The sequence below is a fragment of the Oncorhynchus keta genome, chromosome 25 (genome assembly GCF_023373465.1).
Source record: "Oncorhynchus keta strain PuntledgeMale-10-30-2019 chromosome 25, Oket_V2, whole genome shotgun sequence".
Lineage (NCBI taxonomy): Eukaryota > Metazoa > Chordata > Actinopteri > Salmoniformes > Salmonidae > Oncorhynchus > Oncorhynchus keta.
In genome coordinates this window covers 9776794-10350103 of record NC_068445.1, presented here as the reverse complement: position 1 = coordinate 10350103, position 573310 = coordinate 9776794, and the positions used below count along the sequence as shown (strand labels likewise).

The 573310-nt window shown below is 42.5% G+C and overlaps 7 protein-coding genes and 2 long non-coding RNA genes across 41 annotated transcripts; 5 read left to right on the top strand and 4 right to left on the bottom strand.

Moving 5' to 3' along the window:
• Nucleotides 1-5919: 5919 nt before the first annotated feature.
• Nucleotides 5920-12135, bottom strand: LOC118358125 (RING finger and CHY zinc finger domain-containing protein 1). 2 transcript variants are annotated; one of them, XM_035735604.2, is made up of 9 exons: nt 11978-12135; nt 11067-11186; nt 10842-10957; nt 8114-8192; nt 7955-7999; nt 7718-7776; nt 7499-7528; nt 7223-7343; nt 5920-6955 (listed from the first exon to the last, which is right to left on the bottom strand). In XM_035735604.2, exons 1-9 carry the CDS (start codon nt 12026-12028, stop codon nt 6779-6781), a joined length of 798 nt encoding a protein of 265 aa, XP_035591497.1. In that variant the 5' UTR covers nt 12029-12135; the 3' UTR covers nt 5920-6778. The 2 variants fall into 2 exon arrangements, with proteins under 2 accessions (XP_035591497.1, XP_035591498.1); XM_035735605.2 differs by lacking the exon at nt 11978-12135 and adding an exon at nt 11397-11958.
• Nucleotides 12136-15756: 3621 nt separating this feature from the next.
• LOC118358124 (cAMP-specific 3',5'-cyclic phosphodiesterase 4D-like) lies at nt 15757-69406 on the top strand. The gene is made up of 3 exons (XM_035735603.1): nt 15757-15901; nt 45654-45724; nt 69048-69406. The coding sequence occupies exons 2-3, from the start codon at nt 45683-45685 to the stop codon at nt 69288-69290; spliced, it is 285 nt and encodes a 94-aa protein (XP_035591496.1). The 5' UTR covers nt 15757-15901; nt 45654-45682; the 3' UTR covers nt 69291-69406.
• Nucleotides 69407-89921: 20515 nt separating this feature from the next.
• LOC118358121 (cAMP-specific 3',5'-cyclic phosphodiesterase 4D-like) lies at nt 89922-364827 on the top strand. Of its 5 annotated transcripts, none has more exons than XM_052478598.1 (14): nt 89922-90910; nt 335096-335287; nt 338169-338205; nt 338392-338468; nt 339116-339165; nt 350732-350844; nt 356590-356683; nt 356911-357089; nt 357288-357386; nt 357468-357632; nt 357805-357904; nt 359100-359254; nt 359438-359743; nt 359836-364827. In XM_052478598.1, exons 1-14 carry the CDS (start codon nt 90597-90599, stop codon nt 360310-360312), a joined length of 2358 nt encoding a protein of 785 aa, XP_052334558.1. In that variant the 5' UTR covers nt 89922-90596; the 3' UTR covers nt 360313-364827. The 5 variants fall into 5 exon arrangements, with proteins under 5 accessions (XP_052334558.1, XP_052334559.1, XP_052334560.1 ...); XM_052478599.1 differs by lacking the exon at nt 89922-90910 and adding an exon at nt 183975-185150; XM_052478600.1 differs by lacking the exon at nt 89922-90910 and adding an exon at nt 273926-274772.
• Nucleotides 163387-166168, bottom strand: LOC127911669 (uncharacterized). 22 transcript variants are annotated; one of them, XR_008078819.1, is made up of 5 exons: nt 165402-166168; nt 165122-165345; nt 164954-165009; nt 164786-164897; nt 163387-164673 (listed from the first exon to the last, which is right to left on the bottom strand). It is a non-coding gene; the product is annotated as an uncharacterized LOC127911669 (long non-coding RNA). The 22 variants fall into 22 exon arrangements; XR_008078824.1 differs by lacking the exon at nt 164954-165009 and having other exon boundaries at nt 163387-164225; nt 164282-164673; XR_008078828.1 differs by lacking the exon at nt 164954-165009 and having other exon boundaries at nt 163387-164281; nt 164394-164673.
• A 21414-nt stretch (nt 364828-386241) lies between the features above and the next one.
• LOC118358120 (leucine zipper putative tumor suppressor 1-like) lies at nt 386242-408417 on the bottom strand. Of its 5 annotated transcripts, none has more exons than XM_035735596.2 (5): nt 408120-408417; nt 390350-390819; nt 388304-389146; nt 387888-388082; nt 386242-387670 (listed from the first exon to the last, which is right to left on the bottom strand). In XM_035735596.2, the coding sequence occupies exons 2-5, from the start codon at nt 390695-390697 to the stop codon at nt 387167-387169; spliced, it is 1890 nt and encodes a 629-aa protein (XP_035591489.1). In that variant the 5' UTR covers nt 390698-390819; nt 408120-408417; the 3' UTR covers nt 386242-387166. The 5 variants fall into 5 exon arrangements, with proteins under 5 accessions (XP_035591489.1, XP_035591491.1, XP_035591490.1 ...); XM_035735598.2 differs by having other exon boundaries at nt 390350-390702; XM_035735597.2 differs by lacking the exon at nt 408120-408417 and adding an exon at nt 391776-392114.
• Nucleotides 408418-441905: 33488 nt separating this feature from the next.
• LOC118358119 (GDNF family receptor alpha-2-like) lies at nt 441906-514265 on the bottom strand. Of its 2 annotated transcripts, none has more exons than XM_035735595.2 (8): nt 513680-514265; nt 511353-511661; nt 496283-496369; nt 483649-484012; nt 466967-467079; nt 465811-465951; nt 461992-462155; nt 441906-443808 (listed from the first exon to the last, which is right to left on the bottom strand). In XM_035735595.2, exons 1-8 carry the CDS (start codon nt 513717-513719, stop codon nt 443668-443670), a joined length of 1359 nt encoding a protein of 452 aa, XP_035591488.1. In that variant the 5' UTR covers nt 513720-514265; the 3' UTR covers nt 441906-443667. The 2 variants fall into 2 exon arrangements, with proteins under 2 accessions (XP_035591488.1, XP_035591487.1); XM_035735594.2 differs by lacking the exon at nt 441906-443808 and adding an exon at nt 443815-445098.
• Nucleotides 514266-539344: 25079 nt separating this feature from the next.
• ela3l (elastase 3 like) lies at nt 539345-544830 on the top strand. The gene is made up of 8 exons (XM_052478597.1): nt 539345-539505; nt 539779-539867; nt 540069-540166; nt 540614-540742; nt 541058-541194; nt 541487-541632; nt 543961-544113; nt 544467-544830. Exons 1-8 carry the CDS (start codon nt 539466-539468, stop codon nt 544482-544484), a joined length of 810 nt encoding a protein of 269 aa, XP_052334557.1. The 5' UTR covers nt 539345-539465; the 3' UTR covers nt 544485-544830.
• A 1493-nt stretch (nt 544831-546323) lies between these two features.
• Nucleotides 546324-552734, top strand: LOC118358118 (uncharacterized). Its single transcript, XR_004820425.2, has 2 exons — nt 546324-546609; nt 551435-552734. It is a non-coding gene; the product is annotated as an uncharacterized LOC118358118 (long non-coding RNA).
• Nucleotides 552735-559773: 7039 nt separating this feature from the next.
• Nucleotides 559774-571412, top strand: fam219ab (family with sequence similarity 219 member Ab). Of its 2 annotated transcripts, none has more exons than XM_035735592.2 (6): nt 559774-560071; nt 561094-561196; nt 565598-565700; nt 565927-566007; nt 566200-566275; nt 569787-571412. In XM_035735592.2, exons 1-6 carry the CDS (start codon nt 560003-560005, stop codon nt 569943-569945), a joined length of 591 nt encoding a protein of 196 aa, XP_035591485.1. In that variant the 5' UTR covers nt 559774-560002; the 3' UTR covers nt 569946-571412. The 2 variants fall into 2 exon arrangements, with proteins under 2 accessions (XP_035591485.1, XP_035591486.1); XM_035735593.2 differs by having other exon boundaries at nt 559777-560071; nt 566200-566254.
• Nucleotides 571413-573310: the final 1898 nt, after the last annotated feature.

Below are 573310 nucleotides of genomic sequence, written 5' to 3'. Positions count from 1 at the left end.
CTAGCTAACTTTAGCTAAAACGTACCAACACTTATACAACAACTACCAGCTAAATGTATTTTTATTTTTATGTAAGCCAGGGCGGCATCAGCCAGTGGCATGCGCAATTCATTTGCAGTCTGGACGTGGAGGGGTGAACATCTCCTGCTCTGACTGCAGCTGGGAGGGACTGCAGCGCTAGGACTGGGCCGCCCGCCTGTGAGTGCTTTGGGACAGGGGTGGGGCCCGCTGCAGCACCCGCTGCTCGTTGTGAAGTGTAAGAACGATATGTGCTTTCATGTCAGAGTCTCCAAAAGTCTCCAACAACACCAGTAAAAGTCCCTAGATTTGTCGCTAGTCGCTTTTTTGAAAATGTGTCGCTAGAGGGGTCTGAATACTCACTTTTGAGCAATGTTCTCAATTTGAATAATATGCACAAGTCCACTGCTGGCTTCAAAACAAGATCAGCTCTGAAAAATATCTGACGTGATTGGTCAAAAGACCAATTAGTGGGGAAAAATATCAGAATTAGGCAGCCTGTCTAAATGCAGCCTAAAAGGAGCTCAAACAGGTACATAAGCACTGCTCCTTCTGGGACCATACAATTACCCAATTGACAATTACAACCATTAAACTGGTTCTATAAAGGCAATTTCCACATACATTGTTACATTGGGAGATTTTTCTTAATAAGACTTAATGATGATTAATATTTCAGTACTAAAGTAAAAATACTTTTAAGTACTACTTATGTAGTTTTTTGGGGTATATGTACTTTACTAATTATATTTTTGACAACTTACTTTTACTCCACTACATTCCTTAAGAAAATAATGTTATTTTTACAACATACATTTTCCCTAACACCTGAAAGTACTCATTACATTTAGAATGCTCAGGCAGAACAGAATTATGGCACCTATCAATATAACGTAACCTCTACTACCTCTGATCTGGCGGACTCACGAAACACAAATACTGTGTTTGTAAATGATGTGTGGTCAAAAATTGTTCCATCTGGTTTGCTTAATATAAGGAATTTGATGTGTTACTTTTACTTTGTACTTCTCAAGTATGACAAATCAAAAACTATTTTTACTACTACATTTAAAACCAGATACTTTTAGATTTTTACTCAAGTAGTATTTTACTGGGTGACTTTCACGGGAGTCATTTTCTGTTAAAGTAAAAGGTATCTTTTAATCAAGTATGACATTTGAGTACTTTTCCCACCACTGTTAATACATTGAGCAATCATTTTCTCTTACAGGCCATGTAGCCTACAGTCGTGGCCAAAGGTTTTGAGAATGACACTATTATTAATTTTCACAAAGGCTGCCGCCTCAGTTTGTATGATGGCAATTTGCATATACACCAGAATGTTATGAATTGCAATTAATTGCAAAGTCCCTTTTTTTCCATGCAAATTAACTGAATCACAAAAAACATTTCCACTGCATTTTGGCCCTGCCACAAAAGGACCAGCTGGCATCATGTCAGTGATTCTCTTGTGAACACAGGTGTGAGTGTTGACGAGGACAAGGCTGGAGATCACTCTGTCATGCTGATTGAGTTCGAATAACAGACTGGAAGCTTCAAAAGGAGGTGGTGCAAGGAAACACGTGCTGTCATCATTGCTTTGCTCAAAAAGGGCTTCACAGGCAAGGATATTGCTGCCAGTAAGATTGCACCTAAATCAACCATTTATCGGATCACCAAGAACTTCAAGGAGAGCGGTTCAATTGTTGTGAAGAAGGCTTCAGGGTGCCTAAAAAAGTCCAGCAAGCACCAGGACCGTCTCCTAAAGTTGATTCAGCTGCGGGATCGGGGAACCACCAGTACAGCGCTTGCTCAGGAATGGCAGCAGGCAGGTGTGAGTGCATCTGCACACACAGTGAGCGAAGACTTTTGGAGGATGGCTTGGTGTCAAGAAGGGCAGCAAAGAAGCCACTTCTCTCCAGGAAAAACATCAGGAACAGAATGATATTCTGCAAAAGGTGCAGGGATTGGACTGCTGAGGACTGGGGTAAAGTCATTTTCTCTGCTAAATCCCCTTTCCGATTGTTTGGGCATACGGAAAAAAGCTTGTCTGGAGAAGACAAGGTGAGCTCTACCATCAGTCTTGTGTCATGCCAACAGTAAAGCATCCTGAGACCATTCATGTGTAGGGTTGCTTCTCAGCCAAGGGAGTGGGCTCACTCACAATTTTGTCTAAGAACACAGCCATGAATAAAGAATGGTACCAACACATCCTCCGAGAGCAACTTCTCCCAACCATCCAGGAACAGTTTAGTGATGAACAATGCCTTTTCCAGCATGATGGAGCACCTTGCTATAAGGCAAAAGTGATAACTAAGTGGCTCGGGGAACAAAACATCGATAATTTGGGTCCATGGCCAGGAAACTCCCCAGACCTAAATCCCATTGAGAACTTGTGGTCAATCCTCAAGAGGCGGGTGGACAATCAAAACCCAACAAATTCTGACAAACTCCAAGCTTTGATTATGCAAGAATGGGCTGCCATCAGTCAGGATGTGGCCCAGAAGTTAATTGACAGCGTGCCAGGGCGGATTGCAGAGGTCTTGAAAAAGAAGGGTCAACACTGCAAATATTGACTCTTTGTATCAACTTTGTGTAATTGTCAATAAAAGCCTTTGACACTTATGAAATGCTTGCAATTATACTTCAGTATTCCACAGTAACAACTGACAAAAATATCTAAAGACAGTGAGGCAGCAGACTTTGTGAAAATGAATATTTGTGTCATTCTCAAAACTTTAGGCCACGACTGTATTTCTATGCGCGCTGGGGCCCATGACATCCTATTATGCACAACCAGAATGACAGGGACAGGACACATGGAGCTTTCAAGACAACTGGGGACTCAGGGAAAAAACGAGGTCAAATCAATGCATCAGTGATCTGCAAATCAGAAAGTCGGAGGACTAGAAAGAGGCCCGAGTTCCCGACTTTGAATTCAGATTTGGATGACCGTTCCAAACGTTTCCCCCCACCCCCCAGGTTTTCTTCCGAGTTCCCAGTTGTCTGGGAAGACAGTAGGCTAAGTTAGAAGAGGGAAAGGGACCAAATTATTAGTGTGAGACACATAGGCTACTAACAGCTTACTACACAACATACACTTAGTATTACCTTCTTAGCTGCAGTATACATATCTCCTTGGCATATAACATCATTTCTGCAGCAGCATACAAGACATTTTTGGACTCACGTTGTTGTGCAGTGCTCACTTGAACAGGGTGGTCCTGTAGCTCAGTTGGTAGAGCATGGCGCTTGTAACGCCAGGGTAGTGGGTTCGATCCCCGGGACCACCCATACGTAGAATGTATGCACACATGACTGTAAGTCGCTTTGGATAAAAGCGTCTGCTAAATGGCATATATATTGAACAGGAAGGCAGCACGGTGGTCCTTTGTGGGCAAATTTCGTCATCAGACTTTGTCATGAAAGTCTGGCATTCTCTGGATTTATGGTGCTTTCAAGACAACTGGGAACTTGGGAAAAAAACAAAGTCAGATCATGACATCAGTGATCTTCAGGTTGGAGCTCTAGGAAGAGTTCCCGATTTGGAATTCCGAGTTGGATGACTGTTCAAAACGTATTTTCCCAGTCGGAGCCAGTTTCTTTCTGAGTTCCCAGTTGTCTTTGAACTCACTGAAGTTTTGAACACAGCAGAAGTCATGCTGGATTTATAGCATGGCCTATGTATTCAACCTTTTCCGGCCCATGGTGTTGAATGTTTATCCTTTTTAAGCTTGGAAAAGAGACTCTTAAACGCAGACTTGGACCACACACCCACTCCACTGAATAGCAGGCTAGTGATTGCTTTGCAGCGCGTGCAGTTAGCCACGGATTCCTTCCAAGCCACTCAAAGTTGAATTTGCGCTTTCCAACTTGTTGTGTAATGTTTATGTCCAATGGCCAATGAGGACCGATACGTTTTATCTATAATTTCTTTTCATATGACAAGGAATGAAAAGGAGATGACCACTAACCTCCTCGCTAAGAGTTTGAAAGTATGATGTTGACATGATCAATCCAATCAAAGCTACTGTAGATATAACGTGATTTGACATCATTTTATCTGTGGCCAATGACCTTGAGCCTTCTTGGATGGGCACTTCTAATGTAACTCTATGGCAGCACCCAAGGGGCTTTCATTTTCGAGCTCTACCCGTAGATTTTGCAGTGACGTAGTGTCCCCATGAGCGACAAAACACTGAGCCAATCATGGCACAACTAGAGAAGAATACCAACCCCTACACTATGTATTTTCTGCTGTTTCACCACCACCAGAGAAAGCATTGAGCTAGGCTGAAACACCTGCAGTTTGAAGCTGCCTTAATAGAGACCATGTATGTATGCAGCTTCATTAACTCAATGATTTGATTAAAAAAAAATGGTTTGCAAACTGATGTGTGACACATATTAATGCCAAAATAACATGCAAATCAGGTTAAACACTTGACAAAAGTGTTAAACAGGTGGGGCTCTGAATGACGAGTCGACACTGGCTATACATTAAATCAGCAATCTGATCACTAGCTCACCCGACCTGTTGATTGACAGTTTGTTGGTCCAATCAGAGGGAAGAGTGTGCGTTTCACTAGCCAATCTGTTAAACATTTTTGCTAGTGCGAGGCTACTGTCTTCTGTGCCACAAAATGAGTGACAAAGCATTACAAAACCTGGCTAGATCATTTATATTCATCATTCTCAAATTCAAGTCAAGTCATGTCATTTTATGTCATGTCATCAAATTTGTGACTCAAGTCAGACTCGAGTCCAAGTCATGTGGCTCGAGTCCACAAATCTGCAGCTGTGTACATTGCCCCTTAAGCTGACACCAAGGAGACTGAAAATATTTGGCATGGGTCCTCAGATCCTCAAAAGGTTCTACAGCTGCACAATCGAAAGAATCCTGACTGGTTGCATCACTGCCTGGTATGGCAACTGCTCGGCCTCCTACCACAAGGCAGTACAGAGGGTAGTGCGTACGGCCCAGTACATTATCGGGGCCAATCTTCCTGCCACTCAGGACCTCTATAGCAGGCGGTGTCAGAGGAAGGCCCTACAAATTGCCATGGGTGTTCCTAATTTTCGCCACTAAGTGTACATGGGGCAGCAGTCTCTAAGGTGCCAGGCAGAATACCGGGCGGTGGCCGGCAAGTGATGGCAATTCAACAGTCCGATGGCCTGGAGATAGAACCTGTTTTTTCAGTCTCTCGGGCCCGGCTTTGATACACCTGTACTGTCTCCGTCTGCTAGATGATTGCAGGGTGAACAGGCCTTGCATGGCTGAGGTTGTAAATAATTTTCTTGGCCTTAATGACACCGGGTGCTGTAGATGTCCTGGAGGGCAGGCAGTGTGCCCTTACTGTTTTGTATACTCTGTCTGTGTGCGCCTAGAAAATTGTAAAAATTAAGAAAAACTATTGAATGAGGTGTGTCCAAAATTTTGACTGATACTGTATGTATGTACAGTTGAAGGCAGGCCTTGAAATACATCCACAGGTACACCTCCAATTGACTCAAATTATGTCAATTAGCCTGTCAGAAGCTTCTAAAGCCATGCCATAATTTTCTGGTATTTTCCAAGCTGTTTAAAGGCACAGTCAACTTAGTGTATGTAAACTTCTGACCCACTGGAATTGTGAAACACTGAAGTAATGTCTAAACAATTGTTGGAAAAATTGTCATGCACAAAGTAGATGTCCTAAACGACTTTCCAAAACTATAGTTAACAAGAAATGTGTGGAGTGGTTGAAAGACGAGTTTTAATGACTCCAACCTAAGTGTATGTAAACTTCCGACTTAAACTATATTTTTCAGAATGTTCATTGCAGTTTTTGTAAAGAACACTTTCCAGCTGCTATCATCTTATTTATTTAGAAATTACTGTGATGCAAATCTTAAATAACATTATTCAGAACAATCATGGTATTTATTAGTCTTTACAGTAAATGTCACCATCCCAAAACCTGCATCAATGAATGACACCAAAGGCAATACAGATGCAATATTTTCACTCTATTTCTCTCATATTTGAGTGACAATACTGACAATATGAGCTAAGCATGGAGTGAGAGTTGCCAACAGCCATTGTCTAACTGTAGTAATTATTCAATAATTTACATACGTGTTACTCATGATAATCCACTCGTCTAATCAAAATTACACTCAAACATAGAATGAACACAATTTGATGTTGAACCGTATCTAAACTATTTCAAATACCTGAGTTTTGCAAACAGACATTGAAATCCATTACCATTGTAAAAATGTCAGTCTGAAGCATTTACATAGGTTTTTAGAAACGCAAAGCCAGTCAAACATTGCAGTGCTTTACAAACTTCTCACATAACAGCATTCTTCACCCTGACAAAAATCTAAATAATTTGGTGAAAGCATTAATGACAGAAACGAATCCATTCCAACTTGGGACAAAATGGGAAATAAATTGTGTGGCTGACTATATTTAATTCCTCATTCACAATTATCTTATGCTGGCTTTTATCTGAGAAATAAATGGATCAATAGCCATGTAATAACAGAAATTCAACCCCAAAACTGCTGTACAACACACTAGGAGAGGGATCCAAGTTTATTGCCCTGAGGTCCTGGCACCAGGTTCTGGAACCCAGACACGACTACCTGTACTCTTGGCAGAGCAATGTTGAGAAAGAGCTGGATAGTGTAATTAAGTCTGCGTAGACTGGGGAAGTAATGAGCATAGAGAACTAGGGGGTGGAGTCCCAATGTAATTAAAATTATACATATTCTATGGTTCTGGCAATGGGGACTGGGGCTGCTGCTCTGGCTCCTGGGGCTGTGGTTCCCGGGACTGCCGTATCAGTCCCCCATTCTGGGCTGTGTTGTAGGACCCACAGCCACTGCACTTCATTCCCAGAACATGGAAAGGCACCGTACACTGGGTTTGGCAGTCATTACATATGATCTACAGGTCAGGGAGAAGGAGAGACCGACAAAAACCATGTCATGAGGCAGAAATTGTGCTCAATACTGAAACTTAAAAATAAGATTAAATATCCCTTGAATATAAGCCTAAAGTGAATCATAATACCAGATCAATGTAGTAAATCTATACCAGATCAGTGTAGTTACAGTACACCCCAAAACACAAGGGACCACAAGAATTGAGGTCATCATGTTTTGCTTTTTAAAGTTCCAATTCACATTCAAAGTGAATACATTTGTGTCATACCTTCACAGTGGCATCCTGGTATTCAGTGGGCATGGGTGACTGAGTGATCTCCTTGTCCATCTGCTCCCAGTTGTGCTCCATATTCCAAGCAGAGTGCATACAGAGTGGGCATCGATACGCACTGAAGAGGACATATAGAGGACATATTCCTGGTCACGCAGATCGTCATTGCTTATATGAATGTCATGCAGATGACATGATTGATAAGATAATGACAGTAATTAGGATAAATACATCATAACTAGCACAATATTTGAAAAGGACAATGGACCTTACCCAGTTTGGACCATGTCATCAAAGCATGTTCTGAAAAACAAAAGAAGCAGTGAACATTCTAAAAATGGTTTCTGATACCAGAAGACAAGAGTAAGACTCCAGTATTGCACCTTCTGTATCATCCATCAGATTAACAGTGGCATCAATACAAAGTTGTGTAGGTCCTATAGGCTAATGACAAAGGTTTTGAGAGCATCTCTCATAAGGAAAAGGTCATACTTGTGTAGAAGATGGCCACATGGAAGAATTTGGGCTCCTATTCTGGATGTGTGGATATCCTTAGTTAGAGAGAAGACACAAACATTATATATCTATGATAAACCATTAGAGGAGAAGTACTGGTGAAATTGTCAAATACAGGCTGTGTGAATTTCTATATTACACAATTGTATGCTAAATTACATTAACAAAGTGAAATGCACAGCAATCGTGTTACTGATCTTACTATTCACTAACCTCCATACACACTGGGCAGTTCTGTCTTGAAACATTTTCAACACACTGAAACAAAACAGTCTATTACCGATAAATCAAGTGAAAGACAAGAGCCATGGCATTAGCAGTATTGCATTGACAATTCCCACACAAGCAACAGATATAATAAGGGCCAATCACCTTGTGATTTCCTCTTAGATCTCCTGCTAAACAGAGATTGCACTTCTCACAGTGGAAGTATTTCTCCCTTGGTCCGATCCTGCAGGAGTACAAAACATAATTAACTGTACAGTCATGGCCAAAAGTTTTGAGAATGACACAAATATTCATTTTCACAAAGTCTGCCGTCTCTGTCCTTAGATATTTTTTGTCAGTTGTTACTGTGGAATACTGAAGTATAAGTACAAGCATTGCATAAGTGTCAAAGGCTTTAAAATGGACAATTACATGAAGTTGATACAAAGAGTCAATATTTGCAGTATTGACCCTTCTTTTTCAAGTCCTCTGCAATCCGCCCTGGCATGCTGTCAATTAACTTCTGGGCCACATCCTGACTGATGGCAACCCATTCTTGCATAATCAATGCTTGGAGTTTGTCAGAATTTGTGGGGTTCTGTTTGTCCACCCGCCTCTTGAGGATTGACCACAAGTTCTCAATGGGATTAAGGTCTGGGGAGTTTCCTGGCCATGGACCCAAATTATCGATGTTTTGTTCCCCGAGCCACTTAGTTATCACTTTTGCCTTATGGCAAGGTGCTCCATCATGCTGGAAAAGGCATTGTTCGTCACTAAACTGTTCCTGGATGGTTGGGAGAGTTGCTCTCTGAGGATGTGTTGGTACCATTCTTTATTCATGGCTGTGTTCTTAGGCAAAATTGTGAGTGAGCCCACTCCGTTGGCTGAGAAGCAACCCCACACATGAATGGTCTCAGGATGCTTTACTGTTGGCATGACACAGGACTGATGGTAGCGCTCACCTTGTCTTCTCCAGACAAGCTTTTTTTCCCAGATGCCCCAAACAATCGAAAGGGGATTCATCAGAGAAAATGACTTTATCCCTGCACCTTTTGCAGAATATCATTCTGTTCCTGATGTTTTTCCTGGAGATAAGTGGCTTCTTTGCTGCCCTTCTTGACACCAGGCCATCCTCCAAAAGTCTTCGCTCACTGTGCATGCAGAGGCACTCACACCTGCCTGCTGCCATTCCTGAGCAAGCTCTGTACTGGTGCTGCCTTGATCCCCCAGCTGAATCAACTTTAGGAGACGGTCCTGGCACTTGCTGGACTTCCTTGGGCACCCTGAAGCCTTCTTCACAACAATTGAACCACTCTCCTTGAAATTCTTGGTGATCCGATAAATGGTTGATTTCGGTGCAATCTTACTGGCAGCAATATCCTTGCCTGTGAAGCCCTTTTTGTGCAAATCAATGATGACAGCACGTGTTTCCTTGCAGGTAACCATGGTTGACAGAGGAAGAACAATGATTCCAAGCACCATCCTCCTTTTGAAGCTTCCAGTCTGTTATTCGAACTCAATCAGCATGACGGAGTGATCTCCAGCCTTGTCCTCGTCAACACTCACACCTGTGTTAACTTTGGGAATGGGGGGGAGTATTGAGTAGCTTGGATGAATAAATTGTCCAGAGTAAACTGCCTGTTACTCAGGCCCAGAAGCTAGATTATGCATATAATTAGTAGATTTGGATAGAAAACTAAAGTTTCCAAAGCTGTTAAAATAATGTCTGAGTATAACAGAATTCATATGGCAGGCAAAAACCTGAGGAAAATCCAACCAGTATGTGGGAAATCTGAGGCTTGAAGTTTTTCAAGTGATTGCCTATCCAATATCCATTGTAAATGGTGTCAGATTTGACTTCCCAAGGCTTCCAGTAATGTCAACAGTCTTCAGAAAGTTGTTTCAGGCTTCTATTGTGAAAGGGGAGCGAATAAGAGCCGTTTCGACAAGTGGTCAGGCTGAAAGCCTTTAGTTTAGTCTCGCGTATGGCCGTGAGCACGCTGGTCATTCCCTTTCCTTTCTAATGACAACGGAATTGTCTGGTTGGAATTTTATTGAAGCTTTATGATAAAAACATCCTAAAGATTGATTATATACATCGTTTGACATGTTTCTACGAACTTTAATGGAACTTTTTAAAACTTTTGTCTGGACTTAGTGCCCGCGATTTGTGCATTTGGATTAGTGAACTAAACGCACAAACAAAAAGGAGGTATTTGGACATAAAGATGGACTTTATCGAACAAAAACAAACATTTGTGGAACTGGGATTCCTGGGAGTGCATTCCGATGAAGATCAAAGGTAAGTGAATATTTATAACGCTATTTCTGACTTTTGTTGACTCCACAACTTGGCGGGTATCTGTATGGCTTGTTTTGGTGGCTGAGCGCTGTACTCAGATTATCGCATGGTGTGCTTTCGCCGTAAAGCTTTTTTGAAATCTGACACAGCGGTTGCATTAAGGAGAAGTCTCTTTAACAAGACAATAACTGACATGATGTCAACTGATCCTTTTGTGGCAGGGCCGAAATGCAGTGGAAATGTTTTTTGGAGGATTCAGTTCATTTGCTTGGCAAAGAGGGACTTTGCAATTAATTGCAATTAATCTGATCACTCTTCATAACATTCTGGAGTATATGCAAATTGACATCATACAAACTGAGGCAGCAAACTTTGAAAATTAATATGTGTCATTCTCAAAACTGTTGGCCATGACTGTACATAGTGGCTACGCTATTCATGTGTTTTAAAACACCAATATGCAAATAAAATTAACATCTAAAACATGCTGGTGGCCAGCAGCTGGCCAAACATATCAGCTGATGAATATGGGTGAGCTATATATGAGAATGTTAGTTGTAACACAAAGTCAAACAGGGCAGAGTTACTCACCTGCAAATTCCACAGGGCTGACAGTGATACTGCTTCTTGTCTTTATCAAACAGGTGACAAATGTCACAGTAATATTCCCCAAAGGTCACATTACACTCCACGCAAGTTTGTTGTGCCTGAAAGAAAAAAAATGAAATAAACAAATAATGGGACCATATTGATATATTGAATGAACAGTACAGATGTACAACAGTACAACAGTTCCCCTTTAACATAATTAATTACCTGTTGTACTGTTGTGCAGACTGAGCACTGCACTTCTTTGACCAGGAAGCGGTCCATTTGATGGTCCTCCTCAGCGTCATGGCACAGGCGACAAACGTATGCTTTACCACAACACGGAGCCTGAGGGATATAACCACGTTTGGAACGGGCTTAATTAAACAAACCAACACATTCATTTGTTGGTGTCAAGAACCTAGATGGAAGGCACAGTGATGACAAACCGGCGATTTACACACACAATAATTTTTCTGGGTGCGCGCCAGTTCATGTTTTCTATTCTAAGAACCTTGATGGTAATAACTTTGCGAGGGTAACCCGGCTCAGGCTTACCTCTCTATTCATGATGAAAGATTGAACTCTGACATGAACTTCCTTAGCTCGCTAGCTAGCTGACAACCATTTTCGACGGTGACAAGCCGATAGCGACTCAGATATCAATGGATTAATATACGAATGACACCAAGCAAACAACTGCTAGATGAATGTAAAATATATATACAATATGAACTTAGCTAGCTAACTTTCGCTGACAATCAATTTAACGCCGGTGACAAGCCGCGGATAGCTAGCTAGTATTATATACGAATGACATCAAGCAAACTACTGCTCCATTAATGTAAAATATAGATACATTTCCAACTGCACCAATTTCTTTGTTAAATACATTTCTTGATGGGTTGCCAAACAAGGTTTTTCATTTGATCTGACATATGTAAATCCATCTCCCGTTCAGATGGTAAATTAAGATAGCAAGCAAGCTAACGCATTAGTTGGCTAAGTTAATAACAGGTATTTTATGAGCAAAACGTTAGCTACACAAAGCAGCATACGTGAACATAAATAAGGCAATCAATAACATGTGTCTTAATATCTGGTAGAATTAACACTTCCTCATAAAAACTATTTCTCACTTTCAACAAACAACGGCGCACGTAGTGTTCACATCCAACCAGAGAAGCCATTCTTCTTCTTCTTCTATGGTATTTTTATCGGTCCGAAAACATACGTTAAAGTCGCATGTCGCTCCCTACTGTGTGGGGTGAAAACTGTGGAACTTCAGGCAGAAGAAGACAGGAAAATAGAGAAAGGGTAAACAAATACATTTTAAAAAGTTAAACGTCCTGATATTACCCCCCCCCCCCAAAAAAAAATGTTTTTTTCAACGTACTCCTTTATTCAGATTCAAAGGTCTACTCCAATCTCTATAGGCTCTGGGGCCTGAAAGGGAAGTGCATCTTCCCTACAATGCTTCCAGTGGTGGAAAAAGTACCCAACTGTCATACTTAAGTAAATGTAAAGATACATTACTAGAAAATGACTCAAGAAAAAGTAAAAGTCTGAAAGTATTTGGTTTTAAATATACTTAAGTATCAAAAGTAAATGTAATTGCATAAATATACTTAAGTATCAAAGGTAAAAAAAAATATTTCAAATAGCTTATATTAAGCTAAACAAACACTAAACAATTTTCTTTTTAAAATTGTATTTACTGATAGCCAGGGGTACAACATGCAGACTTTCTTTACAAACAAAGCATTTGGGTTTAGTGAGTCCTCCAGATCAGAGGCAGTAGGGATGACCAGCAATGTTCTCTTGATAAGTGCATGAAATTGACCATTTTCCTGTCTTGATACACATTCAAAATGTAACGAGTACTTTTGAGTGTCAGGGAAAATATATAGAATAAAACATATATTATTGTCTTTAGGAATGTAGTGAAGTAAAAGTAAAAGTAGCCATACATTTTTTAAAGTAAAAAAACGACTTAAGTAGTATACTTTTATTTATTTATTTAACCAGGTAGGCTCGTTGAGAACAAGTTCTCATTTATAACTGCGACCTGGCCAAGATAAAGCAAAGCAGTGCGACACAAACAACAACACAGAGTTACACATGGAATAAACAAGCGTACAGTCAATAACACAATAGGAAAATAATAAAGTCTATATACAATGTGTGCAAATGGAGTAAGGAGGTAAGGCAATAAATAGGCCATAGTAGCAAGTAATTAAAATTCAGCAAATTAACACTGGAGTGACAGATGTGCAAGTAGAAATACTGATGTGCAAAAGAGCAGAAAAGTAAATAAAAACAATATGGGGATGAGAGGCAAATTTAATGGGCTATTTACAGATTGGCTATATACAGCTGCAGCGATTGGTTAGCTGCTCGGGTAGCTGATGTTAAAGTTAGTGAGGGAGATATAAGTCTCCAACCAGTGATTTTTGCAATTCGTTCCAGTCATTGGCAGCAGAGAATTGGAAGGAAAGGCGGCCAAAGGAGGTGTTGGCTTTGGGGATGACCAGTGAGATATACCTGCTGGAGCGTGTGCTACAGGTGGGTGTTGTTATCGTGACCAGTGAGCTGAGATAAGGCGGAGCTTTACCTAGCAAAGACTTATAGATGACCTGGAGCCAGTGGGTCTGGCGACGAATATGTAGAGAGGGCCAGCTGATTAGAGCATACAGGTCGCAGTGGTGGGTGGTATATGGGGCTATGGTGACAAAAATGGATGGCACTGTGATAGACTGCATCCAATTTGCTGAGTCGAGTGTTGGAGGCTATTTTGTAAATGACATCGCCAAAGGCGAGGATCAGTAGGATAGTCAGTTTTACTAGGGTATGTTTGGCGGCGTGAGCGATTCTAGATTTAATTTTGGATTGGATATGTTTAATATGAGTCTGGAAGGCGAGTCTTGTCTTGCTAATTGCCTATAATTTCCACCTGTTGTCTATTCCACTTGCACAACATCATGTGAAATTTATTGTCAATCAGTGTTGCTTCCTAAGTGGACAGTTTGATTTCACAGAAGTGTGATTGACTTGGAGTTACATTGTGTTGTTTAAGTGTTCCCTTTATTTTTTTGAGCAGTGTGTGTGTGTGTATATATATATATATATATATGAGCAACAGCTTAACGATCAAACAATCAACTAGTCGACTAATTGCGGTCAGCCCTAGTGTACACGCTAGGACACAGAAAGCCAAAGTGAAGATGACAGGCAATGCCTCAGCATCATGCAAATGAAGCAACTCTGTGGCTGTCTCTGTGGCACTGCAGAACATGCTGAGTATGTCACTCCTGCCTTCATCTTATTGTATAATGATGAGAATAGAAAAATCAGCATGAATGGCCTTGTAATTTAGTTCATGTATATGTGCTATGTGGATGGTCTAAATTCACGACAGCAGCTGAAGATACAGAAGTTATTCGAATGGGAGAGTTGTCTTGCTGATAATATGGCTGTGTGTGTTTGTGTGTGTCAGAGGGATGTAGCAGAATTCAACTCGTTGTTACTAAAGTAAACGGTTCACTCTTTCTATATGTTTTCTGATCCATGAAACATTGTGTACGTGTGGATCCTTGTATACTAAAGCCAAATGAGGGGAAATATAAAGACAGTTGTTCATCTGATTTACTGAACCTGGTATGAAAACAGTGAACACTTGTTACTGTCACCTGTTTGCCGCTGTCCGGGGGTATTTTTTTTACGGGACATAGTGTCTCCCAACCACTCCTCTCGGCCTCCAGTATTTATGCTGCAATCATTTGGGGGCTAAGGTCAGTCTGTTATATCTGGAGGATTTCTCCTTATCCGGTGTCCTGTGTGAAGTATGCTCTTAAGTATACTCCCTCTAATTCTCTCTCTTTTTCTCTCTTTCTCTTTCTCCTTCTTTCTCTCTTTCCCTATCTCTTTCTCTTGGAGGACCTAAGCCCTAGGACCATACCTCAGGACTACCTGGCCTGATGTCCCTAGTCCACCTAGTCGTGCTGCTGCTCCGGTTTCAACTGATCTGCCTATGGAACCTGACCTGTTCACCGGACGTGCTACCTTGTCCCAGACCTGCTGTTTTGGACTCTTTCTCTACCACACCTCCTGTCTCTAACTCTGAATGGTCGGCTATGAAAAACCCCCAGAAGAGGATTGGCCACCCCCAGAGCCTGGTTCCTCTCTAGGTTTCTTCCTAGGTTCCTGACTTTCTAGGGAGTTTTTCCTAGCTGCCGTGCTTCTACATCTGCATTGGTTTCTGTTTGGGGTTTTAGGCTGGGTTTCTGTACAGCACTTTGATGTCTGCTGATGTAAAAAGGGCTTTATAAATAAATACATTTGATTAATTGACTATCACTGTAGCTATAAACAAGTAACAAGTAATATTTGAGACAAGCTTTCTAAATAGTTATTAATGGGAACATTTTGCAACAAAAAAAATACAAGTGCCCCAAACAGGCTTTGCTTCTCTCCATCCTGCAGCCCTCTCTGTAATGTGATATGGCCTTACCGGTACTACACAGTCTAGCTGGTGAATGGGTGTCTAGCACAGCAAAGCAGATTACAAAATAAAGAGAGCTAGAGAAAGAGAGTCCTACAGTGCAATATCCCCTCTATTCTCCTCCTCTTCATTTTTCTATCCCTTATATTCTAGAGAAATACTTTTCATTCTCTCAGTTTACACCTCTATCCCACTCTCTTCCCTTCCCTTCCCTGTCCTATCCTACTCTCTCTTTCGTCACTGTGACATCCTCCTCTTCTGTCATCCTCTGTTCCTTCCCTGTCTACCACCATGGGGACTTCAAGGGGGGAGGGGGGCTGCAGGAGCTGTGGGATTGGCTGAGAGGCGGGGACCTCTCTCAGCTCCTTGGCTTAGAGCCTGAGAACTCTGAGTTGAGTTCCATCCTTGTCCCAGGGAGCATCAGCAGTGTGGGACTACTCTGGATAACAGATGCATAGAGAGCGGATACTTCTCTGTTTGTTTTGGGTTTTTATATTGCCAATTTCACAGTGAGGAAAAAACACTGTGCTGCAGCCTCTCTCTTCCTCTCCAAAGGAAAAAAGTAAGTTGCTATTTTCCCTTTTTACTTTCATATTCCTTCTCCCCACAAAGACGCTGGATGTGTGTAAAGTTACATGTGGCACATGCTGTGAGGGAGAGCTAGTGATTTGGAAACCCTACACAATCATGTGACATATTGACATTCCTGTCAATATTGATGTGGCATCTGTGATTGTGTGTGAGGTTGTATGTGTTTGTACATGCATGTGTAGGCGTGTAGAGAGGACTTATAGAATGCATTTATGAGGGAAAGGTGCACTGCGACTTTACTTTGACCAAGCTCATCAGCAACCTTGTCACTGCATCAAATCTCATTGATGGAGTAGCTCAAGGTCTCCCTCCCAAAATCTTCTGGTGTGACTTTCAGGCTGCAGGGTGACACACGCTATTAATAGGGAGGAGAAAAAACACACACCTTTTTAGCTGAGGCGATGGCTAGTGGAGTAGAACACTCGAAAAAGAAAAGGACAGCTTCACACTCTAGGAGCTCAGATGTAATCATTTTATTACCAATGTTTCGACCGACAAGCTGTCTTCATCAGGGTATTAATAAGCTATTAATAGACCTGCTCCAAGTGTGCTGCAGTCATACATTTATCCCCAAAACACTGATCTCTTCCAGAGATGGAATTTTTTTAGACCAAACATTACCACCATTTACAGTACGTTAAAAATAAATATAGCTTTTGGTCTATTAATGACTTTGGTTTTCATTCCTGTGTTAACTTCAGGCCACAGACTTATAGGGGTTTTAGGATAGAGCTGGTGTGTTGTAATGCTTCCTCCGTGTGTGTGTGTCAGAGTTTTCCATATTAAACTCAGCAATGTGGAGCAGAGCAATGCCCAGAAACCACCCTCCCTCCATCGCAGGGACAACAGCTCAGCAGCTCTGTAGCCCTGTTCTGGAATTACTCCCTGGATTTCCCTAGTCATGCTTATAGAATTTATTATTATTTTAATCAATCATTGCCTTGTTTGTCTTGCATTGGTTTTATTGTTGGTGAGAGCAGTTTGTTAACATGGAAAAACATTGTATGCTTTAGGAGTCATATTATCCAAAAGGAACAGAAAGATTGGCAGTCAATCTATAGATGTAGAATCCATGGAGGAGTTTTCTACTGTGCAGCCACTTCAGTGATGGAATGATTCCATGTTTCCTTCAGCCGTTATCCTGTCCCTTCCTTTCTTGCACAGTCTATAAAATAGTATATCAACTGACATAGACCCACAGCCGTGAAGATATTACTGCACAAGCCATCGGAAAGTCTGAAGAATGTGGACCCCTCTGTGGTTCTCTCCCCTTTCTGACCCTCTCTACCCTCTCGGTTCCTGTCTATTGGGTTGTCTGGGCATATGGGCCACAGCACAGATTATGACTCCAATTGAAGGGTTGAATTCAGTAGGTTAGAGACGATAGGATTTTCCATATGTCTACCTCTTCAATATGATTGATTGCACTGGAGATTGTGTATCATCGTTCATGCCCTGTAGTCCTGGGGTCTAGCAAGTCCAGGTCTATTGACATTGACCATGGATCGAATCAATCCTGGCCCGGTATCATTTTTAATATCCACCTGTCAAATGCTCTCAGACCCATTGTTGTGTGGAACACAGCCTTGTGTGGTACTGACCTCCAGCATGCAAATGTTCCCCAGCCTTCTTGAACCCACGCAGATTACACACACGGCAGATGAGAGCACCAACTCACAGGGTCGACAGAGAATCAAGGCTTACACATTACTCCACATATCACGTTTTGTCCTTTTCCCTTGAATAGGGATGTCCTTTCTCCCCTGTTTTACACTGATTATCACATCTTATGATGCACTGGTAGTATTTTTAATACACACTGAAACATAATGCTCTGACAGCAAAGCAAGGCAGATAGCATACATAATGAATGTCTGTGTTGACTTTTTTCACAAGTATGTGGTACATTTTCACAACTCTCCATACAAAACTCCAAACTGGTCAGACTTGTAATGTAGACAGTTCTTTATTAAAAACCTGTCAATGTGCAATCACTCAAATGTATTTATAAAGCCCTTTTTACATCAGCCGATGTCACAAAGTGCTATACATAGTGCTATGCATTCATTTGGATTGTAAATGTCTCTCACCACCTTCCGGAGACACCTGAAACCCCACCTCTTTAAGGAATACCTAGGATAGGATAAAGTAATCCTTCTCACCCCCCCCCCCCTTAAAAGATTTAGATGCACTATTGTAAAGTGGCTGTTCCACTGGATGTCATAAGGTGAATGCACCAATTTGTAAGTCGCTCTGGATAAGAGCGTCTGCTAAATGACTTAAATGTAAAATGTAAATGTCTCACCACACAAACATTGATTCAAAATATACAGTACCAGTCTAAAGTTTGGACACACCTACTCATTCCAGGATTTCTTTACTATTATTCTACATTGTAGAAAATAGAAAAAAATAAAGACATCACAAATATGAATTAACACATATGGACTCATGTAGTAGCCAAAAAGTGTTAAACAAATCAAAATATATGTTGCATTTGAGATTCTTCAAAGTAGTCACCCTTTGCCTTGATGACAGCTTTGCACACTCTTGACATTCAACCAGCTTCACGAGGTCGTCACCTGGAATGCATTTAATTTAACAGGTGTGCCTTGTTAAAAGTTAATTTGTGGAATTTCTTTCCTTCTTAATGCGTTTGAGCCAATCAGTTTTGTTGTGACAAGTTAAGGTTGGCATACAGAAAATAGCCCTATTTGGTAAAGGACCAAGTCCATATTATGGCAAGAACAGCTCAAATAAGCAAAGAGAAACGACAGTCCATCATTACTTTAAGACATGAAAGTCAGTCAATCCGGAAAACTTCTTAGGCATGGAGGTAAAGCCCTGCTATTCTCCAAGGTGTAGTGTATTATTTAACTAGTGTTTATCTCTGTGTAGCATTTCTCAGCTGATGTTTTATCAGTCTGTTAATTGGACAAATACAGATCCACTGGGAGGATTAATGACTCTAGAGCTCGGAGGGAAAAAGCAGAGGTTGACTTAGCTACAGCTATAACAAAAGGAACGAATCACTAAACATTGGCTGTTGAATTACTGCTAAGTTATTATCATTGTAGCAGGTTTAGTCTGAGCAGGTAGGGTCACTAAAAAGCCATGTCAACCAGTACTGGTTGACGTAATTTCTGAGGATGTTATACAATTCACACATAAAGCCCTTTTGTAGGAAGTGTCCCACCCTGAGGAACATACGTAGCTTTCCTGTTGGAGATGATCAGACAGATGTGACTTCTGAAGCTGCACAGGGACCTATTTGTCTTTCTGCATCCATAAAAGGCTGTTGTTGAGGAGCACTTCCCCTAAAGGGTAAACTATCCCATGATGACACATAACAACATCCACAAAAACACACATACAGCAGGCCGGATGCAGTGGAAATGCACAGGACTTCAAAGACCTGTTCTGTACTGAGAAGAATGTTCCTTAAATTTGTGTTAATATAACTGCATTGTCCAATTTACAGTAGCTATTATAGTGAAAGAATACCATGCTATTGTTTGAGGAGAGTGCACAGTTTTGAAAAAAGTTATTAATAAACAAATTAGGCACATTTGGGCAGTCTTGATACAACATTTTTAACAGAAATGCAGTGGTTCATTGGATCAGAATAAAAAATATGCACATACACTGCTGCCATCTAGTGGCCAATATCTAAATTCCAGCTGGGCTGGAATAATACATTATAGCCTTTCTCTTGAATTTCAAAGATGGTACAAAATAAAATACAAAAAACTGTTGTTTTTTTTCTTTGTATTATCTTTTACGAGATCTAATGTGTTATTTTCTCCTAAATTCCTTTTACATTTCCACAAACTTCAAAGTGTTTCCTTTCAAATGGTACCAGGAAAATGCATATCCTTGCTTCAGGGCCTGAGCTACAGGCAGTTAGATTTTGGTATGTCATTTTAGGCGAAAATTGGGGGAAAAAGGGGCTGATCCTTTAACACACTGTGACCTTCAGCACAGATTAACACTATCATGGGGACAACAACCTCTTACACATTATTACAATAAAGCAACATGGATGCTATTGACTACACCTTTAATTGTTTAGTATGAAGAAATGTTATGCTTTACTGATAATTGATAACATATTGGTTGTTGATAGTCAATGGGTTAAAGGAGCATCTGTGTGATGACAGTGCGAGAGGAGCTGCCGTGATGTCATGCAGGAAGAATGACCTCTGAGGGACATGAGAAACGCAGCTGGAGCTTCACTTCCCTTTCCTCCACAGTGGAAGTCCTGTCAAGTGTCCTGTAGCTTCAATACAAAGGATCAGAGTGTTGTCTGTCTCTGTGATGTCTTGAGAGTGCTGTATGGTATTCTCTGGTCATCCCCTATTTCCCTCCCAAGCCTTGTTCTCTCTAAACACAACGCACTTTGTTTTCTTCAACTGTAGAAACTTTCCGTAAACAATTGTTGACATGTTCTATGTTTACACTGGGTCACAGCAGGTTGTTCTTAAAAACAATAGCTAGCTCTGGGACAAAGTTATTCACACTTCAACTTGATGCTCTCTGGTAACATGTTACTATATTTACATTTACATTTAAGTCATTTAGCAGACGCTCTTATCCAGAGCGACTTACAAATTGGTGCATACACCTTATGACATCCAGTGGAACAGCCACTTGCATCTAAATCTTTTTTTTTGGGGGAGAAGGGGGGTGAGAAGGATTACTTACCCTTACTTACCCTATCCTAGGTATTCTATACTATATCTCCCTGATTGTACTGAAGCACCTAAAACTAACCCTCTGTGCCCAATAACAAAGCTTCCCCTCCTCCGAAAATGTGACTTTCATAATTCATAACATTTATAGGCCTATTTATATATTTACCATTTCTATTTCATAATAAACATTTCTAGATCAATATATATGCCTATTTAATTTCTGCAACAACACACTCACTTATCATAAATTGTTTGCAAGCTAGTGCCAGTGACTCCTAGGCCTAGAGAAGACGAGAGATTATTGACATTGGAAAAGATCAGAGTGAAACATACTCATTTTAAACTTTTTTGTTTTGTTCTGCTGCTGACATTCTGCAGCCTACTTCTATGCATAATCAGGTGTGCGTACTTAATCAATGTTGACAGGAGCCCAACAAACAAAAGACAACTCATAAATTGACAACTCATAAATTGAATGAAATAAACCAAAACTTGATCCTCACAAGCGTAGCCTGGGTTGTGCGGTCCGCAAACAACGTGTCCACTCTGACAATGAAAATGGTAAATGCCTGGAATAATAATATATTGACTGCGTTAACAGAAATGACCTTAGCCAAACAAACATTGTAGATTTAGAACAGTAAAGGTACTGCTGGTGATACTGGTAAACCACCCCCCCAGCCTCCACAGTGACTTTGTCCACTGAGACGGGTGTGAATCAGACGGGTGTCTCGTGTGCCATACATTTATATACACTGCTCAAAAAAATAAAGGGAACACTAAAATAGCACATCCTAGATCTGAATGAATGAAATATTCTTATTAAATACTTTTTTCTTTACATAGTTGAATGTGCTGACAACAAAATCACACAAATATTATCAATGGAAATCACATTTATCAACCCATGGAGGTCTCGATTTGGAGTCACACTCAAAATTAAAGTGGAAAACCACACTAAAGGGCGATTCCAACTTCGATGTAATGTTCTTAAAACAAGTCAAAATGAGGCTCAGTAGTGTGTGTGGCCTCCACGTGCCTGTATGACCTCCCTACAATGCCCGGGCATGCTCCTGAAGAGGTGGCGGATGGTGTCCTGAGGGATCTCCTCCCAGACCTGGACTAAAGCATCCGCCAACTCCTGGACAGTCTGTGGTGCAACGTGGCGTTGGTGGATGGAGCGAGACATGATGTCCCAGATGTGCTCAATTGGATTCAGGTCTGGGGAACGGGCGGGCCAGTCCATAGCATCAATGCCTTCCTCTTGCAGGAACTGCTGACACACTCCAGCCACATGAGGTCTAGCATTGTCTTGCATTAGGAAGAACCCAGGGCCAACCGCACCAGCATATGGGCTCACAAGGGGTCTGAGGATCTCATCTCGGTACCTTTGGTGGGCTGTTTGGCCCACCAAAGAAATGCCACCCCACACCATTACTGACCCACCGCCAAACTGGTCATGCTGGAGGATGTTGCAGGCAGCAGAATGTTCTCCACGACGTCTCCAGACTCTGTCACGTCTGTCACATGTGCTCAGTGTGAACCTGCTTTCATCTGTGAAGAGCACAGGGCGCCAGTGGCGAATTTGCCAATCTTGGTGTTCTCTGGCAAATGCCAAACGTCCTGCATGGTGTTGGGCTGTAAGCACAACCCCACCTGTAGACGTCGGGCCCTCATACCACCCTCATGGAGTCTGTTTCTGACCGTTTGAGCAAACACATGCACATTTGTGGCCTGCTGGAGGTCATTTTGCAGGGCTCTGGCAGTGCTCCTCCTGCTCCTCCTTGCACAATGGCGGAGGTAGCGGTCTTGCTGCTGGGTTGTTGCCCTCCTACGGCCTCCTCCACATCTCCTCCACGTTGTCTATTCCATTTGCACAACAGCATGTGAAATGTATTGTCAATCAGTGTTGCTTCCTAAGTGGACAGTTTTATTTCACAGAAGTGTGATTGACTTGGAGTTACATTGTGTTGTTTAAGTGTTCCCTTTATTTTTTTGAGTAGTGTATATATACAGTGGGGCAAAAAAGTATTTAGTCAGCCACCAATTGTGCAAGTTCTCCCATTTAAAAAGATGAGAGAGGCCTGTAATTTTCATCATAGGTACACTTCGACTATGACTGACAAAACGAGAAAAAAATCCAGAAAATCACATTGTAGGATTTTTAAAGAATTCATTTGCAAATTAATTTGATTTAGGCCTAATTTAATTTACCTAGAATATTGCAGCCCATTTGTGTAGGCTATTAGCCAGAAAAAAACTAAACTGTTCAAACCCTCAAGAACTGTTGTCCGCCAAATCTGTTTGCATTTGCCAATTTATTGGCTGTCCAGTATCCAGATGAACTGTTCCCAGAGCTTCCTATACAGGTAATATCTTTCCGTAACGTGTTGAGGCCGGCAATTAAGGAGAATGAGAGGCTCAATGAAAGATGTTGCAGTACTGCTGTATTTGAAGCACTCCTCCCTTTTGCCCAGTTTCCCTGGTGTTGCTACGGCAATCAAGCTGTTTTTACCATCCCTGTAACTGTCGCTTCTGCGGAAACTAAAACTCATAAAGAACTTCATAAGAAGCACTAGGCTCTCGGTCTGATATGAGCTTTTGATCACCTGATTAAGGTCCACCCATTGCACTGGCACCGTCGTAGCCTTGACCACGGAATTTGTTCGCCGATATCCCCCTGAATGTGTTATTTTTCAATCACATTCCTGAAGCCCAAGAAACAAACACTTCACTTCCTAGTACATGTGGAAATGAGAACGGTTTATTAATGAATTACCTTTTGGAGGGTTAGACATCGATGACAGGCGAATCAACCCCCCCTCCCCCCCCCCTGATGGGCTGTCCGGTACACCAGTGGGTACTATAGTTATTGAATATTATCCAATATGAATGCAATCAGTTAGCTTAATTTCTCAGATATACAATTAAATGTCAATGAAATAGTGTTGCAGCAATGGCAATCTTATCTGTTTCTACCTACAGAAACTTCAGAACAATCTGAGATGGTGGGTGTCATGGCTTGCTGAAATGACATGGAACGAATCTGAGTTATTTCTCTGTTAGGCTACTCTATTGTATACGCAAATCGCCCATTGGACAATGGTATATAATTAGCTGAAAATGCATGAGCAGACACGACTGGCAATCGAACAATCATTGATTATTAGGCCTAGCAATTAAACAGTAGTCCAGTAATTGAGATGGCAGTCATGATCCGTATAACTCGTTGAATATTAGAGAGGAGGATTACACTAGAAGGGGGATCATGACCTTGACATTAAGTTGTGATGATGTGGTGGTAGCTCCAGTCATTAGACTCAATGTTTAATGATGTTTGATCTTCACGATGACAGAGAGATGATGCTTGTGCTGCTTGCTGTACAGTGACTGTTCCCAATGACTCTCTACCTCTCTGCCTAGCCTGGAGTCAGTTAGTGCTGTCACTAAGGGTGTGTGTGTGCGTGTGTGTGGGTGTGTGTGTGTGTGTGTGTGTGTGTGTGTGTGTGTGTGTGTGTGTGTGTGTGTGTGTGTGTGTGTGTGTGTGTGTGTGTGTGTGTGTGTGTGTGTGTGTGTGTGTGTGTGTGTGTGTGTGTGTGTGTGTGATTGTGTGAACGACCAAAACAATTTCAGCAGAGGAGTTGGCAGGCAAACAGACACAGTATGGAGAGAAGAAATGCCTTTTTGATTTGTCTAAAGAAAAGAGGTAACAGTCTCACTGCAGGCCTAGTGTCTTGCCTGGGCTCAGTCGTGTGCCATCATGTGTTTGTGAAGTGCAAAGTAGACATTCTGCTCTAATGTCTACATATCAAATGGCACCCTATTTCCTACATAGTGCACTACTTTTGACCAGAGCCCTATGTAGGGAATTGGTTACCATTTGGGACACATGTACTGTAAGCATTGATTTAAGGTATGCCTGTGTGTCCTAATTTCACCATCTTCATTTGTCTATGATCTTCCATGTACTTTTCATGCACTGCATGCCTCGGACTTGTGAGGGGATCCTATAGGATGAGATACTGTAAGTATAAGCTCATATGGGCTCGGGCTCCATTGTGATTGCGTGGTAGTATGGCATCAGAGGAATAGCAGTGAAATCCATTGATGTTTTACTGAAGCTCAGTGATGACATCTACTGTCAGTCTAAAGTAGTGGAGCTCAGACTGGGCCCACACGTTTCACTCCTTAAAATAACCTAACCACTCACCATGAGCTACTGATTATGCTATTGCTAGAGGTTTTAGATGGATGTAAGGGTATGTTGTCCCTCTTATGATCTACTGTACTTTATTATGTGGTAGAAAGGACATGTCAGGTTCTGCTTTGTCTATTCTCGCTGTAGTTTGTTGTTGTGTGGTTGTAGGCATTGGGGCAGGGCTATTTTCCCCAGACCTGGGCTCAAGGTACCTGCAATGTTGTCCAAATCCCCATTGAAGTTGCTGTTACATTTAATATATCACATTTCCCTGCACGGAATGCAAACATTACATTTGAGACTCATGTCTGGGTTAGTAGACCTGCTCAATATGAGAAGAAAGGACTGCAGGTGACGGTGCCAGCTAATTTCCATATCAACTAATGTTTTTGTATGCACGTCTCAATTCGCTGTGGAACAGTTTCTATGGAATTAGCTTCAAATAGCCCATCTCTGTCTGAAGTGTTATAAAAGCACACTTTCTCCTCTTTCTCCCCCCCTCCCCTCTCTCCCCTGTTCTTTCTGTGTGCGTGTCCTTAGAGAGGTTCAGATTGATTCATTTAATCCAAAAATGGGTGAGTGTGCCTAGAGACCCCTGTTCTCAGATATCCTGTTACACTGAGTGTCACCTCTGGTCTGCTGTGATTTGACCTGATTTAAATAAATGCATAATACACAGAAATGTACACTCCACTGGTGGTGTGGCAGCAGGGAGAGACACAGTGCAGGCTGTTCCATTAGGCATAAACAGTGTAGATAGAGAACCTATTCTGGAATACCATCCTTTACTCATGAAGCCTAAGGAGGATACTGTTTGAAACGAACGTTTGCTGGTAATTTATCTCCTTCAATCAAATTAACAATTAGATGTAGGAGCCGTTTTGGCCTACTTAATTTGTACACAAGATGGCTTTGTATATTTAAGTGATAATGCCCAAGAAGCCAGTGTTTGGAGGATATTGGCATGGGTGTTGTTAGGACCGAGATTAAGTAGGGCCTTATCACTTTTATACAATGGGTTACCAACATATTCAAATAATGATTGACATATTTTCATTAAAAACTTTATTTTGATTCATAATATTGTAACAGTATAGCTTCCGTCCCTCTCCACACATGTACAACTGCCTCCCACGACGCATCATTACTCATCGCTCCACACAAAGGCAAGGGGAACAACAACTTCAAGGTCTCAGAGCGACTGACGTCACCGATTGAAATGCTATTAGCGCAAACAACAAGCCGCACTTCGTTTCATTTGACCTTTTTAAATTGACATTTCATTTGTATATATCCTTGCCAGCTGATTCATGATTTTAACTGGCTGAGAAACACTGCCTGTCTGTCAGTCTCGTCCCGAGTCCCGCGCCTTCATTACTATGGGACAGCTGGAGATCAAATTTGAATATTGAAACAATGTTGCAAATGATGGAGAGACAGACCGCAATGTTTATACATATCCCCCCCTCTGTTGAAAACTACATTTTAGTCTGAAGGAAATGTGAGATAATGTCTCAATGTTTTTTTAAAGTAGAGATCAAGTTTATAAATTGCTTGTTTGCGCTGATGAGACAGGGGATTGCGTAGTCAGATGGAACAGAGTGGATAGGCAATTTAACGTCATAGATTTAGCCAGTGGTAACTTGTGTAATAGACACCGACTGGAGTGCGGTTGTACCAATCAGCATTCAGGATTTGACCCAACCATTTTATAATGGTTAACACCTTGGAACTAATTTAAGATATAGTCGAATTTGGAAGTTTACATACACTTAGGTTGGAGTCATTAAAACTTGTATTTCAACCACTCCACAAATGTATTGTTAACAAACTATAGTTTTGGCAAGTCGGTTAGGACATCTACTTTGTGCATGACACAAGTAATATTTCCAACAATTGTTTACAGACAGATTATTTCACTTATAATTCATTGTATCACAATTCCAGTTTACATACACTAAATTGACTGTGTCTTTAAACAGCATGGAAAATTCCAGAAAATTATGTAATGGCTTTAGATGCTTCTGATAGGCTAATTGACATAATTTGAGTCAATTGAAGGTGTACCTGTGGATGTATTGCAAGGCTTATCTTCAAACCCAGTGCTTCTTTGCTTGACATCATGGGACAAGCAAAATAAATCAGCCAAGACCTCAGATATACAATGGTAGACCTCCACAAGTCTGGTTCATCCTTGGGAGCAATTTCCAAACGCCTGAAGGTACCACGTTCATCTGTACAAACAATAGTACGCAAGTATAAACACCATGGGACCACGCAGCTGTCATACTGCTCGGGAAGGAGACGCGTGCTGTCTCCTAGAGATGAACATACTTTGGTGTGAAAAGTGAAAATCAATTCCAGATCAACAGCAAAGGACCTTGTGGAGATGCTTATTGTTATGTTTGGAGAAACAAGAGGGAGGCTTGCAAGCCGAAGAACACCATCCCAACCGTGAAGCACGGAGGTGTCAGCGTCATGTTGTGGGGGTGCTTTGCAGATATATTGAAGCAACATCTCAACACATCAGTCAGGAAGTTAAAGCTTGGTTGCAAATGGGTCTTCCAGATGGACAATGACCCCAAGCATACTTCCAAAGTTGTGGCAAAATGGCTTAAGGACAACAAAGTCAAGGTATTGGTGTGGCCATCACAAAGCCCTGACCTCAGTCCTATAGAAAATTTGTGGGCAGAACTGAAAAAGCATATGCGAGCAAGGAGGCCTACAAACCTGACTCAGTTACACCAGCTCTGTCAGGAGGAATGGGCCAAAATTCACCCAACTTATTGTGGGAAGCTTGTGGAAGGCTACCCGAAACATTTGACCCAAGTTAAACAATTTAAAGGCAATGCTACCAAATACTAATTGAGTGTATGTAAACTTCTGACCCACTGGGAATGTGATGAAAGAAATGAAAGCTGAAATAAATCATTCTCTCTACTATAATTCTCACATTTCACATTCTTAAAATAAAGTGGTGATCCTAGCTGATCTAAGACAGGGAATTTTTACGAGGATTAAATGTCAGGAATGGTGAAAACTGAGTTTAAATGTATTTGACTAATGTGTATGTAAACTTCCGACTTCAACTGTATGTACCTATGTGTAGCCGATGTGAAATGGCTAGCTAGTTAGCGCTAGTGGCGTTTCAATCTGTGACGTCACTTGCTCTGAGACCTTGAAGTAGTGGTTCCCCTTGCTCTGCAAGGGCCACGACTTTTGTGGAGCGATGGGTAACGATGCTTCGAGGGTGACTGTTGACGTGTGCAGAGCGTCCCTGGTTCGCGCCCAGGTCGGGGCGAGGGGACGGACGTAAAGTCTATATTGTTACATATGGTAATTACATCTGCCTGTATAAAATTCTTACCGTGTTTTTATCTGGAAAAGAAAGAACATTTGCATTCTCACATGTGATAGAGGGGCTATCAGGTACTTTTGATTAGGTTAGCCACTACAGCTGTATAACAAACAAAATAAGCAAGCATGAAACCAGCAAGCTTGAACATGCCTTATTTCTTACCTGCCTTATTGCCTATGCGCTTACTTTTGTTCTATTTTCAGACTTTGAAACAATTACATTTTTCTCAAGTTCCTCAGCCCTTCCACCCTCCTCAATCTCATTGGTTGCCTGACTGTTTACAGGACAACGGCTGTTTTAACATCCATGAGACGCGGACATAATCGGTTGATGTTATCTCCCAGTACAGTAACATGACAGCATCACAGGCTGAGGACATACGCACCCCACATTAGTGCTTCTGTTCTGTTTAGTCACGAGATGCTGTAGAATTAGCCTTGTGTCACTGTAAGCTATGTGAGATAGTTATACAGTACAGAAAAGATACAGTCTGAAGGCAAGCACACTCCACTCTATTGAAGGGCTTTTGGGTTCAACTCATTTGGGCTGAAACAATAACTACAATAAGAGGATGAGATGGCCATGAGGAATGATTTAGTAAAAGGGACAAAGTGAGTTCAACAATTGGAGAGGAGTCATAGATGTCTGTCTTCTAGTAGCTATGTGATGCATATTACACATCCTCCATGACCTTTAGCAGTGGAGCGCCATATCTCAGCTCATTTATGTCCACACATTTAATGTGATGCTACAGAAACTCGTACTCCTCTCTCTTCCCTCTCCAAAAGATGACAGAATGTTCATTGAAAAACGTAACAGAAAGCGTATCAAAAGGACAGCCAGAGAAATGGTGGGATGCGGGCATACGGTAAGTTAAGCTCCTTTCCCTTGTGTCCTCAGTCAAAGGCCTGTAGATCCCAATCACTTTCTGTTTCAGACACAGTAGGATATGACTGGTGAGTCATCCAGAACTGATGCTAGACCTGAAGAACCAACCCCCTATCGTTCCCCACGTAAAGTCCCCCCCACACGCACACACACAAGACCCCTGCCAGTGGTTTTGCATGAGTGGGATAGATGTGTCTATCCACCCTGCTGTGAGGCTCAGCTCTAGTGGGGACGGCTCATTATAGAACGGCAGCTCTTGGCAGCGAGACCAGCTATTAGTTGAGTTGACGAGGCAGACGTTGTGACGTCACAAAGACTGAGACGTCAGTGTGCCATATGATCACTGGAGACAGCTCACCTGTTTACTGTGTTGTGTGTGTGTGTGTGTGTGTGTGCATGCATGCTTGTATGTGTTTAACCTAGATGATGCCCGGGAGTACAGGTAGCCTAGTCGTGGGCCAGTAACCGAAAGGTTGCTGGATCGAATCCCTGAGCTGACAAGGTAAAAATCTGTCATTATGCCCCTGAACAAGACACGGTTCCCCGGTAGGCTGTTATTGTAAGTAAGAATTTGTTCTTAACTGACTTGCCTAGTTTAAAAAAGGTTAAATATATATATAATTTTAAAAGTACCGGCATGCTGTCACACAGTTTGTGATGTGGCAGCATGGTGCCCTTGGTACAGGAAACCAAGTTGTCACCCCCAGTTGCTGTGAAGGACACTTTCCCTGATCCTCATTCACAGTATATTGGGTTCCACCCTGGCTGCCAGGATTCTCAAAGCGTTTGGCATAATGACATACTAGTATTATGCCTAAAGAGTGTTCATTGCCAGACACTTATTGGCATGAATTTGGTATGGTATCATGTCACTTGCTGTGAACAGAACACAACCCTTAGTTTGCATCCTCCACACACAAACACCTGCCAGGTGTTTCTTTAGGACATCAAAAACGTTCTTACTGGGCACACCATGCCATATCAAAGATTCTAAAGGCTGTTCGTTTATTTCTCACCCAAGTGTCATCACTGCACTTTCTCCCTTAATAACAAAGTTTAAAATGGGAAATTGTCCGATTTTATTTATACATTTGAAAGTGTGCATGAATAAGTAGTAATTTGACATGAGTTTGTTTGCATATTTGCTTTTTCTGCATATAAAGTTTCAACTTTTGTCTATGTTGAAAAATGGTTACCGTTGACATTCTACGGTTGAAATGTCACCCTAAAGACAACAGTTAACACCAATGACTTGTGCCAGGTCTATGCAGGTAAATGAGAACTTACTCCAAGCCTTGCTATTCAAGGAGACATGGGATGTCCAGTGAAATAAGACATAAGACAAGCGTGAAATGATTAGGTTATGGTACCGATATTCCAGAGGAATTTTCAACCGGGATATAAAACTCATAACTAACCTTGGACAAATGAACTCAATTACATATTTAAAGCGAGTTGTCCACGACCTCAGGCTTCCCCTTGCTCCTTTTGTTGTTTATATATACAATATATGCTTGTGAGAGAGTGTGAGAGCGCATCGATGTGAGAGAGAGTGCTTGGGCATTAGGGAGCTAGAATGTAAACAGCAGGGTAGTAAGCTGCTAGCTAGTTGTAGATAAACATTTGTGATAGCAGGACAACATTTTTTTTAGACATGTTCTACTGAACAAGCATCCTCATCATGAGTATTGCATCTGGATCAACTCGACCCGGAAAGAGAAGTGAGAAAAAGAGGTCAGTGTTGGGTTTCATTACCAATCAAATAACAAAAGAGGTGCATCCCGGGGGTCGCAGACGACTCGCTGATTCCAGCTTCAAGGAGTTAAGACGCAATGTGAACATGATCAAACGCAAGTTAACCCTTAGCTACCCCAAGAAAAATGGTTAAAACAGAAACTCAGAACATGACCAGATCAAAAACACCTATGATCCAGAACCTTGTGTCACCTAACGAGAAATAAAAGATGCGTGTGTCAGCCCAGACATAATACATACCTCTAGAGGCAGGTAGAGCCCCAAGACAACAGGGATGGGTGGATTAGAGGAGGGTATTTTTTAATAGAGCTATGGCTGACACGTGGTCTGGGTAATATGTAGCAGCATAGGTGGATCAATGGGTCTAGCTGTGTGAAGACCTCTATAGATTTAATCTGAACTAACTGTTTAAAGGCCCACTGTCATCACATGATCACCCCATTCACCGACCACAATCTAAATCAAAATATGGTTCAGCAAGGGGTCTGGCAAGGGGGATGGCCTGCTCTGTGTTGTTTCAATAGGCTAGAACAGTGGGAATTTTAGCATGTAAATCTTGGTGGGGCAAAAAAAAAAAATGTGGGATGCAAATGTAACAGTACAATTTTAAACCGTCCCCTCGCCCATACCCGGGCGCGAACCAGGGACCTTCTGCACATATCGAAGCATCGTTACCCATCGCTCCACAAAAGCCACGGCCCTTGCAGAGCAAGTGGAACTACTACTTCAAGGTCTCAGAGCAAGTGACTTAACCGATTGAAACGCTATTTAGCGCACACCGCTAACTAAGCTAGCCGTTTCACATACGTTACACTCACCCCCCTTTTTCCGCAGCAACCAGTAATCCGGGTCACGGCACCAATGTAACAGTACAATTTTAAACCGTCCCCTCGCCCATACCCGGGCGCGAACCAGGGACCTTCTGCACATATCGACAACAGTCACCCTCGAAGCATCGTTACCCATCGCTCCACAAAAGCCGCGGCCCTTGTAGAGCGAGTGGAACTACTACTTCAAGGTCTCAGAGCAAGTGACGTAACCGATTGAAACGCTATTTAGCGCACACCGCTAACTAAGCTAGCCGTTTCACATCCGTTACACTAACACAACACTAAACAATACATTAATTGCCCTATACCACTGCTACACCTGGCTATCAGCGGAGCCTTGTCTGGCAGCAAAACATTCAGCCTCATTTACTGCCTTAAAAAACATATATCCTCCTTTGGCTGTGTGCATGTCAAACATTACCCTAATGCAGGGTTTCCCAACCATCTCCTCTGTGACCAATATTTGTCTACATGTTCTGCTGGTCCAAAGGACATTACTTCAGAAATGCATAATAGACCATTATCTGTAACCAACTGCTAAATAGGGGGAAGGATTCTTGAGATAATATACACTGCTCAAAAAATAAAGGGAACACTAAAATAACACATCCTAGATCTGAATGAATGAAATATTCTTATTAAATACTTTTTTCTTTACATAGTTGAATGTGCTGACAACAAAATCACACAAAAATTATCAATGGAAATTAAATGTATCAACCCATGGAGGTCTGGATTTGGAGTGACACTCAAAATTAAAGTGGAAAACCACACTACAGGCTGATCCAACTTTGATGTAATGTCCTTAAAACAAGTCAAAATGAGGCTCAGTAGTGTGTGTGGCCTCCACGTGCCTGTATGACCTCCCTACATGCTCCTGATGAGGTGGCGGATGGTCTCCTGAAGGATCTCCTCCCAGACCTGGACTAAAGCATCCGCCAACTCCTGGACAGTCTGTGGTGCAACGTGGCGTTGGTGGATGGAGCGAGACATGATGTCCCAGATTGGATTCAGGTCTGGGGAACGGGCAGGCCAGTCCATAGCATCAATGCCTTACTCGTGCAGGAACTGCTGACACACTCCAGCCACATGAGGTCTAGCATTGTCTTGCATTAGGAGGAACCCAGGGCCAACCGCACCAGCATATGGACTCACAAGGGGTCTGAGGATCTCATCTCGGTACCTAATGGCAGCCAGGCTAACTCTGGCGAGCACATAGAGGGCTGTGCGGCCCCCCAAAGAAATGCCACCCCACCTCCCACCATGACTGACCCACCGCCAAACCGGTCATGCTGGAGGATGTTGCAGGCAGCAGAACGTTCTCCACGGCGTCTCCAGACTCTGTCACATCTGTCACGTGCTCAGTGTGAACCTGCTTTCATCTGTGAAGAGCACAGGGCACCAGTGGCGAATTTGCCAATCTTGGCGTTCTCTGGCAAATGCCAAACGTCCTGCACGGTGTTGGGCTGTAAGCACAACCCCCACTTGTGGACGTCGGGCCCTCATACCACCCTCATAGAGTCTGTTTCTGACCGTTTGAGCAGACACATGCACATTTGTGGCCTGCTGGAGGTCATTTCGCAGGGCTCTGGCAGTGCTCCTCCTCCTCCTCCTCCTTGCACAAAGGGAAGGTAGCGGTCCTGCTGCTGGGTTGTTGCCCTCCTACGGCCTCCTCCACGTCTCCTGATGTACTGGCCTGTCTCCTGGTAGCGCCTCCATGCTCTGGACACTACGCTGACAGACACAGCAAACCTTCTTGCCACAGCTCGCATTGAAGTCCTATCCTGGATGAGCTGCACTACCTGAGCCACTTGTGTGGGTTGTAGACTCCGTTTAATGCTACCACTAGAGTGAAAGCACCGCCAGCATTCAAAAGTGACCAAAACATCAGTCAGAAAGCATAGGAACTGAGAAGTGGTCTGTGGTCTCCACCTGCAGAACCACTCCTTTATTGGGGGTGTCTTGCTAATTGCCTATAATTTCCACCTGTTGTCTATTCCATTTGCACAACAGCATGTCAAATGTATTGTCAATCAGTGTTGCGTCCTAAGTGGGCAGTTTGATTTCACAGAAGTGTGATTGACTTGGAGTTACATTGTGTTGTTTAAGTGTTCCCTTTATTTTTGTGAGCAGTGTATAACCACCTGAGCCCTTTTTGAGCCATTCCTTGGTGTGGTTGTTCCCCCAGGCAGTCATGTTCATATTGTCCCAGTGTCCATGTGTGTTCATTCACCACATGGTGAACAACACCTTTCCACACGTCCTGAAACATACAATCGCAATGCATGCATTCAAAAAATGTTTTGCCAGAAAGGAAAATTGCAATTGGCTCAGAACAGGGCAGCACGGCTGGCCCTTGGATGTACACAGAGTGCTAACATGAATGGTATGCATGTCAATCTCTCCTGGCTCAAAGTAGAGGAGAGATTGACTTCATCACTACATCTATGTGTGAGAGGTGTTGAATGCACCAAGCTGTCTGTTTGAAGTACTGGCACACACCCATGCATACCCCACAAGACGCCACCAGAGGTCTCTTCACAGTCCCCCAAGTCCAGAACAGACTATGGGAGGCGCACTGTACTACATAGAGCCATGACTACATGGAATTCTATTCCACATCAAGTAACTCATGGCAGCAGTACAATTTGATTTATAAAACAGATACAAATGCACCTTATGGAACAGCGGGAACTGTGAAGCAACACAAACATAGACACATGCATACAAACACATGATAACATACACACTATACACACATGTACACATGGATTGTGTTATAGATAAGTGGTAGTAGAGTAGGGGCCCGAGGGCACACACTTAATATGTTGTGATATCTGTTGTGAAAGTAGTGCAATGTTTAAAAAAATATTTAAGGAAGAGCTAATGGGGATCCATAATAAATACAAATACAAATACCCACTTTGCCTATTGCAGACATGATTTCAGCAACTCAGGGACAAGTGCAAGCTCACAGCTAAGCACAGTACAGTTAATACGTCATCACTCAAACATAACACGTACATGAGAGTAATAAATGAGACAAGATAAAGATGACTTACAATAAACTCCTCATATGTGTCCCCCCTTTTACAGCACCATCAAAAGTGGTTGACAACCTCCGTCGTCCACAGGATGAGTTCTGCCTGGCCTTTCATCTGTGCTGTCTTGATATGATAAGAATTCCAACACTGGAGCAACATCGTCACAGCATAAAAGTAAAACAATATATAATGTAATACCTTTTCAGTACAAACTCACTGCATGAATTTTCTTGGCCAGGTTCTTGGCTCCATGCCACATATCGAGACTGCTGTATTCTGCAGTCTTTATATTTTCCTTTCACTCGCCGTGAAAAAATATGAGAGATATATGAGAGATATACACTACCGGTCAAAAGTTTTAGAACACCTGCTCATTCAAGGGTTTCTCTTTATTTTGGCTATTTTCTACACTGTAGAATAATAGTGAAGGCACTATGAAATAACACATATGGAATCATGTCGTAACCAAAAAAGTGTTAAACAAATGTAAATATATTTTATATTTGAGATTCTTGAAATCCTGCCTCTCAACCAGCTTCATGAGGTAGTCACCTGGAATGTATTTCAATTAACAGGTGTGCCTTCTTAAAAGTACATTTGTTGAATATCTTTCCTTCTTGATGCGTTTGAGCCAATCAGTTGTGTCGTGACAAGTTAGGGGTGGTGTACAGAAGATAGCTCTATTTGGTAAAATACCAAGTCCATATTATGGCAAGGACAGGTCAAATAAGCAAAGAGAAACAGCAGTCCATCATAGGCACTAGCACTCAGAAACCAAGATGGTGGACTGAACACAGCAATGTAGATCACCTCAAGATGAAAACAAAATATTCAAAATAGGTAAATTAGACTAAATATTAGCACCTCACAATCTGGTGGGTAATAACCTTCAATCTGGATAACAACACAAAACAAATCATAAGACTAGCGAAATGTTTCGACAAATATTATGAAAACAAGCAACACACAAACATGACGTGTAAGGACCAATGCTAGAGTAGAGAAGAGAGAAGCAGGTACGGGGAGTCAAACATTTAATCAGGAACAGACATGAAACAAGACAGGAACAGCTTCAGCACATGGGTAAACAAGGACATATTACAATCATGCTGAAGCGGGGAATAGAGCTGGGGAACAGACAGATATAGGGGAGGTAATGACAAAGGTGATAGAGTCCAGGTGAGCCCATTAAAGGCTGATGCGCGTGACGGGGGAAGGATGGTGGCTGGAGTGCGTAATGCTGGGGAGCCTTGCGGCCCTCGAGAGCCAGGGGGAAGAGCGGGGACAGGCTTGACAGACGGAGAGTAAGACATGGGAGCCTGTTTCAAAAACAAAAACATGACTCTTCTGCAGACACAAACAATTTAATATTTTCACCACCAGGAATGGTAAAGGTCAAAACTGATCTGTTAAAATCAATAAATGACCAACTGGGCATACTTGAACTAGTCAGTAAGGATATAAAAGAGTTGAAGGCCTCGAGATGAGTGACCAAAAAGCTGAAACATTGGAGAAAGACACAAACGAGCTAAAAGGGACAGTCAATAAGATTGAAACCAAATTTAATGAATTTAAAAAGGAGAACATCGTTCTGAGAGAAGCCTTACTTGACATACAGACTAGATCCATGAGAGATCATCTGGTACTTACAGGTATCCAAGAGAAAGAAGAAGAAGTTCCTGAATGTGTAGTTAGAGAGTTCCTCCTTATAGCCCTTCAGATCCCACGCAAAGCTATCGCTTCCGTCAAAGGTATGAACATCCAAATTTGCTTTCTTTAAAGATAAAATAATGGTTAAAAGCCTGGGTAAAAGACTTGCTGGCTCGGAAATAGGCATGAATGACCAGTCCCTAAAGGATATTGCAGAACGGCGCAAAGTTCTGTAACCAATTTTCAAGGACAATAGATTAAAGGGGAAACTCGTAGCTCATGTAGTCGATAAACTGTATATTGATAACCAATTTTTCAGAGACACAAAGACTACTACATGGCTATTCTAAAAATTACATAATCCTTATGGAGGCAAACATTGAAACACACAATTCTAGCCATGTTATGGATTGTAACAATTCAAAATATATATATAGCTTTCTATCTATCTTCAAATATAACTAATTGGAACACAAAAGCACTAATTCAACATGGTGGAGATAAGAACACAGCAGACAGAAGGCACAGTATGTGTGGATGTATTGAGATGGATGGTGTGGTGTGTGTTTTTGGTGTTTCGGAAAGTGTGTCTGTCACGCCCTGGCCATATAGAGGCTTTTATTATTTTATTTTGGGTAGGCCAGGGTGTGACTAGGGTGGGTAGTCTAGTTTCTTTATTTCTATGGTTTCTGTTTCTATGTTTTGACTGGGTATGGTTCTCAATCAGGGACAGCTGTCTATCGTTGTCTCTGATTGGGAATCATACTTAGGCAGCCCTTTTCCCTTTTGTATTTGTGGGTAGTTGTCTTTGTTAGTGGCCTGTAAAGCCCTAGTAAGCTTCACGGTCATTTTTGTTGTTTCTTGTTTTTGTTGGCGACATTCAAAATAAAAAGAAATGTACGCTCACTACGCTGAACTTTGGTCCCGTCATTTCCCTGACGACGGACGTGACTTTAAGTGAGTGAGAAAGGAAATGGTTGCATATCCCAGAACCAATGTATGTCTGTGAGGTTTTGAGAGAGCTTTCAATTTTGTGCAGATTTGTGCAGACCTTTTATAATGAATTATACATCTTATTTATTTAATTATTGTCCTATCATGGTGGAACAGCATTTTAAAATAAATTATACATCTAATTATTTTTTTATGGTCCTATATTGATGGAACGGTCCACAACCCTATACCATAGACACCCACCTGAACGACCCAGATACTAAGGAGAAGTCCCTATCTGTTTTATGGGCCTGCTGTAAGTTGCCTGTATGTGGCCAAAATACGGTCAGAGACCTTCTAGAGCAGCACCGCCCCCTCAGGATTCTGAGATTGCCTGGCAGGGTTGGTCCTGCAAAGCCAGAGCCCCCTGATGGGAAAGCATAATATAGAAGGAAATTCTCAAAGCTGCTAATGAAAACATTGATGATCTTGTACCTAGCAGGTAGGGATTCCGGTGGGGTGCCCGCACCCAGGCACTGGCAACACTGACTGCAGTAACCTATGGGGAGGGGGTCACACTCTGACTTTCAGAGAGAGGGCATATTATTGTGGCCATTGTGCACAAAATCAAAGGTCTGATTGCATGGAGATGCTTGGGAATATGGTCACAACGGGGGACCATGTGTGGATGTTTCTGGAGAATGGGGTACAAGTCGGAAGTTTACCTTAGCCAAGTACATTTAAACTCAGTTTTTCACAATTCCTGACATTTAATCCTAGTAAAAATTCCCTGTCTTCGGTCAGTTAGGATCACCACTTTATTTTAAGAATGTGAAATGTCAGAATAATAGTAGAGAGAATTATTTATGTCAGGTTTTATTTCTGTCATCACATTCCCAGTGGGTCAGAAGTTTACATACACTCAATTAGTATTTGGTAACAGTGCCATTAAATTGTTTAACTTGGGTCAAACATTTCTGGTAGCCTTCCACAAGCTTCCCACAATATGTTGGGTGAATTTTGGCCCATTGCTCTTGACAGAGCTGGTGTAACTGAGTCAGATTTGTAGGCCTCCTTGCTCGCACACGCTTTTTCAGTTCTGCCCACAAATTTTCTATAGGATTGAGGTCAGGGCTATCTGATGGAATTAGTGGGGACCAATTGGAGGTTTACTTAGTAGCAATGCAAATATCATGGTACAGCTATGTAGACACTCAATCATCATGTTACTTTTTAATGGTACGTTTACAAACATATATTATGATAAATAGAATTGAAACTTGTCTCATTATGGTAAAGAATCTCAAATAAAGAATGAAATTGAAGAATCTGAAGTATAAGATCTATTTGATTTGTTTAACACTTTTTTTGGTTACTACATGATTCCATATGTGTTATTTCGTAGTTATTTCGTAGTATTCTACAATGTAGAAAATGGTCAAAATAAAGAAAAACCCTTGAATGAGTAGGTATTCTAAAACCTTTGACCGGTACTGTATATTTGCAGTGCGTTTGGAAAGTTTCCAGACCCCTTGACTTTTTTCACATTTTGTTATGTTACAGCCTTGTTCTAAAATGGATTGTCCTCAACAATCTACACACAATACCCCATAATGATGCAGCAAAAACATTTTTTTATACATTTCTGCTAATTTATTACAAATTAAAAACAGAAATACCTAAGTATTCAGACCTTTAACTATGAGACACGAAATTGAGCTCAGGTGCATCCTATTTCCATTGATCATCCTTGAGACGTTGCTACATCATAATTGGAGTCCACCTGAGGTAAATTGAATTGATTGAACATGATCTGGAAAGGTACACACCTGTCTATATAAGGTCCCACAGTTGACAGTGCATGTCAGAGCAGAAACCTTGGTCAGGGAGAAGGGCCTTGGTCAGGGAAGTGACCAAGAATCCAATGGTCACTCTGAGGTCACAGACTTCACAGAGTTCCTCTGTGGAGATGGGAGAACATTTCAGAAGGACAACCATCTCTGCAGCACTCCACCAATCAGGCCTTTATTGTGGAGTGTTCAGATGGAAGCATCTTCTCAGTAAAAGACACACTACAGCCCTCTTTGAGTTTGACAAAATTCACCTAAAGTACTCAGACCATGAGAAACAAGATTCTCTGGTATGATGAAACCAAGGTTTAACTCTTTAGGCTGAATGCCAAGTGTCACATCTGTAGGAAACCTGGCACCATCCCTACGGTGAAGCATGGTGGTGGCAGCATCATGCTATGGGGATGTTTTTCAGTGGTAGGGACTGGGAGACTAGTCAGGATCGAGGGAAAGCAAAGTAAAGAGAGATCTGAGCCATCGGGACCTCAGACTGAGGCGAAGGTTCACCTTCCAACAGGACAATGACCTTATGCACAGCCAAGAAAATACAGGAGTGGTTTCGGAAACAAGTCTCTTAATGTCCTTGAGTGGCCCAGCCAGAGCCCGGACTTGAACCCGATCTAACGTCTTTGTAGAGACCTGAAAATAGGTGTGCAGCGACGCTCCCCATCCAAGTACTGAGTAAAGGGTCAGAATACTAATGTAAATGTGATATTTCAATTTTTATTGTTAATAAAATATCAAACATTTCTAAAAACGAGTTTTTGCTTTGTTATTATGGGGTATTGTTTGTAGGTTGATGAGGGTGAAAAAATCATTTATTCCATTTTAGAAGAAAGCTGTAATGTTTATTTTTCAGGATTATGCCTGTATAGTTTTTTATTTTGGATTATTGCTAGGTATTACTGAACTATTGGAGCTAAAAACACAAGCATTTCACTGCACCTGCGCTAACATCTGCAAATCTGTGTACATGACCAATAAACTTAGATTTTGACTTGACATCTTCTCCATTGTCTTTTCAATTATTTTGTATTTATTTTTTCCACAAAAAATTAGAAGCATGTTGAATTTGGCATTGTATAGAGAGCGTTGTTTGTACTTTCCGTAACATTCAACCTCCCCCATGATACATTTACGTAGCTTCTCAGGATGACTTGAAGTACCCCCAAAAAGTTCCAAGGTTGATCGAATCCTTGCTTTCACTACAATAGCAGTGTCTTTTTAAATCCTGCCTAAAAAAATGCAGTTTCTTTATTGGCTGTAATTATTTAAAATGTCAGTCAATGACAAGAGACAAATAAACAGTCAATCTGTAATTACTGATGTTAATTAGTAGTAGATGCCATGTAGAAACCGGGTTCACACACACTCTCAGGGGAATCCCATCCCATGGGGTTTGAAGTATCACTATTTGACCATTGTTATCAAGCTAAACTCTGGCAGTTGTTTTTGAGGCTTTATTACAACAGTATGGTTGAGACTGACTGCAACATGGCCACAACCCTGAATGTGCACTCATGGCAAAAGACAAAGTAACACAAATACAGGAGATAGCAAACCACAGTTCTCATCGAGCCTGAATTCATTCAACACAAGGCAACACACAGCAGAAGATTCCCTTTCCGCTCCTCAGCTGATATCACAGCTTCAAACTGAGGTGAATTATTTTTTTAGAGAAAAAGACGTGTTTATCTCTGCACTCCTTCCCTGATGATAGCAACAGGACTGAACTGTGTGTCTGTGGCTCTTCAGTTAATGTCCCACAGGGGCTTGGGCACCATGACCAATTATGCTCCTCTACTCTCCACAGCCCAATCGATGAGCAGCCACTGGCCAAAGACTGTGATAATTGCGTGGGCGCCCTGTTGCTTCTGCTGTATTTAGTGCAGATTGTCCAGATGAGAGGACTGAAATTGAAGATAGGTGCTTTGTGTAGTGGCTCTCTCTGAAGTACATCCTCTCTGCTGACGAGAGCTGAAACATTGGAATGGCCTTGATTCTGTATTGCTATTGACTTTGAAGGTGTCGACAGGCAGTGTCATTTCCTTTGGTTGACATGATCCCAAATCTATTGTTGTAGCCATTGTGGTACAATTAAGCCCAGTTAATTGTATATTGAAATATGTCTTGCAGAGTAAATACTACTTCAGAGGATTTAAATCGGTTTTAAAGGAGCAGAGTAGAACAGAGAGCGGAAGGATCATCGTTAAACTCCTCTCTGGTAGCTAACAGCAAGAAGCATACGGCTGAGACGTGTTCGGTTCTGATTAGGAAGATACTGGTTTCGTTAAACTTCCATTTCCCTCCAAGGGTGACTGAATATATTTTTGTAGATCCGAGTAACAACAAAAGGAAGATAAACTTTCCACTGATTATAAAAAGTGGTGTATCTCTTGTGTGTCTTACCTCCTGATACATACAATAGATGTCATTTACGTGAAAGCACTGAGTTGGTATATCTTTCTACATATGGCCAGTGGCGATTTTAGCATGTAAATCTTGGTGGGGCAAACTACCTACATTTTTTTGAGATGCATGAAAGCAAAGCCACTACAGAACACAATACAACACTAAACAATACATCAATTGCACTGTAACAGTAACAAACGGTGCCCACAAACTGTTAGGGCCTACATAAAGCTGTCCCAACAGCAGAGCTTTCTTTTCAGCACCATGGAGTGAATCCTTATCACTGCTACACCTGGCTATAAGTGGAGCCTTCTCTGGCAACGAAACAGTTCATTCAGCCTGCCTTTAAAAGACACATAGCTGATATGGTTAACTTGCTTAAACAAATGTGGCTTCTACTGGCAATTGAGATGCACAAACTATAGCATAAGGGGACGACAAGCAGATAAGAGGCAATCCGTAAGTTTGATTAAGACATTCATGAGCAAGCTAGGACGGACGTAGTCAATATAACCATTTGTTCAGCACTTTTGAAATGTACAGCCACAGAACATAGGCCATTCTTACAGTATTCTCCCCGTATACCAAGTCAGAACGTAGGATAAATGAAGGGGGCAAATAAGCAGAAAATGAAAGCTCTTACAGTATTCAATGATTACATTTCTCTAAAACAGGCTGTAGGCTATATGTGCACCACCATGTCAGAACAGTAGGCTTATGAGGGGGAAAGGGACCAAATGATTAAGGTGAGGCACATGGGCTACTAACAGCTTACTACACAACATACATGTAGTATTTCTTTCTTAGCTACAGTATACACTACAATTCAAAAGTTTGGAGTCACTTAGAAATGTCCTTGTTTTTGAAAGAAAAGCACTTTTTTTTGTCCATTTAAAATAACATGAAAATGATCCGAAATACAGTGTAGACATTGTTAATGTTGTAAATGACTATTGTAGCTGGAAACAGCAGATTTTTAATGGAATATCTACATAGGCGTACAGAGGCTCATTATCAGCAACCATCACTCCTGTGTTCCAATGGCACGTTGTGTTAGCTCATCCAAGTTGATCATTTTAAAAGGCTAATTGATCATTATTAAAACCTTTTGCAATAATGTTAGCACAGCTGAAAACTGTTGTACTGATTAAAGAAGCAATAAAACTGGACTTCTTTAGACTAGTTTGTGGGTTCGATTAAAGGCTCAAAATGGCCAGAAACAAAGGAGTTTCTTCTGAAGCTCGTCAGTCTATTCTTGTTCTGAGAAATGAAGGCTATTCCATGCGAGAAATTGCCAAGAAACTGAAGATCTCGTACAACGCTGTGTACTACTCCCCCAGAACAGTGCAAACCGGCTCTAAGCAGAATAGAAAGAGGAGTGAGAGGCCCCGGTGCACAACTAAGCAAGAGGACAAGTACATTAGAGTGTCTAGTTTGAGAAACAGACGCCTCGCAAGTCCTCAACTGGCAGCTTTATTTAATAGTACCTGCAAAACACCAGTCTCAACATCAACAGTAAAGAGGCGACTCCGGGATGCTGCCCTTGTTCCCCTGTCCAGTGTCTGTGTTCTTTTGCCCATCTAAATTTCTTATTTTTATTGTACAGTGAGATATGGCTTTTTCTTTGCAACTGCCTAGAACCAAAAATCTCAAATTTGGACTAATCAGACCAAAGGACAGATTTCCATTGGGCTAATGTCTATTGTTTCTTGGCCCTAGCAAGTCTCTTCTTATTATTGGTGTCCTTTAGTAGCGGTTTCTTTGCAGCAATTAGAACCATGAATGCCTGATTCACACAGTCTCCTCTGAACACTTGATATTGAGATGTGTCTGTTACTTGAACTCTGTGAAGCATTTATTATGGCTGCAATTTCTGAAGCTGGTAATTCTAATGAACTTGTCCTCTACAGCAGAAGTAACTCTGGGTCTTCCTTTCCTGTGGCAGTATTTATGAGACACAAATTAACTTTTAAAAAGGCACACCTGTTAATTGAAATGCATTCTACAATGTAGAAAACAGTAAAAAAAATACAGCAAAACCCTGAAAAGAGTAGTTATGTCCAAACTTTTTATTGGTACTGTACGTAAATGTCATGTTTATGTTTTTATTTTTAATAAATGTGCAAACATTTCTAAAAACCTGTTTTTGCCTTGTCATTATGGGGTATTGTATGTGGATTTATGAGAAAATACAAGCAATTCAATCCATTTTAGAATAAGGCTGTTGAGGCTGACCTTGAGTCTTCTTTGATAGGCACTTCTAATGTAACTCTATGGCAGCACCCAAGGGGCTTCCATTTTTGAGCTCTACCCGTAGATTTTGCAGTGACGTAGTGTCCCAATGAGTGACAGAGCACTGAGCCAATCACGGTGCAACTAGAGAATTTTACCAACCCCTATGCTCCGTATTTTCCGCTGGCTTCCCCACCAATGAAAGCACTGAGCTAGGCTGAAACACCTGCATTTTGGAGCTGCCTTACTCAAGAAAGCCAAAAATAGACCATGTTTTTACATGGTTTGCAAACTAATATGTGACACGTATTCATGCCAAAATAACATGCAAAACAGACATTGAAACAATAATAAAATCAAATACAATTTTATTTTTTGCTAAACAGGTGGGGCTCAAAACAGGTACCCTGAATAATGGGTCGCCACTGCATATGGCTTGTTGTTGCTTGTTCCTCTGTGCTTGTCTTGACCAAAGCAGTTGGCCAGTACTCTACAAATTGTTTTAACCTCCCTGCCACCTGAGGTTAATCCTAATCTTTTGTTTATTTGGTTTATCTAAAGTGGACATATTAGTGGCAAGTTAGACAAACTTGGATTATAACTAGTATTTGCTCACCTTGGTCAGTTGTGAAATTGCAGAGGGTGTGCCAGGTGGAATTGGGGGTTATTAGGCCATATGAACAGAGTAGGGTTGTATAACACTGGCTGGTAATTCACTGATGTTTATCACCTGGGTTCTAATGTAGGCTAATGGGTCAGTGGAGTACAGCACAGCTCTTTACTCACAGGTAATAAATAGTCTACACACACGTGCAAGCATGGACACACGCAGGCACGCAGGCACACACACACACACACACACACACACACACACACACACACACACACACACACACACACACACACACACACACACACACACACACACACACACACACACACACACACACACACACACACACACACACACACACACACACACACACAGTTCACCTGGTTGCCATGGAAACAAATGTACTCTGGTCATAAACTAGGCTGCTTTCCTAAATTTACTCTGGGGTGTCGAAGTGCGCTCTGGATCGTTCGTAAATTCAGAACATGGTCAGATGGTCCCTTCGTAAATTCAGATAGAGGGAGATAAGAACTAGATAGCTACTTTCCAGACACAAATAAGAGAACAGCTCACTCTGACCATTTTACTTACCCTAGCAGAGCTGGTTGGACTGTTTTCATGTTATCAAGATGGTTAGTGAATGTAACTGTGTTCTGGCTTCAATTTAATTACATGTTTTGGCTGATCCTTACTGACACCTGTCATAAAAACTGGCATGACATGTTCGTAAATTCATCAATTATTCTGCACTCTCGCACCTTTAATAAGCCCCATACAAACTGCATCACCTGATTTGTCTCAGTTGATCACTTGGTCTGCATCTCAAATGACTAGATGACGAACAGTCTGTTTTGAGATTTGCCCATTGTTAAAACATTGGTGTAAACTACCTGCATACTATAAAATGAGTGCCCAAACCTAAAAGTTCATAACAAACATTGCTTTTATTGATAGATTCCACCAAGGTTGTGTATACCAATGTGCAGAGTAGGCTACAGTTCCCAACACAGTTGGGGAAAACAGACTACCTGCAGTGCTACATCCACAGTTGCTGAAAATGATCTGCAACTCAAATTCTACTTTTCAAAGCCTTGTATCAGACAGCAGAAAGGTTAGAAGTGATATTATACTTTTTCTCTGACGAACAATGCTGGATAAGGCCTGGCCAAACATTACCCCCCAGAATTGCTCAAGCAGAAGCATCGGCACACAGGTGAAAGGCATTTAATCATACTATTCTAATATCTCCTTTCCTTTTCTCATCAGACCCCCAAGTCTGAGAGGCGGAACACACGATGCAAAAGAATTCCCTGGCCGGAGACCGCCAGAGGGACAGTGTGAGTGTACACACACGCACGCACGCACGCGCACGCACACACCAGTGGAGGCTGCTGATGTGTTAAATACAATTTAATTCAATCCATTCCGGCTATTAATATGATCCGTCCTCCCCTCGGCAGCCTCGACTGGCACGCACACGCATGCAGCACACACTCACACACACACATGCACGCGTACAGTAATCCCGGAAGTAGAAAGTCACAGAACAACTTCATTTCCTGTGTGGAACACTCGATGTTAGGTGTAGTGAAGTTTTTTTTTGTTGCCCTTGTCAGATTGATTAATGATACGTTTTTCTATATATAGTTGGTTGGAAGGTGAATAAGTAGTGAAGGGAGATATATTTTACTGTATAGTTCTAAACAGCAAAGGTATAATTGAAGCCACAGTACCTCCATTTTGGAACTCCCTCACCATCACTACTCTGCACATTGGTATTGTAAAAAATATTTTGGAAGTGCTGGAAATGCATTTGTTAACGTCGGCATTCGTTTTGGTCACATTTATTCTATAACAGAAACCTTAATGCATACTTTTAAATGACACTATGTGAGCTAAACACACAAATAAAACATAACAAAATATGCTAATTTTTTCCCTTAAAATATATATCTTTTTTGATTAGTAATGTTACTGTCCCCACTACAACAAAATATAAATAAATACATGGAATTCTGTCCTTGAAACATTCATTTAATTACTGTAGAATTCCATTCATTCCTATGGAGGACTGCTCCCAATGGGGGAGTGCCAATATGGCCGATCGATTACTTTAAAGTTTCTTAATGGCCAATACATAGCATCAGCAATCCAGGGTTTATATACAGTACATCATTGTTAATAACACCCTGCATACAGTACACACTGCCATTTTTATTTTTTTATTTTTTTAACCTTTATCTAACTAGGCAAGTCAGTTAAGTACAAATTCTTATTTTCAATGACGCCTAGGAACAGGGGGTTAACTACCTTGTTCAGGGGCAGAATGACAGATTTTCTCCTTGTCAGCTCTAACCACTAGGCTACCTAAAAACAAACATTTACAAACTTAAAAAAACAACTATACACAGTATACATCTATGAAGAAATCCCAAGTGCAACATTTTTCTCAAAATGATACAGTTCATTATTGTTACATTAAATTTATTTGATGGAGCAGGTTGTGAGCAGTTCAAGTGTTTGTGGTACCATGAGATGACAATGTATGACTGTCCAAAGCAGTCTCCATATTGACTGAAGTAGATCTGAAATCCTATCACGCAGTAGGTTTGTGTGTACGCACTTGTTACGACTGTGACACGTGATTCTCTCACCCAGCTAAGACGAATGCACTAATTGTGAGTCGCTCTGGATGAGACCTGCTAAAATACTCAAATGTAAAAATGTAAAATGTACACTACAGTACTATAACTATTTCAATCTCTGCTTTGATACCCATCCTCCACGGTAATAAATTGAACACTACTATCTGGCCCGTGTCGTAATACAAACGCCTGAAATGAGTTTCGTTGTCAAGTGCTGCGGTCTTCACGTCTGAAACAGCCTCTTGTTGTTGTTGTAGATCTCCCCCTTTTAATGTTATCAAGGTCACAAGTTGTTCATGTTGACCTTCACTAGCAACCGTCATCAAAATTGCTGAAAGGTTTTGAAAGGTTTTAAAAATTCTAATAAATGCAACAGTTGGACAACAGATGAAGCTACTCCAAACAACACACTCGATTTTGCCTCATTTGCATAAATACACCGGGTGTATTTTCATATATAAATAAATTAACCACTGAAAACGTGCTCGGTCTAGGCCTACCGGCACTCACCTGCGCAGCCTAGACTAGCTCATTAATTACTGTTGTCACGTTCTGTGGCATAATTCAACAAGGTTGTCAACTGCAGGATACCCTCAGATTAAAAAAAAAATCAACAAGCTTTACTTTAGATTACATCTATACATATCTATACATACTTTACATTGTTTGCGAGATCAGACATGTTGCTATAATCATTTTGGGAAGTTGCCTTCATTTCAGCGCATCTAATTTGTAAACATTTCAAATGTATTGTCACGAGTCCGACCGAGGGTGTTTCCCCTTCCCGGGCGGTTGGCGCTCGGCGGTCGTCATCACCGGCCTATTAGCTGCCACTGATTGTTTTTCCTCTCCCTCCTTGTATGTTTAGTGGTAGCACCTGTTCATGTGTAATCAGTTAATTAGTTTGTCTTTATTAGACAGCCGGCCCGCCTGGTTGTTGTGCGGGATTATTTCAGTGTAACCTTCGGCTCTGTTGTAGAGGTACGTGTTAGTGCCTGGTCGTTACTTTTTCCGTTGTACATTCTCATTCCCTGTGTTTGGGGCCGTTACTATTGTGAGCACCCTGTGGTGCGTTGGCGCTATTAAAGACGCACAGCTTTGCACTCACTGTCTCCTGCGTTTGACTCCACACACCTACGACACCTGAAGTGTTACAGAATCCCGCACCTAAATCAAATTGAATGGAGTCAGCAGGAGCAGCAGCCAACCCTCTCCCATCGATGGAGGAACGGGTTCTCCACCACACCACCGTTCTCCATCGGATCGGATCCGCGATGGATCAAGTGATGGAGAGAATGGACCGATGGGAGAGGAGTGGTCTCCTCTCTCCACCTTCGGCACCCCCGACTCCGGACTCCCCATCACTCGACTCCAGCACCCTCCGTCTGACACTACCGAGGGCTTATGATGGAGCGGCGGCGGGTTGCCAGGGGTTTCTGCTTCAGCTGGAGCTATACCTGGCCACCGTTAGACCCACTCCCTCAGGAGCGGAGAGGGTGAGTGTCCTCATCTCCTGCCTCACGGGTCGTGCTCTGGAGTGGGCGAACGCAGTCTGGAATGGCCCAGACTCAGCGCGGGAGCACTACCCAGAGTTTTCCTGCCGCTTCCGTGCCGTGTTTGATCACCCTCTAGACGGCCGAGCGGTGGGAGAACGACTTTTTCATCTCAGGCAGGAGAGGAGGAGCGCCCAGGATTACGCGCTGGAGTTCCGGACATTGGCAGCCGGATCTGGGTGGAACGACAGGGCCCTTATGGACCACTACAGGTGTAGTCTCCGAGAGGACGTCCGCCGGGAGTTAGCGTGTCGGGACACCACTCTGTCACTGGATCAGCTGATTGACATGTCCATTCGACTGGACAATCTGCTGGCTGCCCGCGGGCGTTCAGAGAGGGTCCTGTGCGTTCCACCACCCAGCCCCTCCGCTCCCATTCCGACTTCCCTGCACCAACTGTGGTCGGAGAGGACACACGTCTGATCGGTGCTGGGGGGTCCGTCTGGGAGTAGAGATGGCAGGCGGAACGCTTCTCGGTCACCCCAGGTGAGTCAGCATCAGACTCACCCAGAATCCCTTGTTGGCCATATGTTTGTCTTAATCTCTTTCCTTCACTTTTTTCCCTCTTCCCAGCATAGGGCGCTAGTCGATTCAGGCGCAGCTGGGAACTTTATGGGTCGCGGACTCGCCCTTAAGTTAGGGGTTCCGCTGGTGCCGATAGATTCTCCTTTCCCCGTGCACTCCCTAGATAGCCGGCCATTAGGGTCAGGGATGGTCGGGAGACCACGGTCCCACTGGACATGGTGACGCAGGGGAATCATAGGGAGCGTATCAGTTTTTTTATTGATTCGCCTGCGTTTCCAGTGGTGCTGGGGACTCCTGGCTGGCCCGGCACAATCCTAAAATTTCGTGGAGACAAGGGGTTCTCCAGGGGTGGTCAGAGGAGTGTTCTGGAAGGTGTTTGGGAGTTTCCATCGGTGCCACGTTGGTGGAGAGTCCAGACCAGGGTTCCACGGTGTGCATTCCCCCGAGTATGCCGATTTGGCAATCGCTTTCAGTAAAGTGAAAGCGACTAAATTACCACCTTATCGACCGGGAAGGGATTGTACGATAGATCTCCAGGTAGACGCTGCGCTTCCCAAGAGTCATGTGTACCCGCTGTGGAGACATATGTCACTGGGACAGGGGTACATTCGGCCCTCCATTTCACCCGTCTCCTCGAGTTTCTTTTTTGTGAGGAAAAAGGAGGGAGGTTTGCGTCCGTGTATCGATTATAGAGGTCTAAACGCCATCACAGTGGGGTATAGTTACCCTCTACCTCTCATCGCTACGGCGGTGGAATCGTTCCACGGAGCGCAGTTCTTCACAAAACTGGATCTCAGGAGCGCGTATAGTCTGGTGCGTATTCGGAAGGGAGACGAGTGGAAAACCGCATTTAGTACTACATCCGGCCACTATGAGTACCTCGTCATGCCGTATGGATTAAAGAATGCTCCAGCCGTTTTCCAATCCTTTGTAGACGAGATTCTCAGGGACCTGTGCGGGCAGGGAGTGGTTGTTTATATCGATGACATTCTGATCTACTCGGCCACTCACACCGCGCATGTGTCTCTGGTGCGCAAAGTGCTTGGAAGACTGCTGGAGCATGACCTATACGTCAAGGCTGAGAAATGCGTGTTCTCTAAACGAGCCGTCTCTTTTCTGGGATATCGCATTTCCACCTCGGGGTGGTGATGGAGGGTGACCGCATTAGGGCCGTGCGTAATTGGCCGACTCCAACCACGGTAAAGGAGGTGCAGCGGTTTTGGGGTTTTGCCAACTACTACCGGAGGTTTATCCGGGGTTTTGGCCAGATAGCGGCTCCCATTACCTCACTGCTGGGGGCCCGGTGCGATTGCAGTGGTCAGCACAGGCGGACAGAGCATTCAACAAGTTGAAGGCGCTGTTCACTGATGCGCCCGTGTTGGCGCATCCGGATCCCTCTCTAGCATTCATAGTGGAGGTGGACGCGTCCGAGGCTGGGGTGGGTGCCGTGCTATCACAGCGCTCGGGTACGCCACCAAAACTCCGCCCCTGCGCTTTCTTCTCAAGGAAGCTCAGCCCAGCGGAGCGTAACTATGATGTGGGGACCGGGAGTTGCTAGCGGTGGTTAGAGCTCTGAAGGTGTGGAGACACTGGCTTGAGGGGGCTAAGCACCCTTTTCTCATCTGGACCGACCACCAGAATCTGGAGTATATTCGGGCTTCAAGGAGACTTAACCCACGTCAGGCAAGGTGGGCCATGTTCTTCACCCGGTTCCGGTTTACTTTGTCTTATAGACCGGGCTCCCAGAACGTGAAGGCTGACGCACTGTCCCGCCTTTACGACACCGAGGATGGGTCCACCGAACCTACTCCCATCCTTCCCGCCTCTAAGCTGGTAGCCCCAGTGGTATGGGAGGTGGACTCGGACATCGAGCGGGCGTTACGGGCTGAACCCGCGCCTCCTCAGTGTCCAGCGGGGCGAAGGTACGTGCCGCTTGATGTTCGGGACAAGCTGATTCGGTGGGCTCACGTCCTACCCTCCTCGGGTCACCCTGGGGTGACGAGGACAGTGGGGAGCCTTCAGGGGAGGTATTGGTGGCCTACGTTGGTTAAGGACGTTAAGGGTTATGTCTCCTCTTGCTCAGTGTGCGCTCAGAGTAAGGCTCCTAGGCACCTTCCTAGAGGGAAGCTACAACCCCTCCCCGTTCCACAGCGGCCATGGTCACATCTGTCCATAGATTTCCTGACCGATCTTCCGCCGTCTCAGGGAACACCGCGGTTCTAGTGATTGTGGATCGGTTTTCTAAGTCCTGCCGTCTCCTCCCGTTGCCCGGTATCCCTACAGCCCTGCAGACTGCGGAGGCATTATTTACCCATGTCTTTCGGCACTACGGGGTGCCGGAGGACATCGTTTCTGATCGGGGCCCCCAATTCACGTCTCGGGTATGGAGAGCGTTCATGTAACGCTTGGGGGTCTCTGTCAGCCTGACCTCCGGTTATCACCCCGAGAGTAATGGGCAGGTGGAGAGATTGAACCAGGAGGTGGGTAGGTTTCTGCGGTCGTATTGCCAGGATCGGCCAGGGGAGTGGGCACGATACATTCCCTGGGCTGAAATGGCTCAGAACTCACTACGCCACTCCTCTACTAACGTGTCCCCTTTTCAGTGTGTGTTGGGATACCAGCCGGTCCTGGCACCATGGCATCCGAGCCAGACCGAGGCTCCTGCGGTGGAGGAATGGGTACAGCGCTCCAAGGAGACCTGGAGGGCCGTCCAGGAATCTCTACGACAAGCGAGTGGACGGCAGAAGAGGAGTGCTGACCGCCACCGCAGTGAGGCCCCCGTGTTTGTACCGGGGGACAGGGTCTGGCTCTCGACCCGAAACCTACCTCTCCGCTTGCCCTGCCGGAAGCTGGGTCCGCAGTGTGTAGGGCCCTTTAAAGTCCTGAGGAGAATAAACGAGGTGTGTTATCGATTACAACTCCCTTCCTATTATCGTATTAACCCCTCGTTTCATGTGTCTCTCCTCAGGCCGGTGGTAGCTGGTCCCCTGCAGGACAGTGAGGTACCGGAGGTCCCTCCCCCCCCTCTGGACATCGAGGGGACCCCGGCGTACACGGTCCGGGCCATTCTGGACTCAAGACGCCGGGTGAGGGGCCTGCAGTACCTCGTGGACTGGGAGGGGTACGGTCCGGAGGAGAGGTGCTGGGTACCGGTGAGGGACATCTTGGATCCATCCATGTTGAGGGATTTCCATCGCCTCCATCCGGATCGCCCTGCACCTCGTCCTCCGGGGCGACCTCGAGGCCGGTGTCGGCGCTGCGGGAGCCGCGCGTCAGGAGGGGGTACTGTCACGAGTCCGACCGAGGGTGTTTCCCCTTCCCGGGCGGTTGGCGCTCGGCGGTCGTCATCACCGGCCTATTAGCTGCCACTGATTGTTTTTCCTCTCCCTCCTTGTATGTTTAGTGGTAGCACCTGTTCATGTGTAATCAGTTAATTAGTTTGTCTTTATTAGACAGCCGGCCCGCCTGGTTGTTGTGCGGGATTATTTCAGTGTAACCTTCGGCTCTGTTGTAGAGGTACGTGTTAGTGCCTGGTCGTTACTTTTTCCGTTGTACATTCTCATTCCCTGTGTTTGGGGCCGTTACTATTGTGAGCACCCTGTGGTGCGTTGGCGCTATTAAAGACGCACAGCTTTGCACTCACTGTCTCCTGCGTTTGACTCCACACACCTACGACACCTGAAGTGTTACATGTATTAAATTATTACAAAAAAATGTACACCCTTCAAAAAAAGCTATCTTTTTTCTCTTTCCTGTGATTCAAGTGTTGAGACGGTGGGTTAAATCCTAGACTAAGCTTTAGCATTCTTATACAGGAGATGCAACGGAAAGACAATATATTTCATTAAACCCAATTCAGCCATTACCAGGTTGTGTTTGACAGGTCATTACAAAAATGTCCACGGTCGTAATTTTAACGGGAAAAAATGACAGGCACAAGCAAGAGTATGAAAGTCGCAGGAGTTAAATGAAAGAAATCAATTCAGAGAGATTTAAGTGACAAGTGGATTTTGCACTCCTCAAACACTGGAAATACCGTAGATGTCTGAAAAAGACAGGTCCACAGGTGGGTGGGACATGCGAGTTGCTACCTTCAATGGCATATCTGTCTTTTGATTTAAAACCTCTACAGGATCGATGTCTTGACCTCGGGACGGTTGAGCTAACATAGGCTAATGCAATTAGCATGAGGTTGTAAGTAACAAGAACATTTCCTAGGACATAGACATACCTGATTTGGCAGAAATCTAACGGCACTGTCCAATTTTCAGTAGCTATTACAGTGAAATAATACCATGATATTGTTTGAGGAGAGTGCACAGTTATGAACTTGAAAATGTAAGTAATAAACCAATGTAAAAATGTAAAAACAAACATCGACAAAGAGATTCAAAGCTATACCTATATCTTATTCAAAGAGGAAACTGTGATGAAATTGAAAAACATAAATATGGAATTGCTCTTCCTCTCACTGTACGAATAGGATATTGTTTTTTCCTCTGACTTTGGGTTCAAGTGTGTATGGTATCCACATCCAAGCCTCCAAGGAGGATTTATGCAGGTGTTTTCACAATGTCTATTTCCTCAGGTAGAGTGTAAATGAACACAAGAGGGGTGGTCACAGGGACAGGAAGGTGTAGAACGCAAGCATCTGAATGGGTGTGAAAAGGAAAATGTGGAATGCACATAATATTCATGTGAACCAGCTCTATAAAATGTTCATACTCATTTGTGTCATTATGCAAACGGGTATGTGTTTGTGGCTTTGCAGGGGAAATGGACTCAATCTCCCCCCCACTGAAGTTGCATATTGCACCTCAGAGCTATGTTTCCTTCGAGTATGTAACATTTTGGAATGCAAATGTTACTATATTAAGCACAGATACCTGCCTGGGCAAATTTCACCTCTGGGAAAGTCTTGATTATAATTTTAACCATGAGGAAATCATGCAGAGTACACATCTGAGTAAGCATGCACTGTGATGGTGCTTATGACCTGGGTGTGTGACATTAAATAACTATATGAATAGCAAATGAAGAGTTTCATTCCAAAACGCTATATCCAACAATTTCTCAGATGCATGTTTTTTTTCATCAGAAGTGATTTCTTATGGGTTTCTCATGTGCGTGTAAGATATGACTATTCTCACATTTTTAAATCATATATTTGAGATGTGTATTAAAATGGGTTTTGTTTCAAAATGCTATATAACCATTGTTTAGCTGGAATGGAATGTTCATACCATGTATATGTAAACTTTGTGATATGTGGTTGTCTCACCTGGCAATCTTAAGATGAATGGACTCTGGATCGCTCGGGATAAGAGCATCTGCTAAATGACTAAAATGTCAAATGTAAATCATTTACATAAAGATCTCAAATTACTGTATTGATCCATTATTACAATGTTTTAATATTGATGTCACAAATGGATCATTTGTACGGCTCTTTATTAAAAAATGTAGTTTTTGTCACACTTGACTGTGCAAAACCTAGCAGAACTTCTTATTTCTCTGTGAGAGTGAGGTGGATATATAGTGTTTTGCAACAAAACATGATTATTTGTCTCTGAAATGAAACCATGAAGTGATAGATTTCAAAAAATAAATTTCTGTAATTAAACAACCCCATGCCATGATTATGTGGTGAAACACACCAATCCCTTTCACTGTTTTTAAACAATAAAAGCTAATTTACCAACATTTCTGAAAATGTACTGTATACATAGCATTTTGGAATGAAACTCTTTAAATGTATAATATAGGCAGACATTTTTTTTATTGAATCAGGTGCAAATATTATGATGCACAGTGACATTTTCAGCTGTTGAAAGTGAGCTAATGGAAGCTGTACTGCATGTTCTACATCTGTCAGGTCTGTGAAAACAATTATGTTTCAGCTTTGTATCTTCTGCACCTGTGAGCTATCTTAGAGGGAGGAAGACAGAGAAGATTGTCTGGGAATGGAGAGTGGGAGATTGAGGTGGATATATAGTGTTTTGCAGCACAGAGAAGATTGGCTGTGAATAGAGAGTGAGAGGGACTAGAATAGGAGAGCTAAGGGTTGCAATGTTCTGCCCCAGGAGGCATTGTAGAGGGAGATAAGTAGTGAGAGGGAGGAAGCAGTGGGGTAGAGTGGTGACATAGTTCAGACTAATGAATACTTAACATAAAAATTAACAGGCTGACCATTCAGGGCCTTGCATTGATTAATAGTCTTGAGTTACCTTATGTACATAGCCATGGCTATGCATATGCAACAGTGGCCAGGCTGAATGTAATGAAAGACCCGAGATGGTCCAGACAGCTCCAACTCCCCCTGGATGCACCTGATCTACATGTATTAGGGCCACAGCAGGGGACCAAGCACACTGTTTGTTTGGAACTCCGTGGGCTAGAAAGGGAGAGAAGAGGTACAGAGTGAGGAGCTGAACAGGTGCTGAGGGCTCTACTTCCTGGACAATTCTTTTATTTATTTTTTTTGACGAAACTTTATTCATACAGGGAATCCCAACTGAAACCAGGGTCTCTTTTTCAGTGAGCTTTCTCATGTCTTTTCCACATCTTTTTCAACGTGTTTTCTTTACGTATCCCTATAGACCTGAAAGGACTGGATGGAATTGAACAACGGAGAGCGTCTAGATTGCTGGAGGGCTAAGTGGAGGCTGTACACCTTAAAATGGTTCTGACCCTCAAAGATCTTAATCTTCTTCATCCACTTCTGTCTATCTACAACTCAATCTCAATGACAAACAACGGTGGGGCTCGGTCACGGCAGATGTGATCATTTCCGTTTGTGTCACTGACACACCAGCAGTGTGTTAATTGTTAATGTTTTTTTTATTTTTTATTCTGCTTACTTACCTCCTTATGTATTTATGAACAAGTGGTGCGATCTACTGAATTTTTCACACAGGTAATTAATTAAATTAGCAGGTAGCTCTATAAAAGGCCCGGCACCCGGGGAACTTCATTTGTTTTTTAACCAGAGCTTGGTGCAGCATGACTGGGGATCGTTGCTGTTGTTGTGTCTGTCTGGGCATATATGTGTCTCCCTGATCTCCCTGATCTATTGTACACCTTGTGTAAAGAAACGTTATCTTCTGATCGCAGCTCTCATTTTACAGTGCTGACTATGATTAGAGTGCCATTAATCTGGCATAAGATGTTGGCAGAGTTAGTTAGTTCTACTAAAGACATGTAAAAGGCCACCAGAGTCCATTGGGTTATGTGTTTTTTAAGCTGGGAATGTAGTGCGGATAGTGTTGCTATGTCCGATATGTCTTTCAGAAGATGGAGTGGTTGAGGCAAAAAAACAATGTCTTTGCATGAGGTGAAAAATAAGATGTCAATCTCACTTACAGCACATTTCTGTAAACGTAACAGGAAAGACATCAACAGCGTCTTGTCCGTTTCCCAGTAAACTTTGAGGTGAAGATCAGAGGCTTCTCTTTCACCCCCCCCCCCTCTCTCTCTGTGTGTGTGTGTGTGTGTGCTACTCTTGGATCAGTTGTTGTTTGGTAGAAGGAGCCTTTTCTCGTCTATGTTTTGTCTGTATCATTGAGAGATGCCGGAGGCTGACTGAAAGGTTTTGGGGGTTTAAACAGCTGGTTAAATGAGGGCCACATACCCTGATCCTGTGAGGCTGCAGCTCTGATGCCGCGAGCTACAACAGCAGTGTATTCTGGACACATTAAGTTTCCTCTGTCCTCTCTATGCTCCTGTTGTGGGGCATCGTGACATTCGTTTTCCTGTTTCTATTGCTCACTGTTATACTCCCCACTGTCTGTCTCTAACTTGACCAGCTGTCTTTCGAAACGTAACACGATCAAATGAAACCCATATTAATATTCAAAAGCTATGAAGCATCAGGCTTTTTCAATGCCCTGGGAAAATTGTAGCTGGTGTAGAATGATCATGCATGTATTCTATGTAAGGTAGGGCATATGGACATTAAGAAAAACTTTCAGACTCAGGTGTATTCAATTTGTTTTAGGAGTATTGTAAATGTGACTAGATATCTATGACACATTTCATCTTACCTGGGAAAAAAATCCCCTCTGCTGAATGTCTATGAAAATAAAATAGCAATTTGCATATAACGGTTAACTGGCAAAACGGATAATACTGGATTATTGGAAGCAAAGCTGAGTATTTCCAGGCCAGCCCATAGTGTGGGATCACTCAAATAAAAAATAATTACTATTCTTTCAGGGTAATACCTCCACGTGGTTCACCATTCAGGGCCTCGATGGGCTCAACAACAGAGACAAGGGGTGATGTGTAACTTTGGGGGAAAACGTTTCTTTGGGACCATCCTAACGACTTATACACAGGAATGTTCTTGCAACATTCCAATGAAATGTGTCTAGAACATTCAAATCTTATATTCTGAGAACATTTTGTGTATGTTTGGTGTGTCATTTATGGAATACTCTCCTAACCATCAAACTGGACACAGGAATGCTCTTGCAACGTTCCGATGAAACACGTACTGGGGAAGTTTTGCTTGACATTAAGGGAATGGTCTCTTGGAAACCGTCCTTGCACGACACTGGAACATTTCTATGAACATTTTTAGTAATGACCTAATGACTCAAGGGAACGGTCTAGAAAGGTGTGGGAACGTTTGTTGTTAGCTGGGATGGACAACATCAAATTGATAAGCATTGGCTGAATTATGCATGGGATATAAGTCGTACTGTGGAGAGATTCAGAAAGGCATAAAAGGGGAAGGCATCCGCCATCCACCCCTTTGCAGATATTCTCGCTATTGCGTACAATGTGCACTTCATGAGATATGCTCAAAGTGTATTTGATGTACTTAAAGGACAGTGTTTTAGGGTTTTGAGAGATGTGCGTGAATAACAAGCGAAAGGCAGGAGTGGGCAATAAAAACCACACTGCGTCTGTAAATACCGATATCGCTTGCCAAAGTAGGGCATATAAATGTGTATTATGACACTATAGCCCATTTCAGTGCAACTGCCACTGTTGGGCAGTTCTAAGTTACAGCTAGGATAGATTCTAGAGAAGCAGGATCCTTAGATATCAGTACCTCCTTTATTTTGATCTCATTAATAATGGTTCATTCTGTTGGTATTATATTATTCTGTTGGTGTAAAGCCAGAAGTTGTAGGAGGCTGATACTGAGAAGCTGATGATAAAGTGTCCTATCCCTCTGGCCCAGATATATCATCAGGGGCTGGAGATGCCAACTGACAGAACACATACAGTATATTGCCTTATAGATGGGAGGTCTAAACTGTTGCTGAACCTATCGGGGAATTTAGTTCTCTCTCCCTTTCTCTACCATCCTTATCTTCACTTTGCTCTTTCTCTGTTTCTCTGTTTCTCTGTTTCTCTGTTTCTCTGTTTCTCTGTTTCTCTCTCTCGACCTCGACCTCGATCTCGACCTCTTTCTCTCTCTCGATCTCTCTCTCTCGATCTCTTTCTCTTTCTCAAATTGCTTTATTGGCATGACGTAACAATGTACATATTGCCAAAGCATACATTGGAAGTGAAAATATACTTTTAACAGTATTAAGATCATAAAAAAAGATATCAAGATTGTCAACTCAACAGGACAAGTCATAAACAACAATAATCAACGGTGGGGGGATGGGGTTGTATCAGAAATGAAAAAATAAACATACAGTGGCCAATAGCGTTAACAAGAACAATGGCATAGAAGACATGTGCAGGTTGGTTGGTCTGTCAGACAGACAATGTCCCTCATCTTATGGCAGGCAGCAATGTAGTGCGCTGCCAACACAGAGCTCTCTGCGTCCTCCCCCAACAGGACGGATAGCTTCTTCTCACCAGAGGTCTTGGAAAACTTTAAAGATTATTTCAAATTTGGAGAAAAATGGCTCCCAAGTGGCGCAGCGGTCTAAGTCACTGTATCACAATGCTAGAGGTGTCACTACAGACCCTGGTTCAATTCCAAGCTGTTTCACAACTGGCCGTGATTGGGTGGGGCATCAATCAATCATAAACAAAGTGATCAAAATGATATACACTCTCAAGCAGTCAGTAAACAATACACCGAAAAATAGAAAACACATTGTTCAAAACATACAATTCTCAGAGAGAAGTACATTTCTAATCTAAAAAAAATATTCATATTTTTCCGTCATTGTCTTTTGATGAACGAAAACATGTTCTATCATAGTAGCTCAAAATTGATCAGAAATTACTACTCTGCTTTGCTCTTTGCAATTTTGTTTTTTGTTATTCCTCCTTGTACCCCTATTTTTACAGTACTGTACCCTGTATCTCACAAACTTGTCCTTTGTCTCTGTGATACTGTAATTCTTGTTCTTTGTTGATATGAACCTGCAACCAGTCAAAATCTATTGAGCAGTCAGCACTGTTACAGTTTTTCTCAGTCGCTTTGGTGCATTTTTCACATCATCCCTAACATGTGCAAAATAATAAGTGCATTTCTCAGAACAATTTGTACAAACTGCAATATACAATAGATATGTTTCTAAAGCTAGTCAGTCACTAAAAATCCTTAGTACATCTCTCAAAAGAAAATATTCATGCCAATGATCATGTCAGTGTCATCAGAATGATAAGTCATTGAGTCATTGTTCACGAACAAGGTCGTCAAAATGTTTAGGCATGTTGTCAATGTAACTGTGTACTTTGACAGTATTACCTGATGTAAACTTAGGCTACAGTTTGAATGACAGCTACTGTATTGAAAATGCACAAGGCTGCACTTCTATGGCATATATCAATTTCAACAGTACTATTTACATATTACTGTATGTGGGTTATTGATTGAAAGAGACTGGACAACCCAAGGGGCACAAAGGAAAAAAAAGAAAATAGAAAGAAACACAGGAAACCACCCTAAGGCACAACTTTGCCCGCAGCACTGTTGTGCTGTCTGTACACATCCAGACGTTCCTGTCTGTCGGCCCACATATTCTCATCCACATCACACCGGATATTTTCCCTTCCAATGCAACGTGGAAAGAATCTTTTGGAATGCCTTATCCATCCTCTGCAGGCGTCTACTGTGATGTCCTCACATGCTGCATCCATTGCAGCCAGCAGGGTCATCTGTGTGTGTGGCTGACGATTGTACACCTTCCACCTCCATGCTGAAAAGAACTCCTCAATTGGGTTAAGGAATGGTGAATAAGGTGGGAGGAATTCTATGAGCATCCTCGGGTGGGTCACAAACCATTGCCTTATGATGTTTGATCGATGGAAACTCACATTATCACAAATGACCACATACTTTGGGAAATCCTCTCTAAACAGACCCCTCTCATCATCAGGGATGAGAGCCCCGTAGAGAGTCTCTAAAAAGATGAGTAGATGCTGAGTGTTGTATGGCCCTATAAGGGGGATATGGGCTAGGACACCATGCTCCGAAATAGCAGCACACATGGTGATATTTCCTCCCCGTTGGCCTGGCAAATCCACAGTAGCTCTGTGACCGATGATATTCCGACCCCGCCTTCTGCATTTGGTCAGGTTGAAGCCAGCCTCATCCACATATACAAAGTTGTGAGAGGGTTCACTTGATTCCAACTCCATTATACGCTATATCCCAGAACACACAGTTGAATTTGTTTTGGTAAGGAAGAGACATAAAATGTACATATATTGCATGTTCCTTCCACAGCAATGGAAATGTGTGCAGTTTATGCTTACTGTAGTATGTATCACTATAAAATGTTGCTGTAAAGTAGTTACATAGATATATGTTTTACCTGTACATACTGGTACCGTAGTTCCTTAACTCTGTCCTCATTCCTTTGGAATGGTACACGCTACAGCTGTTTCATATTCATCTGGTTTCTATGCAGCACCCTGTCGATGGTTGAGATGCTAACCGTATGGATGTTTTCAAAGACATCGTTGTCTTCTATAATGGTCCTTTGTATTTCCCTGAGTCTCATGGCATTGTTTGCTCGGACCATGGTGCAAATAGCCTCCTCCTGTTGAGGTGTGAAAAGGCATCCTCTGCCACCGGTTTGAGGTAATCTTGCAGTCCTATGTGGGGAAATGCAGTGATGCATCGCACACTTTCACATAGACAAAAACTATGCAAACACACATTTTACTGTAAAACATACAGGTGGGTGCATGTAAGGTGCAGCATGTATCTGTATAGAGTATATTTCTGTATGCTGTGAAATACAAGTGGACTACTGTAATATGAAGCATTGTAGGAAGTATACAGTATACTGCTTATATACAGTAACAGTGCACTGTACATTGGTGGACATACCTGTTCTCTCTTCAAAACGTTTGAACTATTGAGGACACGGTTGATCTCCTAATATTCGGCTGCACCCTTCGACCCGTCTCAGCCATTGTAAGGCCATGATTGACAACATGGTCTACAATAGTGGCCCTTATGTCATCAGATATGCGCCTATGTCCTCTTCTGCCTCTTCCTCTGTTTTGCCTTCCACCACGCATCCTTGCTCCTCTTGGCTGTTGACCCTGTTCGTTTCCTGGTCCATCCATTATTGGAAAATTGCAACTCTGTGTTGTGGTCTGTCTATATATGCTTGCCAATTGATTATTCATGAGATGCAACTTTGAGCAATTTAGACAACTGGTTGATTGTTGGTTGAACTAACACTTTTCATTCCTTCATGAGTGAGGGTCAATTTCACCTGCACGATTCATCAATTCACGTTTTTGTACAAAAGGTCTAATAGAAATGTGTACAACTATGCTTGATAGTTTATGACAAATAGTTCAACAATTTAGCATGTAATGGCTTATGCAAGGAACTAATGCCTAGATGTTTTGAGGGGTAAGACTATTCAACAGAGAACCATCTACTATATTTTGATCAACATGACATGAGCAATTGATAATGTGGAAAAAAGCTGACACTTGTACATTATCAATTGCAATTTGTTCAAAGGAATAAGAAATTGCTTTAATGATGTGCACAAGTGACTAGATGATTTGGAATTTGTACAAATAGTATCAAGAAGTGCACTTTTGATCTAAGAAATGCACCAAAGCGACTGAGAAAAACTGTAATAAATGGAAAACACAATGTTCAGGGCCATACAATGTGTCCATTGTACAGTATACAGCCTACAATGCACTGTACTACAGTATCCATTCTCAGACTTTCTCCTTCCCACCTTCAACAACCTGTTTGCTCTCTGAACTGGCTTATATTGGTTGTGTCGCATCATTTGAAACAGGTTAAATCAATTTCGAGTGGTTGTGTTCAATCAATGACATATGTTCTCTATTTGTATTTGATTTTTGCCACTTGTGTTTACCAGTATGGATGACATGTGCATTAGAGTGCAGAATGTGTTTTGAGAACGAGAATGTGTTTAGAGTTTTGCTGAAAAGTCTAAGTGAGATCTGCAAATTGTGTTTTATCATGTGAAATGGTTTAAGGTATTGACATCAGACTGCATAATTAGCTAAATGAGTCCAGGCAACTGAGAACTTTGTTCAGCCAATTAGTTTTAGTGTTTTAGCAATTGAGAAAAACAGAGCAGGGAAGCCTTGAGGCACCTGCCACTGGTCCTCTCTGCCCTGCCCTACAGTATAGACCATTACCTACTGTATATTCCAGAAGCAAGATTCATCATATGACCCTCCTCTCATAATGTCATGGAAGACAGTTATTTCTATTACAGGAATACTTCATTTTCATTTCCAGGTTTAAGTAAAATATGTGGATCACTCATAAATGGACGCCATACTATTTGGTCTGACTCCCGCTCCAAAGCGATTGAATTAGCCTACATGTCTTTTTTAAAAATGTTATCAACTGTTACTAATGATCCTCAGCAACAACTGGCATGGCTGTGACATCCTTTACAGAGAAAGCAAATGAAGGTAAACAAAACAATGTTATTAAATGAAATTATAATGTAGGCTGTACCACCTAATGGGAAACTACAGTTGAATATGTTCGGTTATTAGGCCTACTGATGGGCGATACTTGATACTGGCTAATATTTAACATGATAGAAATAGGAAAGAGGGAAAGCCATGTTAGCTTATAATTAAGACATTTGGGAATGCCCATCTCTGCCCATCTCTGCAAAGTAAAAGGCTGTAGAATTCTCCATAATGACAGAGAATTTCATCAACTTTACTGTGGGAATGTTGATATGCTTCAGTTTGCTGCCATATGACTGGTTTCACCTTTGTCTCCAGCGATTGTAAGGTAAAATACATGGCCTTCATAAAAGTATTTACACCCCTTTACATTTTCCACAAATTGTTGTGTTACAACGTGGGATTAAAATGGATTGAATTGTCATTCTTCCATTTAGTTTGAAGTACACATTAGAGGCAGCATTCTGATAAAGGCCACAAATGTTTGTATTATAAGTCAATAAATGTAAAAACATTTTTTTTTTTTTTTAAGTTACACCTCCCTTTTCAATGAACATTTCTTACAGAATCTTCCCTGAAGGGAGCATAATAAACACAAGGCCACGTGTCCACGAAGAGAGGACTATGATCTGGCTAAAGGCCAAGGAGGAGAAAAAAAACAACTTTATTAAATATTCTGTTTGTTAAAGGGGATCCTGTTTTCCTCTTCCTCTCTCTCTTGTCTATATTTCTGTCAGTTTTTCTCTCGCACTCTTGCCCCCTCCTTTTCCCTCCTTCTGCCCCTTCCTCCTGCTCTGAGAGGAGAGGGATGCTTCAAGGGCTGTAATCCAGGCAGCAGGTAAGGAAATGACAATCCTGAGCAAAATAGAGACACTGTATGTTCTCCATACAGTGTCTCTGTCTTATAGGCTGTGAGATTAAAAAATAATTCTCTCAAATATTGTACCTGAATATTATCAAATTGAAAATATTACTGCTTGGGATCTGTAGTCCTGATTTGATTTCATGTATTTTGTTAAAAGGTATCGGAACTCTTTGGGTTGTCTGTCGTATTTGATCAAACTACCCAGCCGAACAACGAGTGGATCTGAACATAAAGTACAAATTCACTTCAAAAAGAGGAATGAGGAATGGTTGAGGATTGAGAGGTTGAGGAATGAACCTTCCAATGATACCTCGCATCACGAGTGTCCACTTAGGACGACAAGACGTCAGAGACCTTACTGTGCTGTGCTTCCACAAGGCAACATGTAAGGCAACATAATCAATGTGGGGCTATGCGTTCTTTGGAAAATAATGCGCGACGTGGAATGTGTGTGCCACGACGCATAGCGGAGTGGCACTGACCTTCCACGGAGTTGCATCATTTTTTTCTCCAGAAAAAGCATAGAGCCCGAGTTAATTATCCTGCTTATACTACGGCTACAATTTAACACATTTGCTAGAAATGTGCTCATTTATCTGGCATACCTGCTGGCAAGATTGGTAGAATTTAGAAAATCAAGCACATACTAAATGTACTGAAAAAGTATCACATTCCTTTCAATCTTTTACCAGAGATGCAAAAGAGCATATTTAGTTTATAAAATTTAAATAAACAACAGTAAGGAGGATACAGACAGCTCAAGAGGTATGCTTAGATATGGAGAAAAATAAACATATTTTTTATATAGAATTAAGCATTTAACATATGGCTCTAGATTGCAGGAAAAAAGCAGTTTCATGTGGGGTTTGTTTTCTAGCCTAGCACCCCACCGGCCCACTCCCCAGCAATCCTCATTTACTTTGTGCCCCGTCAGATTTTGGGGTGCATGACAGTAGTTGCCTTAGTAATCAAACAAACAGACCTGCTAGCTTAGCTAACCAAACCACCAGTCCGACGAGAAGGATATACTGCTTTCCCCGGAACAGGGCCAAATCCCTGTCATTTGCGTGAAGAAATGACGGAGGAAAAGGGGGCGAAGGTCGGGCTTCTGAGAATCCGTAGGCGAGCGAGTCAACTCCCACTGCCATCCGTTCTACTGGCTAATGTGCAATCATTGGAAAATACAATTGATGACCTACGATTAAGATTATCCAACGGGACATTAAAAATCTTATGTTTCACCGAGTCGTGGCTGAGAGATGACATGGATAACATAGAGCTGGCGAGATTTTCCATGCACCGGCAGTACAGAGAAGAAGCTACGTCTGGTAAGACGAGCGGTGGGGGTGTGTGTCTATTTGTAATAACAGCTGGTGCGTGATGTCTAATATTAAAGAAGTCTCGAGGTATTGCTCGCCTGAGGTAGTGTATCATATGATAAGCTGTAGACCACACTATCTACTAAGAGATTTCTCATCTATATTATTCGTAGCCGTCTATTTACCACCACAAACCGATGCTGGCACTAAGACCGCACTCAACCAACTCTATAAGGTCATAAGCAAACAAGAAAATGCTCATCCAGAAGCGGCTTCTAGTGGCCGGGGACTTTAATGCAGGCAAACTTAAATTAGTTTTATCAAATTTTTACCAGCATGTCACATGTGCAACCAGAGGGAAAACAACTCTAGACCACCTTTACTCCACACACAGAGATGCATACAAAGCTCTCCCTCGCTCTCCATTTGGCAAATCTGACCATAATTCTATCTTCGCGATTCCTGCGTACAAGCAAAAACTAAAGCAAGAAGTACCAGTGACTCACTTAATACAGAAGCGGTCAGATGACGCTATGCTACTCCACAGGACTGTTTTGCTAGCACAGACTGGAATATGTTCTGGGATTCATCCAATGGTATTGAGGAGCATACCACCTCAGTCATCGGCTTCATCAATAAGTGCATCGACGACGTCGTCCCCACAGTGACCATACATACAGTACATATACTAACCAGAAGCCATGGGTAACAGGCAACATCCGCTTTAAGCAGTACCGGTACCCCCCACCCCCCCCGTATATAGCCTCATTATAGTTATTTTATTGTGTACACTTTTTATAATTTTTTACATTTGCTTATTTGGTAAATATTTTCTTAACTCTTCTTGAACTGCACTGTCGGTTAAGGGCTTGTAAGTAAGCATCTCACGGTAAGGTCTACACTTGTTGTATTCGGTGCATGTGACAAATAACGTTTTATTTGATGGGATTTGACCTACCTTGGATCGCTAACATAATGATTAGGATCACAATTCCTGAATGTAAATATTATGGGGACACCTATAGACTGGCAGCCAAGCATGAGTTATCAGTGTCGCCTATTATCGTCTAGACATGATTTTGAAATACCTTAACAACCTGGAATAAAAACCTACCCTACAGGCTTTCACATCATAAATCAATTGATTTAAAAGAAACAATTACAGGGGGAAGTTTGGAATCGTCCAGTGGAATAATGCACATGCTTGGATAATTACATAACCAACGCCTCTAGTAATACGACTCCCATCCGAATAGGGCTATGTAACACGGCAAATAATAGGTTTACCGGCATAAAGAGTGTGCTGCATCATCCCATGGGATCTGCCCCAAGGCAGAAATATTACTGAAATATTCTAGTTCCTACACATCGCCTTCTATACTCAAACAAAATAGGCCTTTTATAAATGAATAACAAAATGGTCATTTTTCAAACACCTGAAACAGCCTTCTCCTGCAATCTAGACATAATCATTATCCTTAATTCTATGTGAAAAAATATGTTTATTTAGCTGCACATCTGTATACATCTTGAGCTGTCTGTATCCTCCTGACTGGTGGTTATTTCTTTAAAGAAACTAAATATGCAACTTTGCATCTCTGCTAAAATCTGGGTAAAAGATTGAAAGGAATTTGAGTCTTTTAGCGCATTCGGAAAGTATTCAGACTATTTCACATTTTGTTACGTTACAACCTTTTTCTGAAATGGATTAAATAAAACATTGTCCACATCCATCTACACACAATACCCAATAACTGGTGCATCTTGTTTCCATTGATCATCCTTGAGAATTCAATTGATTGGACATGATTTGGAAAGGCACACACCTGTCTATATATGGTCCCACTGTTGACAGTGCACAGTGCATGCCAGAGCAAAAACCAAGCCATGAGGTTGAAGGAATATTACGTACAGCGCCGAGACAGGATTGTGTCGGGGCACAGATCTGGGGAATTATACCAAAACATTTCTGCAGCATTGAAGGTCCCCAAGAACACAGTGGCCTCCATCATTCTTAAATGGAAGAAGTTTGGAACCACCAAGACTCTTCCTAAAGCTGGCCGCCTGGCCAAACTGATCAATCGAAAGAGAAGGGCCTTGGTCAGGGAGGTAACCAAGAACCCGATGGTCACCTTGACAGAGCTCCAGAGTTCCTCTGTGGAGATGGGTGAACCTTCCAGAAGGACAACCATCTCTGTAGAACTCCACCAAACCAAACAATCAGGCCCTTGTGGTAGAGTGGCCATCTCCACAGAGGAACTCTGGAGCTCTGTCAGACTGGAGCATCGTGTTCTAGGAAGAGTTTTGGTGGTTCCAAACTTCTTCCATTTAAGAATGATGGAGACCACTGTGTTCTTGGGGACCTTCCATGCTGCAGAACTTTTTTGGAATCATTTGCCAGACCCGTGCCTCGACACAATCCTGTCTCAGAGCTCTACTGACATTTTTCCTTCGAACTCATGGCTTGGTTTTTGCTGTGAAGTGTCACGCCTGCTCCCGTTCTCCCTGCCTGTCTTTCATTATGTACACCATCATTACACGCAGCAACACTCATTGGACTCACCTGGACTTTGTTGATTGCCCCGTCTATAACTGTCTGCTCCCCCATTTGTTCCCTGTGTCAGCATTGATGTTGTTATTTTCTCCCCTGTCCAGTCCTTTCCTGTTTCATGTCTGTTGCTCAGGGTAGCCTAGTGGTAGTAACCGGAAGGTTGCAAGTTCAAACCCCCGAGCTGACAAGGTACAAATCTGTTGTTCTGCCCCTGAACAGGCAGTTAACCCACTGTTCCTAGGCCGTCATTAAAAATAAGAATTTGTTCTTAACTGACTTGCCTAGATAAATAAAGGTAAAAAAATAAAATAAACAAAATAAATGTTCTCCCTGTATCTGTTTCTTGTTTACCACCATCGATCCTTACAGAATGATGATAACACTAAAATAAACATCAGGGGTTTGGGTGTTTGTTTTGGTTGGTGATGTCAGGTCCGGGTGCCATCATAGAGGGAATCTGGGGTGCCTCAGCTAGCTCGTTGGTCTTACAAGCCTTAGCTGGCTCGAGAGGTCTTCTTGCCTCGATGGGCTCGGCAGGTTCCCACCCCACGTCATGCTTCAGGCGGCCCATCAGGCTCTCATGCCTTAGCTGAATCGTCGGGTGTTCACCCCTCAGCTGAATCGTCGGGCTTTTACCCCTCAGTTGAATTGTCGGGCTCCCACGCCTCAGTGGGATCGTCGGGCTTTCACCCCTCAGCTGGATCATCAGGCTCCCACGCTTGATCAGGTTTTCCAGGCTCCCATGCCTATGCCGGTTCATCGGGCTTCTATGCCACAGCCGGCTTGTCCAGTACCCATGCCTCAGCCGGCCCGACAGGCTCGCCCGGGTGGAACACCGGGTGGCGCCTCTCGTATTCTGCCAATTCTATTCTTTGGTATGGACAGGGTTGTGTGATCGTCTATAGGTTGAAAACACTCCTGACCGGTAGAGCTTTACATGACGGCACTACAGTGCAACTGTAAATAGTTTGAATTGAGGGCCTCAATTAATTTGAATGGATCGATAAGAACTAATGGAAGTACATACACAGTGGGCATGGATGTCAGATCCACATCTAGTTTTGATTTGTGAAATCAACATGAAATCAACAAAACATTTCACCATGTCAATGGATTTAGGTTAAAAGTTGGGTGAAAAAAATACAAAATTCCCTTACGTTGATGACTTTTTGCAAATCCAATCAGTTTACCACGTTGATTCAACGCCATCACATTGAATTTTAGTTGTTGAAATTAAGTGGAAACAGCATTGATTCAACCAGTTTTTGACCAGTGGGTAGGTTCTTTCTCTCTGCTCTCTCTATATCTCTCCCTAAACACCTGTCTCTCCTCGCCTCTGTCCCAGGTATCAGATGATTTGTCAGACTCTCCAGAGCTGGGGCCCGTCTCCTATATGGAAACCTTTCTGGTCCGGAGGCTGTCCTGTCGCACCATCCAGCTGCCCCCTCTGGCCTTCAGGCAGGCTGAGCAGTACTACTGCAACTACAAACCTGAACCAGACACGGTCATGTTCCCACCACGACCGACCACACTGGCTCTACGCACCCCGCCACTCATTGCCATCACCTCCGCTGACACCAGCAGGTGAGAAGTGTGTGTATGTTTGTTTGTTCCCTTGTTAGTTTTGATCAAATGCAATGAATGTTTAAACTGTCGGGCTGAATGGGAAGAGTGCTTCGTCGTTTTGGATGAGCAACAGTTATACAAAAATAGCCCTTCGTTTTCTGTGTGTTTTTGGTAGATATTGAAGTGAACCCTGACTCACTTGTTTACTGAAGTCTGAATCATCAGTGTATTTCTAATAAAGATCTCTTTGCCAGTAATTGACTGGTTTCATTACCAAGGACACAATATACGGATCTGGAAAATATTTTGATCAGGGCGTCAGAGAATACATCAAGTTTGACAAGTGCTTTGTGGCCTTGGCAGGTGCTTTGTGGCCAGGCAATGTCTTTGTAATATGGGACTGAGAGAAGAATGTAGGACCATGTAATTAGATTTCATAGAATGGACAGAGTCCCTGGGCTATATGACACCTTGCTCCACTCATCATGAAATCTGTCGTCTTCATCAACAACCAACTGCTGAGGACGATGATGTCGTTTGTACCAATGTTCCAGCATGTCAAAATGCTTTCATCCAGATAGATGAAGACAGCATGAGGGCAAATCCACGATAGCAGAACTAAGCTGAGTTTAAACAAACCGTACAACTCTATGCACAATTTACTAATTGTATTAGAATTCATGTGATGGAGATTGAGAGCACTATGTACATTTCTGTTGCATTGGATAGTATTGGATTACGCTATTGACTGCAAGTACCAGAATGCTTTGTGACAGGAAGTGGAAGTGAGAACGCTCCACTTATGAACAAGTGACAAGTGATTAGCCTGGCTTTCGCTAGCAACTTTCTTTATAGTTTTGTAGAATCTAGAGTGGTAAAATGTAACGTGAACACGTTTTATTACTAAAAGAAGCGTTAATTTTATAACCAATGTCCTGAGTCATTACCTTATAAATTGTAAAGTTTTAATTTCACGTGCACAAGTACAGTGAAATGCCTTTCTTGCAAGCTCCATACCCAACAAAGCATTAATCAATATCAACGTAGCACTAAAAATAACACAAGGTAGAACAAAAACACACAAGAAATAAGAACACGAGAAAGTAAGAAGCTATAAACAGAGTTAGTTCCAATACTATATTTACAATGTCCATGGATACTGGAGTGATAGAGGTAGATAGGTGTAGGGTGACTAGACATCAGGGTATATGATAAACAGAGTAGCAGCAGCAACTAGATAAACTGCAGCATAAATAATGATTGTATGTGTTTGTGTGTGCGTGCGTGAGTGTAGAGTCAGTATTAGTGTCTGCATGTTATGTGTGTGTTGGAGTGTCAGTGAGTGTGTAGAGTCCTGTGAGTGTGCATAGAGACTGTGCAAAAATATAAATACAACTCAAATAGTCTGTGTAGCCATTCTGTTAGATATCTAGCAGTGTTATGGCTTGGGGATAGAAGATGTTCAGGAGCCTGTTGGTGTGAGACTTGACACCAAATGCCGTGCGGAAGCAGAAAGAACAGTCTATGGCTTGGGTGGCTGGAGTCTTTAACAATTTACCAGGCCTTCCGGTGATGTTCCTTGGCTGCCCGCACCAGCCTCTGTAGCGCCGTGCGATCGAGGGCGGTGCTGTTGCCATACCAAGAGGTGCCAGTCCAGATGCTCTCAATGGGTCAGCTATAAATCGCTATTTGAGGGCCCATGCCAAACCTTTTCAACATCCTGAGGGAGAATAGGTGCTGCCACGCACCAAAACCCGGTAGGATGAGCCGCAACGAAGATCAAAGGGATGAAGCAGCTGAAATGCCCGAGGAAGAACGTCCACATGAAGCAGAAAGAACGAGACAAAAGCAGAGAGAGTGATTTTTTTTCTGCTTTAATTTCTTTCATCACATTCCCAGTGGGTCAGAAGTTTACATACTCTCAATTAGATTTAGTAGCATTGCCATTAGATTGTTTAACTTGGGTCAAACGTTTCGGGTAGCCTTACACAAGCTTCCCACAATAAGTTGGGTGAATTTTGGCCCATTCCTCCTGACAGAACTGGTGTAACTAAGTCAGGTTGTAGGCCTCCTTGCTCACACACACTTTTTCAGTTCTGCACACAAATTTTCCATAGGATCGAGGTCAGGAGCTTTGTGATGGCCACTCCAATAACTTGACTTTGTTGTCCTTAAGCTATTTTGAACAACTTTGTAAGTATGCTTGGGGTCATTGTCCATTTGGATGACCCATTTGCAACCAAGCTTTAACATCTTGACTGATGTCTTGAGATGTTGCTTCAATATATCCACATAATTTTCCGTCCTCATGAAGCCATCTTTTTTGTGAAGTGCACCAGTCCCTCCTGCAGCAAAGCACCCCCACAACATGATGCTGCCACCTCCATGCTTCACGGTAGGGATGGAGTTCTTCGGATTGCAAGCATCCCACTTTTTCCTCCAAACAAAAGGATGGTCATTATGGCCAAACAGTTATATTGTTGTTTCATGAGACCAGATTACATTTTTCCAAAAAGTATGATCTTTGTCCCCATGTGCAGTTGTAAACTGTAGTCTGGCTTTTTTATGGCGGTTTTGGAGCAGTAGCTTCTTCCTTGCTGAGCAGCCTTTCAGGTTATGTTGATATAGGACTCGTTTTACTATGGATATATAGATACTTTTGTACCTGTTTCCTCCAGCAACTTCACAAGGTCCTTTGCTGTTGTTCTTGGATTGATTTACACTTTTCGCACCAAAGTACGTTCATCTCTAGGAGATAGAATGCATCTCCTTCCTGAGTGGTATGAAGGCTGCATGGTCCCATGGGGTTTATACTTGCGTACTGGAAGTTTGTACGGAAGAATGTGGTACCTTCAGGCATTTGGAAATTGCTCCCAAGGATGAACCAGACTTGTGGGGTCTACAATTTTTTGGTTGATTTCTTTTGATTTTCCCATGATGTCAAGCAAAGTGTCACTGAGTTTGAAGGTAGGCCTTGAAATACATTCGCAGGTAGACCTCCAATTGACTCAAATTATGTTAATTAGCCTATCAGAAGCTTCTAAAGCCATGCCATCATTTTCTGGAATTTTCCAAGCTGTTTAAAGGCACAGTCAACTTAGTGTATGTAACTTTTTGACCCACTGGAATTGTGATACAGTGAATTATAAGTGAAATAATCTGTCTTGTGTCATGCACAAAGTAGATGTCCTAACCGACTTGCCAAAACTATAGTTTGTCAACAAGAAATGTATGGAGTGGTTAAAAAACAAGTTTTAATGACTCCAACCTAATGTATGTAAACTTCCGACTTCAACTGTGTATACAGTACCAGTCAAAAGTTTGGACACACCTACTAATTTCAGGGTTTTTCTTTATTTTCACTATTTTATACATTGTAGAATAATAGTGAATACATCAAAACTATGAAATTACACATATGGAATTATGTAGTAACCAAATCAATCTTTATTTTATATTTGAGATTCTTCAAAGAAGCCACCCTTTGCCTTGATGACAGCTTTGCACACTCTTGGTATTCTCTCAACCAGCTCCACCTGGAATGCTTTTCCAATAGTCTTGAAGGAGTTCACACATATGCTCAGCACTTGTTGGCTGCTTTTCCTTCACTCTGCGGTCCAACTCATCCCAAACCATCTCAATTGGGTTGAGGTGGGGTGATTGTGGAGGCCAGGTCATCTGATGCAGCACTCCATCACTCTCCTTATTGGTCAAATAGCCCTTACACATTCTGGAGATGTATTGGGTCATTATCCTGTTGAAAAACAAATCATAGGCCCTCTAAGTGCAAACCAGATGGGAAGGCGTATCGCTGCAGCAATGCTGGCTAATTGTGCCTTGAATTCTAAATAAATCCCTGACAGTGTCACCAGCAAAGCACCCCCACACCATCACACCTTCTCCTCCATGCTTCACTGTGGGAACCACACATGCAAAGAATATTAAGTCTCACAAAGACACCGCGTTGGAACCATAAATATCAAATTTGGACTAATCAGACTAAAGGACAGATTTCCACCGGTCTAATGTCCATTGCTCATGTTTCTTGGCCCAAGCAAGTCTCTTCTTATTATTTGTGTCCTTTAGTAGTGGTTTCTTTGCAGCAATTCGACCATGAAGGCCTGATTCACTCAGTTTCGTCTGAACAGTTGATGTTGAGATGTGTCTGTTACTTGAACTCTATGAAGCATTTATTTGGGCTGCAATCTGAGGTGCAGTTAACTCTAATGAACTTACTCTGCAGCAGAGGTAACTCTGGGTCTTCCTTTCCTGTGGCGGTCCTCATGAGAGCCAGTTTCATCATAGAGCTTGATGGTTTATAGGTCTAGGCAAGGTGGTAATCGCTTCTGTTTTAAAGTCTTTCCATGTACACGAATCACTGTTCCATCAAATAGACATGACATAGTTGTCAAAGTTTAGGCATCAGGCATCCAGCATTGGGTGGCAGCCATCTCTTAGGTTAGCTGTCAAAAAAGCACTTTATATTCAACTGTAATTTTCCTCCAAAGAGTGGCTGAATTTCTCTTGCATATCCAGTTTGTTGTTGGTTGCATGCACCTTGATTCGACTGCAAGGTAGTAGCAGTATATTCCTTTCTCAAAGCAACTATTCTGTAACTTTTAAGAAAGTAGGCTATTTTAAGTTCGCTGGTTCTGAAGCATTCTTTGGTAACCAAGTGGTATGAAATGGAGACCAAGTCACCACCTGTATGAACACAAAGACAGGACAGAGTGTCATCCTATTCATGAGTTGCACATTTCGTCACAATATTGTTTAAAACATTTGTTTTAGGACTAATGCCCAGCTGAGCAGTCTACACAATGCGTTATCAATGAGTGCTAATGAATATTTAATCAAAAGTCCATTACAGTGGCTTGGAGATAGAATGACATTTCAAAAGTAGGCAAATACTACAATTGGAAACGAAACCATATGCATAATTTTGATGTTGCCAGATTGACTTTAGATGCTGTATGACGTTAGTTAGCTAGCTAAGACTGAGGGGAGACAACCGAATTTCAGGTAGCTAGCGTTCGCTTTCTTAGCTAGTTCTGACAAACTTTGCTAGCTGATGACAACATTGTCATCTGTCTAAAGGAAATTTGATGACATAATGATGGCAAGTTGTTTCCTACTAAATATTTGCCTACTTTAGCAACGTCATTGTATTTACAGGCCAATATATAGTGTAATTTAGATGACAAAAGTCATTAGCCTCCGTTTAGAATGGCTGGGCTTATCACACATTTTGGGAACCACTATGGCCAAGAGCAGCTTGAGAATGTTCATAACAATGGCATGACGTGACAGAGTGATGGAGGTGCAACCTATGAATACTCTAGTGATATAATAAGATCTTTTCAGAGTGAATATAATTGCACTTAAATAGTTTATTTTTGTATTATTTTATTATTTTACTCATTATTTTACTTAGATTTTTTGTATGTTTGAGTATTGTTAATACCCGTGTTTGGTTTGTTAGACATGTTTGATGTAGCAATGTAAGTAGATTTTTGTATTATGAATAAAAAATAAATAAAAATAAATAACAAAAATGAATACTCTAGTGACCATTTACAGTGTTTTTATTTTATTTTAAAAATGTTTTGTTACAGCAGTTGTTTTTTATTATTACTATTTTTATTATTTTTGAATTTTTTATTATTCATAATACAAGAATCAACTTACATTGCTACATCAAACGGCAGCAGGGTAGCCTAGTGGTTAGAGTGTTGGACTAGTCACTGGAAGGTTTCAAGTTCAAACCCTGGAGCTGACAAGGTGCAAATCTGTCATTCTGCTCCTGAACAGGCAGTTAACCCACTGTTCCAAGGCCGTCATTGAAAATAAGAATTTGTTCTTAACTGACTTAAATAAAGGTTAAAAAAAACATGTCTAGCAAACCAAACACAGGTATTAACAATGCTCAAACATACAAAACATATAAATAAGATACAAAAAAGAAACAATTTAAGTGCAATTATGTTCACTCTGTAAATATCTTATTATAATGATTCATGAAGATGTTATTATTTTTGTTATTCACTAGGGTTAGTGTTTTAATAAGATAATTAAATTAAATCAGAAAAATTGGTAATTTATGTATAGAATTTTGGATTTTTTTTTGTGTATAAAGTATTTGGCAACAAGAATAAAAAAATTAACAATAATTTCAGTGGTTATGTTATCATTGCAATAGTAACATATTATATATTTTATGTTAAAATTATAGGCAGTGTTCATAATGGTAAATAAGTACTATGCAAGGTTTTCCCAAAATTCGGACACAAATTTACATTCAAAGAACAAGTGAGACAGATTCTCACCTTCTTTTTCACAGAAAACGCAGATATCATCAATAGCCACAAATTTGGACATCATAGAATTACATGGATATATCTTATGCAAAATGTTGAAGTGCACTTCATTAACTTTGTTTGGTATACAGTATTTGTAAGGTCTTAACCATGCATTTTTCCAGACAATGTCAGGAATAAGCATGTTCCAGAAAAACTTTCCTCTCGGTGTAAGTTGGTTTTGTGAATGAAGAATTTGTATTATATATTTATTACAACAAGATTTCTCAAGTAAGCCCACACCTTCCAATCTTTTTTTATTTTTTTAATTTCACCTTTATTTAACCAGGTAGGCTAGTTGAGAACAAGTTCTCATTTGCAACTGCGACCTGGCCAAGATAAAGCATAGCAGTGTGAACAGACAACACAGAGTTACACATGGAGTAAACAATTAACAAGTCAATAACACAGTAGAAAAAAAGGGGAGTCTATATACAATGTGTGCAAAAGGCATGAGGTAGGTGAATAATTACAATTTTGCAGATTAGCACTGGAGTGATAAATGATCAGATGGTCATGTACAGGTAGAGATATTGGTGTGCAAAAGAGCAGAAAAGTAAATAAATAAAAACAGTATAAAAACAGTATGGGAATGAGGTAGGTGAAAATGGGTGGGCTATTTACCAATAGACTATGTACAGCAGCAGCGATCGGTTAGCTGCTCAGATAGCTGATGTTTGAAGTTGGTGAGGGAGATAAAAGTCTCCAACTTCAGCGATTTTTGCAATTCGTTCCAGTCACAGGCAGCAGAGTGCTGGAACGAAAGGCGGCCAAATGAGGTGTTGGCTTTAGGGGTGATCAGTGAGATACACCTGCTGGAGCGCGTGCTACGGATGTGTGTTGCCATCGTGACCAGTGAACTGAGATAAGGCGGAGCTTTACCTAGCATGGACTTGTAGATGACCTGGAGCCAGTGGGTCTGGCGACGAATATGTAGCGAGGGCCAGCCGACTAGAGCATACAAGTCGCAGTGGTGGGTGGTATAAGGTGCTTTAGTGACAAAACGGATGGCACTGTGATAGACTGCATCCAGTTTGCTGAGTAGAGTGTTGGAAGCCATTTTGTAGATGACATCGCCGAAGTCGAGGATCAGTAGGATAGTCAGTTTTACTAGGGTAAGCTTGGCAGCATGAGTGAAGGAGGCTTTGTTGCGGAATAGAAAGCCGATTCTTGATTTGATTTTCGATTGGAGATGTTTGATATGAGTCTGGAAGGAGAGTTTGCAGTCGAGCCAGACACCTAGGTACTTATAGATGTCCACATATTCAAGGTCGGAACCATCCAGGGTGGTGATGCTAGTCGGGCATGCGGGTGCAGGCAGCGATCGGTTGAAAAGCATGCATTTGGTTTTACTAGCGTTTAAGAGCAGTTGGAGGCCACGGAAGGAGTGTTGTATGGCATTGAAGCTCGTTTGGAGGTTAGATAGCACAGTGTCCAATGACGGGCCGAAAGTATATAGAATGGTGTCGTCTGCGTAGAGGTGGATCAGGGAATCGCCCGCAGCAAGAGCAACATCATTGATATATACAGAGAAAAGAGTCGGCCCGAGAATTGAACCCTGTGGCACCCCCATAGAGACTGCCAGAGGACCGGACAGCATGCCCTCCGATTTGACACACTGAACTCTGTCTGCAAAGTAATTGGTGAACCAGGCAAGGCAGTCATCTGAAAAACCGAGGCTACTGAGTCTGCCGATAAGAATATGGTGATTGACAGAGTCGAAGGCCTTGGCAAGGTCGATGAAGACGGCTGCACAGTACTGTCTTTTATCGATGGCGGTTATGATATCGTTTAATACCTTGAGTGTGGCTGAGGTGCACCCGTGACCGGCTCGGAAACCAGATTGCACAGCGGAGAAGGTACGGTGGGATTCGAGATGGTCAGTGACCTGTTTGTTGACTTGGCTTTCGAAGACCTTAGATAGGCAGGACAGGGCAGGATGGATATAGGTCTGTAACAGTTTGGGTCCAGGGTGTCTCCCCCTTTGAAGAGGGGGATGACTGTGGCAGCTTTCCAATCCTTCGGGATCTCAGACGATATGAAAGAGAGGTTGAACAGGCTGGTAATAGGGGTTGCGACAATGGCGGCGGATAGTTTCAGAAATAGAGGGTCCAGATTGTCAAGCCCAGCTGATTTGTACGGGTTCAGGTTTTGCAGCTCTTTCAGAACATCTGCTATCTGGATTTGGGTAAAGGAGAACCTGGAGAGGCTTGGGCGAGGAGCTGCGGGGGGGCGGAGCTGTTGGCCGAGGTTGGAGTAGCCAGGTGGAAGGCATGGCCAGCCGTTGAGAAATGCTTATTGAAGTTTTCGATAATCATGGATTTATCGGTGGTGACCGTGTTACCTAGCCTTAGTGCGGTGGGCAGCTGGGAGGAGGTGCTCTTGTTCTCCATGGACTTCACAGTGTCCCAGAACTTTTTGGAGTTGGAGCTACAGGATGCAAACTTCTGCCTGAAGTAGCTGGCCTTAGTTTTCCTGACTGACTGTGTGTATTGGTTCCTGACTTCCCTGAACAGTTGCATATCGCGGGGACTGTTCGATGCTATTGCAGTCCGCCACAGGATGTTTTTGTGCTGGTCGAGGGCAGTCAGGTCTGGAGTGAACCAAGGGCTGTATCTGTTCTTAGTTCTGCATTTTTTGAACGGAGCATGCTTATCTAAAATGGTGAGGAAGTTACTTTTAAAGAATGACCAGGCATCCTCAACTGACGAGATGAGGTCAATGTCCTTCCAGGATACCCGGGCCCGGTCGATTAGAAAGGCCTGCTCACAGAAGTGTTTTAGGGAGCGTTTGACAGTGATGAGAGGTGGTCGTTTGACTGCGGCTCCGTGGCGGATACAGGCAATGAGGCAGTGATCGCTGAGATCCTGGTTGAAGACAGCGGAGGTGTATTTGGAGGGCCAGTTGGTCAGGATGACGTCTATGAGGGTACCCTTGTTTACTGAGTTAGGGTTGTACCTGGTGGGTTCCTTGATGATTTGTGTGAGATTGAGGGCATCTAGCATAGATTGTAGGACTGCCAGTTTAGGTCGCCTAACAGAACAAACTCTGAAGCTAGATGGGGGGCAATCAATTCACAAATGGTGTCCAGGGCACAGCTGGGAGCTGAGGGGGGTCGGTAGCAGGCGGCAACAGTGAGAGACTTATTTCTGGAGAGAGTAATTTTCAAAATTAGTAGTTCGAACTGTTTGTTTATGGACCTGGAAAGTATGACATTACTTTGCAGGCTATCTCTGCAGTAGACTGCAACTCCTCCCCCTTTGGCAGTTCTATCTTGACGGAAGATGTTATAGTTGGGAATGGAAATCTCTGAATTTTTGGTGGCCTTCCTGAGCCAGGATTCAGACACGGCAAGGACATCAGGGTTAGCAGAGTGTGCTAGAGCAGTGAGTAAAACAAACTTAGGGAGGAGGCTTCTGATGTTGACATGCATGAAACCAAAGCTTTTTCGATCACAAATTAGGGTGCCTGGGGACATGCAGGGCCTGGTTTTACCTCCACATCACCCGCGGAGCAGAGAAGGAGTAGTATGAGGGTGCGGCTGAAGGCTATCAAAACTGGTCGCCTAGAGCGTTGGGGACAGAGAATAAGAGGAGCAGGTTTCTGGGCATGGTAGAATATATTCAGGGCATAATGCGCAGACAGGGGTATGGTGGGGTGCGGGTACAGCGGAGGTAAGCCCAGGCACTGGGTGATGATGAGAGAGGTTGTATCTCTGGACATGCTGGTTGTAATGGGTGAGGTCACCGCATGTGTGGGAGGTGGGACGAAGGAGATAACAGGGGTATGAAGAGTGGAACTAGGGGCTCCATTGTGAACTAAAACAATGATCACTAACCTGAACAACAGTATACAAGGCATATTGACATGTGAGAGAGACATACAGCGAGGCATACAGTAATCACAGGTGTTGAATTGGGAAAGCTAGCTAAAACAGTAGGTGAGACAGCAACAGCTAGTCAGCTAGCACAACAAACAGCAGGTAAAATGGCGTTTACTAGGCAACGGGGCCGACAGATAAAACAAACAAGCAGAATGGAGTACCGTGATTAATGGACAGTCCAGCGTGCATCAGCTATGTAGCCAAGAGATCAGTGTCCAGGGGGCAGCGGTGGATGGGCAGGGAAGCTGGACTGGCGAGTGTTATCCAGGTAAAAAAAAAACTAACAATGACTAAATAGCTTGTAGCTAGTTAGCTGGTTCGCGTCTGGAGGTTCTTGAGTGTGTTCTAAAAGATTAAAAATAATAGCGATTCCGTGGGTGAGGTAGGTTTCCGGAAGGTATAAACAATTTAAAAATCAATTTAAAAATCAAAAAGAGATAGAATCTGAGTTCTGGATAAACTTTGTGATCATTCCCAAAATTAAGATGACTTTTCATAAGTGTAGTTAGACCACTGGCCACGGCTTTGATCACAGAAATAAACTCTCTGAAAGGTATTGGAAACTCTTTCAATGTTATAAATTGTTCATATGTGAGAATATTACCCTTGTTGTCAAAATAATATCAAGGACAAAGTCAATATTCCTCTCATGCCAGCTGGGGTAGAACAATGACTTATTCCTTACAGTTATGTCTGAATTATTCCACAAAAGAGCTTTATGAGGGGAAACATTGTGCAGGAAACACATTTTCCAGGCCAGTAAAGCTTGTTGGTGAAACCTAGCCAATTTAGCTGGTAATCTTTCAGGAATATAATTACATTTCAGTAAACATTTCTGTAAAAATTGAAGACCTCCCAATTTATTAAACACATTATTTGGAATGAAATACCATATTGAATCAGTATCGAGCAAATAATTTTTCAACCAGTTTATCTTGAAAGTGTTATGTATGTCAACAAAGTCCAACACTTCTAGACCGCCTTCAGCTCTTTGGTTAGAAAGGACATCTTTTTTTAGTTTGTGAGACTTATTTTTCCAGATGAAGTCAAGAAAGGTTTTATTGATCTCTTTACAAGTAGCTGGATTTACACATAACGATAATGAGGGGTACACAAAACGAGACAGTCCCTCTGCCTTGGACAGAAGTACTCTCCCAAGTATAGAAATCTCTTTGTAGCCAATTATTAAATATATTTTTAGTTCTCTTAATTTTAGGAGAGAAATTCAAGTGTTGTCTGACTAAGTGTTTTTTTGACAGATGTATTCCTAAATATTTAACACAGTCCTTTACAGGAATATTTTTTTAAAGAGAAATTCATGTTCAATTGTGTCAAAGGCTTTACAGAAGTCCAGAAATAGGACAACCGCATCTGAGTCAATTGCATCTGAATAATCTATAAGGTCCAAGACTAAACGAGTGTTAGAGCTTATGTGACGGCCCTTCATAAATCCTGTTTGAGTCTCATTTATAATGGTATCTATTCCTTTCTTTAATCTTTTGGCATAAAGCAGAGCAATCAATTTGTAATCAGTATTTAATAAAGTAATTGGTATCAAATTGTCAATGAGAGAAGGGTCTTTATCAGGCTTCGGAATCAGTGAAATAAGGCCCTGTTTCATAGTGGAGACCATTTCCCCTTTTTTAATGCAATCTTGAAACATATTGAACATCGGGTCTTCTAGTAACTCCCAAAACTGTGTATAGAATTCAACTGACAGGCCATCAGGGCCAGCTGATTTCCCTTTTTTCATTGAATTCAGAGCCTCTCTAATTTGTTCAATTGACACAGGTGAATCGCAAACTGAGTGGAAATCATCCTCAATTACAGGGACACAATTCTGAATGTGGGAAATGTAGCTTTCACAACCGTCTTCATGAAATTGAGAGCTGTAAAGGTTTTCATAAAACAAATTGACAAATGATGATATTGTAATGGGATCTTTGCATAAAACATTGTTAATTTTGAGTGCAGTTATAGATTTTCTTTTGTAGTTTCTCTTTTCATGTGCAAAAAAGTAACTAGTGTTTTTCCCCCCTCTTCAATCCATTTGGCTCTTGACCTTACAAAGGCGCCCTTTGCCAGATCTGTGTAAGATCTGTGTAAATCTGTTCTAATTCTAGTTGTAAAGACCTGAACACAGACTCTTCAGATAGATTATCTTTCTTTAGAAAACTGTCAAGCTTGCTCATCATCTCCTTTTCTCTATTGTTCTTTAATTGCATCAGCTCTTTGGTGTGTTTAATGGCTACCACTCTGACTTTATATTAGAAAAATTCCCATCGACTTCCATGACCCAAGTCTTTTCTAGCAAAAATATCTTTAGCTAATGACCATTTACAGTGTTGTATAGATTATATTCCTGACTATGATGTCGGTGCTGTTTCCTTCCTTGGTATTCATAGACCAACACATTTGAAACCTCACGTGTTTGCCTCCCCTCACCATTTAGATTTCTTAGGGCATGTTCGTAAATTCACTCTGGTTATCTACTCCGATTTCAGAGCACTCTCGTCTCAGTGTGCCAGAGCGCAGAATATCTGATGCATTTACATATCCAGTGAATATGGCCGGTGTCAGTAAACGTCGCAAAAAAAAGCGTAATTAAAATGTTGCCTGCAGCAGTTAGTCACCAATGCTCTGGATAACATAAAAAACCCTAACTAGCTCTGCTAGGGCGAGTAAAATGATCAGGGTGAGGTGTTCTCTCTTTGTTTTTGGAAGTAGCTAGCCAACGTTAGCCAGTTAGGTTGGGTGCTTGACTGTCGTTGTGAGTCCAGAACGCTTGGATCAAGTGTCACAATAGGTGTCGAGCATGCGTGTCAAACTCATTCCACGGAGGGCTGAGTGTCTGAAGGTTTTTGTTTTTTCCTATTAATTAAGACCTAGACAACCAGGTGAGGGAGTTCCTTACTAATTAGTGACCTTAATTCATAAATCAAGTACAAGGGTGGAACGAAAACCCACAGACACTTGGCCTTCCTTGAAATGAGTTTGACACGTGGTGTAAAGTGTAGAACTGTGTGCTGTTTTCAAGGGATTGTTAAATAAATGTTAACTATTTGGTTGTAATATCATCACTGCTTGAAAAGCATAGTCAGACATACACATTCCAGATTATTACATACAAAAACAAATGCACACATTTATCACTATCATCAGAGTTATACAGCAAGTAACTGCATGCTTTTCATGATCAGTAAACGTCAATCATGTCATTTCAGATACATAGGGTATCCTCAAGATATCTCTCAATATTGGCCACCATGAATTGGATATTTGAGTGATATAAAATCAAATTAAACTATACCTGACAAGTATGAGTGGTTGAAGTTAATTTCCCATATTTTGTGGGCTCTGCCTTTCAAGCAGCAGAAGGGCACATTTGCCAATGTAGGCTACAGTTAGTTGATCATGTTTACTTTGCAAGGAACCGGTAGAAACGTTGTATAGCTGGCTGGCTAAACATATAAGTAGAACTAATGTACTTGTATCTCCAACCAATGTAGGCCTACCGAGCGAAGTTAGCCAACATGATCCACTTTTCAACATTGTTTTTAAGAGTGTTTAATTATGATTGCTTCTGACAGAAATATGATATAGGCTACATTGATTGATGGACCACGACAAATTGGCTAGCTAGCTAATAACAGATCACGTCAATATGTCTAGTTATCAAGCAAACTTTCAGGGGGTAAACTATATGACGAAATCCAAATATTGTTTGGACGAGGACTTGCAGATGTCGAGCTCTAAATTATGTTGTTTGCTTAGCTAGCTATATGCCAAATGGATAGGCACCTTCACATATCTGAAATTACATGATCAATTGATGTTTACTGATGATGATGAGCATTCAGTTACTTGCTGTACAACTCTGATAGAGCTAAATGTGTGCAATTGTTTTGCATGGAATATCAGAAATGTGTTTTTATGACTACGCATAATAGTTGATAATATTTCAACCAAATAGTTAGAAAATGTATCAATCCCTTGAAAACTGCACATAGATAGATGTCAATGGTTTTAGCAGCCAAATCGAATGTATTGTGACGTTTTATTGAAAACAACCTATAAGACTGATGGCTACAGTCTGACATTAAAACATTAAGACACAAGAGGGTGTGTGTTAGGGGGAATTTAGCACAATGCTAAAAACAAATGTGGAAGGGAAGCTTTGTTAAAATGGTGTGATATGACATCAATGCGTTTTCAGGATTGATTTATACAGTATAGTAACAAGCCTTTTATCATATCCTTATGCATTTCTATGCCTTGTATTATCTTCCCTATGGACAACAGGGAAGAACATTTTTGAGAATTCTAACAAAGACCAGATTGTGGGACGTCTTAGCTCAGCTTCAAGCTTGGTTCATTTATAATTATATTGGAATATTGGAAGACTTTACCGCTTCCAAGTTCAAGTTAAGGTGTTATTTGAACAATGCAATAGTGAAGTGTCTGAACGGGGATAGGTTACAGATAAACCATACCAGGACGGAGAAAGAAAGATCAGGCACTTCTTAAATGGGAGAGTCTGTCATACCCCTGTCCTCGCCAACAGCATGTGCATAGCAACCACTGCTCTGTCACAAGCCTATTTCTGAGGAGATAGTGTTCGTGCTATTGCCGTTGAAAAAATGTCAGCCCCTGGCCAGTTAGTTTGCAGTGTAATGGGCTCGAATCAAGCAGGGGGAGAGGAGGAAAGAACACACTGAGATTTGACTGAAAGTCCTCTCACGGGTTTGAAGGAAAAAAATAACAAAGAAATGGAAAATGTGCCAAAAGCAATGTCATGGTGGCGGTGGTAGAAGGAGCTCTCTCCTCTCTGGAGTCTGAGTCACAACCTAGGTCCCATCCACCCCCTATCAGTCTGTGTGGAGAAATGACACTGGACACAACACAAATATGAACTACAATGAAACAAATGTAGTTTGTCTGCCCATGGTCGCTAGGTAGCCTAGCGGTTAAGAGCGCTGGGCCAGTAACCGAAAGGCCACCGTTTCAAATCCCAGAGCCGACTGCAAAATATCTGTCATTGCCCATGAGCAAGGAGCTTAACCCTAATTGCTTCTGTAAGTTGCTCTGGATACGAGTGTCTGTTAAATGTCAAAAAGATACAGTCATATACAGTAAGTATTTAATGTTAATACTTTAGGAATGTTTCATCCTTTCCGTTGCATTTAGGGATGCAAAAAGCAAACAAAATCTGTGCAATGCATACAATAGCAATATATTATTATCAACAATAAAAAAAGGAGACATATTTTAACATCCCTCTCCTGTTTTCCACCTTCAAAGGTGATGGTTTTGATTCCATGAACAATGATCAAAGAGATTGAACACTTGATTCACATTCTAATCATACTCTTATGACATTTTGATTCCCCCTATATTGATTCCATTAACAAGGATCAGAGAAAAGCAACATTTGGATTGACTACCAATTCAGTTACGACATTAACTTACCCATCCCTTTGTACTGTATTTGTGTTGTGGTCAAAAGGAGGTGGCCAAAACATAGAAATAGAAAAACATAGAAAACAGAACATAGAATGCCCACCCAAATCACATCCTGACCAAATCAAATAGAGACATAAAAGGCTCTCTAAGATCAGGGCGTGACAGTACCCCCAAAGGTGCAGACTCCGGCCGCAAAACCTGAACCTATAGGGGAGGGTCCGGTGGGCATCTATCCATGGTGGCGGCTCTGGTGCGGGACGTAGACCCCGCTCCACCTCTGGCTCACCCCACTTTGGTCACGCCTCTGGTGCGTGGAACCTCTCTGCGGGCCGCGGACTGTGGACCTTTGTTGGGGGCCCCGGACTGTGGACCCTCGTTGCGGGCCCCGGACTGGGGACCCTCGTTGCTGGCCCCGTACTGGGGACCCTCGCTGTGGGCCCTGGACTGGGGACCCTTGCTGTGGGCCTCGGACTGGGGACCCTCGTCACTGGAGGCTCCGGACTGGAGGCCATGGATCATCACTGGAGGCTTCGTGTCATGGATCATCACTGGAGGCTTCTTGCCATGGATCATCACTGGAGGCTTCGTGCCATGGATCATCACTGGAGGGAGGAGACGTATGGGCAGCCTGGTGCGTGGAGCTAACACAGGGCTCACCAAGCTGGGGAGACATACAGGAGGCCTGGTCCTTGGAGGAGGCACAGGATGAACCAGGCTGGGGAAACCTACTGGAGGCCTAGCCCTTGGAGGAGGCACAGGTCGAACCGGGCTGTGGTGGAGCACTGGAGATCTGGTAACCTACAGGTTTTCGCAAATTCATAACATATTGTACATTTTGCAAATTTGTTACATATGATACGAATTGTATTTCATAACATATCATACAAATTGGGTGATGGATATCTGTAACCAACTTCATATAACCACCCAGAAGAAAGGCCCATGGACACCCACACTTCAGGTTGACTTGGTTTTTTATCTGCAGTAAAATATATCAAACAGTGATGACAGGCATTGACAGGATGATCACAGCCACACTTTAACTGGTTAGATAGGACACAAGATATCTCTTAGATAGGAGCAAGAGTAATGATACATGCCCTCAATGTGAAGTGACATCAATCCATAAATACACAGCACAAGTACAACTCTTTTTAAATAAACCTTTTAAAGTTAGTAAGAAAATAAACATTCACTTAATATTTCATTAAAGAAGCCTTGCATTACCAATAAATCACCTGCTAGCAATAGCTAGTGACATTACAGTGCACTGACTGAAGGTGCTAGTAAGCTCCTCATTAACATGGCTAGCTAAACCATGATTAACTTGCCGAAATAGGCATTAAATACATTAACAGCAACATAAATATATACATAGTCACATTCTCTAATGACTTTGGGGATATAGGAACCAGTTTTCAAAAGTCACTATTGTGTTATACAGTTTTAAACAGTTTTTATGCACAGAGGAAAGGGACACGAACCTGCTCTCAGAACATCTCTGTCAGACTGAAGAGCAGGCAGACCAACTTTTCAAATAGGGGAGAAGCACTCAAAATCCACTATTTGTTATTTCAAGGAAAATAATATAAAAAAGGTAAGTCTGAAGACCTCTCGTGTTGCCAACCTTACTACAATGGCAGTAAATATTTTTATGAATTCGACAACACATAATGTTAGAAAACCTTAATAATAGCTACCATTTTCTGAAGTGAATGGTTTCACCCACTGCTCTACCTGCGAATGGTGGTGTTCTTTGATATTATATTGCGCAGCGCAAGTGAGGTTGATGGAAACTCTACATTTTCACACATCCACAAATGAATACGTACGAAACATAACAAATCATACTAAATGGAGTGTCTCCAATTTACATACAGAATAATACGAAATGCTCTGAGGTCAGGTTGTGACCCATCTAGATTACTGTCTGGTAAGTGCAGCAAAGAAAGACCTAGCAAAGCTGCAGCTGGCTCAAAACAGAGCAGCACGCCTTGCCCATATAGAACTAACATCAACAACATGCATGCCAGTCTTTCCTGGATGAGGGTTGAGGAGAGGTGAATTGCATCAATTCTTGTTTTTGTGAGAAAATAAATTGTTGAAATGTTCAAATTGTCTGTATAAGCAACTTACATACAGTGGTGTAAAGTACTTAAGTAAAAATACTTAAAAGTACACTTAAGTTATTTTTTGTGGTATCTGTACTTTACTTTACTATTTATATTTTTGGCAACTTTTACTTTTACTTCACTACAGTCGTGGCCAAAAGTTGAGAAAAGTTTTGAGAATGGAGAAACAAATATTAATTTTTACAAAGTCTATTGCCTCAGTTTGTATGATGGCAATTTGCATATACTCCAAGTTATGAAGAGTGATCAGATGAATTGCAATTAATTGAAATTAGTCCCTCTTTGCCATGCAAATGAACTGAATCCCCCAAAAACATTTCCACTGCATTTCAGCCCTGCCACAAAAGGACCAACTGACATCATGTCAATGATTCTCTTGTTAACACAGGTGTGAGTGTTGACGAGGACAAGGCTGGAGATCACTCTGTCATGCTGACTGAGTTAGAGTAACAGACTGGAAGCTTCAAGGGGAGGGTGGTGCTTGGAATCATTGTTCTTCCTCTGCCAACCATGGTTACCTGCAGGAAACACGTGCCATCATCATTGCTTTGCACAAAAAGGGCTTCACAGGCAAGAATATTGCCTAAATCGACCATTAATTGGATCCTCAAGAACTTCAAGGAGAGTGATTCAATTGTTGTGAAGAAGGCTTCAGGGCGCCCAAGAAAGTCCAGCAAGCTCCAGGACCGTCTCCTAAAGTTAATTCAGCTGCGGGATCGGGGCAGCACCAGTACAGAGCTTGCTCAGGAATGGCAGCAGGCAGGTGTGAGTGCATCTGCACACACAGTGAGGCGGAGACTTTTGGAGGATGGCCTGGTGTCAAGACGGGCAGCAAAGAAGCCACTTCCCTCCAGGAAAAACATCAGGAACAGACTGATATTCTGCAAAAGGTACAGGGATTGGACTGCTGAGGACTGGGGTAAAGTCATTTTCTCTGATGAATCCCCTTTCCGATTGTTTGGGGCATCCGGAAAAAAGCTTGTCCAGAGAAGACATAGTGAGCGCTACCATCAGTCCTGTGTCATGCCAACAGTAAAGCAGCCGGAGACCATTCATGTGTGGGGTTGCTTCTCAGCCAAGTGAGTGGACTCCCTCACAATTTTGCCTAAGAACACAGCCATGAATAAAGAATGGTACCAGCACATCCTCTGAGAGCAACTTCTCCCAACCATCCAGGAACAGTTTGGTGACCAACAATGCCTTTTCCAGCATGATGGAGCTCCTTGCCATCAGGCAAAAGTGATAACTACGTGGCTCGGGGAACAAAACATAGATATTTTGGGTCCATGGCCAGGAAACTCCCCAGACCTTAATCCCATTGAGAAGTTGTGGTCAATCCTCAAGAGGCGGGTGGACAAACAAAAACCCACAAATTCTGACAAACTCCAAACATTGATTATGCAAGAATGGGCTGCCATCAGTCAGGATGTCGCCCAGAAGTTAATTGACAGCATGCCATGGCGGATTGCAGAGGTCTTGAAAAAGAAGGGTCAACACTGCAAATATTGACTCTTTGACACTTGTGAAATGTTTGTAATTATACTTCAGTATTCCACAGTAACATCTGACAAAAATATCTAAAGACACTGAAGCAGAAAACTTTATGGAAATTAATATTTGTGTTATTATCAAAACTTTTGGCCATTGACTGTACATCCCTAAAGAAAATAAAGTACTTTTTACACCATACATTATCCCCGACACCCAAAAGTACTCGTCACATTTTGACAGGAAAATGGTCCAATTCACACACTTATCAAGATAACATCCCTGGTCATCCTCTGATCTGGCAGACTCACTAAACACACATGCTTACTTTGTACAGTAGATGATGTCTGACTGTTGGAGTATGCCCCTGGCTGTCCGTCAATAAAAAAATAAAATTGTGCCGTATGGTTTGCTTAAGATAGGGAATTTTAAATAATTTATACTTTTACATTTGATACTTAAGTACATTTTAGCAATTCAATTTACCATTCATACTTAACTATATTTAAAACCAAATACTTTGACTTTTACTCAAGTATTATTTTACTGGGTGACTTTCACTTTTATTTGAGTCATTTTATATCAATGTATCTTTACTTTTACTCAAGTATGACAATTGAGTACTTTTCCCACCACTGCTTACATCTCTGACAGACATACTTACCCCACCAGACATGCCACCAGTGGTCTCTTCAAGTTCACAGACTCAAATCCAGAATGAATTCACGGCTACACACATATAGAGCCATAATCTCATGGAACTGCCTTCCATGTCAAATTACTCAAGCAAACAGCAAAATATTGTAATGAAACAGCAGGGAGCATGTCTCGAATCCTCGGCCTTCTTGCCGCGCTATCGACTGTTCCGCAAAAGCACGCTCGTGCGGTAGGGTGGATTTCCACGCGTAATTTTTTTACATTAGCTAATTTTTAATTTGACCTTTATTTAACTAGGCAAATCGGTTAAGAACTTAAGAACAAATTATTATTTTCAATAACGGCCTAGGAACAGTGGGGTTAACTGCCTGTTCATAAACCCAGGGTCGTTACAATATGTAAAAAAAAAAAAACACCTCGCAACACAACGTTTCTCCACCATCTGACGTACTTGTAATTTAACGTTATATGTTCATGTTTTTAAATGTATGGAAATTCTAAAGTATTTTTTTGTCTGTGATGTATTTTTCGTGTCGGACCCCAGGAAGACTAGCTGTCAGCATTGGCACCGGCTATTGGGGATCCCAATAACATCTACAAATCTAATCCAAATAAAGAAAATGTAAACATCTTATTTCTGAAACATATAATGGCAGTAATGGATTTGACTTTAGGCTCAAGGTAGTCTATCCACATACCACGTACAGTACTGCGGGGAACACAGATAAGACATCGTCACACCAGCACTTTGCTGAAATGGGCGAGCATGCAGAGAGGGTGGTGCATTTGGAATTCAACTTCAGACAGGTTCTTATCGAAGCGACAGGGAGAGAGTGACATTGAACGGGACGTTGCTGATATTGCATTAACGACATGAAATGTTAATAAAAAAAGAATCATTTTTTCTTAGCACAGTATAGATGGCAATAGTGTTTTTAGCAATTTGGGAACTCGTTTATGTGTGGTGGCACATATTAATAATGACATTCTTTGCGCAAATTAGTCACCAAAATGGATGTATTGTTGGATAGATTCATTGGATGTCACTGTCAGGAGTGCTGTTTAAGTATTGTTAGCAATACGAGGCAATGAACATTATTGAACTGCTTGCCTCTCTGTCCTCTTATAAGTAATCCAGAGAAGTGCCTGGATATTCAAGTAACGTTTCAAACTAATAAAAAAGCTTTGTTCAAACAAACTTGAATTAATGTAGGTCTCCAGCAGAACTAAGTTTTAGAAGACACCTTGGCAACAACAGCCCTGAGACACGGCGCCGAAAAAGTCCAGAGGCTTCACTCTTCATGTTTTTATCTGGACTGCGAGTCTATTAAAAACCTTGGCAAGCTGCGATGGATACTGGTGGCGGAAAAGTGACATCCCTCGTCGCAGGTAGCTTCGACAGCAGCAGCAGTGGATGCACTGGTGAAAACGCGAAAGCGCCTAAACATTTGTGGAGGCAGCAGAACCAAGCAGTGCTCTCTCCGCTCCACCACGCGCTCGAGGTACGGAAGAACAACCGGGTGAGACAAAGAGGATTTTCGGACACCGAGAAATACCTCAGCCCTAAGACCATGGACCGGACTTATGCAGTGGACACCGGGCACCGACCCTGTTTGAAGAAATCGCGGATGTCATGGCCATCCTCGTTCCAAGGACTTCGACGGTAAGGACACATATTTTCCTCTCAATCCAAAGGAGAATTTGAAGGGCGTGTGTGAATGACGGGAAGCGAAAAAGTAAGTAGGCTTCCAAAGGTGAAAAAGAGTATTCGCATACTCTATATAAAATATATGTCGGAACTTTGGACATGCTTTAGTTTCGATCCCGTAAATCTTTTTAGGTAGCAGTGAAACATATCCTATAGTGGTAGTCTAACCATTATTAATCTGACCGGCGAGAGGTGACAAAAACGGATTTGTAAATGATGTATTTGTGGGTAAGGAATAAAAAAGAATGCAAGCAGATGGTTTGTTCATTCCTTTATAGACTATACATTTAGTCTCAATACCCGTGTCTGTTGTTGATGATATTGATGTCTTGATTGATGACTGTAGTTTGAAAAAAAGACAGCCCTGTGCTGAGACTGAGAGTAAAGTAAGGCGACACATTAATAACCTTCGGGAAACGTGGACCAAAGTATGCACAGGGAGTACACAGAAGTCAAATACCCCACAGGAAAATGTACTGTCACAATTTTGATAGTCGGTGAATAACAGCGATTGTACCCTACTTATGCTGGCTCGTGTTTAAATACAATAACTGTGAGTGCTTTCTATAGAATATGGTAAATCATATTTAGGCTATGTATATAATAATATTCCTTATCGCACCTTCTCACTGTCAGACAGCATGTCATACTTTACACAGCCAAAGTATTAAAATAAAGCAATACACAGCAGAGGACAACCCAATTGCTTCTGTGGCTGGACATGCATGTCTCACATTAGCTTCAATTTGTGAGCACATGAGCAAGCATAAGTGGCACTCAGACTCCCTGTTTACTCAACACACCCCCTACTAGTAAAAAGCTATTTATATCAGCTGTAATAAGACAAATGGAAGCATCTTACCATATACTGTAAGGGAACAGACTCAGTGCAGAGCAGTTCCCCAGTCCCAATACAAATGTACCATAGTCACACTATCATGCCCAGGGCTGGCTCTAGCCTTTTGGGGGCCCTAAGCGAGATTTGGTTGGGGGGCCCCACACTTTGCAGCAATACATTTGAGAAGCTTCCTCTTGACCATGCAGAGACAATATTTAGTTTTTAAGTTCACTTCCTGCAATTCTACACATTCTGCCTATGGGCGGGAGAAAATGTTCTAATTTTATAAAACATTAAATGCAGTTCTACGCATTTTGCCATGGGGCTGAGATATTTGTTGTTGTTGCAGTTTTACAGCTAATTCCCTGCAATTCTATCCATTTTGCCATGGTGTGGAGGGACACTTTTGCATTTTTAAAGCTAATTTCCTGCAATTTTACACATTTCTTAATGCCTTATGCCCTGTTAATATACTACATGGCCAAAAGTATGTGGATACCGTCGAACATCTCGTTCGTTAATATGGAGTTGGTACAAACTTTACTGCTATAACAGCCTCCAGTCTTCTGGGAAGGCTTTCCACTAGATGTTGGAACATTGCTGCGGGGACATGCTTTCATTCAGCCGCAAGAGCATTAGTGAGGTCGGGCATTGATGTTGGGAGATTAATCCTGGTTCGCAGTCAGAGTTCCAATTCACCCCAAAGGCGTTCGATGGGGTTGAGGTCAGGGCTCTGTGCAGGCCAGTCAAGTTACTCCACAACAATCTCACCAAACCATTTCTGTATGGGCCTCGCTTTGTGCACAGGGGCATTGTCATGCTGAAACAGGAAAGGGCCTTCCTCAAACTGTTGCCACAAAGTTGGAAGCACAGAATTGCCTAGAATGTCATTGTATGCTGTAGCATTAAGATTTCCCTTCACTGGAATTAAGGGGCCTAGCCAGAATCATAAAAAAACAGTCCCAAACGTTTATTACTCCTCCACCAAACTTTATAGTTGGCACTATGCATTGGGGCAGGTAGCGTTCTCCTGGCCTCTGCCAAACCCAGATTCGTCCATCAGACTGCTAGATGGTGAATCGTGATTCATCACTCCAGAGAACGCATTTCCACTGCTCCAGAGTCCAATGGCGGCTAGCTTAAAAGCACTCCAGCTGACAGTTGGCATTGTGCATGGTGATCTTAGGCTTGTGTGCAGTTGCTCAGCCATAGAAACCCATTTCATGAAGCTCCCGACAAACAGTTATTGTGCTGATGTTGCTTCCAGAGGCAGGTTGGAACTCGGTAGGGGGTGTTGCATCTGAGGACAGACAATTTTTACTCGCTACGCGCTTCAGCACTCGGCAATCCCGTTCTGGGAGCTTATGTGGCCTACCACTTTGTAGCTGAGCTGTTGTTGCTCCTAGACGTTTTCACTTCGCAATAACAGCACTTACAGTTGACCGTGGCAGCCTCAGCAGGGCAGAAATTTAACGAACTGACTTGTTGGAAAGGCGGCATCCTATGACGCTGCCACGTTGAATTCAGTACGGGCCATTCTATTGTCAAAAAGATTGCATGGCTGTGTGCTTGATTTAAACAACTGTCAGCAACGGGTGTGGCTGAAATAGCTAAATCCACTAATTTGAAGGGGCGTCCACATACCTTTGCATATATAGTGTATGGTATCTGAGTGAGAATGACTAACAAAATCAATGGGGGCCTACTGGAGGTCAGGGCCCCTGGGCACGTGCCATGAATGCCCGGTCGGTATTCGGCCATGATTAACACAAGTTTAGATAGCTGGCAAAACTAACTACCAATCTAAAAATTGTTAGCTGACATGGCTAATTGAGTGACTGTCAGTGACTAACGTAACATGAGAAAAACTGCTGATGGACAACTAAATTTCAAAATTGCACCCGGTGTATTCTACTATTTTTACTCTCAACAGTAGACCTCGACCGATTTATCGGTTGACTGGTATTATCGGATGATATTCGCCTTTTATGGATGTGTTTGTATCAGCGTTTAATCCACCGGAAAGGACTGATTAGAAGATGCAGAGAAAAAGCTCAGAAAAAATAAAAGCCATTGTTCATATTATTATAGATACAGTCAAAGTCTGAAGTTTACATTCACCTTAGCCAAATACAGTTGAAGTCGGAAGTTTACATACACTTAGGTTGGAGTCATTAAAACAATTTTTTCAACCACGCCAAAACTTTCTTGTTAACAAACTATAGTTTTGGCAAGTCGGTTAGGATATCTACTTTGTGCATGACACAAGTAATTTTTCCAACAATTGTTTACAGACAGATTATTTCACTTATAATTCACTGTATCACAATTCCAGTGGGTCAGAAGTTTACATACACTTATTTGACTGTGCCTTTAAACAGCTTGCAAAATTCCAGAAAATGATGGCATGGCTTTAGAAGCTTCTGATAGGCTAATTGGACAACAGCAACAACCTTGTGAAGATGCTGGAGGAGACAGGTACAAAGGTATCTATATCCACAGTAAAACAAGACCTATATCGACATAACCTGAAAGGCCGCTCAGCAAGGAAGAAACCACTGCTCCAAAACCGCCATAAAAAAGCCAGTTTGAAACTGCACATGGGGACAAAGGTTGTGCGTTTTGGAGAAATGTCCTCTGGTCTGATGAAACAAAAATATAACTGTTTGGTCATAATGACCATTGTTATGTTTGGAGGAAAAAGGGGGATGCTTGCAAGCCGAAGAACACCATACCAACCGGGAATCACGGGGGTGGCAGTGCTTTGCTGCAGGAGGGACTGGTGCACTTCACAAAATAGATGGCTTCATGAGGATGGAAAATTACGTGGATATATTGAAGTAACATCTCAAGACATCAGTCAGGAAGTTAAAGCTTGGTCGCAAATGGGTCTTCCAAATGGACAATGACCCCAAGCATACTTTCAAAGTTGTGGCAAAATGGCTTAAGGACAACAAAGTCAAGGTATTGGAGTGGCCATCACAAAGCCCTGACCTCAATCCTATAGAAAATGTTTGGGCAGAACTGAAAAAACGTGTGCGAGCAAGGAGGCCTACAACCTGACTCAGCTACACGAGCTCTGTCCGTATTGTGGGATGCTTGTGGAAGGCTACCTGAAACCTTTGACCCAAGTTAAACAATTTAAAGGCAATGCTACCAAATACTAATTCACTGTATGTAAACGTCTGACCCACTGGGAATGTGATGAAAGAAGTAAAAGCTGAAATAAATCATTCTCTCTACTATTATTCTGACATTTCACATTCTTAAAATAAAGTGGTGATCCTAACTGACCTAAGACAGGGAATTTTTACTACGATTAAATGTCAGGAATTGTGAAAAGCTGAGTTTAAATGTATTTGGCTAAGGTGTATGTAAACTTCCTACTTCAACTGTACATTTAAACTTTTCACAATTCCTGACATTTAATCCTAGTAAAAATTGTCTGTTTTAGGTCAGTTAGGATCACTATGACCTCAATGTTTTTTTCCCTGGATGGTTTGTCCTCGGGGTTTCGCCTGCCAAATCAGTTCTGTTATACTCACAGACATTATTTTAACAGTTTTAGAAACTTTAGAGTGTTTTTATATGCATATCCTAGCTTCTGGGCCTGAGTAACAGGCAGTTTACTTTGGGCACGCTTTTCATTCGGACGTGAAAATACTGCCCCCTATCCCTAAGAAGCTAGCTAGCCAGCTAACTAGCTGCGTGCGGGTACTTTACACTCTTCACTGAGGGTTAGTGCTATTTAGAATTATTGGGACAACCCTACGCTAAACTCTAACCTCTTCCCTAACCATAATCCTTATATTACCCAAACCTTAATCCTTACCGTAACCATTTTACATTTCAACTTCAAGGATCCCTGATAGCAAGGACCGTTCACTGAGGTAACGCTTGGGGTGTGTGGCAACGTTGTGACAAAAGCACATGTTGTGATGTTTTTCCTTTCAAGTCACCACTACCACAATTCAGTGGCTACAGCGGTTGCAGGTATCCTAGTGGTTAGAGCGTTGGGCTAGTAACCACAGTGTTACTGGATCTAATCCCTTTGTTGACAAGGTAAAAACCTGTAGTTCTGCCCCTAAGCAAGGCAGTTAACCCACTGTTCTCTGGGCACCAAAGATCTGGGTGTTGATTAAGGCAGCTCCCTGCACCTCTCTGATTCAGAGGTGTTTGGTTAAATGCAGAAGACACATTTCAGTTGTACAATCCCCTACAATTAATGAAAACATAGCTACATACCAATACAATGAACATTTTTTTTTTCCAGCTGGCTAGCATGAGACATCTTAGTCTTCAGAGCCTAGGCATATTTTGTTTGCTGGAATCAGTGCCGTTTGTCCCGCCTTTCACTAGAGCAACACAGTTTTTCCATAAATCTAGTCTTTCTGGTGTTCCTACTAGAGGTCGACCGATTATGATTTTTCAAAACGATACCAATTATTGGAGGACCAAAAAAACGATACCGATTAATCGGACGATTACAACAATACTGAATGAACACTTATTTTAACTTAATACATCAATAAAATCAATTTAGCCTCAAATAAATAATGAAACATGTTCAATTTGGTTTAAATAATGCAAAAACAAAGTGTTGGAGAAGAAAGTAAAAGTGCAATATTTGCCATGTGAGAAAGCTAACGTTTAAGTTCCTTGCTCAGAACATGAGAACATATGAAAGCTGGTGGTTCCTTTTAACATGAGTCTTCAATATTCCCAGGTAAGAAGTTTTAGGTTGTAGTTATTATAGGAATTATAGGACTATTTCTCTCTATACCATTTGTATTTCATTAACCTTTGACTATTGGATGTTCTTATAGGCACTTTAGTAGTGCCAGTGTAACAGTATAGCTTCCGTCCCTCTCCTCGCTCCTCCCTGGGCTCAAACCAGGAACACAACGACAACAGCCACCCTCGAAGCAGCGTTACCCATGCAGAGCAAGGGAAACAGCCACTCCAAGGCTCAGAGCTAGCGAGTGACGTTTGAAACGCTATTAGCGCACGCTAACTAGCCAGCCATTTCACTTCGGTTACACCAGCCTCATCTCGGGAGTTGATATGCTTGAAATCATAAACAGCGCAAAGCTTGACGCACAACGTAGAGCTGCTGTCAAAACGCACAAAAGTGCTGTTTGAATGAATGTTTACGCACCTGCTTCTGCCTACCACCACTCAGTCAGATACTTAGATACTTGTATGCTTGTATGCTCAGTCAGATTATACGCAACACATGACACGCTAGATAATATCTAGTAATACCATCAACCATGTGTAGTTAACTAGTGATTATGATTGATTGATTGTTTTTTATAAGATAAGTTTAATGCTAGCTAGCAACTTACCTTGGCTTACTGCATTTGCATAACAGGCAGTCTCCTTTCGGAGTGCAACAAGAGAGAGGCAGGTCATTATTGCGTTGGACTAGTTAACTGTAAGGTTGTAAGATTGGTTCCCCGAGCTGATAAGGTGAAAATCTTTCCTTCTGCCCCTGAATGAGGCAGTTAACTCACCGTTCCTAGGCCATAATTGAAAATAAGAACGTGTTCTTAAATGACTTGCCTCGTTGAATAAAGATTAAATAAAGGTGTAAAAAAAAATATCAGCAAAATCGGTGTCCAAAAACACAGATTTCCCATTGTTATGAAAATTTGAAATCGGCCCTAATTAATCGTCCATTCCGATAAATCGGTCGACCTCTAGTTCCTACATTTAATATAGTGGTTTCATTAATGTTCTTTCCTCAAATAAAAAAAATCTGCTTTTTGAGTATCTTTGTAGGGCTGTTTGAAGAACAATTCATACAGATGTGTTTATTTAATTCCAGCTATAATAATAAAAATCAGATTCCCAAAAATCCCATATCGGTCAGACTACTCAATTGTAAATCCTTCATGTCTGAAGGAGACCACACCTGCGAGGGTAAAAAAAAAAAAACATGCACTGTTAAGAACTGTTTTTATTTAAAAAAATATTTTATATATATATTGACTTTCAATGTAAATTGAGTAGAGGCCCGTAGCGGCTGGGAGCCCTAAGCAACCGCTTATGCCTGGAACCGGCCCTGATCAAGGCGTCCCAAAACAAACTGTGCTGGCTCTGATTATTTTCTTTTCACATGGTCCTTTCCAACACAATGCTACCGCTCAGAATGGCACGTTTCTGCAGTGTGAGAAGGTTAACAGCCCTACCCTACATTATTTTCACTAGTCCCTGATACCTGCAAGCGCTTCATACATTCACAACAGTCTTAAGCCATTCTTTAAACCAGGAGCTGACTGTAGATGTTTTTAGGCAGTAGTGAAGAGCAAACGGCTGCTCCACATTCAGACAGAGTCCTGGGGATTCTTCTGCTCTAATTATCCATTTTAGCTGCAAAGTAAAGTAGAGAAAGACATTTCGTATTAAAGGTCACCTCAGTTTCCTGTCTGAAGTGCTGTAGCTAATGTAGTATCTGTCTCTGGACTAATATTCTCTTCAGTTATGAGTGACACCTCACCTCAGGGCCATGGGGAATATTGACCTAGCTGTGCTGGGAAGGGACTGTAAACATGCGTCCAGATCCGATATTCAGAGTCTAGACAGAAAGCAAAGCATGAGATCTGTTTATGAGATTGTAAAAAATGTTTAGAAATCGTATTTGGGAGAGAGGAAGACTTGCACTGTGTACAAAACATTAGGAACACCTGCTCTTTACATGACAGACTGACCAGGTGAATCAAGGTGAAAGCTATGATCCCTTATTGATGTCACCTGTTAAGTAGATGAAGGGGTGGAGACAGGTTAAGAAAAATATTTTTAAGCCTTGAGACAATTGTCATGGATTGTGTATGTGTGCCATTCAGATGGTGAATTGGCAAGAGAAAATAATTAAGTGCCTTTGAACAGGGTATGGTAGTAGGTGCCAGGCCACCGGTTTGAGTGTGTCAAGAACTGCAACGCTGCTGGGTTTTTCACGTTCAACAGTTTCCCTTGTGTATCAAGAGTGGTCCACCACCCAAAGGACATCCAGCCAACTGTGGGAAGCATTGGAGTCATCATGGGCCAGCATCTCTGTGGAACGCTTTTGACACCTTGCAGAGTCGAAACACCAACGAATTGAGACTGTTCTGATTGCAAAAGGGGGTGCAACTCAATATTAGGAAGATGTTCCTAATGTTTTGTACATTTAGTGCACGTGATCTTTATAGGAGTTATAGTCATATTTTGAATATTTCAGAGGGAGAGGGAGAAAAGGTGGTAAAAAGATGTGAAGTGTTGCTCATCACATTGCATTGTTTTAGTTGAGAGAAGTCCAGGGCCTTGTTCCTAGGAAGATGATTAGCCAGGGGACAGTGTGTATAATGGTCTCCCCTGGTCGATACCAGTTCACCCGGGACATTATGGCAGATAATGTATGGGACATGACCTGTCCAGCTCACTTCTCTCTCTCTCTCTCTCTCTCAATGTTAAAGGTCATTAGAGAAAATAATTTGAAGACTTTCAAGCGATACTAAGGCCCCATTTATTCAACCTAAACCACTATCCAGAAATGTGTGGGGTGAGCAAAACCACCTCCAAAGCTGTGAATAGCATGTTTGAACTGATGCCACACACTTACTGTTTACATAGCTGGGGTAAGTCGTGTGGGGATGGGGGTGGGGAGATTTATATCGGTCCGCTAATACAGGACTGAAAATTAAACTAGATGTATTTGTGTTTGTATTTGTGTTTGTCCGATAGTTATCTGTACAAAAAGGTTAATCTGGGAAAACTTGTATATAAAATATGTGCTTGATATATGTTTTCCAGTTTCTTGAAATACTTTGCAAATGCAACTTATTTCTACGTGAAAACTGAAATGGTCTATTCATTCCTTTTCCATTTTAGTAGACACTCTTATCCAGAGCAACTTACTGTAGTGAGTGGGATACATTTTCCTACTGGTCCCGTGGGAATATAAACGCACAACCATAGCATTGCAAGCACCGTGCTCTACCAACTGAGCCACATCATCACAAACCACTTGAAGTCTCAATGTACTCAATTACTGTATTGGGATTTGTTTTTCTTCATGGTGCTAGAAAGTCTACTGGTACAAATCTAAATGACCAGCCTATGTACAATACAGTAATGTACATTTACATTAAGTAGTTTGTAAGGATGGTAAATTAATACTGCACAAAAAAGTGGTTGTTATTTGATGAAGAAAAATAATAATAATTTGAATTTGATGTGAATATTTTGTGTTTTTTCCCATAACTTTGCACCTTTTGCTGTAAATGTTTGAGGACAGGGTTTTGTTCTTTCTGGAGGCCATTAGAATGACAATCGCAGAGAAAGAGGAAAGGCAACAACTCTTACAATTTCAGCTATTGAATCCTGCAAGAGACTGTTCTTAATTATACATCTACATTTGTTGCCCAAACAAAATGCTGAAAAATGTGTTTTGCTGGCGCTACAAATGTCTATATCGGTCCGCTAATACTAGTAAAGGCACTACTTTTTCTTAATTCTGATTTTTCAGGGGGTGCTGCAGGACCCTCAACACCCCTACATACCACGGCTATGACTGTTTATATGATAACAATGAATCAAAATGCTTAATTCTCCCATCACAATTACAATTGGTTACAATTTATTTGAGCCCTTCATAAGGCTACATCGTGAGGCTATCATAAGTATGTTATAACGCATGTCATAGAAAGTGACACCGGTTGATGTCAGCTTTTTTCTTACTTTGAGACCTTCTATTTTTTTGGGTATCTGTACATTAGTTTACTATTTATATTTTTGGCAACTTTTACTTTTACTTCACTACATTCCGAAAGAAAATAACACCCAAAGTACTCGTTACATTTTGTCAGGAAAATTGTCCAATTCACACACTTATCAAGAGAACATCCCTGGTCATCCCTACTGCATTTGATCTGGCAGACTCACTAATGCTTCGTTTGAAATTATGTCTGAGTGTTGGAGTGTGCCCCTGGCTATCCGTCAATAAACATCAAATAAAATTGTGCTGTCTGGTTTAGTATAAGGAATTTGAAGTGATTTATACTTTAACTCAAGTATGACAATTTATTACTTTTTCCACCATGATGTGGCTGGGGGTTATAGCATTTCTTTCACATGACACATCAATTTAGACAAGTGTGTCTGTGTAAGCGTCATCTAATATTTCTAAAATATTTTTATCTGGACACTTTCTATTTATTTGGAATTTTTCCTTATTGTACTCTACTACCACTTTTAGTATTCATCTTTACTACGCTACTCACTGTTTAGCACATGACCTCACATGTGAATCCTTAAAGAGATGGGTGGGTCTGGCTTAAGACGGTGTGAACAATGCTGAATGGGTGTAGACAAACGAGAGCTCTCCAGTATGTACCAAAACATTCAAAAGCCATTTTCTTTAAAGTGGGTTTACAAGTTTATCAACTTTCAAACCAGAATTACTTTCCCATTGTTCCTCAAATGTAGTGTGTGATATACCATTTTGTAGCTCTGACACCGGTTGAAACATTTCAAATTTTGCTACATAAGACTGAATCCAGGTGGTGAGTCACATATATGAGAGAAGCTTTGTCACACACAGCTCTAGAAATCCATGAAAAGGACCATATTCTCAAGTACTAACACTCTTGTTTTGAAAGATTCAAGTTTCAAGTTTTATTAGTTGTATGTACGAGATACACATGGTATACACTGTCCAACGAAATCCTTTCTTGCAGATTCCTTCTCGACAATGCAACAACAATAAGAAATAATTATAATTTCTAATAACAATTACAAATTATTCCTCTTCTCTGAGGGGCTCTTTGGGTTAGCCTGGTGTCTCAACCTGGTCTCAGAGCATTTTGTATTATTCTGCACGTAAATACGAGACACTCCATTTAGTGTGGTATGTTACATTTCGTATGGTATTTATTAATTTGTTGATGTCCATCCCCATTTCATATAATATGTTACGAATTACACTTCATGTTATATGTTACCAATTTGCAAAACGTATGATATGTCACGAATTCTAGATCGGTGGCTAATGTTAGCTAGCTGGCTAACATTAGCTTGTCTAGGGGTCTGGGTTAAGTTTAGGTGTTAGGTGAAAGGGTTAGGGGAAGGGTTAGCTAAAAGGGTTAGGGTTAGGTAACTTGCTAAGTAGTTGCAAAGTAGCTAAAAGGTAGTAAGTAAGTAGTTTAAAAATGTCTAATTAGCAAAAAAGCTAAAATTGTCCATAATGAGGTTTGAACTCGTTCGTGTTAAACGCCTACCCATCCTCCCCGACCAATCATCCTACTTTTGTTTTTGCTTTACGTAACCATCTGTCTTAACATATCAAACTTAACATATCATAGTGATATATAAGTCTCTTGGATTTACTTTTAGAGTACTATGTTACATCTATTCAATGAGACCAGGCTGGGTGGCTGCCTGTCTCAATGTGTTACTCAGTGACTGGCTCGGTGGGATGACATACAACCTCGAGGTAAAACACCACCACAATGTGTCACCACGCCACCAAGCCTGGAAACTAATCAGCACATCTGGGTGATGGGAAGGAAGAATACGTCAAATTCTGTCACAATTGCATTTCTACCATTCCACTCTTGGAGCCAACCGGTCACCATGACGCCACATTCGTTTGTATCCGATGGGATGCAGAAAAGGCCGAAATACTTTGTCTTCTTTCTTTACAAAACCTTTGATTTTTAATTCAATACAAAACGTGACTTGTCTGCTTTCACACAGTGGTCTTCATTAAGGCCCCTAATGGCACAGCCTGTGGTATAGCCCTCATCGCCAGCTTTAAGGCATGGGGTTTAACTGTATCATTCAATCTATGGAGTGTTGGTGAACAGGCTGATCATCACCACTGGGCATGAGGCGATATACAGTATATCCACACAGTCACAGTCACAGCATTAATGCTCACATTATTACATGGGCACAGCACTGTGGGATTACTCCACATGAGAAGAAATAGATACAGGGAAGACCTAAGTAACATGTATTGTTGCAATATATCTAAATCAAATCACATTTTGGCAATTCATTCAATGTTATGCCTGTGTCTTACGATGTCTGCATATTTGATGAGTGCATAGGGCAATGGACTTGGAAGGCATATCAATAAATGGATGAATGCATTGTTTTGTCTTAGTTCAGGATCACTGCAAATCTCTTTGCATAACCTCAGAGCTTCCTCCTATTGCAATTGCTTTATTCTGCAATCATAAGGGTTTTGACATCTCATGTCTTTGAGCCAATTATGATAACTGGATGGCTGACTGGCCTAATATAATGCAATTTTCCATTTGGAAGAGTAACTGCTGGCAATTTGTGTCATCTTGATAAATTGCATGAAAGTTATTCAAAGTAAATGGCAATTCACCATCAGATTTAAATAACTTTTAGGGCTTTTAAAGTGATATACCTCTCCTTGTACTGTTAACACTGATGCCTTTAAAAATGGTGATGCCTGGTTGTGTTGACGGGACAATTATTGAGAAGAAAAAAAATGATGGTTATTTTATTTTCATGATGGTCTTCATCCATAACCATTGGTTCCACGGTAATTGTCGCCAGCCCTACTACTCAATTCTATAGTAACTTCTCACTGAAGACTGATACATTACACTACAGAGTAAGAAGAACTCAATAAATGCTCTAGTGCTCCTGATATGTAAAGGAAGTGTATTTCACCACTGTAAGTCATTTGACTATTGAAGTGGATGGAATAGAACCACAAATCCGTCAGGAGGTGAGAAATCCATATATACTTAACGGCCAGTCCTAATCCATTACCAGGTCGATACAATGCTAAAGCCAGTATCAATTTCTATTGGTGACATCCGCATTTCCTTTCCTTGATGGATCTGTACAAAAATAGAAACACAACATGTAAAGTGTTAGTCCCATGTTTCATGAATGAAATAAAATATTCTAGAAATGTTCCAAATGCACAAAAAGCTTTTTTTTCTCTCAAATGTCTGCACTGTATGGGGTTAGTATTCAGGAACTGGCTCTGGAAAGCTGGCCCCCCTCTTGTCAGACCGGTGTAATTAAAACAGCTGATGAGTGATTATTCACTGGGTTCTGCGACCAATTCGGTGTCTTTTGAAAGGTGTAACTTGGTCATTTTAACATACTGTCATAAGGAGCACATGTTCAACTTCATAGCAAACATCTCAACGTGTAAAAACAATTGCTATAGTAAGTCCCTATTAACTGACAAACGAAGTAACAGGTTTGATTGTAACATGGTCTTAACTCAGCAATAAATCCCCTTGTGACAAGGGGATTGGAAGCTTGTTGTGTGCAACAAGGAGTGGCAATAAAATACAAGCTTGTCTAGCCTGTCCATGAGTAACAGGGTTGATATGTTACGCTCGACCTGCTCTGTTTCCCACCACAAAACACCAGCAAATGGCCAAGAAGAGTTGAACCAGCTCACCTGATTTTTACACCATGATTTGATTAGTAGATGTTCAATGTCTCTTTAGAAATAAATAATATTAAAGGAATAGTTTCACCGTATTAAATCGAGAGTTCAGTATACGCAATAGGGTCGACTTTAACATGAGGGACAGACGTAAATGAATCACTAATCACATGAAATAAATGCTAAACTTTGGACATTACTTTGTCAAAGCCGCAAGTGGGTTCAATTCTGTCTAGAAGTCAGAGGGTGCACTGAAGGTCATGTCAAAATGCTGAATCGTCACTTTAGCAAGTCTTTATTCACATGAACAATTGGATTTATTGAATTCTCCATGTGATCTATATTAAATTAAATTAATTTAACAGGCTTTTAAAATGCAATATTTGTGCACGATTTCTACTTAAAATATCAGAGGGATGCAAAAAGTATTACTTTCGTGGGGAACGACCCCACCATACACTTCAGCGTTTCCCAACTCCAGTCCTTGACATTTTTGTTGCAGACCCAGACAAACTCACCTGATTCAACTCATTGAGGGCTTGATGATCAGTTGACAAGTTGAATCAGGTGTGCTTGTCTGGGGCTACAACAAAAATGTGTGCTGATGGAGGTACTTGAGGAGCTTTCTCAATAGCTCATTGGAGCTACGTATACTTGAGGAACTTATTCTCATTCAAAACGCTGTGGTTTTCGCTAGGGTGCTTTGGGCCCTTTCCTCTATGGTAGATACAGTGAGCTCCAAAAGTATGGGGACAGTGACACATTTGTTTTGGCACTGTACTCCAGCATTTTTTTAGATTTGAAATGATACAATGACTGAGGTTAAAGAGCAGACTGTCAGCGTTAATTTGAGGGTATTTTCATCCATAGCAGGTGAACCGTTTAGAAATTACAACACTTTTTGCAACGCAATCCCCCGATTTTAGGGGAGCAAAAGTAGTAGGACAAATTCACTTGTGTATTATAGTAGTCAAAGTTTAGTGTTTGGTCCCATATTCCTATCATGCAATGATTACTTGTGATGCTATAAACTTGTTGGATGCATTTGCTGTTTGTTTAGGTTGTGTTTCAGATTTTGTGCCCAATAAAAATGAATGCTTAATAATGTTATTGTAAAGAATATAATGTTTTTTTCTCCATAAATGCGGAAGCTGTTTTTCAATTTCTTCAACAAACAATCAGGTCGATATAATTATAAAACATACATTAGTAATGGAAAGGAAACACAGACAAAAATACTGCTTTAGTAATACAATTTGTAGGCTGAAGTTGGTACAGAGTACAGTATATAATAGTTTCTCCCCAAGTTCTGCAAAATGTCTAAGACATCCTGTAACTCATAAAGCCCAATCCCCCTTATGTACCCTTCCCTGGCAACAACATTTTAATAAATCTAACCTCCCCCTGACAGCAGGAACCATCTTGTTAGCAAGTAAAAACTCAGAAGTGGGTTTGACCGAAACTTGACCTTTCATCACAAGTATAGGGTCATAACAAGGTGAACGAGTGTACGCATCTTCTGACAGGTGGCTGGTTTCATCAGGTCTGTGGCAGCCTTGTGTTCTCAGAAAACCAGATAACCACGGTGGGATCCAGACAGGAGGAGTCTGAATGTAGACGCCTTCTGATAGTGTCTGAAGGGCACAACACTCAACAGGTTTTAACACACACACAGAGGTCTCCTGAAGAGGAGTTTTATCATAACATCATTTATTAATCCTTTAAAAGGCATACGGCCTTGGTTTAACCCTCTTTAAAGATACCATGATTACATACAGTCCTGATTGAATCATGAATAACGAGTGAAAGTTAGACACACATATCATACTCCCAAGAGATGCTAACCTCTCACCATTACAATGAGGGGTGGGGGGTTTATTTATGCATCTGAAAATACCCTCAAATGAAAACTGACATTCTGCACTTTAACCTCATTTGTATCATTTAAAATCCAAAGTGCTGGAGTACAGAGCCAAAGCAACAAAATAAGTGTCACTGTCACAATACTTTTGGAGCTCACAGTATATCACATTGCCAGTGTAAAAGCTAATCAGAGTTGTGGTGGTACAATGACTATCTTGCTGTAGCTGTTGGAGTTAGGGGTATCGTGGTGATTGTATGGTTTCATTGCAAAGTAAGGCCTAATGGGATGTACATTAAAACACTGCGATGGTGGTTTTGCAGTTCAAAGGGATGTTGCCCGGCTTATTATTTCAGTCGAATTGAAGATAATGATGACAGATAACAAGGTTGAGGGTGTAAGAGTGAGATGGTCATCAAGGATGGTTAACTCCACAAAGGAAAGGGTTACATGCAAAAAGGTGACTTGTAACAAACACTTGCTAACTGAAATGCTAAGATCTGCCACACTGATTAGTGACAGGTGTGGGTATTTAAAGGTGGTGAAGGATCTGGAGTCTCGCCTCTACTGGAAGGGGATTGGACAGGGGATGGTGGTTGGTGATAGGGTGAGGTGACTGTCGGTCAGGGTTGGGACAATTTGACCATACCCAGGCTACCACTCACTCTCTGCTCTGCCTGTCAGTTTGCGATACGTTTCACTCCACTCTGTCTGAAAGACCCAACCTTCAAATGAGTAATTTGTACAGTGTTCAACCATGTGATTGTATGTTTTCATTGCAAAGTAGGCCTAATGGGATGTGCCACAAGCACTACTAAAAAATACAATATCCCTCTAATGCGTCTAGAGATATGAATCACTGAAACTAGGTCGCTATGGACAGCTTCATAGCAGGCTAGGTACCAGAGAACATCTTCTCATCCAAGCCTCTCATCGCCACCAAGCAATTGTCTTTAATTTCCCTCCATCCCCCACTTCTTTCATCCCTCCCTCCCTTTTCACACTGTTCTTTAACAGCCTAATGAGTTGCATGAAAGACGTTTTGAACGATAGCCACCATTTGAAGAGCTGACAGCCAAAGCCCTGGTGGCAGCTGTGCTGGTAATTGTGTGTGTGTGTGTGTGTGTGGGGGGGGGCTCTCTAGCTGGGCCTCCCATTACTGGTCCTGGGTCTGTTCTTTCAGCTATAGAGTAGGGAAACCTTGGAGACAGAGACCATAAATAATACATGGTTCCGGCTGTTAAATGGGCATCTGTATGAAGGCATTGGGGAAGGTAATTAAACAGAAAGTCTAACTGGATCCTGTTGTGTTTAGTGACAGGCAGCGTAGAGCTATAGAGTCATTAGCCACTTCCTGCTGTAGACTACCATAAAGAACCTGACAGCATGCAGCGCCATTCTCTGGGGAGCCAGCCGGAGAAGGAGAGCCAGGGATGAAGATGAGTGTGGCTATAGGGGCATCTGTCAATCATAATATGTTTTGAAACACTCACATGAAGGATTCTATAGTATCTCTGGCTTTGTTTTCTTCCCTGTCTGACTAATAGTTGTTATGGTCTCTCTTCTCCACTTTACTTTCCTGCTGGAAAATAAACTAAGTCTTATTTCCTCCTTGTTTTTTTCTCAAGCCCCAGGCTGCTTGTACTGGGTCCTGAGTGATATGCCTCTCAGGCCCTCAGATGCCTCCTGCCTCCTCTGTCAGCTGTGATCTAATGACCTGTCACACACTGCCAACAGCACATGGTGCCCATGACAGGATGTTTTTTCAGGGCAACTCCACCACTTGAACTGCACTTCCAACTCTCCACATCTCTGCCCATGTGGCATATAGAGGCTTCCCAGAGGAAGAAAACTGGACTTGGATGGCATGGAGTTGCTGTATTATACAGCATGCCAATTGCAAACAGCATGGTTTAATGGTAATATATGTATTATTTGTTTTTCCTGTATCTGCCTGGCCCGCAGACATGTTTATCTCTACATTGGTCCTAGAGACATATAAAGCCTGAGCTTGAATATAGCTCAAGCTGTATTATATACAGTCGAAGTCATACACCTTAGCCAAATACATTTAAACTCAGTTTTTCACAATTCCTGACATTTAATCCTAGTAAAAATTACCCTGTCTTAGGTCATTTAGGATCACCACTTTATTTTAAGAATGTGAAATGTCAGAATAATAGAGAGAATGATTTATTTCAGCTTTTCTTTCTTTCATCACATTCCCAGTGGGTCAGATGTTTACATACACAATTAGTATTATTATTATTATTATGGCCAAACAGTTCTCCTTCCTGAGCGGTATGACGGCTGCATGGTCCCATGGTGTTTATACTTGCGTACTATTGTTTGTACAGATGAACGTGGTACCTTCAGGCATTTGGAAATTTTTCCCAAGGATGAACCAGACTTCCAGAGGTCTACAATTTGTTTTCTGAGGTCTTGGCTGATTTCTTTTGATTTTCCCATGATGTCAACCAAAGAGGCACTGAGTTTGAAGGTGGGCCTTGAAATACATCCACAGGTACACGAATTGCAAAAATCGCTGAAGTTGGAGACTTTTATCTCCCTCACCAACTTCAAACATCAGCTAGCTGAGCAGCTAACCGATCACTGCAGCTGTACATAATCTATTGGTAAATAGCACACCCATTTTCACCTACCTCATCCCCACAGTTTTTATTTATTTACTTTTCTGCTCTTTTGCACACCAATATCTCTACCTGTACATGATCATCTGATCATTTATCACTCCAGTGTTAATCTGCAATATTGTAATTATTCGCCTACCTCCTCATGCCTTTTGCACACATTGTATATAGACTCCCCTTTTTTCTCTGTGTTATTGACTTGTTAATTGTTTACTCCATGTGTAACTCTGTGTTGTCTGTTCACACTGCTATGCTTTATCTTGGCCAGGTCGCAGTTGCAAATGAGAACCTGTTCTCAACTAGTCTACCTGGTTAAATAAAGGTGAAATAAAATAAAAAAAATAAAAAAATACACCTCCAATTGACTCAAATTATGTCAATTATCAGAAGCTTCTAAAGCCATGCCATCATTTCCTGTAATTTTCCAAGCTGTTTAAAGGCACAGTCAACCTAGTGTATGTAAACTTCTGACCCACTGGAATTGTGATACAGTGAATTGTAAGTGAAATAATGTGTCTGTAAACAATTGTTGGAAAAATTACTAGTTTCATGCACAAAGTCGATGTCCTAACCGACTTGCCAAAACTATAGTTTGTTAACAAGAAATTTGTGGAGTGGTTGAAAAACGAGTTTTAATGACTTTAACCTAAGTGTATGTAAACCTCCGACTTCAACTGTAGGGTGTGGTGTGGTTATGGTGTTGGAGAGAGCACAGGCAAGGCAGGCAGTATGAGACACTCTTCTGATGTTTGACTTCCGCACAAAACACTTGTTGTGAACTTGTATTATAAGTTAGTACATCAGTTTGTTAGACGTTATAGATAATGCTATAGTTCAAGAAGTATCGCCTCTTAGATCAGGCGCCGTATCCACAAAGCGACTCAGAGTAGAACATTTGTTGTAAGTGCTGAGAATAGACATTTTACTCCTCTTATCGGTAAAAATAAAAGCTATGCATGTAGCCTCTTTAGACAGAATACTTTTTGTTGTTGTCATATACACATGATAGATGCAGTGAAACGTGTTGTTCTACAGGGTCAGCCATAGTAGTACAGCACCCCTGAGGCAAATTAGGGTTAAGGGTTATGGACACACTGACCATGTTTACATGCGCACCAATGTCCTGTTATTATTCGGGATACTGAAGAATTCTGTTTGGAGTTGACTCATATAAACATCATGTGCCGTTTACAATAACCCACAAATGAATGGACCCCGGTCATGAGAAACCCTGATAAGATGCTTGGGATATTCTGATTTTAGACGGGATACTGTGGCATGTAAACATATTATCCAGTTTACTGTTGTTGTTTGCGGCCTGCGCAGGCTCAGTTACATATCATGGGCGTTGTGTGATGAGGTTTTCATCTGATTGTCAAACAATCACGTTAGAAACGTTTGCAAATGTATTAAAAATTAAAAACAAATAATTTATTTTACATAAGCATTCAGACCCTTTGCTATGAGACTCGAAATTGAGCTCAGGTGCGTAATGTTTCCATTGATCATCCTTGAGATGTTTCTACAACTTGATTGGAGTCCACCTGTGGTACATTCAATTTATTAGACATGATTTGGAAAGGCACACACCTGTCTATATAAGATCCCACAGTTGGAAGTGCATGTCAGAGCAAAAACCAAGCCATGAGGTGGAAGGAAATGTCCGTAGAACACCGAGACAGGATTGTGTCGGCACAGATCTGGGGAAGGGTACCCAAAAAATGTCTGCAGCATTGAAGGTTCCCAAGAACACAGTGGCCTCCCCAATCAGGGGAGAAGGGCCTTGGTCAGGGAGGTGACCAAGAACCCGATGGTCACTGTGACAATGCTCCAGAGTTCCTCTGTGGAGATAGGAGAACCTTCCAGAAGGACAACCATCTCTGCAGCACTCCTGAAGCATGGTGGCGGCAGCATCATGCTGTGGGGATGATTTCAGCGGCAGGGACTGGGAAAGATCGAGGGAAAGATGAACGGAGCAAAGAACAATTAGATCCTTGATGAAAACCTGCTCCAGATCGCTCAGGACCTCAGATTGAGGCGAAGGTTCACCTTCCAACAGGAAAACAACTCTAAGCACACAGCTAAGACAGCGCAGGTGTGGCTTCGGGACAAGTCTCTGAATGTCCAGCCAGAGCCCAGACTCAATCGAACATCTCTGGAGAGACCTGAAAATAGCTCCCCATCCAACCTGACAGAGCATGAGAGGATCTGCAGAAAAGAATGGGAGAAACTCCCCACATACTGGTGTGCAAAGCTTGCAGCATCATACCCAAGAAGATTTGAGGCTGTAATATCTTCCAAAGGTGCTTCAACAAAGTACTGAGTTAAAGGTCTGAATACTTACGGTATGTAAATGTGATATTTTTTTTTATACATTTGCTAAACATTCTAAAGACCTGTTTTTGCTTTGTCATTATCGGGTATTGTGTGTAGATTGACAAGAGGAGAAAAAAACAATTTAATCAATTTTACAATAAGGCTGTAACGTAACAAAATGTGGAAAAAGTGAAGGGGTGTGAATACTTTCCGAATGCATTGTAGTTAGACACATGCGGCTTCTCTTCTTTCATAGCTTGTTGCCCCAGAAGTCTATAAAGTAGTGCTCACCAGAATAATGTCTTACATCGATAGAAGAAATGCATTAGTAATCTAGTTAACACCAGTAAAGTTGCCTGTTTAGTTTAGGGACTAGAGAGAGGAACACAATAACTCCAAAATAGTGGAATAGTGGTAATGTCAAATTTCCAAATGTCATCAGTTTGACCAGTTTTAAGGAAATCAAAAACTGAGAAAACTAAGAAATATGTTTCTAATAACAGTGTCAAAGATAACACAATACATGTGTATTCTCAAGGGATGCTGAAAGAAATACATATTTATCCACTCCTGTTCCTGAGACAAAATGAACATTTGTTGTATAAGAGTTCATATTATATTACACTACATGTGAGAGGTTATAAGCCAACAGTCAGTGTCCATATTTCAATAACTATTCCATTTAGCCCATATGAACTTAAATTAGGAATATTCTGTTTATTCATGGATACTTGTGAGCAGGATGTCTACTATCTGGAATAATGTGTGCGTGAAAATGTGGTCACTGACAGATTTTTCACCTTGATGGCTTGTGTATTCAAATCCAGCAACCTTACGGTTTCTTGCCCAATGCTCTAACCGCTAGACTAACTGACTTCCACCTAGGTGACAGATATTTAGGCGACCTCATGACCAGTTAAGAGTGTAACTTTACAACATTTGATGTACAGTCTTATTCACCATGTTTTTCTTTTCACAGCTGGCGATGCTTCAGAGTGATTGGTAATTACTTTGCAACTTGGTCAATGAGCGACATCACTATCTTTGCAGGTACCTCCAACTGTCATGATTACCAGCTGATATAAACGTTTGTGAGTTGATTATACTCCTGGCTTAGAGTTTGTCTACAGTGTCCTTAACATCATCCTAAAACCTACTCTGAGCTGGAAGTCTTTAAACAGGTTTTAACAGGATCCCTAAGAGCTTTTCTGAGACGTTTTGTGGACACGGGCTCAGATCTACATTAGCTACTATGCTTACTAAAGAAAAGCAATTGTTTCTCTCGTAGCAAGTACCCTTGTGTTGCAGGGTAGTCAGCCACTATAGTAACTTTATAGCAGCTCAGTTACGTTAGTGGTTCTACTATACTGAACAAAAATATAAACACAACATGTAAAGTGTTCGTTCCATGTTTCATGAGCTGAAATAAAAGATCCCAGAAATGTTCCATACGCACAAAAAGCTTATTTCTCTAAAATGTTGTGCACATTTGTTTACATCCCTGTTAGTGAGCATTTTTTCCTTTGCCAAGATAATCCATCCAACTGAAAGGTATGGCATATCAAGAAGCTGATTAAACAGCATGATCCTTACACAGGTGCAACCTTGGGCTGGGGACAATAAGAGGCCACTCTAAAATGTGCAGTGTTGTCACACAAGACAATGCCACAGATGTCTCGAGGTTTAAGGGAGTGTGCAATTGGAATTCTGACTGCAGGAATGTCCACCAGAGCTGTTGCCAGAGAATTTAATGTAAATGTTTCTACCATAAGCCGCCTCCAATGTAATTCTAGAGAATTTTGCAGTACGTCCAACTGACCTCACAACCACAGTCCACATGTAATCACACCAGCCCAGGACATTCAACTTCTTCACCTGCAGGATCATCTGAGGAGGAGGAGGGGGAGGGGGGGTACTAAGGAGTATTTCTGTCTGTAATAAAGCTGTTTTTGTGGGGAAAACAAATTATGATTGTCTGGGCCAGGTTCCCCAGTGGGTGCGCCCTTGCCCAGTCATGTGAAATCCATAAATTAGGGCATAATATTTATTGAAATTGACTGATTCCCTTCCATGATCTGTAACTCAGTAAAATCTTAGAAATTGTTGCATGTTGCTTTTATATATTTTTCTAGTATAGATTGTTCTTTACATCATCATTTTGATCTTGCATAGCACACAGTGCAATTAATGAATGGTTGTATCATCACAAGTCTGGCTGTACGTTAATACTGATTGATATTGATACTGTTTGTGTGTGTATAATATATCAACTCTGTGGGCATGAATCATAAGTTAATTTGGTGTCATTAGGACTGTGATTGCCTAATAAATCCAGCCCATTAGCTCATTAGGAGACGATGGGTTTCATATGAGAGGCTGGGGAGAGACAGGTCTTGATGGCTCACGTTTCGGACGCATTAAGAAAACACTCCAGATAGTGTGGCGCTCATCTAAGTGACATCAACAGTTAGGGACCCCGCTGTACATTAGTCCTATCTGGTGTGTTCAGTTAGGTTTACCTCAGGGACATGGTGGAAATTGAGATGGCTAGCCAGAAAGTCCACCATGACAGCTTCAGTAGTTTTATTGGTCTCTTTAGTGCCCAAATGCAATACTATTTCTCTGTAAACAAATTAACAACAGACTTTTAGCATGTTTATTTTACGAGGCAAGTCAGTTAAGAACAAATTCTTATTTACAATGACAGTGGGTTAACTGCCTTGTTCAGGGGCAGAACGACAGATTTGTACTTTAACAGCTCGGGGATTTGATCAAGCAACCATTCAGTTACTGGCCCAATGCTGTAACCACTAGGCTACCTGCCGCCTCTTATAGAGAAGGGCACTCAACATGTACTGCACTGACACAAATGAATAATGATTGGTTGAAAGAAATTGATAAGAAGATTGTGGGACCTGTACTGTTAAATTTCATTACAGCCTTTAATATTATTGACCATTAACTATTGTTGAGAAAACGTATGTGCTATGGCTTTTCAACCTCTGCCATACCCTGGATACAGAGCTGTCTATCTAATAGAAGTCAGAGGGTTTTCTTTAATGGAAGCTTCTATAATGTCAAACATGTAAAGTGTGGTGTGTCGCAGGGCAGCTCTCGAGGCCCTCTACTTGTTTCTATTTTTTACCAATGACCTGCCACTGGCATTAAACAAAGCATGTGTGTCCATGTATGCTGATGATTCAACAATATATGCATCAGCAACCACAGCAAATGAAGTCACTGAAACCCTTAACAAAGAGTTTCAGTCAATGTTGGAATGGGGTGGCCAGGAATTAACTGGTCCTGTAAACCTCTAAAACTAAGAGCGTTGTATTTGGTAAAAATCTTTCCCTGGGTTTTAGACCTCAGCAGAATCTGGTAATGAATGATGTGACTGTTGAACAAGTTCAGGAGACTAAATTACTTGGTGTTACCTTAGATTGTAAAATGTCATGGTCTAAACATATACAGTGCATTCGGAAAGTATTCAGACCCCTTGACTTTTTCCACATTTTGTTACATTACATTCTTATTCTAAAAATAATTTCCTCATCAATCTACAATTTTTGATATCACTTACTTTAATCACCTATGCCTGCTACCATTCATTCCAATTAGACTGTTTTGGACTTCTCTGACCAAAATGGCTACCGTTTATACCATTCTGGAACTTTGAAGGTTTATGAGCAATTCCAATTGCGCTTAGAATTAGATTCTTCACTTTAAAATGTATGCCAAACTTAAACCATTGATCACATTGATCACAAAGTTTAACAAACCATCTATGCACAATAACTAATTTTAACAATTTACACTGAACATGTTACAAAAACACATATACTGGAACAACTGTGCAGATGTAAAATTTGGTAACAGAATATCAGCAAAATCTCCCTCCGTATTAATGTGACCACGCTTTCGTATAACTCGTTTAAATATTTTCTTTGATTTAAGATTCAAAGATGTCTGCAGAAGGAATGGGTTGTCAGCAATGACATGACACCTTGACTTTGAAAAAACCTCTTTAGTTTATTGAACTACAGTAAGTGAAGTGGATTTTCAACTGTTAACAGAAGTTTGTTAACATAATTTCATCATGGGTCCCTGATTTGTACTATATAGAAATGTATAATCTGTTCATGGTGATGTATCCTAAATAGGTACACAAAGGTAGAGATATGCAATATCCTCTTATATTTGGGTATTCTTCTTCACACTGGGTATTATTTTTATGAGCAAGACCAAAACAAGACCAAATCTGAACCAATCATAGAACCAATTAAAGGTCTTGCACACAGTGTCTATGGAGAGCATGATCACACAGTCATCCGGAACAGCTGGTGCTCTCATGCACATGCTTCAGTGTTGCATGCCTCGAAGCAAGCATCGAAGGCATTAAGCTCATCTGGTAGGTTCGCATTACTGGGCAGCTCTCGACTGGGTTTCCCTTTGGAATCCGTCATTTCTTTCAAGCCCGTTTCAAGCCCTGAATGCTTGAACGAATCCCTGTATCTAACTTATATTTAAGTTAACGGACATGAGGGAAATTCCTTGGTAACGGAATTACACTGAGACTCAGATTTTTCACTTTAAAACGTATGCCAAACAAGAACCATCGATTTAAAAGTTTAACAAACCATACAACTCTAAGCACTATGACTACTTTGAACTTTTACCATGGAAATGCCCATGACTTAATCATACATAAATATACAGTATCTCCACCTTTGTCACCTTTGTGAATGTAATGTATGTATATATATTTTTTTAACCTGACACATAAAGTCTTCAGTGTGATTTAAATAATAAGCGATAGTGTGCCAACTGCCATGATTCCATCTCCCTAAACACATGCCTCTAAGGTCAGCTCTCTCATTTTGTAAATATTCTCCATGACTACATTAGATGGAGGGCTTCGTTGATTGAATTAGGAATGTGATCTCTCTCATCAACTGAGTTCAGATTTCCTACCACCTCCCTCCCTTAGCAGAGCCTTTACTAATTGTACCAAAGCCTGGCTTAGGACACTGTATACATATCCATCAATCTGACCTGCTCTGAAGCCTTCCAGAATCTAGCCAGTATTATATTATACTATAATACCTATCAAGTAGGTGTAAATATTAGCTTGCTCTATGGAGTCAGAAACAGAACACCCTACGACTTCTCACGACGTTCCTTGTGACAGTGAACAGGCACTAGCTGGACTGCAGTTTAAGAGAGAGTGAGAATGGATTGAACCGAGTGTCAGAAAGGCAGAGACAATCAGAACAGACTGAGAGCTAATTGATGTTGATCACTGTTCAGTTAGATGGTCTATCTTAGCCAACACAGAAGGCTAGATGGTCATCAGTGTGTTGTTGTTATCTGATTAAGTTCAGTTACGTACACTGATTACGTACACATTAGAACAAGACAAGAAAAAGATCTGAATGCATTTGGTGTGTCATAGTGGTTTCTGACTTGTGGTCAGACTTGCTCGAGTGGCACAAACCTTTTGTCAATGCAGAATTGAATTTTATTGAGAAAACAGAAAGGTGTCACAATGTATTCTGCAAACATCCTTTCTGAATTTAAAAGTAATCCACAAAAATAATCATCTAGTTTTTCAAAAGTATCTGTAATCCAATTACAATATTTTTTGCTGGTGACAGTAAAAGATATATATAATCAGATTACATGTAATTAGTTACTCCTCAACCCTGGTTACGGGGCAGACCCTTGAATATCATTGTGTTGTGTCATGAGTGAGTTGCCTTGGTTGGTAGAATAAGTCTGCGGATCAGGGGCAGTGAATCGTTATGTAAACGTGACTTCCCTCTGGCCTGAATCCAGCTCTCTTTTGTACAGTATATAGCTGAACTGGGTAATTTTTACGGGAATGAAGGCTCCATGTCATTCCCTTCACTGAGATCATATCTAGAATAAATAAAAATATAGGGTTGGACCTGAAGGTATCAGACTGTGTTGAAGTAACAATGTTTATTACAGCAACAGGGCAGGCAAACGACAGGTCAGGGCAGGCAAACGACAGGTCAAGGCAGGCAGAGCTTGGTAATCCAGAGTTGGGGCAAAAGTAAAGGACACAGGCAGGCTCAGGGTCAGGGGCAGGCAGAGTGGTCAGGCAGGCAGGCTCAGAGTCAGGACAGGCACGGGTCAAAACCAAGAGGGCGAGAAAAAGAGTGACTGGGGAAAAGCAGGAGCTGAGCCAAACCGCTGGTTGACTTGACAACCAAGATGAACTGGCAACAGACAAACAGAGAACACAGGTATAATACCCAGGGGATATTGGGGAGGATTGGTGACAACTGGAGGGTGGTGGAGACAAGCACAAAGACAGGTGAAACATATCAGGGTGTGAAATGAAGGCTTGATTTAGAAACCTTTATCTCTTCAGTCTCTCCATTCCTCTTGACACCAGCACTCTCTTTCTGCCTCTCCCTTTCTTATCATCTCATCTCTCTTTTCAACACGTAGACATGCACACAAGAAAATACACTCAAACATATGTATAAACGTGTGTGTATGTGTGTGGCTTTTGTTCTATGGCTCTGAGATCCTGAAATCCTATGGATATTAGATAAGGGGTATTTCTCAATATGCATACTACCGTGTTCCACGCTTCGAGTGCGTTCTTCAAGGGCATTCTCGAGTACATTCTTATTAGGATCAGAATTTGTGGAGAACGCATACATTTTATATTTGATAAGCACTACCTAGTCCTGTGGTACTTCATTACCTTTGACCTTTCAAAGTAAAGCACATCAACAGTATTTCGCTTCCTCATCTATCCTAGATCTCGACTACCCTCTGTAACATATTATATACACTACCAGTCAAAAGTTTTAGAACACCTACTCATTCAAGGGTTTTTATTTGTACTATTTTCTACATTGTAGAATAATAGTGAAAACATCAAAACTATGGAATAACACATATGGAATCATGTAGTAACAAAAAAGTGAAACAAATCAAAATATATTTTATATTTGAGATTCTTCAAAGTAGCCACCCTTTGCTTTGATGACAGCTTTGCACACTCTTGGCATTCGTTTAGGACTTGAGACTTGACTTGAGACTTGACTCGGACTTGCCTGCCTTGACTTGGGACTTGAGTGCTAAGACGTGAGAATTACTTGAGACTTGTAAAACAAGGACTTGGTCCCACCTCTGGTGTGTAATGAGGCACAAGTAGACAGACTAGCTAGCTAGCTGGCTAAAAATAGCCAGAGGTAGCTCTGGTCTCTAAAGTTCTACAAGGAACAAGGTGCGGCTACGAGAACATTCAATGAATCGTCCACTATGTCAACAACTTTCGATGTCCACGCAATGCCGCTCACAGGACAGATCCCTGGATTTAAGAGGGCAGACATTCAGGTGCTACCGACATTTGAGACCAAGTCTTCTGTGTCGCGCAGGTACAAAAATGTTGATGCGTGATCATGTTTAGTCTTCTCCTAAATCTTGATACAGTTGAAGTTAGAGGTTTACATACACCTTAGCTAAATACATTTTAAACTCAGTGTTTCACAATTCCTGACATTTAATCCTAGTAAAAATGCCTTGTCTTAGGTCAGTTAGTATGACCACTTTATTTTAAGAATGTGAAATGTCAGAATAATAGTAGAGAATGATTTATTTCAGCTTTTAGTACTTTCATCACATTCCCAGTGGGTCAGAAGTTTACATACACTCAATTAGTATTTGATAGCGTTGCATTTAAAATGTTTAACTTGGGTCAAACATTTCAGGTAGCCTTCCACAAGCTTCCCACAATAAGTTGGGTAAATTTTGGCCCATTCGTCCTGACAGAGCTGGTGTAACGGAGTCAGGTTTGTAGTCCTCCTTGCTCGCACATGCATTTTTAGTTCTGCCCACACATTTTCAATAGGATTGACTTGTGATGGCCACTCCAATACCTTGACTTTGCTGTCCTTAAGCCATTTTGCCACAACTTTGGAAGTGTGCTTGGTGTCATTTGGGATGGCAGCGTAGCCTAGTGGTTAGAGTGTTGGACTAGTAACTGAAAGGTTGCAAGTTCAAATCCCAGAGCTTACAAGGTACAAATCTGTAGGCTGTCATTGAAAATAAGAATTTGTTCTCAACTGACTTGCCTAGTTAAATAAAGATAAAATAATTGTCCATTTAGAAGACCCATTTGTGAAAAAGAACATGGGCACTCATGTCAATGGATTTCATGTTTTGTATTAAGTAAATAGTTGTTATTAATTATTTTAATAAATGAGTAATTGCAAACTTTGACTGTGTTTTCCGCTTGTATTGATGCCCGCTTCGGAATGTGTACAAGCTCAGAACACATCCGAGAAGTGCCCTATGTGCTCCATTTCGCATACTTTGTTTTGGATTCATACACCGAATGATGCGTGCTCCAATTTGCACACTCGGAGCACAGTAACTCAAATCAAATTTATTTATATAGCCCTTCTTACATCAGCTGATATCTCAAAGTGCTGTACAGAAACCCAGCCTAAAACCCCAAACAGCAAGCAATGCAGGTGTTGAAGCACGGTGGCTAGGAGAAACTCCCTAGAGAGGCCAAAACCAAGGAAGAAACCTAGAGAGGAACCAGGAGTACTCTTCTGGCTGTGCCGGGTGAAGATTATAACAGAACATGGCCAAGATGTTAAAATATTCATAAATGACCAGCATGGTCAAATAATAATAATCACAGTGGTTGTCCAGGGTGCAACAGGTCAGCACCTCAGGAGTAAATGTCAGTTGGCTTTTCATAGCCGGTCATTGAGAGTATCTCTACCGCTCCTGCTGTCTCTAGAGAGTTGAAAACAGCAGGTCTGGGACAGGTAGCATGTCCGGTGAACAGGTCAGGGTTCCATAGCCGCAGGCAGAACAGTTGAAACTGGAGCAGCAGTATGACCAGGTGGAATGGGGACAGCAAGGAGCCAGGTAGTCCTGAGGCATGGTCCTAGGGCTCAGGTCCCCCTCAATATGCAGTAGTATGCATATTGAGAAACACTAGGTCTATGGAGCAGAAGTGATTCATGTTTTTAAGGTAAAATGCAGACATTTTTATCTCAATATCAAATCAGTCTGAGAAAAATGAAGTACCTTATTGTGATTATTTTCATTTTAAACGGTTAAAAAAACAAAAAAGCTTCTTAGCAAAGAGCCATTTCTCAAGCAAGAATTTAGCTTGGACTGTGTGGGAGTGGTCTGACTGGGGAGGGGGAAAACTAGCTGTTTTTGGCAGTAAGGTTTGGAACTCTATTTTTGGTCTAGTAACTAATTTACCACCTGGTGATGTCACCAGGCAGGCCAATTTCAGGTGGTCATTTTAATCAGCTCGAACATTAATAGGGCAATAATTTCCAAGTATTATTCCATCCTCGTGTGAAAATATATATAAAACAAAGGAAAATGCACGTTTTTGACTCTCCTCCGCCAATTAGGGCTTTAGTTGCGGCGCCTCACATGCTTGGTAAAAAAAAACACACAAAACATGTAATATTTGTATTTACTAAAATATATATATTATAATTAATGAATCATGTTTTAGTGACCTCCAGCAGCCATAGCTCTGCCTCCACGGGCGCATTTAGGCAGTGCGAACTTTGCTTGGTTTGTTTTGCCAGCTATTTGCTATGGGGTGGAACTGCTAGCATACATCATAAGAGCACAAAGTTAATGTACCATCCTGGGGTGCTCAAATGAGCCTTCAGTCAGAACTTCTGGCTATGCTCTAGTCTCCCTCCCAATATGTCTCTCGCGCCAGACTGCTTACTTTCCGCACGTGAGAAAAGATGGCAGCATGTGCAGCAGTGGTCATTCGGTTTTTGACATGCAAAAGTGAAATAGGTGTATTTCTGCTGTTGTAAAGACCGATTTTATATATCTTCTCAAAGAAACTACCAGTAGTTCGAGAACTTGGCATCATATTTCTGTCATGCAGCTTTGCTGACAACTCCAACCACCTTGCACCCCGGGTATTCAGCCAATCAGCGGCCGCCATTGGCCCTAACCTCACCACCACAGACCATGCTATACAGATGTAGGATCTTAATTTAAACCACTTTGCTACAGCTGGAAAATAATCTTGCAGCAACAGGAAATGTGAATTATTATTTGGATTATAATTAATAACATTTTTTTGTAGGGTTTGATACAGGGTTTTTTTGTAAGGGAAAATCAAGTCTGAAATTTCAAGTGGAAAATGACAAACTCCAGAAGCCTTTTTAATCCCCAAATACACTAACAGTTTACATTTCTTGCATTGCAGGAACGTTACCCTGCTATATTAAGATCTATATATGTAGCTAAACCTAGGAGTCTACTCCAAATGCCGAAACAGAGGAACACAAGAGGATCAAACAGTCCAATTAAAATCTGTGAACAAAACAACAACATCACTAAACTTTTTCCCCAAACCGAAAAAAGCAATTTCAGATCAGATCAATAATGCGCAATTTGTGTTTTACTGTCTAATTATTCTCTCCAGTGAGCAGACATTAAACATAATCCATATTTGTTATTCATAGATTGAATTTATCCAATGGATACTGTACACTATCAGCTGTTTTGCTTAGAATCTAACTCTGTCACAGCAAGCTACCACTTCATGCCATGTGGGAAGGCACTGCCTCTCTACATTGTGGCATTTAGCACAATCCAGTTTTCTCCATTGTAATTGGACCCTGGGCACCAACCATCAATGCGCTGTAAACGTACCGATGCTCTGTGTTGAAAAGAAACCGGCAGAGCTGAGACGGCCACAGAAATCCACCGGTGAAGATGCCCGGGTACAAGTCTATGTTTGTCTTGTTTGTCTTTTTCAAACTCTGTTCATGAAACATGGATTTGGATTTGAATTCATGATGATGATACTGTCCGACATCTCCGGGTGTTATTGAAAGATGTTTCTCACATGGGCCTGCCTGTCTGTGTATGGCCAGATAGCAAACCTCACGATTTTCATTAACTCAAATTTCTGGCCAAATGTAACATCGGTGACATTTTAAAGTGGAAACCTATCTCAAAATAAGTGTCTGAGTTCCTGTGCAATTGTGAAGAGGGTGTTGGGTCGTTCTTGTCTTAACTAGTCACAGTGAGGGTCATCTTCTCTGAGCCATCTGATTTAAGTGGCTGACTTTGGGGCAGGATCTTCTTCTCTACAGACGGATGTGTGCCACTTGAATTCCAGTGCTCTAAGTCGTGGGGAAGCCAGTTCACCTTACTCTCTGAGTCTTACCCCGGCTGTTTGACCTAAGCCAATGAGGGCCATCTTTGTCCCAGCTCTCCCCTGCCATATTGAATCATACAACATTCAATGAAACACTGGTACTCTGGGACATGCACGTTACCTTGGTCCCAGATAGCCAATCTATTGTGGATTATGTCTTGTACTGTAGGTAGGTAAGAGTCTTTAAAGCACAGACTCTTGGGATTTTATTCTAGAACATGCTGGTGTATGGACTCCACTTGGTCTACACCATTTTTGGTTTTTAAGTGTAAGAGTATCTCTTTCGTTAAACTCACATTCAGTATGTATACAGTTTGCTCTGCTCTCGTCAGCTATATCTGTATACTAACAACCTGGCAACACTGTTTACGTTTTACACTGTGAACACTGAAGCAAGGTGACAACCTGATTCTGTATGTTAAGTCCTATTGATTCTCAAAGATGTCGAGAGCATGCTCTGTTGTATATCTGTACTGTTACTCCTGGCAACCATTTTCTGTCACTTGTTGTTGTATGAGATTGGGCCTGGGAGTGGAAACTCTTATGTGGATTTTAACCCACCGCCAACCCCTCAGGATGATTGCTAAATCTTGTCAGCAGAAGCAGCTGTGGTGTCGCTGATTGTGTGAGACCCGAGGATTTGTGCCGCATTCAAAACAACTCCGGACGAGCTCCGACTGGGGAAAATTGTTTTAAACGGTCGTCCAACTCCAAGGCGGAAAATCAGGCATCATCCTAGAGCTACAACTTTCCGAACTGAAATCACTGACATCATGATTTGACCTCGTTTAAAAAAAAACGTTTTTGTCTTGAAGGGACCAATACTCTTTCTTTATCCCAAGCACACACACACACGCACGCACGCACACACACACACACAGGGTCAAAGGGCCACACTACCTTCCTCTGGCTGCTCCTCCATGGGAGGGAGATAGAATGATAAAGAGCCAGCTCTCTCTTTCCTTCCACCCTTCTTCCCCATTCTTCTCACATTTTCTATCTCCTGATGTCACTGGGGAACATTGTCTTGTTCATGAGAAGTTCAGGTCAGGAAAGGGTACCTCTGTCATAGACAACCGGTTTCTTTTTTTACCATTTTGATTGTTGCTTTCGTAGCCTCGAAGAGGTCAATAAAACAAAAGTGTTGTGTTATAGCTAGCTGATTGATCGTGCTTTGATGGCTTGACACATATATAGGAGACAACAATAAAAATCACATTGTGAGGAACGTTATGAGGACCTGCAGCTAATAAGACATTTCCTCAGTCGATGTGAACATGCTAACTGTGTGAGGTGTAAACCTTCTCAGTTAACTGGGCTCTTTGAGAGTCATTTATTATCGACCCCTGGAGGACTGAGCTCAGCAACAGCATGCTGCAAACCAAGTAGGGAGAAGGTTGTGTGTGTTTATGTGTGTGTGTGCGTGCCTGCCTGTTGGTGTGTGTGTGTGCTCCCAGGATAGATGTGTGTGCGTTTCCCCCTAATGTTGATTGTGGCATCGTAGCAACAAAAGGTGAGATCTATAGCTACCGTCTGCTGTGAAGACCCCTCATTGTTCTCCCAGCAAGACTGTCAGTCCTGCTTCAAGTACACACTATCACTGTTGTGTTCAGTCTGGTGAAGGTTTAGACACAAAGGCCCAAGGACTGACTGACTGAGTCATTATGAACACAGAGCCTCATAAATGTTTGGTATCAATTGTAGACCTAATTGATTGTTTTAGGCTATTTAAATGTAAATGTATTTACCCCCTCCATTAAGAGAACAGTGAGTAATGATGCTTTTACAGTATTTGATTCATAAAGCATTGATTAGCATTGGTGCATAGCAATATGCCCCCAATCCCTATCATAATACCAGAGTATCCTAACTAAGTACTCTTGTTCGAGTTTCTGTTTGTTGTAGTTGAGAATATAAAATTAGAAAGATGAATGAGAGGAGAGACAGTAGGAAGAGGAACAAGAGGAGAGACAGTAGGAAGAGGAACGAGAGGAGAGACAGTAGGAAGAGGAACGAGAGGAGAGGCAGTAGGAAGAGGAACGAGAGGAGAGGCAGTAGGAAGAGGAACGAGAGGAGAGACAGTAGGAAGAGGAACGAGAGTAGAGACAGTAGGAAGAGGAACGAGAGGAGAGACAGTAGGAAGAGGAACGAGAGGAGAGACAGTAGGAAGAGGAACGAGAGGAGAGACAGTAGGAAGAGGAACGAGAGGAGAGAGAGTAGGAAGAGGAACGAGAGGAGAGAGAGTAGGAAGAGGAACGAGAGTAGAGACAGTAGGAAGAGGAACGAGAGGAGAGACAGTAGGAAGAGGAACGAGAGGAGAGAGAGTAGGAAGACGAACGAGAGTAGAGACAGTAGGAAGAGGAACGAGAGGAGAGACAGTAGGAAGAGGAACGAGAGGAGAGGCAGTAGGAAGAGGTACCAGAGGAGAGACAGTAGGAAGAGGAATGAGAGGAGAGACAGTAGGAAGAGGAACGAGACGAGAGAGAGTAGGAAGAGGAACGAGAGGAGAGACAGTAGGAAGAGGAACGAGAGGAGAGACAGTGGGAAGAGGAACGAGAGGAGAGACAGTAGGAAGAGGAATGAGAGGAGAGACAGTAGGAAGAGGAACGAGAGGAGAGGCAGTAGGAAGAGGAACGAGAGGAGAGAGAGTAGGAAGAGGAACGAGAGTAGAGACAGTAGGAAGAGGAACGAGAGGAGAGACAGTAGGAAGAGGAACGAGAGGAGAGACAGTAGGAAGAGGAACGAGAGGAGAGAGAGTAGGAAGAGGAACGAGAGTATAGACAGTAGGAAGAGGAACGAGAGGAGAGGCAGTAGGAAGAGGAACGAGAGGAGAGAGAGTAGGAAGAGGAACGAGTAGAGACAGTAGGAAGAGGAACGAGAGGAGAGACAGTAGGAAGAGGAACGAGAGGAGAGACAGTAGGAAGAGGAACGAGAGGAGAGACAGTAGGAAGAGGAACGAGAGTAGAGACAGTAGGAAGAGGAACGAGAGGAGAGACAGTAGGAAGAGGAACGAGAGGAGAGAGAGTAGGAAGAGGAACGAGAGGAGAGAGAGTAGGAAGAGGAACGAGAGGAGAGACAGTAGGAAGAGGAACGAGAGGAGAGAGAGTAGGAAGAGGAACGAGAGGAGAGAGAGTAGGAAGAGGAACGAGAGTAGAGACAGTAGGAAGAGGAACGAGAGGAGAGAGAGTAGGAAGAGGAACGAGAGGAGAGAGAGTAGGAAGAGGAACGAGAGGAGAGACAGTAGGAAGAGGTACCAGAGGAGGGACAGTAGGAAGAGGTACCAGAGGAGAGACAGTAGGAAGAGGTACCAGAGGAGAGACAGTAGGAAGAGGTACCAGAGGAGAGACAGTAGGAAGAGGTACCAGAGGAGGGACAGTAGGAAGAGGTACCAGAGGAGAGACAGTGGGAAGAGGAACGAGAGGAGAGACAGTGGGAAGAGGAACGAGAGGAGAGACAGTGGGAAGGGAAGAGGGAGAGACAGTGGGAAGAGGAACGAGAGGAGAGACAGTGGGAAGAGGAACGAGAGGAGAGACAGTAGGAAGAGGAACGAGAGGGAGAGACAGTGGGAAGAGGAACGAGAGGAGAGACAGTAGGAAGAGGAACGAGAGGAGAGACAGTAGGAAGAGGAACGAGAGGAGAGACAGTAGGAAGAGGAATGAGAGGAGAGACAGTAGGAAGAGGAACGAGAGGAGAGACAGTAGGAAGAGGAACGAGAGGAGAGAGAGTAGGAAGAGGAACGAGAGTAGAGACAGTAGGAAGAGGAACGAGAGGAGAGACAGTAGGAAGAGGAACGAGAGGAGAGACAGTAGGAAGAGGAACGAGAGGAGAGAGAGTAGGAAGAGGAACGAGAGGAGAGACAGTAGGAAGAGGAACGAGAGGAGAGAGAGAGGAAGAGGAACGAGAGGAGAGAGAGTAGGAAGAGGAACGAGTAGAGACAGTAGGAAGAGGAACGAGAGGAGAGAGAGTAGGAAGAGGAACGAGAGGAGAGAGAGTAGGAAGAGGAACGAGAGGAGAGACAGTAGGAAGAGGTACCAGAGGAGGGACAGTAGGAAGAGGTACCAGAGGAGAGACAGTAGGAAGAGGTACCAGAGGAGAGACAGTAGGAAGAGGTACCAGAGGAGAGACAGTAGGAAGAGGTACCAGAGGAGGGACAGTAGGAAGAGGTACCAGAGGAGAGACAGTGGGAAGAGGAACGAGAGGAGAGACAGTGGGAAGAGGAACGAGAGGAGAGACAGTGGGAAGAGGAACGAGAGGAGAGACAGTGGGAAGAGGAACGAGAGGAGAGACAGTGGGAAGAGGAACGAGAGGAGAGACAGTAGGAAGAGGAACGAGAGGAGAGACAGTGGGAAGAGGAACGAGAGGAGAGACAGTAGGAAGAGGAACGAGAGGAGAGACAGTAGGAAGAGGAACGAGAGGAGAGACAGTAGGAAGAGGAATGAGAGGAGAGACAGTAGGAAGAGGCATGAGAGGAGAGACAGTAGGAAGAGGAATGAGAGGAGAGACAGTAGGAAGAGGTACCAGAGGAGAGACAGTAGGAAGAGGAACGAGAGGAGAGACAGTAGGAAGAGGAACGAGAGGAGAGACAGTAGGAAGAGGAACGAGAGGAGAGACAGTAGGAAGAGGAACGAGAGGAGAGAGAGTAGGAAGAGGAACGAGAGTAGAGACAGTAGGAAGAGGAACGAGAGGAGAGACAGTAGGAAGAGGAACGAGAGGAGAGAGAGTAGGAAGAGGAACGAGAGTAGAGACAGTAGGAAGAGGAATGAGAGGAGAGACAGTAGGAAGAGGAACGAGAGGAGAGACAGTAGGAAGAGGTACCAGAGGAGAGACAGTAGGAAGAGGAATGAGAGGAGAGACAGTAGGAAGAGGTACCAGAGGAGAGACAGTAGGAAGAGGAACGAGAGGAGAGACAGTAGGAAGAGGAATGAGAGGAGAGACAGTAGGAAGAGGAACGAGAGGAGAGACAGTAGGAAGAGGTACCAGAGGAGAGACAGTAGGAAGAGGAACGAGAGGAGAGACAGTAGGAAGAGGAATGAGAGGAGAGACAGTAGGAAGAGGAACGAGAGGAGAGACAGTAGGAAGAGGTACCAGAGGAGAGACAGTAGGAAGAGGAACGAGAGGAGAGACAGTAGGAAGAGGAACGAGAGGAGAGACAGTAGGAAGAGGAACGAGAGGAGAGACAGTAGGAAGAGGAATGAGAGGAGAGGCAGTAGGAAGAGGAACGAGAGGAGAGACAGTAGGAAGAGGAATGAGAGGAGAGGCAGTAGGAAGAGGAACGAGAGGAGAGACAGTAGGAAGAGGAACGAGAGGAGAGACAGTAGGAAGAGGAACGAGAGGAGAGACAGTAGGAAGAGGAATGAGAGGAGAGGCAGTAGGAAGAGGAACGAGAGGAGAGACAGTAGGAAGAGGAATGAGAGGAGAGACAGTAGGAAGAGGAACGAGAGGAGAGACAGTAGGAAGAGGTACCAGAGGAGAGACAGTAGGAAGAGGAACGAGAGGAGAGACAGTAGGAAGAGGAATGAGAGGAGAGGCAGTAGGAAGAGGAACGAGAGGAGAGACAGTAGGAAGAGGTACCAGAGGAGAGACAGTAGGAAGAGGAACGAGAGGAGAGACAGTAGGAAGAGGAATGAGAGGAGAGACAGTAGGAAGAGGAACGAGAGGAGAGACAGTAGGAAGAGGTACCAGAGGAGAGACAGTAGGAAGAGGAACGAGAGGAGAGACAGTAGGAAGAGGAACGAGAGGAGAGACAGTTGGAAGAGGAATGAGAGGAGAGACAGTAGGAAGAGGAATGAGAGGAGAGACAGTAGGAAGAGGAATGAGAGGAGAGACAGTAGGAAGAGGAATGAGAGGAGAGACAGTAGGAAGAGGAACGAGAGGAGAGACAGTGGGAAGAGGAATGAGAGGAGAGACAGTGGGAAGAGGAATGAGAGGAGAGACAGTAGGAAGAGGAATGAGAGGAGAGACAGTAGGAAGAGGAACGAGAGGAGAGACAGTGGGAAGAGGAATGAGAGGAGAGACAGTGGGAAGAGGAATGAGAGGAGAGACAGTAGGAAGAGGAATGAGAGGAGAGACAGTAGGAAGAGGAACGAGAGGAGAGACAGTAGGAAGACGAGGGAAACCAAACATTCCAGTGTTTGTGTAGGAGGCACCACCATAACTGCTGCAGTAAAATAACATTGACAACATGAAGGAAATGTTTAGTCATCTGAATTAGTGATGAGATAAAACAGTAAAGTACATAATGATAATATATGCAGAGGGGAGGGCAGAGGGAAACGTAGCTCTTATTTGAAGTAAGAAAATGTCTAAATGCATGATACCTATTCACCCAAACAGATGAAAGCAGAGCTCAGAGAGGCCAAAGTGACTCTTAAATAACACACTGGCAGAAAGAGAGAAATAAAAAAAATGTGAAATTGGACCAGGTAGGCAGGGCCTGAGTACAGAAGGGCTTCCCAAGATCCAACCGTCTGTCACGTGTGCTCCCTCTCCGGCCTCTAGGTCACCAGGCTGCTCATTATGGCGCACACCTGTTACCATCGTTACGTGCACCTGCGCATCATCAGACTCACCTGGACTCCATCACTTCCCTGATTAGCTTCCCTATAAATGTCACTTCCTTTGGTTCCATCCCCCGGTATTAGTGTTTCATGTCTGTGTGCTGTTCATGTTTCTTGTTTTCGATTATGGTCTGTTTTATTTGATTAAAATAAACTTGCTTCCTGACTCTCAGTGCACATTGTTACACATTGTCAAAGGAATTGGACATAGACTTTCAGATTTTTAAGTGTAATCTTTAGTTTGATAGTTATTCACTGCACTTCTGGGTTTTCTCTGGTGTTGTTGTGCCTCAGAATTACCTTTAATCTGGTAAAGACACTCAGTCTTCTCTGGCAGGGGTAGAAGCAAAGGTTTTCACACCGCCTTGTTCAGCGCTACCCCTTAGAGAACCAGGGAGACAATGATGTGTGTGTATAAGAGTCCTTGAGAATGCCCTTGTTTGTGCATGTTTATGTGTGTGTGTGCCAGCTTGCATGTATATAGGAGTCCTTGAGAAGTCTGGACAGGAGAGATCCCTCAGCAGGAGGGGGATGGTGGATGACAGGGTCAGCCTGGCCATGTCCACTGTGAGATGTACTACAATTATGATGATGCGCTTTTTGTTTCGGAGCTGTTTGAACAAAATAAATCCTGGAATTTCATCCTGTTAAGTTGAGGTGGGACCTTTGGCCCACATCATGAGGTCATAATTTGATCTGATTATAATAGACCAATGACTGTTCATATGGGCAAACCAGAGCTGTGTATATATGTAAATATCTTCACATTTGTTTCCTAGAGCCCACACGATAAGACGGAGCATTTGAAGGGCCAAAAGAGGCTCAGGGAAATAAATGGTTAAAAATGGTTTATCATGAAATAAATTCACACTGTGATTTATTAGACATACAGTGATGATTTCAAACAAAGACTGCATGGGGGGCTTTAGTATGACTTTTTGTAAGGCTTATGGTCTCAGTGAAAGGGTAGAGTGCAGTGTTTTCCATAAGTACATAGAGTAGCCTGACAAATAGAAAAAGTACCCAGCCATGCGCCCCCGGGCCGGGGTCCGGAGTGTTTGCCCCCCCTGTGTTCAAATTTGTCATAGGAGCGTTATTTTGGTGATCTCTGGTACATTCTAATGCATTGATTCCATATGAAATACACAATGAAATGATTTAATACTTTATAAAGTTTACTTCCCAGATTGGAAAAATGAGTTGTGGTAGGAAGACATGACTTTAGAATTGAAATGACTGAAGTTAGTTGTTTTGGATATTGTCTAGGCCTATTTTCTAAGTAAGATAACATTCAACCTTTTTAGCATTTAAACTGTCTTGAGATATTAAGGTCTTATCTTCAGTTATTTTTTAATTTGACCTTTATTTAACTAGGCAAGTCAGTTAAGAACAAATTCTTATTTTCAATGACTGCCTAGGAACAGTGGGTTAACTGCCTGTTCAGGGGCAGAACGACATATTTGTACCTTGTCAGCTCGGGGGTTTGAACTTGCAACCTTCAGGTTACTAGTCCAACGCTCTAACCACTAGGCTACCCTGCCGCCCCGTTACACTGCAATATATGAATTTCCACAATGTTAAAATTATGTATTTTATATAAAATTAAGTAAATAGCCCACATTATCTTAACAAATTACTTTTTTTTCAGGCTTTCAAAATCACACTTTTTAAAAGCTTCAATATTTAACATTTTGTCGACCCAACCACATTCACATAGAAATTCGAGTTATAGATTTGTCATTCTCATTGAAAGCAAGTCTAAGAAGCAGTAGATATGTTCTATGTGTGCTATTTCTATTCTTAAGTTTAGCTTTTATGTTTTTTACTTTTGGTTTTGTACATCAGCTTCAAACAGCTGAAAATATAACTTTGGTTATGAAAAATATATTTCACAGAGGTTTAGATGGTACAATAAATCTCAACACAATGACTACTTGTTTTGTCACATTAACTGAAATTAGACAAACTGTGGGGTGGCAGGTAGCCACATTGACTCCAATGCTTCCCACTGTTGTGTCAAGTTGGACTATTCTTGATACACACAGGAAACTATCGAGTGTGAAAAACCCAGCAGCATTGCAGTTCTTGACACATACCAATGCGCCTAGCACCTACTACCATACCCCATTCAAAGCCACTTCAATATTTTATCTTGCCCATTCACCCTCCGAATGGCACACATACACACTCCATGTCTCAATTGTCTCAAGATTTAAAAATGGTTCATCTACACTGATTGAAGTTGATAGAACAGGTGACATCAATAAGGGATCATAGCTTTCACCTAGATTCACCTGGTCAGCATATGTCATGGAAAGAGTGCTTATGGGTAATGTGAACGAGGCTTTACTCCCGCCCCGTTTGCAGGAACAAAAATAACATTGGATTTCCACTACTCGTTACCACTTGCATTACATGGGATGTGTAATGGGATGTGCAAATTCACAAGCATCATTCTCTCCCTCCCTCCTCCGTGTAAAGAGATTCAACTGCAAACAGAGATCTGAATATAATGGCGAGATGCTCATGTCGCCGCACTAACAAAATCTACATTTTGCAATGGCCATCTCAGTCTCCAGACTTCAAACCTATTGAAATCCTGTGGTTTGAATTGAAGAGGGCAGTCAATAAGCGTAGATGAAGGATATCTGAAAGATCTGAAAGGATTCTGTTGGAGGAATGGTCTCAGATCCATCCCAATGTGTTCTTCAACTCATAAAACATTTTAGAAAAAGGCTCAGTGCTGTTATCCTCGCAAAGTGAAGTATTGAAAGGTATTGAAAACAGAGGTGTCAATAATTTTGAGCCCTAACCTTTTTGAGAAAAAACAACTATTGTTAAACAAAATATCTTTCTCTAAGCAATTGTATAAGTGCAAAATTACATTTTTCTTAGCATAAAATACAGCAATTTTTTTTATCAAGGGTGTCAATCATTTCAGACGCCACTGTATGTGGATTGCGGGATAACCTGTATGGGTTTTTGAAGGTATGTTTCTCTGTGAAAGGGTTGAACCCATGTCATAATAGTATAGCAATGAGCTCATAGAGAGAGACAGTGAGAGGGTAGCACTTTTAATAACACCTACATTATTCAGTGTGGCTGAAGCTGTGAAAATAAACTCCATTCCATTAGTTCTTTCCTTTTTCTCTTCTTTTCTGATGAAGCATCCAATGAATGTGCCCACAGTTCTGTCAGTATGGCTTGGGTGCTTTTGGCAAAGCAAAGGCAAGCTGAAAACTGCGCTTGCACCGTGCCACCATTTTAATTGTGAAAGTAATAACTGGACATGAGATCCAATATTTGCTTTCACTGCCGAAGGGGGACTTGATGGCGGCTGTGAAATGTGTGGTATTGAGTTATTTAGTTATTCATCAGGTCCACATTAGCTCTTTGAACAATGTGTTCTCATCTAGACTGCTTCCTTGCCATTGGTGGTTCTTTGTACCCTCTTGATTGATTGTGTAACACCACCACAGAAGCACACTGGGAACATTACACTGCCTCTGGCTACTGAGACTGACTCTTCCTCAATCAGAAAACTTAATTTGTCCATTTTCAAATACAGTTATCATTATTAAACAGGGACAATCTTTTTTTTACGAGGACTTAGTTTCAAATGTTGACCTGTAGAGAGAGGAAACTGACCTTTTTGCTGAGTGTTAGTTAATGTACAACTCTGACAATGTCGCCAACATTTATAAGTGTTTGTGTGTACTCTGTGCTATCTGAATGACTAGTCGTTGGCCTGGTGCATGTGGGTAGTATTTGAATCATTGGGAGAACTGGTGAAAGGGTCCAGATGGGCTGTGAAGGAAGAAAGGTGAATTGTGTTATTCCCACTGTGGCAGTTTTATTGTGCCAGGCTAACTGGGCCAAGTCTCTGTGGGCCACACTTGTTTGTGCCAACCCCCTCCTGGAGATGGGAAACCCCCCACCTTCCACCTGTTCAGACCAAGCTAAGAGACACAGAGAGCTGTGGATACAGAGGAATTAGGAGCGAGAGAATGAGGAAGACAGAGAAGAGGAACGTGATACATTTGCGTAAAATGCTTATGAACCATTCTCAGCGTTAAACTAACGGGCTTTAAAAAGGATAATGTTGCAGGTCACTCCAAAGCACAGTCGCATCACCAAGTAGAGGGGGGAGTGGAGGATTGAGAAAGAAAGAAGATGGCATTCAGAAAGGGGGAAAGAGAGATGACACAAACATGTACATTAGGCTATGTATTGTCTATAACAGGTGCGTCGCATATAATATGGACATACTTCTGCCAACACTGTTCTCCCAGTTAGCAAAAACCAAGCCATGAGGTCGAAGGAATTGTCCGTAAAACAGGATTGTGTCGAAGCACAGATCTTGGGAAGGGTACCAACAAATTTCTGAAGCATTGAAGGTCACCAAGAACACAGTGGCCTCCATCATTCTTAAATGGAAGTTTGGAACCACCAAGACTCTTCCAATAGCTGGCTGCCTGGCCAAACTGAGCAATCAAGGGAGAAGGGCCTTGGTCAGGGAGGTGACCAAGAACCCGATGGTTACTCTGACAGAGCTCCAGAGTGGCAGAATCATACTGTGGGGATATTTTTCAGTGGCAGGGAATGGGAGACTCGTCAAGTTCGAGGCAAAGATGAACGGAGCAAAGTACAGAGAGATATTTGATGAAAACCTGCTCCAGAGTGCTCAGGACCTCAGACTGGGGCAAAGGTTCACCTTCCAACAAGACAACAACTCTAAGCACACAGCCAAGGCAATGCAGGAGTGGCGTCGGGACAAGTCTCTGAATGTCCTTGAGTGGCCCAGCCAGAGCCCAAACTTTAACCTGATCGAATATCTCTAGAGACACCTGAAAATAGCTGTGCAGCAACACTACCCATCCAACCTGACAAATCTTGAGAGGATCTGCAGAGAAGAATGTGTGAAACTCCCCAAATACAGGTGTGCCAGGCTTGTAGCTTCATACCCAAGAAGACTCGAGGCTGTAATCGCTGCCAAAGGGGCTTCAACAAAGTACAGTAAAGGGTCTAAATACTTATGTAAATGTATTATTTCAGTTTTCAAATTTTAATAAATTATCAAAAATCTTTAAAAACCTGTTTTTGCTTTGTCATTATGGGGTATTGTGTGTAGATTGATGAGTGAAATCTGTTGAATCTGAGTGAAAATCTGTTGAATACATTTTAGAATAAGCCTGTAACGTAACAAAATGTGGAAAAAGTCAAGGGGTCTGAATACTTTCCGAAGGCACTATGTGTAAACTCTGATTTCATAGCGTCCAAATCTTTAAATATTTCTGTTCACAAGAAATTTGAGCTCCTGGTTGTAGATCTGTCCATAAACCAGAATACACATTTATTTGATGCTGAGATTTACCACTCCCCTGCTGTCATGGCAGATGCTATTGGTGCTGTATCCGAGTGTTTAACACCTTTTTGTCCTCAGAGTTGGTCATTTTAGGGGATCTGACTCAATTGATCTCAAAACCTACACGGCTAAATGTAAAGAACTCTGTTCACTCCTTATTGGTTGATTTAATTCTCACTAATAACCCCCATAAGTATTTGTCTAGTATTTGCATATGATCTCAGTGATCATTGTCCAATTGTATGTATTAGAGATACGAAACAGCAAAATACTAATCCTTGTTTAACTATGTAGAGACATTTAAAAATATCCTGTATTCCTGACCCTGAGTTGGCTCTCGAACATTTGTCCACCATATTTATACCTCTGGCAGATAAACACACCCCCTTTAAACAATTCAGAGTCAAAGATAGATCTAACCCTTGGTTTTCTTCTGATCTATCTCATTCAGATGAAAAATCAGATCTGGGCAAAGAAAGGAAAACTGGCCCTGTAGTGGATTGGAAATCTTTCAGACAATTGAGAAACATATGTGCCATCTCGATTAAGAAAGCAAGTCATTTTTAAGCACTATCTCTGACTCTGCTGGTGATCCTTCTAAATTTAGGAAAACAGTAAATACACTGAAACGTCCAAATTCCTCTTCTTCCCTGCCGAAGCAAGTTCTGTCTGACTCTGGCATCATAACTGAGAAGAATAGAATAAGGGATGCTTTTGGTCATCATTTCATCTCAGCAGGCTTTTTATTTGAGAGTGGTTTAATTGACCCTGGTCAGTCAATCAATTGACTGCTCTTCCCTCTTCCGGTCTCTAGCTGACTCGACGGTTAACCCGTGAACTTCTAGTGAATCTTTTTCATTTCAACAATTTACTATCTGCGATGTGTTAGATGCCTTTGCTTAAGGTTGATGTAAGAACAATTCGCTGGGGCTGATATGCTTGATCCATTTTTTTAACCCATATTTGTAACCTGACGATTATATCTGCTACTAATCCCCAAGGTTTGGAAGGCGGCCCATGTTCTCTCCCTTCACAAAGATGGTGACCCTTGTGACCAAAAGTGTATTTCTAAACTTTCCTTTCTAGCTAAAATATTACAATTCTTGATGAATTCTCAGCTACGATCTTTCTTATCTTTGAAATGTTTTCTAAATGTACATCAGTTGGGTTTTAGACCAGGTCGTAGCACTGTCTCTGCTGCATCCCTAGTTATAAATGATGTGGTTAACTGTATGGATAAAAGGCAACATTGTGACGCCCGCTTCATTGACCATAGGCTTTCGATACTGTTGATCACTCACTGCTAAATCAGAGGCTTTACTCAGTTGGCCTAGACCAGGCTGCATGTAACTGGTTTAAAAATGACTTGACAGATGTAACTCAATGTGTATCTACTGATGGTGTTAGATCAGGTTTCCTGGATATTCCGAAAGGTTTCGCGTAAGGGTCGATTCTGGGTCCTAGACTTTTTTACCATTTACATTAACAATATCGACTTGTCTGTAAAAAACTGAAACCTGCACTTGTATGCCGATGATACTCTTGTGTATGCTATTGCCCCCACTGTTTACCAGGCTCTATCTGAACTATAGTCTGCCTTCATTGCATTAGAGAATAACTTTATTGCCCTGAAAGTAGTATTGAATGTAGGTTAAACTAAGTATATGTTGTTTTCTAGAGCGCATAAAATATCTCTGATGTAAGCATAATGTACTTTGAATGTTGACTGAATTAGGGCTCCTGAGTGGCGCAGCGGTCTAGCACTGCATCTCAGTGCTAAAGGCATCACTACAGACCCTGGTTCGATTGGGAGTCTCATAGGGTGGTGCACAATTGGCCCAGCATAGTCCGGGATAGGGTTTGGACGGGGTAGGCCGTCGTTGTAAATAACAATGTGTTCTTAACTCACTTGAATAAAGGATACATTTTATTTTTGAATAATAATAGTATTGATCGTGTCCCTGCTTTCAAATATCTGGGAGTCTGGGTAGATGAAAAGCTGTCTTTTAAATAGCTTATTGATGAGTTAATAAAGACGCTGAGAATAAAAATGGGCTTCTATAGAAATAGGTCCTGCCTCTGGCTAAATAGTTGAAAGCAGATTATTCAGTCAACATTCCTATCGGTCCTAGACTATGGCGACATCATCTATATGAACGCAGCTGCCACTTCATTAAAGGCGTTGGATGCAGTTTATCATAGCGCTTTATAACGGGCGACAGTTTTAGTACTCACCACTGCATTCTCTACCAGAAAGTTGGTTGGCCCTTTTTTGATGTCACATAGCTTGGTACATTGCTATGTTTTTAGTTATAAAGACCTTTTTTTTTTACAAAAACGCCAACTGTACCTAACATCATTAATAACCTTTAGACATACGAGTTACCACACCCGGGCTCTGGGATGATTAACTCTGGAAACTCCTTTGGTCTCTACTGAGTTAGGTAAATCAGCTTTCGGTTTTCTTGCTCCTTATTTGTGGAACAATCTTCAAAATGTTCTTTAATTGGATGTTCTGGTGCTTCTAGGGCTATTCATAAAGCTGATTGAGGACCTTATTAATGAGAATATGTTTTTTTTTTATGATCATATTTTTCTTTGTACTTGCATTTTAGCATTGATATTGATGTGTGTATTTTCTGTAATTTATGTAAGTCAGGGCTCATCTGTAAAAGACATCTTGGTCTCAGTATGACTCCCTGATAAAATAAAGTTGAAATAAATACTACAAGCCTATTCAATCATGCTTGCTGGTGGTTTAATGGACATTGAAATGATCAAAACAGTGTAGAAATTATAATGGATTTACATTTATATTCTCTTCACTCTTTCCAGCTTGCTAACAGTCATCAAAACGAAAGCTAGACCGTCAGGGAGCATTGATAATTCCAAAAGCGATTGATTAAGGACTATTTTTTGCACATTTTTACAATGCGGAAATATATACTGAACAAAAATATAAATGCAACATGTAAAGTGTTGGTCCCATGTTTCATGAGCTGAAATAAAAGATCCCAGACATTTTCCATATGCACAAAAAGCTTATTGTTTACATCCCTGTTAGTAAGCATTTCTCCTTTGCCAAAATAATCCATCCACCTGACAGGTGTGGCATATCAAGAAGCTGATTAAACAGCATCATCATTACACAGGTGCACCTTGTGCTGGGGACAACAAAAGCCACTCTAAAATATGCAGTTTTGTCACACAACACAATGCCACAGATGTCTCAAATTTTGAGGGAGCGTGCGATTGGCATGCTGACTGCAGGAATGTCCACCAGAGCGGTTGCCAGAGAAGTTGATGTTAATTTCTCTACCATCAGCCGTCTCCAATGTTGTTTTAGAGCATTTGGCAGTATGTCCAGCTTTCCTCACTACCGCAGACCACATGTAACCAAGCACATCTGGCTTCTTCATCAGTGGGTCATCATAGACCAGCCACCAGAACAGCTCATGAAACAGGAGTATTTCTGTCTGTAATAAAGCCCTTTTGTGGGGAAAAACTCCTTCTGATTGGCTGGGCCTAGCTCCCCATTGGGTGGGCCTATGCCCTCCCAGGCCCACCCATGACTGTGCCCCTGCCCAGTCGTGAAATATAGATTTGGGCCTAATATTGATTTAAATTGACTGATTTCCTTATATGAACTGTAACTCAGTAAAGTGATTGAATTTTTTGCATGTTTACATTCATATTTCTGTTCAGTATATAATACATTTCATTATATACTGTGAAGAACGAATGCAGGCCGCAGAGCAAAATGAGTTTGACACTCTGGTTTATAGGATATTGGGAAACAGGGTCTGGATGTTCTGTAAAGCAATGCTTTATTATAGACAGACTTCTCCCCATCTTAGCTCCAGTTGTATCAATATGTTTTCAACATTACAGTTTTACAATCCTGGGTTACTCTTAGTCACCAAAACTTGCTCAATTCATTATCAGATTTAGTTGAGGTTTAGTGTTTAGTGAATGATTTGTCCCAAATACAATGCTTTCAGTTTTTGATATATTTAATACTAACTTATTCCTTGTTACCCATTCTGAAACTAACTGTAGCTCTTTGTTAAGTGTTGCAGTCATTTCAGTCACTGTAGTAGCTGACGTGTATAGTGTTGAGTCATCCGCATACATAGACACACTGGCTTTACTCAAAGCCAGTGGCATGTCGTTAGTAAAGATTGAAAAAAGTAGTATATTTGGGTTTGAAAGGGAAAATCTGAAGCGGGACATTCGTAGAAATCTATGTCTTTTCCTATGAGATGATGTGCAAATTCCTTTCAGGCTACGTTTCTTTTCAGGGCTGGGTTTTATTTGAATGTTACCACCCACCAGCATGGCATTGTTTGTTTTTTTCAATTTAAAGTTTTATTAAGTTTTCTTGTTTTTCAATCAACCAACAAAACACATTCCACATTCACAGATGTGACAGGCTTTAAAAAAAGATAGTCAAAAAATAATAATACATTTGAAAAAATAAAAATACAATAAAAATGAATGATAAAGTAAAATAAAAGCATTTATTTTTCTTAATCTACATATATATTTTACCTTACATATACATACATACATACATACATACATATACATACATACATACATACATACACACATACATACATACATACATACATACATATACATACATACATACATACATACATACATACATACATACATACATACATACATACATACATACATACATACATACATACATACATACATACATACACACACACACACACATATACATACACACACACACACTTACGCACACGTACTCGAAAACTAAATTAAAATAAAAACACACCAAAAAAACATATAACACTTGCAGCAGCACTATCAAGGTTCTTATCAGCTATTTCAAGCATTCGCTGAGACGATGGGCCAATAATTCATTTTTAGGTTTTACAGTACCTTACACAACATGTATCTGCGCATTTCCCTAGTCTGTTCAGTTTGAAATATAGTTGAATAGTGGAGACCAGAGTCTATCAAACTTGGGCTGTCTCTTGTGGAGGTCATAAGTGAGCTTTTCAAGAGGAAGAATGTCAACAATCTGGTCAATCCACATTTTAAATGTAGGAGGGGTATTAGAGGCCCACAATAGAAGAATACATTTCTTAGCAAAGTATGTAATAGTCATAAGCAAATTTTCTCTGTCAGGATCAAGAACAAAGTCCTGCTGGGCATTAAGAAGATAGATACACGGGGTCATATCAAACTGTACCTCTAGTATTTTCTGTGCAGCAGTATGTACAGATTGCCAGAATCTGGCAATCTCCCTACAGCTCCAAAATACATGCATATAGGTTCCACTTTCAGAGGTACATCTTTTACAGTTAGGAGACATATCTGTTTTCATTCTATGGAGTCTCAAAGGAGTATAATAAAATTTGTACAAAAATTTGTAATTAGATTCTTTCATTTTTACACTGGTAGAGGAGCAGTATACCCTGTCGCAAACCTCCGCCCATAACTCATCACTGATAGTCAGACCAAGGTCCTTTTCCCAGATTATTTTCAAAGGAGTAAAGGAGGAGCTTCCTTTCTCAGAAAGGAGTCTATAGATGTAAGATATTTTGCCTTTAATGGATTGTGCTGTGACAAGAAGGGTTTCAACTTCATTCAACTGAGTTCTAAACCTCCTCTTGGAGGTAAATGAGGAAATTACATGTCTAATTTGAAGATATTTTAAAAAATGGGATCTTGGCACATCGAATTCACTGCAGAGCTCTTGAAAGGATTTCAGTGTAGTGGTTTTCTGATGAAATAGGTCTGAAAAGGTCCTGATTCCTAGAGTATGCCAAAGATTAAAGTTGGCATCCCTCAGGGCTTTTGGCAAGTCTGGGTTGCCTACTATAGCCGAGTGAGAACATATTTGGGAGGAAATGCCCAGGTATTTCTTACAGTCCGTCCACGCTAGTAGGGTGCTGTAAATCGCAAAGGTTTTGGCTATGTTGCCCACTTCACTAAAGTTATTAATGAATATAATTGAGCTTAAGGGCAATGAACCACAGGATTGGGCTTCTATCTGAATCCACGTTGACTCTTGTCTGTTTGTGATCCATGTTAGCATGTTGCGGATTTGGGCAGACCAGTAGTACAATTGAAGGGAGGGAAGGGCAAGACCACCTTTAGATTCAGGTTTTGATAAAGTGGAAAACTTGATCCTAGGTTTTTTATTGCCCCATATAAATTTGGTGATGCTTTGGTTAGTTGTTTTGAAGAAGGAAACTGGGAGATAGCATGGGAGCATCTGAAATAAGTAGTTCAGTCTAGGGAGGACGTTCATACGGATTACATTAATTCTTCCTACTAAGCTAATTGGGAGGGAGATCCAGGTTTGGAGATTGTTCTTGATTCGATCCAGGAGTGGAAGATAATTTTCCTTAAAAAGGCTATTCAGATCTGGTGTTATGAAGATCCCGAGGTATTGAAACCCCTGTGTTTTCCATTGGAAAGGACAAAGTGTCTTCATAGAGCTGGTGAGTGTAATATTGAGAGGGCAGACAGTGGATTTGTTAAAATTGATCTTATAACCTGAAAACTTGCCATACTGAGCAATTGTGTCTAAAATGGGAGGGATTTCTCAGGGTTGGATATGTAGAGCAAGACATCATCCGCGTAAAGCGAAATCTTGTGCTGCAGGCCACCTGCAGAAACACCCATAATACTTGGATTGCTCCTTATCAGCTCTGCCAGAGGCTCCGCCCCCAACAAGTAGAGCAGCGGGGACAGCGAGCACCCTTGTCTTGTGCCCTGTTCCAGAGGGAATCTGTCAGAGTTCAGTCCATTAGTAGTAACCATGGCATTTGGATGAGAGTATAGTGATTTGATCCATTTAATAAAATTTGGGCCCATATTTAACTTTTCTAAGACTGAAAACAGAAAGCTCCACTCCATCCGGTCAAACGCCTTCTCAGCATCCAGTGAAGCCAGCAGGACAGGGGTCTTCTGTGCGTTTACTTGATCAATAATATCAAAAAGACGGCGAATGTTATCAGAAGAGTATCTGTCTCTAATAAATCCAGTTTGGTCCACTTTTATTATTTTGGGAAGAAGAGTGTTTCGTCTTTTGGCGAGCAATTTGGTAATTATTTTATAGTCGAAATCCAACAAGCTTATGGGCCGGAAGGACGAGCAGGATAGGGCGTCCTTGTCCTTTTTTAGCAACACTGTAATGCGAGCTGTGTGCATTGAGTCTGGGAGAACTCCGTTTTTGCTCAAATCCTCCAGCATTGGCATGAAGATAGGGCTGAGCTGGGGCCAAAAAGCTTTGTAGAACTCTCTGGGGAATCCATCTGGGCCTGGGGACTTATTAGGTGGCATGGAGGTAATTGCCTCCAGGATCTCCTCAGGAGTGAAGGGGGAGTTGAGATCTTCCTGGTCGGTCTCTGATAGTTTAGGTAGCGAGATTCCCTCTAGGAAAGAGTGGAGTTCTGCCTCTGTGTGTTTTCTCTCAGAGGTATAAAGTTTGCAGTAAAAATCCTGAAAAGTTAAATGATCTTTTTTGGGTCATATGTGACCTCGTCCTCTGCTGTTCGGATAGCCATGATTGTACGCTCTGACTGCTCCTTTTTTAATTGGTAAGCAAGCAATCTACTGGGCCTATTGCTATACTCATGGTATTTCTGTTTAGTAAAGAAAACTTTTTTAATCTCCCGAGTGTAGTCCAAATTCAGTTTGTCTTTGGCTGCTTTAAGATGACTCCAGGAGGTGCTGTCTAGGGATTGTTTATGTATTTTTTCACAGCATTCCAGCTCCCTCTCAAGATCTAGCCTGTGTGCTTCCATTGCTTTTTTCTTAGAGGAAGCATATGCAATTAGATGACCTCTTAGTGTGGCTTTAGCAGCGTCCCACATTGTGGCCGGAGAAACAGGAGAATCTTTATTGTCTTGTGTGTAGTTGTCTATCCATGGATCAGGCATGGAGGTGTTGAATTTCCAGCTCTTTGACCTCGGGATGTTTTTGCAGAGGTCAAAGCGGAGGTAGACAAAGGCATGATCTGAAAGTGCTATGGGTCCGATTGTACAAGTGGCTGAATTTATTAAACTCTTTGGGATAAAAATGTAATCTATACGGGAGTAGGTGTTATGGACATTAGAGTAGTATGTATAGTCCATAGATGAGCTATTATTCTCTCTCCATATATCTATCAGTCCCATCTCTTTAGTAAGAGAGTTCAACATCTTTGCAGATCTAGGATTTGTGGTGGGGACTTGAGATGATTTGTCTAGTGTTGGGTTAAGGGTACAATTAAAATCTCCGGCCACAACGCCAAAGGAGACACAATGCTCATTGAACAGGGTTATAATTTTTGACATGAAGGCAGGAGTATCTGTGTTAGGGGCGTATATGTTTAATATAGTAATTGGTTGACCATATAGTGACCCAGTTATCAAAATAAATCTCCCCTCCGGATCAGATATGTTTTTGTCAATTATGAATGGAACATTTTTATGGCCCATTTTATTAGCCCACCCATTTTCACCTACCTCATTCCCATACTGTTTTTTATTTATTTACCTTTCTGCTCTTTTGCACACCAATATCTCTACCTGTACATGACCATCTGATCATTTATCACTCCAGTGTTAATCTGCAAAATTGTATTATTCGCCTACCTCCTCATGCCTTTTGCACACATTGTATATAGACTGCCCATTTTTTCTACTGTGTTATTGACTTGTTAATTGTTTACTCCATGTGTAACTCTGTGTTGTCTGTTCACACTGCTATGCTTTATCTTGGCCAGGTCGCAGTTGCAAATGAGAACTTGTTCTCAACTAGCCTACCTGGTTAAATAAAGGTGAAATAAAAAAAATAAAAAAATAAAAAAAATTGATAAATATGGCTGTGCCTCTACTGTTTGATTTGAAAGATGAGAAATACACCTGTCCCACCCAAGCTCTGCGGTGTTTGGCATGTTCAGCATCACAGAGGTGTGTCTCTTGTAATAGCGCGATGTCTGCTTTTTCCTTTTTTAGAGCACATAGTATCTTTTTTCGTTTTATTGCATGCCCTAGACCATGGCAGTTCCATGTCAATAGATTTAAGGTACTAGTCATCGTCATCGAGCAGTAATCGAACTTTAGTGCAAGTCATCGCTGCGTATAAGTGGATAGTAATTACAGCTGCGTTCACATAAAAGGAAAATAAATGGTGTACATAAAATAATAATCTCTGAACACCCCAGCCGAGTTCCCAAACAACTCGACACATCCCGTTGGATCTATTACCCCCCGCTCAGTCTCAATTCTGTGTTCCGAATAAAACAAAAACCGGGAACAGTTAGCAACGCACAACGTCTCCCTCTCCCCACCAAAGAAATGCCTCATCCTCTCCACCCCACATTGAGTAAATAACACAGTTGCCCTCGTCCAGACCACAGTAAAAGAGGGGAGAAAAATAAAATCAATAGCCCAGCCTACATATACCTCCCCCAAGGGACATAGGGAACCCCAGGTAATAATAGCAACAATAGCAAAAAACAGGAAAATAAAAGTAGGCTGAAACATTAGTAGTCCTAGGTTAGGCTATACAGCCCATCCCTCTCAGTTAAAGGAAAATAAATATAAATTGGACGGCTATAATGACATTTAGGGGGTGGGTCTCTGGATATCGGCTATATGTCGTCTTACCTAATTTAGTAATGGAATTAATCACATTTAGTCATTGGTCTGTTTCTCATTGGCCAGGATTGTCTTTCAAAAAACATTTTGCCTCTTCGGGAGTTTTGGTGTGTCGCAAGGCTCCTTGGTGAAGAATCCTGAGCTCGTTTGGGTATTTGAATCCCCTGAAGATGCCTCGGTCAATGGAGTATTTCTTCACTTCATCAAATTTTCGGCGCTTTCGGCATATTCCAGCTGACAGGTCCTGGTGTAAAGCGAGTTTGGCGTTTCCCACTGTGATGGTGTTGTTTTTCGCCGCCTGTAGGACTCGTTCCTTGTCGGTGAATCTCAGGAAACGTATGGTGATTGGGTGCGGTGGTTGTCTGGCTGCTGGTGGGGGCCTCAGTGCTCAGTGAGCTCTCTCAAGTTCTATGGGCCTGTCGGTGGACATGTGGAGCCACTCGGGAAGTTTGTCTTGTAGGTAGCGGATCAGTGGCATGTTTCCCTCTTCTTTTTCGCTCAGATTGAATAGAATACAATTATTCCTTCGCCCCCTGTTTTCCAGGTCATCTGTTTTAATCTTCCAGATGCTCGATTTTCTTTTTAGCATATGCTATTGTTTCCATGGCATCTGTCAATAATTTTTCCATGGATAGGATTCGCCCCTCTGCCTCGTCCAGGCGCCCTGCGTTTATGGTTATCTTGTTGTTGATGTCAGGCAAAGCGTTTTCCAGGATTGTCACCTTGCCCCCTATCGCACTGAGCTGAGAGTTAATGGCATCTAATTTGGTGTTTAGTTCTGTACGTTGGGATCTCAACTCAGAAAGGATGTTTTCGACAGAGTGCGAGGTTGGCATTCGTTGTGCCTCGTGGGGGAGCGGGTTCTCTTGCTCCTGGCTAATGGCGCTAGTTTTTTCTGAAGCTAGCTTCTTCTTGGAGGCTTTTTCCGTCGCTAATACTCGAGTCCAGGTAAAAATGTCACCTGTAGTGTCGCCTTTTGTAGCCGCAAAGACTTTTTCTTACTAAAGCTAAATGAGTTTGAACTTGGAGTGGAGGTAAGATTAGGAATTGGAAACTACTTGTGCGGAGCTCTTAGTTCATGCGGCCATCTCGTTCAAGGCTCACGTGATCCCCCCGGCATTGTTTTTTAATCAGAAACACCTGCAAAGTTCTTCTTCGCGAGACGCAACTGAGCTGAGTCAAACATCGATGTCCACTTGGGCGACTGAGCCATGGAGCAAATTCAAATAGGGTTTGCAAACATGTTTTTGAAAGCTCCACTTTTTTTTTTACGAGAAAATGATCATAATCCGTTGGATAATTCATTTATTTTTCAGCTAGTCTTCATAAAACATATCTGACCATTTTATAAATGGTATAATAATTGCCTCAAGATGAGAGGTTTTGACCACTAAAGTTTTGCTTCACTACTCGCTCCACTGCTTGATCGGTGCAGCTATAAACCACAAGTGTCTATCCTATAATGAAAAGGCACCTGCAGAAGAAAATTCAAGGAATTTGTTTATCTATTTTGTTGTGCTGTTACATTTGTATTGGTGCTTCATGTCCGATGCGCAGTGTTGTTACATATCATTTGCGGCGTGCATCATGAGCAAAGTCATTGAAACCAATCATTTCACTTCCTGGGTGCACAGGGTGTTGCTCTACTGCAGCCGAATAGCCTGCCAGCCTACTGAAAGTTTGCACCATGTCCATTACAGTGTAGAAAAATGCATCTCTAGTGCAAACCATTCAATAGTTATCCATATTACCGTAGCGTCGTCAAACTCTTTCTATTTCTATGGCAGATTCACGGCCGCAATTTATGGAAGATGCCCAAGACACTGGTTTCCCCTATCCATCTGTGGCTAAATTTTCCCTAAATGCTTTTGACAAATGCAGCTCCAGAACCAGCCATAGCCTAGCCAGCTGGCTAATGTTTTGAAAACAGTGTAGTAAAAAAAACAGCAACAAACATAACATTAGCTAGCTAGATAAGGTTAGCAAGATCAGGTTAGCTGTCAGCGCTCTATTTGTTGTTTCTCCACTCAAACTGAAAATCACCACTACCTAATTCTTTGGAGGTGGAACCTTAATGAGCATTTTTGCTCTAGGACAGGAATGACGTCTAAGTAGGGGCAGCGTTGCCCTCTGGAGGGGCCCTTTAGCCCCTGCAGCATCTTGACCTTCCACATAAACACATAACAGCTGACTGGGGATGGAGTAACTGTGATGTTCACTGTTTACCACTAGGGTCTATGGGCTATTTTTATACCACCCCCTACCTTTTCTCTCGCTCTCCCTTTCTCCTTCCTCCACGGGTCATTTCTATTCATCCGCTTTCATTTACTGCCACTTCACATCAGTTAAAGACAGCTCTCCTTTCTGTCTTGGCAAGCTCCCTCTCCCATCCTCCCTGCCTTTCCCACCTCCCTCCCTCTGTATTTATTTTAATCATGGCTGTCTTTGTGCCAAAGAGAGGGGAGATAAATAACAGCTAATATACTCTGTCCAGATCAGACCATCACAGCACAACACAGTGTTTCTATAAAATAAACACCTTTGAAAGACAGAGAGAGGCACAGAAAACATCTGTCATTCAGCCTGATGGGACTCTGGGGGCAGAGAGGAATAGAATGTCTACTTTAGAACCTAGTGTAGAATAGAACAACCCTGGCTTTGTAACACTCATTCACTGTTTTATGAGACATTTAATGGCTGTTATATTACACACTGCAGTGTTGTGGGGCTTGATGCCTTTGCCAAAACCGCTTTAAGCATCTTGCTGTATTCAGGATGTGTTGTAAAGTCAGTTGGTACTGAAACGGAAAGTTATTGTTTCCTTGAATGAGGTGGTTTGCTATGCTTTCTGAATGGAATGAGGCCTGCGGCAACAGAGTTGCACAGATAGAACTGAAAAAAGAATCAGAATCAAAATCTGAATCAGAATCACCTTGATTCGCCAATAACATTTACAGTGCATTCGGAAAGTATTCAGACCCATTCACTTTTTACATATTTTGTTACGTTACAGCGTTATTCTAAAATGGATTCAAAAATATATATTATTGTCAATCTACAGACAACACCCGTTAATGACAAAGCGAAAACAGGATTTTAGAAATGTTAGCAAAAAAACAGTCATCTATTCAGACCCTTTGCTATGAGACTCGAAATTTAGCTCAGGTGCATCCTGTTTCCATTAATCATCCTTGAGATGTTTCTGCAACTTGATTGGAGTCCACCTGTGATAAATTCAATTGATTGGACATGATTTGGAAATGCACACACCTGTCAATATAAGGTCCCACAGTTGACAGTGCATGTGAGAGCAAAAACCAAGCCATGAGGTCGAATTAATTGTCCATAGAGCTCTGAGACAGGATTGTGTCAAGGCACAGATCTTGGAAAGGGTACCAAAATATTTCTGCTGCATTGAAGGTCCCCAAGAACACATTGACTTCCATCATTCTTAAATGGAAAAACTTTGGAACCACCAAGACTCTTCCTAGAGCTGGCTGCCTGGCCAAACTGAGCAATCGGGGGAGAAGGGCCTTGGCCAGGGAGGTGACCAAGAACCCGATGGTCACTCTGACAGAGCTCCAGAGATCGTTAGTGGAGATGGAAGTACGTTCCAGAAGGACAACCATCTCTGCAGCACTCTACCAATCAGGCCTTTTATGGTAGAGTGGCCAGGCAGAAGCCACTCATCAGTAAAAGGCAAATGATAGCCTGCTTGGAGTTTGCCAAAATACACCTAATGGACTCTCAGACCATGAGAATCAAGATTCTCTGGTCTGATGAAACCAAGATTAAACTCTTTGGCCTGAATGCCAAGCGTCACATCTGGAGGAAACCTGGCACCATCCCTACGGTGAAGCATGGTGGTTGCAGCATCATGCTATGGGGATGGTTTTCAACGGCAGAGACTGGGAGACTAGTCAGGATTGGCCCAGTACATCACTGGGGCCAAGCTTCCTGTAATCCAGGATTTATATAATAGGCGGTGTCAGAGGACAGCCCATAAAATTGTCAGAGACTCCAGTCACCCAAGTCATCGACTGTTTTCTCTGCTACCGCACGGCAAGCAGTACCGGAGTGCCAAGTCTAGGACCAAAAGGCTCCTTAACAGCTTCAACCCCCAAGCCATAAGATTGCAGAACAATTAATCAAATGGTCACCGGACTATTACATTGACCCACCCTCCATTTGTTTTGTACACTGCTGCTACTCGCTGTTTATTATCTATTCACTTCACCCCATCCTACATGTACAAATTACCACAACTAACCTGTACCCCCGCACACTGACTCGGTACCGGTACCCCCTGTATATAGCCTCATTATTCTTATGTTATTGTGTTACTTTTAATAATTTTTTACTTTAGTTTATTTGGTAAATATTTTCTTAACTCTTCTTGAACTATACTGTTGGTTAAGGGCTTGTAAGTAAGCATTTCACGGTAAGGTGAAATACCACCTTGTATTAGGTGCATGTGACAAATAAAGTTTTATTTTTGATCGAGGGAAAGATGAATGGAACAAAGTACAGAGAGATCCTTGATAGAAACCTGCTCCAGAGAGCTCAGGACCTCAGACTGGGGTGAAGGTTCACTTTCCAACAGGACAAAGACCTTAAGCACACAGGCAAGACAATGCAGGAGTGGCTTCGGGACAAGTCTCTTAATGTCCTTGAGTGGCCCAGCCAGAGCCCGGACTTTAACCCGATCAAACATCTCTGGAGAGACCTGAAAATAGCTTTGCAGCAACGCTCCCCATCCAACCAGACAGAGCTTGAGAGGATCTGCAGAGAAGAATGGGAGAAACTCCCCAAATACAGTTGTGCCAAGCTTGTAGCGACATACCCAAGAAGACTCGAGGCTGTAATCACTGCCAAAGGGGCTTCAACAAAGTACTGAGTGAAGGGTCTGAATAATAATGTAAATTTGATATTTTAATGATGAGGTATTGTGTGTAGATTGATGAGGGAAAAAATATTTAATCAATTTTAGAATAAGACTGTAATGAAACAAAATGTGGAATAAGTCAATTTGTGTGAATACTTTCCGCATGCACTGTGTTGACAGCAATAGACATATCACAGCGAGCACATAGAGTACCTGTCAAAAGCAGTCAAAAGCACATACAATACCAGTCAAAAGTTTGTACACAACTACTCATTCAAGGGTTTTTCTTTATTTTGATTACTTTCTACATTGTAGAATAATAGAGAAGACATCACAACTATGAAATAACACATATGTATTCATGTAGTAACCATAAAAGTGTGAAACAAATCAAATTATATTTTAGATTTTAGATTCTTCAAATTAGCCACCTCTTGCCTTGATGACAGCTTTGCACACTCTTGGCATTCTCTCAACCAGCTTCATGAAGTGGACACCTGGGATGCATTTCAATTAACAGGTGTGCCTTGATAAAAGTAATTTTGTGGAATTTCTTCCCGTCTTGCGTTTGAGAATCAGTTGTGTTGTGACCAGGGAGGGTGGTATACAAAAGATAGCACTACTGGTAAAATACAAAGTCCATATTATGGCAAGAACAGCTCAAATAAGCAAAGAGAAATGACAGTCCATCATTAATTTAAGACATGAAGGTCAGTCAATACAGAACATTTCAAGAACTTTGAAAGTTTCTTCAAGTGCAGTCGCAAAAACCTTCAAGAGCTATGATGAAACTTGCTCTCATGATGACCCAGAGTTACCTCTGCTGCAGAGGATCAGTTCATTAGAGATAACTGCACCTCAGATTGCAGCCCCAAAAAATGTTTCAAAGAGTTCAAGTAACAGACACATCTCAACATCAACTGTTCAAAGGAGACTGCGTGAATCAGGCCTTCGTGTTTGAATTGCTGCAAAGAAACCACTACTAAAGGACACCAATAATAAGAGGAGACTTGCTTGGGTCAAAAAACATGAGAAATGGTCATTAGAACAGTGGAAATCTGTCCTTTGGTCTGATGAGTCCACATTTGGTGTGGGGGTGGGGGTGCTTTGCTGGTGACACTGTCAGTCATTTATTTAGAATTCAAGGCAAACTTAACCAGCATGGCTACCACAGCATTCTGCAGTGATATGCCATTCCATCTGGTTTGCGCTTAGTGGGACTGTAATTTGTTTTTCAACAGGAAAATGACCCAACAAACCTCCAGGCTGTATAAGGGCTATTTGACCAAGAAGGATGGACTGCTGCATCACCTGGCCTCCAGTACCTCCGGACCTCAACCCAATTGAGATGGTTTGGGATGAGTTGGACCGCAGAGTGAAGGAAAAGCAGCCAACAAGTGCTTAAAATATGTAGGAACTCATTCAAGACTGTTGGAAAAGCATTCCAGGTGATGCTGGTTGAGAGAATGTCAAGTGTGTACATAGTTCTACTTTGAATAATCTAAAATCTATTTTGATATGTTTAACACTTTTTTTGGTTACTACATGATTCCATATGTGTTATTTCACAGTTTTGATGTATTCACTATTATTCTACAATGTAGAAAATAGTAACAATAAAGAAAAACCCTTGAATGAGTAGGTGTGTCCAAACATTTTACTGATACTGTATGTTTCTTAGAGCTTGGTTAGAGCATGGTTGTCCTGTGGTTATTTCAGAACTGAGCCTGTAATCAAACTCACAAATGCTGATGCTCTAGATACTCAACTAGTCTAAAGAAGACCAGTTTTATTGCTTCTTTAAGCAGAACTGTCACGTCCTGACCGTAGTTCCTTTTTATGTCTCTATTTGAGTTTGGTCAGGGTGTGAGTTGGGGTGGGCATTCTATGTGTTGTTCTATGTTTTTGTATTTCTGTGTTTGGCCTGGTATGTTTCCCAATCAGTGGCAGCTGTTTATCGTTGTCTCTGATTGAGAACCATACTTACGCAGCCTGTTTTTCCACTATGGGTTGTGGGTAGTTGTTTTCTGTCTTTGTATTAGTTACCAGACGGAACTGTTTCGGTTGTTCTTTTTGTTTACTTTGTATTGTGTTGTTCAGTTTTAATAAAATGACGAACACTTACCACGCTTCATATTGGTCCGATCCTTCCTACTCCTCGTCAGAAGAGGAGGAAAATCGTTACAAGAACATTTTTCAGCTGTGCTAACATAATTGCAAAAGTGTTTTCTAAAGATCAATTCACCTTTTAAATGGATAAACTTGGATTAGCTACACAACGTGCCATTGAAACACAGGAGTGATGGTTGCTGATAATGGGCCTCTGTACGCCTATGTAGATATTCCATTAAAAATCAGCCGTTTCCAGCTACAATAGACATTTACAACATTAACAATGTCTACATTGTATTTCTGATCAATTTGATGTTATTTTAATGGACAAAACATTTGCATTTCTTTCAAAAATGAGGCCATTTCTAATTGACCCCAAACTTTTGAACGGAAGTGTACATGTATTGACAATTTTCTATAAAAAACACAACAAATCAAATCAAATTTTATTGGTCACATACACATGGTTAGCAGATGTTAATGCGAGCGTAGAGAAATGCTTGTGCTTCTAGTTTCCACCGTGCAGTAATATCGAACAAGTAATCTAACAATTTCACAACAACTACCTTATACACACAAGTGTAAAGGGATGAATAAGAATATGTACATATAAATATATGGATGAGAGATGGTGCGGCATAGGCAAGATGCAGTAGATGGTATAGAGTACAGTATATACATCTGAGATGAGTAATGTAGGGTATGTAAACATGATATAAATTGACATAGTTTAAAGTGACCAGTGATACATTTATTACTTCCTACTTTTCATTATTAAGGTGTCACGTTCGTTAGAATAATTGGACCAAAGCGCAGCGTGATCTGGGTTCCACTTCTTTTTATTTCTAGGTGACACTCACAGAAAACAATACATGCAATAAATCTCAAAACGAAACGTGAAGCTAACAATAGTGCTAACAGGCAACTAACTATACATAGTCAAGATCACACAAAGCACAAAGGTGAAATGACTGCCTAAATATGATCCCCAATCAGAGACAATGACAAACAGCTGCATCTGATTGTGAACCATACCTGGCCAACATAGAAACATAATCACCTACATGACCCACCCCGACCTAACCAACATAGAGAATAAAAAGCTCTCTATGGTCAGGGCGTGACATAAGGTGGCTAGAGATTTGAGTCCGTATGTTGGCATCAGCCACTCAATGTTAGTGATGGCTGTTTAACAGTCTGATGGCCTTGAGATAGAAGCTGTTTTTCAGTCTCTCGGTCCCTGCTTTGATGCACCTGTACTGACATCGCCTTCTGGGTGATAGCTGGGTGAACAGGCAGTGGCTCAGGTGGTTGTTGTCCTTGATGTTCTTTTTGGTCTTCCTGTGACATCGGGTGGTGTAGGTGTCCTGGAGGGCAGGTAGTTTGCCCCCGGTGATGCATTGTGCAGACCACACTACCCTCTGGAGAGCCTTACGGTTGTGGGCGGAGCAGTTGCTGTACCCGACAGGATGCTCTCGATTGTGCATCTGTAAAAGTTTGTGAGTGTTCTCTGTGATAAGCCAAATTTCTTTAGCCTCCTGAGGTTGAAGAGGCGCTGTTGACAGTAACGCTGAAAGAACGTTCTAAGAATGTTGTTTAAAAACATATACATTTTGTTCTCAGCTTCAACAAAACTCTCTATCCTCTATGTTGTTATGTGTGTTCTGGTGTGTCAGCCGTACTAACTAATTGGCCACACCCGAACTTAATGAGTTCATTTTTCCTTTTAAATTGGGTCTGTTTGAATAGACAAACATCTCACTGACGACATGCCACAAAATATAAATGTGTTTGCATGATTAATGCCAAAGCAACTAAAAAAATCGGTGTCTTGTCTGTGCTTGGAGTTCCAAACTAAGCTAGCAGTGTAATTAAACGTCTTATTGAGACATGTTTTCAGATCTTTATTTACACTGAACAAAAACATGAGCAGTTATGGAGCATTGAGACACATACGATGATGAAAACTGACAGATTTTAATGGGGATTTTTTACATTAATTTACTTTCATTCGCGTACTGATGCGTCAACATGTAAAGTGTTGGTCCCATGTTTCATGAACTGAAATAAAAGATCAGAGACATTTCCATATGCACAATACGCTTCTTTCTCTCAAATGAGTTCACACCCCTCTTAGTGAGCATTTCTCCTTTTCTAGGTTAATCCATCCACCTGCAGGTGTGGCATAACAAGAAGCGGATTAAACAGCATGATCATTACACAGGTGCTCCTTGTGCTGGGGACAATAAACAGCCACTTTAAAATGTGCAATTTTGTAACCAATCAAAATGCCACAGATTTCTCACATTTTGATGGAGCGTGCAATTGGCATGCAGACTGCAGGAATGTCCACAAGAGCTGTTGCATTCGAATATTAGGTTAATTTCTCAACCATAAGCCACCTCCAGCGTCATTTTAAATAATTTGGCAGTGTGTCCAACTGGCCACACAACCACAGACTGGCACGCTGTATAAGTGTGCTCTTCACGGATGAATCCCGGGTTTCAACAGTACCAGGCAAATGGCAGACAGCGTGTATGGTGCCGTGTGGGCGATTGGTTTGCTGATGTCAACGTTGTGAGTAGAGTGCCCCATGGTGGCTGTGGGTTATTGGTATGGGCAGGCATAGGCTACGGACAATGAGCACAATTGCATTTTATCGAATGCACAGAGATACCGTGGCGAGATCCTGAGACCCATTGTCGTGCCATTCATCCAGTGCCATCATCTCATGTTTCAACATGATAATGCACGGCCCCGTGTCGCAAAGATCTGTACACAATTCCTGGAAGCTAAACATGTCCCAGTATTTCCATGGCCTGCATACTCACTAGACATTTCACCCATTGAGCATGTTTGGGATGCTCTGGATCAATGTGTATGACAGCATCTTCCAGTTCTCGCCAATATCCAGCAACTTCGCACAGCCATTGAAGAGGAGTGGGACAAGATTCCACAGGCCACAATGAACAGCCTGATCAACTCTATGTGAAGGACATGTGTCGTGCTGCATGAGGCAAATGGTGGTCACACCAGATACTTACTGATCCACGCCCCTACCTTTTTTAAAGGAATCTGTGACCAACAGATGCATATCTGTATTCCTAGTCATGTGAAATCCATAGATTAGGGCCTATTTAATTTATTTCAATTGACGGATTTCCTTATATGAACTGTAACTCAGGTAAATATTTGTTGCATGTTGCGTTTATATTTTTGTTCAGTATAATTACCTTTAAATAACCTTCTCAGAGTGTTAATAAAACCTCCCAGGAAAACATTCCGGGAACCATAGTAAAACATTATCAGAACCTCTCTGCAACCTAAAAATTTATATTTCCAGAACATGCATACAGCCACACACAATATTCCATAATGAAAACATATATATATATATATATATCTAATTTATATAAGTATTCACACCCCTGAGTCAATAATTTGTAGAAACACCTTTGACAGCTATAACAGCCTTCCACACCTGGATCGTGGAACATTTTCCACACCTGGATCGTGGAACATTTTCCACACCTGGATCGTGGAACGTTTTCCATTTATAATTTTCAAAATTCTTCAAGCTCTTTCTAATTGGTTGTTGATCATTATTAGACAACCATTTTCAGGTCTTGCCAAGTAGATTTATGTCAAAACTGTAACTCAGCCACTCAGGAACATTCACTGTCTTCTTGGTAAGCAACTCCAGTGTAGATTTGGGCTTGTGAATTTGGTTATTGTCCTGTTGAAAGGTGAATTCATCTCCCAGTGTCTGGTGGAAAGCAGACTGAACCAGGCTTTCCTCTAGGATTTTGCCTGTGTCTAGCTCCATTCCATTCCTTTTTGATCCTCATAAACTCCCCAGTCCTTAACAATTACAAGCATACCCATAACATAATGCAGCAACCGCTATGCTTGAAAATATGGGGAGTGGAAGTCAGTAAGGCGTTGTATTGGATTTGCCCCAAACGTAACACTTTGTATTCAGGATAAAAAGTTAATTTTCTTTCTCTCCGGCAACTGACTTAGGAAGGATGCCTGTATCTTTGTAGTGACTGTGTGTATTGATACACCATCCAAAGTGTAATTAATAACTTCACCATGTTCAAAGGTATATTCAATGTCAGCTTTTTTTACCAACAGGTGCTCTTCTTTGCAAGGCAATGGACAACCTTCCTGGTCTTTGTGGTTGAATCTATGCTTGACATTCACTGTTCGACTGAGCGACCTTACAGATAATTGCATTTGTGGTGTACATAGATGAAGTAGTCATTCAAAAAATAGTTAAACACTATTATTGCACACAGAGTCCATGCAACTTATTATGTGACTTGTTAAGCACATTCTTACTCCTGAACTTATTTAGGATTGCCATAACAAAGGGGTTAAATACTTATTGACTCTCTCTCCCTCTGCCAATCTGGCCCTCACTGCCAGAGACACCTGTAGCCAGGAGGACACTGCTTTCAGCTATTTCAGGGCTGGAACCTTTGACTGTTATTCATGTAGGTCTGTTATTCCTGTAGGTTTGTGGATCAGGGCATTATTCCTGTAGGTCTGTGGATCAGGGCGTTATTCCTGTAGGTCTGTGGATCAGGGCGTTATTCCTGTAGGCCTGTGAATCAGGGCGTTATTCGTGTAGGTCTGTGGATCAGGGCGTTATTCTTACAGGTCTGTGGATCAGGGCATTATTCCTACAGGTCTGTGGATCAGGGTGTTATTCCTACAGGTCTGTGGATCAAGGTGTTATTCCTGTAGGCCTGTGGATCAGGGCGTTATTCCTACAGGTCTGTGGATCAGGGCGTTATTCCTACAGGTCTGTGGATCAGGGCGTTATTCCTACAGGTCTGTGGATCAATGCGTTATTCCTACAGGTCTGTGGATCAGGGCGTTATTCCTACAGGTCTGTGGATCAGGGCTTTATTCCTACAGGTCTGTGGATCAGGGCATTATTCCTACAGGTCTGTGGATCAGGGCGTTATTCCTACAGGTCTGTGGATTAGTGCGTTATTCCTACAGGTCTGTGGATCAGGGCGTTATTCCTACAGGTCTGTGGATCAGGGTGTTATTCCTATAGGTGTATGGATCAGGGCATTATTCCAGTAGGTCTGTGGTCTGTCAGGACGTAGGATGAAGGTGTCTGTAGACGCTTGTCATGTAACTTGTGTGTTTTCTTGCTGGTGTTTTGATGATATGGGAACTGTGGTTGGTTGGTTTTAACCTGTCTCAACAGTTGTCTGTGTGTAGTTGTAGTTTGGAGGTTGTGTAAGGACAAACATATAGTATTTCAAAAGTGGAATTCAGACTGGGATCGTAGATGTATTCCTGTTGATGGTACTGTCATTCCCAGGTGGAGGTGACATCAAGAAGAAAGGTAGATTGCTCAGAGAACTTTTTGTTTGGTAATACTTGAGAACTCACTGCTTCCAGTTGTTATTACCTAACTGTGTTTTTTTCATCACTGTGGACTTTTCTCAGCTGGCAGCCAATCGCACTCCTTTTATACCAGTGTGGTGAATCACCTGCAGCTAACACACCTTGTATGTTTTACTATAAAAAGAGAGAAAAGAGAGAAATGTCAGCCTTCATGGTATTTTATACAACGGGTAGGTCTAATCCTGAATGCTGATTGGTTAAAACCGCATTCCAGCTGGTGTCTAATTCCACTAGTTTCCACTGGCTAAATTTATGACTTTAAAATGCCTATTTACTCTTTTCCATCTGACTGCAAAATCCACTGTCGCATCAGCCCAGCCAGGCAATTTATAAACTTGATCTCCACTATAAAAAGCATATAGACGTTACCTCACATTTCTTTTAGACTAACATTTAGTTTTCAACAATGGAGATTTGTATAAACCTTGCTGTCTGTCTCTCTAACATTAGCAACATTGTTTCAATATTCAAATTTGATAGTAGTAATGAATCTGTTGGGACTCGGGACGAGAGACAGGCAGGCAGGCAGCATTTCTCAGCCAGTTGAAATCATTAATCAGCTGGCACAATTTTTATGGATATATACAAATTAAATGGCAATTGAAAAAAGGTAAAATGAAATGAAGTGCAGCTAGTTTGCAGTCTTTCCAGCTTCAGTTTGAAGTGATTTTGTTAGCTGTGTTGTTGGCTAGCTCCCCTGAACAACAGTCTCCTGACAGAAGAGCACATTTTCTATGTCAGGCAGAATCGCGCCTCACTAGCTCATTTTTATGGATGTATCCAAATAAATGTCACTAGAAAACAGCTTAAACAAATGCAATTATTGTTCTTAATCTGGCTGCACTGTTTGACGTAACTGTAAGTTAGTCGTAGTTGGCTAGCTCTTAAAGCAAGGGATAAGAACGTTGCCAGCCAGTATGGCAATGGAACATTTAGAATGAACGCGTCCCTAGATACAGAACAAAAAGATTGAATGACTGGGTTGCGTCTCTGGCAATTGAAGCGATAGAATCAACGACCAGCCGCCTTGGGTAGCGACCCTACATTTGTGTTGGGACAATATCTTGTGGAAGGATAACATAGTATAAATAAATTAATCAAAATAATGTTTTTAATGAAAATATGTAAATCATGATTTGAATATGTTGGTAACACTGAAAACAATAATGCCCTCGAAGCCGGTGTTTGGAGGATATATTGGCACGGTTTGCCGGCCCGTGACTTTGTCTCAGGCCTGACAACACCCGTGCCAATATGTCCTCCAAACACTGGCTTCGAGGGCTTTATCAAATACACACAACCGCTTAGTGCCAACACCAGGATGGGTAAATACTTATGCTGAATAGCTTGTTTAGCTCTGAGAGTGTTTGTTGTGTTGTCAGCAGAGGGTTTTAAGAGCTGTTTGACATCTTGGAATGCCTGAGGTACTGTTAATCCTGTGGTTGTTCAGCCAGATATTCAAACTCATTTGACAATGTAAAGTTGTCCAATCATACTTTACATGAGATTCTCAATACCGGCCCTCTTGCGGTCAGACACAGTGGGTGTTGAGAGAGACTAATACTAGAGTCCCTCCAATGAAAAGCATAGATTTCAAAGAAGAGCCATTTTCCCACTGTTTCAATATTTGTGGATGTTAGAGTGGTTTCTGTGCAAAGCCTGCCCTCTTTTGGTCAAAGGGTCATTTCAGCAAACTAATGAGTTTGAGTTTTATGATGTCAGATTTAGGATATACATTGTTTTCTGTGTAAACTGTAACTATAAACACTTTACACATCCAACTGACTTTATGCGGTATATTTATTTTTATTAATGTACTTATTGACATGTGTAAATGCAATTATCACAGTACAATTCATTAAATAATACAACTTTTTCTTTTCTTTTTTCTCCCGATGTGTTTGCCTACACACATGGGTCTTTCTATAAATAATGGGGCCAACGTGTGACAACGTGACAACGTATTTTCATGCAGTTCCACATGTTATGGTTCAATTAGAGGAATAAAAGTGAATGTATGCAAATTGAACCATAACTCCTCCTCTTCAACATCATAGGCCCAGGACTATACATCCTTTAAGCAGGGTTTATACAGACATTGGCAAGTCAAATTCAAGGACTTTCAGGGACTTTTTCAAGCACTTCATTGTCATTTTCAAGGACCTCAATGTTATACAATTGCATAATTTATATAATAGTACATATATGGCCTGATTTAGAGCCCACCCCCCTTCCCCCCCTAAACATGCAAAAAGTGTTAAAAAATATATTTAAAAAATAGGCCATTACCACTTTAAGAATAATGCTATTTTTAGGTCTTGCCAATGCATTGATATTCAAATATTATTACATTATTTGAAGCGGCAGGAAACAAACGGAAGTGGCCACATCTCTCACAAAAACTGATTCAAATTAAATCACGCATAATTATAAGGGAGCAGGAGAATCTATAAATTACTTACAATAATTACAAGGACTTTTCGAGCACCAAATTGGAAAATCAAAGTAGGCCTATTCCAGTACTTGAATTTCTGAGCTCCAAATTCAAGTTCAAGTAGGCTGCATCAAACCTCTTGTAAACTACACGTTTGCTGTCATTATATCCAGAACAATTAATAGGAAAAGTGTTAGGTGTTGCACAATAGTCTATCCTATTCAATTGTGCACAGTAGACTCGGTGTCTAATCCAAGACACAAAAACATATGAAAACATGAACTCATTACCTTACTGCTTTCATCGTTAAATCCTGCTGTAAATCAAGCATATATTATATCCAACGTGGATCCAGGCACAACTGTCTTCACCAGGGAATAAATGAGATTTACAGAACTTCTTTGCTCCAAGCCAGATAGATCACTATATTTTTTCAGATACTTATTCCATGGATCTAGTTGACTGGTGACAAGAAATCTGTAAACATTAGGAAATTAGGTTGATTAAGTTACTGATTCCAAAAACATTCTAAATACAGCCCTTTTGCCTGTTAAAATACAGCCCCTTTGCCTGTTAAAATACAGCCCTTTTGCCTGTTAAAATACAGCCCTTTTGCCTGTTAAAATACAGCCCTTTTGCCTGTTAAAATACAGCCCTTTTGCCTGTTAAAATACAGCCCTTTTGCCTGTTAAAATACAGCCCTTTTGCCTGTTAAAATACAGCCCTTTTGCCTGTTAAAATACAGCCCTTTTGCCTGTTAAAATACAGCCCTTTTGCCAAAAAAGGAAAGACATTTCAGCATACATTTTGTGCCATTTCTCTGGTGTTTAGTAAACTCTGAATGGTTCTAAAAAGAGAAAACTTGTGCCTGAGGTTATTGTAACATTTTTGTGCTTTCAAATATACTTTAAAAGACGAATCTTTCCTCATATTTCCGCTTGTAAATCTTGTTCCCATACCAGTCTAGGACAATTCCATGGTAATGGAATTACGCTTTTTTTCACTTTAAAATATATGCCAAACAAAACATGTTTTGATTTGAAAGTTTAACAAACCGTACAACTCTACGCACAACGACTACTTTCAACAATTTACACTTAAACATTTCCAAAAACTGATTTAGTGGAAGAACTGTGCAGTTGCAAACTTTGGTAACGGAATTACGGTAAAATTTCCCTCAGGTTGTTATGCAACCACGTTTTCCAAAAACGGTTAAATATCTGCTCCGAATTAAGATTCAAAGATACCTGCAAAAAGAATGGGGTGTCAGCTATGACATGTCACATTGAGTTTGACAAAAAAAAAATGGTTATTGAACTATAGTAAGTGAAGTGGATTTACACCCGGAACGGAATTACATCATGGGTCCATGATCTGTACAACACAGAAATGTATAATTATGGATATGAATGTCATTCTCCTCATGTTTTAACCAGGTTGGACAGCGCAGCACAGCAGAGTACAGTAGAGTACAGTGCGGTACAATACAGCAGAGCAGAAGTAGGGCAGAGTACAGTACAGTAGAGTTCAGTACAGTAGAGTAAAGTTCAGTACAGTAGAGTGCAATATACTGTACTCTACTATTCTCTACTGTACTATAATCATCTTTAGTGTACTGTATTGTACTATACTGTTTTTGACTTTAGTCTACTGTGCTCTACTCATGGTACTGTACTGTCCAATCCAACATTGTGAAACATACGCCTATGATAGGTTCCGATTTGGTCCAGTCCGGTCCGTCTGTGGACATTAACGTCAAGGCCAGGGTGGACTGACCAACTGTCAACTACTTTTCAAAGTCCATGAACGTTCGGTGTCGGTCTGTGCTCAGCGGGTGAGGATGCTGGTTACAGTAAATGAAAAGAGAGGGGGCTCATGGGTAGATGTCAGTAAGAGCTGGGAGAGGTGACATTAACTGGAGAGTGAGAGTGCGGTAGAGAGAGAGAGAGAGAGAGAGAGAGCGAAACAGAGAGGGAGGGGTTGTCCAGACTCAGAGTGTTTTCACACTCTTGGTTTGACCACTACACGACAGAAAGACAAAGAAAAACAGCTATGAGCTGAACATAACAGTATGCCAGTGGAAAGGAGTATGGTACCAGGTGACCCAACTGTGGTGTACAACTGTTATGATTTACATTTACATTTACATTTAAGTCATTTAGCAGACGCTCTTATCCAGAGCGACTTACAAATTGGTGCATTCACCTTATGACATCCAGTGGAACAGCCACTTTACAATAGTGCATCTAAATCTTTTAAGGGGGGTGAGAAGGATTACTTTATCCTATCCTAGGTATTCCTTAAAGAGGTGGGGTTTCAGGTGTCTCCGGAAGGTGGTGATTGACTCCGCTGTCCTGGCGTCGTGAGGGAGTGTGTTCCACCATTGGGGAGCCAGAGCAGCGAACAGTTTTGACTGGGCTGAGCGGGAACTGTACTTCCTCAGTGGTAGGGAGGTGAGCAGGCCAGAGGTGGATGAACGCAGTGCCCTTGTTTGGGTGTAGGGCGTGATCAGAGCCTGGAGGTACTGAGGTGCCGTTCCCCTCACAGCTCCGTAGGCAAGCACCATGGTCTTGTAGCGGATGCGAGCTTCAACTGGAAGCCAGTGGAGAGAGCGGAGGAGCGGGGTGACGTGAGAGAACTTGGGAAGGTTGAACACCAGACGGGCTGCGGCGTTCTGGATGAGTTGTAGGGGTTTAATGGCACAGACAGGGAGCCCAGCCAACAGCGAGTTGCAGTAATCCAGACGGGAGATGACAAGTGCCTGGATTAGGACCTGCGCCGCTTCCTGTGTGAGGCAGGGTCGTACTCTGCGGATGTTGTAGAGCATGAACCTACAGGAACGGGCCACCGCCTTGATGTTAGTTGAGAACGACAGGGTGTTGTCCAGGATCACGCCAAGGTTCTTAGCGCTCTGGGAGGAGGACACAATGGAGTTGTCAACCGTGATTTACCATTGTAGCCAATTCAGTTGCAGGAATTACACGTTTGTGCGTCTTTTACTTTCGGTTTTGTACACCAGCATCAAACAACTGAAAAAACAACATTTTTGGTAATGGAAAATATATTTCACAGCGGTTTAGATGGTACAATGTATCTCTACACTATACTTACTTGCTTTGTCACATAAACTGAAATTAGGCGGACTATTCAAATTTGAGCAACCAGGAAATGGCGGAGCGATTTCTGCATAGTGCATATTTTAATAATTCATAAACAAAATTGATACCAGTAAATTCACTATCACTAATTGGTAGGTCTACCATTACCTGTTACGTTTGTGAACTTTCATTATCTTCTCTCATGAGGGAGAGAATGTGAAACTATCTTAAAGATACTGTATGTGGGGTTTTGGTAAAGGGGTCTTTACGTCAACATTATTGTGTTTTGATGTATTTCTGATACAATTTAAGACTTTTTCTGGTAGATGTTCTCTAAGACCCCTTTTCCATCTGTTTTTTCCAGACAGCAAAGCCTTTACTTATGCCAAATGTTAAGATGGAAAATTGTTGGAAAATGTATCTAGACAGGTTTCCCACTAGTAATTACCAGTTGGAGGGCTGTTCAAGTGGATTTTACCCAGTGGTATGTGATAAATTCCCACTTCCCGCTTGCTTATGAACACAGCATTAATATTAGTCAGTCATCACAGTCCCCAAATTCATGCTCTCCTTAGTTTGGAGTTGTGACAGGTTGCAACCAATTGAGTCCGACATATAAATACAACTTTCAATGAGTGCTGATTTTCCCCTTTGATACAAATGTTACAAACTGTTTTGTCTGAACCGTCTATTTCATGTTTTAGGTCATGTCAGCTTCTGCCTTAGGCAGTTGTAGAAGGTATCCACACGAGGGAGACAGACGCTTGGATTCCAACAGTGCTTTTTTTCTCTGACACTATTTGAATGAAGCCTCTTCTGTGTCTATAACCTACTACATTAAACATTGTCAAGCAGAAACATCTCTCTTTCACTAAGATAATTTAGGACTATATATTTCGGACTATGGCCTTTCCCATACTGGCTCAGGACAGAGTACTAGTGCTTACTTCCAGGCTAATACATCAAGTTTAATTCTAGAAATTATGAGACCTGTGTACCTGATTGTCTTTCTGGGTGTCAGAAACAAGTTTTTATGAGAACTACTCATCCATCCAAGAAAATCATTTTACACTACAAGTTACTGTACTGTAAAGTAACCAGTAGAGAGTAGTATGCACATATGGCGTCTCGTGCATACTGTATGTGTCTCTGTCTGTCTTTGTGTGGTGAAAGGGGGGGAAGAGAGAAAGACAAAGGGAACAAGACAGGCAGGAGAGAGGAGAGAGAGAGAGAGAGAGAGAGAGAGAGAGAGAGAGAGAGAGAGAGAAAGAGAGAGAGAGAGAGAAAGAGAGAGAGAGAGAGAGAGAGAGAGAGAGAGAGAGAGAGAGAGAGAGAGAGAAAGAGAGAGAGAGTGCATGTGTGCTCAGTGAAGAGTTGTGAGTCCTGCAGATTTGTCTCTTTTCATTCCTCTTTTGTGTCTCCAGCTTGAGCCAGTTATTTCTTTCCACACATCCACTTGTCGCCTTCCATCCATGTTGCCCCTGGTAACGAGGGTGAAATACACACAGACGTCATGCAGGCAGAGAGAGAGAGAGAGAGAGAGAGAGAGAGAGAGAGAGAGAGAGAGAGAGAGAGAGAGAGAGAGAGAGAGAGAGAGCAACAGAAGGGAATGGAGAGACAAGGAGAGAGTGGGTACTGCAAACACACAAGTTCTGATACACCACAGGCTATAGTTAAAACAACCATTGCTTCCCTTGAGAGAGATATTCATCAACATTAGTGAAGCAGTTGAAAGATGTTCAAAACACTGCACCAAAACATAATAGAGTTGTTTTAACTAATATTTATTAAGTAACTGCTACTAACAACAAACAAAAAACTTAGCTCCAAATTGAGAAAATGTAGGTAAAAAAGTATGTTAACTTAAAAAAATGAATTTGCTCAAATTGTCTCATGTTCATTCAACTAGAAATTATTATTTGGGCATCTTACCTAGTACAGGCTGTGGACTAGTTACACACAGTGATGACTTTAGCATGTAAATATTGGTGGGGCAAACTCAAAACATATATTTTTTATGCATGCCAGCAAAGCCAACACAACACAACACTAAACAATACATTGCTTGCACTATAACAGGTGACAAGCGGTGCCCATAAACTGTTAGGGCCGACGTAAAGCTGTCCCAACAGCAGAGCTTTCTTTTGTTGCACCATGGAGTGAATCCTTACTACACCTGTGTCACGCCCTGATCTGTTTCACCTGTCCTTATGCTTGTCTCCACCCCCACCAGGTGTCGCCCATCTTCCCCACTTACCCCCTTGGTATTTATACCTGTGTTTCCTGTCTGTCCCTGCCAGTTTGTCTTGTTTGTCAAGTTTACCAGCGTTCGTCCTGTCAGCGCATGTCTTTCCCTGCCTTCCTTGCCTGTCATGACCCTGTACCCGCCTGCCTGACCACTCTGGCTGAGCCTGCCTGCCGTCCTCTACCTTTACTCCACCTCTGGATTACTGAACTCGGCCTGAGCCTGCCTGCCGTCCTGTACCTTTACTCCACCTCTGGATTACTGAACTCTCCCTGAGCCTGCCTGCCGTCCTGTACCTTTACTCCACCTCTGGATTACTGAACTCTCCCTGAGCCTGCCTGCCGTCCTGTACCTTTACTCCACCTCTGGATTACTGAACTCTCCCTGAGCCTACCTGCCGTCCTCTACCTTTACTCCACCTCTGGATTACTGAACTCTCCCTGAGCCTGCCTGCCGTCCTCTACCTTTACTCCACCTCTGGATTACTGAACTCTCCCTGAGCCTGCCTGCCGTCCTGTACCTTTACTCCACCTCTGGATTACTGAACTCTCCCTGAGCCTGCCTGCCGTCCTGTACCTTTACTCCACCTCTGGATTACTGAACTCTCCCTGAGCCTACCTGCCGTCCTCTACCTTTACTCCACCTCTGGATTACTGAACTCTCCCTGAGCCTGCCTGCCGTCCTCTACCTTTACTCCACCTCTGGATTACTGAACTCTCCCTGAGCCTGCCTGCCGTCCTCTACCTTTACTCCACCTCTGGATTACTGAACTCTCCCTGAGCCTACCTGCCGTCCTCTACCTTTACTCCACCTCTGGATTACTGAACTCTCCCTGAGCCTACCTGCCGTCCTCTACCTTTACTCCACCTCTGGATTACTGAACTCTGCCTGAGCCTACCTGCCGTCCTCTACCTTTACTCCACCTCTGGATTACTGAACTCTGCCTGAAACTGCCTGCCGTCCTCTACCTTTACTCCACCTCTGGATTACTGAACTCTGCCTGAGCCTGCCTGCCGTCCTCTACCTTTACTCCACCTCTGGATTACTGAACTCTGCCTGAGCCTGCCTGCCGTCCTGTACCTTTACTCCACCTCTGGATTACTGAACTCTCCCTGAGCCTACCTGCCGTCCTCTACCTTTACTCCACCTCTGGATTACTGAACTCTCCCTGAGCCTACCTGCCGTCCTCTACCTTTACTCCACCTCTGGATTACTGAACTCTCCCTGAGCCTACCTGCCGTCCTCTACCTTTACTCCACCTCTGGATTACTGAACTCTGCCTGAAACTGCCTGCCGTCCTCTACCTTTACTCCACCTCTGGATTACTGAACTCTGCCTGAGCCTGCCTGCCGTCCTCTACCTTTACTCCACCTCTGGATTACTGAACTCTGCCTGTACCCGCCTGCCTGACCACTCTGGCTGAGCCTGCCTGCCGTCCTGTACCTTTACTCCACCTCTGGATTACTGAACTCGGCCTGAGCCTGCCTGCCGTCCTCTACCTTTACTCCACCTCTGGATTACTGAACTCTCCCTGAGCCTACCTGCCGTCCTCTACCTTTACTCCACCTCTGGATTACTGAACTCGGCCTGAGCCTGCCTGCCGTCCTGTACCTTTACTCCACCTCTGGATTACTGAACTCGGCCTGAGCCTGCCTGCCGTCCTGTACCTTTACTCCACCTCTGGATTACTGAACTCTCCCTGAGCCTACCTGCCGTCCTCTGCCTTTACTCCACCTCTGGATTACTGAACTCGGCCTGAGCCTGCCTGCCGTCCTGTACCTTTACTCCACCTCTGGATTACTGAACTCGGCCTGAGCCTGCCTGCCGTCCTCTACCTTTACTCCACCTCTGGATTACTGAACTCTCCCTGAGCCTACCTGCCGTCCTCTACCTTTACTCCACCTCTGGATTACTGAACTCTCCCTGAGCCTACCTGCCGTCCTCTACCTTTACTCCACCTCTGGATTACTGAACTCTCCCTGAGCCTACCTGCCGTCCTCTACCTTTACTCCACCTCTGGATTACTGAACTCGGCCTGAGCCTGCCTGCCGTTTTGTACCTTTGCTCCTACTCTGGATTATCGACCCCTGCCTGCCTTAACCTGTTGTTTGCCTGACCCTGGTGTTACAATAAATATTGTTACTTCACGCAGTCTGCATTTGGGTCTTACCTTGATTCCTGATAATTTGGCTGTCAGCGGAGCCTTGTCTGGCAGCGAAATCAAATCAAATGTATTTATAAAGCCCTTCGTACATCAGCTGATATCTCAAAGTTCTGTACAGAAACCCAGCCTAAAACACCAAACAGCAAGCAATGCAGGTGTAGAAGCACGGTGGCTGGGAAAAACTCCCTAGAAAGGCCAAAACCTAGGAAGAAACCTAGAGAGGAACCAGGCTATGTGGGGTGGCCAGTCCTCTTCTGGCTGTGCCGGGTGGAGATTATAACAGAACATGGCCAAGATGTTCAAATGTTCATAAATGACCATCATGGTCCAATAATAAGGCAGAACAGTTGAAACTGGAGCAGCAGCACGGCCAGGTGGACTGGGGACAGCAAGGTAGTCCTGAGGCATGGTCCTAGGGCTCAGGTCCTCAGAGAGAGAGAAAGCAAGAGAGAATTAGAGAGAGCACACTTAAATTCACACAGGACACCGAATAGGACAGGAGAAGTACTCCAGATATAACAAACTGACCCTAGCCCCCCGACACATAAACTACTGCAGCATAAATACTGGAGGCTGAGACAGGAGGGGTCAGGAGACACTGAAACAATTCATTCAGCCTCATTTACTGCATTTAAAAAAGAATAATAGCTGATATGACTGACTTGCTTAAACAAATGTGGTTTCTATTCACAATTGAGATGTACAAACTATGGCATAAGGGAACGATGAGCGAATAAGAAGTAAGCCGTAATTGTGATTAAGATAATGAGCAAGCTAAGATGGACATATAACTATTTGTTCGGCACTTTTGAAACGTATAGCTACAAATCTCAGAATATGGGCCGTTCTTAAAGTTTTCTCCCTGTACACCAAGTCAGAACCATAGGACAAATAAGGGGCATATAAGCAGACAATGAAAGCTCTTACAATATTCGATGATGACATTTCTCTAAAACAGGCTACATGTGCACCACCAAGTCAGAACAGTAGGCTGAGTTATGAGAGGGAAAGGGACCAAATTATTAGGGTGAGGCACATGGGCTACTAACAGCTTACTACACAACATACACTTAGCAGTACTTTCTTAGCTACAGTATACATATCTCCATGGCATATTACATCACTCATGCACTTATGCAGCAGCATACAAGAAATTTTTGTGCTGAGCTTACTTGAACAGGAATGTCGCGAGGCAGTCCGTCTTGTTGGCAAATTTTGTCATGAAATGTTGTCATATAAGACTGGCATTCTCTGTATTTATGGTGCTGTCAAGACAACTGGGAACTGAAAAAAACTAGGTCGAATCATGACGCCAATGATTTTCAGGTTGGAGCTTTAAAAAGAAGCCAGAGTTCCCGACTTGAATTTCCAAGTTGGATGACCGTTTATTTTCCCAGTCGGAGCTTGTTTTTTCAAGACTTCCCAGTTGTCTTGAACTCACTGAAGTCTGAGATTTCCCTGTTCTGAGTTTCCAGGGGTTTTGAATGTGGCAGAGGTCATGCTGGATTGATAGCATGGCAAATGTATTTAACCTTTTCTGGCCCACGGTGTCGCTTGTAAATGTTTACAATTTAAGCTTGGAAAAGAGACCCTTAAACCCAAACTTGAACCACACACCCTCTCCACTAAATAGAAGGCAGGGCAACGCTTGCAGTTAGCCACTGATTCCTTCCAAATCACTCATTGTTGAATTTTCAATATCCAACTTGTTGTGTAATGTTTATGTCCGATGGCCTATGAACAACGATATATTTCATCTATAATTTATCTTCATACAACAAGGATTGAAAAGGATTTTCCAGCAGATTGTCAACATGATTCATGACTGCTTGTCTAGCTAAGATTTTGAAAGTATGATGTAGACATGATCAGTGCAATCAATCTACAGTAACATGATTTGATGTCATTTTATCTGTGGCCAATGGCCTTGAGCCTTCTTGGATGTGCACTTCCAATGTAAATCTATGGCAGCACCCAAGGGGGCTTGTACTTTCTAGCTCTCCTTGTAGATTTAGCATTGACACAGTGTCACCAGGAGTGATAGAACACTGAGCCAATCACAGCACAACGAGAGGAGAGATTACCAACCTCTATGCTCTGTACTTAATATTCAACATGTCCTCAACATGGATTTGAACTCACAACCTCACCCCATTCCAAGCTTCCCACTACGCCACCATGTCTGTCTCAATGCTACGTTGCACTTCAATGTTTTTAACGTATTTTATTTAACCTTTATTTAACCAGGTAGGACAGTTGAGAACAAGTTTCATTTACAATTGCGACCTGGCCAAGATAAAGCAAAGCAGTCGACACAAACAACAACACAGAGTTCCACATGGAATAAACAAAGTAAAGTAAATAACACAATAGAAAAAGTCTATACACAGTGTATGCAAATTATTTTAGGAAGTAAGGCAATAAATAGGCCATAGTAGCGAAGTAATTACAATTTAGCAAATTAACACTGGAGTGATAGATGTACAGATGATAATGTGCAAGTAGAAATACTGGTGTGCAAAGGGGCAAAAAAAGAGTAAATAAAAATAATATGGGGATGAGGTAGGTAGTTGGATGGGCTATTTACAGATGGGCTATGTACAGCTGCAGCGATTGGTAAGCTGCTCAGATAGATGATGCTTAAAGTTAGTGAGGGAGATATATGTCTCCAACTTCTGCGATTTTTGCAATTTGTTCCAGTCATTGGCAGCAGAGAACTGTAAGGAAAGGCGGCCAAATTAGATTTTGGCTTTGGGGATGACAAGTGAGATATACCTCCGCGTGCTACGGGTGGGTGTTGTTATGGTAGCCAGTGAGCTGAGATAAGGTGGAGCTTTACCTACCAAAGACTTATAGATGACCTGGAGCCAGTGGGTCTGGCGACGAATATGTAGCGAGGGCCAGCCGACAAGAGCATACAGGTTGCCGTGGTGGGTGGTATATGGGGCTTTGGTGACAAAACGGATGGCACTGTGATAGACTGCATCCAGTTTGCTGAGTAGAGTGTTGGAGGCTATTTTGTAAATGACATCGAGGATTGGTAGGATAGTCAGTTTTACAAGGATATGTTTGGCAGCATGAGTGAAGGAGGCTTTGTTGCGAAATAGGAAGCCGATTCTAGATTTAATTTTGGATTGGAGATGTTTAATATGAGTCTGGAAGAAGAGTTTACAGTCTAGCCAGACACCTAGGTATTTGTAGTTGTCCGCATATTCTAAGTCAGAACCGTTCAGAGTAGTGATGCTAGTCGGGCGGGCGGGTGTGGGCAGCGATCGGTTGAAGAGCATGCATTTAGTTTTACTAGCATTGAAAAGCAATTGGAGGCCACGGAAGGAGTGTTGTATGGCATTGAACCTCGATTGGAGGTTTATTAACACAGTGTCCAAAGAAGGGCCAGATGTATACAGAATGGTGTCGTCTGCGTAGATGTGGAGCAAGGAATCACCCGCAGCAAGAGAGACATCGTTGATATAGACAGAGAAATGAGTCGGCCTGAGAATTGAAACCTGTGGTACCCCCATAGAGACTGCCAGAGGTCCAGACAACAGGCCCTCCAATTTGACACACTGAACTCTATCTGAGAAGTAGTTGGTGAACCAGGCGAGGCAGTAATTTGAGAAACCAAGGCTGTTGAGTCTGCCGATAAGAATACGGTGATTGAAAGATTCGAAAGTCTTGGCCAGGTCGATGAAGATGGCTGCACAGTACTGTATTTTATCAATGGCGGTTATGATATCATTTAGTACCTTGATCGTGGCTGAGGTGCACCCGTGACCAGCTCAGAAACCGGATTGCACAGCGGAGAAGGTACGGTGGGATTCAAAATGGTCAGTGATCTGTTTGTTAACTTGGCTTTCGAAGACTTTAGAAAGGCAGCCAGGATGGATATAGGTCAGTAACAGTTTGGGTCTAGAGTGTCACCCCCTTTGAAGAGTGGGATGAACGCGGCAGCTTACTAATCTTTAGGAATCTTATAGGATATGAAAGAGAGGTTGAACAGACTAGTTATAGGGGTTGCAACAATGGCAGCAGATAATTTTAGAAAGAGAGGGTCCAGATTGTCTAGCCCAGCTGATTTGTACGGGTCCGAGTTTTGCAGCTCTTCCAGAACATCTGCTATGTGGATTTGGGTGAAGGAGAAGCTGGGGAGGCTTGTGCAAGTAGCTGCAGGGGGTGCAGAGCTGTTGGCCGGGGTTGGGGTAGCCAGGAGGAAAGCATGGCCAGCCGCAAAGAAATACTTATTGAAATTCTTGATTATCGTGGATTTATCGGGGGTGACAGTGTTTCCTAGCCTCAGTGCAGTGGGCAGCTTGGAGGAGGTGCTCTTATTCTCCATGGACTTTACAGTGTCCCAGAACATTTTGGAGTTAGAGCTATAGGATGGAAAATTCTGTTTGAAAAAGTTAGCCTTTGCTTTCCTAACTGACTGTGTGTATTTGTTCCTGACTTCCCTGAAAAGTTGCATATCCCGGGGACTATTCAATGCTAGTACAGTCCGCCAAAGGATGTTTTTGTACTGGTCAAGGGCAGTCAGGTCTGGAGTGAACCAAGGACTATATCTGTGCTTAGTTCTACGGACATTACTTTAAAAAAATGACCATGCATCCTCAACTGACGGGATGAGGTCAATATCCTTCCAGTATACCCGGGCCCAATCAATTCACATATTTTTTATTTAATAAAAAAAAAACACCTTTATTTAACCAGGTAAGCTAGTTGAGAACAAGTTCTCATTTGCAACTGCGACCTGGCCAAGATAAAGCATAGCAGTTCGACACATACAACATCAGAGAGTTACACATGGAATGAACAAAACATACAGTCAATAATACAGTAGAAAAAAAGAAAACAAAGTCTATATGCAGTGAGTGCAAATAAGGTCAAATAAGGGAGTTAAGGCAATAAATAGGCCATGGTGGCGAAGTAATTACAATATGGAAATGAAACACTGGTGTCCGGGGCACAGTTGGGAGCTGAGAGGGTCTATATCAGGCGGCAACAGTGATAGACTTGTTTCTGGAGTAGAGGTCGACCGATTAATCGGAATGGCCGATTTAATTAGGGACAATTTCAAGTTTTCATAACAATCGGAAATCTGTATTTTTGGGTGCCGATTTTGCAGATTATTATATTATTTTATACCTTTATGTAACTAGGCAAGTCAGTTAAGAACACATTCGTATTTTCAATGACGGCCTAGGAACGGTGGGTCAACTGCCTTGTTCAGGGGCAGAACGACAGATTTTCACCTTGTCAGCTCGGGGGATCCAATCTTTCAACCTTACATTTAACTAGTCTAACGCTCTAACCACCTGCCTCTCATTGCACTCCACGAGGAGCCTGCCTGTTACGCTAATGCAGTAGAAGCCAAGGTAAGTTGCTAGCTAGCATTAAAGTATCTTATAAAAAACAATCAATCATAATCACTAGTTATAACTACACATGGTTGATGATATTACTAGTTTATCTAGCGTGTCCTGCGTTGCATATAATCGATGCAACACTGGGGGATGATTTAACAAAAGCGCTTTGCGAAAAAAGCACAATCGTTGGACGACTGTACCTAACCATAAACACCAATGCTTTTCTTAAAATCAATACACAGAAGTATATATTTTTAAACCTGCATATTTTGCTAAAAGAAATCCAGGTTAGCAGGCAATATTAACCAGGTGAAATTGTGTCACTTCTCTTGCGTTCATTGCACGCAGAGTCAGGGTATATGCAACAGTTTGGGCCGCCTGGCTCATTGCGAACGAATTTGCCAGAATTTTACGTAATTATGATATAACATTGAAGGTTGTGCAATGTAACAAGAATATTTAGAATTAGGGATGCCACCCGTTAGATAAAATACCGAACGGCTCCGTATTTTACTGAAATAAAAAACGTTTTGTTTTCGAAATGATAGTTTCCAGATTCGACCATATTAATGACCAAAGGCTCGTATTTCTGTGTGTTAAGTCTATGATTTGATAGAGCATTCTGACTGAGCGATGGTAGACAGCAGCAGGCTCGCAAGCATTCATTCAAACAGCACTTTCGTGCGTTTTGCCAGCAGCTCTTCGCAAGCACATCGCTGTTTATGACTTCAAGCCTATCAGCCTAATGGCTGGTGTAACCGATGTGAAATGGCTAGCTAGTTAGCGGGGTGTGCGCTAATAGCGTTTCAAACGTCACTCGCTCGGAGACTTGGAGTAGTTATTCCCCTTGCTTCGCAAGGGCCGCGGCTTTTGTGGAGCAATGGGTAACGGGACGGAAACTATACTGTTACACTGGCAATACTATAGTGCCTATGAGAGCATCCAATAGTCAAACGTATATGAAATGCAAATGGTATAGAGAAAAATAGTCTTATAAATACTATATTAACTGCAACCTAAAACCTCTTACCTTGGAATATTGAAGTCTCATGTTAAAAGGAACCAGCAACTTTCATATGTTCTCATGTTTTGAGCAAGGAACTCAAACGTTAGCTTTTTTACATGGCGCATATTGCACTTTTACTTCTCCAACACTTTGTTTTTGCTTTATTTAAACCAAATTGAACATGTTTCATTATTTATTTGAGGCTAATGTCACGTCTTGGTCTTAGTGTTTTTGTGTTTTCTTTAATTATTTGTTCAGGCCAGGGTGTGACATGGGGTTATTGTATTTTCGTATTGGGGTTTGTAGTATTTGGGATCGCGGCTGAGTAGGGGTGTTGTATAGGCTTGGCTGCCTGAGGCGGTTCTCAATCAGAGTCAGGTGATTCTCGTTGTCTCTGATTGGGAACCGTATTTAGGTAGCCAGGTTTCGCTTTGTATTTCGTGGGTGATTGTTCCTGTCTCTGTGTAGTTTCACCAGATAGGCTGTAATAGGTTTCACGTTCCGTTTGTTGTTTTGGTATATGTATAAGTTATTTCATGTATCGCAATCTCTTCATTAAAGACATGAGTAACCACTACGCTGCATTTCGGTCCGACTCTCTTTGTACAAACGAAGAACGACGTTACAGAATCACCCACCACACACGGACCGAGTGAAGTGGTAACAGGCAGCTGGAACAGCGAAGGGAGGACGTTATGGACAGCCGAGGCATGGAGTATACGACGTGGGAAGAAATAGACAGGTGGGCGGCCGACCCAGAGAGAATGCCGGAGCCCGCCTGGGATTCGCTGGAGCAGTGCGAAGAGGGCTATAGGAGAATGGAGTCGAAAAGAAAGACACGGCGGCACAGAGCGAAAACCGAAAGTCACCCCCAAATATTTATTGGGGGAGGGCTCAGAGAGAGAGTAGCAGAGTCAGGAGTCAGACCTGAGCCTACTCTCCCTGTTAATCGTGAGGAGCAGTTGCAGTGGGAGAGGCTGCACCACCTGGAGAATTGGACATGGGAGGAAGAACTAGACGGAAAAGGACCCTGGGCGCAGCCGGGAGAATATCGCCGTCCCAAGGAAGAACTAGAGGCGGCTAAAGCGTAGAGGCGCTGGTATGAGGAGGCAGCACGGCGACGCGGATGGAAGCCCGAAAAGCAGCCCCAAAAAATTATTGAGGGGGGGCTTAAAGGGAGTATGGCTATGCCAGGTAGGAGACCTGCGCAAACTCCCTGTGCTTACCGGTGGGCTAGAGAGAACGGGCAGGCACCGTGTTATGCTATGGAGCGCACGGTGTTTCCAGTGCGGGTGCATAGCCCGGTGCGGTTCATACCAGCCCTTCGTATTGGCCGGGCTAGAGTGGGCATCGAGCCAGGTAAGGTTGGGCAGGCTCGGTGCTCAAGAGCTCCAGTGCGCCTGCACGGCTTCCTGTGCGTGTCCACGCTCCAGTATCACCAGTGCCAGCACCACGCATCAGGCCTACAGTGCGCCTCGCCTCTTCTGTGCTGTCGGAGTCTCCCGCCTCTCCAGCGCTATCAGAGCCTTCCTCCTCTACAGCGCTGCCGGAGCCTCCTGCCTGTTCGGAGCAGCCTGAGCTGCCAGTCTGCAGGGAGCTGTCAGTCTGCAAGGTGCTGTCAGTCTGCATGAAGCAGCCAGAGCTGTCAGTCTGCAAAGAGCTGCCAGTCTGCAGGGTGCTGTCAGCCTCCATGGAGCAGTCAGAGCTGTCAGTCTGCATGACGCAGCCAGAGCTGTCAGTCTGCAAAGAGCTGCCAGTCTGCAAGGAGCTGTCAGTCTGCAAGGAGCTGCCAGTCTGCAGGGTGCTGTCAGCCTGCATGGAGCAGTCAGAGCTGTCAGTCTACATAAAGCAGCCAGAGCTGTCAGCCTGCATGGAGCAGTCAAAGCTGTCAGTCTGCAAAGAGCTGTCAGTCTGCAAGGAGCTGTCAGCCTGCATGGAGCTGCCAGAGCTGTCAGTCTGCAAGGAGCTGTCAGTCTGCATAGAGCAGCTAGATCCGCCAGTCAGCCATGATCTTCTAGATCTGCCAGTCAACCAGATTCTTCCAGATCTGCCAGTCAACCAGTCTCTTCCAGATCTGCCAGTCAACCAGTCTCTTCCAGATCTGCTAGTCAACCAGAATCTTCCAGATCCGCCAGCCAGTCAGGATCTACCGGAGCCTACTACCTGCCTGAGCTTCATCTCAGTACTGGGCTTCCTCTCAGTACTGGGCTTCCTCCCAGTACTGGGCTTTCTCTCAGTACTGGGCTTCCCCTCAGTTCCGGGCTGCCCCTCAGTTCCGGGCTGCCCCTCAGTCCCGAGCTTCCCCTCAGTCCCGAGCTTCCTCAGTCCCGAGCTGCCCCTCAGTCCCGAGCTGCCCCTCAGTCCCGAGCTGTCCCTCAGTCCCGAGATGCCCCTCAGTCAGGAGCTGCTCCTCAGTTCTGTGTGGTTCTGGGTGAGGACTATTAGGCCATGGTCGGCGGCGAGGGTGGATTATCCCAGGACGCGAAGGGGAGGAACTAGGACATTAATGGAGTGGGGTCCACGTTCCCGAGCCGGAACCGCCACCATGGACAGACGCCCACCCGGACCCTCCCTATGGTTTTGAGGTGCGTCCGGGAGTCCGCACCTTAGGGGGGTTCTGTCGCGCCTTGGTCTAAGTGTTTTTGTGTTTTCTTTAATTATTTGTTCAGGCCAGGGTGTGACATGGGGTTATTGTATTTTCGTATTGGGGTTTGTAGTATTTGGGATCGCGGCTGAGTAGGGGTGTTGTATAGGCTTGGCTGCCTGAGGCGGTTCTCAATCAGAGTCAGGTGATTCTCGTTGTCTCTGATTGGGAACCGTATTTAGGTAGCCTGGTTTCGCTTTGTATTTTGTGGGTGATTGTTCCTGTCTCTGTGTAGTTTCACCAGATAGGCTGTAATAGGTTTCACGTTCCGTTTGTTGTTTTGGTATATGTATAAGTTATTTCATGTATCGCGATCTCTTCATTAAAGACATGAGTAACCACTGCACTGCATTTCGGTCCGACTCTCTTTCTACAAACGAAGAACGACGTTACAGCTAAATGGATTTTTATTGATGTATTATATTAAGTTAAAATAAGTGTTCATTCAGTATTGTTGTAATTGTCATTATTACAAATAAATAAATACAAAAATCGGGCGATTAATCGGTATTGGCTTTTTTGGTCCTCCAATAATCGGTATCGGCGTTGAAAAATCATAATCGGTCGACCTCTATTCTGGAGAGATATATTTTTTAAATATGAGGAGCTCGAACTGTTTGGGCAAAACATTTTGAAAAAGTATGCTTTGCAAGCAATCTCTGCAGTAGATTGCAACTCCTCCCCATTTGGCAGTTCTATCTTGACGGAAAATGTTGTATTTGGGGATGGAAATCTCAAAATTTTTGGTGGCCTTCCTAAGCCGGGATTCAGACACGGCAAGGACATCAATGTTGGCAGAGCCTGCTAAAGCAGTGAGTAAAACACACTTAGGGAGGAGGCTTCTGATGTTAACATGCATGAAACCAGGGCTTTTACGATTACAGAAGTCAACAAATGAGAGCGCCTGGTGACACAGAGGGCCTGGGTTAACCTCTACATCACCCGAGGAACAGAGGAGGAGAAGGATGAGGGTACGGCTAAAGGCTATCAAAACTGGTCGTCTAGTGCGTTGGGGACAGAGATTATAAAAGGAGCAGATTTCTGGGCGTAGTAAGGATAGATTCAGGGCATAATTTACAGACGCTTATGGTAGGGTGCGGGTAAAGTGGAGCTAGGCATTGAGTGATGATAAGAGAGGTTACATCTCTGGATGCACTAATTATGCTGGCTGAGGTCACCGCATGTGTGGGAGGTGGGACAAAAGAGGTATCTGAGGCATTTTGAGTGGGACTAGGAGCTCCGCAGTAAACTAAAACAATGAGAACTATTGTAAACAACAGTATGCAAGGCATATTGACATTGGAGAGAGACATAAAGCGAGGCATAAAGCAATCACAGGTGTTGATTGGGAGAGCTAGCTAAGACAACAACGGAAAAGACAACAACATCTAATCAGCTAAGACAACAATAACAGGTAAAATGGCGATGAATGGGCAGAGAGGGTCAGTTAACTACACACAGGGCCTAGGTTCGAGGCTGGGACCGACAGATAAACAAAATAGACAAAATAGAGTACTGTGATTATTGAACAGTCCAGCAGGCATCAGCTATATAGCCAAGTGATCATAGGGTCCAGTGAACAGCAATAGATGAAACAGGGAAGCCGCGAGGTAGTCGTTACTACGCTAGCAATCAAATCAAATCTAATTTCATTTGTCACATACACATGGTTAACAGATAGTGTAGCGAAATGCTTGTGCTTCTATTTCCGACAATGCAGTAATAACCAACAAGTAATCTAGCTAACAATTCCAAAACTACTACCTTATAGACACAAGTGTAAGGGGATAAAGAATATGTACAGAAAGATATATGAATGAGTGATGGTACAGAGCGGCATAGGCAAGATACAGTAGATGGCATTGAGTGCAGTATATACATATGAGATGAGTATGTAAACAAAGTGGCATAGTTAAAGTGGCTAGTGATACATGTATTACATAAGGATGCAGTAGATGATATAGAGTACAGTATATACGTATACATATGAGATGAATAATGTAGGGTATGTAAACATTATATTAGGTAGCATTGTTTAAAGTGGCTAGTGATATATTTTACATAATTTCCCATCTATTCCCATTATTAAAGTGGCTGGAGTTGAGTCAGTGTGTTGGCAGCAGCCACTCAATGTTAGTGGTGGCTGTTTAACAGTCTGATGGCCTTGAGATAGAAGCTGTTTTTCAGTCTCTCGGTCCCAGCTTTGCGCTGCTGCGCCTTCTTCACGATGCTGTCTGTGTGGGTGGACCAATTCAGTTTGTCTGTGATGTGTACGCCGAGGAACTTAAAACTTACTACCCTCTCCACTACTGTTCCATCGATGTGGATAGGGGGATGTTCCCTCTGTTGTTTCCTGAAGTCCACAATCATCTCCTTAGTTTTGTTGACGTTGAGTGTGAGGTTATTTTCCTGACACCACACTCCGAGGGCCCTCACCTCCTCCCTGTAGGCCGTCTCGTCGTTGTTGGTAATCAAGCCTACCACTGTTGTGTCGTCCGCAAACTTGATGATTGAGTTGGAGGCGTGCGTGGCCACGCAGTCGTGGATGAACAGGGAGTACAGGAGAGGGCTCAAAACGCACCCTTGTGGGGCCCCAGTGTTGAGGATCAGCAGGGTGGAGATGTTGTTGCCTAACCTCACCACCTGGGGGCGGCCCGTCAGGAAGTCCAGTACCCAGTTGCACAGGGCAGGGTCGAGACCCAGGGTCTCGAGCTTGATGACGAGCTTGAAGGGCACTATGGTGTTAAATGCAGAGCTGTAGTCGATGAACAGCATTCTCACATAGGTATTCCTCTTGTCCAGATGGGTTAGGGCAGTGTGCAGTGTGGTTGAGATTGCATCGTCTGTGGACCTATTTGGGCGGTAAGCAAATTGGAGTGGGTCTAGGGTGTCAGGTAGGGTGGAGGTGATATGGTCCTTGACTAGTCTCTCAAAGCACTTCATGATGACGGAAGTGAGTGCTACGGGGCGGTAGTCGTTTAGCTCAGTTACCTTAGCTTTCTTGGGAACTGGAACAATGGTGGCCCTCTTGAAGCATGTGGGAACAACAGACTGGGATAGGGATTGATTGAATATGTCCGTAAACACACCAGCCAGCTGGTCTGCGCATGCTCTGAGGGCGCGGCTGGGGATGCCGTCTGGGCCTGCAGCCTTGCGAGGGTTGACACGTTTAAATGTCTCCCTCACGTCGGCTGCAGTGAAGGAGAGTCCGCATGTTTTAGTTGCGGGCAGTGTCAGTGGCACTGTATTGTCCTCAAAGCGGGCAAAAAAGTTATTTAGTCTGCCTGGGAGCAAGACATCCTGGTCCGTGACGGTGCTGGTTTTCTTTTTGTAATCCGTGATTGACTGTAGACCCTGCCACATACCTTTTATGTCTGAGCCGTTGAATTGAGATTCTACTTTGTCTCTATACTGACGCTTAGCTTGTTTGATTGCCTTGCGGAGGGAATAGTTACACTGTTTGTATTCGGTCATGTTTCCAGTCACCTTGCCCTGATTAAAAGCAGTGGTTTGCGCTTTCAGTTTCACGCGAATGCTGCCATCAATCCACGGTTTCTGGTTTGGGAATGTTTTAATCATTGCTATGGGAACGACATCTTCAACGCACGTTCTAAAGAACTCGCACACCGAATCAGCGTATTCGTCAATGTTGTCGTCTGACGCAATACGGAACATATCCCAGTCCACGTGATGGAAGCAGTCTTGGTAGAAGAGAATTCCCTTGGTAGATAATGCGGTCTACATTTGATTGTGAGGAATTCTAAATCAGGTGAACAGAAGGACTTGAGTTCCTGTATGTTGTTTTGGCCACACCACGTCACGTTAACCATAAAGCATACGCCCCCGCCCCTCTTCTTACCAGAAAGATGTTTGTTTCTGTCGGCACGATGCGTGGAGAAACCAGCTGGCTGCACCGTCTCCGATAGCGTCTCTCCAGTGAGCCATGTTTTCGTGAAGCAAAGAACGTTACAGTCTCTGATGTCCCTCTGGAATGCTACCCTTGCTCGGATTTCATCAACCTTGTTGTCAAGAGACTGGACATTGGCGATGAGAATGCTAGGGAGTGGTGCACGATGTGCCCGTCTCCGGAGTCTGACCAGAAGACCGCTTCGTTTTCCCCTTTTTCGAAGTCGTTTTTTGGGGTCGCCGGCTGGGATACATTGCGTTGTCCTGGGTGAAAGGCAGAACACAGGGTCCGCTTCGCGAAAGTCATATTCTTGGTCGTACTGATGGTGAGTTGACGCTGCTCTTATGTTCAGTAGTTATTCTCGACTGTATGTAATGAAACCTAAGATGACCTGGGGTACCAATGTAAGAAATAACACGTAAAAAAAAAAAAAAACTGCATAGTTTCCTAGGAACGCGAAGCGAGGCGGCCATCACTGTCGGTGCTGGAAGTTTGCGGCGCGGGAGATACGGCGTTAAAATAAGTTAGCAGGCCAGGGCTAGTAGAAGCGTCTTCACCGACGTCCGGCAAAGGTCAGTTGAGGGCACAACGGATGGAATTACATCGGCAGACCAGTCGTGATGGATCGGCGGGGCTCCGTGTCGACAAAGGGACCAGGCCAGTTGGCAAAAGAGGTATTGTAGCTAGAGTAATTTCGTTTGCTTGCTGGGAGATGCGCCTGGCTCCAGGCTAACTGGTTTAACATGTTTTAAAATGAGAACGCCACCAAAAATCGGGTTGCCTTTGTAATGGAACGCTTTGTATGGAAAACCAAGTTGAAGCCAACATCTGATGTTTTCTTGCTCACTAGCGCAACACCCTTCAACTGAAACAGCAGGAAACAAGCGAAAGTGCCTACATTAAAAACTGATCATAAATTCAATCACGGAATAGTTATATTGAAGCAGTAGAAATTCATAACTTCAATGACTTTTCAAGGACCAAAGAGCTTAGAGGAATTGTCAAATTTTAAAGGAAGACTCTTCCATGATGACTGAATTGCGCATTGCAAATATTCAATCAAGACTTTCTCTTACAAAACATTATTGCAGTCATAGTGCCGTATAACTGCTAGAGTGCAGTATAACTGCAGTATGCTGAAAATACTGTGTCCAAAATATATATTTTTTTACTTCAGTAATTTTGCAGTGTAACTGCAGTTAGACTACAGTACACTGCAGTTATTCTGCAATTACTCCATCCAAAATACCACAGTCGACAGCATTTACTGCATTTTCACTGCAATTTCAAAAAGGAAATCTTTTTTGTAAGGGTTGAACTTTTTAAATCCCTGGTTTGTGTACCCATTCTTTTCTTAGCATTTACTGGGAAATATCATAACTTGGAACATGTTACCTACCACTTTCCCCTACCCCTATTGCTGTCGGTCTTCATTCAACGCAACTGTGGAACTACTATAGGCCTTCTTTTAGGTAAGATGCCCAGACAATAATTAATAGTTGAATGAACATACTGTATGAGAGCAAACACATCACGTTGAGCAAACACATCATTTTAAGTTGATTTCATTTTTTACTACTTTTTCACAAGCTAAGTTTGGGCCAACTAATTTGTTTTAGTTCAGTTAACACTTCGACCGAAAAGTTGAGTAAACAAAAAAAAAGTCTGTAGAACTAGTTACTTAATAATAATGTACAGTGTGAGTGAGGAAGGGTCATTGAATACAACTGCTACCTCGCTGACTGACAAACTAGGGTAGACCTGGGGCAATTGTAAAAGTTTTTGTCTTTAAATATATTGCTCAAAGACCACCCGAACTAGGCCAGTCATTTTTTATATTAGAAACTTACATCGGTCTCCTAATCATTCATACCATTTATAGGTCTGTATATAAGACAATCGGATCACAATATTGATTTTAGTCTGAAAAGTCCAGATGTTATGTTTGCCCTCGTGCCAGGGGAATTGTAAAAGTAGCTGTACAAATAAACCAACTAAATTAACTTAACTGAAAAAAACATGAATGTTTATGAATTATCATATTATCATAGACATATGTAATGATTTGGCAAGCAATATATATGTATGTACGTAACCAATATTTACAGTAACACCCATGTATGTGCATGACCATTCAGTTCCTCTCACATCATCTGAATAGTCTGATGGTGCCCAAATGATATCTGTTTACAACTTATTTGACACTCTACAGGACCACAAGGCTAATTACAATTTAACGCAGTTACAATTGCCCTCAACCCAGAAGCCATGACAACAATAGTGACACATGTCAATCATGTCAATGTTTAGCTAACATAAAGTGATGAAAATTATGCTAGTTTGAATTATTGGACAATAATGCTCAGGACGGTATTAAGAAAAATAGTGAGATATTTGGCTGTAACTTTTCAAGCAGGGAGAGAATCACTCTATCTCGTTTCTGTTGGAGAAATTGAAAATGTTACAATTGCTCCCATTTGAACACTGTAGCATTAAAACACTTTCCCAGTTGTCATTTCTGTTGGTCTGTTGTAGTGACACTGTTTGGCCCAAAGGTGGTGCCTGTAAAGACTCTCACAGGCACCTGCAAACCTGAGTTACAGTGCTGAGGAGGATGATGATAATGATGATGAAGGGGATGGTGACAATGATGATGACGATGGCGATGGTGACAATGATGATGACGATGGTGATGATTATGATGGTGGATGGATGGATGGTGACGATGGTTATGATAATGGTTGCTATGCTGAGGACAATGATGTTGATGATAGTGATGATTATGGGGTTATCATAATTAGAAGGAGGAGGAGGAGATGGAGACAGAGGATGAGTGTACAGTACTGACTACACAAGACGTTTTAACATTTCAGTCTGCTATCATAATTGAACTCCTATATGTAGTCTATACTTCCTTGCTAATTCTGACCTTTATAATGAACTGCCCTTATCTGCATAAAACTCAGTCGGTGATGCGCCACAGGTGCTCTGGACTGAAAGTGATTGTGTAATTTCCTGTGACATTCTGAGTTCATCTGCTTTTCCCGAGTCGTTTCTCTCTGTAAATAGCCTGTAAGAGGAGGATGGACATGAGGAGGCTGCTTACCCACTGTAAGTACCCAGAGAAGAGGCAGATCAGAGGGTGCATACTGTGTGTGTACAGTAGATGCTCCATGAGATGTGGTTGAAAAGATGCTGCATGAAACGCTTTGAGCATCTAAAAGGTGCGGATATTCTTTTTCTTCTTCTCATAAGACATTAGTATACTCATGATTCTCACGGCATCTAGTCTCAGTCGCAAGATTAAAGATGAATCCAGCTATGGCTTTTGTCTCTTCTTCCCCAGGTCGAAGTGGTTGTTGTAAGACTTTGTAAATGCCAGTGTTCCTACTCTGAGGCTTTACTCTGTTATCTTTAGACTCGATACGGGTCTGCTCTTACAGAATGGCTTGTGGACAACAGAGGGATCAAGCTCAATATTGCTGGGTAGAGATGGGGTCAGCGAAATGGATTTATATGCTGGCCTCTTCAGTCCTTAGTCTCACCAATAATGTTCTCTCCACTCTCAATGGATGATAAACTGCTTCTACAGGAGTATGGAAGAACACAATGGAGGAACATATGAATAGCTGATCGCTTTGAGCCATCGCTAGGTATCCAAGTAGGCTATACATGTTGATCAGCGGAAAAAGGAGCCTTCCTTTTTCACTAGATACTGTGATGTCTAAGGTATACATTATACAGTTTAACACCTTTAGAGCCTCACATGTTCAATGGCCGCTATTTGAAAATGACATTGATTTATCGCTAGGCAGTCAAAATGCCTGAATATCAGAGATAAAAGTCACGGAGGTAAGGGAAGAAAAAAAAACATTAGTGGAGCGATTTGAAGGATAGAAGGAGAGAATGTGATCAGTCTGACACTATCTGAACAACAGAAGTGAGAGATGAGAGATGTTGGGAAGGGGGATGGCTTTTTTCTCGGAACTAGATGAGAGATGACATCAGCTCCTCTTTAATGGTGAGCGGCTCAGTACAAGGGTGCATCTCAAGTCTGAAGAGGATTCCTCTCCTTGTCTTCTCCCCTTTGTCAAAGGTTAGGGCAGATGAAATCAAATTCATTATTACACATCCACCTGGTGAAGCACCTAACACGGCCGTACCCTGTCCTGATCCACTAATGTGTGTCCTGCTTCTAGTGGGCTGAGGGTTACTCAATAACTAATGTGTGTCCTGCTTCTAGTGGGCTGAGGGTTACTCAATAACTAATGTGTGTCCTGCTTCTAGTGGGCTGAGGGTTACTCAATAACTAATGTGTGTCCAGCTTCTAGTGGGCTGAGGGTTACTCAATAACTAGTGGGTGCTTTTAGTGCTGTCTGCTACACTACCTGACAAGTGATCCAGGAGTAACCTACGCCCTTCACTCTCTTTTCTCTGTTTACACACACACACACACACACACACACACACACACACACACACACACACACACACACACACACACACACACACACACACACACACACACACACACACACACACACACACACACACACACACACACACACACACACACACACGCATGCATTTTCACTCGTGTGCATAAACTGTACCCATACATATGCATACTGTCCACACCCAGCCTTGCCCTGTCACACAACCATGTCTCATCTCATCTTAACAGACACTTACTCTTTGTCTTTCTTTCTCCCTGTCTTTCTATCACTCCATCACTCAATCTCCTTTCTCTTCCCTGATCATTGTTCACACACACTCTCCAATACACACACAGCCTAGTTCTGATCATTACGTATAGCCTACTCTTTGTCTCACACACACATTCACATACACATCCTCCCGCTGCGTCGGAGCCGAATTTCCTAGGCAACCATAGCGTGGATTAGAGGAGAGGAGAGCTATAACTGTGGCAGTGCTGTACTGGGCTCTGACGCTCAGCGTTGCTCCAGAGGATCATTAGCACACAGACAGCCTGCAGTCTACACCAGGCTCTGCTAGACACCAGAGGAGAGGCAGGGTAGGGCTGCGCTGGACTGGGCTGTTGCACTGGTCTCTACTGTACTGGCTTACAAGGCTGGACTGCGACAGGACTGCACAACACCAAACTGGACTGGACTGGGTTACTGCACTGGAATAGGTCTGCATTTTCCTGGGCTTGGCTGTACCAAACTGTTCTACAGAGCTTTGCTGTGCATGACCGGACTGGGCTGCATTGGACTAGGTTGCACCTCACTGGCTTACATGTCTGTGCCGTGCCTGGCTGGGTAACAGCACATTAAAGAGCTGGGAAAGACGGAACCCCCTTTCACTCTCCTCCTTCGCTCCATCCCTTCTCTCTCTTTGTCACACCTTCACAGCAACAGCTCTCAATCCTCTCCAGCAGAAGAACAGAACAGACCTGAACATACGCATCCATCCATCAGCTGGAGAAAGAGAGAGACGGAAAGAGAACAAGAGTATTCTTTCATTTTCTATTTTTCTTTTTGTGGTGAATTCTGAATTCTTTGCTCAGTAAAAAAAAATAAGAAAAGAGGACTAGAGTAGAGAGTTTCCAATGCCTCTCCCGTGGGGTTTTGGATTGGAGATTTGGCACGTTGTTTAATTTCAGACATCTTAGCGGACTGCTGTGGACGGTCACTAGCTGTTCCAGACTGTTACTGTCGCATACGGTCCTCCTGGTTGACTGGCTGTCGTATACAGTCATTCAACTGTTTCTGGTGGTGGTATATCCAGGTTGGGCATGGCCCAGCAGGCTGGCATGGGGGTTGGGGTGGCAGTTGGCGTAGGGGTGGACACCCTGGCAGTGCCCCCCATGGCCAAACATATCGGTCTGAACGAGGACCTGGTGAAGATCCTGAGAGAGAACCTGCTGCAGCCGGAGAGGACCCGGGGCCACCGCCGCTCGCCCTCCTCCATCTCCCCCCGCCTCTCCCCCCGGAACTCCCCTCGCCTGCTCCGCCGCATGATGATCAACAACAACAACCACAAACAGAGGAGGTTCACCGTCGCACACACATGGTGAGGGAATGGAGGTACTGTAGACAGGCTAGCAGATCTGCTGGAATGCTTGTGGACTTGTGTGTGTTTGTTTGTCTGTGAGTGTGTCTCACACTGTGCCCAACCTTCAAAAATTAAAACACTGTATGTGTTCGTGTGTATGCAAATGCACAATTTAAAGGACTTGTATGTAGGACACTTCCCACCTACCACATTTGATTCCTTGGAAGTTTTTAGGTTGCAGGGAGGTTCTGAGAATGTTTTACTGTGGTTCCTTAAAAGTTTTCCTGGGAGGTTTTATAGAAGCTGTACGAACAGAAATTAGGTTATTTAGAGGTTTTTGAATAACTTCCTCTGAATGTTTATATAAGACTTGTAATAACACTTGTAGCTTATTTTGGTGTAACTTTTTTAAAACTCTAAGCACAGATATGACAAATGGAAATTCATGTCCTTAGGCATTAACCATGCAAACACATTTGTTTTCTATTGTGGTATGGCATCAGTGAGATTCAAACCTATAATCTTCTGTTCTCTATCCATGGAATTAGTCCACTTCGCAGCCAGGATGGAGCTAGCATATCATGTTTTTGTAAGCATATAAAGCTGTTCATAGTCTATTCAAAGAGACCCCATTTCAAAGGAGACAAGCACTCATTAATGTTCTCTGAACTATTTAAGAACATTACTTTAAATTGAACCATAAAGAACCTGTAGGAAACGTTATGCTGAAGGACTGAAATTCCCAAGGAAGAATGTTGTTTCTTAATGTTTTCTGAACTATTTGAGAACATTACCAATGTCAAACAGCTGGAGAACATTCCTAGAACAAAATTGAAATGAAATGTAAAAATGTTTAAACCTGTAGGAAATGTTACGCTGAAATACTGAAATTGCCACAGAAGAACATTGTTTCTTAATGTTTTCTGAACTATTTGAGAACATTACCAATGTCAAACCACCTGGAGAACGTACCTGGAACAAAATTGAAATGAAATGTAACCATGTTTGAACTTTTAGGAAATGTCGGTGCAGCTGTAAAACCTTTTGAGGATCTGAGGACCCATGCCAAATCTTTTTAGTCTCCTGAGGGGGAATAGGTTTTGTCGTGACCCTCTTCACGACTGTCTTGGTGTGCTTGGACCACGTTAGTTTGTTGGTGATGTGGACGCCAAGGAACTTGAAGCTCTCAACCTGCTCCACTATAGCCCCGTCGATGAGAATAGGGGCGTGCTCGGTCCTCCTTTTCCCGTAGTCCACAATCATGTCCATTGTCTTGATAACGTTGAGGGAGAGGTTATTGTCATTGCACCACACGGTCAGGTCTCTGACCTCCTCCCTATAGGCTGTCTCATCGTTGTTGGCGATCAGGCCTACCACTGTTATGCCATCAACAAACTTAATGATGTATGTTGGAGTCGTGCCTGGCTGTGTAGTCATGAGTGAACAGAGAGTAGAGGAGGGGGCTGAGCACGCACCCCTGAGGGGCTCCCGTGTTAAGGATCAGCGTGGCGGATGTGTTGTTACCTACCCTTACCACCCGGGGGCGCCCTGTCAGGAAGTCCAGGATCCAGTTTCAGAGGGAGGTGTTTAGTCCCAGGGTCCTTAGCTTAGTGATGAGCTTTGAGGGCACTATGGTGTTGTAAACTGAGCTGTAGTCAATTAATAGCATTCTCACATAGGTTTTCCTTTTGTCCAGGTGTGAAAGGGCAGTGTGGAGTGCAATAGAGATTGCATCATCTGTGGATCTGTTGGTGCGGTATGCTAATTTGAGTGGGGGTCTAGGGTTTCTGGGATAATGGTGTTGATGACCAGCCTTTCAAAGCATTTCATGGCTACAGACGTGAGTGCTACTGGTCAGTAGTCATTTAGGCAGGTTACCTTAGTGTTCTTGGGCACAGGGAATATGGTGGTCTGCTTGAAACATGTTGGTATTACAGATTCAGACAGGGAAAGTTTGAAAATGTCAGTGAAGACACTTGCCAGTTGGTCAGCGCATGCTCGGAGTTCACATCCTGGTATTCCGTCTGGCCCTGCGGCCTTGGGAATGTTGACCTGTTTAAAGGTCTTACATTGGCTGCGGAGAGCGTGATCACACAGTTGGCCAGAACAGCTGATGCTCTCATGCATGTTTCAGCGTTACTTGTCTCAAAGCGAGCATAGAAGTTATTTAGCTCGTCTGGTACGCTCGTGTCACTGGGCAGCACTCGGCTGTGCTTCCCTTTGTAGTCTGTAATAGTTTGAAAGCCCCGCCATATCTGACGAGCGTCAGAGCCGGTGTATACGATTCGATCTTAGTCCTGTATTGCCGTTTTGCCTGTTTGATGGTTCGTCGGAGGGCATAGCGGGATTTCTTATAAGCTTCCAGGTTAGAGTCCCGCTTCTTGAAAGCGTCAGCTCTACCCTTTAGCTCAGTGTGAATGTTGCTTGTATTCCATGGCTTCTGGTTGCGGTATGTACGTACAGTCACTGTGGGGATGACGTCCTCGATGCACTTATTGATGAAGCCAGTGACTGATGTGGTGTACTTCTCAATGCCATCGGAAGAATCCCGGAACATATTCCAGTCTATGCTAGCAAAACAGTCCTGTAGTTTAGCATCTGCTTCATCTGACCACTGGTGCATCATGCTTTGTATCCATCTGTGTGTGTGGAGTAAAAGTGGTCTGAAATGTTTTTCCCTCTGGTTGCACAATTAACATGTTGATAGAAATGAGGTAAAACTGATTTAAGTTTCCCTGCATTAAAGTCCCCGGCCACCAGGAGCGCCACCTCTGGATGAGCGTTTTCCTGTTTGCTTATAGAGGTATACAGCTCATTGAGTACGGTTTTAGTGACAGCATCGGTCTGTGGTGGTTTGTAGACAGCTATGAAAAATACAGATGAAAACTCTCTTGGTAGATTGTGTGGTATACAGCTTATCATGAGATACTCTACCTCAGGTGAGCAAAACCTTGAGACTTCCTTAGATATCGTGCACCAGCTGTTGTTTACATATATGCATAGGCCCCCGCCCCGTGTCTTCCCAGAGGCTGCTGTTAGAGTACCGGTAGAGTGTGTATCCCGCCAGCTATGATCTTAATGTCGTCGTTCAGCCATGACTTGGTGAAACATAAGATATTACAGTTTTTTAATGTCCCATTGGTAGGATATATGTGCTTTCAGTTCATCCAATTCATTTTCCAGTGATGAACGTAAGCTAGCAGGATGGAAGGTAAATGCAAATGAGCCACTTGTCGCCTGATCCTCACAAGGCACCCTGATCTTTTTCCGCTAAATCTCCCTTTCCTTCTCCAACGAATGACGGGGATCTGGGCCTGGTCGGGTGTCTGTAGTATATCCCTCCCGTCCGACTCATTGAAGAAAAACTCTTCGTCCAATTTGAGGTGAGTAATCGCAGTTCTGATGTCCCGAACGTCTTTTCGTTCAGAAGAGCAGAAACATTATTTACAAAACAAGTTATGAACAACGCGAAAAAACACACAAAATAACATGGTTGGTTAAGAGCCGAAAAGACGGCAGCCACCCCCCGGCGCCATCGTCAGCTGATGATTAAGGTGTGTTTTCCCACTAAGCCGTTTTCTCAACTTGTCAACATTACTGTTACCCAGGGGCGGACTTGGATAATAATTCGGCCCTGGCATTTTATCTACACCAGCCCACATCACTGTGCCAACTCATTTTACCCTGGTGTCTCTGGTGCCACTAACTTTTACAGTGGGTGGCACCAGCCCACGATTTGGTCAGACCCATGTCACGAGTAATTATCTTATAAAGTAATTCACAGTGCTTTATTAAGAAGTATGATACATAGATTACTGGGGTATTCAATACATAAGTTGTTTCATCTAACACAGGAATAAATGATTCAACCTAATCCAGTGATTATGAATTTCAGCTTGACAATTAGACTATAGTTGCTATATTTTACTGTAACGTTGGGTGAGTGATGGGTGTGGAGTCAGACGCAGAGAGCAAAAGTAAACGGGAAAAACGCTTTAATGTCCTCAACAAAGTAACAGGTCCAAACATGGGTGAAGCCCTAAACACAGGTGCAAACAAACCCAAAACCTTAGTTACAAAAACCCGGACAGCGAAAACCCAGAAGACAACGATAACCACAAACGTAACAATAACAACAAGCCCGCACAAACACCAGTGGGCTAAACGAACTTAAATAACACCCATCCCAAAACCCCAACAAGGAACAGGTGAAAACAATTAGACAAAAACAAACGAAAAGGAAAAAGGGATCAGTGGCAGCTAGTAGACCGGCGACGACGAGCACCGAGCGCCACCCGAACAGGAAGGGGAGCCACCTTCGGTGGTATTCGTGACATTTACTGGCAAAACAGGACTCTAAAATGTTCAGATTTTTTGTTTTGTTCAATGGAGTTGAATTACATACAACTGTTTGTGCAATAACTAATATCATAGGCTAATTAGTTCAACACCTGAGGAATTGGAAACTCAAAACACATTAACTAGATATCTAACTCTAAATATAATACCCACTGATAATAGCCATGTATTCATCCAACAGTTAATGTAATGTCCCCCAAAAAGATTTACTACTACCCATGAGACCTAATAGGCCTATGCCTTTGCAATGGCCGGTGTACATTTGCGGGACCTCAGCCTATCAGAAAACCAGGCCGACCCACTGATCATCCAAAGGCTCATTATAGATTAGTATAACATGGAAATGTTGAAATATCATTAAAAATAAATAAATAATATCACTTTTCCATTGTTGGTGTGTGTCTCAATTTTGACCAGCCGACCCAACTAAAAACTAATTCAGCCCATCTGGCATTTGCCAGAATTGCCAGATGGCCAATCCAAACATGCCGTTAACAGTCATAACATCCATGGAACTGTATGTGTCAGTGGAGGCTGCTGAGGGGAGGACAGCTCATAATAATGACTGGAACAGAGTGAATTGAATGGCATATTTGATACCATTCCACCCCAGCCAATACCTCGAGCACGTCCTCCCCAATTAAAGGGCCACCAACCTCGTGTGGTCTGTGTGTGTGTGTGTGTGTGTGTGTGTGTGTGTGTGTGTGTGTGTGTGTGTGTGTGTGTGTGTGTGTGTGTGTGTGTGTGTGTGTGTGTGTGTGTGTGTGTGTGTGTGTGTGTGTGTGCATCCATGTGTGTGTGCGTGCATCCATGTGTCTGCGTGCATGCATGTGTCTGTATGTGGGGGTGTAAGAGAGAGACAGAGAATTGGGAGAATGCAGTAAAAAATAAGGGATTAAAAATGAGTTTTGTTATGAAAGTACCTGCTATGTATTCTATCCTGGCTGCTCGATGGGTTTATGCTTTAAACGACAACTATCCCATGACAGTTGTTGTTATGCCATTGACGACATGCTATAAACAATACTATTCACCTTTGTGTTGTATTTTTGATACATCTCTTCTTCCATCACCTCGTAAGTGTGGAGCTGCAGTTGCTGAAAACATGAGTCTCCTATCTATCCCTGTCTGCCTCCCCTGCCTTTTACCATCCTCTCCCCCTCCCATCCCTCCTCTCCTCTCTTCCCCCCTCTTCACTCTCTCCTCCACGGAACCTCTCCAAGGCCATCTTTTATGTGATTCAAATCCCATTTATTCAACATTTCACCATCCTGTTCCCCATAAATCTTCTTTCTCTTCTCTATTTCCCCCGCCTCTTCTTCCCCCTTCTCTCATCTTCCTTTTCTCTCCCGACTCTTTCCTCCCCCTCACCTCTCCCCCTCTGTCCTCTGCACACTTCCTTTTCTCGCTCAATTTCTATCCTTCCTTCCCCTCTCCTTCTCTCCTTTCTCCATTCTCCCCCCCCCCTTCTGTCCCTTCCCATCCATTCTCTCTTCTCCCATTCTTCCTCATCTCTACCCACCCCTTCCCACCCTCCCATCCCTCATTTTCCTCCTCTTGATCTGATGGAACTAATTCTTCTGAGAGAGATGAGTGGGATTTGGGAGCTCTAGCCAGGATTTGCTATTGCCTTCCTTAGCTTTTCTCCATCTTAAATTTCACACTGACTTCAGAGGGAGAGAGCGAGAGAGCTAGCGCATAACGTTCTGAGAACTATGTTTCTTGGAGCTTGGTGAAAGCATGGTTGTCATGTGGTTATTCTGGATTCAACCATCGCACAACTTTCTGGGAACGGTGCTGGATAATTGCTTGGCTTTGGAACATTCTCAGCGCATTTAATTGACTTGACAGAAACATTTTATTTTCTTGGTATTTTATTACTTTAACAGAACATTTCCTAAAAGTTCAAACATGATTACATTTCATTTACATTTTGGTCTCCATTTCAGTACTCAAGCGTAACGTTTGCTACAGGTTTCCTCGCGGTTCTATTTAAAGTCATGTTTTCAAATTGTTCGAGGACATTAAGAAAACCTTGCATAAAAGCCACAAGAAAACGTTAGTAACGTTTAGAGAACGTTCTAAGAATGTTATTCAAAAACATATACGTTCCATTCTCAACAATCCTCTATCTTGTCAGGTGTATTGGGAGCCTGGCCCACTAATTGATTGTCACAACGAAAAATAAATATGCTTGCCTCCCAACCCTTTTTTTAGATAATTGTGACATTGTCAAATTTTTAAGGCCTCACCCAAAATGACAATTATGAGTTCTCCCAAACTGATTAAAGATTCTAATAGTTTGCCTAATTTCTGTTCATGTGACAAAACAAGCAATCTATAGTGTAGAGATGTAAGGATTGACGCTGATAGAGACGAGAAGCAGGTACAGGGAGTGAACATTTAATAGCAATGGACATGGAACAGGACAGGACAGCGTCTGGACATGAACACACAACGACATTAATGCTGACATAGGGTACAAACTGGGGAGTAGACAGTTATAGACAGGGCAATCAACAAAGGGAAGGAGTCCAGGTGAGTCCAATGAGCGCGGCTGCGTGTAATGATGGTGTCAGGTGTGCGTAATTAAGGGCAGCCTGGTGCCCTCGGGAGCAGGCTTGACAGTACCCCCCCCACCCCTCTAGGGACACCACCTGGCATCCCACCTGGGCGAGCCTGACGGGCCGGCCGAGGCATGGGCGCTGGAATAGCCGTTTGGGGCGTAGAAGCCAGGCGATACGGCAGAGGCATTGGGAGCCTGGCAAGCCGGCTCAGGCGTGGGAGCCTGATGATCCGGCTGAGGCGTGGTAGCCCGACGAACCGGCTGAGGCGGGGTAGCCTGATGGATGAAGCATAACGTGGGGTGGGCGCCTGCCGAGCCCACCAAGGCAAGAAGACCTCTCGACCCAGCTAAGGCGTAACCCGATGAGTTAGCTGAGGCACACCCGGTTCCCTCAGCGACGGTACCCGGACCCGACGTCACCAACCAAAACAAGAACCCCAAACTCTTTAGTGGTGTCAGCATTCTTGTAAGGATTGACGCTGGTAGAGACGAGAAGCAGGTACAGGGAGTGAACATTTAATAACCAACGGACATAGGACAGGACAGCGTCTGGACATGAACACATAATGACATTAATGCTGACATGGGGAGAAAATGGGGGAGCAGACAGTTATAGATGGGGCAATCAACAAAGGGATGGAGTCCAGGTTAGTCCAATGAGGACTGCTGCGCATAATGATGGTGACGGGTGTTCGAAATGCAGGGCCCTCGAGCGCCAGAGAGGGAGAGTAGGAGCAGGCGTGACAAGAGAATCATTGTACCATCTAAACCACTGTGAAATATATTTTCAACAACCATACATTTTGTATTTTCAGCTGTTTGGAAGTAGAAGGTTAAAAAACAGAGGTTAAGAACAGGAAGCATAGAAATAATTCACATAGAACAGATCTACCGCTTATTGCTTTCAATGAGAATGACAGGTCTAGAAACTCACATTTCTATGTGTATTTGTTCAGGTCGCCCCCCCCCCCAAAAAGTTACATATTGCAGCTTTAACACGAGCACTGCTGGGCTTTGAGGGACCACCCTTAAAGCTAATGAGCAGTCATTCTGACTGCAACATTCTAACAGTGTAATAAATACATTTTATAAATGCTATCCCAAAAATAATAATTTGGTTGTGTACACTGAGTGTTCCAAACATTAGGAACACCTTCTAAATATTGAGTTGCATACCCTTTTTTCCCTCAGAACTGTCTCAATTCATCATAGCATGGACTCGAAAGCGTTCCACAGGGATGCTGGCCCATGTTGACTCCAATATTCTGTCCCCAGTGAAAGTTGCACCCTTGACTCAGTGACCCTTGACTCAGTGACTCACTTGACTCAAGTGTCGAGATGACAGCAGTCAAAATTGGCATCAGTTGGGTTTCATTTAGCTGTTATTCCTTGTCCTAACAGTTGACACAATTTCCGTCACTTTCACTTGCGTGACACTTTGACATACCTTTGCTTGGTTGTAGTGCGTAATAGTGTCCGGTTTTCTCTTTGTGTCCTGTCTTCTTGTCATTCTTCAGCACTGTTGTACAACGGTTGTGCAAGTGTCTTATTCTGCACAGGGAGCTCCCGTCTCACTTTGTTCATGGTGCCGGCCAGTCTTCTTTGCAAGCAACTTGTTTCCCAATGACAGTGAAGTGAAGAACTTGTCCACGCTGACATGAATTCCCTTGCCAACGTAAGGTTCCACAAGCCTCATCACCACATTCTCTGACACTTTCTCACCTGCTGCCCGATGTGGATATTTTCCCAGAAATTGGAAGCTATTCAGCATGTACAAATATGCAGGCTCTCACTGTAAGAGTAGACTGATCATGCTGTGATTTGGTGGACTTTTTAAAGATTGGAATTAGAATGGATCAATACAATAGAATGGCCTGCCCTGTTCTTCATTCACAATTGGTGATTACATAATTAGGCACCGTTTGCTCCCCCTCGCTCATCAACCCATTTTCCCACTTTCTCGCCATCATACTTTACAAAATTTATTTCATCTGTTGTTATATGTGTGAAATTAGTTTCGGTATAGTTTAGGTTTATTTTCGAGGCAATTAGCTGGGTGATTATCAGCTAGGAAATGCACTTTCAACAGTCGGAATAAGGAGCGGAGCAGGCCCAACTGTTGGAAGAAGGAGGGGTAATGGAAAACCATTAAAAAAAACATGCCTTCCTAAAACTGGTCATCACTCCAGTTTTGTTTGTGATATTACGATTCTAACACCGACAGACTTATACAGACTTATTTAGGGAAAGTCAAGGATGGAGGAGGGCACGACTCAAGAAATGGCAGAGTAAAACCCCCCAAAAAATCCTGAGCAGTCAAAATGACTGCTTTAGTGATTCTAAGAACAGGCGTGAAAAAAAACAGTTGATCCCTAAATCCAGCGAGAACTAGGACCATGAAAAAACGTCTAGCTGGAGCTCGTCTGAGAGGTTGCCTTCTGAGCCCTCACCCTCTATGTACTAATGTGCTGATTGGTTTTTTGTTCTGTCCACCATAGTGCTGTCCAGTTAGAATGTGATGTTGAGACCTATTATTGTAACTTGGTCATCACAGACACGCGGACCCAGCTTCTTCTGTTTGAAGATGTTTTATATGATTGCGTGGTCTTAAAAGGAAGGAACAATACAATCACGAGGACCCGTTATAAGATAGCTACTAAGACATACACATAGAGCATGCAATAATAGTAAAGAGATTACATAAAACTATCCCGAGAGGAATGTACTGTGCACTCGCTGACACACAGAAAGAAATAGAAGGTATTATAGGAACTATAATCTGCACAATTGTGCCAGCTACCAAAATAATACCATCTAAAGCTATGCGTCATGCGGCTGTAGCATGCAAATACTGTAAACATCGCTAAGGGACTATACGTTAGTTATATTGAGGGATAGCTGGTGAAAATTGGACCTCTCTGAAATGAAAATGAATGGCCCTCCCTTCAATAAAATCTATTTTTACCTTACCCTTCCTGAACTCTAAATATTAATGAAAACATAAAGTAGATATCAGAGAACATGTCTACTGTTTACCCTCACTCCTAGGACAGACCTCAGCCTTTAGATATGTCATTTTAGAAACGGTTCTTTATTTTGTAAGCATTAGCCTGCATGGCAAAGTAGCCAGAAGGTTGTGGATTCACATTACACCGTGGACAATTGCAGGGGTGAAAAGATCCCCATGATATTAAAAGCACTGGATGAATCTATCATCTTATTTGCAGACCGAGAAAATTCTACATTTTTATAATGACTGGAGACAAGCAGAATCTTGTAATACCACAACAGAGCAGGACAACGAATGAGCGCATGCTGCTACACCAGAGAGGTTTTGATTTCTATACAGGCTATTGTTTTAAGAGAGGATAGTCTAGGTTTGGAACAGAGCTACAGTTGTCTATCAGCTATCAGGTCAACAGAACCAGTTACAACTGAAGTATCTGACCAACAATGAATTCGAGAAAAATACATTTGTTTTTAAAACAGCAGCTGCATATCATCAGTTAGGCCGATATGCACTTGTAACTTTTTTAATCCGGAAACTATCATTTTCAAATGTATTACATTTTGGTCCGTGATGTTGTCGTGACAAAGTAGATTTGTGTTAACTGTGATTTGTGCATGGGCATATTAAAGCATCTGCTAGGCTATATTAACAAACTAGGCATGCATAGCTCACCGCATAGCTCAAACCAAACTTGTTTTTCTTCTATTCAAAGGCTTTAGTTTTATAAAGAAATAGTTCCAACACAATGCCCTCTTGTTGTTGGTAGCGTAAAGTCAAATTAAAATGAAGACTGTTTCAACGAATTAGGACTTCTAGAATTAGCCTACTTTTAGTACCCATGCGCTGTCCATCTCCGAGGCTGCCGCTTCATAGTAATGTAAATGACTCAAATATGTTGTCAAACGCCTGTTCGTTTGCAATGTCGACCTGTTAAAGCCAGCGCTCTACTATTTTCAAACTGTTGTGCAAGGGATCATTTACCTGTCTTATATTAGCTTGCTTGTGCTCAGTTAGGAGGGGTGGAAATATTTGAAGTGTGTCCTTAAATACATTCAGAGTGCACATTTTAGGCAGCGTTGGTAGGCATATTTAAAACCAACCAAAAGCTGGTTTTAGCGGTAATGCGGTTGGTTATGGAATGACAGAGCAGAAACGCAGCCTGTCCAGCTGTGATGCACATTGGCCATATATGAGCATGAAACAAGAGTAATGTGCTTTTGGTGCCCCAAACTTCATAGTTAAAAACTAATGTTTTTTTCCCCATTATATTTGAGTAAAAACCAAGCATAGCCTTCCTTCAATGAAGGCTGTTTTATTTTTGTCCTGCCAAATGCAATCAAGTAAACTAGTCAAGACTAGTCAAGAGTTTGGCTTGTGAGACCGCTTGGAAACAGGCAGGCCTACTATGTTTTAGTCATGCTTTGGAGGCGCATAAAAACACCATGATGTAGGCTACATTTGATAAATGTTTATTTCACCTTTATTTAACCAGATATGCCAGTTGAGAACAAGTTGTCATTTACAACTGCGACCTGGCCAAGATAAAGCAAAGCAGTGCGACAATAATACAACAGAGTTACACATAGGATAAAGAAAAGTACAGTCAATAACACAATAGAAAAATCTATATACACTGTGTCGTGTCTTTACTATCATTAAATGAAGACTTTTCGTTTTTATCAAAGATTCTCTGTAATTAGTATTACGTGATTAGACTGATTAATCATGTAACTGTAAATAACTAGGATGTCGGGGCACCAAGGAAAATACTCAGATTACAAAGTTATAATTTTCCTAATATAACTTTTCAGATATTTTCATATCTGATCAATAGTCTTCTGATTAATGACTTATTCTTTATTTTACCTCACGTTAGTCTCATTCCAAACGTCGTAAATTGTTGGTTATCTGCACGAACCCAGTCTTCACTATGAGTCATCCATACATCAAGTGTCTTAAATAATTTATTTATTAACTAACTAAACAATCACAGAAGTGCATAAACAAACAGTAGATAGTTACAAGGAAATGATAACGGAAAAGTTTGTTTCTGTTGGAGAGTTTGTCCGCCCTCTCTGTCGTGGTTAGAATGGTTAGTTCAGAGTGACATTCATTCATGTCGTTATGGATAGATGTTTCGGTGGTTGTCAGTCTTCGCGTTCAATGATACCGAATTCCTAACTGCAGACTAGTAATTCATATTAAAGACTTGTTCTTATTCTGTCGGTATCGATAGTCAAAGAGTTTAACCACGTGGGATGGTTAAAAGATTCAGCAGTCTGGTCTCAAACCTTGGCCCTCTCGTTATCGAGGTAAGCAGGTCTGCAACCTTTGTCCTCTCGTAATGGAGAGAAACATGGTCTGTTGAGAAATTCTCAAAGTGGGGGTTTTACTCGGAAGAGCAGAAAAAGGCTGTCTCATGACGCCAGGTCCGAACTGGGCTCATGGGCGGTCCTCTGATTTAGTTCAACTCAAAAGGTAATTGGAGTTTCCTTCATTAAACAGTCCAAAATCACATTACACAATTTTACAAACAGTGTAACTGTTCTGCATGCGGCTATGGAACCCTGACCTGTTCACCGGATGTGCTACCTGTCCTAGGCCTGCTGTTTTCGACTTTCTAGAGACAGCAGGAGCGTTAGAGATGCTCTTAATGATCGGCTATGAAAAGCCAACTGACATTTACTTCTGAGATGCTGACTTGCTGCACCCTCGACAACTACTGTGATTATTATTATTTGACCATGCTGGTCATTTATGAACATTTGAACATCTTGGCATGCCGGATCTTGACATCCGGCACAGCCAGAAGAGGACTGACCACCCCTACAAGCCTGGTACCTCTCTAGGTTTCTTCCTAGGTTTTGGCCTTTCTAGGGAGTTTTCCTAGCCACCGTACTTCTACACCTGCATTCTGTAGCACAGTTGGTAGAGCATGGCGCTTGTAACGCCAGGGTAGTGGGTTCGATTCCCGGGACCACCCATACGTAGAATGTATGCACACATGACTGTAAGTCGCTTTGGATAAAAGCGTCTGCTAAATGGCATATATTTTATATATATATATATATATTGCTTGCTGTTTGCGGTTTTAGGCTGGGTTTCTGTACAGCACTTTGAGATATCAGCTGATGTAAGAAGGGCTATATAAATATATTTGATTTGATTTGATATCAATTTCACTCATTCATCTCATACAACAATTAGATGTAAACCTCATATCTGAGGCTATTATATAAACAGCGTTATGGTAATGTGGCCGTATTGTCTCCCATGACTTTAACAACATTGTACCAAGTGGTCCCGTTTGTAGCTGGATTTTTCACCGATCTTGTATACATTTTCCAGAACATAAATTTTGTTCGGACCTCAAGTTCTGTGAGGTGGAAGAAATTATTTGTTCTCTATGAAAATTCACTCTGTCTCTATACTGTGGCCATGAGGAGAATCTCCTCCAGGAATTTACGACCTCTCTCTGACCACAGCAACCTGGGCGTAGGAGACAGCGAGAGGGGGATGGGGCTTGCTGTACCCAAAGAGTGCAACGTCATGACAAGTGTGTGCAAATGGTGAAAGGAGGTAAGGCAATAAATAGGCCATAGTAGCGAGGTAATTACAATTTAGCAAATTAACACTGAAGTGATATGTGCAGATGATGATGCTGGAGCGCATGCTATGGGTGGGTGTTGTTATGGTGACCAGTAAGCTGAGATAAGGTGGAGCTTCACCTAGCAAAGACTTATAGATGACCTGGAGCCAGTGGGTCTGGCGATGAATATGTAGCGAGGGCCAGCCGACGAGAGTATACAGGTCACAGTGGTGGGTGGTATATGGGGTTTTGGTGACAAAACGGATGGCACTGTGATAGACTGCATCCAGTTTGCTGAGTAGAGTGTTGGAAGCTATTTTGTAAATTACATCGCCGAAGTCAAGGATCGGTAGGATAGTTCGTTTTACGAGGGTATGTTTGGCAGCGCGAGTGAATGAGGCTTTGTTGCAAAATAGATAGCCGATTCTAGATTTAATTTTGGATTGGAGATGCTTAATATGAGTCTGGAAGAAGAGTTTACAATCTAGCCAGACACCTAGGTATTTGTAGTTGTCCACATTTTCTAAGTCAGAACCGTCCAGAGTAGTGAGGCTAGTCGGGCGGGCGGGTGTGGGTAGCGATCGGTTGAAGAGCATGCATTTAGTTTTACTAGCATTGAAGAGCAGTTGGCGGTCACAGAAGGAGTGCTGTATGGCATTGAAGCTCATTTGGAGGTTTGTTAACACAGTGTCCAAAGAAGGGCCAGATGTATACAGAATGGTGTCGTCTGCGTAGAGGTGGTTCAATGAATCACTCGCAGCAAGAGAGACATCATTGATATATACAGAGAAAAGAGTTGGCCCGAGATTTGAACCCTGTGGTACCCCCATAGAGACTACCAGAGGTCCGGACAACAGGCCTTCCGATTTGACACACTGAACTCTATCTGAGAAGTAGTTGGTGGACCAGACGAGGCAGTCATTTCAGAAACCAAGGCTGTTGAGTGTGCCGATAAGAATACGGTAATTGACAGAGTCGAAAGTCTTGGCCAGGTCGTTGAAGACAGTACTGTATTTTATCGATGGTGGTTATGATATCTTTTAGTACCTTGAGCGTGACTGAGGTGCACCCGTGACCAGCTCGGAAACCGGATTGCACAGCGGAGAAGGTACGGTGGGACTCAAAATTTCGAAAGGCAGGGCAAGAAAGGCAGGGCAGGATGGATATAGGTCTGTAACTATTTGGGTCTAGAGTGTTACCCCCTTTGAAGAGGGGGATGACTGCGGCAGCTTTCCAATCTTTAGGAATCTCGGACGATACGGAAGAGAGGTTAAACAGACTCGTTATAGGGGTTGCAACAATGGCGGCAGATAATTATAGAAAGAGAGGTTAAAGATTGTCTAGGCCAGCTGATTTGTACAGGTCCAGGTAGTGCAGCTCTTTCAGAACATCTGCTATCTGGTGTAACGTTCGTAGACCGAGGTGTAGCGTGGTAAGTGTCCGTGATCTTTAATACTCAGAACACCAAACAAAAACAACAAAAGGAATAACGAATGTCACGTTCTGCCGGCTTCACAGAGCTAACAAAAAACAAGATCCCACAACATAGGTGTGAAAACAGGCTACCTAAGTATGATTCCCAATAAGAGACAACGATAGACAGCTGTTCCTGATTGGGAACCACACTCGGCCAAAACCAAACCCAGCAAACCCAGCACTGCGGGGCGTTGGCACAGGATGCACTGGGCTGTGAAAGCACACCGGAGACACTGTACGTAGAGCCGGCGCAGGATATACTGGGCCGAGGAGGCGCACTGGAGGTCTGGAGCGTAGAGCTGGCACCACCCTTCCTGGCTGGATGCTCACCCTAGCCCAGGCAACTGCGGGCCGCTGGCACAGGACATACTGGGCTGTGGAGACGCACCGGAGACACAGTGCGCAGAGCCGACGCAGGATATCTTGGACCGAAGAGATACACTGGAGGCAAGATGTGCTGAGCCAGCACCATCTGTCCTGGCTGCATGACCACTGTAGCTCGACAAACATGAGGAGCTGGCAGAGAGCGCACCGGGCTGTGCATGCGCACCGGTGACACACGGCGCAGAGCCGCATAACATGGTGCCTGACTAGTCGCTCTCTCCCCACGATAAGCACGGTAGTTGGTTCAGGTCTATAAACTGACTCCGCCAATCTCCCTGTGTGCCTCCCAAATTTTTTGGGGGGGAGCTGCCTCTCATGCATGCTTCCTCGTGCCAACTCCTCGTATCTTCGCCGTTCCGCCTTTGCTGCTTCTAGCTCCTCCTTAGGACGGCGATACTTCTGCAGCCTGTGCCCAGGGTCCCTTGCTTTTCAGTATCTCCTCCCATGTCCATTCATCCAGAAAACGCTGCTTTGTCTTTTTATGGTGGGATCTTCTGTAACGTTCGTCTGAAGAAGTAGACCACGGTGCAGCGTGATAAGTGTTCATGATCTTTAATACTCAGAACGCCAAACAAAAGGAATAACGAAAGTCACGTTCTGCCGGCTTCACAGAGCTAATAAAAAACAAGATCCCACAACATAGGTGGGAAAACATGCTACTTAAGTATGATTCCCAATCAGAGACAACGATAGACAGCTGTCCCTGATTGGGAACCACACTCGGCCAAAACTAAAGAAATACAAAACATAGAATGCCCACCCCACATCATACCCTGACCTCACCAAATAGAGAAATAAAACGTCTCTCTAAGATTAGGGGGTGACATGTGGATTTGGGTGAAGGAGAAGATGGGGGGGTGCGGAGTTGTTGGCCGGGGTTGGGGTAGCCAGGAGTAAAGCATGACCAGCCGTAGAGACATGCTTATTGAAATTCTCGATTATCGTGGATTTATTGGTGGTGACAGTGTTTCCTAGCCTCAGTGCAGTGGCCAGCTGGGAGGAGGTGCTCTTATTCTCCATGGACTTTACAGTGTCCCAGAACTTTTTGGAGTTAGAGGTACAGGATGTATATTCCTATTTGAAAAAACTAGGCTTTGCTTTCCTAACGGACAGTGTATTTTGGTTCCTGACTTCCCTGAAAAGTTGTATATCGTGTGGACTATTCGATGCTAGTGCAGTACGCCATTGGTCTGGATTGAACCAAGGGCTATATCTGTTCTTAGTTCTACATTTTTTGAAAGAGGCATGCTTATTCAAGATGGTGAGGACATTACTTTTAAAGAACAACCAGGAATCCTCAACTGACGGGATGAGGTCAATATCCTTCCAGGATACCCGGACCAGGTCGATTAGAAAGGCCTGTTCGCAGAAATGTTTTGGGGAGCGTTTGACAGTAATGAGGGCTGGTCGTTTGACCCGGGACCCATAGCGGATGCAGGCAATGAGGCAGTGATCGCTGAGAACTTGATTGAAAACAGCAGAGCTGTATTTGGAGGGCAAGTTGGTCAGGATAATATCTATGAGGGTGTCCATGTTTAGGGTTGTACCTGGTGGAGTCCTTGATGATTTTTGTGAGATTCAGGGCATCTAGCTTAGATTGTAGGACAGCCGGGGTGTTAGGTCACCTAACAGAACAAACTCTGAAGATAGATGGTGGGCAATCAATTCACATATGGTGTCCAGGGCACAGCTGGGAGCTAAGGGGGGGTCTATAACAGGTGGCAACAGTGAAAGACTTATTTCTGGAGAGATTCATTTTTAAAATTAGAAGCTCAAACTGTTTGGGCATAGACCTGGAAAATATGACAGAACTTTGCAGGCTATCTCTGCAGTAGATTGCAACTCCTCCCCCTTTGGCAGTTCTATCTTGATGGAAAATGTTGTCGTTGGGGTTTGAAATCTCAGACTTTTTGGTGGCCTTCCTAAGCCAGGATTCAGACACGGCAAGGTCATCAGGGTTGGCGGAGTGTGCAAAAGCAGTGAGTAAAACACACTTAGGGAGGACGCTTCTGATGTTAACATGCATGAAACCAGGGCTTTTACAGTGACAGAACTCAACAAATGAAAGCGCCTGGTGACACACAGGGCTTGGGTTAATGCAACTGCTGTGTCAGATTTCAAAAAATCTTGACGGGAAAAGTAAACCATGCAATACTCTGAGTACAGCATTTAGACAAACAAATACATATGTCTGCCATGTTGGAGTCAACAGAAATCAGAAATAACATTATAAATATTCACTCACCTTTGATGATCTTCATCAGAATGCACAACCAGGAATCCCAGTTCCACAATAAATGTTTGTTTTGTTCGATAATGTCCATAATTTATGTCCAAATAGCTACTTTTGTTAACCTCTAGCGTCGAGCAATCCCGTATCCGGGAGCGTAATCATAGCCTCAAGCTCATTACCATAACGCAACGTTTCCTATTCATGAAAATCGCTAATGAAATGAAATAAATATATTGAAACACAAGCTTAGCCTTTTGTTAACAACACTGTCGTCTCAGATTTTCAAAATATGCTTTAACCAAAGCTACACAAGCATTTTTGTATTGATAGCCTAGCATAGCATTAAGCCTAGCATTCAGCAGGCAACATTTTCACAAAAACAAGAACAGCATTCAAATAAAATCATGTACCTTTGAAGAACTTCGGATGTTTTCAATGACGAGACTCTCAGTTAGATAGCAAATGTTCATTTTTTCCAAAAATATTATTTGTGTAAGAGAAATAGCTCCGTTTTGTTCATCACGTTTGGCTAAGAAAAAAAGAAGAAAACGCAGTCAACACAACGCCAAACTTTTTTACAAATTAGCTACATAATATCGACAGAAACATGGCAAACGTTGTTTAGAATCAATCCTCAATGTGTTTTTCACAATTCTATTCGATGAAAAATCATTCCTGGAGTTCGGTTTCTCATCCGAGGCAAACGGAAAAATACTGCAGCTGGAGATTACGCAATAATTGCAACGGAGGACACCAAGCGACCACCTGGTAGATGTAGTGTCTTATGGTCAATCTTCCAATGATATGCCTACAACTACGTCACAATGCTGCAGACACCTTGGAGAAAACGTGGAAAAGGTAAGCTGACTCCTAGCTCCTCCACAGCCATATAAGGAGTCATTGCCATAAGGCGGTTTTAAAAAATGCGGCACTTCCTGATTGTATTTTTATCTTTTTATCTTCCTGATTTTTATTTTTATCAGTTTTGGAAACGTCAGAATGTTTTCTTTCCAAAGCTGTCAATTATATGCATAGTCAAGCATCTTTTCTTGACAAAATATATAGTTTAAAACGGGAACGTTTTTCATCCAAAAATTAAAATAGCAACCCCCTATATCCAAGAAGTAGAAACAAATCAAAACTCACGAAGCGCGTTCACTAGTTGCAGACGAAATGTCAAAAAGTTCCGTTACAGTCCGTAGAAACTTGTCAACCGATGTATGGAATCAATTTTTAGGATGTTTTTAACATAAATCTTCAATAATATTCCAACCGGAGAATTCCTTTGTCTTTAGAAAAGCAAAGGAACTGGAGATACCTCTCATGTGAAATGCTCGTGACCAGCGTGTGACTGCTGCCAGACCACTGACTCATTCCCCTCTCATTCGGCCCCACTTGACAGTAGAAGCCTCAAACAAGTTTCTAAAGACGGTAGACATCTAGTGGAAGCCTTAGGAAGTGCAACATGACCAATATCCCACTATCTTCGATAGGGGCTGAGTTGAAAATCGACCAACCTCATTTCCCACTTCCTGGTTGGATTTTTTCTAATGTTTTTGCCTGCTATATGAGTTCTGTTCTACTCACAGACATCATTCAAACAGTTTTAGAAACTTCAGAGTGTTTTCTATCCGAATATACCAATGATATGCATATATTAGCAACTGGGACTGAGGAGCAGGCAGTTTACTCTGGGCACCTTATTCATCCAAGCTACTCAATACTGCTGTCACGTCCTGACCTTAGTTCCTTTTTTATGTCTCTATTTTAGTTTGGTCAGAACGTGAGTTGGGGTGGGCATTCTATGTTTTGTCCTATGTTGTTGTATTTCTGTGTTTGGCCTGGTATGTTTCCCTATCAGAGTCAGCTGTTTATCATTGTCTCTGATTGAGAACCATACTTAGGCAGCCTGTTTTCCCACTATGATTTGTGGCTAGTTGTTTTCTGTGTCTGTGCTTTCCATACAGAACTGTTTCGGTTTTCATTTATTTCTCTTGTTTTTTTGTATTCTGTGTTCAGTTTAATAAATACATTATGGACACTTACCACGCTACGCATTTGTCCGATATTTCATACTCCTCGTCAGAGGAGGAAGAAAAACGTTACAACTGACCCCCAGCCATAAGAACTTTTAACCTCTACATAACCCGAGGAGGAGTAGGATGAGGGTATGGCTAAAGGCTATCAAAACTAGTTGTCTAGTGCATTGGGGACAGAGAATAAAAGGAGCAGATTTCTGTGCGTGGTAGAATAGATTCAGGGCCAGTCAGGGCCATCACATATATTCATGCCCATCATGAAACGAGAGATGAGAAACTCAGTGAATACCGGTAAACCTCATATTTAGAAGTTATATTCCTGTAACTATTTCTTCTTTCGCATTTCACCAACTGAGCTACAATGAACCAGACAGCATCTCTGCAACAAGTCCAACTCATTTGAGTACTACCAATGAGGAGAAAGGATGTTCTGTCAGATCGGTCTGTTCACAGTGTGTGACACAATGTGTCATTGGGTTGAACAATCAGTGCCAAGTAATGACTTCTAATGACTTGAAAACATACAGTACACAGTATTACCTCTATTCTTGCAACCTCTGCCTCCTATCTATCCATGTAGTAGTACCTAATAAGGGATACTTGCTTGTACATGTCTTACATGTGCTCAATGCTCAGTGAAGATGCCCTTCAGTGTTGTCCACCACAACTCTCCTGCAGCCACATCTGGTACTCCTAAATAGACAGATGGCCACACAGACATGCTTACACAGACAGTCAGAGAGAGAGGCATGCACACACACACACACACACACACACACACACACACACACACACACACACACACACACACACACACACACACACACACACACACACACACACACACACACACACACACACACACACACACACACACAAAGCTGGGCCAAAAAGCGAAACAAAATGTTTTATTGTACATGTGACGTTACACTGTATAGTCTGATGACATGCTATCAGATAATTCCCTTGTTTTTGAATAGCCACGTACTCTTCTAGAGTAACTTTAGTGCATCATAGCTTGCTAGCTAGCTGTGGTAGAAAATAAGCAACCATGCTAGTTATCCAGCTAATTGTTTGAATGCTCCTTCCAAATGTGAAATTACAAGACAAACAGCCACTTACCTAAAGGTGTTCCATGATGTCATCCTTGTTGTGAAGGTAGCTAGCTAGCTAGCTAGGCTAGCCAGTGCCAGCGGGCTAGCAAGCTAACATTAGCCAGTAGTGCTTGTTCATAGCCAGCTAACGGTGACTAACCCCATTCCGTACAAATGTGAGCAACCGCGACATTTGATCAAGGCTGTAATGAAAACTAATGGGACTGTAGCGACTGTGTTGACATCAAAATCTGGGGTGTGAACTACATTTCTATTCAAGCGTTGATTGACATGGTAATGGCTCTATGGTATTGGTGAAAAGTTGAAAAACAACTGACCCCTCCGATGCTGTACGTTACACCATGACGTGTCATGGCGTCACGTACAGTGCGCATAAAGCAACTAATTCTGTCTTACAGCCTCTCTCCACCAGGTGTAGCACTTCTCTCACCGTTTAAAAACAAGACCCTTTCTTGGGTAAGGGTAAGGGGGGATACCTAGTAACTTTTTTGCATCATCACTGCAAGCTATCATGACTCTCAAATGCCGCTGTTAACTTCTGAAGATCACTTTAGCACTGCCCTAAAAACCTTATTCAAATTTGACACCAACCTTCATATAGGTGTCATGACACATTATATAAACTCTTTATAGTGTTTAACTTGCATTTTAGAGGCGATAAGGTGATAAGTTGGACAGATCGAGTGAAAAAAGCAGTTTCCCCACACATCTCTGCTTCTCACTATCACGCAATAGGTTTTGCTTCCACACCCGCCATTTTTAAAAATACCAGACGGAGCTCATTGCCTTCTTGAATCATGCAGAGATTGGCATCATGAAGGTCTCGTCATTGATTTTGTTGGAATGGGGAGAAATTGTGCTTTACAGCTGATATTACAGTTGCGTTTTTTGGGCGCTAAAATAAGGTCAATTGTACGGACCAGCGCGATGTACAAAAGTGAGTTAGTTCACGTTAGCTACTAGCTACATATAATAGCCAATTAGGAGAGAATAAGCAGGAAATCCATAATCCTCCAACCAGGATTTCTGGAAAACCAGGGAATGTGTCTCCCTGGTCTCGTCCACTGAGCTTTATGGTCCTCACCCGCGAGCTCCTCGCACACACTGGTTGATTTTCTTCTTCTTAGGTTTATTAGCAGTCTACATCCGAAAATGTGAATTGCTGCCACCTACTCTCCTTGATCATCACAATTTTAGATCTTTACATTGGTATAAAGTAAATGAATACAAAAAAAACCCTGACCCAACCTACATTCACTACAATACCTACTAGCCTTAAGATCTATATTAGCAAAAGACGGGCTGAACAGGCCTCCATTAACATCGACGGGGCTGTAATGGAGTGAGTCTAGAGTTTCAAGTTCTTTGGTGTCCACATCACCAACAAACTATCATGGTCCAAACACACCAAGACGGTTGTGTTAAGGGCACGACAACACCTTTCCCCCTCAGGAGACTGAAAAGATTTGGCATGGGTACCCAGATCCTCAAAATGTTCTACAGCTGCACCATCAAGAGCATCCTGACCGGTTACATCACTGCCTGGTATGGCAACTGCTCGGCATCTGTCCGTAAGATGCTACAGAGTGCAGTGCGTACGGCTCAGTACATTACTGGGGCCAAGCTTCCTGCCATCCAGGACCTATAAACAGGCGGTGTCAGAGGAAAATCCAAAAATTGTCAAAGACTCCAGTCATCAAAGTCATAGACTGTTCTCTCTGCTTCCACATGGCAACCAGAGTGGTAAGTCTGGTACCAGAGTGCCAAGTCTAGGCCCAAACGGCTCCTTAACAGCTTCTACCCACCCCTAAGCCATAAAACTTCTGAATAACTAATCTGATGGCCACCCGGACTATTTACATTGTCACCCCACTTGTTTTTACGCTGCTGCTACTCACTGTTTATTATCTATATATAGTCACTTTAATATCTAACAATTCACAACAATACACACAAATCTAAAATAACTTCTGAACATTTGCTTGCCTTCGTACCTGACATGCATATCACCTTTTGCAAAACATTAAATACAAATGTTGTTTGTCAGGTTGAGAGCAATGTGACGTATGTGGAAAGAGAGTGAAAGAGAGGAGAGAGAGACTGTCTTATAGTTGTGCAGCATGGAGTCGTGTCTTGGTGTGTGAGAAATATAATAATAATAGTAATAATAATAATAATACTTCCCGCTCCTTGGCAGAGATGGATTTCTCTTTCTAAAAGGCTTGGATATACTGTCATGCCATGATGAAAAGTCAATAGATTTTTTTCTCCCAAAACCATTTTTATGCCACATTGTTACAGTGCTGCGATTCCATTTACAATTTCAATGCTATGAATTTAACTTTACTCAATAGATTCCAAATATCACAGCTTCCAAGAAAAGAAAGAAAGGTTATTGAGGATTGACTACAAGGGTGATACAGTTGTTAAATATAAGGTTAAATGCGGGTATCCTATAAGTAGGGTTGCAAAACTCCGGTAACTTCCCAGTATTTCCAGAGATCGTGGTTGGAGGACACACCCAGCGATGAACTGTACTGTAAAGTGACAGAAAGACAAATTTCAGGCCCTGTGAGTGACTCTAATTGTCAGTAAGACTAAGGACTGAAGTCCATTTACTCTCAATCAGCCTCTCATTGTTTTACAGCCCCAGAAGAGAGCAGTGCAGCCGTGCAGGGCAGTTAATCTGATGGTTTACAGCCCCCTAGGCTCCACTACACACTCAATAAAACTACACACACATTCTCTCTCTCTCTCTCTCTCTCTCTCTCTCTCTCTCTCTCTCTCTCTCTCTCTCTCTCTCTCTCTCTCTCTGTCTCTTTCACTTTCTCTATCTGTGCTGTAGTGATATAAAGCTCCTAGAAGTGGAAGATTATAAATATACACATCTTAGTATTCACAGAGGTTGTGAAGGGGATTCACATTTAACTTAGTTTAACTGTATATTGTTCAGAAATGTATTGTCTATTGTCCAAATTTTCATAGTAGTATTTGTTTTATTATAGATCTGGGTAATACAGTATTCAAGGCTTTACCTACATAGAGGATGTTTGTTTCTGGCATAGTTTAATCAGACAGCAGCAAGCTCTGCTCGCTCTTCTTATATTAGGTCCTGTGAGCTTTTGTCTCTTTTCAGTTGAGCTGAGTGGTAAATTAGCCTTCCACTGTATCAGTTCTAGTATACAAAAGCAGTGACTCCTATCTAGTGAAATGGTGACAAGAGTCCCGTTTGGGGCTATATTTGAGCTACATGGCCTTTATAGAGACACAAACACACTCACGGTGTACAATTTACTGAGGATATAATGTGTAATGAGACAGTGGTTTAGGAGATGGATTCTCTGTCACAGGGTCGCTGGTGGTGTCACGACTCAGGATGTGACCCAGATGCAGACACTGGAGGCGGATAGTACAGTTCTCAGAAGATGTATTATAAACACGGGGCAGGCAAAGGGAAGGTCGAGGGCAGGCAGAGGTTCGTGATCAGGTCAGAGTCAGGCAGGTATAGGACCGCAGGCAGGCTCGGGGTCTGGGCAGGCAGAGGTTCGTACTCAGGTCAGAGTCAGGCAGGTACAGGTCAGCAGGCAGGCTCGGGGTCTGGGCAGGCAGAATGGTCAGAAACAGGGAAAAATAGAAAATAGAACTAGAGAAACAGGATGGCGGGAAAGAATGCTGGTAAGACCTGACAAGACAAGACGAACTGGCAACAGACAAACAGAGAACACAGGTATAAATGCACAGGGGATAATGGGAAGATGGGTGACACCTGGAGGGGGGTGAAACAGATCGGGGTGTGACAGGTGGGCAATTATGTTTCTGTCAAAACACAAAATACATCCGCAATAGAAATTGAACCTTAATCTCATCCCAGGTTGTTGCTGTAAATTAGAATAACAGTAGTAGTCAACATACCGGGTAAACATAGGGGCTAATGAAGAGAGAAATTAATCTCACAAGAGACCGTGGAGTGTAACCACATACTGTAAATTGAGTATGTATATGACTGCTTCACAGCTCATTTCTGTAATGTTCTCTCTGTACAATAAAAGGGAAGAAGAGTCAACGATAGCGATTTGGAATCCATCTGCTGAACGGCAATCATTTCTCACTTCCATTGTCCAATGACAGAATGGTTGCCATGGTTTCATCCATATAAGATAGTGTTTGTATGTGTGTGTGTGTGAGAGAGAGAGAGAGTGGCATAGGTGTCAGTGGCATAGGGAGATTGGCTATGCTGTTACTCCTCTATTCTGAACTGAGACCTGCTTCTCATAATGACTGGTTAATTGCTGTTGAGTATCTGCCACTGCATCATCATGACAGGGACCATAGTGATTAACTGAATAGAAACTCAATGGTTTGGATAACCGTGTGACATCTATTTAGATGGACATACACACACACACTTTAAAATCTTTATATGAATCTACTAATACAATTGACATTAAAATAGGATCCAAACATTTCTGTATGCATGGACACTCAAGGGTACAGGAAAAGGGCCTTATTTTCCAAACAGCTAGGCTGCCCACGACAGCTGAAACAGAGCACTACCTAGCCAACTGCTTTGCCCTAGTCAACGCACACGAACACACACAAAACCCTCTGCTTCTGCCTAGGCTGAATCAAAGAACTGGTCCAGAGTGGTCCTCTTGCCTAGCTGGGGAGTAGCGTTGTGGGGATGATGATGATGATGAGTGTGGACTATATCTACTAACCATATTGAGTGAATGTCAGATGTTGTGCTATGAGACTGATAAAAGGCCATTACAAACATTATTATGAGCCATCCTCCCCTCAAGCAGCCTCCTGTGATGCGCACTGTTCTGATGACTATCCCCTCCGCTCTCCCTCACGCTGGCTCGCATGCTCTTTCTCTTTGCTAATGATAGGAGTGTATGTTCAGTCTTCGGTCTGTTGTGTGTAGAATAGCATAGGTTAGGACTAGGTCATTGATGATAGATAGCCCCTGCTTTACTGAAATCGATTGATAGGCCTAGTGCATGGTTCCGATTCTGTCTGCCTGGTGGCCGAACTGACTGTGCCACTTCCCTCTCTCCTTCTCTAGCTCGCTATAAAATACAGTACATGCTAATGTTCACAGAAGTATGATTAATAAATAAAAAAAATGTTTTAAACATGACTGTAAACTGATATTGTTAGCCAGCTATAGCTACATCAGGAAAGTTAGCGGGTGCTGCTGTTGGCCGTATAGTATCAGTCAAAGGTTTGGACACACCTAGTCATTCCAGGGTTTTTCTTTATTTTTACTATTTTCTACATTGTAGAATAATAGTGAAGACATCCAAACTATGAAATAACACATATGGAATCATGTAGTAACCAAAAAAGTGTTAAGCAAATCAAAATATATTTGATATTTTATATTCTTCAAAGTATCCACCCTTTGCCTTGATGACAGCTTTGCACACTCTTGGCATTCTCTCAACCAACTTTATGAGGTACAGTAGTCACCTGGAATGCATATCAATTAACAGGTGTGCCTTGTTAAAAGTTCATTTGTGGAGTTTCTTTCTTTCTTAATGCATTTGAGCCAATCAGTTGTGTTGTGACAAGGTAGGAGTGGTATACAGAAGATAGCCCTATTTGGTAAAATACCAAATCCATATTATGGCAAGAACAGCTCAAATTAGCAAAGAGAAACAACAGTCCATCATTCTTTTAAGTCATGAAGGTCAGTCAAAAATGTCAAGAACTTTTCAAGTTTCTTCAAGTGCAGTCGAAGAAACCATCAAGCACTATGATGAAACTGGCTCTCACGAGGACGCCACAGTAAAGGAAGACCCAGAGTTACCTCTGCTGTAGAGAATAAATTCATTAGCGTTACCAGCCTCAGAAATTTCAGCCCAAGTAAATGCTTCAAAGAGTTCAAGTAACAGACACATCTTGACATCAACTGTTCAGAGGAGACTGCGTGAATCAGCGCTTTATGGTCAAATTGCTGCAAAGAAACAACTACTAAAGGACACCAATAAGAAGAAGAGACTTGCTTGGGCCAAGAAAAACCAGCAATTTTAAGACATGTTGTTTAACTTGTTATGGCTGCAATCCCAATATCGGGATCGATATGACAACTACCAGTGAAAATAGAGGGCGCCAAATTCAAACCACAGAAATCTCATAATTACAATTCCTAAAACATACGTGTCTTATATAATTTTAAAGCTATTCTTGTTGTTAATCCCACCAAAGGGTCCGATTTCAAATAGGCTTTTCTGCAAAAGCACTACAAACAATTATGTTAGGTCTCCACCAAACCACAATAAGTACAGACATTTTTCAGCAAAATATAGCATTCACAAAAAGCATAATTAAAGATAAAAGTAATCACTAACCTTGAATTATCTTCATCAGATGACACTCATAGGACTTCATGTTACACAATACATGCATGTTTTGTTTGATAAAGTTCATTTTTATATAAAAAAATCTGAGTTTACATTGGCGCGTTAGATTCACTAGTTCCAAAAACATCAAGTGATTTTGCATAGCCACATCGTTTCAACAGAAATACTCATCATAAATGTAGGCGATAATACAAGTTATAATACAAGTTGAATTATAGATATACCTCTCCTTAATGCAACCGCTATGTCAGATTTCAAAAAATGTTTACGGAGAAAGCAACCCATGCAATAATCTGAGATGGCGCTCAGAACAGTAGCCAAATTAGCCTCCATGTTGGAGTCAACAGAAACCAGAAAATACATGATAAATGTTTCCTTACCTTTCATGAACTTCATCAGAATGCAGTCCTAGAAATCCCAGGTCCACAATAAATGCTTGATTTGTTCGAAAATGTCCGTTATTTAAGTCCAATTAGCTACTTTGGTTAGCGTGTTTGGTAAACAATTCCAAAGTCACAAAGCGCGTCCACTATAACGTGACGAAATGTCCAAAAGGTCCGTAACAGTCAGTAGAAACATGTCAAACGATGTACTGAATCAATCTTTAGAATGTTGTTTACATATATCTTGAATAACGTTCCAACCGGAGAATTAGAATTACTTCAGATGAGCGGTGGAACGCAAGTCCTTCCCCTGTGAACGCGCCTGGTGAAAGCATGGTCCACTCATGGCTGGAACAGTAACTGGAACAGTAACAGGAGTAGTAACTGGAGCAGTAACAGGAGGAGCAACAGGAACAGTAACAGGAACAGTAACAGGAGTATTAACAGGAACAGTAACAGGAGCAGTAACAGGAGTAGTAACTGGAGCAGTAACAGGAACAGTAACTGGAACAGTAACAGGAGCAGTAACAGGAACAGTAACAGGAGCAGTAACAGGAACATTAACAGGAGGAGTAACTGGAGCAGTAACAGGAGCAGTAACTGGAACAGTAACAGGAGTAGTAACTGGAGCAGTAACAGGAGCCGTAATAGGAACAGTAACAGGAGCAGTAACAGGAACAGTAACAGGAGCAGTAACAGGAACAGTAACAGGAGGAGTAACAGGAACAGTAACAGGGGGAGAAATTGGAGCAGTAACAGGAACAGTAACGGGAGGAGTAACGGGAACAGTAACAGGAACAGTAACAGGAGCAGTAACAGGAACAGTTACAGGAACAGTAACTGGAGCAGTAACAGGAGCAGTAATAGGAGCAGTAACAGGAGCAGTAACTGGAGCAGTAACAGGAACAGTTACAGGAACAGTAATTGGAACAATAACAGGAGCATTAACAGGAGCAGTAACAGCAGCAGTAAGAGCTGATGATGACGTTCAGGCTTCCTGTGTAGAGAGGTCTACATGCTGGAGATGTGGGGGTGTTGGGGTGTGGGGGAGGGAGGTCAGGGCTGCAGTCTCACCACTCTCTGTCTCCATAATAGCCAATGGTTCACCACGGACTGTAGCAAAATGGAATACCAATTGTATGTTAACACCTGCTCTTGAATGTTGCAACTAGTACTGCATAGAGTGTGTGTTAGCGCTGGTGTAGCAGTGTCCCATTTTACAGTTTCTAAACCAAACACAATCATCAGTGCTGACTGAGTCATCTGGGCATACAAGTGGCAAAACACGGGAGTGCTGAAAATAATAACACCTTTATTTACATAACTGACACTCTATCTAGCTGTAGCGTCCTGTTGAAAAGTTTTGGATTGCTGCGGCCGGCAGTAGCGAGCGGGATGAGTAGAGAGGGATGGAGAGAGAGGGGTGAAAAGAGAGGGATAGAGAGAGAGAGAGGGATGGAGAGAGTGGGGCGAGAAGTCAGGGAGAGTCAGCGTGTAGGAGGAGAGGGCCTGAGGCATAGCGGCTGTAATCTAAGCAGGGCGTGATTCTCCACTCCTCCACTCCTGTTTACACCATCCTCTCCCTTCACTCCTCTCTCTCACCCCCCTTTTCTCTCTACCAGAAAAAAACACATGGAGAATAACAGTCCCAATATTAATGACTGCCTAGCCGTCACTTCTGTATATACGGTGCATTGGTATTGCGTGGGCTATACTAATAGTAAGCATACATGGTGGCGGCTCCTGGGACCATATTCAATCCGTCGGTTTAGTTTGAATGTGACCTGTAGAGGGCCTTGGAAAACAGCTGTCAGCCAATGGGATAACAGAGCGGATTCTCATGACTTTCCATTGCTGCCGCTGGAAAAGTTACTATCAACTTTTATGCCTTTGATGAGAAATGAGCTTTCCTGATTAGCGTATATATGAGAGCCGTGGTTACTCCGCTTAGGCCCTATTGCAGCAAAACAGAGTTTGAATTTGCAGCCATGTGACTTGTGTTGAATAGTCTGTCGGTGGAGAGGAGTGAGGAGACCTCCTGTTACCTGTGTGCAACAAATGCTCACACACACACACACACACACACACACACACACACACACACACACACACACACACACACACACACACACACACACACACACACACACACACACACACACACACACACACACACGGGACGTGACAAATGTAAACAAATTCTTAACTTTTACATTTTTTTAAATTACATAAACAATTGAGAAGAACAAAATCCCAAAATGACATGTGAATTCACAATGCTTATATGGTCCTGCGTATTATATGGTCCTGCGGTTGCAAGTTCAAATCCCGGAGCTGACAAGGTACACATCTGTCGTTCTGCCCCTGAACAGGCAGTTAACCCACTGTTCCTAGGCTGTCATTGAAAATAAGAATTTGTTCTTAACTGACTTGCCTAGTAAAATAAAAAAATAAAAATGACAATGCAGTTCCATCTACCACAGTCATGGCTATCAGACGGCACTCACCTTACTGCTGTCCCCCACCCACTCACCAACGATGGTAGTTAATTCCATTTTTTAGTTTCTCTGCTGTGTGCCTCACCTCCATGTTCTCAGTGGTCAGTACATGGCACCATGTCCCATCTCTCATTAACATAATGGCTTGTTGCAGTGATGTATGACAGTGTGTTCTTAGACGTCAAGAAATCTGTTGTTAACACCGTGTTTGGTGTGTGAGAGCTTGCGCTTTACACTTGCAGAGCAATCATCGTACTATTTCTCCATCCCGGGCCGTCACGGTCTATCGACATGGCATCTTGTAGTCTGGTTCTAGATATCCAATCAGGGCATTGAAGCAGGCATCCTCTACCATTGACAATGGCTGCATATCAACTGCAATCATTTCTGTCATCAGCGTTGTGATTTTCTCACACTGTGCCCTATCACATTTATTTAGTGTTGTGACGACCCTCCCACTCTTTCTGACGAGTTCTTTATCTTTGTTTTCTTGTTTTCCTTAATAGGATGTCGGTGGGAGGGGCTGGGAGGGTCATCAGCGACACCTGGGCCCGGGTGTGTCCCGGGATAAATACACCTCTTCCCCATTCATTGAGGAGACTATACCTGCAGACACACTGATAGATTTTGGTTGTGGCATTTTTGTGTATGCTTTGGCACCTTTCAACACCCCTGGTTATCACATGTATACAGGCAAACACTCACTTACACTATTGACTACACACACCATTGTTAATTGTATTTAGTTTACTTCAGTTAATAAATATATTTTGTCATTCCTTATCTCCCCTCCGTCTCCCTTTTTGTTCCGAACTTCGAGCCAGGTCGTGACAGTGTGAAGAGCCTGTCTAATGTCTGTTGTGGGGCTTGCACTGCTGCCAGCAAAGGTTTGAGTTTTTTAGTTTAGTTTAGTTTATTTTATTTTTACAGGGACAGTGCACATTAATCAACGTTTCAGTAAAAGTGCCGGTTTTAGCCAGCCGGCTAATTTTCAACCGCAGTCCCTGGGCAGGTTATTAAAAACAATTACAATATAGACAATAGCACCATAGACATAGCAACATAGGACAAGGTATGATTTCATCCATCTCAAGGCATCAGGGGAAAAGTTGAACTTGGACAATTTTGTGATGAGAATCTCATGGTTAACAGTATCAAAAGCCTTCCTTAGGTCCAGAAACACAGCCCCAACAGCACCCCCTTTGTCCATCTTGGACTTCACATTTTCCAGAAGAAAGCAGTTGGCCGTTTCTGTGGAGTGTTTCGCTCTGAAGCCAAACTGCATGGAGTGTAATGTGAAGGGGCTGTTGTTGAGGTGGGCAATCAGTTGTTCTGCTACACACTTTTCAACAACCTTTGACACCACAGGTAGTAAGTATACTAATGGGCCTGTAGTTACTCACGTCAGCAGGGTCGCCTGATTTAAGTCTCACGGTGCCTCCCTTTCAGGTGGTACAGCATTGCACCTGTACTGCCACTAGCTCAATTCCACTTAGCAAAGTTTGCATTTCACCACCTCATTTAACTTCTCAAAGTATTGCCATACAGGACTTCGCTTCTGTCGCTTCACTGTCTAACCATGTTTCCAACTCTTAATGGCGACGACGCGCAGAACACTATATCTGTGTGAAGTAATATCGTCCTACTAACGTTCCAGCATTGTTGCGTTTGGTGTTTGTTGAATTGACATTTTTCCCTTTATGATGATCTGGACCGGTTAGTTGTAGTTTTGTGATAAATGCACCATGACCCCCCCACACACACACCTACAGTAGTGTATTTGAGATGAGAGAGGAGACCTCTCCTGTGACTCAGTCATGACTGTGCATTCTGAATCGGGAGCAGTAGACGGGAGACAGGACACAGGGTGTCGGATGCAGGACTGGAAAGAAGATGATGGGAGATTGTTGGAAAGCTAGCTCAGTGTTGCAGATATATTGTGGTGATATAACACACTGTAATATTCCACTAAAATGACTGCTATAATCCAATCAGCTAACTAAAGTGACTGTTATAATCCAATCAGCTAACTAAAATGATTGCTATAATCCAATCAGCTAACTAAAATGACTGTTATAATCCAATCAGCTAACTAAAATGGGGTTTGAGGAGATTCAGCCAAGGTGAACATCATGGAGGTGTTTTACCATAACAGGCGACATTAAATTGTTTTCCATCATGCAGATTATTCCCTTCTGATATTATAGATTACTTATTTCTATTGTTCATGTGCAGCTGTAAGGGTGAGTGAAATTAGGTGTTTGCTATCTTCAGTCCAGCTGAGTGTGTGTCTGTATATCTGTACACAATAACTTCCTTGCTCTTGACTTTTATGAACAGACTCTACTATAATGTGTCTTTGAGCTTCCTCAGACACCCATGAATCTCAAAATGCTTCCTCCACTGTCTCCTGACCCTCTCTACTTCTGCAACATCCCAGTCAGGAGCCACTCAGTCCGCTAATAATAACCCCTGTAATGTACTCCAATTTCAAACCTGATAACTTTGAGACTAACCACAATGGAACATCTCGTCTCTCTGTTTGTCCTACCTAGGGTTGCAGGAAGGGTATATTACTGGAAACGTTGAAAGTTTACCGGTAAACAACCAGGATTTTGGCATCTTTCAAGAATTTCATGTAATCCATTACAAAATATTTGGTGTCCTTTTTTGGTACTTCAGATTATCACAGGTGTCTAATTATCTCTGGCCCTCTGTGCGGCCTTACCACGTGTAGTAAAATATATGAAATAATTCAGATAAAAAAATTGCATGACAAATCTGTAAAACATAAACCATCAACTTAGTTAATAATATGGTGTTTAATATGAGTGTTTCAGCATAAAATATCATTTTTACACACTGATTTATTTTACTATGTCAATATGTATTTTTGTAAATGTTTTGGTATCAAACTGTTGGCATTTGTGAACAGTCAATTATTGGACGAGTTGCAGAAGTAATTGAAAATATGCCGTTGCATTTTTCATGAATTACAACAAAAAATGAATACTATATATTTGAATATTATTTTTGTTTGTTTTTCAAGTACAAATTTCAAAAGTAAAAAAAAAAAGTTATGATAGATTGCCATAGATTCTGTTAATCACCAAAATGACTGAAGATTCGAGTAACTTTGGTGAATTATCGGTAGCTTTGCAACCCTAGTCCTACCTGCATGTGTACTGTCTGTCCTTAAGATGTCGTTGACGGGTCAAATTTACTATACCCTTTGGGGGGAAACATTTTTAACATAATGGTTGTTGTTAGACAGCCATTTTCAGGTCTTGCCATAGATTTTCAAGCCGATTTAGGTCACAACTGTAACTAGGCCCCTCAGGAACATTCCGTGTTGTTTTGGTAAGCAACTCCAGTGTAGATTTGGCCTTGTGTTTTAGGTTATTGTCCTTCTGGAAGGTGAATTCATCTCCCAGTGTCTAGTGGAAAGCAGACTGAACTTTGCCTGTGCTTAGCTCCATTCCGTTTAGTTTTTATTTCTGAAAAACTCCCCAGTTCTTAACGATTACAAGCATACCCATAACATGATGCAGCAACCACTATGCTTGAAAATATGGAGGAGTACTCAGTAATATGTTGGTTTGGATTTGCCGCAAACATAACACTAGTCAGGAAAAAAAGATAATTACTTTGCCACATTTTTTGCAGTATTACTTTATTGCCTTGTTGCAAATAGGATGCAAGTTTAGGAATAGATGTATTTTGTACAGGCTTCCTTATTTTCACTCTGTCAGTTAGGTTAGTATTGTGGAGTAACTACAATTTTGATGATCCGTCCTTGGTTTTCTCCAATCACAGCCATTAAACTCTGTAACTGTTTTAAAGGCACCATTGGCCTCATGTAGGGTGACCACATTTAAAATACCCAAATGCAAGACAACAGGATGATTTTGCAGGACATTCATGGGACAGTGTAGCCTACTGTTACGCACGCCTCTTGGAGGAGGGAACGCAACACCCTGCTACACAACTCCCCATGGAGTGAAAGAGGTATGGAATTGCAGGTGAGGGCAAGGTAGAATATATTACCGTTTACAGGGAATTTATTTCCTAAACACGGTAATTTGGGGAAAAGAGGCTGGATGGAACCAAAGCAAAGACAGTCAAAGTTAAAGAGCCCCCTCTCCTACCCACAACGTACCTAACTAGCACCAACTGGCACACTAACTAAAATACAGGGGTGGTCCGCCCAGGTCTTACCTAGTGTGCATAGACATAGTACATTGCATAACATAATAAAACATAATTCTACTTTGACATGATGGGGTATTGTTTGTAGGCCAGTGATGCAAAATCTTAAATTCAGGCTGTAACACAACTAAAAGTGGAAAGGTGAAGGGTGTGAATACTTCTATGGAAGTTCTATGCTACCATGCTAGACGATACCCATAGAAGTTCCAGTTATTGCGCTAACGCTAGTTAGCACTGGCTCACAAAACTACCTCTAACTTCCTTCATGCTGGATGCAGAGACATAAAAATGGTATCCATCAGTTCATCTGACTCTGGGGAAGTAGATTGAGGGAATCATTGCCAAAAATCCCAAAGTATCACTTGAAGCCTGTTTTAAAATATGCTTAACATTTTTTAAAGGATAAAAAAAGCTATTGAGACTGTGTTGAATTGTGTTTGGGAAGTAAAGATGAACATGGTTTTAAAAAGGTCGTGGAAATATATTGTAGGCGGCTTAACTTAGCTGTACGGTGGCTCAACTACCCCATATAATTTGTGCCAAGAGACCACCGTTTTCAAAACGGATTATTTCTGATTTCCAGGGATACACAACATCCTGAAATATATGGAGATATCTTTGTTGGAAATACAACTATATTTCCCTTGACGGAGCGATGCTGAATGTAAAAAATGGCGTAACTTACTCCGCTCTTCCCTTACTTTGAGGGTGGATGAGATGGGTTTCCATGCTACAGTACGTGCCCAGTTAGTAGGAGTTAGGAGAAGAAATATGGAGGAGAGTGGTGACATTGAGACTATAATGAGCTGAAGGCAGAACAGAGGAGAGCAGAGAAGAGAAGAGGACCCAGCTGTTTCACAATTCCTTCAAAGGCCCTTTGATGCCTGTTTAAGCTGGAGCCAAATTAGGAGATGTGCTTGTGCCACAGTCTCCAGCTCCTTTGTCGCTCTTTCTCCCTCTCTTCCTCTTCCTCTCCTTCTGTCTCTCCCTCTCTTGTCTCCCCCTCTACCTGCCTCTCCCACTCGCTCCCTCTCTCATTCTGTCTCCCTCCATCCATGTCCCTCTACCATCCGTTGTGCCCATTTGAGAGCAGGTCCTTTGATTAGATCATTAAGGCCTGGCCTCATTGTTCAGGGAGAATCCAGTGATAGTTTTCGGTCTCCTCTGATAAGTCCTGTTCTGTATAACAGCAGCTCATTAAGACAGCCTGGGGAAGGAGAGGAAAAGAGAGTGAGAATGAGGCCTGAAGGAAGAGTGCTTTAAAAACACATTCATCTTTATTATTGAATAGGGGCCCAATGCCCATCTATGTGCAGAGTTTTCTCCTCCATTGTAGCTGTGGCCGTAGAGGAGGCTGCAGGCGTTGTGTCACCTGGCATGTCTCATCACCATTCACGATTATGTGAGCTGAGGGATTTTTAACGAATACCAGTAGTAATTTGCATGACTCAAAACATAATTCAATGGGGCTCTTATCCCTAAAAGACCCCAAATGATTCTCATCTTCAGGTTTTTATTTATTTAGCGGGATGAGAACCATTAGTGATGCCTGACTGTGGTGAATACATTAGTCATCTCTGGATATAGTTCGACAGCTCCTCTCATCATCATCAGAATAGCCTTAACTAATTATTGTCTAGTATGCAGACTCAGCTTAAGGGTACCTGGGCCTACCCCTATAAGAAATTGGTTGTCTAGGTATCACCCACATAAACTGCAATAGCACTCGATGACTAGCCTATAAATTACATTTTGATTGAAAATTACCTTAGGCCAATGTTACACACTGAGGGAAGACACAGGAACAAATGCATTTATCAGTAGATAAACAATACAAATATACTTTGGACTTCATATGGTAGGTATAACAACACTTAGCAGATAAATAGAGAATCAGTAAACTATTTATAGAGTTATGGGCCCTCTGTGCACTTTACGACTGTACAACCCACAGCCACCGTTCTCTGGGAGTCTATGATATACTGTGTATAGAGGAGATAGAGCCCCACATGAGTTGTATAGTAGCTATTAGCTAATGTACCACTGGCCTGTTATATTGTTCCATTCTTCTCAGCATAACATCCTGCTGCTGGGTGTACCATTAGTACACAGGGTCAATCTGGAATACAGCACGGCCATGCATGGCCAGAGATTTGATCATCAATTAGAGTAGTACTGTGTGGATGTATGGATTTCCTAGAGGATCAAATCAAAATCAAATCAAATTGTATTGGTCAATGACACACGATTAAGCAGATGTTATCTAGCTAAATGCATGCGTTCCTAGCTCCAACAGTTCAGGAATATTTAACAATACACACAAATCTAAAAGTAAAATAATGGAATTAAGAAATATATAAATATTTGGACGAGCAATGTCGGAGACGGAGTATATACAGTACCAGTCAAAAGTTTGGATACACCTGCTCATTCAAGGGTTTTTCTTTATTTTTTACTATTTTCTATATTTGAAATAATAGTGAAGACATCAAAACTATGAAATAACACATATGGAATCATGTAGTAACCAAAAAAGTGTGAAACAAATCCAAATATATTTTATATTTTATATTCTTCAAAGTATCAATTCTTTGCTTTGATGACAGCTTTGCACACTCTTGGCATTCTCTCAACCAGCTTCACCTGGAATTATTTTCCAACAGTCTTGAAGAAGTTCCCTCATATGCTGAGCACTTGTTGGCTGCTTTACCTTCACTCTGCGGTTCAACTCATCCCAAACCAGATGGGATGGCGTATCGCTACAGAATGCTGTGGTAGCCATGCTGGTTAAGTGTGGCTTTAATTCTAAATAAATCACTGACAGTGTCACCAGCAAAGCACCCCCACACCATCACACCTCCTCCTCCATGTTTCATGGTGGGAACTACATATGCTGAGATCATCCATTCATCTACTCTGTGTCTCAGAAAGACATGGCGGTTGGAACCAAAAATCTGAAATTTGGACTCATCAGACCAAAGGACAGATTTCCACCTGTCTAATGTCCATTGCTTGTGTTTCTTGGCCCAAGCAAGTATCTTTTTCTTATTGTTGTCTTTTAGTAGTTGTTTCTTTGCAGCAATTCGACAATGAAGTCCTGATTCACGCATTCTCATCTGAACAGTTGATGTTGAGATGTGTCTGTTACTTGAAATCTTTGAATACTTTTTTGGGGTTGTAATTTCTGAGGCTGGTAACTCTAATGAACTTATCCTCTGCAGCAGATGTAACTCTGGGTCTTTCTTTCCTGTGGCGGTCCTAATGAGAGTCAATTTCATCATAGAGCTTGATGGTTTTTGCGACTGCACTTGAAGGAAATTTCTCTTTGCTTATTTGAGCTCTTCTTGCCATAATATGGACTTGGTCTTTTACCAAATAGGCCTATCTTCTGTATACCGCCCCTACCTTGTCACAACACAACTGCTTGGCTCAAACACATTAATAATTAAAGAAATTCCACACATGAACTTTTAACAAAGCACACAACTTTTAACAAGTGCTCCCCCTGCTGTCCCCTGAAGTCCACGATCAGTTCCTTCGTTTTTGTTGACTCTGAGGGAGAGGTTATTTTCCTAGCACCATTCCGCCAGTGCCCTCACCTCCTCCTTGTAGGCTGTTTCGGCATTTTTGGTAATCAGTCCTACCACTGATGTCGTCTGCAAACTTGATGATTGAGTTGGAGGCGTGCGTGGCCACGCTGTCATGGGTAAACAGGGAGTACGGGAGGGGGCTGAGCATAAACCCTTGTGGGGCCCCTGTGTTGACGATCAGCGTAGTGGAGGTGGTGTTGCCCACCTTCACCACTTGGGGAGGCCTGTCAGGAAGTCCAGGACCCAGTTGCACACGGTGGGATTCAGACCCAGGCCCCCAAGTTTAATGAGCTTGGAGGGTACTATGGTGGCTGAACAGTAGTTAATGAACAACATTCCTACATGGGTATTCCAGATTCCTAGAGGATTTCTATGAATACCCTACAACAGTTTCAAAACACGCCATGCTTTAAAATAACACTCCGCTCAGCATTGGAAAATATTAATACGGAAGATTTCTAATTTGTGTTGGCTACTACGGTGATCTCTTTGATGCATGAAATGTAATTTGGGTGGGTGAAGTGTGACCTGTGTTTCTCCACAGGTCTGTGGCCAGAATGTTGAGCTTCGCTGTGCTGATGTCTGTCTCTTTGCTTCCTGAGTGACACAAGCTGCTGTCAGTCAAGGACACAGCGCTGCAGGGTTGAGGTGGGATCTGATGGGAACTACAATAGCAGCTCTAGGTACTTGAGGCATCACCACCTAGACACAGATAGCTGTTGGAGTTGTGTCTGTGTTTCAGGTGAGATCTGTGGTTTGTGAATGTCAGGTCTCGGGATTTGGCTTATCACATTCACATGATGGAGTGGCTGTCTTCTGTATCACACAACAAATTTCCCTACAAAAACAAATTACAAAAATATTTCCATGTCAAAGTCTCAGAAAAAATATCTTGAGTAGATGGTAAGTTGAAATCTCCCTCACATCCACTTGCGTACACTCTCACTCTCTCCCTTCCTCCCCTACTCTCCCTCTGTCTTCCCCTCTCCCACTCTCTTGCTCTTCATCTCTGTCCCTTCCATGCAGCACTCATATAAAAGGTTGACCCCTGGGGCCGGTCAAGCGAACATGGCTTTGTGTGTTATTCAAGCCTGCATGTGATGTGTGTATGTGTGTGTGTCTATGCATGTGTGAGAAAGAGAAGAGAGGGGCAAAGAGAGAGAGGGAAAGTGTGTGACAGTCTCTGTGTGTGATCGAGAACAAGAAAGAATGAGAGAGGGATAGAGTGGAAGAGAGAGAAAGGGACACTGAGAGAGAAAGGGACAGAGAGAGACTGCCTTCCGTTCTAGCGTTTTAATAAAGAGGCAATTCAATTAAGATGCAGCTGCCTCAGATCTTCACACACTAAATAATGCTGTTTGCAGACATTGACGTTGAGTTGTTTTCTTTAGAAATAGTTGTTGATTCTGGGTCATTGATGCTGGGTTATTGAAATATGACCCAGTGGGTCAGATCAGAAGGCTGGAGGCATGGCTTAGCATGGATGTAGCTTTCAGATAGTTATTTTTGGCCACCTGTGAGAGTAAATATAATTCCGGTTCATCTGTTTTGTTGTAATATCACATGCTAAGGTTAAACACTTAAAATTGTGAAGCTTTAGTGAAGTGTACACAAGTGTATGAGTTCATTAAGAGCCTATGCCAATCCCAATGTTGGGATGGTACCACTTTGTTACAAATTGTTAATAATAATAATATTAATAGGATATTAGAATATGTAATGTGCAGACATTTTTACATTTGCATTGTACAAACTTAACATGATGAAGATGAATGATGTCTACTCTCATGGGTGGCCAGAAATAACTACCAGAAAGCCACAACCCCAATAAACCCTGTCTCCTGAAAATAATCTAGGGATTACATTAAAAAAGACCCAGCTGCAGGGTCAACCCAGCATGAAAGTGAAAACAAACCTAACTGATGGTTAAATTAAGGCATGTTTTGGTAATCCCAAAAACCAAATATGTTGCATTATTCATGCAACCCAAAATAACCCAGTGTATGTTCTGTCCAATATTTGCCCAGCCCTGGGAAATAATCAAAATTGCAAATCCATCCTTTTATAGATGTCACCCCTTGATCATTCTCCAGAGCTGCTTCCAATATCCTGCTCTTTATGAGAGAGAGAGTTTGTGTGTGTGCACACCTGTTTGTGTTTGTGTGTGTGTGCGTGGGGGGGGGTGTTATGTGTTTGTCTGTGTCTTTGTCTCTGTGTCGGTATGTGTCTGTGTTTTTGTAGATGACTGTCTCCATCCTGATTACCAGTCGTCTCCAGTCTTCCTGAACGCTGGGTCTGCTCTGATTGTATTGATTCTCTGCTGTTGTATTGACTAATGACGGATGAGAGGCTGAGAAATAAGCTGCAGCTCTCCTTGTATGAGCTAATTGGTATGTAACGCCCTTGTCATGGCTTCTCAAGGAAAGTCTGTGTGCGTGTGTGTGTGTGTGTGTGTGTGTGTGTGTGTGTGTGTGTGTGTGTGTGTGTGTGTGTGTGTGTGTGTGTGTGTGTGTTGACAGGTTGGTGGTTGGACCACTGTCATTGCTGTGTGTTTAACAGTTGCAGCCCTGAATTCATTCAGGTGACTGATGGTCTCATTGGCTTCACTGTGCTGCCAAGCCACAACAATGCTGGATAGACTAAATCCTGATTGACTCAGTATTTGACACTCGGCTTTAGATAGCTGCATTGCTACACTGTATCAGCCAATGCTAGATTGGAAAGTCTATTTTTGGAGCTGGGAGCAATTTTCTGTCAAACTGCTTGACGCCATTCTAACTGGGAGTGGCACAAACCCTGTTAGCTACCTGCTCTTTAACTACAGTTACAAACAGATGTCCAACATCTATTTAGTTACCAAATAACCATATTACCATAACATTACCAGCAAGTTACAGGAAAGGTGCTTTTCAGTATCTGATTCCAAGTGTGCATTTAGAATGGTCATATGTATGATTTTCCTAGCGTGTCCCTCCATGAATAGTAATGCTAAATCGCTGAGAGCCTGCGACACATTTTGTTCAAACTGGAATTAAAGAGTGGGTGGCAGAAAATCACTGGAGACCTAAATAACATTCCACCAGCGTTTCCCTCTCCCTCCCTGTCTCTCCCCCTCTCTCTTGCTCTATCGCTCTCTGCCACCTCCTCATATTGGCACTTGTTCAGCAGCAGATCCTCCTCTACCTCAGGTCTATTTATAGAACTTCATTTGTCTGTGTCGTGTGGCATGTTTGCTTTGTTTGTTGGGTTTGCGACTTTGCACTGTGTTTGCAGTGTGTGTGTCGATGTGTGTGTTTATGTGTTTGCAGTGTGAGTGGTGGCTCTGATAGCACTGAGAGGGGATGGTATTGCCAGGATTGTGTTATAAAGGGCACTGATAACAGTCCAATCACACAGCTGCCAGGGACATCCCAGCTGACAACAAACGTTCCCACAACTTTAGAGAACGTTCCCTTAAACCTCTTTGGGCTGCAATCCCGTTAACGGGATGATATGACAACAGCCAGTGAAAGTGGCCATATTCAAAAGAACAGAAATCTCATAATTAAAATTCCTCAAATATACATGTATCTTATACCGTTTTAAAGGTAGTCTTGTTGTTAATCCCACCACAGTGTCCGATTTCAAATAGGCTTTACGGCGAAAGCACCACAAACAATTATGTTAGGTCACCACCAAACCACAATAAAAACAGCCATTTTCCAAGCCAAAGAGAGGAGTCACAAAAACCACAAATAGAGATAAAATGAATCACTAACCCTTGATGATCTCATAGGACTTCATGTTACACAATACATGTATGTTTTGTTAGATATACCTGTCCTTAATGCAACCGCTGTGTCAGATTTTAAAAAAACTTTACGGAAAAAGCAAACCATGCAATAATCTGAGACGCACTCAGAACAATCAAGTCAAATTAGCCGCCATGTTGTAGTCAACATAAACCATAAATTACATGCTAAATATTCCCTTACCTTTGATGATCTTCATCAGAATGCACTCCAAGGAATCCCAGGTCCACAATAAATGCTTGATTTGTTCGATAATGTCCGTTATTTATGTCCAATTAGCTAATTTTGTTAGCACGTTTCGTACACCTATCCAAACACTGGAGCTGGTCGACCATTTTTTCGGACAAAATCTTCAAAAAGTTATATTACAGGTCGAAGAAACATTTCAAACTAAGTACAGAATCAATCATTAGGATGTTTTTATCATATCATCATCATAAATCTTCAATAAAGTTCCAACCGGATAATTCCTTTGTGTCTTGAGGAGGAAGATATGTGGCAGGAAGATATCATGGGGTATGCGCGTGACCTGGAACTGACTCATTCCCCTCTCATTCAGTCCCACAACACAGTAGAAGCCTCATTCAAATTTCTATAGACGGTTGACATCTAGTGGAAGCCCTCCGAAATGAATCTTCATTCATATCTCAAGGGGATTTCAATAGGGAATGGGTTGACTATATACCAACCTCAGATTTCTCACTTCCTGTTTGGATTTATTCTCAGGTTTTAGCCTGCCATATGAGTTCTGTTATACTCACAGACATCATTCAAACAGTTTTAGAAACGTCAGAGTGTTTTCTATCAAAACTAATAATAATATGCATATATTAGCAACCGAGACTGAGGAATAGGCCGTTTACTCTGGGAACCTCTGGGCACCTTTCATCCAAGCTACGCAAAAGTGCCCCTGCATCCATAAGAAGTTAAGTTTCATTAGGTCATTAGCTAACGTTTTCATAGAATTGTTCCTGTGAAGTGCAAGGAATGTTTCCAAGAGACTATTCCCTTAATGTAAAATAGAACACGTTAAATGAGAATGTGTATCTGAGTTATTGGCGTTCAAGCAGGCAGAATGGCCAGTATGACATAGCTCTATGACAAAGTCACTTTCACTACACTGGAAGTTAATAGGAATATGACTTTTAGGTCACAAAAAAGTTTGTAATACATATCAGATTTCAGTACTGGCCAATGTCATAACTCTTCTCTCGAAAGAGCCATTGATCATATTTTTTTTAGATATTCCTACTTTGAGAAATGTGTAATTTAACGGAGGGTCTAGCACATTTTTCCTATTTGTCATCCTCTTTAGTCCAGGGTGCTTTGCATGGTGACGTTGCCAATCACGTTAGCCAATCACGTTCGCCGTCGTCCAAACACGTTCATGTCTTCATGCTGCGATTGCAATGCTAATCATCATGCAATCCCTTCTCAAAGTCAGTGTATATATAGAGAAACGTGCCTATTTTTCTCAAAGGTACGTAATGTCACGATTCCAAAGCTACACGATACTACAGATAGCAAGTTCGTTATCTCACATCTCGGAAAAGATTTGTAATGTTGTACTTCTTGTTGACGAAATCCATGCTAATGTTGGGTTTTTGAGCTAGCGCCCAATACACTCCCATTCACTCCTTCAAGGAGAGCCCTGCTTGTCCAAGAATCGCCCAGAATGCACCGCACGGCCCATTGACGTAGCATGGGCAATGTTTCCCGTCTCTTCAAAAGTATATATGCTGTTGCGAACGTAAGACTCCACTCTGTGAGGCACATCGATCTGCAGGTTGAACATGGTGAGATTGTAGACTCCTAAATTGACGTTGCATGCTGATATTGTCTTTGGTATTATTGTCTGTAGCTACATTTGCTAGCCTGCCAGCCCATAGCGAGAGCATAGCCTTGTGGATTTTGTAGTCGACTTGCGCTACAACAGATTTCCACAACGATTTTCCATGTTGCTACCAACCTTTTTAAAATGCCAACATTAAACATTTGTTCACAAAAAATATTGTTCTCACATATTAGTGTTATTTAACACTGTAAATTAAAGGAATTAGTGGTTAAATGGCACGTTAAATGAGAATGTTAAATGAGAACGTTACAAGAACATTCATGTGTCCAGTTTTCTGAGGTTTAGGAGAATAATCCCATCAATGTCCCACCAAACATACACAGAACATGGTTGCCGTGTTCTCAGAATGTAAGATAGTAGTGTTCGAGACACGTTTCATGGGAATGTGGCAAAAAAAATGTGCCCAGTTTGCTGTGGGTTAGGAGAATATTCCATCAACGACCCGCCAAACATACACGTACTATATTAATGTTCTAGACAAGTTTCATGGGTTGGTTGCAAGACCATTCGCGTGTCCAGTTTTCTTAGGGTTAGGAAAGTATTCCAAGGACATTTATTTATATGTCCAAAGAAAAGTTCATTGCACATCAAGGCCCTGATTGATCAACCACTGATCCATTCATAGCTCTTTCTCTGTTGGCAAGGTCAGGAATATTCACACAGAGCTTTTAACTTACAGTGTTTTCATTCAGCTTACATATTTGACCTACATGATCTCAGTAATTATTATTCAACTTGTCCTCGCCTGGGATTTGAACTCACAACTTCTTAGTTCAAGATACTAATCTTCCTGCTACGACACCATCTCAGCGTCAGGTATTAGTTCATCTGACTATCGTCATTGATGTGACTGACTTATTTCAGCAATTGAAGGGCTTTCTGTATAGTTGTCTAATGTTTTTGTGGCATATTAACTTGTTGTTATGATACACCTGAATCACTATGATCAATCAAGTGTTTTCTTGAGTGTACTTTTAACAGAGCTGAGATTTACTTCAAAATGCATTCACTCTAGTGCTTACACCTATCAAGGTGTTTCAGGTCTACACAAGTGCCTAGGGAGGAGGGTTTACAGTTTCTTCTGGACAGGGCCTAACTATAGTGGCCCAATAAGCACATGTCCTAGAGATATATCTTATTGGGACAGTGATTAGGGTGTATGTCATTGGTACTGGTGGCCTGGGTTTGAGATCTGCTAGGGGAGTCACCCTACTCTCACTATCACGTTTCAGGTAAGACCCAAATGCAGACTGTGTTGAAGTAACAATGTTTATTACAGCTACCGGAGCATGCAAATGAGAGGTGAAGGCAGGCAGGAGTGAATCCAGAGTAGTTGCAAAGGCAGAGGACGGCGGCAGGCTCAGGGTCAGGACAGGCAAAGGTCAAAACCAGGAGAGTGAGATAAAGAGAGAATGGGGAAAATCAGGAGCTGAAAAAAAATGCTAGTTGACTTGACAGGCAAGACGAACTGGCAACAGTCAAACAGAGAACACAGGTATGAGTACCATGGGGATAATGGGGAAGATGGGCGACACCTGGAGGAGGGTGAGGACAAGCACAAGTAGAGGTGAAACCAATCAGGGCGTGACACTCACATTCTTATCAATATATGTTGGGCGACACCTGGAGGAGGCTGAAGACAAGCACATGGACAGGTGAAACAGATCAGGGCATGACAGTACAACCCCCTCTAGGGACACCACCTGCCGTCCTACCTTGACGCATACCTGGTTGAGCAGGGTGTCGGCGTTGGAATTCAGAGATGAGGCCTGGGTCCAGGATGTCCCTAGCGGAGACCCAGCACCTTTCCTCCAGGCCATAACCCTCCCAGTCAACCAGGTACTGGAATCCCCTGCCCTGAGGTCGAACCTTCAGACTGGTTGGCCGTCGATGAGATGGGGGAGAGGGGTGTGCCTGGAAAAAGGAGACAAAGGGCTGTGAGACATGGGTTTACATCTAGACACATGACAAGTAGGAAGTATATCGAGGGTACGGGGCAATAGAGGACGAACAGCAGAGGGGCTAATGATTTTGGTGCAGGGGGAAAAGATCTCGGCTTCCAGGGGTGTAGTCATGGGGCTATAGCGGCGTGCCAGCGCACCCGGCTTAACATCCTTGGGTACCGGTCTGTGTTGCGGAAGCGAAGTGTCCCGGGCCTTACTGAACCCCTCCCGGAGGTCCTGCTACTCTGCAAGAATGGCTGAGAGGTTCGAGGCAATTTCCAAGCCCCCAGGAAGACGTCCCGGGGCAGGCAGAGCTGATTTCAGGCAATGAGCATGGCAGAACGGGCTCCAGCCCATGGATGGCACCAGTAGACCAGACAATCAAGGGATTGTGTCACTGGAGCCAAGAGAATCGCAATACCAAGACTCAATTAGCAGGAAATGGAGTGTCTCGCTGTTGATGGGGGTGGTATGGTGGGTGACCCGGCCTATAGAGCACCCGTCCAGTGCTCTAACTTTCATGGGAAAGGAGAGGGGTTGAGTAGGGATGCCCAGCTCAGACGTCAGAGTAATGTCCATAAGACTAATTTCGGCCCCCGAGTCGATGAGTATCTGGAAAGACTTGGACTGCTCGCTCCACCACAGGGTGGCATGGAGAGAAGCTAAATTGTACTTAAGCCCCAACAGAGTACTCATTCCTACCAATGAGCTAGGTCTCTTGAAGGGACAGGTAGACACAAAATGAACGGCAGTACCTCAATACAGACACCTCTGGGTGTTAAGTCTGTGTACGCGTTCGGCTGGAGACAGCCTTACCCTGCCAAACAGCATTGGCTAGGGAAGCTGCAAATGGGCAGTCTTCAGAGGCTCATGGAGGAACTCAGGTAAGCTCGGATCCTCTCAGGGACTTCCGGAGTTTATCAGATGCAAGGTGGAATCCTTGAATGAGCATTTGGGATCACAATCAGACCTCTTTTCCCTCCTAGGTTCCCGTAGCCAACCATCAATCTAGATGGTTAAAGCGATGAGTGAGTTGAGATCTGTCGGTAGTTCCAGGCTGCAAGCTTATCCTTTACTTCATCCGATAATCCGTGCAGGAACATGTCAAACAGCGCTTCCGGGTTCCAGGCACCCTACGCTGCTTGCATGCGGAAATCTGCCGCATAGTCTGCCACACTGAGCGAGTCCTGCCAAATCTGGAGTAACTTCCGGGCAGCCCCTCTCCCGGACACCGGTGCCTCGAAAATATTTCTCACTTCCGTCACGAATACCTCCAGACTGAGGCAGATGGCGGATTGTTGCTCCCACACCGCCGTGGCCAAGGCGAGTGCCCTCCTGGACATCAGTGTAATAATGTACGCCATCTTCGAGGGGAACTAAGAAGGCTGCAGCTCGAAAACGAGGGAGCACTGGAAGAGAAAGGACTGGCAGGTTCTGGAATCTCCATCGTAGCGCTCCCGGGAAAGTAAGTGGGGTTCCCTGGAAACCGGTGTGACGGCGCTGCTACCAGCCGGGTTGCTGAGGGGCTGGGAAGTTACCGTCGTGGCAGGCTACCTGGTAGGCAACCCACGGAATTGCTCCTGCAATGCTTCCAATGCTAGGTTGTGATGTTCGGCCATGTCCTGGAACCCTTCCATTGGACCGAGAAGCAACTCCTTGTGTCTACTAATGATGGATCTTTGGGAGGAGATTGCGTTGCGTAGCTGGTCCAAGTCTGCTGGGTCAGCAATGGCCAGTTTGTACTATCACGTTTCAGGTAAGATCAAAATACAGACTGTGTTGAAGTAACAATGTTTATTACAGCAACAGGGTCAGGCAAACGACAGGTCAAGGCAGGCAGGGGTCAATAATCCAGAGTAGTGGCAAAGGCACAGGACGGCAGGCAGGCTTAGTGTCAGGTCAGGCAGTGGTCGGTAATCCAGAGTAGGGTCAAAGGCACAGGACGGCAGGCAGGCTCATGGTCAGCGTCAGGCAGAGTGGTCAGGCAGGCAGGCTCAGAGTCAGGACAGGCAAAGGTCAAAATCAGCAGAGCGAGAAAAAAAGAGACTGGGGAAAATCAGGAGCTGAGAAAAAACGCTAGTTGTCTTGACAAACAAGACGAACTGGCAACAGACAAACAGAGAACACAGGTATAAGTACCCAGGGGATAATGGGCAAGATGAGTGACACCTGGAGGAGGGTGGAGACAAGCACAAGGAGAGTTGAAACCGGGCGTGACATTCACATTCTTAGCAATATATGTTAATATCATTATTTAAATTTTGAATTGGATTTTTCTTTTCAGACATTTTGATTGTTTATATGGCAATGTCGTTAGAACACTTAAAAATATTATTTATGCGTGTCTGTTTATTATCATGATGTGTATAGATTTCTCCTCTTTCACGCACTTCTGGAACTTTCTGGCTACCAGAAAGTGCCTGTTAGCAGATGATTTTTGAGGGTTGATTTTTTGATGGTGGCATTTCTACAAGGAAAAGGTTAAGTGGGGTAACAACACAGCTGCAGTCTTCGATTTTTAGCTTTACGATAGCCTATTGGAAACGGGTTCGCCAACAGCATGAACTCTGTTCTCATGAGACAAGGCTTTAAAAGATATACAGTACCAGTCAAATGTTTGGATACACCTACTCATTCAAAGGTTTTTCTTTATTTTTACTATTTTCTACAATGTAGAATAATAGTGAAGACATCAACACTATAAAATAACACACGTAGTAACACGTAGTAACCAAAAATGTTTTAAACAATTACAAATATTTTTTAGATTTTAGATTCTTCAAAGTAGCCACCTTGATGACAGCTTTGCACACTCTTGGCATTCTCTCAACCAGCTTCATGAGGTAGTCACCTGGAATGCATTTCAATTAACAAGTGTGTCTGTTCCCCAGCTATTCAAAGTGGATAATGCTAGTGTCATACAGGTTAATTACAGAATGGTGAAGTTCTACATCCATGTTCCCTCACAATCTTTAAATAACATATCCTCATATACTCTTTTAAATCCTAAAGGCAGACAATTAACTGTAACTCTGTAACTTGGCAACAGTCTCCGCTTAGATGCCCACACACAATGTAAACAACCAAAAAGGAAACACACGCCACCACATGCACACACACACGCACGCAAACACACACACACACACACACACACACACACACACACACACACACACACACACACACACACACACACACACACACACACACACACACACACACACACACACACACACACACACACACACACACACACACTAGCACCAGCCCAGATGACTGTTTTTCATACCCGGATCAGCAATAGGACTGATATGATACCCATCATGAAGCAGAATGAGATTTATCCCCACAATAGCTGATGTTGTAGTTCAGGGAGCTCTCTGTCACAAAAAGGCTGCTGTGTAGCACCCAGGAGAGAGATAAACAGTACGTAAATCCCTTTGCGACCTAGTGGGTCTATTAAATCGCTCCACTAAACAATTAAATATTTACCTAATCAAAAAACTGTATAGATACAGCATTTGAGTGCGGTACACATGTAGGATCTTAATTTGATCCCTCTTTTGTTGCTGAGAATTGCGCTGCAGGAAATGCAGATGAGATTTATGATTTACACAAATTCCCTGAAAACTCACACTAATAGACAGTTATATTAAGTTTATAGCCTAACCACGACTAAGCAACATTACTGTATGGACTAAACGTTCAAATCCTGTTGCTGCAGGATCATTTTGCTGTGAAAGTGTAGGTGGTCCTGTGTAGCTCGGTTGGTAGAGCATGGTGCTTGCGATGCCAGGGTTTGGTGTTTGAGTCCTATGGGGAAGCAGTACAAAAATGTATGCACTCACTCAATACTGTAAGTTGCTTAGGGTAAGGGCCTCCCGGGTGGCGCAGTGGTTAAGGGCGCTGTACTGCAGCGCCAGCTGTGCCATCAGAGTCCCTGGGTTCGCGCCCAGGCTCTGTCGTAACCGGCCATGACCGGGAGGTCTGTGGGGCGACGCACAATTAGCCTAGCGTCGTCCGGGTTAGGGAGGGCTTGGTCGGTAGGGATGGTGGTCTCATCGCGCACCAGCGACTCCTGTGGCGGGCCGGGCGAAGTGAGCGCTAACCAAGGTTGCCAGGTACACGGTGTACCTGTCAACCTTGGTTAGCTGGCTTCCGGGTTGGATGTGCGCTGTGTTAAGAAGCAGTACGGCTGGTTGGGTACGGCTGGTTGGGTTGTGTATCGGAGGACGCATGACTTTCAACCTTCGTCTCTCCCGAGCCCGTATGGGAGTTGTAGCGATGAGACAAGATAGTAGCTACTACAACAATTGGATACCACGAAATTGGGGAGAAAAAGGGGTAAAAATTCAAAAAAAAGAAGAAAAAAAAAGTAAGTTGCTTAGGGTAATAGTGTCTGCTAAAAGATTATAATAATTAAGATCTGACACTCAATTTTTTGGTGTGGCTGCTCAGACACCCAGCTAACAATTCTAGGTAGAGCGAAGGTTTTTGTAATGTTACCCTAATGTTTGAGTGTCTAGTTTTCCATTAGTTGGGAGAACATTCTGTTAGCACCTTTTTAGCATGTTTTTGTGTTGAAGTTAGAACAATCCCCTAATGTCAAACAGAATTTATATAAAACATGCTTCGAATGTTCTCAGAATATACGATATTAATGTTCTAGACACATTTCATGACAATGTTGCAAGAACATTAATGTGTCCAGTTTTCTGAGGGTTAAGAGAATATTCCATCAACGTCCCACCGAAACATACACAGAACATGGTGGCCACGTTTTCAGAATGTAAGATATTAATGTTCCAGACATGTTTTGCAACATTTGAATTGAACGTGTATGGAACATTCATATCTTGTGTTCTGAGAACATGGCCACCATATTCTGTGTACGTTTGGTGGGACGTTAATAGAATATTCTCCTAACCAACAGAAAACTGGACTTGTGAATGTTCTTGCAATGTTCCCATGAAAAATGTCTAAAACAGTTATATCGAGTTCTGAGAACACGTTAACCACATTCTAGCTACGTTCTATTTGATATTACACAGTAACTGTTACTGTAGGCCTACAGTAGTTGTATACACATACCTAGAATTAGTGATGCTGTTCCTATGAGTGGATCTGCACAGTGCTCAACACAGTGACTAACAGTGTTTGCAGGACTTCACACATCTTCATACATGTGAACTGCCATTTCTGCAATAGGACTGTGGTTTCGATTGCATTCAGACAAAAAGTAAACTGCAACATGATCTGATGGTGGAGAAAGTGGGAGGGTGTGCGTGTGCGCGTGTGTGTGTGTGTGTGTGTGTGTGTGTGTGTGTGTGTGTGTGTGTGTGTGTGTGTGTGTGTGTGTGTGTGTGTGTGTGTGTGTGTGTGTGTGTGTGTGTGTGTGTGTGTGTGTGTGTGTGTGTGTGTGTGTGTGTGTGTAAAGCCTTTTGCTCTCCTCCGATGGTAAATTGGCTCTGCCATAGGATGATAAGGTCTTTAAATAACAGCACTCAGCATTACACAGACAGAGCATCAACCCCCAAGGTTGCAGTCGGGACTTTCAGGAGGACATTAGTGTGTTTGGATTTGTACCATCAGTGTGTGTGTGTCTGAATGATGCTATTTATCACAGCTAGAGAGGCAGGGACAGTAGGGAAAGGACTCCCCTCTCCAGGAGAGAAAGAGAGATGGGGTGTGGTTAGTGGCTGCTCAATCCCTGCTATGGAATAGGGCAATAGCTTTTGAAAATCTATGAATGAAGGCTTGATAAAAGCATACCAATGATCAGTTTCAGCAAACCACACCCCACAATATCAATGTCCAGTGACTTAAATCGGCTTGAAAATGGCTGTCTAGCAATGATCAACAACCAACTTGACAGAGCTTGAAGAATTTTTCAAATAATAATGTGCAAATATTGTACAATCCAGGTGTGCAAAGCTCTTAGAGACTCACCCAGAAAGACTCACGGCTGTAATCACTTCTTCCAAAGGGGATTATAACATGTATTGACTCATGGGTGTGAATACTTATGTAAATTAGATATTTCTGTATTTCATTTTCAATAAATCTGCAAACATTTCTAAAAACAGATTCCTTAAACTTACATTTCACTTTAATCAGGGACTGATTTAGACCTGGGACACCAATTAATTATCAGGTAGGACAGAAATGCCAGCAGGCTCCAGAATTCGTAGGGTCAGAGTTTAATACCCCTGCTCTAGAACCTTCTCTTGTATGATGGTGTGTGTGTTACATGACTGGCAGCTTGTGTGTATGTGTATCCCCCTGGGTTTCTGACCTGCTTTAGAGCTCTTTAGAACGGTTACATGAATAAGACATTTCCTGAGAGTAGCCATGGGGTGTGTTAATTGTTTTGTTGTGACCAACAAACACAGATGTGATTGAACACGCCCGTGCCCCACACACAAGCAGACACACACACACCCACGGATAATGGACATGGGTTGAGAGTGGCTATCAACACATCAACTATTCTCTTTCTTTCTTTGTATCTATTGCTCTCTCTCTCTCTTTTTTCCCCATCTGCCCATCTCTCTAAATATCTATTCCTCAGTCACACTCCCTCCATCACTCTCTCTGCCCATCCTCCTTCTCTCTTCCACCCTCTCCTCCCTCTGTCCCTCTTATATGTATATACAGTGCATATTTGATCTAAAATACTTTACAGAAGAGCTGCAGAATTCAGAGAAGTGTCAATGCTACTTCCTCTAATTGATTTTGAGGAATGGCTGCTTTCACGCTATTGGCCTGTTGTGCACACATGTCCAGTGGTTACCAGGGAAACATGGTGCCAAACTTTAATTGGTAATTGTCAGGGAACTCTTTATTGCAGACCATGTCTTGGTCACGGCAGCCATGGGGCTCTGTTACTCTAAGCAACAACTATGACCTTTAGAAATGTCGCTCTGTTCAGGCAATTTGTCCCCTCTTGCAACATTATCACAGTGTACACTGGTTTAGACCTAGATACACCTAGATTCAGTGTACACCTAGATTTACCTCAGTCGATCAAGTTGAGGTGTCACCATAGAATTAGGAATTAGTGTCACTTTGTCTTTGACACTGTCCCTTTAGTTTTTTGGTGGTAGATAGCTTTAATATTGCAGATACTGTAGATTGCGGCTTCTGTCAATGTAACTGTCTGCATAATTTCCAAACCTCCATATGTGTGGTAGGCCTAGTGGCCTAGTTGCAGTTTTGACTTACACAACCGTTCAAAAGTTTGAGGTCACTTAGAAAGGTCCTTCTTTTTGAAAGAAAAGCTAATTTATTGTCCATTAAAATAGCATAAAATTGATCAGAAATACAGTGTAGACATTGTTAATGTTGTACATGACTATTGTAGCTGGAAACGTCAGATTTTTAATGGTTATCTACATAGGTGTACAGAGGCCCATTATCAGCCACCATCACTCCTGTGTTCCAATGGTACATTGTGTTAGCTAATGCAAGCCTTTTAAAGTGATAAACTTGGATTAGCTAACACAATGTGCCATTCAGCCTCTATACACCTACAACATTAACAATGTCTACACAGTATTTCTAATCAATGTGATGTTATTTATATGGACAAATAATGCGCTTTTCTTTCAAAAACCAGGACATTTCTAAGTGACCTCAAACTTTTGAACGGTTGTGTAAGTCAAAACTGCAACTAGGCCACTCAGGAATATTCACTGTCTTCTTGGTAAGAAACTCCAGTGTATATTTGGCCTTTTGATTCAGGTTATTGTCCTGCTGAAAGGTGAATTTATCTTCCAGGGTCTGTTGGAAAGCAGTCTGAACCAGGTTTTCCTCTAGGATTTTGCCTGTGCTTAGCTCTATTCCTTTTCTTTTTGTCCCAAAAAACTCCCTTGCCGGTGACAAGCATACCCATAACATGATGCAGCTACCACCATGCTTGAAAATATGAAGTGATGTATTATGTTGGATCTGCCCAAAACATAGCACTTTGGATTCAAGTGAATTTCTTTGCCACATTTTTTGCAGTTTTTTTCTTTAGTGCCTTAGTTGCAATCAGGATGCATGTTTTGGAATATTTGTATTCTGTACAGGCTTCCTTCTTTTCACTCCGTCATTTAGGTTGTTGATCCATCCTCAATTTGCTCCTATCAAAGCCGTTGCCTGTTTTAAAGTGCTCAAAGGGCTATTCAACGTCTGCTTTAAAAATGTTAATTACCCATCTACCAATAGGTGCCCTTCTTTGCGGGGCATTGGAAAACCTCCCTGGTCTTTGTGGTTGAATCTGTTAGAAAATCTCAGCTCGTCTGAGGGACAGAGAAGAAGTATGATAAACAACTTATTATGTGACTGGTTAAGCAACTTTTCAATCCTGAACTTATTAGCCTTTCCATAACAAAGGGATTGACTCAAGACATTTCAGCTTTTCATTTCAAATTAATTAGTAAAAATGTCAAAAAACATAATTCCACTTTGGCAGTATGGGGTATTGTGTGTAGTAGGCCAGTGACACAAAGTCATAAATTCAGGATGTAACAGAACAACATTTTGAAAAGGTCAAGGGGTGTGATTACTTTCTGAAGCCACTGTATATTATGAATACAGTTTTAACTGAGGAAATGAGGAAGTCTTCTTTGAGTCCTGTAGTGAGATAACTTACAGACTACTTTTTAGACATAAAAACACTGGGCAAACCTTGATTTTGGGTTGAACTACCATTCTGAGTACACAACTAAATTGAATACTCTATGTCTCAATTCAACTGGGCTCTTCGTTTAGTCTGGATACCTTTTCTATGACCCTCAAGTGGTTGGTAGAGAATGGAAGGGGCTTCAGACTAGTGTTGGGCGGTATCCAGATTTTGATACTGTTTTACCATTTCTGCACCATACTGTGATACACGGTATTACCGAATGTGCAGACAACGGGTGTTATTTCTACCAAAAAATAAATAATAATAATATTATAAAAATAACAAATAATAATTTACGCACAAGGCAACAGGGATCTTGATCAAGGAGGGGTTTGATTGTCTCTACTGTAACCCAGAAGCTTGATCTTGACATCTATCCGCAAGTTAGCGAACCAAATGCATAGCTGGAGACCTGAGCTGGATATAATTTATTTAGATGTCTTATAGTTATTGTTAAAGCTGCAATATGTAACTTTTTGGCCGACCTTACCAGAATTCACATAGAAATGTGAGTTATAGCTCTGTCATTCTCATTGAAAGCAAGTCTAAGAAGCAACATATCTGTTCTATGTGCTCTTTTTTTAAACACCAGCTTCAAACAGCAGAAAATACAATATAAAAATACAATATATATTTTACGGAGGTTTAGATGGTACAATGATTCTCTACACCAGGGGTACTCAACTCACCCTACGAGGTCCGGAGCCTGCTGGTTTTTGGTTCTACCTGAATATTAATTGCACACACCTGGTGTACCAGGTCTAAATCAGTCCCTGATTAGAGGGGAACAATGAAAAAATGCAGTGGATCTGGCTTCGGAGTCCAGATTGAGTTCGATGGCTCTACACTATACTTGCTTGTTTTGTCACATAAACTGAAATTATGCGAACTATTAGAATTTGAGAAACCAGTAATGAAAATCACATCGTCGGTATTGCGAAATACACCGGCATACGGTATAAACGGTATATTGCCCAAGCCTACCTCAGAACAGGATTATGTTAGAGCTTGTTGGTGTTGCATCGTACTGTATATGCATATGTGGTGTGGTGTTGGGGTGCATTGGCGTGTTACTGCAGGGGACTCTGACGTAGGTAGCGTTTGTGTGTGCGAGAGCAGGCCTCTGGGTGCCCAGCAGCAGCAGTGCCTGTGGACGGTGGGAACACAGGTGGGAGTGGGTTCCTGGTCAGGCTGGAGTCACAAGGAATAAGCCAGGATGATTAGGTAGAGCTTTGGGCAATTCACTGCATTTGTTATGGAGCTTAAGTTTTTATAGAGTCTGCACTGAGATGAGGACCCAGATCTGCATACTTCTCCTTCTCTCTCCTCTATTTTTCTTTCTCTCCTTTCACTCCCTCTTTCTTCATGACTTTGTGTGTGAGAGGACCCTTATTGTCACTAGAAAACAGTGCGTGCATGTGTGCGTGTTGGAGGATGACGATGGTGTAAGAATAATTTTCCTCATTACTGGTTTGTAGCATTCATTGTGTTATTGACAATGGAAATCAAACATGTTTGATGTTAGAGAACACAATCTCTCTCTGTCTTTTACACACACACAGCCTTTCCCCTGATTAAATCCCTGTTTGTTTCTCTCTGGCTTTAATGAGAAACACACCTGTTTTCCACAGATGTTCTCCTTAACAAGCTGTCGACCTTCACTCTCAGATGGGCTGCATGGAGGTGATGACCGTCTGATGCTATAAATCAGACAAACTAAGAACCTATTTAGTATTTTAGTATTTTATTATGATCCCCAATTAGCCACTGCCCTCCTGGGTTCCAAACAGGAAACAAAGCACAACAAATAAAATACGTAACCCTACATAATATGGGGGTGGGTTTATTGCCAGCTTGAGTTACCTGGGCTTGTAGAGAGTTCCATGTAGTCATGCCTCTATTTAATACTGTGTGTTTCCCAGCCTCTACTCTGGACCTGGGGACTGTGAAGAGACCTCTGGCTGCATGTCTTGTGAGGCACCGATGAGTATCTGAACTGTGTGCCAACTGCTTGAAGAGACAGTTCAGTACCTTTAACACATCAACACCTCGCACAAAGACCAATAGTGACGCAGTCAATATGTCCTCATTGACATGCATACCGCTGACATTCACCCTCTATGTACATCCAAGTGCAATACGTGCTGCTATGTTCGGGACCAACGGCAATTTTCCTATGTCCTTCTTTACCGCACATGATCACACAACTGGGCAGTAGTCCACAGGTGAGATTAAAACTAGGGCCTGTGGGACCTGCGTGGTTGATTTAGATGTCAAGAAAGCAGAGCAATGCCTTATCATGGACATAACTCTTATCGTTTTAGCAACCATTGAATCTATGTTTTGACCATGACAGCTTGCTATCTAGGGTTACACCCAGCAGTTTAGTCTCCTCAACTTGCTCAATATCCACATTATTTAGTAATAGATCTAGATGAGGTTTAGGGTTGAGCCAATGATTTGTCCCAAAAGCAATGCTTTTAGTATTTGAGATTCTAAAACTGACTGGAGCTCTATGTTAAGGGTGTCAGTTATTTATTTCTACTGTCATGACCTACGTGTATATGGTTGAGTCATTAGAATACAATTTTTATTTTATTTCACATAAGTCAATAGCATTTTAATAAGTTTAAGTTACTGTAGACTATATGTAAAGAAAATAGATTTAAAAAATGCCAATATTCAAGTGTACAATCAATTTTATTAATGGAGTTCCTTTGTTACAGCTAAGAAACGGAAAGCATATGTGTTGGAACATGGTAACAGCTTATTTTTATAACGACAAGATAAATAAATACCCCAACCACGAAGATGCAAGGTCAAATTATGAAAACATCAATAGCCTAAACATCATTATAATTGCTAAGTGGCCTTGATAAAAAGTGAAACTCGGCACAAAAGCAATAATTAATATAAGTGTCAATATAATAGCAGTCAAAAATAGTCAATTATTGTCAGCTAGTATCCGGTTTTGATTTTTTGCGCAGAAGGTGGGATCTCTCATCCCACTTTGTTCATGGTGCCAGCAAGGCTTGTTTTTTTTTTTGCAAGCAACTTGTTCGCCAATGAGTGAAGTGAAGAAATGGACAAAATTGTCCATGTTTGGTCCTTTATTCCAATACATTTTAGAATGCCCAAAAATATGTCTATGAATCTAGCTACGTTATATAGGTTCCTCATTACGAGACTAAGCCAATTTTCCAATGCTAAAATCAATGTTGTCTATATATATTCTTTAGCAAGCTAGCTTCATCATTTTTTCTGACATGCCGAAAATGCAGTTTGACATGTGACTACAGTTTGCATTGAATTGTGGGTGACCAAAATTCTTAACTGGCTCCCTCGAGCTAAATTCGAGGGCCACTTAAGATAGCAGTCAAACTACATCCGGTTTTGACGGGGATTCCCCTGAGGGAAAGTGGCTTGCGCAAGGACTGAGGGAATACAAATAACACACTGCAGCCTCTCACTGTGTAGCCTACTCCAAGTTGACTGGAGTAGACTGATAAGACTGCTTTGATTATAGGGTACATACCATTTTAAGATTAGGCCTATAATTAGAATGGATCAATGCAATAGAATGGCCCGCCCTGTTCTTCATTCACAATTGGTGATTACATAATTATGCATCGTTCGCTTCCCCACGCTCATCAACTCACCCTATCACTTAATTTATTTAATCTGTTATTAGGCTATATGTGTGAAATTAGTTTTGGTATAGTTTAGTTTCAGTTTCGAGGCAATTATCAGGAGGAGCGTAGTAGGCCCAACTTTTGGAAGAAGGAGGGGCAATGGGGGGGAAAACCTTTTTAAAAATGACATGCTGGTTATAAACTGGTTATAACTCCAGTTCTGTTTGTGATATTACGATTCTAACACTGACAGTGTGTTAAATAGACTTATTTAGGAAAAGTCCAGGATGGAGGTGTCACGTCCTGACCTTAGTTCCTTTTTCTGTCTCTATTTTAGTTTGGTCAGGGCGTGAGTTGGGGTGGGCATTCTATGTTTGTTCTGTGTGTTATAGTTCTATGTGTTTGGCCTGGTATGGTTCCCAATCAGAGGCAGCTGTCAATCGTTGTCTCTGATTGAGAACCATACTTAGGTAGCCTGTTCCCACCTGGTGTTTGTGGGTAGTTGTTTTCTGCTTTGTGTTTCTGCACCTGACAGGACTGTTTCGTTTTCGTTCATTCTTTTTGTTATTTTGGTTTGTGTTCAGTTTAAATAAAATAACATGAACACTTACCACACTGCACTTTGGTCCGATCTTTCCTACTCCTCCTCAGATGAAGAAGATCGTTACAGGAGGGGGGGCATTTTATTTTTTACATTTTTTTTATCAGCAATAAACATGGTTCTATTGTTAAAGGTTGCTTTGCTATTCTTGCGCAATGGAATGATATTTGCCTCCCTCCAGGCCTGAGGGCACACATCGTCTTCTAGGCTTAAATTGAAGATGTGACAGTGTATTCCGCTACCAACTTCAGCAATTTACCATCCAGGTTGTCAGTACCAGATGGCTTTTGTTATTTATAGATGGCAACAATTGTTTCACCTCTTCCACACCAACTTTACGGAACTCAAAAGTACTGTAATTTTCTTTCATTATTTGGTCTGTTATGCATGAAAGGAAGGCTCAGCGTTTGTTGTTTGCATGACATGCCTATGATTGCTAAACTTGTCAACAAAAAAAGTGAATAAAGCGCTTGGCAATCTCAAAGGGTTTTGTTATGAACAAGCCATCTGCCTCAATGAAGGAATGAGCTTTGTTTGCTTTTTTGCCTAGAATTTAATTTAAGGTACTCCCAAGCTTTTTACTATCATTCTGTGTCATTTCGAGTAGCTTTTTCCAGCTATTATATTAAGATCACCACAGCCAATGGGTGTGGATACTGCTTTAGAGCAGATTTCTGACGAATTGGTAAATATCTGGTCAATACACGTTCGATGATTTAGTTCCTGTTCTGTTTGTAAATATCCTGGTAAATTGACTGATAACCTGAACCAGATTGCAGGCATCGGTTACAGCTTGAAGCTTCTTTTTGAGTGGACAGCTTGTTGACAGCCAGTCAATATTTTCAGGTCACCCAGAAAATATACTTCTCTGTTGATATTACATACATTATTGAGCATTTCACACATATATATCGTCCAAATACTGGCTTGTTGTAACGTACTGGGTGTAGTGGGTGAGAAGTCAGGCGCAGGAAGCAGAGAGTTCAGGGTAGTGCTGTATTTAATGCACAAAACGGCGAACATAAGCCAAACCCACGAAAACACAGGGCGCACAACAAAACAAATGCCCCAAACACGGGGACTTAAACTGTCCAGCAAAACCCACGAAATGGGAAACACGTAACCCACAGACGTGCACACAAGTTACACAAAACAATCCCGCACAAAGAGCAGGCGGGCCTACTGGTAAATAAAGCCAGACTAATCAGCCTAATCAGCCTGAAACCAATAAACAGAAAGGGGAAAAAGGATCAGTGGCAGCTAGTAGGCCAGTGACGACGACAGCCGAGCGCCACCCGAACAGGAAGGGGAGCCACCTTCGGTAGGAGAGCAGAACGACCAGACCCTGCATTGATTGAAGCATTGTAAATTATGGCTATACCTTTCTAACATTAATACAGGACAAGTGTAGTATGAGCTCATGTAATTAGCCTTCCCAGTGGGCTCCAGGTCTGTGCGATATGAAACTAATCCAGAGGTCACACACAGTCTCTGACAGGGCTGTCATGGAGAGTGTTGTTCTGGGCTGCGGTCAGGGAGAGACACCCTGTTCCCTGTCAGATCCCCCTCAATCTGTGGGATGATCTCAGGGTCCAGAGAGGAGAGAACTGGTTTCCAGTTACACATGCCACACACAATTGTGTCTGTCTGTCTGTCTGTCTGTCTGTCTGTCTGTCTGTCTGTCTGTCTGTCTGTCTGTCTGTCTGTCTGTCTGTCTGTCTGTCTGTCTGTCTGTATGTCTGTCTGTCCTGTCTGTCTGTCTGTCTGTCTGTCTGTATGTATGTATGTATGACAGATGTAGTATGTAGACAGTATGTCTGCCTCACACTGAATGACAGACAGACAGACAGACAGACAGACAGACAGACAGACAGGGAGGGAGGCAGACAGGGAGGCAGACAGAGAGGCAGACAGACAGACAGACAGACAGACAGACAGACAGACAGACAGACAGACAGACAGACAGACAGATTTATTGCAAAGTGTATCTGGGGTTTTACAAAAGCGCTATGTATTATTATTATTTATTACAGAAATCTACTTTACAACTTTATTACTCCCTTAGTGGAAATGAATGTGTCTTGACGTATCCACTCCATTAGAATAACAGACAGACGCTTGGCAGTGATGTGTTTCACAATAATCCAGTCATCTTCCTGTGAGGAATAAGCCTGAGAGAGTGTGTCATGTTTTTAAAGCTGGTGTCTGTCTGCCAACTGTCTCTTTATAAATGTCAACAGCTAGCGACACGTTACAGGCTGTTAACTAGAAGGTGCTCCAGCAGCTCATGCAAATATTGTTACGGCTTCAGCCTCTCAGAGCAACAGAGGGAGCACGTACATGATGTGATGGAACTCAAGGGTTTTATGCCCTGGCCAGCTGGGCTAGTAGACAGCAATTTCTACTAGCCTGGGTCCAAAGTCTGCTGTGCGATAATGGAAAAGACAGAATTTTACCTGCATCTCAGGCTAGTTGGGCACATTTTCTACTAGCCCATTCTGAAAAGGACTAGCCTTGGGCTAGTGGGCGAGCATATTTTCCATCCCTACACCTAAATAACATCAAGTTATCATGACGGACAGGGAGATAGGCTGATGCTCTTCTGAAAATACTATTTAAATGTCTATTGTGATCCATAACTGTCTAAATCCTGTTTGCCCAGGGTTGATGGCTAACCTTATCGGCAGTGATGTCATTCTGTATAGCGACAGTTGAAGTCGGAGGTTTACATACACCTTAGCCAACTACATTTAAACTCTGTTTTTCACAATTCCTGACATTTAATCCTCGTAAAAAATCCTTGTCTTAGGTCAGTTAGGATCACCACTTTATTTTAAGAATGTGAAATGTCAGAATAATAGTAGAGAGAATGATTTATTTCAGCTTTTATTTATTTCATCACATTCCCAGTGGGTCAGAAGTTTACATACACTCAATTAGTATTTGGTAGCATTGCCTTTAAATTGTTTAACGTGGGTCAAACGTTTCAGGTAGCCTTCTACAAGCGTCCCACAATAAGTTAGGTGCATTTTGGCACATTCCTCCTTACAGAGCTGGTGTAACTGAGTCAGGACTGTAAAGGCCTCCTTGCTCGCACACACTTTTTCAGTTCTGCCCACAAATGTTCTATAGGATTGAGGTCAGGGCTTTGTGAAGGCCACTCCAATACCTTGCCTTTGTTGTCCTTAAGCCATTTTGCCACAACTTTGGAAGTATGCTTGGTGTCCATTTGGAAGACCCATTTGTGACCAAGCTTTAACTTCCTGACTAATGTCTTGAGATGTTGCTTCAATATAACCACGTAATTTTCCGTCCTCATGATGGCATCTTTTTTGTGAAGTGCACCAGTCTCTCCTGCAGCAAAGCACCCCCATAACATGATGCTGCCACCCCCGTGCTTCACGGTTGGGATGGTGTTTTTCGGCTTGCAAGCATCCCCCCTTTTCCTCCAAACATAACGATGGTCATTAAGGCCAAACAATTATATTTTTGATTCATCAGTCTAGAGGACATTTCTCCAAAAAGTACGATCTTTGTCCCCATGTGCAGTTGTAAACTGTAGTCTGGCTTTTTCATGGCGGTTTTGGAGCAGTAGCTTCTTCCTTGCTGAGCAGCCTTTCAGGTTATGTCAATATAGGACACGTTTTACTGTGGTTATAGATACTTTTGTACCTGATTCCCCCAGCATCTTCACAAGGTCCTTTGCTGTTGTTCTGGGATTGATTTGCACTTTTCGCACCAAAGTACGTTCATCTCTAGGAGACAGCAACGTGTCTCCTTTCTGAGCGATATGATGGCCACGTGGTCCCATGGTGTTTATACTTGCGTACTATTGTTTGTACAGATGAATGTGGTACCTTCAGGTGTTTGGAAATTGCTTCCAAGGATGAACCAGACTTGTGGAGGTCTAAAAACTAAAAACAAATGCTGAGGTCTTGGCTGACTTCTTTAGATTTTCCCATGATGTCAAGCAAAGAGGCACTGAGTTTGAAGGTGGGCCTTGAAATACATCCACAGGTTAACATCCAATTGACTCAAATGATGTCAATTCGCCTATCAGAAGCTACTAATGCCATGACATCAATTTCTGGAATTTTCCAAGCTGTTTAAAGGCATAGTCAACTTAGTGTATGTAAACTTCTGACCCACTGGAATTGTGATACTGTGAATTATAAGTGAAATAATCTGTCTGTACACAATTGTTGGAAAAATGACTTGTGTCATGCACAAAGTAGATGTCCTAACCAACTTGCCAAAACTATAGCTTTTTAACATGACATTTAGTAGTTGAAAAACGAGTTTTAATCACTCCAACCTAAGTGTATGTAAACTTCCGACTTCAACTTTAGCAACCCTTTAGCTGTGACTATTGGGTCTAAATACTGTAGCTCTTGACTCTTTAACAATTGATAAGGTATTTGATTTTACATTAGAACTCCTGAAATCCACCACGTTTGAGAATAGATTTAATGCTTAGTTTTTTTGTGATCTTTAGCCTAGTCATTTTCCTGGCTGGCAACGCTGCTCCCTTGGCTGTGAGCCAGTCCCATCTGATAATCACTCCTGGGGCTGTCATGACATTTTGCCAATCACATCCCAGTTCAACACCAGGGGGAGTACAGGGACAAGGGGTTCAATCTAAATGAGAATCCATACCTTCACGCCATTTAGAGAGTAGACCTCTTTAAATACATCAGGTTGATATTGCGTTGATATTGCTGTTGTATCGCTGTTTTCATCATTATTGTCATCATTGTCATGATCATCATTATATTAGGAATCGTCATTACCATTTCTAAAACATCTTCAATGTTAAGTTGTCATTGTAATATCTACAGTACCAGTCAAAAGTTTGGACACACCTACTCATTCCAGGGTTTTTCTTTATTTTCTTTATTTATATATAGTGAAGACATCAAAAGTATGAAATAACACATTTGGAATCATGTAGTAACCAAAAAAGTGTTAAACAAATCAGAATATATTTTCTACTTGAGATTCTTCAAAGTAGCCACCATTTGCCTTGATGACAGCTTTGCACACTCTTGGCATTATCTCAACCAGTTTCATGAGGTAGTCACCTGGAATGCATTTCAATTAACAGGTTGCCTTGTTACAAGTTAATTTGTGGAATTTCTTTCCTTCCTTCAATCAGTTGTGTTGTGACAAGGTAGGGGTGGTATACAGAAGATAGCCCTATTTGGTAAAAGACCAAGTCAATATTCTGGCAAGAACAGCTGAAATAAGCAAATATAAATGACAGTCCATGATTACTTTAAGCCATGAAGGTCAATCAATCCGGAAAATTGTAAGAACATTGAAAGTTTCTTAAAGTATAGTCACAAAAATCATCAAGCGCTATGATGAAACTGGCTCTTATGAGAACGTTACAGGAAAGGAAGACCCATAGTTACCTCTGCTGCAGAGGATAAATTCATTAGAGTTAACTGCACCTCAGATTGCAGCCCAAATAAATGCTTCACAGAGTTCAAGTAACAGACACATCTCAACATCAACTGTTCAGATGAGACTGCGTGAATCAGGTTTTTATGGTCGTATTGCTGCAAAGAAACAACTACTAAAGAACACCAATAAGAAGAAGAGACTTGCTTGGTCCAAGAAACACGAGCAATGGACTTTAGACCTGTGGAAATCAGTCTTTCGGTCTGATGTGTCCAAATTTTGAGATTTTTGTTTCCAACCTGCCATGTCTTTGTGAGATGCAGAGTAGGTGTTTGGATGATTTCCGCATGTGTCGTTCCCACCATGAAGCATGGAGGAGGAGTTGTGATGGTGTGGGGGTGCTTTGCTGGTGACACTGTCTGTGATTGATTTGGAATTCAAGGCACACTTAACCCTTTGACGCGTTCGATCACATATTTGTGATCATTGTAGATTGGTCCTTGCAGCGTACGGTCTCAACTATGTGATTGGAATAGTAGCACCAGAACGTATGGCGCAACAAACGAGTCTAAGCACCATTGTTGTCTGAACAGCATCTAAATACTTTTTTGTACTGATGGAAAATAAAGGTCTTAAACTTTATTCCTCAATTTGACCTTTTATTGTAAAAGATCATTTGAAATTCATCATCCAAGCATCACACAGAACACATCCACAGCCAAACTGTTAGCGACCTAACAGCTAGACTAGTTTACAATGTACCACATCTCTGGTGAGCACAAGAGACTAATGTAATGTTGTTTAGAAAATAAATGCTTGTCAGCTAAGCTAACACCAGGTAAAGTCTTTATGATGGCAGCCACGCATTCAAAACCACTGGGAGCTCTGACAATAATGAGCTCCGACTGGGTAAAATAGATTTGAATGGAATTCCATTTCTATTATGGGGGATTTATCAATAAATGGGGTGCAAACACAGGAGAAATGTATAAACTGAATAATAATAAAACCCTTGGAAAGGGGGTCTGAGATAGCAAACCAGAGTAACTATAGTTACAATCTAAGTCAGTCCTGACAGAAAAGCTTAACACTTGACAGACACTGATAGCCATTGAGTATGGAGATAGTGTCCGATTTCAAAAGGAAACGCCTCACTGATGAGGAGATACGAGGAATATTTCGTCATTTTTATGATGAATCTGTGTATGAGACTGAGTCTGATCAATCAGACAGTGACAAGGCATATCTGCCCCCCAACCTTCTGGACTGTGAGTGAGAGGAAAATGGTGCCCACCTCAACCTTGCAGGCAATGAGCATCCGTCACCTTCCCAAGATGCTAATGTTGCTGTCAATCTTGTAGGCTGTGAGGGAGAAGAAGTTGAAGTTGAGGATGATGGTCCCTGCTGCTGGAGATCCTGTGACTTCACACCATCAGAGATAGACTTCAATGACACCCTGTCTGGGGTACAAAGCACCCTGCCTACCCCCTCAGAGTCAGAATGTTTTAAACTGTTCCTTGATGAGGAATTGGTGGAGAGTGTGGTGCAGGACACCATCAGCTCTCTTCAAATGTATCCAAGACAAAGAAGACCCCTGGCGTAAAAGGGAGGCTCTCAAAACTGGTGAACACCACCGTCAGTGAAATGTATACCTTCCAGGTCACGGTGCTGCTGATGGGGCTAGTGAAGAAGGGCTCTATGAGGGACTACTGGACCCCTTTTTCCCCAACCTTTTTTCCCCAGGAGCACTTCCTTGTCTTGCTGAGAGCGCTCCACTTTGTGAACAACGCCACTGCCAACCTTCACAAAATTAGGAGTTTCTTGGTCAGCTTCACCTGGCCATTTGGAAGAGTGTTGGTTCCTCACAAGGACTTGTGCATTGATGAGTCTCTCGTGGCTTGTAAAGGAAGGCTTGCATTCCGCCTATACATCCCATCAAAGCGCCACAGATTTGAAGTCCAATTCTTTGTTTTATGTGACTGGATATGTACAGGACCTGATCATCTACACCGGCGCCACCGCAGATATGAGGCATTTTGATCACCATGCTGCAGCCTTGCCTCAGAAAGGGGCACACTGTATTTGTGGACAACGGGTACAGTTGCCCTACCCTTTTCCAGTACTGTTTGAGGGAGAACACAGGGAGATCCAACAGAAAGGGGATGCCAATATTCAAAAAGAAAATGAGCAAGGGGGAGGCGGAGTCCCAAACAAACGGGGAGATAACGGCAGTGAAATGGCACGACAAACACCATGTCCATGTTCCTTCCACTGTCCACACCTCCAAAATGTCAGACACAGGAAAACTTGACTATGACACCGGAGAGAGGAAAAAGAAGCCAGACTGTGTCTTGGAGTACAACAAGAAGATAGGACTAGTTGACTAAGTTGGACGTGCAGTACAGGATAGACCTGATGCGGCAGCCATTTGAGGACCACCACAATCCTCTTCGTCCTTCTGCTGATTTGAATCAAATCCTATGTTCCCTAGCCACCAACCTTTATCCTTATCTGTAGATTACTTTAAAGTAAAGAGAGCGATCTGAGTTGTTACATTACATCAACTTTTCCTAGGAACATACTGTATCGTTAGTCATACTTGAAGTTAATCCAAATGTAACCACATTTTGGAAGGAGAGCGATAACTGGTTCACCAACGTAACATTCAGCCTGTAGATGGCATGAAGCATGAACCTTGATAATCCTGTCTTGCTCCATAGTTTACGACAACCCATTATATCTACAACCTCGCTTCACTCATGCCACGGTCTCTGCATACAATATAGCTGATTACACGCACCACAAACTACTTCACTTTGTTGCTAACATGAGTTTGTCCACCAGCTTGTTCTCATTATCCTCTGCCTCGACCAGGCAAAAACCTATCCCAGCCATAATAGTCACCGCATGTGATGGGAAATATCATCCTCGCTTGGTGACGAGGCAGGAACCTGTAGGCTACATGTCCAGTGGTGATATTACGTTGACATGATGATGAAATGTATCCACAGCTGTAGCCTAGTTTTCCAGGGGAGAACTAGTGCTCAGCATATGTGGGAACTTCTTCAAGACTGTTGGAAAAGCATTCCAGGTGAAGCTGGTTGAGAGAATGCCAAGAGTGTGCAAAGCTGTCATCAAGGCAAAGGGTGGCTACTTTGTTTAACACTTTTTTGGTTACTAAATGATTCCATATGTGTTGTTTCATAGTTTTGATGACTTCACTATTATTCTACAATGTAGAAAATAGTCAAATAAAGAAAAACCCTTGAATGAGCAGGTGTGTCCAAACTTTTGACTGGTACTGTATATTATTATTGTTTACATATAGGGATAGGAGGGACAGAGGAACGAGAGGCATGAAGAGAGGAGAAGGAAGATGGGCAGAGAGAGTGATGGAGGGAGTGTGACCGAGGAATAGATATTTAGAATAACAGACAGATGGGAAAAAGAGAGAGAGAGAGTAATAGAGAAAGAGAGAGAATAGTTGATGTGTTGATAGCCACTCTAAACATATGTCCATTACGTGTGTGTGTGTGTGTGTGTGTGTGTGTGTGTGTGTGTGTGTGTGTGTGTGTGTGTGTGTGTGTGTGTGTGTGTGTGTGTGTGTGTGTGTGTGTGTGTGTGTGTGTGTGTCAGCAGCACTCAGCAGCAGGTGTTGGAGCAGGCCTGGGGTCACACACTCAACAGACCTAGTTCTTGTTTAGAGACAATTACACCTGATTGCAGTCGATGGCCTGCACTGATAACATTTGTCTTTCTCTCTCCCATTTCTCCCTTCTTTCTCTTTCTAGGTAAGTGACACTTCAGAAGAGGTTTTCTCAGAATATGATGCTTCAGAAGGTAACACTGCTCTACGGCCTCGGTCTTCAAACAATGGACTTTCCTCCTACTACGGGATGAAGTTAGCTAGCATGGATGTGCTTGTTTGTGTCCCAAATGGCACCATATTCTGTAGTGCACTAGGGTGCCATTTGGGACTCAGACCTTGTGTTATATACTATAGAGTATGACAGTATGAGTCATAATACTCATGAAACCTAGCGGTCAAACAGGGAAATCGTTTTTCCACCTTCCATTTTCCCATAGTGTTTTTTAGAAACACTTTAAACAATGGCTGTGTTTCATGTAGGCTTGCCCTGGCGTGACATTTTGGTAACTGTGTACATCTCTGTAGAACCTTTGTTTAACTAGGCAAGTTAAGTCAGTTAAGAACAAATTCTTATTTACAATGGCAGCCTATCGGGGAACAGTGGGTTAACTGCCTTGTTCAGGGGCAGAACAACAGAGTTTTACCTTGTCAGCTCGGGGATTCAATCCAGCAATCTTTCAGTTACTGGCCCAACGCTCTAACCACTAGGCTACCTGCTGCCCAGAGGTGACTTTTATCATTAAATTGGTTTAATTGATTTCTCACAGGCTGTACGACTACAGACATATCCTACTTTAAGAGGAAGCAGCAGCCCTATCCATCCTGGTGTTGATCTGTCCCAGCAAATCCACTGTTGTGCTGTTGTCTCAATCTCAGAGTCAGTGTGACAAGAGGGGTATACTACAAAGCAGCATTGGTGAGTTAGCAAGCTAACTTACTTAAATGTTTGGAAATAACTTCACATGTTTTCGGAAAATATGCTTCAAATGGGCATGGATGGATTCAGTTGTTTCAATCAATTGATGAACCAGAAACAATTTATATTTCTACTTGTTTATCAGAGATCTGGGTAACTCATTGATCCTGATTTGTAGTATACCCCTCATGATGGTATAGCGCCAGTGTGTTGTTGTTGATGCTAATCTGTTGATGTAATCAGATGATCAGGGTTAGGGGTCCTTCTCATTATCCCCCAGTCTATTGATTCGCTGAGGTTATGCACAGCAACACATCAACGCTGCTCTGCTCAGAGCTCCCTATCGCTTCGCTCCCAGGTGGGAGGAATACAAATTTCCTCCTCCACACCTCATCAATCGATCCTTCCAGGTTGAGCTGTTAGTGTGTGTGTTATATAGACCATCAATACAGATTGATGTAGAGAGAAAGGAGATCTCATTAAAGCACTGAGAGTGTTGTTGAATAACAGTCAATCTGTGCCATTACCTCTGTCCCTGTCGCTAATGCATTCATGAATGTACACTACCAGAGTGAGACTATGTCAGTTGAAACATTGGTGCTGTACAACTAGCTTCTTTATAAAGAGCTGAGAAGACTGGGCCGGTGGACGCGAAAGTAGAGATTAGAGTTTGTTTTCTATTCAGTGCCATTTGTTCTGTTCCGTCTAATGCATTATACAATGACTGTGTGCCATGTTCTGGCTGAGTGAATTATGTTAAATGTATTGCTGTCACTGTGAGATGTTGATAGATGGCTATGATTGGCCCTCCTTTGCTGGGCACATCAGTGTGAGGGTGTGCCATTGGCCGTGTTCAGGGTGGTGCGTCACTCTGCATCTCAGCCAGGCCCAGGAGCTTCCCTCAGGCTGCTCCCACCACTTACGTAACACTGCTATTCTTACCCCTGGATGTGTGTGTGTGTGTGTGTGTGTGTGTGTGTGTGTGTGTGTGTGTGTGTGTGTGTGTGTGTGTGTGTGTGTGTGTGTGTGTGTGTGTGTGTGTGTGTGTGTGTGTGTGTGTGTGTGTGTGTGTGTGTGTGTGTGTGTGTGTGTGTGTGTGAGTTTGCCACCGTGTGTGTGTGTGCATGCATGTGTGTGTATGCCGCAACACGTCGCAACACTTCCCACAGCGCGACCTCCGACACATCAACAGAGTCAGCACTCTCTCTCTCTCTCTCTCTCTCTCTCTCTTCCTTTCTGTCTCCCTCTGTTTGTATCCCCCTCCCTCATCCCCAGAGACAGCTGGAGGTGCAGCGGACATCCACAGGAGAATACGAATATGTATACTCACTCTATCCTCCTGGGTAGCGCACACAATCATTTATTCACTTAACAGCGTTCAGAGATGGGCCAGGAAGAGAGAGTGGGATAGACAGGGAAGAGGAGGAGCAGCTGGGGAAGTCTACACGTTTGTGGAGCATGGTGGGTGGAAAGACTTGGGAGGGCATTTGATAGTCCTCATGTTTAGCCTCAGTGTCTCCAAGGGTTGAGTGTTTCGTGAAATACATTGGGAGCATTGGTGTATCGGAAAGGCCCTTTCGTTGTTTTCACAGGGCATTATTATAGAGCCCTGTCTGAATCCAGCACTTGTTTTCAACAGGCAGGAAGAGCAGGAAGAGCTTGCGGTGCACAGGGGGGGCCGTTTAGAGGTCAACGCTAATAATTCCAATGTGCACTCACCATCTCCTCTTGACTGGCTGTGTCTGTTACCAACACACTGACCTATCAGCCATATGGAATTCAATGTGAATATATACAGCTGAAGTCAGAAGTTTAAATACACTTAGGTTGGAGTCATTAAAACTCATTTTTCAACCACTCCACACATTTCTTGATAACAATCTATAGTTTTGGCAATTCGGTTAGGATATCTACTTTGTGCATGACACAAGTCAATTTTCCAACAATTGTTTACAGACAGATTATTTCATTTATAATTCACAGTATCACAATTCCAGTGGGTCAGAAGTTTACATACACCAAGTTGACTGTGCCTTTAAACAGCTTGGAAAATTCCAGAAAATTATGTCATGGCTTTAGAAGCTTCTGATAGGCTAATTGACATCATTTGAGTCAATTGGAGGTGTACCTGGGCCTCTTTGCTTGACATCATGGGAAAATCTAAAGTAATCACCACAGTCCACAGACATTCAAAACAAAAATGAAAAGATATTAGACAATGATAGGACAAAGTGACAGTAACAGACGAGCGTAACAAAACAATTCTTATAATTATAATTATATATACAAACATACAATAAGAAAAAAACAATAATGAGACATTGGATTACCTGCCATAGGCTACATATTATACATTGTGAAACATTATGTGAGGATTATATAGAGATTCAATCAATGAGATGTGGGGGGAGATTCTCCATATAGTTCAATAAAAGGTTGCCAAATTCTGTAAAATGTCTTTAACTTATTCCTCAAGCAGTAAGGGATTTTCTCCAAAGGTATACAACTATTAACTTCCGATAGCCACATTGCAACTGGCAGGGAGGAATCCAATTTCCATTTGAAGGCAATACATTTCTTGGCAATCGCTAGCAATATCTCTGTTAGCTTTATAGTATGGCTTTGCCTAAGATTGGTGTTAGTAAAGTCACCCAGTAGACAGACCTCCGGGTCTAAAGGGAATGCAACCCCGTGAATTGAGGATATGGTATCGCATACCCCCTGCCAGAAACCGTGTAGTTTTGAACACTGCCAAGTGGAATGGAGGAATGTTCCTTCATCTGAGCCACATCTAAAACATAGGGAGGAGATATCTGGGTTGAACTTGTGCAGTCTAGATGGGGTGATATAGAGCTGATGGAGGAAATTAAACTGGATCAGTCTGTATCTGGAGTTCAATGTGGATGTAACACCATCCCTGCATAGGTCACTCCATAGATCCTCATCAAGATCAATACCCAGATCTTTTTCCCATCTAATTCGGGGTTTATCTAGCCCAGGCAGTGTTAGTCCTGACATAAGAGCATAAACACGGGAAATGGTCTTGAACAGTGGTTGGTCTGCGTGGCAGAGTTGTTCAATAGGTGACATCTTAGGTAGGTTCCATTGTCCCTTGAGAGTCACCCTAATAAAGTTTCGTAGTTGTAGGTAGCTAAAGAAGTCCCTGTTAGGCAAGTGGTATTTCTATTTCAGCTGATCAAAAGACATAAGAACTCCCTCCTCGTAACAATGTTCCAGAAGAGTGATCCCCTTATCAGACCATGGTCTAAAGTTACTATTCTGGAAAAACATAGGGATCAATCTATTGTTCCATAAAGGGGTTTTAGGGGAAAGGAATCCCCATCTTCTGAACAGCTCAGGCAGTTTGCACCATGCCAGGACAGAATGTATGATTAAAGGTTTATCTGTGACGGTTTTTATAGATTTTCTGTCCCATTTGTAAAACAATTCTGCCCCAGTGTCATCATTTACCTCAAGATTTTCAATGTTCAACCATGAGGGAGAGGGACCAATGTCAAACCTCTGAGCCAGAAACCTAGACTGTGCAGCCCAGTAGTACATTCTAAAATTGGGGAGGTTTAAGCCCCCTTGACTGTAATCAAGGGTCAGTTTATCCAGTTTATCCATCATGGGACCACGCAGCCGTCATACCACTCAGAAAGGAGACACGTTCTGTCTCCTAGAGATTAACGTACTTTGGTGCGAAAAGTGCAAAACAATCCCAGATCAACAGCAAAGGACCTTGTGAAGATGCTGGAGGAAACAGGTACAATGGTAATGACCATCGTTATGTTTGGAGTAAAAAGGGGGATGCTTGCAAGCTGAGGAACACCATCCCAACCATGAAGCACGGGGGTTGCAGCATCATGTTGTAGGAGGGACTGGTGCACTTCACAAAATAGATGGCATCATGAGGACGGAAAATTATGTGGATATATTGAAACAACATCTCAAGACATCATCTTGGTCGCAAATGGGTCTTCCAAATGGACAATGACCCCAAGCATACTTCTAAAGTTGTGGCAAATGGATTAAGGACAACAAAGGCAATGAATTGGATTGGCCATCACAAAGCCTGACCTCAAACCTATAGAAGATAAGAATATAAGAATATGTTCTTAACTGACTTGCCTGGTTAAATAAAGGTAAAAAAAAAAAAAAATACAAAAAAAAAAAAAAAAACATTTGTGGGCAGAACTGAAAAAGCGTGTGCGAGCGAGGAGGCCTACAAACCTGACTCAGTTACACCAGCTCTGTCAGGAGGAATGGGCCAACATTCATCCAACTTATTGTGGAAGGTTACCCAAAATGTTTGACCCAAGTTAAACAATTTAAAGGCAATGCTACCAAATACTAATTGAGTGTATGTAAACTTCTGACCCACTGGGAATGTGATGAAAGAACTAAAAGCTGAAATAAATCATTCTCTACTATTATTCTGACATTTCACATTCTTAAAATAAAGTGGTGATTCTAACTGACCTAAGACGGGGAATTTTTACTAGGATTAAATGTCAGGAATTGTGAAAAACTGAGTTTAAATGTAGTTGGCTAAGGTGTTTGTAAACTTCCGACTTCAACTGTACCATTAGGAAAGGTCACATTCCGTTCTATTCCTGTACATTTGTTCTTTCATAATAATCCTATTTCTCCACAATGGCTCTCAGAGCTTTTACAGGATGCTTGCTGGCTGACCTCGCTCTTAACACTAGAACCACTAAAAAGCTGTCATTTTGACTGCTCATGAATAAAAATAAAGTATTCATCTTCAATTTTTTAAGTCATGCCCCCCTCCGTCCTTGACTTTTCCTAAACAAGTGTATTTAACACACTGCCAGTGTTAGAATCGTAATATCACAAACAGACCTGGAGTCATAACCGGTTTTTTGAGGGCACGTCATTTTTTAAATGGTTTTCCCCCTTTGCCCCTCCTTCTCCCGACAGTGGAACGTGTAGTGCCCAGTTGATAATCACCCTATATATAACAACAGATTAAATAAATTAAGTTAAGTATGATGGGGGAGAAGGGATGGGTTGATGAGCTAGGGGAAGCGAACGATGCATGATTATGTCATCACCAATTGGAAATGAAGAACAGGGCTGCTACAAAATCGGGATGGAAATGACTCCGATGACTCAAATGTCATTTCTCCGCCGCCATCTGAGTCATATTCATAGCAGCGCTAACGCAGCATGTGCATCCATTCATCTTGGTCTTCTTGCCATTGTAAATTACGCACACTGTGTACGCCAAGTAAGCCTGAGTAGCCTGATTTAACGGCGTGGATTTGGTGTATTGATATAGGGTACATACCATTATCAGATTAGAATTAGAATGTATCAATGCAATATAATGGCCAGTCCTGTTCTTCTTTCACAATGGGTGATTACATAATTATGCATTGTTCGCTTCCCCACGCTCATCAACTCACCCATTCTCCCACGTTCTCCCCTATCATACTTTACTTCATTTATTTCATCTGTTGTTATATGTGTAAAAGGACATCTCTGATGAATATTCTTCTGATTCTGAGCATCACCCTGAATAACCTACACCTCTGAGGCCTAAGATCAAAAAAAGACAGAATGGTGCGCACTGAGCAGGGGCCTGCGCCACTACCAAATGAAACGGTGAAACAGGAGAGAGGAAGGGACGGCACTGTTTAGATAGAACAAGCCGGTGACAGTGCTGTGGGCCAAATATCAGCAGGCCCTACATATCAAGCAAAAAACAGCAACAGAAATTCACTCAACAGTTGTTGTTGTTTATGTGACCTGGACATGCTTACAGCATTCAGGGATTGTACTGTGGCTAAGGCACACACAGAGCAAGGAGACACTGCCTGGGATCTATCTGTCTGTTGATGATCTGGAAGCGTTCATTGAAATCCTGTTTGTCAATGGAGCATGAGGTGGAAAGAGCGTGCATATGGAGAGCTTCTGGTCAGATGTATATGGGACACTTTTCTTTGGAGAAACCACGTCACGGGATGGCTTCAGATAGATCACGCGTTACCTCCATTTCGATGACAAACAGACAAACTCGCCATGGTATCCGACGTTGAGATAACTGACTATTTTTGACTGCTGTCATATCAACACTGATATTCGTTATAATGCCATTGTTGCCTTTGTGCCAAGTTTCACTATTCTTTAGGGCCACTTGGCGCTTATGATGATGTTTCGGCTACTGATGCTTTCATCATTTGACTTCACTTCTTGCTGACCGTGCGTCTTGGTGGTTGGGGTATTTTTTTTAATTTTGTCGTTATAAAAATAAGCTGTTACCCTATTCCAACACATACGCTTTCTGTTTCATAGTTGCAACAATGGCACTCCACGAATAAAATTAGCTGAACACTTATTATTATTGTTATTATATTAATTGTTTTACATCCAGCTTATAATAACATAAAATAATGAAAATGCTATTTTAAATACAATAGAAATCATATTTTAATGACACTTCGACCTTTATAAACACAACAAAATAATTATTTTTGCGATATCCTATATGACATTTATTAATTACACCTTTTCGATTGTTTCAATCAAAATGACAACTTATGAGCTTGAAGGTGGGCCCTTCGATGTCCAGCAGTCTTCCTGCAGTCATATATACTGTGAATATTGGAAAGGTCCAATTTTGTTAATTCAATTAAGGTTTGTTCAGTCAGCCAACCCAAGCTATAACCCCCTCCTCCGCAAAACCTCCACCCTGGCTTTTAGAGAATCCTTGCCGGTCTTAAAACATCCACTTCCTTCAGCCTTCCCTGCACTGTGGCTTATAAAACATTTACTGAAACTGTCTGCGTTCCGACTCTTTCTCTTGTACTCTCTTCTCGCTCCTGTCTCATCAGATCTGTAATAGCACTCTCCTTTGATTTCTGCCCTGCACTGGTTCACTCGTTACAAACCTCTGCTACATATTGGTCTGTCATCCTTCTCTTCTCTTCCTCCCTTTGAAAAACAACTTGAGATGGAGCGATGGGGACTTGACTGTGGAGTCAGGGTCAAACATGTATGTCGGAACTAGAAGCATTTCGCTACACTCGCATTAACATCTGCTAACCATGTGTATGTGACAAATACATTTCTCCTCTTCTAAGACTCACAAATGATCACATTTTATTCCTCACGCGTTTACAAATAGCTACAAAGTAACTGCATACGTTACTTAACTGTAAATCCTGTAAAATAATGTTACTGCCATGTTCTGTAAAGCATTAGGTTTGTCATATAAAAATAATCATTCAATATTACTTTCTATCAGGCCAACCTAGTCATGTGCTGAGCTAGCAGACATAATCTCATAGACAGAGCCATTTGTCTGGGTAATTTTACGGCCTGGCTGCCTCCACCTAGCTTGTAATTGCTTTAACAGTTTAACGTCTCCCAAATTCCTTTCACACTCCTACATGGCGCTGTTGTCATAATTCATGCTCAGTAATGGAATTCGAGAGACAAAAAAACATCACATGTAGCGAAATTTGAAATGTTTTTGTTTTTACATTGGATAAAAGTAGAGACTCAGAGCTACAAAATTGTATATCATACACTACATTTGAGGAACAATGGGAAAGTAATTCTGCTTTGAAAGTTGATAAACTTTTCACCTCTATTTTGAGAAAACGGCCCTTGAATAGTTTGCAACCTACTGGAGAGCTCTCCTTTGTCTACACCCATTCAGCATCGTTCACACGTCTTAAGCTTTAGACTAGAGGTCGACCGAATATGATTTTTCAACGCCGATACCGATACCGATACCGATTATTGGAGGACCAACAAAATCCGATACCGATTAAACATATTTTTATATGTATATTTGTAATAATGACCATTACAACAATACTGAATGAACACTTATTTTAACTTAATATAATACATCAATAAAATACATTTAGACTCAATTGATAATGAAACAAGTTCAATATGGTTTAAATAATGCCAAAACAAAGTGTTGGAGAAGAAAGTAAAAGTGCAATATGTGCCATGTAAAAATGCTAATGTTTAAGTTCCTTGCTCAAAACATATGAAAGCTGGTGGTTCCTTTTAACATGAGTCTTCAATATTCTCAGGTAAGAAGTTTTAGGTTCTTGTTATTATAGGACTATTTCTCTCTATACATTTGTATTTCATACACCTTTGGCTATTGGATGTTCTAATAGGTACTTTAGTAATGCCAGCCTAATCTCGGGAGTTGATAGGCTTGAAGTCATAAACAGCGCAACGCTTGAAGCACAGCGAAGAGCTACTGACAAATGCAGGAAAGTGCTGTTTGAATGAATGCTTACGAGCCTGCTGCAACAACCTTCAATGTTATGTCATGATTATGTACAATTCTGGCAAATTAATCACAGTCTGTTAGGAGGAAATGGTCTTCACATAGTTCGCAACGAGCCAGGCGGCCCAAACTGCTGCATATACCCAGACTCTGCTTGCACAGAACGCAAGAGAAGTGACACACTTTCCCTAGTTAAAAGAAATTCATGTTAGCAGCAATATTAACTAAATATGCAGGTTTAAAAATATATACTTGTGTATAGATTAGTACATTTTTGACCCCCTTTTCGTGGTATCCAATTGTTAGTAATTACTATCTTGTCTCATCGCTACAACTCCCGTACAGGCTCGGGAGAGACGAAGGTCGAAAGCCATGTGCCCTCCGAAACACAACCCAACAAAGCCGCACTGCTTCTTAACACAGCACGCCTCCAACCCGGAAGCCAGCTGCACCAATGTGTCAGAGAAATGGAGAAATGTGTCAGAGGACACACTGTGCACCTGGCTACCTTGGTTAGCATGCACTGCACCCGGCCCGCCACAGGAGTCGCTGGTGCACAATGAGACTAGGATATCCCTACCGGCCAAACCCTCCCTAACCCTGACGATGCTAGGCCAATTGTGCATCGCCCCACGGACCTCCCAGTCGCGGCCGGGTGCGACAGAGCCTGGGCGCAAACCCACAGTCTCTGGTGGCACAGCTAGCGCTGCGATGCAGTGCCCTAGGCCACTGCGCCACCCGGGAGGCCCCATGTATAGATTTTAAGAAAGGCATTGATGTTTATGTACACATTGGTGCAACGACAGTGATTTTATTCACGGATGTGCTTGTTAAATCACCCAATTGGTGAAGTAGGCTGTGATTCAATGATAAATTAATTCAATGATAAATTTACAGGCACCGCATCGATGATATACAACGCAGGACAAGTTAGATAAACTAGTAATATCATCAAACATGTGTAGTTTAACTAGTGATTATGTTAAGATTGATTGTTTTTTATAAGATAAGTTTAATACTAGCTATCACCTTACCCCACCTTACGCAGTCTCCTCGTGGAGTGCAATAATCAGTGTCCAAAAATGCAGATTACCGATTGTTAGGAAAACATGAAATTGGCCCTAATTCATCGGCCATTCCGATTAATCGGTCAACCTCTACTTTAGACCCACCCATCTCTTTAAGGATTCGCATCTGAGGCTATTTACTAACCAAAGATTTCAAGACTAAAGGCTGGTTTATACTACGGGTGTGTTCATAAATTTAATCTGGAGTGCCAGAGTGTGCTCTGGGTGTTTGTAAACTCAGAGCGTTGTCAGATTGTCCATTCGTAAATTAAGAGCGTTTCGGATTCGGAGCGTTTAGAGCTAACACTGGACACTCTGGCCGACGAGTAGGGTTGATCCTAACGTTCTGACCTAACAGTAGTCAAGCACCCAAGCTAACTGGCTAACGTTGACTAGCTTGCTAGCTACTTCCAGACACAAATGAGAAAACAGCTCTCTCTGACCATTTTACTCGCACTAGCAGAGCTGATTAGGCTGCTTTTATGTTATCCAGAGCATTGGTGACTGCAATTGTGCTGCTGGCAACAATTTAATTACACTTTTTTGCCAATGTTTACTGACACCGGCTGACACCGGTTATTGTGCATTCTGGCACACGAGAGTGCTCTGAAATCGGAGTAGATAGCCAGAGCAAATTTACCAGCTACGTCTATCGACAGTTGTCTTAGTGACATCATAAACATTCTATTGAATAGTTACTTGTATTGTGGAGTCTTTTGTTTAGACATGTAGCTAGCTAGCAACATAATCCCAATTTGTAACGTTACTACCCTGCATGAATCTGCAGGCAGCTAACCAACCAGGTTCAATGTTTGTTACCTAACATTAGACTATAACTAGCAATGCAAATGGCTCTGAGATACAAATAAAATTACTACGCAGATAATACACCCTAACTAGCTAGCGAACAGTACACTTTAACTTCTTGCGGCGACCCATCCCGGATCCGGATCGTGACTACGGCTCAAGCTCATTACCATAACGCAAAATGCAAAAAAATATTCTTAGAAATATTTAACCTCCACACATTAACAAGTCCAATAGCTCAAATGAAAGATAAACACCTTGTTCATCTACCCAGCAAGTCATATTTCTAAAATGTTTTACGGCGAAAACATAGCACATATTTATATTAGACCACCACCGAAACAAAAGACTAGAGGCAGCCATTTTGTCCCAGAAAATATAAAATTATAAAAGCAGGATTAAAAAATAAATCATTCACTAACCTTTTGAAAATCTTCATCAGATGACAGTAATAGTACATGTTACACAATACATGTATTTTTTTTCAATAATATGCCATTTATATCAATAAATCTCTGTTTACAATGACGACATTTAAAAAAATGCTACTCAAATATCCGGAGAAATGATGATAGCTCCGACAGATAACGTCAGATAACAAGAAATAAACATGACTAAATATACATGTTCTACATATAGTTACAAAGATACACTTCTTCTTAATGCAACCACTGTATTACATTTATTTTTAACGTTACAGAATTCGTTCACTGGCTATACAATGAGACGGCGCTCAGATATTAGCAGTATGTCTCCTCTACGTTTGGAGTCCACAGAAACCCAACATAACCACATAAATATTTCCTTACCTTTGATGTTCTTCGATCAGAAGACGTAGAAGGAGTCATACTTACCCAATACATCGTTTGGTTTCACGTTGTGTGTCTCTGTATTAGCATATGCTAACAGCTTCAGCTGAAATGCACCCAAAATTACTTCTGGTCCCGCACTCTTGCGCATCAAAACTTCAAATTTACATGTTATATGTCGACTAAACTGGTCAAACTATGTGCAGAATCGAGCTTTATGATGTTTTTAACATGTAAAACAATGATCAGCGCGAACAGACAAACCGCCTTCAATTGCTGTTACTTGGAAAAGAACGTGCCCCAAATCGGCCGCGCGCAATAGAGTGCATGTATTTGAGAGTGACACTAACATTTTCGCCCGCCAAACGACGAGGGCTCGCGGGATTCTCACAATGAACGCGCCATTTGAAAGCAGGCATCGCGCTGAACACATACATACTGTTCACAGATCGGTAGCTGCCTGGGAAGGGTGGGGGCGATGACGTCAAAGTTCTCTTTGCAAGAGAGAGTTTGGGAGAAAGGCTGCCCTGAGAGTTCTGCTTTACATACAGACATGATTTAAACGGTTTTAGAAACTTTAGAGTGTTTTCTATTCAATAATTATTATTATATGCATATATTAGCAATTTTGGGAAAAATATTTTCAGTTTACTATGGGCACGCACTTCCTCCAAAGGGGGCAGTATTGAGGCCTTGTCTTAAGAGGTTAACTTGAAATGAAAATTACTTTCTGACAAAATTAGTAACGTGTAATATCTGAAAATGTAACTAGCTAGAGTATCTAAACCGTATACATGGATGGATGCTTCTCTCTCTCTGTCACGGATGCCATGACTGCCCTTAGTTTGAAGATGTAATCCGGAGACATGTGTTTTATACAACAGCCTTCTGTGTGTTCTCTTTTCGACTCGTCTGCATATTTGCAATCAAATGCCATACTTTTCTACATCTCCTTAGCTATCATACTCTAATTGCACTTATTTCAAAACTCGATTCTGCAGAAAGTGGGGAACAACACTTATGCAGTTCTACTACCTGATATCTTTAAAAAAACAAGCTGTGTTAGAAAGGATTACCTACACATACTGACCATCTCGTATTATAGACAGAAGCGAGCTACATGGCAGACCAATCCCAACTAATCTCTTGGCATGTCTAGCCCACTCATTATCTCAACCAATCAAAGCTAGCGGGAAGGTTGTTAGCTTTTTCCGTGGCTGAACCAACTAGGTTCATAATGTAACAATTTATTCATATTTACAGATGGCATACAGGTTTGTTATTAAGGCACATGAAAGTTCACATGTTTCAGAAGGCATTTCTGCCACAAAAAAAACACATGTACATTAAAAAAAAGTTTACTTTCAAATGGCGCTCCTGTGAACTAGTATAGTGCGTCATATGACTAGTTTCCTGAAATGAGTCACATATTATGTGTTATGAATTGCAATTATGAAAATAGCCCTTAGACAGGATTATTTCATTCACCGAACCACATTGTTCTCTAACAAAGAGCCTGAACCAGGTCTAAATGAGTTGAGGATTTCCTCCTGCTTCACTCTGCTCTTCCCTGGAAGGACAGGACACACAGTTATAGGATTGAAGGAAGAGGTCTAGTCGACTTGCCAGCTGTTACTAGGCAGGATCACCACATCGTTTGCAAGTCTCTCACAGTACCAGTGTCAACCACTGATGGTTTTGCAAAATAACATCTGATTCTATCACGTATCATATGAGTTTATCATCATATGAAGAACATCAAATCCAAACTTGGTTTTGCCATAGCATTTGATGTGAAGGTAATAGACACTGAGGCAAGATTTTGGCTTGCCCCTCCTAATGGTAACGGTTAGGATTTCAGGAGGGAATGCTGATATAGTAGATCTGTTCCTAGGGGCAACTTCATCCTACTCTGATTACTGATTATTACCATATCCTGGAGATCATTGGGAGATCATTGCATCACTCTGAGGCAGTACTAATCACACCCAGACAGATGAGTGAGGCGATTCAGAACCGTGTGGTTGGTCAGTGATTAAAATCCAGACTGAGAGCAAGTAAACCAGCATCAGGCAGGCAGGGCTGCCGTAATGACACAAAACTGCTGCAATGCAAGACAAAATGTATTTTTGAGGTGGGGGGGTCTGGTTCCGTCATAGGACAGAGAGTGAAAGCTAGGAGTGGAGGGGTGATGGGGGCTGTAGGCCCGAGGCTGGAAGCCAGGAGGGGTAGGCTCAGAGCTGGCTATAACCAGAGATAGAGTAGGATTAAAAATGGCAGCATAGACCTGAGCCTTGCACTGACCTCTTAAGTTGCACACTGACACCACCTGCCAAACAATGGTTGTGCCCTCTGTCACCCCAACTGCGATAGAGATTCCGATTGGCCACAGCTCACACTTCCAACTGGTCCCGACTGAATTAGAGGGAGAGTACGTCTTATTGAGATGCAGCAGCAACTGTTAGTTAGCTGCAGCAGATGGTACTGTTCTGGAGATTGCCTGCAGTCATGGCTCATTGATATTTAAACAGCTTCCCATTTGTACCTGCTCCAGGGAGAGGCAGAGAAAGAGATGAACAACAGCCAGGGAACTGCAAACCAGATCCTCTCCCGCATGGTGCTTGATCACGCCATACGATTGTGTTTTAGCCACTGAAGCAGTATCTTTCTTATACCACTTGCTTAAGTCTGTGAATCTACTGTATGCAATGCATACGTCAAGGCCTGAATGTTAGAGGATCTATGGGGGTCATTGGGGTGGAACGGTGTGCTATTAAAATTATTCAAGTATTTGTCCCAATTTTTTCCTTTTGGTGCCAGAATGAACTTTTCAAATGTGACTGCTGTCTTCCTAACAGTGACAGGGATTTTTACCTGAGCCGTTAATAACAGTGGAATACGTTTCTTGTCGATCCGCAACTGAAGTCTATGCCACATCTAGTATTGGGACCCTCAAACCCATTATTTCTCCAACCAGCGCTTGATGCTACCAAACCCCAGATTAGGTTTTGTGTGTCTAAACACCAATGTATAATTTGATGGGTAAAGGAGTTAACGCTTAGTGAAATGCCACCTCATCACAGGCTATGAATGACAAGGAGGGTGAGTGGGGGCCTTGGCATTTCTACAGCTACCCGTTTGACTGACATCTAGCCAAGATAGCCCACCTCCGTCTCACCCTCTCTCAGGCCTGATGGACAGAGGGTCCGGCACTCTTTCTCATCTGTACTCACATTTCTCTTGTATTTCCATTCGAAATTGAGATGAGGAATACTTTGATAGATATGGCAGCCCCTCGCATCTGTCAATAAGCCAACACCACCTTGTGGCGACTGAGAACTGAGCAGTGACATAGTGAGAGAAATACTTCTGTGTAAATTACTATATCATGCCCTATGGCAATGGAATGGCATTCTACTATATTGTACTGTATGTACCTTTTCTATTGTACTGTATGTACCTTTTCTGTTGTACTGTATGTACCTTTTTTTCTGTTGTACTCTATATACCTTTTCTGTTGTACTCTATATACCTTTTCTGTTGTACTGTACCTTTTCTATTGTACTGCATGTACCTTTTCTATTATACTGCATGTACCTTTTCTATTGTACTGCATGTACCTTTTCTATTGTACTGTATGTACCTTTTCTGTTGTACTCTATATACCTTTTCTGTTGTACTGTACCTTTTCTATTGTACTGCATGTACCTTTTCTATTGTACTGCATGTACCTTTTCTATTGTACTGCATGTACCTTTTCTATTGTACTGCATGTACCTTTTCAATTGTACTGCATGTACCTTTTCTATTGTACTGCATGTAAATGTTATATTGTACTGCATGTACCTTTTCTGTTGTACTGTACCTTTTCTATTGTTTGTACCGGCACTGTTCTCTCAGCTATTGATCTAGAGATGAATGTAGAAAAGGACTTTGCTAAATGTCAGCGCACATGAAATCGATATCCGCTTCCCCTGGCATCCATTTCCGTTCCAAGTGTAGGAATCCATAATGCACTGTTTTGTTGTGTTAGCAGCATGGCTGGTTTAATGAAAGTGCTGCTGTAGAATGAAATAAGATTTGATATTTCATAAAGGAATTTTTTGTCAAGTTCTGACGATCATTATATTCAGATGATGATCTGTTGTCAAAATTTGAGTTGATGGAATAATAATAATAATAGTAATATTTTGGTACTAAAGGATATAAATAGGTTTTGTCACTGACAAATGCTTGTTTTTTCTTCTGTGGTTTTGAAAAAGCTCAAAGACTTGCAAGTCTCCCTCCCTCTCCCCATCCTGCTCTCTCTCCCATCCTTAAATATCTCCCCATCCCTCTTTCTCCTCTTCTCTCTCCCCATCCCTCTCTCTCTCTGAGCCTTGGAGTCGATCTGTTTACCCACTGTGACCTTTCCCATTTCCTATTTCTCCAATCTCCAGTCGATCTATGTTTACCCCACCCTCTTTCTTTCTCTCTTTGTCTCGGTACCAACCACGATGGCCTTTTCCATCTCCCCTGTCTGTCTGTAGTGTGGCAGGCTGCAGGATGGCTAGTGACAGCTCATCATGTTCAGTAAAGCAGGGGTACAGCCCCAACACTGGGACCTTCATTATGTAACAACACCACAGACGGACAGGGACAGGCTATTTATAACCTGGACCCACCATCAATTTAAACACAAAGATGCTAGATGAGATAGAGTACTGTTTGGATGATTGTGTGTGTGCGTGCAAGTATATGTGTGTCTATAATAAATCAAAATATTACAGTTTACACAGTACACAATGTATTATAGTCAAAGGAAGGAAATTCCTCTACTTGGTTACTTCCCAAATTAACCCTTTTACCACCCCTTCTTTCCACTCCTTTCACCCCTCCACTCCTCTCTCTCTTTCTCAGACGGGTGGGTGATAGAGAGTGTTTCTGGAGGGGGAGGGGCAGTCTGACTCCTGGCAGGAGTTGAGAGACTGCTGACTTGTGCGTTGGGCACGATGTGTGTAAGAGGCAGGACTGAATCCTATATTTCAGAGCACAACAATTGGCTGAGAGCCAGGGTTGTTTTATATTTAAACACCACTTTAAATGTGTACATGACACTAGAGGTCGACCGATTATGATTTTTCAACACCGATACCATTACCGATTCTTGGAGGACCAAAAAAGCCGATATCTCTTAATCGGCCGATTAATCAAATAAAAAAAAGTGTAATAATCACAATTACAACAATACTGAATGAACACTTATTTTAACTTAATATATTAATATACTTAATTATATATCAATAAAATACATTTAGCCTCAAATAAATAATGAAATATGTTCAATTTGGTTTAAATAATGCAAAAACAAAGTGTTGGAGAAGAAAGTAAAAGTGCAATATGTGCCATGTAAGAAAGCTAATGTTTAAGTTCCTTGCTCAGAACATGAGAACATATGAAAGCTGGTGGTTGCTTTTAACATGAGTCTTCCATATTCCAAGGTAATAAGTTTTAGGTTGAAGTTATTATAGGAATTATAGGACTATTTCTCTCTATACGATTTGTATTTCATATACCTTTGCCTATTGGAGGTTCTTATAGGCACTTTAGTATTGCCAGTGTAACAGCACAGCTTCCATCCCTCTCCTCGCCGCTACCTGGGCTCGAACCAGGAACACATCGACAACAGCCACCCTCGAAGCAGCGTTACCCATGCAGAGCAAGGGGAACAACTACTCCAAGTCTCAGAGCGAGTGACGTTTGAAACGCTATTAGCGCGTACCCTGCTAACTAGCTAGCCATTTCACATCAGTTACACCAGCCTAATCTCGGGAGTTGATAGGCTTAAAGTAATAAACAGCGCAATGCTTGAAGCATTGTGAATAGCTGCTGGCAAAACGCACAAAAGTGCTGTTTGAATGAATGCTTACGAGCCTGCTGGTGCCTACCATCGCTCAGTCAGACTGCTCTATCAAATCATAGACTTAATTATAACATAATAACACACAGAAATAGTCTTAGGTCATTAATATGGTCAAATCCGGAAACTATCATTTAGAAAACAAAACATGTATTATTTCAGTGAAATACGGAACCGTTCTGTATCTATCTAACGGATGGCATCCCTAAGTCTAAATATTGCTGTTACATTGCACAACCTTCAATGTTATGTCATAATTACGTAAAATTCTGGCAAATTAGTTCACAATGAGCCAGGCGGCCCAAACTGTTGCATATACCCTGACTCTGCGTGCAATGAACGCAAGAGAAGTGACACAATTTCACCTGGTTAATATTGCCTGCTAACCTTTTTTTTAGCTAAATAGGCAGATTTAAAAATATATACTTCTGTGTATTGATTTTAAGAAAGGCATTGATGTTTATGGTTAGGTACATGTTGGAGCAACAACAGTCCTTTTTCGCAAATGCGCACCGCATCGATTATATGCAACGGAGGACACGCTAGATAAACTAGTAATATCATCAACCATGTGTAGTTTTAACTAGTGATTATGATTGATTGTTTTTTAAAAGATAAGTGTAATGCTAGCTAGCAACTTACCTTGGCTTCTTACTGCATTCGCGTAACAGGCAGGCTCCTCGTGAGGCAGGTGGTTAGAGCGTTGGACTAGTTAACCGCAAGGTTGCAAGATTGAATCCCTGAGCTGACAAGGTAAAAATGTGTCGTTCTGCCCCTGAACAAGGCAGTTAACCCACCGCTCCTAGGCCGTCATTGAAAATAAGAATGTGTTCTTAACTGACTTGCCTCGTTAAATAAAGTTGTAAAAAAAAAAAAATTGGCGTCCAAAAATACCGATTTCCAATTGTTATGAAAACTTGAAATCGTCCCTAATTTATCGGCCATTCCAATTAATCGGTCGACCTCTACATGACACTGAAAGAAAATTTCCCCACCGGAACAATAAAGTCAGTAAGGGTGATGGTTTTAATGCTCAGCGCCATTTTAAGGTACTGTAAAACCTCTATTAAACACTGAGTCTCAGATCGTTGCATGTCCTTTTTAATAGCCGGGCATCGGCACATATTTCAGCTCATAAATGCCGGGTCTAAAGGAATTATTTATATTTCTGTAAATTAGTAGGCACTCTTATCCAGAAAAACTTCCTGTACACTTTCATACTGGCCTCCCATGGGAATTGAACCCACAACCCTGGTGGCACAATTGCAATGCTCTACCAACTGATCTACATTGGAGTTTAGGTTACCACAGTGCTGATATTCCCACTGTCATCTGCATGAAACATAAATAAAACTATTCTGTCATCGTTGCCAGCCATGGTGCCACCAAAAGGAAAACACAACATCAAATTCAAGCTCTCCATGGTGAGAAAGCACAAAATAGGCTGGGTGTATGATACTGTATGCAGCCTCTGCAAGTCTGATCTGCAATGGATTTGTTATTATAATCTTTATACTGGTCATACTGGTCACAATAAATAGTGTGGTAATCTTTTTAAAAATTATTAAGCAAAAGAAGTCTGTCTCTAATAAGCGCTAATGTTGTTTCGTTTAATACCGGAGCTTCGAGTCACGCATCGAAAACGCTAAGGAACTAACTTCGAAGCAGTGTGCCGATGCGTGTATCAGTTGATCAGAAGTACGTCATCAATGATGTCCGAAGCTTCGTTTGATAACATGCTGTTTCAAACCGTGTGTTGCAAAATGGGAGATTCCATTGATTTCGCTGCGGTTCCCGTGCTTTCTTCGACTCTATGCTGCTTTCAAACTTCAATCTCTACTGAACACCGTAGAAGCATCATACCAAATTAAAGCATCATACAAAATTCCATGGATTCCATTTTTGAAAAATAGTCAACTTGAATACAAAAAAGGGACTCATGATATATATAAGATGCAAACCTGGTATTCCAACTGATTATAGGCTACTGAAGCGAACAACTTACCATTGTGCCACGGAGTTTTGATGAAAACAGTTGTGGGGGAAAAAACTTGATCTGATAATCATACAAATTATTGCTGACCATCAGATGTCACTAATGTGCATTGTGAACAGACAATGAAGCTCAAGAGTAATTAACTATTTTTCGCCACACATTGGTGAAATCACCGAAGCCTTCAGAAAGCCTCGGTTTCCCATCACTAACATTCGCAGGTTGTGTTCAGTGATTGAAGCAAATAACACCCGGGCTAATATTTGAAGTTTTATGACATTTTCTTATTATTTTTATGTTTGAAAAAAGCTAATATTGGTGATTTATAGCCGCTACCTGCAGTGCTGAAGTCTTGAACCAAATCTTGTTGTTTATTTATTGTGGCCACTAGATAACGGTCATATAGCTGGTTAAAGCCATTTACAAACTAGGGAAACCAATTTACAAACCAATACAATGCTCTGATCATTGGCTGATCGCTTCCAACCCATAGTAATCCCCACCCAGTTCACTACTTTAAAATGTCTATGCAAAAATGTGTTATTTCTATGTAATGATCTACATACATCTCTATGACACGCACTCGCACACACAAGAGAGTGAGATGTCTACAGTCACAGATGTCTACAAGGTACAGCATATTTGACATGCTTATTGACGGAAACACTGTCCTGTTTCACTATTCTTTTGTCCTATTTGACATCAAGAATTGTAGTACATAAACTCCAGGGTATGTAAAATCATATGTAATCAGGGGTTTGAGATTAGTGCCTGGAATTTTTATGAGTTTAGATATAGTTAGGCATCTCTCAGAAGACGTCTACATTACAGAGAGATGGATGTTGCCTTGGTTCCTGCTAAGAACATACCTAAAGCGGCCCAATGCTTGATAGTACACACACATACACTTGCGCATGCCGGCACGCACGCACGCAAACACACACACGCAAACACACACACGCACGCATGCAAACACACACACGCACGCTAACAGAAACATACAGACGCAGAAACATGAGCCAGTATTAGTTCTGCAGTCTGAAATGTCATGGTTCAATGGTGTGTGGGAACACAGTGAGAGAGAGAGAGAGAAGGGAGGAGTAGGGAGAGAAAGTGTGTGTAGAAGGGTGGACAGATAGTGAAGGAAACATGGTGAGAGAGAGAAAATAAGTGATAGAAAATTAATTCCCCAAATGATGGATGTCACCACTTCTCCCACACTCTGATCACACACACACACACACACACACACACACACACACACACACACACACACACACACACACACACACACACACACACACACACACACACACACACACACACACACACACACACACACACACACACACACACACACACACACACACACACACACACACACACACACGGGTCAGCAACACCAAGCCTCAGAGGACTGGAAAGCTTCCCTCCTGCTTTCTTCTCTCCTCTCCCTGCCAGTTGTAAGCTGAATGAAGCCCGTGAGCTGTGAGTTCTAAGAGGATCAATAGGTTTAACTCACTGTACACAGGAGGAGCAGGCACACACATAACAGGGTCAGGACATCCCACTGACTGACTGCCTGTGAGGGTGGGAGGGAGGGAGTGAGAGAGTGAGAGAGCGATAGGGAGAGCAGGGACAATAGCGCAGCGCTCCACTCATTTTCTTCCCCCTTTCCCTTCCAACCCCGGGAGCTCATGGGGACAGGCAAGATCTGGACATAGCGAAAGAGAGGGAGATAGAGATAGACAGAGAAAGAGGGAGAGAGAGAGAGAGAGAGAGAAAGAGAGAGTGTGACATGCCCTGTCACGCTAGTGTCGACTGCTCCCGTGCCGACCGTCTTCCCTGTCTGTCAGGAAAAGGAATGTTTTCCGGAGAGATGAATCCCTGAACCCGTTCACCATGAGGATGTGGGACAGCGATTTCCAGATCCTCGCCGGAAGAATCCCTCGGAAAAAAGAGCAGCCGCCTGAGAAGCTAGTAGCTGATCCTGTGTGGACTCCTGGGTCACAGTGCTGAGGACTCTCTTCCATTCCCACCGCTGAAGCATTACAGCACTGCTTTCTTGTTTTGCTCGTTGTCATATTTGGTGGATTTTGTTAATAGTTGTGTTTACCCTGCATTATTTTTGAGGATTTGTTATGCTCCAAACTGCTTTTGTTAATCCAAGCTGGGGTGGCCTTGCATTATGTAGTCCATTCATATTCCAGCTGCTGACAACATGACTCCATAAAGGCTGACTTTGTGCCCAACACTGGAATGACTGAGTGGATCTCCAGTGCCATTACTATGGTATAGAGTACAGAGCAGGCTAAGGGGCAGGCATGATGTTGTTTTGGGAGTGGTCACAGTGTGTGGAGGGCAGTGTGTGTAGATAGTCTTAAAGGTTAGAGGGAAGATTCATCACGCGGCTTCATGAAGCCTGGACTCTGCCACGGGGCGAGGGAGAGGACTATGATGCACCTCAGCAACTTCCCTTTCAGGAGGCACTCATGGATTTGGTGAGTTTGTGCGTCTGTGTGCGTGTGTGTGTGCGCGCGTGTGTCCAACATGGCGGCAACCATTGTGGACATGAGTTCTGTTCTCCTGCATGTTCTCCTGTGTCCTATGTGTTCCCGCTGGTCTGTACCATTCCAGGATGGTTAGAAACCCCGACAGGCAGCCCAGTTCTACTCTGGGAGATGTATTGTTCAATGGGCCAGACATTTCCTGCCATTTTCTCCCACATAAGCCTGTGGAGGCTTATGGAGCTAGCTAGCCATGGCTCCCCTGCTTTGGATTCCCCCTCTGCACTTTTCATCAGCCACTTAAATAGAGGCTCCTTTTGGGATGTGGCTTTGTCAGGGCCATGACAAGATTCCTTGCTGATTGCTATCTTCAAATGGTTTGTTATTAGAGCTAGTCATATAACAGTGACTCAATGTTTGGACCATAAGGGTCTCTGTCAGATTATTGACCCATACCTCAACTTCCTTCCTGTCCAGTATTAACATGCAGTACAGTCTTCAACACAAACAGGCTTCTGCTTTTCTTTGTGCAATGACAGAAGTGTTCTGGGGAGTGAGCTCAAACGCTGGCTGTAGCACACGCTGTGCAGATTCATACTGTAGACATCATTTTGCTTCTCTACGCGTGTGCAGCCAAGCATTGTCTCAGGTCAGGAAAACTCCATACAAGACAATGGAATAATAATATAGCACATTTTTCTCAATCAATTTAGAGCGAACACATGTATTCGGTATAGGTGGCCGACGTGGGAATAAAACCTCTAGTGTCAGCTGTTGAGTTTCTCTAGGCCAGGTCACATGGTTAGGAAAATATGTACAGTAGTTCCAACTCATTGTTTACTTGATCAGTATTAGATTAGAGGCAGTGGAGGGATGCCACTAGACTGTGACCTTTAGAGAGGCCAAACCAGAGAGTGTGGCTGTCTGAGGGAACAGCTGACAGACAGACAGCGGTCAGGAGGAATGTTCCTATCTAATCCAGTAGTAGCTACTTGAAGAGAAACAAACTATCTCTCTCTCTCTCTCTCTCTCTCTCTCTCTCTCTCTCTCTCTCTCTCTCTCTCTCTCTCTCTCTCTCTCTCTCTCTCTCTCTCTCTCTCTCTCTCTCTCTCTCTCTCTCTCTCTCTCTCTCTCTCTCTCTCTCTCTCTCTCTCTCTCTCTCTCTCTCTCTCTCTCTTTCGCTAAAACACACACATGCTCAGCATTGCCGCAAGTTATCCTTTGATATCGCTAGCTAAAGTCACACTTCAAACTTGAAGTTGATTACTTTTGTCATACAGACGTGACATCATAGGGTTGCTGAGAAAGTATTTACCATGACATGCTATAATTTGTGAGGGCAACTTTGAAAGAGTTGACCTTGTCTGAAAGACTGTGTTGCAGATGCTTAAGGGTACCTCAAGATTTGAAAATACCATGCCAGAAATTATAGTAAAATATTGAATTGTTTAAGGCTGTTCTTCCAGGAGGTGCTATCTAATCCTCATCCTCAAAGCAATGGCAGTACAGTAAGTAGGGGGATGTATAGTAGTGTACATGTAGGTGTGGGTCATAACCCCCTCAGGCCACTGCTCCCTTCTATGTTTGCATACCAAATGGCACCGCTCTGACCCGTGGTGTAAAGTACTTAAGTAAAAATACTTTCAAATAATCGTTTTTTGGGGTATCTGTACTTTACATTACTGTTGATATCTTTTCCTAAAGAAAATAATGTACTTTTTACTCCATACATTTACCCTGACCCCAAAAGTATTTGTTACATGTTGAGATGCTTAGCAGGACAGAACATTTGTCAAATTGACACACTTATCAAGAGAAAATGCCTGGTCATCGGCTCATCCCTACTGCCTCTGATCTGGCAGACTCACTAAACACAAATGCTTAGTTTGTAAATGATGTGTGAGGGTTGGATTGTGCCCCTGGCTATCCTTACATTTGAAAAACTATCACTTTTGATACTTAAGTATATTTTAGCAATTACATTTACTTTCGATACTTAAGCAGATTTTTAAAACTTTTAGTCAAGTAGTATTTTACTGGGTGGATTTCACTTGTACTTTTTTCATTTTTATGAAGGTATCATTACTTTTACTCAGTATGACAGTTGGTTACTTTGTCCCCCACTGCTTTTGACCAGGGTCTATAGGGCTCTGATCAGAATAGTACACTATGTAGGGAATAGTGTGCTGCTATTTTGGACATAGACTATGTAGGGGAGTTAAATAAGGATGCTTATAAGCCTTTCATTTAGTCATGAATTGATGCTCATTATAGAGATTGAATGGTTTAGCTTTAGCAGGCTGCTCTTAATGTATGGCAATAATTTGGTATTGCCATGTTAATTGGTTAGATAATCTAAATGGGCAATAATTCCTCCTCAGAGTTTCAGTACACAAGTACCGTGATATGTTCCAGTATAGTACAAATACAAATACATAGTACAGTACAGGGTTTCAGTTTAGTATAAATGTTTTATTATTTTTCAATCATGTGTTTCCCCTTTCATGGATAGTCTCAGGGGTTTGGTGGGATATAACAGACAGATTGAGTGACAACATGGCCACGTTGTCATGGTTGTCTGAACAAAGACTTTCTTCTCATTCCTTTAGTGATGAGCTGTCAGAACTCATTTTGACGGTGTGTCTGTTTGCTGCAGGGGGGACCGAGCACTGTTTCAGTCCCCATAGAAGAGGAATGCACCATCAGTGTGTGTGTGTGTCTACAGATGAGCTTTCAGATGGATGGTGCATTATTTATCACTAGTCTTCAAACTTCTTGAGCTGGCAGCACTTTGGCACTGTTTCTCTATGGCTGTATTCATCAATCTAGCAAGAGGGCAATATTTATGTCTGGGGGGAAAAAAACACCTTTCAACCCAAATAATCTAGTACATAAAAGTATAATAAAACATATACAAATTTGATGATATCATAGTAAATTCATGACGTGAATGAATAAGCCTTTTCATACTTTGTAAATTGTCTATATTATACTGAGCAAAAAATATAAACGCAACACGCAACAATTTCAAAGATTTGACTCAGTTACAGTTCATATAAGGAAATCAGTCAATTGAAATACATTCATTAGGCCCTAATCTATGGATTTGACATGACTGGGCAGGGGTGCAGCCATGGGTGGGCCTGTGAGGGTATGGGCCCACCCACTTGGCAGCAAGACCCATCCTAATTCGTTTTTCTCCACGAAAGGGCTTTATTACAGACAGAAATACTCCAGCAAGCGACCGTTGTTTGGTTAGCGATGTTTCTGTAGCACTCGTAATTACGGAGTTTGCAAAACAGTTGGCTACTGGATTGGTGTAAATAATCCTGATATCATTTTTTTTTTATTTTATTTTTTAATTTGACCTTTATTTAACCAGGCAAGTCAGTTAAGAACACGTTCTTATTTTCAATGACAGCCTGGGAACTGCCTGTTCAAGGGCAGAACAACAGATTTGTACCTTGTCAGTTCAGGGGTTTGAACTTGCAACCTTCCGGTTACTAGTCCAATGCTCTAACCACTAGGCTACGCTGCCACCCTCATTCTGCCAGGTAGGCATAGGCTACTTTGTAGTTAACATTGAATTGAGAAGGCTTTTGGCAAAACCTTTCCGTCTCTACCAGAGGAATATTACCATTAGCATCGTCGCTAATGGCACACGCACAGAGAGAGACATGGGCATTCATGTGTCATTTCAGAAAGTTTCAGGGAAATGTTAATCACATGCATTTTGTGGGCAAGTGAATGAATGTTCTTATCAGTTCCATAGATTTAGTTGATTTCCTACTAAGTTCAATATATTTAGAATATTGTTGAATTCCATTATAATGTCTGTATTCCGTGATTCTGTCTGCGTTCTCTGCAGAGCAGATTTTATAGGGCCCTAGGGAATAATGGCCATAATGCGTTGTGTCTGCCTCCAGCATAAAAATAAGCTTTGGACTTCCATACAAAATGACTTCTTTACTTATTTTAGGTTAAGGAAGTTTTTACAGTAGGCATCATTCTTATTCCACAGCTTCCACAGAGGCACAACATCACGATACTTCCGGAGCAGACTCGACAGACCAGACTGGGGTTTGGGAAGTCAATGGGAGAAGTGAAAAATGTGTCCTAACATGCTGACCAGACCGGACACGTCGCGTGTACGAGCGTCGCAAAAGTTATTCAATTATTGCATCCACACAGCTCGCGTGCGCCAATGAGCGCCTGCGATGACAAGGGCTAAAATAGAACTCCTTTCTATTTCTGACGCAGATCGCGCTGAACGTACTGCCTCTCCCATCTCATTGGTTTATAGAAGCAGGTACCCACCCATGTGCCATCACACCCTGACCAAACCTCATTGGTTATACCGACGTGGGTGATTGAAAGATGAACTGTTTTTCCGGTAGTCGTGGTAATACTATGAAAGTTTAGATGCCAATCACCATATAAGTTAAAAGATGAAAAAGCCTGGAAGGAGGAGAGGTGACTAGAAACGATTTGGTTGGCCGTTATATGTGTGGATTAATTGGCGGAGGAGAGGAGCTTGTGCATTTCAGGTAAAATAACTCAATGTTTATATCCCAGGACAAATTAGCTAGCAACAGCAAGCTAGCTAAATAGGACAAATTAGCTAGCAACAGCAATCTAGCTAAATAGGACAAATTAGCTAGCAAGCTAGCTAGCTAAATTGCCATACATGTTTGATGCTTTTTGACCTGTCCCCAAATTAATGTAATTGGTTCAGAGTTTGTTTTGACATTTTAACCTGCGTGTCGTGATCGCGTTTGGTGTTGAAGAACAAAATAAATGTATGCACGATAGTGCATGATGGCCACGCGTGCAGCTGGTTTGGGTTTCGTATTAGGGAAAAAATTTCTGGAATTCTGAAGGCAAAACCTAGATTCATGTCTTAAGTAGTCAAACCTGTCATTACTTAAAGTTTGCGAAAGTGACAAACTGAAACGTTTTCATTTTGGTCAAAAACAACTTTTTATCAAATGAATGCCTTTCAATATGTTTAGGTTCATTATTATTATTATTATCATCCTCATCTTAGAATTTTCATTGTTGGACCTAAAATTCCAGAAAACACTAGGAAATCAGCTCCAACTGATTTATATTTTGTAGTATTTTATGTCCAACAATGAAAATTCTAAAACAATAATAATAATAAACCCAAAAATATTTGCTCAGAAAAATTGGTAAGTATTCCCACTGTAACGCTCGTCGGAAGAAGTAAACCAAGGTGCAGCGTGGGAAGTGTTCATACTTTTATTACAACTAAACACTAAACAAAACAAAAGAACAACGAACGTCACGTTCTGAAGGCTACACAGAGCTAACAAAAAACAACATCCCACAACCTAAGCTGGTAAAACAGGCTGCCTAAGTATGACAAAAAGACACAGACAGCTGTCCCTGATTGAAACCAAACAAAACATAGAAACACAAAACTTAGAAATAAAGAACATAGAATGCCCACCCCCGTCACACCCTGACCAAACCAAAATAGAGACATAAAAAGCTCTAACAGGGCGTGACACCCCGTATAATAATGAGACAATGATTTTATACTGTCATGTTGTATAAAAGATTGGAGACAGGCGCAGGAATATGTAATAGGGGGTTTTAATACTCCACCCAAAATATACAACATGCCATGAAAAGGCACGGGACAAGACCCAAAACAAACACGTATAAAAACACAGGGACGTAACCCAAACAAAAGAGTGAGGTTAAACAATAAATACACAGGACAAGACCCGTAATAACAAGCGTACAACAATACACAGGGACAAGACCCGTAATAACAAGCGTACAACAATACACGGGACAAGACCCGTAATAACAAGCGTACAACAATACACGGGACAAGACCCGTAATAACAAGCGTACAACAATACACGGGACAAGACCCGTAATAACAAGCGTAACAACAACAAGACCCGTACAAGCGGGGGACAAGACCCGTAATAACAAGCGTACAACAATACACGGGACAAGACCCGTAATAACAAGCGTACAACAATACACGGGACAAGACCCGTAATAACAAGCGTACAACAATACACGGGACAAGACCCGTAATAACAAGACCAATACACGGGACAAGACCCGTAATAACAAGCGTACAACAATACACGGGACAAGACCCGTAATAACAAGCGTACAACAATACACGGACAAGACCCGTAATAACAAGCGTACAACAATACACGGGACAAGACCCGTAATAACAAGCGTACAACAGTACACGGGACAAGACCCGTAATAACAAGCGTACAACAATACACGGGACAAGACCCGTAATAACAAGCGTACAACAATACACGGGACAAGACCCGTAATAACAAGCGTACAACAATACACGGGACAAGACCCGTAATAACAAGCGTACAACAGTACACGGGACAAGACCCGTAATAACAAGCGTACAACAATACACGGGACAAGACCCGTAATAACAAGCGTACAACAATACACGGGACAAGACCCGTAATAACAAGCGTACAACAATACACGGGACAAGACCCGTAATAACAAGCGTACAACAATACACGGGACAAGACCCGTAATAACAAGCGTACAGCAATACACGGGACAAGACCCGTAATAACAAGCGTACAACAATACACGGGACAAGACCCGTAATAACAAGCGTACAACAGTACACGGGACAAGACCCGTAATAACAAGTGTACAACAATACACGGGACAAGACCCGTAATAACAAGTGTACAACAATACACGGGACAAGACCCGTAATAACAAGCGTACAACAGTACACGGGACAAGACCCGTAATAACAAGCGTACAACAATACACGGGACAAGACCCGTAATCACAAGCGTACAACATTACACGGGACAAGACCCGTAATAACAAGCGTACAACAGTACACGGGACAAGACCCGTAATAACAAGCGTACAACAATACACGGGACAAGACCCGTAATAACAAGCGTACAACAATACACGGACAAGACCCGTAATAACAAGCGTACAACAGTACACGGGACAAGACCCGTAATAACAAGCGTACAACAATACACGGGACAAGACCCGTAATAACAAGCGTACAACAATACACGGGACAAGACCCGTAATAACAAGCGTACAACAATACACGGGACAAGACCCGTAATAACAAGCGTACAACAATACACGGGACAAGACCCGTAATAACAAGCGTACAACAATACACGGGACAAGACCCGTAATAACAAGCATACAACAATACACGGGACAAGACCCGTAATAACAAGCGTACAACAATACACGGGACAAGACCCGTAATAACAAGCGTACAACAATACACGGGACAAGACCCGTAATAACAAGCGTACAACAATACACGGGACAAGACCCGTAATAACAAGCGTACAACAATACACGGGACAAGACCCGTAATAACAAGCGTACAACAATACACGGGACAAGACCCGTAATAACAAGCGTACAACAATACACGGGACAAGACCCGTAATAACAAGCGTACAACAATACACGGGACAAGACCCGTAATCACAAGTGCACAATACACGCAGCACGAAAGCCGAAACAACAAAGCACAGGTACTCACAAGACCAACGAATATGGGAACAATAACCGACCAAGAAAATGGTGAACAAAGGGCACAATTATACAATTACTAATCAGGGGAAATGGGAACCAGGTGTGCGTGATGAAACAATTCACTGACGCCTAGGGGCCGGTGACGTAGACCTCCGGAACTTGTGCACAGAATGAGCAACTGTACCGGGGGATCCATGACATATACAAAAATAAGCAAGGTTTGAAATTATTATATTTTAGTCAAATATTATATCTGTTTGGGCTTCTTGTGATCAATTTGCAGTGAACAAATTATTTGTAATTATGTTCTGGCCCCCGAACATCCACTTAAGAAAAAATGTGACCATGGCTGAATCTAGCTGATGATCCCTGCTCTCGGACAAAGTCACCAAAAATAGAAGCCCCTCACATATGTCAAGTTTTTTTGCATTCTGACTTTGAAAATGGTGTGAAATGAATCAAATAAGTTATGTAATCATATGAATAATTATTATCAGTAATTCTAGTGCCCAATTTCAGATACTGTAGTCTTATGAGGTTTAATAATGGACCAGCCTAATCCTCTCTGTCCCTGATTTCCCAACACTACCAAGCCCCTGCTGACTGAATGACTAGAACTTCACCCCCCTCATCTTGCAATTTTTTTTCGGGATTAACATGTTTATTTAGTTTTCCTATTTACTTAGGTATATCTCTTCAACATGAATATATTCAAATTTAGTCTCGATATTCAAGGTATATTTATTTAAAGGTCTCAAAGTACATGTTGCGCCCTGAATTCAAGCCAGTGTTGTTATTTTCTGAGCGTGTTGTTATTTTCTGAGCGTGTTGTTATTTTCTGAGCGTGTTGTTATTTTCTGAGCGTGTTGTGTTGTTAACATGTGCTCTGCGGTACAATAGACTAGAGTATGTATTTGAAAGCTCCATGGCTCCTGGTCCAGTAAGACATGAGCACAAGCAGATGCCAGACTAAATCTGCCATTTACCTCCATGACAATAAAGCCTCACCTGGCTAGAGAGAGGCTGATTGGCTGTTACACAATCCCAGTTCACCTTGGATTTGGCACTCAGCAGGCAGGCACTCACGCACACACACACACACACACACACACACACACACACACACACAAATACACACACCTACGTAGGAGAGTGATTTTTCATCTATACTCCTCAGACCTGTAGACAGGCAGTGCTATCTTTGTCAACAGAGGACGCTCGGTTGTCTTTGTCATAAGAGAACGTTGGGTTTAGAGCAATAGTTTGTCAGTTAGATAGGCGAGACTTCACAGCTCTCATTGAAGGGATTAATGAGTGGCTTAGTGTTAGGTTGGCAGACTCACTTTTCATTTGTCACAAACACATTTGTCGCCATAGTGATATTTTGGGGTTGGACTTCGGAGAGCTAATTACTGTTCTTGTCTTTCTCTGCCGATGTTCAATATTATTACATGGCTATAAATACCTGAAGACAGAGCATTAGTTTCAGGAACAGAGTTAATGTGGGAATAATAACATTATTGTAGCTGGCACTGACAATTTGACTCAATCTAAAGGCATTTTCATCATGCATCACTATTTGTCATGTCATGTTATTACCATGTTTGTGGGCTTGGGTCTGAGCACTCTAATAATGGGAATGAAATAAACATTGTATGTGGATTTCTATTTGCAGAAATATGAAATCATCAGAAATGTAACAACAGCTGCAGTGTACCTACAGTAATCATATACAGTGAATCCTAATACACTTTGATGTACTGAGCGAGGAGAGGAGAGAAGAAATGTGAGGTATATTTTTAGATACTGTACCATGGTACAGTAGGAGTTGAGATGGAGCTCTGCGCTTTATTTGCTCCCAGAGGTATTGGCACTGTGAGGCCTCAAGAATCAAGTCAGACAGGTGGTGAAACTGGATGAAATGAGCTGCTCCCTTTCTCCCCAAGAGCTCTCTTTCTCCCCATTTAGTCTTGTGCAGGATCAAATAGTGTATACCCAAACTTAGAGAAAATTGCCTCACTCTCAGTTACTTTGCTGCGACCCGAGGTGGAGGTTAAGAAAATTGGCTTTTGGTGATGTCGTAGCACTGCCAGAATCGCATCCTTCTGGAGGCAAAGCCATCGACTCAGTGTACCCATAGGACCAGCAGAGACGAGAGAGAGAGAGAGAGAGAGAGAGAGAGAGAGAGAGAGAGAGAGAGAGAGAGAGAGAGAGAGAGAGAGAGAGAGTGTTGCTGACGCCTCTCCTGTAGCATCAATCTCTGTCATCCTGCCGTGCTGCTTGTGATACTCAGATCTTTATTAAGGTGGGCTATATAGAGCCAGACTGGGGGGGCAGTCTGCTGCAGAGCTGCATGGGGGCAATAGACAGCTTGTTGGAGAAGTATGTGCGTGCCGTATGCATGTGTTGCACGTAGTGATGTTCCATGGAAAATGACTGTTCGTCTGGATAGGAATTTCTAAACAAAATACTTTCCTTGTTACTCAACTCGCTACTCACCGCCTATACAGTAACTGTTGTTTGCACATTCACAGTGTTTCATGCCGGGGAGTGAGTCAGTCAGTCAAAGCTGGCATTAGTCTTCTTACCAGATGTGAAGCTCGTCAATCTCAGGATGTGCTGTTCTCTCCTCCTTAGTCATCTCTTTCCCTCACACACGCACACTGAATGCACTCACAAACACACAAACACACACATTTTCTCTCACTCTTATTTCACTCACTCTCACACACAGGTACTCAGACTCAGACACGCACGCGCGCGCGCACGCACGCACGCACGCACGCACGCACGCACGCACGCACACACACACACATACTCAGAGCTTAAGTCAAAGGAGGTGCAGTGAGCCATGGCTGGAGATAATGTTCCCTTTACTCACGATAACCAGCAACAGCCAAGATCTAATGACTCATCCAGCACCCCAGATCTGCATCTTTTTTTATGTGTGTCGTGTGTGTAAGTGTGTGCATGTTCATGTGTGTGAAAGTGAGCATTTATCAACCATTGTACTGGACAGAATATGTGCTTGGCAGGGCCAGTTCCTTTGAGTAACCATGCATCACTTTGTCTGGGATCCACTGTCAGATTCAATGCTCAGTATATTCTCCTTAAAGGTGATAGCTTTACAAAATCAAATTGTATTTTTTTTTTTAACTTGGCAGGTCAGTTAAGAACAAATTCTTAATTTCAATGACTGCCTAGGAACAGTGGGTTAACTGCCTGTTCAGGGGCAGAATGACAGATTTCTACCTGGTCAGGTCAGGGATTTGAACTTGCAACCTTTACGGTTACAAGTCCAACCCTCTAACCACTAAGCTACCCTGCTGCCCCACTGTATTGCTCACATACACATATTTAGCAGATGTTAATGCGGGTATAGCGAAGTGCTTGTCTTCCTAGCTCCAACAGTGCAGTAGTATCTAACAATTCCCAACGATACACACACATCTAAAAGTAAAATAAATATATAAATATTAGGATGAGCAATGTCGGAATGGCATTGACTAAAATACAGTAGAATACAGTATATGCATATGAAATTAGTAAAGCAGTATGTAAACATTGTTAAAGAGACTCGTGTTCCATTATTAAAGTGGCTAGTGATTCCATGTCTATGTCTTTCGGGAAGCAGCCTCTAAGGTGCAGAGTTGAGTAACCAGGTGGTAGCCGGCTAGTGATGGCTGTTTAACAGTCTGTTGGCCTTGAGATAGAAGATGTTTTTCAGTTTCTCGTTCCCAGCGTTGATGCACCTGTACTGACCTCGTCTTCTGGATGGTAGTGGGGTGAACAGGCCGTGGTTCGGGTGGTTGAAATCTCTTTGGCCTTCCTGTGACACCGGGTGCTGTAGGTGTCCTGGGGGTGTCATGTAGTTGTCCTGGAAGTGTTCTACAAAGACACCATAGTAGGGCTGGGCGATAAATCAATATCAATAATTATCGAGGTAATTACTTCCCTCAATGATGATATAAAAACGTTTAGATTCATTTTCGATAATGTCGATATAGAATAATTAGGTACAACAGTCCATTTCACCTCTGTGACGCAGCAGGAACGTGCGGAGAAATGACAATATGCACGTGGAGAGGTATACGCCCATTAAAAACCACCTCGAGTGATGAAGTAGCCACTATTAACCAGGAAAAATGAGTGATGTAGGTGAAAACAGTGGCAGTGATGGCCATGGAGAAGGAGCAGCTTCCAATGAAGAAAATATTGATAAAAAGGGTTCAACCGTTTCAGTTATTTGAAAGTGGTTTGGCTTTTTGAAGTCCGACAAAGAGCAGAGCAATGTTCGGTGCAAATTGTGCCGTAGACAGGTGGCTACGAAGTAGCATGTGAAGCAAAATCAACATCTGAAGCAAAATCACTCTTTGGAACATGCTGGAAGTTTGAGTTTGCGTCACGGTATTGATAAACTCTCCTCAAGCACCAGCCAATCTAGGGATGTTCGCCCGAAGCAGTCAACACTGGCATCATTTATGCCATACAAGCAAACATCGAAAAGACAAAGACATCACAAATGCTATTATGCATTGCATTGCTATGGACATGCTACCAATTAGCACAGTCAAAAAGGAAGGTTTCAAGAGGCGTATCAATTTAATTGACCCCAGGTACCCCTGGCCGCAAACATGGAACATTTTTTCTTGGTGCAGCAGGGTAGCCTAGTGGTTAGAGCATTGGACTAGTAACCGGAAGGTTGCAAGTTCAAATCCCTGAGCTGACAAGGTACAAATCTGTTGTTCTGCCCCTGAACAGGCAGTTAACCCACTGTTCCTAGGCCCTCAATGAAAATAAGAATTTGTTCTTAACTGACTTGCCTAGTTAAATAAAGGTACAAAAAATAAAGGTATAATTTTATGTGTACCTCACATATTTTAAAAACAATGTAACCTTTATTGACAATTCAGTTAAGAAAAATGTGTTAATTACAATGACAGCCTATCAGGGAACAGTGGGGTAACTGCCTTGTTCAGGGGTAGAATGACATAATTTTAATTTGTCAGCACAGGGATTTGATCTAGCTAACTTTTGGTTACTGGCCCAACGCTCTAACCACTAGGCTAACTGTGCAGTGGTTTGTTCAGGCATTAGGCATTCTTGAGTCTGAAGCAGATATACACCTTTTAAACATTACTTGATTAATATCGTGATAATTATTGTTATCGTACAAAAAAATCTATTATTTTACATATCACCCAGCCCTACATCATAGACCATATGCACTATTTGACTGTCAGGTTGTCATTCTAATCATTGTGGCTGCAAGGCCTTTTTAATGCATGTCCCTGTACTTACTATTGAGATGTGTGCAGCCATCCTCACACAGAAGAGAGCCACTGCGACTGCATAGCCCCAACCCTCACATCCATTCTATTGAATTCCCTCTGCTCTGTTTCCCATGTATCCCCAGTAGCAGAGGTAAGATAGAGCATTCAATCTTCTGTATCTCTCTGGAACATTTGGAACACAGCAGTCAGATCAATAAAAATGCAACCCCGGTGTCAGATCTGTCAGAGGAGAGTAGAGATGGCCGCAGGTGGTTCATGACTAAATTCACCATAAATCAGATCTATCTTTTCTATCTCTGTGTCAGAACGGTTGAACCTCTCAGAGCAGGGGCACAGTAGGCTGGCAGGTTGGCAGCATGTCATCTAACAGCATGACACCTGCCCTCTGCCCAGAAAGGGATTGGAGATACACAAGGCAAATACAAATATGAGCACGATTAGAGATTAAGCTCCTCCTTAACCCAGCCTCACAGTAAAGTTGCTACAGCCTAGTTGTCTGGTATCTGTTCATATCATTATTGAGCGTGAGGTCAGAGATCTGGTGCTGTGTCCATGCGTACGTCACCATTAGACCCCAACAATGGCCATCGGATCTAATCAGACAGGCCTTTCCTGCTGGAACAAAAAAAAAACACTGAGACCGGTGGCCAATAGCAGTCACACCTCACTCACAAAATAAACAGATGTAATGAAACAAAAGCGTTGATTTCATTGACTTTGAAAAGGCTTTGACATTATAGACCGAGAGAAGCTGTGGAAAAGTATGGCACAATATGGAATCCCACCCAAATTCATCAACATCATTAAGCATACCTACCAAGGAATGCAATTTCAAGTCCATCATGAAGGAAGTCCAACAGAAAAGTTCCAAGTCCTTAATGGCATGCGGCAGGGCTGCCTGCCCTCTCCCTTCCTCTTCCTTCTTTGCGTAAACTGGATCATAAAACAAACAACCAACAATCAAACCGGTATTCAGTGGAGCCTGACTGAACAGCTAGAGGATCTAGACTTGGCTGATGATTTGGTACTATTAGCACACACTCACCAGCAGATACAGAAAAATCCCATACTCCAAAACAGCGATTCTCAACTGGTTGGTCGCAACCCAAATTTGGGACGCGGGAGGTATTGAATGGGTCTGAGAAAAAAAAATCTAAATATATCTATATTCTTTTAATGAAAAATACTCCTGTATGAACTTAGACGACTTAAACCAGGTCGAAAGTGTGTAGAAATTATAATGAAATTATATTTTGTAATTTTTTTTATATTTTTCTTCAATCACAGTATTTTCAATATAGAATTATTAGAAGAGCTATTTAGCGTATTTGTTTGATTTTGTGGTCTCAAACCATTGAGTTTAACATTCTTCATCAAGAATAGCAGCTACGTTGGACTTGAGATCAACCTCCCGAAAACCAAAATCATGACGATCAAGAATAAAAACAACACACGCATAACCATGGAAAACAACCAACTAGAGGAGGTAGATAGGTGAATCTATCTACAGTAAGTAGTATTACGGAGGGACAGATTAAGATATCAAAGCAAGAATTGGTTAATGCAAGAACAGCATTCAACACATTGTTCTGTACGGATCTGATGCATGGAGAACCACCACTGACACACTGAACAAATCGCAAGCATTCCCCAACCACTGTCTTAGACACCTTCTGGGAGTCCACTGGCCAGATATCATCAGCAACATCAAGCTGTGGGAAACTACTAAACAAGAACCAATGGCAGAACAACTCAAGAGGAGAATGTAGAGTTGGATAGGTCACACACTCGCAAAAGAAGAAGACCTACCTAACTACCTGGAGACGAAGCCAAGAGCAAGCGATTAAGGTTGTGGGTCTGACATGGCAACGCGTGGAGAGGAGGGCAAAAGACTGAAAGGGATGGAGGCGATCCATCAATAACCTATGTTCCTCAAGGAATACAAAGGCCTGAGTAAGGAAGTAATAAAACAAAAAGGCGTGATTATTCTACAGGAGAACAATCCTGGGCACTGACCTGGGGTTATGTGAAGTACATGAACCACACAGTTCTGAGTAGTTAGAACATTCTGGAAAATGTAAAGACATCCTATAGCCTATATCCGGTATCCTAACCAGGATTTCTGGAAAACCTGGGATTTTTTTGGAAAGTTACAGGAATTTTTGCAACCCAAGCTGAGTCAAATCAGGGCAAAGCAGAACATTCCAAACAATAGGCCTACTGGTCATCCCTCTTGTCCCAGCCCTTCAGGGTAGGTGGCTTACTTGTTTGTGAATGTAGGTAATTTGGGAACAGAATGTGAACAATGGATCGTTCAGCTGATCTGTTATACTGACGTCTGTATCGTCCGATTGTTTCTATCCGTTGGCCTGAGTGTTACATCACTGGGCTAATCACGTTAGGATTCACCTGCAGAAAATGTTTATGAGAACAGCAACAATAGAGGCCTATTGCTTATGACGAACAAGGTGATTAGGATCAGTGTGATGGTAACAATGGACGGAGTAGCTTACCTTGGCTTATCATCAGAGAAGGAGTCTGTGCCGATGACGTGGACGTCGATTAAGGCAGCCCCCCCCGAACTGCTTTGATTCAGAGGGGTTTGGTTAAATGCAGTAGACACGTTTCGGTTGTATGCATTCAGGTGTGCCCTTTCCCTATCCCCAAACACGCAGACATGATATGTCCATAATACAGCACCAGTGGGCTAATGCTATAGTCAGGTACATAATTATTGGCACCCTTGATAAAAATGAGCAAGAAAGACTGTATAAAATAAATGATACAAATAGTTGACATATTGTACTGTATGCTCAATTAACAATATATATATATATATATATATATATATATATATATATATATATATATATATATATATATATATTTATACTAATACAATTGCTCAGCAAAATAGATTTTTTAAACAAGTAAAAAAAATCTCAAAAAGATATGGGTCAAAATTATTGGCACCCCTGTTTTCAATATCTTTCAGTCCCTCACTTTGTGTGGATAACGGCACTGAGCCTTTTTCTAGAATGTTTAATGAGATTGGAGAACGCTTGGGGATGAATCTTAGACCATATCTCCATACAGAATCTTTCAAGATCCTTGATATCCTTTGTCTGCGCTTATGGACGGCCCTCTTCAATTCAAACCACAGGTTTTCAGTGGCTTTTTAAGTCCGGAGACTGAGATTGATGGCCATTGTAAAATGTTGATTTGGTGGTCAATTAACCATTTATTTGTGGGTTTTGATTTATGCTTGGGGTTAGATTCGGGACCTTTTAGCCAAAAAATCTGGTTACTTCTGCCAGGAGGCTGAATCTTGGCCACAAGTGGATCTGTACTGGAGAGCTCTTCTTTGTCTATACCTTTTCAACATCATTCACACCCTCTTAAGCCCCACAGATATCTTTAACGATTCGCATGTGAGTAAGTAAGTGTAGTAAAAAAAAGACTTGAAAAGACTAAAAGTGGTGAAAGTAGTAGCCTACAATAAGGAAAACTCAGGGTAAAAAAATACACTATCTAGTCCTTGGCCTATATCCTCATCTGACTTTAATGCAGGTCATGTTGTTCTTCACATTACTGTCTCTGGTAAACACACACTATATCAAATACAATCTTATTGGTCACATGCACAGGATACAGAAGGTTCAGTACAATGAAATGGTTACTTGCATATTTGCATAGCAGCAATATCAAAAATATAATTTGTATTCTATAATCACTTTATAATTATTAGATGATGCTTAGCCAGACACACTTGTCTAAATTGATGGGTCATGTGAAATAAATGAGATAACCACTCCCCATCCACATCTAGCAAAGTGGATGGGTCACTATTGTCTGGACATGTACATATTTTCATGAAATAGAATAGATGACCGTAATCACCTCAGACACACCTGGCTAACTTGATGGGTCACGTAATCAGTCTTTTGTTTAGACATGTAGCTAGCTAGCTAAATAATGAATCACAATCCCAACCCATACTACTAGCAATACAAATGGATTGTCATGAAATGAATCTTCAGCTAGTTAAAGCTAACCAAGTAAGTGCAATATTAGCTAGCTGTGAACAGCTCATTCCATCTCATCCAACTCACTGTCATATTCAAAGAGATGCTCCCCACTCCTCAATTTTGCAGCATTGGTGATTGCGTGCCCATTGGAGACGCTTCTTCTTGTTTTTAAGAGATAGGAGTGGAACCCTTTGTGACTGAAATAGCCCATCTGTGGACTGACGCCTTGTGTGTTCCGAGGTGCCGTTCTGTGCCATTATTTGTATGTTTGAGGCCCGCCTGTTAGCTTGCATGATTCTTGCCATTCTCCTTCGGGCTTCTTTCATCAGCAAGCTGTTTTTTCCCACAGGACGGCTGCTGACTGGATGTTTTTTGTCTGTCGCACCATTCCTGGTAAACCCTAGACACTGTCATGTGTGAAAAGCCCAGGAGGACGGACGTTTTAGAAATAATGGATCCAGCGTGCCCAGCACCGACAATCAAAGTTGCTTAGGTCACCTATTTTAACCATTCGTTCCATTTTTTCCCCTTCATTTAAAAAAAACATTTAACCTTTATTTAACGAGGCAAGTCAGATAAAAATGAATTCTTATATACAATGACGGCTTACCCCGGCCAAACCCGGGCAACACTGGGCCAATTGTGTACCGCCATATGTGACTCCCAATCACAGCTGGATGTGATACAGCCTGGATTCAAACAATGGACTGTACTGACACCTCTTGCAGTGCCTTTGACCGCTGCGCCACTCGAGAGCATCCGAAGTGTAACAGAATGCATAGACGCCTGTCTGCCTGCTTTATATCGCAAGCCACCACCACGTGACTCACTGCCTGTAGGAGCGATACATTTTTGTGAATGTGGTGGTGTACCTAATAAACCCTCCGGTAAGTGTACAGTATATAGCTGTGTTACACTTAGGATTACATATTAGAACTCAGGTGTGACATCACAACATCTATTATAAGGTGCTCAACTGCAAACAACCATAGGAACTCTCAGGATGATGACCCTGTTGTCGTGTTTATGACAACAACACAGCTTATGACGAAGTATGATTACAATTACCATTGTGTCGTTGTATTATTATGATCATCTTGGTGGCCCTGGTGCTCTATATTCTGTTTGGAGGACAGCTTAACCAGGCTAATCTCCAGCTTATTTTGGGATCTTCGGGAATCCTTGATCGTGGCAGCCCCTTACACACAAGCACACACACACACGTTGTCTGTGCCCATATGCCCTTACTCACTCTCCCACCTCCCAAACACATGCAGCGACACTACGCTGTGATGATGTCATCAGGGTTTTAAAGAGGGATTACTCTGACATCACTGAGAGGAGTGCCAGACTAAACCTATTAGCACAGGCTGGCTCTGCTGTGTGTGTGTGTGTGTGTGTGTGTGTGTGTGTGTGTGTGTGTGTGTGTGTGTGTGTGTGTGTGTGTGTGTGTGTGTGTGTGTGTGTGTGTGTGTGTGTGTGTGTGTGTGTGTGCGCGCGTGAATGTTTGTTTTCACGGAGATTAGAAAAAAAGAAAAGAGAGTGTCAGAGTTTGATTGAATGATTGATTTGATTATTAATGTCATTAATCTGTCATTACTGTTGAGGTTATTGTAATATGTTATATTGTATTTAAATTCATATATGCACATTAGGTATGTGGGAGGCTGGGGGGTGTAACTCGTAATATGTATAGGTAATAGGAATGTAGATCTTTGTTTGTGTTTTTGTGCTTTTACTTTGCTTATGATGTTTTTCAAATTGATGTATTGTTTTTTTTACATTTCTTAAGGACTCTTGAAAGACTAGCCCTTGGGTTAAAACACATCCTAATAAGATCAAATCAAATCCATCCATCTTGACACTTTGCATCCCATTAGCTGTGATGTGTCAGAGTGGTGTTGAGTTGATATTGGATTTGACCTGTAAACAGCTTACTGGTGCTCCATGCGCTTCTCCCAGAGACAATCAAAGATGTTCAACGTGAGGACATCCCAGTGGTAAGACACTACCCCCTGTTTTGTCTGCTCATTTACTCTTCATATATTGTAATTGCAGAGCTGTTGGTATTATCACCTTTTTTTAAAAATGTTGTGTGTTGGCACACTAGTCTTGTTGTTTTGTGCACACCAGGATTCTGTCTATCCCTGTGCACTGACTGCAGGACTGTGACTGAGCATGGGAGACTCAGAGAGCCATGGTGGTTACATGTGTTCCTGGGAGACACTGAGTGAGATTACTGTACTGTGCGCCTGTCTGCGTCTGCTTTTCTCATATTCATGGGTATGACTGGTTTTGTGTCACACCTCTGTAACACACACACACTCGCATGCACGCTCGCACGCACACACACACACACACACACACACACACACACACACACACACACACACACACACACACACACACACACACACACACACACACACACACACACACACACACACACACACACACACACACACACACACACACACACACACACACACACAGAGAGAGAGAGCTGTCGTCTGCCTAATCCCCTAGTGTGTTACGCTTGTCCCATCATATTTATAGACATGTCAAAAGATTTTGATACAGTTGATTGTTCTTTCTTATTGGGGAAGTTGTCTGTGTTAGGCCTTGGCACTGATGCCTGTTTGTGGTTTCAGAATTATCTTAGTGACAGAACCCAGGCTATTATGATAGACGGGGTCAAATCTGAATTCCTTGAAGTGCTTAAAGGGGTACTCCAGGGATCCATTTTGGAGCCATTGCTGTTCACGTTGTATATAAATGACATTGGGAATACTGTGAACACCTGTAACATTCATTTTTACGCAGATAACACAGTTATTTACTCCTGTGCCTCTTCAGTGCAGCAGGCCATTGGTGACCTTCAGCATGATTTTGACTCAATCCAAAAATCACTTGCTGATCTTAAATGAGTGTTAAATGCAAATAAAACCAAGTTCATGCTGGTCTCTAGATCTCGTAATGTTTATCTTGAGGACTTGCGTATTTGCACTCCAAATGGAACCTAAATTTAGAATGTTTTTCATTATAAGTACTTGGGTATCTGGTTTGATGACAAGTTGTCTTTTGAAAAACTTGACAAAGAAGCTGAGATCTATGATTGTTGTTTATATAGAAATAAATCCTGCCTCAGTCCTGAAAATAGAAGGAAGATTGTTCAAACAACGCTTCTCCCTTTAATCGACTATGGTAATATTATTTATATGCACGCGACAGCCTCTGTTTTGAAACCATTGGACTCAGTATTTTATTACCCCTGGGGACGGTTTTAGGACTCACCATTGTATTCTTTACAAACATGTGGGATGGACCTCTGTCTGTATGAAGAGAGCTGCACTCTCTTATTTATTTATTTATTTATTAACAAAGCAGTCTTGCAGAAACTTCCTTTGTACATTACTTCATTGATTCATTTTAGACCTACAAATGACCAAACCCATTCACAGGGATGAATAACTCCGGAGATCCCTTTGGTCTCCACAGAATTAGGAAAATCAGTTTTTCATTTTTTCCCCCTTATTTGTGGAACAGTACACATAATTCCTTGCAATTAGATATTCTGGTGCCTTTCAGGAATGTTCAATTATTTATTGGAGACTTATGTTACTGAATGCGCTAGATTTTTAAAAATATATTTAATGTTGTGTATTATGTGTTTTATTATAGTGTGTTTTAGAATAGTGGATTTTATTATAGTGGGTTTTATTATAGTGTTTTTTATAGTGGGTTTATTATAGTGGGTTTTATTTGAAATGTATATGTAGGGCTGTTATATTTATGTATTGTGGTTTATTTGTAAACATATACAGGGCACTCTTGTAAAATAGTTTAATGTCAATGTGACTCCCTGTTTAAATAAAGGTTAATAATAACATTTGAAGTGTGGAAAACTTTTTGACTGCTTTGTGAACCAGTGAGTCAGTGTAGAGAGCGAAGGCTCAATTTGGCTGGCGTTAAGGGTACGCTAGTGTCACTGGCGCCAGGGTTAGTAGGGCCATAGGCATCCTAGCAGTTGGGCCAGTAACCTAAAGTTTGCTGGTTCAAATACCAGAGCCAACAAGGTGAAAAATCTGTCAATGTGCTATTGAACAAGGCACTTAACCCTAATTTGCTCCAGGGTCACTGTATGGCCAACTCTGTAAAAAAACAAACATTTACTACACAGATTCTGTGTATGTGACAATAAAACATCTATATCTTTTTTTTTACCCGACTTATTGCATATCAGCTCACTGTGTAGGGCGTGCGTACTAGCGGTAGAGAAGTCAGGCGCAGGAGAGCAAAGCCTGTGTTACAACGGTTTCATGATAAAAACAATATATACAATGGTGGGGGGAAACAGACAAAACGTGCACAAGCACTTACAATAAACAATACCGGACAAGGACATGTGGGGAACAGAGGGTTAAATACACAACATGTAATTGATGGAATCGAAACCAGGTGTGTGGGAAGACAAGACAAAATAAATGGAAAATGAAAGGTGGATCGGCGATGGCTAGAAGACCGGTGACGTCGACCACCGAACGTCGCCTGAACACCACCCACGAACACCACCCACTCCCCCGAGCAGGTCCTGTCAATAGGACCGCAGAAACCTGCCCACATCCTGGTTTACTCTCTCCACCTGCCCATTACTCTCGGGGTGAAACCCTGAAGTAAGGCTGATCGAGACCCCCAGACGTTCCATGAACGCCTTCCAGACCCTAGACGTGAATTGGGGACCTCGATCAGACAATATATCCTCAGGCACCCCTGAGGCCTCCGCAGTCTGTAGGGCCGTAGGGAGACCGGGCAGAGGGAGGAGACGACAGGACTTCGAGAACCGATCCACAACAACCAGGATCGCGGTGTTACCCTGTGAGGGGGATCCGTTAGAAAATCCTCCGACAGGTGAGACCAAGGCCGTTGTGGAATGGGTAAGGGGTGTAGCTTCCCTCTGGGCAGGTGCCTAGGAGCCTTACACTGGGCGGACACCGAGCAGGAGGAAACATAAACCCTCACGTCCACCAGTACCTCCCGCTCAAACAGCGCACTGTCCGACCGATCCCAGGATGACCAGAGGAGGGTGACGTGTGGGCCCAATAGATCAGGACAGGAGCGGGCTCTGCACGTTGCGCCTCAATGTCCGCGTCCAGCTCCCACACTACCGGCGTCACCAGGCAGGAGGTGGGAGTATGGGAGTGGGATCCATGGGCCGATCCTCTGTGTCATACAGCCGGGACAATGCATCTGCCTTCACGTTCTGGGAGGAAGGGGTGAACACAAAACGGGTGAAAAATATGGCCCACCTTGCCTGGAGAGGGTTCAATCTCCTCGCTGCCCGGAAATACTCCAGATTGCGGTGGTCAGTCCAGATGAGGAAAGGGTGTTTAGCCACCTCAAGCCAATGTCTACACGCCTTCAAAGCCTTCACGACAGCCAGCAGCTCCCGGTCCCCCACATCATAGTTTCGCTCCGCCGAGCTAAGCTTCTTCGAGAAGAAGGCACAGGGGTGGTGCTGGAGTGGAGTACCCGAGCGCTGAGAGAGCACAGCACCTATCCCAGCCTCGGACGCGTCCACCTCCACTATGAACGCCAAAGAGGGTTCCGGATGGGCCAGCACGGGAGCCGAGGTAAACAGAGCCCTCAGGTGACCAAAAGCCCTGTCCGCTTCAGCCGGCCACTGCAAACGCACCTAGCCCCTACTCAGCAGTGAGGTAATGGGAGCCGCTACCTGACCAAAACCCCGGATAAACCTTCGGTAGTAGTTGGCAAACCCTAAGAACCGCTGCACCTCCTTTACCGTGGTGGGAGTCGGCCAATTACGCACGGCATAAATGCGGTCACTCTCCATCTCCACCCCTGAGGTGGTAATGCGGTACCCTAGGAAGGAGACGGACTGCTGAAAGAACAGGCACTTGTCAGCCTTGATGTACAGGTCATGCTCTAACAGGCGACCAAGCACCCTTCGCACCAGGGACACATGCTCGGCGTGTGTAGCGGAGTATATCAGAATGTCATCAATATACACCACTACACCCTGCCCGTGCAGGTCCCTGAAAATCTTGTCTACAAAGGCCTGGAAAACTGATGGCGCATTCATCAACCCGTACGGCTTGACGAGGTACTCATTGTGCTCTGAGGTGGTACTGAAAGCCGTCTTCCACTCGTCTCCCTCCCGGATACGCACCAGGTTGTAAGTGCTCTTGAGATCTAGTTTGGTGAAGAAGCGCGCCCCGTGCATTTACTCAATCTCTGTGGCTATAAGCGGTAACGGGTAACTATTCCTCACAGTAATCTGGTTCAGACCCCGATAGTCAATACACGGGCGCAGACCTCCCTTCTTCACAAAAAAGAAAGTTGAGGAGGCGGGTGAAGTGGATGACCGAATGTACCCCTGACGCAGGGATGTGGAGACATATGTTTCCATAGCCTCCGTCTCCGCCTGTGAGAGGGGATACACGTGACTCCTGGGAAGTGCAGCGTTTACCAGGAGATTTATCGTGCAATCGCCCTGTCGATGCAGTGGTAATTGAGTCGCCTTCTTATTGGAAAAGGCGAGAGCCAAATCGGCATATTCGGGGGGAATGCGCACGGTGGAGACCTGGTCTGGAATTTCCACCGTAGTAGCACCAATGGAAACCCCTAAACACCACCCCGAGCACTCTCACGACCACCCTGTGAGAGCCCTCTGATGCCAAGAAACAGTGGGGTCATGACAAACTAACCAGGGTAGACCTAGCACCACAGGGAACGCAGGAGAGTCAATAAGAAAGAGACTAATTCTCTCCTTGTGACCCCCTGCGTCACCATGCCCAGAGGAGCGGTGGCCTCCCTGATCATTCCTGACCCTAATGGTCGACTATCTAAGGCTTGAACGGGGAAGGGCACAGCAACGGGAACAATGGGGATCCCTAAACTATGGGCAAACTATTTATTTATAAAATTCCCAGTCACGCCAGAATTGACAAGCGCTTTATGCTGGGAATGCGGGGAAAACTCAGGGAAAGTGACATACACAAACATATGTGCAACACAGGGCTCTGTGTGAGAATGGTACCAGCTCACCTGGGGTGGCACCAGAGCGCCCTGCCTGCTGCCTCGATACCCAGAGTAACCAACCCGGCACCGACCGGCAGTGTGACCTCTGCGGCCACAGATGGTGCATGAGCTGGAACCCCCTCTGGTCTCCCTGCGCACTGCCCCTCCCAGCTCCATGGGTATTGGAGAGGGGGTGCAAGGGGATGGAACCAACAGACCCTGACCTGAACGTCCGCAGGTAGCCAGCAGGTTATCCAGCTGGATGGACAGGTCCACCAGCTGGTGGAACGTGAGGGTGGTGTCTCTGCAGGCCAACTCCTGATGGACGTCCTCGCGCAGACTGCAACGATAATGGGCGATCAGGGCCCTGTCGTTCCATCCCGCGCTGGCAACCAGGGTTCGAAACTCCAGGGCAAACTCCTGGGCGCTCCTCGTCCCCTGCCTCAGATGGAAGAGGCGTTCAACTCCTCAAACTGGTCCAACTCTGCATCTCCCTCTCTCCACACGGCGTTAGCCCACTCCAGGGCTTTCCCGGTGAGGCACGAGACGAGGTCAGAAACACCCTCTCACGGCCCGAAGGAGCCGGGTGGACGGTTGCCAGGTATAGGTCCAGTTGTAATAGGAACCCCTGGCAGTTTGCAGCCGTCCCATCATATTCCTGGGGAAGGGAGAGACGAATCCCACTGGGACCAGGGGCGCGTAGTGGAGGCCCCGGTTGTGCTGGTGGAGGCACTGGAAGAACTGCCTGTCTCTCCCAGCGGTCCATTGTCTGGACAATATGGTCCAGGGCGGTGCCAAGATGGTGGAGCATTGCTGCGTACTCCCAGACGCGCTCCTCCACCCCTATACCTGGGTTACATGCTCCTGCTGATGCCATAAGTTAGGTCGGGTATTCTGTCAGGCGTGCGTACTGGTGGTAGAGAAGTCAGGCGTAGGAGAGCAAAGACTGTGTTACAAAGGCGCAGTTTAATGATAAAAATCACCGTGAACAAAAACAATATATACAACGGGACAAAAAAAACTCACGAAATGTGCACAAGCACTTACAATAAACAATACCGGACAAGGACATGTGGGGAACAGAGGGTTAAATACACAACATGTAGTTGATGGAAAGACAAGACAAAACAAATGGAAAATGAAAGGTGGATCGATGATGGCTAGAAAACCGGTGATGTCGACCACCGAACGTCGCCTGAAAAAGGAGAGGGACCGACTTCGGAGGAAGTCGTGACAACGTGCGCCAATGTGCCAATTTCAAGCTGCTCTATTGGTGATATTCAAGGTTCAAGTAAAGCTGGTATTAGCATCACTTAAAGGAAAACTCTTTTGGTATTTGTTTCATTAGTCCATTGTTGACACAGTCCCAAAAATACAGAAATCATCCCCGTATGAGGCATTTTGCATCGTATGTTGCTGTGTTTTGCATCATATGATGCCAAATGCATCATACAGGGATGTTTTCTGTATTTTAAAAGTTACATGTCTTGAAACTGTAATTTTTCTAATGTTTAGAAAACATCCCTAACAAAAACAAAAAACACATTTAAATCACAGTGAAATTATCACAAAACTACCACTAGCCGGTCCCAATCATTATCATACAGAAAAAAACTACACGATTTTCAAAATCCTGAAATTGCTGAGCCTCTCACATTGAACAACGTCTTTCTGTATAATATTTTTGGTCTTGCCAACATAGTGATGCACACACTAAACAGTGTGACACAGACAGGGAGTCACACACTATAAGATTCTTCATTTGGTCGTGAGGATTCTTGATACCACGCTGTCTCGCGAAAACGATGTGATTAGATTTAACGTACTGTAGCTACAACGAGCTGTGGCTCTAAGGTCTTAATTTAAGGTAAAGGTTAGGGTTAGGCATAGCAGTGTGGTTAAGGTTAGGTTTAAAATCTAATTTTTTAAAGACACATTTTAGAAATAGGCAGGCTTTATGACTTTGTGGCTATGGTAATTAGAGACAACTGGTAGGTACAGTAGGTAGCCAAGACTGTGGTAGATTGAACTGCATTAACCCCTAGCGGTCATATGCAGAAGCATATATAAATTGTGAATTCATGTCATTTTATGATAAAAACTATTTTAAAAATTGCAGTTAAAATGTTAAGAAAGGTTTTACATCCCTACTACATGTTTGTTATAATTCTGCCTATTGTAGGATACTATTTAATAAACTATCTTCAGTGGATAGGACAAGGATTTATGATATCATGCATCTGACCCTATCCTATTTAGAAATATTGTTGTTGGTTAAAAAAAAAATGATTGCTTGTTTTTCATTTAATTTGAATGCAGTGCAATTACTTCTGATTTGTGGAGAAGTGCAAATATGATCTGTAAGATGGTTCCATTATGTTTATAAAACATTTAATTTGGGAGCAGTGTAATATTTATATTGGCTCTTTGTCCAGCTCTTGTGAAAAGTTGGGATGTGCGTAAAAAACTCTCCATAGTCTAAGTTGCCCTGTCTGTATTATAGTGTATGCCCATGGGGAGCAATTACAGTATGGTGCAGTATGGTAGAGTATCGTGCCTGTAACTGTAATTAGACATAGCCTATTTAAAACAAGTCCTTGTTTCATTTTTATTATAATTTGATTACAATTATACACTGTATGGTTGTCGACAATACGAGAATTTTTACTTTGATACCAATACCAGGTTTAGTATCACAATAATTGATACAAAAACGATACCGCAACAACAACAAAAGAAGGCACATTAGCCAAAGTCACAGAGTGTCACTATCCAGACAAATAATCTAGTCATTCAATCAATTTGACTTTGTTTTTTACCAATCTAACAGGTGTAAATATTTGTATGAACATAACAAGATTCAACAACTGAGACATAAACTGAACAAGTTCCACAGACATGTGACTAACACAAATTGAAAAATGTGTCCCTGAACAAAGGGGGGTCAAAAGTAACAGTAAGTATCTGGTGTGGCCACCAGTGAATCTCCTCCTCATGGCCTGTACCAGATTTGTCAGTTCTTGCTGTGAGATCTTATCCCACACTTCCAGACATTTCTGGGGGGAATGGCCCTAGCCCTCACCCTCCGATTCAACAGGTGCCAGACGTGAGTTCGGGGCTCTTCGCTGGCCATGGCAGAACACTGACATTCTTGTCTTGCAGGAAATCACACACAAAACAAGCAGTATGGCTGGTGGCATTGTCATGCTGGAGGGTCATGTCAGGATGAGCCTGCAGGAAGGGTACCATAAGAGGGAGGAGGATGTCTTCCCTGTACAGCGTTGAGATTGCTTGCAATGACACCAAGCTCAGTCTGATGATGCTGTGACACACTGCCCCGGACCATGACGGACCCTCCACCTGCAAATCGATCCCGCTCCAGAGTACAGGCCTCGGTGTAACGTTCATTCCTTTGACGATAAACGCGGAGCCGATCATCACCCCTGGTGAGACAAAAATGTAAAACCGTCCTCTCTCCCTGTAGCGTTGTCTTAGGCGTCTCACAGTACGGACATTGCAATTTATTGCCCTGGCCACATCTGCAGTCCTCATGCCTCCTTGCAGCATGCCTAAGGCACGTTCACGCAGATAAGCTGGGACCCTGGGCATCTTTCTTTTGGTGTTTTTCAGAGTCAGTAGAAACGCCTCTTTAGTGTCCTAAAGTTTTCATAACTGTGACCTTAATTGCCGTCTGTAAGCTGTTAGTGTCTTAACGACCGTTCCACAGGGGTATGTTCATTGATTGTTTACGGTTCATTGAACAAGCATGGGAAACAGTGCTTAAACCCTTTACAATGAAGATCTGTGAAGTTATTTGTATTTTTACGAATTATCTTTGAAAGACAGTGTCCTGAAAAAGGGAAGCTTATTTTTTTGCTGAGTTTAGATATATTGATTGTTGAAAATTGTTCTATGACCCCTAAATGGATGGGAATACTCCATTCTCATTTATTCTGATCTTCTTATACACTCTTAATATTGCATATAATTTCCTGTAGATTTTACAACAATAAGGCTTGGGGAGAAGCCTGGTGTTCATACCCATTCATTTTCCCGTTACATTGTCTCATTAAATGAGTGATTATTGTATCCTAGCAACTGAGGCCTGATTGGTTATCAGAACCTACCTGCCCTTCTGAATTATGTCATTCTGCAACCATGGAAACAAATTTACAAACATTAATCTGAAAGGAGAGCTTAAAGATAGAGAGGCCCGAAAGAACCTGGTCACCTGGACAACGCAAAGGGTACACTAGAGTGGATTTCTAGTCCAGAACTTTCGGTTCCCTCAAAAGGTTTTTGATACCCATAACTTGGAAAACTTTCCATAAGGTTTCCATTTCAGATGTCAAGCATGGCCTTATTTCTATTACAGCATATTGGATGACTGTTATTCATATTCCATTCACTCAGCTCAACGTAACATCGATATGTTTAGGCTATTACATGATACTCATATTTTCCATATACCTATCATGAGGTTGCTACAACCTAGCCTACAAATTAAAGTTTACAATGTAGGTGCACAGGTAGAGGGAGATTAGAGTAATCAAGGTGACAGACAGTTAGTGCATCCAGCTGATCTAGGTTGTAGTCATTAGTCCAACAGTTGCAAACTAGGGTTTCTATTGGACAAATTCAGGTATGTTTATCCCCGATTTGTTTCGTTTTGTTTGCTTCCTTTTCAGAAACGTTTTTCAACAGAATCGGTGGAATGAACCCCTGATCACACTCAAACACAGGACTAGCAGCCACATATAAACCGCATGATCACTTCGCTCATTGTATATATAATTCCTTCTCGCATCTACGCTCTCTCTTCTTCTCACCTTTTCCCTTCAGTGCACAATACAACAGCTGTCTTTGACCAGGTGAAAAAACCTCTCCAAGCCAAACTTTCATACCATAACCGCGACACACAGCCTACATTGTTTTCACCATATTAATGTCATAGTCAACATAGCTACTAGAACTAACACGTTAGTAAACCCGCTATAATAATGCAGTACAGTGTACAACAAGCAGTGTAGTAGTTACACCGGCGGGCCCCGGTGGCAATAAAATAAAACCAGAAGCTTACCTTAACTTTACCAGTGTTGGGTAGCCATAGCCAGCTAGCTAACATAGCAGCCCTCACTGTTTGACGGGTATTTGTGTAGACTAAACTAACTAGCTGCATTGCTAACTAAGTAAATGAAAGTAAACATATATTTCCAACAAGATACAGCTATTTCTCTCTCTCTCTGTCTCTCTCTCTCTTGCTTCTCCTTAATTTTGTAAGAAATTAATTTGTTCAAAACTGTTCAACTATTGTCTCTCTCTCTTTGAGTCAACTACTCACCACATGTTATGCACTGGAGTGCTAGCTAGCTGTAGCTTATACTTTCAGTACCTGATTCATTCTCTGATCGTTTGATCGGGTGGACAACATGTCAGTTCATGCTGTAAGAGGTCTGATAGGTTGGAGGACGTCCTCCAGAAGTCGACATAATTACTGTGTAAGTCTATGGAAGGGGGTGAGATTCATGAGCCTCGGTTTTGTATTGAAGTCAATGTACACAAAGGAGCTTCCACTGATGTTAATGTTTTACCATTTTTATGAAATTCACTGAGGAGGATGGTAGTCTCCTTCCTCCACTGATGTCAAGGATTTATTTGCATATCTTACTCTCCTTCCTCTTTCTATAGATGGCATTTTGGAGACCTACACATGCGTAGTGAATGTAGCCTAGGTCACAGGGTCACAGGGCCTGCTTGTCACAGGGCCTGTGGTGTTTGTCAGGATAAAAATACATCTGAAATGAGAAAAGCACAGGTAAAAACTATTTGAAGGAAGGCTTCCCAAGTGCCAAGCTTGTAGCGTCATACCTAAGGAGACTCAAGGCTGTAATTGCTGCCAAAGTTGCTTCAACAAAGTACTGAGTAAAGAGTCTGAATACTTAGTTTTTTTTTTATTTGCAAAAATGATAAAATCCTGTTTTTCCTTTGTCATTATGGGGTATTGTGTGTAGATTGATGGGGGAAATCTTTATTTAATCAGTTTTAGAATAATGCTGTAACGTAACAAAATGTGGAAAATGTCAAGGACTTTAAATACTTTCCGAATGCCCTCTAGGTTGAGTAGATCGGTAAGAATAAAATCAAGTGTAATCCCCTTTTAGATGTAATTTTAAGGCAGCAAAATGTGAAGACTGTGTAAGGGGTGTGTAGACTTTCACTAGGCACTCACTGTGTTACTCAGCACTGAAGTGGGTTGTGTGCTGATTATACATGTGAGGCAGGCATCCAATCTAAGCGATTTTTGAACCCAGCTGGCCTTCTCTGCGGTGGAGGGCGGAGTGGGTGCCCTCTCTCTCGCTCTTTCTATACACCATCTTTGTTAATGAGTAAGTATGAGAAGTTAATGTTTTCCCAAGGCTCTGTATACAAAGACCCAAACCCCTTTATTTGAGCCTATTTTGTCAGTAGGTTGGACAGTACAGTAAGGCCCTGTTTGTTGGATTCGTGATGGGGCCTGGTGAAGGTGTAATAGGGTTAGAGAGGAAGAGGTGGCGCGAGAGGTTTCATTCTCACCCAAATCTGTCCAAAATAAGCCTAATGTATTTCTATGGGCTTATTTTGGACCTAAGCTTGTCGCCTGCCTTCCCGCCTTTGGGACAACGACTCCCATTGTTAGGGCGCAGACATGAGTATCTAGTCATTATATACAGATCTCTGAAAGGGTACAGCAGGGGATTGGGACACCGGAAGTGTGAAAAGGCCATCTGGAGCAGAGAGGGAGAGAGAAAAACACCGCTCCTACCTCTTCTTTTCTCTTATTCTCTGATTTCCTCACACTCTCTTGCTCTCCCCCTTTTCTCTTGCTCTTCCATTCTCAGTTACTCACTCTCCCTTCTTCCTTCACTCTCTCTCTCCTGTTGATCTGTCGCAGGTGACCTTGAGAAGATCTCAATGGTATACTCCTAGCATCCTCTCTCCTCTATCATCATTTCCTTCTCAAACCCCATTGAGGTGAAGAAACCTCTGGTTTTCTTGTCCATATGGGCTTTGAGAAGGAAACAAGGAGAGTGGAGGGAGGACACAAGGAATATGCAATTGAGATATTCCCAGTGAACCGTTTCTAAGCTCCTAATGAGGTCTGTGACCCTGGGCTGTAGCACTCTGCGCCTCATAAGCCAATCACACTGACACATTCTGAGACAGCCTGGCCAATTAGGTGTCCACTGTCTCTCTCTAACTCCCTCTAGCACACTTTCTCCCCCTCTGTGTCTGTCACCACTCTCTCTCTTTTGCTCTTTCTCTCTGGTGAGCTATTGAATGTCTTGATTTAATAATACAGTTGAAGTCGGAAGTTTACATACACCTTAGCCAAATACATTTAAACTCAGTTTCACTTTTCCTGACATTTAATCCTAGTAAAAATTCCCTGTTTTAGGTCAGTTAGGATCACCACTTTATTTTAAGAAATGTCATAATAATAGTAGAGAGAATTATTTATTTCAACTTTTAGTTCTTTCAACACATTCCCAGTGGGTCAGAAGTTTACATACACTCAATTAGTATTTGGTAGCATTGCCTTTAAATGTTTTTACTTGGGTCAAACATTTTGGGTAGCCTTCCACAAGCTTCCCACAATAAGTCGGGTGAATTTTGGCCCATTCCTCCTGACAGAGCTGGTGTAACTGAGTCAGGTTTGTAGGCCTCCTTGCTCGCACACATTTTTTCAGTTCTGCCCACAAATTTTCTATGGGATTGAGGTCAGGGCTTTGTGATGGCCACTCCAATACATTGACTTTGTTGTCCTTGAGCCACGTTCATCTCTAGGAGACAGAACATGTCTCCTTCCTGAGCGGTATGACGGCTGCGTGGTCCCCTGGTGTTTATACTTGCGTACTATTGTTTGTACGGATGAACATGGTACCTCCAGGTGTTTGGAAATTGCTCCCAAGGATGAACCAGACTTGTGGAGGTCTACACATTTTTTGTGAGGTCTTGGCTGATTTATTTTGATTTTCCCATGATGTCAAGCAAAGAGGCACTGAGTTTGAAGGTAGGCTTTGAAATACATCCACAGGTACACCTCCAATTGATTCAAATGATGTCAATTAGCCTATCAGAAGCTTCTAAAGCCATGACATAATTTTCTTGAATTTTCCAACCTGTTTAAAGGCACAGTCAACTTAGTGTATGTAAACATCTGACCCACTGGAATTGTGATACAGTGAATTATAAGTTAAATAATCTGTCTGTAAGCAATCTTTGGAAAAAAATGACTTGTGTCATGCACAAAGTAGATGTCCTAACCGACTTGCCAAAACTATAGTTTGTTGACAAGAAATTTGTGGAGTGGTTGAAAAACGAGTTTTAATGACTCCAACATAAGTGTATGTAAACTCCTGACTTCAACTGTATATGCCATTTAGCAGACAGTTTTATCCAAAGAGACTTACAGTAGGACACACATGGGTGGGCCAAGCAGGAGTCAAACCCACAATATTGCTGTTGCAAGTGCCATGCTCTGCCAACTGAGCCACACAATACCATATTCTGATAGCAGCCCACTGAACACAGACGTCAATTCAACGTCTATTCCACGTTGGTTCAACGCAATTCCATTGGACTGATGTGGAAACAACGTGATGGTCTGTGGCTGATTTGGCAGCCAGGTGTGCGTGGGTGCATGTGTGTGTGCTGTGTCTCCATGTCTGTGTGTGTCTGTGTGCATCACGATGTGTTTCGACATGTGTATTGTTGCATCTATCATTGTATCTCTGACTTTAAAGCAGTGGATAGCCACCAAGGACCAGTTGTCACCTGCTAGCTCTGCTTTTGTCATAGGCAGAAGCCATGACAGACAAACACAGTTGTGTGTCTGCGTGCGTGTGCTTGGTGTTCAGCTCTTACTCTCCTACTTCTTAGAAGAGACTGTCCCATGTTGGCAACGGAAGGATGCTCATTACAAACCCAAATTAGCCTGGCAACAATGCACCTTCATTATGGTAAAATATTAGTTGAAACATCAATGTCATTGCTTGCAGCCATAACAAACGTCTTGTTCTCCCTGCTATTGATCGAGGTTATGGGAAGGATTTGGAGTTAACGGGTAGTCGAACTGAAAAAATGTGTTTTCAACTACTGTCAACTGTTTTAGCAATTGGTTAAATGTTAGGCGGTGATACAGTATGTTTCTTATGGTGGTGCTGGTGTTGCTTTTGATAAGGCTCATGCAACGACAATATGATGGTGAATTTCAGCAAGTGCAACCCCTGCATGGTGCACTCCTGCCACCTAGCTTTGGAAGCTGGGTATCACAGCTCTTATGGGTGGACTATCACAGCACTGAGTGAGTGGGAGAATTTCAATGGAATTCCTTGATTCCTTGGTCCTCTCTCCTCGCCTCCTTCTCAAAACCCATTGGATGAGAAGGTCAGAATGTGTTTTGAGATGGAAGCGAGGAGAGAAGACACAGTGAATCAAGGAAATGCAATTGAGATTCTCCCAGTGAGTGAGTGAAGTGAGTGAGTATTATCTTCTTAGCTATCTCAGATGGTCATGGAAGCCCGTAGAGCGAGATGGTAATAGTCTCTTAGAGACAGACAGTGGTAGCGCTGGTACCATACTGTATGTGTTTCTGAGGTAACTCACATGTGAAGTATTAGTCAGTAGCTACATGTACCCACCCCTCCACACAATCATATAGTCTCTCTCTCTCTCTCTCTCCCCCACTCTCTCTCTCTCTCTCTCCCCCACTCTCTCTCTCTCTCTCTCTCTCTCTCTCACTCCTCCTGCCTCTCATACTAGCCTTATCTCATGCTTCTCCCTCCGTCTCTCTTTCCTTTTTCTCTTGCCTCTTAGAGGGGAGATGTCCATTGGAGCTCTAGTAGGGGTGTCGTCCCTGGCACGTGTGTGTGCGTGTGTATGTGTCTCTCTCTACTGTGTGTGTCTTCTGTAAGGGAGTGGTCCCTCACACATATGTGTGTAAGTGTGTGTTTGTTTCGGCTGTGAGTGTATGTAGAGTGTGGAGGTGTAGTAAGATGAGTCTGCCAGCGAACTCTGAGTCACTTGAAAGGATAGCACGCTACCGCCATGCCTGCTCCAACGGCTCTCCATACGCCACCAACAAGCCCATCGACATCAAGCCCAAGAGGAGAGGGTAACTGTGGGGACCGGGGCTCAGGCACTGGGGGATGGGGATGGAGGGTAGGCTACTGTTACTGTGCATTCCTGCAGTAGTATCTTTATTTGTTATTCATCTAACATTATGTGGTGTTTCTGGTTAAGTTATTATTCCAAGGTTATATAGTGTGCAGTTTTGTCACAGAGACTGAGGCTTGACATGGACTAGAATGGGATTGTTGCTGTGATTCTTGCACTGTCCTAGTTATTTTACAACTGAGTGGTTGAGGTATTAGAAGAGGAGGAAAGATGAGGGGAAGTTGCGAGTGTGATTGTGTTCTATTAGCCAACTGTATTTATCAGTAACAGCTCTTTAAAGCCCTTCATCATTTTGTGTGTGTGTGTGTGTGTGTGTGTGTGTGTGTGTGTGTGTGTGTGTGTGTGTGTGTGTGTGTGTGTGTGTGTGTGTGTGTGTGTGTGTGTGTGTGTCTGTGTGTGTGTGTGTGTGTGTGTGTGTGTGTGTGTGTGTGTGTCTGTGCGTGTGTGTGTGTGTGTGTGTGTGTGTGTGTGTGTGTGTGTGTGTGTGTGTCTGTGTGTGTGTGTGCGTCTGTGTCTGTGTCTGTGTCTGTGTCTGTGTCTGTGTCTGTGTCTGTGTCTGTGTGTCTGTGTGTGTGTTTGCTCTCTTATCTGAGCCCTACCTGGCCTGCACTGATAATTCTCTCCACCGGGGCAACCCTAACAACCAGAGCAGCGTTCACATTGGAGTGCGCCACAGTGTTATGTAAAATGTCGTTGCTCCGTTTCTCGGTTGCCAGGCTGTGATAGCTTTGTGGCTTTGGTTTTTCTAAGTGATCCAGACAGCCTCTAGTTCTGTAGTTCTGTTGTTTGCTCTGTGTAGATCCAGTTGCACAGGTGTTGGTCGATAACAACAGTACACATTGTGCGCGCCTGTGTGTGTGTGTGTGTGGAGCAACACGTCTGCTGTTAGATAGGCACGTAGAGATTGGTGCCATTAGAAGGGTAAAACAGTCGACAAATAATGGAATGAGAGCTCCACCAAAGCCTGCACTTTACTCCATGTTCTGGAAGACGGGTCCTTTCAGAGGATTATTCAGGTTATTGGCTGCTCTAAAGCTCATACCAAAACACTTTCTTCCCATTAGTGCTAATTCTGCAGGGTTTTAGACCTTTTTATCCCCATTCACTCTCTCAAAGTAATCAGATGTGCATTATGATTATCAAAGCAGGTTTTTTCTATATACGTGTATGTGTGTGTGTGTGTCTGTGTGTGCGTGCATACATGTATGTGTGTGTGTGTGTGTCTGTGTGTGTTTGTGTGTGCGTACATGCATGTGTGTGTGTGTGGTGTGTGTGTGCGTGCGTGCGTGCGTGCGTACATGCATGTGTGTGTGCATGCATGTGTGTGTGTGTGGTGTGTGTGCGTGCGTGCGTGCGTACATGCATGTGTGTGTGGTGTGTGTGCATGCATGTGTGCTTACGGGAGTGTGTATGTGCGCAGGCGTGTGTCTGTAATGTAGGGTACCTTTCTCAGCACCATAACCAAGTCATAAGATAAACGTCAGTGTGTCGTAATATAGATATGGGTGGAGCTCAACCCGTCGATTGAGTGGGCTGACCATCTGTTCTTAGCAGCCTCACGTCAACCTATTTATAACTTTGCACTGATAGTGAGCGTGAATAGGGCCATCTATATGTATCATAAACTCATGTTGGGAGGCCTATTTATCGCTAACAAAATCTATTCGACAAAGTGACTTTAGAATATTCGGATTCTTAGCTTGGCCTAATTCTATTGGATTGCTAGGCCCACTGCAGGTCACCATGAATAAAGGGAACTTCCGCTTTAGAATTCCAATAGCACAGGATCAAATGACTAAGGGCTCGGTTCAATTTGTAACGCTGAAGTTCATCTTTACAGCGTGATTGAAATTTAAAGGCGATGATCCCGCGTTAGTGGAGACTGAATTCACGGTGAATGCTGTATTTGTCAGCTCAGAAAATTACCTTTAAATTGAGATAGCGCAGTCTGTAATGCTTCAGATATACAGATTGAATCGAGTCCCTAGTCCTACCAGGTACAGTATGCCTATTTCAGCACTAGATGGCAGTAATGCTTAAAATCATCTGTAGGCTGAACTTTTATGATACTGTACCTATACATTTACATATAACTGAATGTAACTGCTGTACAGACCTTCTTAGTTTGAGCGTTTTGTTATAATTTCTTTAAATTGGTACGCCTTTCTTGTAGTGTTCTATGCAACAATGACGATATTACAGTTTAAAATAAAAATGATAAAGCCTTTAGTCTGTAGCTATGACCCAGGGGTGTGACTCAGGGCGTCACTCATGCGCTCTCCTGAACCAGTGGATTGTGCCTATTCAACTCTGGTTCATTCACTGCAAGAGACTGACAAAGGGTTATGTAATGTGTATAGCATGGACAGCCAGCCAGTCAGGCAGCATGAAATCAGCCACACTACCTCTGCTGTTAGAGGTAGTTGGTTTGCCAGCTTCACACAGAGGTTCATCCTCTGATTGACTCCAGTACTGGAGATACATAGTATGCATCCCAAATAACACCCTACGGTATTCCCTACAGTATGTAGTGCACTACTTTTTACCAGGGCACATAGGGCTCTGGTCAACAGTAGTGCATTATACTGTATAGGTAACAGGGTGCCATTTGGGACACAAGTATGATCCTGTCAACAGAGGATCAGTGTATTTATACTACACCATGGCAGGGTGTATTTATACTACACCGTGGTGGGATGTATTTATACTACACTGTGGGGGATATATTTATACTACACTGTGGTGGAATGTATTTATACTACACCATGGCAGGGTGTATTTATACTACACCGTGGTGGGATGTATTTATACTACACTGTGGGGGATATATTTATACTACACTGTGGGGGAATGTATTTATACTACACCATGGCAGGGTGTATTTATACTACACTGTGGGGGGATGTATTTATACTACACCATGGCAGAGTGTATTTATACTACACCATGGCAGGGTGTATTTATATTACACCGTGGTGGAATGTATTTATTCTACAACGTGGGGGGATGTATTTATAATACACCATGGGGGTATGTATTTATACTACACCTTGGGGGGATGTATTTATACTACACCTTGGGGAGATGTATTTATACTACACCTTGGGGGGATGTATTTATACTACACCATGGCAGGGTGTATTTATACTACACCATGGCAGGGTGTATTTATACTACACTGTGGGGGAATGTATTTATACTACACCATGGCAGAGTGTATTTATACTACACTGTGGGGGGATGTATTTATACTACACCTTGGGGGGATGTATTTCAATTACACTGTGGTGGGATGTATTTATACTACACCATGGGGGGATGTATTTATACTACACTGTGGTGGGATGTATTACAATTACACTGTGGTGGAATGTATTTAGACTACACCTTGGGGGGATGTATTTATACTACACCTTGGGGGGATGTATTTATACTACACCTTGGGGGGATGTATTTATACTACACCTTGGGGGGATGTATTTATACTACACCATGGCAGGGTGTATATATACTACACCATGGCAGGGTGTATTTATACTACACTGTGAGGGAATGTATTTATACTACACCATGGCAGAGTGTATTTATACTACACCATGGCAGGGTGTATTTATACTACACTGTGGGGGGATGTATTTATACTACACCGTGGTGGGATGTATTTCAATTACACTGTGGTGGAATGTATTTATACTACACCATGGGGGATGTATTTATACTGGGGGATGTATTTAGACTACTGTGGGGGATGTATTTATACTACACCGTGGGGGATGTATTTATACTACACTGTGGGGGGATGTATTTATACTACACCGTGGGGGGATGTATTTATACTACACTGTGGGGGGATGTATTTATACTACACCGTGGTGGGATGTATTTCAATTACATTGTGGTGGGTTGTATTTATACTACACCGTGGGGGGATGTATTTATACTACACTGTGGGGGGATGTATTTATACTACACCGTGGTGGGATGTATTTATACTACACCGTGGGGGGATGTATTTATACTACACTGTGGGGGGATGTATTTATACTACACCGTGGTGGGATGTATTTCAATTACATTGTGGTGGGTTGTATTTATACTACACCGTGGGGGGATGTATTTATACTACACCGTGGGGGGACGTATTTATACTACACTCTGGCAGGATGTATTTATACTTCACTATGGCAGGGTGTATTTATACTACACTATGGCAGGGTGTATTTATACTACACCATGGCAGGGTGTATTTATACTACACTGTGGGGGAATGTATTTATACTACACCATGGCAGAGTGTATTTATACTACACTGTGGGGGGATGTATTTATACTACACCTTGGGGGGATGTATTTCAATTACACTGTGGTGGGATGTATTTATACTACACCATGGGGGGATGTATTTATACTACACTGTGGTGGGATGTATTACAATTACACTGTGGTGGAATGTATTTAGACTACACCTTGGGGGGATGTATTTATACTACACCTTGGGGGGATGTATTTATACTACACCTTGGGGGGATGTATTTATACTACACCATGGCAGGGTGTATATATGCTACACCATGGCAGGGTGTATTTATACTACACTGTGAGGGAATGTATTTATACTACACCATGGCAGAGTGTATTTATACTACACCATGGCAGGGTGTATTTATACTACACTGTGGGGGGATGTATTTATACTACACCGTGGTGGGATGTATTTCAATTACACTGTGGTGGAATGTATTTATACTACACCGTCGGGGGGATGTATTTCTAATACACCATGGGGGGATGTATTTAGACTACACTGTGGGGGGATGTATTTATACTACACCGTGGGGGGATGTATTTATACTACACTGTGGGGGGATGTATTTATACTACACCGTGGGGGGATGTATTTATACTACACTGTGGGGGGATGTATTTATACTACACCGTGGTGGGATGTATTTCAATTACATTGTGGTGGGTTGTATTTATACTACACCGTGGGGGGATGTATTTATACTACACTGTGGGGGGATGTATTTATACTACACCGTGGTGGGATGTATTTCAATTACATTGTGGTGGGTTGTATTTATACTACACCGTGGGGGGATGTATTTATACTACACTGTGGGGGGATGTATTTATACTACACCGTGGTGGGATGTATTTCAATTACATTGTGGTGGGTTGTATTTATACTACACCGTGGGGGGATGTATTTATACTACACCGTGGGGGGACGTATTTATACTACACTCTGGCAGGATGTATTTATACTTCACTATGGCAGGGTGTATTTATACTACACTATGGCAGGATGTATTTACACCACTCCAGCCGATGCTTGGCATTGGTGATCTGGAAACCCATTTCATGAAGCTCCCGAACAGCCTAGTGATGACATTGCTTCCAGAGGCAGTTTGGAACTCGGTAGTGAGTGTTGCAAATGAGGATAGACAAATTTTTACGCGCTGTGCGCTTCAGCGGTTTCTGTGAGCTTGTGTGGCCTACCACTTCGCTACTGAGCCATTGTTGCTCCTGGATGTTTCCACTTCACAATAAGAGCACTTACAGTTGACCTGGGCAGCTCTAGCAGGGCAGAAATTTGACAAACTGACTTGTTGAAAGGTGGCATCCTATGACAGTGCCTTGTTGATAGTCACTGAGCTCTCCAATAAGGCCATTCTACTGTCAATGTTTGTCTATGGAGATTGCATGACTGTGTGCTCTATTTCATACACCTGTGAGCAAAGGGTGTGTCTGAAATAACCGAATCCATACATTTTGTATGCAAAGGTTCACACAGGGTCCAAAAAGTGACCGGTAGAAGAGATAAGGCAAGTTTATTATCAATATACAGTACATTGTTAACATTGCCCCCAGTTGAAACCTGTTGCATCCTGTTTTGGGGTGTATAGGCCTATTCCTTAGCTGACGTGTGTGGGTAATATCCTGCATACTGTTTGTTACATACGTACTCTACACACATTATCTTTGGGTCAGCATTGATTATGTACAACTCATCGTGCAAGAGTGTGTGTGTGTGAGTATGTTTGGGATTGTTTGTGTGTGTGCTTATTTGAGAGTGTGACGTGCGGCCCACGGTGGCCTCAGGCCTGTCTCCTTTCTCTCACATAACAGAAAGCGCTTCATTTGTTCTCAAGCAGCAGAGGAAGCAAATAACCTCTCGAGTGGCCGGCTTCTCTTTTTCTCTCTCCCTCTTCTCTGTGGCAGAACAAAAGACAATATCCTCTGATTGACGTCACTCTGCTGTCATTACATCCTAGACTGGTGTGTGTTCTAACGACACACAATTATGCCAGGGTGTGTGTGTACGTGCACGCACACATGTGCTTGTTTGTGTGCATGTGTGCGTTGCTGTCATAGCCGGGCCTTATTACTAGCCAGGTCTTGCTACGGGTCTTTTGTTGTGTCTGAGACGTGCATCATAAGAGCAGCACTTACCTGTCTCAGTTAGACCTTAATGAGGAGCGCTCTCTCTCTCTCTCTCTCTCTCTCTCTCTGGCTGTGTGTGACCAGGTTATGAGGTAATTGGGTTCGTATAGCCCTGTCAGACATGTTGACCCAGTTCTGCCATGTGGTGAAAGCCTCCATGTTTGTTGTCAAAACTCCCTCACAAAGCTCGGAGTAATATAGTTCCAACATTAACCACATTCTCTATCAGTTTGATAAGACATGTTGATTATAGACGTTGACTCCAGTTGAAGCAGTGTTTACTATTACCTCACACCAAATAAAATATGATCAAGTTAGACTAAGTAGCAATAGATGGTTAAGTTACAATTGATATGAAGTTGCAGGGATTAGACTTCCTAGAATTCATGCGCTATTACATGCAACACAGTATTTTCACAACATTGGAGAATGGTCTGTGGCTAGTGGGGTCTTGTAGCTCACCCTCTCTCACTCACACCCTCTCTCACTCACACCATCTCCCCTTTGACTCTCTCTCTTATGGCCGTCCTCTGTTCTTTTCCCACTTCCCTACTCCTCCTCTCCTCAAATATTCCTTGTCTGCCACTCCTTATTCTCCCTCCCTCCCCCCCTCCCTCCCTCACTCCCTCCCTCACTCCCTCCCTCCCTCGCTACGCCATTATGCAAGTGGTTTTCACTTATTGAAGTTGCTTAATTGACCCCCCATAATTTTGGATAGCGACTGTCGCTAAACAGGCTCGAGTCCGACCATCCTCGGACAAGCTCACATTTCAAACACAAGGAAGCCGATGAGGGCTGTGACTGTAAATCGCTTTGGATTAAAGCGTCGGCTGAATGGCATATACAGTGGATTCGGAAAGTATTCAGACCCCTTGACTTTTTCCATATTTTGTCACGTTAGAGCCTTATTCTAAAATGTATTCAATTGTTGTTGTTTTTTCTCGTCAATCTACACACAATATCCCATAATGTTAAAGCAAAAACAGGTTTTTAGTAATTTTTGCAACAAAAAAAATCACATTTACATAAGTATTCAGACCCGTTACTCAGTACTTTGTTGAAACAACTTTGGTAGCAATTACAGCCTCAAGTCTTCTTGGGTATGACACTACAAGCTTGGCACAGCTTTATTTGCAGAGTTTCTCCCATTCTTCTCTGCAGATCCTCTTTAGCTCTATCCAGCCCACCCATTATCTCAGCCAATCTGGGCTAGTGCGAAGGTTCCTGACTTTTTCTGTGGCTTAACCAACTAGGCTCATCATTTAACAATTGTATTCGTATTTACAGATGGCATACACATTTTTTATTGGCGCATGGAAGTTCACATGTTCCGGAAGGCATTTCTGCCAAAAAACACATTTTGATTATTTAAAAAAAAGTTTATGTTCAAATGTCTCTCCTGTGAATTAGTGACGCTCGACATACGCCTAGTTTCTTGAAATGAGTCACATGTTTTAATATAAACTAGTAGTAGTAGTTTAAAGGATCATTTCCAAAAAATGTGGTGAACATTGTTGCAGTGCCTTCAGAAAGTATTCATACACCTTAACTTATTCCACATGTTTTTTGTGTTACATCCTGAATTTAAAATTTATTAAATTGAGACACACAATATACCCATAATGTCATAGTGACATTTTGTTTTTAGAATTTTTTACAAATTAATAGAAAATTGAAGGCTGAAATGCATTGAGTCAGTAAGTATTCAACCCCTTTGTTGCGGCAAGCCTAAATAAGTACACAAGTAAAACTGTGCCTCGATTCGTTCTTATGTAGCAAAATTAGAAATTGTGTTTTTTACATTGGATAAAAGCAGAGACTCAGAGCTAGAAAATGTTATAGCATACACTGCAGTTGCGGAACAATGGGAAAGTAATTCTGCTTTGAAAGTTGATAAATGTGTAACCCCACTTTTGAGAAAATGGCCCTTAAATGCTAGCTAGCTAAACAATGAACCAGCATAATCTCAACTGATACTACTACCAATACAAATGTTGTCATAGCGGTAGTATAGCTGCAGATAGCTAAAGCTAACAAACTAGGATCAATGTTAGCTAACTAACATTAGGCTATAACTAGCAATGCAAATGGTTTCTGATTCGGAAAATTTTACTACACAGATCATACACTTAACATTAGCTGGCGAGCCAGCAACCTAACGTTTGCTAGCTAACTTACAGTACTTGCAATAAAAATGACTTTCTGACAAAATGTGAAACTTATATCTGAAATGTAGCTAGACTGTTACCTGTATACATGGATGAACGCTTCACAGCAGACTGGAACCATTTAACTGTTTTGTTTGTAGCTACATTTTGTTTGGCCAGCGTTGTGTCAAGTCACTCCGGCGTGTGCAGAAAGTAGCCCATCACTTAGCACCTGCTAAATTCAGGTCATCAATGTTGTTGAGAAAAGTAGCAAAACGTTTCTAGTTCTCGAAGGCTACTTTTGTAGTTCTCGATTAGCTTTAGTCAGCCTTGCCAACCAGTACAGTTATGGTTGGCAAGCAAGAGCCCAACTACCAGAGACCAGTTAGAACACAACTAACACATAACCGAGCACATAAAGAGCAGATACTTACAGATTGACGACTGGGGCCCACCCGAGGGTAAGATTCAGGGAAAATCCAGTAACTATAGCGTGAAAAATCCTAAATATATAGATTACAGATGTTCATCAGCTAGTGCGCTATTACTAAGCCAAGGTGGAAAAAGTTACTAAACTCCCATAGCCTACTTCACAGAGAACATGTTGAATGTTGACAAAACAAAAAGGAGAACAGACGAGGTACTAACATAACACAATTAGAGCACACTGGTTTAAAATGTCTTTTTCGTTTTGAGCCCACAGCAAGAAGTCACCAGAGCCTGCAGTGCTATAGGGTTCCCACTAGATAACACGGCCACAATGTCCGTGAAGAGCATGAGCTGTGACTAACATTAGCCAGCTTGGGCTTGCTACTGAGCTAGCACATGAAATCGGTAGCACAGAGTAGATCCTCCTGATGACCTTGAGAAATAGTGGATTGTGGGTAGTTTAGAGCATATCCAGGAATAAGTGAATAGATATGTAACAACCCAAAAACATAACTGTGTTTCTATTTATAGGTAACCAGATTGTGACAACAACTAAGTTACTAAGTCTTTGACCACACTAAAAAACTTGTGCTTCCTACCCTTTTAAACCATCACCCTTCTGAGAAGTGGCGGAGTTACGCTCCAGGTTCACTCCGGCAACACTACACGCCTGGTTACAATGCTCATATTATGACCTTTTTTTGGGGGCTACTTTTTGTCCTTACACCTATAATAAGTCACTGTGGATGAACTCAATTGAAATGAAATGAAATGATGAAATTACAGTGTAAACGTGCCACATGCCACTATGCTACTTCTCCAGCATGTTGTGGATAATACAACACACCTGGCATTGTTGTTAGGTTGCTGTGGCAGCAGTGGGATTGATGTTTGAGACAGCGCTGTACTATGGGATAGATCCCCACCCCTGAAGGAGTTACAACAACCTCACCAACACCAACCCCCCTCAGGCTGCAAGATAGTGATGGTCATTCAGTCTTTTCAGAAAACCGCCTAATTTTGCTCCGTTCACGTAAAGGAGCCGACTCATTTGTCTCCCATACGGCTCTTACAGTAGTTCAAAATGCAAAATAATCTACCTAGAACCATGAAAAAAATTGCAAATCTACAATGTCAAGCCCAAAAGGTGGGCTACGATTATGTCATATCGTTAAATGCGCGTTCAAATACATTTCTACCTGGCCAACCATGAAAGAATCAGCGTAGGACCAGGTTGACACGCTCTCTCCACTATTTATTGTCTCTGCAGTGAGTATTCACCCTCTTTGGATAATTATTTTGTCACTTATCTGTAGAAAAACGTTGTTTTGAGCTTAAAAAGCAGTAGTAGCAGTATGCAAATCAGGGAGCCAAATGAACAGCTCTTTCACCGGTGCGATTCGGTTCCTGACATTCACCAAAAAGTTCAGTTCAAAAAGAGCCATTTGTTCGTGAACGACCCATCACTACTGCAGGAAGGAAAGAGAGAGGAAGAGAGAAGGAGGAAGAAAGGATGAAGAGGAGAGCTTACACATGCGGCCAGGAAGAGAGAGAGAGTCCGAGAGAGGAGAGCTTACACATGCGGCCAGGAAGAGAGAGAGAGTCCGAGAGAGGAGAGCTTACACATGCGGCCAGGAAGAGAGAGAGAGTCCGAGAGAGGAGAGCTTACACATGCGGCCAGGAAGAGAGAGAGAGTCCGAGAGAGGAGAGCTTACACATGCGGCCAGGAAGAGAGAGAGAGTCCGAGAGAGGAGAGCTTACACATGCGGCCAGGAAGAGAGAGAGAGTCCGAGAGAGGAGAGCTAGACAGATTAAAGTGTCAGAAGATAGAAAAGAGGGAAAGGGAAGAGAGGGGAAGGGCTTATACTTGCTGGCCAGGAATAGTCAGTTGAGAGAGGGAGAGGAGGAAGGAGAGGGAAGGAAGAAAAAGGAGGAAAGTTTACACACAACAAGAGAGGAAGAGAGAGGGAGAGCAAAGAAGGAGTGAGAGGAAGAAAGGGAGATATAGAGAGAGAGAGAGAGAGAGAGAGAGAGAGAGAGAGAGAGAGAGAGAGAGAGAGAGAGAGAGAGAGAGAGAGAAAGAGGCTGATCCCACACACAGTGAAGGTCTGAGAGAGAGGATTCCAGTAGTGGATAGTTTTAGTTGGAACTTTAGTTGTGTGTTCTGTGACTCATCTACCAGTCTCTGTCTCTGTCTTGATCACGAGCACTCAGGTTGGGGCACAGAAGCACTGAACACGACCACAACAGGCACATTACACAACCACTCCATTGGACCGCTCCACAGGATTACTACAGTTGGAAGAAGAGGTTACTACAGTTGGAAGGACACGGTCTGAAAATAATCTTATCAGAGGTTTTTGAGATAACTATAGAAGTGACAGTGGTGGTTTGACCACATTCTGAACATAACAGTTTGATGGGACCTGGAGGGGAACAAGTGGTAACAGTGGTTTGAACGCAACAAGAACACTTTCCTCTCTAGGGAGTTGTGGGTTCTGTGGTTTGACCGGAACAGCACTGTGGGGGCTGTTATCTGGACAGGCCTGTAGCGTTTGGCAGATCCGAGGGGTGAGTGGGTGAGTGGGTGAGGAGGTCACACCATGACTATTGTTCTGAAGCCACGATCTCGCTCCACCAGCTCTCTACGGAACACGGAAGGAATCTGGTAAACAGACACAAACTTCTACCAACCCCCCGCTGTCCTGTCTCTCTCTGTTTCTGTCGTCTCTTTCCCTCCTCTCTCTCTCAACCCTTGCTCTCTCTCACCTGCTTCTCTCTCTGTTGTCCTGCTACTTTCCTAACTTTCTCACTGACCCCATTTTCAGTCCCCTATATTCTTACCAGCTGTTATTTCTCTTTTTTAGTTCTCTCTCTCTCTGTTCACCATCCCGTGTAAGGCTCTGTCATTCATTTCCATATCGTTTTCCTCCCCCTGCCTCTCCTGCTTTCCATCTCAATCCTCTCCGTCCCCCCTCTGCCTCCCTTTTCATACAGTCTACTGTTTTCTGGTTTCTCTTCCTTCCTCAGTCTCCTTCAGACTGTCAACCCCTGGCCTGTCTTTTCGTATTTGGTGTTTTGGTTTTGACTGTGGGTCACTTGGAAAGTAACTGTATGTGAGAGAGCTTCTTCTATCCTTGCACTCGATTGTACTCTGTTAACTATACAACACACTTCATGGAAGAGCAGGCATCCAGCATGGCAGTTTGTCTCTGTGCTGTCTAATTGTGCGTTACTGCGTTTCCATCAGAACTCACTGTATCAAGCCCATGAAACAGCCGATACATTCTAAGAAGGTCGTAAAGGCCTTATGCAAATCATAATCGACTCTGGAATGTGTGTCAGTCCCTTGCTGACGTCCCTAGCAGTGCCCCCAGGGTTTTCCTTTTCCATAGAATGCACCTCTGGGGGCTGCTCTCCCTGCCTTCCCCTCTCCTCACCCTACTGTCTCGACTTGTCCTTGGCTCTTTCTTTTTCTCAGCCCTTCTGCGCTCCCATGTTCCCTGTGAGCGTAGATCTCTGTCGAACACTTGTTTGTTTCCACAGTGTTTCGCCGTGGTACTTCCATGCTGTACTCTAGCTTAGCAGTCCAGTCCAGCCCTGAACAAACACACAGCATGCTGGTTCCCTCCTCGACCCTGGCCTTTAGGTCACCCTCTTCTCACACAGTCTGCTAATTATCCACATAAGATCCCAGACTGGGAGAAGGCCTGTGTGAACCGTGCACCATCATTAAAGCCATTGGGAAGTCTTTGAGCGGAATGAGGCTGCCACTGAAGGACAGGTGTTATGATCAGATTAACACGTGGAAGGAGATCTCTTTCAGCCAGATGTCTGCCCTGAAAGTTCAACCTGGTGTAATTCTTCATGTCACCAGTGTCAGTAAGTTAGATAAACATAGCTTTGTCTAAAGCTGAGTACATGACCGTAGCGAGGGAGAGGTGGGGGATGGAAAGTAAGGTTAATGAGGGGAACGGCACCTCAGTACCTCCAGGCTCTGATCAGGCCCTACACCCAAACAAGGGCACTGCGTTCATCCACCTCTGGCCTGCTCGCCTCCCTACCACTGAGGAAGTACAGTTCCCGCTCAGCTCAATGGTGGAACAAACTCCCTCACGACGCCAGGACAGCGGAGTCAATCACCACCTTCCGGAGACACCTGAAACCCCACCTCTTTAAGGAATACCTAGGATAGGATAAAGTAATCCTTCTCACCCCCCTTAAAAGATTTAGATGCACTATTGTAAAGTGGCTGTTCCACTGGATGTCATAAGGTGAATGCACCAATTTGTAAGTCGCTCTGGATAAGAGTGTCTGCTAAATGACTTAAATGTAATGTAAATATATATATTATTATATATATATATATATACTTAAATGTAATGTAAAATATAAAGGAAGGAGAGAAGAGAAGGAGGAATGTCTGTGAATTGTTAACACTCTCCCCTTCACCTTCATTGATTGAGAGGGTGTGTGTGTGTGAGAGAGAGACAGGTGCATTCCTCTGTTATCAGTAGAATAATGTAGAATCTCTCCTCTGCATGGCTGACTGCACAGCAGGTTTTACCCCAAGGGAACTCTCCATTATGTCTCCCTCTGTGACATCACAGCTCTCCCCCCAGCTCTCCCCCTCCCAACCATGCCATGTCTTTGTGACATCCATATCACAACATCTCATCTTCCATTCCACACAGCATGTCACCCTCTGTGACATCACAACCCCACGCCCACAGACATGCCATATGTCTTTGTGGCAACCCAGAACCTCTGCTTTTCTTCTGTGTCTCGCAAACCTTTTTTTCTTAAACTCCTGTCACATGTGAGGTGGGTTTCTGTCCCAAACCCGCCTCACATTTTACATGTCACATGCCACATGTATCTATGACATCACAATACTCCCCTCATTCTGTCAACTCTTACATTAATTCATTTTTCTGGCTGGTATGTTTATTTGTAAACTTTGGAGAATCGCCAAGGGAAAGACATACACTGCATCTCTCCTTATCCTGTCTCCTGTCTTACCTCAGAATTCAGAGCTTTTCCCACTCTGGCCTCCCTAATAGTCATCATCTAGATGAAAGTTGTAATAGTGGAATGCACAAGCTGCAATTTTGAAATTGGGTAGTGCATCATCAGTTTTCCTCTTGTCTTGTCTTGCCAGCCAAGGTATACCTTAGGGAGCTATGTATAACTTGTCAGAACTGTCCAGATCAACTAGCCCATGTCAGCAAGAAAAGTACCATTAAAACTGCTAAATGTTCTCTGGATCTTATGGCAAAATATGTAGAATTACAGGAAATAACTTTAAATCTGCAAAACGTGTCATGAACAGTGCTTGTGTCTATAGAAATAGATGTGTGCGTTTGCAGGCATGCGGGGATGTGCAGGATTTCCCCAAATGCTGGAAGGGGGGCCTGAGAGAAAAGTTTGGTATCCCCAGATCTAGACCAAGCCCCTCTGCTGTTGTGGTTAATGTTCTGATGAGTTCTCATTAACCTGCCGGGGAGATGTGCCAGGAATGATTGTCAAGTGGCGCAAAGATTCCCAATGGCTAGTTAGTTGGCTAGGTATATATCCTAACTGTTATCTACAGTAATGTGCTTATTAGTCAATATATACCAATTTAGTCTGACACACTTTTTTCCTGTTAGAACATGTTTGCAACAGCAGTAGCTTATCCCAGTACTTTTTTTCATGTGATCTGTTCTCATCTCTAGCTTGATTGAAAAGCTGGACTGTAAATTTGGACTCAGTGGTGGAAAGTGGTCTCAGTGCTAAACATGGAGTGACCCTTTGGAAAGTGTGGATTTATAAGGTTCCAGTCGAGGTCTTTGAGTGTCAGGGTGATGCTCAACAGACTGGTTTGCTGGATGTTCCAGGCCTAAAACGCTTACCGTGACCTATCCAGTAGGGACAGAGAATACTTGTAATCGGCCAATCAGAGCTTCTATTTTGCCCAGACCCTTTTTTACTCTTAGTTGCTATGTTGCTATGTGTTCTCCCATTCATTCATAAATAACACGGATGCAGGTACTGTATGCTGGTTGTCACATGTATTACTATCAGTTATACGCTATGGTACAGTGTGTGACATGAGCACGTGTAGGTGTTAATGATTGGCTCATCTACTCAGCATATGTTGGCCAGCTGGAGACTGACTGGCAAGATCTCTCTTAATGAGAACATGTGAGCTGTGTGTGTGTGTGTTTTGTACATGGTTCCAAATTTGTTTACTAAATGTGCTGCTAGGGCGTTAGTGTAGGGAACAGATGGAGAACGTCATTTATCAGTCAGTGTGATAGCTACTTGGGAGGGTTGAGCACTGCTTATAACAACTATATGAGGGTAGAGAGAGGGATGGGCTACATAGAGAGATAGAGTACAGAGAGAGAGAGAGAGAGAGGGTGAAACAGAGAGAGAAGACAAACGGGAGAGATAAAGAGAAATAAGACAGAGAAAGCGATGGAAGCAGGGTACAGAGTAATGACAACAATATGTTTTCTCTTTACCCGCTCATTACGTGAGCCTATCAGAGGAGCTAAATCCCTTCTATGCTCGCTTCGAGGCAAGCAACACTGAACTATGTATGAGAGCACCAGCTGTTCCGGATGACTGTGTGATTACGTTCTCCATAGATTTTGGGTAAACATTCACAAAGCCGCAGGGCCAGACGGATTACCAGGACGCATTCTTAGAGCAAGCACTGACCAGCTGGCAAGTGTCAATACTGACATTTTCAAACTCTCCCTGACCCAGTCTGTAATACTTACATGTTTCAAGCAGAACACCACATTTTAAATTGTGTTATTTACATTGGATAAAAGTAGAAAATGCTGCTGTACCTCATACAATAAAGTTGAAGAACAATGGAAAAGTAATTCTGCTTTGAAAGTTGATAAACTTGTAACCTCACTTTTGAGAAAATGGCCCTTGAATGTTTTGGTACCTTTTGGAGAGCTCCTCTTTGTCCATACTCATTCAGCATCATTCACACGCTCTTAAGCTTTAGCCCCACCCATATTTTTAAGGATTCACATGAGATGCTATGTACTAAACAACCAAAGATTTCAAGGGCTGGTTTATACAGGTGTGTTCGTAATTTAACCTGTTGCGACGAGCCATCCCGGATCCGGGATCGTGAATACAGCCTCAAGCTCATTACCATAATGCAACGTTAACTATTTATGAAAATCGCAAATGAAATACATTTACATTACATTTAAGTCATTTAGCAGACGCTCTTATCCAGAGCGACTTACAAATTGGTGCATTCACCTTATGACATCCAGTGGAACAGCCACTTTACAATAGTGCATCTAAATCTTTTAAGGGGGGTGAGAAGGATTACTTTATCCTATCCTAGGTATTCCTTAAAGAGGTGGGGTTTCAGGTGTCTCCGGAAGGTGGTGATTGACTCCGCTGTCCTGGCGTCGTGAGGGAGTGTGTCCCACCATTGGGGAGCCAGAGCAGCGAGCAGTTTTGACTGGGCTGAGCGGGAACTGTACTTCCTCAGTGGTAGGGAGGCGAGCAGGCCAGAGGTGGATGAACGCAGTGCCCTTGTTTGGGTGTAGGGCCTGATCAGAGCCTGGAGGTACTGAGGTGCCGTTCCCCCTCACAGCTCCGTAGGCAAGCACCATGGTCTTGTAGCGGATGCGAGCTTCAACTGGAAGCCAGTGGAGAGAGCGGAGGAGCGGGGTGACGTGAGAGAACTTGGGAAGGTTGAACACCAGACGGGCTGCATGAGTTGTAGGGGTTTAATGGCACAGGCAGGAGCCCAGCCAACAGCGAGTTGCAGTAATGAAGATGACAAGTGCCTGGATTAGGACCTGCGCCGCTTCCTGTGTGAGGCACTCTGCGGATGTTGTAGAGCAAACCTAAGTAACGGGCCACCGCCTTGATGTTAGTTGAGAACGACAGGGTGTTGTCTCACGCCAAGGTTCTTATCTGGGAGGAGGACACAATGGAGTTGTCAACCGTGATGGCGAGATCATGGAACGGGCAGTCCTTTGGGAGGAAGAGCAGCTCCGTCTTGCCGAGTTCAGCTTGAGGTGGTGATCCGTCATCCACACTGATATGTCTGCCAGACATGCAGAGATGCGATTCACCACCTGGTCATCAGAAGGAGGAAAGGAGAAGTTTAATTGTGTGTCCTGCATAGCAATGATAGGAGAGACCATGTGAGGTTATGACAGAGCCAAGTGACTTGGTGTATAGCGAGAATAGGAGAGGGCCTAGAACAGAGCCCTGGGGGACACCAGTTTTGGAGAGGAGACAGAACGCCACCTGGTAGGAGCGACCTGTCATTTGGGCCGCGCCGGAGATGCCCAACTCGGAGAGGGTGGAGAGGAGGATCTGATGGTTCACACATCGAAGGCAGCCGATAGGTCTAGAAGGATGAGAGCAGAGGAGAGAGAGTTAGCTTTAGCCGGAGCGCCTTGATACAGAGAACAGTCTCAGTTGAATGACTAGTCTTGAAACCTGAATTTGGATCAAGAAGGTCATTCTGAGAGATAGCGGGAGAGCTGGCCAAGGACGGCACGTTCAAGAGTTTTGGAGAGAAAAGAAAGAAGGGATACTGGTCTGTAGTTGTTGACATCGGAGGGATCGAGTGTAGGTTTTTTTCAAAGGGGTGCAACTTCGCTAAGACCATCCAATGAAAGGTAAGGGAGAAGGTCTCCGGAAATAGTCTGAGATAGGGTCGAGCGGGCAGGTTGTTGGGCGGCCGGCCGTCAAGCTTTCATCTGGAGAGAGAGGGGAGAAAGAGGTCAGAGCACCGGGTAGGGCAGTTTGTCGTTTGACTTAGCAAACGAGGATATGTCTCATTCTTTTCAAAATGGTTGTGAATCTGCAGAGAGGGAGGAGGGGGGAGGAGGATTCAGGAGGGAGGAGAAGGTGGCAAAGAGCTTCCTAGGGTTAGAGGCAGATGCTTGGAATTTAGAGTGATAGAAAGTGGCTTTAGTAGCAGAGACAGAGGAGGAAAATGTAGAGAGGAGGGAGCGAAAGGATGCCAGGTCCGCAGCCCCCATTTCCGCTCGGCTGCCCGGGAGCCCTGTTCTGTGAGCTCGCAATGAGTCAATAGGGGACATAGAGAGTCAAAGGATGCAGAAAGGGAGGAGAGGAGGGTTGAGGAGGCAGAATCAGGAGATAGGTTGGAGAAGGTTTGAGCAGAGGGAAGAGATGATAGGATGGAAGAGGAGAGAGTAGCGGGGGAGAGAGCGAAGGTTGGGACGGCGCGATACCATCCGAGTTGTGGGAAGTGTTGGATGAGAGCGAGAGGGAAAAGGATACAAGGTAGTGGTCGGAGACTTGGAGGGAGTTGCAATGAGGTTAGTGGAAGAACAGCATCTAACCATATTGCCTGCCTTGTGAGTAGGGGGAAGGTGAGAGGGTGAGGTCAAAGAGGAAAGGAGTGGAAAGAAGGAGGCAGAGAGGAATGAGTTTGTAAATCAATATGCTAGCTCTCAAGCCCTTTTGTTAACAACACTGTCATCTCAGATTTTCAAAATATGCTTCTCAACCATAGCAAAACAAGCATTTGTGTAACAGTATTGAAGCTAGCGTAGCATTTAGCAGCAGGCAACATTTTCACAAAAACCAGAAAAGCATTCAAATAAAATCATTTACCTTTGAAGAACTTCGGATGTTTTCAATGAGGAGACTCTCAGTTAGATAGCAAATGTTCAGTTTTTCCTGAAAGATTATTTGTTTAGGACAAATCGCTCCGTTTTCTGCGTCAAAAAAAACCTGTATCCAGGATTGTGTAAATCATCCGTTTTAGCTTAACACAACGTTAGCTATTCATGAAAATCGCAAATGAAATGAAATCAATATGCTAGCTCTCAAGCTTAGCCTTTTGTTAACAACACTGTCATCTCAGATTTTCAAAATATGCTTCTCAACCATAGCAAAACAAGCATTTGTCTAACAGTATTGATAGCTATTGATAGCTAGCATAGCATTTAGCGTTAGCATTCAGCAGGCAACATTTTCACAAAAAACAGAAAAGCATTCAAATAAAATCATTTACCTTTGAAGAACTTTGGATGTTTTCAATGAGGAGACTTTCAGTTAGATAGCAAATGTTCAGTTTGTCCAAAAAGATTATTTGTATAGGAGAAATCGCTCCGTTTGGTACATCACGTTTGGCTACCAAAAAACCCGAAAATTCAGTCATCAAAACGGCAAACTGTTTTCCAAATTAACTCCATAATGTCGACTGAAACATGGCAAACGTTGTTTAGAATCCATCCTCAAGGTGTTTTTCACATATCTCTTCGATGATATATCGTTCGTGGAAGTGTGCTTTCCCCTCTGAATCCCATGGGAAAATGCCTGCAGCTGAAGATTACGCACCAATTTAGACAAAGGACACCGGGCGGACACTTGGTAAATGTAGTCTCTTATGGCCAATCTTCCAATGATATGCCTACAAACACGTCACAATGCTGCAGACACCTTGGGGAAATGACAGAAAGGGCAGGCTCATTCCTGGCGCATTCACAGCCATATAAGGAGACAATGGAAAACAGAGCCTCAAAAATTCTGCTCATTTCCTGTTTGAAGTTTAATCATGGTTTCGCCTGTAGCATTAGTTCTGTGGCACTCACAGATAATATCTTTGCAGTTTTGGAAACGTCGGAGTGTTTTCTTTCCAAAGCTGTCAATTATATGCATAGTCGAGCATCTTTTTGTGACAAAATATTGCGCTTAAAACGGGCACGTTTTTTTATCCAATAATGAAATAGCGCCCCCATAGGTTGAAGAGGTTAATCTAGAGTGCCAGCGTGTGCTCTGCCCATTTCATTCTCAGAGCGTTCAGAGCGCACACTGGACACTCTTGCTGAAAACTAGGGTTGATCTGAGCATTCTGCCCTAACAACAGCAGTCAAGCACCCAAGCTAACTGGCTAACGTTGGCTAGCTACTTCCAGACACAAATGAGAGAACAGCTAACTCTGACCATTTTACACACCCAAGCAGAGCTGGATAGGCTGTTTTTATGTTATCCAGAGCATTGGTGACTGCAACTGTGCTGCTGGCAACAATTTAATTACGCTTTTTTGCCAACGTTTACTGACACCGGCTATATTCAGCAGGTGTTGAGCGTTCGTATATTTGTCAGTTATTCTTGCCTCTGGCACACTCTGACGAGAGTGCTCTGAAATCGGAGTGGATAGCCAGAGTGAATTTGTCAGCTATGTCTATCGACAGTTAGACTATCGTAAACATTCTATTGAAATAGTTACTAACAGTACTAGCTAACAGTACACTTTAACTTGAAATGAAAATGACTTTCTGTCTAAAATAATCATGTGTAATATCTGAAAATGTAGCTAGCTAGACTCTCTTACCCGTATACATGGATGGACGCTCCTCCCTCTCTGTCACGGATGCCAGGGTTGCCCTTAGTTTGAAGATCCGTGAACAGGTGTTTTATACAAAAGTCTTCTGTGTGTTCTCTTTTTGACTCCGTCTGCATATTTTCAATCAAACGCCAGAATTTTCTCAATCTCCTTAGATATCATACTCTAATTCCACTGATTTCAAAACTCGGCCCTTCAGAAAGTGAAGAGCAACACATATGTAGTTCTACTACGTGATATATTCATTTTTTAAAAACAGCGTTAGAAAGGATTACCTACACATACTGACCAGCTCATATTATAGACAGAAGCGTGCTATATGGCAGACAAATACAAACTCATCTCTCGGCATGTCCAGCCCACTCATTATCTCAGCCAATCATGGCTTGCGGGAACGTTGCTTTCTTTTTCCATGGCTGAACCAACTAGGCTAATTTAATAACTTTATTCGTATTTACAGATGGCATACCTGTTTGTTATTATGGCACATAAAAGTTGCATACCGCCCCAACAGATCCACAGGTGACGCTATCTCTACTGCCCTTTCCCAACTGGACAAGAGGAACATCTATGTGAGACTGTTGTTCATTGACTACAGCTCAGCGTTCAACATAGTGCTCGACAAGCTCATCACTAAACTAAGGACCCTGGGACGGAACACCTCCTTCTGCAACTGGATCCTAGACTTCCTGACAGGCCACTCCCAGGTGGTGAGGATAGGCAACAACATCCCTCAGGGGTGCGTGCTTAGTTCCCTCCTGTACTCCCTGCGTGGCCGCAGTCATGGATAAGATTGCCATGGGTAAGATTGCCGACGACACGATGGTGGTAGGCCTGATCACCGACGACAATGAAACTATACTTGGAGGAGGTCAAAGACCTCAGTGTGGTGCCAGGACAACAACCTCTCCCTCACCATCAGCAAGACAAAGGAGCTGATCGTGGAGTACAGGATACAGAAGGCTGAAGATGCCTCTTCCCCCTTAGGAGGCTGAAAAGATGTGGCATGGGCCCTCAGATCCTATTTAATTGAGAGCATCTTGACTGGCTGCATCCACGCTTGGTACGACAACTGCTTGGCATCTGACCGCAAGGCGCTAAAGAGTGTAGTGCGTATGGTCCAGTACATCACTGGGGCTGAGCACTCTGTCATCCAGAACCTAAATACTAGGCCTAAAATGGTGAAAGACTCCAGCCACCCATTACATAGACTGCTCTCTCTGCTTCCTCACGGCAAGTGGTACCGATGCATCAATCCTGGAAGCAACAAGACCCTAAACAGCTTCTACCCCAAAGTCATGACTGATAAATAGTTAGTTAAATAGTTAACTCAGTAGCTTCTCGGACAAACTACTTTTTTGGACTAACCTCATACCCACCATGCTCACGACTTGGTACTGGTACCCCCTGTATATCGGAGTGGATAGTCATTTTGGATTATTATTACTTTTATTATTACATGTTTTCTCTGTTTTTCTTTCTCTCTGCATTTTTGGGAAGGGCCTGTAAGTAAGTGTTTCACTGTTAGTCTACACCTGTTATTTACAAAGCACGTGACAAATAAAATGTTGTAAAACTTGCACATTTTACATCCAAAGGTCAGAGTAGTTAGAACCTGCCTGCTCAGTGCCTCTCTGCATCACAAGGCCTGCCTGCTCAGCCTCTCAGGCCCTGCCTCTAAGGCCTCTGCCTCTGTTGTCCAGGACCTTCCTCTCTGCCTCCCAGGCCCCGGCTCTTAGGCCCTGCCTCTTGGCATATCTCGCTCTCTGCTTCTCAGGCCCTGCCTCTCTTCCTCTAATGGAGAAAACACCCCCCGAATTACGGTCTACCGTTCGTCTACTGTTCATTCGCCATTCGTTCTCTTGCTGACTGTGCAGTGTGTTTTAGGGACCACCCGCCGCCGGTGAGCATCTGACTGACAAAATGTTTGGCTGTTTCTACATGTAAAATCGGTTTGCTCTCAGTTTGCAAAATAACAGCCAGCATTTTGTTCAGACGTGCTAAGTACTCCCTGCCTGGAAACTCTACCGGTATGTCCGTGCCTTAAGGGCTCTCTGTCTCTCAGGCTCTGCTTCTCTGCCTCTGTCTTTCTGTGTCTCACACCTTGCCTCTCCGCCTCTCAGGCTCTGTCTCTCAGCCTCCTAGGCCCTGTCTGCTCGGTCAGGAGATAATATACTGGTAACCACATGATTACTTATGATTTAAAAAAAATGGAATGTCATGTGTTCTTTAGGCGTTCTTGAGCAGAGCACATCCTAAGATGCTTCCCAGGTGCTGGATTGAGTAAACAGTTCAAGGAAGGGAAAGTTTTGACATGCAATGAGTCTTATTGGTTGGTATGTCCTTTGTGATTGCAAATGATAACGCCAGAACATAATTCCTGCTTATAGGTATTCATGTAACCTATTAATTGTCCCCCACGATGAAATCGGGGATGGGGACTGTGGATCTGTCTCTGTCCATCCGTCCGTCGGTCCTTCCGTTCAAAAGTCAATCACACACAGATATCTCAGACAGCATTGAAAATTGCCATAGAGATCCGACATTTACAAAATGACACTGATTGGCCAGATGGTCGATGATAAACGTTCACGTGGGCGTGGTCTGGAACATAAATGCATATAAATCAGTCAAGGGGAGGTGTGTATGGGGTGTGTCACACTGTTGCATCAGTTGGCATTGTTAGCATATTTCATAAGTTGCTCTAGTGGGAAAATTGAGGATTTCCCGATGTTTACCAAAATGGGTTACATCTGGGTCAAGGGCGGGTGTGTAGTGTGACCTATATGTAGGTATAGGTAGGCTGTAAATCTGTGTTTTCACCTGGGACCAAACTGGGTTTGTTCTCAGTCTCCATGTAGGCGCCAGATGTTGCTGCCCAAGCAATTTTCTTTATAAAAGAAATGGTTTATTTATAGCACATGCTCAGATCAAATGCAATTCAGGAAATCTGATTAAAGAGATAGGTCAATCAAATTACGAATGTACACATTGGTTTCCTCACCCTGTATACTATATATATATATATATTTTGTACCTTTATTTAACTAGGCAATTGAGTTAAGAACTGGTTAATAATGTTATTTTACGTTCCGCATGTAGCCTAGGCAGCCTAGACTAAAACAACTATAGCTTTCCAGCTCCATAGCAAGATGCTCTATCCGCACTGACTGGTGAAGTAATTGAATGTCGAGCTAATGTAAAAAATAAAATAAAAAGAAATATATGATTTCAGACTTTTAAAAAGGAACAGAAAGGAACAATATATATATATATATTTTTGGTTTGCAGGTCGGAAGAATAATGGTGCCCCTGCTACATAGTGCACTACTTTATACCAAAGTCTTATGGGCTCTGGTCAATAGTAATGCACTTAATGAAGTGCACTGTGCAGGGATAGGGTGCCATTTGAGTTGCAGTCCTAGACTCCAGTGATAGATAATGGCACTATCTCTCATACCCTCTGGCATATTGGGTTTCACATATAGGGGCTACAACCACATGGCTGTTGTGAAGAAGGGGGGTGGGCTGTGCGTGCATGTGTGTGTGCGAGATAGACATGCTGGTGGTCTGTTTGTGGTATACAGTGTTATGTGGCAGGCTGAACCCATGGCCTGGTGCAGTGATATGACCCAGAGGGGAAAGAGTGTAGGCAGCAGGCCCTGATACACATACAGATGCTTCTGTCTCACTCGCCTAGCTAACAAACATTCACACAACATGCACCGATCCTTTCCCACCTCCATCTCTCTCCAGCGCCCGCTCTGTGAAAATACAGCATGCCACTACGTATACCTTGCAATTATGAATGCATGTGTGTCTCAATGACCTTGGTTTTATGAAAGGAGCATTGGGAGAAAATACTTTGGGAAGTACACCACAGTAAAATCACATTGGCTAGGGTGCTATAGCGATGTGATAGATTTGAATATGTGATTTGATCATAGTCCTTTTCTCTTAGTGGCATTTGAATAAGCTAGCTGAATCTCAGGGTGTGCAACCAGTCCCCACAGTGTTCTATTGCGGAAGCCTTCAGTAAACACAGATTGAATCATGGTTGACGTAATGTGTTTCAAACAATAAGAATGTTTATTAACGTCAGAATCTGCAGCTGGATGTAAACACTTGTCGTAGGGTCAAAGAGCGGGGCTCTTCATCCGGAGGATTTAGAGAATATGCTGTTCTGTGTTTTTCGGATTTTTAGGGCTGACAGAGTGCTTACTGTGCTGTACCCATGCATAGCCACAACACCACGTCATCAACACTCAATGACGAACCCACACAGACACAGCTGACGCAGTCCACTCAGCTCACACTGTTCCCTCCACCACACACACACACACACGCACGCACGCACGCACGCACGCACACACACACACACACACACACACACACACACACACACACTGTGCCAAATAGCACGGGCTCCCCTATCAGCTCCACCACGGATCCTATAGGATGATCACAGCAGCTATTTTCATCACATAGCTGACACTGGTGATGATGATAGGGGTAGTGATGATGAAGATGTATTTGGTCCTACGTAGAGAGGGATCCCTCTGGAGGATTACAGTAGAGCCAGGTCTGGTTCCCCTTGTAACAGATCAGGTCATCCTGGGTGACAGCGGTAATCTGGAGGACTCTTAGGAACGGTGACATCAAATGGGGATTGCGTCATTGTCCTAAGTGGTGGTGGTGACTCAATGAGTCATTGTCTTTATCACAGCTGTGCTACATTACTGGCCTGTGTTACAGTACTGGCCTGTTACAGTACTGGCCTGTGCTACAGTACTGGCCTGTGTTACAGTACTGGCCTGTTACAGTACTGGCCTGTGCTACAGTACTGGCCTGTGTTACAGTACTGGCCTGTGCTACAATTACTGGCCTGTGTTACAGTACTGGCCTGTGTTACAGGACTAGCCTTTGTTACAGTACTGGCCTGTGCTACAGTACTGGCCTGTGTTACAGTACTGGCCTGCGCTACAGTACTGGCCTGTGTTACAGTGCTGGCCTGTGTTACAGTACTGGCCTGTGTTACAGTGCTGGCCTGTGTTACAGTACTGGCCTGTGTTACGGTGCTGGCCTGTGTTACAGTACTGGCCTGTGTTACAGTACTGGCCTGTGCTACAGTACTGGCCTGTGCTACAGTACTGGCCTGTTACAGTACTGGCCTGTGTTACAGTACTGGCCTGTTACAGTACTGGCCTGTGTTACAGTACTGGCCTGTTACAGTACTGGCCTGTGTTACAGTACTGGCCTGTTACAGTACTGGCCTGTGTTACAGTACTGGCCTGTGCTACAGTACTGGCCTGTGCTACAGTACTGGCCTGTTACAGTACTGGCCTGTGTTACAGTACTGGCCTGTTACAGTACTGGCCTGTGTTACAGTACTGGCCTGTGTTACAGTACTGGCCTGTGCTACAGTACTGGCCTGTGCTATAGTACTGGCCTGTGCTACAGTACTGGCCTGTGTTACAGTACTGGCCTGTGTTACAGTACTGGCCTGTGCTACAGTACTGGCCTGTGCTATAGTACTGGCCTGTGCTATAGTACTGGCCTGTGCTACAGTACTGGCCTGTGCTATAGTACTGGCCTGTTACAGTTACCATATAAAGGCTTTTGGATATTCTTGTGGCTGTTTGAAATAATATTTTGAATCCTAAGCAACCTGCTGCTCAATGTTCTTTGCAGTACGAATAAACAAAAATGCAGACAGGTATCCTATGTTTCTAACACCCACTGTTTATGATTATGTGTAATATTTCCTCTCTCTCTGGTTGTTGTCTGACAGTTTCGATGTGGACAACGGCACATCGTCGGGGCGCAGCCCGCTGGACCCCATGGCCAGCCCGGGGTCTGGGCTCATACTGCAGGGCAACTTTGTCCACAGTCAGCGGCGAGAGTCCTTCCTCTACCGCTCTGACTCGGACTACGAACTGTCACCCAAGTCCATGTCCAGAAACTCCTCCATCGCCAGCGACATGTGAGTTTTTTCTCTCTCTAACTGTCTCTCTGTTCACACACACACACACACACACACACACACACACACACACACACACACACACACACACACACACACACACACACACACACACACACACACACACACACACACACACACACACACACACACACACACACACAGGGTCTATCTACAAAATGTAGCACTATGTCTCTCACTGAAGAGATGGACTGTTTTCAAAGGTGTGGTGAGTGATATGATGTGATAGCTGTCAGTGCACTTGTTGCCCCTTCCCAGATATGTTAGATTGACAGCTGATGCTGAGGTGTCACAGTGACACGTCTCTATTCGAAGCCCTTTGCCCTCAGCATTAGTGAAATGTGTTTGTTTTTTACGGGGTCAGGCAGCTCCTCACCAGGTTGTATGTAACATGATGTCCCTTTACTTTTCCCAGTTGCCACACTGTGGTATCTAAGGAAAGTGGAATTGGTGGACAATTGTTCCAGTAAACCAAGTTACTGTACAGAGTGTTACTCTGGAGGCCAACTGTTACTCTGGTGCTTATCATTGACCTACAGTAAATTAAGAAACAGGTGTCTTTGATATCTCACATGAAGGCTAAACATTGTCCATTTTTTATATAGAATATACAAAATGGACAATCTTTGATGCACATGACTCATTTTTCTTGGAAAAGACATAAAGACCATGGATGTCTCTAAGGAAATCGTTTACTGGCAGAATCTTTTAGAAATGTCCCTTGTGCTTCTTTATGTAACCAGTTATGTCTGCAGATATATATAGAAAATATATTAAAGGTCTCATGCTGGGTACTAGCATGCAGAGACCAGTGTTGGTGGCTGGGAAAAGGGAAGAGTGGAGGAAAGGGAGGCTGGAATGCAACCTCTCGCCTAATCGCTCTCTCTCCCCTCCCTCTCTCTGTCTTGTCTTTGTTATTGAGAAGTATTGAGAGTACAACAAACTAAGAACACCTGCTCTTTTCATGATGTAGAACTGACCGGGTGAATCCAGGTGAAACTATGATCCCATATTGATGTCACTTGTTCAATCCATTTCAATTAGTGTAGAAGAAGGGGTTAAAGGTTAAAGAAGGACTTGTAAGCCTTGAGACAATTAAGACATGGATTGTATATGTGTGCCCTTGAGAGGGTGAATTGTCAAGACAGAAGTGCCTTTGAGTGGGGTATGGTAGTAGGTACCAGTTCTTGACACCGGTTTGCAATGCCGCTTGGTTTATCACGCTCAACAGTTTCCCTTGTGTATCAAGAATGGTCCACCACCCAAAGGACATCCAGCCAACTTGACACAACTGTGGGAAGCATTGGAGTCAACATCCCTGTGGAACTCTTTGTAGATTCCATGCCCCGACATATTGAGGGAAAGGGAGTCAGTTGTCCAACTGAATGTATTCAACTGAAATGTGTCTTCCGCATTTAACCCAACCCCTCTGAATCAGAGAGGGGCTGCCTTAATCGACATCCACGGCACCTGGGGGTTAACTGCCTTGCTCAGGGGCATAACAACAGATTTTTACCTTGTCAGCTTGGGGATTCAATCCAGCAACCTTCCAGTTACTGGCCCAATGCTCTAACCACTAGGCTACCTGCCACCCCTCTGTTCTGGGGTCAAAATGTCTTGTTCAATGTCTTGAACAACAATGAAAAACATAATACTAGTGCTACCCTCACTCCTCTTTTTCTCCTCTTTTTCTCTTTGATGTACACTGAGTGTACAAAACATGAAGAAAAACCTTCTAATATTGAGTTGCCTACCCCTCCAACCCCCCACCCCCCACCTTTTGACCCCAGAACAGAGCTTATCAATAAATATAGCCCATGTGTTCAGTCCTTGCATTTGTCTGGCCAGTCTCCCCAAGGATGATGATGATGTTTGGTTGTGTAGAGGGTGTGTAAAGGCCATGTGGATGTCGTCTCTAATGAACTCTACTATAGATTTCAATGAATGACGCCAATAGTGGTACTGTATACAGTGCCTTCAGAAAGTATTCAGACCCCTTGACTTTTTACACATTTTATTACGATACAGCCTTAATCTAAAATTGATTTTCAAAAAATCCTCAGCAATCTACACACAATACCCCATAATGGCAAAGTAAAAACAGGTTTTTAGAAATGTTTGCAAATTTATTACAAATAAAAAACAGAAATAAGTGTTCAGACCCTTTGTTATGAGACTCGAAATTGATCTCAGGTGCATCCTGTTTCCATTGATCATCCTTGAGATGTTTCTACAACTTGATTGGAGTCCAATACATTTGATTGATCAAACCAAAGGTTGCGTGTTCGAGTCGCGTTGGGGACTACATTTTCGTTAACCCTTCCCCTAACTTTTATTCGAAACGTAACCCAATTCACCTAACCTGACCATTCACATAAATGATCCTAACCTTTGTCGGTAGTTCACCTAATCACCAACGTAAATTCCCCTTTGTTGTTACTATGGAACAAGCAACCTGGTCTCAGAGAAAGACGTATAAATTAATACCTCTTCCAAGAAGTTAAGTTACATCATCAAATTCATATGCTATTGTACGACTGTATAAGACGTATGATAGTATATGTCTTCTAACAGTATGACATTTTACGACCGCAATTCCCTTCATAATCTTACATAACGTAACGTATCATACTAAATGGGGTGTCACAGATTTACGTGCAGAATAATATGAAATGCCCTGAGGCCACATTGTATAGCCATATTACTCTAGTCTTGCCATAGTCATGGCTACAGCTGGGATCATTTCCTCTTTGTCACGCAGAGGGTTAAAATGTGAAGGTCATGTTTAGAATGTCTGTAGACAAAGGTGTGTCAAAAAAATGTAATCTAACCTCTTTTTATCTTTGTCTCTTTTTTGCAGTCATGGCGACGATATGATTGTAACACCATTTGCACAGGTGAGCAATGGCACGATTGCTAAGCAAGATTTATTGTGTTGTTGCCTAATTCCTTCAGGAAACCACGGTAGACTATGCTATGCTGAAATTGTGCAAGCCCATTGACCAGTTTAGATTGGATGGGGAAATCACTGTTCAAGAGATTAATGTGAGGTTTTAATGTCAATCTGTCCTTATCTCCTCCAGGTTCTAGCCAGTCTAAGAACTGTGCGGAATAATTTTGCCGCATTAACCAATTGTACACAAGACAGAGTGTCCAACAAGTAAGTCTTTGGACGCATACACTGCATGTACCTTATACACAATTAATCTGTAATTACTGCTGTGTAGTAGTCTAGAGTAAGGCACACAGCTACCCTAATTATAGCTAAATATTAGTGTTATTTGGGGATTTTGAGGCTATATATTGGATATATATGTATTTATATCTCCAACTGAAGTCACTCTTTATTGGTGTTATGTTACAAACTGCTTCAGTATTCCCCATGTCATCTCTCTTTGACTGTGTTTACAGAGGCAGGCCAATTATGATCTTTTTGCCACTAATTGGTATTTTGACCTGGCCTGCATGCTATACCACCAGACACATGCTGCTGCATTTGACACAATGTGTTGGAGAAGATGTGAGTCCTTTGCTGTAGTTCTCCCCCTGCTGGTCTTCACTGGGACTACAACAACAGCAGTCCCACTCAGTAAAGGGGCCCTCCGCCATAGCGCTCCTGTTCAACGCGAGATCTGTGATGAATGGGGACTGATTCAGCTGGAAGGGGTGCAGCAGATTTACCTCTGTTAGTGAGATAGAGTGGGGAGAAAGACAGGAGGAGTTAGATAGGAGAGAGATAGAATGAGGTCGAACAGTAGTCGTGTTTTGGGAGGAGATCAATGTGTATTTTGTTTCTCCCCACACCAGGAGATCACCCATGTGTAATCCACCTCCCATCACCAAGACCTCATTCACAGGTACGCTGATAGTCTTTATCTGTGTGGTCTTTGTGTTTGTTAGTGTGTGTGTCAGTGGAGGCTGCTGAGGGGAGGACGGCTCATAATAATGTCTGGAACGGAGCAGATGGAATGGCATCAAACCATGTGTTTTATGTATATTATACCGTTCCACAGATTTTGCTCCAGCCATTACCACGAGCCCATCCTCCCCAATTAAGGTGCCACCAACCTCCTGTTGTATGTGTGTGTGCGTGTGCGTGTGCGTGTGTGTGTGTGTGTGTGTGTGTGTGTGTGTGTGTGTGTGTGTGTGTGTGTGTGTGTGTGTGTGCGTGCGTGCGTGCGTGCGTGCGTGCGTGTGTGTGTGTACTGTATGAATATGTTGATAGTGAAAGGAGGGAGAGAGAATACTCAGCAATATCATCCATTCTATCCGTTTGGTAAAATGCAGCATCCCTTGATGATGGTGTCATGGCATTGTGATATGACAGACATTGGGATGGGAACTGTCCGACCCGAGATAGAGGATGAGGACATAGACATCCTTTAGGGGGAGCCAAACAACAGGACACTGTATCAAAGCGATCCAGAGTGTGTAGTAAATACAACATGGCTGACATGTTTGGAAGAGATACGCCTGTAGCTGCAGTACAGCACAATGGGAACCAAACAGCATGAAGGCTGCAGGACAGTGGTTAGCAACCCTGGTACAGTAGCATCAGCAGGACTGTTTGACTTGCGGTTCACCTGTTTGTTTGTCTGTCACTCAGCCTTTGTTGGGAAAGGCTTCTGTGCCAAAGTGCTGTCAGGCCCCATGCTCCATCCCCTGACTGACAGCTCACAGCCAGACCCTACATTCCACACAGCCCTATGGGATCCTGCTAGAATCAGGTCACTACATCTGAGGCTGGGCTTAGCAGGCTGGTGTGACCCCTTACCTTTCGCCCCCCACTGTAGCAGTGACCCGGTATACAGTGATGGGAATGACATCTAAATCAGTGTGTCTAACTAACACCTTGAAACGAATCGGCCATTCACTAGCAATGTACTTAATAAGCCAGAGCCAACCAACAGAACAACGAAATGAACAATATCAAGTTTTCTTTAATTTTTGTTTTGTAATCATCTGTAAGCAATCTGAAAGACACAGATTGTTGGTAACCTTTGTCAAAGAGGAGAGGAGAGTGGTCCCCTACTACTTCAGAATAGGGCTTCTCTCTCAGGTGTTTTATTCAGGAGATGACACAGGGACCAGAATAGACCTGTTCTTGAAGGGCACTTCTCATTGCCCTCTAGCACTATGTAGGGCTGGCAGTGTGTGTGACAGGGTGAGCAGCCAGCCATGTTAGTAGGTCCTGCTAGTAGGTCCAATACTATGTCAGTAGGTCCAATACTATATCAGTAGGTCCCATACTATGTCAGTAGGTCCAATACTATAGAAGTAGGTCTCATCCTATGTCAGTAGGTCCAATACTATGTCAGTAGGTTCCATACTATATCAGTAGGTCCCATCCTATGTAAGAAGGTCCAATACTATGTCAGTAGGTCTCATACTATGTCAGTAGGTCCAATACTATGTCAGTAGGTTCCATACTATATCAGTAGGTCCCATACTATGTCAGTAGGTCTCATACTATGTCAGTAGGTCCCATACTGTGTCAGTAGGTCCCATACTGTGTCAGTAGGTCCAATACTATGTTAGTAGGTTCCATACTGTGTCAGTAGGTCCCATACTATGTCAGTAGGACTCGTACTGTGTCAGTGGGTCCCATACTATGTCAGTAGATCCCATACTATGTCAGTAGGTTCTATACTATGTCAGTAGGTCCCATACTATGTCAGTAGGTTCCATACTGTGTCAGTAGGACCCATACTATGTCAGTATGTCCCATACTATGTCTGTAGGTCCCATACCATGGCAGTAGGTCCAATACTATGTCAGTAGGTCTCATACTATGTCAGTAGGTCCAATACTATGTCAGTAGGTCCCATACTATGTCAGTAGGTCTCATACTATGTCAGTAGGTCCCATACTGTGTCAGTAGGTCCCATACTGTGTCAGTAGGTCCAATACTATTTCAGTAGGTCCAATACTATGCCAGTAGGTCCCATACTATGTCAGAAGGTCCCATACTATATCAGTAGGTCCCATACTATATCAGTAGGTCCCATAATATGTCAGTAGGTCTCATACTATATCAGTAGGTCCCATACTATATCAGTAGGTCCCATACTATGTCAGTAGGGCCCACACTCTGTCAGTAGATCCCATACTATGTCAGTAGGTTCCATACTATGTCAGTAGGTCCCATACTATGTCAGTAGGTTCGATGCTGTGTCAGTAGGTCCCATACTATATCAGTAGGTCCCATACTATGTCAGTAGGTCCCATATTATGTCAGTAGATCCCATACTATGTCAGCAGGTCCCATACTGTGTCAGTAGGACCCATACTATGTCAGTAGGTCCAATAATATGTCAGTAGGTCCCATACTATGTCAGTAGGTCCCATATTATGTCAGTAGATCCCATACTATGTCAGCAGGTCCCATACTGTGTCAGTAGGACCCATACTATGTCAGTAGGTCCAATAATATGTCAGTAGGTCCCATACTATATCAGTAGGTCCCATACTATATCAGTAGGTCCCATACTATGTCAGTAGGTCCCATACTATGTCAGTAGGTTCCATACTGTGTCAGTAGGTCCCATACTGTGTCAGTAGGTCCTATACTATGTCAGTAGGTCCCATACTATGTCAGTAGGTCCCATACTGTGTCAGTAGGTCCCATACTATGTCAGCAGGTCCCATACTGTGTCAGTAGGACCCATACTATGTCAGTAGGTCCCATACTATGTCAGTAGGTCCCATACTATGTCAGTAGGTCCCACACTATATCAGTAGGTCCCATACTATGTCAGTAGGTCTCATACTATGTCAGTAGGTCTCATACTATATCAGTAGGTCACACACTATGTCAGTAGGTCCCATACTATGTCAGTAGGTCCCATACTGTGTCAGTAGGTCCCATACTATGTCAGTAGGACCCGTACTGTGTCAGTAGGTCCCATACTATGTCAGTAGGTCCCATACTATGTAAGTAGGTTCCATACTATGTCAGTAGGTCCCATACTGTGTCAGTAGGTCCCATACTATGTCAGTAGGTCTCATACTATATCAGTAGGTCCCATACTGTGTCAGTAGGCTCCATACTATAACAGTAGGTCCCATACTATGTCAGTAGGTCTCATACTATGTCAGTAGGTCCCATACTGTGTCAGTAGGTCCCATACTGTGTCAGTAGGTCCAATACTATGTTAGTAGGACTCGTACTGTGTCAGTAGGTCCCATACTATGTCAGTAGATCCCATACTATGTCAGTAGGTTCTATACTATGTCAGTAGGTCCCATACTGTGTCAGTAGGTCCCATACTATGTCAGTAGGTCTCATACTATATCAGTAGGTCCCACACTATGTCAGTAGGTCCCATACTATGTCAATAGGTCCCATACTGTGTCAGTAGGTACCATACTATGTCAGTAGGTTCCATACTATATCAGTAGGTCCCATCCTATGTAAGAAGGTCCAATACTATGTCAGTAGGTCTCATACTATGTCAGTAGGTCCAATACTATGTCAGTAGGTCCCATACTATGTCAGTAGGTCTCATACTATGTCAGTAGGTCCCATACTGTGTCAGTATGTCCCATACTGTGTCAGTAGGTCCAATACTATTTCAGTAGGTCCAATACTATGCCAGTAGGTCCCATACTATGTCAGAAGGTCCCATACTATATCAGTAGGTCCCATACTATATCAGTAGGTCCCATACTATGTCAGTAGGTCTCATACTATATCAGTAGGTCCCATACTATATCAGTAGGTCCCATACTATGTCAGTAGGTCTCATACTATGTCAGTAGGTCCCATACTGTGTCAGTAGGTCCCATACTGTGTCAGTAGGTCCAATACTATTTCAGTAGGTCCAATACTATGCCAGTAGGTCCCATACTATGTCAGAAGGTCCCATACTATATCAGTAGGTCCCATACTATATCAGTAGGTCCCATACTATGTCAGTAGGTCTCATACTATATCAGTAGGTCCCATACTACATCAGTAGGTCCCATACTATGTCAGTAGGTCCCACACTCTGTCAGTAGATCCCATACTATGTCAGTAGGTTCCATACTATGTCAGTAGGTCCCATACTATGTCAGTAGGTTCGATGCTGTGTCAGTAGGTCCCATACTATATCAGTAGGTCCCATACTATGTCAGAAGGTCTCATACTGTGTCAGTAGGACCCATACTATGTCAGTATGTCCCATACTATGTCTGTAGGTCCCATAGCATGGCAGTAGGTCCAATACTATGTCAGTAGGTCCCATACTATATCAGTAAGTCCCATACTATGTCAGTAGGTCCCATACTATATCAGTAAGTCCCATACTATGTCAGTAGGTCCCATACTATATCAGTAGGTCCCATACTATGTCAATAGGTCTCATACTATGTCAGTAGGTCCCATACTGTGTCAGTAGGTCCCATACTGTGTCAGTAGGTCCAATACTATGTTAGTAGGACTCGTACTGTGTCAGTAGGTCCCATACTATGTCAGTAGATCCCATACTATGTCAGTAGGTTCTATACTATGTCAGTAGGTCCCATACTATGTCAGTAGGTTCCATACTGTGTCAGTAGGTCCCATACTATATCAGTAGGTCCCCTACTATGTCAGAAGGTATCATACTGTGTCAGTAGGACCCATACTATGTCAGTATGTCCCATACTATGTCTGTAGGTCCCATACCATGGCAGTAGGTCCAAAACTATGTCAGTAGGTCCCATACTATATCAGTAGGTCCCATACTATATCAGTAGGTCCCATACTATGTCAGTAGGTCCCATATTATGTCAGTAGATCCCATACTATGTCAGCAGGTCCCATACTGTGTCAGTAGGACCCTTACTATGTCAGTAGGTCCAATACTATGTCAGTAGGCCCCATACTGTGTCAGTAGGTCCCACACTATATCAGTAGGTCCCATACTATGTCAGCAGGTCCCATACTGTGTCAGTAGGACCCTTACTATGTCAGTAGGTCCAATACTATGTCAGTAGGCCCCATACTGTGTCAGTAGGTCCCACACTATATCAGTAGGTCCTATACTATGTCAGTAGGTCCCATACTATGTCAGTAGGTCCCATACTGTGTCAGTAGGTCCCATACTATGTCAGTAGGTCCCATACTATGTCAGTAGGTCCCATACTGTGTCAGTAGGTCCCATACTATGTCAGCAGGTCCTATACTATGTCAGTAGGTCCCATACTATGTCAGTAGGTCCCATACTGTGTCAGTAGGTCCTATACCATGTCAGTAGGTCCCATACTATGTCAGTAGGTCCCATACTGTGTCAGTAGGTCCCATACTATGTCAGCAGGCCCCATACTGTGTCAGTAGGTCCCACACTATATCAGTAGGTCCCATACTATGTCAGTAGGTCTCATACTATATCAGTAGGTCACACACTATGTCAGTAGGTCCCATACTATGTCAGTAGGACCCGTACTGTGTCAGTAGGTCCCATACTATGTCAGTAGGTCCCATACTATGTCAGTAGGTTCCATACTATGTCAGTAGGTCCCATACTGTGTCAGTAGGTCCCATACTATGTCAGTAGGTCTCATACTATATCAGTAGGTCCCACACTATGTCAGTAGGTCCCATACTATGTCAATAGGTCCCATACTGTGTCAGTAGGTCCCATACTATGTCAGTAGGTCCCATACTATGTCAGTAGGTTCCATACTATGTCAGTAGGTCCCATACTGTGTCAGTAGGTCCCATACTATGTCAGTAGGTCCCATACTATGTCAGTAGGTTCCATACTATGTCAGTAGGTCCCATACTATGTCAGTAGGTCCAATACTATGTCAGTAGGTCCCATACTATATCAGTAGGTCCCATACTGTGTAAGTAGGTCCCTTACTATATCAGTAGGTCCCATACTATGTCAGTAGGTCCCATACTGTGTCAGTAGGTCCCATACCATGTTGGTAGGTCCAATACTATGTCAGTAGGTCCCATACTATATCAGTAGGTCCCATACTGTGTCAGTAGGTCCCATACCATGTCGGTAGGTCCCATACTCTGATAACAGTTCTCATACTCTGTCCCATATCCTGCTCCTCTCATTCTCAGAGTGCTGTAGATCTTGTATTTGGGCCATACATATCCAAGCTAGAATCCACAGGCTCTTATTGCCCTGTTAAAACAAAACACGTGTGACAAGCCAAACCCATGTACAGTATTCACTAGTGTAAGGTGCCATGACATTCAAAACCTCCTTTTCTCACAAAACATTCCACTATCTACCCGGGAACATGTGTAGCACACAGTGTGTGAATAATTTATGAACTTGCACTATATTTAGAAATTATTAGAGTGCATCCATTATGGCCCTGGCCATAAAAGATAGTGTGAGTCATGGGACTGATTGTTTGAGAGAATTGACTACTTGTAATTCATGTGAAGGCCTGTGCTGGCAGTGTCATCCTTGCCTGGGTCCCAGTATCTTTAGCTAATCCACTCTCTGTGCTTGCTCCATGTCATGTTGCATCTTCAAATATGAACATTGTATCGAAGCTTGAGGAGAACAGAGGATTTGGTCCGGATTCATTACCCTCACAGCTATTCTCCAATCATAATGATTATGCAAATACTGAAACTCTTTTCTCCACAGAACGCGTTGGTATCTGGTTTCTAAGCAACCATATTTTGTTTTGTCAAGATGAAGCCAGCCTGTCAAAAGTTGCTTGCTCAGTCTAAATTCTCAAACTGAATACATACTGCAAATCCAACCACAAAACGTCTTAGTTTTGATTTTAAGCCTCAAAATACAACATGTTTTTTTAGCTAACAGCTAAATGTTTAAAAAAAAACTTTGTTTTACATTCTAATTCCATTTTTTGAGGCTCCACATGTTATGTTTGTTATTTCCAACAACCAATGAGCAATTCTCTCGTAAATCCAGTGCCGAAAGGCCAGCCTCTTTGGGAATGACAAGGATTGTCAAGGAGTGAAATTTGATCTAAAGATTCTGGTGCTATCCTGCTGAGAAGGACAATAAAGGAGGTCATGTAGAACCGTCCAATTGGGACATGGAGAGGCCAATGGGGCATTAGACGAGCCCTGCCATGAGTTGCACATGACATTTAGGCTGTTCTCTTTCAGCTCCGTCCCCCTCCTCCCTCCCCTATCACTTTATTTATTAGACATCTGTCCATCAATGTATCGATTGGTTGGTGTTTGAAGACGGCTATTTTTAGTGTGGGATAAGAATAGACTGGATGAGGAGAATAGACCAATGAAGAGTGCTGTAGCTGTGTGAACTCTGACCCGAGGAGAAAAGATAACGCTAGTCTTGTGATCCAGACCAGGTGGCGAGGGAATGGAACAGCTGTCCGTTTATTAATGGTTAATTGCATTCTTGTTACCATTGCATTCTTGTTACCATTGCATTCTTGTTACCCCTGCACACATCTATTGCTATGGGCACAAGCATTGTTCATGACACAAACTGTTCACACCCCTCTTGTTGGCCCCTCTTGTTGGCGCATTTATTGCAATGCTATACATTTTGGGATGGAGACTTTTTGCCATTTTAAAGCTAATTTCCTGCAATTCTATTCATTTTGCATGTCTTATGTGTGTTCATGTCATATTTGAGTGACTCAAACATTAAAACAAAATCAATGGGCTAAAAAAAACATAGCTAAAAAATGTTAGCTGACTAATTGATCTGGACATTTCTGACGAGTTATAAATGTCTCTCTACGATCTGCAATGACTGACATGACAAGAGGAAAACTGGTGATGCACAAAACCAATTTTCAAAATTGCACCTTGTGCATTCTGCTATTACAACTTCAGAAGCCCCGCCGTTTGGGAACCACTGGTATAAAGGGACAAAGTATCGCCGTGTAGCTGTAGCTCTCAAATTAGTTTCCTTCTGCTTTTATCTCATGAAGATTGGACATAAAATATAATGGATTTAAACCAATTTGGGTTTTGGTTTCATTGTGGCGAAGTTGGTAGAGCAAGGCGCTTGCAACACCAGGATGGTGGGTGTGATTCCCACAGGGGACCAGCACAAACAAGTATGAAAATGTATGAACTCACTACAAGTCACTAAAGTCACTACAGGTCCTTATTAAAGCATGGCGGTAGGTACAGGATTACCCCTCTCCTACTTCCAGTCCAGCTCCAGTGTTCCTAGCTGCACCGGTCCAGTGTTTGGCAGCAGCCTGCTGTCTGTGCAGCAGAGTGGTCTCTCTGTGCGCTGGTGTCTGATGTCGCACTAAGCATGAGAAGAATGTCATTGACGTCAGTGCAGTCTCTGTCAGAGAGTGTGGCACCCCAGCCACAGAGAGAGAGAGAGAGAGAGAGAGAGAGAGAGAGAGAGAGAGAGAGAGAGAGAGAGAGAGAGAGAGAGAGAGAGAGAGAGAGAGAGAGAGAGAGAGAGAGAGAGAGAGAGAGAGAGAGGCACCCCTGCCATTGAGAGAGAGAGAGAGAGAGAGAGAGAGAGAGAGAGAGAGAGAGAGAGAGAGAGAGAGAGAGAGAGAGAGAGAGAGAGAGAGAGAGAGAGAGAGAGAGAGAGAGAGAGAGAGAGAGGCACCCCTGCCATTGAGAGAGAAAGAGAGGGATGCAGAGAGGGAGATGTAAAAGAGTTGAGCTTGAAAGACAAAGGAGAATGACAGAGAGATTTAGGGCCAGTTACAGTGATGCAATGCTGATGTTTGAGGCTTGCTGGGAAAATTACTGTACATGTTGCACACACATAGCCTATACTGTACTCATGTAGGGAACGTTCCTTACTTTGAACCGTATTACTGTACATTTGGCACATAGTACATATGCAGACACCAGTGGCAGTCGGTGCCATTTAAGATTAGGGAGGACAACACATTTGTTTTATGAGCATGGTCTTATTTTTATAACACCATATTGGATGACTGTTTATAACTGTTTTTTGAGTTTAAAAAAAGTAGTCACAGACTACTTTGTGTCAAAGTTTAACAAGGACTCTCTAATCCTCACCAGTGTCATGTCATGATCAAAGATATGTTCAAGAGCCTCACATACAGTATATTGTTGGTCAATGTGCTGCCACAGAATGAATTGTGAGAAGGGCCTCAAAAAAGCTTTATATACCAGCTGCAAGAAAAGTTATATACATTATTGAAACAATGTTGCAATTGTTTGTGAGAATTCCAACAGGTGTGGTTCCCATGGGGCAAAGATTCTATTTGGGGAAAGGTTCCTGTGGGGGTTGCCATGGAAGCCAAGAAGGGGAGTGAGGTGTGTGTGTGTGTGTGTGTGTGTGTGTGTGTGTGTGTGTGTGTGTGTGTGTGTGTGTGTGTGTGTGTGTGTGTGTGTGTGTGTGTGTGTGTGTGTGTGTGTGTGTGTGTGTGTGTGTGTGTGTGTGTGTGTGTGTGTGTGTGTGTGTGTACAGTATGTGGGGGTCTGGAAAATGTTTTGAAAATTATCCAAATGTGTTTTGTGTGTTCAGATGCCGTGTAGACAAAGTCGTGGAACCTTATGACAATCAGATTAAATGAACTACATTTCTCAGAGAGAAAACTTGTACATCGGTTCAATTCGACCGGAACACAGCAAGAGGGTTAATTGGGTTTTGAGAAGGTGACACACTCTACTAATGAATGACTGAGAGAGGCTTCAGTGCATTGCTTACATTTGCAATGGAAATAAGGAATATAGAATATAATAGAAATTACAAATATTTGATACACTGCTATTTGAGGTTTGAAAGGGGTTAGAATAGACTACTGATACCTCACCCGATCATTGTTTGAAATTGTCTGACTTTACAATCATTATTCAGAGATTATTCCTCTATAAAAAGCATCACTACCCATAAATCTCTTTCTCAGTCATCTGTCTCAGACACATACTGCATACGATACATCAGAGAAACTGCAGTCACTTGAAGGGTCTGGGAAAAACCTGTGAAGCTCTGTCTCTTTCTCCTCTCTCTCCCTCTCTTTTTCTTCATCCCTCTTTCTCTTTGTCTCCTTTTATCTGTCCACCTATTTTCCCTCACCCTTCTCTCTTTCTCCTTTGAATGGACACGCCAACTCCAGCTCCACTGCCTCATACTCCAGGCCGGGCTTTCTGTGGGGTCCTCCCCTATCCACAGTGCAGTCCTCTCAGGCTTTAGGTACAGCTCTGAGGAAGAGCAGCGATCTGCCGTCTGGATACCAGGGATGCTACACACACATCATCTATAGGACGGAGCCCAGACTCAACACACACTCATTGGATTATAGCGTTGGCATGTAGCGTTTCTGCTGCAGGGAGGCTGAGGCAGAGTGATGTGTTACGGTTAGCTCTCCATCTGGTGTGTGTGTGATTTGTGTGTGTGTGTGCGGTAAGCGCGCACCCCACAGCTAGCCAGTCAGTCAGTCAGCCAGCCAGCCAGCCAGCCAGCCAGCCAGCCAGCCAGCCAGCCAGCCAGCCTGCCAGCCAGGCAGCCAACCAGCATGCTACAGTGTGCTCCCCTTTGTTCCAGCCTGGTGATGAAACCCTCCTGGTTGTGAGATTCTGGACAGCGTCTGGACCTACTGCCCCTCCTCCACCCCCATCCCTCCCTCCTCTCATCTATCCCTCTGTCTCTCCATCCTTCTCCTGGGCAGACATGGGCCTGCTATCCAGACTGCACTTCATCCTTCCCATGGGCAGACATGGGCCTGCTATCCCTCTGTCTCTCCATCCTTCCCCTGGGCAGACATGGGCCTGCTATCCCTCTATCTCTCCATCCTTCCCCTGGGCAGACATGGGCCTGCTATCCAGACTGCACTTCATCCTTCCCCTGGGCAGACATGGGCCTGCTATCCCTCTGTCTCTCCATCCTTCCCCTGGGCAGACATGGGCCTGCTATCCAGACTGCTCTTCATCCTTCTCCATGACTGGAATTATATCTCTTCTATGGACTGTATACTGAACCTCAGACACACACATCACTGAGAGACTGGAATTCTGTGTGTTGTTGTGCGTATGTGTGTGTCTGTGTGTGTGTTTGTCTTTGTCTCTGTTTTGGTGTTGTATCTTATCCAAACCTAAGGGGCACTCTCCATATTCTCAGTCTCTGCTGTGATTTTAACTGTTGCTGTATTAGGGGTGCTTGGGCTTCAACAGCCTGGTGCAGGGTTTTGGGCTAGGTTTAGGTTCCAGGACTATACGCCCCTGTCATTCCTCCAAAGGTTTGGACAGTAGGACTATTGGACACGGAGGGGGGTCTCTGGGGTAGCTTTCAGGACTCTAAGCACCTCTGGTCTCACCCTATCAGGGTGTCTGTCTTGGGGTGGAAATCAGACTTGTGACTTGGCCTCTCTCACTCTCCTACTGGCCCCTCTGCACCAGTATGAAGAGTCACCCATGCGTCCACTCGGGGCATCTCAGCATTGCTGTGTGTGGGGAGGCAGACCGCGGGCCAGCAGTCTGCGCTAGCCCCCTGAAGCGCCTCCGTACTGACCCCCTGCCCCCCTGTCTTGCCCCCCCAGAGGAGGCCTATCAGAAACTGGCCACTGAGACGCTGGAGGAGCTAGACTGGTGCCTGGACCAGCTGGAGACCTTGCAGACCAGACACTCAGTCGGCGAGATGGCCTCCAACAAGGTAAGGACAAGAACCTTTTACTTATTATTGTGTGTCATATTTAGTTGCGTTTGAGTCTTTGTTTAAAAAAACATGGAGGTGAGATCTTTCACAATCAAGATTGTTGGCTTCCTACACTGTTGGGGAACAAACTTTGACCAGTGTCTTGAGGTCAGAACCTCTTTTCCCAGAGAGATCTAGTAAAGTGTGTCATCTATCTATGGAATGATGTGTCCATTTGACCAGGGCGCTCCTGTGGGCTGTGAGTGTCTGGAACTACATGATCCATGTTGCCAAATACTGGGTTTTTCCTTACTGTACTGTTCTGTGTATCCAGTTATGCTAGAGGAAAGGTCTGTTGAGGTAATGTAAGGATTGACTATCCATCTTTTCACGCATACCTGTGCATAACTGAAGTGTTTTGGAACTACACTACACTACACTGCAATGCATTCGGTCCCTCTCAGCTGGGAACATGACACTACTGTATGGAGTGACCATTGACAGGTAGCCTAGAGGTTAGAGAGGAGGAGGGCCTGCCACCAGAGAGTTGCCTGAGTTGGGAGCTTGACAGCTTTTCAAATGTGTTCTAGCCAAACTGCCATCTTGAATTCATAACTGGATTGATTGTGAGGAAGGATACAAGGAGAGGGAAGTGACTTTAGACTATTGATATGCACCCCGAGTACCCCCATTCTCTCTCTCTCTCTCTCTCTCTCTCTCTCTCTCTCTCTCTCTCTCTCTCTCTCTCTCTCTCTCTCTCTCACTCACTCACTCACTCACTCACTCACTCACTCACTCACTCACTCACTCACTCACTCACTCACTCACTCACTCACTCACTCACTCACTCACTCACTCACTCACTCAGACCTATTCCTCCTCCTTCTACAACAGTAGTATCTGTACTAAAATGGATAATGATATAATGAATCATACTGTCTTTCACATGGTATGGGGAGATCCATTGTATCAGTATCTGTTGCTGTATCTAGCGTTATCATGCAGGGAAGGGAGATGTGCACGGAGAGTGCTCGGCTCGGCTCTCTCCAGCATGGGCCTGACGCCCTGCATGCTGAGCAGCTCTGGGCTCTGCTGGAGAGGCTGCCTCCCTGGCTGGTGATGTCACACCCCATGATGTCACAATAGGGTAGATGGGCGCAAGATAAAGGAGAGGCAGGTCGGACAGACAAAAGGACACAGTCAGACACCGATCCTGTAGCTGTAACACTTGCAGATGGTAGTACAGCCACAGACAGACAGATATGCATTGGCCCTATACAGGGGTGAGAAACACAGGCTATACACAGGCTATATGTCACCCTGTCTTATATGAGCGGCTAGCACACACAGCTATCCCTGGTTTCCATAGCAACACACCTAGTTGGCTTGCCGTCTCACTCCAGTGAACACACACACACGACAGACAGACGGGCTATGTTACTCTCCGAGAACACACCATGTACACAACTGTCACTCCTCCTGGGTTATTATCAACCTCTGACATGGCTATTTTTTGACTAAAACATCAACATGAAGTATTTCATTTTGGTGATCCAGAACAGTATCAGTATCATCCACATACCATTGTGTTATTTTGTGCTGTTTGTATTCACTACATGCAATTATAGCAGGTTGTAACATGTGCATTAGCTATACAAGGCTTAGGTAAAACGCAGAACACAGGCTGGGGAGGGTCAAAAGATGTAGAGGGTGGAATTGCATGTATTGTATGTAATGGTGACATCACTGTTATTGTGACGAGTGATCTCATTCGCTGGACCCAGCTGGCCTCGAGCATTATTTTCCCCCCACCTATTTGATGATGTCAGTATCACATGCCATTATTGTCTCTGATCCATCCTGAAGTTGAAGAAAGACATAATGGGTATTGGTATTTGCAAGGGGCATGTTGTATTAATAAGGGGCATGTTGTGTTAATAAGGGGCATGTTGTGTTAATAAGGGGCATGTTGTATTAATAAGGGGCATGTTGTATTAATAAGGGGCATGTTGTATTAATAAGGGGCATGTTGTATTAATAAGGGGCATGTTGAGTTAATAAGGGGCATGTTGTGTTAATAAGGGGCATGTTGTATTAATAAGGGCCATGTGTGCCATTATATACCATTATGTTGTACACGGTGTAGGTGATGTACATGTTGTTAGCTTTTACATACACACACACTTTCTTTTCCTTCACCTAGGAAAGGGAAATCTGCCACCAGAATAAATGTTAGAGATCAAAAAATAGCTCTAGATATGAGATCCATTTCGACTGGGTCTATATTCAGTAGGGAATTGCTGTTTTGTGCCACAATTCCCCAAAACAAATTTTCTACCTAAAGGTGGGTGTTTCAAACCTATTTGCTGAGTTAACAATAGCAGACTGCCTAGCTAGCCGGCCTGTGTGCTTGCCTGTTTTGTGGGCCTGTGACGGCCTGTTCCTAGTCTCCCGGACACAGGCGGAGGCGCTATATCTCTCTTAACGGGAGACCAGCAGTCTCAGCTGCTCCAGCGCTGCTACCCACAATGCCTTCAGGGACCCAAGGTGGAAGGTCATCTGAGACATGACCTGTTCCAAAAAAGCCAAAGCAATTATATTGCCTCTGTATGCTATCTACTGAGAGGGTATTTTGATTGGTCCAAGGCTTAACTTAACTTAACTTTTTTAGGTAGGAAACGCATAGTGTTGTCGTCTTTTAGTGTATGCCCCACGAATATAGTTTACAATTAATTAAGGTGGCATGTTTTTTAAGCAGATAAATAGCCTGTTCTCATTTCCTCTGTTAATGCCTGTCAGTGTGTTCTGACTACCGCACATCCATACTGCATCCGAGCTGCTTCAGAAGCACACATACAGTACAGTGTTCATGTACCCAACCCCAGTTCAGAGAAAACACAGCCAGGCTATTGCTCATCATAAAAGTCAGGCCCAAAGACATGTCCCAAATGGCACTCTATACCCTATATTCAGATTGTCTATCTTAATTTGATCACTCTGTTGTCGCAGAGAAATTTCCTGCGCTAGTAGCGTATCAACCCCTACAAAAATAGCCATTAATTATAATCCACATAATAATTCACATGTCCTGTTGCTGCAGGACTATTTTCTTAATGCAAGAAACTGCTTTGCAGTGCTAGCTGTGCCACTATCGCGCTCCAGCGACTCCTGTGGCGGGCCGAGCGCATGCATGCTGACACGATCGCCAGGTGTATGGTGTTTTCTCCGACACATTGGTGCGGCTGGCTTTCAGGTTAAGCAGGCATTGTGTCAAGAAGCAGTGCGACTTGGCTGTGTCGTGTTTCAGGGGACACACAGCTCTCGACCTTCGCCTCTCCCGAGTCCGTACGGGAGTTGCAGCGATGGGACAAGACTGTAACTACCAATTGGATTCCATGAAATTGGGGAGAAAAGGGGAGACAAAAACTAAAGATAGGCCTCATAGTCAAACAAATAGAATACAGCATCATTTATGACCCTGAATGAAGTGCCACACAGTATTCTCTGTGCTGTACAAACTGTCCCATTCAGACATGTTCCAGACAGCCCAGTGACTGACCCTCGCGCCTTGTGCAAATTGAATGGGATTTATAAATGTATTACACATATTATTTTCTGTGGTCTTCTCTGACTCAACTCCCAGGAAATTAACCCGAACTATCTCCAGTGTGAATATTGCATGACCAGGATGAGACCATCGCCGCTTCCAGCAACAGTGTCCCACAGATTACCTCAGCTAGATGACACACATCAAGAGTACACTCACACTCATGACACACAACGCGCAGTAGTGCCATCAAACACATGCACACACACACAGTACACGCATACAGTATGTCCCCATCCCGCTGCACTGCAGAATTCAAATACCTCCAACCTCAACCAATCACACAGAGAGATGAGCTCACTCTGCTCTAGCCCAGCCAATCAGCTCTGGTGATCAAGCACACTGTTTTCTCGATCCTCTCCCTGATAGGCTGCGTGTGTGTGTGGGTGAGGGCAGCAGCCCGTGTGGTTAACATAGGAGTGTGTGTGAGGGGCAGAGGCAGCCTTATTTAGAAGTCGTTGAGAGGAGAGCTTCTCTCTCCAGGACCACTGGCAGCATCCAGGCATCCTCCTCTCACGTCATCTATTATTCACACCTCCCAGTAGTGTCTTTGGTGTGTGTGTACGGGTTTTACTGTGAGTGTGTTTGTCCGTGTGTGCGGGAGGATGCTCTCACCAGAACCACGGGCAGCCAAACGCTGTCCCCAGCTTCCCTAGAGCGCAGCGCTCCAGTCAAAACCCTGGACTATGGCTTTCCCCATGCAGAGGAACGACGCAGAGGAAGAGGCAGATATGACTGACCCTGTTCAGTGAATGGATCTGCAACACACCTCAAGGTCCCTCTTATTCTGGGACTCTACTTTCGCTGTGTTGAGCTGCTTTTGCTGGAGGTGTTGTTTTTGTTCCTCTCCCTCTTTGTTGGCGGTTCTGTCATTCTGCACTGTAGCTGGCTCTCGTCTGCCTGTTCTGTTTATATTTGGACCACATATTGATTTTTTCTCTCAAAATGCCTGAGGTCAACTACCTGCACTCTGTGGCCTGGGGATTTCTAAAGGTAAGATGTCAGGTGGATTTTTTTTCTTCAAAATACCATGAATATGTATTTTTCTGATAAAGCAAGTCGTTATTCCTCCGATGAGGTGAGAATGATGTCCTTGCCAGATGAAGGAAAAGCAAGGCTTGTCCCTGACAAAACCGGTGGACTTTGTTTATTTGAGCTGCAAAGAGAGAGACAAACGTGTTGTTGGACGTGGGTGTGCAGTCTGTGGCTCTGATATAGATAGCCGCCAATTGTTTTGATGCTCTTACTACTGGCTGCATGTTCACAGGACTTATAGATTATAGTATACAAGGGCCAGGTTTTTTTTTTTGTATGAAAATGCAGGGATAGAGATATGTTGTATGTGAAAGGTGATCGAGTGCGTTGGTAAATATTTATAGGGCTGTATATCAATGGCAGTCACTTTAACAAAGAGTCTTATGTCAAAGTCCAACTGCACAGTAAGTACTATGGGTTTATAATGGCCTCTGATATTGATCTATATTGACCATTCACATACATTATGCATGCTGGCTCCCTAACGCGGGGCGCCACAATTGCCAGGTTGAGAATGAAATGTAAATGTGTGTGTATTCAGATAGTGTCAGCACCACAGCCTTCAGCCTGGTTTCACAAATCACTGTTGTTTTACGAGTTCTCCTCCACCTTCCTCTTATTGTCCTCCAAATCAAAGACCACATCTACATTTGGGTCTGCCACTCCAATCAGGAGAGAGGGAGCGAGCGACGGAGAGACAGAGGGAGAATGATAGTGGTTGACAAAGAATTGGGTTACCGATGACATCAGAACTGTGGCTAGTGGGGGGGAGCAGCGGGTATCTCACCTGCTCTGTACCGCTTCTAGCCTCTCAACTGTGTGTGTGTGCGTGTGTCATAGCACGCTGTAGTAGTATTGATTAAAGTGTGGAGTCTCATAGTGTCTGCCATTTCCCTTCTAAAATACTTTTCGGCCTTTATAAATGACTTTGGCCCTCAATGGCAGATATGGTCAGAGTGAATGCTCCAATATGTGCTCCAGGATTCCACCATCTTTGTCCCAAGTCATACAAAATCACGAGTGACACATCCAGTGCAGAATATAACTCAATTTTCCCTGTTTTACTACAAACTCTAACCCCTTCTCTCTGCGTTTTTGTCTGTCTGTGTGTTGTGTTCCAGTTCAAGAGAATGTTGAACAGGGAGCTCAGCCACCTGTCTGAGATGAGCCGCTCTGGGAACCAGGTGTCGGAGTTCATCTCCAGTACCTTCCTGGGTGAGTGACCACAGTGACCCCTGGGCTCCTCCCTGCTCATCTGGGGCCCTGTAGAGGCAGGATCTGTGTCCCAAATGGCACCCTATCTCCTATATAACCCAGTACTTTTGACCAGGTCTCATAGGCCGTATTTTGTGTTGTTAATACAGACAGTTTGGACATCCCACTCACGGTCTCTTGTTCTATGTTTTTAACACATAGTCCCTTCTTTATTGTGTTTGACACAGACAAGCAGCACGAGGTGGAGATGCCAACTCCGCAGACGCAGAAGGAGAAGGAAGACAAGAAGAACAGGCCCATGTGTCAGATCAGTGGGGTGAAGAAACTGCAGCACAGCTCCAGCCTCACCAACTCAAACATACCCCGCTTCGGAGTCAAGACAGAGACAGAAGACGAACTGGCTAAGGTGGGCAGCAGTGGGAGAAAGGGGGAGGAGAGGGATTGGGAGGAGACATGAAGAGAGAGGGTAAAGGTCAGAAAATTGAGGGACAGAAAGAGATTGATGGGAGGGGTAGAGAAAGAGGGGAAGACAGACAGAGCGATTCTCTTAAACAGATGTTTACTACTGTATATTGGTGTGTGAAGGGTTGGTTTCCCTTTGCAGGAGCTGGAGGATGTAAATAAATGGGGCCTTAATGTTTTCAAAGTCACTGAGTTCTCTGGGAACAGGCCCCTGACCGTCATGATGCACACTATATTCCAGGTAATCATCACATTTGATCTGCTCTATTTTTGTTGATTGTACTTACATGAATACACAATAATGTTTTGCTTTTTCTTATAGGAGAGAGACTTGTTAAAAACGTTCAAAATTCCACTTGACACCTTTATAACATACCTGATGACCTTAGAAGACCATTACCATGGCGACGTGGCCTACCACAACAACATCCATGCTGCTGATGTCACCCAGTCCACTCACGTGCTGCTATCCACCCCCGCTCTAGAGGTTGGACCCCTCAATCAATCAGTCAATCGATTCATCAGTTACATACTTCAGTTTTTATTTGTCAGATTGTAACTGACAGATTTTGGATTGCTGTTATTTGGTGTGTTACTCACCATCTTATCATGTTTGAATGGCTGGTGTGACCCTGTACTGTCCTCTCTGCTGTTCCCAGGCTGTGTTCACCGACCTGGAGATCCTAGCTGCCATATTCGCCAGTGCTATTCATGACGTTGACCACCCTGGAGTCTCCAACCAGTTCCTCATCAACACTAGTGAGTCTGAGTACAGGCCTGACTTAATAGCTACGCCAATGGCTGGCTGGTGCACACGCATGCACACACACACACATACACATAAAAGCCACTCATCAGAGCATGCACGAAAATGTAGACACACACACGTGCCCACCCCTACACACATGCACACACTTGAATGAACTGCAGAGATCAATGATGGATGCCCTCTGTCTCTCCTGCGCATCTGGGATCAACACTCACGAGATTCAACCACCCATGTGCACACACACCAGATACCTTCCCCCTCCCAGCTCTGGGACAAATGCTTGTTCTTGGAAGCTCTAAGTACAACAGGAATTGCATCACATACTGTAGAATGCAGTACCAAATAGTATAGTGTAAACACTAGCTTCATTACAAGTGGAAATAGTGTCCTTATTCTACAAATGATCGACCTCTGCAGATGTGTTAAAGAGATTCTCTGGCACTTTTGTATGCTTTTTAGCTGGTAGTTCCGAAACCAATTGTGTACTACGTCACATATGTGCACCACATCATTGCTTTCTATCTCTCTCTCGCTCTGCTGTGTGTGCATCTTGCTAGCTGTCACTCAGATGGCGAGGGGCTGAAGCTCATTGGCTAGAACTCAAATTACTAGGGGGCTAGCCCACGTAGGGGAAATGTAGGGAAAATGGCTCAGCACAGCTTCCAGATAAACAGTCACTTTCAAACTAGGGATTTCATGGCTAATTGATGTAAGCCTGTAATTGTGCTCATAGATTAAGCATGTTTATAAATTGGGTCATTCTGAATGCTCGTTGGCTGAAAGATGTGGTATATGAGACAATATACCACGGGTATGACGCAAAACTACTTGCTCTAATTACATTGGTAACCGGTTCATAATAGCAATAAGGCAGGGGTTTGTGGTATATGGCCAATATATCACAGCTAACGGCCGTGATATATTGTCGTACATAAGAACAGCACTTAGCCATGGCCTTTTTGCTTAAATTAATTACACATTCACACATCAAGCCCAAAGCGGTAGGTTTAAAAAATACTTAGTAGTCTCCAAAGTTCCAGAGCATGTGTTTTAAAGTATATATTTTTGTTTTATTTATTGACTGGTGAGGCAAAGGACCTCAACAACGCCTCTCTGTTTTGTGGATATAATATCACGTTATTTATGTCAAGCATCTGAGTCAGTGTATGTGTGTTTGTCCCCCAGACTCAGAGCTGGCCCTCATGTACAATGACTCGTCAGTCCTGGAGAACCACCACCTGGCTGTGGGCTTCAAGCTGCTTCAGGAAGAGAACTGTGACATCTTCCAGAACCTGACCAAAAAACAACGACAATCACTGCGCAAGATGGTCATCGACATTGTGAGTGACTGGATAATCATCAGTAACCAATACGAACGTCTGTGAAATAGTCTCCACATCAGCATAGAAAATGTCCATGGTTGTACTTGATTGTTTCTGTTAACTTCATATGAAAGTTCTGTTCTATTGCTTTGTCCCTGCCAGTATTGTGACAGCCTGTGTTGCATCTCTGGTGGTCCCCAGGTCCTAGCGACTGACATGTCCAAACACATGAACTTGCTGGCTGACCTAAAGACCATGGTGGAGACCAAGAAGGTGACCAGCTCTGGAGTTCTACTCCTGGACAACTACTCTGACAGGATACAGGTACTGCAGAACATGGTGCACTGTGCGGACCTGAGTAACCCCACTAAGCCCTTGCAGCTGTACCGCCAGTGGACCGATCGCATCATGGAAGAGTTCTTCACCCAGGGGGACAGAGAGAGGGAGAGAGGCATGGAGATCAGCCCTATGTGTGACAAACACAACGCCTCGGTTGAGAAAAGCCAGGTACCCAAACACACCAGACACATTCACAAACACTCGCACATATCCTTACTGTTGTTTTTAACTAAACCTAAGCCTCCCTCTCCTCTCTCCAGGTAGGCTTCATAGACTACATTGTCCACCCTCTATGGGAGACGTGGGCAGACCTGGTGCACCCTGACGCCCAGGACATCCTCGACACTCTGGAGGACAACAGGGAGTGGTACCAGAGCACCATACCCCAGAGCCCCTCACCTACCCTGGACGAGCCTGAGGATATCAGCCGCCCCCTTGGAGGGGACAAGTTCCAGTTTGAACTCACCCTGGAGGAGGATGGGGAGTCGGACACGGAGAAGGACAGTGGCAGCCAACCCGAGGAGGAGGATGAAGAAGAGAATAGTTGTAGTGACTCGAAAACACTCTGTACGCAGGACTCTGAGTCGACAGAGATACCACTGGACGAACAGGTGGGGGAGGATGAGGAGGTGGAAGTGGAAGGAGAATCCTCTTCATCGCAACCATCTGTAGTCGAAGAGGAAGAGGAGGGGGAGGATGATCAGAAGAAGGGAGAGGAGAAAGCAGCCGATACATAGCAGTGTATGGACGGCAACTAAACTGTTCTTCTTAGTAACCAGAGATTATTATTTATAGAGTATTTTGGGGTTTTGTGGATTGTCTGTCTGTTTTTTATATATATATATATATATATGTTTATGGTTCCAAAGCGCACGCTGCTCTCTCACCCCTTGGTCCCTCCTCTCTCCTCATCCTATTGGTCAGCTTCTTAGACACGCTCACTGGTACTTCTACAAGTTTTTTGCACTCAGGAAAAACCTTTTCCATTCACATTTGTACTGGAGTTGTCTGTGTGTTATTTAACGTTAAACCCTGTCCTACTGTGTTGAAGTTACATTAAGGATTTTGATCAGCCGTTTAGAGTGTGTTTAATGCTGTTTATATACAGTATATCTCCTCCTTTCAGCCTTGCCTGACTGATGGCAGTGTTTCTGTGTGTTATTAAGTGCCGTTCTGCAGAAGTTGCTATAGTATATTTTTTTCTTAGTTCTTTGTACTTCTCAGCAAAGCCAGTGAAACAATGTGCTAAGTTGCTGTGTGGTCTGGATGAATGAAAGCCCAACAGGACACGTCACCATGCAGAGAGGAGCTGCAGCACATGGAGAGAAATGCATTGTGGGAATTTATCAAGACACTTTTCTGAAGTTGAAGTCTTCCTTGAAAACCTGACTGAAAAAAAGGCTAAGATCTTACTAATGCTAGGTTTGACCTCTAGAGTTTTTGTATCATAATGTACGTATCTTTTTTAGGTTTTACTTTTGCTATCCTAGGTTTTACTTTTGTTAACAAAAGAAAAAGAGAAGTTACTTGAAAGTCAAGTGAAATCTGTTGATGAGAATACCTAGTCTGCCACTGCTTTTCTGTGTGTAAAAGGGTCATTTTCTAGTTATTGTATTTGGGTTACTATTGGGGAATATTTGCACTCCTTTAAATATATCCAACCTAGCCTCAGGGCAATTCGTAGCATCTGGGACTGACATTTACCCCTTCCATTTAGTATCATATGTTACATTACAAATGGAATAGTGATTGTACAATATTATACACATTGGAGGATGTGTAGTATCACCTGGTCGAACAATATCATACAAATTGTATTAAGTAAGTTATTGTATGTCTTGGAGGATGTATATGTCTTTGTCTGAGACCAGGCTGCTTGTTGTGTTGCAGGAGAATTTACTTTGCTGGTTAGGAGAATTGACAACAAAGCAGTGGTTAACTTGAGCAGGAGCTCACCAGAGCAGAGTACCGGTACACAAAAAGCTTCTACTGCGTGAGCTTCTGTTCATTTGATAGAATATTAGCTCAAATGTATTGTGGAGCTCCTGCACTGAAATATAAACCATACCGCCACCCAAAATGAGTACCAGAACCTATTTCAGTCTAAGTCAAGCACTGCGACAAGAATGTATGTAAAACGTTAGAAGGTCCAGGCTGTGTCACATCCGGCCATTATTGGGAGTTCCATAGGGCGGCGCACATTTGGCCCAGCGTCGTCTGGGTTTTCCCGGAGTAGGCCTTCATTGTAAATATGAATTTGTTCTTAACTGGCTTGCCTCGTTAAGTAAAGGTAAAAAATAAATGACAATACAAGGTAAGAATTAGGTTAAGATTATGTAAAGGGTTGGGGAAGTGTTAGCTAAAATGCTACACATGACTAGATGGTTGCGGTTTACGCCCACCTATCCTTCCCGAGAACCACATTTCGTTTCTGTCTTACACTTCCAGACCATTATTCCATTTGTAGCATAACTGAACTTATCATTTTATGTCAAATAGCAAACGTCTAAATTATGAGTCCAGTCTAATATATCGCCCAATTCCAAATCAACCCCTAGCTCCTACCCTCTGTCTACGCACTTGATCTGAGAGGATTGGATATATATTAAGAGTTTCAAAATCCTCTCATCTACAGGAGTGCCTAGGGGGCAGGTGCTCGGGCTTGATTTGGTCGATTGCATGTTTATCAAAAGTAATTTACACTATAACTCCCATACAACTGTCCCCATGTTTGGTTGTAATAACCATGCAACAATTATTTCCAAGAATGTTTTCGCTGAAAAAAAATGACACATGTTGACATATAGGCCTACTTTACTTTACGTTCAATGACATAATTTTGTCTGACTGACCAGAAGGACGCCTTTAAGTTCTACTTGTTGTGGCCTGCAGTAAATGTGAGCAAATGTCATCCGAGAATGCAATGCTTGTATTGGATATACGAAGCACCTTTGGTTAAAGGGTTGTGGAAGTCTGAGGGGGTTGTTAGCTTTTTTAATATATTGAGTGTGTTGCGACACTTTTTGTGCTAAGCACACAGTAACCTTATTTCCCATTTTCTGTCAATCTTGTCTTCGTTTTCTGATTGTGGTGTAGGGATGTGGTCGATTCTGTTTCTCATTCGGGAAGCAATTTGTTCAAAAATAGTGGTAAGAATATATTTAGCGTTGAAATCCCTCAGATAAAGTAACAGCTTCGTGATATGTCTGAAATATGAAAAGTGACAGTCATTATTACAATTTGTCATGGCTTATAAGAAACAAATCCAATTCCAATTCAATAATTGAAAGATCCTCATTTAAAATAAATGTCTCTTTTCATCTCTTGAATGGGGAACTAATATTACTATCCTGAATTTACTTGGAATGGAATTGACCGCAGCCATTACTGCAGGGCAGTAATATTTACCAACGCACCACATGGTTGATGTTTTCACACGTTAAGAAAATGCCTGTCGTTGTCATGACACTATCCTTTTTGATTTGTTTGTTTTGACCAAGAACACAAGACAATCAGCTCCATGGTGTAGTAGTGGTCTCATAAGAAGTATAGTCGGCTGTAGTTAATGCACTGATGTTTTCATATCTCTCTACTTTTACTATTTGATTTCAACTCGCCAAAACTCACGTGCACATTTAGGCTTGAACGATGCCCTATACACTTAATCCAAGAGACTCTTTCTTTTCCGCATTTTCTATTGTTGTTGTTGTTACAATTGATGTTATTATTTATTGCTATGTTTTTCTATTTGTTGTGTCTTTCTTGCCGTATTAGGGTGGGACAGTAAAGCTTTCACTGCAGCATAGAACGCAGTACAGGCTTGCCAGTTACTATACCCAAATATGCTGTTTTTCTAACTATGTACATACAGTATAAAAAACAAAATGTTAAAATGTAAAATATGACTTGCAGTAATGAACATGACTTTTTAAAGAGTGCTTATTTTAAAAGAAATGTGTCGTTTCTAATGTTTTATTTCATTCTTATTTCCTTGTGCCAAGTTTTTTTCCCCCATTCTCACCGGATGACCTTCCCATAATACAGTTTTTCTGGTTGTATCTCTGTTTACAAACATATATTTATTGTGCTGTAAATACTACCATTACTATTATTATTATTATTCTCCTCATGATGCTGTTTGTTGTAAGTTGATTGACTCATCATCCCTTATGGTGATGGTGTGGCTGTATCATGTCCCTCTTGTTGAGAGAATGTTTATTACACAAAAATGATCCATTGATATCGGTTTTCTGGGAAGCTTGCTTAGAGTGGAGGAGGAGAGGGGAAAGCCAAATTGTTTTCTCGAGGAAGCTGTTCCTTGGCCCATAGGCTGTGCCTTAAATTCAACATGCCATTTTTATGTCTCTCGTTTCTTTTTAATTCTCCTCGTTTGCTGCATTAGAGAGTCTTGGGGTTTGAGCTGACCTCACCCAGACAATGGCCTCCAGTTGTGAAAGGAACTCATTAAATAATGTTGCCTTTTTACTATTACAGCCAAATCAGAAATATTATGTGAACATGGAAAAAAAGGCAGTACGTGCTATACATTAGGTTGTCAAGGTTGAAAACGGAGGTCATGGCTGTGGAGTTCCTGGTCAACTCAGGCCTAAGATCCACTAGATGAGTGGTGGCTTGGCCAAGCTGGATACCTGGGGTTGGTTGGTCCTATGGGGTTATTAAGCACCAAGATTTAGAGACGCATCCACGTGTTCAGTCACTGCTGCATTTATTTAGGCTGAAACACTCACGATGTGTTGCTCATCCATGCTTGGCAAGCACATCTAACCATACAACATGCAATATCTAAAACCACTAGCATCTTTCTGCCTGGAGAGGAGAAGGCTAGTATTTATATAGTAGGGGGGGGGGGTCATCCTAAAAACACATCCTTCGATGGGGACTCTTATTTTGACACACATACTGTAGATTATTAACAGCCATGGACCAATGGAATCAGTGGTTTCTTTTGTCATTCTGTGTTATATTTTTATGGTATGAAAGGAATACACAAACTGTACGTAACTTCAAAAAGGTCTTCAGGACAATTATTTTTGGGTTATGTCTTTAGAATGCCAACTTGTCTTGAAGTTTCACGAGACAATATAAAGTTATTTTAATGGATTCCTTGTAAATTGCAGTCTATTGAATAGTACTGTAGATCATAAACTTTCTGTAAAAAAAATATTTTAAAAAGTGAAGAAAAAATGTTTTTTTATATGCAACAGATTAAATAAAAGCATGGGTTGATTCTGCCTACCCGTTGGTCTCTTCTGTATCATTATAAAGGGAATTGTACGGTATATTTAGTAAAGATAGGCAGGTCGTTCCAACAATTTGGTGCCTTTTGAGAAGTTTAACTTGGTCAAAAAAAAGTTTGATTTCACCTCATTTTAACATTCTGTCATAAAGAGCACACGTTTTCTCACCCCAAGAGGTTAAATAAAATAAAAACACTATAGTCAGTGCCAGTGGAGGATCCTCAAAGGAGGAAGGGGAGGACCATCCTCCTCAGTGAATTTCATAAAAATATTGAAACATTAAAAAAGTTTTTTTTAGATAAATCTATACTAAATATATTCACGTCACCAAATGGTCACACACTGATCTGTTTCACCTGTCTTTATACTTGTCTCCACCCCCCTCCCGTTATCGCTCATCTGCCGCATTTACCCCTGTGTATTTATACCTGTGTTTTGTCTTGTCTTGTCAAGCATACCAGTGTTTTTCCCATACTCCTGTTTTCGCTCTAGTCCCTGTTTTCTAGTTTTCCCGGTTTTGACCATTCTGCCTGCCCTGAGCCTGCCTGCCATTCTGTATCTTATGACACTGCCCTGGATTTACTGACCTCTACTTACCCTGAGCCTGCCTGCTGTTCTGTACCTTTCGAACTCTGCTCTGGATTACTGACCTCTGCCTGCCCTTGACCTGTCGTTTGCCTGCCCCCTGTTTTTGTAATACACTTTTGTTACTTCGAACTGTCTGTATCTGGGTCTTATCCTGAGGTCTGATACAAATAATTGATTAAAATGCACTGTTTTGCAATTAAGGTCTACAGTAGCCTCAACAGCACTCTGTAAGGTAGCACCATGGTGTAGCAGCTAGTTGCTGTCCTCCAACCTATCAGAGCTCTTGCAGCATGAATTTACATTTTGTCCACCCAATCAAAGGATCAGAAAATGTATCCAGCTAGCTAGCGCTGCATTGCATAAAATGTGGTCAGTCGTTGACTCAAAAAGAGAGAAAGACAATCTTTGAAGCATTTTGAATAAATTAATTTCTAAAAAAAAAAGGAAGGAGAATTAAATGAGAGAGAGAGAGATAGCTATATTTTGATGTATTTAAAAAAAAATATTTCACTTAGCTAGCGAATGCAGTTACTCAAATACTTGGCTCAAACAGTAAGGGATGCTATGTTAGCTAGCTGGCTATGGCTATTCAACACTGAAACTCTTTCAAGTCAAGGTAAGCTTTTGGTTTTATTAATTTATTGTCACCGGGGTCCGCTGGTGTAACTGCTAAACAGCTTGCTTACTGTACACTATGATTGTAATAAGTTAATTCTAGTAGCTATGTTTACTAGCTATGACGTTAGCTAATATGGTGACAACGATGTATGCTGTGTGTAGCAGTTAGCAGTTATAATACGAAGGTTTGGCTTGGAAAAGTTTTTTCACCTGGTCACAGACAGCTGATGTGTTGTGCACTGAAGTCTACAAGCGAAGGGAAAAGGTGAGAGGAGGAGAGTGCGTAGTTGCGAGAAGGAATTATACAACAAGCAAAATGATCATGTTTGTATATGGCTTCTATGAAAGTGAACTGTGTTTGTGTGTGATCAGGGGTGTATTCATTCCACCGATTCTGTTGAAAAACATTTCTTAAATGGAAGCAAACCGAACGAAATGGGGATAAACATATCTGAATTTGTCCAATAGAAACTCTGGTTTGCAACTGTTGGACTAATGATAACACCCTATATCAGCTAGATGCAGGCAAAAGTGTGCAAGGTGATATTGAATGTGTCACTGTCTGTCACCTAGATTACAAAAACAAATATCTCAACCTGTGCACTTACGTTGTAAACTTTAATTCATAGGTTAGGTTGTAAAAACCTCATGATAGGTACTATAGGGACAATATTGGTATCATGTAGTAGGCTAAACCTATTAATGTTACATTGAACTGGGTGAATGGAATATGAATGACAGTCATCCAATATGCTGTAATATAAATAAGACCATGCTCATAAAAATAAATTGTCCTCCCTCATCTTAAACGTCACCGACTGCCACTGGGCAGTGCTTATTAAGTGCAATATAATGTAACTGGTTTAATGATTTTACTTAAATCAGCTGTCAATAGATAAGAATGCTATTTTCGGATGATTATTCCCTATTGGAATTTGTACCCACTCTTAAGCCAGATTTCCCCATAAAACAGATTTTAGTGGCTGGCATATGGGCCCTTGAGCCATAAAATCAGCCAATGGTTTCTTTCAGTGATTAAAATGTTTCAAATGTGTAGTCTATTCAAACTCAAGGTCTCTGCCCTTATTCAATGCTTTGGTACCAGGCACGGTAGGATGAAACAGCGAACAGATAAGGAAAGGTATTTAGGTCTGCCCTCCCCTTTCGACTGTGGTAGATTTCCTCTTAAGACGATATGCATACGTCTGTCTATTAAACCTTTAAATATAAAAGTTCTTTGCCTTGTCTTTTGCATCCAGCATTTCTCCACACCGTGGCCAGTTTTCAATTCGTAACAAAATCCCCTTGTGACAGAGGGAATGGAATCTTGTGCTCAACAGGGAGTGGTAATTGAATGCCAGCTTCACAGAACCGATTTTAATTGTTCAAACATTTCTAGTCTGTCTATCTATGGGTAACATGATTGACGTGTTATGCTCAGACCAGTTGTCCACCACAAAACACCAGAAAATGGGCAAGAAGAGAAGAACTAGCTCACCTGCTTTTACACTATGATTCAATTAGATGTTGAATGTTTCTTTAAGAATTTATTTGTCTTAAAAAGGAATCATTTCACGATGTAGATGTAAAGTTCCCTATACAGGGGACTTTGAGCAGTTCTGGTCCAGTTCCGACTGAGATTTCGGTGTACAAAGTGCTCTGTGAAGGTTGTAGAGTCCAGTGCTTTATAAGGCCAGAAAGCCCCTATCTGTCTGCTCTCAGCTACCACTTGAAGTGTCAGGTTTCACACCACACATTTGCATAGGGAGTGATGTGTTACAATTTGCCTCCCCTCTGAGTGAAAGAGCCCACAGCCTGGGAGACAGCCTATGAAGGGGGACGGTATAACGAACCAATCAGTTGTGGTTTCATCTCGGATTTAGAGCTCTCATCATGAAAAAATACAAAACAATGCAATAGAACTGAAACACGACCACTTTCTCTTGGAAGCCCTGTTTATACCCAGTTCTAACATGCATCTGTTGTTCTGATCTTGTACACATTCTGATTGTGTCCACATTTCTCGACAGATGTAGACAATCAAAAGACGCATTGTGATCTGACTGTGATTAGATCTTCATGACCACCTCTGGATGTGTCAAAGACGGTTCTTGCACATATATCCTTGAAGTGTAAATGAATCCTGACAACAAAAGCATATACATTTGGCCTCCATCATGGTTGTCTATCAAAAAAATCATACAGGCCAGTTGAGGGATAATTATGGACAATGATACCTCTACAATTCCTCCAGAATTAAGATGTGTGATCGGATGACACAGTCCAATCGAAATTAGATCAAGTATATAGACATATAGGTATGAAGATATATATTTGGGAATGAGGAAAAAAAGGGTTCTCCTGTTCCCACATCCAATGTCAGTGCAAAACCATATATTTTAAAACATTGTACAGAAAGGCCAGGGACTGTAATAGCAAGACTGGGAATGGGAGAAACCAATGCCCATTTTATTCAAAGCTGGACACGGTATTGGGTGACCATCTCACGGCCCACCACCCACCGTCCCAAGCATCCACAATACATTGTAGTTCAGTCTAAATTCTGTAATGCGAGTATATCAATGATTAATCATTTGGAGGAAACCAAACCACGGTTGTTCTCCCAGCATGTCATATTTGTTAACCTTTTAGGTAGGCTACTGTTAAGGGCTGCACTAAATACGAATCTGACCCCTGGTATATAATGCAATCCTGTGTATTATATTCTGTGAATCTTTGAGCATTTTCCAGACAAATTGCTATGGCAATAAAGTGCAGACGATGTCCGAACTGATGCGTAAAGGCGCATACCTTCTTTAGAGAGCATAAAATATTTACCTTTTCAATCATGAACATTTTTATGAAAACAACGTAAAACAGTGCCTTTAGAAAGTATTCACACCCCGTTACTTTTTCAACATGTTGTTATGTTACAAAGTGGGATTAAAATGAATTTAATTGTCACTTTATTGTCAATGATCTACACAAAAAACTCTGTAATGTCACAGTAGAAGAAAAAATCGAACAATTGTAAAAAATATTTTAAAAAGAATAGGAAAAATAAACACTAATATATCTTGATTACATACTGTAAGTTTTCAACCCCCTGAGTCAATACATGTTTGAAAATATTCTCTAAGAGCTTTCCACACCTGGATCGTGCAACATTTGCCTATTATTCTTATAAACATTCTTCAAACTCTGTCAAATAGGTAAAATTAAGCCAAAACTGTAACTCGGTCTGGCAGAAACATTCACTGTCTTCTTGGCAAGCAACACCAGTGTAGATTTGGCCTTCTGTTTGAGGTTACTGTCCTGCTGATAAGTGTATTAATCTCCCAGTCTAGTGGAAAGCAGACTGAACCAGGTTTCCCTCTAGGATTTTGCCTGTGCTTAGTTCCATTTAGTTTATTTTTTATTCTGAAAAACCACCCAGTCTTTAACGATTACAAGCAAACACATAACATGATGTAACCACCACTATGTTTGAAAATATGGAGATTGTTGTATTGGATTTGGATTTGCCCCAAACATAACATTTTGTATTGCTTTGCCACAATTCTTTCAGTATTGCTTTAGTGCCGTGTTGCAAACCGTATGCATGTTTTGGAATATTTTTATCCTGTACATGCTTCCTTTTTTCACACTGTCAGTTAGGTTGGTATTGTGGATTAACTATGTTGTCTCGACCCCGCCCTGTGAAACTGGGTCCTGGACTTCCTGACGCGCTGCCCCCAGGTGGTGAGGGTAGGTAACAACATCTCCACCCCGCTAATCCTCAACACTGGTTCCCCACAAGGGTGCATTCTCAGCCCTCTCCTGTACTCCCTGTTCACCCACGACTGCATGGCCATGCATGCCTCCAACTCAATCATCAAGATTGCAGACGACACTACAGTGGTAGGCTTGATTACCAACAACGACGAGACAGCCTACAGGGAGGAGGTGAGGGCCCTCGGAGTGTGGTGTCAGGAAAATAATCTCACACTCAATTTCAACAAAATAAAGCAGATGATTGTGGCGGGACAGTAGTGGAGAGGGTGGAAAGTTGACAGGACAGTGGTGGAGAGGGTGGAAAGTTTTAAGTTCCTCGGCATACACATCACGGACAAACTGAAATGGTCCACCCACACAGACAGCGTGTTGAAGAAGGCGCAGCAGCGTCTCTTCAACCTCAGAAGGCTGAAGAAATTTGGCTTGTCACCAAAAACACTCACAAACTTTTACAGATGCACAATTGAGAGCATCCTGTCCGGCTGTATCACCACCTGGTATGGCAGCTGCTCCGCCCATAACCGTAAGGCTCTCCAGAGGGTAACGTGGTCTGCACAATGCATCACCGGGGGCAAACTACCAGCCCTCCAGGACACCTACACCACCCGATGTCACAGGAAGGCCAAAAAGATCATCAAGGACAACAACCACCCGAGCTACTGCCTGTTCACCCTGCTATCATCCAGAAGGCGAGGTCAGTACAGGTGCATCAAAGCGAGGACCGAGAGACTGACAAACAGCTTCTATCGGAAGGCCGTCAGACTGTTAAACAGCCATCACTAACATTGAGTGGCCAACATACTTACTCAACTCTAGCCACTTTAATAATGGAGAAATTGATGTAATAAATGTATCACTAGCCACTTCATATAATGCTTACATACCCTACATTACTCATCTCATATGTATATACTGTACGCTATACAATCTACTGCATCTTGCCATCTTGATGTAATTCAATGTATCACTAGCCACTTTAAACAATGCCACTTTATATAATGTTTTCATACCTTACATTACTCATCTCATACAGTGGGGAGAACAAGTATTTGATACACTGCCGATTTTGCAGGTTTTCCTACTTACAAAGCATGTAGAGGTCTGTCATTTTTTATCATAGGTACACTTCAACTGTGAGAGACGGACCTAAAACAAAAATCCAGAAAATCACATTGTATGATTTTTAAGTAATTAATTATCATTTTATTGCATGACATAAGTATTTGATATATCAGAAAAGAAGAACTTAATATTGGTACAGAAACCTTTGTTTGCAATTACAGAGATCATACGTTTCCTGTAGTTCTTGACCAGGTTTGCACACACTGCAGCAGGGATTTTGGCCCACTCCTCCATACAGACCTTCTCCAGATCCTTCAGGTTTCGGGGCTGTCGCTGGGCAATACGGACTTTCAGCTCCCTCCAAAGATTTTCTATTGAGTTCAGGTCTGGAGACTGGCTAGGCCACTCCAGGGCCTTGAGATGCTTCTTACGGAGCTACTCCTTAGTTGCCCTGGCTGTGTGTTTCGGGTCGTTGTCATGCTGGAAGACCCAGCCACGACCCATCTTCAATGCTCTTACTGCGGGAAGGAGGTTGATGGCCAATATCTTGCGATACATGGCCCCATCCATCCTCCCCTCAATACCCCATGCTTCACAGTAGGTATGGTGTTCTTTGGATGCAACTCAGCATTCTTTGTCCTCCAAACACAACGAGTTGAGTTTTTACCAAAAAGTTCTATTTTGGTTTCATCTGACCATATGACATTCTCCCAATCTTCTTCTGGATCATTCAAATGCTCTCTAGCAAACTTCAGACGGGCCTGGACATGTACTGGCTTAAGCAAGGGGACACGTCTGGCACTGCAGGATTTGAGTCCCTGGCATCGTGGTGTGTTACTGATGGTAGGCTTTGTTACTTTGGTCTCAGCTCTCTGCAGGTCATTCACTAGGTCCCCCCGTGTGGTTCTGTGATTTTTCCTCACCGTTCTTGTGATCATTTTGAACCCATGGGGTGAGATCTTGCATGGAGCCCCAGATCGAGGGAGATTATCAGTGGTCTTGTATGTATTCCATTTCCTAATAATTGCTCCCAGAGTTGATTTCTTCAAACCAAGCTGCTTACCTATTGCAGATTCAGTCTTCCCAGCCTGGTGCAGGTCTACAATTTTGTTTCTGGTGTCCTTTCACAGCTCTTTGGTCTTGGCCATAGTGGAGTTTGGAGTGTGACTGTTTGAGGTTGTGGACAGGTGTCTTTTATACTGATAACAAGTTCAAACAGGTGCCATTAATACAGGAAACGAGTGGAGGACAGATGAGCCTCTTAAAGAAGAAGTTACAGGTCTGTGAGAGCCAGACATCTTGCTTGTTTGTCGGTGACCAAATACTTATTTTCCACCATAATTTGCAAATAAATTCATTAAAAATCCTACAATGTGATTTTCTGGATTTTTTTTCTCATTTTGTCTGTCATAGTTGAAGTGTACCTATGATGAAAATTACAGGCCTCTCTCATCTTTTTAAGTGGGTGAACTTGCACAATTGGTGGCTGACTAAATACTTTTTTGCCCCACTGTATATGTGACAATAATAATAATAACAAAAACACATAATTCTGTTTGCTCAGGGTATAGAGCAAGCTGTGGTCTGTAGTGTGTTACTGTAGAATCAAAATACATGTCCATATGACCTTTCAGACAAGATGACCATTGTTGGCTTCTTAGTGTCATCTTCTGTTTGCTCAGGGTATAGGCTGTGGTCTGCATCGCTACAGTAGAATCACACTTTCATGTGAAATGTTTATTATGCTTTTAAATACGTTTTTTCTTCCTCCCCAGGGACTACAGTTGAAAATGAGTTTGCAGACTGAATGTGGCCTTATTTTGTTGACATTGTAAATGTAAAACACCCATGTCATCGACAGACTGGAATGTCCATTGTGCAACGTGTTCTACTTTGGATGGACAAAAAGACATCTCCAGGATTGCATGGCTGAACATAAATACCCCATACATGTAGGTAATAAGTACTACCCCATGGGAGACACTACAAGTCCTTGCACCAAAGCAATACTATCTCTTTACCCAGACTATTTGGCTAAATGGCTACCCAGACTATTTGCATTGAACCCCCTCTCTTTTACACTGCTGCTACTCACTGTTCATTATCTATGCATAGTCATTTTACCCCTACCTACATGTACATATTACCTCAATTACCTCAACTAACCTGTACCCCCGCACATTGACTACCTCCTGTATACAACCTCGTTATTGTTATCGTTTTTTTTTTTTCTTTTTTCTTCTTAACTCTTATTTTTCTTAACACTGCATTGTTGGTTAAAGGCTTTTACATGAAGTAAGCATTTCACAGTAAGGTCTACTACACCTGTTGTATTCGGCGCATGTGACAAATCAAATTTGATTTGATCTCTACAAGTTATGGGCATTGATCATAGTCCAGTCTCAATTAGAAAATGTGACTGGCTTAAACACCTCAACCAAAGGGAAAGATTCTGGGTATACTAACAGGCCACTAAGTACAGTGTTTAATGAATGTATGGATTTTTTACCATTCTTGTAGGGTTTGAGAGTATTATGGCTGGATGGCTATATACAGTATATATATGTATTTTTGCTGTCATCTACTGGACGTTTTACATACTGTTCTCTTTCATGGCTATCACTTTATATTGTTCTACTACTACTTACCTAATACTACTACTACTATTGTCATGCCCATACGGTTATGGTATCACATTGTATGTATAAAACACAAGATATTGTTGTTGTAATCCACTATTATTTTGGGCTGAGTTCTCCAAGGCTTTCAATTGGGAATTGTTGCAGGATCGCAGCCATTTGTGTCTCAACACTCAAGGAAGATGCCTGTTACAACTCACCGTCTCCTCCTGTCTCCTTTTTCTTTATTCTGTTTAACAGGTATCAGTGGAGGCTCCTCAGAGGGGGAAGGGGAGGACCATATCCTTTTTAGATAAAACTATACTAAATATAATAACGTCACCAAATAATTGATTAAAACACACTATTTTGCAAAGAAGGTCTACAGTAGCCTCAACAGCACTCTTTAGGGTAGCACCACAGTGTAGCTGGAGGACATCTAGCTTCCATCCTCCTCTGGGTACATTGACTTCAATACAAAACCTAGGAGGCTCATGGTGTTCACCCCCTTCCTTAGACTTGCACAGTAATTAAGACAACTTCCGGAGGATGTCCTCCAGCCTATCAGAGCTCTTGTAGCATGAACTGACATGTTGTCCACCATATCAAAGTATCAGAGAATGAATCTAGTGCTGAAAGCATAAGCTACAGCTAGCTAGTACTGCAGTGTATAACATGTGGTGAGTAGTTGACTCAAAGAGAGAGTAAGACAACAGTTTTGAACAAATACATTTCTTCCTAAATGAAGGAGAAGCAAGAGAGAAAGTTTCACTTACCTAGCTAGCAAATGCAGCTAGCTAAACTCAGCAAAAAAAGAAACGTCCCTTTTTCAGGACCCTGTCTTTCAAAGATAATTCGTAAAAATCCAAATAACTTCACAGATCTTCATTGTAAAGGATTTAAACACTGTTTCCCATGCTTGTTCAATGAACAATAAACAATTAATGAACATGCACCTGTGGAACGGTCATTAAGACACTAACAGCTTACAGATGGTAGGCAATTAAGATCACAGTTATGAAAACTTAGGACACTAAAGAGGCCTTTCTACTGACTCTGAAAAACACCAAAAGAAATATTCCCAGGTTCACTGCTCATCTGCGTGAACGTGCCTTAGGCATGCTGCAAGGAGGCATGAGGACTGCAGATATGGCCAGGGCAATACATTTCAATGTCCGTACTGTGAGGCTCCTAAGACAGCGCTACAGGGAGACAGGACGGACAGCTGATCGTCCTCGTAGTGGCAGACCACGTGTAACAACACCTGCACAGGATCGGTGTATCTGAACATCACACCTGCGGGACAGGTACAGGATGGCAACAACAACTGCCCGAGTTACACCAGGAAAGCACAATCTCTCCATCAGTGCTCAGACTGTCCGCAATAGGCTGGGAGAGGCTGGACTGAGTGCTTGTAGGCCTGTTGTAAGGCAGGTCCTCAACAGACATCACCAGCAACAACGTCGCCTATGGGCACAAATCCACCGTCGCTGGACCAGACAGGACTGGCAAAAAGTGCTCTTCTCTGATGAGTTGCGGTCTTGTCTCACTAGGGGGGATGGTCGGATTCGCGTTTATCGTCGAAGGAATGAGCGTTATGGTCTGGGGCAGTGTGTCACAGCATCATCGGACTGAGCTTGTTGTCATTGCAGGCAATCTCAATGCTGTGCGTTGCAGGGAAGACATCCTCTTCCCTCATGTGGTACCCTTCCTACAGATTCATCCTGACATGACCCTCCATGCCACCAGCCATACTGCTCGTTCTGTCTGTGATTTCCTGCAAGACAGGAATGTCAGTGTTCTGCCATGGCCAGTGAAGAGCCTGGATCTCAATCCCATTGAGCATGTCTGGGACCTGTTGGATCGGGTGGATCGGGTGAGGGCTATGGTCATTCCCCCCAGAAATGTCCGGGAACTTGCAGGTGCCTTGGTGGAAGAATGGGGTAAGATCTTACAGAATACACTGGAAAATCTGGTGCAGGCCATGAGGAGAATGTGTGTATGCGTACACAGCAGTAGTTAATGCAGCTGGTCGCCACACCAAATACTGACTTACTTTTGATTTGACCCCCACTTTGTTCAGGGACACAATATTCCATTTATGTTAGTCACATGTCTGTGGAACTTGTTCAGTTTGTCTCAGTTGTTAAATCTTGTTATGTTCATAGAAATATTTACACATGTTAAGATTGCTGAAAATGAATGCAGTTGACAGTGTGAAGACGTTTCTTTTTTTGCTGAGTTTAGTTTAGCCTACTGAAACAACCTGCTCAAACAGAGGGATGCTATGTTAGCTAGCTGGCTATGCCTTTCCAACACAACAGGTATATGTCACTAGTGACCCCCAATGCCAAATCCTCCTTCCAGTTCTCTGCTGCCAATGACTGGAACGAACTGTAAAAATCACTGAAGCTGGAGACTCATATCTCCCTCACTAACTTTAAGCACCAGCTGTCAGAGCAGTTTGCAGATCACTGCACCTGTACATAGCCCATCTGTAAATCAAATCAAATGTATTTATATAGCCCTTCTTACATCAGCTGATATCTCAAAGTGTTGTACAGAAACCCAGCCTAAAACCCCAAACAGCAAGCAATGCAGGTGTTGAAGCAAATAGTCCATCCAACTGCCTCATCCCCACACTGTATTGTTTTTTTTATCTTGCTCCTTTGCATCCCAGTTTCTCTACTTGCACATTCAGCTTCTGCACATCAATCAATCCGGTGTTTAATTGGTATATTGCAATTACTTTGCCACCATGGCCTATTTATTGCCTTACCTCCCTTATCTTTCCTCATTTGCACATGCTGTATATAAACTTCTTCTACTGTATTATTGACTGTATGATTGTTTATTCCATGTGTAACTCTGTGTTGTTGTATGTGTCGTACTGCTTTGCTTTATTCTTGGCCAGGTCGCAGTTGTAAATGAGAACTTGTTCTCAACTAGTCAACCTGGTTAAATAAAGGTGAAATAAAAATAAAATAAATAAATAAAAAGATATCACCTATCCCAACTGACATTGGTAATAGAACAGTGATTGTGTGTATGTGTTCACAGATTCATCTATGAAGCCAACACTTGGAGACTTACAAGGTGATGTGATTGAGTCCAGACCGACAGACAAGCTTGATACTCACGTCTCTGAACGGAGAGGCACTTTAACACATCCACAATGTGGGGCTGAAGGTGATTAATAATAATACAGTACAGCAGAAATGTCCAGAATTAGCAACACACTTTTAATTGAATGTGTCACTGATGAACTCTTCCTCAACTCTGCCAACTCTGCAGATGGAAAGGACTGTAGATGCTTTTGCCAAGACTCCTGCCTCTGTTGTTTGATTGGGAAACCATTGGGTAGGTTTTATTTGACCTGTTCAAACTTCAAAATAGTATATTTAGTGTGTCAGATATTACCTGTCCTAACTGCCATTTATAATAGAACTGTGTTTGTGCGTCAGATATTACCTGTCCTAACTGCCATTGATAATAGAACTGTGTGTGTGTCAGATATTACCTATCCTAACTGCCATTGATAATAGAACTGTGTTTGTGTGTCAGATATTACCTGTCCTAACTGCCATTGATAATAGAACTGTGTTCGTGTGTCAGATATGACCTATCCTAACTGCCATTGATAATAGAACTGTGTTCATGTGTTAGATATTACCTATCCTAACTGCCATTGATAATAGAACTGTGACAATGTGTGTCAGATATTACCTATCCTAACTGCCATTGATAATAGAACTGTGTTTGTGTGTCAGATATTACCTATCCTAACTGCCATTGGTAATAGAACTGTGACAATGTGTGTCAGATATTACCTATCCTAACTGCCATTGGTAATAGAATTGTGACAATGTGTGTCAGATATTACCTATCCTAACTGCCATTGGTAATAGAACTGTGACAATGTGTGTCAGATATGACCTATCCTATCTGCCATTGGTAATAGAACTGTGACAATGTGTGTCAGATATTACCTATCCTAACTGCCATTGGTAATAGAATTGTGACAATGTGTGTCAGATATTACCTATCCTAACTGCCATTGGTAATAGAACTGTGACAATGTGTGTCAGATATTACCTATCCTAACTGCCATTGGTAATAGAACTGTGACAATGTGTGTCAGATATGACCTATCCTAACTGCCATTGGTAATAGAACTGTGACAATGTGTGTCAGATATTACCTATCCTAACTGCCATTGATAATAGAACTGTGACAATGTGTGTCAGATATTACCTATCCTAACTGCCATTGGTAATAGAACTGTGACAATGTGTGTATGCGTACACAGAAACATGTATGGCGCCAGCACGTGCAGACTTGCAAGATAATGTGATGAAGTCCAGACTGACAGACGGGCTTGATAGTGATGTCTCTGAATGGAGAGAGGCCTGACACTCAGCATTAACATTTAAGTAGACAACTTTTACTTGTATTGTATTTTTTTAAATGATTGAATTGAATGGTATCAGTCAATATGAGGAGAGAAAACCCCTGTGTATTCTGCACCAGGATCAGGGAACTCCTGTTGTATAAGGGACACCACAGAGGAAGGTATGACCATTCTGTTTGTCAAGGTAGGCCCTGTACCACCAGCCAAATGTCGATGGGCACAGTGTCTGTATCAGCTGGGAATGACTATGGAAGGTGAAAGGTGCACATTGCTTCTATGGTATTATGTAAAGGTTTGTTTATTTTATATGGACCTGTTACTACATTTGAAAGGGTTCAAAACACTTAGTTTAGAATATCTAGATTCAGCAATTGCATTCTCCTCATATTACTCTGCAGGTTACAGACCTATTCAAAGCTTCCTCTGACATCTGCCTATAAATATTGAACTCAACTTGCAGGAGGTTTGTTTGTTGTGATTGAGAGGGGGGAAACAGCTGCGCGCAAGGTTCCGACAGATGGTTGTATCTTTATAGTGGTAAGTCGCTCTGAATAACAGTATCTGCTAAATGACAAAAATGTAAAATGCAAATGTATACCGATCTCATTGTATTTAATTATTATTATTTAATATGACTGTGTAAAACCTTGCAGGACTACTTATTTCTCTGAGATAGGACGGATATACAGCATTTAGCAAAAAAACATGATTATTTTCTCTTTGAAATTAAACTATGAAGTGATACAGTTCCAACAAATGCAAGTCTGTCATTGCACAACCACATACCATGATTAGATCGTGAAAAAACACACCAATCCTCTTTCATAATCTCTTTAAACATTAAAAGCTCATTTTCTAATATTTATTCAAATGGATATACAGCGTTTATTCATTTGTTGATTCCACATTGTTATCATATGGAGAATAACTGTGCAAAGGGCAGAGTTATTCAGTCCTTTCCCCACTTCCATATCCCAACCCTAGATGGCAGCAGCAACTAGGTCAGTTGCTGAGTTAGTTCTGCCAGCAATGTGATACATTTGACGATTACTCAGGTGTTAGCAATCAGTAAGAGAGGTGGAGCCTTGGTCTAGCGGTCCTTCCCTGCATTTGTTTGTTTAGATACTTTTCTTTTGGACGTTTTTCTGTGTATTTTACTTTTTTGAATATTATTATTTTGACACCGAAATTTAAACGTTAATGAACAAACCGATTCGGCTGGCCAACCAGGAGAGTCAAGACCGAGCTCGCCGAGTACCCGCATACCCTTACTTCTCATGTCAACGCACACAGTCAGCAAAGGTTACGTATAATTTAGTCAGGCATAAAACCCCTAGACGACTGTGTAGCAATAGCAGTAGGCTGGCTAGCTTCGACAGCAATTAGGATACTGAAATTCTGTTTATATTTAAGATTGCGCAAGGTTCCGATGCCTGGTGTCCTTGAACAATAAGACTCAAAGTGTGGGTTACATCAAAACAACGTTCCCTGCCATAAAATAAATATCCATAATCTCTAGGAACAATTTCATCAGAAGTTTATTTTTCAGATATTCACACGTTATACAACATGTATGCATGGACACGAGATTACGGATTATAGATATCCCTTCAATGGTGTGATTTAGGCTGGCTAGGTGATTTTGTAACAACATGAGAAAAATAAATTTCAATGGGAAGTCTGACTGGGAAAATGCCAGTAGGCCTACACTCAATTTGGTGTATAAATGACCAAATATGCACTACATGACCTTCTTGTTGAACATCTAATTACAAAATCATGGGCATTAATATGGAGTTGGTCCCCCTCTGCTGCTATAACAGCCTCCGCTCATCAGGGAAGGCTTTCCACTAGTTATTGGAACATTGCTGCGGAGACTTGCTTCCATTTAGCCACGAGCATTACTGAAGTCGGGCACTGATGTTGGGCGACTAGCCATGGCTTGCAGTCAGCGTTCAAATTAATCCCAAAGGTGTTCGATGGGGTTGAGGTCAGGGCTCTGTGCAGGACAGTCAAGTTCTTCCACACCAATCTCGACAAACCATTTCTGCATGGACCTCACTTTGTGCATGGGGGCATTGTCATGCTGAAACAGGAAAGGGCCTTCCCCAAACTGTTGCCACAAATTTGGAAGAATAGAATCGTCAAGAATGTCATTGTATGTTGTACCGTTAATATTTATTTTCACTGGAACTAAGGGGCCTAGCCCGAACCATGAAAAACAGCTCCAGACCATAATTCCTCCTCCACCAATCTTTACAGTTTGCACTATGCATTCGGGCAGATAGAGTTCTCCTGGCATCCGCCAAACCCAGATTCATCCATCAGATTGCCAGATGGTGAAGCGTGATTCATCACTCCAGCTGATGCTTGGCATTGCGTATGGTGATCTTAGGCTTGTGTGTGGCTGCTCGGCCATGGAAACCCATTTCATGAAGCTCCCAACAAACAGTTTTTGTGCTGACGTTGTTTCCAGAGGCAGTTTGGGACTCTGTAGTGAGTGCTGCACCCGAGGACAGACAATTTTTTTGCTCTATGCGCATCAGCACTCTGCGGTCCCGTTTGGGGAGCTTGTGTGGCCTAACACTTCGCAGCTGAATCGTTGTTGCTCATAGATGTTTCCACTTCACAATAACAGCACCTACAGTTGGCAGGAGGAGCTCAAGCAGGGCAGAAATATGACGAACTGACTTGTTTCAAAGGTGTCATCCTATGATGGTGCTACGTTGAAAGTCACTGAGCTCTTCAATAAGGCCATTCTCCTGCAAATGTTTGTCTATGGAAATTGCATGTCTATGTGCTCAATTTTGTACACCTGTAAGCAACAAGTGTGGCTGAAATAGCCAAATCCACTAATTTGAAGGGGTGTCCATGTACTTTTTTATATATAGTGTATTTACATTACATTTACATTTAAGTCATTTAGCAGACGCTCTTATCCAGAGCGACTTACAAATTGGTGCATACACCTTATGACAACCAGTGGAACAGCCACTTGCATCTAAATCTTGTTGGGGGAGAAGGGGGGTGAGAAGGATTACTTACCCTTACTTACCCTATCCTAGGTATTCCTTGAAGAGGTGGGGTTTCAGGTGTCTCCGGAAGGTGGTGATTGACTCCGCTGTCCTGGCGTCGTGAGGGAGTTTGTTCCACCATTGGGGGCCAGAGCAGCGAACAGTTTTGACTGGGCTGAGCGGGAACTGTACTTCCTCAGTGGTAGGGAGGCGAGCAGGCCAGAGGTGGATGAAACGCAGTGCCCTTGTTTGGGTGTAGGGCCTGATCAGAGCCTGGAGGTACTGAGGTGCCGTTCCCCTCACAGCTCCGTAGGCGAGCACCATGGTCTTGTAGCGGATGCGAGCTTCAACTGGAAGCCAGTGGAGAGAGCGGAGGAGCGGGGTGACGTGAGAGAACTTGGGAAGGTTGAACACCAGACGGGCTGCGGCGTTCTGGATGAGTTGTAGGGGTTTAATGGCACAGGCAGGGAGCCCAGCCAACAGCGAGTTGCAGTAATCAAGACGGAGATGACAAGTGCCTGGATTAGGACCTGCGCCGCTTCCTGTGTGAGGCAGGGTCGTACTCTGCGGATGTTGTAGAGCATGAACCTACAGGAACGGGACACCGCCTTGATGTTAGTTGAGAACGTCAGGGTGTTGTCCAGGATCACGCCAAGGTTCTTAGCGCTCTGGGAGGAGGACACAATGGAGTTGTCAACCGTGATGGCGAGATCATGGAACGGGCAGTCCTTCCCCGGGAGGAAGAGGAGCTCCGTCTTGCTGAGGTTCAGCTTGAGGTGGTGATCCGTCATCCACACTGATATGTCTGCCAGACATGCAGAGATGCGATTCGCCACCTGGTCATCAGAAGGGGGAAAGGAGAAGATTAATTGTGTGTCGTCTGCATAGCAATGATAGGAGAGACCATGTGAGGTTATGACAGAGCCAAGTGACTTGGTGTATAGCGAGAATAAGAGAGGGCCTAGAACAGAGCCCTGGGGGACACCAGTGGTGAGAGCGCGTGGTGAGGAGACAGATTCTCGCCACGCCACCTGGTAGGAGCGACCTGTCAGGTAGGACGCAATCAAGCGTGGGCCGCGCCGGAGATGCCCAACTCGGAGAGGGTGGAGAGGAGGATCTGATGGTTCACAGTATCGAAGGCAGCCGATAGGTCTAGAAGGATGAGAGCAGAGGAGAGAGAGTTAGCTTTAGCAGTGCGGAGCGCCTCCGTGATACAGAGAAGAGCAGTCTCAGTTGAATGACTAGTCTTGAAACCTGACTGATTTGGATCAAGAAGGTCATTCTGAGAGAGATAGCGGTAGAGCTGGCCAAGGACGGCACGCTCAAGAGTTTTGGAGAGAAAAGAGAGAAGGGATACTGGTCTGTAGTTGTTGACATCGGAGGGATCGAGTGTAGGTTTTTTCAGAAGGGGGTGCAACTCTCGCTCTCTTGAAGACGGGAGGGACGTAGCCAGCGGTCAGGGATGAGTTGATGAGCGAGGTGAGGTAAGGGAGAAGGTCTCCGGAAATGGTCTGGAGAAGAGAGGAGGGGATAGGGTCAAGCGGGCAGGTTGTTGGGCGGCCGGCCGTCACAAGACGCGAGATTTCATCTGGAGAGAGAGGGGAGAAAGAGGTCAGAGCATAGGGTAGGGCAGTGTGAGCAGAACCAGCGGTGTCGTTTGACTTAGCAAACGAGGATCGGATGTCATCGACCTTCTTTTCAAAATGGTTGACGAAGTCATCTGCAGAGAGGGAGGAGGGAGGGGGGGGGAGGATTCAGGAGGGAGGAGAAGGTGGCAAAGAGCTTCCTAGGGTTAGAGGCAGATGCTTGGAATTTAGAATGGTAGAAAGTGGCTTTAGCAGCAGAGACAGAGGAGGAAAATGTAGAGAGGAGGGAGTGAAAGGATGCCAGGTCCGCAGGGAGGCGAGTTTTCCTCCATTTCCGCTCGGCTGCCCGGAGCCCTGTTTAGGCCTGGTTGCTATCTCTTCAAAGGAAGTTGCTACATAAGGTCCAGTATAATATTCTCTATTAAATATGCTTTATACAGTGAATTCGGAAAGTATTCAGACCCCTTCCCCTTTTCCAGATGTTGTTACGTTACAGCCTTATTCTAAAATGGTTTAAATATAAAACAAATCCTCATCAATCTACACACAACACTCCATAATGACAAAGCTAAAACTGTTTTTTATTTTTTTTCAATCTAATTTATAAAATAAAACAAATTACTTTATTCAGATCCTCCGTAGAGCTTCAGGACTGTGTCGAGGCACAGATCTGGGGAAGGGTACCAAAACATTTCTGCAGCCTTGAAGGTTCCCGGGAATACAGTGGCCTCCATCATTCTTAAATGGAAGAAGTTTGGAACCACCAAGACTCTTCCTAGAGCTGGCCGCCTGGCCAAACTGAGCAATCGGGGGAGAAGGGCCTTGGTCAGGGAGGTGACCAAGAACCCGTTGGTCCTTGGTCAGAGCTCCAGAGTTCCTCTGTGGAGATGGGAGAACCTTCCAGAAGGACAACCATCTCTGCAGCACTCCACCAATCAGGCCTTTATGGTAGAGTGGTCAGACGGAAGCCACTCCTCAGTTAAAGGCACATGACAGCCAAAAGGCATCCAAAGGATTCAAGATTCTCTTTTGTCGTAATGCCAATCGTCACATCTGGAGGAAAACGCACCATCTCTACGGTGAAGCATGGCAGTGGCAGAATCATGCTGTGGGATTTTCAGCGGCAGGGACTGGGAAGCTAGTCAGGATCGGGGGAAAGATGTATAGAAAGATCCTTGATGAAAACCCGCTCCAGACTGCTCAGGACCTCAGAATAGGGTGACGGTTCACCTTCCAACAGGACAGTGACCCTAAGCACACAGCCAAGACAACTCATGTGTGGTTGTGTACAAGTCTCTGAATGTCCTTGAGTGGGCCAGCCAGGGCCCGGACTTGAACCCGATTGAACATCTCTGGACAGACCTGAAAATAGCTGTGCAGCGATGCTCCCCATCCAACTTGACAGAGCTTGAAACGATCTGCTGAGAAGAATGGGGTGGTAGCGTCATACCCAAGAAGACTAGAGGCTGTAATCGCTGTTTAAGGTGCTTCAACAAAGTACTGAGTGAAGGGACAGAAAGACAGTAAAGGGTCTGAATACTTATGTTAATGTAATATTTTGTTTATCTTGATTTTTTTTTTTATCGGATCTTGGACCTTATGACTTGCACTGTCAACTGTGGGACCTTTTATATAGACAGGTGTGTGTGCCTTTCCAAATCATGTCCAATCAATTTAATTTACCACAGATGGACTGTAAGTTGTTGAAACATCACAAGGATGATGAATGTAAACAGGATGCACCTGAGCTCCATTTCGAGTCTCATAGCAAAGGGTCTGAAAGGGTATTTCTGTAAAAAATATCAAAAACATTTTTGCAAAACATTATTAAAAACAGTTTTTGCTTTCTCATTATGGTTTATTGTGTTTAGATTGATGAGGAAAAACAACAACAATTTTAGAATAAGGCTGTAACGTAACAAAATGTGGAAAAAGTCAAGAGGTCTGAATACTTTCAGAATGCACTGTATATGATTCAGTATAGTGGGCTTCGGGAAATTATGAAGGTATGTCCTTTGGAAAGTGGCTAAAATTCGTTTAAAAAAATGACGGTAGCATAATAAACTATAGGAAATGTATAAATATACATCAAGTATTAGCTTAGCCAAGCAGGCTCAAACCTCCAGCGACATAGCCATGTTAGCTTGTGCTGGAAGTTCGAGCAGATGGTCTGTTGACAGCATGCTTCTAACGTTAGCGTCTATTCACGAAGGTATCTTCCGTCTGGGGGGGTTTCGTTAACATCTTCGGCGCTCGGTCCGAAATGTTAATATGCATCGCATGCTGTATGGTTTTGGAAACATTATCTTTCATATCAGCTAGAAAAAATTATAAACTAAATGTTAAATTACAACACACCTTATAGGGTTAGGGTTTCCAACATGGCCATATTTCCATGTTACAGCGATTTGTTTACGGAAGACTGAGGTGACCACCTGTGCTAGTTAGCTATCGAGCGTGCTCTGAACACCTGTGTGTAACGGAAGGAAGTACGCCAGAATAATGTAACTGAAAAATACAGGCAGATGCAACTGTGTTAAACCGGGTTAAAATAGTGTACAGTGAATGTATATTTAGCGTTTGTGAAATTGGTTTTATGTGATATGCAAGTACAGGGCTTCATTTTTCTAGAACCATATCGCATTTGAGAATCGATTTACGTTTAGATGGAGTATTTGACCGTTTTGTCAGCCAGAGCCAGTCTCCCTCTTAACATAGCATATACAGTAAGGTCCTTGGAGGGTAAGGAGTAACGGTAGGCTCGCCTACGCTCTTTAACAGTATATTTTCAAACTATGCCAAGCTAGAACCCTATGGACGATATCCATCCATCCAAAATACAGCCATGTTTACGCTAACTTTGTTCTATTTAAGTACTAATGTTATAGGACCAAAATACCAAAACATGTCCTTTTAGCCTGTGGTGCCTAAGATCATAAGATCATTTGTAGAACTTTATTAATTATACATGCACTTGTACATATACCAAATTGTATATAATATATATATATATTTTATTTCATAATTTATGTGTGGATTTATTGAGTGCTTTGTTATTATACATCTGCAAAACAGCTAGTTCTTCTATGACCAGAGACCATAGAAAACAGCCAGTGTCCTTCTTTTGTACGTTGCACATGTGCTTCCCCCTGCTAATTTATTCAAACCTCTTTGTGCTTGAATGTTGTCTGTCCATCAGAATCACAGCAGGATAAGGCTCCATCATCAGACTCATGAGCTTAACTGCTGTCCAATTACTGATACAGACTTTCTAACCTTTATGGTGTCATGTTGGAAAAGTAGATTTAAAAACATCCATGTGATTTGCAGAGTTCTGAGTACCCATGTATTATATATTATTTTGAGGCCTCAATGAAACTACCTGTAACCCTTACATGTATGTAAACGCTATTGCTATTCTCTCGGTGTTTGTGTTTTCATTGGCTTGCATTGCATGTCAAGCACATCAGATTAAGGTTGGAATAATGTTCTCAGCCTGGTGACCACATTGTTCCATTTACAGCCTTGTGGGCCTGTATCCTAACAATAGTCCTTCATTTGATTTCAGCCTTGATACTGTAAGCAACAATCAGGCTAGGCTGAGAGGGAACAGGATTTAGTGCCAAATGTACCTCTGTGAGATATCTGTACTAGTGAGACATTCTCAGTGTAGTGTAGGATGCACTTTGAGACAATCATGTTCTCCTAGTCCCTCTTACAATGGAATTTCATTGATATACATTCTTTATCATCTGTTTAATTAGTCCCTTTCAAACCGTAATCAGTACAACACTGCGTTGAACGTTTGTGTCCCTTATATCAAAAAATAATACTGATGATAATTCACAAAATATACATCCAGTGGTTTGACACTTAGGCAAACTCAGCTATACAGTTACTACAAAGAGTGGGGAGACTCCCGACAAAAATAAAGACTGTGACACAGGTGGCTGCACTCCTCAGCATTTGTTGCCATGCAGCTACTATATCATGTTGCAGGAGAGAGATGTGAACTCCCATACACGGGCAGATGCCAGTATCTGTGTGGGTGCTGACGAGGGCATCCTCTTGTCTCACACCCTCTGCAATATCTCTGGCCACGGTGATGCTTGGGATCAAAAAGGTTAAATAAAAATAAATTGGCTCTCATATCGCTGAGTCTCAGTGGTTGTTGTGGAGACTTGCAACATTATATGTAGGACTTGACACATGCAGAATGAATGCCTTAAGTTAACTATAGTACTGGGAAAATGCTCAAGAGGAATAAGCATTTCGTAGACTACTGTCAATTGAACATTATGGGGCGGTTTCCTGGACAAAGATTAAGCCTCGTCTTGAATGTTTTTGTTGGTCTAAGTCTAGGTTTAATCTGTTTCTGGGAATCCAACCCTATGGGTAACATAACAAAAGCTTAAAGCCTGCTTTACACGGTCATAGAGAACTACAGTGATTTTAGTAGTCAGGCCTGACCCCAATTCTGTCATATCGTGCAGCAGTATGTTAGCCAACTTAATTATCTTTAAAACGCTGCCCCTGCCAAGGCAACAATGGATCATCTGTTTTCTGGACAGATATAACAAATTATGTGTTTAATATGATTGTTTAATTACCCTGTTGTAACAGTTGATGATTTTTTCAAATTATTCTCTGTGAGTTTCTCCCTCAAATTTCCGTGGCTATCATATCCTCATAGTGTAACCCTGAGCTGTGGATGTCCACGTCGAGCTCCGGCCGACTCTCCAGCTCCACTGTGAGCTCCTGCAGGATCCTCTCCAAGTCTTGGTTCTTCTTGTGCATCTGCAGATAGTTGAGCTGAAGCTGGTTCTGGTACTTGATGACTCTGTCCTTCTCCTTGTTCCACGTCTGTCTTTCATGCTCAAAGCTGTTCAACAGCCTCTCCTGAGTTTCTCTCTCTTCCCTGAGCTCCCCTTTCAGTCTCTCCACCTCTCCCTGGAGGGAGTCAGTGCTCATGCACCCTTCTCTCCCCCCACTCTGGTCTGTCCTCTGCTGGGCCTGGGCCTCCAGTTTGGCCTTCTGCTGCTGCCTCTGTTCTTTTGCCAGGGCCAGATCCATTTTAATTCCTTTGATGTCTGTCTCTAGTATACCCACCTTTTCTCTTAGAAGATCAACCTCGTTCTTCTTGCGCTGGAGCTCATTGTGGCATACCTGAGGTGGAATAGATTAATTGTGTCATTATAAAATGCAGTTTGCCGTTCAACATGGAGGCCTAGTAGATAATGACCTAGATTCAGCATTGTCACTCACACTTAAATAATTTAGATCTGCTCACCACTAGTGCATCTTCTGTACTTCACTAAAGAAATCTATTCTGTATGTATATCATACTACCTCTGATTTTCTTTTGACAAAAGAGACCCAGTACCTCGACCTCCACGCTGCGAGAGTGTATCTTGTCCTCTTGTTCTTTGTTCTGCTGCCCCAATGTCTCCATTTTGGCCCGAGTCTCCTTCAGCGAGACCTTGAGGCTTACGATGTCATTCAGCTTGTGAGTGACATCAGCCTGGGAGTCCCTGAGATGCTGCTTCAGCAGAGAGATCTCCCCAGTCTTTTGACATACCTTGTAAAGAATGCAAAAAAAAAATTGCGTTGAATTACTGGCTGCTTTTGAGAATTTTTTTAAGTTACACTCTCTGGCCTGTGCAAACCCTGTGCAATGCATTCTCCTAGTGACCTGACCAGGACATATTTTGGGACCACTCAGTCACAACTAGGGCCCTGATTTTCATGGTAAGGCCATGTGGTCAGGAAAAATGAATGAGACATGCTGGCCAGACTCACCTCCCACTGGGTCTCCTCTAAGGTGGGCTCGAGCTGGACTTTCTCCCTCTCAAACGACCTCAGTTTGACCTCTGTCAGGTCCTTTTCCTGGGTCATCCTGGCCAGCTCATCTTGGAGCCTCTGCTTGTCCTGTTGCAGCTGACTGACCTGCAGTTGCAAGGCCTGGTGGTTCCTCACGGCCCTGTGCGAGACCTGCCTGAGCTTGGTGGAGCACTTCTGCTTCAGGCCCTCCATCTCCTCAACACAATACCTCTGCCTCTCCTCAAACAGCTGGCAAGTGTCCACCTCTTTCTCCTCAAAGCTCACCTGCAGCTCCTGCAGCTCTGTCTCACTCTCCAGCAACCTCTGCTCCAGCAGCTCAATGAGGGACTCGTCCATTGAGATGGGAGAGCGATTACAGCCTCCCATCTCCTTCAACAGAGGAATAGGCTGCTGAGTGGACGGTATGGAGACGGCATCCTTTTTAGCCTTCACTGCCCCTCCATTGCTTAGAGCTGCAGCCCTAGCACTGGCTCTAATGCCATTCCCATTGGTCCATGTAGAGCGGGGGGGCTGCAGGGGATGGGCCATGCCATGGGCTGAGCCTCCTGCACACTGAGACAATGGGCCTGTGGAAGCACTGAGGCTCCCATTGGTGCTTTGAGTAGGCAGGCTGGACATTGAATCCTGCCCAGAGTCTGAGAGGGTCACTGAAAAGGTGTCCTGTTTGGGCCCCTGGGAGTCTTTGGTCCTTTCTGGGAGAATAAGCAGGTGGGTGAGATTGTTGCGAGTCTCTGTGGAAGAGGTGCTCCTAGGGATGACTGGCTTGAAGGCTGTGGGCCGGATCAAAGCGTTCTCGGTATTCTAGAGGCAGAGGAAGGAGAGCAAATAATCAATCAGAGAACCTGTTGGTTTTAGTTTTCAACCTTCCTTTTAGCAATGGAGATGATCATGTAAGCAAATAGTGCTATCAATTAATAATCAATCATTTAGTGCTGACGAGAACAGATAACCACCCAGAAATTGGAGATTTGTACATGTAGAAGTGCAATGTAAGAATATACAGAATACATGAAACTAACATGAAACATGAGCTTATTCCATATGTCCCATCTGTGCTGTCTGGAAAGATCACCAGTTATACCCAACCTCTTCCTCCACCCTGTTGTACTGTCTGAGAAAAGATGAATTGCCCTACTCTGTGATATTAATAATGTGTTGCACTGTTTAAGTGTGAGCGTTAATCCTGTGGACTCAGCATTCCTGTCCAGTGACTTCATGCCTGGAAAGCACTTTCTCTCTTGGGGCATAAAGGCCTATTCAGAGAGCAGGACTTGGATAAGATAGCATCACTGATGACATCTTACAAACGTTACATTGCAATCTGCAGTATTTACTGATTTGAATTACTAAAATATAGCCTATCCATTCATTCTTAAGGAATATAACTTATAATGCCTCGTGAGGGCTCCTAGGTGGCGCAGCGTTCTAAAGCACAGCATCTCAGTGTTAGAGGTGTCACTACAGACCCTGGTTCAATTCCAGGCTGTATCCCAACCGGCCGTGATTGGGAGTCCCATAGGGTGGTGCACAATTGATCCAGCGTTGTCCGGGTTAGGGTTTGGCTGGGTAGGCCGTCATTGTAAATAAGAATGTGTTCTTAACTGACTTGCCTAGTTAAATAAACATTTTTTTAAATCATTGTATAAGTTTGTTTGTTTTTGCTGTCATTTTAGTCTTTCTAAATTAATAATATATAGCTTAAAATATGTTTAAAATTCCAATTTAAATCTCTTGGACTGTCAGTCCTTGCATCTAGCTCTGTCTATGACTTGGAGTGTGGTTACACACATTTGCAGTTAGGCTGAAACCCAAACTCAAAATTGTGGCTTAAGTCATCAACCTTGGTGATGATTAAAAGGTAATGTTTTTGTTTGCTATCTATTGTGCTTGTCTGATCTTGAAGTTGTGTTTGAAATTGCCTCCCTGGCTATCAATTGTACAACATAGAAATATTGACACAGGCAAGTATGTTGAGCAAGTATGTTGAGCAAGTCAGGGACTCACCTTCTCCAGTTTCCCAGACATAGGCAGCAACTTAGTTGGCACTCTACAGTCTGGTTCCGTATCAGTAAAATGTCCCTGTTCTAAAAGGTTCTCTGTTAGGATGCCTCTCTGGTGAGTCGTCCGCGGCTTGTGGCTCACTTTTATGTAAAAGAAGTCTTCACTCCTGCCTGCCTGAGAGATGGCTTTAGATGTGTTGTTGGACCCCTGTGCAAAGCTATACTTCAGTAGGCCATCCAGGCTCCGGCCTGTCTTCCGGTGATGGCCTGCATTCTTTAATTTGTACTCCGTGGCCTGACAGTGCTTGCTGTGAAGACTGTGACCTGAGACGAGGCTGCTGACGCTTCCCATGGTATCTGAGCATAAGGGAAAGCAGAATGGATGTCCTGACAACTTTAACGTATTTTGTTGAAGAGGTACTTGTAGTGCGGGAAACACTCATGACCCCAGGGAGATATTGTCAACGTTTCCATCTGAAGGGAAGAAATTGAGATTCAACTTGAGATTTTTTGTTATACTTTTCTCACTATTACTTTCGCAACAAACCATACTGTAGACATACCCTCTCTTCATCATCCCTGCCCCGGGAGATACAAGGTCCCAGATGTTGCTAGCCATGATCTCAAACCCTCCAGGGAACAGACTTAATGCCTTTCAGTTGTCACTAGTTACTAAGTAGCAGAGGTCTCCAAAGTGAATGAGATTGCCCATGGGCTCCCCAACCACCTGGTGTCCTTTCTTTAAGCATAATGTCGACAGGAACAAAAGCATGGCTCAACGGGCCAACTATAATAGTCACATTAAGTAGTACGTATCTGACAGCTAATCCGTTGCAAATCATTCTTAACACGGCGTGGCTGGCGTGGAAGACATGCATAGCTGTCACTGTTAGTGTTTTTTTTGTTCGAGTATGGTGCAAGTGCAGTTGTTTTGAATGAATAAGGAGTGTTAGTATTCCACTGTTTGTCTCTCAGGAAGAGATGAAAAAACGGACAAAACAGGCACCTAGTAAGAACTCTTCTGCTCACCTTATCTTTTCATAGAAAATGAAATAATAGCTATGTGAACAGGGACTAGAATCACAATGGACGAAACAGAATACAGCCTCTTGGTCACAGCATGTCAGAAAAAAATGTATATTTAGCTTCGTTCAGGAGAAGGATATTTTTTACATGTTTGCATTGTTTGACATGGTACTGTTTGGCGTGATACCTCACAATTTTCCTCAAATAATAGCTAATTATTGTTTTGATTTGTACCTTTTCAAGCACAGAACAATGCCAGATGCCATATGTAAACAATCTCTGACATCACCCCCCCCCCCCTCCAGCCTATCTGTCTGTCTGACATTCTTTCACAATCCCTCTCAAATTCTAGAATTCACCACCAAAATTCATCACAAGACTACAAAATATTCACATTGACTTACTGCCATGGCAAAGCATCCGTCTAGCAGACTAACGCGCAGCAATCCCTTCAGTCCTGGAAATACCACGTAGCCGTGTGTGTGTACGAGTGTGCGTCCCTGAATGATCCATTCATGCAGTGAACACACCACCACTATCACCAGCCAAGAGGGTACTATTCTGAGGGGGTGGGTCTTTCTTTGCTTTATTCAGAGGCGTCCCGGCTTTGCATAACTGACATGTAAATTCAGCTAGACGGGAGATGGGACCTTGGAAGCCCCCCAGGGAATGGGGTGTATGACATGTGCTCCTTTTACCCTGGCACACGCCGCTCAAGTGATTAACTCCTTTTCCTCACAATGGATTCTTTAAACCCCCCCGTACACCCCCAAACTCCCTCCGCCCCCTTTTCTCCATCAACTGACTGTGTAATACCCCCCCCCCTTCCCTGTTCCTCCCACACTGCCCCACATCCACTCTGAACAAACACCTCTCTGGCTGAAGAGAAATAACCCCTCTTTATCTGCTGAAGTGTGCCATTCTTTGTGTGGACTTTTGTCTGGTATTTGATTTATTCCTACTGAACAGCAAACACCATATTTGAGTGTTAAATAAATGGCTACACTTTAGAATAAGGGGCAAATTGTGCAGTAAGAGTGATTTACTGCTGAGGGCTTTGAGTTGCTCTTAGTGCTGCTGTATCAGTTTCAGCTTGCCCACTTTCTCAGCCTCTCTAGGAATATACTGTAAAAGTCAATCCTTGTTTTAGGCAAGCAGCCTAAATTGATTCAATCTTTTAACACACAAACCTTAATTGATCAACTTTTTTGGTTGATCAAGGAAATATTTTGTGCAATGTTCACAGATGGAACATTATTGATTTTAGGAATATTAATTTCAAGGGCTTTCAAACTAAATCCATTTGTTGAGATTCAACTACTGATAAACACCTGGGCACAACTGCATTAGCAGTAGGGGGATATTTCCCCCAAAATCTGTAGATAATTGCTTTCATTTTAGTCTATCATAAATATTCAAGATAATGTACATGAACTGTCTTTACTAAACCACATCTTGTATTTAGGAAGATTTTGTAATTTCATCAAGATTACATAATTGAAATATATTATACAAATCCATCTGACCCTCGGGCCTCCTAGGATCACAATAATGTAAGGCCTTCAGTCACTGGTGAACAATAGGGGGTATTTGGAGCTACATTGAGAAGGGGGTTTGGGGGAGTGATCTCTTTGCTTGAGTGTGTGCATAGTGAGGGGGAGGGTTTGCTACACGTGCCCCCACCAAGCCACAGCTGACCAGCCTGACACAAAAGCCTGCCACACAGCGGACCAGCTGACACTGAGACACACAGTGACACGTGTAGCCAATCCATTACCTCATAGGCGAGAGCAGGGACATACAGGGCAGGATTTATACCTGTCCCACAAGGAACGAGCTGCTCTGCTCTGCTGTACCTCTTTAGCAAGCGGTCCTGTTTCGTACCTCACCCTTATGCTGGAAACCTCTGCTAAAGAGGTACAGTAGAGCAATTTGTGATTGTTTATACCGATCTAAAACTACTCTTAAATCCGTGATGCTAGACACAAGCGGTAAAATGTCAGAGGAAGTCCCGACTGGTGCACATGGAAATATCTTTGATTTGTCTCTATGACATTCAGAAGCTGAGCTATGACCTAGTCAAGGAGTCTAAGAAATTGGAAATAATCTTCTACAATGTGTGACTCTGTCACTAATCCATTTTTTAGTATTTTTATATAACCTTTATTTAACTAGGCAAGTCAGATAATTAAGAACAAATTGTTATTTACAATGACGGCCTACCAAAAGGCAAAAGGCCTCCTGCGGGGACAGGGGGCCTGGGATTTAAAAAAAAAAAAAAAATGTAATATCAACGTAGGACAAAACACACATCCCAATAAGAGAGACAACACAACACTACATAAGGAAAGACCTAAGATAACAACATAGCAAGGCAGCAACACAACATGGGAGCAGCGCAAAACATGCCACAAACATTATTGGGCACAGTCAACAATTGATTAAATCACTTTCTGTAAAAATAGAATATGTGCTGTATAATTAAATTGATGGTTGACATAAATTATCATATTATGATAAATTATCATATTTGGTAGCAGAATAACATTTTATTTTCCTTATCCATTATTATTATCATTAAATAGCCTACCTGAAAGATTTAATGAGTATTGGTAAACTTCGTACAATTGCAGAAAATGAGCTTCAAAACAAACATTTTCTTAGGTCCCTTAATTTTCTTAGGGGGGAGGTGGTAGGGTGGGGGGTCATGAAATTTTGTGTCACACAGCCCAATGTTATTTTCGGTAGAATTGTGGTTAGGCCCCATCGTGGTGCGTAAACTGCGAATAGATGGACTGAGAAGACATAATTATAAAGCGTTTATAGCCTCAAGTCCTCTCAGTCATGACACAGCCATATTCCAAACTCGCATATACAGTTGAAGTCGGAAGTTTACATACACTTAGGTTGGAGTCATTAAAACTAGTTTTTCAACCACTTCACAACTTTCTTGTTAACAAAACTATAGTTTTGTCAAGTCTGTTAGGACATCTACTTTGTGCATGACACAAGTCATTTTTCAAACAATTGTTTACAAACATATTATTTCACTGATTTATTCACTGTATCACAATTCCAGTGGGTCAGAAGTTTACATACACTAAGTTGACTGTGCCTTTAAACAGCTTGGAAAATTCCAGAAAATGATGTAATGGCTTTAGAAACTTCTGATAGTGTCACGTTCTGACCTTAGTTATTTTGTTATGTCTTTGTTTTAGTATGGTCAGGGTGTGATTTGGGTGGGTTGTCTATGTTCCTTTTGTGGTGTTTTTGTGTTTGGCCTGGTATGGTTCTCAATCAGAGGCAGGTGTCGTAAGTTGTCTCTGATTGAGAATCATACTTAGGTAGCCTTTTCCCACCTGTGTGGTGTGGGTGATTATGTTCTGTTGAGTGTTCGTATTCTGCACCAGACAGAACTGTTTTGTTCGTTCACTTTGTTGTTTTTGTTCAGTGTTCAATTTCTTTATTAAAAATATGGACACTTACCACTCTGCGCATTGGTCCTCATCTTCTTCCACCGACGACCGTTACAGAATCACCCACCAACCAAGGATCAAGCAGCGTGGTAACGGGAAGCAGCAGAAATCTAAAGACTCCATGAGATTCTGGACGGCAAGGGACCCTGGGCACAGGCTGGGGAATATCGCCGCCCCAAAGCAGAGCTGGAGGCAGCGAAAGCTGAGCGGCGGTGGAATGAAGAGGCAGCACGACAGTGCGGCTGGGACGAGAGGCAGCCCCAAAAAGTTATTGGGGGGGGGGCACACGGGGAGTGTGGCTAAGTCAGGTAGGAGACCTGAGCCAACTCCCCGTGCTTACCGTGGAGAGAGGTGGACCAGGCAGGCACCGTGTTATGCCGTGAGGCGCACAGTGTCCCCGGTGTGCAGGCATAGCCCGGTGCGTTACAGCGCAGTGCCTCGTATCGGCCGGGCTAGAGTGGACATCGAGCCAGGTGCCATGAAACCGGCTCAGCGCATCTGGTCTCCAGTGCGTCTCCTCGGGCCGGGGTACATGGCACCAGCCCTACGCATGGTGACCCCGGTTCCCCAGCATAGCCCAGTGCGGTCTATTCCACCTCGCCGCACTGGCCTGGCTACGGGGAGTATCCAGCCAGGTAGGGTTGTGCAGGCTCTGTGATCGAGACCTCCAGTGCGCCTCCACGGTCCAGTCTATCCGGTGCCTCCTCCACGCACCAGGCCTCCGTTGGCAGCCCCCCGCACCATGCTGTCTCTCGGTCTCCTCCCTACAGGTGCTCCCGCCTGCTCAGTGCTGCCAGAGTCTCCCGTCTGTCCTGAGCTGCCAGAGTCTCCCGTCTGTCCTGAGCTGCCAGAGTCTCCCGTCTGTCCTGAGCTGCCAGAGTCTCCCGTCTGTCCTGAGCTGCTAGTCTCCCGTCTGTCCTGAGCTGCCAGAGTCTCCCGTCTGTCCTGAGCTGCTAGTCTCCCGTCTGTCCTGAGCTGCTAGTCTCCCGTCTGTCCTGAGCTGCTAGTCTCCCATCTGTCCTGAGCTGCTAGTCTCCCATCTGTCCTGAGCTGCTAGTCTCCCGTCTGTCCTGAGCTGCTAGTCTCCCGTCTGTCCTGAGCTGCTAGTCTCCCGTCTGTCCTGAGCTGCTAGTCTCCCGTCTGTCCTGTGCTGCCAGTCTCCCGTCTGTCCTGAGCTGTTAGTCTCCCGTCTGTCCTGAGCTGCTAGTCTCCCATCTGTCCTGAGCTGCCAGAGTCTCCCGACTGTCCTGAGCTGCCAGAGTCTCCCGTCTGTCCAGAGCTGCCAGAGTCTCCCGTCTGTCCTGAGCTGCCAGAGTCTCCCATCTGTCCAGAGCTGCTAGTCTCCCGTCTGTCCTGAGCTGCCAGAGTCTCCCGTCTCTCCTGAGCTTGCCAAAGTCTCCCGTCTGTCCTGAGCTGCCAGTCTCCCGTCTGTCCTGAGCTGCCAGGGTCTCCCGTCTGTCCTGAGCTGCCAGGGTCTCCCGTCTGTCCTGAGCTGCCAGAGTCTCCCGTCTGTCCTGAGCTGCCAGGGTCTCCCGTCTGTCCTGAGCTGCCAGGGTCTCCCGTCTGTCCTGAGCTACCAGGGTCTCCCGTCTGTCCTGAGCTACCAGGGTCTCCCGTCTGTCCTGAGCTACCAGGGTCTCCCGTCTGTCCTGAGCTACCAGGGTCTCCCGTCTGTCCTGAGCTGCCAGAGTCGCCCATCTGGCCTGAGCTGCCAGAGCCGCCCGTTACTCCGGTGATGTCGGAATCGCTCTTCACTCCAGAGCTGCCGGAATCGCCCGTCACTCCGGCGCTGCCAGAACCGCCCTTCACTCCGGAGCTGCCGGAGTCACCCGCCTGTCCTGAGCTGCCAGAGTCTCCCGTCTGTCCAGAGCTGCCAGAGTCTCCCGTCTGTCCAGAGCTGCCAGAGTCTCCCGTCTGTCCTGAGCTGCCAGAGTCTCCCGTCTGTCCTGAGCTGCCAGAGTCTCCCGTCTGTCCTGAGCTGCTAGTCTCCCGTCTGTCCTGAGCTGCCAGAGTCTCCCGTCTGTCCTGAGCTGCCAGAGTCTCCCGTCTGTCCTGAGCTGCCAGTCTCCCGTCTGTCCTGAGCTGCCAGTCTCCCGTCTGTCCTGAGCTGCCAGGGTCTCCCGTCTGTCCTGAGCTGCCAGAGTCTCCCGTCTGTCCTGAGCTGCCAGGGTCTCCCGTCTGTCCTGAGCTACCAGGGTCTCCCGTCTGTCCTGAGCTACCAGGGTCTCCCGTCTGTCCTGAGCTACCAGGGTCTCCCGTCTGTCCTGAGCTGCCAGGGTCTCCCATCTGGCCTGAGCTGCCAGAGCCGCCCATCCGGCCTGATGCTGGAATCGCCCTTCACTCCAGAGATGCCGGAATCGCCCGTCACTCCGGCGCTGCCAGAATCGCCCTTCACTCCGGAGCTGCCGGAGTCACCCGCCTGTCCTGAGCTGCCAGAGTCGCCCGTCTGTCCTGAGCTGTCAGAGCCGCCCGTTACTCCGGTGCTGCCGGAATCGCCCTTCACTCCGGAGCTGCCGGAGTCTCCCACCTGTCCGGTGCTGCCGGAATCTCCCATCCATTCGGGACCCGTTGCTAGGGTCCCCAGTCCGAGGTTGGCGGCGAGGGTCGGGCGCTCTAAAGAGGCCATAGAGGCAGGTAAAGAGGCCGGCAAAGACTATGGTGGAGTGGGGTCCACGTACCGCGCCAGAGCCACCACCGCAGACAGACACCCACCCAGACCCTCCCCTATAGGTTCAGGTTTTGCGGCCGGAGTGTCACGTTCTGACCTTAGTTATTTTGTTATGACTTTGTTTTAGTATGGTCAGGGCGTGATTTGGGTGGGTTGTCTATGTTCCTTTTGTGGTGTTTTTGTGTTTGGCCTGGTATGGTTCTCAATTACATTTACATTTACATTTAAGTCATTTAGCAGACGCTCTTATCCAGAGTGACTTACAAATTGGTGCATTCACCTTATGAGATCCAGTGGAACAGTCACTTTACAATAGTGCATCTAAATCTTAAAAGGGGGGGGGGTGAGAAGGATTACTTATCCTATCCTAGGTATTCCTTAAAGAGGTGGGGTTTCAGGTGTCTCCGGAAGGTGATGATTGACTCCGCTGTACTGGCGTCGTGAGGGAGTTTGTTCCACCATTGGGGTCCAGAGCAGCGAACAGTTTTGACTGGGCTGAGCGAGAACTGTACTTCCTCAGTGGTAGGGAGGCGAGCAGGCCAGAGGTGGATGAACGCAGTGCCCTTGTTTGGGTGTAGGGCCTGATCAGAGCCTGGAGGTACTGAGGTGCCGTTCCCCTCACAGCTCCGTAGGCAAGCACCATGGTCTTGTAGCGGATGCGAGCTTCAACTGGAAGCCAGTGGAGAGAGCGGAGGAGCGGGGTGACGTGAGAGAACTTGGGAAGGTTGAACACCAGACGGGCTGCGGCGTTCTGGATGAGTTGTAGGGGTTTAATGGCACAGGCAGGGAGCCCAGCCAACAGCGAGTTGCAGTAATCCAGACGGGAGATGACAAGTGCCTGGATTAGGACCTGCGCCGCTTCCTGTGTGAGGCAGGGTCGTACCCTGCGGATGTTGTAGAGCATGAACCTACAGGAACGGGCCACCGCCTTGATGTTAGTTGAGAACGACAGGGTGTTGTCCAGGATTACGCCAAGGTTCTTAGCGCTCTGGGAGGAGGACACAATGGAGTTGTCAACCGTGATGGCGAGATCATGGAACGGGCAGTCCTTCCCCGGGAGGAAGAGCAGCTCCGTCTTGCCGAGGTTCAGCTTGAGGTGGTGATCCGTCATCCACACTGATATGTCTGCCAGACATGCAGAGATGCGATTCGCCACCTGGTCATCAGAAGGGGGAAAGGAGAAGATTAATTGTGTGTCGTCTGCATAGCAATGATAGGAGAGACCATGTGAGGTTATGACAGAGCCAAGTGACTTGGTGTATAGCGAGAATAGGAGAGGGCCTAGAACAGAGCCCTGGGGGACACCAGTGGTGAGAGCGCGTGGTGAGGAGACAGATTCTCGCCACGCCACCTGGTAGGAGCGACCTGTCAGGTAGGACGCAATCCAAGCGTGGGCCGCGGCGGAGATGCCCAACTCGGAGAGGGTGGAGAGGAGGATCTGATGGTTCACAGTATCGAAGGCAGCCGATAGGTCTAGAAGGATGAGAGCAGAGGAGAGAGAGTTAGCTTTAGCAGTGCGGAGCGCCTCCGTGATACAGAGAAGAGCAGTCTCAGTTGAATGACTAGTCTTGAAACCTGACTGATTTGGATCAAGAAGGTCATTCTGAGAGAGATAGCGGGAGAGCTGGCCAAGGACGGCACGTTCAAGAGTTTTGGAGAGAAAAGAAAGAAGGGATACTGGTCTGTAGTTGTTGACATCGGAGGGATTGTAGTTTTTTTCAGAAGGGGTGCAACTCTGAAGACGGAAGGGACGTAGCCAGCGGTCAGGGATGAGTTGATGAGCGAGGTGAGGTAAGGGAGAAGGTCTCCGGAAATGGTCTGGAGAAGAGAGGAGGGGATAGGGTCAAGCGGGCAGGTTGTTGGGCGGCCGGCCGTCACAAGACGCGAGATTTCATCTGGAGAGAGAGGGGAGAAAGAGGTCAGAGCACAGGGTAGGGCAGTGTGAGCAGAACCAGCGGTGTCGTTTTACTTAGCAAACGAGGATCGGATGTCGTCGACCTTCTTTTCAAAATGGTTGACGAAGTCATCTGCAGAGAGGGAGGAGGGGGGGGGGAGGATTCAGGAGGGAGGAGAAGGTGGCAAAGAGCTTCCTAGGGTTAGAGGCAGAAGCTTGGAATTTAGAGTGGTAGAAAGTGGCTTTAGCAGCATAGACAGAAGAGGAAAATGTAGAGAAGAGGGAGCGAAAGGATGCCAGGTCCGCAGGGAGGCGAGTTTTCCTCCATTTCCGCTCGGGCTGCCCGGAGCCCTGTTCTGTGAGCTCGCAATGAGTCATCGAGCCACGGAGCGGGAGGGGAGGACCGAGCCGGCCTGGAGGATAGGGGGCATAGACAGTCAAAGGATGCAGAAAGGGAGGAGAGGAGGGTTGAGGAGGCAGAATCAGGAGATAGGTTGGAGAAGGTTTGAGCAGAGGGAAGAGATGATAGGATGGAAGAGGAGAGAGTAGCGGGGGAGAGAGAGAGAGCGAAGGTTGGGACGGCGCGATACCATCCGAGTAGGGGCAGTGTGGGAAGTGTTGGATGAGAGCGAGAGGGAAAAGGATACAAGGTAGTGGTCGGAGACTTGGAGGGGAGTTGCAATGAGGTTAGTGGAAGAACAGCATCTAGTAAAGATGAGGTTGAGCGTATTGCCTGCCTTGTGAGTAGGGGGGAAGGTGAGAGGGTGAGGTCAAAAGAGGAGAGGAGTGGAAAGAAGGAGGCAGAGAGGAATGAGTCAAAGGTAGACGTGGGGAGGTTAAAGTCGCCCAGAACTGTGAGAGGTGAGCCGTCCTCAGGAAAGGAGCTTATCAAGGCATCAAGCTCATTGATGAACTCTCCGAGGGAACCTGGAGGGCGATAAATGATAAGGATGTTAAGCTTGAAAGGGCTGGTAACTGTGACAGCATGGAATTCAAAGGAGGCGATAGACAGATGGGTAAGGGGAGAAAGAGAGAATGACCACTTGGGAGAGATGAGGATCCCGGTGCCACCACCCCGCTGACCAGAAGCTCTCGGGGTGTGTGTCGTTAGTTGTCTCTGATTGAGAATCATACTTAGGTAGCCTTTTTCCACCTGTGTGGTGTGGGTGATTATGTTCTGTTGAGTGTTCGTATTCTGCACCAGACAGAACTGTTTTGTTCATTCACTTTGTTGTTTTTGTTCAGTGTTCAATTTCTTTATTACAAATATGGACACTTATCACGCTGCGCATTGGTCCTCACCTTCTTCCACCGACGACCGTTACAGATAGGCTAATTGACATTAATTGAGTCAATTGGAGGTGTACCTGTGGGTGTACTGTATTTCAAGGCCAACCTTTAAACTCAGTTCCTCTTTGCTTGACATCATGGGAAAATCAAAAGAAATCAGCCAAGACCTCAGAAAAAAAATTGTAGACCTCCACACGTCTGGTTCATCCTTGGGAGTAATTTCAAAACGCCTGAAGGTACCACGTTCATCTGTACAAACAATAGTACGCAAGTATAAACACCATGGGACCACACAGCCATCATACCGCTCAGGAAGGAGATGCGTTCTGTCTCCTAGAGATGAACGTACTTTGGTGCGAAACGTGAAAATCAATCCCAGAACTACAGCAAAGGACCCCGTGAAGATGCTGGAGGAAACAGGTACAAAGTATCTATATCCATAGTAAAAATGAGTCCTATATCGACATAACCTGAAAGGCCGCTCAGCAAGGAAGAAGCAACTGCTCCAAAACCGCCATAAAAAAGCCAGACTATGGTTTGCAACTGCACATGGGGACAAAGATCGTACTTTTGGAGAAATGTCCTCTGGTTTGATGAAACAAAAATAGAACTGTTTGGCCATAATGACCATCAATATGTTTGGAGGAAAAAGGGGGTGGTTTGCAAGCCGAAGAACACCATCCCAACTGTGAAACACGGGGATGGCAGCATCATGGTCTTGGGGTGCTTTGCTGCAGGAGGGACTGGTAGATGGCATCATGGGGGTAGGAAAACTGTGGATATATTGAAGCAACATCTCAATACATCAGTCAGGAAGTTAAAGCTTGATCGCAAATGGGTCTTCTAAATGGACAATGACCGCAAGTATACTTCCAAAGTTGTGGCAAAATGGCTTAAGGACAACAAAGTCAAGGTATTGGAGTGGCCATCCCAAAGAACCGTGACCTCAATCCTATAGAAAATGTGTGGGCAGAACTGAAAAAGCATGTGCGATCAAGGAGGCCTCCAAACCTGACTCAGTTACACCAGCCTTGTCAGGAGGAATGGACCAAAATTCACCCAACTTACTGTAGAAAGCTTGTGGAAGGCTACCCGAAGCGTTTGACCCAAGTTAAACAATTTAAAGGCAATGCTACCAAGTACTAATTGAGTGTATGTAAACTTCTGACCCACTGGAAATGTGATGAAAGAAATTAAAGCTGAAATAAATCATCCTCTCTAGTATTATTCTGACATTTCACATTCTTAAAATAAAGTGGTGATCCTATCTGACCTAAAACAGGGATTTTTTACAAGGATTAAATGTCAGGAATTGTGAAAAACTGAGTTTAAATGTATTTGGCTAAGGTGTATGTAAACTTCTGACTTCAACTGTGGATTGTGAGTGTGTGTATGTGTGTGTGAATGTGAGACACCAAAAAGGACAACAAAATCCTTTCCAGGGTTTGATGAGGTGAATAATTGAAAAGGAAGGCCCTGTCTCTATATTAAGGATTCTCCTCACGTAGCTTGACATTGTTCCTTGGGCATTGTGTGGCCAAGTTGAAAGTAAGAGTTATCTTCGTTAAACTAAATGACACTCTGCTGGGAATGATGAGACAAGCATCGATCTGTCACTTTCCCTCTTATTCTCCTGCTATCCATCCATCCAGGCTGTACATGCCCTAGTGTGATTTCTCCTCAGAGCATACAATGGCAGCTAATTGGATAATCCACTTAGTACATTGGTGAGGAGGCTGTGAGTGAATGACCCCTCAGCTCTGAATAGGGAATCGCACACGCTCATTCCTACTGCCATTGAGGGAAGAGAGAGAGTTTTTGTGTGGCTGTATGCGAGTGAGTGATATCAATGAAAATGTCAACAGTATGTTTGAAGTGAGTATGGGTATTTTGTAGGCTACCCTGAGTGCCCTTCAATCAATCATTTTGAGTGGTGGAGGAAAGGGCCTTGTGTGGATGGGGGGGGGGGAAGTTAAATGACTGGTTGTGGTGAAGTGAGCATGTGCTAGTCATTAATGAAACATCATTGCTTTTCATTAAGGTAAGAAACAGCCAGGTCCGTTTTAATGAAGGCCTATCTCTGAAATTAGAATGCTTGCCTGATGCGATTCAACCCTTTCGAATTAGACATTAGGCCGACAAACAATAAACCGTTACTCTACAAAGGTGATGCTCATTCTATTTATTTGCATTTCTGGGGTGCCCGGTGATAACATTCTGAAAGGCATTTGCATAAGCCTAGCAGCTGGGCTCCGTACAAGGAGAAACGTGTTTTAAATTGCATCCAAATGGTACCCTTAATTAATGACCAGGCCAAATAAAGTATGTTTGTAAGTGACAAGGCTTTATGCCTAATGTATTATTACATATCCTTACTGAGCCACACTATTGACATTCTACATCGATTATTGCTCTCTGATGTCTGTACACTTAATGTTCCTGAGTACTGAAGTGGCTGGAATCTATCCAAAAACTATTTTAGAGAGTTGTGTGCGTCGTACATTAGATGCTACAGATCAGTAGCCTCTCCGTAATCATAAAATATTTACTTCTTAGGCTTTTATCTCTGAGTCAGACTAAAAATTCAAGTTTAAAAGCAAGGCAGCAAATAGCAGTGTTTGTCTACCTTTATCGAAAAGTGAAACTGTAGAGACCCATACTACTTGCATCCACTTACAGATAAGTAGTAACTTTCGAAGTAAGTTCAGTAGGTAAAAGTATCTCTGGGCCTAACCTTCTTCAATAATGTAGGACCACAGATAGAAAGCTTGTGAACCCCCCCAAAAAATTAGAAGCCCCCCAAAAGTGACAAGAGTGTCTTCTGAGCTACATTAGAGGGGAAGTGAATTTAGCGCCAAACTTTCCAGCCTGGCCTCAAAGATACAGTGCTTCTACACCTGCATTGCTTGCTGTTTGGGGTTTTAGGCTGGGTTTCTGTACAGCACTTTGAGATATCAGCTGATGTACGAAGGGCTATATAAATACTTTTGATTTGATTTGAGTATATGAAACATACTTACTATATGCATTTATGTCTCAAAGTCTAGTTACTTGAAACAGAAACGAAAGTATGGAGGTTGGTTGGGGTGGGTGTATACGGCGACCGTCTAGCAATCCAAAGGTTGCGTGTTTGAGTCACGTCGGGGACAACTGTAGCATTTTAGTTCATCCTTCCCCTAACCCTTATTCTAACCTTAACTCAATTCACATAACCTGCTACAAAAACTCTCCTAACCTTTGTTGTTTTGTTCTCCTAACCACTAACGTTAATTCTCCCTGTAATTCTTCTTTGTTGTTGATGCAACATGCAAAAAAGTCTACCAAGACATATGATAAGTTACATCATCCAATTTGTATGATATTATACATCCTCTATGTCGTATGATATTGTACGACCGCTATTTAATTCATAATGTAACGTAATGTAATATATCATACAAAATGGAGGGAACAGATTTACATACCAAATCTTATGAATTTCCATGAAACCAGGTTGAACATGCAAATCACAATTGTCTAATTAACAGTTTGAATAAAAGTTTAGGTATTGGAGAAATAAAATCTGTAAGTGATAAAAGACATGAACCAGTGGGGTCTGGAGTTTTTCTTGGTCATATGTTGTGGTCAGAAAAACAAACACCTGACACTAGACATAAGGTATGAGGTATGAATTTGAGAGTGGTTACATTTCTTCCATCCTACCCAATAACTTTATGTGGTGAGGCTGCTGTTGGGCTAAAATACAAATTCCAGATTGTGGCTTTAAGACTCATTCCGGAGCTTAGAACTAGTGTGCAAGGTTGACATTAGCCATTGATTGTGCAGCCGACATTTGAGGAATTCATGTACAGTTGAAGTCGGATGTTTACATACACCTTAGCCAAATACATTTAAACTTTTCCCAATTCCTGACATTTAATCAGAGTAAAGATTTCCTGTCATAGGTCAGTTAGGATCACCACTTTATTTTAAGAATGTGAAATGTCAGAATAATAGTAGAGATAATTATTTATTTCAGCTTTTAGTTCTTTCATCACATTCCCAGTGGGTCAGAAGTTTACATATACTTAATTAGTATTTGGTAGCATTGCCTTTAAATTGATTAACTTGGGTCAAACGTTTTGGGTAGCCTTCCACAAGCTTCCCACAGTAAGTTGGGTGAATTTTGGTCCATTCCTCCTGACAGAGCTTGTGTAACTGAGTCAGGTTTGTAGGCCTCCTTGCTCACACATGCTTTTTCAGTTCTGCCCACAAATTCCTATAGATTTGAGGTCAGGGCTTTGTGATGGCCACTCCAATACCTTGACTGTGTTGTCCTTAAGCCATTTTTCCACAACTTTGTCCATTTTGTCCATTTGCGACCACGCTATTATCTTCCTGACTGATGTAGATTGAGATTTTGATTCAAATTTACATCCAAATCATTTTCCTTCCCACATGATGCCATCTATTTTGTGAAGTGCACCAGCCCCTTCTGCAGCAAAGCAACCACACAACATGATGCTGACACCCCCGTGCATCACTGTTGGGATGGTGCTCTTCGGCTTGCAAGCCTCCCCCTTTTTCCTCCAAACATAACAATGGCATTATGGCCAAACAGTTATATTTTTGTTTCATCAGACCAGAGGTAATTTCTCCAAAAAGTACAATCTTTGTCCCCATGTGCAGTTGCAATCCGTAGTCTGGCTTTTTTATGGCGGTTTTGGAGTAGTGTCTTCTTCCTTGCTGAGCGGCCTTTCAGGTTATGTGGATATAGGACTCATTTTACTGTGGATATAGATACTTTTGTACCTGTTTCCTCCAGCATCTTCACAAGGTCCTTTGCTGTTGTTCTGGGATTGATTTGCACTCTTCGCACCAAAGTACGTTCATCTCTAGGAGACAGAGATGAACATAATATTGTTTGTACAGATGAATGTGGTACCTTCAGGCATTTGGAAATTGCTCCCAAGGATGAACCAGACTTGTGGAGGTCTATAATTCTGTTTTGGCTGATTTCTCTTGTTTTTCCCATGATGTCAAGCCAAGAGGCACTGAGTTTGAAGGTAGGCCTTGAAATACATATGCAGATAAACCTCCAATTGACTCAAATTATGCCAATTAGTGTATCAGAAGCTTCTAAAGCCATGACATCATTTTCTGGTATTTTCCAAGCTGTTTAAAAGGCACAGTCAACTTAGTGTATGTAAACTTCTGACCCACTGGAATTGTGATACAGTGAATTATATATATATATTTTTTAAATAATCTGTTTGTAAACAATTGTTTGAAAAATTACTTGTCATGCACAAAGTAGATGTCCTAACTGACTTACCAAAACTATAATTTGTGGAGTGGTTGAAAAACAAGTTTCAATGACTCCAACCTAAGTGTATGTAAACTTCTGACTTCAACTGTATTACCTAAATTACCCCGTAGAACGCCTCACTATTGTTATTTTACTGCTGCTCTTTAATTATTCGTTTTTTTTTGCTTATCTATTTTTTACTTAACACTAAGTTTTCTTAAAACTGCATTGCAGTAAAATAACATTTTATCTTATTTGGGGAGTTTCTCCCATTCTTCTCAGCAGATCCTCAAGCTCTTTCAAGTTGGATGGGGAGCATCACTACACAGCAATTTTCAGTTCTCTACAGAGATTTTAGATCAGGTTCAAGTCCGGGTTCTGGCTGGGCCACACAAGGACATTCAGAGGCTTGTCCTGAAGCCACTCCTGCGTTGTCTTGGCTGTGCATAGGGTCATTGTCCTGTTGGAAGGTGAACCTACTCCCCAGTCTGAGGTCCTGATTACTCTGGAGCAGGTTTTCATCAATGATCTCTCATTGGATGCCTTTTAAGCAGGCTGTCATTTTCCTTTTACTGAGGAGTGGCTTCCGTCTGACCACTCTACCATAAAGTCCTGATTGGTGGAGTGCTGCTGAAATGATTGTCCTTCTAGTTCTCCCATCTCCACAGATGAACTCTGGAGCACTGTCAGAGGGACCATTGGGTTCTTGGTCACCTCCCTGACCAAGGCCCTTCTCCCCCGATTACTCAGTTTGGCCGGGCCGCCAGCTTAAGGAAGAGTCTTGGTGGTACCAAACTTCTTCCATTTAAGAATGATGGAGGTCACTGTGTTCTTGCAGACCTTCAATCTGGTAACCTTTCCCCAGATCTGTGCCTCGACACAATCCTGTCTCGGAGCTCTACGGACAATTGAATCGTCCTCATGGCTTGGTTTTTACTCTGACATGCACTGTCAACTGTGGGACCTTCTATATAGACAGGTGTGTGCCTTTCCAAATCATGTCTAATCAATTGAATTTACCACAGGTGGACTCCAATCAAGTTGTAGACACATCTCAAAGATGATCAATGGAAACAGGATGCATCTGAGCTCAGTTTTGAATCTCATAGCAAAGGGGCTGAATACTTACGTAACATTTATAAAAACCTGTTTTTGCTTTGTAGATTGATTTTTATTTTATTCTATCCATTTTAGAATAGGGCTGTAACGTGACAAAATGTGGGAAAAGTCAAGTGGTCTGAATACTTTCCCGAATGTACCGTACATTAGATTTGGGGGTGGGGAAGCAAATATGTGTACTCATTCGCTTCAATAACATCCCTACATTAGCATCGCTGAACCAAGCCTCATATACAGATGCTGTATTTGGGTATCTGGGCCAGTTATTTTGAGAGCCTCTTTAGCAGGCCATGACAATTTTAATGGTTAGTCTGAAGAGATTGCAGATTGGATATAAAAGAAATACAGTTCCGCTCTGCTCTCCAAAGCCTGTCTTCTCCAGTTTTTATACACCCACACGTTTCTGTACTCCTTTTGATTTCTACAATGCATGTCTATGCAGGTACACAGTTTATACAATCTCTCATCTTGTCACCAGATCTGTCTGCAGGTTTCAACACATAATGTACACAATGGTCACAATGTTTTTGTGGTTATAGCAGTGCACACCAATTTCCTTGTTTGATGTACACTGGGGAGGTCTGTTGTCTATTAGAGACTAATTACAAGCTGTTGAAAAGCTGTAGTCTGAAACAGTATATTGCTACATATTATATTGCACTTGATAGTGTTTAGAGACAGCAGTGGAATGCTAACACCTCAGTTAGGTCTGACGCGCATGTACTCCAGAGAGTTGTTCTTTAGAAACAAGCTAAACACCTCCACAAAAAGACAAAGTTTTCTACTCTTTATTTGTTAAAATTAAGGTTCTTCTTCAATCATAGACAACAAAACATTTGCTCTAACTACAGTAAAACCTTGCAGAGTCAGAACACACTCACATGCTCAACTTCTTTCTGCTGCCTTTCCGTTACTTCCCAGCATGTTTACCCTGGGCTAGTCATCGATATGAACCACTTGTACCAAGTCACATCCAGTTTAGCAGGCATAACATTTGAGCCTTAGGTGACCTACCTCCATTACTGAGTGCTGAGCTACTTTCCCGGGTCTGCCTCTTCCATGTGGAGGATAGCTTGCACTGCTGAGTGGGACACAAAGGGGCAATGTCTCGTTTTATGTTTGTGTTTATTTTTCTTTGTCCTCTAAGCCCGTTTTTGTCTCTCCATACTGTGTGTTCACTTCATCCCATCTCCCAGGAATGGAGCGCTGTCACCCTCCCACAGAAATACATAGCTACTCTTTTGCTATCTTCCTCTTTCTACTTCTCCTTTCTCCTTGTTCCTTCCCTCTTTAACTCCCTCCCACTGTCCCTTTCTCTACCACTCACTCACCCTTTTTCTTGCTCACTCCTATCTCCTCCTCTCACTCTCCCGTCATCCTATCTATTGAGCGGTATTTCTCCACTCTGCTTTCTGCACCCCTCCCTCTTCCTCTTTCAGCTCTCCCTCTATCTGCTCTCTCTCTTTCTCTCTCTCTCGCTCACTCTATCTCCCCCTCCTTGGCACTCAGCCACAATATTCTGTTATCCATCATAACTCCACTGCCTGTGTATACCCACATACCATCAGCCCACTGTTCTTATTGGATGGCTCCACACTCTTCTAAAGCTTTTCCGAGGCACGGTGTGCATGTGTGTCTGTTTCAGTGTGCACAATGCTGGTTTTGTAATTCAACCCACTGTGCCATAAACATTTCGAATCTATGTTGATTTACTCCACGTTATTAATACAGAGGAGCAGGCAAATCAATTATAAAACACTAACAACTTAGTATGTAACAGCTTACACAATGTCTCTACTGTATTTATTTGACAGTTTGTGAATACTCAAAATAATTGTGTGCTGAAAACAGGTTGGTTTTAGATGAAAGTTCAACTCTGACAGTGCTCTGGGGCTGATGATATGACTCATCCTCTGTTTCTCCCTGGTCTGAGCGCTCCCTGTTTAGCTCCTGAGGATTAAACCTGCTTCACTGGTTCGTCCAGCCCTGCTCAATAATTCACACAGGGATATATTTTGGTTCATAACAGTTATGTAACAGATGCATTAATGATCAGCTGGATGCAGGTTAGAACTCCGGCTGTGGTGTTGGAGGAAGACGCATTCCAAACCTGTCATAGTAGCTCTCCTTAGATGCATTAAAAGTGACCTTTCTGTTAAAATGGATGTCCCTCCTTTACTATTTTCCCCTAATTGGAGTAAACTAATGGACAATAATTCTTAGGATTACACTTCAAGCTTATACTGTACATTCTACATACATTTCACGGACAGTATATTTTACACAAGTTATATTTTGTCTGAAGACCATCCAGTTTTGATTTCTAGCTGCCATATATATTTTTCCACTGTGCTGTGATGTTTCACAAAAGTTCTGAACCTTTCTATGCTCGTAGTTTCTGCAGATTGTAAATGAAAGATAGACACCTTTGCTAAGAGTATTAATTTATTATTGATTGATTGACTATGATTATCAAATCCCTCGTTAGTGTTATTTGCAGAGTTAGCTCTAAGTAAATGTTGCATTTTTTCAGCCATTCCTGAATCTGTGACCACAAACAAGCTACACATATGTGCGGTACCAAAACAAGTGATCTAATGATTGTCTCTTGGCAGCAAAATTTGCAGCACTTGTTGTATCCCCCAAATATATATAATATTCTATTGGTTGCAAGAATTTTGTATAATATTATCAATTGAAAAACTTTAAGTTTTGAATCTGGTGTCGTTTAGTGTGTCAGTTCATGGAATCGGTACATCGAAAATATCCTCCCAACTATTTTGTAACCTGTATGGTGCAGCTGTGATTTTTTTGGTCCTTAAATGAGACTTGTATATGTTTTTATTATCAGAATTTTCTTTAGCCAGTTTTGGTCTTTAATGCTGGGCCAACAGATAGAAAAGGTCCATATATTTTTGTTAACTGCATGTGTGACGTATTTATGATATAACTTACAAAGATTTTACAGTTTTACTTTTTTTTCAACAAAATAAAGAATGTTTTTCTTTAATCAATTTAGTGCATTTGTGTTTAGCCATAATATTTGTTCTAAATTGGGTTCTGTCTTTTCTGGTGGAATAAACTGAAATTGCAACCAGCTTTCTATTGCTTGTTTAAAAAATAGCAATATTTTGGAGATTAATTCATTTTCAAATAACCGAAAGTGAGAGGTTGTCATCTGAATGAATTGGAAAAGGCCATTCTGGGACATTGGATGAGACATTCATACTAATCTGCTAGAGAACCAGTTCGGATTTAAGTATAACTTTTGTATGACTGAAGCCTTTAGTGTGTGGTCTAATGCTTTAATATTTAATCATTTCTGCCCTCCAAATTCATATTCGTTATATATTCATCCCTTCAATGGTAGCAAAACCTTATCTAATTTGGCTAACTTTCTGTTAAAATGCATTGTATTGGGATCATTTATTTATTCAGGTATGTGAATATTGAGAATGTCCACTTCGCCGTCGGACAATTTTATTGGTAAACTACACGGTAATGTAAAAGTTACATTTTTTAGAGGTCCAATATGTAATATGGTGCATTTATCATTCTTCAGTTTGAATCCAGATTGTTTTCTAAAGAGAACATGAATTGTCAGTGTATAACAACATGCCCTGGTTTTGTAGCCCCTTGACATTGTTGTTGGATCTGATTTTATTAGCTAACATTTTTTGATGGCCATAATATATAGACATGCCAATAATGGACAGCCTTGTTTTACTCCTCTTAACAATGTAATACTTTATGAGAACAAGCCATTATTTACTATTTTACACCTGGGGTTACGAGACATAACTTTAACCCATTGTATAAGCGATTCTCCAAAATTAAAATAGTCCAGGCATTTATGTATAAATTCCGGTCATACTTTATCAGAATACTTTTCAAAGGTAGCTATGAATACCAGGCCTGGTTTCACAGATGTGTATAGTGTTCTATCAGGAATCAAGGTAAGATCCAAATGCAGACACATCGAATTGAGAATGGTGGCAGGCAATAGACAGGTCAAGACAGACCGGGGTCAGTATAAACCAGTGGTGGGGCAACAGTACCGGATGGCAGGCAGGTTTAGGGTCAGGGTAGGCAGAGGTCAACAATTCAGAGGTGAGGCAATCACAAGGACACGTGAAACAGATTGAGGTGTGACAGTGTTCTATTGTTTCCAGTATTTGTCTTATATTAACGTCAATGTAAAAAACTTTCTGATAAGGATGAATAATATTTGTATTTGTATTTATTAGGTATCCCAATTAGCTGCTGCTAAGGCAGCAGCTACTCTTCCTGGGATCCAAACACATTAAGGCACTTACATTACACATAAAACAAAAGATAAAACACTACATCATATAACATTATTACTACACCACAACATATCTACAATACAAAATGTATAATACCACCATACAAAAACATTACAATGTACAGTACCAGTCAAACGTTTGGACACACCTATTAATACAAGGATTTTCTTTATTTTTACTATTTTCTACATCAAATCAAATTGTATTTGTCACATACACATGGTTAGCAGATGTTAATGCGAGTGTAGCAAAATGCTTGTGCTTCTAGTTCTGACCATGCAGTAATATCTAACAAGTAATCTAACCTAACAATTTCACAACAATTACCTTATACACACAAGTGTAAAGGAATGAATAAGAATATGTACATAAAAATATATGAATGAGTGATGGCCGAAAGGCATAGGCAAGATGCAGTAGATGGTATGGAGTACTGTATATACATATGAGATGAGTAATGTAGGGTATGAAAACATTATATAAAGTGGCATTGTTTAAAGTGGCTAGTGATACATTTATCAATTTTTCCATTATTAAAGTGGCGAGAGTTGAGTCAGTATGTTGGCAGCAGCCACTCAATGTTAGTGATAGCTGTTTAACAGTCTGATGGCCTTGAGATAGAAGCTGTTTTTCAGTCTCTCGGTCCCCGCTGTGATGCACCTGCACTGACCTCGCCTTCTGGATGATAGCGGGGTGAACAGGCAGTGACTCGGGTGGTTGTTGTCCTTGATGATCTTTTTGGCCTTCCTGTGACATCGGGTGGTGTAGGTGTCCTGGAGGGCTGGTAGTTTGCCCCTGGTGATGCGTTGTGCAGACCTCACTACCCTCTGGAGAGCCTTACGGTTATGGGCAGAGCAGTTGCCATACCAGGCGGTGATACAGCCCGACAGGATGCTCTCGATTGTGCATCTGTAAAAGTTTGTGAGTGTTTTTGGTGACAAGCCGAATTTCTTCAGCCTCCTGAGGTTGAAGTGGCGCTGCTGCGCCTTCTTCACCACGCCGTCTGTGTGGGTGGACCATTTCAGTTTGTCCGTGATGTGTTCGCCGAGGAACTTAAAAAACGTTCCATCCTCTCCACTACTGTCCCGTCAATGTGGATAGGGGGCTGCTCCCTCTGCTGTTTCCTGAAGTCCACGATCATCTCCTTTGTTTAGTTGACATTGAGTGTGAGATTATTTTCCTGACACCACACTCCGAGAGCCCTCACCTCCTCCCTGTAGGCCGTCTCGTCATTGTTGGTAGTCAAGCCTACCACTTGATTATTGGATTGGAGGCGTGCATGGGCACGCAGTCGTGGGTGAACAGGGAGTACAGGAGAGGGCTGAGAAAGCACCCTTGGCCTCCCGGGTGGCGCAGTGGTTAAGGGCTCTGTACTGCAGTGCCAGCTGTGCCATCAGAGACTCTAGGTCCGCGCCCAGGCTCTGTCGTAACCGGCCGCGACCGGGAGGTCCATGGGGCGACGCACAATTGGCCTAGCGTCACCCGGGTTAGGGAGGTGTTGGCCGGTAGGGATGTCCTTGTCTCATCGCGCACCAGCGACTCCTGTGGCGGGCCGGGCGCAGTGCGCGCTAACCAAGGTTGCCAGGTGCACGGTGTTTCCTCCGACACATTGGTGTGGCTGGCTTCCGGGTTTGGATGCGCGCTGTGTTAAGAAGCAGTGCGGCTTGGTTGGGTTGTGTATCGGAGGACGCATGACTTTCAACCTTCATCTCTCCCGAGCCCGTACGGGAGTTGTAGCGATGAGACAAGATAGTAGCTACTAAAAACAATTGAATACCACAAAAATTGGGGAGAAAAAGGGGTAAAAATTCAACAACAAAAAAAGAGAGAAAGCACCCTTGTGGGGCCCCAGTGTTAAGGATCAGCGGGGTGGAGATGTTGTTACCGAGCCTCATCACCTGGGGGCAGCCCGTCAGGAAGTCCAGGACCCAGTTGCACAGGGCAGGGTCGAGACCCAGGGTCTTGAAGAGTTTGGAGGGTACTATGCTGTTAAATGCTGAGCTGTAATCGATGAACAGCATTCTTACATAGGTATAACTTAACTCTTTTCCAGATGGGTGAGGGCAGTGTGCAGTGTGATTTTAATTGCTTCGTCTGTGGACCTATTGGGACGGTAAGCAAATTGGAGTGGGTCTAGGGTGTCAGGTAGGGTGGAGGTGATATGGTCCTTGACTAGTCTCTCAAAGCACTTCATGATAACGGAAGTGAGAGCTACAGGGCGGTAGACATTTAGCTGAGTTACCTTAGCTTTCTTGGGAACAGGAACAATGGTGGCCCTCTTGAAGCATGTGGGAACAGCAGACTGGGATAAGGATTGATTGAATATGTCCGTAAACACACCAGCCAGCTGGTCTGCCCATGCTCTGAGGATGCGGCCGGGGATACCGTCTGGGCCTGCAGCCTAGCGAGGGTTAACACTTTTAAATGTTTTACTCACGTTGGCTGCAGTGAAGGAGAGCCCACAGGTTTTGGTAGCGGGCCATGTCAGTGGAACTGTATTGACCTCAAAGCGAAGCAAAGATGTTGTTTAGTCTGTCTGGGAGCAAGACATCGTGGTCCGTGATGGGGCTGATTTTTCTTTGGTAGTCCGTGACTGACTATAGACCCTGCCACATACCTCTCATGTCTGAGTCATTGAATTGTGACTCCACTTTGTCTCTATACTGACGTTTATCTTTTTTGATTGCATTGCGGAGGGAATAGCTACAATGTTTGCATTCGGTCATGTTTCTGGTCACCTTGCCCTGATTGAAAGCAGTGGTTCGCACCTTCAGTTTTGTGCGAATGCTGCCATCAATCAACGGTTTCTGGTTGGGGAATGTTTTAATAGACGTTGTAGGTACAACTTCACTGATGCACTTGCTAATAAACTCGCTCACCTAATCAGCGTATTCATCAATGTTGTTGTTCGCCGTTATGCGGAACATATCCCAGTCCACGTGATCGAAGCAATCTTGAAGCGTGGAATCCACTTGGTCGAACCAGCATTGAACAGACCTGAGCGCGGGTGCTTCCTGTTTTAGTCTCTGTCTATAGGCTGGGAGCAACAAAATGGAGTCGTGGTCAGCTTTTCCGAAAGGAGGGCGGGGGAGGGCCTTGTATGCGTCACGGAAGTTAGAATAACAATGATACAGGGTTTTGCCAGCCCAGGTTGCGCAATCGATATTCTGATAGAATTTAGGGAGCCTTGTTTTCAGATTAGCCTTGTTAAAATCCCCAGCTACAATAAATGCAGCCTCATGATATGTGGATTCCAGTTTACATAGAGTCAAATTATTTTTTGGGGGGGCCGTCCATATGTCTGCTTGGGGGGAATATACACGACTGTGATTAGGATCGAAGATAATTCTCTTGGTAGATAATGTGGTCGGCATTTGATTGTGAGGAATTCTAAGTCAGGTGAACAAAAGGACTTAAGTTCCTGTATGTTGTTATGATCCCACCACAACTCGTTAATCACAAGGCATACAGTCCCGCCCTTCTTCTTACCAAAGAGATGCTTGTTTCTGTCGGCGCGATGCGTGAAGAAACCAGGCGGCTGTACCGACTCCGATAGCGTGTCTCTCTGGAAGGCAACCCTTGCTCGGATTTCGTCTACCTTGTTGTCAAGAGACTGGACATTGGCGAGTAGTATGCTCGGGAGCGGTGCACAATGTGCCCGTCTACGGAGCCTGAGCAGAAGACCGCTCCGTCTGCCCCTTCTACGGCGCCATTGTTTTGTGTCCCCGGCTGGGATCCGATCCATTGTCCTGGGTGGTGGAACAAACAGAGGATCCGATCCATTGTCCTGGGTGGTGGGACAAACAGAGGATCCGCTTCGGGAAAGTCATATTCCTGGTCGTTATGTTGGTGAGTTGACGTTGCTCTTTTATCCAATAGTTCCTCCCGACTGTATGTAATAAAACCTAAGATTTCCTGGGGTAACATTTTAAGAAATAACATAAAAATAACATTAAAAAAACAACTACTGCCTAGTTTCCTAGGAACGCGAAGCGAGGTGGCCATCTCTGTCGGCTCCGGAAGTACATAGCACACAGTAGAATAGTAGTGAAGACATCACATCCATTAAATAACACATATGGAATCATGTCATAACCAAAAAAGTGTTAAACAAATCAAATTATTTGAGATTCTCCAAAGTAGCCACCCTTTGCCTTGATGACAGCTTTGCACACTCTTGGCATTTTCTCAACCAGCTTCACCTGGAATGCTTTTCCAACAGTCTTGAAGAAGTTCCCACATATGCGGAGCGCTAGTTGGCTGCTTTTCCTTCACCCTGCGGTCCGACTCATCCCTAACCATCTTAATTGGGTTGAGGTCAGGTGATTGTAGAGGCCAGGTAATCTGATGCAGCACTCCATCACTCTCCTCCTTGTTCAAATAGCCCTTACACAGCCTGGAGGTGTGTTGAGTCTTTGTCCTGTTGAAAACAAATGATAGTCCCACTAAGCGCAAACCAGATGGGATGGCGTATCGCTGCAGAATGCTGTGGTAGCCATGCTGGTTAAAAGTGTGCCTTGAATTCTAAATTAATCACAGACAGTATCACCAGCAAAGCACCCCCACACCATCACACCTCCTCCTCCATGCTTCACGGTGGGAACTACACATGCAGAGACCATCCGTTCACCTTCAGTACTCTGCGTCTCACAAAGACACTGCGGTTGGAACCAAAAATTGCACATCCATCAGACCAAAAGACAGATTTCGACTGGTCTAATGTCCACTGCTTGTGTTTCTTGGCCAAAGCAAGTCTCTTCTTATTATTGGTGTCCTTTAGTAGTGGTTTCTTTGCAGCAATTCGACCACAAAGGCTTGATTCACCCAGCCTCCTCTGAACAGTTGATGTTGAGATGTGTCTATTACTTGAACTCTTTGAAAAACTTATTTTGGTTGCTATTTCTGAGGCTGGTAACTCTAATGAACTTGTCCTCTGCAACAGAGGTAACTGGGTCTTCCTTTCCTGTGACGGTCCTCATGAGAGCCAGTTTCAACATAGCGCTTGATGGTTTTTGCAACCCCACTTGAAGAAACTTTTAAAGTTCTTGAAATGTTCCAGATTGACTGACCTTCATGTCTTAAAGTAATGATGGACTGTCTTTTGTCTTTGCTTATTTGAGCAGTTTTTTCCCATAATATGGACTTGGTCTTTTACCAAATAGGGTTGTCTTCTGTATGCCACCCCTACCTTGTCTAAGCACAATTGATTGGCTCAAACATATTAAGAAGGAAAGATATTCCGCTATTAAACTTTTAACAAGGCACACCTGTTCATTGAAATGCATTCCAGGTGACTACCTCATGAAGCTGGTTGAAAGAATGCCAAGAGTGTGCAAAGCTGTCATCAAGGCAAAGGGTGGCTACTTTGAAGAATCTCAAATATAAAACATTTTTTTGGTTACTACATGATTCCATGTGTTATTTCATAGTTTTGATGTCTTCACTATTATTCTACAATGTAGAAAATTGTACAAATAAAGAAAAACCCTTGAATGAGTAGGTGCTCTAAAACTGTTGACCGGTATTGTATATAAAAACAATATTTTTTGGGGGGGCGGGGTGATGAAATATTACTCTTTGTCCACACAAACGCGTTATTAACAGATCATCAAAACATTTATCAAAACAACGTTTGTTTTAAAGTGTCTGTCCTATATCTGAGAGATAAGAAAGATCAGGAAAATCATTTATATACATTTTTACACAAATAAAAAAATAAAATTGGCACTAAACTACATCCATATACTTCCATAATTGATTTAAACTGGACCTGGGGTACCTTCAGATGAGGCTTATGTGTGTCCCCGAGCCAAACATGTATATTAGCATGTAGCCAAAACTGTTCGGACGCTACAGACATAAAGTGTCAGATCGGCGGTACCGACTTCAGAAGTGTTCACGGGGGTCCCAGAGAGAAAGGGAGAATACCATCTTGTTCGTGGGAGTCTCATCTTTCCACAGAGCGGTCATATTAGCTAGTACGCCTTTCGGACACTACAGTCGTTTTCGGGATAAGACCGACCATCGGGATGTCTCATGGTCTGACAAACACCTCTATCTCAGCCACCTTCCACTGCAGATGCGGAAGGCAGCCATTGGTGGAGGCAGTGGATTGAGACGCAGTGAATGCAACGGAAAAAAAACTGATATCTACCGTTTAAACAGATGGTTTTGATTGGGAATTGTTGTATTATCCTACCTAGAATCCCGCGGGGTGCAGACATCAACTGTAGAATCTTTTTAGCAAACAAAAAATAAAGAACATTTTGACTGTCTGAGCAAGTTCGGAAATGTGCTAGTGTGCTAATTTGTCTTCAAATTATATTCTGTGTTTTCTTCTAGATGATTATCTGTAATCAAAATCCAGGAAAAAAGCCAATAACAGCATCCTGTGCTCAGTGGTGTTAAAGTAAATATTGTCTCATGTCTCTGCCAGATGTAGGGCAGCTCTCAATTCTCTCTGGTGAGACCAACATGAAGTGGTGATCTCATTATATGATACGCTGTGGAGGGATTGTGATAGGGATGGGGGAATAGCTTTTTGTTTCCTCAATGTCACTGTAGTTAGTAGTGTCATGTGTTCTGTGTTGTCCGTGATCACACCGTGCCACCTGGCTCTGAGGTCTCAGGAAGCATTAAATCAGAGCATATGCTCAGTGTAAGGTGACACGGGTGTGTGTGTCTGTGCGCGATTGTTCTCTCAGACAAAGTCAGGCTTTGATATTCCCCCACCAGTTTTATTATTCTGCTCTCTGTGGTTATAAAACTGTGTTAAGAAGTGTCAGTTTGTGAACTTTAGCTCAAAGACGTCCTTTAAGGGTCCCTGGGTGTTAAAGAAATCGAAGACTTTGTTATTCCTGACATGTTCCAGTTTGCTCCTGTAGGGGGGAGGGGGTCTAAAGGTGGTATACTAGCATTGAATGGGTAAAAGTCACTGACATATTAGCAAAGCAGTTGTAGCCTGGTGTCTGTTGTAGCCCCATTGTTCAATATTACTTTCCCTGATGTTTATGGCCACATTAAACACACACATCCCCCCGCACGTACACACACGCCCACCCGCACGTACACACACGCCCACCCGCACGTACACACACACACACACACACACACACACACACACACACACACACACACACACACACACACACACACACACACACACACACACACACACACACACACACACACACACACACACACACAGAGATCAATACTCTTTGTGATATGCAGAGAAAGCCCCGGCATATTGTGCTTAACCCTGCTGGCAGACACCCTGACCCCAGGGAGGAGCCTTATGGTGGGGATTTTGTGAGGGCTGTAGTCCAGGCCTGGCCAGTCACAGCTGACCAGTCAACCAGAGAGGCCGGAGCTCAAATCTTACATCTGGACGCCTGTAGAGTCCCGCAATCCAATTTCATATATAGGACTGCTATCTGTCTGCACATATGCCCTTTGACAGACTGCAGGAAAGCAGCTTTAGATGCTTCTATCTGCAAATCCAAGACAAAGAAATTCCCTCCATCAGTATAGTATTAAGTGTTTGCTCATAATAATTCCCTTAAGTAGTGATTGAATAAGTGTTTACATAATATTAACACGTTATGGGATAACTTCATATTGATATAATCTTGACTTCAAATATTATTGAAATGAATGTACTCTGTGCTCCACAAGAAATGGCTCTGTTGGACGGTAAACAGGTATGATGACATTGAAACCCCAGTTTAAAGTGAACTGCTCCCTGGTGTTCCCTCTTATCTTTACCATAGTCATTTACATGGAGACTAAAGGGGTTTGTGTGTAGTGCCCAAAGACTCCATATCATGTAAACAGTCTCTTTGGAAAACAGCCTCTCCTAGTGCTAGGCTAGAATATCCAGACATCTGATGTAGATGCTGTGTCTCCTGACCTCTCCTGTCTCAGCCTCCAGTATTTATGCTGCAGTAGTTTTATGTGTCGGGGGTCTAGGGTCAGTTTGTTATATCTGGAGTACTTCTCCTGTCTTATCCGGTGTCCTGTGTGAATTTAAGTATGCTCTCTCTAATTCTCTCTTCTTCTCTTTCTTTCTCTCTCTCGGAGGACCTGAGCCCTAGGACCATGCCTCAGGACTACCTGGCATGATAACTCCTTGCTGTCCCCAGTCCAACTGGCCGTGCTGCTGCTCCAGTTTCAACTGTTCTGCCTGTGATTATTATTATTTGACCATGCTGGTCATTTATGAACATTTGAACATCTTGGCCATGTTCTGTTATAATCTCCACCCGGCACAGCCAGAAGAGGACTGGCCACCCCACATAGCCTGGTTCCTCTCTATGTTTCTTCCTTTGTTTGGCCTTTCTAGGGAGTTTTTCCTAGCCACCGTGCTTCTACACCTGCATTGCTTGCTGTTTGGGGTTTTATGCTGGGTTTCTGTACAGCACTTTGAGATATCAGCTGATGTACGAAGTGCTATATAAATAACTTTGATTTGATTTGATGATGTGTGACAGCAAATGGGCCTTCAATAGCCAGCCGACCTGGGTATTAATGATCTATTCTCTTCTCTGCAACCAAGGCTGAATCCTCCTCTGTGTAACAGCTTGTACACCTGGGGCAGCAGGAAGGGTTAGAGGAGATAATATTGACAGAAGTTGTCTTTAGACAAAGACACAGCCTGAGGAAGAGAGCGATAGAAGAAAAAGTGGGGACAAGAAAATCTCAGAGGTTAGTAATGTGTGTAGAAGTAGGACTTGGGCCCGGGCTTTATTGATTCACACGACTTTGTCTCTCTAAGCCCGGAGTACACAGCTGTAGGATGATGTATGGCCACTCCCTTTTCAACCGCTACAGGAAGGGACAATAGTCAGGTTTAGAGACTACAGGGACCTTGTGATTCACCCCACTACTACACCGTGACCCAAGAGAAGAGAACAGGGACATGCCATGATTTGTTTTCAAGTTCTAAAATTAGCTCTGAAACACGGCAAAGAAAGACACCTACACTCTGGTTTTTCATTTGTCTTGGCTGTTGACCTACATGTGAACAGCTCTCAGTGGTGACAAATTGACAAATCCCCTAACACTTACTTCCAGACAAGGATGACATAAAAAAAAATAGAGAGTGTGTCACCTGGATTGAGTCAAGTTGTGCTAGATGCCAAGACTGAGTGCATGCAGTATACTGACACACCAAAGCAGTGACTGACGCCCCTCTCTATGCAAAGGGAAATTGCTCTCCTTTCTCTGGCAGCAGAGAAATAAGGCTAGCATCAGCAATCCCAGGCAGAGAGAAACTGCCTGGGTTGGCTGAGGACAATTGAATCGTTTCCCTTCTTCTATACAACTGAGATGGAGTGATGGGGAGACAGTCACAGTCAACCCTATAAACTGCACCATGGGAGGTTAGCACCATGTACTCTGTTAATCTCAATGCCTGATCTCATGCAGAGGGCCAGGAGTTTTTCCTGGTCAGGTCTCAAGGTGGTCAGGAAAAAGCTCTGTGCACTATAAATCACTCATGCCAATGTAAGCCTTACCCCCGTATCCAAAAAATATGTCTGAGAGAGGTTGATATTTGATAGGAGATAATAACTGGCCTGGGCTCAGAGGCCTCATCTTCTCCGTCTATGTTGCACATCCCATCGACCAATATGCTTTATTCTGATGATGATTCACTCCTAGAGTGAACCGTAGAATCCCAGTTTACCTACCCCAATCAACCCCAATAAGATATCTTTATTAGTTTTGGCACACCTCTACTGGAGGAACACCTCTCAAGTATGGATGTTCTCTTTGTCTGTGTCCATGTCAGAGGAGGGCTCTACGACACTTGAACACAAACATCAGCATTTATGTAGTTACAGAGACTATGGGGTGGTTTCCTGGACACAGAATCAGCCTAGTCCTGGACTAAAAAGCATGCTCAAAGGAAATATCCAGGACTAGGGTTATCCTGTGTCCGGGAAACCGACCCATAGAGGCTCTATAACTGCAAAGGCTCATGCTTGTGCTGGATTGTAGTATAGCCCCCCTCAGATAATGCACGGCATGGCTCTGGGTATTTGTACGACACCGCCCCCCGCTGGTGATGACTGGTTCTGTATATTTGTTTTGAACCCTGCTGTGCCATACCAACATGGGTGCTCTGAGAAATACAGCTCTTGAAAGAGCCACTTTGGCTTCTCTGACTATCACAACTAAAGCCATTTTTCATTTCTCGTTGTTAATACTTAAATAGTTAATGACAGTTAATTACGTGGAGGAGACTTAAGCAGCTGTTAATGGCTATGGATATAAATATAGAGTGAAATGGAGCTATGAATGCATGGTCTGCATGTTAATTTAGCGTGAAAGAAATGGCATTCATTACAACTGGCTTCAGTATTTAGCTGTAAACTAGCTAACGATGGGTCGTTTGCGAATGAACAGCTTTTTTTGAATGTCTCTTTTGGGTGAACGGAATCAAATCTTTGAAAAAGATGTTCATTTGGCCTCTTGATTTGCTGACTGTTACTACTGCTTTTTAGTTCCAGAAAATGATTATCTGCAGATAAATATTCTTTGAAGATTGTAATTCCTCACAACAGGAACAATAGAGAGTGAGGAGAGAGCCTTTTGTGGTCCACACACATTTTTGCTGTGGGTACGAAACATTTGCAGGCCATCTAATAATTTGGTCCAACCTGTTCTCAGAGCATTTCATATTTTTCTGTTTGTAAACTGTGACACTCCATTTAGTATGATATGTGATGTTTTGTATGGTACAGTATGCATTCATTTGTGTTCCGAATTACAATTTGTATTATATTGTGCGATTTTGCCAAATGTACAGTACGTTACAATTTTGCAAAAGTTCTATGTTACAACTTTGCTAAATGTATGGTATGTTATGAATTCTAGCTAGGTGGCTAACATTAGCTAGCTGGTTAATACTAGCTAGACTAGGGGTTAAGGTTTGGGTTCAGTTTAGGAGTTAGGTTAAAGGGTTAGGGGAAGGGTTAGCTAACATGCTAAGTACTTGTGAAGTAGCAAGTAGTTGAAAAGTTGCTGATTAGCTCAAATGCTAAAGTTGTCCGTGATGACATTCAAACTTGCAACCTTTGGGTTGCTAGATGTTCGTGTTATACGCCACCCATCCACCCCGGCCAACCACCCCCCGATTAGCGATTTTTATGGTTTTAGGTACATTTTTAAGCGCTACTGAACGAAGAGCAGTTTGGGAGCCTAATGAAAGTCTTTTTGAGCTGAACGGAGCCAAAAGCGCCAGCTCACTGAAAAGATGAATCACTCTGTTAACTGGTTGAGGAGACGCTTTAGTCCACACGGGGGCACTGTTGTCCTTTGCTCCTCAAGCTGACATCTTTTGCTACATTTTCATTATTCTCTTCCCCAGATAATAATGGACACCAAATGACAATATGTTATTTATGTAGGGAGAACATTTGCTAAAGCAATTCTTTGTCTTCCTTGGTTGAATTTAGCACCATGGTATGGGTGGTAGTTTCTCTGCTGTCTTTGTGTGTGTTTTAGCACATAAGGGTCTATGCTAATTTCATAGCTTGGTGGTAAGGCATTCATTATCTGAGAATGTGCATCGACAATGGATAATTATCCAGGGAAGGATTTCAAATAGTGGAGAAAATACCCCTGTTGGCAGGGGCAAAATGCACAAAAACACAAAACAGCAGTTGGTCGTTGCTATTACATGTTCTGTCATCTTTCCAAAACAGAAGTGGTGATTTTGTTTTAACTCACAAACAGTTTTTTGGGGTTTGCCATCCTGGTTTAAAACATTGCTGAGAATAAAATAGAAAATCCTTTATGATGTAATGAGAATGTCTGACTGCAGTCAGAGTGAGATGGCTGGTACTCACAATGAATTATTGTCAGTAATTACTACTTTGGTTTCAAAGCAGCATATGGCAAAGTAGCCTGTATTGTCTCATTATAGTGTGAAGATAGTCATCTGCAACATCAAAGGAAGACAGTAAGGGAATTTATCAGTGCAGGAAATGTGACATTCTAGTGATGAGGAATATTAGGTTACTGAACCCCATGGTGATGAAGATCGTCATCCACTGCCAATCATTGACTCATAGAAGCACAGAGAAACTGTGACTGAAATACAGTATGTCAACGTCTCTCTGTGATGTTCAGAAGGCTCATATCCCATCTGCCCTTCACTCAAAACCATCCCTCTACTCCAGTATGACCCAGGTCTAAGGCAGTGACCTGACGGCATGGTGCTGTAGAGAGCTAGACCATTGGAGGATGAACTGGTGGCAATGCGGCGTTGCTGTAGCCATATAATTGGCTATACTGTCTGGAAATACAGATGATTTAAAGATAAGTAGATCTGCCTGGTGCCTGGTCCACGCTAATGCTTATGAAGTCACGTCAGCAATTGGCCTCCCCTTTGCATGAACTCATTAGACCTGAGTAGAAGGTGCAGCAGTACCACACATCAGTCTCTCAAAGCTGCTCCTCAGGAACTGCTGATTATGCTAACCCCCCCCCCTCTAGCTGTGCATTTATGTAGTAACTAATTCACCATAACAACCTCTTTAATATAATTTTGTCATTTGGATTAGTAAAAAATGGAGTTGTGGTTCAGAATGTAAATGGTACATAGACATTCATCTGTCTATCAGAGTAGAAAATAAACACTGAGTGTACAAAACATTACAGGCATTACAAAACAAAACAAGCTCTTTCCATGTCATAGACTGACCAGGTGAATCCAGGTGAAAGCTCTTATCCCTTATTGATGCCACGTGTTAAATCCACTTCAATCAGTGTAGATGAAGGGAAGGAGACAGGTTAAAGAAAGATTTTAAGCCTTGAGACAATTGAGACATGGATTGTGAATGTGTGCCATTCGAAGGGTGAATGGGCAAGACAACATATTTAAGTGCCTTTGAACAAGGTATGGTAGTAGGTATCCAGGTGCATCGGTTTGAGTGTGTCAAGAACTGCAAAGCTGCTGGGTTTTTCATGCTCAACAATTTCTCGTTTGTGTCAAGAATGGTCCACCACACAAAGGACATCCAGTCATCCATCCACACAACTGTGGGAAGCATTGGAGTCAACCAGTGGCGTGTATTCATGAATGCCAAGAGAAGCCAAGCTTCCCCCCAAAATTTAAAATAAATAAATAATAATAATTTATCTTTCGTCTCTCTGTGTTTCATCATTTTTCTTCAATTCACTAGAGGCTGAACGTATCTCACAGGAGAAAGCATTAGAGCGAGCGAAACAGCGCCCCTCTGTATCTCTACGTGTAGGCTATTTATTTGATGCTGTCTTGTCCAAACGAGTATGACATTGCTGCCACCCGTAGCATTGAAGGCAAGAGAAGCCAGCGAACATTTGAAAAAATATGCCAATAATCAAAACTGATTGAGCTCAACAGTGAATTGTCCTGCGCACCTAAAAAAAAATGTAAAGGGAAGCCAGCTTGAGTCTTGGCGTCACTCCTATCAAATCGAGAGTTGAGAGTATACATCATTGACAGACAAACTTGAATTGTTGCATATCGTTGTGTTGTTGTCCTCCATTGGCTAGCTATCTAGCCCAAATTGTCCCTTTCCTAAATTAGCGATGGATGGAGATAGGGATTTGGACGTGTGGCTTTACTTAATTCTCCGTACTGGCCAGTGATTGTAACAACGATTCTGATCCAACCATTAATTAATACATTGTTGTGACCCTGGCCTGAGAGGATGGAAGTTCAATATGTAGCTAGATGTAGAAGGCTAATGTTAACTAGCTAACGTTGAATGGAAGTATTTGTATTTATTATGGATCCCCAAGACAGCAGCTACTCTACCTGGGATGCAGCAAAATTAAGGCAGTTATACCTTTAAAGAAATTACATTCCATTCCATTGTATGAAGGTAGATTTGTTCCATAAGGTGTATTTGTATCTGTTTTTTAAATCTAGTTACTTGATGTGGAATAGAGTTCCATGTCATTGAAGTTAGGCTACCAAGCAAGTATTTAAGCCAGGTAGCCTAGGACGACAACAAATAAAAACGTGTACTGTATGAAAGAGCCATAGACTATTTCAACAACATGAAAGAGAGGAGGATGTCATTGGCGTTTCTCTACAAGTAGGGTCAGTCAACATGTTTTTCTACTTGCACACACACACACACACACACACACATAAATAAGAACCATGGACAGCAACATACTATTTAGCTAATGTGTTGACTATTTTGTTTTTGGTATATTTTTTTTGTCACTGTATTAGACTAAGCAGAGGTGATTTGATGATGTTTAAGTTGAAATGGTGTTGGAATAGTGGAGGCAGCACCTGTTTTCTTTGCGACTTACGGTAACTCTCTGTGGTTCTAAATCAATAGTTGTTTAGCGGGCCGAAAATACTTTAGAAACCTAGTAGAGTCCATGCCCTGATGAACTGAGGGCAAAGGGGGGTGCAACTCAATATTAGGAAGGTGTTCCTAATGTTTTGTATAGTCAGTATATTTTCAAACAGGAAAAACTGCCAGGAAACAGTTGGAGGAGGCAATTCAATAAATACAAATGCCTTCTACAAGCTTTTTGTTTGACCATTATTGCCTCTGACATTTACTATCTTCTTCCATTAAGGGCAGCCATCAAAAGGCATAATTTCTCTCAGTGATGCACACTTGACTGTGTCAATCCATTTTCTCTCCTTCGCTCTCCTGGTACAGTAGTACATTATCCACCTACATCTCTCTCCTCATTGTTTCTAGCATCAACTCAAAAGTATGGTGCTATCATAAGTATGTGGGAAAAAGCTTTTGACTGACATTAGTATTCATTATGATAACTCATGCAAATGGGTGGGGCACACGGTGAATCAATCCATCTTGTTATGAATAGCTTCCCTGCAGCCTCATCTTGGGTTACCAATGTGAAGTCATACAGTTAAATAATGTCATGACATTTGCAATTTAATGTAGAGTGTACATAATGTAGAGTACTGTACGTGAACAGCGCTTTTCATAAAATGGGACATTGATTGGTTAAACTTGATCTCAATCCAATCAGCAATGATCTACAGCAAAAGAGAGGCAGGAGAAAATGAATTATTGAGACATATCCCCAGGATCCTATTTTTCTAATAGTGTCCATACACAGTCATAATGTAGGCTATAGGTATGGGTATCAGTATTCAATGAGATGCCACGGAACAGAAAGAGGAGAAAACGCAGTTGGTAAAAAACATCTTCAGGGTCTATTCCCAACTCATTTTAACAAACCCTTGGCTGAGTTAGAAAAGGGGGGAGTTGGTTTGACCTGACATTTTGTTTGTCCGGCACGTCCACATCTGTGCTGGAGACCTCCTCTGGGGTTGGAGTAGTTGTTAGTGGAGCTGTGCTCTCCTGACAATACTCTGCCTTTGAATACAAACCTGAAGTTCACCTTTAAAAGGGCCTGCCCCCAGTCTGCCGCTCCGCTCTCCCTCTGTATGCCCGAGTGCATATATGGGCTAAGGGGACAGCGAGTGCCCAGGGTAAGACCTAAAAATACAAGCTACTCGCTCACAGCAACATCACACAGAGACTCTCTGAGATGCCGCTTCCTAGTACTGTCCCACATTCACCTCATGAGACTGGTCTTCTTCTGCACTTTAGATTTTTTTTAAATGGTGTGTACTCCAATATTGGCATAAAGCAATTGTTTAAAAATCAAGGCAGTTCTATATATCGCTTGTCACTTTGAGTGATTAGCACAGTATATCACCTGCTGTATCAATAAAAATAATTTTCATAATGATAATAAAGTGTTATCGATATCATGTCTTATAACAGCCTCCCTCACCTGCTCATATGAGTCAGTCAGTGGTCACGTCAGTTCTGGAAGACATATACATTTTTTTCCACGGTTTTAGGTTTTGCTGACCACTTCAATTTTATATTTTCACATAATTAATTAATATTATTTGCAGCCATGGTTATGATCTGACTGTTTACAGTGGGACATAAATAACAACTTCTGCCAGCGCAGGTTTGCTGGAGCAGCAAAATACTTCATTTTACAGTAATTGATGAAGCACACCAGTGAACAGTATTTCATATCCTGGGTAATTTTCTAATTGGTCGAGAGGTATTCAAGTTATGGCCCGCAGTATGTTCAGAAGGAAAAACGTACTTGTCACTGCATTTGTCTTAATTTAAGTTAAAAACAGAAGAAATATTTAATATACTGTTTAAATCTCTTTTATTCAAAGGTTACTTTATCTTTGAATTTATTATGAAAAGGTTTTTGATTGCTTTAAAAAATATATTTGCCAGACTCCTTGCTTGCATGAATGAGTGATGCAGTTTATTGAGGTTGGCCTTCAAAGTCTTATCAGTCATTACTCCAATGCTGGAGTCCTCCTGGGATATGTACAGGCATGCAAATATGATTTGATATTTCTGAAGCGTCTCTGATGCAGGAGGTTATGTACATTATGTACACATCCACAGAGAGAATATCGGATTACTCTTTTACTGTATAAACCCCCCAGTAAAACCCATAGGCCTATTCATCCAAAACAAATGCTTGCAGCATTGCTGAAGGGTATAGATTTAAGAAACATCTAAGAATACTTTTTTATCGGGACCTTTATTTTTTATTCCAAAGCATAACCATACGGCAGCATACTGCACTGCGATTGTTTAGAATTTGTTTTTTGTTGATCTCTTTCATTATATGTAGAAGGCCTAGGTTTATACATTCATGCATTATTTTTTTTCACGTATCCTTATAACCCAAATCCCACTGTCGATACCACACTGACAATTGACATAATGAATGTTTAACTATGGTTGCATCATGAGCAGCACTAGATCTGGGAAAGAGCTTCGAAATGAGTGTCCACACATTCTGTCACCGTCTAAACGATAAGAGTGGATCTTTGTCTGGTCTCTCAAAGTATATTGGGAGCATTATAGCATGTGATCCTTAAATTTTCAATAAAGAGCAAATGTGTCATTTTTGAAAACACATGGCAAGCATTTGCATTCAAGATAACTAGGCCTGTCATTTAGATTATCTCCACTGTCTCCTTGTGTTCGCCTAACTGCTCTCTCTTTCTCTCTCCAATAACCGAGATGAAAGCTATTTTCATGGCTATGGCACATTGAATTCCAATCGGTATTGTTCATACATATTGACTTCCAATTTCTTGAACTGAATTTTTCACCTAGAGTATTTACTATTTTACGCACGTTATTAAAAAACAGTTTAGGACCCATAACGGCCTCCGACGGCCTTTCTTTAAATTACTGTAGCGGCTTCAAACGGTCTTGTTTTTCTAACAATAATATCTGTGTCAATATCGCAAAATTGACCTGCTAACAACGTGTTGTCGTATTCGTGTGGCTGTTGTCATCAAACAGAAACAGGGTATGCTGTCATAAGATACAGTACCAGTCAAACGTTTGGACACACCTAATAATTCAAGGGTTTTTCTTTATTTTATATTATTTTCTACAATGTAGAATAATAGTGAAGACATGGAATCATATAGTAACCCCAAAAATTGTTAAACAAATCTAAATATATTTTATATTTTAGATTCTTCAAAGTAGCCACCCCATGCCTTGATGACAGCTTTGCACACTCCTTCTCTCAACCAGCTGCATCTGGAATGCTTTTCCAACAGAGATCATCTGTTCACCTACTCTGCATCTCACAAAGACACAGCGGTTGGAAACAAAAATCTCAAATTTGGACTCATCAGACCAAAGGACAGAATTCCACCGGTCTGATGTCCATTGCTCGTGTTTCTTGGCCCAAGCAAGTCTCTTCTTCTTATTGTCCTTTAGTAGTGGGTTCTATGCAGCAATTCGACCATGAAGGCCTGACTCACGCAGTCTCCTCTGAACAGTTGATGTTGAGATGTGGCTGTTACTTGAACTCTGTGAAGCATTTATTTGGGCTGCTATTTCTGAGGATAGTAACTCTAATGAACTTATCCTCTGGGTCTTCCTTTCCTATGGCAGTCCAGTTTCATTCTTAGTGCATGATGGTTTGCAACTGCACTTGAAGAAACTTTCAAAGTTCTTGAAATGTTCTGGATTGACTGACCTTCATCTCTTAAAGTAATGATGGACTGTCATTTCTCTTTGCTTATTTGAGTTGTTCTTGCCATAATATTGACTTGGTATTTTACCAAATATGGCTATATTCTGTATACCACCCCTACCTTCTCACAACACAACTGATAGGCTCAAATGTATTAAAAAGGAAAGAAATTCCAAAATTAACCTTTAACCAGGCATACCTGTTAATTGAAATGCATTCCAGGTGACTTCCTCATGAAGCTGGTTGAGAGCATTTTCCAAGCATGTGCAAAGCTGTCATCAAGGAAAAGGTGGCTAGTTTGAAGAATCTCAAATATAACATATATTTTGATTTAACCATTTCTTGGTTACTACATGATTCCGTATGTGTTATTTCATAGTTCTATTTCATAGTTTTTTAAAAATAGTTTTAAAAAATAAAGAAAAACCCTGGAATGAGTAGGTGTGTCCAAACTTTTGACTGGTACTGTATATAGTGTACTTCATTACTCAAAATGACGGTGTTGAATCGGACACGGCTTTTCACTGTGAAAGAGGCTGTATCTACAGTATGTTGGTTGGTGATACGGATTCGGAGACGTCCTTGTACTTTGAAACGCGATGATGTTGTGAGTGAAATAAGTAAACATCAGATGTTTGGTGTAGTCGATGTTTGATGCTCTGAAACCCGGGGAATAGCTCTCAGATTAGCAAATCATGTTATGATAACTTGGTTAGTACAAGCTAGAACACCAGTGGTGGAACTTGATTGATTGCTATTTTTCTCATGGAAACAGTTGCAGTGTTTGGCTGTATAGTCAGTTAACTAGTTTATCTTGTTTCTACGAAAGTAATTAGTATGGAAACGGCTCAAGCTGCTTGCTGTAGCTAGCTAGCTAACTAGTTAGTCTGTCAGGCAAGAATAGTTGTGTGCAGTGGTAAATTAGGGCTGCGCTCACGAAGCGACAACCTGAGTTGTCACTTTCACAAGCTATTCATACAGACAACCAGCTAACTAGCCACCAAAATGAGAGTAATTTAGAGTAATTTACTGTTGTCATCTTTTGGGTTTAGTTTATGGTTTGTCATGTTTGATAGGTGCAGAAATTTATAGGCTATACATTGCCTCATTTTCGTATTATTTGACAGTTTAGCTGTTATGTTAGGATAGTAGATTCCCGCACATTGGAACTCATATGTGATTTGTCACTACTTCACAGGAGAGGCATTTGAGAGTTAAAAATGTTTTTGTTGCCATAAATGCCTTCTGGAACATGTGAACTTTCATGTGCGTAAATAACAAACTGGTATGCCGTCTGTAAATACGAATACAATTGTTAAATTACAAGCCTTGTTAGTTTAGCCACGGGAATAAGACAGGAACTTAGCCATGATTGGCTGAGATAATGGATGGGTTGAACATAACATGCTTCTGTCTATAACATGAGCTGCTCAGTATGTGTAGGTAATCCTTTCTAACACTGCTTTTTAAAAATAGATTTTAATGGCTTGTAAGTAAGTAAGTAAGCAAGCATTAAAAACAGAAATTCAAATGTTGCTACATAAGCCCGCATCCAGGTGGTGAGTCACATTTTGTGTCATGCCTGTTCTGTACTAAATCTTATTGAGTGAGGTTACCTACATTTTGGAATAGTCTCTGAATAGTTGTTTGCATTTTTACATTGCTACAGACGTAAAACGCGTTGTCAGTCAAACAGCTTACTTTGAGTGGGTTTTGAAATGTTTTCTGAATATTTTGTCCTCTGGTCACATTTTGGATAATTGTAGTTCTGTGTAAATATATGTGTAATATATGACACTTTTTGAATCAGTAATTTTCATCAAATTTACTACAATTTAAGTATTCTCATTTTTTTTGTTCTGTTGAGTATTAATCATGTTTCGATAGTGAATGTTTTTACACAATGGAAGACAAAATGTGTGTTATTGTAACAAGTGTGCTGAGAGTCGGGAAACAAGTACAGGGAGTGAGTGTTTTAATAAATAAACGGAATATAATACGAAAACAAAGAAACACGAACAATGCACAGACATGAAACAGAAACAATGACGCCTGGGGAAGGAACCAAAGGGAGTGACATATATAGAGCAGGTAATCAAGGAGGTGATAGAGTCCAGGTGAGTGTCATAATGCGCTGATGCGCATAACGATGTTGACAGGTGTGCTCCATAATGAGCAGCCTGGTGACCTAGAAGCCGGAGAGGGAACACACATGACAGTACACCCTCCCCGACGCACGGCTCCAGCCGCAGGACACCGACCAAGATGACAATCCCGGGGTTCAGGAGCGGACCGGTCCACTCTGCTAAGGCGCAGGAACCTGTCAATCCAGCTGAGGTGCGGGAGCATGGTGACCTAGAGTGCCGGAGAGAGAGCATAGGTGACAGTACCCCCTCCCCGGCGCGTTCGGCTCCAGCCGCAGGACACCAACCACAGGGACGATCCCGGGGATCAGGAGCGGACCGGTTGCCTCAGCTGATGTGCTTAAACCTAACGAACCGGCTGAGGCATGAGAGCCTGATGAGCCAGCTGAGACCTCCCCAGTTGCCTTGGTCGAGAGGGAGCACTGGTGACCTAAAGGCCGGAGATGGAACACACATGGCAGTTATTACTATTGACATGTGGTGTCATATTAAAGAAGAGGTTGTGCTCTTTAAAAGGAAGTTAACTTGTAATTGTAATTTGATTATTTGTTTTAAACTATATGTTTGTTTGAAATGTGTGAGAAAATGTGCTTTATCTTGAAAACTCTCAGTCATCTACAGCAGCATTTTAGAATTCTATTGGAGTCTAAAGGGTTAAGAGCAACTGTCTTAAATTCTCTTCCCTTTAGTCATTACTAAATACAAAATAAAAATCTGTGCTCTCAATGTATTCTATCTCAATGCTATTAAGTAAAGGTCATACGCTGCCTGCCTTCTCGAAGCGTCCTGCCCTAACTAACATCTACCCTGCCCTGTGCCCGGTCCTTGCATCTGTCGTCCTGGTTTGGCTTTTGGGAAGTTGATACACAGATTGTGTATCAACTTCAAATTTATTTTGTAAAGAGCACCATTTGATTTGATGTGATTCATTGGGAATGTTCTCTGGAAAAGAATAATCTAATAAGGCTGCAAGCAGCAATAATTGGGGTTCACATGATGACAGAAAGTACACAAGATCAGTTGGATAACAAATCAAGCACTCATCATGTAGGAACTATCTTTCTTTATGTGCAATCAGTGAAAGCATTACCATGTTTATCTCTCAATACCACAAGGATGACTTAAGTTGAGTTTAGTCTAGTGCTGTAGGTTGGTTATCTTTGAATTCAGCAGGTAATCATTCTCAAATTAATTAGAGGCTAATTCATGGATTCTATAGTGAATTAGGTATTCAGACCCCTTTACTTTGGCTACATTTTGTTACATTACAGCCTTATTCTAAAATGGATTCAATTGTTTTTTCCCTCAAGGAAAGCGGTCTGAATACTTTCTAGATGCACCTTACATACCAACTCTGGATTCAATCTGACTTATGGATCACACAATCGCGCCAACAGAGAGGGCTGCCTCGCTTCTAGTCCTTAGGAAACATTGCAGTATTTTGTATTTTTATGTATTATTTCTTACATTGTTAGCCAAGAAAAGGTTATGTCTTATTACATACAGCCAGGAAGAACTAGTCGCAATTCAACGGCTCAGACACGAGACGTAATTGGCAACGAATACAGACAATCACAGACTACAAAAGGAAAACCAGCCACGTCACGGACACTAACGTCTTGCTTCTGGACAAGCTAAACATGTTATTTTCCCACTTTGAGGAAAACACAGTGCCACCGACGTGGCCAGCTACCAGTGGCCGACATGAGTTAAGATATTTAAACGTGTTAACCCTCACAAGGCTGCCGGCCCAGACGGCATCCCTTGTCGCGTCCTCAGAGCATGGGCAGACCAGCTGGTTGGTGTGTTTACGGACATATTCAATATCTCCCTATCTCAGTCTACTGTCCCCACATGTTCCAAGATGGCCACCATTGTTCCTGTACCCAAGAATACAAATGTAACTGAAATAAATGACTATCGCCCCATAGCACTCACTTCTGTCATCATGAAGAGCTTTGAGAGACTAGTCAAGGATCAAATCACCTCCACCTTACCTGTCACCCTAGACCCACTTCAATTTGCTTACCGCCCCAATAGGTCCACAGACGATGCAATCGCCACCACAATGCACACTGCCCTATCCCATCTGGACAAGATGATTACCAATGTAAGAATGCTGTTCATTGACTATAGCTCAGCATTCAACACCATAGTCCCCTAAAGCTCAATATTAAGCTTGAGGCCCTGGGTCTGAATCCTGCCCTGTACAATTGGGTCGTGGACTTCCTGTCGGGCCGCCCCCAGGTGGTGAAGGTCGGAAACAACACCTCTACTTCACTGATTCTCAACACTGGGGGCACACATGGGTGCATGCTCAGCACCGTCCTGTAGTCCCTGTTCACCCCTGACTACGTGACCGTGCACGCTTCCAACTCAATCATCAAGTTTGCGGATGACACAACAGTAGCAAGCTTGTTTGCCAACAACGATGAGACACCCTACAGGGAGGAGGTGAGCGTTCTAGGAGGGTGGTGTCAGGAAAATAACCTCTTACTCAACATCAACAAAACAATGGAGAAGATCGTGGACTTCAAGAAACAGCAGAAGGAGCACCCCCCTATCCACATCGACGGGACAGCAGTGGAAAAGGTGTAAAGTTTAAATTCCTCGTGTGCGTATGTGACTCACCACCTGGATACGGTTTCATTTGGCAACATTTGAACTTCTGTTTTTTACATTGGATAAAAAGAAGAGACCCAGAGCTACAAAATGGTATATCATAAAGTGCATTTGAGGAAACAATGGCAAAGTAATTCTGCTTTGAAATTTGATCAACTTGTAAACTCACTTTTGAGGAAATCGTCTTTCAATATTTTGGTGTTACTATTGGAGAGCCCTTCTTTGTCTACACCCATTCAGCATTGTTCACACCCTCTTAAGCCTTAGCCCCATCCATCTCTTTAAGGGTTGATCCGTGCGTTGTGTACTAACTTGCAAGCTACTTCCAGACATCTAATAGAGGGAGAACAGCTCACTGAACATTACTTATAGCCCTATAGCTGTGGGTTTGTGTTCAGAGCGCACACTGGATGCTCTGACCAGTAAGTAATGTTGTTCCATAAGATCTGACCTTACAACTACAGTCAAGCACCCAAGCTAACTGGCAAATATTGACACATAATGAGAGAACATCCCACTCTAACCATTTTACTTGCCCTAGCAGAGCTGGTTAAGCTTATTTCACGTTATCCAGAGCGTTGGTGACTGTACCTGTGCTATTGGCAACAAATTAATGAAGCTATGTTGCCAAAGTTTACTGACAACGGACATATTCAACGGGTAATGAGGGTTCAAAAATGCATCAGTTATTCTGCACTCTGGCTCACTAAGACAAGAGTCTTTTATTAAGAAAAGTAGCTAGATAACTAGCTAGGTAAACAATGAATCCCAACGCATGACGTAATGTTAGTTTAGCGATCCAGCTAGCTAGCTAACAGTACACTTTAACTTGAAATGAATTATACTTTGTCAAAATTAGAGTGGAGTCTTTTGTTAAGACATGTAGATAGCTCGTTAAACAATGGACCATCATCACAACTCATGATGTTACTTAACCTGCATGAATCTGCAGGTAGCTAACCACCAGGTTCTATGGCTAAAACTAGTCAAGCAAATGTGTCTGAGATACGAAGAATACGATCATACACATAACGTTAGCAAGTGACACAGCCAGCTAACGTTAGCTAGCTAACCGTACACTTGAAATGAAACCACTTTCTGTCCAAATTAGAAACGTGTAATATCTGAAAATCTTACCAGTATACATCATGGTTGGACACGTCTCCTGTCTGATGCCATACATGGTTGCCTTAGTTTGACAATGTTTTCCAGACTGGTGTTTTCTACATCTCCTTAGCTATCATACTCCTTAGCTATCATACTGAATTCCACTGATTTCAAAACTCGGTCCTTCAGAAAGTGAAGAGCATACACATAACATTAGCTAGCTAGCGAGCCAGCCAGCCAGCTAATGTTAGCTACCTAACAGTACACTTTAACTTGACATTAGGTTTATGCAATTTTACTAAGCACTACATTTAAAGAAAAAAGTTTGACACGATTGCCTAAACATACTGACCAGCTCCAATAGACAGATGCGTGCTATATGGTACATTTACATTTACATTTAAGTCATTTAGCAGACGCTCTTATCCAGAGCGACTTACAAATTGGTGCATACACCTTATGACAACCAGTGGAACAGCCACTTGCATCTAAATCTTGTTGGGGGAAGGGGGTGAGAAGGATTACTTACCCTTACTTACCCTATCCTAGGTATTCCTTGAAGAGGTGGGGTTTCAGGTGTCTCCGGAAGGTGGTGATTGACTCCGCTGTCCTGGCGTCGTGAGGGAGTTTGTTCCACCATTGGGGGGCCAGAGCAGCGAACAGTTTTGACTGGGCTGAGCGGGAACTGTACTTCCTCAGTGGTAGGGAGGCGAGCAGGCCAGAGGTGGATGAACGCAGTGCCCTTGTTTGGGTGTAGGGCCTGATCAGAGCCTGGAGGTACTGAGGTGCCGTTCCCCTCACAGCTCCGTAGGCGAGCACCATGGTCTTGGTAGAAAAGTATAGCGCCGTCAGCCCACCATTATCTCAGCCAAACATGGATAAGTGGAAGGTTGCTCTCTTTTTCTGTGGATAAACCAACTAGGCTTGTAATTTAAAAAATGTATTCATATTTACAGATGTTATACAAGTTTGATATTAAGGCACATGAAAGTTCATATGTTCGAGAAGGAATTTCTGCCAAAAAACACATTTTGATTTTTTTTTAAATATATTTTTTTGCGTTCAAACAGCTCACCTGTGAAGTTGTGACTTGCGACATACTCCTAGATTCCTAAACATATCACTGACAAACTGAAATGGTCCACCCGGTGAAGAAGGCGCCACAGAGCCTCTTCAAACTCAGGAGGGTGAAGAAATTTGGCTTGTTACCTAAAACCCTCACAAACCTTTACAGATGCACAATTGGGAGCATCCTATCGGGCTGCATCACCGCCTGGTACGGCAACTGCACTGCCCACAACCGCAGGAATCTCCAGAGGGTGGTGCAGTCTGCACAACGCATCACCGGGGGCAAACTATCTGCCCTCCAGGACACCTACAGCACCCAACGTCACAGGAAGGCCAAAATGATCATCAAAGACAACCACCCGAGCCACTGCCTGTTCACCCCGTTATCATCCAGAAGGCATGGTCAGGACAGGTGCATTAAAGCTGGGACTAAGAGACTGAAAAACAGCTTCTCTCTCAAGGCCATCAGACTATTAAATAGCCATCACTAGCACAGCGAGGCTGCTGCCAACATACACATACTTGAAATCATTGGCCACTTGAATAAATGGAACACTATTCACTTTTTATAATGTCACTTTAATAATGTTTATACATCTTGCATTACTCATCTCATATGTATATACTGTATTCTATACTACCTGCTATATCTTAATCTATGCCACTGACATTGCTCATCCATATATGTATATATTCCTAATTCCATTCCTTTACTTAGAATTTTGTGTATTAGGGTATTTGTAGTGAACGTGTTAGGTATTACTTGTTATATATTGCTGCACTGTCAGAACTAGAAGTACAAGCATTTCACTACACCCGCAAGAACATTTGCTAAACACGTGTATGTGGCCAATAAAATTTGATTTGATGAGAAGATTTTTAAAAGTATTTCTATCATTAGCATATGTACTAACCTGCGTCTATAGGTACAGTGCAGCCCTAATTGAATGCAGCGACAATGTATTCTCAAAACAATTACAAACGAATGTAATGAGTCTAAATAAAAAATCTGGAGTGAATCTGGGGAAAATGATAGCAGGTGATTTTGATCGTTAACATTACATATGTAATACCAAATTCAGTGTGTAGCGATGGCAAGTTTCAAATTGATAAACCACTGTGGAGTGGATTTACCGTGGATTAAATGGACATGTAAAATCTGACTGACCGATCACTTTGGACCAAACTATGTAATGACGTGTACCATGGGCCTACATTATACATTTGGTGTCATTTGTTCTTATGGTTCATGAGAAGAAGATTTTTTAAAGGATTTTTAACTAATTTCATAATTTAAGCATAAGTGCTAACATACTAATATGGCCATTTTTTAATGCATCAACATTCTTTTCTCACTCTTTAGGGTCCAAAGACCAAATTTGGAGTGAACCTGACTAAAGATTTTTTATGATTAATTTAAGCCTTACGTAGACATATATTATTTCAATAACAAACTTAAAATTATTTATCATGGTAATTTCATTGATGACCCTTGCCACGCCCTGGTCGAAGTATTTTGTGTTTTTCTTCATGTATTTGGTCAGGCCAGGGTGTGACATGGGTTTTTGTATGTGGTGTGTAGCTTAGTGGGGTTGCAGCTTAGTGGGGTGTTCTAGGAAAGTCTATGGCTGTCTGAAGTGGTTCTCAATCAGAGGCAGGTGTTTATCGTTGTCTCTGATTGGGAACCATATTTAGGCAGCCATATTCTTTGGTTGTATTGTGGGTGATTGTCCTGAGTGTCTTGATTTCCTTGTTTGATGACACATGTATAGGCTGTTTTCGTTTCGTTTATTGTTTTGTAGTGTTCGTGTTTAGTCGTTTTTTCGAAATAAACATGGATCGCAATCGACACGCTGCAGTTTGGTCCGACTCTCCTTCACCATATGAAAACCGTGACAACCCTAAAAGTTGATAGGCCATAGTGATTAATAACTTATCCATCTCTTAACCAATCCCTTTGCTTTTCTCAAACTAAGTTTAGAGATGTACCATGTGCCTACAAACCATAAAACTTGACGCTATTTGGACTTGTGTGGTTCATGAGAATATGTTTTTCCAAAATGTCCAAGAGGAAAACCTTCAATGAGTGAAATTTGTTCAGCGTGAAGAAACACATACAATACGAGTCAAGAGTTTGGACACACCTACTCATTCAATGGTTTTTCTTTATTTTTACTATTTTCTACATTGTAGAATAATAGTGAGGACATAACAATTATGAAATAACACATATGGAATCATGTAGTAACCAGAAAAGTGTTAAGCAAATCAAAATATATTTTATATTTGAGATTCTTCAAAGTAACCACCCTTTGCCTTGACAGCTTTGCACACTCTTGGCTTTCTCTCAACCAGCTTCATAAAGAAGTTCTTGGAGAGGCAGGGTAGCCTAGTGGTTAGTGTTGGACTAGTAACCGAAAGGTTGCAAGTTCGAATCCCTGAGCTGACAAGGTACAAATCTGTCGTTCTGCCCCTGAACAGGCAGTTAACCCACTGTTCTTAGGCTGTCATTGAAAATAAGAATTTGTTCTTAACTGACTTGCCTAGTAAAAAAAAAAAAAAGAAGTCACCTGGAATGCATTTCAATTAACAGGTGTGCCTTCTTAAGTTCATTTGTGAAATGTATTTCCTTCTTACTGCGTTTAATAACAAGGCCATATTATGTCAAGAACAGCTCAAATAAGCAAATAGAAACAACAGGCCAACAATACTTTAAGAGATGAAGGTCAGTCAATACAGAACATTTCAAGAACTTTGAACGTTTCTTCAAGTGCAGTCGCAAAAACCATCAAGCACTATAATGAAATTGGCTCTCATGAGGACCGCCACAGGAAAGGAACACCCAGAGATACCTCTGCTGCAGAGGATAAGTTAATTAGAGTTACCAGCCTCAGAAATTACAGCACAAATATATGCTTCAAAGAGTTCAAGTAACAGCCACATCTCAACATCAACTGTTCAGTGGAGACTGAGTGAATTAGGCCTTCATAGTCAAATTGCTGCAAAGACACAAATACTAAAGGACACCAATAAGAAGAAGAGACTTGCTTGGGCCAAGAAATATGAGCAATGGACATTAGACTGGTGGAAATCTGTCCTTTTGTCTGAGTCTAAATTTGAGATTTCTGTTTCCAACTGGTGTGTCTTTGTGAGATGCAGAGTAGGTGAACGGATGGTCTCTGCATGTGTGGTTCCCACCATGAAGCATGGAGGAGGAAATGTGATGGTTTGGGAGTGCTTTGTTGGTGACACTGTCAGTGATTTATTTAGAATTCAAGGCACACTTTTAACCAGCATGGCTACCAAAGCATTGTGCAGCGATATGCCATCCCATCTGGTTTGCGCTTAGTGGGACTATCATTTGTTTTCAACAGGACAATGACTCAACACAACTCCAGGCATTGTAAGAGCTATTTGACCAAGAAGGAGAGTGATGGAGTGCTGCATAAAATGACCTGGCCTCCACAATCACCTGACCTCAACCCAATTGAGATGGTTTGGGATGAGTTGGACCGCAGAGTGAAGGAAAAGCAGCCAACAAGTGCTCAGCATATGTGGAAACTCCATCAAGACTGTTTCGAAAAGCATTCCAGGTGAAGCTGGTTGAGAGAATACCAAGAGTGTGCAAAGCTGTCATCAAGGCAAAGGGTGGCTACTTTGAGGAATCTAAAATCAAAAATATATTTACATTTGTTTATCATTTTTTTGATTACTACATGATTCCATGTCTTCACTATTATTCTACATTGTAGAAAATAGTAAAAATAAAGAAAAGCCCTTGAATTAGTAGGTGTGTCCAAACTTTTGACTGGTACTGTACATTTAACGTTTCAAGTCTCTAGGTCAAACGGGGTAGCGGATATGAGAGTTTAAGTGAGACTGCTTATAACAGAGCCACCGATAGGCCAAGCGGTTTCAATATTTTTGAGCAAGTTACTCATATGCTTTAGTTTCTTTGTGCCAAATTAGAAAAAAAATAAGTTTGCAATCTATTTTTGAGTTATTTGACCATGTCAAGATATTTATAGGCTTCACCGTGAACCCCTAAATATTAGGAAGCACTGTGTTTACAGATGAGATGTCATGAGGATCCCTAGCAGTCAGCACTATAGTGGAAGCCTCCCACTAGTGACAGAGACTGTGTAATAAAGCCACAACAGCTGTTAGAGACCAAGATCCCATCACCAAACCCAATAAAAAGAGTAGAATTTCATTACAGATGTTCAGCTTTGGAAATGATGGCTCAATCAATAATCATCCCACATGTGAAAGACTGAGAGTGGGGATGACACAGTCAAACTCACATTGGCATAGCAGAAACTATGTGATTGTTTTAGAGGTTCTCCCCTTTCCAATAGAAATGTCCAGACGTTCTTCAACGGAGCAGGGAATTACATCTCGAGTGGCGTGGTTCAATAGCTCTGTCCACTCCCTTGACAACACAGTTGCTTGCTTAAGAAAAGGCTCAGAGGGTTTTTGATTTTCTATTACCTTTTTTTCTTACCCAACCATGCTCATTTTACATCCAACCCTTTGAAAAGAAAAAGCCAGACAGTTCTTGACTTATGAGGCAGGCAGTTAAAAATGAAATTAAAGAAAGATCAAGGGGAAAATTATGAAAATGAAATGAAAACTTTTCATGAATGTGCATGCAGCCGAGGATCTCAATGTGTGCAATATACAGTGTCAACAGTGCCTTTGGGAAAACGCACTTCATTTCCTCCTTTCCAATAACTTGCCTTGCATTTCTACTACAGCTAGGCTCTCCTATTCTTGCAAGGAGACTGTGGACTCCTCATATGTATCCAAATTGTGAGCGCAGCAATCGAATGTGCCTATTATAAAAGCTGTTATTCTACACTGTAGCACAGACTGAGATTCCAGCTCGTGAACAAATGTGTAAACATAAACGCTCCAGTTACTCTAGCTTATCAAGTGTATCATGAACTGAAAACCCCTGCTCTATGCTAGGCTACACTTTAATTTGCTAACTGAACCCTGAAGTATGATGTTCAGTGTTTCACAAAATGACCCCCTCATGGTGTATAACATATTACACCAACCAAGCCAAAGAGAAAAGAGCCACACAGGCAGGTGTGACTGAAAAAGTGGAATGATGGGAAGGAAGTGGGCGCAGTCTCTGATTGGAGGATCCCAGTCTTGTAAACCTTAGCCCTCTCTCCAACATGTGCAGAGCGTTGATAAGAAACATCATCCCACTGGCTCGTTAATCAAGGGAGCGCACAGTAACCCAACGCTTTCATATTACGGTGCCCCTAGACCCCACCACAAAACTAACCCCCACCCCCAATATTTATATGGAAAGGAAACAAACTGGACTCCAGCAGCATCTTTAAAACTGCACCTCCAGAACACAGGCACACACACACACACACACACACACACACACACACACACACACACACACACACACACACACACACACACACACACACACACACACACACACACACACACACACACACACACACACACACACACACACACACACACACACACACACACACTCTTCTCACTTTTTCAATCACTTATACACTTATGACATCCCATCTTTGAGTACTCTCTGCCCCTCACCTTATATAAGCTGCGACATGTCATTTATTTATTGTCAGGATTTATTTGTGTGCAATCTTTGTTTTCAGTGCTGTCTTGACTTCCATTGAGTCATGTTTGCAGTAATATTTTTCAAAATGGCTCACTTTTGTATGAAACAATCAACATGAATGAACTTAACTGTGTAAGAAATGTGGAAACCCCATTCTCCTCATATACCCGGACCCATTCTTTGTGAGGGGGAATATTTATCAGTTTATTTATTTACATTACTACATGTCAAAACTCTTAATTTACCTCATGCATTTGATTGGCTTATAGGAGGCCAGAGCCAGTATTGTAATCATTCATCGGCAGTACGTCATGATGTCATCTGCAAGACTCAGCTACAACCTGACCAATCAAAAATAATATTAATCGGGGGGGAAACTCAACACAACAGAATGTGCAGCAGCTATAAACTGTGAGTATTTCTTTGCTCTAGACACCTCTGTTGGAACAGTCCAATGGAAACAGAAGGGTTCAATCCCAGGCATTTATGTAGTCAAATGTTGATCTGATGGCGGTGGTGGTGTTTTGACATGAACCCATGTGAATGATTCATTTTGTAAAGCGTTACTACGAGTTGCGATGTCCCATGAGCAGGATAATGTGGTACGAGCAATAGGTAAGGCCACGTGTATTTGCACTGTACAAAGAACGACTATAATACACACAGGTAATTACTTTCCAAGCAAATGTAGCTAATTAAATTTCATCCCTATATACATTCTTATTTGACTTTTTCGTCATAGACATTGCCAACTTTGCCTTCTAAATTGGTTCTTCACACTCAACAATACAGTGCCATCAGATCACCTTGACCATTTAAGGTATGTTATATTGGTAAATTGAAAGAAAACAGTTGGTTTATATTGGCTCATTGAAAGAAAACAGTTTGTTATATACACTGACAAAGTATGCACATGTGTGGGTGGATATTTATTCTCACCCACTATCAATGACAACAACATCTCAAATGAGAACCAGTTAACATTATATTTCAGTCTTTTTTTTTTGTCTGCTGAAAAAATATTGCACTGAAATAAAAGAGCTGTACTGAACATACTGTTCACTGTCACTATACCAACACGGATACACTGAGTTAAGATTTACACTTTTGAGAAGACACAAAAGTGATAAGTCTTCTGTCTGCAAGAAATGGAAACACAAAGCTTGAGGTCTGTCCAGAAAATCAAGTCGAGCACTGTTTCTAGACGAAAACGTGTGACGTTCAGCAGTTCTCTCTCCTCTCTCTTTCTCCATTTCTCTCTCACACACGTTCTCTCTCTCTCTCTCGCTATCTTTCTCTCCTCTTTGTCATGGCAGGAGTGCAGAAGTCTTTGACATGATACTTTGGGTTCTTTGTCAGTGTTACTGATGGAAAGACAGTCACAGCCAATGGCCACTGAGGCTTCACCACATGAGGGGTCCAGGTAAAGCCATTTTTTTGATCATAGTGGTCCTCAAAAGCCAAAATGTTACATCAAATAAATAATATTTAGATTATCTCCGATTGTGTGCTCTCCGCCTCTCCTTTTTGAAATTGCATGATGCCTGGGCTTGAAAAATAAAACATCCTCAAACAAGCCACTTGACAACACCTCTGCGTTTGGGATCAGCTTGATGGTCGGCGACAGCCCACAGGGAGTTTTATAGGGCATAGTTGGCCAAGGCGGAGGACAGGCTGAGCAGCAGAACCCAGACACTGGCACAGACACAGGGTGCCCCATCACCAGGAGGGCTCTTGGGTCTAGTCAGGCCATCGTAACCACTGCTGGGCTCCAGTATAGGCTGAGAGGAGGACAACAATGGAAAAGGTTAGGAATGACTCAGTGAGTCTGAGTGTTGCGTTTTACAAAGAAATGGTTAAACACGGATCCACAGCCACTCCACTGGAATAAAAACATGAATACATTTGAGGCACATATGAAGTATGTTGAAAGCGACTGCTAGTGCAGTCTTTTGGGTGTACTCTCTACTTTGAAACGTTTTGGCACAGTGCAGAGCTAGCTAAGACATTTCTCCCAATACCCTTTCGGTAGTGTCCTCTTAAACATTTTAAGCATTAGTTCCAAGGAAAGCACAAATTATAGAACATGCAGAGCACATATAGGGTTATCATAAAACTACAATTAAACGTTGATTCTCAAATAGCTGCCCGGTGGGGGATATAAAGTGCAGGAAATATTTACTTTTTCTTGGACAAATATTTTTTTGGCACAAAACTACCTCAATATTTCCATTCGTTTGTATGGGTTACCGTCAGACAAGTCCCGTGACACTTGTGGGGGTCATAGAGCAGAACAGAGTAAAAGCAGTGTGCATCAAGGAAATAGACCCCTGGCTCAAATAGAATCCTGTCTTTAATAAGTGCCTGGTGTTTAGTGATTTAAGCAAATAAACACCCAGGCTATTAATTGAAGTTTTACAGCACTAATCAGGTTCCTAGACATTTGGATCCATTTTAATTCTGTACAATATCAGTCAAAACAGTGTACTTGTACACATATAGATATAGAACAGATAGAACATTTTACCATAGACAAAAGCAGTCAATTTGAAAGGCAACTATGTTGTACAGTACATTAGGAGAAAGAGTAGAAGGGACATACAGATCCCACAGCAGGAAAATAATCTTGCAGCAACAGGAAATGGGAATTAGTGTGTAGATTATATAAAACATTTGTAGCTTTTGAAACATGGAAATTATGAACTTTAGAAGCCTTTTTACACATATAATATAATACAAATGTACATTTCCTGCTACAACATGGTGATCAAATTCAGACACTACATCTACATCTCTATTGTTCTAGATATGGTACATCCCAGAGTTGCTCTGTTATGCCCACTCTAGTATGGCCTTATTATGTGCTTTTCCATAACATTGTAAGCATTTTGAACATTTTCAATTTGCTCTGATTCCTGTAACACCTAGCAAACAATTTGCCTCCAAGTAACTGCAGCTTTCTCAATTTGTGGAGGCATCATTTCCCCCGCAAAGCAATACAGCATATCAACAGAAACATGAAGCATTCCCTCCTCCACTCCTTTTGAGAGATTGCACTTTGGTCCATTTCCCTGTACAGAGAGAAAACATAGAGTCAGATATGATCTTCTAATAGCAGTGTCTCCAGCACAACATATGGCCAATATTTTTGTTGTAGAAAAATACACATTGAAAAAAATAGTAAATGGTAGTTATATAAGCACTGGGATATGTTTTTGTTTGGGTTTTAGGTGAAAGGAAAGGCTGCATTGATTATGGAAGAGCTTGGTTTCCAATGTGTGATTGTACAGAGAAATGGTTAAATGACAGTTGCCAAAAAAAGCAATCGGTTGCTTGACAATGCAGCAAACACATCCGCAACTAAAAGCCAATTAATTAGCAGGTGCAGTGATGTGTGACAGCAGCCTGTTGACATTGGTCCAGATCTCTGTCTGCAGCCAATATGTATACCGGTACACACACACGCACACACACACATATGAACAGGTAGCCTAGTGGTTAAGAGTGTTGGGCCAATAACCGAAAGGTGACAAATCTGTCGATGTGCCCTTGAGCACTGCACTTAACTCTAATTGCTCATGTAAGTCGCTTTGGATAAGAGCGTCTGCTAAATGACAACAACAAAGAAACACACAGAGAGACAAGCACACACACACATTCAGAAACGCGCCCACACACAAAATATTGTTTGGGATTACAGGATATCATTAGTTTAGTTTTGTGAAGGTAGCTTAACATGTAGATAGATGGTGAGTACTTTTTAGAAGTGATCAGAGCTTCGTTGAACAGTAATGTTCGGATGCTTTTCCCAGGGCTGGTTATTGAGTAACACAGGGTTGGTCCACAATCAATTACATTTAATTGAGCTGAGAATCAACACAGTGTACTGTAAAGTCAGGGGCCCTCAAGCAAACATTGACTTCTGAAGAGGTGGGATAGGGCGATGTGTTATGTGCAATGCCTCTCTCTTATACAATGGTGCCATGAAATAATGCATGACTCTCCAAAAAGACTATGAAATGAAGGAATTATTTCCCTGATTAAAAGCTTGTTCTTCGGGATTTTGGCAATGAGGCCCTTTATCTACTTACCCAGAGTCAGATGAACTTGTGGATACCATTTTTATGTCTGTGTCCAGTACGAAGGAATTTACAGCTAGTTCCACGAGCCAATGCTAACTAGCGTTAGTTAGCAACTTCCTTCAAACTGCACGCAGAGACATACATGTGGTAAGCAGCTGAACTTTACTGTTTGACGAAGCTCTGATCAATTGTGAAAAGTTCTCACCATCTATCTAATGTACATGTCAAGCTACCTTCAAAAAACACAATGAAGAATATTGTCTTATCCCAAACAATATCCAGGAACATAAATACTGAAAACAATATGTTGAACTCCCATACTGGGACTGCTATAAAGACATCATAGTGAGTTTGTAATTTTCTTAGTCACTTGTAGATACCGGTAGGCATTTATTTTTTCAATGTACAGTGAAGGAAAAAAGTATTTGATCCACTGCTGATTTTGTACGTTTGCCCACTGACAAAGAAATTATCAGTCTACAATTTTAATGGTAGGTTTATTTGAACAGTGAGAGACAGAATAACAACAAAATAATCCAGAAAAACGCATGTCAAAAATGTTATAATTTGATTTGCATTTTAATGGGGGAAATAAGTATTTGACCCCCTCTCAATCAGAAAGATTTCTGGCTCCCAGGTGTCTTTTATAAAGGAAACGAGCTGAGATTAGGAGCACACTCTTACAGGGAGTGCGCCTAATCTCAGTTTGTTACATGTATAAAAGACACCTGTCCACAGAAGCAATCAATCAATCAGATTCCAAACTCTCCACCATGGCCAAGACCAAAGAGCAGCTCTCCAAGGATGTCAGGGACTAGATTGTAGACCTACACAAGGCTGGAATGGGCTACAAGACCATCGCCAAGCAGCTTGGTGAGAAGGTGACAACAGGTGACAACAAAACTATTATTATTTGTTGTATTATGTATTATGATTTTACATAAAACAATCTGATATCGACAAGATCAGAGATGTACTGTATGTAAAACATCACACTGCTTTACTAAAACTGCACTGGCCAGTACAGTACTGTAATACCGTAATATATGCCATTTACGTAACAGACACTTTTATCCAAAGTGACAACAGTCCACACATTTTGGTACGTGATCCCAGTGGGAATTAAGTTAAGATGGCACCGACAGACATGGCAGCTCTACTTCTAGCTCCTAAGCAACTTTGCAGTATTTTTGTGTGTTATTTCCTACATTATTAGCCTAGAACATTTTTTGTGTTGTTTCATACAGCCGGAAAGAACTTTTGGATATCAGAGCGGCTGTAACTCACCAGTATTACAACCAGGAATACGACATTCCCGAATTGGATCCTTTGTTCGTACCCCCAGGGCAATTGAACTTATCTCAGAGGCTGCTCCAAGACACCGCCGGCAGAGAAGAGGGATTCGGAGTGGACATCTAGTCCGACTCAGGAGGCGTGCACACCATCCATCGCTTCCGAGTCTATTACTCGCAGTCTCTTGACAATAAAGTAGACAAGCTCAGAGCGAGGATCTCCTTCCAGAGAGACATCAGGGACTGTAACATACTCTGTTTCATGGAATCATGGCTCTCTCGGGATATACTGTCCCCGTACATACAGCCAGCCGGGTTCTCAGTTCATCGCGCAGACAGGAATAAAGAACTCTCGGGAAGAAGAAAGGTGGTGGTGTATGTTTCATGGTTAAACACTCATGGTGTGATTGTGATAACATACAGAAACTCAAGTCCTTTAGTTCACCCGACCTAGAATACCTCACAATTAAATGCCAACCATATTACCTCCCAAGAGAATTATCTTCGGTTGTAGTCAAAGCCGTGTATATTCCCCTCAAGCCCATACCACGACGGCCCTCAAGGAACTACTCTGGACTACTCACCTTTTTGAGAAGCCTACAAGGCCCTCCCCCGACCTCCCTTCAGAAAATCAGATCACGACTCCATTGTTTTCCTCCCTTCCTATAGGCAGAAACTCAAACAAGAAGTACCCTTGCTAAGGTCTATTCAATGCTGGTCTGACCATTCGGAATAAATGCTTCAAGATTGTTTTGATCACACTGACTGGGATATGTTCCGGGTAGCCTCTGAGAATAACATTTAAGTATACACGGACGCAGTGACTGAGTTCATCAGGAAGTGTATACGGGATGCTGTTTTCACGGTGAGTACTAAAACTTACCCAAACCAGAAACCGTGGATAGATGGCAGCATTTCAGCAAAACTGAAAGCACAAATCACCCCATTTATCCATGGCAAGGTGACTGGGAATATTGTCAAATACAAACAGTGTAGTTATTCCCTCCGTAAGGCAATCAAACAGGCAAAACGTCATTACAGAGACAAAGTGGAGTTGCAATTCAATGGCTCAGATATGAGACCTATGTGGCAGAGTCTACAGAAAATCAGGGATTACAAAGGGAATTACCGGCCACGTCGCAGACTCTGACGTATTGCTACCAGACAAGCTAAACAGCTTCTTTGCCCGCTTTGAGGATAACACCCAAGGACTGTGAGCGCTCATTCTCCGTGGCCGACGTGACTAAGACATTTAAGCATGTTAACCCTCGCAAGGCTGCCGGGCCAGACAGCGCAGACCAGCTGGCTGGAGATTATGGACATATTCAATCTCTCCCTATCCTAGCCTGCTGTCCACACTTGTTTCAAGATGTCCACCATTGTTCCTGTATCCAAGAAAGCAAAGGTAACTGAACTAAATTACTATCAACCCGTAGCACTCACTTCTGTCATCACAAAGTGGTTTGAGCGGCTAGTTCAGGATCATATAACCTCTACCTTACCCACCTCAATTTGCTTACCGCCCCAATAGGTCCACAGACGATACAATCGTCATCGCACAGCACACTACCCTATCCCATCTGGACAAGAGGAATAGCTACATCATAATGCTATTAATTGATTATAGCTCAGCCTTCAACACCATAGTACCCTCCAAGCTCATCATTAAGCTCGGGGCCCTGGATCTGAACCCCACCCTGTGCAATTGGGTCCTGGAATTCCTGTCGGGCCACCCCCAGGTGGTGAAGGTAGGAAACAACACCTCCACTTAGCTGATCCTCAACACTGGGGCCCCACAAGGGTGCGTGCTCAGCCCCCTCCTGTACTCCCTGTTCACCCATGGCTGCATGGCCATGCATGCCTCCAACTCAATCATCAAGAGTAGTAGGCCTGATTACCAAAAATGACAAGACAGCCTACAGGGAGGAAGTGAGGGCCTTGGGGGAGTGGTGGCGGGGGAAAAAATGAAGGAGCTGATCGAGGATTCAGGAAACAGCAGAGGTAGCACGCCCCTATCCACATCGATGGGACCGCAGTGGAGAAGGTGGAAAGCTTCAAGTTCCTTGGCGTACACATCACTGACAATCTGGAATGGCCCACCCACACAGACAGTGTGGTGAAGAAGGCGCAACACCTCAAGAAAAGTGGCTTGGCCCCTGTAAACTTTTACAGATGCACAAATGAGAGCATTCTGTCGGGCTGTATCACCGCCTGGTTTTGCAACTGCACTGCCCGCAACCACAGGGCTCTACAGTGGGTGGTGCGGTACAAGTCTCTGCTAGGTAAAGCCCCACCCTATCTCAGCTCGCTGGTCACCATAGCAGCACCCACTTGTAGCACATGCTCCAGCAGGTATATCTCACTGGTCACCCCCAAAGCCAATTCCTCCTTTGGTCGCCTTTCCTTCCAGTTCTCTGCTGCCACTGACTGGAATGAACTGCAAAAGTCACCGAAGCTGGAGATTCCCATCTCCCTCACTAGCTTTAATAACCAGCTGTCAGAGCAGCTCACAGATCACTGCACCTGTTCATAGCCCATCTGTATACAGCCCATCTATCTACCTCATTCCCATACTGTATTTATTTATTTTGCTCCTTTTGCACCACAGTATCTCTATTTGCACATCCATATTTTGCACATCTACCATTCCAGTGTTTAATTGCCATATTGTAATTACTTCCTTACCTTACATATTGTAATTACTAGCTTACCTGGTTAAATAAAGGTGAAATAAAAAAATAGATAAAAATGCCCAACACATCACCAGGGTCACACTGCCTGCCCCACAGGACACCTACAGCACTAAATGTCACAGGAAGGCCAAAAAGATAATCAAGGACATCAACCACTCGAGCCACGGCCTGTTCACCCCGCTATCATCCAGAAGGCGAGGTCAATACAGGTGCATCAAAGCTGGGACAGAGAGACTGAGAAATAGCTTATATCTCAAGGCCATCAGGCTGTTAAATAGCCATCACTAGCCGGCTACCACCCGGTTACTCAACCCTGCACCTTAGAGGCTGCTGCCCTATATACATCATGGAATACATGGTATGTATTGTTGTTTTTATTTTATTTTTTATTTAACCTTTATTTAACCAGGTAGGCGAAATAATTGCGACCTGGCCAAGAGAAAGCAAAGCAGTTCGACACATACAACAACACAGAGTTACACATGGAGTAAAACAAACATACAGTCAATAATACAGTAGAAAAATACGTCTATATACGATGTGAGCAAATGAGTTGAGATAAGGGAGGTAAAAAAAAATATATATATTTTTTAAAGGCCATGGTGGCGAAGTAAATACAATATAGCAAGTAAAACACTGGAATGGGAGATTTGCAGTGGAAGAATGTGCAAAGTAGAGATATAAATAATGGGGTGCAAAGGAGCAAAATAAATGAATAAATAAATACAGTAGGGGAAGAGGTAGTTGTTTGGGATAAATTATAGATGGGCTATGTACATGTGCAGTAATCTGTGAGCTGCTCTGACAGCTGTTGCTTAAATCTAGCGAGGGAGATAAGTGTTTCCAGTTTCAGACATTTTTGTAGTTCGTTCCAGTCATTGGCAGCAAAGAACTGGAAGGAGAGTCGGCCAAAGCAAGAATTGGTTTTGGGGGTGACCAGAGAGATATACCTGCTGGAGCGCGTGCTACAGGTGGGTGCTGCTATGATGACCAGCGAGCTGAGATAAGGGGGGACTTTACCTAGCAGGGACTTGTAGATGACCTGGAGCCAGTGGGTTTGGCTACGAGTTTGAAGCGAGGGGCAGCCAACGAGAGAATACAGGTCGCAGTGGTGGGTAGTAATATGGGGCTTTGGTGCCAAAACGGATGGCACTGTGATAGACTGCATCCAATTTGTTGAGTAGGGTATTGGAGGCTAATTTGTAAATGGCATCGCCGAAGTCGAGGATCGGTAGGATGGTCAGTTTTATAAGGGTATGTTTGGCAGCATGAGTGAAGGATGCTTTGTTGCGAAATAGAATGCCAATTCTAGATTTAACTTTGGATTGGAGATGTTTGATGTCTGGAAGGAGAGCTTACAGTCTAATCAGACACCTAGGTGTTTGTAGTTGTCCACATATTCTAAGTCAGAACCGTCCAGAGTAGTGATGCTGGACGGGCGGGCAGGGGCAGGCAGCCATCGGTTGAAGAGCAGACATTTAGTTTTACTTGTATTTAAGAGCAGTTGGAGGCCACGGAAGGAGAGTTGTATGGCATTGAAGCTCATATGGAGGGTTGTTAACACAGTGTCCAAAGAAGGGCCAGAAGTGTACAGAATGGTGTCGTCTGCGTAGAGGTGGATCAGAGGATCACCATCAGCAGGAGCGACATCATTGATGTATACAGATAAGAGAGTCGGCCCAAGAATTTAACCCTGTGGCACCCCCATAGAGACTGTCAGAGGCCCGGACAACAGGCCCTCCGATTTGACACACTGAACTCTATCAGAGAAGTAGTTGGTGAAGCAGACGAGGCAATCATTTGAGAAACCAATGCTGTCGAGTCTGCCGATGAGGATTGACAGAGTCGAAAGCCTTGGCCAGGTCAATGAACACGGCTGCACAGTATTGTTTCTTATCGATGGCTGTTAAGATATCGTTTAGGACCTTGAGCGTGGCTGAGGTGGACCCATGACCAGCTCTGAAACCAGATTGCATAGCGGAGAAGGTGGGGTGGGATTTGAAATGGTCGGTAATCTGTTTGTTGACTTGGCTTTCGAAGACCTTAGAAAGGCAGGCTAGGATAGATATAGGTCTGTAGCAGTTTGGGTCAATAGTGTCCCCCCCCTTTGAAGAGGGGGATAACCGCACCTGCTTTCCAATCTTTGGGAATCGCAGGTGACACGAAAGAGCGGTTGAACAGGCTAGTAATAGGGGTTGCAACAATTTCGGCAGATCATTTTAGAAAGAAAGGGTCCAGATTGTCTAGCCTTGGCTGATTTGTAGGGGTCCAGATATTGCAGCTCTTTCAGAACATCAGCTGACTGGATTTGGGAGAAGGAGAAATAGGGAAGGCTTGGGCGAGTTGCTGTGGGGGGTACAGTGCTGTTGACCGGGGTAGGGGTAGCCAGGTGGAAAGCATGGCCAGCCGTAGAAAAATGCTTATTGAAATTCTCAATTATAGTGGATTTATCGGTGGTGACAGAGTTTCCTATCCTCAGTGCAGTGGGCAGCTGGGAGGAGGTTTTCTTATTCTCCATGGACTTTACAGTGTCCCAGAACGTTTTTGAGTTTGTGTTGCAGGAAGCACATTTCTGCTTGAAAAAGCTAGCCTTGGCTTTTCTAACTGCCTGTGTATATTGGTTTCTAACTTCCCTGAAAAGTTGCATATCGTGGGGGCTGTCCGATTCTAATGCAGAACGCCATAGGATGTTTTTGTGTTGGTTAAGGGCAGTCAGGCCTGGAGTGAACCAAGGGCTATATCTGTTCCTGGTTTAAAATTTCTTGCATGGGGCATGCTTATTTAAGATGGTGAGGAATGCATTTAAAAAAAAAACAGGCATCCTCTACTGACGGGATGAGGTCAAGATTGCAAGATACCCGGGCCAGGTCGATTAGAAAGGCCTGCTCGCTGAAGTGTTTCAAGGAGTGTTTGACAGTGATGAGTGGAGGTCGCTTGACCGCTGACCCATTACGGATGCAGGCAATGAGGCAGTGATCGCTGAGATCTTGGTTGAAAACAGCAGAGGTGTATTTAGAGGGCAAGTTGGTTAGGATGATATCTATGAGGGTGCCCGTGTTTACAGATTTGGGGTGGTACCTGGTAGGTTCATTGATAATTTGTGTGAGATTGAGGGCATCAAGCTTAGATTGTAGGATGGCTGGGGTGTTAAGCATGTTCCAGTTTAGGTCACCTAGCAGCACGAGCTCTGAAGATAGATGGGGGCAGTCAGTTCACATTTGGTGTCCAGAGCACAGCTGGGGGCAGGGTGGTCTATGTCAGGCGGCAACAGTGAGAGACTTGCTTTTAGAGATTTGGATTTTTAAAAGTAGAAGTTCAAATTGTTTGGTTACAGACCTGGATAGTAGGTCAGAGCTCTGCAGGCTATCTCTGCAGAAGATTGCAACACCGCCCCCTTTGGCCGTTCTATCTTGTCTGAAAATGTTATAGTTAGGGATGGAGATTTCAGAGTTTTTGGTGGTCTTCCTATGCCAGGATTCAGAGACGGCTAGGACATCCGGGTTGGCAGAGTGTGCTAAAGCAGTGAATAAAACAAACTTAGGGAGGCTTCTAATGTTAACATGCATGAAACCAAGGCTATTACGGTTATAGAAGTAATCAAAAGAGAGCGCCTGGGGAATAGGAGTGGAGCTAGGCACTGCAGGGCCTGGATTCACCTCTACATCACCAGAGGAACAGATGAGGAGTAGGATAAGGGTACGGCTAAAAGCTATGAGAATTGGTCATCTAGGACGTCTGGAACAGAGAGTAAAAGGAGGTTTCTGGGGGCAATAAAATAGCTTCAAGGTATAATGTACAGACAACGGTATGGTAGGATGTGAATACAGTGGAGGTAAACCTAGGCATTTCAGATTTCAATTTTTAATTGGTGTGTTGGGTTGCAGGAGAGTGTTTTGAAATTGAGATTTTTAGAAAAAAAAAATATATATAAAAAGATATGTGAAGAAAAGAGGACTGCTAAGCCATCTTGGGGAATAAAAAAAAAAAATTGTGAATTGTTAGATACTACTGCACTGTTGGAACTAGGAACACAAGCATTTTGCTACACCCGCAATAACATCTGCTAAATATGTGTACATAACCAATACAATTTGACTTGATTTGATTCAAATTGAACCCACAACTCTGATGTTGCTCGTGCCATGCTCTTATGAACTGAGCCATGTACAGGATCACGACAGTACATAAGTACAATACAATACACAATTACAATACAGGTGAAAGATGTTTGATTGTCATTAACTTGAGCATACCTCCCTCCTTCAGGCCATAGATATTTTTTAAATTCATTTTTATTGAAACTTTATTTAACAAGGCAAGTCAGTTAAGAACAAATTATTATTTACAATGACAGCCTACCCAGATGAGGCATGCTATGAGGCATGCAATGATTTCAATCCAGATTTCAATCAGGCTTGGATTCGCCATGCAAAAACGTTTTCACCCAGGTGCATGAACAATGGGGATATTTACTGCGATGCTGATAAGAACCTATGGCTAAATGCTCAAGACAGGCTTGATGCAAATTAGTGCCGGCTAAACATTGTTTCTTTCATTTATTTTGATTACATTTTGAAAGATCTCTTCAATGATCACACCTTTGATCACACATGAGATAGAAATGATGGAAATGTGATGTTCAGTAAACTTTAATGAGTAGTGCATTATGCTATGTGAAAACAGTGTAATGTACTGACATTTACGGTACTGTAGCATACTACATTCAAAGGGCACTCTTTTTTCGAGGAGAGAACGATACTGTTTCTGTTGACATGTCTCATAGAAAAGGTGATCTTGTAACTTGCTGCATGGGACAGAAATGGCATATAACACCGTGCTATGTTTTTACAGTAGCCAACTGCTTTGCAATACCCCTATTTCTGATGATTTATCCAACATATATACTGTATAAGGACAATGAAACTGTAAGACAAGACATATTTCTCAGCATACTCACAACCTGCCATTGTGTACAACTTATTCAAAGATTTTGTCAAATAGTGCATGGAAAATTATATTGACCAGGTACTATTCTTTCTAAACAGCACTTACATTTTTTTTGTATTGGATTAAAAGTCAGTTAAAATGTTAATTAACATGACTAAATGGTGAGCCTATCATTACCTGATGTTTTGGTGACTAAACAAAATGTTCTCATGGTATTTCACAGAAAATGTCGATTTTGAATCACTCAGGCATAAAAGATGTGTGAAACCTCAAATGATTGCACAATCAAAGGTTCTGAACATAAGATAGGGGGGCATTACAAGTTTGATCCGTTTAGAGTTTTGTACCTAGAGTTTTGAAAATATACCACATACATCTGAAAAATTTGCCGAAGTGATTGAAAAAAATGGTAAAACACTTTTTAATCTCTATATCCAAACAGCAGAAATGGTTGTAAGATTAGGGTCTCTGTTCTACAGACACAGCACAGAAAGGCAGTGAGCCATGACTTGGGCAATGACAGAGTTGGTATTTTTGGGTCACATTAAATCCGTGGAGGCTGGTGGGAGGAGCTATAGGAGGATGGGCTCATTGTAATAGCTGGAATGGAATTCAAACATGAAACATATGGCTCTGTTCCTTTAATTCCATTTCATTACAATGAGCCCATCTTCCTTTAGCTCTTCCCACCAGCCTCCACTGGTTAAAGTGTTTGCACATACTGTATCTATGCAAAGACTGCGCCAATGTAGCTTCTACAAGTATTGTCCCGCACATTTGACCCAATAGTTGTGGCACAATAGATTCTTATGTGAATCGGAACGCACCGAAACACTAACAAAACTGTTGTGGCAAAAATAGAGAAGTAGATAGGCCTAACGTTAGTAGAATCATTATAATAATATAACAATTTATATAATATAATAACATGTACAATTCAAAATACAAAAGCTCTCCATTATTAAATGTTGGCAGCATTCTGAAAGCCTTTCCACTAAAATTAATTGAAATCCTGATTGGTAAGGAAAATTGCATTTTTCATATCTTTATCCATTCAACAGTCTTCCACAGTTTCACTTCCTGAAACTTTCCATAGGGTTGAAAATACAGAAGTTGCAAACAGCAATGAGACAAAATAAAGATATCTCTTCTCTTTCAGTCTCTTCAGAACACAACTTGAGCACAGTTACTGAATGAATAAGGCATAATACCTGGACATGAGGACATAGCTGACATATATTAAAGCTGCAATATGTAACGTTTTGGGTGACCTGACCAAATTCACATAGAAATATTAGTTATAGAGCTGTCATTCTCATTGAAAGATAGTCTAATAAGCGATATATCTGTTCTATGTTCTTAAGTTGAGTTTTTTTACCAGCTTCAAACAGCTGAAAATACAATAATATTTGCTTATGGAAAATATATTTCACAGGGGTTTAGATGGTGCAATGATTCTCACCTCGCTTGTTTTGTTACATAAACTGAAATTAGGGGAACTATTAGAATTTTAGCAACCAGGAAATGGTGGAGGGATTCCTGCATAGTACATATTTACATGTAAACTAAATCACATAGCTCAATTGTCCTGTTAATGGTAATACTGAATACAGGGAAATTGACTTGAGAGGGAATTAAGTTTGAGCAGCACAGCCAATCCTGGCCTAATGCTCCACGGGGCTCATTTATCAAACAACACTTCAGATTACTTATCGAGTGTCAGGGGGAGCCTGTCCAGCCATCAAACACACAGCGGACTATGCCACTTCATTTAGCATAACATTTCCACTAACTGGACAACAGCATGCATGTGGTCCTGAGCAGTCATGAGATTTACGAGCCTTGAAAGCTTGTCTTTTGCCAAGAGGAGTCATATAAGCATTCTACCAATTAATCTACGATGGAAGTTTGACACATTTTAATTGCCAAGCATATATGCTGTAGAATGAGGGGCCGCCCAAAATGTCCCCACCGGCTCCCTCTCTAATTATAAACTTCCTGCTTGAGTAATCACATGTCTTATTGTTTCCTAATTACCATTTTTACTATAAATTAAGCATTGCACTCTGCAGCGAGAGTGGCACAGAGCGGTGCATCAATACTGACATACACACAGAACCTTTCGAGAAAGCAATTCAACAGCTCCCCTCCTCTACCTCCCACTGTTATTGTTATCAGTGTGGCTTATTCATTCATTCTCACACTCACACAATTTTTAAGGTATTAATTTGCTGTCTTCATCACAATGAGGGTCGTGTAAAGCACACTATTGGAGCAGTGTGAGAGATGACTATTTAATGGATGTGAAAGCCTGAAATTGCTCAGCATTCAACATCATTATAGGAGTCTTTTCACACATAATAATGATGCCAGAACAGTATTGTTTTCAGCCACGCATGAAACATGGAATTATAAATATCCCTATAATAGTCATGAAATGAAAACAATGACTTCTCTTGTTTAAAGCTGCAATCCTTAATTGACACAACAACAAAGTGTTCGCACAGACCTCAGACCTGTTTTAGTAAAAAGCTGAAGGATGGCCCAAGAGAAATGTGACCACTCTCAAATTCTTAAAACAGAACTCCAGATTCAAGGACTTGACCATCCATGATACTGAAAATGTAGTTTTAACCATGTTTTGAGGCGAAACAAATGTTTGCTTACATTTACTGTGTTGACAAACATTTGAGTATAACAAGACAGTTGAACTAAGGCATTGAGAAGTTAAGTTCTTTAAGAATCGATGGGTACGGCGCTTTCGGAAAGTATTCAGACCCCTTACCTTTTTCCAAACGTTGTTACATTACAGCCTTATTCTAAAATTGATTAAATAAAAATATGGTCCTCATCAATCTACACGCAATAACCCATAACCCAAGTTTTTCTTTTGAATTTTTAGCAAATGTATTAAAAATAAAAAACATCAATACTTTATTTACATATGTCACACCCTGATCTGTTTCACCTGTCTTGTGTCACACCCTTCCTTGACCTGTCATTTGCCTGCCCCCTGTTTTGTAAATAAACTTCTGTGATTCGAACTGTCTGCATCTTGAGTTCTGATAATAACAGAATTGTTCAGACCCTTTGTTATGAGACTCGAAATTGAGCTCAGATGCATCCTGTTTCCATTGATCATCCTTGATATTTTTCTTCAACTTGATTTGAGTCCACCTGTGGTAAATTCAATTGATGGGACATGATTTGGAAAGGCACACACCTGTCTATATAAGGTCCCACAGTTGACAGTGCATGTCAGAGCAAAAACCAAGCCATGAGGTTGAAGAAATTGTCCGTAGAGCTCCGAGACATGATTGTGTCAAGGCACAGATCTGGAGAAAGGCACCAAAACATTTCTGCAGCATTGAAGGTCACCAAGAACACATTTGTCTCTATCATTCTTAAATGGCAGAAGTTTGGAACCACCAAGACTTTTCCTAGAGCTGGCCACCTGGCCAAACTGAACAATCGAGGGAGAAGGGCATTGGTCAGGGAGGTGAAGAAGAATCACGATGATCACTCTGATAGAGCTCCAGAGTGACTCTGTGGAGATGGGAGAACCTTCCAGAAGGACAACCATCTCTGCACCACTCAACCAATCAGACCTTTATGGTATTGTGGCCAGACTGAAGCCACTCCTCAGTAAAAGGCACATTATAGCCGGCTTGGAGTTTGCCAAAAGGCACCTAAAGAAACAAGATTCTCTGGTCTGATCAAACCAAGATTGAACTCCTTGGCCTGAATGTGTCACGTCTGGAGGAAACCTTGTACCATCCCTACGGCGAAGCATGGTGGTGGCAGCATCATGCTGTGGGGATTCAGCAGCAGGGACTGGGAGACTAGTTAGAATCGATGGAAAGACGAACGGAGCAAAGTACAGAGAGATCCTTGATTAAAACCTGAGCCCTGACTTGAACCCGATCGAACATCTCTGGAGAGACCTGGAAATAGCTGTGCAGCTACGCTCTCCATCCAACCTGACAGAGCTTGAGAGGATCTGCAGAGAAGAATGGCAGGTGTGCGAAGCTTGTCGTGCCATACTCAAGAAGAGTCAAGGCTGTAATCGCTGCAAAAGGTGCTTCAACAAAGAAATGAACAAATGGTCTGAATACTTATGGAAATGTGTTATTTCAGTTTCTATTCATGAATTTGTTTTGCTTTGTCATTATGGGGTATTGTGTGTAGATTGATGAGGAAAAAAACACAATTGAATACATTTTAGAATAAGGCTGTAATGTAACAAAATGTGGAAAAAGTCAAGGGTCTGAAGGTCTGAATACTTTCTGAAGGCACTGTATGTTTCAAATTTGGTCAGAAAGTTGTTTACATTGCAAGTTAAAGCGTACTGTTAGCTAGCTAGCTCACACCGACAGTGTCACAAGCAAAGCATCCCAACACCATCACACCTCCTCCATGCTTCATGGTGGGAACCACACATGAGGAGATCATCCGTTCACCTACTCCGTGTCTCACAAAGAAATTCCATTATTTGTTATTTTTATCTCTTATTTTGGGGGGGCATTTTCTTAAAACTACATTGTTGGTTAAGGGCTTGTTAGTAACTATTTCACTGTGAGGTCTACACCTGTTGTGTTCGGCGCATGTGACAAATAAAATTGGATTAGATTTGACAAAGACGCGCCGGTTGGAACCAAACATCTCAAAATGTCCATCAGCCTAATGTCCATTAGTAGTGTTTCTTGGCTCAAGCAAGTCTCTTCTTCTTATTGGTGTCCTTTAGTCATGGTTTCTTTGCCGCAATTCGACCATGAAGGCCTGATTTATGCAGTCTCCTCCGAACAGCTGATGTTGAGATGGGTCTGTTACTTGCACTCTGAAGAATTTATTTGGGCTGCAATTTCTGAGGCTGGTAACTCTAATGCACATCCTCTGCAGCAGAGGTAACTCTGTGTCTTCCTTTCCTGTGGCGGTCCTCATGAGAGCCAGTTCCATTCTTAGTGCTTGATGGTTTTTGCGACTGCACTTGAAGAAATGTAATTCTTGACATTTTCCTGATTGACTGACCTTCATGTCTTAAAGTAATGACGGACTGTCGTTTCTCTTTGCTTATTTGAGCTGTTCTTGCCATTATATGGCCTTGGTATTTTACCAAATAGGGCTATCTTCTGTATACCACCCCTACCTTGTCACAACACAACTGATTGGTTCAAATGCATTAAGAAGGAAAGAAATTCCACAAATGAACTTTTAACAATACAGACCTATTAATTGAAATGCATTCCAGGTGACTACCTCATGAAGCTGGTTGAGAGAACGCCAAGTCAAAAGGTGGCTACTTTGAATAATCTAAAATCAAAAATATATTTTGATTTGTTGAACACTCTTTTGGATACTACATGGATTCTACATGGATTCCATATTTGTTATTTCATAGTTTTGATGTACAATGTACAATGTAGGAAATAGTAAAAAATAGTAAAAAATAAAGGAGAATGCTTGAATGAGTAGGTGTACCTTAGGTCAAAAGCGTCTTCATACTTTTTGTGTTGAAAAGATGCATATTTGGATTTATATACTCAACATAAATTATTTTTACGGTGTGAAAACAAAACAGATAAACAAACATGTTTTCCCACTGCACAGCAACAGTTTTTTTCTACCTATCCCAGAAAATAAACCTGGGGTTATTAGCATTGCAGACAGGGTTGGGGAGTAACGGATTACATGTAATTCGACACATGTAAGGGATTACAAAAAAAACAGTAACTGTAATCCGTTACATTACCAGCAAAAATATTGTAATAAGATTACAGGTACTTTTGAAAACTAGATGATTACTTAGAGGATAACTTTTAAATTCAGAAAGGATGTTTGTGAAAAAAATCTTTGAGACTTCTCTGTTTTCTCACTGACTATACGGATATCACTTATCACTTGGTATCTATATAGCGCATTGATGTGAATCACACTGCTGCTTTCTCAATGAGCTATTTACGCCTTATGGATTGTGGTTGTTGTGGACGGCTGTACACAAATCTAAATGTGTATTTGAACCCAATAATGGTTGAATTGAAGAAGTTTAAGCTGCCTATCAATCATTGTTTTTGAAACCAGTGGACAGCCAGTGAAAAATGCGCTCTTGCAACAGCTGCATAGTGCGGATCCCAGCATGCGGAATAAAATAAAAATCAAATTCATGCTGACAAAAAAATTATCCTTAGGCCCAATGCTCAAACTCGCACACTTTTGATGGGGCAATCTGTAGTTGCTACATCCATTTTTTTATTTTTTATAAATTATATATATTAATGTAAAGATATAATTTAATCGTATTATTATATGTAGTAGAAAGTGATTGGTTAGAAGAAGCCTACATAACCAACCCATAAAGTAAATCCATATATGGCCAGCCATGTAAACTTTAACATTGATTTATCATGCAATAGATGTCGTTCAATCATTTCTGTCTTCTTCAAAGGCCTCTTAAGGGGAAACTAATCCAAAAGTAACTGAACATAATCATATTACGTTACTGAGTTTGAGTAATCCAAAAGTTATGTTACTGATTACAATTTTGGACAGGTAACTAGTAACTGTAACGGAGTACATTTAGAAAGTAACCTACCCAAACCTTATTACAGAACATTCACACAGAAATGGTGTAGAACTGACATAATTCTGTTTCATGTAGAATAGTGATTCTTGTCAGCTATGCATCATCTGCAACATTCAAAATGTTTAAAAAATGTTAACCAATTTTAAATAAATATAGCTATCAGTGATTAATGGGTCATGTTCATTTGGCACCTAAAGGACGAACATGTACTGAAACAGAGAGGGACGTTCTGGTCTTGTCCAATAAAAAAACATTAATTTGTTTACAGTTACAAAGTGCTTTAAAACATTTTCCGTTCTGTGCCCTAATGAACACGACCCTGGTTATTTGAACTTGGCACCCGGTGCTAGCTGGTGATATGCCTGCATACCTTCCCGTGGGCTTCATCTTCAGGCTGGACGTCATTGGGGTTGTATGGCTCTGAGGTGCTGACTGAGGCCTCTAATCCAGGCTTCATGGAAGGGGTTGGTGGGACAGACTCAGCTTTGTGGAAGAGACTGTCTGTTCCATAACCGAATGCTTGAATGGAATTTCCTGTGGGGGCAAATGATAAAGTCATTTGTCTAGACTGTCTTCCCAGTGTTGGGGCAGCTGACAGTCAGCCCTAAGTCAACTTTTTGGTCCTCTGCCCAATTTTAGGGTGTGGGTGTTGATCTTCCCTTTGCCTCACTACCATTTGCACTGTTCTGTTTGAGACTGCTAAACTTAGTCAGCTGCCTGCATGTTTTATTGAAATTTACCTACTACACACTACAATGATATACTGTACATCCTATGATTATCACCTTATCATTTTGGACAACAAAAATGTGCTATAATATTCCTCTTTATCTTAGAGAGTAGAGAAAACATCAACCACACACAGGATTTTCATCCACAGACACCATGGCCAAAGCCTTTGACTCATAAGAACACTCACTCAAACCTTTTATGTTGCAAAAAGGTTTTTGGTCAATTTACGACAACAACATGGCCAAATAGCCCTGTAATGTCTGCACTCGAGTTGATGAGCCCCATTTGTTTGCCAGTAAGTATCCAGCAACATCTCACTGTGAGATGGAATCTTTTAAAAGCAAATAAATGAGCCTGTAAAGTGAACACAAATACTCTGCAGGGGGAGGGTGACAAATACATCTCCAGTCAGCTTTTGCTGATGGGTGGGGGTAAACCAGGACAAAGTACCTTTTCACTCTGCTTGTCCATTTTAACAGAACACATGTTTCTTTCTGTTCAGGCAGAAGGAAGGCAAACCGTGTAATTGCTTGGCAACCACCTCCATTATAAGGTCACCATGCAGAGATGACTTTGAGTAGATTTATGTGACTGATCAGATTCAGAACATTCTCAAACAAAGGAAACATTTCCCCCTTTCGGAGAGAACAGAGAGCAGTGACACATGCAAAGAGAGCACACCCACCCGCCCCCACACACACACATGCATGCGTACTGTGCACACACATAGCATAGTAAAGACATAACATGTGGTGCTTGGATATCTCAGCCTTGGGTTGGTAACAAATCTAGGACGTATGACAAAACTACGAAGAACATAGTTCTTGTGATTTCAAAAAGTATTGTAAATGATCTTAATTATGCTGGCCAAGTTAAGACGAGTCTTGTTTTTTATTATGACACGAGTCTTGTTTTTGTTGAGACAGAGACAAGAGTCTTGTTTTTATGCATATCTTTGCTGGGGTGGAAAGATCATCCAGAGAAGTGCTAGGGGAATAAACTAATAAATCACCAAAGTTGGCTAGAGGGCTCCTTCAGCGGATGCTTTTATGCATCCAAATGTTCTACCGAGTGATTAAGCTCATTGCCGACAGCAATTCCATTTCTTTATGACTTCAGATAAGTTTTTTTAACCCTATTGCTGTTACCTGCAGGGACGAGGCTGAATACGATTAGCCTGTTATCTAATTTTACATAACATGTACCATCTCTGTGGATTTATGTCCCCCCACTTAGTGTATAAGAGCAAAGCTCCATCTATTTCAGTTTATCTTATCCAGTTCCCCTTGACTGCAAAGAGGAGATGCTGCATTTTTGTATTCTTTTCCAAGAAGCCTCTTCAGCTACAAGCCTCATCCCTCATCTTGCAGACTCAGCTAAAAGTGCACCACGGCAATCTATTGAAATGGTCTGAAAGCATTATCCACACAATGGAACATGTTAAAAGCACTGGTATTCTGTACTTCTGATGATATTGCATGGTACAGCACAATGGTGTGGTGGTAGCCTTGATATTTGACTGCTAAATGGTGTCATTAGGATGCTTTCTCTATCCTTTCACATTCCTGTCAAGTTATTTCCATTAGATGATCTCTTTTCTCATACAGTAATATTTAAGGTTAAATTTAGACACACTGTATATAGACTTTCTTAAAAAAAAACTCTATTGTGTTATTGACTGTATGTTTGTTTATTCCATGTGCAACTCTGTGTTGTTGTCTGTGTCGCACTGCTTTTGCTTTATCTTTGCCAGGTCGCAGTGGTAAATGAGAACTTGTTCTCAACTAGCCTACCTGGTTAAATAAAGGTGAAATAAAATAAAATAATTAATCTGGAAATGACATGCAAATAATTGCTCTATCCCATAATCTGAACAATGATGGCATATTGAGATGTAATTACTTGACAAGAAATGGCTCACAGTGTATCTTGTCTAGGTATGTCAAATTCCGGGAATTTTGTTACGTTACAACCTTATTCTAAAATGGATTAAATAGGTTTTATCCCCTCATCAATCTACACAATACCCCATAATGACAAAGCAAAAACAGTTTCTCTCAAGCTCTGTCAGGTTGGATGGGGAGCGTCTTTGCACAGCTATTTTCACGTCTCTCCAGAGATGTTAGATAGGGTTCAAGTCCAGGCTCTGGTTGGGCCAATCAAGAACATTTTGAGACTTGTTCCAAAACCACTCCTGCGTTGTCTTGGCTGTGTGCGTAGGGTCGTTGTCCTGTAGGAAGATTAACCTTCACCCCAGTCTGAAGTCCTGAGTGCCCTGGAGCAGGTTTTCATCAAGGATCTCTCTGTACTTTGCTCTGTTCATCTTTCACTCGATCCTGACTAGTCTCCCAGTCCATGCTGCTGAAAAACATCCTCACTGTCACGTTCATTTAGAGATGGATTGGACCAAGGTGCAGTGTGGTGGGCGAACATCTTACTTTATTTAAAATGAACACCGAAAAAAACAAAATACAAAAATGAACGTAAAGTTCTGCAGGCTACACAGCACCTATACAAAATCAAGATCCCACAAACTAAAAGTGGAAAAAAGGCTGCCTAAGTATGATCCCCAATCAGAGACAACGATAGACAGCTGCCTCTGATTGGGAACCATACCAGGCCAAACAAAGAAATAGGAAAACTAGAATGCCCACCCAAATCAAACCCCGACCTAACCAAATAGAGAAATAAAAAGGCTCTCTAAGGTCAGGGCGTGACACCCACAGCATGATGCTGCCACCTCAATGATTCACCGTAGGGATAGTGCCAGGTTTCCTCCAGACGTGACACTTGGCATTAAAGCCTGATTGGTGGAGTGCTGTACAGATGGTTGTCCTTCTGGAAGGTTCTCCCATCTCCACAGAGGAACTCTGGAGCTCTTTCAGAGTGACCATCGTGTTCTTGGTCACCTTCCTGACCAAGGCCCTTCTCCCCCGATTGCTCATTTTAGCCGTGCGGCCTGCTCTTGGAAGAGTCTTGGGGGTTCCAAACTTCTTCCATTTAAGAATGATGTCCAATCAATGAAATTTACCACAGAAGGACTCCAAGTATGGACTCCAGTCAAGTTGTAGAAGCATCTCAATGATGATCAATGGAAACAGGATGCACCTGAGCTCAATTTCGAGACTAAGGTATTTCTGTTTTAGTTTTCACTTTGTCATTATGGGGTATTGTGTGTCAATTGATGAGGAAAACTTTTTATTTAATCCATTTTAGAATAAGGCTGTAATGTAACAAAAAGCGGAAAAAGGGAAGGGGTCTGAATACTTTCCAAATGCATTGTTTATAAACAGAACCCAAATCTACCTAAAAACAGCTAAAATATGTTAGATGTGCCAGTTCTCTTTCAGTTTAGAGGGGAAAACACTACAGATTGGAATGGTGGTGCCTTTAAAATCATATCAGAAGTTGTCTTGTATGTGTTACAAAATGCATTTTGAAGGCAAGCTGGACTCACTCAAGCAGGTGTTCTCTGTGAAGTCCCTCAGAAAGCTCTCACACTCCTCTTCCTGGTTCCCACTTCCTTTACAGGTGCACCATGGGGAGACAGTCCAGTTGTTGTAGCTGCCATCCACATAATTTGGAGTCATATCTGTCCCTATGGAGGTGAAAATAAAGCTGCAGTTACAGATAATTCACAGGTCACTAATGGATAATAATGGACTACATTTACTATAAACAGCATACCTACCTACACAGGCTTACAGTATGTTACTAATGGCGATGCTGCCTACATTGTACCATGGAGCTAGAGGGGGGTGAATTAACAGTAGTATGCTGATTGATGCTTGTAGCTGGTCATATTAGTTTACACAGATATTACCAAAAACAGATGTTCTGTTGGATCCTGCTTTCAGGAGAGGAATGCTTTATTTGTGGAAAACACACCGTACTGTGTAATCCAGAACAACGAACAAGAGTAAGTTTACACTAGAGATGTCTGACACATTTATAGTAACTATCAACAATTAAATTACAGATAGGTGGCAGTGGGAAAGCGATTACTATCCCACCCCTAAAGAGTATTTTAAGGTCACTTAAAGTAGTAAAAAATAACTCCCATCATTTACCGCCTTCATTGTACTGAATAGTGCCAACACATTACATAGGTGCTTTAAAATGTCTACTGGTATGGAAGGATGTCTTTGCGGCGCACATTTTTCATTTTTCTATTTGAAGAACATTTCCTATACAAGAAAACAGATGGTACTAAAATGTTGTAATCTAAGTAATACTCTCACTCTCCCATCCTCACCTCCACAGCCACGGATGTCAAATGTGTTTAGGGGAAGAAACAGAGGAGGGGTACGGATATCACTTAACCTAAAGTCTGCAGGTATTGTGCATTATAATGAATTATAACACTTGTAATAGGCATTTACTAACACCCTAAAATGTCTAATTATCATCTCCAATGATCATGACAAAATAACAGACATATTGAGCCAGTAATAAAAAATGTTCTGTCATAGGGAGATATGACATTTTATAAGCCTTAAAATAAGCTATTATAAAAGCTCATATATACAGTATAACAACTAATAAAGCATTATACTTGCAGGCTTTAAGTCAAGTTTTACCAGGGTAGGTAGCCCAAAATCCCCTGCACTCACCAATGAGGCCAGCGTAGGAGGCCAGACAGGCCTGGTAGTTGTCCTCGTTTGGGCAGCTGCTGACCGTGTGCTGAGTCACCATGCAGTTCATGTGGAAATCAGCCAGTCTAGACCTGCACACAAACAAACACAGTGAACTACATCATCAACACACACCCTGGAAGTGCGCTTTTTTGCTATGATCGGATTGCTCATAGTTAAACAGAAGCTCACGACGTGTACATTTGAGCATGTTAGCTAAATGAATAACTAATTATCTAAATAAAAATGTCTAATAAATGTGGTCATGTTTTCACTCACTGCCGCATGAGGATGGATCATCTACATTGTTGGCACACATAATCAGACCTGGGTTCAAATACTATTTAAGGTATTTAAATCACTTTCAAAGACGTTTGGAAGTCAGTATTTTGATATTCTCTAGTTGAAAACACATGGAGTTGGATATTGGAATGTATTTGGAAATACATTTGGAAAGTGTTGGCATGTATTTTAAAATACAAATACAAACCCCTATGCATTTGAACTGATGTCTGTTTGGTATTATAATTTTCTTTTGGGTAAATAAGTCGTAGGCTTTTTATAGGAAATTATTTGAAAATACTTCCAAAAAATGACAATGGAAGTCGTTGATTCAAATACAAATACTCAAATACACTTATTCATCGACTTATACAGCCTGAATTCAAAATGGATGAACTGATGAATTGTTGTTGTTTTTCACCCCATCTACACACAATACCCCATAATGACAAAGTGAAAACATGATTTTTGAAATGTTAGCAAATGTATTGAAAATTCAATACAGAAATATCTCACGTAGATAAGTATTCACACCCCTGAGTCAATACATGTTAGAATGACCTTAAGCCAGTGATTACTGCTGTGAGTATTTGTGGGTACGTTTCTAAGAGCTTTGCACACCTGAATTGTACAATATTTGCTCATTACTCTTTCAAAATTCTTCAAGCTCTGTCAAATTGGTTGTTGATCGTTGCTAGGCAACCATGTTAAAGTCCTGTCACAGATTTCCAAACAGATTTAAGTCAAAACTGTAACTGGGCCACTCATAAGCAAGTCATGTGTAGATTTGGCCTTGTGTTTTAGGTTATGTCCTGCTGAAAGGTGAATTCATTTTCCAGTGTCTGGTGGAAAGCAGACTGAACCAGGCTCTCCTCTAGGATTTTGCCTGTGCTTAGCGCCATTCCTCTCGTTTTTTTATCCTGAACAACTCCCCCGTCCTTAACGATTAAAAGCATAGCCATAGCATGATGCAGACACCACTATGCTTGAAAATAAGGAGAGTGGTACTCAGTAGCACTTTATATTCAGGACAAAAAGGGAATTGTTTTGCCACATTTTTTTCAATATTTATTTAGTTCTTTGATGCAAACAGGATGCATGTTTTAGAATTTTTGTTTCTGTAAAGGCTTCCTTCTTTTCACTCTGTCAATTTGATTAGAATCACAGTCATTAAACTCTGTAACTGTTTTAAAGCCACCATTGGCCTCATGGTGAAATCCCTGAGCGGTTTGCTTCCTCTCCGGCAACTGAGTTAGGGAGGACTTTGTATCTTTGTAGTGACTGGTTGAGTTGATACACCATCCAAAGTGTAATTAATAACTTCACCATGATCAAAGGGATATTAAATGTCTGCTTTTTATTTTTTTTACCGATCTACCAATAGTTACCCTTCTTTGTGAGGCATTGGACACTTCCCTGGTCTTTGTGGTTGAATCTGTGTTTGAAATTCACTGTTTGACTGAAGGATCTTACAGAAAAACTATTATTGCACACAGAGTGAATACATGAAAGTTATTATGTGACTTGTTAAGCAAATTCTTATTTAGGCTTGCCCTAACAAAGGGGTTGAATACTTATTGACTCAAGACATTTCTGATGTTCATGTTTTATTCATTTGTAAAAATTTGAAATACATTATTCTACTTTGACATTATTGGTTATTGTGTATAAATAAGCCAGTGACCCCAAAAAACATAAATGTAATCCATTTTAAATTCTGTCAGTAATACAACAAAATGTGGAAAAAGTCAAGGTGTGTGAATACTTTCTGAAGGCACTGTATATAACAAATAATCAAATACAGTATTTGAACCCAGGTCTGCACATAATACAACAAGGCCGTGATTCAATCCGATTGTGCATTGTCGACAATGCAGCTTTTAAAGGTAATTTCCAATTCAGCTCACATATCCTGTGTTTACCGTGAATGCGCTTTCAACGAACATGGGAACATTGCCTTTAAAACCTGTATTGTCGACAACGCTCGATCGGATTGAATCCCGGCCTTAGTTCAGAATCAGATAGCATTGAACTAAGCTTCCCATAGAATCGGCCAACTGTCAATTACCGATTCTATGGGAAGCTTAGATTAATTATTAATCAGGTGAGGGATGGCTCGGGTTTTGGCAACACTTTTCTCAAAACAGCCTCTACCCCCGTAGAGGTAGACTGCTTTCATAAAAATGGAGGATGGTGTACAAATTCAGTTCTGGTAATAACAGTTCAGAAAGATATTCGCAGTGTCAAATCATGTGGAACCATGTTACACCAGCCCCACATATGCATCCATCATGCACATTATCATTTAGTCTATCCCCACCAAGCATGGTCATGAGCCACAGGTTAAAATACCAAAACAACTGTGAATCAATTATATTAATTTTGGGGCTGGTCGAAACACACATTCATGGACATTTAGCTAGATAGCTGTTGACAGCAGTTTGTCCTGGGAGATGATCGGTGGGTTGTTATTTTACCTTACATGCATACATGGTTCTCATTTAGCCTCTGTTCTTTGCAGAATTTGAGTTTGTTTCGCTACTCCAACGATGAATCCACTGATAAAAAGGGAAACCTAGTTAGTTTTGAATCAGTTTTCTTTGATTATGCTCTCCTCATTCATTTTTTAAGTACCCACATGGGTTTGTATCTTTGTGAAAAATCAATAACGAGATGGAAGAGGTGGGACTTGCAGCGTGTCGAGCGTCTCAACTAGAACCTAGCTCTATTTTAGTGTTCGGCAATGCAGACACTCATTGACATGCGCAACAGTGTGGATGAAAGGGTTGAATAACATGGATGTGTACATTTACTTTGCAACTATACTTTTCTGCCAGCTACGTGCTTATCATGGCCATCTCAAGTGTAACCCAACTTGGTTCTATACTGAAAAAGTTGATAAAAATAATGGTTTTGTTTTTATGTTTATGGTAAAAGTTTAAATGTGTTTATGCCTGGAGGGTGGGATCTCTAATCCAGTTAAGTAGGTTTATTGGAGTAGTGTGTGCACAGTTGTTCTCTCTTTTCACATCACTGATGCTCACTAAGATGGAGTGATTCACTCGCACTCGTGCCCTCCCTTTTCAACCATGACTTATTAATTCTGCCCAACGCCTTTCTGCCTGAAGATTAAAGGTAATGCTTCTGGTTATGTATCCCTAAGTGAACATGCCTTGCTGCATACAGTCTTGCAGCTTACTAAAGATGTTTCAGCATACTGTTGACTGGTAGATGTGAAATCTTAGGCAGAAGTTGAGGTGCTTTGAGGAATTGAGATACCGTAAAACTTCATTTAAACGCCAAGTCTCAAATAGTCATCTGTCCCTTTCAATATCCAGGCAACTTTAATATTTCAGGAAAGAAACACCTGTTTCAAATAAACGCTGGGTCTAAATGAATTGTTTATGAGGTTACCATGAATTGTTTATGAGGTTTAATGTTTCATTTGTTACATTAAATAATTCAGTAATGATTCAGAATAATCATGGCAATCATCCGCCAATAAGAAACTGCTAGCCATTGGCTGCTAACAGCTGAGAACTGATTGCCAACTGGCAAGCACAAAAACAGTCAACAACTTCGGGAGTACAGACCTCCAGAAATCGGATGATTGCCCTCTAGTGGCGAAAAATGCACAGAACTGCCAGAAATATAGTCAATGAGGAGAATCTTTTTTGTTTTGTTCATACTGACACAAAATAAATGTGTCACCTTATGTATAGGATAGCACATTTAGTGCAATATATGAAGGAATTGATAAAAAAGCTGGAAGTGAATGCTGGAATTAAACAATGAACTATGCAAATGAGCAAAAGCTGTGTGCATTATGGATGAAGCCTGGCTCAAATAGAAGCCTGTCTCAAATAAGTTTGTGTTGTGTTTGGTGATTTCAGCAAATAAACTCCTGGGCTATTAATTTTGTGTTATGGTAGTTGAGGTGTATTGGAATGCATCACATATCCCTGTTAAAGTATTGTGAAAGAATATAGTATAACAACAGTCCTATGCTAATTATCCTCTATCCTCCGTATCACTGAGAATTGAGATGCTGAGGATTTGCGTGGAGAAAATGATGACGTAACTCTCGCTTGGATGCACAGAATAGGCTCCATCTCGTTCCGCCCCCCCATCAAATCACCCCGAGAGGCTCTCAATGTGACATGTTGGGAACATCACATCTAAGCCTTGCTTCAGGGAGAAGGGCTTCTTGCACCTCTTTCCACCTCGCCTCTACAGAAACCCTCTCTTCTTCTTCCTCTCCGAGTGGAACAAATGACTTGTTCCCTAAAACATCCCATCACAGGATTTGATAGAGAGAAACAGACGTGTGCAGAGACAGAGAAATCCCAGCCAGGTCACAACGCTCTGTTATGCATCTGTAGAAACTAAAAGGAATCACTAACACTTACCATGTTGGTGTTTCCGTGGAGAACCTGTTCATTTTTTCACAAGTACTTTGGACAACAATATGTGTCTGCACTAGGTGTTGAAACTATGGAAAGGGACTGCACATTTTTTTTAGAGAAAGGCCTCTCAGACAATGACAGTTTAAACACAGTAATTTCAAGTTTAGAAAGGTGTCCTGAGCTTTCTGGACAATAGTGTTCCAACATCAAGACACAGCACATTTCATGGCTTCCACATCTTTTCCATTATACCTTTGGCGGAGTACTCGCTGCTGAAATTACAGGCTGTCTGCCTCTCAGAGTTGTATCGCCATTTCAGACACTCAGCCCTGGGAAGTGGCAAAGGGAGCCCCCGTAGAGGTAGACTGCTTTCAAATATTTGACGCTTCAAACACAGTAATTTGGTCAGTGTTGAGTGCCTATCCATCTTGCTCCAACGTAATAGAAAACTAATGGCTTTTAACATGGAATCATATCCCTTATCGCCAACAATGACAAACATTGAGTCAAATCAGATGAACGTCGAAGAAACCTTTCCTCATGATGGAAGCGAAAATGTATCACAGTTATCAACTGCTAAGATATGGTGGCTGTAATAGCCTCTCAACAGCGAATGTCTTGGGGAAATGATATCTTTGTGAAACATCCTCTCTGCAATTACTGACAGTTTTTTACCATTTCAGTAATATTGGACATTATTTTAGATTTCCTGGATAAGCGCTGCGATTATAATTTTACATCCATTAATGTAACTCTCATTTTAAGTGTATTGGTCATAGATGAATCTCACACTAGCCTTCATGTATCACTAGTGACGATAAAACAAACAATTATACATTGAATGGGGACATGATTGCAAATGGGTCTCTGCTTAGTCATAGATACATGGGGATAAGCTGGCGTTGTGTCTCTGTGCAAACTCACAGTTAAGAAATTTGACCTCGACATTGTCAATGGCAACGGTCATTGGTCTTTTGTCAATTCATCAGTGTTAAATGCTGATTTGAAAAATAGGAGCGGACAATAGAGGGGTTGTTCTCCATCCCGTTTGTTCTTCAATTGATATACTGCGTATGGACTATTCAGCCTACAAAAGGATGAACTTTGCATATCCACAATGATGGAAAATGCAAAAATAAAGGACTTAAACCATATGATAATTGTCCATTTTCTTCTCAGTAAAATAAACTTCTCCACTATCTTGACAACAAATATATGTAATTCTCCCAGAGTTACAGGTCATTCTAGCATTGCCTTTTAGCTGGTTGCTGTTGTCTCTGACCTTCTCTATTCAATCAGGGTCAGTAGACAGTCTCACAGCAGCTTCAGGCAATTGTCCTTCGAAGGAATATCAAGAAGGCCCATTCATTTGGAAACACAAGGCTATTTGATTACACACTCATTGGGACACATCCTCAAGACTAAGAGGGCATATGGGCATATGGCTTTCAGTCAAACACACTGCTGTGCTGCAGTTCACTAAAGCTGCCTGCCTAGAAAACCGGGAACATTCCCAGAACAGTAGCTAAGATTCCCATGAAATGCTACGTTGAGTTGTATCTAACAATTAGGATGATAACATCCCCAAAACATTCAAAGAATGCTTTTGATTAAAAAATATATATATTTTTGCAAAAAAAACAACTAAATATGAAACATCCTTGGAATGTAATCCTAACATTCACTAAAATGTTGTGCACAACATCTGAAGCAACCACCACAGAACATTGTCAAGTTGTGCAGATGATTTTACAATGTTTCTTTTAGGGTGCAAAAAAAACATTCACCAGATTTTACAAGAACATTCCCACAACGCATTTTTTAAAATGTTCTTTAAAAGTTCCTAAAACATTTCTTTAGGTTGTGGGAACATAGTGGGGATGTGACAGGAGATAGGTTCCCAAAACACTAAAACGTTCCAGTTGTGCTGACATTCAGATAATGTTTGTATCAGGGTGCACAAAAGATTTCTTTGTGTTGAAAGAATGTTGACAGAACATCCCTTCTGATTTCTTTAAAGGTTCCCAGAACATTTAATTAGGTTGTTGGAACAGTGTGGGTACAATACAAGAGATAGGTTCCCAGAACATTTAATTAGGTTGTTGGAACAGTGTGGGTACAATACAAGAGATAGGTTCCCAAAACACAGAATATGCTCAGTTCGCGATAACATTCATACAATGTGTAAATTAGGTTGCACAGGACAATTCCTTAACCTAAATCAGGGTCACAGAGTGTTTCGTGGTCGTCTTAAACAAATCTACTTTGAAACAAAAATATACAACTCACCCACATGGTTATGGACTTTAAAAAAACAATACACCTGTACCATGTCAGATATAGAGCTGAAATGTCAATTTTGACTTTACATACATCACAGAAGACTGAAATATAACAAAACTGTTTGACATAGAAACACCAGATTTTCAGTTTTTTTGTTATTGAAATAAAATGTATTATTTATGAAATTATGACAGATATGAATAACATTCCATCCATGGATGCACTAGGTCATTTGACTGCGGGAAAGGACTACTGTTGTAAGAAAGTTGACAGAACACCTGGTCTTAGTTCTTAAATTAAAGGTTCCCAGAACATTGAATTACATTATGGGAGTTGTCTGGGATGCTGCAATAATTCTTCTGATACAATTTCCAAATAAGTCTGTTTTTATTACGTTCAAAACACATTTCCTTTTTTAGGTTTAACATAATATTCCATTGCTGTTCACGCCATATACATTTCACCTTGTCTTAGAGATGCTCAGAACATTTCAAGAACATTTCGAAAATGTTACATTTAAGTTTTACCTGATATTACCACAACATTCTCAGCATGCACATGTGCAGCTCCTTAAAGCATAAGAAAGAAGATTGGAATACATCCCCATTATGTTTTTCCCCCAGATTTGATTTATCTTCTGGGCCACCAGGGAAGCTCTCAAACAGCTTATTCTAACAGAATATAGCCATGGCAGTATGGCCAATCAGGAATCCCATGCTTTCTTTTCAGCCTTCTTAGACGTAACTAACCCAGGCAAATACTGTTAACTGGGTTATTCAGCATCACTTCACCCATCCTCTTTATATGATGGGTACTTCTGGGCCCATATTTACAACATATCCAAGAGAAGGAGTGCTGATCGTGAAAAATAAGCGTCTTATAGTAGGAATTATATTTGGTGCGTTTCTTAAAAGTTGAACAGTCCATTTGTTTTGTCTGAATTCTGCATTTCAGATTGAATTTATACATCTGGGAAACAATCCTTAGTTTCACAGTTGTTTTCAAAAGAAACGTGGTTCACAAGTACGTGGGATTCAACCTGCAAACGTCTGCTTTGCAGTCAGATCATTAACCCTCTGCACCACCAGGGAATATCTGTGGTACTGTGTGGGTTTTTCAGTCGACTTATGGTTGATCAGGACACAGAACACAATTTCCGAGTTATTAAAATATTCCCTTCTTCATCATATGCTGTGTACTTGTAACACTATTTGTTTATGTTCTTTCAAACTAAATAAGACAAAATTACCTTTCTGAATTGATATCAAAAAGCAATACAAACGCACACGATACCCATTCTGAAAAAGTATGATACGTAATAAATACAGTTGAAGTCGGAAGTTTACATACACTTAGGTTGGAGTCTTTAAAACGTGTTTTTCAACCACTCCACAAATGTCTTGTTAACAAACGATAGTTTTGGCAAGTCGGTTAGGACATCAACTTTGTGCATGACACAATTAATTTTCCTAACAATTGCTTACATACAGATTATTTCACTTATAATTCACTGTATCACAATTCCAGTGGGTCAGAAGTTTACAAACACTAAGTTGATTGTGCCTTTAAACAGCTTGGAAAATTCCAGAAAATGAAGTCATGGCTTTAGATGCTTCTGATAGGCTAAGTTACGTTATTTGAGTCAAGGTGTAGGTGTACCTTAGGATGTATTCCAAGGCCTACCTTCAAACCCAGTGCCTCTTTGCTTGACATCATGGGAAAATCAAAAGAAATCAGCCAAGACCTCACAAAAAAATGTAGACCTCCACAAGTCTGCTTCATCCTTGGGAGCAATTTACAAATGCCTGGAGGTACCAAGTTCATCTGTACAAACAATAGCACGCAAGTATAAACACCATGGGACCACGCAGCCATCATACCGCTCAGGAAGGAGACGCGTTCTGTCTCCTGGAGATGAATGGACTTTGGTGCGAAAAGTGCAAATCAATCACAAAACAACAGCAAAGGACCTTATGAAGATGCTGGATGAAACAGGTACACAAGTATTTATATCCACAGGAAAACGTGTCCTATATCGACATAACCTGAAAGGCCGCTCAGCAAGGAAGAAGCCACTGCTCCAAAACCGCCATAAAAAAAGCCAGACTACGGTTTGCAACTGCACATAGGGACAAAGGTCATACTTTCTGGAGAAATGTCCTCTGGTCTGATGAAACAAAAATAGAACTGTTTGGCTGTAATCCCAACCGTGATGCATGGGGGTGGCAGCATCATGTTGTGTGGGTGCTTTGCTGCAGGAGGGACTGGTGCACTTCACAAAATAGATGGCATAATGAGGACGGAAAATTATTTGGATATATTGAAGCAACATCTGAAGACATCAGTCAGGAAGTTAAAACTTGGTCGCAAATGGGTCTTCCAAATGGACAATGACCCCAAGCATACTTCCAAAGTTGTGGCAAAATGGCTTAAGGACAACAAAGTCAAGGTATTGGAGTGGCCATCACAAAGCCCTGACCTCAATCCTATAGAAAATTTGTGGGCAGAACTGAAAAAGTGTGTGTGAGCAAGGAGGCCTACAAACCTGACTCAGTTACACCAGCTCTGTCAGGAGGAATGGGCCAAAATTCACCCAACTTATTGTGGGAAGCTTGTGGAAGGATACTCAAAATGTTTGACCCAAGTAAAAAATGTAAAGGCAATGTTAATTGAGTGTATGTTACCTTCTGACCCACTGGGAATGTGATGAAGGAAATAAAAGCTGAAATAAATCATTCTCATCTTCTGATTCTATTATTCTGACATTTCCCATTCTTAAAATAAAGTGGTGATCCCAACTGACCGAAGACAGGGAGTTTTTACTGGGATTAAATGTCAGGAATTTTGAAAAACTGAGTTTAAATGTATTTGGCTAAGGTGTATGTAAACTTCAACAGTATACCAAAATAATTTCAGGCTCAAGGCAATCCTTTTTTATTGATTTAAAGATCCAATGCAGCTGTTTATCTCAATATCAAATCATTTCTGGGTAACAATAAAGCACCTTACTGAGATTGTTTAAATTAAAATGCACAAAAGCAAAAGTACAGTGTTACAAGTACACAGCATAAGAATAGGATGGGAACATTGGAATAAGTCATGTTTTTTTCCCCGTGTCTTGATTAACTATATAAGACCATTACATTTTTTTTTTTACAAAAAGTAAATACAGTTTTACTAAATATTAAGTGGCCCCAGTTATACCCTGGTGGCACAGAGTGTTAATGATCTGGTTGCTAATCTGAAAATTGCAGGTTCAATCCCACTAATTCTTCAACCATGTTTCTTTTGAAAACAACTGTGAAACTGAGGTTTGTTTGTCCAGATTTATAAATTCAGAGAAGAGGTCTTTATTTCATCCAGATTTATAAATCCAGTCAGAAATGCAGAAATTAGACTGTAAATATTATTTTAAATCTACAAATGTCCTGCTTTTTGTTGTTGTTGCCACACCTGATATAACTCCTACTTTGAGACACTTGATATGTTCCACCCTGTCTTCTTCTTCATGATCGCAAAAGTGATCCTAGATCACCACTCAGTCTTGGAGAACTTGTAAATATGGGCCCAGAAGTCCACAGCATATAAAGAGGATGGGTAAAGTGATGCTGAATGACCCAGTTAACAGTTTTACCCCTGGGTTAGTTTTGTCTAAGAAGGTAAAGAAAAATAAGCTTGGAATTAACTGCCACGGCCATATACTGAAAAAATAAGCTGTTAGCAAGCTTCCCTGTTGGTGCAGAGAATAAAGACGTTGTTTGGTTTGGAAACTGAACATTGCAGGTTCAAATCCCACATGTGCAGATTGACAATGTATAGTGTACAAAATATGGTTGTGTTTGTGTGACTTAATCCTGTTCACGTGATGTAATGTGCACATCTTAAACATATTGGGTTGTGTTTGTATGAGTAAATGCTGTTCTATGAATTAAATTAAAATCTCTAAATTAAATTAGTCTCTAATATTGCCTACAATACAGTCCTCAAATGTGAATTGCCATTAAATCTGAAGAGAAACATAATTGGGATGAATTTGCTTTAGAGAGCTATGCATACTGAGAATGTTGTGGTGAAACTTAAATATAACAATTTTCTAACTATTCTTGAAATGTTCTGAGAACCTCCAAGACAAGGTCAAATGTATATAGGCGTGAACATCAATTATTTTGAACAGAAAACAAATATGCTATCAATGTCATAAAAACAAGAAACATTTTGAAACATTGTGCAACATTGTAGGAATGTTCTGTGCAACCTATGTGAATATCACAAGCATATTCTTGCAACATCCCAGACAACTCCCATAACTTAATTAAATGTTATTGGAACCTTTAAAGAACTTAGACCATGTGTTCTGTCAACATTCTTACAACATTATAGGAATGTCCTATGCAACCTTACTTAAACATTGCATGAATGTCATCACAGCTGAGCATATTTTCTGTTTTGGGAAACTATCTCTTGTAATGTACCCACACTTTTCACACAACCAAACTAAATGTTCTCTGAACCTTTAAAATAGTAAGAAGGCTGTTCTGACAACATTCTTGCAACATAAAAGGAATATTTTGAGCACCCTGATACAAACATTATCTGAATGTCAGCCTAACTGGACGGTTTTATTATTTTGGGAAGACATATTTTGTCTCTCCTTGTTCGGGCGGTGTTCGGCGTTACCGGTCTTCTAGCCATCGCCGATCCATTTTTCATTTTCCATTTGTTTTGTCTTGTTATCCCACACACCTGGTTTTCATTCCCTCATTACGTGTTGTGTATTTAACCCTCTGTCCCCCCCATGTCTTTGTGTGGTGTTGTTTGTTGTAAGTGCTTGTACACATGTTGACTGGTGCGCGTCGGGTTTTGTACCCATGTTGTTATTTTCTTGATGCCGTTTGCTTTGGAATTAAACTGCTCCGCCAATTACCTAGTTCTGCTCTCCTGGGTCTGACTTCCCTGCCACCAGTTACGCACCCCTTACATCTGGGAATGTTCTTGTAACATCAAGATAATGTTTTTTTGCACTAGAAAATAAACATTGCTGAATTTTCTGCACAACTGGACAGTTTTTGCTTTTTTGGAAACATATATTTTGTGAAACTTGAGTAAACAAATCTATGTATATATTAAAGACGTGCTTTGGCGACTAGTAAGCATTTTTCAAACCTCCTGCTTTGGGCTGGATATGTCAATTTGTAGTTCATACATGCATAATCTATGGGCAGAATTACTGTTTTACCTTAATTAGCCACAAAATCCCTAGGTTGAAAGCAACTGTTTACTGGAAGCTGTGCAGCACCATTTTCCTTCAATTTTCCCCCACGTGTGCCAGCCCCCTAGCAATTCAAGTTCCAGCCAATGACCTTTAGCCCCTCGCCATTTGAGTGAGAGCTAGCAAGAGGCACACACTGCAGATCGAGAGAGAGAGAGAGAGCAATGACAAGGTGCACATATCTTCACATATGTGACGTAGTACACACTTTTGGGAGACCACTTTTGGCTCGTGAATGCTACTTTCAGAGCTACTGGCTAAAAAGTATTAAAACGTACCGGAGAATATCTTTAACTGCCCCTGAAATACAAAAGGGAGCTACATAGAATAATATGTGACTAATTAAATAACTCAGTCACCTAAACGACATTCCTTAATAATAGAATAATGGAAGGTACTATGTTATGCCTTCCATTTGAGATTCCTGACATATTTTAAGTCTGGCTTAATCACCTTAAAAACCATGTGTACTTTTCACATGCCTTATCTAAGCCTTATCTGTTTTGGAAGCATGCCTATTACATAACATTTCCACCATGAGGATGAGACTACGGGGTGGATGGGCTTGGCCTGTATTAATTGCATCTTCCTCTATCCGTTCTCTCAGAGATTACAGTACGCTAGCTGGGAATACGGTAATCCATGTATTGAAATGATCTGCACAGCTCTTTCATGCCCTCTCTCCAACTTTTGCTCTTATGTACAGCCAACAAGCAGAACACGTCCTACTCTTTGCAGAAATCTGATTAAAGCGGGGTACTGCTGTATATGAGTACAGTCTAAGGTCATTTGCTCGGTGTGCTTGTGTAAGCCAGCATTTACAGTATTTAATGTACTGTAGGTATACTTTGATGCTTTCCTCGTTTAAGGTAAGGCAGCGATAGAGTCGTCCAAGTAATACCCTAAGAAACAGGCTTTTAAGGCTAATGGAGAGATGACTGCTTGAGGTGTGAGTGATGAAAGATGCTGCCTGTGTCTTGAACAGAGTATTTCGATTCTCCCTCAGTGGAAACTTATGTTGTCTTATAAAACAGAGCTGGAGTTTGTAGTTGGTGGTGGTGGTGGGCTGCTTTATTGTAAGAATAGTCCCATGTGGCTCAGTTGGTAGAGCATGGCACTAGGGTTGTGTGTTTGATTCCCAAAGGGGACCAGTATGAAAATGTATGACTCACCACCAAAGTTGCTCTGGATAAGTGTCTGCTAAGTAATTAAAATGAGATATGAAGTATTTGGATCAGCATACCTGTGCAGTGACCCTGTTCTGAAACCTAGTGGCCAAAGAACTCAACCAAAGAGCGCAAAAGGAACAGAGGAAATAAATCACAGATAGAAGTGTTGCATTGATTCTTCGGGCCAATCAATAGTGTACATACGAGACTTGCTGTTATGGACCTCATGTACACAGTGCACGTCCACATATAACTCTGTCGTCGCTCAGCAATCTCTAGAAAGTAAACACTGGATCCATCAGCAAGGCATATGCAACACGGGAGGAATGCTTTATTTGTGCTGGCTGATGAAAAAACATTTGCAATGGAAGTTAAGCCAGGTGTAAGAACAGGAAGCAGCCAATGTCTAGTGCTTGTTCTCAGCTCTACTTAACTACCTCTCTGATCCGACTCTGCTGGTACTGGATATCCGTTGGCCACTGAAACCATGCCTGGAGATTCATACCACTGTGACCAAACCACTGGCCTGTCCTGCAGTAGCTTCAGCAGGATCAATTCTCCATCCCAACCCGTCAACACTCAGATGAAATGGTGCTGCCGGCGTATCGGCCTGTTTGGAGTCAGGCGGCAATGATAGTTCAATGATTACACTCCTTCCTTTCTGTATCCACCCGTCCTTGGTAGGAGGATGTTCGGGAGGGTCTGAGATATTCAATGATTAAGAGTGTAGGACTTTACAATGGTCTCGCATTTGCTGATAATAATGCATATTATCATGTGAAAATTTGATGGATCCAAACGCTGGCATAGTATAGATGTCGGTAGAGGAATTGAGATGGGAGGTGACAGGTCTGCCACTACAAGAACACCTTACTGTGTGGTCAACTAGTCTGGACATCTCAGGCTGAAATAAACAAGGACAATATTCAGTAGGACTGACCAATTGAATGAACATTTTAGTGACATGCCCTTGCATACCACACATGTTTTTCTTAGTAGGTGCATTGCACCCTCCTCCAGTCGCTTATTATCACCACATTGACCTCCCTCCCAGCTTAGATCCACACATTGCACTTTTGACCTCCACAGGGCGTTCAACAGGGGAAGATAATACACTCTAACCAACAATTTCATACGTCTCAATAAGGAAGTGCACAGCAGACACATGGGGGGGCGAAAAGGTCACCCAAAGCAACTTCACCTGACCGTAGATTACACAAAGCAGACCGCAAAGCAATTATGAAGACAATCATAAATCGGAGAAGAGACAATGGACTTTTCACACACTAATAACAAACCGCAGAGATTTACTGTAAGATAAGTTATTGGGAGTTTTTATTCTATTACGTCTGAGCCTGGGAGGCCGGGAACCTCTATTCAAGTAAAATGAATGTGAACTGCTATTCTAAAATTGGACACTGCAGGAATTGCTCCGAACAATAGTTTCGATCTAAACACGGAGGCATCATGCGAACTAACACTAAAGAATAAAAAAGTATGCCAATCTATGCATCTAAGTCTCAATCTACGCTGAACAAAAATACAAACGCAAGATGTAAAGTGTTGGTCCCATGTTTCATTAGCTGAAATAAAAGATCCCAGAAATGTTCCATACGCACAAAAAGCTTATTTCTCTAAAATATGGTGCACAAATTTGTTTAGTGAGCATTTCCCCTTTGCCAAGATAATCCATCCAACTGACAGGTGTGGCATATCAAGGAGCTGATTAAACAGCAGGATCATTACAAAGGTGCCCCTTGTGCTGGGGTCAATAAAAAGCCACTCTAAAATGTGCGGTTTTGTCACACAACACAACGCCACAGATGTCTCAAGTTTTGAGGGAATGTGCAATTTGAATGCTGACTGCAGGATTGTCCACCAGAGCTGTTGCCAGAGAATTGAATGTTCATTTCTCTACCATAAGCCACATCCAACGTTGTTTTCGAGAAATTGGCAGTATGTCCAACCGGCCTGTGTGGTTTAATGTGTTAAGATTTGAGGAAAAGAGTCAAGCCAAAATGTGAAGAAAACAATTTGCCACGAAGAGTCTATAGTGAATCTAATTTCACTGCAGTGTGGTGTCCAGGTGGATTGCAGTTGTTGAATAGAATTCATTCTGCCTACTCAGTTATCCTGAGAGTGATCCTAGGCTACAGTATGAGCAGAGAGAGTAGATTGTTGTTTAGTGCAGCACATAACTACAGCCTACTCAGGGAATTAAATCCACACACTGTACACACACAGCCTACCTGCCCCTCATTTGTACAGGATTATATACTGTGTGTATACTATATTTTTAACAGTATTTTTATACTGTTGCGGGGCGGGTAATCACAGGGTTGCCGGTTGAAATACCAAGGCTGATGACTGCACCCTTGAGCAAGTCACCTAACCCCAAACCAGCTCCAGGTGCACTGCTCTTTGGCTGCCCCTGTGCTTCTTTCAGCCAGTGTGTGTGTCTGTGTGTGTGGTGTGGTGTGTAAGTGTGTGATGTGAGTCTGTCATGTCTGGAGCGTTGGGAATGAAAGAACAGACAGACAAAAATAAAAATGTCTGTTTTGATGGACAATACCAGTATTTAAACATATGCTGATGTTAACATTAAGATACATCTTAGCCTTTGATCGAACTCCATTGAGCTTATTGTTCTGGATTCAAATTCTATTCATATGTTTCAATCCATAGTTATTGATGTTATTGGTGTACAGAATGTATATTTCCATTTATTTTGGACAACCTATTGATTCACATAGCTTTGGAGGGTAAAATGGTCTCGAGGTCTGTGTGTTCCTTATTCCTTGGCTCTATGGCAGGGAAACAAGTCACGGCTGGGCAGGTGTGAATTAAATAGGCCCCATTGAATCCAATAGAAACACAGTCAAAGTGATTCACTAATGTTTCATTCAGCCAAATTGAACGCTGCCCCTTCAGTTTAGCCTCGTGTCTTCATCCTGCCTCTAATAGCAAGGCTTCCCTGAGTGGCCATAATTACTTTCATGGCTAAGTTACACCACTGAAATCTAGGATGTCACAGGAGGAGGAGATTGCAGTCGATCAGTCTCTAGCTGATCTTTTCTCATTTACCATATATAAGTCAATATCAGAGCATGTTAATAGTTTTCACTAATACCTGCATTTGTTCAACAGCTCTCTCCCTGACGCACTCATGCACGTAAGCACATATGGACGTATGGACGCATTCACGCACCCAACACACACATACAGACAATCCCCAACTCCTAAATCTCTTACCTGCAGAGGGGGTCTTGGCGGCAGTTCTTTCTGAGCTCCAGGCAGTAGGGTTTGACTTTGTCCTCAAAGGAGCAGAAGGGCACGATGGTCTGCCTCCTCCGTTCAGCACAGCCCAGGTCCTGGCAGGGGCAGAAGAGCAGCTGGTGGCTGTACTCGCTGGGCACCCGATCCAGGAACTGCCTCAGGGCCTTGTGGCAGCGCTTACGGTTACAGGGTTCCCCTTTGTTGCAAGTGGCAATGTAGGTGGAGCGCTGTTTCTTACAGGTGTTGTTGAGGTTGCAGGCTTTGGCTGCATCCAGACATGGGTTACAAGTCTTGCCTGGGTCAGAGCAAGTGTTGGCTTTAGGGGTGACAGTGTGCATCCCTGCAGAGAAGGGAGAAGAGGAGCACTGAACAAAAATATGCACGTATCTGCCTATTGCAAAGCCATATTTTTTATCATAGATATGACCTATAGCATTTGTCAACTGGCTCATGACAAAACGCTTTCACACAATAATGATGATGATGACACATAAGTTGATGTGCTCTGACTACTTGACCATGTTGGATGTCATGTTTGTGTGTGCTGAAAGTGGGCTTCATGTGTTAGATCTCTCCCTATGCTGGGGGATATTCAATATCATATTTTTCTCCAAGCCAACCCCAAGCCATCTGAGACTTGTATAGCTCGCCCATATCCATTCTTACTGAATTATTTATTTTTAGAGGCCTTGAGTGAAATGTGAATGAATAAAGTATGGATTGAGATAGTAAGTATATTCATCTTCTTTTACATTCAGTTTTGACTTCATGAGTGTGTCAAGTTGATTCTGCTCTGATCTGATTGCTTCCACCACTAGCACAGGATGTGCTACAGCAGCTACTGTAAACACCGTAACACGGACCTTGATACCGTTTACAACAGGTGAATTAGATTTCTTGTTGCTTTTTGACATGTGTAATTGGTTTGTCAGTGTGGACATTAAACACAGGTGCTCAAGGACATGGTAAAGACTCACTATGTGCTGTTGAATTGTGGCCTATTGAACACAGATGAACAATTTCTTATTGTCATCACACACTGCCACCTAGCAATTGTACGGTAGCAAACAGACGGAGTCATTAAGTGTGCATATTCTGAGAGCACTCTGAACTGGTGGTACATGCCCACCTGCTATTGAGATGCCATAAAACAAAACAAAAAAACGGTATCACATTCACTCATATTCCACCTCCCTTGTATTCAGGGTGTATTAGAAAAGTTCACCTCCCTCCCCATGTAGATAATGATATTTCAGAGGCAGCGCTGGCTCAGTGACATCCAAGGAGATTCATCTCTTATTCAACAGAACCAATCTCATTCTGTGTCTATCACGCAGTGTCGAGGAAAAGCCTTTCCTATGGACTGCATGAGCAGCTGTATTGTCTGTAAGTGGTGCATCACAAAAGATCAATCCTAGAAATGTCATACACAGAATGGACACAACACACTCAGAGCCAAATAAAACAGTATTTACCTTATTCAACCACATGGCAACATAGAGGCAACTTCCTGTCGATGGGAAGAAAAGTGAAAAGGTGGATTCTATTTTGTGAAGACAGGAAAAGATTGTTGCCTTTCCAGATCTTTGTGAGCTTTGTCTTTATCCCTCCAGCAACAAGGCTATCCCGAGGAGGAGATCATGCTAGGTCAGAGGGCTGTGGGATGATCTGTGATTGGACTTCAAAGACAGCTGACATTAGCAGCAGGGATTGAGGCCAAACTGGGCAAAACCTGGCCAAATCGGTACAGAACCAGGCCAGCCCAGCTGGAGGGGTGGTTTGGGGTTCTATCCAAAAGCCCTACACATAACAATGATGGATTGCAGCTCCTAAATCTCCTCTGGCCATCTGCAGCCTTTAATGCGGTGCACAGGGGGTCCAGGATAAAAACAAAATAGTAGAGGGACGAGGTACAAAGATTTATCTGACCAAGCAGTGCAGTGGTTTGAGGTTTTACTACTTCTAATTGGAGAGAAAAGATTGAATTCGGTACTGAAAGCAGAAAGATGTCCTGAGGCTCACAAAGACACAAAGGCCCTCAAAGGCTCGGTGTACATATACAAACGGGAATGGAGTAGATGAATGGAAAATATATAGTGTTACAGGAAAATAATACATTTTTCAGAGTGCATTATGAAAGGTTTTGCCTATACACCTTTCGGTAATACAAGAAGGGTGACAGGCAACTCGCAAAAACGGAAAGCTTTTGAAATCAGAGGCAGAATAGTCTTGCTGATTACAGCAGGCCATCACTGATAGAGGAAACAATGTGTCGTGTACTGCCAAGAGATTGGACCACCACTTATGTATACGTGCTCAAGTGTATTCAATTAACCTGGCCAATCATCATCACAATCAGCCTTGCACATGGGCTGTAATGATCAAACATTCTTCAAATCTCTCTAGGTGTCATTCTATTGCTGCATACACCAGCTACAGCCAGTCTTGGGAAAGCCTCACCATCCCAATACCCTGATTCCGAGCCTTCTGCTGTATAAGGAAATCATGGAAATAGAGGGCTGTGTCCTGATTATTCCAGTGTACTGGTGTCTAAGGTGTTCACTGTGGGACAATAACTGATTAAGTGCATGTCGCTGCATATATATGTGTTTTTTAGACCCTGTTACTATGTTGCCATGAGGCTCTGTTGACACATCTTTGCATGATAATCAGAGTCGTGCTTCTCATGCAATGAACGCTAGGTAGATTTTAATTGGTTTTTGGCACGCACACAAAAATACCAAATTCCCTTCACAAGAAAAAAAGGTTTACCAATGTTACTTCACGCTTCCATATAGGAAAGAAAAAGCTCTCGGGGGAACTGTTAACAAGCGCTTTTTATCGTAAAGTAAAGAGTAAAGTCATCTTTTAACCTAACCAGTTAAATGTAATGTTATAAAATTTAGATTTCCGCCTAAATAGACATACCCAAAAGTAATTATTTATCATGAGATGGCCATAAATAATACCTAGTAATACTTATACTGCCAGAAAAAGTAACTGCCAGTATAAAAAGTTATCCACTACCGTTCAAAAGTTTGGGGTCACTTAGAAATGTCCTTATTTTTGAAAGAAAAGCACATTCTTTGTCCATTAAAACAACATAAAATGGATCAGAAATACAGTGTAGACATTGTTAATGTTGTAAATTACTTTTGTGGCTGGATTCTTTTAAATGACTTTTAATGGAATATCTACATAGGCGTACAGAGGCTCATTATCAGCAACCATCACTCCTGTATTCCAATGGCACGTCGTGTTAGCTAATCCAAGTTTATAATTTTAAAAGGCTAATTGATCATTAGAAAACCCTTTTGCAATTATCTTAGCAAAGCTGAAAACTGTTGTCCCTGATTAAAGAAGCAATAAAACTGGCCTTCTTTAGACTGGTTGAGTATCTGGAGAATCAGCATTTGTGGGTTCGATTACAGGCTCAAAATGGCCAGAAACAAAGACCTTTCTTCTGAAACTCGTCAATCTATTCCTGTTCTGAGAAATAAAGGCTATTCCATGCGAGAAATTGCCTAGAAACTGAAGATCTCGTACAATGCTGTGTACTACTCCCTCCGCAGAACAGCGTAAACTGGCTCTAACCAGAATAGAAAGAGGAGTGGGAGGCCCCGGTGCACAACTGAGCAAGAGGACAAGTACATTAGAGTGTGTAGTTTGAGAAACAGACACCTCAAGTCCTCAACTGGCAGCTTCATTAAATAGTACCTGCAAAACTCCGGTCTCAATGTCAACAGTGAAGAAGCGATCCCGTGATGCTGGCCTTCTAGGCAGAGTTCCTCTGTCTAGTGTCTGTGATCTTTTACCCATCTTTTCTTTTTATTGGCCAGTCTGAGATATGGCTTTTTCTTTGCAACTCTGCCAGATAATACTGCTTTTGCTGCAAGGGCTGGGCTCTCCCGTTTCATAATTTGTACTGTAAGCGGAGGTTGCGAGGTTCACAGCCAGAGGAAATCAATCCTTTGTCTTGGCCAGAAAGTGTGGGCCAGAAAATGTGACATGTCTCTCCCTATACAAATGAGATGTCAGGTTTCACATACTGCATCTCAGATGAGAGCGGAGAGTGACATGTGAAGCGGGACAACCAGAGCTTTCACAGAGGGCACACCACTTGATGTTGCACCATTCACAGAGTACTCTGTGCACAGAAATGTTGGTCGGATCCGGTCCAGAACAGCTCAAAGTCCCATAAATAGGGGACTTAACGTTTAAGAGTTAAATGTTAATAGGGGGCTCGTCCACAGCGTTCATTAGTGTAAAGTACGTGATGGCCATCTACTGAAAAGCACAATGTAGTCATTACAGGCCAGGCAAGAGATCAGGATTTAGCCATTTTCAAGAGAAGGGATCTTCCTTCCACAGTAATTGCTCTCTCCCTTATTTGAATCCTGTATTTCAGACATCATCCTAGACTCTGGGGACCAGGAGTTCAGTCGAGGTTAGAGAGGGGCTCTTGGCTCCGGGTATGCTCACTGTAATTAGGATGGGTGCCAAAGTGTGGATTTAATATGGCCCTTAGTGAGTGTGAAGGAGCTTGTTATAAAGTATTTAGTCTATACCCCTGGGAGCCTTGTCAAGCATTTCTCTGTCAAAGAGTTCATCAGTTATTAGCTCAGGCTTGTGTCAGAGCAGGGTTTTCAGGGGTTAGGTAATGCCACGGGTCCACGCTACGACATTTCCCAACAGTAAAACTGACTGTGCATGTTTGGGATCTGTGATGATATCGGTAGGACCGCTATTTTATAAGCTGTTTATATGTGCTCTAATAAGATAACGGCTGCTTTAACAGTTCAGAAGTGTTTTCCAAATACGAGCCCGATAAAACTAGCACTTCAGTTCTATGATCTAACACACAGAGTGAAAGTGAGGGCAGCCACTGATTTTAAAAGCATGTCAGCTCTACGGTACGTAAACATGTTTCCAAATTCTTGAGTTGCTTGTGAACAGCAGCTGACACTGGGCTTCAAAACACTTCCTGCTATGTTGCAGTATTGCTTTATGTTCAGTATTCAGATTGCAATTGATGGCTTCTTCCGTTGTGCAGTATAATTCCTTCAATAGTCCATCATGTTTGGCAATCATGCATATCAAACCTGGGACAACATATCATTGTAGCAGAAATGTGCAAGCGAGTCGATTCACATCTCTATCAAGACGCTGGCGTTGCTTCACATATTCCCCTAACATCAGTGTAAACGTCTAGTTCTGCTAACAAAACAAACTAATGAGCATTGCCATGTCCATGTTTGGAGGATTATTCAATATTCTGTTTCATTCCAACTTGTTAGAATAACGCTGACTGCACTAACAACTCATACGTTACCCTTACACCCAACACTCATTAAGTGTCCATGGAGAAAACGAAGAGGCAACTCCTAGTTGTAAATGTAAACCTATTGTAAGTACACACAGTACAGCAGCTATTCAACAGCAGTACACTGGCATAAAGCACGGCAACATTGTCTTTGAGAATGGGATGGTAATTGTTATGAGGGCAAGGTGAGAATGTCCAGTGTTGGGCTGCATGCTGAGCACGACTGTTGCGCCGGTCCTTTTCCCCCCCCAGCTGTATAGAAATAGGTTTCTCCATTTAATTGGATGGTGGGCATGTGGAGCAGAGAGGTGAGAGGCTTATAGTAGGAAGTGTTAGAAGGTCTAACTAAGAGGTGTCAAAGTCAATTCCTGGAGGACACGTGCTGCTTTTTTTTAATCCTGGCCTCTGCTCTTAATAAGTGAATTAGCTCAACATTGGGTCACAAGGATGGAACAATTTGTGTAAAATAAAATAGAAATTACAGTCAAGTATATATTTGTATGCTATGGGATAATTTGTTATATAAAATTCAGAATTATCTGGTGTTGGATGAGGGGGCAACCTATTGAGGTAGAAAAATGATATGAGTGCAAACCAATATCTCTCACAATGCTCAAGAGTAAGACTAGTGACTTGTACACATTGAAGTAAAAAAATGGTGGACTTGGGCAATGCGTACTCTCACTTTCCTCTCAGTCATTTGCTTTATTACCGCTGTGTGAATTTAGAGATACTGTGGAGTATGTTTTTTTCCCCATCAATGGTGTCCTTATCTCTCTCACTATAAACTCTTAAGTTGTGGAGATAATTTTTCAATTTTCATCCTTCCTCCTAGAGAGTGTATTTCCCCATCCACATCAACACAGCAAGATATCACATTCCCTGAGCTTTGGTTCAGATTACCATTTTAAAAGTGATTAAGCACACTTTTGTGCAGTTGAAATCGGCGGGGAAAAGTATTTCAGAGAACAACTGTAATTACTTATCTGTTTGCCTGTGGGCTTTTCTCAACTCCACAATCAATTATTCTGTCCTCTGAAATAATAAATGACTAAGGCTAAATGGATTTAGGAGAGCAAATCCGATATTTCACCTTTGAAAGAAACATTGTTGGAAACAGTTCTAGCAAAAATGAACACATTAATGAGCCCCAGCTGCTGTTTCAAAAGGTGCTGAAAAATGACCAGAATGTAGGATAGACAACGATTTGAGCCTCCTTCATATGGACCATGGGTTAAAACGCCAAGGTATTCAAAGCCACTTCCAATTTGGTATTTTGTCTGGTGTTCTCCTTTTTGATAGATCAAACCAGTATATTTTCAAACAACCTATGTCGTTTACTGACTTCAAGCTAAAGGGATTCATGCAGAAAGCGTGTCTTTCTTGTACCTCCAAGATATAAAACAAAGCATGAGGCATCGGCCAGGAAAAGCAAATGAGGCATCTCTGCTGTATACTGCTTTTAGCAAATGAGGCATCTCTGCTGTATACTGCTTTTAGCAAATGAGGCATCTCTGCTGTATACTGCTTTTAGCAAATGAGGCATCTCTGCTGTATACTGCTTTTAGCAAATGAGGCATCTCTGCTGTATACTGCTTTTAGCAAATGAGGCATCTCTGCTGTATACTGCTTTTAGCAAATGAGGCTCGATCATCCTCCGGCAATTTCCACAGGATCTGGAGAACGGAAGTGATTTAACGTTCAAATGACTGTAGCCTATATTTCCTACAGTTGTGGCAATGGCCCTGCGGTCCTCATATTTCACCTTTTTTTAATATATATCTTTTTTTGCGATAGTCTCTCTCAGGGCTCTATTCCCGACTGGCGTTAAGGCCGCGCTAGATTCAACTTGTAAAAGCTAGGGTTCTGCTAGTTAAGACTGGCCAAAAGCTTGTCATAGATGTAACGCGATTTGTTACGCCATTGATTTTGTCAGAGGAGGCGCACAGTAGCCTAATCAGTAGCCTATAACCAATGTTTTATTAAAATATCATAAGCAGCAAAACAGACAACAGACTTTCTTTACATTTCTGTTGGATCTAACCGTCAAATCGCATGAATTCTGATCGCTGCCCTTGGTGCTGAATCCCCTTGGAGCCTAAGCCATTTGCCTGTTTTATTGTTTGCCTTTCACGTGACAAAGTCATTAACAGGCCATATCAACAGATATGGTAGGCTAATCTTCTTAACTTTTGTCCAATTGTCCATGGCTCAAAAATGTATAGCATGCGAGTGTAATTTGTGTAGACTAGTATTTTCATGTTGAAGCCAGATTAGCTAAATGTTTGTTATAACTAGGCCTATAGTAAGATTTGTGTATACTATTTAATAATCTATATTCAATGGATAGGACAAACATCCATGCCTCCTACCGAAGGATTCCTAGAAGGCCACCATCCCAGAGTCGCCTCTTCACTGTAGACGTTGAGACTGGTGTTTTGCAGGAACTATTTAATTAAGCTGCCAGTTGAGGACTTGCGAGGTGTCCGTTTCTCAAACTAGACACTCTAATGTACTTGTCCTCTTGCTCATCTGAGATGCAGTATGTGAAACCTAACATCTCATTTGCATAGGGAGAGACATGTAATTTCCTCTGGCTGTGAACCTCGCATCTCCGCTTACAATACAGATTATGAAACGGGAGAGCCTAGCCATTGCAGCAAAGGCAGTATTATCTGGCAGCTTCATCAAATAGTACCCGCAAAACACCAGTCTCAACGTCAACAGTGAAGAGGCGACTCCGGGATGCTGGCCTTCTAGGCAGAGTTGCAAAGAAAAAGCCATATCTGAGACTGGCCAATAAAAAGAAAAGATGGGTAAAAGAACACAGACACTGGACAGAGGAACTCTGCCTAGAATGCCAGCATCCCGTAAAAAAAACCCCACAAATGCTGATTCTCCAGATACTCAACTAGTCTAAAGAAGGCCGGTTTTATTGCTTCTTTAATCAGGGACAACAGTTTTCAGCTGTGCTAACATAATTGCAAAAGGATTTTCTAATGATCAATTAGCCTTTTAAAATTATAAACTTGGATTAGCTAACACAACGTGCCAATGGAACACAGGAGTGATGGTTGCTGATAATGGGCCTCGGTACGCCTATGAAGATATCCCATAAATAATCTGACGTTTCCAGCTACAATAATCATTTACAACATTAACAATGTCTACACTGTATTTCTGATCAATTTGATGTTATTTTAATGGGCCAAAAATGTGCTTTTCATTCAAAAACAAGGACATTTCTAAGTGGCTCCAAACTTTTGAACGGTAGTGTATGTTTAACAATGTATTTCCATATTGAAGGAATGGACTCGGAGCTCCCGAGTGGCGCAGTGGTCTAAGCCACTGCATCTCAGTGCTTGAGGCATCACTACCGACATCCTGGGTTGAATCCAGGTTGTATCACAACCGGCTGTGATTGCGAGTCCCATAAGGCGGCACACAATTGGCCCAGCATCAACTGGGTTTGCCTGGTGTAGGCCGTCATTGTAAATAAGAATTTGTTCTTAACTGACATGCCTAGATAATAAAAGTAAAATTTAAAAAAGAACAATGTGGACTGCAAACATGTTCAACATATTTAGCACATATGGGGCAGGCCATTTAACAAACTAGGAAATAACGGACTACAATCAAATTGGAGATGATGACGAGGCAATACATAAAACACTGTAAAGACAACTTTAAGCAACCACATATTCAGCCATGGAGCAAGTTCTGATTGGCCAATGAGGTGTCAAGCCTCGACGTACCCACAACTTGTTAATTCATCAAAACCCAGAAATGTTGTGCCACCTCTAGCTACTCTGCACATATTCTGGAAGTAAAATAGCACAACAACAAAAATCTGTCACCAGCACTAAGATTTACCATTGTAATTAGGTTTGTTAAAATAGAGCCCTTAGTGTAATAGCCATTGTAGCTGTGTCTTATAATAAGATCTGCATGGATTTGTATTGCCCTTTCAGTAATAACCAGTAAACAAAATGTGAGCAATAGTTCCCTTGATGAATACTTGCTGTTTAATTAGTAAACAGAAATCAAACTGAATGGAAAATCAATAGATGGGAAATATATGGGTTTACGTAATCAAGACCCCTTGGTGAACTCAGGAATATAAAGAGGAATCCATCATATTTACTGAAAGTGGCAATCTCCTTTCCACCTAATTTAACACCTGATTTACTTAACAGCCACTTCTCAATAGGTGGTCCCTTTGATTTTCCCCACATTTTGTTACATTACAGCCAGTAGAGGCTCCTCAGTGAATTTCTCCTCAGTGAATTTCATAAAAATAAAACAATTAAAAAGTTATATTTTTTTGTTAAAATTATACTAAATATAATCATCAAATAATTGATTAAAACACACTATTTTGCAAAGAAGGTCTAGAGTAGCCTCAACAGCACTCAGTAGGGTAGCACCACGGTGTAGCCGGAGGACAGCTACCTTCCGTCCTCCTCTGGGTGCATTGACTTCAATACAAAACCTAGGAGGCTCATTGTTCTTTACCCCCTTCCATAGACTTACAGAGTAATTATGACAACTTCCGGAGGATGTCCTCAAACCTATCAGAGCTCTTGCAGCATGAACTGACATGTTGTCCACCCAATCAAAGGATCAGAGAATGAATCTAGTACTGAAAGTATTAGTTACAGCTAGCTAGCACTGCAGTGCATAAAATGTGGTGAGTAGTTGACTCAAAGAGAGAGAGAAAGACATTAGTCGAACAGTATAACAAATTAATTTCTTAACACCCTGCTCAAACAAAGGGATGTTATTTTAGCTATCTGGCTATGACTTTCCAACAAAACATTGGAACTCTTCCAAGTCAAGGTAAGCTTTTGGCTTTACAAATGTATTGCCACCGGGGTCCACCGGTGTAACTGCTTACTGACTGTACACTAACGTTACTGCATGATTGTAGTGGGTTTACTAACACATTCGTTTCTATTAGCTATGCTGACTATGACGTTACTTCTTTAGCTAATATTGTGACACCGATGTAGGCTGTGTGTAGTGGTTTGGCTTGGAAACATTTTTTTTTCGCCTGGTCACATACAGCTGATGTGTTGGGTATTGAAGTCCACAAGCAAAGGGACAAGGTGAGAGGACGAGAGTGTATTCATTCCGCTGATTCTGTTGAAAAACATTTCTTAAATGGAAGCAAATGGAACAAATCGGGGATAACATACCTGAATTTGTCACATTTTTGGACGAATGATTACACCCTATATCAGCTAGATGCAGGCAAGAGTGTGCAAGGCGGTGTTAAATGTCAAATGTGTCTCTCGACACACCTCAAATGTGTCTCTCAACCTGTGTGCACCTACGTTGTAAACCGTCATTCATAGGCTAGCCCAGTGGTACCCAATCCTGGGGAGCCAAAGTGTTTCACATTTTTGATTTTGCCCTAGCACTACACAGCTGATTAAATGATCAAATGATCAACTCATCAAAAGGCTTTGATGATTTCAATCAGGTGTGTAGTGCTAGGGAAAAAACAAAAATGTGCACCCCTTTGGGTCCCCAGGACCAGGATTGAGAACCACTGGGCTAGGTTGTAGCAACCTTATAATGGGGGAAGGGAAATCTGAGTGTGGAATATTAGCCTAAACCTATCGCTGTTACATTTAACTGGGTGAATGGAATATGAATGACAGTCGTCCAGTATGCTGTAATAGAAGAAAAAAAATAGTCCTCCCTCATCTTAAACAGCACTGACCGCCACTGATTACAGACTTGTTCTAAAATGGATTCATTGTTTTTTTTTATCAATCTACACACAATACCCCATAATAACAAAGGAAAGTGTTTTTTAGAAATGTTTGCAAATGTATTTAAAAAAATGAAATATCACATTTACATAAGTTTTCAGACTCTTCACTCAGTACTTTGTTGAAGCACCTTTGGCAGCGATTACAGCTTCGAGTCTTCTTCGGTATGACGCTACAAGCTTGGCACATCTGTATTTGGGGAGTTTCTCCTATTCTTCTTTGCAGATCCTCTCAAGATCTGCCAGGTTGGATGGGGAGCATCGCTGCAGAGCTATTTTCAGGTTTCTCCAGAGATGTTAGATAGGGTTCAAGTCCAGACTCTGGCTGGGCAACTCAAGGACATTTAGAGACTTGTCCCGAAGCAACTCCTGCTTTGTCTTGGCTGTGTGCTTAGGGTCGGGGTCCTGTTGTAAGGTGAACCTTAGCCCCCAGACTGAGGTCCTGAGCGCTCTGGGGCAGGTTTTCATCAAGGATCTCTCTGCACTTTGCTCCGTTCGTCTTTCCTTCGATCCTGACTAGTCTCCCAGTCCCAGACGCTTGGCTTTTCAGGCCAAAGATTTCAATCTTGGATTCATCAGACCAGAAAATCTTGTTTCTCTTGGCCCGAGAGTCTTTAGGTGCCTTTTGGCAAACTCTAAGCGGGCTATCATGTGCCTTTTACTGAAGAGTGGCTTCCGTTTGGCCACTACCATAAAGGCCTGATTGGTTGAGTGCTGCAGAGATGGTTTACCTTCTAGAAGGTTCTCCCATTACCGAAGAGACACTCTAGAGCACACTCTAGACACTCTGTCAGAGTGACCATCGGGTTCTTGGTCACGTCACTGACCAAGGCCTTTCTCCCCCGATTTCTCAGTTTGGCCATCTCTAGGAAGAGTCTTGGTGGTTCCAACCTTCTTCCATTTAAGAATGATGGAGGACACAGTGTTCTTGGGGACCTTCAATGCTGCAGAAGTATTTTGGTACTCTTCCCCAGATCTTTGCCTCGACACAATGCTGACTCGGAGCTCTACGGACAATTCATTCAACCTCATGGCTTGGTTTTTGCTCTGACATGCACTGTCAACTCTGGGACCTTATATATACAGGTATGTGCCTTCCCAAATCATGTCCAATCAGTTGTATGTACCATTGTATGTACCACAGGTCAAGTATTGGAAACATCTCAAGGATGATCAATGGGAATAGGATTCACCTGAGCTCAATTTTGAATCTCATAGCAAAGGGTCTGAAGGTATTTTAGTTTTAAAATTGTAATACATTTGGAAATATATATATATTTTTAAACTGTTTTTGCTTTGTCATTATGGAATATTGTATATAGATTGCTGAGGATCTTTTTATTATTTAATCCATTTTCAAATAAGGCTGTAATGTAACAAAATGTGGATAAAGTCAAGGGGTCTGAATACCTTTCGATGGCACTGTATACAGTGTATCTTCACAGTCTTTTAACATGGAATAGTCATTGTGGGAGCAAAAAATGATAACATTAAACATTTGTTCTTACCTGAGATAATGGAAGCGAGACGGAATGCATCAGGGTAGCGAACAGGAATCACAGGTTCATAAGGGGATGTTTCATAAAGCTCTCCACCTGGGAAAACAGTACATGATGAAATTGTTTTGATAAAAAGGAAAATGATAGTGTGCTCACACCCACATACTGTAGTTCATGGTACATTAATTACTGGGTATGTGTTGCGGTACATTTAATAAAGGAATATGATCTCAAAATGTATACAAAGTTGTTGACCTTCATGTGTCTAAGGCAAGGAGTCATGGTTTTAGAAACATTGCACAGGATAAAACATTTTTTTTTTGTGCTAAAACAATAAGCAAATATCTATATTGTTTCTGTTGATAACAGAAACCAGTGAAGTTTGAATTCTACAAAATTTGTCAACTTGAGATTTTGGCTCTTAATCGGTCTGTCTGACCAATAACACATTTTACACCCTGAAGATTTCAATGGTGTGAACATTTGGCTAATTTTGTGATATGCAAAGCAGATCGTTCACCACGGTCAGATACTTTGATTTTGGAAAGAACATTTGGTCCTGGTGCTCGCTGATTTAGGTGAGGCAGCCTCCAAACGCTGAATTGCTATGGCTGTTTGTAAAAAAAAAAATGAATCAAATTAGCACTCAACTGACTGTGCTGCTCCCCTGTGCCTCTCTCTCAGAAGCCTCTAATCCTGTGTTTAAAATTCACAGCCATTCGGTGTGATCCAGACAAAACCCTCCAGTGTGTAGCATTGCATTTTGATGCTAACAGAAACACAGCAAGGCTGGTGTGGGACAGGCAGGGAGCCCACCGCAGCAAATGAGAAAATCCAAAACCTGTGGGGAGAGGTGAAGCCCAGTGGACAACCATCCAATCAATAAATATCACCATTTGTTTATCACAATGCTCCGTGCGTTTGAAAAGAGGATGTTACCTCATCAAGTGTTCTTCCAGCTGTTCAGAGAATGGAGACTTCAACGGAAGGTAGTGTGTGATTCACATATGTGTTGATCATGTTGTACAGTATAGTGCATATTTCATTACCAGGCTGCCGATCAGGTGGAATAAAAAGAATACCCTTGAAGATGTCACTTTAGTAACACAGTGTAACGTGGGTTCACAGTACATTTGTTGAAAAGAAAACATTGTATGTTATCTTAGTTCCATCGTGAACAGGGGGATACAAAAAGCGTCAGTAAAACAACTATTGAAATACACCAAACTAAAGATGATCAACTATAACGCCAAATGGCTAAAAAAAAACATGTCATTCAACAGAAGTGAAAGTTGCGCCTCCCAGCATTATAAACTGCAGAGGGACGACATTGAACTCTTCCCTTGCCAACTCCTGAGCAAAAGTCCAAGGAGGGCCACACTAAGGCTGATATAATGTCTTGTTCCCTTCCGTGAGGGGGAGAAAAAAATCATAACCAGTTTCCCCATCTGATAATGAGGAAACATCTCTAATAATTAAGATTTTGACCATGGACCCTGACCAGGACTCCAGACACACTCCATAGATTCCTAGACATAATACATTACTATAAGAAAGTAAGCAACCCATTGTAAGACATTGCAGAGAGACTGTCAGCATCTACACCACCCTACATCCTACTGACTGCTTGCCTCTGAAACTAAGCAGGGCAGGGCCTGGTCAATTCTTGGATGGGAGAATAGAATATGCTGAATGTGGTGTTGGAGGGCCATAAGACAGCACTATTCCATCTGGTAAGGGAGTGATGGGGGGAGGGGGTAACTAAACTGCATAAGGTGCCATCATTCAAATGAGACATTAAACAGATGTCCATAATCTCTGTGGTCATTAAAGTAGCCATGGCACTTGTTGCACGAGTTAAAGGTTAACCCCACTGTCAAAGCTAAAATCCTAATCCGGCTTCTCATACTCCCTTGGCCACCTACAGTCATTTTCTCCAGCTTCCAACTGACTCATTCAACCCCTGCAACTCTTCTCCAGGTAGAAGATGATGTGGTCAAATGAGGGTCAAATAAAAGTTGGTGTGTTTGGTCTTATCATTGTGCTTGTTCATACTGCTGCTTCATAATCAAAACGATTGATTGAACTACAAATCAAATTGTACTTGCCGAATACAACGGGTACAGTGAAATGCTGAATAACAAGCCCTTAACCAACAATGCAGTTTTAAGAGAATACCTAATAAAAGGAACAGATAAGAATAACAAATAATTCAAGAGCGGCAGTAAATAACAATAGTAGGGCTATATACAGGGGGTACCGGTGTCAAGGTAATTTAGGTCATATGTACATGCAGGTAGAGTTATGTTAGTGACTATGCATAGATAATAACAGAGAGTAGCAGCAGCGTAAATTAGCTGTTTGATTAGTTTTTCGGGAGTCTTATGGCTTGGGGGTAGAAGCTTTTTAGAAGCCTCTTGGACCTAGACTTGGCGCTCCGGTACCGCTTGCCGTGCAGTAGCAGCGAGAACAGTCTATGACTAGGCTGGCTGGAGTGTTGTAATGTGTTGTAATGTACCCCTACCACCTGGGGGTGGCCCGTCAGGAAGTCCAGGATCCATTTGCAGAGGGAGGTGTTTAGTCCCAGGGTCCTTAGCTTAGTGATGAGCTTTGAGGGCACTATGGTGTTGACTGCTGAGCTGTAGCATTCTCACATAGGTGTTCCTTTTGTCCAGGTGTGAAAGGGCAGTGTGGAGTACAGATACAGATTGCATCATCTGTGGATCTTTGGTATGCAAATTGGAGTGGGTCTAGGGTTTCTGGGATAATGGTGTTGATGTGAGCCATGACCAGCCTTTCAAAGCATTTCATGGCTACAGACGTGAGTGCTATGGGTTGGTAATCATTTAGGCAGGTTACCTTAGTGATCTTGGGCACATGGTGGTCTGCTTGAAACATGTTGGTATTACAGACTCAGACAGGGAGAGGTTGAAAATATCAGTGAAGACACTTGCCAGTTGTTTTCGTGCATGCTTGGAATACACATCTTGGTATTCCGTCTGGCCCTGTGGCATTGTGAATGTTGACCTATTTAAAGGTCTTACTCACATCGGCTGCGGAGAGCGTGATCACACAGTCGGCCGGAACAGCTGATGCTCTCGTGCATGTTTCAGTGTTACTTGCCTCGAAACGAGCATATAAGTTATTTAGCCCGTCTGGTAGGTTCATGTCACTAGGAAGTTCTTCGCTGTGCTTCCGTTTGTAGTCTGTAATAGTTTGCAAGCTCTGCCACATCCGACAAGCGTCAGAGACGGTGTAGGACGATTCGATCTTAGTCCTGTATTGACGCTTTGCCTGTTTGATGGTTTGTTGGAGGGCATAGCGGGATTTCTTATAAGCTTCCAGGTTAGAGTCCCACTCCTTGAAAGAGGCAGCTCTACCATTTAGCTCAGTGCGAATGTTGCCTGTAATCCATGGCTTCTGGTTGGGGTATGTACGTACAGTCACTGTGGGGATGACGTCATCGATGCACTTATTGATGAAGCCCATGACTGATGTGGTGTACTTCTCAATGCCATCAGAGGAATTCCGGAACATATTCCAGTCTGTGCTAGCAAAACAGTCCTGTAGCTTAGCATCTGCTTCATCTGACCACTTTTTTATTGATTTACTCACTGGTGCTTTCTGCTTTAATTTTTGCTTGTAAGCAGGAATCAGGAGGATAGAATTCTGGTCAGATTTGTCAAATGGAGGGCAAGGGAGAGCTTTGTATGTGTGTGGAGTAAAGGTGGTCCAGAGATTTTACCCTCTGGTTGCACATTTAACATGCTGATAGAAATTTGGTAAAAAGGATTTAAGTTTCCCTACATTAAAGTCCCTGGCTACGAGGAGCTTGTTTGCTTATGGCGGAATAGAGCTCATTCAATGCTGTCTTAGTGCCAGGAGATTAAAACTCTCTAGGTAGATAGTGTGGTCTACAGCTTATCGTGAGATGCTCTACCTCAGGCGAGCAAAACCTAGAGACTTCCATAGATATTGTGTACCAGCTGTTGTTTACATATATGCATAGGCCCCCGTCCCGTGTCTTACCAGAGGTTGCTGTTCTATCCTGCCAATAGAGTGTATAACCCACCAGCTGTATGTTATTAATGTCGTCGTTCAGCCATGACTCTGTTAAACATAAGATATTACAGTTTTTAATGTCCCGTTGGTAGGATATACGTGCTTTCAGTTCGTCCCATTTATTTTCCAGCGATTGAACGTTAGCTAACAGTATGGATGGCAAAGGCAGATAAGCCACTCGTCGCTGAAACCTTTGTGTTGTGCACCCTAAGGACAAAGAAATCCCATTTCTACCACTTCCCTAGCTTCCCTTCACTACTTCAGTCAGCATTGACGATCATCACAACGTGTAACATCACCACAGGCAGTTCTCTAAGAGTAGCTATTGCAGAAACCATGGGGGAGGGTTGTGAGATAAGGGGATATTATCCCTATTTCTCCCTGTCCACATTTTTCCATATCATCCTACACATCTCTGTAGTGAGAAAGCAAAGGCAGCCAGACAAAGATTCTTACTTCTCTCTCTTAGCATGCCTAAGTACAACAATTGCCAATTTTTACGAGTGCTTGGAACTCTTAGGGAACCCACAGTTACCACTGAGATAGGTCCTTTTTCCCAGAGACTTCCCATAAAGTCTGTTTACCCATCCTAAATGGCCATTGTACAATAGCAAAATCTTCAAACAAAGCCAAATGCTCTAGCTTTGAAAGTGCTGTGGCCAGCCTCAGGGCCAGCTTATAGAGGATCATGGATGATGAAGCTCTATTCTTCTCCGGGGGGACTGAGGGGAAGTTTAGGGAAACAAACTATTTCAGTTTCACCCAAGTGGCCAAGAAGAAACTTCCCTGCATATCATACAAGTATATTATAATTTAGCCTCATCCACATACACTGAGTATACAAAACATTAAGAACTCTTTCCACGACATAGACTGAGCAGGTGAATCCAGGTGAAAGCTATTATCCCTTGTTGATGTCACTTGTTAAATCCACATAAAATCAGTGAGGATCAGTGGTCTCCAACCTTTTCTAGCATGAGAGCTACTTAAAAAAAAGGAAACATGTCACGAGCTACTCATTTTTTTCTTTCTTTCAAATAGGCAAATTCTGCTCTTCTCCTCCCCACTGCAACTCTTCCCCGGGTCCTTAGTGTAAGAGAAAGTAATGTTTTCTGTCAACATATCTGGTAAAATAAAGGTTCATAAAATCTGTTGTATATTTCCAAAATTATTTTCCTTCAAAATTACAATTGTTCATAGAGAAACAACGAAATTGGATGTTCTGAGTCCATGTCAATGGTTAAATCATATCATAAGAAAAACATTTTTAGGCTTGGATAAAAAAAAAAAAAGTAATTCCCCTTTAATTGCGCATCTAGAAATTGAGGAATGTGACATCTAACATGCTGACCCCAATGTTTGCGTTGGCGTTACGTGCACATACGTTGCAAAATAAATGTATGCCTACATGTTATTCAATCATTTCATCCAAACTGCTCGCGCGCATCAATGAGCATCTGTGTAGCAAAGCTTTAAAATAGAACATGATTTTTAGGAGCATACAGTGAATTTGGAAAGAATTCAGATCCCTTGACTTTTTCCACATTTTGTTATTTTACAGCCTTAATCTAAAATCTATAAAACAGGTTTTTAGACATTTTTGAAAATGTATTTTTAAAAAACTGAAAAATCACATTTACTGTCACGGTTTTTATATGGTGAAGGAGAGTCGGACCAAACTGCAGCGTGTCGATTGCGATCCATGTTTATTTAAACAAACGTAAACACGACTAAACACGAACACTACAAAACAATAAACGAAACGAAAACCGAAAACAGCCTATACTTGTGTCAACTAACATCGAACTAGGACATCAAGACACTCAGGACAATCACCCACAATACAACCAAAGAATATGGCTGCCTAAATATGGTTCCCAATCAGAGACAACGATAAACACCTGCCTCTGATTGAGAACCACTTCAGACAGCCATAGACTCTCCTAGAACACCCCACTAAGCTACAATCCCACTAAGCTACACACCACATACAAAAACCCATGTCACACCCTGGCCTGACCAAATACATTAAGAAAAACACAAAATACTTCGACCAGGGCGTGACATTTACATACGTACTCAGACTCTTACTCAGTACTTTATACAAGAAACTTTGGCAAAAATTACAGCCTTGAGTTTCCTTGGGTATGACCCTACAAGCTTGGCACACCTGTATTTGGAAAGTTTCTTCCATTCTTCTCTGCAGATCCTCTCAAGCTCTGTCGGGTTGGATGGGGAGAGTCACTGCACAGCTATTTTTAGGTCTCTCCAGAGATGTTCGATCGGGTTGAAGTCTGATTCTGTCTGGGCCACATTCAGATACTTGTCCCGAAGCCACTACTGCGTTGTCTTGGCTGTGTGCTTAGGGTCATTGTCCTGTTGGAAGGTGAACCGTCGACCCAGTCTGAGGTCCTGAGCGCTCTGGAGCATATTTTCATCAAGGATCTCTCTGTACTTTGCTTTGTTCGTATTTCCCTCGATCATGACTAGTCTCCCAGTCCCTGCCGCTGAAAAACATCCCCACAGCATGATGCTGCCACCAACATGCTTTATCGTATGGATGGTGCCAGGTTTCCCCCAGATGTGATGCTTGGCATTCAGGCCAAAGAGAATCTTGTTTCTCATACCATAAAGGTCCACACTCCAGTCCAATTTGTGGTGGTAATGCACCTTAAAGTTGGTTGCCAACCGACATATAAAGTCAGAATAAGATGAATGAAGGAGGAGAGATTACTAGAAACGAACTAGGTTTACCCTTTTAGCTGTGGATTAATTGTCGTAGTAGAGGACCTTGTTCATTTCAGGTAAGATAACAACCCGGGCCTCCCGGGTGGTGCAGTGGTTAAGGGTGCTGTACTGCAGTGCCAGCTGTGCCATCAGAGTCCCTGGGTTCGCGCCGTAACCGCTCTGTTGTAACCGGCCGCGACCGGGAGGTCCGTGGGGCGACGCACAATTGGCTTTGCGTCATCCGGGTTAGGGAGGGCTTGGTCGGTAGGGATGTCTTATCCCTTGTCTCATCGCGCACCAGCGACTCCTGTGGCGGGCCGGGCTCAGTGAGCGCTAACCAGGGTTGCCAGGTGCACGGTGTACCCTCCGACACATTGGTGCCGCTGGCTTCCGGGTTGGATGCGCGCTGTGTTAAGAAGCAGTACGGCTGGTTGGGTTGTGTATCGGAGGACGCATGACTTTTAACCTTCGTCTCTCCCGAGCCTGTACGGGAGTTGTAGCGATGAGACAAGATAGTAGCTACTACAACAATTGGATACCATGAAATTGGGGAGAAAAAAGGGGTAACATTTTTTTTAAAAGAACAAAATAAAAAGATAACAACCCAATGTTTATAGCCCAGGACAAATTAGCTAGCAACAGCAAGATAGCGAAATGGCCATGAGTTTTTCATGCGTTTCGACATGTCATCAAATTAATATAGTTGGTTCAGAGTTCATTGTGATATTTCAACATGCGTGTCCTGATCACATCTGGTGTGGATGGACAAAATCAACAGACGGGCCAGTCCGGGCCAGATGGGCCAGTCTAGCGATGGTTCTGTAGGCCTACTGTTGCTCATTTCATGGCAAATTTAGCAAATAACAAATAATAGATACAAATTATATACTTACTCATGATATACTTCTGCCAGGTAAGCCTACTTTGCAGTTAACACTTAATTTGGTATTTCTGTCAACCCACAAGATGGTAACCACATCACTGGCTACACACAGAGTGATAAACAAACAATCGCACGCACCACAGACAGACAGGGGCAATATTACTAGAAATGAATTGGCAGATACTGTATTAGGTTATTAGCTTATTAAGCCAATAATGGCTCAGAAAATGTGAGATAACGTCTATGGTCGTGATGTCTGATACTTGTGAGATTGGTTTTAGGACGGTTTGCGGTGGAACACGTGAAAATTGCATGTACTTTCAGAATTGTTTGGCGAGCTACTCATAAGTGGGCTCCGAGTTACTGGTAGCTCGCAATCTACCTGTTGGAGACCCCTGGTGTAGATGAAGGGGAGGAGACAGGCTAAAGAAGGATTTTAAACCTTGAGACAATTGAGACATGGATTGTGTATGTGTGCTATACAGAGGGTGAATGGTAGTAGGTGCCAGGTGCACTGGTTTGTGTCAAGGACTTGCAACACTGCTGGGGTTTTCATGCTCAACAGTTTCCTGTTTGTCTCAAGAATGGTCTACCAGAGACTCTCGGGTGGCGCAGTGGTCTAAGGCCACCAGAGATTCTGGGTTTGAGCCCAGGCTCTGCCACCCCGACCGGGAGGCCCATGGGGCGGTGCACAATTGGCCCAGCGTCATCCGGGTTAGGAAGGGTTTGGCCGGCAGGGATATCCTTGTCTCATCGCACACTAGCGACCACTGTGGCGGGCCGGACGCATTGCACGCTGACCAGGTCGCCAGGTGTACGGTGTTTCCTCCGACACATTGGTGCGGCTGGCTTCCGGGTTGGATGTGCACTGTGTCAAGGTCGCATTTCTCTCAATCTTTGCCTCTCCCAAGTCTGTACGGGAGTTGCAGCGATGAGACAAGACTGTAACTACAACCAATTGGATACCACGAAATTGGGGAGTAAAAGGAGTTAAAAAAAATACATTTTACATTTTAAAATAATGTAAAAAAAATAATAATTAAGAATGGTCTACCACCTAAAGGACATCCAGCCAACTTGACAGAACTGTGTGAAGCATTAGAGTCAACATGGGCCAGCATCCCTGTGTCCATGCCCTGACAAATTGAGTCTGTTCTGAGGGGGGATGCAACTCAATATTAGGACGGTGTTCCTAATGCCTAATGTTTGGTATTCTCAGTGTATAATAACAATTCATTTGATTGTAAGTCAAAGAAGTAATAATTCATTAATAACATTGTCAAACATCAAATGATAGCATTAAGAAGGTAGTGAATGGATTTTGAAAGTGTTTTCTAATGTTATCACGTGCCATGCAAAATTAGAACTGCACAAGTACAGCATCGCTCTCTCGCTTGGGGTTTGACAGATTCACATTCACAGCAGGGGGCCATGGCACTCTGTTCTTGAACAACTGTGCTATTTGACAGTCACCCAACCAATAATGTATTCCTCAGGTAATACAAAACATTATTCCCAGCTGTTTAGTGATGGTTTGCCGTAGGGCAACAACTTATCGTGGTAATTAAGACTCCGTTTGACTTCATTTGCTCTGACAGTGTTGCGCACGGCCAGAGTGAAACAGACAATAATGAGTCCCTTGTAGGAGGATATTGCTCTTAACCCTATCAGTCCCAAGATCCCAGCAAAGATCTGCTTTTCATTTATCTGCATGTCCAGCCCTTATATTTAGCCTCACAATGAAGTGTTTGACCCTTTTATTTTCAGGACAACCAGGGCCACAAGTAGAAAACAAAACAATTTGACATAAACAGTTGCATTCATGAATTTTCTTGACAATAATGAGTTCTGCCAAAGCAAATATCTGATCAAAATGAATTTATATGAATGCTGTACGTTCAGAAATACTTTGCTCGGTGAGAAAAGAATATCCAACTAGTCAGCGACAACTGCATGGAGTTTGTGACAGGGAACATGTGAGCTTATTACAGTATTATAGACACTATGTCCTGAGATTTCCGATGATCTTCTATGTAGAAGAACCTTTTACCTTCTAACAGTTCTTGTGTAGCTTGTGGGCGTCACAGAGCAACATCTGTACGTGTTCGTGAGAGTTTCAGTTTTTTATAGATAGCTTTTAATAGTTTGCAGCGCAAACCATTCGGACTCCACAGACGTTGTGGTAAAAATACCCAACCCCAGGCCCCATAAGGATATCATAACCACCGATGGTACAACCCAGAAATCTGTAGCTTAAACACCCCATTTTTTAAAAGGGGTTAGAAGGCCGAAACATGCTGCCGTTACGGTGGGACTCATTGGGTTAAGTTGATTCAGTGGATGACTGCCTAAGAGTTTAAGCTGTAGAGAATCTAAAATCCATCACATATTCATTATCAATAGGAGTACATTCCTGAGGTGATGGAAGTGTCCTATGGATTTTTCCGGTCTTGGCAAACAGCTTATAGCTTGAAGCAAAGTACATTTTAATAGCTGTCATTCACCTTATTTGTTTAAAGTTGACCTGGTCTATTTGCATAAATGAAGAATATTGATTACATATTTCTCAATGGTTGAAGACCATCTGTGTAGAAGAAAATGGCAACGGCTCTGATAGCTAATCCATTCGCACAATTCCAATGATCCGCATTCAATCATTCACAAACCGTTATGGCGGAACACATCCAAATCCCCACTTGCCCGTATTCAGAAGGCAAAATAGTCTGTCTCTTCCTGCCAGGGTAAGAGGGGCGAATTTCCCAACTATAGCAGCCACTCTGGGTGTCATTTCAGTCAAATTGAAATCTGCTCGATGGATCTTCAGTTACAGTAAAGGAATCATTAGAGGGATTTGCAAGAACATAGAATGCCATCCCTGTCATCACATTTCATTGATCCTGTTCACAGGTTTTGGGGGGCCTGAAAATCTCTTATTGATTTGTTCCAGAAAAATATTGACAGGTCTCTTCCTCTGATGATGAAGCACCCACCTCGCGAGCGTGGCAAGATGAGTAAAAACAGAGGACACATTCAGCATGCAGAAGCAAACTCCCATTGCCTCACTGGAGAAATGTGCTCCTTATGACAGAGGATGGCTAAGGTAATGGCTGGTGACTGCTACCATTGCTCATGGTAATGATGGTTTCACTGAGGAATACTGTGTACCTCTGTAACCTTATGCGTTTCTCCCCTGACTCTGCCTGGGTCCTAGGAATAACGTACTCAAGCTGGCATAGGGTTCCTATTTCCCCGCTCTAAATTAGCTGTGTAGTGATATTAGCATGGAATACTGACAGATTCTTCTCTTGACCTTTAGAATACCAGCGGGAAAGTCATTATTTTTAAGTGCTTACTTTGTTATTTCATGTAAGATCTCACAATGGCCTGAGACAGACTCACGTATGCTCCCTGCTGTAGAAATATATTCTACTAATTAAACTGCAAGGAAACCGCCCACATAAAGGCCTTCAATTCTCTTAGCTATCTGCTCAATTCACTTTCATTTGAAAGAACAAAACGGTGATATGTGAAGAATGGGACTTCTTAACTGACTGGCCGGAACTGCCTCAAACCCTTGTGCTCTCACCATGAGGCTTAATCGAAAGAGAAATGCAGCTACCTTTATGTTATTAAAGAGTATGCTTCCCACATAGTAATTATGCCTTTTATAGATTCAGACTCCAAACCCCTGTTGTCCGGCAGTGAGAAGGACCTATTCAAAAGGCCAACCATTATCTGTCACTGACACATTGCATTCAGCTGGCATTTCTTTTAAAACCTCAATTAACAGTTCACGTGTACAATATTAACGAGGGCCAAAGACGGAGCGCAAGTAGCCCAATGAATGCTGGTCCTTTTCACAGCAGCAACGCCCTCCAGTTTGCTGCCTACATGCACAGTGTAACAAAGTCTAAGCAGTCACTAATCTTGGAATACAGCAAAGTAGCCTTCTTTATCACACAAATAAGGGCACAATTTAGTAAACAGAAATGTAAAGGCTGCTAATGTGTGAGATTTGTGGTTATCATTGCACTAGGAGTGTAAGTCCTTATCCCTGCATTATGCTCAGAGCATTTCATGAATATAAATATTGGAAATCCACGAACCAAAGAATAGAAGATGAATATTATAAAAGGACAATCAATTTATATGAAACTTGCAGATGGCGTGCCTTTACTCATTTTATCTTTGTTAATGTTTTAACATTCGCCCCTCTTAATGTCTAGGCAGGTAGCCTAGAGGTTAAGATTGTTGAGCTAATAACCGAAAGGTAGCTGGTTTGAATCCCTGAGCCGACTAGGTGAAAAATCTGCTGATGTGCCCTTGAGCAAGGCACTTAACCCTAATTGCTCCTGTAAGTCACTCTGGATAACAGCTTTTGCTAAATGACTAAAATGCTACCTACAATTCATTAACACTATCTACAATTCTTTATGCAAAATGCAGAGAACGCAACATTTTTGCTGCAATTTCGCACACACAAACCTTTAATAAATATGCCCCAAAATTCCCTAAATGACTTAATATTTTAGTCAACAGCAACACAGGCTGGCTCTTAGGAATTATCGACATAGCCTGTAGACATTTCCGTATCTGCTGAGAAAACCTTTCAAGCTGGTGCTCTTCCTATAATATCCTAACTTTTTCTGGGTTTTGTCCACAACCATTTTTTAAGTGGCTTGCAGCGTTTTTGAGGGTCTGTGGGGAATTGGCCCTCGTGTTTGTTTCGATGGAGAACAATATTATATACTGATTGTTTCCAGTTAACAAAAGCCTGGTTGACTGCACAATGGATCATGATTAGATTAAAGCTGCACTGTAAAGAGCCCTGTCCTCCATTACAGCCTGTTTTATCTCCCTGGACAGTGCCAAAATGGGACACTTACATTGTTCGGTCAAGTATCCTCAGTGAAAGACACAGGGGAGGTCTGTATTTGTCAAAACAGCTTACTGTATGTAGCCTACTGTAAGTCCAAGTGTAACTCCGTTCAGATAGGCCTGCTTTAGTGTCCTAACATTTCCCTTGAACCCTCTATTCTAGATCACAGGCATAGCGACTGACATACCTTGACTGGTGCCATAGGAAGTTAGCTCCTGGTAAAAGTGACTTCGCCACAGTTGAATATAGCATATGGTGTGTCAAAGCTTTTGACTACATTAGAGCTTGTGATTTGATTTGACATCAGCTGCAGTGATGTCTTGAAACATTCATCATGCCACGCTTATGACAATGTGAAGTAGGCTTTTGAAGGACTAAGGTCTAAGTGAAATATTACCTCCTGGATTGTGCAAGTGGCTGGCTCCAGGCCATTGAACGGTGGGTTTGTAACCTAATAATACGATAATATGGAACACTTTAGGTGAAAACCAATCGCGCACCCCTAACAGGTCTTGCTGCTGTAATTGCATTATTGCTCCATTATTTCACAGAGAATAGAAAGCATATATTTTTCATCGGGGGTATCAATATACAGTGCATTCGGAAAGTATTCAGTCCCCTTGACTTTTTTACACCTTTTGTTATGTTACAGCGTTATTCTAAAATTGATTAAATATTTTTTTCCCGCTCATCAATCTACACACAATACGCCATAATGACAAAGCAAAAACAGTTTTTTAGAAATGTTTGAAAATGTATTAAATACTAAAAACGGAAATATGACATTTACATAAGTATTCAGACCCTTCACTCAGTACTTTGTTGTAGCACCTTTGACAGTGATTAAAGCTTTGAGTCTTCTTGGGTATGACGCTACAAGCTTGGCACACCTGTATTTGGGGAGTTTCTCCCATTCTTCTCTGCAGCTCCTCTAAAGCTCTGTCAAGCTGGATGAGGAGCATCGCTGCAGAGCTATTTTCAGGTTTCTCCAGAGATGTTAGATCGGGTTCAAGTCCGGACTCTGGCTGGGCAACTCAAGGACATTCAGAGACTTGTCCCAAAGCCACACCAGCTTTGTCTTGGGTGTGTGCTTAGGGTCATTGTCCTGTTGGAAGGTGAACCTTCGCCCCAGTCTGAGGTCCTGAGCGTTCTGGAGCACTTTTTCATCGTGGATTTTTCTGTACTTTGCTCTGTTCATCTTTCCCTCAATCCTGACTAGTTTCCCAGTCCCTGCCACTGAAAAGCATCCCCACAGCATGATGCTGCCACCACAATGCTTCAACGTAGGGATGGTGCCAAATTCTTACAGATGTGATGCTTGGCATTCAAGCCAATCTTGGCTTCATCAGACCAGAGAATCTTGTTTAGTTGCCTTTAAGGCTAACTCAAAGCGGGCTGTCATGTGCCTTTTACTGAGGAGTTGCTTCCATCTGACCACTCTACCATAAAGGCCTGATTGGTGGAGTGCTGCAGAGATGGTTGACCTTCTGGAAGGTTCTCCCATCTCCACAGAGGAACTCTGGAGCTCTGTCAGAGTGACCATTGGGATCTTGGTCACATCCCTGACCAAGGCTCTTCTCCCCCGATTGCTCAGTTTGACCGGGCAGCCAGCTCTAGGAAGAGTCTTAGTGGTTCCAAACTTCTTCCATTTAAGATTGATGGAGGCCACTGTGTTCTTGGGGACCTTCAATGCTGCAGAAATGTTTTGGTACCCTTCCCCAGATCTGTGACTCGACATAATCCTGTCTCGGAGCCCTACGGACAATTCCTTCAACCACATGGCTTGGTTTTTGTTCTGACATGCACTGTCAATTGTGGGACCTTATATAGACAGGTGTGGGCATTTCCAAAGCATGTCCAATCAATTGAATTTCCCAAAGGTGGACTCCAATCACCTCAAGGATGATCAATGGAAACAGAATGCACCTGAGCTGAATTTCGAGTCACATGGCAAAGGGTCTGAATAGTCATAGTAAAGGGCTGAAATGCAAGCACTTCTAAAAACCTGTTTTCGCCTTGTCATAATGGGGTATTGTGTGTAGATTGCTGAGGGAAACAATTAATTTAATCAATTTTAGAATAAGGCTGTAACCTAACAAAATATGAAAAAAGTGAAAGGGTCTGAATACTTTCCGAATGCACTCTATCCTGTAGCAGGTGCAGCATACAATCCATGAGACTTTCCTTATTCTCTGCATTTAAAAAAAAGAGACCTAGATGATCATGTAGCCACTGTATCTAATTAGATCTAATTTGCTGATTACGTGTTTGTTCACGAACAAAACTTTTTTTTTTAAATCAATGACATATACAATTCATAATAGCAGAGTTATTCTGTCTGTATATGTTTATCGTCTATATATTCTGTGTTTTGATTCAGTTTACTGCTGCAACACCATTTCACCAAATCAAATTCCGTTTCTAATTCTTATCTATGCACATACATGCAGATCTCATTATGCAAGTATCTATCTTCTTGGTACAAGACAATTTTTTTAATACAATTTATTCATTGATTTTAGTCTCACCTTCAGTCAGGCCCATGTGGATGCTCCAATAGCTCTGCAGACACTGAAGCTCTTTCTTCATGCCCCTTTTACATCGACAGTCATACAGCGGGCTGACCAGCAGCACCTCCAGGGCAGCCTGGCACTCCCTGTTGGCCAGCATGGTGTCCCTCTCTCTGCCCACCAGGCACTGACGCATCACCCGGTAGCGGGAGCTGCACTGGGGGTTCTGGTTGCATATGTCACTGGCCCTCACGCAATCCAACCAGCCATGGGCACCCGTCCCTACCAGGGCCGATGAGGAACCACCCCAGGAGGACACAACCCCGTCTGAGGGAGGGAACAGGAGGTTGTTTCCATTGGTCTGACATATGGAGTTACACATGCATGGGTATATATGATGGATTTATTCTGTCACTGGTGCAGTATGAGCATTTCATAAGGTAAGGCAGTGTTTTCTAAACCTCTTCTTGAGTACCTCCAGGCGTTCCATGTGTTTGATATATTCCACAACTAGCACATCTGACAAAATTGACTCAAGAGTGCTAGTACTGGAACACATGAAAGAAGCGGAATAGCTGTGGGGTACTAATTGAGGTTTAGGAAACACTGGTGTAAGGGATTTCTGATCACTGGATATTTTGTTTACGTATATGAAACACGCAAAGAATACATACACATATGGTATAAGGAAATGCAATTAAATAACCGTGTAATCACCCAGTGGACAAAAGTGGTTGCAATGACGCCATTCTGGTGGTTCTTCTGATCCCTTTTTTGGGTTGAAATATTTGTATAATGGTTTTCTGACCAGATATGGCATATTATATTTCATGTCTCAATGTTGTCATGAAAAATACATATTTGGTCGTAATGTATTAGCTACAAAAACAAACAAAAAATCAACCAGAAAATGACATTATGACATCCCATGCCAAATGTTGTCCACTAGGAACTATATATTGGTCCTAAACCGTCTTGAGTATGTAATAAGACCTATTATAAATGCAGGCTACTGTGCAATTGGAAACTCAAACTCCTTACAATGCTGCAATCTCAGCAGGCAGAATTTGGCATGGGACATAATAATCACATATTCTGGTTGTAAACTACATTTCTGGCTGTAGAAACGTCAGATTACCAGATTACAACGGCATCAAGTAGTCTGAGGACAGACTTCATATTTTGGTTAACCAGATTAGAATCAGTTACATGTGTTTTGTCTGGTCACTAAAGAGATGTATTAAAAACGTAATTTTGAAATCAGTATAAAACACAAACATGACGTCATTGCAACCGGTTTTGCCAACTGGGATGAAACAGGTGCAAGATTTTCTTTGACAAATAGACCCAGGAACAGATCGAAATATATGATAGTTGTTTGACAAGTCATTTGTTGTTTGACATGTTCATTTGTATGTAGGCTATGACTAGCACACACGCATTTGATGCATCAATTAGTTATATGATATATTTCAGTCTATTATCTGTTATGCTTCATGATATTTTGCCCATTTATTGGCAAGATATCAGATCTGATTGGTCAAGACCAATAATTTGGCAAAATATCAGAATTGGGCTGCCTGTGCATGGTCATTGATCCCAATGCACTTACCTTCAGAATATTAAAGTGTTCCATATTGTTGTTGTGTATGGGCAGTCAAATCAATAACAAACATAGGGAGAGCAAAACAGAGGCTTATCTATTGAATGGCATAGACAAGGAAAGATACAAACACTGAGTCCTATTTAGATTGAAAGACTGACATGAGCGATACCTTCAGGTAAACCTGCAAACTGCTAAGGGGGATATTGCTATAGACTTTGCAATTGGTTTAAAGTACAGGGAGTATGCAGTACAACTAAATTATGCATATAATCACTATCAGTAACTGATTAATTGAGCAGCTTCTACCAACAAGACAGATCCCCATCATCATCATCATCATCATCATGTTTAGGCTATGCATTAATTAACTTTATATGAGTTATTTCACTTTCTCAACCTTAATCAAATAGGCAGACGAGATGCGAAAAGACAATACAATAAGCACTAACAACAAGTTGGGAGTATAGGTCAAATATTGCACCTAATAAGTTCAAACGTGCATTCTATGGGTAATTAAGGAAACAATTTAAATGTATTGATCCGACAGAAAAATGTAAGATTCATTTCACAATAAGTAGGTTAAAGGCGAAACAACCTCAAATGAAAGAGTCCTACTGAATGTATAATATTCATAATATTCACAACAATTGCAAAACTATCCCCATGCATGTCGTGCAATTGAATAAATGGTTTTGTCTGCATTTAAAACTTAAATACCATCAGAATATAAATGTCTCACCTAATAGAAAAAGAACGAGGTAGAAATAAATCCACATCATGAAGAATTGGTAGCCTAATTAGATTCAAGGTCAAGAACCTGTGAAAATGAGGATCCGATTTAATTTCTTCCTTTTGTAAACGTGTTGTAATTCCCTTTCCAAATAGTTGGTTCCGTCGTAACTAAAACTGGGAGAATTTAAATATTCGCGCAAAAAAAAAATACAATTTAGGCTACGGAACGCGCCTTCACAATTTCCACTCTCATTAATCCAGATTCCAGATTCGAAAATACACAAAAATGACTATCTCAAAATCGTCTTGGTAAAGGAATTAAATCCCAGTCTGTGAGCAGCTATTTCATAGGTCGTAGCCTATATATACACTGTACATATCGAATGAACTGTGGCATCTCTGCATCAAGAGCTCTGATGATCCAATTCGAAGCTCCCACACTTGATACGATATGCAAAAAAAAAAAGATTTGGCAACGATAATGATGTCAGATAACTTTTTACAATGACATTTCTCTGGAGGAATACGGAAACTACAACTACTGTAGCCTACGCAGGAGGGATATCGCCGAGTGAAGTCTTGACTCTCCAAAAGCCGCGCGCCTCTGACTTTCTGAGTATCTGCGCTTCTTTTGGAGTGTTCTGGCATCACAGGAGTTAATTTCACGAGCTTCGGGAAACCAGCAGAGGGCGATGCTGACTCACTCGTTTACTGGAAAAACTATGAACAACGCTATTTATGCAAGAATATGGCTTCTGTCAAATTATTATGAGAGGAGTCCATCTTCTGGTTGACTGCTCGATTACTGGCCTACGGCAATTATTTTCAGTAGATTGTGACATTTCGGGAATTGGCTGTATGTATGTCATCAAATTAATTGTTGTTTTAATGCTTCCACAATTCCCCCATGCACCATAAAACGAGGATCCTCTTTAAAAAGTCAAGACAGGGTATTTGCCTGTTCCGGCACATCACAGAATGTGTTATACATGTTATGTATTTGTCAGGTATATTCATGGGATCACATAAACCCTACTTTTACCATGTCAATGCCAGTTCACAACATGTAGGCCTACATGTCTAACAGAGTTATCAAATGCAGACCTCTCAGATGGCAGAGATAACAACAACAGGCAAATTAATTTCCACTATATCCCATCATTACACTCCATGGGACGTTATATTCATGGTCTCAAACCAGGAAGTAAATGTTGAGGCACAAAACCTACATTTTTCAAAATGTCTTTCACTAATGACTGTTGTGCTTCATTGCTTAAATAGGTTCTGGCCATCATACATCTTTACAAATCTTGAAAACAAAGTCTATTTAGAGACAGGCACATTGAAAAACTGCATGGCCAGTGCCTAATAAGGATGATAAACTGTCAGATGGGCATGTGTTACCGGGGCAGCACTGAGCTAGCCTGCCACGTCACTTCCTGGACTAGCTCAAACTGGCGTTTTATGTCTTGAAAATCTCCCCCATGAGATGCCATTTTGGTCGTTAAAATCCACTTCCTTGACTTCAAGTGTGCCATTGAGTATTCACATAGAATTGAATGGTGTGATGTCATTGATGGGTTTATCAATATATATATATATATATATATATATACCATCCACACTCTTAGAAAAAAACACACACTATCTGGATTCTAGAACGTAATTGGGTTCTTCGGTTGTCCCTAGGGTTGAACATTTTGGGGAATATTCAGAGGTGGAAACTTTCCGTGGAATTAACGGAGATATATGCAAATTAATATTAACCATTTAAATGTAGATGTTTTTCAGATGGAATATATTTACCATATCATAAGTAGATGTAATTGCACATGATTAAATCCCTCCAATAGAAAAAAGTGTAATTTAGTTAGGAATTTTACTTTAATTAAATAAGTTGACTCTTCACATGGGATGATTTCACTGAACACAAAAAGGGAATATTGAATGATCCCAATGATCCATTGCATCTGTAAATCTTTGGTTGTCTTCATCTCAGGCTTCCATGTCTTCTCCCTGGACCTCCTCAATGTCTACCTCTTGAACATCAGACTCTGAGGCCTCATCTTCACTGTCACTTTCCAAACTTCTTAAGGATGGCTCATTGTCAGGCTCAAAAAGCCTCAAATTTGCCTGGATGGACACCAATTTTCAACCCTTCTATTGGTCAGCCTGTTGCGTGCTTTGATGTGTGTGTTCCCAAAGAAGGACCAAATGCGCTCTGAGGCAGCTGATGTTGGTAGAATTTGGAGGATGATGGAGGCAACAGGGGAAAGAGCCTCAGATCCACAAAGTCCCTTCCACCAGGTGGCTGATGAGATATGTTGGCACGACTGCCATATTGCATCTCCATCCCAAAGCCCTTGCTTGAAAGTGTACCTCGCCAGACTGCCAGCATACTTGGGGTCCAACATGTACGCTGAGCTGTGTGTATGGGCTTCAGGCAGAAGTCTTCACGCTATTTGATATATTTCAGAACTGCAGTTCCCTCTGCTTGGAGCAACAGCGAAGTGGGCAGGGCAGTGCGAATTTCTTCTCTTACATCTGCAAGCAGAGTCTGAACATCAGACAGGATGGCATTGTCTCCCTTAATCCGTGCAATGGCTACTGCTATAGGTTTCAAGAGTTTCAGGCTGCTTACCACTCTCTCCCAAATACATAATCCAGGAGGATCCTCTTGAGGGGGCTGTCTATATCAGCAGACTGTGATATGGCCATTTCTTGGAGAGACTCCTTCCCCTCCAGGAGACTGTCAAACATGATGACAACACCAACCCGACGGGTGTTGCTGGGCAGCTTCAATGTGGTGCTCTTATTCTTCTCACTTTGCTTGGTGATGCAGATTGCTGCTATAACTTGATGACCTTTCACATACCTAACCATTTCCTTGGCTCTCTTGTAGAGTGTATCCGTTGTTTTCAGTGCCATGATGTCCCTGAGGAGCAGATTCAATGCATGAGCAGTACAGCCAATGGGTGTGATGTGAGGGTAAGACTCCTCCACTGTAGACCAAGTTGCCTTCATGTTCGCAGCATTATCTGTCATTGTCTGTCATTGTCTGTCATCCAAGGTCATTGACTGCCTTCAGCTCATCTGCAATGTAGAGACCGGTGTGTCTGTTGTCCCTTGTGTCTGTGCTCTTGTAGAATACTGGTTGAGGGCTGGAGATGATGTAGTTAATTATTCCTTGCCCACGATCAGTCGACCGCCCATCTGAGATGATTGCAACACAGTCTGCTTTCTCTATGATTTGCTTGACCTTCTCTTGAACTCTGTTGAACTCTGCATCCAGCAAATGAGTAGATAAAACATGTCTCTGGTTGGAGGGGTGTATGCTGGGCGTAAAACATTCCGAAATCTCTCCCAATACACATTGCCTGTGAGCATCAGAGGTGAACCAGTTGCATACACGGCTCGAGCAAGACATTCATCAGCATTTCTCTGACTACGTTCCTCCATTGAGTCAAAAAACCTTCTGATTACAGGAGGACCATGAGCTATTGCTATTGATAAGGTGTCATCATTTTCACCTTGAATAGAAGTAGAGGGACCTTTGTCAGATGTTGCTTGTTGTGAGCACTGAGGGAAATGTATGCACTTGGCCAGACTATTCTGCATCCTTGTGGCCTTCTTCACATATAATTTGGCACAGTATTTGCAAATGTACACAGCTTTTCCATCTACATCAGCTGCAGTGAAATGTCTCCACAGATCAGATAGCGCCCGTGGCATTTTCCTGTAACGATGAGAAAAAATGAGTAAAAAACAAACAAATACAATTCCATGTACAGATAAATAGTTAAGAAGTTAGATTAAACAACTCCTTTGTATGATAAATGTTTAAAAATGAAACATGTATTGAAACAGGTGAATTAACACTCCTCAGTTAGCAGCCTCAAGCAAGCTAAACCCCACATGTCAGCAAAAACTAACTAGCAGAGATTGTTAACAAGGTATACATGATTTAAACACACTTTGCTGTAGGCTACTATTTACAAGTTAACAAAAAATGATGTATGTCATATAAAATATATTCACCCCACCCAGTATTGTAATCAAAACTTAGCAGAAAGCATGTAGTCCTTTGCTCAGACAATGTGGTTGGTTGGGCTCAATAGCATCTCATTAGTGTGCAAGATCTTGAGAATCAGCTGTATATGTGATGGAAGAGAGCACTGCACACATGATGGAAGAATGCACTGTGCATGCAGAGGGTTGCAATTCCATTGAATTGGGGAATGTTTAACCAAAATATGCCACAAGACCTGGAATTGCCTTGTGTATCCCACAAAAAATGTTCACTGTTATCAGCTAACATTTTTGATGAATTCTAAGAAAAATTCCCAAAATTCACGGGCTTAACTTCCCATGGAAAATTTCCAGGAGAGTTTCGGACCCTTTGCAACCCTGGTTGTCCCCATAGGAGAACCCTTTGCATAACCGTTTTGTTTTTGTTTTTTGCCTAACCTATTCCCCAGAGGGTTCTACATGGAATCCAAAATGGTTTTACCTGAAACCAAAAAGGGTTCTACCTCGAACCAAAACAGCTATCCTATGGGGACAGCTGAGGATCACTTTTGGAACCCTTTTTACTGAGAGTGTATGGTATTAGACCTAAATTGAAAATCAGTGAAAAAATCAGTTCTCCTTTTCACCATAAATGATCAATTTATATGATAATCCTGCACACATACATCCTTTTCATGCAGTGCTCTGTTGACATGGTCTACCAAGGCTCTCTCCATGGGTACCGTATATAATGGCTCCAATGTAGCATTGCAAAGTATCTGCAGTGTTAGGCATGTCAAATTTGAGAGAAAGCAGGACTCGGATGTTGCCTCATGCACCAGACTCATAGGCTAGCTTTCCCACAATAAGACTAGGATCGGCACTACACAGACCATAAATCAGGGGAGTCAATCTCAATTCCTGGAGGGCAGAGTGTCTGTTGGTTTTCACTCCTCCCTTTTTTCTTGATTTATTAATTAAGCCTGTGAGACCCAAGCATAGATCCAAATGGAGAAAATATGTTATTATCCTTCAGAAATACTTGTAATATGCTGGTTATGAAAATAATCTGTTTTGTACATTTCTAGTTTGCAGAACAATTCACTGGGAATGTTGCAATGTGATTTATTAAAGAAAGCAGTGAAATGTATTAAAGAAAGCTGTGAAATTGTACATGTGATGGAAAATATTGTCTTATGGTACAAACATTAAACAGAAATAACGAAAACCAGCAGACACTTGGCCCTCCAGGAATTGAGTTGGACACGCCTGCCATAAATTAATCCGAGTATGAGAATGAGTTGTTTTTCTCAAACGTTTCTCCACCACCAAGTGTGAGTGATATAAAGTGAACATGGAGATGATGTATCATCTTTGAAACTTGGCCCCTTAAACATTCCTTTAAAAATGTGATCTGAAAAAGGCAATAAAATGTATTATTGTTTACAAAATTCAACCATTTTGCTATACACAAATTAGTGGCAAATATATTCAAGGTCGATATAGGTCCCTGACGGCCCCTCACACCAATGTTCCTGCCCTTTGGATAGACTACTAATTAATTCGAATTTTGGAGTACACAGAGAAGTTATGCATGACTGATTAGATCAGGTATTATAGGGTAATTAATAAGCAACCTAGGGAGGCCTGGCTTGAATGGAAAATATGATTGAATAGATCACCATTTGATACTTGGACGGCTCTTTAAGGCTTCCAACTCTCACCAATACATGTGCAACCTGGTGGACTACATTCCCTCCAGTGACCAGCTAAATGATGACATTGACAATGAGAATGACAAAGTATTGAGAATAGAATATAGTTATGTTATATATAGTCCGAGTCGGTATTAACAACACAGGGGATTTCTCATAGACCGTGTTTATGAGTGCCTTTCACACTACTTTTGGATTATAATTGGATTGTAAGGCTCGTATGAATGTCCTGCTTAATATAATGCTTGTGTCATCATCGCCAAAAAAAAACACTTAAACTTCAACCAATAGAAATGCCTTTTAGCGAACTTTGCTAGAGTCTATGTCAATGAGCGTTAGCATTCTAGTTAACGACTACTGCATCCAAAAAGGGTATTTTGCAAAGATCTTAACCAAATGTAATCTTAACGACTGTTCAAGCAATAATCAAAACAACATTGTAAGGGTATGAGAATCCCAAATTGGTTATTGTTTAGAATCCATGACTATGTCAATCTAGGCTGTGTGAAATGGGCGCAGATGGCGAACGGCAATTGTTTTCCCCATGGTGGCCACTGTTCAGGGGACTACTTGTTTATGACGTGAATAATGACTCAGAGTATAAATCAATTTGACCTTTCCCCTAGCCCTGCCCCAGAACTTTGGGCAACCAATCGCAGCGCTCCAATGAATAACAACTATCTTCGTGTCCAACACCTTGGACAAGCTCACGTTTCAAACGCATGAGAGCCAGTGAGATCATGGCAAAACTAAGTTTTCTTTAGAAAAATACATTGTTTAAATGGCTAAATAATTAAACAGTGCACCAGGGGTAAATGCTACCTACTGTGACTCCGGAAATGCAGAGCCTGTTGGAGTATTTAGTTACGTTGTTTGCAACCTCAGCTGGTTAGCTAGCTATCAGTTTCATTGATGTTGCTCAGTCTCACCCAATGTTGCTATTGCTATCTAGCTAGCTAGCCACTTAATATGACTTGTTTTATCAAAATGTATGTTAGCTAGCTAAGTTACCCATGTTATGAATTCAACTCTCTCCTGCTGTCGACATCAGGATAAGGTTTGAGAGCACTAGTTAGCTCTAAAAGTGGTTAGTAGTTTCGACTGCATGCTGACGGCCACACTAGAAACATAATTTTACCAGGTTCCCGTGACAGTCCACTGCAGCATACCCCAGAGTTTCCTGATTAGCAAGGGGTAGTCGTGTTTAATGTCATCAGGTATCAAAAACACAGTTTGAGATCTTTGTGAGGGGATTTCGCCAGTGGTTGAATGAGGAATTGTGGTTCCCAGGAAAATGTTGTCCAAGGTTGAACAGTAACCAAGGAGTGTGGGGTTTAGCGAAGGTTCAATTGCAGTGTATTCTCCAATAGTATTGTAACAATTTAATCTGATTCAGTCTATGAGAAAACAGATTACCTCAGTCGAACAGGGCCAGACTTAGTCACTAAGCGACATAAGCAACCGTTTAGAGCCCCACGTTCGTTAGGTGGCCCCCAACCTCAGTCGGGGTCTCAACTTACTATTGAGAGTTTGAGCTCTATTCAATAGCATTTGCTAACAATAGCGCTTACTGCTAACATACAAAGCATTACATGGACTTGCTCCTACCTATCTCTCCGATTTGGTTCTGCCGTATATACCTACAAGTACGCTACGGTCACAAGGCGCAGGCCTCCTTATTGTCCCTAGAATATCTAAGCAAACAGCTAGAGGCAGGGCTTCCTCCTATAGAGCTACATTTTTATGGAATGGTCTGACTATCCATGTGAGAGATGCAGACTCGGTCTCAACCTTTAAGTCTTTACTGAAGACTCATCTCATTAGTAGGTCCTATGATTGAGTGTATTCTGGCCCAGGGGTTGCGAAGGCGAATGGCAAGGCACTGGAGGGACGAACCACCCTTGCTGTCTCTGCCTGGCCGGCTCCCATATCTCCACTGGGATTCTCTGCCTCTGACCCTGTTACGGGGGCTGAGTCACTGGCTTGCTTCCATCCTTCCTGTCCTCGGTCTCATGCCGTAGGGAGATCTTTATGGGCTATACTGGGCCTTTTCTCAGGGTAGTAAGTTAGTAGCCTGATTATCCCTTTAGTGGTATGGGGACTGTGCTTTGCCAAGGCGGGTGGGGTTATATCCTGCCGAAGCTAACTTTGGACAGGGCCACAGTGTCCCCTGACCCCCCCTGTCTCAGTCTCCTGTGTCTATGCTGAAATAGTCCTTTGCCCGGGGTGCTAGTGTCAGTCTGTTATATCTGGTGTAATTCTTATCTGGTGTCCTGTGTGATCTTAGATATGCTCCCCTAATTCTCCCATCCCTCTCTCTGTCCCCTCCCGGAGGACCTGAGTCCTTGGATCATGCCTCAGGACTACCTGGCCTGACAACGCCTGGCTGTCCCCGTATCTTGTCCACCTGGTCATGCTGCTGACCCAGTTTCTGCTGTTCGGCCTGCGGCCATGGAGCGCCCCCACCTCAAAATGCTTGGCTTTGAAAAGCCAACTGACATTAACGCCCAAGGTGCTGACCTCTTGCACCAACTACAACCAATGTGATTATTATTTGACACTGCTGGTATTCTATTAACACTTGAAGAATGTAATGAATAATGTGGAAATTGAGGAGACTAAACTACTTGGTGTAACCCTGGATTGTAGACTGTCATGGTCAAAACATATTGATGCAACAGTATTTAAGATGGGGAGTCTGTCCGTAATAAAGTGCTTGTCTGCTGTCTTGACTTTGCTATCAACAAAACAATTCCTACAGGCCCTAGTTTTGTTGCACTTGGACTAATGTCTAGTCATATTGTCAAGTGCCACAAATATGGACATAGGCAAATTACAGTTGGCTCAGAACAGGGCAGCACGTCTGGCCCTTAAATGTACACAGTGAGCCAACATCAATGACATGCATGTCAATCTCTCCTGGCTCAAAGTGGAGGAGAGATGGACTGCATCACTACTTGCCATTGTGAGAGGTATTGACTCTGGAAATTGCACAGTACCACACAGAGCCATGACTACATAGAACTCTATTCCACATCAAGTAACTCATGCAAGCAGTAAAATCAGATTTTAAAAAACAGAATACAATGACACCTTATTGAACAACGTGGACTGTGAGGAGACACACACTCACAGGCTTAGACTAGCATACGCGCACACAAGCACACACACTCTACACACACATACTGTCACGACTTCCACCGAAGGTGGTTCCTCTCCCTGTTTGGGCGGAGCTCGACGGTCGTCGTCGCCGGTCTACTAGCTGCCACCGATCCCTTTTCTTTTTCGTTTGGTTTTGTTTGTCTTGTTCATCTGTGTCTAGTGTAGGTTAATCAGTGGGGTATTTAATCTCCCCTTACCCACTAGGTTTTGTGCGGGATTGTTTGTGTATCTGTTTGGTTTGGGTTGCGTTTTTGTTTGTTCAGTTTAATAACAGATGTTTTCATGGGACTGTTTTCGCTCACGTTAGTTGAGTCAGAGGAGTGTTGTCCTCCGTGTTCGACTGGACTGCGTTCCTGGGTTTTAGTGACTGCTGTTTTAGTCCTGTTCTTGTTTTGTTGAAGGACTTAAAACGCCCTTCTTGCAACTCTTACTCTCCTGCGCCTGACTCCACACCCACCTCTCCTAGGGAGAATCTGACAGAATCCCGCACCAACAATCATGTAGCCAGCAGGAGTGGGCGCGCCCTTCCCATCCATGGAGGAGCGTGTCCTCCAGCATACAGCCGTTCTACACCGTCTGGGGACGGCCATGGATCAAGTGATGGCGAGAATGGAGAGATGGGAGAGGAGCGGCCGCCCTATCCCGTCTTCAGCAACTCTCCAGCCTGCACCACCACCTTCTCCGGCGCGAAGGAGTACGATGGGACGGCTGCCCGGTGCAAGGGGTTCCTGCTCCAGCTGGAGCTTTACTTGGTGACCGTTCACCCGACTCCCTCGGGAGAAGAGAGTGTCAACGTCCTCGTCTCCTGCCTTTCGGGCAATGCCCTGGAGTGGTCCAACGAGGTCTGGGAGGGTCCAGACTCGGCGAGGGACCATTACCCAGAGTTCACCCGCCACTTCCGGGCTGTGTTCGACCACCCACCAGAGGGCAGAGCGGCGGGTGAACGTCTGTTTCATCTGAGGCAGGAGACGAGGAGCGCACAGGATTTCGCGCTGGAGTTCCGGACCCTGGCCGCCTGCACGGGGTGGAATGACTGGGCCCTGATGGACCACTATAGGTGTAGCCTGCGAGAGGACGTCCGCAGGGAGCGAGCTTGTCGAGACACCACCCTCACTCTGGACCAACTGATAAACATGTCCATCAGGCTGGACAACTTGCTGGCTGCTCGAGGGTGTCCAGATCGGGTTCTGTTCATTCCACCCCCCAGCACTCCCACTCCGACACCCATGGAGTTAGGGGGTGCTGCAGCTAGGGCGACCGGAGAGGGCACACAGCTGACTGGTGCTGGAGGAGCTCGTGTGGGTGTCGAAAGCGCACCAGGCTCACCCAGAGCTCCCTGTTGGTCATATGTATGTGTTGATTTCCTTTCCTGAGCTTTCCCTTCATTCCCAGCATAAGGAACTAGTAGATTCAAGTGCAGCATGGAGTTTTATGGACCGTGGGTTCGCGCTTAAATTAGGGATTCCCTTGGTTCAGATGGACCAACCCTTCCCCGTGCACGCCCTAGATAGTCGACCATTAGGGTCAGGTTTGCAGTAATTAACATTGTTACTTCGACATAGTCTGCATCTGGGTCTTACCTTGTCCTGATACCTACTGCTGTAATGCTATGCGGTTTGTAAGGATAGCGTAGCTAACAAATTGTCAACCAACATAATGTGTCACTTATATGAAAATTCCTTACTTTATTACATTGTTCAACATTTTCTTAAAATGTTTCATAATTAGTTAAAGCAATGCATTTGTATCCTCTTTCGTCGCACTTCGGCTGCATATTTTCCACCATTTTCCTCAAATCTGAAAAGGTTGTGAAGCCACGCCCATTTTGGAAAGAATTGCATTATGGGCCGTAAAAGCATGGAAATAGTGTCTACTGCATGAACACTTCATATTTTGGCGAATTTAGTACGACACCCGGGAACTTTAGGCATACTAACTGTATCCATACTAAGACCAAGAACACTATAACCAAGCATACTATACTATAAACTATAACCAAGCATACTATAAACTCAATTCACATCACAAATATTATGGTTAGTGCGGTTAGTCTGAGTATTCGAAGACAGCTCTTGACTTTTTCTCCATTTTGTTACGTTAAAGCCTTAGTCTAAAATGGCTTCTTTTTTTTATCTACACATCTTACCCCATAATGACAAAGCAAAAACAGGTTTTTAGAAACATAACATTTACATAAGTATTCAGACCTTTTACTCAATTATTTGTTGAAGCACCTTTGGCAACGATTACAACCTTGAGTCTTCTTGGGTATGACGCTACGAGCTTGGCACACCAGTATATGGGAAGTCTCCCATTATTCTCTGCAGATCCTCTCAAGCTCTGTCAGGTTGGATGGGGAGCATCGCTGAAGAGCTATTTTCAGGTCTCTCCAGAGATGTTCGATCGGGAACAACTCTGGCCCCTGGCTGGGCCACTCAAGGACATTCAGAGACTTGTCCTGAAGCCACTCTTGGCTGTGTGCTTAGGGTCGTTGTTCTGTTGGAAGGTGAACGTTTGCCCCAGTCTGAGGTCCTGAGCACTCTGGAGCAGGTTTTCATCAAGAATCTCTGTACTTTCCCCCGTTCATCTTTCCCTTGATCCTGACGACTCCCCCAGTCCCTGCCACTGAAAAACATCCCCACAGCATGATGCTGCCACCACCATGCTTCACTTTAGGGATGGTGCCAGGTTTCCTCCAGATGTGACGCTTGGCATTCAGGTGAAAGAGTTCAATGTTGGTTTCATCAGATCAGAGAATCTTGTTTCTCATGGTCTGAGAGTCCTTTAGCTGCCTTTTGGCAAACTCCAAGCAGGCTGTCATGTGCCTTTTACTGAGGAGTGGCTTCTGTCTGGCCCCTCTACCATAAAGGCCTGATTGGTAGAGTGCTGCAGAGATGGTTGTCCTTCTGGAAGTTTCTCCCATTGCCACAGAGGAACTCTGGAGCTCTGTCAGAGTGACCATCTGGTTCTTGGTCACCTCCCTGACCAAGGCCCTTCTCCCCCGATTGTCACTGTATTCTTGGGGACCTGTGTTCTTGGGGACCTTCAATGTCACTGTGTTCTTGGGGACCTTCAATGCTGCAGACATATTTTGGTACCCTTTCCCAGATTTGTGCCTTGACACAATCCTGTCTTGGTGCTCTACGGACAATTCCTTCGACCTCATGACTTGGCTTTTGCTCTAAGATGCACTGTCAACTGTTGGACTTTATATAGACAGGTGTGTGCCTTTCCAAATCATGTCCAATCAATTTAATTTACCACAGGTGGACTTCTCAAGCCCTTTCTACATCAGCAGTTTGCACAAAATGCTTCATGGTGTTTTAAAAATCCTATCTATTACTATTATCATTACAGTAACCCAGCCTAGACCCCAAATAGCAAGCATCAGAACGACGGTGGTAAGGGCTGTGCCGTGAAGGGTCCAAGAGTACTTCAGTAGTTAGAGATGTTATCTTAACAGCATCAGAAGAGACATCCATGGCTGGAGTAATTTCACTAGCAGAATGCTGAAAGGGTTGTGAGGTTTGCATTTTCAACTCATTTCATTAAAAACTCCACGAGTTCCATATGGAATGTTGACTTGAACCTCTGCCCAGCTCAGAAGGTCTTGGCATCCAGATCCAGCAGGAAAATGATTTTCTCCTGGAAACAGAAATATAGAGAGGTTTGTACAATGTTATGTCTTAGGTCATATATTGATGGTGAATATTCATTTCTGTTTAGTTTTTGTTGTTGTTTACTGTTCTGGGTGTTATGATGACGGACATGACCACACCATCGTGCTCCTCTGTTGCTTTGGGTGCAGGAACAAACACAAGCTCAGATGGGAACCGAACAGGGTGGTATGCCCTTAAAAATTTGACACAACAGTACGTTTCTTGGTCTCTAGATAAATCTTCAGCAGGGCGTCACTGTGTCTGAAGCCACATGCGTAGTTGTAGCAGTATGGACGCGGTATGGATGCACATTGTAGTGGGCATGGTTGATCTGTGGGAACTCCAGGTCACAGTACTGGAGCAACTCTTCATCATAGAGATCCGAGTGATTACAGAGCAACTGTAGCACACCCAGAAGGGATACATTTTGGTACACCCTGGGGCAGCAGGGTAGCCTAGAGGTTAGAGCGTTGGACTAGTAACCGTAAGGTTGCAAATTCAAGTCCCCAAGCTAACAAGGTACAAATCTGTCATCCTGCCCCTGAACAGGCAGTTAACCCACTGTTCCTAGACCATCATTGAAAATAAGAATTTGTTCTATATATACTGTATGTCCGGTAGACATGAAAACAAACACATCAACTTTTCTTTTCATCAGCCAGAACATGCGTCACAATACCTTAGTGTTAACAGACAGAGTTAGCCATTTATGGTATGATGACTAAAGGGGTTGCTGGTTCAAGTGCTTGAGTGCTTTGCTTCCCCTCTTAGAGCAATAATCCTTAGTTTGGTATAAAAAGACAGACAATGGTATAAAAATGTCAGTAAGACATAAACACAAACACACACATACACACCTCTCTACACCCAGGGTTTTCTGCAGTTGCTTGACAGAAGGGTTGAGAGACAAGGTTTTGGTCACTCGATGTGTCACTAGTTACCTTCAGGGGTAGGATGCGTCTCAGTGGAAGGTTTCTGCACAGGGAGTTATAAAACTGGCATAGCAGAAAACGGAAACATTAACCATTGTATCACCATTACGAAATAGATGCAATACCAGAAACAGACATTCCAAAACAAAACCAATTGCCTATGATTAATAACCCTATCAGTCCCGAGATCCCAGCAGAAATGCGTTCTCTAACATCTGAACATCTGTAAATACGAATACAATTGTTAAATTACGAGCCTAGTTGGTTTAGCCAGACAAAAAGTCAGCAACCTTCCCGCTAGCCACGATTGAATAGGATAATGAGTAGGCTGGACATGCCGAGAGATGAGTTTGGATTGGTCTGCCATATAGCACGCTTCTGTCTATTTGAGCTGGTCAGTATGTGTAGGTAATCCTGTCTAATGCGGCTTTTTAAACAATGTATTGTGTATTGAAATTGCATAAGTGTTGCTCTTTACTTTCTGGAGGAAAATATGACAGCATGGTATCCGACAGGAGCCGCATCCAACCATGAATGATGTATACGGGTAAGATAGTCTAGCTAGCTACATTTTCAGATATTACAAGTTTCTAATTTTGACAGAAAGAGCCAATTGCTTGGATAGCCATAGCCTAATGTTAGCTAGCTAACACTGAACATGGTTGGTTAGCTACCTGCAGATACATGCAGGGTAGTAACCTCATGAGTTGGGATTATGGTTCATTGTTTACCTATCTAGCTAGCTACATGTTTTAACAAATGACTCCACTGTGCAAGTAACCATTTCGGGTGCGTTCGTAAATTCAGTCTGGCCATCTACTCCGATTTCAGAGCACTCTCATCTGAGTGTGCCAGAGAGCACAGAATTACTGATGAATTTACAAATGTTCAACACCCGTTGAATACGGCCAGTAAACGTCGGCAAAACAGGCGTAATTAAATTGTTGCCATTAGCACTGTCACTGGACAGTCACCAACGCTCTGGATAACATGAAAACAGCCAGCACTGCTAGGGCGAATAAAATGGTCAGAGTGGGGTGTTCTCTCATTATGTGTCTGGAAGTAGCTTGCAAGCTCGCTAATGTTAGCCAGTTAGCTTGGGTGCTGGACTGTCGTTGGGATCAACTCTACTCATCGGCCATAGGACAATTTCAGTCACCAACACTCTGGATAACATAACAGCCTAACCAGCCCTGCTATGGCGAGTAATGTTCAGTGAGCTTTTCTCTCACTTAGATGTCTGGAAGAAGCTAGCAAGTTAGCTTGGGTGCTTGACTGCTGTTGTTAGTACATTCTGATGGTTGAGGCTAAAGCTTAAGAGGGTGGGAGTGATGATGAATGGGTGTAGACAAGGAAGGTCTCTCCAATAGTAGTACCAAAGCATTAAAAGGCAATTTTCAGAAAAATTAGTTTACAAGTTTATCAACTTTCAAAGCAAAATTACTTTCCCATTGTTCCTCAACTATAGTGTATAAAATATAATTTTGTAGCTCTGAGTCTCTACTTTTATTCAGTGTAAAAAAACACAATTTCAAATTTTTCTACAAGAGCCGGTCGGTCACATACTGTAAATTCATAGAGCACACAAACACTTAAACCTACTTAAACCAGTGCTGAATTAGAGAAACAGTCAGAGACAGTGACATAGAGAATACAGGCATCCTGGAGATGTTGTAGCTGCAGTAGTAAAGAAAGAAGTGAGGAGAGTGAGAACCAGTCATTAGTATTCACCACCGCTGTTGTCGAGAGAGAAAGAAGCATACGAGAAAAGATAAAGGGAAGGGGAAGGGAGGAGATGGATAAATACCGAAGCTGTGGAATTAGGGTGGTGTACTGGAGTCAGACGCTGACGACCTGAGCTCCACTGAAATCAGCCTTGTCCTCCCCCTTCTCCCTTCTCATCAGCCCCAGTTTGAGGCACACAGAAATATCCTGGGGTGAGACACATGGGCCAATAGAGTGTGAATTTACATAACCAATCAACATGTCAAAAGGTACTATCATACATTATAATAGTGATTATTATTTACATTTACATTTTAGTCATTTAGCAGACGCTCTTATCCAGAGCGACTTACAAATTGGTGCATTCACCTTATGACATCCAGTGGAACAGCCACTTTACAATAGTGCATCTAAATCTTTTAGGGGGGTGAGAAGGATTACTTATCCTATCCTAGGTATTCCTTAAAGAGGTGGGTTTCAGGTGTCTCCGGAAGGTGGTGATTGACTCCGCTGTCCTGGCGTTGTGAGGGAGTTTGTTCCACCATTGGGGGCCACAGCAGCGAATAGTTTTGACTGGGCTGAGCGGGAACTGTACTTCCTCAGTGGTAGGGAGGCGAGCAGGCCAGAGGTGGATGAACGCAGTGCCCTTGTTTGGGTGTAGGGCCTGATCAGAGCCTGGAGGTACTGAGGTGCCGTTCCCCTCACAGCTCCGTAGGCAAGCACCATGGTCTTGTATCGGATGCGAGCTTCAACTGGAAGCCAGTGGAGAGAGCGGAGGAGCGGGGTGACGTGAGAGAACTTGGGAAGGTTGAACACCAGACGGGCTGCGGCGTTCTGGATGAGTTGTAGGGGTTTAATGGCACATGCAGGGAGCCCAGCCAACAGCGAGTTGCAGTAATCCAGACGGGAGATGACAAGTGCCTGGATTAGGACCTGCACCGCTTCCTGTGTGAGGCAGGGTCGTACTCTGCGGATGTTGTAGAGCATGAACCTACAGGAACGGGCCACCGCCTTGATTATGATTATTATGATGATTATTAACAACATTATTATTATTGTCATGAAATCAAATGACTAAATTAAACAGACAGACGGACAGACAGAGAGATAGATATGCACACATACACACACATACACATATTCTTGCTACACACATTACAACTGCTGCAACTAGATTCTTATTATTATTTATAAATACTGCACAATTTAAACACTTGCGAAAAAAAAACTTTTTTAGAACTTTTAGCAAATGTATTAAAAATAAAAAACAGATACCTTATTTACATAAATATTCAGACCCTCGCAGGTGCATCCTGTTTGATTGATGATTCTTGAGACGTTTCTACAACTTGATTGGAGTCCACCTGTGGTAAGTTAAATTGATTGGACATGATTTGGAAAGGCACACACCTGTCTATATAAGGTCCCACAGTTGACAGTGCATGTCAGAGCAAAAACCTAGTCATGGGATCGAAGGAATTGTCTGTAGCGCTCCAAGACAGGATTGTTTCAAGGCACAGATCTGGGGAAGGGTACTAAAAAAGAAATCGTCAGCATTGAAGATCCCCAAGAACACAGTGGCCTCCATCATTCTTAAATGGAAGTAGTTTAGAACCATCAAGACTCTTCCTAGAGCTAGCTGCACGGCCAAACTGAGCAATCGGGGGAGAAGGGCCTTGGTCAGGGAGGTAACCAAGAACCCGACAGATCTCCAGAGTTCCTCTGTGGAGATGAGAGAAACTTCCAGATGGACAACTATCTCTGCAGCACTCTACCAATCAGGCCTTTATGGTAGAGTGGCCAGACGGAAGCCACTCCTCAGTAAAAGCACATGACAGCCCACTTTGAGTTTGCCAAAAGGCACCAAAAGGACTCTCAGACCATGAGAAACAAAATGCTTTGGCCTGAATGTAAAGCGTCACGTCTAGGAAACCTGGCACCATCCCTACGGTGAATCGTGGTCTTGGCAGCATCATGCTGTGGGGATGTTTTTCAGCTCCAGTTGGGAGACTAGTCAGGATTGAGGGAAAGATGAACAGAACAAAGTTTAGAGAGATCCTTGATGAAAACCTGCTCCAGAGCGTTGAGGACTGAGGCAAAGGTACACCTTCCAACAGAACAACGAACCTAAGCACACAGCCAAGACAATGCAGGAGTGGCTTCGGGACAAGTCTCTGAATGCCCTTTGCAGAAATCAAAATCAAAGTTTATTTGTCACGTACGCTGAATACAACAGGTATTTCACCTTACAGTGAAATGCTTACTTACAGGCTCTAACCAATAGTGCAAAAAAAGGTATTTGGTGAACAATAGGTAGGTAAAGAAATAAAACAACAGTCAAAAGATAGGCTATATACAGTAGCGAGGTTATAAAAGTAGCGAGGCTACATACAGATAGCGGTTTAGTCAGGCTGATTGAGGTAGTATGTACATGTAGATATGGTTAAAGTGACTATGCATATATATGATAAACAGAGAGTAGCAGCAGCATAAAAGAGGGGTTGGGGGAGGCACACAATGTAAATAGTCTGGGTAGCCATTTGATTACCTGTTCAGGAGTCTTATGGCTTAGGGATAAAAAACTGTTGAGAAGCGTTTTTGTCCTAGACTTGGCACTCCGGTACAGCTTGCCATGTGGTAGTAGAGAGAACAGTCTATGATGGGTGGCTGGGGTCTTTGAAAATTTTTCCACTGACACCGCCTGGTGTAGAGGTCCTGGATAGCAGGCAGCTTAGTCCCAGTGATGTACTGGGCCGTACGCACTACCCTCTGTGTCTAGAAACCTGTTTTTCCTTTGCAATTATAGGGTATTGTGTGTAGATTGAGTGGATTTTTGTTTAATCCATCTTAGAATAAGGCTGTAATGTAACAAAATGTGGAAAAAGTTTAGGGGTCTGAATACATTCCGAATGCACTGTATATCACACGAACCCACAATAAACTTAAAGTTCAAATGCCAAGACTCCAAGACCATTGAGCGCTTTTGAAGTTACAGCTGGGCACAAGATTTGTACCCATCTCTACGCTGCATCAGCACAATGGACTGTGCCCGACACAGTAAAGTAAGGCTTATTTGGCAATGAATATAGGCTACAAGACAGATAGGCTTATTGCAATAGGAGAATGACCCTATGTGAATTCAGCCGTACACACAGCTGTTTTACTAAAATAGTGCAAACTAAATGCTGAAAGTAGTAGCCTAGTTATTCATGCAAAACTAAAATATTGAATAGCAGTTTGGCTTAGATTACCGACACAATTGTGAATGCAAACGAATGAATGTGAACAGAACAAAACAGCGGTAGGCCTATAAACACAATATGAGATCGATAAAGGCATTACACAATCTATATTTAGGCTAGTTACATTAAGAACAAACAAACACAGTAAACAAAAGGCGAATGCAAATAACCAAAACATAGCCGACTAAAGTGAGATGCAGCCATCCATGTATTGGCAAATAAATGGGCCTATAGGCTTCAAACATGCTAAATCAAGCTCATGAGTTCTGCAACACATTGCGATATGGCACAAATTCAATCCACCCATGTAATCAATGTTTTTTATTTCACCTTTATTTAACCAACAAGTTCTCATTTACAACTGCGACCTGGCAAAAAAAGCAATGCAGTGTGACTGTAACGCTTGTCGTCTGGGGAAGGAGAGGAGGACCAAGGTGCAGCGTGGTAAGTGTTCACATTTTAAATATTTTAATGAACACTGAAAACAAAACCCACCACAAGACCATACTAAAACAAAAGACAAAACAAAGGAACTAAGGTCAGAACGTGACAGTGACACAAACAACAACACAGAGTTACACATGGAATAAACAAACGTGCAGTCAATAACACAATAGAAAAAATGTCTATATACAGAGTGTGCAAATGGGGTGAGGAAGTAAGGCAATAAATAGGCCATAGTAGTGAAGTAATTACAATTTAGCAAATTAACACCGGAGTGATAGATGATGCAGATGATGTGCAAGTAAAAATACTAGTGTGCAAAAAAGCAAAAGAGTAAATAAAAACAATATGGGGATCAGGTAGGTAAATTGGATGGGCTATTTACAGGTGGGCTGTGTACATGTGCAGTGATCGGTTAGCTGCTCAGATAGCTGATGTTTAAATTTAGTGAGGGAGATATAAGTATTCAACTTCAGCAATCTTTGCAATTTGTTCCAGTCATTGGCAGCAGATAACTGGAAGTAAAGGCGGCCAAAGGAGGTGTTGGCTTTGGGGATGACCAGTGAGATATGCCTGCTGGAGTGCGTGCTACGGGTGGGTGTTTTTATTGTGACCAGTGAGCTGAGATAAGGCAGAGCTTTAAATAGCAAAGACTTATAGATGACCTGGAGCCAGTGGGTCTGGCAACAAATTTGTAGCGAGGGCCTGCCGACGAGAGCAAACAGGTCGCAGTGGTGGGTGGTATTTTGTAGATGACATCGCCGAAGTCGAGGATCGGTAGGATCGTCAGTTTTACGAGGGTATATTTGGCGGCGTGAGTGAAAGATGCATTGTTGCAAAATAGGAAGCCGATTCTAGATTTAATTTAGGATTGGAGATGTTTAATATGAGTCTGGAAGGAGAGTTTACAGTCTTGCCAGACACGTAGGTATTTGTAGTTGTCCACATATTCTAAGTCAGAACCTTCCAGAGTAGTCTGGTGGGCGGGGTGTGGGCAGCGATTGGTTGAAAAGCATGTATTTAGTTTTACTAGCGTTTAAGAGCAATTGGAGGCCACGGAAGGAGTGTTGTATGGCATTGAAGCTCTTTTGAGGTTTGTTAACCCAGTGTCCAAAGAAGGGCCAGATGTATACAGAATGGTGTCGTCTGCGTAGAGGTGGATCAGGGAATCATACGCAGTAAGAGCGACATCGTTGATATATACAGAGTAAAGAGTCGGCCCGAGAATTGAAGCCGGTGGTACCCCCATAGAGACTGCCAGAGGTCCGAACAACAGGTCCTCCAATTTGACACACTGAACTCTATCTGAGAATTAGTTGGTGAACCAGGCGAGCCAGTCATTTGAGAAACCAAGGCTTTCGAGTCTGCCGTTAAGAATACGGTGATTGACAGAGTCGAAAGCCTTGGCCATGTCAATGAAGATGGCTGCAAGGGTCTTTTATCGATGGCGGTTATGATATTGTTTAGTACCTTCAGCATGGCTGAGGTCCACCCTTGACCAGCTTGGAAACCGGATTGCACAGAGGAGAAGGTATGGTGGGATCAGAACCACGCACGTAGGAGTCGCTGTGCAGGAAGCGGATGCTATAGGTCACCTCACTGTCACAGATGTGGAAGCGGTGCATCAAGGCCATTCCATCAAACCAGTGGTCGTAGCTGAGGAGAGAGACAAAGACAAATGGGTTTGTTTTTGGTGTGTGTGCTCCACATACAAGTATGTATATGGGCATAAGCGTCCTTTGTGCGTGCACGTCATCCTGACCAACTAACCCTCCAAATACACCTCCACTGTCTTCAACCAGGATCTCAGCGACCACTGCCTCATTGCCTGTATCCGCTACGGTGCCGCAGTCAAACGACCACCCCTCATCACTGTCAAACGCTCCCTAAAACACTTCTGTGAGCAGGCCTTTCTAATCGACCTGGCCCGGGTATCCTGGAAGGACATTGACCTCATCCCGTCAGTTGAGGATGCCTGGTCATTCTTTAAGAGTAACTTCCTCACCATTTTAGATAAGCATGCTCCGTTCAAAAAATGCAGAACTAAGAACAGATACAGCCCTTGGTTCACTCCAGACCTGACTGCCCTCGACCAGCACAAAAACATCCTGTGGCGGACTGCAATAGCATCGAACAGTCCCCGCGATATGCAACTGTTCAGGGAAGTCAGGAACCAATACACGCAGTCAGTCAGGAAAGCTAAGGCCAGCTTCTTCAGGCAGAAGTTTGCATCCTGTAGCTCCAACTCTAAAAAGTTCTGGGACACTGTGAAGTCCATGGAGAACAAGAGCACCTCCTCCCAGCTGCCCACTGCACTGAGGGAACACGGTCACCACCGACAAATCCATGATTATCGAAAACTTCAACAAGCATTTCTCAACGGCTGGCCATGCCTTCCGCCTGGCTACTCCTACCTCGGCCAACAGCTCCGGCCCCCCCGCAGCTCCTCGCCCAAGCCTCTCCAGGTTCTCCTTTACCCAAATCCAGATAACAGATGGTCTGAAAGAGCTGCAAAACCTGGACCCATATAAATCAGCTGGGCTTGACAATCTGGACCCTCTATTTCTGAAACTATCCGCCGCCATTGTCGCAACCCCTATTACCAGCCTGTTCAACCTCTCTTTCATATCGTCTGAGATCCCCAAGGATTGGAAAGCTGCTGCAGTCATCCCCCTCTTCAAAGGGGGAGACACCCTGGACCCAAACTGTTACAGACCTATATCCATTCTGCCCTGCCTTTCTAAGGTCTTCGAAAGCCAAGTCAACAAACAGGTCACTGACCATCTCGAATCCCACCGTACCTTCTCCGCTATGCAATCTGGTTTCCGAGCCGGTCACGGGTGCACCTCAGCCACACTCAAGGTACTAAACGACATCATAACCGCCATCGATAAAAGACAGTACTGTGCAGCCTTCTTCATCGACCTTGCCAAGGCTTTCGACTCTGTCAATCACCAGATTCTTATCGGCAGACTCAGTAGCCTCGGTTTTTCGGATGACTGCCTTGCCTGGTTCACATATTACTTTGCAGACAGAGTTCAGTGTGTCAAATCGGAGGGCATGCTGTCCGGTCCTCTGGCAGTCTCTATGGGGGTGCCACAGGGTTCAATTCTCGGGCCGACTCTTTTCTCTGTATATATCAATGATGTTGGTCTTGCTGCGGGCGATTCCTTGATCCACCTCTACGCAGACGACACCATTCTATATACTTTCGGCCCGTCATTGGACACTGTGCTATCTAACCTCCAAACGAGCTTCAATGCCATACAACACTCCTTCCGTGGCCTCCAACTGCTCTTAAACGCTAGTAAAACCAAATGCATGCTTTTCAACCGATCGCTGCCTGCACCCGCATGCCCGACTAGCATCACCACACTGGATGGTTCCGACCTTGAATATGTGGACACCTATAAGTACCTAGGTGTCTGGCTAGACTGCAAACTCTCCTTCCAGACCCATATCAAACATCTCCATTCGAAAATCAAATCAAGAGTCGGCTTTCTATTCCGCAACAAAGCCTCCTTCACTCACGCTGCCAAGCTTACCCTAGTAAAACTGACTATCCTACCGATCCTCGACTTCGGCGATGTCATCTACAAAATCGCTTCCAACACTCTACTCAGCAAACTGGATGCAGTTTATCACAGTGCCATCCGTTTTGTCACTAAAGCACCTTATACTACCCACCACTGCGACTTGTATGCTCTAGTCGGCTGGCCCTCGCTACATATTCGTCGCCAGACCCACTGGCTCCAGGTCATCTACAAGGCCATGTTAGGTAAAGCTCCGCCTTATCTCAGTTCACTGGTCACGATGGCTACACCCATCCGTAGCACGCGCTCCAGCAGGTGTATCTCACTGATCATCCCTAAAGCCAACACCTCATTCGGCCGCCTTTCGTTCCAGTACTCTGCTGCCTGTGACTGGAACGAATGGCAAAAATCGCTGAAGTTGGAGACTTTTATCTCCCTCACCAACTTCAAACATCAGCTATCTGAGCAGCTAACCGATCGCTGCTGCTGTACATAACCTATTGGTAAATAGCCCACCCATTTTCACCTACCTCATCCCCACAGTTTTTATTTATTTACTTTTCTGCTCTTTTGCACACCAATATCTCTACCTGTGCATGATCATTTATCACTCCAGTGTTAATCTGCAATATTGTAATTATTTGCCTACCTCCTCATGCCTTTTGCACACATTGTATATAGACTCCCCTTTTTTTCTACTGTGTTATTGACTTGTTAATTGTTTACTCCATGTGTAACTCTGTGTTGTCTGTTCACACTGCTATGCTTTATCTTGGCCAGGTCGCAGTTGCAAATGAGAACTTGTTCTCAACTAGCCTACCTGGTTAAATAAAGGTGAAATAAAAATAAAATAAATTTTGTCCTCAAGTCTACACTGCTTCAGGTCTCAGAGACTGTGACATCATTGCACAATGGGTTACATCTGCATGCTACACACAAACACACATTCATACTGAATGCGATGACTGCACCATTGTCTTCGAGGAGTTTCTTTTGTGGCTTTGCTATAGGAAGTCACAGACCAACTAGAAATTACACATAGGCTACTACGGTGAAGAGTTGGACACCACCATGCCAGTTGTCCTGTGTATGCTTCTACGCACACTGACTGACTGGGATTTAAACAGCATGAGAAAGAGGGGAGTCACCACAACCTTTGAACTGTGGAACTGTGCTCAGGCCACCCTCTAACACTGTGGCTGACACTGTCTCTGACAGGTCCCGGCTCTGATAAAAAAACACACACAGACAATTTGTTTGCCTTGTTTTTAACTTAGCTTTTAACGACTACATAGAGATGCCAATTCAATACAGGCGTTTTAACTGCAACTCTCTGATAAAAGTGCCTTGGTCTTTTTGATTTAAAGAGATAATTCGATGAACTCATAGATACCATTTTTGTCTTTGAGTGCAGTTTGACCGAAGTTTAAGGTAGTTTCTGGAGCGATTGCTAACTAGACAGAGCGCAATGACTGGAAGTCTATACGATCAGCTAGCATACAGAAACTACCTTCAACTACCTTCAAACAGCACTCAGAGACGTCCAAATGCTATCCATGAGTTCATCTGACTCTGGGTAACTAGGAAAAAAAGGGCTTAAATGCCAAAATCTCAAACACTGGAACCACCCCAGTAGAGCTGCTGGTGAACTGTGATTGAACCTTTCACTGACTTTTATGACAGGTTTATGTCATAGCAATTAACAGGACTTAAGAGTTAACAGTCAGTTACTCTACCACAGGCTACACACCTTATCTGGAGGATTAAGGCTAGTCATGATTGAGTAACAAAGTATAATGTCACTGCAGGAATTATGACACATACACCAGCCACTGGCTGACACTGCAGTTATAGTTAATTTCAGAACAAACACAAACCGTTTTCCATGACAAACGATGCATGATCGTTTAAAGCGTAATTCTTCAAACATGTCAAATATACTGTACAACAGCAGGACATAGAGCACTGCACATTTTGACATTACATAAACGTTCTGAACAAAAGATTGTGAAACAATTGTTTTTAGAACACCTGAACAAGTGTTGTCTCTTATCCCAGAGCTTACGCCAAAGCTTCAGCTTAACAAGCAAATATGACTTGTTTCAATAACAATTACAAACAATTACAGATTTGTTGGTGTGGAGATCAGATTTAGCCAGTAGGCCTATATCACTCCTGTGTATGGATATCATGCCTCATCTAGTGGTTGACAAGTATATTGCATTTCTTCTTCTATCAGAGAAGTGAAACTGATTAAGTTCAGTTTACCACCAGAGACAAAGCATCACCCAGATCTCCCCTTGTGGTTGGGAACAGCATGTAAAACAGCATGCTATGCAAGTCAGTTGAACCTACCGTAGCACTGAATGTTTACACAATGTCTTCTTTGGTTACACACTTCTGCTTGGGCGTGCACACACACGCATACGGACACACACGCACACGGACACACACGCACACGGACACACACGCACACACACAAACTGCCTTTGCCATAGGTATAAGTCATGAATCAGATGTTTGTGACCCTCTCTCTGGACTCTTTACCAGGATACATGATAATATGTGCTGTAAGAATAAATGGATGTGTCAACAATCCTCTTTGAAGTGAACCCCCCCTTCCCCAACATATTAAAACATTGACTGAATAGTATAATACATTCATGCGCATAAAACAAGTTAATGAGGGTTTATTTTTCTTCTGTTGTACCGCCCTCTGCTCTTTGCCATAGCCATGTCTTTGAAATCACCAGGGGACTTTCCATCCATGTCTGACATGCAATACGCATAATATTTGCACATGTGTAATACTAATAAATATTTGGCTTAATAACTGCCATAAGTGGGGTTTATTCTGTAAACTACAGGTTACTCTCTAACTGTCTTACACAACATTGGTACAGGTGCTGAATTCCCATGGATCATATGCAACTCACTGGGCCAATCCAGAGGAGGAGTTCGTGGGCTATGGGTTCAGAGACTGTGGCATTGTTCACTCCCTTTCTCAGTACTGAATAGGACTGGACAGGTGAAAGCAATATGTTAGGAACTAGGTGAAGCTCTATTGCTTACAGTTTATATCCAGATTCGAGTGTATCTGAGAAATGTAGAAATACGCATACATTGGTGAGTGGAAAGTGAGGTCAAGGCCATGTGAATTGTTCTAGGAAACACACCTGTTGTCGCAGTCTGCCGGCGATCAGGCCCCCCAAACCATTGGTCGGCAGTTTCACATTTCTTCTCTTTCATCCACAGCGGTCATGAGGACCAATGAGAAAGTGTGTGTAATCAAGATGGGCGGGGCAGCCCTGAGGACTAGGGTTTAAAGTAGGATGTGTCATGCTGTCGCCAAGCAGACGACGTATCAATCAACATGATTCCCATTGTTCTGGCCTCAGTGCTCATCGCTAGCGGTAAGTGTCAGCCTCTATGTGTGTAGACATCAGACAGAGACTCCAACTGCAATCCTGGAAAGCTGAAGGGTGTGCAGGCTTTTGCTCGAGCACAACACCGACACACCCGATTCAACCAGACTGGCGACTATAATTTGTTAATCAGCTGAAACAGATATGCTTGTGCTGGGCTTTAACAATAACCTTCACTGTAGCTCACCAGGACTGGAGTTGGTAACTTCTGAGTTAGAGAGAAAGACCTGACCCTGATTGTCTCTCTGTCTACCCCCCTAGCCTTCGGGTGCGGCACCCCTCCTATTGAGCCTCTGACCACCCGTGTGGTCAATGGAGTGGACGCCAAGCCTCACAGCTGGCCCTGGCAGGTACACTGACACCCTTATCTCCCTCTCTCTATGTACAATGATTATAATACTGGATTGCATTTACATAGGTCACTTTTGATCATTATGTATCAGTATGGAGTAACTCGTTCTATCCAACCTCAATATTTCTCACTCTCTCTTTTTCTTTCTTTCTTTCTTTTATACTTTCTTTCTTTTTTTCATTTTCTTCTTTCTCTCCAGATCTCTCTGCAGTATGAGAGGGACGGTGAGTGGAGACACACCTGTGGAGGATCTCTGATTGCCACCAACTGGGTCATGACCGCTGCGCACTGTATCAAGTAAGAGAGGCTACACAATCACATTTACACGCAAATACACAGTGCATCCAAAGAAGACCTTCACGCGCACACACACACACAGACAGACAGACAGACAGACAGACAGACAGACAGACAGACAGACAGACAGACAGACAGACAGACAGACAGACACACACACACACACACACACACACACACACACACACACACACACACACACACACACACACACACACACACACACAGACACACACACAGACAGACAGACAGACAGACAGACAGACAGACAGACAGACAGACAGACAGACAGACAGACAGACAGACAGACAGACAGACAGACAGACAGACAGACAGACAGACAGACAGACAGACAGACAGACAGACAGACAGACAGACAGACAGACAGAGTTTTCTGCCCATATATGCTGTGATCACTGAGCATTCAACCTTCTCCAACCCTCCCAGCCTCAACCTGTCCTACAGAGTATTCGTTGGAAAGCACAACCTGGTTGAGACTGAGGAAGGCTCCCAGGCCATCATCCCTGAGAAGCTTGTTGTCCATGAGAAGTGGAACCCCATCTTTGTGGCCTTCGGGTAAGAGTATGGTCCACAAATAGACAGGCTAGCACAACAAACCTTGAATGCTACACTAAGAAAACAGATATTGCCAATAAAGATCTGATGGGTTGCTAAGGGTTGTATCATCAGCACCGAATGGAAGAAAGCAAAGCTTTGTTTTTTAGTCTCTACCTAAACAACACTGGATATGTAGAGCATTATGAGTAGCCTTATATACTTGCAGTACATCACAATATAAACTGGGCTGACTTTCAGTGGCATCACCTGTCTATCCTTTCCTTCTACAACCGTCTCTCTCTCTGTGTTCCTCCCCTGTCTCTGATTGACCAGAAATGACATTGCCCTGATCAAGTTGTCTGAGCATGTGACCCTGACTGACCATGTGCAGCTTGGCTGTATCCCTGCTGCTGGCACTGTGTTGGACAACCAGTACCCCTGTTACATCACTGGCTGGGGAAGGGTCTACAGTAAGCCTCTCTGTGTGTGTGTGTGTGTGTGTGTGTGTGTGTGTGTGTGTGTGTGTGTGTGTGTGTGTGTGTGTGTGTGTGTGTGTGTGTGTGTGTGTGTGTGTGTGTGTGTGTGTGTGTGTGTGTGTGTGTGTGTGCGTGTGTGTGTGTGTGTGTGTGTGTGTGTGTGTGTGTGTGTGTGTGCGTGTGTGTGTGTGTGTGTGTGTGTGTGTGTGTGTGTGTTTTGATGATCACTTTCATGTGTGTTCCTGTAGGGTAACTAGCTGCAGATTGACATGTGTGTGTGTTTTAGCCGGAGGCCCCATTGCTGATAACCTGCAGCAGGCTCTGATGCCTGTGGTGGACCATGCCACCTGCTCCAAGCCCGACTGGTGGGGAATTGCTCTCAGGACCACCATGGTGTGTGCCGGAGGAGATGGCATTGTCGCTGGCTGCAACGTGAGTACCCCTGGGAGATGTGAGAGGCAGAGAGACACAGAGAAAGGGAAAGAGAAACAGAGAGTATGTATTGTGTGTGATATATGTGTTTGTGCATGAGCATATTTTCTGTTTGTTTGTTTATATATGTGCGTGTGTGTGTGTGTGTGTGTGTGTGTGTGTGTGTGTGTGTGTGTGTGTGTGTGTGTGTGTGTGTGTGTGTGTGTGTGTGTGTGTGTGTGTGTGTGTGTGTGTGTGTGTGTGTGTGTGTGTGTGTGTGTGTACATGTGAGTGTTTATGTGTTACTGTTAGTGTTTGTGTTGTGTGTGAGAGTGGGGGTGTGAGAGTAACACATTAGTGAATTACATTCACTCCTCTACGTATTTTTGTTGTACAGTGAAGCTAAAAGATTTAATTTGGCTCTATACTCCAGCATTTTGGATTTGAGAGGAAATGCTTCTCATGAGGCGAAAGTACCAGATTTCACCTTTGAATTGATAGTATTTTCATACATATCTGTTCCACCGTTTAGAAATGAAAGCACTTTCTGTACAGTATCAAATCCCCCCATTTGTATTTGGACAAATTCACTTAGAGTGTATTAAAGTACTCAAAGAATGTAGTATTTGGTCCCATTTTCATAGGACGCAATGGCTACATCATACTTGTGACTACAAACTTGTTGGATGCATTTGCAGTTTGTTGTGGTTGTGTTTCGGATTATGTAGTGTCTCTTTCTCACTCATCATTATTCACAATTCATTCATGATTGTCCGTAACCATGGTAGCATCCACATTAACGTAGTAGATTTCAGAAACTAATTCTATTGTTATTTACAATACAAGCCACTCCAAAATGACACAATACATGAGTTACCATTAATTCTATTGGGCATAACATAACAAAACAAAACAACATGCAAATGCATCCGACAAGTTCATAGAGTCACAAGCTTGGAATATGGGACTAAAAACTACAAGTTTTGACTACTTTAATACACTTTAAGTGAATATGTATGGGGACAAGATACATAAAATGCTTTCAGCTCTAAACTCTAAAACATATGTATGAAAATACACTCTAATAAAGGTTACATTCTGTACTGTCACCTCATATGAAATATTTGATTTCAAATCCAAAATGCTTGCATAGAGATACTATTTTTAGCTTCAGTGTTCAAATAGATGTATCTTTATCAACACCCCTTGGGTGCGGCAACCTTCCCATCGAGCCTCTGACCACCCATGTGGTCAGTTGAGTGGACACCAAGCCCCATATAGTTTTAATTTTAATGAAATGTTTCATATCCTAATAAATGCATAGATATCCAAATAAATGCATAGATATCCAAATAAATGCATAGATATCCAAATAAATGCATAGATATCCAAATAAATGCATAGATATCCAAATAAATCATAAGTATTTACACACCTTGGATATTTTTTCAAATTTTGTTGATTTACAAAGTGGCATTAAAATGGATCTACACAAAATACTCCATAATGTCAAAGTGAAAAGAACATTTTTACAAATGTTTACCAATTAATAGAAATGTAATAACTAAAATACACATCTTGTATGCAACAAGACACTAAAGTAATATTGCAAAATTACATTGAAAAGAAATATACTTTTTTGTCCTAAATGCAAAGTTTTATCTTTGGGGCAAATCCAACACAACACATCACTGAGTAACTGCCTCCTTATTGTCAAGTATGGTGGTGGCTGCATTATGGTATGGGTGTACTTGACATCGGCGAAGACTGGGGAGTTTTTTAGAATGGAGCTAAGCAGAGGCGAAATCCTAGAGAAAAACTTGCTTCAGTCTGCTTTACACTAGACACTGGGAGAGTAATTCACCTTTCAGCAGGACAATAACCTACAACACAAGGCCAAATCTATATTGGAGTTGCTTACCATGAAGACAGTCAATGGCCAAGTTACAGTTTTGACATAAATCTGCTTGAAAATCTATGACAAGACTTAAAAATTCCCGTCTAGTCATAATCCCCAACACCTTGACAGAGCTTGAAGAATTGTGAAAAGAATAATGGGCAGATATTGCACAATCCAGATGTGCAAAGGTCTTAGAGACTTAGTCAATGAGGCTCTCAGCTGTAATCACTGCCAAAGGGGTTTCTAACACATATTGACTCATGTATACATTTTTCTTCCATTTACAAAGTATTTTGTGAGATCATTGACTTATATTGACAATTTAATCCATTTTAATCCCACTGTGTAACGCAATAAAATGTGAAGAAATCCAAAGGGGGGTGAAAATGTATGACTTGTTGCATGTCTTTGGTTAAGTATGAAATCAATTCCCTCTTCTTCTCCTATAGGGTGACTCTGGTGGGCCCCTGAACTGCAAGAACCCAGAGGGAGTATGGGAGGTCCATGGTATTGCCAGCTTTGTTTCTGGTCTGGGCTGCAACTACGCGAAGAAGCCCACCGTCTTCACCCGCGTCTCCAACTTCAATGACTGGATCGACCAGGTAAAAGGACATGTTGACATGACTCACAGAGCTAAGGTTTACACGCGTCATTACAGTGTTAATTGGCATGACGTGGGCATTCTGGAAAAACCTTACTTCTCAATAATGTCGACTTTTCAGACTTTGCAAAACAAATTGTTTTTTTTTCAAATGGATGAATTGTTTAGTCCTAGAGTCATCAAACTTTCACAGAATATGGAGGGGAATGACATCTTTCAATTGATGTGTATATATAGAAAATGTAATCCCCAAAAGTGAGCTACACGGGTTTTCCAGGATGCTGATGATGAGGGAAAACCTTTTCAGGAAATGTCACCAATGACTTGTCCTGTTCTGTCTGTCTATTTTCTCAGGCTATGATGAGCAACTAGAGTGGAGCAGAATGGGGAATTGAGTCCAATAAAAAAGGAGTCAGCAAAATGGCTTTGTGATGTATTTTATGTTCATGCCACAAGATGTCCTCAGTCACTCAAGATAAAGAGAAGGGATTTCCATAAGATGTTTCCTATGTTGGAGGTCTATCTATACATGTATCTCCATACATTCAGTACTTGATCAATCATTTTGGCATTCTGATTTGTCATGCTGTGTACCTAATATTTGCTAATAGGAGCGTTTTGAGACATTCTACTTGAGAATGTGTGAGGATGATATCCTTCCAATAAAATGTGGTCTTATTTTTAGAAGAGTAAAACGTAGACCTGTATGTTCACCCCACTTCAGAAAGATAGACATCTTGTTTTCCACTTTATGCTGTCATACATATTCTGGGAATGGAAGGGTTTCATTAATGGGTGAGCCAGGCCAGATGTATTCTGCTCTCCATAAAGTCTTCCTACATCTTCGGCTTTTGATGTGATTACACTACACAGACTTGGCAGACAGGCTGGGAATGAGAACGCCACAGAATGAGGGCTATAGGGAAAATTATGTTTAAATTAGAATTTACTATCCATCTTTAGTATCCATCTCTCTCTCTCACTCAAGCCCACGCTCACTTGATCGCACGTCCCCAAACACACTCACAGACAGAGACGTACTCACGAACACACACACACACACACACACACACACACACACACACACACACACACACACACACACACACACACACACACACACACACACACACACACACACACACACACACACACACACACACACACACACACACACACACACACACACACACACACACACACACACACACACACACACACACGCAAACATACTTGCTGTTTATTGACAGGGAAATTCTTAAATGAGGGAAGATTCATTGACAGGCTGACAGTAAACATCTCATATCTGATTAGAGCAGTTCACTGTCACATCAACTGTGTGTGTGTGTGTGTGTGTGTGTGTGCATGCCGTGCATGGATGTGTGTAAAGTACATAGAATTTCTCATTATCTTAGTGTATGTTTTCTCAGTGTCTATCCATGCACACAATAGTTTTAAACATATTTTGAAGCTACACATCAAGGGGCCAATTAAAGTCAGTCAAATCTTAAGCTAAACTGTTTATGTGTAAACAAACATTATGTCCGTTCACGCTGAACCCATCCGGAATATAAAAAATTATATTCTACATGAATATTGGCATAAATCAATCATTCTAATGACCATTGGACAGAACCCAGGTTGTACTGTTAAAATAGTTGCTTGAATCTGTTGTTGCTCTGGGGATCTCTAGCCAGCTTTCTCTGGGCAGCTTTTGTCTGACGTGGGGGTCTGGTCTGAAAAGAGCTTTGTCTCCCCCTCCCCCACCCCCCTCATGCTCTGAAAGGAGCACCGGGAGACAGCTTGCCGCCTTGAATGCTAAATGCGCCAATCCCACCTCCCCAAATTGTGCAGTTTTCTTGCTATATGTGGTTATAAGTCAAAGACAATAGGTTGATTTGGCTGTAAATTCAAGTGACAATAATTTAAAGTCAGGACGTCGAAGCTTTCCCCTACAACAACTCCATACGGTGTGATACAAGCTCCAACGGGACAGTGCATATGACAGTGTCCTATGATCAAGGCACCACATAGTGTGGTTAGAGAAAGCCGTTTACTGGATGTTCTCTATAGGCCACTTAAAATAGCTCAGTTTAACTGTGATTCCTCCATGCCTGAGCAGGGAGCGGGAGGGGAGGGAGAGAGAGGGAGTGTGTGTGCGACATCACAGTGATCCACATTGACAGTGGCGTCACTACTCTGTCGCCTCGCTCGAATCACCCGTCTGTTAACTGGTTGGACCTCGCAGACTCTCTCTCATTCAAGCAGTGCGCAGTGGATATTGAACCACTAAGAACTGTTGGGAAGATTTGCCTGGTACTTGGTGGCAACAGCCTTGTAAAACAATAATAGTGTGCTTTTTTGGCTTAACTTTATTCCTGAGGAGGCAACGGAATCCATTGTAGAGTCTGGTCGATTTATGGAGATGTTTGGAGAGGATCTATGAATATGGTAATTCCAGACGGTGCAATCTGCTAAATGAAGCAGCTACGAGTGAGTGAGTGAGATTGAATTTGTGAAGGGCACTGTTTTAGTGCCTATTGGTCTAACTAATTGATGATGACTAGAATAGCTATCATTAGAAGAGAACAAGTTGAAGTTGCAGTTGCACAGTTGCACAAAACCCTTTTGTTTTCCAAATAGCCATTTCCCAGCCAACTATTGCATGTGCAGTTGAAATCTGCTATTTGGAACTGTAGGCCTATGTGTAACACACACACACACACACACACACACACACACACACACACACACACACACACACACACACACACACACACACACACACACACACACACACACACACACACACACACACACACACACACACACACACACACACACACACACACACACACACACACACACACACTCTTATTGTTTGTCCAGAGAACAGAATCCAAGCCGCTCATCCACGTCCACCCCATTCTAACAAACTATTGTTATCCACATAGCCATTGCATAACAGTTGGCAGTGGGTTTCATTGTATTGACCATGTCTGGTGGAGAGGGCACCGGCCTGTATCGTACACTTTGGACTCACTCGTCACTGAAATCCAACTGACATTTTCTCAGCCAGTCTGTCCTAAGTTACTTCTGGGGCCTGCTTTTTTTAGAACAGATATGAGGAAAGTTTTGCTTCGAGTAGAATGTATTTTCTACTCCTCAGTCTCTCTTGATAGCTAGTGTCTAGCTATTGAGACCTGGTTATCCCACGCTGCAAGGCTTTAGCTAACTTGGCTAGCTAGCTGGAAGGATAGCTCACTACACTACAAAGGGATAGCTCTCACCGTAAGGCTTAGCTAACCTGGGTAACTCACCACCAGGCTAGCTATACCAAACTAGCTTTTCGTACCTGGAAGGATAGAATTGCTAGGTCTACTCTTGCGTTTAGCTCAACCCACTCAACCCAGAATCGATGGGCCTGCACCCGTGGGACTGGTTCTATGGGAGGAGACTCCCCTCTCGCACCCCCCCAGGGAAGCAACTCCTCTCAGTGGTCCGAGCTAGCATGGCATTAGTCAAAGGTGACTGGGGAAAGCCCTTTTTCAGCAAGGTCCAAAGCAGGCACTTTGTTGGCATGGACATTTAGGGTATGGAGGAGATAGGCCTTGACAAGCCGCTGGTGGTCAAGCTGTCATTGACTGGCCACCTCTACCCCAGTGCCTCATCTATAACCGGCACTACTCTCCCTGGTAAGACGGAGCACTTCAACGTTTCCATATTCTGAAGGGTCTACGTGATTGCGACATGTTCAGTACACGCATTGAAGCTAAAGTCCCTACTGTTGGCTTACCGGGCCAATTTTCAACCAATAATTTACAAGAGATGGGCAATCTCTTAACGCCCAGTGCAGTACAAAACAGATTTCCCTGTGTTTTATATACATATTTTCACACATGAGGTTGAAATTGTGAAAATTAGGATAATAGCCTTTTAGTGTAAGAGCTTTTTGAAAAGACCCCCTGAAATTTCAGCCTGTTTTGGTGGGATGGAGTTTTGACCTGCCAGATTGTAAATTAGTTAATAGACCAATAAGAAAGAGAGTTCCAAACTTGTCTGCCAATAACAAATTGTTTTCAGTTTTCCCCTCCCCACCCACTGCTTGAGAAATTGCACTTTGCTAAGAAGCTATTTTCGTCTATTTTTTTAAACCATTTTAATTGAAAACAATCACATTAAGGTACTTAATTGTTACCCAGAACTTAAATGATACTGAGATAAAAAAATGTCTGTATTGGACCTTTTCATCAAAGGCTCAGCCAACCAGAACCGATGGGATGAGATCTGTGTCAGTGCAGATATCAACCTCCAGGCGTCCAGAGGTGCCATCCAAGGCTGTGGGCGTGCCATTAGTGTCGCTAGTCTTCTGATGATGGGGAATTGTGGCTCAACTTGTCCAGCCTCTCGGACACAGAAAAGGCAGATTTTCTTGAAGCTACTATAATGCCGAAGGAACCGTTTGGGCCTTCTGTCGCCGGCAGAAGCGCAAACTTCGCAAGAAGGAAAGAAGGAAGGCGAAACCTTTGACCTGGGTACCATGGCAAACTGGTCTTCGCCTTTACGAGCCAAGGCTTTATGGCAGGTAGAGGGCAACTCGCTGGCACCAGGGTTTTCTATAAAGCAATTCCCCCAGCGACGCAATAGGCTAGAAACCCACAGTTCGGCTCTCCTAACAGAGGAGCATGGCGTAAGAGTGCTCAACTCTTAATGTCTTGGGGCCCCCCTGCAACGGCTATCCCATTGGATAGTTGAAGGTATTATATTTGCTTACCAAAGCAAGTGTTTACAGCCCGCTGAGGACCCGAGGGCTCATTCTTGGGCACTGTTCAAATGCGTCACCCATCACCCATCACACAGCAAACGCTGTTCAAAGGCACCACCCATCATACATTTATGAGGTTTTGCCGACTGGATGTCACTGTACCTTCATTGGCACATACTGTCCTCAGTGTCGGGATCACTGAGTGGTGATGCTGTTGGGACTAGCCTAGCTTCAGGAGTTGTCCATATTCCATATTGAGACATCAAAATGAGTATTTGAAATAGAACTTAGGGTTATTTGAGTAACCCCAGTCATATGATAATATTAGTGAGATGTCTCACCGCATTTCCCTGCTCGCAAGACCGCAAGGAGGAAAGGCATGCTTTAGAATGACGTGATCTGGCAAGTGGCGCCTCGTGAAATGACTTTAAATGATGATCTCCAATGTCAATATAAATGGCCATTTAAACTTGATGGTCTCTTCTTTTCTCCAGTCAGATGGGTAGCTAATCTATCTCCTCTCCTATTTTTGATACCCTGTGGTCTCATTTCCCCTCTCATCAGTAATAGAGTTCTACAGAACATTCTAGAGCTGGCAGAGAGCCTGGATCTCACGTGGCCGGATGGCACAGCCAAGAAATCCCACCCATTCCCATTGTTATAATATTAACTCTATTACTCAAAGTCAATCAAGTGCATCATTGCCATAACCCTTATTAGGAAGCAAACCTGTCTTGATTTGGATTGGCTAAGAGTGGCAGGGAGAGTGGAGAGAAGTTTGAAATTAGTTTTCAACAGCAGCGTGTCTCTAAATTCGCCTCACTCTATCGTTGCATGGGGAAATGTGTGAGGGTGTTCTCTATATTGAAGTGTAATTGGAATTATATTCACTGAAACAGACCCAATCAAACTCACTCAGTCACACATGTACAGGCCCAGGTTGATATCAACACATCCACAAACCTGCAACTAAACACACAATCATAGGGTCTACTTCACAAACAAATTAGAATTTGCAATTAGATGACATCTATAATATATGTTGGAAATATTTGGAAATGATTGAAGTATAGTGCACTCCTAAGAACAGTGCTTTCGATGTATGATGCCAGCTCAGTGGTTTGTCAGTGGAAACAGCGCCACTGTTTCCCCCACCACCTTCTTTATTGTTTTCGTTGTGTTGATGTGACAGAGGGGAAACGGAGGAGAGGAGGTTCCGACAGTGTGGTATTAGACATTGCGGTACATATTCTGCTGTTCTATCGCCCGTCTAATGATGTCAGAGGGGGGAAAAAGTGTTTGTTGTTGGCGTTAACCTTATTGTTGTAATATCCAAAATGGAAGCGGCAGTTCCGCCAATCAGGCGTTCCAGTTTTAAAGGTCCAATGCAGCTGTTTTTTTTTTATCTCAATGTTAAAATCATCTCTGGGGTAACAATGAAGTACTTTACTGTGATTGTTTTCAATAAACGTGATCAAAAACATGTTCTTAGCAAAGAGCAATTTCTCAAGCAAGAGCTTTGCTAGGACTGTTTAGGAGATGTCTGAGTGGGGAGGGGAAACACTGAAAACTATATGTTATTGGCAGAGAGGTTTGGAACTCTCTTTCTTATTGGTCTGTTAACTTCTTTACAATATTGTCACCAGGGAGGCCAAACCTCCATCCCACCAAAACAGGCTGAAATTTCAGGCAGACTTTTTTCAAACAGCTCTTACATTAAAAGGGCATTATTTACATTGACATTTTAGTCATTTAGCACACGCTCTAATCCAGAGCGATTTACTGCATTCATCTTAAGATACTGTAGCTAGGTGAGACAACCACATATCACATTCGTAGTAAGTACATTTTTCCTCAGTAAATCACCATTATCATAATTTTCACAATTTCACAGTACTATTCCAACCTCATAGTGTGGAAATATATATAAAACACAGGGCAATCAAATGTTTGACTGCACTATGCCTTTAAGACACCTTACAGATGTAGGACCTTAATTTGATTACCCTGTTGCAGGAGAACCTTCCAACAATGTAGTGTATTTGCGGTTTTACATTTACATTTACATTTATGTCATTTAGCAGACGCTCTTATCCAGAGCGACTTAGAAATTGGTGCATACACCTTATGACATCCAGTGGAACAGCCACTTGGCTTCTGAAGTCCCCTACGAAAAAAACATCAACTCCCACAAAAATGTCCATCAATTATAATCCACGTAATAATTCACATTTCCTGTTGCTGTAGGGTCATTTTCCTGCTGTAGAAAACTGGCTCAGATTACGATCTGAGGTGAATCACCTGTTAATGATATGGTAATCCGTCCCCAGTTAACCCCTCTAGCGTGTTAGTCTGGCCTGAAGAGTAGGTCCCCTCAGGGAAGAACATGTTCACCTCAGGTACATTGTCCCTGCACATGGAGGTCCTGACCCCTGGAAAAGACTGCCCATTATCTCAGTGTGTATGTATGTGCATATGTGTTTGTGTAAGAATCCAGTGTTTAATGGGTCTGTGTACATGTCAATGTATTAGATCTCCTATTTCCCTCTTTTCTCAGGGGCCACTTGTTGGGGATAACAGAAGGGACAGCACAGCATCAGTCAGCCAAAGCCATGAAGCAGTCCATTGACTAGGATGTGCCAGTAAACCACTGATTCGGGCTTGAGTGGAACATTAAGGATTTGTATTTCTATCCAAAGAAGTTGGATTTTAGGGTGAACCAGGAAATTGAATATGGAGACAGAGCTGAGGACAGGTCTCTCTGTATGGGCCATAATGGCCATAGTGTGTAACTCTGTAGTGGGCGTCCTCACCCTCATCCTCTTTGTCATCCTCTACCAGGCCTGCAAGGTGCCTTCCTGCCAAGAGAGGGCGCCAGTGCTGACAGCAGCCCCGGAGCAAGAGAAGGGCGATCAGAAATACTTACTCACTGTAGTCTGACGGTGAACATAAAGAGGAAAAACACTCTCTGGCCAAACAGACTACACACACACACACACACGCACGCACGCACACCTCTCTCTCTCTGTCTGTATTTGAGTCCATTTCTCTCTCTCTCTGCCTGACACTCAGTTGATCTCGGAGCAAAAGAACATGACAAGTGTTAGGCATTGCGTAAAAAAAAAACATAAATCCTCTTATCTCCTTGGCTCTGCTCTGGGACTGTCCATCTGTCAGTTTGTTTAAACCCAGCAGTCTGGCCTTACCCTGCACATCTCCACTGAACCAGTCTGATGATTTGTGGGAAAGGGTAAATGAAAAAGCGAATGAGAAGAGAGATGGAAGGAAAGGCGGAAAGCGAACAGCCCTCATCTCATCAGCGACAGATTGTTTACTAACTGGAGAAATAATGATGCCAAGTACAGTGAAATAGACCACAAGAGAGATAGATAGAGAGATAGATAGAGAGATAGCTGCGGAAACAAAGGAAGGCCGTGATGATGGACGAGAGAGAAGGAAAGGGGTGTTTTGATGTGTTGCTTACTAAGAGAACGTTCAAGAATCTCAATAGTTTAAGAAAAATAACAAAAACAAAGGGAAATGAACTCAACATTTCAACTAAAAGTTGCGCTGTAACACTTAAATGTGTCCGTCTGCCACTTACCGGGTTCATAACCTTCTCAAGGAGTGACACCCAAAGACAGTATAATGAGAATCTTTTAGAACGACTCCCAGAGATAGTGATGTTGTGACGCGGAGAATCAAAATGACTACTTGAAACAGAAGGATCATGTACTGTACTATGCGAATAACCATTCCACATGTGTAATTATTATGGTGATGTTGTTCTATGAATCATGGACATAATGTTGCTTTTAATAGTTTATTAACACAATAAATGTTTTACTTTTTCGTAACTTTTGGGGACGTATATTACTGACCTTCATTGATCATGTCACTACAACCAGCACAAAATAACCACAGCATTGTCCTCACAGTGCATGACTATCCATCGAAATACCGGGAGCAAAGTACAACTACTGCACTGTAGTAAAGGTGTGGCTTGCAGGTCTTGAATCACGTCTTCCACAGTGTTGATTTAACCACAATGTCATTGGTGTGGGTCACTCCTGTAGCTGCTGTAAGTTGCGTCATTAGCCTTCCAGATCTGTTTTGACAACTGCTATGGTCATTGTCACACAGACCTGGAATAATTACAGTAAAGTACATCTCCGATCTGCTCAGAAATGCTAGTCTATGACGCGTTGTAATGCGCAGTCCTTGCATTATTTTGTAGGCTTCTGCATTATACAGGATCTCTGAGTTCCACAGGTCATTCAGTGTCTCTCGTTCACATGTGCTCCAGCACTTCCTGATTTACAAATGAGGCACTGTTACTGGATGATACACAGTCAGGCCATAGCAATTGGGTAATAAGCCTCACACACACACACAAACACACACACATACCCACACACACGCGCGCGCCCACAATAAGCTCTGTGTCAATGTGAAGGACCATAAGCCTAACACAGGGTCTCATCCAGTGCCTCGGTTCCATCACTGTCCTCTATCTCTCTACACAACTGTCTTCTCTTTGGTGGCTTGTTGTGCTTCTACCTAGCAGGGTTTTACTAAATGAATATGTTCATTAGAGAGGAGTCCCTCTATTGCTGCCCCCTCCACCAGCTTTGCTACATCCTGCCTGCCTCTCTCTCTTTCTGTCTCTCTCTGTCGAACAATTTCAGGTAACCTCACCCGTTGTGTCTGCAAAGGTATGAAGGACATATATGTTATTGAGTCTAAGGGAGGAAATGTAAAATAAAGTCCATTGAAGGACTAAGCTTCTTCCACCAAAATGGCGACTCTTCACAGTTAATGTGATATATCCCACCATGTTTTAACAAAGGTGACAGTTCCCTCTCGCAAAGAAACACTAAGGTATTGTGGAGGACAGTTTACTTGACTGTCACTCATTTCAAATGACAAGTTCTGACCTATTTTAATGCAATACTGACCATGAATGACTTTGCTGACCTTCCATGATTCAGCGATTGACCCCTGAAGGGCTGAGAGACCTTCTTTGATGGGGTTAGGAGGAACTGCCAATCCTCTGCCACTCACTCTTATCAACACGGTAAGCTTAGATCCATGGGATCCCTCCTATAAGGAAAGGACTGCATTAGCCAGAAGCATTGGTAGTGCTTGCTCATCATTCAGTCTTCCAATTGACCGATCCTGGTTGAGATTTAAGAGCTGGACTCAGCATGGCATTACATAAAGCAATAAGCAAATATTTGCAAACGCAAATGACTAATAAACAGGAGACAGCGCAATAATCTGCCTCTCCATCTGCACCGCTTGAGGGTTTCCATAACCTACATCCAGGGAGAAAGGCTGGGTTGAAGTCAGTCACTGAGGATACAGATCAGTGTGTGTGTGTGTGTGTGTGTGTGTGTGTGTGTGTGTGTGTGTGTGTGTGTGTGTGTGTGTGTGTGTGTGTGTGTGTGTGTGTGTGTGTGTGTGTGTGTCTTATTGAAAGATAATGGGGCATAGGACACACAGTAGTGGAAGTGAATAATGAATGAGTCACCAGGCAGCATCACATATGATCACATCACATCTGTATAATGGGTGCCATTGGAATCCCCCCCCAAAAAAATCAACATTCTGAAATCGGGTTTATTAAGCCGATTCCCAAATGTAAATCACTATAATTCAACAAATCAGCCTATCAGTTCCGTTTTGTCACTAATTTCATGTACAGTGCCTTGTGAAAGTATTCGGCCCCCTTGAACTTTGCGACCTTTTGCCACATTTCAGGCTTCAAACATAAAGATATAAAACTGTATTTTCTGTGAAGAATCAACAACAAGTGTGACACAATCATGAAGTGGAACGACATTTATTGGATATTTCAAACTTTTTTAACAAATCAAAAACTGAAAAATTGGGCGTGCAAAATTATTCAGCCCCTTTACTTTCAGTGCAGCAAACTCTCTCCAGAAGTTCAGTGAGGATCTCTGAATGATCCAATGTTGACCTAAATGACTAATGATGTTAAATACAATCCACCTGTGTGTAATCAAGTCTCCGTATAAATGCACCTGCACTGTGATAGTCTCAGAGGTCCGTTAAAAGTGCAGAGAGCATCATGAAGAACAAGGAACACACCAGGCAGGTCCGAGATATTGTTGTGAAGAAGTTTAAAGCCGGATTTGGATACAAAAATATTTCCCAAGCTTTAAACATCCCAAGGAGCACTGTGCAAGCGATAATATTGAAATGGAAGGAGTATCAGACCACTGCAAATCTACCAAGACCTGGCCGTCCCTCTAAACTTTCAGCTCATACAAGGAGAAGACTGATCAGAGATGCAGCCAAGAGTCCCATGATCACTCTGGATGATCTGCAGAGATCTACAGCTGAGGTGGGAGACTCTGTCCATAAGCCACCTGGGAGACACACCAAGCATGTGGAAGAAGGTGCTCTGGTCAGATGAAACCAAAATTGAACTTTTTGTCAACAATGCAGAACGTTATGTTTGGCGTAAAAGCAACACAGCTCATCACCCTGAACACCCTATCCCCACTGTCAAACATGGTAGTGGCAGCATCATGGTTTTGGCCTGCTTTTCTTCAGCAGGGACAGGGAAGATGGTTAAAATTGATAGGAAGATGGATGGAGCCAAATACAGGACCATTCTGGAAGAAAACCTGATGGAGTCTGCAAAAGACCTGAGACTGGGACAGAGATTTGTCTTCCAACAAGACAATGATCCAAAACATAAAGCAAAATCTACAATGGAATGGTTCAAAAATAAACATATCCAGGTGTTAGAATGGCCAAGTCAAAGTCCAGACCTGAATCCAATCGAGAATCAAAGGAAAGAACTGAAAACTGCTGTTCACAAATGCTCTCCCTCCAACCTCACTGAACTCGAGCTGTTTTGCAAGGAGGAATGGGAAAGAATTTCAGTCTCTCGATGTGCAAAACTGATAGAGACATACCCCAAGCGACTTACAGCTGTAATCACAGCAAAAGGTGGCGCTACAAAGTATTAACTTAAGGGGGCTGAATAATTTTGCACGCCCAATTTTTCAGTTTTTGATTTGTTAAAAAAGTTTGAAATATCCAATAAATGTCGTTCCACTTCATGATTGTGTCCCACTTGTTGTTGATTCTTCACAAAAAAATACAGTTTTATATCTTTATGTTTGAAGCCTGAAATGTGGCAAAAGGTCGCAAAGTTCAAGGGGGCCGAATACTTTCGCAAGGCACTGTATCTTCTTGTGTTCTGTCATATTTAGCCTCACAGCCTTGCTGTTTTCTTTTCTGGAAAACCAGGGCTATAAGTAGAAGGAGTTTTATTCACTAATGTCACTTCAAAAATGAGTTCCGCCAAACAAAAACACGATAGAAAAGCATTTCTAAGAATAATGTAAGTACAGGAAATGTTGACTCAGTATGAAACTAGTTTGTGACAACTGTATTCAACTTGAAGTTAGCGACAGCAAAAAAAACAAGTCGAACAAAGTATTAGACACTATTCCCTGGGTGGAAATTGATCAAATGGACTGATATATCCACAAAACATCACCATTGTTTTATACCCATGCCTGTGGTCTGTCTGTTCTTGTTTGAAGTCTGTCTGATAGCTAGCTATAAGAAAACTCAAGAAAACCTCAGGAATGATCACAATGCACTACTTCTTTATGAGCTTGCATATCGAACAACTATTACATTCTAATGAGTCCTGTGTTCGTGAAAGTAATCTAAACTCACTATGATGGGGTCATAATAGTCTGTAGTTCAAACCGTTCAGACTTACACACCCCGCTCTAGCGCAGTTGCCGTCTACTACTGAGATGAGTGGCTCCTATGTGCGGATCCAGAACATACAGACGTCTTAAGCATGTAGCTCAAACAGGCGATTCAGGAGAAAATGTCCAGCAGTTTTAACATAGGCCTACATATTGGAGAAGTCCAAGGAAGGCGTAATGTTGGCCTGTGCACTGCGCACGCGTAACTATCAATTCAGTACCATGGACAGTGACCGCAAGTCATGGCGAAAAAAATACAGAAGCATCTAGCCGCGATTTCAGCACCATTGGCTAGTGGGCTAAACCACACCTGTAGTGAATGCCACAATGTTCCCTCATGCTATGGTTCCATTTCCCCTCTCCCCAAGAATGTTGAATTGTAAACTGATAGGGAATACATTTGAAGAGTATTGAAACCACTTCTGCAGATTCCACTGGTATTCACACAGGAACACACACACCAGATATGCATGCCCACACACACGCATACACATGCGCGCGCACACAAACACACACACACACACACACACACACACACACACACACACACACACACACACACACACACACACACACACACACACACACACACACACACACACACACACACACACACACACACACACACACACACACACACACACACACACACACAATAAGCTCTGTGTCAATATGAAGGACCATAAGCCTAACACATGGCCTCTGGGACCTTACCTTGGTCTCATGCAATTTGTAGGGATGGAATTACAATGTCTCACCAACCTTCCATTCATCACATAGCCTATGTTTGGGGCACCATCTACTGGTTCATACTGGCAACTGTCCTTTCAAGACAATGACAACTGTCCTTTAAAATAATAATGTCTAAATATACTAGCCTAAGCTTTATTGTTATTGATTAGTGTGCCGTTAGTACATGCTATTGCTGCTCTTGGCTGGAATGATAATGGACATGTTGTTTTAATTGCCAGCCATTGAAATATGATGGAGGGTAAGGCACAAAGCAGTTTGGAATAGATGTTCTCCGACAAAAAAAAATGCAATATATTTCTAAAAAACATTTATTTAAACTATAGGCTGTCATATGCCAGAAGAGGCCTTGCCACCCCTCTGAGCATGGTTTCACTCTAGGTTTCTTCCTATGGAGGTTGTCCCTTGGTCCTGCAACTAGCCATTTAAATAAAAATGTGACTATTACTTAGCCATCCATAACACTAAAAGCAAAAGTCAGTTATTATTATTATTTTTTATGTATTTAAATGGATAGTTGGGGGACAAAGCTATGGGCACTGTGCTTCTGGTTCTGCAGGCCGGAAATCTGTAAAGCAATTTGTAAAGCAAACTGCTGATTTAAAAAGGGCTTTAGAAAAGACATTTGATTTATTGATATGAAATGTTGCCTGTAATACATCAATAAAAATATATACAGTACCAGTCAAATGTTTGGACACACCTGCTCATTCAAAGGTTTTTCTTAATTTTTTACTATTTTCTATATTGTAGAATAATAGTGAAGATATTAGAACTATGAATTAACACATATGGAATCACGTATTAATCAAAAAAGTGTCAAACAAATCATCTAGATTTTAGATTCTTCAAAGTAGCCATCCTTTCCCTTGATGACAGCTTTGCACAATCTTGGCATTCTCTCAACCAGCTTCACCTGGAATGCTTTTCCAACAGTATTGAAGGAGTTCCCACATATGCTGAGCACTTGTTGGCTGCTTTTCCTTCACTCTGCGGTCCAACTCATCTCAAACCATCTCAATTGGGTTGAGGTCAGGTGATTGTGGAGGCCAGGTCATCTGATACAGCACTCCATCACACTCCTTGTTGGTCAAATAACCCTTAATCAGCTTGGAGGTGTGTTGTGTCATTATCCTGTTGAAAAACAATGATAGTCCCACTAAGCGTAAACCAGATGGGATGGTGTACCACTGAAGAATGCTGTGGTAGCCATGTTGGTTAAGTGTTCCTTGAATTCTAAATAAATCAGTGACAATGTCACCAGCGAAGCATACCCACACCATCACACCTCCTCCTCCATGCTTCACGGTGGGAAGCACACATGCGGAGATCATCCATTCACCAACTCTGCGTCTCACAAAGACACAGAGTTTGGAGCCAAAATGTGGATTCATCAAACCAAGGGACAGATTTCCACCGGTCTAATGTCCATTGCTCATTTTTCTTGGCCTAAGCAAGTATCTTCTTATTATTGGTGTCCTTTAGTAGTGGTTTCTTTGCAGAAATTCGACCACGAAGGCCTGATTCACGCACTATCCTCTGAACAGTTGATGTTGAGATGTGTCTGTTACTTGAACTCTGTGAAGCATTTATTTGGGTTGCAATCGGAGGTGCAGTTACCTCTAATGAACTTGTCCTCTGCAGCAGAGGTAAGTCTGGGTCTTCCTTTCCTGTGGCGGTCCTCATGAGAGACAGTTTCATCATAGTGCTTGATGTTTTTTGCGACTGCAAACTTGAAGGAACTTTAAAAGTTTTCCATATTGAATGACCTTCATGTCTTAAAGTAATGATAGACTCTCGTTTCTCTTTGCTTATATGAGCAGTCTTTTCCATAATATGGACTTGGTCTTTTACCAAATTGGACTATCTTCTGTTTATGATTGGCTCAAATGCATCTTAACTTTTCCTGTTAATTTAAATTCATTCCAGGTGACGGTCCTCAAAGCTGTCATCTTGGCAAAGACAGTTTCATCATAGTGCTCAAATGATGTTTTTGATATCTCAAAGTGCCGACTGCAATGCAGGTGTAGAAGCCAGGCTATGTGGGCTGTGGGCTGTGCTGGGTGGAGATTATAACAGAACATGGCCAATATGTTCAAATGTTCATAAATGACCAGCATGGTCGAATAATAATAAGGCAGAACATCATGTTGATGTCTTCACTATATAAAAATAAGAAAAACCCTGTAATGAGTAGGTGTGTCCAAACTTTTGACTGGTACTGTATATATATTGACAAGTGCACTTATCGATGTTTCTAGCCTAGGCTACAAATGTGGATTGTTTTGGAGTTATACCGTAAAAAAAATCACTGGTCCACATTGTCAGGCAATGGTGAAACGGTTTTACGCTCATTCTGGGGCAGCGTGAGACCATTATGGGCGAGACCGATTAATAACGGATCTGTACCCGGAAGTGGGTGGTTGAGTTACTGACTGGTTACCACTGCATAGATACTGCCTGCTGGGATGTGGCAGAGAACCGGAGAATCGCAGTTATTGATAGAAATCTGAGAAAACGAAAATCTGAGGCACAACTAATCACACATTTAGCCCAATACACGGCGCTGCGGTATAATTACCGAGGCATAAACGGTAGAACACGTCGCCAAAATGATGGAAGAGATACCAGTAGATAGATTTCAGGTTCCGAGCGCTGTCCAGGGAGAGATGCAGCCACTTGTAAGTGGAATGTGTTTTTTCATTGTGGTGATAAATTAAGTCATAGGCTAATATATTATGTTCCTATATTATGCGACTAAGCTAGCCTACTAGGTGTTTTACAACATACATTCTGGCTATAATGGATTGTTGAATTTAGATATTGGCCTGGTGATATTTTGTAGCATTTATTTTTTATCTCTGATAAAGGTAACACATGTAGCATTGTTCTTGGTAGGCAGCCATAAGGTCAGTAAAACATTATGCCTGCCTTTATTGCGATGAGAAGCGAATTTAGAGAAGACCTCAATCAATAGACTATCCGTTTTTTAAGAGATTGAGATGGCGAGCTGTCATCGGTGATGCCTGGCGAAAAAAAAAACATCCCTACACGTTCGCAGAAGCACATCCGCTCTGGGGACAAGCATAGGCCAATGAGGCAAAGGCCAGCTTTAACACGGTCACTGCAAAAATCCTAAGTAGTTGATTGGAATGCATGTGACCGATTACGTTATTATTGAATTGTAGGCTCTTACTGAACACTACAAAGCAATCGGGTAGCCTATCAGAGCAACTAAGGCCTAGCTGATGTTCGATTTCTTCATCACGCAGAGACTGCGAGGAGCAGTATCCTCCACGACATCATATGTGGTGTTTAACTCTGAATCAAACCCACTGGTTCGCATAAGATGTTGTTAGGCATATAGTGATGTGTCTCGTCAGTAGGCCATCTTTGTTTGCTGTACAGAGTTCGTTTCTCAGGGCCCTGGGGTACAGTTGAACCTATCTGCAATATAATACCGAGATTTCCGTGGTGGTGTAGCTTTTGGGAGCTTTGAGTGAAATGTGCATCATAGGAGTCGATGAATGGACTGTGTGCAATGAAGATGTGACTGCCTGACAACCTTTGGTGTGTGTGAATGAAAGACAGAATTGTATTAGGCTTCTATTTACTAGCCATGAATTTACTAGCCATTTACTAGCCATGTCATGAACATCCCAGATGATATGTATGGGAGTCCACTCTCTCTCTCTCTCTCTAGGACCCTGCATCATCCACAGCTTCTTCCGAAGCAGACTCAGACACGAGGGAGGAGGAGCCAGTCACTATTAACTACAAGCCCTCTCCTCTGCAGATGAAGATAGGTGAGTGTAAGAAGGCTGAGCCGAACTCACTGCCTGCTTCTGTTTATTTCAGCACCTTGGACAGGGGTCACATGACTGTAGACCAATACAAAGATGTGGGAAGCAATACAACAGCTAGGTGTACTGGAGTCAAGGCTCAATCATTCCCCAAAACCATATTACCAAAATTGAAAGGCATAAATATAAACACATTGACACATCGCATTGTGATGTCCAGTCTGTAAAATCATTGAATGAATCAAGAGTAGAAAGGAGCATTTTAGGTAGCAAATTTAGCAATATTGTAATAAGACGTGTCTTTGATGACCAACCGACCCTCATGATATCCTTTCAACAAATGTGTTCCCATAACATTTGCGAAGAGGGAGGGACTCCTATTTTTTTGAAAGCCCTGGTCCCAAAGATATCCACCCCAAGCCCCAGAAGGTCTGATATATCAAAACCTCAAGCTGGCCCACAGCAGCCATTAGCCTGACATCTATACAATGTTTTCCTCCTCGTCTGTGCGTGATGCAACATTTAAGATTGTTAAACATTTATTTGAGTAAAAAAATTCCCCACAAGTGGAACACATCACCCACAGATTTGGATACTGGGTCCTTCCACCAATTCATTGCATTTTTTAGAAGTGTAACTCTCAAGAGTTTAAAGAAAAAATGACTATAGTAAGTGCCTATTAAGTGCCAAATAAAGTAACACGGTTGACCATAACACAGTTGAACATTTCATCTTAAATCAGCCATGAATTCCCTTGTGATAGGGGGAATGGAAGCTTGTTGTGTGCAACAGGGAGTGACAATTGAATGCATGCATCACAAATTTTTTATTTTTCTAGCCCGTCTATCTCACGTTTCCTGTTTGTATTGTCACGTACACAGGTACAGTGAAATGCCTTTCTTGCGAGCTCTTTCCCAACAATTCAGTAATCAATAGCAGTAGTACTATATAAAAAAAAGTAAAGTAGAAAGAGAATGAGAAAGTAAGTAAGTTATATACAGGGCAATGGTGGAAAAAGTACCCAATTGTCATACTTGAGTAAAAGTAAAGATACCTTAATAGAAAATGACTCAAGTAAAAGTGAGTCACCCAGTAAATCACTACTTGAGTAAAAGTCTAAAACTATTTGGTTTTAAATATACATAATTATCAAAAGTAAACATTATTGCTAAAATATACTTACTGTAAGTATCAAAAGTAAAAGTATAAATAATTTCAAATTCCTTATATTAAGCAAACCAGACAGCATCATTTTCTTGTTTATAAAATGTACGGATAGCCAGGAGCACACAACATTCAGACATAATTTACAAAATAAGCATTGTGTTTAGTGAGTCTGCCAGATCAGAGGCAGTAGGGGTGACTAGGGATGTTCTCTTGATAAGTGTGTGAATTGGACCATTTTCCTGTGCTGCTAAGCATTCAAAATGTACCGAGTACTTTTGGGTGTCAGGGAAAATGTATGAAGTAAAAAGTACATTATTTCTTTAGGAATGTAGTGAAGTAAAAGTAAAAGTAAAAGTTGTAAAAAATATAATTAGTAAAGTAAAGTACAAACACCCCAAAAAACGAATTAAGTAGTACTTTAAAGTATTTTGACTTAAGTACTTTACACCACTGATACAGGGTCAGTTCAAGGGTCAGTGCCAATACCATATTTACAATGGGCAGGGATCCTGGAGGTGTAAGGGTAGATATGTACAGGGTTAAGGTGACTAGGCATCAGGATATATGATAAATAGAGTAGTAGCAGTGTATATGATGATTGTATGAGTGTGTGTGTGTGTTGAGTCAGTAAGAATTTGTGTTATTTGTGTGTGAGCAAATTAAGTGTGTGTGTGTGTGTGTGTAGAGTCCTGCGAGTCTGTATACAGTCATTGCAACATAAAAAACATAGAACAGTCAATGCAGATAGTCCGTGTAGCCATTTTTGTAGCTCTGTAGCAGTATTATGGCTTGGGGATAGAAGATGTTCAGGAGGCTGTTGGTTCCAGACTTGTTGCTCCGGTACTGCTTGCCATGCGGAAGCAGAGAAAACCGTCTATAGCTTGGGTGGCTGGAGACATCAACATTTTTTGGGCCTTCCATTCACACCTCCTGATATACACTACATGACCAAAAGTATGTGGAAACTCCTTCAAATTAGTGGATTCGGCTATTTCAGCCACACGCATTGCTGACAGGTGTATAAAATCGAGCACATAGCCATGCAATCTCCATAGACAAACATTGACAGTAGCATTGCCTTACTAAAGAGCTCAGTGACATACAACTTGGCACCGTCATAGGCTTCCACCTTACCAACGAGTCAGTTTGTCAAATATCTGCCCTGCTAGATCTATCCCTGTCAACTGTAAGTGCTGTTATTGTGAAGTGGAAATGTCTAGGAACAGCATGGCTTAGGCGCAAAGTGGTAGACCACACAAGCTCAGAGAACGGAACCGCAAAGTGCTGAAGCGCGTAGCGTGTAAAAAAAACATCTGTCCTTGGTTGCAACATCAATACTGAGTTCCAAACTGCCTCTGGAAGCAACGTCAGCACAAGAACTGTTCGTCGGAAGCTTCATGAAGTGGGTTTCCATGGCAGAGCAGCCTCACACATGCCTAAACTCACCGTGTTCAATACCAAGCGTCGGCTGGAGTGGTGTAGACCTTGCCGCCATTGGACTCCGGAGCAGTGGAAACACGTTCTCTGAAGTGATGAATCACGCTTCACCATCTGGCAGTCTGACATACGAATCTGGGTTTGGTGGATGCCAGGAAAACGCTACCTGCCCCAATGCATATTGTCAGCTGTACAGCTTGGTGGAGGAGGAATATTGGTCTGGGGCTATTTTTCATGGTTTGGACTAGGCCCTTTAGTTCCAGTGAAGAGAAGTCTTGATGATTCTGTGCTTCCAACTGTGTGACAACAGTTTGGGGAAGGCTCTTTCCTGTTTCAGCATGACAATGCCCCTGTGCACAAAGTGAGGTCCATACAGAAATAGTTTGTTGAGATCGGTATGGAAGAACTTGACTAGCCATCACAGATCCCTGACCTCAACCCCATCGAACACCTTTGGGATGAATTGGAACGCCGACTGCGAGCCAGGACTAATCGCTCAACATCAGTGCCCGACCTCACTCATGCTCTTGTGGCTGAATGGAAGCAAGTCCCCGCAGCAATGTTCTAACATCTACTGGAAGCCTTCCCAGAAGAGTGGAGGCTGTTATAGCAGCAAAGGAGGGACCAGCTCCATACTAATGCATATGATTTTGGAATGAGGTGTTCAACGAGCAGGTGTCCACATACATTTGGACATGTACTGTATGTTAATGTGGGCTATTTTTAGCACTTTTCTGGGATTCTTGATAGTTTTTATTGCTTTCCTGGGAGGCTCATCAGAGATAGACATGACAGTGATATTTATGTTTGAGTTGATAGTGCACGGTGAGCTGCACATAGTGGGCTTCCTACTCGGGCAAACCGCCTCAGTGCTAACAGTATAACTCAGGTTCATGGGCACATGATTACAGCATACAATAGCTGTAGGATTAACAGAGGCATCCAGGGGGGTTAGAGGGACATCAATTAGGTTATTCACATTATGACTGCCAGTGCTCCCGGGACAATGTACATTTGCAGCATCACTATGACAACTCAGCGACACAAGGGTAGGGCTTGGGTCACTGATAAGTCATTGTCTCAACGCAGCCTTGAAATGCGTGGACAGGGTCCAGGAGCCAAGATGATTCGGTTGGACGCCGTTTTTCCTGTAGAGCATCTTCTTTTTTCTGTTCTTCAGTTATAAGGTTAAGATGGCCCTTGCCTGATATATATGACACAGTACTGACTCGAAACCAGATGACCAGTTTAATGGTGTCAGGAAACTGGTCAGCTGAGAGCTGCCATGCCAGGATTTTGTCTGTGTCCGTACTGTATACACTGAGTGTACAAAACATGACTTAGACTGACCAGGTGAATGCAGGTGAAAGCTAAGATCCCTTATTGATCTCACCTGTTAAATCCACTTCAATCCGTGTAGATGAATGGGAGGAGACAGGTTAAAGAAGGATTTTTAAGCCTTGAGACAATTGAGACATGGATTGTGTATGTGTTACATTCAGAGGCTGAATGGGCAAGTACAAAATATTTAAGTGACTTTGAACGAGGCATGGTAGTAGGTGCCAGGCGCACAAGTTTGAGTGTGTCAAGAACTGCAACGCTGCTTGGTTTTTCACGCTCAACAGTGCCCCCGTGCATATCGAAAATGGTCCAGCCAACTTGACACAACTTTGGGAAGCATTGGATGCTTTCGACTCCTTGTAGAGTCATGCCCCAACAAACTGAGCCTGTTCCTGGCGCGATATTTAATATTAGGAAATGTATTTTTTTGTTCATACTCTAATGTTCTGTGGTGTGCAGAGAAACAGCGCGAGCTGACCAGGAAGGGATCACTGAAGAATGGTAATGCAGGTAGTCCAGTGAACCAGCAGCCGAAGAAAAACAATGTGATGGCCAGAACACGGTGAGAGCTGACTTTGGTCCTGATTAGGGCCTTCTTGATTTTGTCCCTACATTATTTTTTGTTTTATTTCTCCCTATCTCCCTCTTCACTGGTATCTTGAACCTCTCCTGTTTCTTTCACTCACTCACTCACTCTCTTTTTTCCCTCCTAGTCTGTTCCACCTCTTCTTCCTTGTGGACTCACTCTCCTGCCCATCTATAACTCTTCCCTCTCTCCCTCTCCACAGTCTGGTGGTGCCCAATAAGGGCTACTCCTCCTTAGACCAGAGCCCCGATGAGAAGCCCCTGGTTGCCATAGATACAGACAGGTATGTGACAACATCAATAACTGTCATACACAGAAATGTCCACCATCACCCTTTAGTCTCAGATCTGCCAACATACTGTAGATACAGCATTTAGGTTAAGGGCAGTGTGTGAGGTGAAAATACATATAAGATCAACAGTGATGACATGAATCTATGCAAATGCAAAACCATACACTTCCATTTATGTTGCAGTGACGATGACTTCGACATGTCCAGATACTCCTCATCGGGATACTCCTCAGCCGAGGTGAGATGTGTGAGGGCCCAGGTATCTATGCACTCTGGGTAACACTACTTAAGCCCGGTAAAGATACAACAGCCATCATAAGGAGAGGCAAGACAAAACGAACCAGTTTTAGAATTTTGTGTAGGACAGCTGACTAAAGACAGTTGCATTCAAATAAAACATTTCGAGACACGCCGTTGAGACCGTTTCCATGGTGATGGTACCTCTACAATGAAACTTTGAAACAAAGTTGCCACTGGTTGTAGCAAGGTGTTGGAGCAAACGAGCGTCATGAAATACATGCACCAGAAATAGGGCACATACGCTGAACCTCGGCCACAAGTGGATTTTACAGCAACCCCAAGCACACATCAAAATTAACAAAGAAATGGTTAATTTACCAAAAAAAAATAACATTTTGCAATGGCCATCTCAGTCTCCGGAGATGAACCCCAATGAAAACCAGTGGTCTAAATTGAAAATGGCAGTCCGTATACACAGACGAAGGATATCAAGGATCTTGGAAAGATTCTGTATGGACGAATGGTCTAAGATCCCTCCCAATGCGTTCTCCAATCTCATTAAACATTCTAGAAAAAAATAAAGGAGAGGGTGCTGGAGTATTATTTTAACCCGTCTTTTTGAGATGTATTAAACAAAATGTATTCCTCTGAGCAATTGTTAGTATATTAGTATGAAATATTCTAATTTTGATAAATTAGTTTGAGCATACAATATAGCTCAGTATTTGTATTATTGTAACGGCTGTCTTCCTCTGACGAGGAGGAGTAGTAAGGATCGGAGGACCAATGCGCAGCGTGGTACGTGTTCATGCTCTTTATTAAAACAACCGAACACTGAAACCAAACAATAAACGACACGTGAAATAACCAACCGAAACACACAGACACAGAAAATAATCACCCACAACTCAAAAGTGAAACCAGGCTACCTAAGTATGGTTCTCAATCAGGGACAACGATTGACAGCTGCCTCTGAATGAGAACCATACCAGGCCAAACACATAAATCCCAAAACATAGAAAAAGGAACATAGACAACCCACCCAACTGACCTGACCATACTAAAACAAAGACATAACAAAAGAACTAAGGTCAGAATGTGACAATTATTTAATTTATGCAATCTTTGCTAATCTTTGTCAAGGCTGCCAATAATTTTGGATCTGACTGGATCTGAGATAGCAAAAGCTCAGGTTGCCCAGCCCGGCGGTGATACAATCATCGGCAAAATCATTCGCAAGGAGATTCCTGCAAAAATATTATTTGAAGGTAACTGCTGGACTAAACACAGAACTTCTGCGTACTGTTCTCTGATTTTCTAAACGGACCCGTCTCTTTTCAAATCTTTAGGCGACATGAGACGTTCTGAAACTAGACTGTTTGATCAAGCAAACTTTGTTCTCAAACTGCATTAAACCATCTTGTCTTGTCTCGGCCATTGTATCTGTAATGGGCTGTACAGTCATGCCAAGCCATTGCCACTCACTCCCCAACACACTCACAATCTCAAGGTTCTTTCCCTTCACAAACCTAATTACAGTAAATGCAGATTACTGTTGGATAGAAATTCCGGCTACCTATATTCATTATCCAAATATCAAACCAACACCACAACTGACTCATTCTCCAAGCAACTTACATTCATTATTTTAGCCTTATGTCTTTATCATGAAACCATTTAGCGATTGTACCAAGACTGGTTTCCTGATATGATCACTGAAGTAAGTAGACTCCAGTAAGTCATAGTGTTCATTGATTTCCCTGTGTAACAATATGACGAGCCTTAGTTACATGATGGGTACTCCTTGAAGACTACTAGCCAGCCTTTTTAAGTCTATGGTAACATTTCTTCAACCTCAGTAATGTTATTGACAGACCCCTACAACCCCTAGTAATGTGACTGACCATCCAATACAACCTCTAGTAACATGCCTGACCATCCAATACACCCCCTAGTAACATGCCCGACCATCCCCTACACCCCCTAGTAACGTGACTGACAATCACCTACACCCCTTAGCAGGGTTGGGATTATTTGTATGCAAAAGTAATACTTGACATATTCCTTGTTACTTTACAATATTACTTAGTGTGGAAAGTAAAGTGTTATATTACAAGCTATATTATTTTGCGTTACTTTCATGAAAAAAATCTCTATGTTTGTTTTACTGTCAGAGGGAGCAAGGCGAGCCATGCGCGCTCTACCAAGGATTGGTCACTTACTAACTTCCTGTGGTAGTCTACAAGTGCTGCGCTATATATGGGGTGCTTGATTAGCCATATTCTGTATACTATAAGCAAAACATCTGTACAGATTTCCTATCTTTTCATTAAAAATCTTTCTCTCGCGCTGCCAGTTCTGGTTATAGATCGCTCGTACACGGACCCATAGTGATGTATAGAGTGCACACTTGCCACTAGACGGGAAAGCCCTCCCTGGGCTTTGCTACTTTATCACAGAAGCGACAATGGCAAAGATCAGTGGTGCGCCCTCTGTACATTTCTATGGACAGCACAGCCTTTCTCCACTCGCTCGAGAACTAGATGAGGAAACAAGTTGAGATTCCATCATGGAAACACACACCCGGTAGAGATATGATTCTGAAAGTAACGCACACGTTGTTTGACAAAGTAACTGTAATAATATTACCCAATTTGAAAAAGTAACACTCTACTATACTCCGTTAATCATAAAAGTAATCTGGTTACATAAACGCATTCATTTGTAAACATGTTACCTCCAACACTGCCCCTAAGTAACATGACTGACCATCACCTAGAGCCCCTAGTAACATGCCTGACCATCCCCTACATCCCATAGGAACATGACTAACCATCCCCTACAGCCCCTAGTAACATGCCTGACCATCCCCTACATCCCCTAGGAACATGACTAACCATCCCCTACACCCCTAGTAACATGCCTGACCATCCCCTACACCCCTAGTAACATGCCTGACCATCCCCTACACCCCTAGTAAGATGACTGACCATCCCCTACATCCCCTAGGAACATGATAACCATCCCCTACAGCCCCTAGGAACATGACTAACCATCCCCTACATCCCTAGTAACATGACTAACCATCCCCTACACCCCTAGTAAGATGACTGACCATCCCCTACACCCCTAGTAAGATGACTGACCATCCCCTACACCCCTAGTAAGATGACTGACCATCCCCTACATCCCCTAGGAACATGACTAACCATCCCCTACATCCCCTAGGAACATGACTAACCATCCCCTACACCCCTAGTAAAATGCCTGACCATCCCCTACACTCCTAGTAACATGCCTGACCATCCCCTACACCCCTAGTAAGATTACTGACCATCCCCTACAGCCCCTAGGAACATGACAACCATCCCCTACACCCCTAGTAAGATGACTGACCATCCCCTACATCCCCTAGTAACATGGCTGACCAGCCCCTAGTAACATGGCTGACCATCCCCTACAGCCCCTCGTAACATGGCTGACAATCCCCTACAGCCCTAGTAACATGTCCATTATCTCCACTCTCACAGCAAATCAACCAGGACCTGAATATCCAGCTGTTGAAGGATGGTTACCGGCTGGACGAGATCCCTGACGACGAGGACCTGGATCTGATCCCGCCCAAATCTGTCAACCCCACCTGCATGTGCTGCCAAGCCTCTTCCTCCACCGCCTGTCAAATCCAGTAGCTCACGCATGCGCAATATGTTCACTCTGTCACTAGAGCAGCGACAGAGAGAATTGACAGAACATGATAATTTTATGACAACAAATAATTAAGACGAGGAGAATTAAGACAAAAATACATCAACATTTTCAAATACGACTAACAGTGATTACTTCCTCCTATGGTAGGACATGCACTTCTGTTTGTGTTTGAGGCCTCTCAGATGCCTCCTCTGGGCCAACATTGTGTTATACAAGTGAAAATGATTACAAAATAATGTTCATGTCCCTAAGAATAAGACATATTATTGTAACTGCTGCTGATCAAAGCTGCTCTGCTTACCTGACTTCAAGGTCATATTTATTGTGTTTAAATTCAGTATATTTTAATGGTCATGGACTTTTTATTTGAAGGATCTGTATGATTGTACATGCTGGGGTGTTTTTTGAAGATTCATATCTGGTTATGTTATATCTGGTATCTGTATTTTGGTACTGAAAGCAGGGTTGTGTAGCACCGGCCTGGTCAATACACTCATTCAGTCTACATTCTTGCCCTCTTTCTTATATTTTTTTTATTGGTTTGAGGTATTTATGGTTTTGGTCTTTAGGGATGAATGTATTGCAAAGGGATGACATGCATGATGAGCACCTACTGTAATTGGATTGGGAGATCTTACTGCTGCACACTGCTATTTTGGCCATTCTTCATTGATTTATCACTTTTGAATGTATAATTCTTGCACATTTGAATTTGTTTGGGTTCTAAGGTGATATGCGTACATATGTCCCTAATCTGCCATGATCCTTATTCAAGAGGAAGATATAGAATTCATACTTTGCTCACCTATCATTGGATTCATTCTAGAACACAATGATTTCACAGCTAGATTACTATATTCACCCCCATAGAGGCCACAGGGAACAAGTGTTTGTGTAATAAAAGTACACGCTGACATCCAATATCCTTTTGGATACAGCCTGTAATGACATCCTACCATGTCCCTCCCACAGTGTGTCTAACTAACCACTCCCCAATGACATCCTACTAACAAGTCTTGATTGGCACAATCATTATAAATAATGTCAAAGGAGAACACACATGCATCATCAACTAAATGAGTGGGGTGCAATTTATTTCAGTCGCGTGGTTGATTGGAACGTGATCTAGTGATCATACGTATCATTAAGTTTGAGCACTAATCCCTCACTATCACCCTCACTCAAACACCCTTCGGAGTTGATTTGCGATTAGAGTATGCCTGAAGTACAGAACATTCAAACAAAATGTGTACATTTATCGCCAGTCTCATGACTTAACGTATTTCAAAGAGATTTGCAATATATGAAGGTATGCATTTAAAAAATAAAAAAAATGGACAAAAAAATAAATGATGATTATGTTCTCATGTGGACACTTCCATTCCAGTATTTAACAGTGTTATTGTTCTGTGTAGTGTATGATATCAATAAACACAAAGCCATCTGAACCTGCGTAGGGTGTCTCTAATATCTACAGTTCTGGACATAAAAAAAGTTTATTTTCCAAATTGCTTTGCTACATCCAGTTATTGTTAATATGACAAAAACGTGCAGGGTGACAGCAAGTACTAAGTACAGCTGTGGGGCTTGGCATGCACTCTGTTGATCATATGGGTAGGGTAAGTGTAATTGCATCACATAGACCATACAGATGTACAAAGTTAACTGTTTTAATGTTAAAGGTCTCTGACAATTAATTACACAGGTATTTACCGGGAGAAGGAGTATCATAGGTTATCCACAGATGCACGTTGAAAATGACAGCGTCAGACTTTCAGAAAATTAAAACAACTTCAAAACGTCAATAATGCTGATGCAGAAATGCTAGCTGAGAGGCACAGATTATTACACAAACCCCTATGCAAATAACAAAATGAATGTACAAAGTTTTAAAAATGTTGAGAAATGTATTTGTTTGTTAATTTCGCAGTACTGCAAATGTTGTAGTAGTAATCTAAGATGCAACAGAACTTCACATTGTATTTAGATATTTTAACAGTTGGCAATTTGACACCAATCTCAGTTTGATGAGTATCCCATAAATGAATACCCATTTAACTGCACTGCTTTGTGGTAGAATATATATAACAAGGTATAACATAACTATAATTTAGGCAATTTATTATCAACTACTAGCACAAACATGACTGCCTAGGTGATTTATACTATTACATTATGAGGCACTTTTCTACACAAGGCCTCTCATTGTCTGGCAGTGTAAAAACATTGTCCAAATAAACAAACATTTCAGTGACGATATTGCTCACACCACCAGGGGTCACTACAGACCAGTACAAAGCTATTACTAAACAGAAAACACACAGAGTCATGTTCAGTAGGGCACTGGTCACACAGTAGCAAAACATTTTTATAAACATTTAACAGAAAGTAAAGTAACTAGCACTCAGAAAAAAAGGTTTCAAAAGGGTTCTTTAGCTGTCCCCATAGGAGAACCCTTTTTGGTTCCAGGTAGAAATAACCCTTTCGGGTTCCATGTAGAACCCTCTGTGGGAAGGGTTCTGAATCGCCTCGCTAATCATGTTGAATACATTTGTCTGTTAAATTGAACTAAGCAAGCTGCTAGATCGTTCAGTTTACATCTTGCCTACAGGTTACTGTAGACTATCTGACATGAGATGTAGGCCTATCAGGGGCTATAGCCTACCTGCCTTAAGCAAACAATGGCAAGTTAAATTAGAAACATAAACCCAGATTTTTGTCTGTAGCCTATGCCTATTGAAAGGACAAGTCAATCTAGCAAATGGGCTATTTATAACGGCTTGTAGTCATCTGGCACAAAATAGCACAATTGCCAGAAAATAATCTAACATTAGTTAAAAAAAAAAAGATTGTCCAAGTGTTTCTTGCTCAGAGATTTCGAGAACATCTGTCTAACATTCATCACTCTAACTCTCCTGTCGAATTTATCTATAGTTATGGACATTCTTAAAGAGGATTTATTTAAAATTATACACCTGGTTCGAGCCCTGAATGCTGTATATAAGACCATATACAACGGGTATGACAAAAAAATACTTTAAATATTTTCAAATGACGTTGGTAACCAGTTTAATAATAATAGCAATAAGGCACCCCAGAGATTTGTGGTATATGGCCAATATACCATGGCTGTATCCAGGCACTCCATGTTGCGTCATGCGAAGAACCTTAGCCGTGGTATATTGGCCATAATACCATACTCCCTTCTCCTTTATTGTTTCATCATAGCTGTCAAACGAGTTAAATCGACATCCATTGATGGGAATTGATCTGGCGAGTTAAATAAGGGCAAATGATCTTTTCTCTTTCTCAAATGATCTTGTCTCCTTTATTACGTCATGTCATA

Bases quoted from the DNA above. Each gene is read 5' to 3' on its own strand.
- LOC118358125 (XM_035735604.2), bottom strand. From the start codon at position 12,028: ATGGCTTCTCTGGTTGGATGTGAACACTACGTGCGCCGTTGTTTGTTG. The intron at 8,193-10,841 runs GTGAGTAACTCT...GTACTCCTGCAG, and splicing joins CAGCCCTGTGGAATTTGCAG to GATCGGACCAAGGGAGAAAT. The intron at 7,529-7,717 runs GTATGACCTTTT...TTTGTTTTTCAG, and splicing joins TGTGGCCATCTTCTACACAA to AACATGCTTTGATGACATGG.
- LOC118358120 (XM_035735596.2), bottom strand. From the start codon at position 390,697: ATGGGAAGCGTCAGCAGCCTCGTCTCAGGTCACAGTCTTCACAGCAAG. The intron at 389,147-390,349 runs GTGAGTCCCTGA...CTCTGCCTCTAG, and splicing joins TGTCTGGGAAACTGGAGAAG to AATACCGAGAACGCTTTGAT. The intron at 388,083-388,303 runs GTGAGTCTGGCC...ATTCTTTACAAG, and splicing joins TAGAGGAGACCCAGTGGGAG to GTATGTCAAAAGACTGGGGA.
- LOC118358121 (XM_052478598.1), top strand. From the start codon at position 90,597: ATGGATACTGGTGGCGGAAAAGTGACATCCCTCGTCGCAGGTAGCTTC. The intron at 356,684-356,910 runs GTGAGTGACCAC...TGTTTGACACAG, and splicing joins CATCTCCAGTACCTTCCTGG to ACAAGCAGCACGAGGTGGAG. The intron at 357,090-357,287 runs GTGGGCAGCAGT...TTCCCTTTGCAG, and splicing joins CAGAAGACGAACTGGCTAAG to GAGCTGGAGGATGTAAATAA.
- ela3l (XM_052478597.1), top strand. From the start codon at position 539,466: ATGATTCCCATTGTTCTGGCCTCAGTGCTCATCGCTAGCG. The intron at 539,506-539,778 runs GTAAGTGTCAGC...CTACCCCCCTAG, and splicing joins CTCAGTGCTCATCGCTAGCG to CCTTCGGGTGCGGCACCCCT. The intron at 540,743-541,057 runs GTAAGAGTATGG...CTGATTGACCAG, and splicing joins CCCATCTTTGTGGCCTTCGG to AAATGACATTGCCCTGATCA.
- LOC118358119 (XM_035735594.2), bottom strand. From the start codon at position 513,719: ATGATGTGGATTTATTTCTACCTCGTTCTTTTTCTATTAG. The intron at 484,013-496,282 runs GTAAGAACAAAT...CCTTCTCTGCAG, and splicing joins TCTCGCTTCCATTATCTCAG to GGATGCACACTGTCACCCCT. The intron at 465,952-466,966 runs GTGAGTGCAGGG...TCACCTCCATAG, and splicing joins CTCCTACGCTGGCCTCATTG to GGACAGATATGACTCCAAAT.
- LOC118358124 (XM_035735603.1), top strand. From the start codon at position 45,683: ATGCAAAAGAATTCCCTGGCCGGAGACCGCCAGAGGGACAGT. The intron at 45,725-69,047 runs GTGAGTGTACAC...CCTCTGTCCCAG, and splicing joins GAGACCGCCAGAGGGACAGT to GTATCAGATGATTTGTCAGA.
- fam219ab (XM_035735592.2), top strand. From the start codon at position 560,003: ATGATGGAAGAGATACCAGTAGATAGATTTCAGGTTCCGAGCGCTGTC. The intron at 561,197-565,597 runs GTGAGTGTAAGA...TGTGGTGTGCAG, and splicing joins TCCTCTGCAGATGAAGATAG to AGAAACAGCGCGAGCTGACC. The intron at 565,701-565,926 runs GTGAGAGCTGAC...CCCTCTCCACAG, and splicing joins AATGTGATGGCCAGAACACG to TCTGGTGGTGCCCAATAAGG.